Raw genomic sequence first — 521,091 nt, 5'->3', positions numbered from 1 at the left:
AATACCATGGAGCAGAATGATGGATACGCAGCTTTGGTACTTACGTACCAGAGAACGCAGAAAGATGGCGCGAATCTCAGCCGAATCTCAGTGAACGAACCAAAGCAGGAATCGGAAGAAGTGATCGACCCCGCGCCAAGCCAAACCTTCCGCAACAGGCGCGCGCGGGGTGAGACCGCGTCCGGCGCTTGCGGAGGGTGGCAACCACGACGGTCCAGCGCACGATGAGCACCTCCTCCGCCGACATCCCGCTCCTCTACCGCCTCTTCTTCCTCTACATCGAGCCCCTCTCCGCCCTCGTCGGCTCCTACTTCGCCGCCGGCCAGCCCACCGCCTACCTCACCTACCTCGCGCCCACCCCCGCCGGCGCGCTCGCGGCGCAGGCCCCGCCCACGGCGACGCTCGTGTCCCTCTACCAGCTCTCGAACCTCTACCTGCTCTTCGCGCTCAACGAGCACCTCGTGCTGTCCTCGACGCGCGCGCGCGGCGTCTGGCGCGCGCTCCTCTTCGGGCTGCTCGTCGCGGACCTCGGCCACCTCGCGACGATGGTGCCCGTCGCGCAGGAGAAGGGGTTCGCGGCGGTGTTCCTCCGCTTCTGGGGGTGGAACGCGATGGAGTGGGGCAGCGTCGGGTTCGTGTACGCGGGTGCGGCGATGCGGAGCGCGTTCTTGCTTGGGGTCGGCTTGGGGCGGGAGGGGAAGGCGAAGAGCGAGTGAGTGCTGGTTTCTAGCACGCAGATGTGGTAGATTGTTCAGCGCACGATATGCTCGAAATGTACACATACGGAACGGGTCGGGGATGTAGAACGCATCTCATGCTTTACTCTTGTTGTGCCAACCCGCAAACTCCACTGCGGACGAGATCTTGCTTGTGCCCGCCGACGAACATCACGAATTCGGTGTGGTGCGGCTCTCCGCCCTTCTTCTTGCCATTGACGACTTGTCGGAGAGGAGTGCGTCAATCCCATCGATGTCGCTTGCATGGATTGCGCGACAGAAAGCAAGAGCTGCCTCGGCTTGGGTGCTGCAGGTGACCATAGTGCGGGAGGGTGTAGGTTTGGAGAACGCCTGGTTGTATGCGCCTTTATATGCTTAGTCGCCCTCGAGCGTCGTCATAGATCAGCACGAAGCAGCAGCGTGTTTGGGATGTCGGATAGGACTAGCCGCAGACCAGCTGCTCCATTGTGGTCGAGGGCGAAGCATGCTGGAGGGTTTCAGCCATTCTTGTCAGCCCTGCTGGGGACCGCAGTTATAGAGGCATCGATGCATGAAGCCGACGAGCGAGAGGGCATCCGAAGAACCTGGCCATACAGGTCGAAGTACTGGCAGGCTGAGAGTACTTGGGACGGTGGTGGGACAGGTCGAAACGGAGGAGAGCGCGCGCTCCGTGTACTTGACTCCCGCCACCATCCACCTCCTCCCTACCTTCACTGCTTCAGCTTGCCGCATATTCTGGCTCGACTATTCCCTCTTTTGTGCACCACGCTTAGCAGCCATGGCGTCGGGGAACAAGAAGGGCTATGGCGCCGACACCCCAGCTCATAGGGAGTACAAGTACTCCCAGGAGATATCGCAGATGATGTTCGTCTTCGGCGAGGTCCAGGACCCGAACCCCGAAACCGTCAACCTGGTCGAGGACATCGTCCGGAGTCAACTTATCGAGCTCGTACGTCGTGAATGTATGCTCCGCCTGACACGGGACGCCGACACAGTACCAGATCTTGCAAGCTCGTGCCCTTGCGAACCGGCGGGGAGCTCGACACTTGTCCGCAGAAGACCTCATCTTCCTCATTCGACACGATCGTGCGAAGGTCAATCGGCTGCGGACATACCTCTCATGGAAGGATGTCCGGAAGCACGCGAAGGACTCGGACGCCACTGGCGGTGGTGGTGTAGAGGTCGAGCAGCTGGAGGATGGGGCAGACGGTGCGTGTATCATCATATGCCGTCTCACTCAGCATTTTCATGCGACATGACAGACAAGCTCACCGCGAAGGCGCAGAAGATCACAATCAAGCTGCCTTGGGAGATCATCAACATGTTCTCCGACGTACTCCCAACGGACGACGAAGAGGACGAGGACGACATCGAGGCTCACGAAGCCTCGATCCAGCGACTCAAGGAGGCCGACGACGCCACACGGCAGATGACGCGAGAGGAGTACCAGCACTACTCCGACTGCCGACAAGCCTCCTTCACGTACCGCAAAGGTGAGCCCCGCCACTCTCCCCCCTACCCCTCTCCTTATCCCCGCCCCCAGCCAAGCGGTTCAAGGAGTTCCTCAACCTCCCCGCCTCCCTCGACTTCAAGACCGGCGACGACACCGTCGACATCGTCGGCTTCCTCGCCTTCGAGATGGTCCGCGCGCTCACGATCGCCGGCCTCGAGGTCAAGCGGTCGCTCGAGGACTCCTTCGTGCGCGACACCCACGCCGGCTCCTCGCCGCTCCTCGGCAAGCGCAAGGCGCGCGACCTCGGCCTCGGCGGCGACGCGAAGCGCATGCGCCGCGAGGGGAGCCCCGAGCTCGACGCGGACACGCCCCTCCCCGTCTGCGGCCTGTTCCTGCCCCCGACCGAGGCGCGCACGGCGCTCCGCCCGGAGCACATCCAGGACGCGTTCGCGCGCATGCAGGGCGACTGGGCGCAGCGGCGGTCCGCGGGGATGCGCAACTTCCGGGGCGGGCTCGTGCGGACTACGGTCAGTCTCATTTGAGGCTGCTCTTCGCTTATGTATGCTTTTGGTTTCTGTTCGTTTGGCTTTGCTTCTGCTTTGACCTGGACCCTCGTCGTGGTGTTGTACGTTACGGGGCACATTGTATGCATTGGCCTGGAATTCCTCTCACTTGGTCTTTGCGTGCTCTGTTCTTGTGAGTGGGTGCTGGTGAGTGTCTCCAGTTCTCCTCTTGTGCCTCAGAGTGGACAACTCCTTCCACGGGACGCTCCTCTACACTGCAACCTTCGCCGTCTGGAGCCAAATAATTGAGATCGTATGCCACGCTAACCTTTCTCCCGCCAATACCCGCTGACTCTTGTGAGCGCAGATTCTGCAGGCCCGCAGGACGGTCAACCGCCGGCGAGCGAAATGCATCTCCGTTTCGGACTACGGTCAGACTCATCTGAGGTTGCTCTTTGCTCATGTATGCATTTTTTTCTCTTTTTTGCGCCGCTCTTGCTCCACGACGCAACACTCCTGCTTCGAAGGTCGAACATGTGCAGAAAGGCCTCACAGCAATATCCCTTTCTCTACGCTTTGACTATGCATCTTTGTCCTCCGAAGCTAGACCTCGTCATGTCTTGTGCGTCACAGGGCGCTTTGGCACATTGTATGCATTGGCCCGGAACCCTGGATTCTCCCACTTGGTCTGTGCGTCCTGATTCTCCATGCGTCGTTGTAAGTGGACACCGGCTGGTGGTCGTTCTCGTTTTTAACGTTTCTAAAATCTCCAGCTCTCCTTTCCGTCCTACCACATCCATCCCCGTCCTCTACGCCGCTACCTCCATACATCAACCATGGCTCCGCTGAGCAAAACCGTTCAAGCCGAAACCACCGACCGAAAGGCGCACCTGTTCACCACCGAGATATCCCAAATGATGTACGTCTTCGGCGAGGTGATCGAGCCACTCGCCTCAACCGCGAACCTCGTCGAAGACATCGTCCGGAGCCAAGTCGTCGAGATCGTACGCCCCCGCGCCCCCCTGGCCAGCCTCCCTGCAAACCCCCACTGACTGCCCCATTTACATAAACGCACGCAGATCCTGCAGGCCCGCGAGACGGCCACCCGCCGCCGCGCGAAGCACGTCGCCGCCGAAGACCTCCTCTTCGTCGTCCGCCACGACCGCGCGAAGGCCGACCGGCTCCGGACGTACCTCTCCTGGAAGGAGGTGCGCAAGCACGCGCGCGCCGCCGCCGACGCGACCGCGGGCGCGGGTGGCGCCGTCGACGCCGACGCCGACGCCTTCGAAGAGGAGGACACGGCCGGTGCGTGGCCCTCTTCCTCTTCCTCTTCCTCCTCCTCCTCCTCTTCGACGGGTCTCGCACTCACACGAGGACACGGACGACAGAGGACCTGCCCCCGAAGCCGCAGAAGCTCACAGTCAGGCTCCCCTGGGAGCTCTCGACGGTGTACACCGCCGGGCTCCCCCAGCTCGACGACCCCTCCGACTCCGGCGACGACGACGACGCCATCGCGTACGCGGCGTCGCAGGCGCTCCTCAAGGACGCGGACGCGCGGACGCGAGCCATGACCGGCGCGCACTACGCGTACTTCGCGCGGTGCCGCCGCGCGTCGTTCACCTCCTTGCACGGTGCGTCTCTCCCTCTTCGCGCGGAGGGTCGTAGGCTGACCGCCGTCGGCCAGTGAAGCGCTTCCGCGAGTTCCTGGGGCTCCCCCCTGGGCTCGCGCTCCGCCCGGGCGACACCGTCGACGTCGCGAGCTTCCTCGCGTTCGAGACCGTCGGTGCACTCACGCGCGCGGCGCTCGCCGTCAAGGCCGCGTACGAAGAGGCCGGGATCGAGCTCCCGCCCGCCGCTGAAGACTCGAACCCGCCCGCCGCATCGAAGCTGAAGAGGAAGCGCGGGGACGAGAAAGACGTGGGGAAGAACGGGAAGAGGAAGAGGCAGAGGCGGGGGAGGGAGAGGACGGGGTGCAGCCTCTTCGTGCCTCCGCCAGGGCCTGCGACCGCGCTGCGCCCGGAGCACGTGCGGGAGGCGTTCACGCGTCTGCGGATGGAGGCGGAGCGGAAGCGTGCGACGGGCATGGGCAACTTTCGCGGTGGCCTCAGGAGGACGGCGACGACCGTGATCTGAAGCGCGGCCGCTGTGGTTGGATTTTAGGGTCGATTGTCGTGTGCTACTATACAATTACACGTCAGTGGTGCGTGCGTCGGCTGCGTATTGCAAGGTCCGTCCGAGTCCGAGTCCTCCACGCCCCGCCCGCGCCGTCGCTATTGGAACAGCAGCGACGCCGCGACGTCCAAGTTCCCGCCCGCCGCGTCCAGAGACGCGACCGCGATCTCCCGCGTCGCCCCGAGCCCCACCAGCGTCTGGATCGCGCTCTCCGGATACCTGCTCGTCGGTGGCCGCGCACTCGCCGGGGGAGTGGGGTGCGCCGCCCCGCGCCCCACGCCCGCCGACGGCGCGACCGGCGCTGGAGCCGCCCCCAGCGTGTTGCCCGAGCCCGGGAAGCCCGCGGGGGCGGGCGTCGACGGCCCCGCTCTCGGCGCGGACGCGGACGCGGGCACCGGCATGCCGGTCGCCGGGTCGACCTCGAAGTTGCGCGCCTTGTCGGGGAGCTCGTGCTCGGGGAGGAAGCCGACCTCGCGGCCCTGGATCCGGAGCACGTTCTTCTCGAGGTCGATGCAGGCCTGGTGGGCCTTGAGCATGTCCAACCCGAAGAGGAAGTCGACGTCGCGGCCCTCCATGATGGTAAAGGAGCAGGGGAGGTGGAGGTCGGCGAGCTTGAGCTGCGCGGAGTGCACGCGGCCGAGGATCTTGGCGGTCCCGACGCCGCGCGCGATCCCGGCGAAGCGGCGGTCGACGAGGCGCATGATCCCGCACGCTTCCGCGGCTTCGGGGCTCACTAGAGGGATGGTGAGATTGGATGGGAGGGTGGGCAGGGAGAGAGGTCGGCGTACTGATGGTAGACTGGGCACCGCTGTCGACGAAGGCTTTCATGGGGTGACCGTTCACCTCGACAGAGATGCTGCACGCAGTGTGAATATAAAAGTCCGAGGGTTGGGATGCGGAAGTACGCACTAGAGCATGATCACGCGCCCGAAGGATTCGGGCGAATACTCGAGCGCGTGCTCCATGTTCTCGAGAACGGCCTGCTGCTGGATTGCTTCTTCAATCTTGCGCTGTGCCTCGAGGCTGTAAGGGTCTGCTTCAAGCATTTGGCGCTCGCGCTCTGCTTCCGCGTGCATGGTGTGCGTCTGCCGGAGCAACTCTGCAAAGCGCGCGGGGTTGTTCTGTGCAGCGTCCGCGATCTCTGGATTGCGCTGGAGCGGGGAGGGATTGGCATGTGTGTAGGTGAGAGGCTCACAATCAGGCGTACCTGTCGTATTTGGGCCATGAGCATGGGGTCTCCGAGAAGCTGGAGGCGCATCATCTCCGCGTCCTGCTCCATCGACCTGGAAAAAAGCACGAGTTGTTAACCACTACGAATGAGCATAGAACGATGGTGCGAAGACGGGCAAATACGGACCGACTGGTGCCTGCAATGTGCACCTTCTTGCGGAGAAGGAGCATGGCCTTGTCTCCGACTCCGCATTCGACCATTGTTGCCTTTGGATTGCTGATGTCGCGGCCTTCGTAAGAGAGGCTCTGGTCACTGACAGGAATGCCAGACTGCTCGGGTCGGGACAGGAGCGCAGGATGGAGAACAAAGGCAAACGTACCTCAGCCTCGAGTAGCGCCATGACGTTCTCGAGTTCCATGTTGGGGTCGATCTCGACGACGAAGGACTGGCCGAGCTCGGTGACGAAAGTCAGCTCCATAGCGGACCCAGAGCGTGCGCGATGAGTATGTGGAGGGGTGGATGCACGGGAAGACAAGGAGGGGGAGGGGTACTAGGGAGGCTGTGGCGCGGGGAACTGGTTGAAGGGAAGCACGTGAGAGGGCCGGACCGAGGGTCGGTGGTGGTGGCTGAAGCTCTGAAAAGAGGATGACGGCGCGAACGGGAACGGAGACGGGGCGGGGGTGTCGGTGCGCGAGGCGGCTTCGAGCGCATGTTATATAGCCCGACCGGCGACGCGCGAGTGCGCGTCGCGTGCGTGACCAGCGCGCGGACGCGTCGCTCTGTTTGTCAGTCGGGCCACCCAATGCGAGTCACCGCGCCGTGTTCGTGTGTGCGCCAGCGTTACGTGCCTTCGAGAAAGTGCGAGAACGGCGCGGAATGACCTGTCCACGCAACCATTACTACGCCATCAACACTCCGTTCTGCCACCGCAACATAACACCTTCCATCCCTTTCTTGCGCGCGGACGCAGCTTGAAGCCGCGAGCGCCTAATCCCGGAGCGGTTCGGCCCGCATTAAGAAGCGCCCGCAGCAGTGGCTGAGGCGACTGTATAGCTCGTTCCCACGGACGGCGCTGCGGTCGTGGCGAGTGAGACGATCGTGAATATCCTGAATCCGTCAACAGCCCTCAAGACCCCCTCCTCAACAAAAAGCATGAGGTGCGCCGTCGCGTCAGCCATGTGAGAGGGTATCCGTGCTCATCACGGCCCACAGCGGAAGCAAGCTCTCAGTGGCAAGCGTGCGGGGCTCCATCAAGGACCTCCTTGTCGAATCCAACGGCGAGAAGAAGCGCAACTTCGTCGAGACCATCGAGCTCCAGATTGGTCTCAAGAACTACGACCCCCAGCGCGACAAGCGTTTCTCGGGTACTGTCAAGTGCGTATCTCTCTTGCTCGACTTCTTGCTGCAAGCCGACCGCGTACTCCACCCAGGCTCCCCCATGTCCCCCGTCCTCGCATGTCCATCTGCATTCTCGCCGATGCTGCCGACATCGACCGCGCCAAGCAGATCGAACTTGAGTACATGTCCGTTGACGACTTGAAGAAGCTCAACAAGAACAAGAAGCTCGTCAAGAAGCTTGCCAAGAAGTACGACGCGTTCCTCGCCTCTGAGACCCTCATCAAGAACATCCCCCGTCTCCTTGGTCCCGGTCTCTCCAAAGGTCCGTCTCGTCCCCTCCCTGCGTATCTTGCATATGCCCTGCTCCGAAATTGCAGGGGCTCATACGTGTGCATATAGCGGGCAAGTTCCCCACCCCCGTCGCGCACGCCGAGGACCTCACGAACAAGATCACGGAGGTCCGCTCGACAATCAAGTTCCAGCTCAAGAAGGTCCTTTGCTTGGGTGTTGCGGTCGGCCACGTTCAGATGACGGACGACCAGGTCCTCGCGAACGTCATGCTTAGTACGTCCGCTTTGGTCTTTCCCGACTATATGCGTCTGACTGTATACCGCTTCAGGCATCAACTTCCTTGTTTCGCTCCTCAAGAAGAACTGGCAGAACGTCAAGTCGCTTCACATCAAGTCGACGATGGGCAAGCCCGTCCGTCTCTACTAAGCGTTCTACGTCGGCGCCATCCCCCTTCGTCTTTGGTTCCGCGGGACGGCTCTCGACCATGCACCCCCACCACTAATCGAGGGACACACGAGGAGAGGATGACCCGGACGGCCACGCGCACGCGCCGCTGCAATGCACAACATGAAGCCCCGCACGCTTGGACCAACGGCTTCGGAGAGGGCTGGGAGTCGATTGGGAGCTGATGCAGTCGCGCGTGTCCCCGTGAGTCCACAATCTGGGCATTTCACATCTTTCGTCGTTTCGCCTCGCGGTGCATGTACGTTTTCTCGAGAGTGGGTGGTTGGCTAGCACGCTGGATATGCTAGATGTATTATGGCCATGCTTGTACGTGATATGTAGCAATGACACCCCATGACGCGCTTCAGCTGTGTGCGAGATGGTGCGCTTATCGTTGGGGCATGTGCTTCCAGCCTTGTCGCTGTTTCGTCTTACAACCAACCAATAACCACCAGGGATATGCCGACGGAGATTACGTACCTGCTATCCGCGACATCGTATTTATACCCCCAAGTCCGACCAGGGGCTAAGAACCACGCTTTGAGCCATTCGCAGCCAGGCAAGTGTCAAAACTGCGAAGCCGGCGTTTCGATACTGCTCGTTCGTCCGACGACGCACTGGGTGCTGTGCTCAGGAGAGGGAGCTTGCCATGGAACCGATGTGAATCCTTGCTTAGCACTCCTTCTGTCGTGTCAAGAGCGGTCGTTGATCAGCAAACTTTGCAGTCATGAAAAGCGGGCACTCACTGTACTGCCTCCCACTGAGGCCGGTCGCTGAACGAGAATGCCGAAATTCGCGGAAATGTCTGACCAGTGGGTCGCGACGTCGTGCGCATCGTGGGATGACGGGTCGCGCAAGATCGCAAACAGCGTTCCAAGATGGCTTGACCTTTTTTATGCAGGTGAAGCTCACTGGAAACTGGCGACAGTATGGAGGTGTGTTTGTGGTCCCGGGCACACATGAATGGAAGAAGCGAAAATTTGAGTACATCGAGATGCGAAGCTACAGCAACGTACAACATGGGTCAGAGCACAGCAAGGTCGAGCCAGATCAGAGTCACCCAGCAAACTACAAAAAGTAGTCCGCCGGCGGCCGTTTCGCAGGTATCGACCGTACGTCCTGTCCCCAAAACGTCCCGGGTCAGCACTCTCCACCCAGAGCCCGGTCGCAGAAAGAGAGACGCACCGACGGCGCATGCGAGAACACCTTGTACTCCTGCGCGAGGTACTCGTCGAGCTCGAGGATCGACGCCACGTTCCCGCACCGGTAGCAGTAGTTGGGCGCGCTCCAGACGGTGACGATCGTCTTGTCGAACATGAGCTTGTAGCCCTCCATCGCGAGCTGGTGCGCGCGTGCGATGAGGTCGATGTTGTTCCGGTGCGCAAACAGCTTCGTGATGTCCGCGCCGAAGAGGTAGCCCGCGCCCCGCGGGGAGAGGCCCCAGCCGTTGATATCTGGCCGCGGCGAGATGAGCACAAGGAGGGGATCGGAGCGCGCATATCCCAGGGAGGGGTGGAGAGGGATGCGCTCTTGAGGCGACTGGACGCGCAAACGAGAAGGAGGCACGCACCGTCTGGGTCTGACCACAGCAAGTCGCACATCGCACCGTCGTGGGGCACCTCCTGCTTCCTGTCAATCGTCCGGATCTGCACCCGCGCCCGTCTCAGCTCCCCGCCGCCCTCAACGCGCACGAGCACCACCCACGCACCTGGTCGATGCTCTGCAAACTCGGGCTGAGGCCCCCGTGCACGCAGAACACGCGGCCGTCGACAATCGCGCCGAGCGCGAGGTAGTCAAAGACCTCGCAGCACCAGCGCCAGACGTTGCTGCTCCCGTACTTGCGCTGGCACTCGTCGTAGAAGCCGTACACCTGCGTGATCTGCCGCGACTCGTGGTTGCCGCGGATGAGCGTCATCCGCTCCGGGTAGCGCACCTTGAGCGCGAGGAGGAGCAGGAAGGTCTCGACGCTGTAGAAGCCGCGGTCGACGAAGTCCCCTGGCGGGTATATGCGGGTGAACATGTGGCTTGGGCGACGGCAGGGGGACCCGACGTACCCATGAAGAGGTAGTTCGTCTCCGGACACGGCCCGCCCACTTTGAAGAGCTCCATCATGTCCCAGAATTGCCCGTGGATGTCCCCGCATATCTACGCGCATACAAGGACGCGTGAGAGACCGACCGCATCCCGATACTCGGGTGAAACACAGCTCACCGTGACTGGAGAATCGACGACCTGCACATTCGCCTCCTCGATGAGAATCTCGCGCGCCTTGAGACACAGCCGCTTGACTTGCTCCTCTGATATCGGTTCGCAGCGTAAGAGCTGCTCGATCTGTCTAGCGCGCGAACGAGAGGAGGAATTCGAGATGAGCGGCGCGCTGAGCGCGGGGCACACGGGCGAAGGTGGGGCACGGACTGGTCCAGGTCACTTGGCATGGGGCGTGTCGAGTGGACAGTTGGGTATATTTTGCGGGTTCTGACGGGAAGGAAGGGTGGTGGTGTAGGTGGTGGTGGTGGGGAGAAGAAGAGCGACGGCCGTACTGCAGCACACCCGCCGTTGAACTGAGGCGCGTCCTAGTGGGCGGCCCGATTCTCCGCCTCGGGGACACATCCAACTGGACCGGAGCTCAGCGCTCAGCGCTCAGCTGTATTGCATGTCCATAAATCTCCCTCTTCGGACGCAGCAACTTTTTGTCCTCGAAACAGAGAAAGAATAATGGATTCCTAAAATTACTCCAGGTATAAGATATCCAAAATACAGGACTGCATATAGACTGCATATATAGCAGAGACAAGACAACAGAAGCACAGGTGCAGCATCCACCTCCAATTACACACCGTTCAATCCTCATCGTCCTCGTCAATCTCGTCGTCCTCAGGCTCCTCCGTCCTCGTATCCGACTCCGCGATCGTGACCCACGTCGACTCCAGCCCAAACGCACTATCCATCCCCAGCATCCCGTTCCCATACGTCGCGAACCGGCCCACGCCCGCCCGCACCCGCTCCGTCACCACGCGCGCCACCGGATCCCACTCCGCCCCACTCTCGAAGAACCGTCGCTTGAGCCCGCGCGTCGCCCCCGCCGCGATGCTCGCCCCGTGCCCGTGCCCGCACCCGTCGTCGTCGAGCTCCGCGGGCGGGCGCGGGACGTCGAAGTACCGCGACGTCACGATCGACATCCGCTTGCTCCCGTAGTGGTGCCCGGGGGGCCGGTGCACGCGTCGCGAGCGGCCGCGGCGGCGCGCGGAGTCCTCTTCCGCCTCGTCGTCCATGTCGATCTCCTCGTCACGTTCGTCCGCGTCTTCGTCGTCCGTCCGGTCCGAATCGTGCATATCGTACACGTACCGCGCGTGTTCTGCTCAAGAGCCGTGAGCGCGCGCGCAAGAGGGGCAAGGAGAGAACGTACGCGCGAGCCGTTCGTCGAGGTCGTCGATGGGTGCGTGGGCGTGCACGCCGCCCAGCTTCAGTTCCCGGTCGAGCGGTTGTCGCGGGACGTCCTGCATCTGCACCGACGGCGGAGGCCCCAGCTTCGACAACTGCTCCAGTGTCTCTATCCTATTCCATGCGCACAGTAAGCTTCAAGATATTACGAGACCTGTGCGCACTGACCTGATCCGGTCCAGCGACCCATCGCGCATATTTAGGTCCTCCAGGTTGCTCTCCAATACCTCGAGCCGATACCGCGGCCCGAACCACTCGAAGAAGTCGTTCCACGGCAGGTTCGGGTCGATCGTGTGCTCGATGCCGAGTGCACACGCGGTCTCGTACGTCCACGTGCGCGAGACGTTCTTGACCGTGTACCCGCCCCCGCCGAGCAGCATGAGCGGGATGCGCGTCGCGCGGACGTACTGCACGCAGCGCGCGTGCCCGTGCATCGTCAAGTTGAGGCCCCCGAGCTTGTCCCCAGACAGCGAGTCCGCGCCACACTGGAGGACGATGGCGTCGGGCCGGAAGACCTCGAGGATCTTGTCGAACACCTACCACGCGCAAGAAAAGCGCTCAGTGCGAGGTTCGGGCGAGGAAGAAGCAGCACCTGCGACTGCGCACCGGCTGAAAAACGCTCGCGTACGACTCGTCCGTGACGCCGTCCTTGAGCGGGATGTTGACCGTGTACCCGCGCCCCTTGCCGCGGCCGCGATCGTCGAGCTGGCCCGTGCCTGGGAAGAACTCGCCGTACTTGTGCAGGGAGTAGGTCATCACGCGGTCCGTGGTGTAAAACGCCTCCTCGACGCCGTCGCCGTGGTGGCAGTCGATGTCGATGTAGAGCACGCGCTGGAACGCGCGGAGGAGCTCGAGGATGCCGAGCACAATGTCGTTGATGTAGCAGAACCCCGAGGCCTCGCGCTTCTTCGCGTGGTGCAGGCCTCCGGCCCAGTTGATCGCGATGTCGGCCTCGCCTTGTATGAGCCGCTGAGCCGCGGCTGCGTGCAGATGAAGGCGGCCAGCGCGCGAGGGTGCGGGGTGCAGGGGTGCGGGAGCGAAGGAGACGTGGGGCTGGCGTGAGAATGGGATGGGGCGAGAACTTTCGACGGAGGGAACGCACCTATGGACCCTCCAGCAGAGATAGACGAGAACTCAAAGACACCTTCAAACGCAGGGTTGTCATCGCCGACGAGGAAACGCGTCCCTTGGTACGTGAGTCTGCGGTAGTTGTCGGGGGTGACCTTGGAAAGGAAGTCGATGTATTCGTCGGTGTGGAAACGGGTCATGGTTTCAGGCGACGCGCGTTTTGGACGCTAGATAGCACATGAAGGATGGGTGGCATGCTGATAGTCGGAGGGAATAGTTACACACCAAGACCTGCATCTTGGGAAGCATGTCATAAGCTTGGACGAGTTCATGAGCTATCCGCATGCGTTGTGGTTTCATCGCGTGAGACATCCCGAAAGAGTACGCCCCCACATCCGCTAGAACCACATGTGAGAGGATGCAGACGAGATGACAGCATATACTCACCGTCATAGTAGTATGTTACTCTTCGTTTGGACATGCCCCAGGCGAAGGTGGATAAGGAAACTTGGCTGGCGGCCGTGAGTTGATGAACACACACAAACGAGGATGAGACAAAGCAAATGAATATACTGCAAGACGGAGTGGTATGCACGAGAGAGGTGGGTGATGGCAGTCCAAGCAGGATGAAGGTGAGAGTAGAAACGAAAGTAAACGTTTGGTGGGCTCGAATGCCACCACGATCACGGGCGCCTGCGGATATCGAGCGGCCCGCGCCGCCCCGGAAGTGCCGAGTATCAACTCGTCGGGAGCGCCAGCAAGAACTAGTTATTGGCTCGAATTCGAAAGCTCGTACCGATGAGGATATTAATTCATAGTGCTACGACAAAACGGGCAGATTGGGCCAAGTATGCTATGACCCAGAATCCGGAGTCCGAGCGATGGAGGCGCAGACGGTGAGCTAGAAGAAACTCAGTACAATGCCGAGCAGAAGTGTTAACTTTGAACTGATCGTCCAGTCTTCGTGTGCGAAGCCTGGGCAGAGCGAAACTCCAGTCAGGCGCGGCTCGGGAACACGAACAGACGACTCACCTGATTGTTCTGGGAGTAGATCTCCCGTACAAGAGGGCCGGTAGATACTCACCTGGCTCCAATGTTGCTCGATCACCATCCGCCCTCATATCATCAGATCCTCGCAGTTCGTCTCTGGTGATGACTAGTGGTTGTTCATGAATGCATCGTGCAAACAGCGCCTGAAGGCGTTGTGCGGCGGGGAAGGGCGTCCAGTGTGGAGACGCTGTTGAGATGGACGGCTTGGGAGTCTTGAGTGGAGGGTGATGGTGGTAGTGGTAAGCGGAAGGAGTACAGATGACGCTAACCAGACTCACCCTGTCACGTACTAAGACGGGAGATATTGTCGCGTTGCGCCCCCAACTCGTTTGCTCGTTGGAAAGCCTCACACGCCGCGGAAATTAGCACAAAATCTCATATATCCAGTGACTGGAAGCTATCCCAACACAAAATTGCGACGCATCGCACCCTACAGTAAGAATAAGATTAACGAGTGAGATATACAAGCCGTGCGCGCAGCCCAGCCCCTCAGGCCTCAGTACTCAGTCCGGCGTGTACGCGGGCGGCAGCGCCGGCTCGCTGTACATCCGCAACCCCGAATCCTCATCGCGCAGCGGCGACGCTATCGTCGTCTGAGTCATACGCGTCGTCGCCGTCCGCGCGCTCGCCCCGGAGCCCTTCACGCTCGCCGCGCCGTACTGCGCGCGGTCGCCGCGGTCGTCGTCGGAATCGTCTGGGTCGTGCAGGACGGAGAACGCGTGGAGGAGGACCTCCGCGCGGTCGACCTCCGCCGCGGGCGCGTACCACGGCGCGCGCGAGACCTCGGTGTGCGGCACCGGCAGCGGCTCCGCGCCCGCCACGCCCACGCTCGCGCTCGCGATCTGCGGGGAGAGGGAGACGATGTCGGACGGGGTGGCCGGCTGCGGTGAGGAGGGCGCGGTAGACGTGTACCGGTTCGGGGAGAGCAAGGGCGAGGGCATGCTGGGGGTCACGGAGGAGGCGGGCGCGACGGACGAGGGTGCGAGCGAGGGGAGCGCCGTGCCCGGCGCGAAGGAGGGCGAGGGGGACTTGGCCGGGCTCAGGTGGCCGTCGCCGTCGAGGTTGTCGGGTGGAGGTCCGGCGTAGGGCTGCACGGTGTTTCCTGTGGCGCGCGCGCGCGAAGGTTAGCAGGGGCCGGTCTCAAGGAGTGATGGACAACGTACGACGACGCTGTTTCCGCACGCAGTAGAGGACGAGCGCGAGGAGCGCGAGGAAGGCGATGCCACCGACGACGCCACCCACGATCGCGCCGATGTTCTTGTGCCCGCCGGAAGCGGACGTGTTCCCGGCGACGCCCGCGGTCGGGCCCGTCGCCGGACCGGAACTCGTGCTCGAGGAGACGGACGCAGTGCTGTCGCTTGCGGTGACGGTCTTGTTGACGAAGAAGAAGTCGAGCCAGAAGGTGTTGGGCGCGGTGCCGTTGAGGTTCGTGATGTTGAGCATGTGTGTGCCGTAGGGGAGGCCCTGGATATCGAAGAACGAGACGTTGTACCGCATTGTGTTCGTGATCGGAGCGGTGTACGTGGCGAGGCTCTTGTTGTCGATGAGGTACTCCGTCGTCGGCCGGCCGTAGCTGCTCGACGCCCCGACGGTCCCGAAGACCTGCACACCAGAACCTGGATATGCGACATGCAGTGCATAGTACCACGCCAGTCAGCGAGTGATTCTCGCGGGAAGTGCCGCCGCCGAAAAAGGCACAAAATGAAGGAAGGGATTGACGAGATGCGCACCGGCAAATGAAAGCGTCGCCCACAGACCACCTATCACCGCCCGGTGACGGGTTCCATCCACCTCCGACACATTCGGCTCCCAGTTCCAACCCGCCTCGTATTGAACAATGGAGTCGGAGTCGTCGATGAAGGTGATATTCGCACCGGACGCCATCGCCGCGCGGGAGGAGGTGAGTGGGGGAAGGAGGCAAGACGCGAGACGCGGGCTGTGGAGGCCCTCGCGGTGAGCTTTGTCAATCTCGGCCGTGATGTCGATCGCGATGAAGCTTATAAACCTAAGCTTGAAACATTGAACAGAGGCGGCAACGAGAGAGGGCTGGTGGTCTGGAGTACTTATGCTGCGTCATGTGGAGCGTTGTGATACATGTTCAGCAACTTGAACTCCGGCCACGATGATACACACTTTGAAGTTTGGGGGATCGGGGTCCGGAACAGCTCCCGACTCTGAGCGCTCTGAGCGAGTTGGCTGAAGCATCAAAAGTGCGAAGGTCTCACGGGACGAACGAATCAAACGAGGCCCCGGAGTCCGTCGCATCACAGGTCGGGTGCAAGCCGCCCCCCCGCGCCTGATCGATGATCCGGGACCGTACTGTTACGGACAGATGTCCACTCCAGCGATGTCGACTCAATCGACGCACAAATCACGATGACAGTACATTGCACTGAGCCTTTTCAGCCGGCCTTGGGCGCGAGAGGAGCAAAGGAATGTAAAGTGTTTGCGGCGCATACTTGTGGCGGCGCGCACGCCCTGTAACAAAGCGGGATGCAAGGTACAACAAGTCCGTTCTCTCATAGTCGCATACCGGGCATAAAACGACGGGCGACCCAGGCCTGTGAAAGTGATAACCACCGGGTGCCAGGTGTTCGAAGAACGAGGGGCCCCAGTGCATAAGATTAAAGCTGCGGAGACACGGCCGTCAGCGTTCCGAACACACGACCGTCCCAGCGCACGCGCTCACCGTTCTACAACTATGTACACCGCGAACGGATCGAAGGCTGTCGGACGCGCCCGCCGCGTCGCGCGGCGGCCGCTAGTCCGGGGTATACGGCGGCGGCAGCGTCGGCTCGTTGTACATCCGCAGGCCCGAGTCCACGTCCTGCGCCTGCGTCGGCGCGCGGCGGGGCTCCCGCCTCGCGCGCCCGCCGCTCCCGCCCGCGGAGCCCCCGTCCTCGGCCGGGCTCCCCGCGCTCCGTTGGGATATCGCGTGGAGGAGCGAGGCCGCCTGGGTCTGCTGCGTCGCCGGCGCGTACCACGGCGCGCGCGCGGCCTCGCCCGCCGTCTCCGGGCTCGTCGCGGTCTCCACGCCGCCGTAGACCGAGGGCGCGCTCCCGGCGCCGCCGCCGAAGTCCGAGCGCGCGTACGTGTCCGTGGGCGAGAAGACGGCGTCGTGCGCGGCCGAGGGCGCGCTGTACTCCGTCACCGGGCTCAGCAGGTGGCTCGAGGACGAGGAGGAGGGGGGCCCGAGCCGCTGCGACTCCGCGCCGTAGAGCGCGCGCGCGGCCTTGGCGTCGTACGGGAACGCCGCGGGCGTGTGCGCGGCGGTCGTCCCCCGCGAGAGGTTGTCGCTGGCGTAGGCGGCGCGCGAAGAGGGGATGACGAACTGCATGCTTGCGGGGCGCGCGGCGGCGGCGAGCTGCATGTGCGAAAAGTCGGCGCCGCCGAACGCTTTGGGCGAGGGCGCGCCATAGGGCGCGGACTCGGTCCGGTTCAGACCGTCGTCCATCTGCGTAAACGGGTGGACGTCTGCGACCGGCCGGCGGAGAGGCGCGAATCCCGCGAGAGACACGTCAGCCGCGAGCAAGGGGTCCATCAGAGCGAGGGTGATCGTACCTTCATGAGAGCGGCGCTTGCGCCAGAGGACGAACGCGATGAGCAAGAACGCGAGCAGGGCAATGCCGCCGATCGTGCCGCCCACGATTGCACCCAGGTTGCTGTTGTGGCTCGCGGAGGACGAGGGATTGTTGCCGGCGCCGCTCGCATTGTTACCCGTCACGGAACCGTCGGGGCTTGCGGTGTTCGTGGGGACGATGCCAGATGAACCGTCGCTGATGGCGGTCTGGCCGAGGCGGGTGGCGGTAGAGCCGAGGGGGGTTGAAGAGGTTCTGGTTGCGGTCATGTTCGCTGAGGAGGTCCTGGAAGTAGAAGGCGAGATCACTGACGATATTCCGGAGGTGGTGGTGCTCGAGGACCCGTTGGTGGCTTTGAGCAAGTCTCCGACGGAGGAGGAAGTCGTGGTCGTGGTCGAGGTAGTCTGTGAACTGGTAGTGACAGTGGTGGGTGGTACGTTCGTTGAGGTAGTTTGCTGTTGCTGCTGCTGCCGCTGCGTAGTGGAGGTGGTGGAGGTGGTGGTGGTGGTGGGATTTTTGGCAGGCTTGGTCGTGGCGACGTTCGAGGACTGGGACTTGTACACGAGGAAGAAGTCGAGGAAGTACGTCCCTGTCGTTCCGATGTGCTTTATTACGATCTCGTGGTTACCGTACGCAAGGTCGAGTTTGGAAAAGAACGTGACGTTTTGTTGCGTGCTCGACGTCGATCCCGCCTGGTACTGGCCCACAAGCTGGTTATCGATCGTGTACGAAGTCAACGGCGTGCCCCAGTTCGAGGAAGGCTCGAGCTGGCCGACGACCTGAATGCCCGTGCCTGCAGAGCGCCCACGCCAATCCCGAAGCCCGTCAGCCGCAAACGCCTAGAGCGCACTGCCGCTCGCGGAGGCAGAACTCACCTGAGAAGCTCAGCGAGGCAATGAGGCCATCTGCAGACACCGCGTGTCTAGTGTTGTCGACGGCATCCACGCCTTGCTGCCAATCCCAACCGCCCTGGTACTGCACGATCGGGTTCGTGTCGTCAATGAGCTGGGGGTCCGACATGGCCTATCCGAGACCAAGCGCGCTTTTGCGCTCCTGCGTCCGGACGCACGGGGGCGGAGAGGCCGTCGTGGGCGGCGGTGAAGGGGAGGAGGGGGGGGGGGAGGGAGAGAGGGAGACGATCGCCACGCGCCGGCAGAGCATATATCTCACCACCCGCGCGGCCCTGTGCCCGAGGAGGACTGACGACGAGAGGCGCCGGATGGGCCCGAAGACGATGATCAGGACTTGCCATGGTTCCTGTCACGGTCACAGCGGTGAGGGACTGTGGCACACTGCCAGCACCTGCTGCGGCCAAACATATCTCCTCAGTTTATGTCTCGAGACTCGGCACATCCAGAACTCTCCTTGAAGCTCGGCGGCAACTCAATGGCAAACGTCGTCACTGTAGACCGTCGTTTGTGGTGGATGTGGCGCTACCGGATGTGACCCATTCTTGACCGTGACAGGAAGGTCCTATTCAGGCAGTTGCCATCTGGCCCGCCCCGTGACGTCGTGTGACATCCCTCAAAGTCGAGAAGACGGAGTGACCGCCGTTCCTGGCCATCAAACCCGTCAGATGGCGGTCAGCGGTATGGGGTGAGACGCGATCACAATGCAACGATGCTGGGAGCCTTCGAGGTTTGATATACGGCACCTAGTACTGCGCTGGTTTGATTGGCTTGCTCTTGAAGACAGAAATATCTTGCAATGACTATGAGAAGTTCTAGGGACAGAAGAATCAGCAACGGGGGTAGCAGAGTCAGCCGAATGGGGAGCATGAGGAATGCTGAATACGAAAGCTTGCCGATCAAGATGGTATCAATCCAGGGCACGGCCTCAGACTACTGCCGATTAACGAGTCTAAGTCAAGCTTTGAAGGCCTTTAATGGTATAAGCGGCGGAGTTGGACGCACGTTTTGGCGAGACATGCACCCAGCGTCAGCAGCCTGGTGGCGAGCCTTATGAGGGTAACATATAGCAAGCAGGCGGAGCATGCAGTACTTCGTCTACGCCGCTGTGCATCGATCGATAAGGGCTGAGGAACTTCGAGGTAACTAGCTATTCAAATTGGGCCGCCATTTCGTCGTCAAGTCCCATGCATACTTCTGCTCTGGATCTCAACAATTCACGGATGCTTCTCTTCTCTCGTCTGCCGTTACTTATGTGTCAGCAAGTATCACCAGAAACAACGCGCTGGTCTCGTCCCCAGCCGCTCTGTACCGCACCCCGCCACCGCGCTTGTGTAGGCAGTGGCGGGGTGCGGTACAGAGCGGCTGGGGACGAGACCACAACGTGCTGAAGAACGCACCCTCACATGTTTGCTATCGAGCGACGCCACTGTGCGAAGAATCACACGCCCTTCGAACGGCACTTGTTTACCGGAGGACGCCAATACACAAGAGAACGTAAACTCTACAAAGGAACAAGCGTTGAGCATGATGATCACTCGTACGTCGGCATGCAGAAGAAGACGGCATACGTACATCGAAGCAACATTACGGTGACCAGACCGCAGCCGCACGATGTCAACGACCTCCTAACCGGGCATCCTAGTCTGCAGTGTACGGTGGTGGGGGCATCCGCTCGTCGTACAGTCGGAGTCCAGAGTCGATATAGTGACCGCGCGCCGGAGGCGTGGCCTCCGTGGCCTCCTGACCACTCGTTGGCGACACAGCGCTCAGTAAAGAACGCGCTTGCAAAGGACCCGTGCGGGAAGCTTGGGCGGCTTCATCCCGCACAATGTGCGGGCTCTGGTCGGAGTATGCCAACGCAGACGGAGAGAGTGGCGCGACTGCCGAAGTGGGGACACTGGTAGTCGCCAACTCCGCGCTCGTGGTGGTAGCTGGTGCTACGAAACGCCGAGTCGGAGTGGGAGCCGCGACGGAAACTGTTGTGGGGGAGGATGGACTTCGAGCTTCCGCTTGTTGGCGCTTGTCGCTGATGTAGCGTTCAAAATCTGCGAATTCCTTGAGCGCGATGAAAAGGGATACAAAGTCGGCACATACCTCGGACACGCTTTCGACGGCGCGACAGATGAAGTAGAATGATCAAGAGCGCTAGCAGAACGATCGCGCCTACGATCGCGCTTACGATTGCCGCGATTTTAACGCGAGAATCGGAATCGGATAGTGCGGCACCGTTCGTGGTCACGACAATGGTTGAAGTTGACAGGGCGGTCGAGGTGATTACAGTCTGTGATGCATATGGAGAGCTTTCTACCGTGAAACTTGCTGAAGATGAACGAGACGTGGGATCGTCCAAGGAGGATTCTGCGGTATGTGGCGTCACGTCAGAAGGAGACGAGGACGTAGTGGTAGCGGATTGGGTCGAAGATGAAGAACGGGTGTGAGAGGGAATGACTGTAGTAACGGAGGAATGTGACGTTGAGGTAAAAGTTGTCGTAGAGTGACCCATCTGATCAGCCGTAGACGAGGCCGGCGACGGCGGCGAAGAGTTCTCGACGAGGAAGTAGTCCAGCCAGAAGAGCGTCGGGCTTTGACCGTTCATATTCGTGATAACGAGCGTGTGGTCTTCGGAGGACAAGTCGTTCTTAGAAAAGAATGTAACGTTGAACGTCGTTTGACCGTCTGGGGTGTATGGCGCAGTGTACGTATCCACTACTTGACCGTCGATGGCGTATTGTGTTGTAGGCTGCCCGTTGGCCCCGGTAGGTTCGAGAACACCGACCACCTGGATACCAGTACCTGCCAGGCGCAGTTGGCGACGCCACTTAACGGAAGGAGATACAATTTGCGCACCTTTGAAAGACAGCGTCGCAGTGAGCCCCGCGGCTGCGGCACCATGCCGGGTACCATCGACTTCCGTTGGTAATTGTTCCGTCGCAATCCAGTTGGGGCTGTACTGCACGGAGGGGTTGTAATCATCTACCAAGGCGGTCGAAGACATGCCGGAGGTGTGGTGGGGAAAAGGCTCATAGACCCTACGAGCAGCGAACCCAGGGTCCAGCGACCTTCAAGACTGCGGGGAACGAGGTGAAAGAGGAAGCTGGAATGTTCCCAACGGGACGACCCTTAACTGGGCGCGATGGGCGCTGGATGTGATCAGCACTATATTATAGACCGGTGCGTACCCAGGTCACGATCAGGAAAAGCTCGATACATGGGCGCATCGTCGCTCACTGAGCCACGTGACTGGAAGGCGATCTGCCACGCAACGCCCAGATGACGCGCGCACCCACAGCGGGTTCTTCCGGAGAGCTTGTGCCAAAGTGAGACATATGATCTCATGTACACCTCTACATTACTCAAAGAAGAACGTGTACGGCTCGGGAAGGGCGCATTGAGCCAGGGCCAAGGGAGGATCGTTGCAGGTCAGGATGTGAGCGCTCTCAGGTTGCCCGAACAAACGCCGGCGCTCCGCGAGCCTTGGCCGGGGCCGCTGCCACTGCCTGCTACGACGCTCCTTCTGCCAGCAACGCCACCTTGTTCACCTTACGTTGCTTCCGCTCTCTCTCCATCCTCGCCTCCTCGCTTTCAACACACCGCTCGGTGCACCTTGTCTCGGTTCGCCCATGTCTGCACGGCGCTGCGTTGCTACACGACTGCCAGCTCCGGTCACCTCGGAAGTCATCAGCATGCCTCCTCGCAACAATTTTTCGCGACACCATTGACAGCGTGGCGACAAACAGACTCTCAACGTTGTCCTCGCCCGCACAGCCCTTCCGAGCTTGTGCTCGCGCGAGCAGGATTGGGTAATGCTGCGCCCGTAAGTATGTGGTCTCGATGTGGTCGCGTTGATGTTTATCGCCCTCCATTAGCGGTCGACGGGCAGCGGATGATTGGTGTTCACGAGCCAGGCGGCGACATTGACCCGGCGAACGCGGCGGATGCACTTACGGTGACTGATCTGCCACCTTTTCTTTCCCTGATCAGATGCTGTGCGCCGAGTCAGGATCTACTATCTTTGCAATTCGATCGCAACCGTACTTAAGCCGACACAGCGCCCTGAACGGACCAGTGCAGCAACGTCTTTCCCCCCGCCACGACCGCCTTGTGCACAGCCGTCCGTCGGTCTCTTCAAAGGCCCTACAGGCACTCAGCTAGCAGGTCCCACACTGGTGCGTACTCTAAGTTGTCCTTTTGCGGTAGTATACCGACACCTTCCCGATCCGTCAAGAGTGTACCCCTCCCGCCTATAAAACCGGGTCCCCTCCCCCTGAACTTGCAACTGTTCTCGTCCCCCAACCGCCATCCACCATGGCCTACTCCCCAATGTTCCTCTACCAAACGCCGTACCTCACTTCCTACTTCAACCAACCATACGTCTCGCCATTCATCCCACCCGCGAACCTGCCCCCTTCTCCGCTGCTCTCGCCGGACTCACGTCGCGTTCACTTCGAGGGAGACGGGCATTATCACCGCCAACGACGTCCGTCGTGGCATGGAGGTCTTGCGCCTCCGGTCCAGGTGCCGTTCCCTTCCCCGCCTGTTCTCTACACTCCGCTCCCTCCCGTCGTCGGCATTCCTACCCAAGCCGCCCCGCCTTTCACCCACCATCGCCGTCGCTCCGACACATGCATCGCGACCCCCTCCTGGTTCGCCGTGCCTACGATGGGCCCGACTCTCTTCGCCCCCATCGGGTTTCCCTCCCCACCCGCGCCCCCTCCTCGCGCTCAGGTCCATCCGCTCCTCGACGGGGAGGGTGCTGGCGGTCCGCGCATCTATTTCGACCTATCTCACTACGAGTGGTCCCCTCTTCGCACCGCCTCTGTCTATGACCGTCACGGTTCCGCTCTCACCCAAGAGGAGCTGAGGGCGTCCGCGACGTACCCTCCGGTCTGGCACATGGTCATCACCTGCGACGAAATTTCCGACTGGCCCATCGTCCTCGACCCGAAGACGGTGCAGGAAAATCGCTCCCGCGAGGCCAGCCCGTTCCTCCACGTGCCCTTCCCCCAGACAAACATCCCCCCGATTTCGGTGCACGACGTCCTCTACGCCGTGTGGAAGCACCTCCAGACGCGGATCACCCAGCAGGACTGGGCCCGGCTCGACCAACGCCAGGTCAATGAGATCTCGAGGGCGTACACCCGCCGGAGCAGGACGTTCCCCACGTCCCGCGACTTCGACAAGGAGGTTGGTGTCCGCCGCATCGACTACCTCGTCGACAAGTACTGCTTCCGGGGGATCGCGCGCCCGTACCCGACGGACTCGTTCGAGAAAATGAAGCTCGTCGTCGGTCCGCCCCCCTCGCGGTAACTCACGTTCTCTCGGTCTCCGCTTATCTCGTCCTCGTAATCACCCCTCCTCCGCTCTACCTTCCCGTTTCCGGCGCCGCGGCACAAGACCTCGCTCGGACGCCGACGCTCATGCCGACACTTCTCCGATCGGGCCTCCCTCCACGCTGCTGGGCGAAACTTCTGGCCTCCGCTGCCGTCCATCCACCCCCTCTCGGGACACGGAAGACTGGGAGCTGCGGACCTCGACCTCATGCGGGACCGGATGCGGACTGTGTCGGCGACTAGGCTCGGACTAGACAGAGGCTGCGCTCGGACGATACACGTTTCGGTGTGGTTGTGTGGTTCGCGTCTCCGGGGCTGTTGCGTCTGCTTTTGGCTTTATCTTCTGCGCGCACTGTACTCTCCTTGGTTCCTGGTGCTACTTGCTATTTGCGGTTTATGATTCTTTATCCCCTTAATATTCCCCACGCGCCGGTTTTGTATGACTAGGGTGGCGTAGTTGCTTTATGTGTCGTTGTTCTGTGCCTGGGCATGACTTGTTTACGAGAGAGGATGTGTTTGTCTCTTACATCGGACGTGATAATAATCATACACCAGCTAAGATTTGTAACTGTATCTCTAGCCCCGGCATCAGTGGGTGCGTTGCAACTGCCTAAACGCCATGTGGGACCCTGGTGGTTGGATGCGGACAACGGCGGGAGCATATCCAGAGCTGAGGACTGATCGTGTACCAGCGACGCCCGGCGGCGAACCGTCTGTACCGCGGTCTCTCGTGGCACAAAGCCTCCGAGTCCCACGTTCGTCTTACGGTTACTCGCACAAATGCAAGCTGCAGCTCCAGACCAGGTGATCGCGACGCGCCGGCGCCTGAGGAACACCGGGCTGTCGTCATAAGCGGATAACCGAGCGGACAGTGTGGAGGCCACGGGTGGCTCTCAGCCTACAGGCCGGGCTCAAGCTCTTTCCCTTGCTCGCTGCCCGCCGTGACCTTCTGACTCGACTCGCCCTGCCCATGCCTCCTGCGCGCACTCTCACCTCGACGGTCTCGCTCGTGTTCTCCTCCCAGCTCCGCGCCCGGCAGATTTACAGGCACCCGGCGTTCAGGTTCAGGATGGCGAGCTCGTCTGCGGTGCGTGCTCGCTTCGGTCTGCTTATCTGCGAGGGGAGGGAGTGGGGACTCATAGGAAGACCTCAGTTTGGCTTGAAGGAGGCGTCACTGGTGCGCTCGCAGGGCTTCATTGACGGCAAGTGGGTGGATGCGAAGGACGGTGGGGTGATCAAAGTCACGAGTGTGTACCGTCCTTTTCCTTCTGCGTTGCCGGCGTCCTTTGAACGTTCACAGACCCCGCGACGACCGAGGAGCTGGGGACGGTCCCCGAGATGGGCCTCGCGGAGACGAAGGAGGCTATCGATGCCGCGGCGAAGGCGTTCAAGACCTGGAGCAAGACGACTGCCAACGTCCGTTCTTTCTATGTCCTGCGCCTCTACCCGTGTTTCCTGAAATGTTGGTGCGCATATAGCAACGACACGACATCTTGATTAAGCTGTATGCGCTCATGAAGGAGCACTCGGACGACCTTGCGCGCATGATTGTGAGGAAACCGTGCCTTGCTTGAGGGTGAACGGGAACCGCTCATCGCTGGGTCCAGACTCTGGAGAATGGAAAGCCTCTTGCAGAAGCGATGGTGCGGTTTCCCTCGTCCATATAATGCATTTGGGCTGAGCAGAGTGTGCAGGGAGAGCACCTGTACAGCGCTTCGTTCATCGAGGTGAGTAGCTTCTGTACTCTGTACAGGCATCCGCAGCATTCTCATTCCGCACTGTAGTGGTTCGGTGAGACAATATCACCTTTTTCCTGTCCCTGCTTTTCACCGGGGTCTGTGTACAGCTGAGGAGGCCGTCCGAACATATGGCGGTACGTCTATCTCCCATGGCCCGAATCGTTTCTCGTCCTCATGCATACATGGTACCAAGAGCAAATCCCCTCCCCATTCCCCGGTGTTCGAAACATTGTCATCAAGCAGCCCGTCGGCGTGGTGTACGTCGTCTTCCTGCTCTTCAATGACCCTGTTACCTACGGCGTCCCGCAGTTCTATCCTCACCCCTTGGAACTTCCCCTCGGCTATGATCACCCGCAAACTTGGTGCTGCTCTCGCAGCAGGCTGCACCGCCGTCATCAAGCCCCCTCCCGAGACGCCCTTCTCCGCCCTCGCCCTCGCCGAAGTGATTGCTTATCGCTCCCTTCCGCTTGCCCCATCGCTCACCTGCCCGTGTAGCTCGCGACACGCGCCGGCGTCCCTCCCGGGGTAATCAACATCGTGACGACGCAGTCGAACGTGCGCGATGTCGGGCGCGAGATGTGCGAGAGCCCGATCGTGCAGAAGGTGTCGTTCACGGGCAGTACGCCCGTCGCGAAGATGCTCGCGCAGATGGCGGCGGGCACGCTGAAAAAGTGTGTGTGTATGCATGTATGCGCGGTTCGGCGGCTGATGCGCGGGCGCGGGGCAGGGTGTCGATCGAGGCGGGCGGGAACGCGCCGTTCATCGTCTTTGACGACGCCGACATTGACGCCGCTGTTGAAGGTGCGTCCGAGCAGGGTGTGCGTGCTGTAGGCAAGCACTGACGTCTGCGCTAGGCGTGATCGTATGCAAGTTCCGTGGCACCGGGCAGACCTGCGTCTGCGCGAACCGCATATTTGTGCAGTCCTCTGTCTACGCCGAGTTCGCCTCTCGCCTCGCCGAGCGCGTCGCTGCCTTCAAGGTCGGCAACGGCCTCGATAAAGAGACGTGCGTCTCACTTCTCCTCGCCCGCCCCCCGCACGCTCACTCCCGCTCCTCAGCACACACGGCCCCCTGATCCACGACCGCGCGGTCGACAAGGTCGAGGCGCACGTCGAGGACGCCCTCGCGAACGGCGCGCAGGTCCTCCTCGGCGGCAAGCGCATCCCCGGCGCGGGCTCGTTCTTCGCCCCCACCGTGCTCTCCGACGTCCCCGCCGACGCGCTCGTGAACCGCGAGGAGACGTTCGGGCCGCTCGCCGCGCTCACCCGGTTCGAGACCGAGGAGGAGGTCGTCGCGATGGCGAACAACACCGCGGTCGGGCTCGCCGGCTACTTCTTCTCGCGCGACGTCGGCCGGGTGTGGCGCGTGGCGGAGGCGCTGGAGGTCGGGATGGTCGGCGCGAACACGGGCGTGATCAGCCAGGCGGTCATTCCGTTTGGGGGCGTCAAGGAGAGCGGGCTCGGTGAGTGTTTACTGGTGCGCTGTTGGTGTTATGGCTGACGGTTGCGTAGGACGCGAGGGCGGGCATGGAATCAGCGAATACATGAATGAGAAGCTGATTGCATTCGGAGGGCTCTGAAAATGAGGTCTGAGGCCACGTGTGAGTCTAGGAAAACGTTGCTTCATGTGGCTCGTAGTGCAGCCGATATTCTTTCTCTCTTGTAGCATTATGTTGAATCTGCTTGTGCGCGAGCAAGGCATGGGCGGGACCCCGCAGCGTTACGCTAAGATCGTCCCAACTGCGCAGGCGACGCCAGCGTTGGATGAATGAGGGCATTTAGCGGGCAAGTGAGGTAACGTGAATGTCAAAGGCCAAAATGTGGCCGACGCTCGTATCCTCGGGGCGGCCGCACCGCCATGTGCGTTCAAGCGTCCAGCCTTTTCCGCACTTCCTGCGCGATACCAGTCTTGACGGTAAGCCTCCCGCTCAGAGTGGTTCATGCGAGCCCACGCTGATGAGCCGCTCCTCTCAGGTTTCTGTCCGCAGAAATGCGTTTATTCTCCTTAGCACAGACATTCAGACAAGAACAATCTGCGTAGCAGCTACTGGGTACAACTCCAATGCTTTTACTCGAGCGTCGGCGGAGAGTTCCCGCTGCCCATCATGACCGTTGCACCGGGGCTCGTCACGTCGTCGATGGTCAAGAAGACAGTCCCCGGGCCGGGTGGGAAGACGCGGCCGTTGGGCGGCGTAACGAACGTCATGGACGTCCCGCCAGGCGCGACGGTCGCGTTCATGAAGACGAGGCGAGCTCCAGCGTGGAACCCGTGCGTCGAGAACCCAAGGTCCATGAGCGCCACTGCCAGCCGTTCACTGAATCAGCGCTCTCGCAGAACCCATCCGACGGCTCCAGCTGCTCACCTTTCACATTCGTCGCGTTCGCGACGAGCGATGCCGGGACGGAGATCGGCACCGTCACGCTCGAGTCGAACGCCAGCTTCGCCGGCATGCTCAACATCCGCGGCCGCTCGACGGCCATGAACGGCGGGTCGAGCGTCTGGACGCGGAACTCGCTCGGGAACTTGACGTCCGCGCCGGTGACCGTCCCCGTGTTCGGGTTGCTGCCCGCGATGAGGAAGTTGCCCTGGGGGGTGAGCGTGATGCTCGAGTGGTACACGCGCGCGATCCCCGAGCTCGGCATCCCCGCGTTCGAGATGCGCTCCCCGCGCGCGCGGTCGGGCGTGTACAGGCTCGGGACGAGCACCGCGTGGTCCGCGTTCGAGTTCCCGACCGGGTCCGCGACGGAGTTGAAGCCCGCGAAGCCGGAGCCGGCGCCGTTCGCGATGAGCACCTGCCCGTTCGGGAGGTGGAGGAGCTCGTGCATGGTGCGGCCCTCGAGCATATACTCAACCTCCCAGCCGCGGGCGATACCTTCATCAGTAATCGTCATGCGCGAGCACTGCGTCGTCGCCGCGATCTGCGAGGAGAGGTTCGCGGGCTGGATGGTGTCGTCGACCTGGGTGCCGCCGCAGACGAGGACCTCGGGGACGAAGTCCGGCGGGGAGAGCGGGAGGAGGATCGCGGAGCCGTCGATCGGGTTCGTGACGCGGACGCCGTTGGGGATGTCGGGCAGGATGGTCTCGGTGTCGGCCTCGATGTCGTAGATGATCGTCTGGTTGTTCGCGATCATCAGGACGCGGCCGTCCGGGAGGGCGAGGAGCCTGCGAACGTTCTTCAACACATGGAAAGGCCGACTGACGTCAACACGTACCGAGGGAAGAGGTTCGCGGGAAGGGCGCGCTCGAGGAACGCGGACGGCCGGACCGTCTGCTCCTTGCGCGGGAAGAACTCGAAGCTGTTCTCGGGGTCGATGTTGTAGAACACGGCCTCGCCATGCATGCCGCCCGCGATGAGCAGGCTGCCATCGAAGATGCGGATCGCCGAGGGGTACCAGCGCTCGGCTATGAGGATGAGCTCGGGGCTCTCGAACAGCGTGCACCCTTCGCCGGTGGGGGAAGCACAGGGCTCGAAGAGACGGATGGCCTGGTTCCCAGGCTGGATCACCGGGTTTCCTGCGAAGCCGGTCTGGTCTCCGCCGATGCTGGCCTGTGGTGCAGCAGAGTGAGCGAGCGATCGAGGGTGCAGTGGAGGAGAACATACCATCGTCCCGTTGCTAAGCATGGCGCCGGCCGCACAGAACGAGTTGGTGACGACGTCGAGAGCAGTGACATTTCCGGTCTCGAGGTTCCACAGTGCGCCCCACGCCGAGTGGCCGTTGATCTGAAGAGGGTCCAAGGAGGCGCGGTCGAACCAGAGAGCCAAGGTCGGAGAGACAACGATGGCCTCGAGCGCGACGATGCCGGACGTCTGGTTCTTGGTGTCAAAGGTCCAGCCGGGCGCGGCTGAGGCAGGATTCACGAGCGCGAAAGCTGAAGGTAGCAGCGACCAGGTAAAGCAGGAGAACTTCATCGTGCTAGCCGCCTGAGACGAGAGGAAGTCTGCGCTGTAGGCGATGATTGCGCTGCAATATATAGTGAGCGGCACCACTTGGCAGAGCTCACGAACGTATTCTCTGTTTCTCACCAGAAGTTAAACCTAACCCTCCGTTGCTTATGGAAGAAACTGAACCAGGGAAAGAGGCTAGAACGTGACCGTGCCGATGAATGGACGAAGAGTAGACCTACCTTCGAAACCTCACAGTCGCTCCATAGAGACGCGAAAATGGCTCTAGCGAGGGAACATTACGGGCATGTGAAGATGTGGGTGTGAATATGTGGACTGGTTTAAGAGCGGGAACGTTCCTAGACAAGATTGCATGGCTTCGGTCACGGCACCGCTGCGCCAAGACATTGGTTGCGTGAGACATTATCCAGTCAAGAGATGGCAACCCGGGATGAATGGAGCTCCTCTGGGAGGTAGGAATAGATCGAAGCAGGAGCCTAGGGGGGTGGCCGCATCTGGCCCGCGTACGCGTGACTATGGTGCGTTCCGGAAGACAGGATAGACGACGCACATGGTTCTTCAAGCGAGGAATGATGACGCGCAGTTGAATATGCTTTTTACAGAGGAAACAAGCACTTCAAGAAGAATGGGAAGCTTATGAGCATGCGTGACCACGACTCGTCTAAAAGAGTAAAGGACGTACTTTCAGGAAATCTGGGACCACGCCCACGAAACTCCCCGGTTGCCCTTTGCCGGAACTCTCCCCACATCTCGAGAACCCACATCGCCGTTATAAAATATCCGAGCCACCAGTGCAGAAGAATGTGTGGCCTTTCGTCCAAGTGGAGCCCAAATTGTCGCATGACCCCGGCGGACCACACTCCAAACCCGCGCTCCCGTCCAGTGCGGCATTCTTCGGAGATCGCGGCCCCATCCACGCGCTCCGCTGAGCTCTGTTGATAGACGCACTTTGATGAAAAGAAACCTAACAGAGGGTGCGAGTGTTCAGCGCTCGCGGCCATATTCATCATTGGGAAACGTACCGTCAAGACCCGTCGTCCTATCGAAACCCGGGCTCTCGATCAGCGCCCGCGCCCGCTCCGCATCCTCCCTCCAAATCTCCACCAATTCCCGGTCCTCGCCCTCTGGTTCCACCGCCCACCACCAGCCCGTCGCCCGTACAGGAGAGCCCGAAAGCTCGCGCAGTTTGCAGAACGAGGAGCTTGGAAAATGGTCACGGGCCAGCGCTCGGGCCGCCAACACGTCCGAGTCGTCGACCAACTCCGGCGTCGGCATCCTTCCCCCCAATCCGAGGACGCGCAAGGTCGGGATCGCGCGGAAGAACGGCTCAGGATCGAGCTTGCGAGCCATTCGTATGCGATCGAGGTCGCTGTTGATCTCCATTCCGTGGGTCCGGGCAACGTAGCGAGACCCGTAGCAGGAGCAGTACCACCCGTTGCAGAAGTCTATGTTCAGGAAGAGCAGCCTCGACAGACCGACCAGACTTTGGTGCAGTGCCGCCTGTCATTCGGAGGCATATCAGTGCGATTCGTCTGCCGGGACGGTGATGAAACGCACCACGTTCATCTCGCTGATCACGGAGATGCGAAGGTCCACGGCACGCAGCTGTGGGCATCTCTCTCCGACCCCGGTCCACTCGGCCCAGCCCGACGCCGTCTTCTGAAGCGTGTTGGGCCTGCAACGCACCGTGCCGTGCACGACGAGCGAACTTGCACGAGATTGTTCGAGGAGTGGGACAACTGAAGACCAGTCCTCGACGGAGATGCGGTCGATGCGTCCGAAGCGCTGAGGGAACTGATCTTGTATAAGCATGGTGTTCATTCCGGACTCGTGCCCATCGGAGAATTCGAAGACTGCCACTTCGCGGAGGGGAGCGCGGTGTTCGTCTTTGCCAGTGTTGATGCCATTTACCATGCATGAGATGTTAAAGCCAGCTTCCGATCGCGACCACTGGACGACTTCCAAGCATGGACACAGGGGGATGAGCATGATGCCCCACTTGAACGCGTGATAGTGAACCTTGAGGACGCGGATGCTAGGTAGAGCCGGAAAAACGCAAAACTCGGAGTTGTTCTCTATCTCTGGGGGCACCGTCTTGAGGACCAAAGTATGTAGGCTTGAAAAACGCGACAAGAGAGCGACGAAGTCGGTGAATTCCATCTTCTGGTAGAGTCCAATGCCGAGAGTCTTCAACGTTTGGGGCCGTGAAAGGGCTCGGAGCATTGCAACAAGGGCGGAGGTGTGAGTAACAGAGAAACACGCGAAGTGGAGATCGCGTAGATTGTGAAGGGCAGATATCGCTTCGGAAAATTGGGGGGTCATTGGCTCGGGGATCAGAATACGGAGTGACCGTAGGCGGGGGGTTCGAGAGAGAAGGTCCGCGATTCTGCGTGTCATAGTCGAGGGATCCGAGTCCCTTGAGTGCATTTCGATGGTAAGATGCAGAATGAGATGGAATTTTGGTGCGGTAGATAGCAGTGGGGGTTTCGAAAGTGCGTCGTACCAGGAGTGGTTGCTTTCGTGTCTTTGGAGAGTACACGTGATTGAAGCCCAGATCTGGGGAAACGCAAGTTGATAGAGGCGCTTGGAAGCTACAGACACAGATTTTGCGTCTCTACATCCCAGATATGTGACGATAGCCAGAATAACGTCGTCGTTGAGGGTGAGGACAGGGGTCATCGTCGTCGAGGGTCAAGAGAGAGAGAAAGGGGGCGGCCCGGCGCTCATACTGCGGAGGCAGTGGAAGCGCCCGATGACTAATACAGAAGTCAGCCTGATTTAATGTTCAGTGTGCGCACGCAGTGCTCACATAAGATGGTGGTAAGCTAGGAAGGTTGAAGGGGCTGTTCGTCGTCTTGTTGGAAGTCCACCAACGCTTCGACTCGCTGAAGGAAGGCCAATTGTGTGAGCACTTCAGGGCCGACTTTGGTAAGCGTCAACTCGCGCAAGGCCATGAATGTGTAGCTTATCTGCGTCATCTAGATTTTACAACCTCCCGGTTACGAATCGACCGTGACAGCCACTAATGTAGACACAAACAAACAACCGGTCCATCGGGGCGCGCGTGCTACACAGACCGCCGTGACCACACCGTCTTTCACGCAGGCAGTGGGAACGTCACGCTGAACCCGGCCGGCGACGGGAACGCGGGCGAGCTGTCCGGGTTGAAGCCGAACGTCTGCGCCCGGATCGAGCGGTTGTTCGAGCCCCCGTTCTGGTCCTCCATCGCGTGGTACACGATGTACGGCACCCCGTCGCGGTCGGTCGTGAAGGACGCGTGCCCCGGCCCAAAGGCGGCGTCGGATGCCCAGAACACCGGCCCGTCGTCCTTGCGCCACCAGTTGCTTGGGACGACTGCGCGCACGGTCAGCGGCGGGGTGAACAGAGACGAGGGCGACGTACGTGGGTCGGCACCGCCGTCGATACCCATGAAGCCGAGGCAGTACTCCTGGGTCCAGCTCGCGGCGGCGGCTGGGGATATCAGCTGAGACTCCGGGGATGTGCCAAATGCCACCAGATACGCACAATAGATGAGGAACGTCCGGCCGTCGTGCACGTAGATCTCGGGGCCCTCATTGATTCGCTGGCCGCCACTTGCTTGCCAGTCCGGGGTGGGCTCGTGCAACAGGACGCGATTGGCAGAGATGCGAGTCGGGGAGTCCATGGGCGCGATGTACAGGTTCTGCACCGTCGTCTGGCTGGAGTTCGTCCAGCCGGACCAAATAAAGTACCTGATCGGAGTGTTTCAGCAATTTCGCTCAAAGAAGGCGATATGATCTCAGCCTTACAGTCGACTCGGATCGTTCTGATACTGATGCAAAAATGAGCGTAGTTCGCGGATTGAATGAGCGCGTGCAACACTGACCTGCATCACGGTTCCGTCGATGGCCCAGTTGTTGTCCGATGACGTCACTTGTCCCACGAGCTGCGTATGGTCAGCACACCGTCCGTCATCGTTGTTTCTGACTCACTTCGAACGGCTGCGTCGGATCCGTAGTGCTCGTACCCTTAAGAGCGTACATCCGATGCTGGGAGTTGTCGTTGTTCTGGTCCATAGCAACGTAGATATAGAACGAGCCGTCGATGATGTGCAGCTCTGGCGCCCAGAGTTCCGTAAAGGGCGAAGTCGGGGTGTACACGATGGTTCCCGTCGTCGACCACTCGGCGAGGTTGGAAGACTTGTAGACTTGGACGTTCGACCCGGTGGTGTAGGTCAGGTAGTAGTTGTCCTCGTACATGATCACCCACGGATCCGCGCCGAGTCCGGGCTTGATGGCTGTAGGCGCATGCAGTCCGGATAGTGTGGCACGAAGAAATGGATGAGTGGTAAGTACCATCTTGTCGACGCGAAGTGCCATGGGATATTTTTGCAGCGAAGGCTGGCACTGCGGCGACGAGGACGAGAACGATTGCACGGAAAATGAGCATAATGAAGATCGCAGTCGGTGTCGATGGTCCCGGTAGAAGAAAGGGGTGGAGGGACCTGCCACATTTATACTCATGCCTGTGCGGCTGCAGGCGATGACGGAACAGAGAAGCACTCCTGATCAAAGCAGCCGGTCGTCAGGTGGCTCTCGAAGTGAAGACCACCATGTGGAGCAGATCACGCGCTGCGGTGGTTTGTTCACTTGATGCAGAGTCCATCGACCTTGGCCTCGACGTCAACTTTTGTCTTGCGGCTTTCGTTGGTGCCTGCGAAACTGATCACATTATCCCCGTGTGCAGCTCACACGGCCAGGATGAACGGGAACATACTGTATTCCGGAGGCATGCCGGCCGTAGGCGGCTTCAAGGCGGACATTTGTAACGTTCAGAGCAGTCGTGAGATGCTGCACTTGCACGTTTGTTCGCCAGCGACACCATCGCGAGATTGTTCATGGAGTGAAGCACGGGAATGACTATCCGGGAATTATCGCATAGGCTGGGAGTTTTTCCGATCGTACCTCTCGCAGCAATAAGCTGAAGGTTATTGACAGCACTGAGCAGCGGTGAAGATGGGTGGCGTCAAGAGCAAGTTCGGCGGAGGCGACTGGCGCACGGTTCGGCGGCCCGCTCGAGATGAGTAAGCGAGCGCCCGCCCCGGCTCGTGGCTCTGCACACGGAAGTTTTGAGTGTCGAGGAGAAGCGCGATTGCTCTACCATGGGGGGGACGAAGCATCCGAACAGTACAGTAAAGCTGGCCGTCAAAATCTGGAGAGACCGCCAGGAATGAGCGAAGGGGGCGCTACATAGGTGCCATCGCTGCCATGTGGTTCTGGATTTCCTGAACGTACGTTCCGTTCTCTCTCTCGCGCGGCAGCTTTTCTCCTCGAAGTGCTTGTGGCCTGCGCGCCCTCTTTCAGATAGCACGCTTGGAAGGGCGCGGGCGAGGTGGCTTTGTACCGGAGGTTCGTTCGGGCAATCGATTTTCGTATTTATTGGACTCGTTTACAATTTTTGTTAGCCTCCGCGCTCGTTTTTATGCCGTGCGGCGGACACTGGTCAGCCTCCAAGCGAAGTGGTTCAAAACATCCCTGGACTGTCCGTTCGAACTTGCCCTCTGCCTCCACCACGCGCCAGACGCGTCCTCCCCTCGTTGTGCTCCCTTTCCGTTTTCTGCGTTGATCGCCCGTTATCACGTCAACTCGCTCTGCTTTTCCCATCCTCTTCGAAGCCCAAACCTCCACGCTACACCCCAGCGCCCACCATGGTGATCGTCAACCTCCCCAGCCCATCCACCTCCCCTCGCGCCGACAGCGTCCTCTCCTCCCCGCCCTCCCCCACCCTCCCGGGCGCCCGCCTCCGCGCCTCCGACGCCTCCCTCGCCCACACCACCGCCCTCCTCGACGCCACACTCGCCGAGCTCGCGAACACGACCCACACCGCGCGCGCGCTCCACGCCTCCCTCACGCACGCCACGCGCGCCCTCGCCACCGCCAAGTCCTCCGCCGCTGCGCATGCGCACGCCGCCGCGACGCACCGCGCCGAGCGCGAGCTGGCGCTCGAACAGCTCGCGTGGACCGAGCGCGAGCTCGCCGTCGCAGAGGAGGCGCTTGGGTACGCCGCCCGCGAGATCGTGCGGGGCCAGCGCGCTGTGTGGGCTCGCGCGGCGCGCGCGGTGGAAGACCGGCGGCAGGGGCGAGGGGAGAGGGACGGGCCTACGGAGCGCGGGTGCGCGCGGTGCGCGCGGGACACGTGGAGCTTCTTCCGCGCGCGCGCATCGCACTTGGTACGCAGGGGGTCGACGCTGTCCGCCGCGTCGTCGACGACCGCGTGCGAGAACCCTTCGGGGATTTCGGCGTCGTGGTCGGACGCGTCGGTGGTCTCCGTCTGGGCTGGCGAGGAGCGCGGTCGCGAGCTGCCTCGGATGGCGCGCGAGGACTCCGCGGCGTCGCGGCTGTCGGGAAAGTTCAAGACGCTCTCGAAGTCGTTCTGGCGGAGGTCGACGCGCTCCGTCCCCGCGGTGCTGCGCACTCGTTGACCGCACGATAGCTCTGTTTTGCCCACGGACTCCGACGAAGTTCAGGTTGCAGTAGTTCTACGAGATCGAGAGTTACGTCCTCGAGCATAGGAACACTTGTTGCATACATACTGTATTGCGGAGAGATCATGACCACCAGCCCATGTATACCCCTTTGATACCGATCAGCTGGTCGCGCTCGCTGCCATCAATGCAGATCCTGGACGAAGACTTCTTGGAGAACGTGTTCTGACTTCGTGTCGACACAAGCTTGGACTTGAACTTCTCAAAGACATAGTAAACCCTTGTCTGAGCGTTCAGAGGGGGAAGTTGCATGCAAGACGCGCACGTAAGGCGTTAGCGGAAGATCGATATGAAGGACCCGGTATTTAGTCTGACAGTGTTGAGTACAGTACCATGCTTCAGGACAGCCCGAGCAGCGTTTCAAGCTCTCATGGACTGAGCGAATCCACACCAGAAAACCGTGGCGCGAACTGACTGGTAGCAACTTTCTTACTGGTGTTACAATGTGGCGCATACCACTTCATGTCACATGCGCCCTGATTAGTCTCCATGCTCTCAACCTGTGCGGAATACATCATGAGCTACCACATGGAGCGATCTCAACGACAACTCACCTCTCCTCCCCAGGCTCGTCCTCTTGTTCAACAGCCGCTTGTACAGCGCCGCGTGCGTCCCCAGCTTCACGAACCGGCTCACGTACTCGACCAGCTTCCCGTCCATGCACGCTTGGTGGAGCTCCAGCGGATCCATCCCTTTCTGAACCTTCCCGAACAGCTCCAGGTACAGCTCGTCCAGCAGCTTCGACTCGGCTTTGTCCCGCACATTGTCGTACCCGTAGTCTCCGCAGCGCGTCGCAGGCTTCGGGTCGTAAAACCGCTCCGCGTTGTCCTCCTTTGAGACCTGTAGGATGTCGACGTGCGCCTTCAGGTACCACACCGAATCGAACATGTCCGGCTTGTCGCCCATCATCGCCTCGAAGACCCGGGGCTTGGGAAGCGCGACGCGGTACTGGCGGAAGAGCCCGGGCATGCGCCCCTCGTTGTACGCCTCGAGGAACTCGTCGAACGTGCAGTAGTGGACGAGCTCGATGTACGCCATCCCGAGCTCCGACACCTCCCGCTCCGAGCTCGTCGTCACGAACCCGAACGCGAGCCACGCCGGCATCTGCGGCGCGGGCAGCTCGCTCGCGAAGAGGATGATGTACGCGTAGTGCACGAAGCGCGCGCGCGGGGAGAGCGCGCGGATCGACGCGTCGATCTCCGCCTGGGGCGCCTTCGGGTCCCCGCCCATGTGGATCCAGCCGTCGCGGTAGAGCTTGTTCATGTGCGTGTCCGCGGGGGGGTGCGCGACCCCCTTCTCGACGTCGTCCGGGCGGTCGAAGATGCGCTCGTACTTGAGGAAGAGCTTGTAGCCTCCGCCGCGGGTCTCGGGGGGCATCGCCTCGAAGAGGGCCTTGATCTCGGGCGCGAGCCGGCCGTTGCGCTGCCAGCGGCGGAGGTTCTGGGGCGAGACGGATTTGAGGACGATCGCGTAGACGATGAGCAGGTAGTCTTCGCTCGAGCGGCCGTCGTGTTCCGCGATCTTCTCGAAGCCGTAGTCAATCCTTGTCTGGGGATCGCTCGGGACGATGTTGTTGTGGATCGCGCGCGCGAGGTAGTACACGGTGCTGATCGGCTGGCCAGGCTTGCAGTCGAAGATGTGGAGCGGCCAGTGCTCCTGTTGGCACTTTTGGCTGCAGTAGCAAGCCTCACGGCATGCGGAGCAGCGCTTGGGGTTCTCTGCGGGGAGAACGGTGTCGCACTTGGCGCACTTGTGCATTCTGTGGTGGGCTCAGCACTCGCGCGACGTCCAAGCGGAGTGTGGTAGGCGAACTTACCTGTTTCTGTGTTGCGTGGTAGATGTGCGGGTGCAGGGAGGAAGCAGATGGATGAGATGAAGACAAACAAGAGGGCGACCCGGGTCCACTCTCCCTCTAGTGCAGATAAGCAGTCAGAAAATGTCGACGTCGAGGGCAGAGTCCAGGCTCAGATCGAAGGGAGTCGGGGATGGAGCGACTTCAAACTCCGTCGCCCACATCTCAATGCTCCGACCTTCGATCTGAACTCCGCAGAGAAAGCGCGAGTATACTTACGTGCAAGAAGCCTCGCAGCGTGAGCATGGCCTGCATTGCGCATATGGCGGGGTGAAGATTGCCGGGTCTCGGACGAATGCGGATCGATCACGTGAATGTACCATCGCACTTGCGCTTTAAAACTCGATGGGACAGTACAATACTCCTGCATCACTGGACAGTGCTTGACCAGCCGCATCTCAACTCACGCGGTCAGGTAAGCATGCTATACAGACACTTCTCCGAGAAGAACCCTGGCGAGAGATACGTCGCGTTAGCCCCACAGCAACCCTACACCCATCAAACCACGCACCTTCCAGACCACGCTCCCGGTCGAACTCCGGACGCTCGATGATCTCGCGCGCGCGCTCGGCATCCTCCCTCCAAATCTCGACCATCTCCCCGCCCTCCATCCACCACCACCTCGTCCGCCGCGTCCATTCCCTGCTTGTCTCGTCAGGCTCTCTCGGTGCCTCTCGCTCCTTCCCCGTGTGATCCAGGGCGAGCATCTGGTCTCCGATCCCGAGCACGCGTAGGGTCGGTATCGCGTCGAAGAAGGCCCGAGGATCGAGTGCGCGTGCGACCTCGGTGCGCGTGACGTTCCGCTGGAAGATTTTATGCCTGTCGACGATAACGTGCACGCCGAGGTAATATAGGGACATGCCCTCCATCGCCGCGCCAAGACCTGTCTGAACGCACGCATTGGGTGAACGAGCTCCGGATGCTTATGGCCACGTGACTTACTAGGTGTTGGTTGGGCGAGAGGAAAAGCAGCTCGAGGGAGCGCAGCGGTGGGTCGACCCGGAAAGCGTCGGCCCAGCATATGAGTTGGCTTTTCTCCGAACTGGAGGATGGGGAGCGAAGAAGGACCTTGAGCACAAGAGCGCTCGGCTGGACGGCGCGAACGAACGCGAAGGTGCTTGCCGAGGCCGTTGAGGACATCGGGGAGAGGGATGGGGCGGAGATGGACAAAGGAGTGACTATGGTGAGCCGGCTGACATCCCCCCTCGACTGTGGCAGAGAGGGAGGAGGGTGCTGGCGACCTTGAAGGTACCCGGGGAGGCATTCGAAGGCTCGGAGAGCAGGCCACGGGGTGTCCGCTATCTTTCGTCGGTACACGTTCGCGTCCGCGCGCAAGGAGATGTAAGAAAGGGAGGACAGGTTGGGACAGAGGGGAACGAGGTCCATTAAGTTGCAGCTGTAAGACTCGGCAACAGCCAGAGTACGCAAGCTGGGCAGTTGGGGATATATGAGGGGGTTTGTCGGAGGAATGGATGGATCCAGCTCGGGAACTACCAAGTCCTGCTTGAATACGAACATCAAGTAACGCAGACGAGCAAACCGGGAGAGGACTTTCGCCAGAGCGGGAAACGGGTTCTCTCCTGCACTCCACGAATTCGGAGGGTGGTAATCGAGCGATAGGGCCTCGATTATGGGAGCATTGGGAAGAGCGTGGAGCATGTGCATGGTGGCAGAGCCGACGCCGGTCAAGTTGAGTTGACGTAGGAACTTCAACGCACCCAGCGCCTCTCCAAGCCGAGGACATTCGGTGACACCAGGATCCAGACTCTCTTCGAATCTGGCGACGAAGGATTCGAGACGGCGGGCTTGGGCGAAAACCTCGACTAGTCCGGCAACTATGGCTCGGAGACCGTGTTGCCCTCGGTGCTGGATGACCAAGGAGCGCAGGCATGAAATCCGAGGGGATTTTAGGATGGGGTCTAAGGCGAAGACACGTTCGCGCCATATGTTGAAGTCGGCGTGGTCGCGGCAGGTTTTGTCGAGGTAGACATAGGCTCGGGGAATGGCCAAGTGGTAAGCCCGTTTGGCACAAAGAGATAAGTTGAGAGCATCCCAGCCTTGAAGATAGGAGATGATGAGGAGCAGGAGGTCGAGGTTGAGATCCAGCAAGGACGACATGGTGGATAGGAAGAGGGGAATTGCGTAGCCGGGTGGCGGCCCGCCGTGTGAAGGCCGATCCGGAGAAGCCGCGACGCGCGAGGCGAGCGCGACAAATATTCTCTGTCCGGCTCTCATGTTCTCTCACAAGCCGGCTTCAATATACCTTTGACGACGTCCTCTGCTTCATCCTGCCACTTCTCTTGAGCAAGAGCATCTCCATCAGTCGTGCACGACGGCTCAACACCGACCGAACACCGGACCCAGACCCACAAGTTGCGGCTGGTAATGGCACTACGGAAGTGGAGAGCGAGCTAGTCCAGTCCGGATCAAAGTCACTAAACACCGCGGGCGGAGCACACGGACTGGCCAGGTCGTGGATTGGTCTACGGAGGATGTTGGGCCGGAGTAAAGGCGTCTCGGACTGTGCACTGTTCAGGTATGTCTTCTATTCACCAGCTTTATGCATCCCCATCTGACATCCGGGAACGGACACAGATGTGTCTCGTGCACTTCTTCGGGGTATGCTTGAAGCTTTGGTGGACATGGAAGACACCCTCGGCGTATCGAAGGCAAAATTCTCGTTCTCATTTATGCAGGGCTACACTTGTACGTCTATTCAACCCCGGAACTGTTCTCCATCCGCCCATGAGAGTGAGAGCTCGACCGGAGAACTATCGTTGACTCGGAAACTAACGGTGTATATGGTCGTTGGCGTGTACATATCGCCATAGGTGCTCAATGACTTGTCTGCTTGACAGCAATAGGCACCTTGAAGACAGACTCGCATTTTATCTCTCTTGTGCTCCCCAAAACCCCATTTCTCGAGATTCCAGACGCTCTTCGCCGCGCGCCCCGGCGGACCTTTCACCACGTCGGCGAAGAATCGCAAGTCGTAGACGACGATGTTGCAGCGGTGGAAGAGGGAGACGATGGTGCTGGACTCGAACGAGTGCTGTAACGAAACCGTACGTAGGGAGGACACGAAGAGCCTCGTGGACATGGAATAAACACAGTCGTGGGATGCACCTCTGTTAGAAGGGCTATCTAGGGGAGACTAGGGACGGACATCTGAGAGACCGCGTGAGCCCAATCAGCCTGCAGTAGACGGGAGAGGTTGTGGTCAGTGCCTCCGTCGGCTACAGACAGACAACCACGCACCTCTGCGTCGACGCCCCGCTCCTCCGTCTTCAGCAGGCGCGCATGGTCCGCGGCGTGCTCGTCCTGCAGGTTCGCGAACCGGCCGACGTACTTGACCAGCCTCTACTCGACGGACGCCCGATGCAGCTCCAGCGGATCGACCGGCCGCTCCAGCTTCGTGAACACGCGCGTGTAGAGGTCGTCCAGCAGCTGCGTCTCCTCCTCGCTCTGGCAGTTCGTGTACCCGTAGTCCGCCGCGAAGACGTCCGCCGCGGGCGCGACGAGCACCTGTCGCGCCGGTTCGCCCGGGAGGGCCGCCATGAGGACGTCGATGCGCCGCTTCAGGTTCCAGACGGTCTTCAGCGCGGCCCCGGGCGGGACGCTCACGACGTCGTCGAAGCACGACACGTTGGGCACCGCGATGCCGTGCTCGCGGAAGAGCGCGGGGAGGGCTCCAGCGTCGTGCGCGGCGAAGAAGGCGTCGAACGCGCACGCGTGGGCGAGCGTTCGGTACGCGCTTCCAGATATCCCCTGCCACGGCACGGGGACGACGCCGGCGAGGGCGAAGAAGTAGAAGAGGAGGCAGGTGCCCTCCCGCTCCGGCACCGCGCGGATCGCCGCCCAGATGTCGTCCGTGGAGTCGTCGGGGGAGCGGCCGATGTGCTGTGACGGTCGGCGGCCGGGACGTCACGTAGCCTGCCCGCAGGAGAGTCGTAGGCGAGCAGGACGACCGCCGAGCCGTCCGTAGGACGTCGTGTCGTAGAAGATGGTGTTGGTTGCCCGAGAGGTATGTAGAATACAAAATGCAGGTGCATACTAGCATGAGTCCGAAAGCGGTAGCCGAGATGATCGTAAGGTGCATGACGTAACGTGAACCGTTACGTGTGCTGCCAGCCGGCGAGCAGCCAGGTGTTCACGTCGTCCTGCGCGACCTCCCACGCGCGGTCGGCGTCGAAGGTCGTGAGGTCGTCGAAGTGGGATTCGTGCTGGAGGAACCAGGTATATGCGGGGTCTTGGGCGCGCGGAGATCCCTCGAACACGGATTTGATGCCCTGGACGAGTCGTCCCTGTCGCTGCCATTGGCGCAAGATGTCGCGGGAGACCACATCGAGTACGCGTGTATACAACCGGAGGAGATGTAGCTCAGCGGGTCCGCTGAGGGTGTACGAAATCTTGTGGAAGCCGTAGTCGACTCTTGTCTGCGCGTCGAGCGGGGGGATCTTGTTGAGGCATGCGCGGGCGAGGTAGTAAACGGTGCCGATGGGCTTGTCCGTCTTGCAGTCGAAGATGTGGACCACCCAGTGCCTCTTCTGGCACACCTTACCGCAGTACGCTGCTTCGTGACACCCGGAACAACGTTTCGGGTTTTCAGAGAGCGTTTTCCCGCACATACAGCAGGTGGGGGTGTCTGGCATCCTTTGAAAACCTCAGTATGCATGAAAACTTCGAGTGAAAGTCTTCGCACCTGTCTTCTTCGTCGCGGGAGGATCGAGGGGAAAGCTGGGATCACTGCGGTAGACTGATATATCTACGGTCAGATAGAGTTCACTTGCCACTCCCAGGCAAGCACAACAACCTCATCCAAAAGTGTCACAAGCCTTCGACAAAGCTAAATGCTAAATCCCTTAGTATGGCACCGTTATTGCCCTTTGGTGAACCCGCCCGCGTTATTACCCTTGGGTGACCGCGCCATAGCCTTTCGGCGGCACCGTTTCGCAAACCACCCCCGATTCACTTCAAACTTGGTATCAAGGTACATATGATCATTGTCGTTATATCTGTGCAATTTCTTTCATCTATCTTCATGTCCCCCATACTCAATGAAGGCTTTGATCTCGCTCAATGGCATGCAGCTGGATGATTGAGCGCTTTTTTACACGCGTCGGGCATCTCCTCTCAGGGTTAAGTGTATGGTCTGGAGTGGAAGCGAGGAACGAGCGAAGGAGACAGGCGCGAGTCTACGGCGGGAGGAGCGACGGCAGGCAAGCGCTCATCGCTTGCCTCTTGCCTCGGCGCTCCTCCCCGCGCCGTCCGCCTCACTCATTCCTCTCTCTGCCAGGAGTTACGACGAAAGGGGGATGGATAATCGAGCCTATGGCGGGGTGACTGGTGAAGATTGCCGGGTCTCGGACGAATGCGGATCGATCACGTGAATGTACCATCGCACTTCCGCTCAGGTTTAAAACTCGATGAGACAGTACAATACTCCTTCATCAGGCTGTGCTTGACCAGCCGCATCTTAACTCACGCGGTCAGGTAAGTGGGCTATACAGATGGCACTTTTCCGAAAAGAACCCTGGCGAGAGATACGTCGCGTTAGCCCCACATGGCAACCCTACGCCCATCTTGAAACTACGCACCTTCCAGACCACGCTCGCGGTCGAACTCCGGACGCTCGATGACCTCCCGCGCGCGCTCGGCATCCTCCCTCCAAATCTCGACCATCTCCCCGCCCTCCATCCACCACCACCTCGTCCGCCGCGTCCATTCCCCGCTTGTGTCCTCGAGCTCTCTCGGTGCCTCTCGCTCCTTCCCCATGTGATCCAGGGCGAGCATCTGGTCTCCGATCCCGAGCACGCGCAGGGTCGGCATCGCGTTGAAGAAGGCCCGAGGATCGAGTGCGCGTGCGACCTCGGTGCGCGTGACGTTCCGCTGGATTTTGCGCCCGTCGGCGATGACGTGCACACCGAGGTAGTATAGGGGCAGACCCTCCATCGCCAAGCCGAGACCTGTCTGAACGCGGGCATTGGGTGAGCGAGCTTCGGATGCTTGTGGCCGCGTTACTTATACTTACTAGGTGTTGGTTGGGCGAGAGGAAAAGCAGCTCGAGGGAGCGCAGCGGCGGATCGATCCGGAAAGAGTCGGCCCAGCTTATGAGCTTGATTTTGTTCAAATTAGGGAACGGAGAGGGGAGATGGACGTCGACCTTGAGCATAAGAGCGCTGGGCCGGACGGCGCTAACGAACGTGAAGGTGTTTGTCGAGTCCTCTGAGGATATCGGGGACAGAGATGGGGCAGAGATGGACAAAGGGGTGGCTATGGTGAGCCGGCCGACGGGACCAGAGCTCGACCGTGGCAGAGAGGAAGGAGAGCGCGAGCCTCCTCGAGGGAATCCGGGGAGGCATTCGAAGGCTCGGAGCGCAGGCCACGGGGACTCCGCCATCCTTCGTCGGTACTCGTACGCGTCTGCGTAAAAGGAGACGTAGGAGAAGGAGGACAGGTTCGGACAGAGCGGAACTAGGTCCATCACTTCGACGCCTTGAGATTCAACAGCACACAAAGTGCGCAAGCTGGGTAGTTGGGGATGCTTGAGGGGGTTTGTTGTAGGAATGGATGGATCCAGCACATGCGTCAAGCCCTGCCTGTTGACCTTCAAGTAACGCAGCCGAGTAAAGCGTGAAAGGACGTTTGCCAGGGCGAGAGACGGGTTCCCTCCTGAACTCCACGAATTCGGAGGGCGGTAATCGAGCGAGAGGGCCTCGATTGTCGGAGCATTAGGAAGGGCGTAAAGCATGTGCATGGTGGCAGGGCCGACGCCGTTCAACTTGAGTTGGCGTAGGAGCTTCAACGCACCCAGCGCCTCTCCAAACTGAGGATAATCGGTGGCACAGCACTCCATGTTCCATTCGAATCTGCCGATGAAGGATTCGAGGCGCGGGGCTCGGGCGAAAACCTCGACCAGTCCAGGAAACATGGCTGGTAGACCTGAGCATGGGCTGATGACCAAGGAGCGCAGGTACGAAATCCGGGGGTATTCTAAGATGGGGTCTAAGGCGAACAAGCGGTTGCACCATATATCAAACTCGGTGTAGCTGTAGTAGGTTTTGCGATAGACCTGGGGAATCGCCATGTGGTAGGCCCGTTTTGCACAAAGAGATAAATTGAGAGCATCCCAGCCTTGAAGATAAGAGGCGATGAGAAAAAGGACGTCGAGGTTGAGATCTAGCAAGGACGACATGGTGGATGGGAGGAGGAGGAGGAGGAGGAGGAGGAGGAGGAGGAGGCGGGTATTTATGTCACTTTTTTGCCGCCTCCTAACCAGCATAGTAGACTCCCTGAATGCAAATTTAACACCGTGACCTAGGGGGCGTCGTCAAGAGGGTGTCGACGTGCTGCTCGAGCTTCCAAACGCTCTTCGCCGTGCGCCACAGGCTCCAGCGGACCTTTCATTAGGTATGCGAAGAAGCGCAAGCCTGAAGTAGATGTTGTAGCCGTGGATGAGCGGGATGATGGTGCCGGCCTCGAACGAGTGTTGTAAAGTATAAGGAAGAGACAGCGCATACATCATTGTTCCCAGATGAAGCGCCGCCTCCACTTCACGTCCACCCTTTGTGCGTCTGTACAAGTGACCCGGCCAAGAACCGACGAAGTGCAGTCGCGTAGCTTGTTGCGGGACGTGTACGTCACTAGTTGAATGATCATGTATCTCCAACACCTTCCAGCCTCTATGAGACTAATGGTACGCAACGGCGCCAACATCCACATACGGGCACACCAACCGCTCAGCTTCTCGTCGATCGTCTCGCAGGTGCGTTGCTGCGCGCAAACGACGAACTGCGTGTGGTGCGCCATCAGCCCTTGTGCGCACGAAGCGAAACGACAGACTTACAATCGCGACCCGCCTCCACCCTGTATGTTCGACATCAGCGCGCTCTGTAGTGCTGACTGCGACAGGCTCGAGTCTAGGCAAATGGCGCGTCAGCAACACATACAGGAAGTGACTGGAAGACATACCACTGATATCGCTGAAGCTCGACGCTTCGCTCCCTGTCGGGGTGCCCGCCACCAGGTCGGCGCGTCGCGTCCGCACCGCACGTCCTTGGGCGGCTCTATATGAAACTGCAGGTGGGGACGGCCGTGCGGGCGGTGGTGATGTTGCGCGTGTGGGGGAGTGTGCGGCGAAGTAGCTTGTCGAGTTCGAGGGCGACTGAGAGAGGGAATGTGACGAGAGGGACTGGGAATGCGAGCGAGAGAGGTGGTGGTGGGGACTGAGCGCGGATACTGGTGCAGTCTGGCCCTGACTGCGATGTCGCGTGTGCGTGAGCGGTTGGAGACGTGGAGCACCATTCCGGTGGGATGTGTGAGAGGACGACGGGATGGACGGGATGGAACCTTGTGGCGAGTCTTGAGGGGAGTCGACGCTTGCGCTAGACAGACTCCGGTGGCTCTGGCTGCGGGAAGGGGAGGGGCGCTGCTGTTGCATGGCCATGGAGGCAGACATGGGACGTGTCCGACCTCGCGGTTTCATAACCAACCCACTCCCACTGCCGTTCAACCGCACGCTAGAGGCCACTGGTACTCGACGCTCGGCCACAAGACCGAGCGTGTCTTCGGTGATGAGCTTGCCGAGATTCTGCAGCTTCCTCGCCAACGACTCCTGCCTCTCTGCCTCCTCCTCTCTCCGCACGTCCTCGTCGCTCTCCTCGTCCTCCTCGTCGCTCATGTCGTCGTCCCCTCCGTTCGCTCCATCCGAGGACGAACCCGCCCGAGACGACGCCGGGGAGAGCGGCGGTCCCATGGGCGAACGCGTCTTCCGCACTGGTCCCTGCAGCGTGATGGTCGATGACGACACCTTCTTCGAAGGCGATGGATACGCGTACGCGGGGTTCGCCGACAGCGGACTCTGCACATGCTCCTGGCCGCTGACCGTGCGGTGCTGCGCGAGTGCCCGCCCATGCGCCCGCCCGAGCGAGCTCAGCCGCGCGCGCACGCCCAACGCGGGGCGGAGCGTGCTGGTGCCGGCGTGGACGGCGGCGGAGGTCGAGGCGGAGGCAGGCCCGTTCGTGGTGGAGGAACAGGCGAGGCGGGTGTCGCCGTTGGGCAGGGAGAGCGGGGGCCGCGAGAGGTTGGTGACGCGCGGGAAGTACTCGCCTGGGGTCGCGCCGTTCGGGCGCAGCGGGGACGTGGCGGCGACGGCGGAGGGGAGGGTGGAGAGAGGGCTGGTGACCCCAATGCCCATGCCCTGGAGGCCGCGTAGGTCCTCTTCGAACCGGAACTTGGCGCGGTACATGAGGTATGGATGGGGAACTTCAAGGTGCGCAGCGAGGCCCTTCCCTGAAAGTTAGATGAGATGGGTATATGCGCGCATACACCTGCATTCGCGAACATGAAGGACAAAGAGACGTACAGTCGGTGTTTCCCTCCATGGCTCTGCTCTTCGCGATAACCTCCCAAAGGATGTGCTCCTTCTCCGCATTCCATTCCACCTGAGCTTGCGAGGGCGCATACCGCGACGCGTCAAGGAAATAGTCGTCCGACAGCGTGATTGGAATGCACGCACCCGAGGTGGGTCTTCAGGCGCGTCCTCGGGCCGGTTGTAAGGCAAGCGGACGATGATCCGCACAGGTGAAGAAGACGGCATCTAAAGAAACGGTCCGCAACAAAGAGACAATGTGGGGGAGAGGAAGAGGACGTGGTGGCGGCCCAGTACTCGGAGGACTGCAGCGGTCAGACGCCAAAAGGCGCCGGCCACATGTAGCGGTCTCGTGGCGCGTGAGGTCCTGTCAGCCGCTTTCACACCAACTCAGCATTCCGTCCCACCCCTTGAATGGCTCAACTATTCTCTCTGAAACGTTGGTGCCCTGGTCCCGATGCGAAGACAACCAAGGTATGTCATTTGCGTCCAAGGACCGTTGATCACCCGAACGTTTAATCATCAGCAGCAGACGGGGACGCGAGGATAGCCTTAATCCGGATGCATCCTCGCCAATGCCGGGTGACTCCGCTTGGAGTAATGGAGGACTCCGTCCAACCAAAAAGCCCCGAATCGACCCTGATTTCTCGGCCTTCGACATTGGTGAAGCGTTGAGCGGGTACGCGCCGCCAGCACTCTACGAGCATACTGTCCAGAACACCGTCATCGGGGCGCCAAACCGTCAGCCTGCTATCCAGAACACACCCGACACTCTGAACTCTTTCTTTCCCTCGCCGCCTACCTTAAAGTCCACTCTAGCGGAGGCGTCCAGATCTTCGTCCACAATGACCGGCACTTTAGATCCTCCTCCCGAACTGCAGTCACGGTTGAACCCGAAGCCACAAGCTGCTCCCGGATCACCAGTCGAAAGCGTCACCCCCATCGACGACCTGAATTCTCCACTACACTACAACCTCGGACCTCTCCCGGAGAGCGACCTGCCTCTGCTTGACCTTCTCGACCTCAGCCAGCTCGACACCATCCACGACCTCGACGCACGTTTCCATCGCATCGCCCATGAGCTCCTCCACAACCATCTTATCGAGGTCCGATCTCCGTCCCGAACAGATCACCTTCAGCTGCTGGAGATCGAGGTCTACCTCTACAAGTCCGGCTGCCACGAGGACCCGTTCACCCACGCCAGCCACGAGCAGAGCCAGTGCGGCAGATGGTCCGTCTCCTTCTCTCCTAGGTTTACGCTGGCTCACCCCGTTCTCCGCAGGTACTTCCACCGCCCGCCTGGGCGCACGCATGACCCCGGCTTGTGTCTGCCGACCATTGTCAGCTCGAACGGCTACCGGGGTGGCTCCCGCAAAGGCCTGGACCTCACCATCGGCAGGCCCGGCGCCCAGGCCACGCATACATCCAAATACTTCCCCCTCCCCGCCTCCTCGACTTCGTCCTCTATCGCCCGACCCAATAACGACACGAAAGACGTCCTGCGCGGCGGCATCCTCCTCCGCTCCGCGCGCCGCCTGAGCGACGGCCACGTCATCAACGGCCCCTCCGTCCTCGTTGACAACATCCTGCGCATGTGCGGGGCCAAGAACATCGAAGACCTCGTCCGCACGCACTGGCAGTCCGACATCCACGCGTTCGAGCCCGCCAGCGCCGCAAAGAGCGGCACCGGCGTTCCCACAGGACGCCTCTCCACAGTGCGCATCGTCCGCGGCGAGCCTCCGCCCGGTGGCTACAAGGGCAAGGGCAAGGGCAAGGGCAAGGGCAAAGCCAGGGCGCGCGCCGACCCCGAACCCGCACAAGGCCGCATATACCGCTCCCCGCGCATCGGGCTCGACATCTCGAACGCCACCGTCATCGCGTTCGGGGGCCCCGGCATCGGGCCTGCCAGCGCGGCGCACGCGTCCTCCGCCGCGTGGCACCCGCGCGTGCGCTTCGTGGGCCGGCCGTACCGCTTCTTCGTCTCCCCGTCGCTGTACACCCTGAACGGGCGCGGGCAGACGTTCGTGGGCGTGCACGACGCGCTGATATCCGCGGGGATGTACGCGGACGGGGTCGCGTTCCGCGGCGAGCTCGTCCGCCTCACCGGGTACATGTCCTCGACGGTGGACAAGTACTTCGAGGCGCTGCACTCGAGCGTGAAGAACGGGCTGAAGGGGGAGGGGATGGACGAGTGGGTGGGGCCGAAGGGGAAGACCGTGCACGGGTCGCCGAGCGAGTGGCTGAAGATGATCGGCACGTTGAAGGGCTTTGGTGCGGTTCCAGGTGTCAAGGTTGTTTTGGAGTAGGACTATATGCGGTCATTTCAGGCTTTGGTGGGGCCTGGATGTTAGTGTAGCGCACAGCATTAATTGGGGTGTATGCAAAATGCGCAAATGCAGGATCGCGAGCATGTCGGTGTGCCAATCATGGGTAGAACGGTGGCAAGGTGGTATTCGTCGTCATGGGTTACCCACACAGACACTAGCCCGTGGTATACAACATATGTACCAGGCTACAGCACAACACTCGACACTCATGCAGCGTACCGCCCCACCTGGCGCACCCACACACGCATCCGGCGCCCGTCCGCGATGTCCGCCTTGTCGCGCGTGGCACGTTCCACCGCCTCCTGTTCGCGCATGCGCACACCACCTCCAGGACCCCACACCGCGTCGGTGTCAAGGTCGACCTCCTTGAGGGGCACCATGTGCGAACGCTTGCCCAACCACACCCACTCGTAGAGCGTGTAACCGATGTAGCACAGGACGTACGCCGCCACTCCAATGTACACCGCAATGACATTCTGCAAATACATAGGTTAGGGTTGGGGCCATGAACCTGACGAAAGCGAGGAGGCGTGCCTTGGCGTCGAACGGAGTTTCCACCGCGGACGCGTAACCCTGCGCAACGAACATCGCGATCGCAAGGACAAGCGTGATGATGGGGAGCACGGGGAAGAGCGGCTGGCGGTAAGGGAGATCCTCGAGATCGCGGCCTTGTGCGCGCCACGCCGCGCGGAAGCGGAGGGAGATTGCGCCGATCGTGCCCCACACAAGCAGGGATGAAATTCCCGTGAGGTTGATGAGCCAGGTGAAGATGACGCCTTCGCCCCAGATCGTGGTGAGGAACGTGATGCAAGAGACGGCGAGGGAAAGCCTGTGAGTTTCGCGCGTCGGCTTGAAAGCTTCGTATAATACGGTAAGAGCGCGACGTACATGAGCGACGGGACGGGAACGCCTCGGGAATTGACCCAGCCGAAGATGCGAGGGGCCTGACCCGCTCGTGCAAGCGCGAGCAGCATCCGCGAGCTGGCATAGAAGCAGGAGTTGGTAGCGGAGAGCACCGCAGTGAGCAGCACCGCGTTAACGACGTGTGCGGCCGCCCCAAAGCCAGCGCGCTGGAAGACGACGGTGATAGGAGACGCGGCGACATTAGAATCTGCAAGCATATTCAGCGCCTGATACTACCAGATAATGAGGCGGCGCCAAGATACGTACCGTACGCCGCTGAGAGCAGGGTCTCGTCTTGGTAGTTGATGCAAAGGCCAATCGTTAACATCGTGAGGACGTAGAAGATGATGATGCGGAAGAAGGTCGCCTTAACCGCACGAGGAACGGCCTTGTGTGGGCTCGCGCTCTCGCCCGCCGCAATGGAGACCAGCTCGACTCCACCATACGAGTAGAACGCATACACGAATGTCTGCGCGAAAGCACTGAAGCCCCCAACAAACGCTTGTCCATCGCGGAAGTTTGTGAGGCCCTGCAAGTCAAATTTAGACAAAGAAGTATCAGAAGGCACGGAGGCAGTTGGACGCACCGGACCCGGGTGCCCGCGCACTCCGCCCCAATCGTAGATAAGGCCCACGCAGATGAAAAAGACGATCATAACGACTTTGATCATAGCGAACCAGTATTCTGACTCTCCTGTGGTGTTAAGCCATTATTTTCAGTACGAGAGACATTCAGAGTAGCATATGACAGACCGTAGACTCGAACATGAATCAGCTGTATGATGAAGATAGGCACGATGAGGATCAAGGCGTACTGCCAAGCCGTCAGACGGGAGTCCCAATACTAAAGAGGCAATGTCAGTAAGTGTGTTATGCAACCGACGTGTACCACACCTGTAGGATGACTGCTGCAGCAGTTAGTTCACTTGCTATATGCGTGAAAAAATTAGAATGTGAGAGCGGAACGGAGTATGCTGTGAACGTACGGATCGATAAGCTCCTGTAGAGTAGAGTATTTCCATTATGGGCGAGTTATGCCGGGCAGCGTGTGAAGGATGAAACTAACCACTGGAGCCAGTAGTTCCATCCTGTGTCGCGCAAAGATCGCGTGTCTTGAGATTAGGAGGGTATGTATGCAGAAAGGCGAGTAACGTACCTAGAGTGAAGCCGAGTGCCGGAGAGAAGAACCGCGATCCAAACGACGCGAAAGAACCAGTAACAGGGATGTATGCGGCCATCTCACCACTAAGCAGGGTGGCCTGGATGAGGGGGATGCATGGTCGAGTGGCTGTGATGTGACGTACAGTGAGATGACTACGCCGTAGCAGAAGACGCCAACGGCGAAGTAGGATAGGAGGGAGCTGCCTGGACCGGCGAGGGAGATAGCCTAATGCTGATCAGCGAGGCTAACACAATCACAGGGCGATGCCGACTCACCGATCCTGCACTGAGGAAGATGCCGGTGCCTATCGTGCCCCCAATAGCTGCAACAGCAGCTCGAATGTGTTCATAGGTATGAAGTGGATATATGCTCACCGATCATGGTCAAATGGCGACTCTTCATCGCACGTTTCGTCTCATGGCCTTCATGCATCCCGCCCAGAACCCGTCTCCAAACCGGGGTGGCTGCGGCCTGTGCGCCTTTCTCGAGTGTATCACTGTCATGGGGGGCTCCCTTGCCGTCATCCGACAACCAGGACTGGGTGCGTGCGGTGGAGAGGGCAGCCATGGCCAGACTCCCGGCAGGGGGGATGGTGAGAGACAGGAAGAGGTCTGCTGAGCATTTTCGAAGTGCGCCTCCGGCTCAAGATTCGCGACTTCGCGCAATTTGAACGGTGGTGCTCGCCGGCAATCGGATATCCCTGGCCCTGGGCCCAAGGCCGGGTCTGGCCGGGTCGCCGACCGCCGGCATCACGACGGCCGATTAGATTGGCGCGTGTAAATCTAATCTTTGGCGGCTCCAGACGGCTCCCCAGGGCCGAGCTGGGCAGAGGTTCCGTCGCTTGTCCGGATACCCCACATTCGATTCCCCGTCCCATCACCCCGCCGCCGCATGAAGGAGCCAAAACAACGTGCGAGGCCCGACAGCGCCGTTCCATCAGGCCGAGGAACATATGCAAAGCAGGCTTGCAGCCACTGCAGAAAGAGGTACTTCACTGTCTCCCCACGCACCTCTCCCTCTTTCCTCACCTCGTCTCTTCGCCCAGGAAGAGCAAGTGCGACGGCAGGACTCCGGTCTGCGGCCCATGCGAGAAAGCTGGTCGTGCATCAGAGGTGCGTGCTCCTCCGCAGACCATTGCGTCCTCTAATCAGCTTTCCAACCCTCTTCCGTCCCCCCGACTTCCTCGTCCTCCCCTGCATTCGCAACCCTCCGCATCCATTATTCCCATTCCAATCCCTTATCACCACTCCATGGCTGTATTCCGCACCGTCGTGCGTGCTTCTTCGGCGATGATGCCGACAGTGCACCTGGGGGAAGGAGACTGCCAAGAAAGCCCGCACCCAGCAACACTTCGAGTCCCTCGAGAACTACATCCGCGCCCTCGAGTCCAAAGTCAAGGATCTCCAGGCAAGCCTCGATAGCAGTGGTCAGAATCACAGTGGTGAATCCCCGGCTGCCTCTTCCGACTTCACGGGGGAAAGTTCGTCAATAGCACACCAGCCTCTGGAATTTCGACGGACGGACTCCTATGCGACAAGCTCGACTGACGAGGACAGGACGACTTCCACAAACGAGTCGGACATTGATGTCCTCATCTCTCCGACGCGGCACCTTGTGGTGAGTCTGCCCTTCACCGTGTATGCGCACTCTTTGCCGCGTTTCCCCGTGTCTCCCATTTTGCGCGATCTGCATATAGTGGGTCGTCATAAGCCTTCTTTTGATCTTCGAGCGCATAAATCTACGCTTTGTTGCCGTGGGCGGGTGCATCTCACACCCTCGTACGGCACAGCAGCCTCTGCCTGGCCGCGTGGGCGTCTAAAACGTCGCCTTTCCCTGCTCCTGTGCGCCTGGGGGGCGGAGATGCGTTTTTCTTCTTTCTAATCCACTGTTGTGGAAGCATCGTCGTCACTACACACTCCGCGCCAATGCAGTCTAACACGGAGCCATCATGGGGTCACCCCACGGATAGTAGCGCGGGACTCGGTGCTGAGGTCGGAGGGCCATCAGTCACATTTCCGCAGCGACTGTGCTCGCGCACTCGTTGCGCCATCGATTTTGTGGGCGACCGCTGTCCGAGAGGGCGTTCCCCGCGGAGACGGCCTTCCTTCTGGTACTCGTGCTCCCACGCTGACGGACTGGTCTGACGCGCGAGTTGAGCTGGTACCCGCTTGTGCTACTCTCGGCAACCCTGACTGTAAGTAGAACGACGCTGACCTTACGTTTTAAGCTCCAGGACACGGACCTCGAATTCCATGGCCCCACCTCCGTCTGGCGTCTAGGAGCCACAAGATCGTCGCCCAGTGCTAGCGAGGCGAAGACATCTGTCTCCCCCGAGTCTTCCCCCGCCGTTCCTCCCGCCTACTTCGAGTGGTCCCGATATCTCCCCTCCGAAGTACCCATCTCCCGAAGCGAACACGATCGGCTGCTCGAGATCCTGTTCAAGTTCTTTCTTTGCTGGGGCCTGCGGATAATCCCCGAGCTGTTCCTCCGCGACATGCACCGCGCGCTGAGCATTTCTCCGACTGCTCCATGCCCCAAGTCCGCGCACTACAGCCCTATGCTCCACAACGCGGTGATGGCTCTCGCCACTGCATACTCCGACGACCCTGTGCTCAAGAGTCCAAGATGTCGTAACATGTTCGCGAAGCGCGCTAAGAGCTACATCGAAAGCGACTGCCAGAAGCCAACGATCGCGCTCATCACCGCCCTGAGCACGCTCGCTGCCTTTCACTCTGTCTGTGGCGACCAGAGCTTAGCTTATCTGTACTTCGGTGAGCGTCCAAACTGTCATTCCAATGATTGCGTCGGTCTGATACGATTCTATCAGGCATGGCTGGGCGTATGAGCCAATCACGTAAGCCTCGCCAAGCCGTTTTTCCTTTCGCGCAGCTAACCTCCTTGGCTCCATTAGTGGGCCTGCGCACAGACTGTTCACCCTGGGTCAAGTCCGGATTGATCGCTCATGCAGACATGCTCGATCGAAACTGGGGCTACTGGATGATCTTCTCACAAGATGTCCTATGGTCACTATATATCGGTCGCGAGTGCTGCGTCTCGCCGCCACGGAAAGACCACCATATGTTCTCCGTCCCATACATCGGCTCAGAAATCGATCAGAACCCGTGGTATTGGGCGCCCAGCAAGATGCCTCCGCAGCCAAGCAACATCGTCCGGGTCTTTGACTGTAGCTGTCAGCTTATGTTGATCGGTCGGAAGATCATGGACTTCTTGTGAGTAAATCCCTTGCACCCGCTGATCCACGTGCTCACACATCATACAGGAATAGCCTGGGACCCGGTTCGAAACGGGAAGGAGCGTTGCAAGTCGTCAGCGAGCTTGAGTACGTCACACTCTCAGCTTCACTTCACTTTGCCTAATGTCTTCGCAGCATCCAACTCAACAACTGGAAGGACTCTTTGGCTCCAGAGGTCGACCTTACCGCAACAACTCGCCCGAACGCTTTGCCTCATCGCTTGATGGTGCATCTAGTGTACTGGTGGCTCCTCTTACTCCTTCATCGACCCTTCTATCGACGGACGAAGTCAGGGGGTTCGGGCCTAGATATCGATCACGTCAAGGTCGGTATTTTGTCTCATCTTTGTGTATGATACTAACCAGGTAACTCACAGCTCTGCAATCGCGCCGGTGACAACATTATGCTGTTGCTCGGCATCTGGAACGAGAGGTACTCGCTGCGATACATCCCTATCACCTTGATGCAAGTGGTGTATTGCGCCGGCACCTCATTTGTCCTCTCTGCCGTCCAAGCCACCTCAGGAGCTCGGCTTGGTCGGGTTGCCCTCACTAGTGCTCTCACCCAAGCGGAGCAGTGTATCCAGTACCTCCTCATCGCTGGTAAATCGTTTGAATGCGCCAACGATGTCGCGATGATCCTCTCCAACCTCCTTCACGAGCAGCTCAAGCCGCGCCTCTTTACTCGCACACTCGAGCCCAAGGACCTCCTCCACACCCTCCCTATCACAAAGCGCGAACGCGAAGGCAGCGAGTATCAACCGCAACCACCATATTCCGGACAGAGCGGCAGCCCCACGGCGGCGACGGCTCCTGCTGCAGCCACCACAGCTGCGACGAACAACGACCACGTCGACGCGGTTTCACTAGCGGCGACGATCACCAATATTGACGCTCTCCGCGATCAGTGCCGGTTCGCCGTCGCTGCAAATTCTGCGCACACACAAGGCTTCCCATCATCCCTCGAGTGGCCGCGCGGACCTGGCTCGGATGGTTTCCCCGTTCTCCCTCTCTCCGCCGCATCATCCAGCTCAGCATCCACGTCCCTCCTCGCCGGACCTGGAACAGACGCGTTGGGAATGTCTGGGATGGACGACGTCGAGATGGACTTCGGGCTCACCAACATGGACCTCGGCCTCATGGGCGGCCAGCCGCTCTCGAACCGGCCGTACATGGTCCTCGGTATCCCCGAGATGTCGGGCGCCGCGAACTTCCCCGATCTAGACGCGCCGCCCTCGTACTCCAATCATGGGTCGCAGCAGATCCCCTCGCCGCAGCACACGCATCCGCCGGGGAGGATCGGACAGCAGCCGCCTCCGCAGCCGCAGCAGATGAGGCTGGACTTCAGCGCGGAGGAGCTCGCGGTGATGGACCAGATCTTGCGGCAGCAGTTCGGGGGCCAGGGCATCGACTTCCGGATGCAGCCTTCGCAACGGTACGAGGGCATCTAGCAGAGGATCGCGGTTTTTTCGGCTTCGAGTTTCCCGTATCCTGCTCTGCGCCCGTAGTTCTTTCGCTGCTTTCATTTCGCTTCCGTTGTATTTCTCCCTGGACTTCCTGTCCGAGATGTTGTGTACATAATGTATCAGGCCAGGCTGGGCCGTGCTCGCTGTGGATCAGGATCTATGCTCTATGCACGTAGTCTACTTCATGTATAACATTCCTTGAACATCGTTAACGGGGCTGATTCTAGTCGAAGGTTGCTGAGGATGGCCTATGCGGGTCTTTTTTTTGTCTTCCTCGTTTAACGCCCTCGAGGGCGAAGCCCTATGGTAGGCGTAACATACATGATCTAGTTCTACTCGGACCGGGTTCACGAAACCGGGGGGTGGGACGTCAACAACACAAATGGCCTATGCGGGTCGTTCGGATTGACGTCACTCGTAGAGTGTTAGACCTCCCGTGAGCGCGATAGTCGCGGCTTTGCCATCAGATCCAAATGGGGCCATTGCATGGTCCACAGCTACTCTGTCAGGACTCAGTACTCAGTATCAGGTCCAGTCCGTGATGCACGACGTATGCACATTTCATTGGAACGTCGAGTAAGAGTAGTACAATGTCAAAGTTATAGACGCATGAACGAACGACTGATCGCCGTCACGACAACACTGCATTATATCCTTCACTCGAGAGTGGGGGGAGAGTTGCCGCTGCCCACCATCACCCACGCGCCCTCGCTGGACACGTCGTTGATGGTGAGGAAGATCGTCGCCGGGCCCGGCGGGTACACCTTGCCGTTCGGGGGCGTGGTGAAGGTGAGCGACTTGCGGTCTACGGACAGATGCGCGTCCATGAAGACGAGGCGGGCGCTGGAGTGGAACGCGTGGCTGGAGAAGCCGAGGTCCATGAGCGAGACTGTGTCCCAGCCCGTCAGCGACATGGCTGAGTCCCATCCACGAGTGACCGGGCACTCACCTTGCATCTTCAGGTTGCGCGCGGCGAGCGTGCTGGGCACCGAGACCGGGACGGTGAACGTCTTGCCGAATGCGAGCTTCGCGGGCATGTTGAGGATCTTCGGCCGGGCCACGAACATAAATGGGGGGTCGAGCGTCTGGACGCGGAGCTCGCTCGAGAACTTGACCGTCGCGTTGAAGTCGTTGTTCGGGTTGCTGCCCGCGATGAGGAAGTTGCCCTGGGGGGTGAGCGTGACGCTGGAGTGGTACACACGCGCGATCCCCGCGTTCGGCATCCCCGCGTTCGAGATGCGCCGGCCGAGCGGGAGCCCGGGCGTGTACAGGCTCGGCACGAGCACCGCGTGGTCCGCGTTCGAGTTCCCGACTGCGTCGGGCACCTGCGAGATCGCGGCGAAGCCGGACCCAGCGCCGTTAGTGATCAGCACCTGGCCGTTCGGGAGGTGGACGAGCTCGGGCATCGTGCGGCCCTCGAGCATGTGCTCGACCTCCCAGCCCTTCGCGATGCCCTCTGGGGTGAGCGTGATGCGCGAGCACTGGGATGAGGCGGGCGTCTGCGACGAGAGCAGCGAGGGGTCGACCGGATCCGTCTGGGTGCCGCCGCAGACGAGGACCTCGGGCGTGAAGTCGGGCGGGGAGAGCGGGAGGAGGATCGCGGAGCCGTCGATGGGGTTCGTCACCCGGACGTTGTTCGGAATGTCGGGGAGGATGGTCTCGGTGTTGGTCTCGATGTCGTAGATGATCGACTGGTTGTTCGCGACTATGAAGATCGTGCCGTCGGGGAGCTGGAACGCTCTGAGAATGGGGGTCAGCATCCTCTCCCGTGCCTCGAGCGGGATGGGAACGACGCCACGTACCGCGGGAACAGGTTCGCGGGCAGGCTGCGCTCGAGGAACGCCGACGGCCGCACCGTGTCCTCCTTGCGCGGGAAGAACTCGAAGCTGTTCTCGGGGTCGATGTTGTAGAACGCGGCGTTGACGTGCGTGCCGCCCACGATGAGCAGCGAGCCGTCGAAGATGCGGATGGCGGTCGGGTACCACCGGTCCGCGAGCAGGTGCAGGTTCTCCGGGTCTTCAAAGACCGTGCAGCCCTCGCCCGTCGGGGACGCGCACGGCTCAAAGATACGGATCGCTTGGTTCCCAGGCTTGATCGAGGGGTTTCCCGCGAAGCCGCGCGGGTCTCCGCCGATGCTTGCCTGGGAGCATGTGTCAGCGTCAGCGCAAAACCCACGCAGTCCACAATGGACTCGCCATAGTGCCGTTTGAGAGGAGCGCGCCGCTCGCGCAGAACGAGTTCGTGAGCACGTCCAGCGGTGTCGCGGTGTCCGTCTCGAGGTTCCAGAGCGCGCCCCATGCCGAGTGGTTGTTCACCAGGAGCGGGTCGTTCGACGCGCGGTCGAAGAAGAGCGCGAGCGTTGGGGAGACGATGATTGACTCGAGCGCAACAATGCCCGACGTTGCGTTCTTCAGGTTGAATTGCCATCCGGGCGCGGCGGGTGCTGCGCTGGCCACACCAGCGAAGAGGGTGAGCAGGGACAGAAACGAGGCTTTCATCATGCGTGAAGTGAAGGGGTGGGGTGCCGACTGCTGACTGCTGCGGACTGAGGTTTGAAATCCCCTGCGGCGGCAAGCTTATATCTTCGAACGTTCGCATAAGCGTCATTCGGCCGTGAGCAACTCTGTGAGAGTAGCGTCGGCTGCGGCACCAATAAACAAGGCTCCGCTGCCGCGGGTTGAGAACAGGCTCGGCACACTGAATGCGAATGCCCTGTGCGTGTGCACGGATGGACTCATATGTCGCAGAAATGCAGTGCACGGTGGGCATCCAACTACTCATGGGAGCCGGAGCGATGAGATGTGGAATTGAAGGCAGAGCGACCACTCACCTGGAGAGCTGGATGGCGGTGCACCTGGGGCTCTCACGGAAGGCTTCACTCACTAAATCACGAATACGTTGTAGCCTTGGCATGTGACATGTTAGATAGCAGCGACAATCCGTCTAGGACATCAGCGTGGAATGAGTTCATCCAACACAAGTGGGTGAGAGCACCCCCGGGAAGCGGAACCGTGTCTAAAACCGCATGAAGAGCCTATTCAGAGACATGCATACAGAACGGAGCAAATAGATGCGCAGTCGGCTCTGTGCGCACGATGGCGCTACAGGAGGCGAATTATCGTAAGCATGTGAAGATACCGTACCCTTTGTAACGAGCGGGCTCCACGAATGAACATGGTTCAAAGCTTCGCCTTGGCATTCCCGCGCTCCTCAACGACGGGATTGACAAGGGTTCCGATGCCGTTGCCGATCCAGACGCTCATATCGTCGCCGTCCTTGAGGTAGACGGGGGGCTTCTTCACGAAGCCGACGCCCTTGGGTGTGCCAGTCATGATGATAGTGCCCGGCATGAGCGTCGTTCCTTGCGACAAGAACGCAATGGTCTGGCGAACGTTGAAGATCTGGTCACTGACCTTTTGTTCAGTATGACACACGTGGAACGAAACATCGAGCGTACGCCGTAGTGCCATCCTGGACAGTAGCCCCATTGACGACGGTCTTCAGGGGGAGGGCTTGAGGATCGGGGATAGCGTGGGCTGCGACAAGGCAGGGACCAATTGGCGTGGTGTTGTCTGGAAGAGACAAACCAATTCGCATAAATACACAGATGGTCGGGGAGCGATCGAGTGGCTTTTTTAAAAACGTGTGTTCTCGGAAACAGCAAACTTGAAAAGAGTACGCACCGTAACCCTTGGAGAAGTTCCACTGTGAAACAGCCATCTGGTGGTACCTGAAAGAAATCTGGAGCACGGCGTAAGATCGGAAAGGCGGTATAAAGGGGTTCACTCACGTCATTCCCACCAGTGTACGCCAGAACATAGTCAAGCGCGTCAGCCTCGGACACGTTTTTCGCTGGTTTGCCGATCACGACAGTCAACTCGACCTCGTAGTCGGGAAGGTGCTTGTCGACAGGCTGGACATGCTTAGGGATGGTAACGGGGACTTCGGTGCCGATCAAGGCGGTGACGGGCTTGTAGAAGAGGACTGGGTAGCTGCCCAAGACATGAATCGGGGGAGTGTATTTATACGAGGGAGGAAATGCACGTACGTCGGCTTGGCGAGGTTTGCTTCCGCCTGGATGATACGATTAGTGATCAGGCCGCGGACTTAGAGGGGAGTAAGAACGTGAACACACGGCATGATCGGCATAGTTGAGCCCTAGGCAACGCACGAGGCCAACTTCTTCACGCGAGAGTGGAGCCAGCAGCTGCCTGACGGTGAGGACGTTCTTGGTCACTTGAGCGGAGGAGTCGAGAGCAGAGCCCGTGATCTCGTATGCCTTGATGGGTTTCTTTTGGTGGAGGGCAAGACCGACTATATGATGTGTCAAGGTGCGTTCCCGCGAGACTGGAATAGAGCGCACCGTCGAGCTTGGCATCCACCGGCTCACCGATGTGGACTTGGGCCGTCTCCGCCGCCACAAAGCGAATGAGGCGCGTCCATTGCTGGTTGGCGCGTCAACCTCGGGCACATCGCGGGCAGGGAAATGCTCACCGTACGGATGGGCGACATGGTGGTCGAGGGGAAAGGTGGGAACGGGCCCCGCGTTGCGGCGGCCGTAGTACTTAGCGGCAGGCCGCAGACGCGACGGGACTCCGGGCCCCGCGGCACGCGTGCCCCGCGGTCACCTGACGGGAACGCGACTTGCGCCCTGCCTCGTACGTAACCCCATACTGAGGTTCTCCCCTGTCAGTGTCTGGTCTCGATTTCGAACATTGCCGTACGTGCTGCGCGTCGGTCCCTCCCGTCTGGGGCTCCTCCCTCCACAACATCCCCGCCCGGTTTCTTGGGTGATACCCCCGCTTCGTCTTGTTTCTGTCTTCACTCGCTTCATGAACTGACCGGCGCAACCCGTCTCCCCGCTGCCAACTCCTCCGACATGGCTGCCACCAACCCACTTCCCAATGTCGCGCCCATGCACGACATCCTTCAGGACGCTCTTGACGCTGTGAGTCGACTGCTCGAGCGCTGTCTGCACTGGTGCTTACCCCTCGACAGCTGTCATCGCCTCGGATTTCAACCACAGCGAAAGGAGATGCCCTGGTGGCCATCGAACATGTACTCGCTGAGACGGCCGACCCAAGAGCCACGGGCCTGCCTGGGTACTTCAACGCATTGCAGGATACCTTTCAGTGCAATGGTGCGTGTATTTGCCCGCATATACCGAGCCCCTACCAACCCTGCGACACGCAGTGGCCTCGCGCATCATCGCGTGGACGGCTGAAACATCCCCGATGCTTGATAACGCCCTCAAGAAACACCCCGCGAACCGTAAGCACACCGCACCCTCCCTAATGCGAAGCCTAAGCGTTGCAATTACAGCCGAAGACAACGCGGCCGTCGCCACGCTGTCAGCTCAACTTACTCTCGCCATGACCATCATTCAAGGAGTTGCCCTTGTCCACAAGTCAAGCAAACAGTTCTTAGGCCGAAGCTATCCCCTAGAGGTACGTTCAGTCTACCTATGTTCCATGTGAACCGGTTTTGACCGCATGCACGTCAGGTGTTACTCGACCTGTTCCTAGTTTCACGTCATCTGAGCCACTCCCCGACCGGACCCAGCGTCCCAACATCCCCCAAGTCCGGGGTCTTCTCGGCACCGGTCTACAAGTCTGAAGAAGTACCCCTCGCATCCGTCGTACTGGACACTCTTCTTTGCGTCCTTGTCGACGCCGTTCCGGCTCTGCGGACCTTTGAAGAGCTTAACGGAGTGCAGGTCGTGGTGAAGATCTTAAAACGGTCCGGAACTCCTCGTGAAGTTAGGTGCGTAGTACTCATGTTCCAGTGGTGCCCCCGAGCCAACATCACTTCGCAGGATGAAATGTCTTGAGTTCATATACTTCTACCTCATGGACGAAACAACCACTCCCGAAGCTGTGGGTGAAACCGCAGAAAGCTTGCAAGAGCTCGGTGTCTCTGTCCCCTCGCAAACGCACAGAAAGTCCTCCTCTATCTCAACGTCCTCTAATTCGGGCTTCACTACCCGGCCCTCGTCTCGTTCGTCGTCTGGTTCCTCTGCATTCTCCGCGCTTTCAACATCGACCACTGCAACCTCCGCTTCCCTCCACGGTCCTCCCATCGCCACGAAACCTGATGCCGAAAACGAACCCATTGATCCTTCAAGTCGCACCAAGACCGTCATACCCTCTTCTCGTCCGGTCACGCCTCCCCCTGGAGGTCGCGTTCAACCTCGCTCCCTGCTCATGCTGAAGAAGGAAGTCGACTACGTCCCTCTGAGCCCACGCAAACCTCAGCTTAGCCACTTGGGCCGTACACCCAGTGGTTTGCGCCCCAAAGCTCCGGCAGAGCGTAGCACCCCGAGTCACGCTCACCCTGCTACGCCGATACCCCCGTCGCGCTTGCAGCTCCGTGGATCTCGCGATCGCTTGTCTTCCCCGGTGGATAAAGAGACTCCGGAGCCGCGCAAGGCGACACCGCGCACGCCGCGCCCGCGGCTGAGCCTCGCGAACTCGCACTCGCGTGGGCTCTCGACGTCGTCGATCTCTTCGCTGTCCTCTGTCGGGTCCTCGATGAGCTCCGCGGAGACCGAACCTCTACCACCCTTACCTTCGCTTCTCGCCTCTCGTCGAGCAACGCCAGCACCCAGTCGTGGCCTTTCAGCGTCCAGCAATGCCCCCGACACGCCCAAGTCCAGCCTCGGTCCCAGCAAGACTCCCCTCCACCGGCGGACGCAGAGCCTTGCTGACTTTGCGCCCAGCGACTCCACCGCGTCGTCCTCGCTTTCTCCTGTCCTCTCCCACTCTGCGCGGGTGGACGGCGTGGGCCCACGCAGCGCCAGTTCGCCGACTACGGGCGCAGCCGTGTGCGCGACCGAGGGCAAGCGTGGTCCGCGAACGACGGCGGAGAAGAAGGAGATTCTGGGGACGATGCTCGGCAACGTCGACGCGCTCGTCGAGGGGGTGAAGAAGGCGGGCGTGTGGGGCCTCAGCTGAGCACAACGCGACTCGGGTCTCCAGAACGGGTGGGATTGTTGTCTGTTTGGTATATGTTCTCCTGTATGCTTTCGTATGTTATTGCAATGCTATCGCACGTTCGTCATGACACTCATTCACAGTTTTCTGACATTTGTCAGAGTCTTGTGACACTTCCGAATGAGGTCATTGTTGTGCTTGCCTGGGAGTGGCAAGTGAACTCTATCTGACCCCCGGTCGACCAAGTGCGCGGGCGCTATATATACCTGTCTTCCACCGCGACCCCAGCTTTCCCCTCGACTTCATCCCCCCATGACGAAAGAAGACAGGTACGAAGACTTTCACTCAACATTGTCATGCATATTGAGATTTTCATAGGATGCCGGACACTCCCACTTGCTGTATGTGCAGGAAAATGCTCTCTGGAACCCCGAAACGTTGCTCTGGCTGTCACGAATCAGCGTACTGCGGTGAGGTGTGCCAGAAGAGGCACTGGGCGGTCCACATCTTCGACTGCAAGACGGACAAGCCCATCGGCACTGTTTACTACCTCGCCCGCGCTTGCCTCAACAAGATCCCTCCTCTCGACGCGCAGACAAGAGTCGACTACGGCTTCCACAAGATTTCGTACACCCTCAGCGGACCCGCTGAACTAGACCTCCTGCGGCTGTATACGCACGTATTCCACATGGTCTCCCTCGACGTCTTGCGCCGATGGCAGCGACAGGGACGACTCGTTCAGGGCATCAAATCCGTGTTCGAGGGATCTCCCCGCGCCCAAGACCCCGCATATACCTGGTTCCTCCAGCACGAATCCCACTTCGACGACCTCACGACCTTCGACGCCGACCGCGCGTGGGAGGTCGCGCAGGACGACGTGAACACCTGGCTGCGTGCCGGCTGGCTGCACATCGGCCGCTCCTCCAACGACTCTACGGACGACATCTGGGCGGCGATCCGCGCGATGCCGGAGCGGGAGGGCACCTGCCTCCTCTTCTACTTCTTCGCCCTCGCCGGCGTCGTCCCCGCGCCGTGGCAGGAGATGTGGCTCACGTTCGGCTTCGTCGCGACCACGCACGGCGGGCGCGAGGCGCTCGGAAGCGCGTACCGCACGCTCGCCCACGCGTGCGCGTTCGACGCCTTCTTCACCGCGCACGACGCTGGCGCCCTCCCCGCGCTCTTCCGCGAGCACGGCATCGCGATACCTAACACGCCGTGCTTCGACGACGTCGTGAGCGTCCCGCCTGGGGCCGCGCTGAAGACGGTCTGGAATTTGAAGCGGCGCATCGACGTCCTCATGGCGGCCCTCCCAGGCGAACCGGCGCGACAGGTGCTCGTCGCCCCCGCGGCGGACGTCTTTGCGGCGGACTACGGGTACACAAACTGCCAGAGCGAGGAGGAGACACAGCTGCTGGACGACCTCTACACGCGCGTGTTCACGAAGCTGGAGCGGCCGGTGGATCCGCTGGAGCTGCACCAGGCGTCCGTCGAGCGGCGGCTGGCCGACTACATCGGCCGGTTCGCGAACCTGGACGAGCGCGCCACGGACTATGCGCGCCTTCTGAAGACGGAGGAGCGGGGCGTCGACGCGGAGGTGCGTGGATGCCTGGATGCGCATTGAGCTTCGCTGACCACAAGCTCTGCAGGCTGATTGGGCTCACACGGTCTCCCGGATGTCCGTCCCTAGTCTTCCCTAGGCGGTCCTTCTAACAAAAGGACATGAATGTGTTTATTCCATGTCCGCGAGGTTCTTGGTGTCCTCCTCACGTACGGTTTCGTGTGAATGTCCATGACACGCACACCTACTTCAGGGTACAGCCCTTTGCATTCGAACGCAGCGCTTCATCTGGCAACAAAGCTGTATGCGCTTTACAGCACTCGTTTGAGTCCAGCACCATCGTCTCCCTCTTCCACCGCTACAACATCGTCGTCTACGACTTGCGCTTCTTCGCCGACGTGGTGAAAGGCCCGCCGGGGCGCGCGGCGAAGAGCGTCTGGAACCTCGAGCAATGGGGTTTTGGGGAGCACAAGAGAGATAAAATGCGCGTCTGTCTTCAAGGTGCCCATCACTGTCGAAGTAGACAAGTCATTGAGCACCTGTGGCGATATGTACACGCCAACGACCATGTACACCATTAGTTTCCGACCGCTCGCGATTGTCAACGATAGTGCTCCGGCCGAGCTCTCACTCTCATGAGCAGACGGAGAACGGTTCCGGCGTTGAAAATACGTACAGGTGTATCCCTGCATAAATGAGAACGAGAATTTTGCCTTCAGGGTGTCTTCCATGTGCACCAAAGCTTCAAGCATACCCCGAAGAAGTTCACGAGACACATCTGTCTGTCCGTTCCCAGATGTCAGATGGGGATGCACGAAGCTGGTGAATAGAGGACATACCTGAACAGTGCACCGTCCGAGACGCCTTCATTCCCGCCCAACATCCTCCGTAGACCAATCCACGACCTGGCCAGTCCGTGTGCTCTGCCCGCGGTGTTTAGTGCCTTTGATCCAGACTGGACTAGCTCGCTCTCCACTTCCGTAGTGCCATTACCAGCCGCAACTTGTGGGTCTGGGTCCGGTGTTCGGTCGGTGTTGAGCCGTCGTCCACGACTGATGGAGATGCTCTTGCTCAAGAGGTGGCAGGATGAAGCAGAGGACGTCGTCAAAGGTATATTGAAGCCGGCTTGTGAGAGAACATGAGAGCCGGACAGAGAATATTTGTCGCGCTCGCCTCGCGCATCGCGGCTTGTCCAAATCGGCCTTCACACGGCGGGCCGCCACCCGGCTACGCAATTCCCCTCTTCCCATCCACCATGTCGTCCTTGCTGGATCTCAACCTCGACCTCCTGTTCCTCATCGTCTCCTATCTTCAAGGCCGCGATGCTCTCAATTTATCTCTTTGTGCCAAACGGGCTTACCACTTGGCCATTCCCCGAGTCTATGTCTACCTCGACAAAACCTGCCGCGACCACGCCGACTTCGACATATGGCGCGACCGCGTCTTCGCCTTAGACCCCATCCTAAAATCCACTCGGATTTCATGCCTGCGCTCCTTGGTCATCCAGCACCGAGGGCCACACGGTCTCCGAGCCATAGTTGCCGGACTAGTCGAGGTTTTCGCCCAAGCCCCGCGTCTCGAATCCTTCGTCGCCAGATTCAAAGAGAGTCTGGATTCTGGTGTCACCGAATGTCCTCAGTTTGGAGAGGCGCTGGGTGCGTTGAAGTTCCTACGTCAACTCAACTTGACCGGCGTCGGCTCTGCCACCATGCACATGCTCTACGCTCTTCCCAACGCTCCCATAATCGAGGCCCTCTCGCTCGAACATCGCCCTCCGAAACCGTGGAGTTCGGGAGGGAAGCCGTTTCCCGTTCTGGCGAAAGTCCTCTCCCGGTTTACCCGTCTGCATTACTTGATGTTCATAATCAAGCAAGACTCGATAGTACCTGTGCTGGATCCATCCATTCCTCCTACAAACCCCCTCAGGCATCCCCAACTGCCCAGCTTGCGTACTCTGGCTGTTGCCGAGTCTTACAGCTGCAACTTAATGGACCTGGTTCCTCTCTGTCCCAACCTGTCCTCCTTTTCTTACATCTCCTTCCGCGCAGACGCATGCGAGTACCGACGAAAGATAGCGGACACCCCGTGGCCTGCTCTCCGAGCCTTCGAATGCCTTCCCGGATACCCTCGAATCCCAGGCTTGCACGCTCCTCCTTTGCCACAGTCGAGCTCTGGGCCTGTCAGCCGGCTCACCATAGTCACCCCTTTGTTCATCTCCGCCCCATCCCTCTCCCCGATGTCCTCAGCGGCCTCGGCACGCACCTTCGCGTTCGTTCACGCCGTCCAGCCGAGCGCTCTTGTGCTCAAGGTCCATCTCCCCTCCCCGTACTCCGGTTCGGAGAAAAGCATGCTGATATGCTGGGCCGACGCTTTCCGGATCGACCCGCCGCTGCGCTCCCTCGAGCTGCTTTTCTCCTCCCGCAACCAACACCTAGTAAGAAAAGCGGCCATAAGCATCCGAAGCTCGCTCGCCCGGTGCCCACGTTCAGACGGGTCTCGGCGCGGCGATGGAGGGCCTGTCTCTATATTACCTTGGCGTGCACGTCGTCGACGACGAGGGTGTGACGCACCGGGACGTCACGCACACCAAGGCCGCACGCGCACTCGATCCTCGGGCCTTCTTCGACGCGATACCGACCCTACGCGTGCTCGGGATTGGAGACCAGATGCTCGCCCTGGATCACACGGGGAAGGAGCGAGAGGCACCGAGAGAGCCTGAAGAGACAAGCGGGGAATGGGCGCGGCGGACGAGGTGGTGGTGGATGGAGGGCAGGGAGATGGTCGAGATTTGGAGGGAGGATGCCGAGCGCGCACGCGAAATCATCGAACGTCCGGATTTCGACCGCGAGCGTGGTCTGGACGGTGCGTGGTTTGATAGGCGCGGGGTTGCTGTGGGGCTAACGCGACGTATCTCTCACCAGGGTTCTTCTCGGAGAAGTGTCTGTATAGCACGCTTACCTGACTGCATGAGTTGAGATGCGGCTGGTCAAGCGCTGTCTGATGAAGTATGGCGCGTCCTCGTCGAGTTTCAAACCTGAGTGGAGGTGCGGGATGCGATAGTACATTCACGTGATCGATCCGTATTCGTCCAAGACCCGCCAACCTTTACCCGCCACGCGCAAAAGTATACTCGCGCTTTGGCTGCGAAGTTCAGATCGAAGGTCAGAGCATTGAGATGTGGGCGACGGATTTTGAAGAATTCGAAGTTGCTCCATCCCCGACTCCCTTCGATCTGAGCCTGGACTCTGCCCTCGACGTCGACGTTTTCTGACTACTTATCTGCATTATAGGGAGAGTGGACCCCGGTCGCCCGGCTTCCTCCCTGTACCCGCACAACACCACACAACACAGAAGCAGGTAAGTTCGCCTACCATACCCCGCTTGGACCTCGCGCGGGTGCTGAGTCCACCACAGGATGCACAAGTGCGCCAAGTGCACCACCGTTCTCCCCGCAGAGAACCCCAAGCGCTGCTACGCATGCCGCGAGGTTTGCTACTGCATCCAAAAGTGCCAGCAGGAGCACTGGCCGCTCCACATTTTCGACTGCAAGCCCGGCCAGCCGATCAGCACTGTGTACTACCTCGCCCGCGCCGTCCACAACGACTTCGTCCCTGGGGACCCCCAAACGAGGCTCGACTACGGCTTCGACAAGGTCGCGGAACGCGACGGCCGCGAGAGCGAAGAGTACCTTCTCTACCTCTACACCGCCGTGCTCAAGACCGTCTCGCCCCAAGACCTCCGCCGCTGGCAGCGCAAGGGCCGCCTCGCGCACGAAATCCGCTCCCTCTTCGAGTCCATGCCCCCGGACGACCGCGGCGAGGCCAACGAGGTCTTCCTCGACTACGAGTACGCCTTCGAGGACCCCGACGACGTCGACCCCAGCTCGGACGCGGACCCCTCCGCCGAGAGCCACATGGACCGGCTCTACCGCAACAGCTGGATCCACGCCGGCGGAGCCCCCGACGCGCCCAAGGAGGAGATCGAGGCCGCGATCCACGCGCTCTCCCCGCGCGCGCGCCTCGCGCACCACACCTACACCATCCTCCTCGCGCGCGAGCTCCCGATGCCGCTCATGCCGGCGTACCTCCTCTTCGGGTTCGTGACCGCGGGCTCCGGGCGGGAGCTCTCGGAGCTCGGGAAGGCGTACGGCGCGCTCGTGCGCGCGTGCGCGTTCGACGAGTTCCTCGCCGCGTTCAACGCCGCGCGCGTCCCCGCGCTGTTCCGGACGCACGGCGTCGCGCTGCCCCCGCGGCCGCGGGCGTTCGAGGCGATGATGTCCGAGCGGGAGGACGCGGTCGAGTCGGTGTGGTACCTGAAGGCGCACGTCGACATCCTCCTCGCCGCCGACGCGGGCGACGCGGACCCGGAGCGGTTCTACGAGCGCAAGCCGCGCGCGCAGTGCGGCGACTACGGGTACTGCGACGTCCGGGACGAAGGCGAGGCGGAGCTCCTGGACGAGCTGTACGTGGAGCTGTTCGGGAAGGCGCAGAAGGGGATGGACCCGCTGGAGCTCCACCGGGCGTGCATGGACGGGAAGCTGGTCGAGTACGTGGGCAGGTTCGTGGAGCTGGGGACGCACGCGGCGGTGTACAAGCGGTTGTTGAACAAGAGGAGGGGCCCGGCCCGGCGTAAGAGAGCGAGAGGTGCGTCTGTTATCGAGAGCACTTTGTATGGTGACTTATGTTGTTTTCCATACAGCTTGAGTGCATATATAAGTCCTATATTGACCGCTAAGCTCTGCGAGTCGATTCGTTGTGATGGCGAGAATATTTCAAGCGCAGACAGACAGACGACTGATCCCACTCGCCGAACTCCAGGCTACTTCAGTGAGAAGTACGTATATAAAGCGGCTAAATCAAGTATGTACGCACCTCTCGTTTCAACGTCAACACGCCATCGCATCTCTTTCAATATGCCTTTCGCCGATGCGTGAGCCAGTTACTGTCACCAAGTTACCGCTTCTCGGATTCGAACCCGCAGTCGCTCGTATGCATCGAGACATGCACCGCCCGACCTCGGGCGTCAATGACTCACCACCTCGACCACCTCGATTCACCACCCCCTCGGTCCCCGGGATGTTTCTTGAACTCACGCGGCTTCATTACAACGAACAACTTATCCTAGAGCATCAATAAGGCTAATCACTACTCCTGGGCTATTACGAATGACGTCAACTCAGTCGTCGTGCGGGATTGTCCGACTGGCCGCAGTGCAGAAGATCATGACGGGGCAGAAACAGAAGCATATGGTATCGTAGCGTGTCAGTAAAAAACCCATAAGCTGAAACTCGATCATAGCAGAGCCCGCGGCCTCCTTGCCATATCGCCACCGATGTTCAGACGTTCCAGTTCTATCCTTTGAGACCATTCCGCACCGTCTCCACCGTACCCCGAAGAAATGCCTGCCTTTCGGTGATCCAATCACACCACCGCTCCTGGTCCTCGGAAATTGGCCAAGGCCAAGCCAAGGCCGCCTCGAATGGCTCTCCAACATGTGCGTCGCGCCGCCACCGAGCGAGGGCAGCATTCCTTGAAAATGCGTGCCTGCCTACTCACCGCATCCCGCCCATTAGGGCCTAGTCGGTTGTGCGCGGATTGGGCTCGGACGGTTGGTCCGCCCCAGGTGTCAACGCTATACCCCAACCTTATGCAGCCGTTGGCATAGTGCCAGCGTGAGCCACGCAGGTCTCCTTGGTGATGGAGTCGCGGGCTGTCCGTCGTTGTACATTCACACCAGACACGTGGTGGTGGCTATCTGCAACTTGGCTGCAACCCACTGCCAAGACACAAGCGCTGCCTGGTGCCGTTCACGCGCACACTGCCAGCGCGGACCATACCACGCCAGAGTGGTATATATGTCGCCGTCGACCGCCGCAGATATCCATCACTTTCAACTTCTTCTTCTTTCCTCACCACCTTAACCGGCTGCGCCGCCTTCTTCAAACACTTACTTTTTTCTATCTTACAAACTTTCATACTATTTTTTCACCATGATCGCTCGCACCCTCGTCGCCCTCGCCTTCATGACCGCCGCCCTCGCCGCCCCCACCGTTCTCTCCACCCGCGCAGATGCGCCCACCGACGCAGACCTCCTCGGGTCCTGCCCTGGCGGTCCCGGCTCCCCCAACGTCGAGAACGCCGACACCTGCAAGCTGGTGACCATTCCTCCAGAACCATCCCCCAGCTTCGTTCTAACCCCCCTCCCCCCAGGTGAACATCGTCAACAACGCGAACACGCGCGTGTTCAAGGCGCTCGGCAACCCCCAGCTCAACTGTGGCGGCGGCTCCGACGCTGTCACCGTCACCCTCGGCGGCTCGACCGAGGTCTCGCAGACCGTCACCGCCTCCGTCGACGTCGGGATCGACATCGAGGGCATCTCCGTCGGCGGCGGCGTCTCCACCGAGAGCGGCACGACCCAAACCCAGTCGAAGGACGTCTCGTACTCGATCCCGCCGGGCCGCCAGGCCGTCTACGTCACCGGGATCGACCAGACGTCGCAGACGGGCAACGTCCAGGTCAACTTCGCCGACCGCCAGTTCGACCACTTCGAGGTGAGCTCCCCCCCCCCCCCTCCTCTGTTTTTTCTCTGCTCGTGCCCTGACCCCGCTTCTTCGCCGCACAGTGGACCACGGGCTCGACGATCACGCAGCTGACGCCGACGAACAACGTCGTGTTCGACGTGTACGAGAGCGCGTGCGGGACGGACCCGAACGACTTCTCCAGCCTCCACTGAGGCGCACGACCGCGCCGCTGCGTCGTGCATGATATCCGCAAGGCACTCCTAACTTATTCATACAGTATTGCGCACATGTAGTATCCATCCATCGCCGCTCTCGTACTACCCTACCATAAGTGCCGCCGTGCGCCTCATGATGCTGATGGAACATAAAGGATGGAATGCCAGTTGTGCGAGGATCGCCGTTCTGTGTGCAGTCCGATCCGACTGGGAGGAGTGTGCGAGCGTCGTGCAGACCAACGCACTGCCTGGCTCGAACCTTGTATGACATTGCTTCAATTACGTCTGCGGAGACATCCGAGTCATATATATCCTTGAGATACTGCTCAGCCTCTCCCTTCCATCTTCCCCCGCTACTTCTCCGACCCTGCTCTCCTCGCCCGGGGAGCCCCAGGTACGAAATTCATCGCGCGCCGGACTTGTGTTCATCGCTCCTTAGGCCTTAGGATGCCCGCGCAGTGCGCCATGTGCGAGGCGATGCTCCCTGGGAACTCGAAGCGCTGTTCAGGCTGTCAAGAGGTGTCGTACTGCAACGAGCGTTGCCAGAACGAACACTGGGTCCTCCACATCTTCGACTGCCAGACGAACAAACCCATCGGCACCGTCTACTACCTCGCCCGCGCGTGCCGCCTCCAACACCCTCCCGTTCACGCTCCTACTAGGCTGGAATATGGATTCGAGAAGATCGTTTGGCTCGTCGGTCCCGACAAAGAGCACGACCTCCTTCGCATGTACGAGCGGCTGCTGCGCCAAGTATCTCCCAAAGACTTGCGCCAGTGGCAGCGACAAGGCCACCTCGTCCGCGGCATCCAGTCCGCATTCGACGCCCTCCCACCGCACGAACGCGGCCCGACATTCTCCTGGTTCCTCGAACACCAGCACATCCTCGACAAGCCCGCCGACTTCGACTTCGACCGCATGTCGGCGCTCGCGGAAAAGGACGCCGCCGCGCTCGTCCGCGCGGGGTGGCTCCGCATGGGCGGCGCCCCCTCCGCCACCCCGCTCGACATCGCCGCCGCCCTCGGCCGCATGCCCGGCCCCGAGCGGTTCCGCGCCGGGTTCTACTGCACCGCGCTCGCCGGCTGGCTGCCCCTCCCCAGCCAGCAGGCGTGGGTCCGCTTCGGGTTCGTCGCGCAGCCCTCGCAGGCCGCGCAGGCCGCGCTCGCGCGGGCGTACGCCGCGCTCGCCGCCGCGTGCCCGTTCCTCGAGTTCTCCGCCGCGCACGCGTCCGGCGCCGTCCCCGCCCTCTTCGCCCGCCACGCCGTCGCCGTCCCGCACCCGCGGCTCTTCGCGGACGTCATGTCCACCCCGCCCGCGCATCCGGCCCCCAAGTCCGTCTGGTTCCTCAAGCAGCACGTCGACATCGTCGCCTCGACGCCTCCCGACGACCTCGCCAGGAACGGGTCGAGCCGAGGGTACCACGTGGAGGCGTTCCGGATCGACTACGGATACGTCCGCTGCCGCAGCGCGGGGGACGGGGAGCCCCTCGACGCGCTCTACGCCCGCCTGTTCGCGAAGATGGAGCAAGGGGTGGACCCGCTGGAGCTCCACGAGGCGTGCGCGGCTGGCCGGCTGGCCGAGTATGCTGGGCGGTTCGTCAAGCTGGACGCACACGCGGAAGAGTACGCGCGGCTGTTGAGCACGGGGCGCGGGGTCATGGCTGAGGTGCGTCGAGTGGTGACTTGGATTAAACGGATTCTGACCGGGGATGTTCTTCATATTCAGAGCGGTGCTGTGTACGACGTGGAGAGCGTGTTTGGTGTGCGAAGTCACTCCCGGTTGTTTGCTGCTGCATAGGCCTGTTTGTTGTTTGCTTGCTTGTTCGGAGGGCCGAGCTCTGTGGTAGGCGCTGCGTGCAGTAATGTAACTATTGAGAAGGTGAGGGTAATGACGCGTACGGTACTGACTATGTATGGCCGGAGCGACGTTCGCCCCGTGCGCGCAGCTTGCAGTGTGAGAGTGCCGTCGACTCTGGTCGCCGGACGACTCGCCCGCCACCATTGCCGGGTGGTCGAGCGAGCCCGGACGGACGCCGTCTCGGGGTTTCCTTCTTCGTGTGGGTCGGGTGGGAAGCGGGAGGGGAAGAGTACGATGTGCGACGGGGGAGGGTAGCTGTTGAGGAGTGCGGGGCGTACGTCGAGAGCGGTTGCTTGGCGTGAACGGACTCTGACCAGGGACGTTCTTGACATTCAGAGCGGTGCTGTGTACGATGTGGAGAGCGCGTTTGATATGCGAAGCCAATCGCAGTTGTTTGCTGCTGCATAGTTCTGTTTAGTACAACCATACCAATCGCTCGCGCAGACTGCAGAAGTACTTCGTACACCTTGTACTCCGCTGTTGGACATGCCGCTGATGAGGCAGCCGCGGTATTGTAGAGGATCGATCTCTGCAAGAACGGGGGACTCATCTGCATTAGGCGAAGACGCGACACAACATAGTATTACACAGAACCACAACGGAGGCCTTCAGATCGCCGACCCCAAGCCACAGCCAGCGGCTTCTCGCAAACCGCGCAATGCGCATACACTCACTAGTGCTGCTGCTGGACCTCGCGCGCCTCGTCCTCGATCATCTTCTGCCTGCTCGCGAGGGCGCGCTGGCGAGCGTCGATGACGTCCATCACCATCTGCCGGGTGCTGGAGGTGCAGTACGCGTCGGCGTAATGGCCAAGCGCGACCTCGTCCAGCGCCGGATCGCCCGTCGCGACGAACCCCGGGACCTTGGGCAGCGGCGGGACCTCGGCGACCCCCGCAGGGAGCTGAGAGCGGTCGACGGGCCTGCGGTTCCGGAGCGGGTCGCACCTGCCGTAGGTCAAGAAGTCCTGGTCGCCGGCTTCCATCGCGCGGTCGAGCTCATCCGAGCCGTCGCCGATGAGCATCGTGGCGTCCCCTAGCAGGCGGCGTGAGGGGCCATCGGGGCAAGGCGGAAACAAGTCGGACGTACCGAGCGCGCCGTGGTCGAACCACCAGCCGTTGTCGTGCGTCTTGCGGAAGCGCTGGACGGCGAAGTGGTCCCCCTTCTGGAGGAACTCGCACTCCGCCGCGTGCTCCTCCCAGTCCACGCGCTGGCACTGACCCTCCGTCAACCTGCTGATGCGCACAGAACACGCAGGAGAGACGCACCTCGGAGCCACAGTAGTACCGCTTGTGGCACGCGGTGCACGAGAACCAGCGGTGCCGCCCCTCGAGCTCCCACTTGCCGCACCGCGCGCATGCGTGCGCGATCTCCTCCGGCCGGAGCCCGACCTCGACCCCGACGTGGTCCTCCGGCCGGAGCCGGGTGGTCTTGAGCGCGTTGAGGACGAGGAAGGGGAGGCCGCCGTCGGAGCGGAGCGCGAGGAGCGCGTCGAGCACCGCCGCGCCCGTCGCGCCGCCGATGACGAACGCGGGGAAGCCGCGGTCCGTCGTCGCCCCGACCGCGTTGTGGTCCGAGGGGGGCGTGTAGTTAATGATCCGTGCGGCGCGGCGGAGGCGCATGCCGTCCGGCTTGGGGAAGACGAGGAACCAGGAGTCGTGGTTGCGGCCGATGGCGACCGGGCGCCCACCGTGGACGCGGAAGGAGCTGAAGGTGCGGAAGGAAGGGATGAGAGAGGAGGCGTCGCTGGGTGGCATGCTTGTGTGAATGGAGATGGCTTAGGCGATTCGGAGGGTGCGAGAGGGTGATGGAGGAGCCCATTGGTGCAGGCGGGGATATATGCGGGAAGGAGGTCGGGACAAAGCGAAGGCTGAGAAGCGTAGGCGTAGTGGACAATGTTGGTTCTCCACAAAGACTATCTCACCGACCACTCCTACTCAAAAACGTCGCCATGACGGTGCAAACGAACCGCGAGGAACCCTTTGCGCCTGCCGGGGACCACAACGAGAACACCAAAAAGTCGCTTGAGAAGCTCAAGCCTTTTGCAGTCGTGAAAATTGTGGCCCGTTGGCGCGAAGGGGAGAGTTTCACAACACATTTAAAGTTGCGTGAAAAGAAGACAACAGAGCGCGAGGAGCAACAGCAGGGAAGAGCAGGAGGAGAAGGAGGAGGGGGAGGAGGAGGAGGAGAAGGAGGATCCCTCAAGAATATTGATATTGAGGACATGTGTTCCTTGAGGCTCAGACGCCCGCGTGTGAATTCCACCCATACTTACATAACGAGGCGGCGCGCGGTTCGATTCCGGCCCTGCTCAAAGCATAAATGCTCTCGGCGGCCGATTTCTAAGGAATCCAGCAAAAAATCGTACTTCGTACACACCAGAAAATATCCGTAGCGCTTTAGAAAGCCATCGCCATTCTCAAATGCTGCCAACATGCGGAATTTGCTTGTAGGGGTCTGGCCGTCCCTTCGAGCTCCATTGGCTGAGGACCTTTTCTAGCTCGCACGATGGCTGGCAGGAGGTGTGGCTAATATCGTTGTTAGACTCCCAAGCAACGAAGGAATGATACTCGGTCTAGATGGTCATTCGTCCGGGGAGAGAAGGCTCCGCAGAGCGAGAGGTTCAAGACTTTGTCGTGGCGTGAGTTGAAGTATGGCATCGACCACACACTTGGTCGATAAGATTGGCGTCGAATTCATTGATCGTACGCATTGTCTAATGTCAGCATCGTACTGATGCGCCCGTCAGCGAAGTGGCCATGCGCCATAGAGCCATAGATGACAGTCACGGAGTCAGGGTATACAGATGAGAGCATTGACCTCGCGCCCCTACGACGCCAGCATCTAGGAATATCATGTCACGTCAGCGCCCCCTTCGCCCTGTCCTCCTCAGCCGCCGCGAACGCCTGATACAGCCTCTCGAAGCGCTCCAAGAGCACCTCCCCCGCATTCGGGTGCGCCTCCCACACAGGCACGGGCACGAAGCCTGGGGCCTCCTTCCCCCAGCGGTCGTTCTCCGAGCCGAAGCGCAGCAGCGCGGTGCGCGGGCTCGGCAGGTCGCAGTACGAGTGCCAGGACGGGTACTCTTCCGGCCGCGCGTCGGGGACGTCCGCGGCGGTGGGCACGGCGCGGAGGGGCACGAGCGCGAGGTGCACGGCGGAGACGGCGGCGGCGTAGACGGTCATGAGGACGTGGCGGGAGCCGATGAACCGGACCTGCGTTCGTCAGCCGGCAGAAGGGAAGGCGAGGGGAAGGGGACGGGAGACGTACCACCCAGAACGCGGCGAGCATGAGCCACTGGTAGCCGGGGATCGGGATCTTGAGCAGCGCGCTCATGCTCGTCGCGACGACACCCGGGCTGATGGTGACGTGGTGGATCTCCCCCGAGGGCGCGACGAGCTCCGGGAAGGACACTCCTGCGCGGCGCTCGTCGCCGCCCGCGGCCTGCAGGCGGATGGCGCGCTGCTCGAGTGCGTGGCAGAGAAAGTCGACCTGCCACTTGCTCGCTTGGTACGAGTGCACCGTCTTGGTGAGCTGCCAGTCGTCCGCGGGGTCGAAGCTCGGCTCCGCGTCGAGCGACGACATCCACAGCACACGCGCGGAGGGGCCCTTGGCGCGGGCGTATTTGATGAGCATGTCTTGCGTGGAGCGGTACTAGAGACGGATGAGAGATGGCGAAATGGCGATGATCGCGAGGACGTACGACGACGTAGTGCCCGAAAACGTTGCATTGCCACGCGTATCCCAGGTGGTCTTTGCTCGTTATGCCGTTGACTTGGATGTTGCGAGTCGGATGCTGGATGGCGAATATTGGTTGCGTGAAGAGGTCGTAAACAAAGCCGGGGATATCCAAGTGACTGTAGGTGGCAGTCCCGGCGTTGAAAATTAGATGCGAAATGTAAGGATACCTGGAACGAAGCCTGTTCAGCTTCGTCGACTTTGCAGAACCTGAGAAGAAGAAAAGAGGCCGCTTGATCATTCCACCGTGTGGCCCTACCCATGAGGCCAGCGCGAACAGGTTCGGCGCCATCTCTCCCTGCCCCTTCGCAAGTATGGGCGACCAGCATCTGACACTTGCCCCGGCTCGGCCCCGCGGGTGCTTAAAGTGGCATGGTGCAAGGATAACGCCGAGATGCAAAGAACCACGTACTTTTTCGATACCGTTTTCCCAAAGTCCAACGCACTCTTCACCGACGCGAGGTCCAACGTCTCCAGCTCCACTCTAACGCCTCTCCTGAACACGGTCGCGTACGAGTGTTCCACAGTTCCCGAAGGGAGCCCCGCGATGTGCTTGTCGAGGAGGGCCAAAAGCTTAACGCGCGCGCCTTGTGCACGTTTTGGGTCGCGGCACGCCATGACGAGCGTCACGCCGTCCTCCGGCGAGAAGTCGTATTCATCTTTGACGACGTGGGGAAGCGAGGCGTACGTGCCATTTTGGGGAACATCGAACGACGGCCGGGCGTCGGTCGGGCAGGGAGAGGAGAGCTGGACGAGGAGACGGTGACAGATCCCGAAACCGACACCTCTGCGGGTATTCGTTAGAACGGGACCGCTATCGCTCAGCAGCCGACTCACCCGTTCGCGCCGGTTACAACAATGACGAGACCGGTCATCCCGCGGCCGAGACGAGTGGTATGTGTGGAGCGCGGGAGAGAGAGAGGCGGGAGAGGCTTGACATTGTGGCGCCACGCCGGCAGAAGTCAACCCAGGAAGCGCCCATTCGGCCACGCAGCACAAGGGCGGCAACTCGCGCTTATCTTATCTCTCCTTACCTCAAACCCATTTCAAGCCCTGCCTTCCTTCCGTCTTTGCAACAACCTCCGAGGCATTTTCCAACATCGCGGTGAGCGCGAGATCCTAAGACGACGCTCGATGGTGTACATTTCTTGCGACTCGGTGCTGAAACGTCGACTGACATCGAATCGCCGACGTGTATACTGATCGCTAATCTGGCATACAGAAGCTTAATCAGCGTGTGGTCTTGTAGACGTCACACGAACAGTATGGTTAAATATGCATTGTTGGGGATCTATACAGAATGGCCTCCACAAACCATACAATCCAGGTATTACTCGAAAAGACAATAAGTAGTGCGCGCGCGGTACCGTATGAATAACTTAGGTGTGCCTTGCGGCGGAGCGGCGCCGGACGCTGTCGTAATCCGGCCAAGGACCAGTGCAGCGAGCGGAACGATCGCTCGCGCACAGGGAGGAGGAGGCGGGGTGCGGCTCAGTGGAGGCTGGAGAAGTCGTTCGGGTCCGTCCCGCACGCGCTCTCGTACACGTCGAACACGACGTCGTCCGTCGGCGTCAGCTGCGTGATAGTCGTCCCGGTGAACCACTGCGGCTCGCGGATTCAGCACACGCATGAACACCGAGAGCGAGACGGGACACTCACGATGAAGTGGTCGAACTGGCGGTCGCCGTAGTTGACCTTGACGTTCCCCGTCTGGGACCTGTGATCGATCCCGGTGACGAAGACGGCCTGGCGGCCGGGCGGGATCGAGTACTCGACGGTCTTGGACTGCGTCTCGGTCGAGGTGTCGGTGGTGGAGATGCCGCCGCCGACGGAGATGCCCTCGACGTTGATGCCGAGGTTGGCGGAGACGGTGACGGTCTGCGAGACCTCGGTCGAGCCGCCGAGGGTGACTTTGACCTCGTCGGTGCCGCCGCCGCAGTTGAGCTGGGGGTCGCCGAGCGCCTTGTAGACGCGTGTGTCGGGGTTGTTGACGATGTTGATCTGGGAGAGAGGTCAGAGTCACGACTCAAGCCGGAAGGGGTGCGGCCTAGAGGGGTGCTCACCAGGGTACAGCGGTCGGCGCGCTCGACGTTGGAGGAGCCGGGGCCGCCGGGGCAGGACGCGAGGAGGTCCGCGTCGTTGGGCGAATTCTCACGACCTGAGAGATCGGTGGTGGGGACGGCGAAGGCGGCGGTCATGAAGGAGAGGGTGATGAGGGCACGAGAGAACATGGTTATGAATCGAATGAGTGTGAGGGTTTGGGAAATTATTAGTGTCAAGAGGACGTAGAGACTGAGAGCAGTGAGCATCGTCGGTGGTCGACCGCGGCATATATACCACTTAGCCTCGGTTGGCGACCCCGCGTTAGCAACGTGCGCGTGAGGAGCTGGTGTCCTGGAAATGTGCGTTGTGGAGTCTGTAGCTGTGCTGACACATTGTACCCCAGATTCGGTCTGTACATCAGCCAGCACCATGCGTCCGCCGTGAACGTACGACGAACAGTGGGCGCCGACATCACCAAGGAGACTAGACCCGAGACACTTCCGTGGCCCGGAAGATGGGAGGACAGAACAGGGGTTGAGCCTCGTCTGCTGCTGCGCTGTGGCCAAGAAAAGACAGCCGAGAAAAGACAGCGGAGCGAGTCGCCGGATGGGCGAACACGATATATGCGGCGAAACTTGTGCGGCAGTCTTATGTATTAGATGGCGGGTCGCGCGAATGGGAGGGGTGGCCCATTGTGGAAACGGTCGTCGGTCGGAGAGGCGTAGGGCGTACCGAGCGCCCGGGACTGGACGTTGGTGGGACCGCTGTGTCACGCTGGTCCGGACCCGCAAAGTAATGGGTAGGGTTAGGGCGTGGTGTTGACACTTGTGGCGTTCAGGGCAGCCGTTCGGAGACGGTGGGCAGGACAGTCGTTCAACCGTTGTGAGGTGAGTCTACGATTGATGTTCTAAGTGGAGGGGCGATCTGGGTAGTCATGGTTTCAGTGAACAACGCAAGGTGTCGCTCAGCATGATGAATAAACCTTTGGAGGCCGCAGACGTTGCTGTACGATCAAGGTTTAGCGCTTCGGACATAGTCGACACCTCTTCGTTAGATTGCTGCGGGTTCAGAAGCCCGATGTCTTTGAGTTCACTATGAAGGTGTACCGTCCGGTGACGTCATTTGCAATGGACCAAGAGAGACGATCGCTATTGCGTCTGAACTCCGGTATATGCGGGCCATTGACTGGTGTAGACACATATAGTAGAGCAAACCCCTGGCCGCGCACCGGAGTTGTGGGTGCGGTTGAGGGCGAAGGTTAGGAAGATCGGCCAGTGGTGTGTGGGACTTACATAATCGCGAGCGACGGCGGGTTCGATCCCCCGATGGGGCAACTTGAGAGTGACGGTGTCGCCTCAGCAGAACTACGCTCCACGAAATGGATGTCATAGAGCGTTGCAACGGACGAAACCACATGCGTACAACTCGGGCCGTATCAAGTTGCTTCGTAGACGCACTTCGGACTGAAGAAGCCTAGAGTTGGGTAAACGGCGTCAGCATGCGCGCACTCGTGCTACATCCGCTGAAACAACTCACCGTCAAGACCATGCTCGCGATCAAACTCGCGATTTTCGATGATGTCGCGCGCGCGCTCCGCGTCCTCCTTCCAGATCCGGAAGATCTGTCGGTCATCGCCCGCGCCCTCCATCCACCACCACTCCCTTCGCCACGCCCGCCCTTCGGCGACCTCTTCGTCTTCTTCGCCCTCCCGAGCACGATCGGCCTCGGGGGACCGCCAGGCCCCGAGACCGAGCAGACGCAGGGTAGGCGTCGCATTGAAGAACGGCCACGGGTCCAGCGAGCAGACCTCGTCTCCCGGCAGCACCCCAGGCAGATCCATCGCCTCAACATCGCCCGGATCGGCGACCAACTCCACGTGGAGGAAGACGAGCGGAAGGCCGACGAACATTGCGTCGAGGTTCTGCTGCGAGCCCCGGGAAACCACGTCAGCCGCCGTCGGGCACGGTACAGTCGAGCCGCACTCACCGGCACTTCGTCGTCGTCGTCCACCATGATGTTCACCTGTACCGATCGCAGCGACGGGATCGATTCGGCGACTTCGGCCCAATGGACGACGCCGGGCGTCATGGAATCGAACCAGGCTTCGAAGACGAGCCCGCTGGGCTGGACCGTACGAACAAAGTCGATGGTCCGCTTGTCTGCAGACGACAGGGCGAAGGAGGGGACAGTGATACTGACGGGATGGCCCGTGAGGACGAGGCGGTCGACTCCTCCCAGCTTGTCTCCGAGAGTTGTCAGCTGCTCTTGGAGCGACGGGCCACACTCGAAGTATCGGAGGTGGGGCCAGCGGATGTCGGTCGGAAGCCGTGTTTGATGTAGTTGGCGATCGAACGAGATCGGGGGTTCGTAGGAAAGAGAGGATAGATTGGGACATAAGGAGACCAGATCCACCGCTGTCTTGCAGGAAGGCTCGCTGATTGTCAGACGGCGCAAGCTTTGGATCTGGAGCTGCGAGATCTGGCGTGAGGTGGAACGTTGAAGAAGAGGGAGGGGTTGGGGGCCGAGGGAAAGCGTCAGAGTGCGCAGCCGTCGAAAGCGTGGTAGGACGTCCATGAGTGCGAGACTGGAGTGATTTTGCGCAACAGCAATGGATGATCCGGGGCGGCTATCTTCGGCGAAAGAAAGAGACTCTAACGTACTCGCGTTGGGAAGAGTGTGTAACATCTCCATGACCGCCGGCCCCACATTGGATAGTTGCAGCTTGCGAAGGGACGACAGCTTCCCAATAGCCTCTCCAAGTTGAGGATAGTTGACGACCCATCTTTCTGCGTCTGGCTGTATGCGTAGGGATTTCAGACGAGTGGCTTGACGCAAGACCAACAAAAATGCATGGGATGCAGCGACTGGGAGAGGTTCAAACGAAGGGAATAGGTGAAGGTCCAGATGACGCAAGAGCAACGCCAGAGTATCAGAGGAAAGTGGGATGGTGGCGAGAAGCTGGTTGCACCAGGCAATGAGATCGGCCCCATCTTCAGTTTCGACGACCTTGCTGAGATTGGCATAGACCCGGGGAATGGCGAAGTGGTACAGTTGTTTTGCACAGAGAGCCAGATGAAGAGCGTCGCGCCCTTCGACATAGGAAAGGAGATAAAAGATGGCGTTGGCGTCGAGATTGAGTAGAGTCCGCATAGTGCTATCGATCGCGATGGGGAGACGAGAAAGGTGCCAAGCGATCGTCGACGCAGCCAAGCGCGAGTCGATGGGCCCATCTGTCACGTGCCTCGGAAGCAGTCCTGATTATTTTTCATCACACCTCCCCTAGGCAGCCCTTCTATCAAAGACCATCAGCGAAGGACACAGGAAAGCGCGACGGATAGCGCCTCAGGTTCACAGACGATACGTGGATATGCGCCGTAGCTAACATTGCATTGACGGACAGAATTCACTATACTTAGTGTTGATACAGTGGGTAGACTTCTTTTTCCGCGTCATCTACCAACTCCAAGGCGTCTTGAAGCCTACCCGCCCACATTTCTCACTCGTACACTGCCTGGATCTGTAGCCTACGATTCCGCAGAAGCATTCTTTGACGAAGAAACCTGGCTCATACGCGCACTTCTCGGTGAAGAACCCTAGTGCGCGGAAACGTTCGGGTCTCGTCAGCCCGCGTACATCCACAATGCAACCACCGAAATCACGCACCATCAAGACCATGCTCGCGGTCGAACCCTTGGCTCTCGATGATCGCGCGTGCGCGCTCCGCATCCTCCTTCCAGATTTCGACCATCTTGCGATCTTCGCCCGTGCCCTCCATCCACCACCACCGCTGCCGCCGCATCTGCACCTCCGCTGCCTCCCGTTCTTCCCCCGGCGGCGCAGTGTTCTCGACAGGTTCCTTTGCGGGAAACTGAGCCTCGAGCCCGAGCACGCGGAGGGTCGGGATGGCGTCGAAGAACGGCGGGGCGTCGCAGGAGTACACCGCACGGGGCATCGCCGCGGGTATGCCATCCAGGTGTGCCGTCGGGTGGGATGCGAGGGTGATGTGGAGGTAGACGAGTGGGAGGTCCTTGAGAACCATCTCGATCTGCGTCTGAGGCCCAATCCCGTCAGTGGATGTCGAACGCAGAGCTGTGACGCTGCGCCGCGCTACTCACCGGGGTCTGGCTGTTGTCCAAGATATGCAGCTGCAGCGATCTCAGCGAGGGAACCGTCCTCGCAACCTCCGCCCACGGTATCGATTTGGGAACGACGTCCCTAAGTGGCCAGAGACATATGCAGCCTTGGAGCACAAGAGCGCTGGGGTGGAAGGCGCGCATGAGCTTGACGATGCGCTCCCATTGATCTTGCGTCGCCAGCGGGGAGGGATCAGTGAATTCTTTGAGAATGAGGTCGATGGTGAGGCGATCGATCGGGCTGAACTTGGCCGACGGTGGTGTGAGATGGAAGCTGAATCCAGAATAGCAGTAGAGATTGCGGAGATGCGGCCAAGAGAGGTCGGCGACGAGGTCTTGATACTTGCGCTTGCCCCTGGGGACTGAGGATGTGTACGACACAGAAGATAGGTTTGGGAACAGAGGGATAAGATCTAGTGCGATCGGGACGAATTCGCCTAGTTCCAGATGATGCACGCCGTGGAACTTGATGTTTGCAATGGAGTGTCGTGTTGTAAACGGTTCGAGGAGAGGCAGAGAATCGGGGCTGGCTCCAAGCTTGAGAGTGTGCAAGTGTGGGAAGCGCGACAGAACGGTAACCAGGGCGAGGGGGGGATCGTTGCATGCGGTAGACACCTCCGCGGGTGTGATTTTCGCGAGGGAGAGGGAGAGGGACTCCAACGTACCCGCGATTGGGAGGGAGTGCAACATTTCCATTGTGGCCGGGCCGACGTTTGTCAACGACAGCTCACGTAGGGATGCCAATTTTCCCATTGCGTCTCCCAGTTGAGGAAGTCGGAGGATGCCGTTTTCGATGTCAAAGTGGGCGATAAGGGTTCGCAGACGGGTGGCGTGGGCGAGGACTTCCAGCAGCGTTTCAAACGTCTGGGACGGTGAGTCTGAGTCTGAGTCCAAATCCAAGTGCAGTAGAAACTCGATGGGGGGTCTGGATGAGATGGGGTTTGTGGTTAGGAGGTGGTCGCGCCAAGCAGTGAAGTCATGGCTGGTGTCGTCAGGATTGTCATCGACGGTCAGGTCGAGGTCGGCGTGAACCTGGGGAATGGCGAAATGGTAGGCACGTCTCGCTGTGAGAGACAACCGCTGTGCATCTTGACCGTGAAGATAGGAAAACAAATGGAAGAGGATGTCGTCGTCGAGGTCCAGCAAAGAGATCATGGCGCGAAAGAAGAGTGTCCAGACAAATTCAGGCCCGATCGAACGATTGAGCAGAGCTGGGGATAATAGATCATCTAATCTAAGCGCCGCGTCCATGACCATCTGTTGGCACTCACGATCGGTTACTCCTCCTTCTCAAGCATGGTCCCACCTCGTGCCGAGAAGACACTACCCCTGCTTTAGCTTGACTCACAGAAACTACCTCTCCACGGCTCCCTCACAAACGACACTATGAACTGGACATTAGGCTAGTACTACTCGAGCAGATGCGTAGCATGGCCACGTTTGAGCTCCATTTGAGTGCAAGGGGGGGACTCACTGCATGGGCGGGCTGATCGAGGAGAGACCTTGAGAGCGCTCTCGATGTGAGGGTCGCTCCAATCTGCGACAGTTCATTATCATTTAAGGTAAGTGTACGTCAAATGATTTGTGCATTTCTGACGGCATGCCCGTTTCAGCGACATTCCAAAAACACCCTCCAATTACGACTATGACTTTCCTTTCTGCTCTGGTCGAGTTTTTCTGAGCCGGCGGCCTTGCTCCTCCGTCGGATCATGCTTAACGCGGCCGGGAATCCTTCCTGCAGATCACTCCTGGTTGGTCATCATCGGCCGTCTGACTCCCTTTCAACCCATGCCCCAAGCTCCCTGTCTTACACTATGAAACATCCAGCGGCACACACGTACACATTCCCATATAAAGCCCCTGGCCTTCATTACGCCAAAGGCAACGGCGCAAAGGCGATTGCGACCCACAAAGCGTCGCATGCCGGCAAATCAGTCGTGGATCGCCTCTTGCTGATGCTTTTTTTCCCTTTACGATCTGCTTGTTATCGAGCCTGAGAACACGCAGTATGGGGATCGCGGTAAGGAACGTACGAGGCTCGATCGAGCGCACCGCACTGACGATATTCTCGTCGATGTGCACGCGGACGTGGCGATAGACAAGCGGAAGGTCCTTCAAATGTCTTTGAGTGCCGTCTCCAGCCCGTGAACCGGATCCAGTTTGTTCGAAGATTGCGGCGCAGGATTTGAAATAGCAGAGAAGGCGCCACAGGAGGTCCCCACAATGTTTCGGGAGGAAAATGACATGTACTTATGAGACGCGAGACGAGTTGGGGCACAGAGGGATGAGGTCGATCACGGTACAAGAGGAGAGGTTGAGGATGAAAAGGCGACGTACACTGGGAAGCACGCGCTTGAGCAAAGATCTCAGCATATGCGGAGCACCTGGACCGAAGTCGCCTAATTCCAGTAGCGATGATTCATGGCTCGTACCGGAAAGCGACGGAGCGGAGGCGTGTGGCTTGGGCAAAAACGTCGATTAGTCCAGCGCCGACAATCTCTTGACGTCCCCAACAATGTTGCGAGAGCGCCAAAGAGCACAAGAAGGAGGTCGGTGTCTTGCATGTCATGACACGGGATTCAGGGAGAGAAGGGCGCACCACGATGGTGAAAAACCCGCCCTGTCGTAAGTAGTCTTTTGATAGTCTTGCCGAGGTTCGCAAAGACTTGTAGAAAGGCGAACTGGTGAGCACGCTTCGCGCGGGGACACAGGTGCAGGGGAGGGCGCCTTGGTCGTCGACGTAAGAGAGGGTTTGAAGGAGAACGTCGTGATGGAGATCAAGCAGAGATCGCATGGTGTGGAGGTGCCACGCGATCGCGAGGGCGGCGACCAGCCGACGCGCTAGTAAGCGCGCGACGGGTGGACACTGGGGGTGTGTTTTGATGACTTTCTCCAGTCGATTTGTGCTTGCCTCCGCCAGCGATAGTCCCTAGGAACCCGGTAAGGTCATGGTATTCTATATAGGACGCCCACGCGCGCACCGCGCCTCCGAGGTCAAGCATATCTCCACATACCGCGACATGCACGACGCCAGCGACGGCGACCTCTTCGAAATTGGCGGCTACGTATTTGAGTGGGACGACGACTGCGTCCCGCCTGAGCTCTGCGAGAGGTGAGTCTCGCAATGGTGGTCTGGCAGGGTGGGGCTCACGTAATGTGTAGGTGGCGATTCGAAGGCGACCCTGCGTGCGATTCTGCGGTGCGTCAGGTATTCGCACACCCAGGCGATACTGTAGGCAAGGATCTGTTGCGGGCCGTGCAGAACTACGCGGAGGCGAACCCGGGCGATCCTCGGTCGTCGCCGGTGCATGCATTCCTGTGTGAAATCTCGCAGGCTCCTCCGACCGGCCTGCTGGCATCTGAGGAGGAGGTTGTGAGTGCGCAGGAGCTCTTCTTGGACGACACTACGCAGATAATGCAAGCGTTCTTGCACTACAGCCTCGCAGGCGGCTTCGCCAGGTGACGGAGTTCACGTACCACTCCTTCCACTTCGCTGACGTCGTCCAGTCCCCGGATTGTCAGAACGCTAGAGGCTGTGTCTTACGTCTTACCTCATCAAAGAAAGAGTGGGACGCAACCTCCGACGACGCTTGAAGAGTTTGCCGCACAGGTACCGAAGGCATCCTCGGACCGAACGTTCAACCGGCTGGTAGAAACGCTGCAGTTCGTGCTGGACGTCATGGCATGCACCGCGGACCCTGATCCTCTTTCGCCCAAGACGGCCTACCTCCTGCCCGGCGGGCAAGGGTGGGCATCGACAGTCCGCGTGCGGATCCTTCACTCCATTGCGCGCTGGCGTGTGCAAATGCGCTGGGAGCGCGAGGGGCGCACAGTCGCTATGCAAGACTCAATCCCGATCAGCCAGCAGGAGATGGCAGCGACGTGCGTACCCGGCCCTCGTGTAACTTCGCGCTCGCCAGCCGGCCTAACGCTCCGTTCTGCAGACTGTCAAGCTTCGCCACGGTCCCGATGTGGTGTCTTCGACGCCTCCACGTCCCGCCGACCCCCGCGCGCGAGCGCGCCTTCCTCGCGCTCTGGCGGCACGTCGGCTTCTACATGGGCGTCGCCCCCTCGATCCTCCTCCGCCACTTCGCGACCGTGCCCGCCGCGGAGAAGTTCACCGTCACCGCCGTGCTCAACCTCTTCTTCGAAGAGCTCCCTGGCGCAGCGCCGGCGCCCGACTCGGGGGCGCGCGGACCGACGCTCCCGATCCTCGTCGCGGTCTCGAACCGGCCGCCGCTGCCGACGACGCTCGCGTTCAACGTCGCGCTCACCGCGCACCTCCTCGGCGAAGCGCTCGCGGCGCACCTCTGTCTTCCCCCTGCGACGCTGAGGACGCGCGTGTGGATGCACGCCGCGCTTGCGCTTCAGCGCGCCCCGCACGCGTTCGCGGCGGTGTGGCCGCGCAGGGGGTGGGTCGAGAAGCGGCGGGCGGCGATGCGCGAGGGGATGGCGCGGGTCGTGCGGCACAGCTTGGGCCTACGTCGAACCGCGTTCCGGCCGCGGACCGAGGGCGAAGGGGAGCTCGCGCCGGGGGTGGAGGAGCTGGAGAGCGTGGAGACGGAGCCGGAGCGGGCGCGGACGCTTTTGAGGATGGGGGCGGAGGTGCTGGCGGAGATGGTTGCTGTCTGTGCGGTCGCGGGCCTGGTGGGACTGAGGGTGGTGTGCTTCTGCTGGTGTCTTTGGCGAGGTTGACGAGATGAAGAGTCGACCTTGGATTTGGTATATGAGGGACTCGTCTCGCCGCACTTTGGCATGGCGGTGGGAGGAGAGAAGAGAGAGAGATTTATGAGCCAGCTCCAGTCTTAGACAGTTACATAAGCGACATAGAAGCAGCGGGCGGCGGACCTCGAACTAAGTATACGTCCGCGCGTCCGTCTCGCCCACCGCTCAAGCGCTCAAGCGCTCATGTCCTGGACCGCACCCTTGAATTCCGAACAATCACGCGTCGCCCCTCTACACTGGCTTATACTTCTTCTCGTCTCGTCTCCCTTCAGCTCCTCTTCCGACGCTGCGGACGACAATGTCCGGCCAATTGAGCGCGGCCGCGCGCGCACAGAGGAGTCCCACAACAGAGCGACGAAGTGAACCAGGTACCTCCTTTTCAACGCGTTCTCAGGGGCTGGCACATGGAAGGGTATTTGGCCTGTTCTTGAAGACGCCCGCGCTGAAGGAGGACTGGGTCGAGAAGCTCGAGGCGCGCACGAACGATTCGACCCAGTATTTGATGAGACAGGGATTATCTACCCTAAGCGCCGCGTCCATGAAGGGCACAATTGGTGGGACGAATCGACTTGTATCGCGGTCAACGTACAAAGTGTCTTATTTCGATACCCTAAGATGCGACTGAGAAAGCGCTCCTTTCACATGCAAGAACAAGACCAGTCGCTCCGAGGCTCCTCGTGGCTGCAAACGCACTTTTCGGAGAAAAAACCTGGCGTGCCGACGAATTGCGTCAATCGCATGGCATATCGCGGGGTGTGGAGCACGCACCTTCGAGGCTGTTGTCGTGATCGAAGTCTGGGCTCTCGATGAGCTCGCGTGCACGCTCCGCATCCTCTCTCCAGATCTCGACAGCATTCCGACCGTCGTCCGACCACCACCCACCTGTACCTCACGTTTTGATAGATCAGTGATCCCGGATAATCCCACCCCCCTACCATAGATAGTATCGCTGTAATGTCCATACGCCCGCCACTACTAGATACGCTACGAATATCGCGGCCAATTCCCTTGCAAGGAAACAGCCCGCTTCCCCCATATACACAAGTCCCCTCCCCTCTCTACAAGTCCCCGCCCGGCAAGCCCCGAGCTAGGCCGAGCCCGCGTCTGTCTGCTCCCATCATCACGTGTGTCCCCCACTGCCCCGACATCTCCGAGCGCCGCGCCCCCGCCGGCGCCTTCCCCGCCTGTGCCCGTGCTCGCTGTGCCCGACAGCGAGCTCACTGTCCCTGCGCCCCGCCTCCCCCTCCCCTCCGTTTCCCTCCGTTCTTTTTGTAATCCACTTGTATTCAAAATGCGCACCTAATGACACACAATACAATAGCTACACCTGCCTGGGTGTGCCTGCACTGAGCCCATATACCCCCAAAATGCGTGCAGCATACAAGCATCTACAAGTGTTGAATTGGCTGGCCAAGCTCTGCATCAGATAGTCATAGATGAGGGCTGCTCTAGTATAAAACTGCAGGTGGATAGCTAAAGGGGTGCAGGTATGATGTCATATGTTATTTCAGAATGACATACCCCACAGTGATATGGTACATACATATATCGTTCTATTTACACCCAGAATCGTACCTAGAGGTCATTCATAGTGTATTGCAAGAAGAAGCAAGTGAATAGACGATGTTGTGGTGAAGATATGACATATACTCAGAAGGGGGAGTTGGCTTGAAAATGCGGCCTTCATATGTTTTTGTGCAGACCTCTGATCACTTCGCATCTTGTTGCATTACGTTTATATGTATAGGTAGAGCTCAGATCGTCGTTTTGGTGCTTATCGGTGAAGGATTGAATACAGGCCATGGTATGTCATTATTCTATGACATAGAGTATAGCGATATGACATGTGCTCCGATTGTTATTCTGAAAGGCGGAATAGAACGGGGTGTTCTTATGCTAAACGATGCAGAAAGAATTTCGAAGAACGGTGAAGAAGTGGTTGAGATATGCCAGATGGGCTTGAAGTGTGCAAAGCGGCATAGGTGGTTCAAGGGCGTCCTTTGCGCAACCTGCCATTCTAGACCCATATGACATATCTCAACCACTTCTTCACCGTTCTTCGAAATTCTTTCTGCATCGTTTAGCATAAGAACACCCCGTTCTATTCCGCCTTTCAGAATAACAATCGGAGCACATGTCATATCGCTATACTCTATGTCATAGAATAATGACATACCATGGCCTGTATTCAATCCTTCACCGATAAGCACCAAAACGACGATCTGAGCTCTACCTATACATATAAACGTAATGCAACAAGATGCGAAGTGATCAGAGGTCTGCACAAAAACATATGAAGGCCGCATTTTCAAGCCAACTCCCCCTTCTGAGTATATGTCATATCTTCACCACAACATCGTCTATTCACTTGCTTCTTCTTGCAATACACTATGAATGACCTCTAGGTACGATTCTGGGTGTAAATAGAACGATATATGTATGTACCATATCACTGTGGGGTATGTCATTCTGAAATAACATATGACATCATACCTGCACCCCTTTAGCTATCCACCTGCAGTTTTATACTAGAGCAGCCCTCATCTATGACTATCTGATGCAGAGCTTGGCCAGCCAATTCAACACTTGTAGATGCTTGTATGCTGCACGCATTTTGGGGGGTATATGGGCTCAGTGCAGGCACACCCAGGCAGGTGTAGCTATTGTATTGTGTGTCATTAGGTGCGCATTTTGAATACAAGTGGATTACAAAAAGAACGGAGGGAAACGGAGGGGAGGGGGAGGCGGGGCGCAGGGACAGTGAGCTCGCTGTCGGGCACAGCGAGCACGGGCACAGGCGGGGAAGGCGCCGGCGGGGGCGCGGCGCTCGGAGATGTCGGGGCAGTGGGGGACACACGTGATGATGGGAGCAGACAGACGCGGGCTCGGCCTAGCTCGGGGCTTGCCGGGCGGGGACTTGTAGAGAGGGGAGGGGACTTGTGTATATGGGGGAAGCGGGCTGTTTCCTTGCAAGGGAATTGGCCGCGATATTCGTAGCGTATCTAGTAGTGGCGGGCGTATGGACATTACAGCGATACTATCTATGGTAGGGGGGTGGGATTATCCGGGATCACTGATCTATCAAAACGTGAGGTACAGGTGCCACCACCACCTCGTCCGCCGAGGCCGCGGATCGTCTGGTGCTTGCGGGTCTTCCGGCAATCCATCGTTGTCGGCATCGTACGTGTTCAGCATCTCGTCCCCGATGCCGAGCACGCGGAGCGTCGCCAGTGCGTCAAAGAAGGGCCGGGGTCTGAGTGCGGTCGCGATCTTCGCCCGAGTCACGGCGGGTTCGGTCTCCTGGCCCTCGACATTTCCCATAACGATGTGTACGGCCAGATGCACCAGCGAGAGGTTCCGCAAAGCGGCGGGGAGCGTCATCTGTGCGTATACAGGCGGTGCACGACCGAGATGCGGTCAGCGAAGGGATGAGGCATCGCAGGAGCTGGCACTACTCACCAGGTACCGGCCGGGCTCGCGGAACCGCAGCTCCAACGAGCGCAAGGGCGGATCCATCCGTAAGGCATCGGCTAACTTCACCGTTTTTGTCCCGCGGGTGATAAAATCGACGTCGAGCACGAGAGCGCTCGGGTGGACAGCACGGAAGAAATTGAACAACAAGAGGTCCTTTCGCTCCAGAGCGAAGGAGGATGCGAAGACATGGACGGGGAAGCCGTGGACGAGGCGGCTCACGAGTCCTGGTCGGGGTGGTCGGAGCAAGGGGTCAACCCATTCGAAGGACCCGGTGCAGGACTTAAAATTGCGGAGAGGAGGCCATTGGAGGTCTCCCACAATGTTTCTGTACTGGCTCCCGTATGGTAAGATTGATAGGAAGGAGACGCAAGACGCGTTTGGGCACAGAGGGACGAGGTCGATCATGGTGCAAGGGGAGAAGTCGACGATAAGAAGGCGACGTAGACTGGGAAGCATGTGGCCCTTGACGGTTTCGGATGTGACGGAGGGGTCAAGGAGAGGAATGATGCCTCGCTTGATGTGGAGCTTCAGGAATTGCAGTCGGCTGAATCGCGAAAGAACGGTTGCCAGTGGGAGGTAAGGACGCGGTTCGGGACTCTCTTCGAACTGCTGAGAGAGAGCGAGTGATTCGATCCTGCGGGCGTTAGGCAAAAAGCTCAGCATATACAGAGTAGCTGGACCGAAGTCGCCCAATTCCAGTGAGCGCAGAGATCTTAGCATGCCCAGAGCTTCTCCGAGCCGAGGAGCGATGGTTTCTAGGCCGTACTGGAAGAGGACGGCGACGGAGTGTAGGCGTGTAGCATGGACCAGAACGTCGACTAATCCAGCGCCGACAACCTTTTGATGTTTCTGACCATGTTGAACCAGCACCAAAGAGGACAAAACCGAGACCGGTGGTTTTCCTGACGCAGGATCCGAGGAGAGGAGGGCGTCCCGCCATACTGCAAAATCCGCGTTGTTGTAAGTAGTCTTCCTGAGGGTCGCATGGACTCGGGGAATAGCGAGATGGTAAGCACGCTTCGAGCAGAGACAGAAGTGCAGGGCGTCTTTGCCGTCGATGTGGCAGAGGATTTGAAGGAGGACGTCGTCGTGGAGATCAAGCAGAGAGCGCATGCTGGCGGGAGGAGAGAAGGAGTGGGCGACGGAGGCGCGCACACCGGGGGGTGGATTCCACCCACCACCCACGAAGCTTGAAGAGAAACGCTCATGTCCTCGAGCGCATCTCCCAGACGAAGTTCGCGCGTCGCCGCCTCTGCGTTAGCTTCTACTTCTTCTCGTCTGCCATCTTCCTCTCCCCTCAGTTTCCCTTCGGACGCTGCGGACGACAATCCCCGACCAACGAAGCGTGCGCGCGCGCAGAGGGGCGAAGTTGTCGCACCTCCAAAACAACCTACCAAACGTCGCACAAAAGACGCTGCGGAATCCCCGAGACCACAAGACTACGTGCCGCGCGCGGAGAACGCGTGGAAGCTGGGCCCGCATGTATCGTCCGCGGGCGGAGTGGAGAACGCGGTCGTGAACGCTGCTGCCGTCGGGTACGTCCCTACTCCTTCTCAACGCGCTCTCAGGGCATTGAAGGGAGCATAGCGCGAACGCGTTTGGCCTGTTCTTGAAGTCGCAGCGCAAGTGGGAGTCACCCGCGCTGAAGGAGGACTCGGTCGAGAAGTTCAAGGCGCGTATGAAGACGTTTGGATACTCCCCTGCGCACGTTCTGCCGCACGAGAGCTACCTTGTCAACCTCGCGAACCCCGATGGGTATGTAGCTGCCCCATGCACTTGGCCGTGACGCACAGGCTGACTGTATGCGTCCAGCGTGAAGCGCGAGAAGTCGTACCAGTGCTTCTTGGACGACCTCAAACGGTGTGAGCAACTGGGTCTCGAGTTATACAACTTCCAGTGCGTAACGCAGTCTATCTTGATTTTCTTTCATGCATATACCCATTCTCTCGGTAGCCCCGGCTCGACGCTAGGCTCTCCATTGGAGGACGCCCTTGCGCGTATAGCCTCATGCATCAACCGTGCACACAAGGAGACACAGAGTGTCGTGGTGGTATTGGAGAACATGGTATGTCAAATCTGCAACGCGGGGTCCTTCTGCTATTTACGCGTTTACACGCAGGCAGGCTCCGGGAACGTCGTCGGGTCCCGCTTCATCGAGCTGGGCAAGATCATTGAGCAGGTTGATGACAAGTCTCGAGTAGCTGTATGCTTGGACACCTGTGAGCACTTTTTTCACGTATTTGCGCAAAAATTGCGTTCTCACCACTGTCCTTAGGCCATATGTTTGCCGCAGTAGGCAGTTCTCCCGAACCTCGCCCCTGATGCACTGCTCATACGCGGCCCAGGGCTATGACATCACGACACCGGAAGGATGGGAGTGAGACTTGCTCTTTCTCTCCCCCGATCTCACCCAGCTCACACATCCGCCACAGAGCGTCCAGTGCGTCTACCTCGTTCGAAGTAGAAGCCGTATGCTCACCGAGTCCCCTCAGTGGCCGAGTTCGACCGTGACGTGGGCGCATCATACCTGCGCGGCATGCACCTCAATGACTCCAAGGGCGCCCTCGCGAGCAAGAAAGACAGACACGAAAACATCGGCCTGTACGTCTCGCTCTCACACAGCCCCGTCACCGGCGCCGCCGCTGACGACGACCCAGGGGCCATCTTGGTGTTCAAACCTTCGACCGCATCCTGTCCGACCCGCGCACGCGCGGCATCCCGCTCATCCTAGAGACGCCCGCGTACGATGTCGGGACGTCGGGCGGCGGAAAGGATAGCTTGGCCAAGGAGGGCATGGTGGTATGGCGCACGGAAGTCGCGGTTCTCAACCGGATCGCGGGGCGGTCGCCCGGGACTCCGACGGAGGACGGCGTCGTGGTCTCGTTGGACGACGAGGAGCTCGATACGTGCCGTGCGGAGGTGCAAGCCGTCGTCCACGAGGCGAGCAAGTCGCACGACGGCAAAGGGAGGAAGGCGGGGCAGTCTGCCAGCAAACGCGGCGGGAGGAAAGGCAAGCGGCACGCGGAAGACGCGGACGAAGACGTGGACAGCTGCGACGATTCATGGTGTGTACTTCGTCGCTTCCTGTATCCCTCACGCTCATCGTCCACTGTGCCTAGAAATCGCACCAATTACGCCGTCTCCGCCGCGTCCCTGGCACGGCACAGATCGGTGAGTATATAGCTGCGGCAGCCCACTCGGAGGCTGGTCACCCAGGAACGCCACGTCACCTATGTCTTGTTCAAAAAGTTCAAAGACACCCTAGGTTCGCGAACATTTCTCACCCCGCCCACGAGCCTCGGCCCGATCGACCCTCCCACACACCCACACCTCCTAATGTTTGAGTTTGGTTCCGCCGGCCACGCGCGCACCTCCTCGCGTTCCCCTACGATCACAAAAGCGGGATGACGATACCAAGATCGCGCGCAGCCCCCTATATCGCCTAGATCTGACTCGGCACGGGCAGCTGAACGGGAGGGGTGAGGAGACGATCGCGGAGGGCGCGGAAGGGAAGGGACGGCGGGCCCACACGGGCGCGCGACGGGGCCGAAGTCGAGCACATGTGCATGCTGCAGCCTGTATGTACGTGGAACCCTCGCGCTGGCCGTTCCTCAGTGTGTACATACGTGCGCGCCGCCGCACGGAGCGCGAGCCCGGAGGCCGAACGCACACACGTCCACGCGGGTGCTCGCGCGCGCCGGCGCACCCTCCGAGCTTCTCACCGCACGCACGCACACACGCACGCACGCGGACCTTGTTCTCTCCTCTCTCGCGGCTCCTTAGGCCTTAGATCGCCCAGCTGGGTGCCCTCCTCGCCTCCGGATCCTCCTCGCGCACGCGCGCGCGCCCCTCGTGCACACAGGAGGGGCCTGGGCGCACCCTCCGCCGTCCGGGATTTCAGACGGCCGGTACCAGCGCACGCGCTCCGTGGCACAAGGTGGCCACGACCGCCTGGGGGCCGGGGCTCGTCGCACCGGGTGCCACCGGTACCGCGCGCTGTGTATACCGGATCCAGGCGCTCGACGTTCCGCCACTCGCGACGACAATATTTACACGGCTACCACGTGTGGCGCTGAGGTCTGAGGTGCGCCTCTAGTGCGCACGCACTTCACCACAGTTCAGAGGCAGGTTTGAACGCGCGCGCACGCAGAGCATGGACGATCGAGGGGTTTCGCGCTTTATTCCAATTCCCGACTTCCGAACGGGGTTTTTTTTGTTCGCTCGGATCGGATTCGGCGGGACGTACGTACGGCTGCGGCGCTGCGAGCCGACGACGCCGCCGTGCGCGCGGCGCGGGTCTAGGGTAGTGTACAGGGTGGGTGGGTGTGCGGAGACGGAGCGAAGGGCGAGGAGCGAGGGGAGCACAGCAGGGTGGACATCGACGAGCGGGACTGGGGAGACAAGAAACGAGGCGAGTGTTCAGGAGGGGGATGGTGGGTTGTGGTGAGTGGGTGACGGGAGAACCGCATAAGGGGCACAGACGTGAAGACCAGAGACGGAAGGCGGAAGGCGGAAGAAACCAGGTTGGATGCGCTCAAGAGATGGGTGCGGGGTATGGGTACATTCGTGCGTGTACGCGGGGATATATAGACGGGTACATAATATGCCGAGTGGGGGAACCAAGAAAGATGGGGGCGATGCAAGATGGGGGTGGAGATGTCGACGGGTATGGCGGATGGGATGCAAGATGAAGGCGTACTCGCCGGTGGGGTGTGGGTGGATGCATAGTCGTGGCATGTCGTATCGGGTCGTGGGCATAGGTCGTAGGGGTCATATGGTGCGCCGTAACGGGCGCGTTTGGGCGACGCGGGGAGATTCCAGGCCTAGCGGCGAGAAACGCAGATGTGGGGGCGAGAGCGGGGGAGAAGGCGAGGCACGAACCGCAATCCACACACCTGCGCGCCAAACCGTCCTCCTGCGCTCTCTGCATCTGCTCGCCCCTCACGCCTCCGTGCATGTCATCGCGGCCCTCCGCAGCGCGCCCTGGGTGATGTTCACGCCGGTGCAGTCCTCGAACCACACGCCGCGCTCGGCGCACTGCGCGACGACCTTCGTCCAGAACTGGAGCACGCGCCGTTGGGGCTTGAAGGTTCGCATGTGATGGCTGTCGGCCGAGAGGTCGCGGACGAAGCGGAGGTTGGGGAACGACGCCGAACGGAGCAGGGAGCTGATCTGCTCGGACAGCAGGAAGTACGGCGTGTCCGCGTCCGCACCGAAGCTGGCGTCGAGCTCCCAGTCATGCGCTGGAAAGACCGGGTACGGGCCGTCGCCTCCGGGGTCCAGCGGCGCGATGGGGTCGTCCATGAGGCGCGTGTTGATGTCGCGGATGCCGATGAGCTCCACCCGCGGATGCGAGGGCAGGAGGATGTGAGGCGCGATCCAATCCGGACTTTGCCAATGCCACTCGGCGTCGGCGGAGCAGATGAACTCGCGCAGGTTCGGGCACCAGTCCGCGAGCGGGACCGGCTGCGGCTGGTGCTGCTGGTTCTGAAGCACGTGCTGGGGGTGGTGAGGTAGTACTCCTCGATGAGCGAGGACGAGTGGCCGAGCTCGAGCTGGGTGAGCTTGCGACCGTGGGACTGGAAGAAGGCCGAAAAGCCCTCGCCGGTATACGAGAAGTCCGAGGAGAGGACAGAGAGGTTGGTGAGCGCTGGCATGTCCCAGGACGCGAGCACGGCGAAGGTGTTGTTGTCGAGCGACACCTTGAGCGCACGAAGCGAGGGCAGGTGGACGTTCATTTCGAGGTAAGATGGCGGCTTGCCTGAAGAGCCTGTGCCGCCGCCAAGGGCAGTGTTGAGACTGTGGAGGTGGGGGGAGCGTGAGGAGAGCTCGAGGTACTCGAGACGGGTGGTGAGGTTTCGGACGAGTGGAGCCATACGGAGCTCGAACGGGGCGTCGTCGTAGCTCGTCCAGCTGAGGCGGCGGATCTTGGGATGGGCGACGAGCCTGAGGATCTCCTCGGGGCTGCAGCGGGGGTCGGGGGCGTCTTCCAGGGTGTTCCGGGCGACGGAGTGGTAGTCGGAGTAGATGGATAGTTGGGGAGAGTAATCGAGGATGGTGCGGAGGTCGGCGGGGGCGCACCTTTCGAGGGCTGGAGTCTCGATGTGCAGCCTCCGGATGTAGTTGCCGCTGGAAGAGAAGTTGTCGACGAGCTCCATGAGGAGGGTGTGGGCGAGGGCCTTGGCTTGGGCGGCTCTGCTGATCCAGACGAACTCGTATAGGAACGGTCGGGTGAGTGCGTTCCACTGTTTGGAGACGTGACATAGGCTCCTCTTGGTGGCCATGGAGGTGCGGTAGGTGGCGAGCTGGGTGGATGGAGACTCGAGAAAGGAGAGCTCTTGGGAGGTGTCGAGGGGGTCGTGGACGAAGATGCAAGTGTGCTGGATGATGAGACCCCAGACCTCTGGGGGGATGTAGGGGAGGCGGAGGGGGTCTGAGAAGACGACTTGATTGCCATGGGACTTGTTCCGCCGGCTGTGGAGATGGATGAGGATTCGGGAGAAAGAGAGGGAGACAAAAGGGGGAAGGGGAGGGCAGAGGAGGACGAAGGGGTGGTGGACGCCACCTTGATGGAGACAGACGCGGGCAGGGACGACAGCGGGCGGGGTCGCCGCTACAGGCGTCGCTGCGCCGGCAAGCACGCCAGTGCAGGTGGACGGGGAGGAGACGAGGAGAGACGGGGGACGGGAGGGAATGGAAGGCTGCTTACATGGACAGCTTCGATCGGATCTTGGCGGTGAGCTCGCGGATGCTCATCTTCCTGCGTACGCTCGAGGCTGCGGGGGGCGGGGGGAGAGTGGGGGCGGGCATGGCGGGTCTCGCGAGGGGGCGGCGGAGGGGGACGGGGAGCGGGGAGACGGGAGACGAGGAGCGGTCACGGTTGGGAAGAGAGCCCGTCGGCGACCGCCGCACCGCACCAAAAAGCTTAACCAGCGTCTATTCCGCCGGGCGCCACGTCGCCGCGCCGAGCGCTCTCCCGCCCCTGACAGACAAGGCGCTCTTCTCCTGTGCCTCCTTCTCCTCTCCCTCCTCCTCCCCTGCCCCCTCCTGGCCTCCTGTGGCCAGCGCCCGCCTACATGACATGCGCCCGATATTGACAGTTGCTTCCGACGGTGTACTCATGCACACCCTCCGCGCGCGCAGCACACGCGCGGACGCGTGGCACACGAAGCTTCAAGCGCCTCGAGTACAGTTGTGTGTGCCATAATGCGCCCCGACTGTCGGGAGAAGGCCCTCCAGGAAGCCTCAGAAGCCCGCGTACTGCCGCCGCCGACGGACGGGACGGCCCGCGCCCTCTGCCCGCGCTGCCACGCTTCACCGCACGTGGGATGCACCGTCCAGCGCGAGGTACAAGACTCACCACGAGCTCTGGAGTCTGTAGGCACTCGTCCCCCGTGCGCACGAGTCAAGCAGCAATCGAGCCTGCGCGGTCGCAAGCCATGCGCACCCCCGCCCTAGACAGCAGCCATCTTCCTCCGCCGCGCACGTCTCGAAGGACGAGAAGACTCCTGCAGGCGCGCCGGGGAGTAAGTAACCCCACCCCTCGGCGGCGCTGCGGCACAGAACGGGCTCGTGGACGCCTGCCGCTCTCGGTATATCCATGTATCCGTTTTGGTCGCGCTCTTTGTGCCGCTCCAGTGCCAACACTGCGCACCCGTGCCTATACGTATGGACCCATGCGCGCGCCCCGTTCTCAGGACGGCCGGCTATTACCTCGACGTTGCCAATGGCGACTCGCCTGCCTTTTTTTTTCGAACGAGTCTTCAGGGCCATCGTCATCTATCGATTGGAAGTTTTGCGCGACCACGAGGCTCTCGCGAGGCGAGTTGGTTCGTCTTCTGGCTCTTCTTGGCAGGTGCGTCGATGGACTCCGTTCGGGGCCTAGACGACCCGGTACTCATTCGGCAATAATGACACAGATAGAAACTGTGCCCGCTCGACGGCGCCCCGAGGCCCGTGCCGCCTGCCTCTTCGTACGAGCCCCCGCCTTCGCAAGCTTGAATTTCTGTCGCTTCCCGCACGTGCCGCGATGGACGCGATTGGTTAGCATCGTCGGGATTGTGTCGGCGCGCGTCGACGGATTGTCACGACCTCGGCATGGTTTATTCGTGTTGCAATGAGCGGTGCGCTGATATCACGCTCTGCGAACATGTGAACTGCGCCCAGATGAAATTCGAAGGCGAGACCAATGAAGTGGTGAACTGTGAGACTAGGGCAGCTTTGTGATCGATGCTTCCGTGCTCCAGTATGTCCTATCATAAATCACGGGCTACTTTGATCTCTGACTGACAAAACACGGCCGCATCCTTCCCAATCCAACCTCGATTGTGGGTCTTACTCTCATGCACTATATCTCGGGGCCGCTTCCGTGCGACAAACCACGGCAACGGTTGGCTTCATCGATAGACCTAACCGACGTCGTCCCGACCTCATATCCGACTTACGTCCCGTTCAATTGGGGTTGATCACGGTGGCGATGACACAGTCACGTTGTCATTCAAGTATGTCCGTTCTGCACCTCCTCCGCAGCAGACTTGTCTCATGATCTCACCTTCAATCGCATCACAGACAGCTAACATGGTAGGCGTGCTGTATCCTATCGATCCGCACAGTCGACCCCACTGAACGTCGTTGACCGCGTTCATAGCTGCTCACCCAGTTTCCATCACCGAAGGCTGCCACAAGACACCAGCGACGCACAGTATCCACGGACCAAGACGTGGGCCACAATAGCCCTGCACAGCAACCACCTGCGTCTCGGCTCCGTGGTAGATTCAGTACTTCATTCAATGGCCGTGATGGAGACTCGACCGGCTTGACGGCATCCCACGGCAAGCTATATAGCCGCGCTTCCTCATACGACATAAACTCGGAGGCTTTAATGGCGAAGACGTCACTGCCCCGGAGCGTTGTAGGTCGTAGTTCGTGGCCCCGTGGGCCGCGGTGAACGTGACGGAATAGCAGGAGTAACGTGATTGTTTCGTTGACATCGATATCCGTAACAGCGTGGCAAACAATGACCCATGCGGATTTTCTCCCGTCCTTTGGCGACGCTAACGCATTCCGGCCTACACCGTCAGTGAGGGGTGCTTCCTGATTGTATGACGAATGTTCTAAATCAGCCTCACAGGTTCATGCTAAGTACACCGTTCGGTGGACCTCAGGCCGTCCGTGGTGGGAAGCACACATCCGGGACGCTTCCCCGCACGACAACAGTGAGACATTCATGCGTTATTGCCTCACCCAGCCGACGTCGTCCCGACCACACCTCCGGCCGACATTCCGTTCAATTGGAGCGGATCGCGGACGCAATGAGGCCGTCACGTTGTCATGTCAGTATGTCCGTTCCATCACTCCTCCGCGGCCGACTTGTCCAACGATCTCACTGTAACAGTGCTCGAACCACCACGAGGATGGATCAGGGTATGAGTGATTTGCGCCCCGTCGAGGCGTGCAGTTGGTTCAACGATACGCGAGCGGGTCAGCCGTGCGGCGAACGCGCTCACGTGAGCAACCCCGGATCGAAGACACGGAAATCCTCGGATATACCGTGCGAGAATCCCCCGCACGCGCGAGCGCCCGTTCGTCCTCTTCTCCTCGACAGCCGAGCCGAGGGTCTAAGTCGTCCTCGACGCGTCATCCGCCCACGAGCCCCCTTCTGTGCCTGGACGGGGACGACCACCGTGCGCAGGCCGTGACCTTGACTCGCAGAAAATCCGGGTCGAAACCCCGCGGGGGCCAATCGCGGGGCAGGGACGCGTCGATTGAGTCCCCGGTGTCGGCGTTGGAATGCTGAATGTCGGCCGTGTCCCGTGCACAGCGCGGCGGCCGTGCGTCGTATGTCGTGCGCACAAGGAAGCGCAAACACAGGGTCAGTCCTTGATCATGACGAATTTCGCCAGCCAGCGCGGGCCAGAGGGAGTATAAAGCCGTCCGCGGGAGGCCGACATAGATCCAGCAAGCCCTCGAGCTCCACTCCTCATCGCCACCCGCCTCTCCCGCCATGTTCGCGTTCACCGCACTCGTCGCCCTCGCCTCCGCGGCGCTCCCGCAGGTCTTCGCCCACGGCGGTGTCCTCTCGTACAAGATCGGCGGAACGACCTACCAGGGCTGGGCGGTGCGTCGCGCCCCTTCCTTCTCTGTGCCGCGACCCCACTCTTCCTCCGGGGAGGACGCGCGTCTCGCGCTTCCGCTCCACTGAGCTTGAGTGCTCACTTCCTCCACAGCCCTACAACTCCCCCACAGGCCAGACCAGCATTCAGCGGCCATGGTCCAGCTAGTACGTCCCCTTCTCTCTCTCTCTCTCGTTCCAATGCTCACCCTCCGCGCCCCAGCAACCCCATCATGGACGCGACGGACTCCACGCTCGCGTGCAACGACGACGGCAAGTCCGGCGCGCTCCAGCTCACCGCGACCGCCGTCGCCGGCCAGCCGATCACCGCGTACTGGAACCAGGTCTGGCCGCACCCGTACGGGCCGATGCTCACCTACCTCGCGCAGTGCCCGGGGAGCACGTGCACGGGCGTCGACGCGAGCACGCTCTCCTGGTTCAAGATCGACCAGTCCGGGCTCATCTCGGGCACGGTCGGGAACGGCTACTGGGGCTCGGGCAAGATGATCGACCAGAACTCGACGTGGACGACGACGATCCCGGCGAGCGTCCCGAGCGGGAACTACCTCATCCGGTTCGAGACGATCGCGCTGCACTCGCTCCCCGCGCAGCTGTACCCGGAGTGCGCGCAGCTGACGATCACCGGTGGAGGGAGCCGCCAGCCGACCGCGAGCGAGCTCGTCAAGTTCCCGGGCGGGTACTCGAACTCGGACCCTGGCCGTGAGTACTTGAGTGCCCGTGCTTGTTTGACGGCGGGAAGCGGGAGGGGGGCGGCGATCCCCCTGCGCGTTATCGCCATCGTCGTCGTTGCGCGCGCTGACCCGACGTGCGCCCGCAGTGAACGTCGACCTGTACTCGAACGCGGCGCTCACGAACACGAACTACATAATCCCCGGTCCTCCCCTCTACGGCTCCAGCGCCACCACCACCTCCGCCGGTTCTGTGCGTATCCCCCGCCTCCGTTCCTCCTGGGTAGCTGACTGACGGGAAAACACCACCGTCTAGACCACCACCGTTAAGACCACCACCGCACCTGCGACCACCACCACCGCTGCGGGCACCGTTGCGCACTACGGCCAGTGCGGCGGTATCGGCTACACCGGTGCCACCGGCTGCGTCGCACCCTACACCTGCACCGTCCTCAACGGTACGCGCCCTCAGTGTCGGCTCGTCGCGCACAGACCGCTGACCCGTCCGCGCAGACTACTTCTCCCAGTGCACGTAAACTTTTATCTGATCCTGATGATTCACACGGTTCCGTGGACGCATAGACTGCACGACCGGGGGCGGCGGAGGGAGGGAAAAGACGTCGGCGCGCGGGTGAAGTCGGTCGGGGGGAGCGTCGCGGTCAGCGTCTTCTTCTGGCTCGTCTTCTCGCGCAAGGTCTCGATCGTACACGTGTACTAACGCTCTTCTGTTCTCGCAATAATACGTATTCTTCCGCCTTCCATCTGCGTTAGCACCCGGCGAGCCGTCAAGCGTTCAAGCGTGTTGTCTGCCTACATTGTGCGATGACGTCTATTGGCGCGGTCACGTGTGTCATTATGTCGCGCCTGTGGCTGCAATATCGCCTCTTTCAGCTCTCCTACATGTCGGCAGTTTGCTCCACCAAAAAACTCTCCTACGGATACTTACGACAGGGGCGAGGCCATAGCGAGTGAAAGGCGCCGCAATCGCCGCTTTCGCTTGGCGTGGGTCTCCTGGGGTGCACAGGTACGGCGGTGGGTCTCGTTCCGATCGACCCTGGATCCCCCTTTACCATGTCCTTATCCACGTAGACTCTAGAGGTCGATTCGCAACAGGGTCAGCAAAGGTCGATGCTCTCGCCGACGACACCCGCTCCTAAAGCTAAAGTCCAGTGCCTCCGTATAAGTTCGCGCTCTATGCGGAGGGTGATACTAATATGCATCGAGACGACTACTTAGTAACTTCGACGCACGCGGCTGCCAGGTCGCCAGGCCGCAGGCGGCGCGCGAGAGCTCGCGGCTAGCCGCGGGCAGCTCTCTGCCAGAGTGTCGCCAGCATTAATTCACAAACAGCGATCGTGAGCCGCAGTAGTGCTGCGCTGAGTTTCACGCTTCATTCACCGAGCGCGCGAGGAAGTGGGGACGGACGAGCAAGGGAGGGGAAGTTCTGGTAATACAAGGGCGCGGACGGGCGCGCGTAGTAGAGGTGTACATGATAGGTCGTGGGCACGCGTATGTCGTCGCGGTGCTGCCGTCATCAGCGGTCCTCCATGTGGACCACGCTCTCCTTCTCGCTTCCCGCGCCCGCGCCCGTCTCGACGACGTCCTGCTCGATGCGCTTCTGCTGCTCCTGTTGCACCTTGTCGCCCTCGAACACTGTCCGCGCGGCGAGCAAACGCGTCAGATCCCCTTCGCCGCCGCATGCAGGAAGAGCAGAGGGAGTACGCACGGAACGCGAGCTCCTCGAGCGTGCGCCCGGAGGTCTCGGGGAAGAGGAACCAGACGAAGACGACCTCGAAGAGGAGGAAGACGCAGTAGGAGATGTAGTACTTCCAGCCCGCGTTGTTGATCCCGATCGGGTTCACGAACTGGTTGAAGAAGCCGGCCGCGCGGCCCCACCACTGGAAGACGGCGATGCCCTTCGCGCGCGCGTGGAAGGGGAAGAGCTCGACGAGGTACGCTGCAACGCAAGCCCGCGGCGTCAGCGCTCGCGAAGACGAGAGAGAACGAGGGCGCGGACGCACTGTACGTGAGCGCGTTGTAGCAGATATTGTACGCGGGCGAGTAGAGGAAGATGAAGGCGATGACCGCGCGCGACGCCGCATCGCTGTTCGTGCGCGCGTACTGCGCGCTCGCGATCGTCCACCCGGTGAAGATGAGCAGCAGCGCGAGCGTGCCGGCGAGGTAGCCCGTGCGGCGGCGCATCTTGGGCACGGTGAGCGCGAGCCCGGTCGCGTTCACGAAGCCCCAGGAGGTCATCGCGAGGTTGATCAGGTTCTTCGTCCGGTCGTCCGTCACCCCGACGTTGTCCAGGATCCGCGCCAGGAAGTAGGACGTCAGCCCATTCCCGCTCCACTGCGTCGCGAGCCCGAGGAAGGAGCCGATGAGGAGGCGCTTGCGCATCCCGGGGGCGCGTACGATCTCGCGCCAGGAGCCCTTGGCCTGCTCTTTCTCGAGCTCGAGCGTCGTCTCGATCTCGGCGAACTCGAGCCGGACGAACTCGGAGGAGGCGTCGCCCTCGGCGTGGTACTTGACAAGGATCGCGAACGCCTCACTGGTTCGGCCCTGGGAGACCAGCCAACGCGGGGACTCGGGGAGGAATGCGATGAAGGTGAGCTGGAGGAGGGAGGGGACGACTTGCAGGAGGGAGGGTATGCGCCAGCCCCAGCTGGTGGGCATGTGGAACGTGCCGAGCGTGACACCCGCGGCGACGATCGCGCCGATGAACCAGGAGGCGTTGAAGAGCGAGCCCATGCGCGCGCGTTCTTTGGGGTGAGCGAGCTCGCCGATCATGGAAGAGGCGGCGATGATGGCAAATGGGATTCCGAAGCCCAGTAGGAAGCGCGCAATGACGAACATCGCAACTGCAAGCATTCAGTCTGAGAGGGCAATGTGCGTGAGAGGAAGCGCAGTACTGACAGTCCTGTGAGGCGGCTTGTAGAGCTGCACCAATGACCATGATGATACTACCAAAGATGATGGACCATCTTCGTCCGAACCGATCCGCGACCATGGGCACGAAAGGGAGCGAGCAGATGGATCCGAGCGAGTAGAGTGCAGAGAGGAGGCCGAGAATGGTGGATCTGGGATGGTGGAAGACTGCGGGACACACTATGAACACGGAAACACAGATGGCGCAAATCAATGCACGTACACGCATCCCATGTGGGCACAGCCTGCAGCCCATTCATCATGGATGAGTCGTAGCTTTCCGCAGGAATTACTCGTTCAGCCTTCAGATGATCTGCGAATTCAAATTAATGTGCTCACCCGCTAGTCATTTCGATCCCAATGCACGTCGGGAACATGATGAGGTAGAGCATACGCAGATTCCGCTTCTTGTACCACGGAACCTGGTCTTGGCTCACCAAGTTTGAGAGCGCAGAATCGCCTCCAGGAGCTACACCAACGGCCATGGTGTCCTTGCAAAGTTGCGTAGAACCTAGAGTGGAACGGGGGGTGCCTGAGGAGAGGATCGCGAGGACAGGACGTCGTGCCGTGCTGCCCCCTGCGGGCATATATACCGGCTTGAACTCTCTCCCCTCCACATCGTCACGAGAGTGCGGCCACAGGCGGGCACCCGACATGGCTTCCTCCAGATTGTGGGGACGGACGGAGCTAACGCTGATCCAGAGAAACTCCGGATACGCGGCTTGGCAGGGATGTTCTATCGACACCCGTGCCGCATTGGCGTTAGTCACCGGCCACGAAATGATAAGCGCACCGATGTTGAATGGGCATGCGCACTAACGGCGGGTGCAAGGCGGTCGACGGGAGCCGGGCACTGGCACGGGCTATGGCCTCTCACGGGGTGTTACAGCATGTTCGGGCCGGAACCGTTGCGTTTTGCGCAGTCATTGGAGGGCTTGGAAGGCGGGCGGAGAATCGTCGGAGTGCAAGCATTGGCGAAGAGGAAAGGTTGGTGGTCCCGTTCAGGTGCTGTACTAGAGAGGTCCGACTGTTCAGAAGATCGATCTTGGCATCGAGAAAATCTAGCCTGTCGCTTCCCCGCACTCGAAGGCTGATGGTCCCTGAGGTCTGATGTTGCCCCAACCTGGGATCTGGGGAACTTGAACGACTGCATAAGCGATCATGGACACAAAACCTTGTGAAAGTCTCGTACTCACCGCGGAAAACCGGAGGAACCATGTCGGAGCGGTTAGTTTATTTTGGTATCGGCCGCCTGAGATGCCGCAGTGCCTTCGACCTCAAGTTCAATCCTGGCGAAGTAGGATCCGCGGCGCGCTCGGACACGCACACCCGCTGCAGGAGCTGCCGGACCCGATATCGTGTCGTCATCGCATATCTATCAAGAATAGCTTTGCGAAAATCGCCTTTCAAACATACTAAGTAGAATAGCGGTTGCCTTTTCACTTCACGGGGCGAGTCTACATAGCAATTTATAGGGTCACTGGACAATTGTGTACTTATAATAGCGCACATACCAGCGTTGGAGGCCTAAACGCACACGAGAAAGCCTGCGGGCGTCGGTGTTGAATTCTCCGATGCCGCGTGTTCGACGTGTAGCTGCGAGCAGATACCATTGAGTTGTCGGACGCTGTGAAGGGGATGAAAATTTCGCTCGGACCGACTAGCAGTCTCCGTTTGGTTCGTAGTGGCTTACCTAGCTAGAAGCATACAAAGCTAAAGGAAGTTGTTCCAAGAACCTGCATCATCGGATCGAGCTTGTATCAGCCTGAAATCGACTACTGACAGTAACTGAATGGTCCATGCGGTGAGCGTATTCGTGCTACAAAATCGATAGAAGTTGTCCAGGAGGCTATAGGCGAGGGTTTGGGGAGGTCATAGCATGGCATGTGAGGGTACAAAGCTGAGGTGCCTCAGCGACGGCGCTCACGCGAGCTGCCGGCATTGCCAAAGCAGGCGGGCCGCGGACCCGTCTTGAGGCGCTTGCGCGCGCGTCGTCCTTGGCCTCCGCCATCCCATCCTCCGCCTCCCAACTGCTCCCCCTCCGCCTCCTCCTAACCTCTTCTCGTTCACCCACACGTCCAACCGTTCTCGGCCACCCCCAACACATTTGCCCAAGATGATGATCAAAGTCAAGGTACGCTCACCATGTCTTCCCTGCGTTTGTGGCTCACCCTAACACACCTTTCCCAAAGACCCTTACCGGCAAGGAGGTACGCAGATCGCAGTTTGACAGCAACGAGGCATTTCTGTTTGACCCTCCATGCAATACCTCTGTTAGATCGAGCTCGATATCGACCCTGACGATCTGGTATGCTTGCCCGCCACCCACTGTCGCCCATAGCTCACTGCATGCGCCTGTCTCTTTTCACAGATATCTCGTATCAAGGAGAAGGTTGAGGAGCAGTCTGGTGTCCCGCCACCGCAGCAGCGTCTCATTTTCTCGGGCAGACAAATGTGGGTTCTGTGCTCCGGCGCTGGGACGTCGTGTGTTGACCGGCTGCCGTCCTTCTCTAGGGCCGACGACAAGGCCGTCAAGGACTTCAACATCTCTGCCGGCGCGGTCCTTCACTTGGTCCTGGCTCTCCGTGGTGGCTCGTGCTAGACGTCTCGTCTCCCCGGCATAATTGTACATCAAGTGGCGGGTGGTGTGGTCGGGACGGAATGGCAGAAGTCAGAAAGGTGTATCCCGCAGTACGTTGTATCCATGCTAGAGCTTCAGAACTCCTTCCCTCCTACTCTCCCGCTTGTCGGCTCGCTGCGATGTATTCTCGTCTGTTGCCGGGGACTTCGATGGACATCTGAGAACGTGGTCATCGCCACTCGAAACCATTGAAGCAACATCGCAGAGTAGACGTCAGCTGCTATGTCGTCTTCCTTGAGCGTCATTTGACCCAACCGCGGGCGAGATCCCCGGGGTTGTCGTGCGTAGTCGGACGTGTTCATGGCCGGGGTGCATTTTCAGAGCAGACACACCGCGCGTATTGTGTATCTGAGGCACAGTGACTGGGTCAGTGATTTATGACTCGAGGACATCAGCGTTGCTCAAAATCTTACACGCGTCGCGAAGAGAAGAAGCCTAACGTGCACTGTTCACATAGCATCCTTACGGGCGTTCGATTCAACTTGGAAAAAGTTCTATACTTACTGGTTCTATCCCAAGCTCGAACAGGTGGAGGGGATAGAGCGCGTGAGGGGAGGGGACGACTTCCGGCGGAGCGGTCGACCGGAGCGCGGTGTCGGGAATTAAATGCTTCGAAACCACACGGACACCAACGTGCCAGCCGTGCGGCATGGAACCTTCGCGATGCTGCCGTTTTCCTTGCGCGCGTCCGTGCCCCGCACTAGTCAGCTCTGTCGTTGACTCCCCTGGTCCCGTCTCCCACCTCGACCCTTGAGCTCTTACTCCGGATCCGTCCCCTCCATCACAGCATCGCCGAAATTCATCGCTCTTAACGCTTCTCTTGGTCATTACACGATCTCCTTGCCGACCTCCGGGACACGATCCTCTCAGCAAAGTCGACGTCCTCGGGCGCCCGATTGTGCCGTTTGTACATCCTCGTGAGTCTTACATCCGTCGTCGTCTCGTGCTTCGTCTCAACAACGCTGCCTCAGAGAATCATGTGGCTGCTAGGGACTGCCCGCGCCAACCTCGTTTTCTTCCCTCGTCCTGAGGATGTTCCGAAGCCCGGATACGCCATCTTGTCGCACACTTGGGGCCCCAAAGAAGACACCTTCCAGGTGGTTCACAGGTTGAATGAAGATGCAAACCAAGCGACACCTCCAAGCACTCTCGAGGCCCGCATTTCCGAAGAGGTTTCACGACAGGTCCGAGCACGCGAGATAGATCATCAACTTGCACTCGCCGAAGAGAAAGCCGCGCGGCAGAAGCTCGAACGCCAAGTGCAGGATCTTATGAGTCCAATCGGAGCGAATGGGTTCCCTCAAGCGAGCACGCATCGTCCACAAGGATCCGGTATGTGCAGCCAAGATATGTCCCGACTCAGTACTAGTGTCTGACTTGTGCATTCACTGCGCTTCTAGGATTGCAGAAGTATCTACTCCCGTTCGTCGCTCGAAGCAAGCACCACATCGTCAACCAGTCAGAGCAGGAATACTTCACATCGAAAGTTCAGCTATCCGAACCCACTCCCGTCGTCCCCGATGCCTCTCCCCAGCAGTTTATCCCGCCAGTTACCATCCTCTCCTCACCCCCATGGTTCAACCCTCGCGACAAACTATCCCATAAAGTTCGCGCGTTTCTCGAAGAGGCGGAGAAGTTTGGGTACAAGTTCGCCTGGGTGGACACCTGCTGCATCGACAAGACGAGCAGTGCCGAACTGTCTGAGGCCATCAACTCAATGTTCCAATACTACTTCCATTCCTCCATTTGCTGCGTCTATCTCAGTGATGTCTCACGCTACTACGGCGGAGTGGATTTTCAAAGGAGCAAATGGCATCGTCGTGGATGGACACTTCAGGAGCTTCTCGCGTCACCTGTGGTGTTCTTTTTCTCTGAGCAGTGGGAAATTATCGGCACCAAGAGCGAGCTTGCTAAAGTCTTGCAAGAAGCAACCGGGGTTCCGGTCGCCGTTCTACGCTTCGAGACTGACATCCAACACATGTCCATCGCCGAGCGGTTGTCTTGGGCGTCGGGAAGGGAGACAACCAGGCCCGAAGACATCGCGTACTGTCTGTTCGGGATTTTTGGGATAAGCATGCCGACCCTCTACGGTGAGGGCGGTGAGAAGGCGTTCTATCGGTTTCTGGAAGAAATCATGAAGACGTCCCACGATGCCTCCGTCTTTCTTGTCGGACCGCACAGAATCTATATCGGCTGGAGAGAACTACAGGAACAACTCTTAGTCTCGAAACTTACAGATCCTGCCAGCGACCTTCTTCCCCTATCACCTCAAGGATACGACCCACACAGCCTTAAGCTCAGATTCGAGGGCAATGCCGGATACGAGAACACAGAGTTAGGGCGCCGCCAGCGCAAAGAAACGGTGCGTGTCTAGGCTGTATATTTCCGCATGATAGTCCTTGACGATTGTATCGCAGAATGTCCTACGCTACCCAAAATTCAACATAACCCCTGATGGATTGATGCTTTCGGCGCCGGTGTTAGAGGTCCCACTGGAACAAAGTCGGCACACCTTGCTCGTCGATCTCTTCTGCAGTCACTCCGACTCCCGCTATCCATGCTACTTGCGGATTGAAGCCAACTCACAGGGGATGTATTCTCACATTGGCCCAATTCTATCTTTTTTAGGACCTCATCCCGCCGATCTTGAATGGAAAATGGCTGAAGTATGTATTCAAACACGGCATTCACGTCCCCTAATCAGTAGCAGTCTTGCGCATGGGGACCATGAACTTTTCACGCTGCAACGTTTCTGCGCTGAACGACTATCCTCGTCAAGCGTCCCATTCCATCTCTATTTTGCAAGTCTCTTACGGTCTTTAATCCCGTTCACGTACAAAAGCCACATCGAGAGTCCTTCTATGCTCAGATGGCCGCACGTCGAGGGCATTGTGCTGTTCTTCAGCGCCCCTCCCGGCCACGACGGCAGTCTGTGCATCCACTTAGGCACTTGCAACCACAGTACTGATTCACCGTCAACTCCACGGACGCATTACGCCGCCTTGCTGGACTCAATGTCGTTCTCCGACCATTTGTATTGGTTCCAGTGCGAGAACTACCACATCGAGATGGACGGGTCGTGGCCGAAGACGCTCCGGCATCAAATGGCGGGAAAGACGGTGGAGGCGACGTTCGTCGCGCCGAGCACGCTGGCCGCTCACGACGACAACATGCTCGAGGTGACGTTCCGGGTGTTCTAGTGCGGAACGAGGGAGGTCGGCGGAGCGGCGGAGGCGGAGGCCCCCGCTCAGAGAGCGGAGGACACTGCGACAGTCATAGGACACTTGTACACCACGCATCACCGGATGTATCCCCGTACACAAGTCACGTCGCTCGAAAGAAAGAGGCCCGTGTGCCTAACCAACCTTGATCGTCACCTCGCCCGCCTTCCCGCAGATGTCCGCGACAGACTTGTGCCCCGCGAGCCCGAGCGAGAGCTCGAACTCGGCGAGGATCGTCTTGATCACTGCCTCAACACCCTCCTGCCCGGCGATCGCGAGCCCGTACGCGTACGTCCGACCAACTGCAGCACGGGGGAAGCCGTCCTCAGCACTCGCTGCGGTGGGAGGTGGAGGGGAGATGGGACTCACGCAAGACGGCCTGCGCGCCGAGCGCGATCGCGCGGAGCATGTCTGCGCCGGAGCGGATGCCGCCGTCCATGAGGACGGCGAACTTGTTCGACGCCTGCGCGGACTTGACTATGGGCGACTGCATGATGCGCTCGAGCGCGTAGAGGGAGGAGATCGAGCCGTCGATCTGACGGCCGCCTGGGAGGACGGATCGGTCGTGATACGCACGAAAGGGAAGAAGGCGGGGACGCACCGTGGTTCGAGACAATGATGCCGTCAATGCCCTCGTCGATCGCGATCTCCGCGTCCTACGCGAGGAGAGGTGGGTGTGTGCGCGAGACGTGGACGCAAGGAGCACGCACCTCGGGACTCAGGATCCCCTTCACCACCAGCGGCCCCTCCCAGTGCTTGCGCAGGAAGCGCACGTCCTGCCAGGTCCTGAACGTCCCGTTCACCGCCTCGCTCCCCCATGCCGCCGCGAGCCGCATCATCTCCTTGATGTGCGCGTCGCCAGACGCGACGAGCTTGTCGATCTCGGCGGGGTCGTACGGGAACGGCAAAATCTCGCTCTCGTCGGTGTGTGGTGCAGCACCGGCACCGTGGAGCTCCATGAACTTGGGATCCGAGAGCGCGATCTGGATCCCGAGTCCGTGCGCGAAGGGGAGGTAGCCGGAGTCGAGGTCGAGGTAGCGCCATCCGATGGCCATGGTGTCGACGGTGATGACGAGCGCGCTGTACCCCGACTGTTTCGTACGGGACAGGAGGGAGAGTGTAATGTCTTCGTTGAGCGGCCTGTGGAAGGTGAGGGTATGTACGCACGGGTGATACGGCGACGTACCAGTAGAGCTGGAACCATCGATGGGAACCAGGGCCATTGGCTTCCGCGACCTGCTCGAGCGAACGCGAGGCAGCGCCGCTGAGGACGAGGGGAATCCCGAGCGCACCCGCGGCACGCGCTGTCGCGCACTCGGCATCGGCATGCATCACGGTTTGACATCCGATGGGGGCGATGAGCAAAGGTGTGGCATAGGTGACGCCAAAGAGTGTTGTCTATTTCGTGGGCAGAAGCTCGCGTTGAGGAGGGGGCATCGCAGGAACCGGGCACGAAGAAGTGACATACACTGAGGTCGCGGTGGGTGACATCACGGAGCATGCGCGGCACGATCTGCCAGCGCGCGAACTCGTTTCGGTTCGCGCGGTAGGTCTCGCCCGTCCCCGCGTATCCGAAGACGAAGTTGAATGAGTCTGGCGCGTTTGGGGAGAACGATTGGACCGACGCGGAGGGATACGAGGACGGATGGGCGCACCTGGATAGTCCTTCAGCTTCTCTCTCGCTTTCTCCTCGAACTTTGAAGGGTCCACGGAACCCAGAAGTGGCCTCTTGCGCGTAGCAAGCAACTCGCGTGCGAATGCGGACCACTTTCCGGGCGCGGAGCCGTACGACTTCATGTCCTTCGTCGCTGCCGCCCCAGCCATGCTGAAACTAGTGTCGATGGCTGGGAGAGAGGGAGGATGCGCACCCTGACGATACGGGAATGATGGAGGCCGGAGGCGGGGCTCCGTATCTCTCTATTTGTGCTGGCCCCTGGGCATGTGGTGCTGGCGGTGAGAGTTGGTCACATGGACGTTGCGCATCAAGAGAAGATGTGAGGATATCCCAGCCGTCAAGGCCTGTGTCAATAAGTTTAAGTGCCGGCGCACAGAGAAAAGAAAGACATACGCGCGCCGACTCACCCGTCGTATGCCGACCCATGGTTATGCACGAGTTTGTCGTGTTCATGGTGTCGTTTACCAAGGAGGGAGAAGGGTTCGAAAAGAAAAATTTCCCCAGAAGTAGCGATGCGCAATTAGAGAAGGGTGGAAGCCGTGAGTAAAACGATGGGCTTTGCCTGGAAGTTGATGATAAGGAGGAGGAGGCAACGGTGAGACGAGCGGTTAGATTAGTAGATTATCTCTCCCTCTCTCCTGGGAAGATTACTAAGGGCCTGTTCGGTAACCCGAGAGCGGTCGTGTGCGACCGGTGTTTACTACCATAAAAGGCAGGAGGGCCCGCGCGCGGTATATGCGCAGTTTCCCGCGCTAGGCGTCAACGAAGATCGCGCGTTCGGAAACCTGCGACCGCGGCCGCGCGCGACACCGAGTGTCTGCGACCGAGTTTTTGCCCCGGGCCTCGACGTTCATTTTTTCCCACTTCCTCCCCTCGCAATGTCTGCTGATGCCACCCCTGCCCCTCCGGTGAAGGTGGTTCCTACTTGCTTCATCTGGACACCAGAAAATGAGATCCTAGTCTTGCCTAAGACTTTCCTTGTCACTTGAACTCCAGCTCGACCGTGACCTGGTCGTAGAGAATGGGTTCAAGACTACTACTTACATTAGGTTTCCCCACAGGGGTTTTTTGGTGTTTTTCTGAGGTGCTACACACACACTTCTTTGTTTGCCTCTCGAGGGCTGATGTTCCATTAATGCTTGTTGCTGATGCGGCCTACTAGAGTCAGGCCTTCTGTGGTCGCCGGTCGGCATTGCAGTTGCAGTGGGTTTTTCATCTGGTCCAAGTAGGGCTCAGTGCTTTCGAGTAGGATGCACCTTTGTAGCCTATATAATGGGATATTTGTAACTAAGCAACAGAGGTGGACTCGTGAGTTGGTATCACCAGCCTCCTCCTCGTCCTCCTGCCAGAAGGGCAGGCGCCCGACACAGCGGTACTCCGTCTGCCCGCAAGCGCTGGAAAGCGGTCGCCATCACTAACAGCGGTATCTTTTCCCACGGGCAGATACCGGTCGCCACCTGTACCTCCCGATATCGCAATCAAATGATCTTTGATCGCCCCCCTGGGGTGATTCCCGTTCCGGTAACTGCGAATGTTTCTACGCCTGCGAACCGTAGAGCCTCTACAGATATCGACTACAGATACCTTGTAAGGTAACGTTAGAACGGGTGCTTATGTACAAGTCCCCTGGCCCCATCCCCGACTTCCCCGAGGCCCCGGCCCAGCCCTCCTCCGCGCTTCCCCGGCTCACGTGAACGGATTCCCGCGCCGCGCCCCCTGATGGCCGCCCTTGTTGGCGCCCCCCCGGCGCCGCCCGTCCGTGATGGCCATCCCCGCCGTCCTGCTCGCCGTCCCCGACGACGAGCTCACTGTTCCCGCTCTCCCTCCCGTTCCCGTTCCCCGATTCGCTCCGTTCTTTTTTGTATATACTTATATTACTAATGCGCATCTATCTACACAATTCGTCCGTGTAAGACGTGCTCTGTGGTGCCCCGACCACCCCCTGCCCCCGCCACTGCCCCCCGCCCCCGCGTAGGGAGGGCGGGAGGTTATGTCAGCATACTCAACGCCCCGGCGGAGGGCGGAACTCTGATGGCGCGAGCGCCGCCACATGGACAGGCACCGCGGCAATGATTGATGCAGCGCGCGAGGCTCGCGCCATCAGCGCGAGGCCTGTGCCATCAGCGCGAGGCTGCCGGCGCCGGCGCCTCAGAATCAACGCCTCGGATTGATCGCGCTCAAGCGCCACCAAGATGGTCGGTCTCGCGCACCTCTCACATAGTAGTTATAATTAGCATTGTATATCCGTGAAGACTCTACTTTGGTGTACTGTAGGGTGTATTGTATGGCAGACATGTACTTTCATTACCATGTTGACCAACAAAGGAGTTTATGGAGCTATCATTCAGGCACGAAGATTAGAATAACACACACATCATCAGTCCCTTCAAGGTGACATGTATGCACTTATCATTTGAACGGCGACTAAGACCTACTACATAATTGTTCAATGTATACAGTATCGTACTAGAGGGACATCAAGTAGTGTTCTCGTTCGCGGCGGCCTCGGCAGCCCTGCGCGCAAGCGTCCGAGCAGTGGGACCCTTACGAATGCCCTTGTCCTTGCGGGGCTTGCGGGGGCGCTTCTGCGGAAGGAGAACACCCTGACCTCCCGCAACGTGGTTGAACAAGGGGTCGGGGACAGTGCCGAGAGGCCCAGCGGTAGCCATACCAGGCGGAGGGGGCGCAGAGGACGTGGAGGACGTGGGCGTGGCCTGGAACACAAAGGTGGCAGTGGAGAACGCGGACGGGGCGGAGGGAGGGGGCATGATGGACCACGCAGGCGAGGCGGAGGACGCAGGCGAGGTGGAGGACGCGGGCATGGGCGAGGTGGATGACGCAGGCGCGGGTATGGGCGAGGCGGACGACACGGGCACGGGTAAAGGCGAGGTGGACGACACGGATGCGGGCGCGGGCGAGGTGGAGGGCACGGGTGAGGTGGACGACGCGGGTGCGAGCGAGATGGTCGACGCGGGCGCGGGAGGGGCGGACGACACGGGCGAGGTGGAGGGTGCGGGCGAGCCTGTGGACGACGTGGGCGCGGGAGTGGACGACGTGGGAGCGGGAGTGGACAAAGTGGGCGCGGGCGAGGTGGACAACGCGGGCGCGGGCGCAGGATGAGTGAACGACGCGGGCGAGGTCGCGCGCGAGGCGGAGGGAGACATGGTGGGTTCAGGGTTGGGCGCCCGCACCTGGAGAGAGGTGATACTGTCCGCGTTGAACGTCACAGCGACCGGGTTCAGGCCGGCGTGGTATGCTTGACGCCAAGTGAGGAGCTCCTCGTTGGTGAGCGACCGAAAGCGCGTCGTTCCGCTCTCCCATGCTGAGCGGAGCACGTTGAGAAACTTGAGGGAGTTGAAGCGGCCGGGCGCCTGGAAGGTCTCGAGTGGCCAGTTCTCGAGGACGACGCCGAACTTGTAGGTAATTCTCTTGGGGAAGTCGCTGTACCACATCGCGGGGGGGCTCCCCCGTGTGGACATCGCCTCTAATGGACACCAATCAGCGAGTAGAATAAACGAGGAAGCGAGAACTTACGAAGCTTCTCCATTATGAGAGCACCGATCTTGGACTTCAGGTCCAGGACGGTGCTCTTGTGCTTCTGCGTCAACCCTATGCAACAGCACTATGATAAGTACTTGAAGACACGGCTAGAATTTGCGTGTACGTACCATTGAGACCAGTGAGGCACCAGGCTTCGATGCGCGCGGCGAGCGTGCCCAACGCCTTGCCAGTGAGCAGCTCGATGAACTCCTCGATGCGCTCGCTGGACCGGTAGACCCAGGGCTTGAGGTAGTTTGCCCGGTCGCCGCGCACCGCGACGAGCAGGACCTCCACGCCGGTGCGCTCGTGGAGACCGTCAAGCTGGGGCGTTGGTGGACTTCAATGGGGAGGGGGTGCAAAGAAAGAAGGTGGCGCACCTCTTCGACCACCGCCATCAACGTCGCACGCGAATCGTTGAAATTCGCGATGGCGATGTTGGGGATGGCGCGCCCCCGCTCTTCGCGCCGCTCGTTGAGCGCTTCGACCGTGTCGCGGCACATGTCCTCCCGCTCCTCCTCGGACATCGCGTGCCAGCGGTCGGCCAAGTTCTTGATGAACTCGGACGACACGCGGTCGTTCGTATTCATCTCTGACAGATGTCCATTAGTTATGGCACTGCAGATGAAAATAAACGCACCTTTGTTATGGAGGCGAAGCTCCTTGCTTACGAAGGCATTCCATAGCGACAGGGCCCGCGGTTCCTTGAAGCGAAACTTGCTCTGGTGGAGAATGAGCCGGTAGTACCATACCGCGCTATGCTTACCCAGCTCGTCATGGAGCTCGACGGCGTGGTCCCAGACCTCGTCGCGGATGGCGTCAAGCCTCTGGTTGAGCGTGTTCTTGTAAAGCCTCGACTTCTCGCGGATGGCCTTCTTCTCCATGTAAGAGAGCTTCGGCCGTGCTCGGCGCTGCGACGACCACGGCATTTTGATGCGCCGCTTTCCCAGCTTGCGCGCAGCCTTAGGTAACTTCTTGATACCGCCATGGTTCTTTGACGCGGGGGCGTCTGCGTTGTTGCGGGCCATGCCGAGAGCGGGGGAAGGGACGCGCAGGGAGGGCGGGAAAAGAAGCAGGGTGTGGGAGTGGCAGGGCTGGATGCTGGGAGGGACCTAGGGCGGAGCGAAAAAAATCTGCCCAGGTCTCACTTGTTGACTAGAGCACGTGATGAAGTGAGCGAAAAGAATGATCCATTTCTTACTCATCATTATCGAGCGGATACAAGATAGCGTCGTATAGACGCTCTAGCTGCACCCCATCCCAGCCGAGGTGCTTGTGGCCGTCGTACGCAAACTCCTTGGGCGAGGCCGCACCAGCAAACATCTGCAGAATGAAGATGAGCTGCGTACCGTCCGGGTCAAGCTCCAAGAGAATCTGCTCGGCCCTCGGCCCGAGCGAGACGGGAAATGGACGAGCACCCCCCACAACCTCCTCGGGGGAGATAAAGAGCAGACGGATAGCTGCGGCGAGCGCGCCGCAGCTCTCAACGTCTCCGTGGTGGCGTGCGGGCAGCACCGCGTGGTCCCGAATACTCGCGCCCTGCTGGAAGGCTGTGGCTAGTCAGTCCATGTCACGCCCACAGAGCAGAATGACATACCGTGTGCGAGCGCGTCGCCTGACAGAGGTGGCGCCTGCTCGCGCTGACTCCCGCGCGATGGGGTGGGAGCCGACCAGTGGACAAAGCTTCGCGGCGGGGTAACGACGGTGCGAGGGTGCGAGGCGCGCGCAGGGGTGCGGGGAATGGAGGGCGCGGGTCGGGCGCGGAGCGGGGCTGGGATGGGGTTCTCGACGTCGAAGTCGATGGGAAAGTTATGGCCTTTCTTCACCATCATGTAGGCCATGGCGCTTGCGAAGGGGAGACCCTTCAGGTCGAACCGCTTGCACCAGCCTTTCTGTTGGACGTTAGGCTCGCCGTCTCCGATCTGAAAACCGACATGGGTCCTTAGATGAGGTCAATACAACGCATGCAGCGCGAGAAGATGTCCTTACCAAGGGATCCCGATAAAAAGGCCTGTGTGACGGCCATCGAGGGCGATACGGACACCGTAAACGGGCGAGCCGCGGAGGGGGATGTTCGCCTCCTGCACACGCCACGCGGCGAGATGGACGTCATTGGCGGGGGTGACGTGAAAGACAGTGCGATTGAGGCCGTTGATGGCCTCCGCGTCGTCGCGGTGCGCACAGCATACCACAATCGGGTAGATGTTGGGATTGTTTCCGACCCCTGTCTGTGGCCTATACAGCGTGGGTAAGCAGGCGACAGCTGTGAGAGAGAGCATTGAATTGAAGAACTCACCGGGTATTGGTGATGTCCGGCATCACGCCGCGCATGTTCGGGCCCAGTACGACATACCACGGACCTTGGAGGGAGGCATACTCAAGGTTTGACGCACTGTGCATGTGTGGCGGCAGCGGCGAAGAGGAGGAGACGCAGAGGAAGGGGGCGATCGATGGTGAGAAGCAAGAGAGGGCGGGCTAGCGCCCACGCTTCCCCGCATTGATCTTGCGCAAAATGTGTTCTTCGGATGCCTTGCAGCCTTCCCCTGACATCCAGGCAGGAAAATAATGCGGGGCGTGCATCTGTCATGCATTCCGGCGTGCAGCCCGGGTATTTGATGCATCAGATTATGAGTGCATTAGTACGTCATGGAATGCAGCGACGTTGTGTGCAGAGGGTCATGCCTTTCATGCACGAAACACACACAAACCATGCTAGCACTGTTATAGGAACATCCAGATAGAAATTTTACCTAGAGCGCACCAGGTCAGCCATACAGACTACATCTCGTTCATTTTTAGGTGTCCAAATAGAAAGGATAGATCGGTAGTTATGTTTTTGTACTCGTTACACGCTGTTTTTGACGAGCGCTAGCGTGTCTCAGGTGCGATCTATACTACTGCGCTATGTAATCGAGCAGCGCGCCTGCTTGCGCTTGTGCCTCATCGTCATACGTGCCCTCAATCCCTACTTCCACCTCGATCGCGCTCGGATCTGGGGAAATGCGGGGGATCGACTGCTCCGGAGTGGCCTCCCTTCCCTCGCGGCGGCCCGGCGTCTTCTCGCCCTCGAAGCGAGGGTCCTTATGTAAGTCTTCGAGAAACGCTAGATTGTACGCGTTAGCTGCCTCGCGGTGCCGGACAAAGTCCAGGGTCGGCCCATAGAGGATGTCGTCGGACTGCTCGAGTTGCTTGAGGACAGCGGCGAAGTCCTGCTGCTCGTCACGTATGTGTGTGTGGAGGCGGCGCGCATCGCGATACACGATCTGGATCTCTTCGCGAGCCCGCTGCAAGCGCCGCCAGGTCCCGATCGCCTCCCGGACTTCCGGCCGCGCCCAGGTTTTACCGCTGACGTCATTCCATGATCCGTGCAGGAGAGCAAACTCGCGAACAAAGGAGTAATGGGAGACCTGATTCCAGTCGACGAGGGGCTTCTGTAACACTGCGGCCGCCTTGTTATACGTTGCGATTGCCCGCCGGATCGCCGCCGACCTCTTCTGCATGTTCTTCGCAATGTGAGAGCGCATTTTGTACCCTATGATGCGCTCCCGATCAGCGCTTAGTCGTACGATCACACGATCACTCACCTGTCTGCGCGAGATGAAGCTTGTGCAGCTCGAAGAGGCGTTGAATAACCAGACGTTGAAGTTTTCCCAGCGCCTGATGGTAACGCCGAGTCGCCATATACGCCTTTGCCTTTGTGTAGCGCGTGTCAGTGGGCAGCCACCGCGTCATGTTCCAGGTGTCCTCGATCTCGGCTAGCTCTTGATCGAGGTCGTTGATCCGCTTGCGCAGCACGCGGTTCGTGCTCTCGGTCCGCCGCGTCTCCCGAGCGTGCGCATTGTAGTCAGTGATCGGGCCTGTGTACGGGACCTGAAATGAAATCCCGGAGCCGTCGGAGGACGAAGAGCCGCCCGCGCCCGCGCTCGCGCCCGCACGCGTGCCCGCGCCCGCGCCCTCGCTCGCGCCCGCGCCCGCGCCCTCGCTCGCGCCCGCGCCCGCGCCCTCGCTCGCGCCTGCACCCGCGCCCTCGCTCGTGCCCGCGCCCGCGCCCATTGGCGGTGGCTGCCCCAGCATGAACGCGCGGGTCGCGGGGTTGCGGGTCGCGCGCTTTGTAGCTGTGCGAGTTTTTTGTGCATATTCCTCGCTGCGCGCGGGTCAATATTGTGTCGCATCTTCGAAAGAAAGGGACACACCTCATCACTCTGAGGTCCTCCAGCCGCTCCACATAGCTCAAAGCCCACTCATCATCAGGGTTTTCGTCGCGCAGGGTCGCAAAATAGAGGCGCTCCTCTTCGGCTGCTTCGATCAGCTGCGCTTCTGTCAGCTGGAGCCGAGGCAGTACAGTGATCAAGAACTCCTCGGACTCCTCGATGATCTTCATCGCCTGTTGGAAGTTGTTGCGCAGGAACACAGCGAGATTTGTATACTTCTCTTCATCCCAGCGACGGAAATAGAGCACAATCAGACTGTGCCGTCGGTACTTGCTCGCGTAACGGATGATCGAAGCGAGCGCGTTTGATCCGCTGAATATGCGCTCCATTGTTTCCAGATCTTCGATGCCGGCGCCGGTGATGACATTAGGATGATGGTGAAGCTGGCAGATGTAAGAGTGAGAGTAGCCGTGGAAAGCATTGACGATGCACAGAGACCCGCGCCTCCGGAACTCGGGACCAGCGCTGCTGCACGCGAGGGTGCCTTGGAACACGCAGCCGATGTCGTACCCGAGGAGTATGTTGCCGGGCAATTCGGTGTTGATCTTGTCCACCATCGCGATGCCGTACTTAGCGCTGTGAATGATCCGTCAGTTACGCGTCCCACCTAGTCATCATTACTTACAGTTCACCACTCCGGATCATGTCCGCGACCCAGAGGATCCTACCATGCCTGCATGCACTGGCGAAGATCCCCGTCTCGTCGAAGCCCCCCCACATGTGCTTCTTCTCGTCTGCCGCAGCCGCCTTCCAATTCGTGGCACACGGGCTCGGTGCGCCCGCCTCTCCATCCGTGGGATCGCCTTCTGTGTCCGCGGGACCCGGCACCGGCTCGGGAGCCGGCTCTATGGCATCGACGTCATCTCCATCATCTCTGAGATCAACGGTCGGCTTCGGCTGTGCCTGGCGCGCCGGCACTTGGTTCGCGAATTGATCAACGAATGGTGGCCCCAAGTAGTAGGTGTTCTTGTAGTGTCGCCGGTCACCAACCATTCGATACTTACGAAGGAGCCTTTTTAGGGAGTTATTTGCATCCATGCTACCCATGCGCTCGAAGCGGAGAGGGGCCTCTCCTTCCAGCTGGTCGGCACCTAGTCAGCCAGGCACGCGCTCGGCACGTCGCGTAGATCGGACCGGAGACGTACCTTGTATCCACATGGCGGGCATCCGAAGCGCGGACGCCAGTTCGGATCACCGCGCCCGAGCCGCTGCTGGATCTCGGCATCGACGTCATCAAGAACTTCTAGATAGATGTCGAAAGCATCTGCGAGTGCCGTGCGATAGTGGCGTCGGTATACCATCTGTTATCTCCAGGTAAGCTTGAAGACTATTAATAAGATCAAGAGGCTCACATAATACTTGTAACAGATGAGCTTAGCGAAGGCCTCTGTGCTGAAGGATGCCTTGACGAGCTTCAGGCACCGGAACAGTTCCAGCGTCTCGAAGGATATCGCAAGCAACGGCCCGACCGGGGTGTTGCCGAGGTATCCGGCCAAGGCCAGTGCTTCCAATGTCCACTGCCCAGATGATACTTCCACTGTGACGTTCTTCCGCAGGCTGTACAGGTCGACACACACAATTGTGTGTTGCTCAGGCGGCGCCTCTTCTTCCGAAGGTGTGTCTTCTTCGGGAGCTGCGCGCTTGCGCTCCTCTTGCCGACGCGGAACACCATACTTCCACCGCAGGTATGCTGCCTTCACATACGGGAAAACGCGCTGCCAGTTCTCGTCTTGCGTGCGGAGACGATCACGCCAGGAACGCTCGTCAGGGCGCATGCTAGACATACTATGTTATTTCTGCCCCTGGTCATAGATCTTTGCACTCACCCTGTTGTCATATTATTTTCTAGAGCCACACGGAAAGCTTCAACATCTGCGTCGTCCGCCCAAGCATTTTCTTCGTCGTCGCCTTCCACTGCACCGCCATCAGTTGTGTTGCTGACGTCTCCGACGTTGATATTGGGGCCCTGCATATCATCTATTTCGAACGCAGCCATAGCAGCAGCCCGATCTAAGCCACTGAGATCTATGTACTGGTAAGTCTCTGGCTGCTGCATATGTGCATGGAACGTACTGTTGACAAGGTCTTCGCGCCGCCTCCGCACTGCATCATCCGCTGCATCTAGATCGACAGCGCGGATCGTCTCCCGTTTGGAGGTACGTCCACCCAGCCCCTTGTTTTTCCCACCTCTGCTTCTGTTGCGTGGGCCCAAGATGGTGACCCCATCTGACACTCGGTTCCCACTGCTAGACTGAGAGATGGGCATGGGGGTAAGGCAGCACTTCCATCCCCCTGTTCATGAGATAAACAGTGCAATCATTATCGATTATCTTGGTGGCGCTTGAGCGCGATCAATCCGAGGCGTTGATTCTGAGGCGCCGGCGCCGGCAGCCTCGCGCTGATGGCACAGGCCTCGCGCTGATGGCGCGAGCCTCGCGCGCTGCATCAATCATTGCCGCGGTGCCTGTCCATGTGGCGGCGCTCGCGCCATCAGAGTTCCGCCCTCCGCCGGGGCGTTGAGTATGCTGACATAACCTCCCGCCCTCCCTACGCGGGGGCGGGGGGCAGTGGCGGGGGGCAGGGGGTGGTCGGGGCACCACAGAGCACGTCTTACACGGACGAATTGTGTAGATAGATGCGCATTAGTAATATAAGTATATACAAAAAAGAACGGAGCGAATCGGGGAACGGGAACGGGAGGGAGAGCGGGAACAGTGAGCTCGTCGTCGGGGACGGCGAGCAGGACGGCGGGGATGGCCATCACGGACGGGCGGCGCCGGGGGGCGCCAACAAGGGCGGCCATCAGGGGGCGCGGCGCGGGAATCCGTTCACGTGAGCCGGGGAAGCGCGGAGGAGGGCTGGGCCGGGGCCTCGGGGAAGTCGGGGATGGGGCCAGGGGACTTGTACATAAGCACCCGTTCTAACGTTACCTTACAAGGTATCTGTAGTCGATATCTGTAGAGGCTCTACGGTTCGCAGGCGTAGAAACATTCGCAGTTACCGGAACGGGAATCACCCCAGGGGGGCGATCAAAGATCATTTGATTGCGATATCGGGAGGTACAGGTGCCGGTCGCACGCGACCGCTCTCGGGTTACCGAACAGGCCCTAATACTCGACACAGGACCCCGGGTTCGAACCTGGTCGCCGAGGCACCTTTCGTTCGCAACCTGAACCTGGACGGCGACATCCTCTTCCATGTATTTGCTGACCTTTTCACTTTGATATCCTCAGGATTCACACCTACCTCGGCTTGACAGCACCTGCAGGTGTCATCCAAACCTCCTATCGAACTTGACTTGAATTCCAAATTCACCTCAAACGGACGATCTCCAGTGCACGCCTTGTCCCACGTCACACGTCTGCTATCTTGACGTCGAACACCACGTTGGCCCGGCTACGATGAAGATTTTGAACTCTTTCCACAACGTGGGTATGTTAAAGTCCTCGACGGTCTGTTCGGTAACCTGGCAGCGGTCGCGCGCGAGCTGCCAAACAGCCCTAGGAGCTACTCATACTTCCTTGGCCGCGTGGACCCCACACGCGGAGAAGTCTTCCGCACAGATTGTTGTCACCGTTACATCGTGCTTCCCACTCTTGCAAACTCTGAACTTTGAACTCGGGAGTCGGCCCCAATATTGATCCTCCTCAGTGGGCGAATTTCACTGCCCGATCGGAATCAATCCCATCCTTCAGTTTCCAAGCGGGTCGTACATACCCTCGATCCTCGGGGCGCCGGGTTTCGTGGAAGTCGCCCGAATGATGATCAGAAATTTCGACGTTCAAGAAGAGGCGTCAGCAGTCTCGAGCCGGCGCAATGCATGTGAGTGATCAGGATCAGCGTCGCTGTGCGGGAGAGCAATCTAACCATAATGGTGGCCGCAGCACAGGCCAGTACGAGCATGAGTCGCAGTGTCGTCGTGGGGCTGAACGTTGAACCTCAGCCTCACAAGACATGCCATGTGGCTCGCCTCTGACCCGGAGGCTCACTTGCTGGGCGTACTCGTGTACCCGAGACGCCCGGCCGTCGCTCGCTGCAGCCTGTACCGCAACCCCGCCACCTTCACGAGCCAGCGTCGTGCTGTGGCGAGGTGCGGTACAGAGCGGCCGGGGACGAGAGTATCGGACTAGCGCACGCGATGATCTAGAGACAAAGCGATCGGTCTGTCGGTGGTTTCGAAATCGGGTGGTACTTCTGCGGAAGCGTAGGCGACATTTGTCGGAATTTCACGAGCAGGGAATGCGGCCTGGAAGACCGGAAAATGCCTGGGTAGATGTACACGTAAAAGAAGTGTGAGCGCTAATGCTGCGCATCGCCTTGAACGTTTGAACCCTCCGTCGTGGGGCACTCTTTCTAGCGTTTCATCATGTCGCGGTGAGTGTTTGGTGCAATCCGAGAAAAACACTTATTCAACTCGCTAGGCACGTTTGTATGATCTATGGATGACACCGTGAAAGGTATACCTCCAGCACGGACACCTCGAGCCCTCTGACGGACTAAGCCGACGAAAACGAACAATCGCCCGAAACTTGGTTGCGGCAGGGTCGGTCTTCTACTTCTTGGTCATCGACAGTTCTCCTGAACGGCCTAATTGGATGATCCCAGGGAAGGTATAGCTCAAATAAATGGGGATGCGGGACTGTCTCGATGAGGATGGCCGACATCACACGTTGCAAACACTATTGCTGGTCAGCAATGTCGTCGGGCCGTGCGATCGGTCCCGCCACATGTGTGTCGCTACGACACCCTAACGTTGGCATGGTACGCCCCTGTGCTGTCCTCCAATTCACGCTGAGTTGGATCCAAGACCGCGGCAGTGCCAGTCCCGAGTGGTATATATGCCGCTGTCGACCGCTGCAGACCCCCAGCGTCTTTCACTTCTTCGCTCACTTTCAACTTCTCCCCTCACCGTCTTAGCCGGCTGCGCCGCCTTCTTCAAACACTCACCCGTTCTGTTTTACACACCTTCACACCTTCTTTCACCATGATCTCTCGCACCCTTGTTGCCCTTGCCTTCATGACGGCCGCCCTCGCCGTCCCCACCATCCTCTCCACTCGCGAGGATGCGCCCACCGACGCAGACCTCCTTGGGTCCTGCCCCGGTGGTCCCGGCTCCCCCAACGTTGAGCACGCCGATACGTGCAATCTGGTGAGCGTCATTCCAAACACACACCCTGCCAGCTCTGCTCTAACCCTCTCCCTAGGTGAACATCGTCAACAACCCCAACAAGCGCGTGTTCAAGGCGCTCGGCGACCCCCAGCTCAACTGCGGCGGGGGTACCGACGCCGTCTCAGTCTCCTTGGGGGGCGAGACGTCCGTCTCGCAGACCGTCACCGCCGACGCCAACGTTGGGATCGACATCGAGGGCATCTCCATCGGCGGGGGCGTCTCCACCGAGAACGGCTCGACCCAGACGCAGTCGAAGACCGTCACGTACTCGATCCCGCCGGGCCGCCAGGCCGTCTACGTCACCGGGATCGACCAGACGTCGCAGTCGGGCAACGTCCAGGTCAACTTCGCCGACCGCCAGTTTGATCACTTCCAGGTGAGCTCTCTTCCCCTTTCTCTTTCTCTTCTCGTGCCCTGACCCCGCTTCTTCGCGCCACAGTGGACCACGGGTTCGACGATCACGCAGCTCACGCCGACGAACAACGTTGTGTTCGACGTCTACGAGAGCGCGTGCGGGTCGGACCCGAACGACTTCTCCAGCCTCCACTGAGACGCGCGAGCGACCGCCCTCGGTGCACGTACACGACCGCACCTCGGCGTTGTCCGTGGTATCCGGAAGGCCCTCCTAATTTATTTGCGCGGTGCTGCACGCAGGCGCTGTTTATGGTCCTCTCCCACTACCAGTCTCGTGGCTCGCTTGTACATAATGTCGGTCAAGGATGTTTCGTGTTACAAACCTTTTCCTGCCTTTCAAACTTTCGCGCGCACATCCGATGAGGCCGTGGACTGGAGACAATACCGGTTCAACGACGTTCACGAGTGCACGCACCCGACAGGCCGTCTTCTTCGACGCGACGCAAGCTTCGGCTCAGGTAGCATTGAAGTCCTGAAAGAGCGCAACCGTTGCCTCCCTTGCCAGGTCATTTCGGAAGCGTAATGCTTTGCATAGGTGTTCTGTGCACGCTTTCACGCATCGCCTGCTGGATCTGCTGGGGTGTAGAGGCGGCGAGGAGGGGTGTGACTGAGGAGATGGACGTTGCTTTTGGAGAGCGCGGCTGCGCCTAGCGCCGTCACGCGCCTTTTCCGTCGCCTGCTGAGACGCCTTAGCGCGCGCGGCTATCTACGAGATTAGATAGCGCACCAGCCGAGACTCGCGAGGGAGATTGGAGGTACGAAAGCCCAAACAGCTTCTGGAGATTGCTCCTCCAGAAGCGGGCCCTTTTATATTCGCTAGCTACGATGTACATGAGTCAATGTGAGTCGCGCGTGCATTCGCGTGCTGCAGCGTTAGCTCGCCTGCTTGCACTCACATGTCGTGTAGAGTCAACGGAAATACAAAGAGCAATCGCACGAAAGGCGCGAGGCGTCTGCGTACGATACTGGAAGAAGTAACTACGTAGTCAGGGCGCTGGTACGCTCCAGGCACAAGAGGCAACGTGCAGGAGCGCGCGGTCACTCTCCACGGCCCGGTTGTACATGAGGCGCTCAAGTGAGCTCTTGTACAGCGCGCGGTAGCCTCGTGGCTGGGCGTCGGAGCCGCGCGCTGCTTACTAACACCGTGACTTGCGTGATTACTGGAAAAGGCAAATTTCCGTAACATCACCCCCCTCTCTAACATCGTGTCCTCACGATTCAGGCCAGAGTCCAGACGCGAAGCGGAACAGTCATCGTTCCTTTCCATCTGTCCCATTTGCGCGACCACTTATCCCATTCGTGATCCAAAGGGTCCGTGATCTGAACTAGACGCGCGCGTGGTCCTAGTAGACGGAAAGGTCGGGGGGCGGTAGGATTATGCTTGTGGTAGTCGTCGATTAGATCCTTGTACTTATCGAACAACTTTCCACGGGGGACCCAGGTGTTCTCGGAGATGGGCTTGTCTTTCCACTTGACGAGGTATTGCACAGTACCGGACTCGAACTTGGAGTTTACCACGGTCTCGGGCTCTTCGGGCTTGTCGACACCTTCAGGCGCCATGGTCTCTAAGCGCTCTTGGTTGTTGAACTCGGGGGCGAATGCAGGGGTAAGCAGATCTTCGTTGAACACGGGGTGGATACCACTGAGAGCCTTGGGTAGCTTCAGCTTGTATGCACTTGCACCGACTTTTGCGAGGATTTTGAAGGGACCGTAGCGCTTGTGCTCCAACTTTTTGTTTGGACGCACAGTGGTGATGTTTAGCGCTTCCAACCACACGAGATCTCCTTCTTGGTAATCTCGTGCGGGATTGCGGTGTCGGTCGAATTTCTCCTTCATGATTTTCTGTGCTGCCTTCAGGCTTTCTGTAGCGGCTTCAGAAATATCATCCATGCGTGTTTTGAACTGTTCGGCTGATTCGCTCTTTGCCGGCTTGTGTGTCTCTACCCCAGTGTACGGATGGAAGCCGTGTGTCATGTAGAAGGGGGAGAACTTAGTGGCAGAATGTTGTCGATTGCGATATGCAAAGAGCGCGAGCGGTAGCCAGTCGACCCAGTCGTCTTGTCGGTGATTGATGAAGATGCGGAGGTAGTTCTTGATTTCCCGGTTCATACGTTCAGTTTGCCCATCTGTTTGTGGATGGTACGCCGTACTTGGGTTTCCCTGTATTCCTAACTTTTGGTACAAGCTCTTCGTGAAGTTGGATACGAACTGTGGTCCTCGGTCCGATGTGATCTTGCGTGGGAGTCCATGTTGTGACCAGACGTGCTTGAGTAAGATGTTTGCGTATCCTTCTGAGTCTAGTGCTTCGAGGCATGGAACTGCAATTACGTCCTTGGACTTCATGTCTACACACACGAATATGGAGTCAAAGCCGAGGCATCTTGGTAGGTGCGTGATCAGATCTACAGAGATGTATTCCCAGTTTCGACTAGGAATCTCGTGCGGATGCAGTGGGGCTGACTTGGCTTGCGTGCGTATTTTCGTTCGTTGACATGTGGTGCACCCTATGATGTACTTTGCGACGTCCTTGCGTAGCGTTGGCCACCAGTATGAACGTTGCACAAGATCTTGAGTCTTGCTCCGGCCCGGATGGCCAGCGCTAACAGAGTCGTGATGCGCGCCGATGATGCGTCCGCGGAGCGCTTTGTCATCAGGAATGACAAGCTTCCCCCTCCTATAGATCAGGCCGTCCTCGGTCTGAACGTAGTCTTCGTTTATGCCCACACGGTTACGTATATCTTCATCCATTTTAGACATTAAGTCTGTCACGGATGTGATGATATTCGTAGTTCCATCTATTGTAGTCTTGCGGAATAGATGTGGTTTCAACAGTACTTCGTTCTCGACTTCTTCCTTGTCGGCAGTGTGATCGGGTCGTCGTGATAATGCGTCTGGCTTCCCCATGGTCTTCCCTGGGTGGTGGCTGAGTTCGAGATCGTATTCTTCTATTGCAAGTAGCCACCGGACTTGTCGGGGACTTAAGCGCTGAGGGTTTCGGAAGTATTCTAGGTTCTTGTGGTCTGTCCAAACTTCTACGGGATGTGCGGCTCCAAGTAGGAAGTGCCTCCATTCGTCAAGTGCGTGTATTACTGCCAGCATCTCACGATCGTAGATCTGGTAGTTCTTTTCTGCACTTGTCAGAGATCTCGATAGGAAGGCTATGGTTCGCCACTGCCCGTCTTGCTTCTGCGATAACTCGGCTCCTAGCGCGTAGTTTGAGGCGTCGCACTCGATCTTGAATGGATCTGAATCGTTGGGGACAGCGAGGACAGGTGCGCTCGTAATCAGTTTCTTGATAGCTTCAAACGCGCTCTGTTCTTCGTGTGTCCATTGCCACTCTACGTCGCCTGTCAGGCGATTTAAGGGTCCGGCTGCTTTCGAGAAGTCTTTGATGAATCGTCTGTAGAAGTTCGCGAATCCTAGAAACCCTTGTACGTGTTTCTTGCAGGTTGGAGTTGGCCACTCGGTGACACCGGCTACCTTGGCGGGGTCCATCTTGATAATTCCTGGCGCTATGATGTGTCCTAGATATTCAGTTTCTTGTACTTCAAACTCGCACTTCTCGGGTTTGCAGGTGAGTTTGTTGTCTCGCAAGATCTTGAGTACTTCGCGTACAACGCGTCTGTGTTCGTGAAGATCTTGCGAGAGTATAAGAATGTCGTCTAGGTACACAATGACCTTGCCTTGCAAGATGAGGTTGCGGAAGATGTCGTTCATCATCATTTGGAAGGTTGAGGGAGAGTTTGATAGTCCGAAGAACATAACCGTGGGTTCAAACAGTCCTCGGTTTGTGATGAACGCAGCCTTCTCCTCGTCTCCATCTTTCATGCGGATATTATTGTATCCCCATCGCACGTCGAGCTTGGTGTAGTACTTGGCTCCTTTGAGGCGATCAAAGATATCTGACATGAGAGGTAGTGGGTACTTGTTCTTTTTGGTCATGGAGTTCAACTTGCGATAGTCTTGTACCGGTCTTAGCTTACCATCCTTCTTTTTTACGAAGAAGAAAGGTGCTCCCCATGGTGACTTAGAGGATCGAATTCGTCCAGTGCGCAGGTTCTCATCCAAGAACTCATCCAGTGCTTGTTGGTGTTGTCGGGGCATTGGATACACCTTTCCACAGTATGGTTTCGCGTCAGGCAGGAGTTCTATAGCGTGATCGTATGGGCGTCGCTCGGGTAGTGTGTTGAATGTACTGTCTTCAAACACGTCCTTGAAGTCGTGATAATGTGCGGGAACCACTTCTTCAAACGTTGCGGGGGCGCGTTTCTTGCTCTGTTCAATGGCGATATCCATAGCTACTGAAGCTCTTCTTGCATGCAAGTAGGCAGGGACGTCCATCATGAACACGCGTTCACCTTCATCCAGAACGTGTTCGCAAGTGTGGGGACAGCGGCTGAACTCCACAGACTTCTTTTGCCAGTCGATCTGTGGGTTGTGGTGCTGGATCCATTCGTGTCCGAGGAATAGATCGGCCTTGCCTAGGTCGGTGACCAGTAAGTGCATCATTTCTCGGTGATTTCCGATTGTGATGAACACTTCTACGTAGTGGGTTATACTTCCACCTATGTTTGGTGTGCCGTCCGCATTGTGTACAGGTATGGGTCGGTCATAGGCACGCATGGTTAAACCAGCTCGTCGTACCAGATCGCGGTGTATGCATGATCCTGTACACCCGGTGTCTAGTAGGGCCTGCACACTTGTTCGTTTGGTGGTTTCTGGATTCTCAAGCTCTAGCGGGATGTCCATTTGTCGCTTAGAACCTAGCGCTCTGACCACGCTGAAAAGCTTGGGTCCGATGCGGTTGATGCCGAAAGTGTTGGGTGTGTTTTGTTCCGCTGCACTCGGAGTTTTCGTTCTTTTTTTGGTAGTATTGGAGAGAGAATTAAGTACAGATTCCCGTCTGCCGCGCTTCACTGGTGAAGACGCTCTCTCGGTAGGTACATAAGGAACAGAGGAATCTACAGTGTTCGCTAGGTCCGGAACTTCGTATACAGGTAGGCAAGCGAAACGATTCTTAGTAGCTATAGTACATTGAGGGAGAACGGAATTGATTACGAGGGGGGAACGGGGTCGTGCAGCAACTCCGTCCCAAACGAAAAACCCTGCGACAGGAAGTCTTCGGGCTCCTCGGAGACCCAGGCGCGTATAGCATCGACAAACTCCGAGCGCTCGACGGATTCCCACGCGCGCAGCGTCTGCGTCGGGCGGTTCGGAATATGCCAGGGTGATCCGCACGTGCCGGCTTGATCCTTGCGCGCGGCGCACTCGGGCTTGCGGCACTTTTGCGCGTTCAGCCTGTCGATGTCCATAGGTTGTCCCTTTCCTCCGTAGGTAACCCCGGTTGGCTCGCGTCGATCCGTCCTAGGTTCGTACAGCGGGCGTGATGGTGCGGGCCTTGGTGGTGTTTCGTTGTGGTTCGCGCGTGAGTTTGTGTTGACCGTCGCGCGCGCAGTACTGGTGGTCGCGTGCGAGTCGCGCTGCATAAGTCCGAACTCGCGGTCTGCTTCGTCCAGGTCTGTGATGCGGGTCTTCCATTCCTGGTACGTCGCGGGGCGAATGTGTGATCTGTAGATGTCCTTGAGGAGGTCTTTGCGTGTCTTCTGTAATACCATCTCAACGATTGTTCCGTCAGTGAGGGATAGTCCAGCCGCTAGCACAAGGCGCTCGAATTCTATGAAGAAGTCCACTGCGTTGGTCGTCCCCTGTCGGTACAGCGTGAGGTCGTGGAACGCTCGTCGCTTAGCATTCTTGTCTAGAAACACTGCGTCCATCGCATCCCAGAAAGCTTCATGGTCGGTGAAGTCCCAGCGACCGTTGACGTCGTGAGTGGTTCTGAACGCGTTCTTCCATTGTTCTATGGCATTCGTTCCGCGCACGAATGAGAGCACGTATCCGACAATGTCTTCTATGGGACCTCCTCGGGTTAGGAGCTTCATCTCGTTCCTCCAGTTGACGTATTTGGTTCTATCGCCTGCAAACAGTTCCGGTTCCTTCTTCCGGTAGTATGCCGGAGACGTGTTGGTCGCGTTTACTGTCACTGGGGGAACATTAACTTGGACAGGTACAGCGGTAGTGGCGTGATCGGAGAGGTGTCGGAGGATGTCGACAACGACTTGGAACTGTGCGGGGTCAATTTGTGACGCCATCGTTGTCGTTGTTGGTGGTACAGTTGGTGGCGGAGTTCCGTCTGGGCCTTGATCAGGTTCGGATGTGGTGTCGCTAATGTCGGGCGTTTCGGAAGGAGGTGTTGTGGTGGGATCAACAACGGTCTCGTCGGGGTCTTCGAAGTTTTCTTCGACTTCTTCCTCTTGTGGTGGGATGATCTCTGCCCAGCGCGCTGAGATGAAACGGCGGATATCGCTGGTGGTATCGTCGTAGCGCCGGGGACAGGGATTATGTTCGCAACGTTGGAGTTGCCTGGTACCCTCTGGTCTGTACGCGTCGTAGTCGTCTTCGACGTTGTGCGCGTGAAAGCGCCCTTCGCACCGGAGTGGTCGCGACACGTTGAGGAACTGTTGCGGAGCCTAGGAGTCGAGTGATTCGGGCAAGTCGGCGAAGAGACGGCTGAGCGCTTTTCGCGTGGGAATTGTTTAGGCGAGGTTCTGTCTACACGACTGTCTGAACCTAGTAGAGGGCGTGGAACACTAGCTGACGCTCGAGGCGTGGGAGGATGTGGAGGCTGTGGCGAGTGCGTAGGTACTCTAGGTACTCTCCAATGGGTAGGACGTATAGGATGAGGCCGAATTGGAGGTTGGGGGTGAGAGAATTAAAACGTAAGGCGTTCTCGCCGGGATCGAGGTTGTCAAAGGTGGCTACGCGAGTACGTCTCCTCTCGTTGTCTTCAGTGGATAAGGTGAATACAATGCGGCCGTTAGGGAGCCAATCGAAGCGGTAGAACACGTGGGTCCAGGGGCCTCCTTCGATGTATTGGTAAGCAGGGGCGGTGCCGGGAGCGGCGTCTACCGTAGTGCAGTCTGCTGCGAACCAATAGCTATCGTGCTCGCTCACGCGGTAGGCTGTAGTGGTGTCAAGGTCGATAGCAGAAAGCTTATCACGAAGAATTCCAGCGGGAGTTCCGTACGCGATGGGTTCGTCCGTCTGGACACAGGTGCGGGTGATGAGGGATTCGTAGTGCGCGGGAGAGAAGATCGGAAGACCTTCGCGGAGGTTGTAGTAGGCTTCGAAACGTTGCAGGCCGTAGCGCACGTCTGAGTAGTCACCGGTGAGATCCCAGGACTCCGCGTAGTTGGTGTTGACGCGGCGGAGGTAACCACGGACCGTGCGATCGTGTTGGTCGAGCGCTTCGTAGCACGGGCGCGGGAAAGCGGTGCGGTCGAGGTGAAGGAAGTGGTGGAGGTAGTTGGCTACCGGTTCGTAGGGTGGCGGATAGTCGTCGAGGAAGTTGGGACGGATGCGGTCTCGCGGTGGAGTCGCAGTCGACTCGTCGGCGAAGATGTCGGTGAGTGGGAGGATAGAGGGAGTGCTTCGCGCGGACACTGGAGGCAGGTCGCGTTAGCGGTGAGGGTGTAGGGGGTGTGGTAGAACCGTACTCGTGTATTCGCGCGCTTGATTCCGCGGCGAGTGGGGTTTTGAGTAGGTGTGGGGTTTGGTAGAAGCTGTTTATGAGACGCCTTAGCGCGCGCGGCTATCTACGAGATTAGATAGCGCACCAGCCGAGACTCGCGAGGGAGATTGGAGGTACGAAAGCCCAAACAGCTTCTGGAGATTGCTCCTCCAGAAGCGGGCCCTTTTATATTCGCTAGCTACGATGTACATGAGTCAATGTGAGTCGCGCGTGCATTCGCGTGCTGCAGCGTTAGCTCGCCTGCTTGCACTCACATGTCGTGTAGAGTCAACGGAAATACAAAGAGCAATCGCACGAAAGGCGCGAGGCGTCTGCGTACGATACTGGAAGAAGTAACTACGTAGTCAGGGCGCTGGTACGCTCCAGGCACAAGAGGCAACGTGCAGGAGCGCGCGGTCACTCTCCACGGCCCGGTTGTACATGAGGCGCTCAAGTGAGCTCTTGTACAGCGCGCGGTAGCCTCGTGGCTGGGCGTCGGAGCCGCGCGCTGCTTACTAACACCGTGACTTGCGTGATTACTGGAAAAGGCAAATTTCCGTAACACCTGCAGCCCAGGCTGCGCGCGCGAATTGCCCGCAGCGATGTCCCTGCTCGACCTCCACGACGACGTCCTCTTTCTCATCTTCTCCTACCTCTCTGGCCGCAACGCCCTGCACATCTGTCTGTGCGCAAAGCGCGCTTACTACATCACCATTCCTCAAGTGTATGCATATATCCGCAAATTCCCGTACACAATTGCCGATTTCGCTCAATGGCGCGACTCTCTTCTCTCTCCGGAGCCCATCTCAGGGAAACCACGGGTGTTGTTGTTACATTCCGTGGAATTCATGAACTGGTTGAACACGGACGATTAACCTACCGTGAAGTCGTAGGCGCGCATGCGGACTCGTCACTTTGGTTCAATGCTGTTCAACGAAGTATCGATGGGCAAACTCATGAACAAGTACGTTTTTCGCCTACGCCAGGTTTAGCATTGCGATCCGTCGTCTCCACTACTGTAAACGCATTTTTCACTGAAGAAACCTGGCACGGCGGCAGTTCGCGTCAATCGCACTGCACGTCGCGGGCAGCGCACGCAAGGACTCACCTTCGAGGCTGCGCTCCCGATCGAAGCCCGGCCGCTCGATGATGTCGCGCGCGCGTTCCGCGTCCTCCCTCCAAATCTCGGACATCTCCCGCCCGCCTTCCGTGCACCACCACCACCTCGTCCGCCGCGGGCGCGGGTCGTCTGCGTCCTTGGGATCCACGACTGCAAAGGGTGGGCCGAAGCCCCCATCATACGGGTCGAGGATCCCGTCCCCGATGCCGAGCACGCGGAGGGTGGGGAGCGCGCTGAAGAAGTCCCGCGGGTCGAGCGCGAGCGCGACTTCGAGGTGCGTCACGACGGCGCCCTTGGGGGGCTCGGGGGCCCAGCGGCCCTGGTCTTCCTCGACGACGTGCACGCCCAGGAAGAGCAGCGGGAGGCCACGCAGAGCCGCGTGCAGCCCCGTCTGTGCGCGGTGCGAGGGTGCGGTGAGCGGAGAGCGCAACGGTGGCGGGGCCGACTCACCAGATGATGGCCGGGCGCCCGGAAGCGCATCTCCAGCGAGCGCAACGGCGGGTCCATCCGCAGCTCGTCGGCCCACCGAATAGTGCCGTCCGAGTGGGTGGAGAGGGCGACGTCGAGCACGAGCGCGCCCGGTCGGACGGAGCGGACGAAGTCGAACGCTTTCGGCGCACCCGGTCGGATGGAGCGGATGAACTCCGACACTTCCTCCTCCTCCTCCGATGGGACGACGTTTGAGAAGGGGTAGTCCATGATGAGGCGAGGGATGGGCCCTGGCAGGGATGGTGGGAGTGAGGGCGGTTGACGGTATTCCGAGCGCATGACGGATTTGAAGTCGCGCAGAGGAGGCCACGGGAGGCCGGCCACGATCTCCCGATAAGGCCGCTCTTTTGAAGACGCGGACATGTAGGAAACGTAGGACAGTTTGGGGCAAAGCGGGATGAGGTCGATCATGGCAGATGAGAAGGGCTCGACGATGACCAGATTGCGTAGGCTAGGGAGCAGGTGGTCCCTTACGGTCGTGGACGTAACGGAGGGGTCAAGCAGAGGAATACGGTCTTCCTTGAGGCCCAGCTTTAGGGAGTGTAGTCGGCTGAATCTCGAAAGGACGTCCGTTAGTGGGGGGTAAGAGCGTGACTTGGAACGAACTGCGAATTGTTGATCAAGGGAGAGGGATTCGATCCTACTGGCGTTCGGAAGGGAGTTCAGCATCTCCATCGTGACTGGACCGACGAGGCTGAGCTCCAACGAACGCAGAGACTGCAATGTCCCCAGTGTTTCCCAGAGCTGAGGAAGGGTGAGGAGCTTCTGCTCCTGTCGACTTCCGGAGTTGATGCATAGGGAGTGCATGTGCTTGGCTTGGGCAAACAGCTGGACTAGCCCGGCAGCGACGGTAGGTTGATCGTCCCTGTTCACTGAGTTCATGAAGTCCACGGAATGTAGAAACGACGCCCGTGGTTTTCCTGAGATGGGCTCCGGGGAGAGGAGAGCGTTGCGCCATTGAGCGAAATCGGCAATTGTGTACGGGAATTTGCGGATATATGCATACACTTGAGGAATGGCGATGTAGTAAGCGCGCTTTGCGCACAGACAGATGTGCAGGGCATTGCGGCCGGAAAGGTAGGAGAAGATGAGAAAGAGGATGTCGTCGTGGAGGTCGAGTAGGGACATCGTTGTGGGCAATTGGCAACGCGGGGCGGATGTATGCCAACGTACGGCGCTACGGCTGTACATATATGGTTCCGAAATGATTACCCGACCAACTCCGACGCTACACGAGCACGCTTCACACACGAGCTGCATGACATCCTGATGGTGACCCCAGCTGTGCAAAGTGGCCTATGCCCGTCTAGTCACTAAGTGTACACGTTGCTTGCATCGAGCTGGTCAGAGCAGGCCGCGTGTCACCAAGTACTGCTTCCCGTTCAAAGTTCAGCGCCGGCACCCGACGGTTCTCGCACGACGGGCAACGGCCCAGCTTCGGAGCCCAAAAACGCGTAGACAAAGCCTATCAAAGGTGTCATTTTCGGCAGGTGTTTTTCCAGGGGAGAAAAAGGGTGGGAAAGGCGAACTTTTATGTCAAGTTTGTGTATGTCGCAGAGTATCCTGAAAGGTGACGTTTTGGGCGAATGTTTCGGCCCGACAGAATACTATGCTCAGAACAAAGACATTATAATTCGTGGTAAAGGCAATAGAACGTGTATACTATGTGAGTAACAAACAAGTTAGTACGAGTGATAAGTAACGGGTGTTATTGAAATGGGCACCAAAGGTCTCTTTATCGATCCTTTTCGGCACCCCGTAAAGCACCCGGAAAAATTGCCCATTTTAGTGCCTTTTTCACACGCGCACAAAAGGCGGCAGAAAATACACCTTTGACAGGCTTTTTCTACGCGTTTTCGGGCTCCGAAGCTGGGCCGTTGCCCGTCGTGTCGCCGCCCACCTCAGTCGTACACGACATGCGTCGCATCCTGCAGCAACTGCGCGTACGTCGCGCCATGCGGCTCCAGCTCGACGAACCTGCCCACGTACTCGACCAGCCTCCCTCGCTCGCGCGCCTCGTGCAGCTCCAGCGGGTCCATACCCTTGCCCATCTTCACGAACAGGCGGAGGTACAGCTTGTCCAGCAGGCCGATCTCGGCGTCGTCGCGACAGCGTGCATAGCCGTAGTCGGCCGCGGTCGTCCCCGCGAGCAGCTCGTCCCGGGGCGGGCTACCGGAATCGTGAGGAATCGCCAGCGTGTCGACGAGAGCCTTGAGGTGCCAGACGGTCTTGATCTCCTCCCGCTTGCCGGACAGGACGTCGTCGAGGAAGCGCGGATCTGGGACGGAGATGTCGAAGCGGCGGAAGAGGGCGGGGAGGCGCTGCCACTTGTGGGCGAACGCGAACTCGTCGAAGGTGCTCGCGTGCGCGAGGTTGTGGTACGCGACCCCGAGCGCCCCGAGCGCCGCCGGAGACGAGGCGGTGACGAAGCCGAAGCTGACCCACTCTTCCATCTCGGGGAGGGGGATTTCGCGCGCGACGGAGTGGACGTAGACGAAGTGGGCGGATAGAGTGGGTGGGAGCATACCGCGCCTGTGCTCCTCGATCGCTTCTTGGGGGGTGTCCGGAGAGCCTCCCATGTGTATCCAGCCCTTGCGCAGGACGTCGTTGAAGCGGTCGGCGGGGTTGAAACGAGCAGCAGCCGGAGCGACAGAGGCTGGGTCTTGGAATACGATCTGGTGCTCGAGGAACCAGTGGTAGTGCGAACCGCGGGAGGCCGGGGGCAGGTGCTCGAGGACGGCCTTGATGCCTTGGAGGAGGTGGCCCTTGCTCTGCCAGCGGCGCAGTTGTTGGAGCGAAACGATGTCGAGGACGGCTCGATAAAACTTGAGGAGGGCTTCTTCAGAGGCGCGACCGAAGGATCGACTCGCGTTGGTGAAACCGTAGTCGCGTCGGGTTTGATACTCGGCAGGGACGATCCCGGTGTGGCATGCGCGCGAGAGGTGGTAGACGGTGCTGATGGGCTGGTCGACATCGCAGTCGAAGATATGGATGGGCCAGTGTTGGCGTTGGCAATCTTGGTTGCAGTACCGGACGTCGCGGCAGCCCGAGCAGCGTTTGGCGCCGTCGTCCGGCACACATGGCGCACGCCAATTTTTCCATGCTGATCAATGGGGAGGGGAGGGGAGAGAAAAGCGGGAGGAGAGAGAAAAGCGGGAGGAGATCTGAGAAAAGCGGGAGGCGAGCGGAGGGCAGAGGGAGACGCCCAGGGAGACAACCCCACGTCAAACAGAGTTCGAGCTCGCATTGCGCTTCGAGTCCAGGAGAAGAGTCCGCGCCACCCCAGCGCCCGTCCACACCGACACGCATAACGTGGACGGCGTCGCTCGCAATGATCTCGACGCCCTCAGGCTGAGGCGTAGGCCGGGCGTCGACGCTGCAGGGGGCGCGGGACATCGGATCAGAAGAGGCAGCACGCGCGGGAAGCAGGACGCGACTCACCCAGCTGAGACGGGCCTGCTTGTATATATGCACAGTTGCAGCGAACACAGTGCTGGGTCAGCCACGCGAGGCAGCGCCATGCAAACAGCGCAGGGGTCGTTGGGTGGTACCTAGCAATCCAAGTCCTCAGTCTTCCCCAAGGTCCAAATCGTCCAACAGCACTGCTTACAGACAGAGGGCGTGCCAGCGGTGCCAGTCGGCGGCAGTCTATGCAGGAATGAGCCCAAGGACAGGACAAGACGCAGCCTGGATCTCACATACCATGACTCAGGCGTCCTCCGCCGTCCACATGCGCCTTCTTGCGCTGGCCTCGACGACCGCCGCCCGGTCACCCGCAAGACATGCACACAAAACACACGCGCGTGCTCTAGCCTAGATTGCGCATCACCCAGTTGGAGCGAAGGATGGTCGAAGATCTGGACAGCGGAGGCGGATGAGACCCAATGAAGTGCTCCTTCTTCTCCACGACCAACCGCCACCTTAGCGGCGAGCGCAAGAGCAGGGCGAGGACACGCGCCCAGCCCGCCCGCCCGCCCGCCAGCCCCTCCCCGTGGCCCACGAAGACGGGGATGAGGGACCCACCTACTTTGCTAGAGGCATTCGCCGCCGTTGTCTCCGCTCCGACCATGGATAAGGCAGCGCCGAAGTGCCTCTGGTTCTCCGCCTGGGCCCTACGGCACTAATGTCGAAGCTTTGAAGCTCTGCATCGGGTTTATGAGGCGTACTTGGGTGCGGGTGATGGTCTGTCGGTAGGATGTCTGTGCGCGCACTCTTTGTCTGGGCGGTGTGGGAGCGCTCTCCGGACATAAAAGTGGAACTATAAGGGGGTATTCCAAGCACAGATCGAAGGCGTCGACACGGGAACTTCCCCTGGGGGTACTGATCCAGGGTGTGGGGGAGTGAGAGCGAGAGAGACTCAAGCGCTGGCTCGACGGCGGAAGCGCTGGATGCAAGTGCTCGTTGGGCCGCGCACCTTCTGGCAATCATCCACTTCTCCCGGAGTTGAGTTCCACAGCGTAGATGACATCCTTCTTTCGTTTGTCTCCTCCTTTACTACCGATCGATACCCATAGATGCATACGTGCGAGCAACGTTGTATTACTATTACATTGGGACAAACTGGCGCTGGAGCAGGCCTACTATTCGAGTCGTTCATAAGTCATACACCATTCGGACGTTGTAGAGGTTGTCGCTCTGTAGATCAAACCTCATTGTCAGCTCCTCCTATGAAGGATGTAATGCAACAACAACCACATACCTCTTTCATAACCCCCTGCGGATTCTTCAGCAGAGATGCGTACCTCATAGCGTGCGGAGTGACCGTTACGAACCGGCCCACGTACTCCAACAGGCGTCGCTCGACGCACGCCTCGTGCAGCTCCATCGGGTCCATACCCTCCTCCACCTTCGAGAAGAGGCGAATGTACAGGTCGTCCAGCAGCCCGACGTCCTCCGGGCGGTGGCAGTTGAGGTACCCGTAGTCGATCTGGTACGCCGCCATGAGCGGCGCGCAGCCGGTCCACCCCACCGGCATCTTCCGCTCCTTGACGACATCTACGTGCTGCTTCAGGTACCACACCGACTTCGGACCAGAGGACGATGGGACGCTCATGACGTCGGCGAAGAAGCGCGCGTCGGAGACGACGATGTTGTACCGATGGAAGAGGGAGAACATGGTGCCGGCCTCGAACGCAGCGAAGAAGTCTTCGAAGGGACACGCCCACGCGAGTTCGGTGTATGCCTCGCCCATCGCGTCCTGCGCTGCCTTGGAGAGTGCCGCGACGAAGCCGAACTGGACCCATGTTGGAAGCGGGGGGATGGCAGGGATGCGGGAGAGCACGCTGAGGTAGAAGAAGAAACAGACGTGCCTGGTGCCGTCGAGTGGGCAGCTGCAGAGCATGGTTTTGATGTCCTCCGGAGTGGTTCCGTCGAAGCGCATAGACCCGACGCGGAAGAGGTCATCAATATTCGGGGTGAGGTTCGGACTGGGAATGTCAGACACGAGGACGGCGGATCTGGCGAGGCAAGACTGGTTGGCGAGAAACCAGGAGTAGGCCGGTTCGCGGTCCTCGGAGGGGAGGGCTTCGAGGATCGACTTGATACCGTGGACGAGTTGTCCCTTTCGCTGCCATCTGCGCACGTCCTTGAGAGAAGCTTTGGAGAGGACTAAGCGATAGAGCGAGAGGAGGTCCTCTTCTCCGGACGGTACGCCGCGACGCGAGACCTGTTCAAAGCCATAGTCGATCCTGGTCGGGAGGTGGAGCGGGGGAGTTTGAAGGTAGCATGCGCGAGCGAGGTGATGAGAAGGGTCGATGGGCTTGTCGATCTTGCAGTCGAAGATGTGAAGGACCCAGTGTTCGTTCTGACAGCTATCACTGCAGTACCGCGCACTGCGACAGCCTGAACAGCGTTTTGCGTCGTCGGAGAGCACCGTCCCGCACTTGGCGCAGGCAGGGGAGTCCATCCTGCGAACGGCATTCGTCTCCACGCACATGCTCGTGAAGAAAAGGCCCCATACCTGTGTGTTGTCAGCCTTGCGAACTCGAGAGGGGAGATAGCAATTGAGGGGAAGAAGGGAGCGTGCGGCAGAGAGAGGCCGCGGGCTCATATACCCTCTCCGGATGGACATCGAGCGTGGCTGCAGCGATGTCAGGTAGAGTTCGGGTGCCCGAAGACCGCCGACTCACCTTCGCATGCTCTGATACTACATCGAGGCTTATGGAGTGGGTGTATGTGCATACACGTGTAGACAGCTGAGGTTTTCAGTCGTCTGACGTCGGAAAGCGAGCACGGTGGTCATCAACCAAGATCAAGGAGCGAGCACTTGATTTGTTCTTGAAGAAGCGCCCAGAGAAGCCGTCGAAACATCGCTTTGCAAGGCCCATGGCCAGTACTTGATCCACATGGTAAACTGCGAAGAAAAGCCCCGTAAAGATTGAAATGAGACCATCAGCCCCCGATCAACGCTTCGAAAAATTAGAAACTTACAAAGCACCATCCCCTCGCTCTCAATCACCCGCTACGCATCCTGCCGTCAAACCTCGACGATCTGAGTATTTCCCAATCCAAACCTGAACTCGATGAGTCGCAATATCCCTCGTCGCCTCGTGCCCTGCACACCTGAAGAGCTTCTTCTGGCCAGATTGGATTCCCGGTGTCACTCGACGAGGAACCTCAACTAATGCACCTAAAGATGCCAACAGATCAACACGCTCACCACCGAGCTCGTGTGCGTGCCCGCGATCCGCGCGCACGAGGCCCATCCATTCTCCGACGTGGTCCCAACGCTGGGATTTTCCGGGAGACGCGATGCTGCTGCAGAGCATGGTGGAAACTGTAGAGCGCTACAAGGTGGCGCGCCCGCGGTGCGAGGCGGAGGAGGATTCAGCGGCGGGAAGGGCGAAGAGTATATTCGCCTTGCAGAAGCCACACAGAGACCATCATGGCAATCAAGCGGAGCCGTGGCAAGGATGGGAACGTCGTTGTTGAGAGTCATAAAGGAGGCGGGTCACGGTTGGAACTTCTGAGAACGCGACGCAAATCACTGATGGTCGCCGGATCGGAACAAGTCGAGCCGGTTCACCTAAGGAAATCGAACAACACTAAGCGCCTTGACCGCCTCCTCCATGTCGTTTTGCATACAGCGAGGCTTGAAGCTTGAAGGGTGCCCATGCCAATATTCCGCGGGTAAGTATCGTAAACCCCACCCCGCGCAATATTTCACGGAACCATCCCCATGACTCAAGTCTGCTCATAGACACGCTTGGGTGAGAAGAAACCTGTGTTCCTGTAAGTCGATGGAGCACACACGATGGTTGCCAGCAACATACCGTCGAGGCTCTTCTCCGCGTCGAAATCCGGGCTCTCGATGATCTCGCGTGCGCTTTCCGCGTCTTCTCTCCAGATTTCGACCATCTCCGGGCCCCCTTCTCTTGTGCCTTCCGACCACCACCACCGGTGACGCCGCGTTCGGACTTTTTTCTCCCCTCTTGTAGAGCGCTTCGACGATGCCATGGCAGATGCTCCTCCCGCTGGAGAAGGCCATTTGATCGCGGGTTTCACATAGCCTTCAAACCCCATCGGCACGCCCATCGTATCTCCGATCCCGAGCACGCGTAGCGAGGGAACGGCGGAGAAGAACTTGCGAGGGTCTAGCAGACGAATCGCCTCGCACACCGGAGACGTCATACGGTCTGCAACCTGCTCCTGTTCCAGCCACTCCTGGAGGCGACCATCCGCGACGACCTGGATCCTGAGCCACACGAGGCGGGTCTCGCTGAAGACAGAATGCAGTTCGTCCTGTGGGTATGCACCCGAGAAGACGTGAGTCGAGGAACGAGAGGCGAGGACAAACGACTGACCAGCCTTCTGGGATCCTGCGTCTTCATGCATATCTCCAGCGAGCGCAGCCGCGGCACGATCCCCGCGATCTCGCCCCACGTCGTCCCCCCCGCGGTCAAGACCGACCGCCCCCGGACGCTGCCCCGGACGACGAGCGCGCCCGGCTGCGTCGCGCTGAGCAGAGCGAGCACCGGCCGCGCCTGCGACGGGGTGAAGATGCCATCCGTGACATCCGCCCCGAGCGAGAGCCGGTCGACGCGCCCGAACCGCGGCGGGGGCTGCCGGTCGATGAGCGACGACGCGCTGTTGATGTGTTGGAGCGCGAGCTCGCGGAGTGCGGGCCAGGGGTCGTCACGTGGCACGGACTTCATGCCGATGAGGCAGTCGTAGCTGAGCATGGCAAGGTTCGGGCAGAAGGGAACGAGGGCGAGGGCGACGCCGAATTCGCTCTCGATGATAGAGAGGTGGCGAATGGTGTGCAGCATCGGGAGGTCCGCTTCGTTGGAGGTGGGAGAAACGATCTTGATGCCAGGTGGCGAAATGATCTTGACTGATCGGAGACGGGGGAAACGGGCTAGAATGACGAGGAGCGGGGGCGGGAGGGGTACAGCGTCGGCGCGGGCTGTAGAAGTGGATGAAGTTCTGAAGTTATTCGATCTGAGGGAGAGTGTGTCCAGTTTGTTGACATGGGGCATAGAGCCGAGGAACGACAACGTCAACGGACCGACCCCATCGAGAGAGAGCTCGCGTAAATCAGCGAGATGTTCTAAAACTTGTCCCAGCCGCGGACAAGCTGTAAGGTATTCGTCCATATTTAATCTCGCCTTGAGCGTACGCAATTTGGAGGCTTGATTGAGCACGTCCGCCAAGCCCGTAGCAAGTATGACGATGATGTTCGAACTTGCTTCTTTGCTTGCCCAAGTCACGTATCCGAAGTGATGCGCGGGGTGGTGCACTTCCAGATGACGTAGAAAAGATACGCGTGGCGTATCAAAGTGTGGCGCAGCGGCAAAGAGGTGGTTTCTCCAGACCGCCTCAGACTGCTCGCCCAACAATAGGGTCATACTGATCAACGTTTGAGGAAGGACCAAGCCGTACAGTCGTTTCGATGTCAAGCACAGAGAGACCGCACCACGAGTGTTGAGATAATTTGAGATGTATATGAGCACATCGTGGTTGAGAGAGAGGAAGTCCGTCATGGATGCAACGTGGAGGTCCGGCGTAGAGCTTCAGATCATGTCAGGAGTACTTGGGCGCCAGCCTGAGTCGAGACTCGAGAATCGAGATACCGCCTTCGCCGTTTCAATATTTAGCGCTCCGCCTAACTACTGCTCGAATTTGTTCGACTCGCCGACTCGCCGTAGCGCATAGACAATGTCATCATTCCTGTGGCCTCGAATTAACCCCCCTCCCCTGTAGATCTGACATGCATATAGTAGTCATGAATTGGCAGAATTTAGAGATAGCGCGTCTATATGAAGTGGTAGATGCCGGCGCCAAATGGTTTGCCATTCGCTTTTTGCTCCTTCATCCTCCGATGAATTGGCACGTACCAGTGCTAGAGATTTGTGTCGTTCTTTCTTCGTCATCGACCCATCGCAGAGCTCGACACAGTTGTATGATGAGAAGAAACGAATTGCGGTTGCCCAATCGGAGCAGAAAACTATCTAAGCACAGTACGAGTACGAAGGGAGAAACAAAGTGTACATGTAGGTATCGGTGACTATACGCGCTCTAGCAAACGAGACTGGTACAACACAGCACGGCAGTGAGTAGATGAGACATATTAGATGAAGAAGGTATCAGTCCGAACTGTCGGCTCTCGGCTCCTGTGAGCCCCACGCCACTACGCCGCAGCCTGACCCCCGTTCCGCTTGAACAGGAACTTATCGATCAGGCCATTCAGGTTGCCCATGCCCGGCGAGTCGGTGTCGGGGAGCCACTCGCCGTTGTTGACGCAGAGAATGCGCATGCGCTCGTGGTAGCGGAGGTCGGGGAGCAGCTTGGGGGTGATGAGGAAGTACTGCCCCGAGTCGGCCTGGCAGGTGACCTCAACGAGCGCGTTGTGTACCGCGCGCTCGGCGCGCTGATCCATGCCCTGGTTGATCTCGTCGACGAGCGAGAACGGCGCGCGGGCCTCCTCGGTGAGCGACATCAGGTAGAGGATCGTAGTAAGGGACCGTTCCTGTGAACGAAGGCGCGTCAACATGCGTCAAGTCTTGGGCAAAGGGAAGGTGCATACTCCACCAGACTGCCGCTCGCCCGTGAGCAGCTGCAGCTTCTCACTGTCGCGGAACTTGACCATGATGTCGATCGCCCACTTCTCGTAGTCCTCGTCCTCCCTGATCCGAATCTCGCCCGCGCACCCGATCCGGTCGAACGCGCCAGAGAACTTCTTCCCGATGCTCTCGACAAGCCGCTCGAGCGCCGGCTGCCAGTGCTCGCGCGCGGCCGTGATCTGGCCGTCGATGTGCGCGGCGCGGCGCTCACGTTCTTCAATCGTCTCCGTGAGCCGCTCGATCTCGACTTTGCGGCGGTTGTACTGGTCGACGATGCCGCCGTTCGTGCAAGTGTTCAGGTTCAGCTCCTCCTCGCACTGAGCAAGCTCGGCCATCCATTCTTCCGATGACCGGGCGACCACTTCGTTGGCCTGGCGAAGAAGGGCATAGCATCAGTGTATGTTCTATTTTGTGGTGAAAAGGGCGCGAACCTCATCCATCACCTTGAACTTCTCCTTCGTCTCGTCGCTGCTCTCGCTGAGCTTGTCTTTGCTGAATTGCAGGCGAGTGAGAGTTTCCTCCTTCGCCTTGGTATACTTTTGTCGCACTATGCGAGAGTGTCAGCACCCATGCTCGCCGAAAGGCATGCCTATCTACTTACTCTCGGCCCAATTCGCCGTAGCACGCTCCAATTCTTCCTTCTGCTCCTGACACTTGACCTCGAGAGCCGACTTCTTGGCCAGTACTTGCGCAGCCTCCAGTCCGGCTTTGGTCGCCGCCTCGTAGTCAGTGATAAGCGCTCGTCTCAAGCTCTGATATAGGTGGAGGGTCAATACACGCGCCACGGAGACGGCATTTGAACGTACGGCGTAGGCCCTGATGAGGGTGACGCGTTTGTTCGCGAGGGTGAGCATCTGCTGCTTGAGCCTTGCGCGCTCTTGGTCGACCGGTGGCGCCTTCTTCAGCTTATCCAGCTTGGTCTTGTCTTCCTCTGCGGAGACGGTCAGCGTCAGGACGGGTGAAACGAGTGAAACAACGTGCTCAGCTTCAGTTCCCGAGATGCCCTCGCCCTCCTCGCGTTTATCGCTGCCTCCTTGCGGGCGTTGAGAGGGTCCTATGTTTGCGCACCAAACCGTGAGCACAAGCCCCTGACCAGGAATCGCGGGCGCTTACGAATTCCGCCCTGTAATCCCGTTCGTCTGCGCGCACTTGCTTCTCCTTGGCTGCAAGCTCCTGTTCCTCTTGCCTAACGACTTCCATGTTGCTCTGGGACTCGGAGAGCTTCTCCTGGAGCTGTCGCTTGACCGCCGGGTCGACTACGAAGAAGCGTCGTATTGTAAGGACTTGGAACGTGAAGGGCACTCAAACCAAGGCATGCGTACCGACAGTGCCGACCAACGAGCGCGCCTGCGGAATCTCACGCGTAGAGTTCTGTGCGAGCCGCTGACCATAGTTTGACCGCCGGACCTGGTTCATGAGCCGGCCGATGATGTAGTTAGCGCCGTTGGCCTGTTCGGCCATATGCATCGCGCGGTTGCCGTCCACAGCTCGTGGGTTCTGCACCGCAATTGCCTGCGCTAGCACATCAGCTGAGGAACGCGTCGAGAACAAGAAGAGGCCGTACCGTGCGATGGAGCTTCACTTCGGCATAGAGGTACCCCTTGAGGCCTTCTGGGCAGTCGATGAAGTCAATTGCGTAGCCATCGAACCCGAGGGCGCGCAGGTCCTCGGGAGAAGCAGGCGGCGGCGCGAGGCGATTCATGTCAACGGGCAGATACCACGTGTTGATGCGCACTGTTCGCCCGAGAGCTTCCGGAGTGTCGACACAGACTCGGTTGAGGGTCTTATAGTCTTCAAGACATTGGCAGACGAAGGTACGCAATTGCGCGAAACTGAAGCACGCCTCAACAGCGTCGGCGTAGTGCCGGTTCGGGACATTCACGGAAAGGGCTGCGGGCTCGAAAACTTCCATCTTGAACCGATGCCTGTTGCTGCGAAGCCACTCGACGACCGCCGCTGCGTCAGATTCGGTTTTTGCGAGATTCTGCAGCTTCTGATGCTTTACGCTATCGAGTTGAGATATTCTAAACGGGGTACACGGTCAAAAGTAATCTTTGAGTGAAAAAGAGAGGACTTACTGCCGAGTGAGCCCATCAACAGCGGCCTGGCACTGACCATACTTCTGCGCAACCTGTTTCTGAGCCTCTTGAATATCGAAGTTGCGTTCTTTTATGTCTCGGTGCTTCAGATTCAGCTCTTTCTGTTGAAGGCGTAAGATGCGAAGCCTGCTGAACGGAGCCGACAAAACGCACAAGTTGTTTGGTCAGCTCTTCAACGTCCTCCATGTCCAACGGTTCTGCAAGTCGTTTAGTGCCCTCATCAATCATCCGCTCATACTTCTTGATGTCGCTCTGTCGTTGCTTGTCCTGCTTCTTCAGATTGTCTAGTCTGTTCTTGATGCTTTCCGCCTCGCGTTCCTGGCTCGTCCGTAAACAAGAGACCTTCGGGTCAGACGTGGGCCGCGGCTTACCAATGGGTCATTTTCGGCCCACTTCGTTGTCATCGCGTTAACCCTGGCCTTCGTTGCTCGCTTCAGGGCGTCTCTGGTGGCTTCGCATTTCCTGACTTCTTCCACCAATGCCCTACCGTATGTCAGTTCAACCGATCGAAGCGCATGATCTTCACGACTCACTGCTGCATTGCTGTATAAGGGGCATGTCGTGCTTGCATGTCTTTCAGGTCGTCCGTGATCTTCCGGTACACCGGCTTCATCGCATAGTACTTGTCACGAGCTTCGTAGTACGAAGTGAACGGCACGATGACAGACAGGAGCTCAATCTGTTGCGCGATATCAACGACAAGGCTCAGTGAGAAAGTATGGATATGCGTACGCGTTTCTCCAGGGTCTGGCGCTCTTGATAAAGCTTGACCTGTTTCTGCAGCTCGGCGTTGCGTCCCTCGAGATTATTGAGCTGTTCGCGATCCTCGTTCACGCGCTTAGGTCTGCATGAGCAACCGCTAAGCGCCGTAGCAACACAAAGCTCACCTCTTGGATCTGCCGGAGTTCCTTGCCAGATCCAATCAACGTATCGTGCCAGTTTGATAGATTCGGGCTGCCAGCGGCACGTTGGGTCTCGCGGAGGAGTTGTTGCGGAGTCATCCGAGCAAACTCGGCCACTCGGTCTTGCGGCAAGAAGGTACTGGGCAGGACCAGGGTGAGTACAGGCAAGCGCGAAGACCGGCTGCAGTCATACCATAGGTTGTTGACCTGAACATTAAGGCGTTCAACCTCGGTGCTAACGTCCGCCGCGCTGCATTTCCGGTCGTTGATGAAGAAGTTGGACTTCTTGTTCGCGGCTTCGAGTGTCCGCCTGATAACGATATTGCCCTTCTTGCGCTCGCCTTTGAGCTCTATCTCGATGTACCCCTTCTCCTTATCGCTCTTCACGAACGACTTGACGTCTTGGGCGCGGTTGAGAAGCTATGAAGATGAGATATCAGCGATGTTGTTTGGTGAACGCGAGATGGACACTAGAACAACGGAAGCAACACAAGCGGTCCATCCTCTCAGAGCACCCTATCCTTCTACGAACTCGAGGAGACGCATATACCCAGCGAAGCGCCAGAGGCATTGAGCGAGCAACTAGCGGTAGACATGGTACGGCTGGGCAAGAGTAGCTTGTGGATAGTCGAACCCAGCTCGTGCATGACGTACGAAAATATCAGACATATCCGGGTGCCCCTCGCAGTGCAGGCTCGATGTGGGTGGCCACTCGTATCAGAGCGCGAAAGCCCCCCATCTGTCGCAATGAACCACGACAGAGGAGACGTACTCCCGTGTCGCACAAGTCGGTTCACAATCCAGAAGAAATCCCTTTGAGTGGCGAGGACGTAGGGGATAAGGGGGAGGGTGGTTCTTGCAATGCACATGAAAACCAAAACATCACTCACAGCGGGCGGAAAATTCAACCCCAAGCAGATTGCACATGCAATGGAGCTCTTTCCAGTACCATTAGGACCCAGGATCATATTGAGGTAGGGGCCGGGGGAGAACTCAACCCAGTCGTAGGTCAAGAAGTTCTCGAGCTTGATACGAACGATGGAGCCCGGGACGTAGCTAGAAGATATGATGAGCAACTCTGAATTGAGATGGCGATGTATGTGGATGCACCCATCGACATCACGGGGTAGAGTCACCCTCTCAATTTTGGAGGTACCACCAGTAGGACGCGAATCGCCTTCGGCATTGACCCTAGCGCGTTTGAGCCCTTTGGGGGAATGCCCCGAGCCACCTCTTTCGTCTTCATCGGCTTCTCCGTCTGCGTCTCCCTGCTCCTGATCTTCAGGTTTCGCGTCCGCGTCCACATGGTCCCTCATCGCTGCGCGCTTGCCGCGTGAGTGCTTGTCGGTGGTCGATTTGCCCATGCTCTTTGAAGATTTGGACTTGAGACCGTTGTTCTCCTTTTGCGAGTCTTCGGAGTCGTGTGAGGGGGCTCTACGAGCCATAACGGACGCGGGCGCGTCGAGGGGATGATGGTGGTAAGCGCTAGCAACGAGCCGGGAGGCCCCTCAGACGCGTCGCGCGCATCTTCAGGGCAAGCTCTTTCGCAACAGTACACGTGACGTGCACGTGAGTTTGTTTTGAGGTGTTTTTTCCATGATTTTCCAAACCAAAGTCGAGGCCTGATATATTTGCCTTCCATCCCCAACCAACGTGGACCTCTCGCATGGCCACCCAGGGCCACCCATGCACACGCGAGCTCGCCAATCTTGGCAGGATCGGCAGTTGACACACCTCTCAGGGCGCTAGGTACCTGTGATATGTCGCGGATATGATTGCTTTCCCACAGCGCAGCTTGTTTGCGTCAGTCACGAGTACTATATGAAGCACTGCCATGGATCCGTACGCTTCGTGTCTCTCGTATCACCTCTTATCCACTCCACTTCCGGTCACGGCACTCGTCCACCTCCCCGACCTCCCTCAACGCCGGCTTGTCCACCTACCCCGGACCCTTTCAACAGCTCCCATCCCCCGCACGCACGCTTCAAGCGGGTTGAGTTGGGCGGAGTCCGCAAAGTTGTGCAGGAGGCGTTGCATGGACTAGTTACGTCAGCGCTGTTAAACAGGTATGTTCCTTTCTTCATTCGTGCGTCCCCCATCCCACCCAAGTTGGAGCCGGGTTGAGAGTCAGGCGGACATAGCATCCATGCTCTCCATCTGCAGGTGGCCACAGTGTGGTCTGGTGGCCAACTTCGCCCCCAGGTGCTGCTTTTCCACGTGCATCCCCGCTCGTTGGACCCCTTCATTACGGCCTTCGGCAGCTAACACCTGCACCGCCTTCCATCTTCTTTGGCACAGAGATCGGCTTCCCGCGTGTTGTATTGTCCGAAATGGATTTCCTTCAAGTCGCCGCTGCCCTCGCGGTCTCCTGGGCCATCACATACTTCTTCCGGAGGCGCTTCAACCCAGTGAGTAGTTCTGCAGCGGACACTATAACTACGTTGACGCCTGTATGCGCGCAGTTGATGTCTTTACCCACCATTGGGCCATCTGCACCACTATTGTCATACCTCGGAGCTTTTCGGTATTTACGGGATGGAGAAACGATGTTGCGCGAAGGTTACCAGAAGGTGCGCCCCCGCGTGGGATGACAGGTCCTCTCGGTGGCTGAGCACCTTCTAGTATTACGGCACGGTATTCAAGATCGCAATGTTGGACGGTTGGATCGTGGTCTTCACCGGACCCAAGCTCATCGACGAGCTCCGCAAGAGCCCCGATGAGGACCTCTCTGCCGTCGAGGGTACTGCTGAGGTATGTCACTCAATCCTGCTAGCTGTCGCACGACATGAGGGAGCCACTATGGGCGCAGTTCAAGCTGACACTCGTAATCGCAGATTCTACAGCTGAGGCATACGCTTGGTCCTACTTTTGACGACCAGTTCCATGTTGCAGTCGTCCGCGACAAGCTAACGCGCAACTTGGGTGCTCTCTACCCGGACGTGCTGGACGAAGTCAACACGGCATGGGAGGAGCTCGTACCGCCGACCGATGGTGAGCCCATACTATGCGCATGTAGTCACCTTACTAAACGAGAAGCGCCTCAGATTGGACGGAAGTTTGTGCTTTCCCAATCGTGCAACAGATAATTGCTCGCGTAGGCAATCGTGTCATGGTGGGCCTGCCGATATGTGAGGAACAATGATCCCTCTCTTTGTTGGCATTCGTCTAATCAGGCTTGTCCAGGTCACGATAAAGTGTTCCTGGATGTGTCCATCAACTTCACCAACGAAATCTTTATATCGTCATTCATTATCAATTTGTTTCCGGAAATCCTCAAACCGTATGTAGCATCCACATCAGGGCGACTTACTAGGTCTAATGTGTGCTCGACACAGCCTGGTCGGCTCCATGCTCCCATTGGTATCGAAGAGCAGGAGCAAGCTGCGACCTATCGTCATCCCATTGCTACAAGAGCGTCAGCGGATGATGGAACTTCATGGAGATTCCTGGGAGGACAAACCGGTAAGAATTTAGAAAGTATGTGTCTGTAGTAAAGCTTTTCTGAAGCTTTTATAGCGCGACATGCTTCAATGGCTTCTGGAAGAGGCGGCCTCAAAAGGCACTCCGTTCGAGAATGTCGTCGAGAAGGTCCTGTTAGTCAACTTTGGGGCGATCCACACATCCAGCGGGGTAAGATTTGATCGCCCACCACATATCCAACCATCATACGATTGCGTTGGATTTTCTAGACCTTTACACACGCGCTGTACAATTTGGCCGCATATTCCGAGTACCTTGAGCCGCTCCGGGAGGAAGTCGAGACCATCATAGCCGCCGAAGGCTGGAACAAGGCCTCGCTGGCCAAGATGCGCAAGCTCGACAGTTTCTTCAAGGAGTCCATGCGCCTCGCCGACGGCTCTCTCAGTACGTCTCCATCTTGCTTCCTGATTTCTTGTCACCCTTGACACCGATCCTCCCAGTGAACATCTTCCGCAAAGCCGTCCGGGACGTCACGCTCTCTGACGGAACCCGCATTCCGAAAGGCACCCTCGTCGCCGCCGCCTCCGTCATCGCGCACACCGACGACGCACACTACACAAACCCGCACACGTTCGACCCTTTCCGGTTCGCGCGGATGCGGGACGCGGGCGCGGACGAGGCGCTCAAGCACCAACTCGTGAACACCTCCGTCGACTTCATCACCTTTGGCCATGGGCGGCACGCGTGGTGCGTCTGCGTCTGACGCTCTCGGCGTTTGTTTAATGCGCTGACTCTTCGCATGCAGTCCTGGACGGTTCTTCGCGGCGAACGAGATCAAGACCATGATGGCCTATCTCGTTCTTCACTACGACGTCAAGTTTGCAGACGAGGGCAAGCGTCCAGATAACATCCGCTTCGGACACGCCGACCTGCCCTCGCACTCGGCCAAGGTCCTCTTCCGCAAGCGCAGAGCTGCATGAGCTGATAATGGTAGACCGCGGACAACAGACAGCACGACGGGCTGCGGGGTACGGACAACGGAACAGATTTATGCTCACGGACGACACGACTTCTCGCGACGACTGAACCCTGCGTATAGAAGGCTCGTGGACGATTTTGATGATGACATTATGCATACCCCTCGTTACACGTTGGTCTCAGCTTTGCTCGTTATGCTCGACTTGCTCGTTCCGGCCTTGTTGTATCATTCAGCTTTTACACGGAACACACCGCTTTCGATTAAATCCCCAGAGAGAAGAAATAAGGTGGTGATATATGCGTGCATTAAGATCCAGGGTTCCAACCGTTTTACCCAGCAAGCCCAAAGATATAATCCTCTAAACGGAACGCTCACCCTGTCGTTGAGCCTTTTCCGCACTCCCAACGACATCCGCACCAGGAAGAAGCCAGCGGAAAGTGACACTCAGCCTCAGCCCGCGTTCCAAGACCGTACACCGCTCGCGTCCGCTCCCCGGCTCGTCCTCCACCAGATCCTCGAACCGCTTCTCGATCCCGTGCGTCCAGTCGTAGCGCGCCGCTCCCGTCATGACAAGCACGCTGCCCGTGGGCAGGTACACCGCGCACCCGTCGCCGTCGCCGTCGCCGTCGCCCCGCTCCCCAGGCTGGTCCCCAGACGTGACGCGGTCGAAGCGCATCGCGCACCCGGAGCCGAAGCTCACGCCGACGATGCCGTCGCCGTACCGGTCGAGGAGGTCGACGTGGGGCGTGATGCCCTCCCCAGGCCAGTACACGTTCACGATCGCCTGGCGGGCGCGCGGCGGACCGGTGTACCCGGACGCGACCGGGGCGGGGGAGAAGAGGAGGGCGTGCGTCGCGGGCGGGAGGAGCGGCTTCAGGTTATCGTCGAGGGTTTCAAGGAGGTCAGAGAGGAAGCTGGGGAGGCCGGGGCTCGAGGTGGGGGGCCGGGGCGCGTCGTGTGGGGAAGGGGGGCGGGAGGGCGGGGAGGAGCGGGCGAAGAGCATCACCTGGTTCGCGGAGGTGTCTTGGAAGAAGGCGCGCATGCAGGAGAGCATCACGTCCTCGCAGAGCGCGTCGGGGAGGAGGAGGGTGGGGTCGAAGAAGAGGCCGGGGATGGAGGGCGGGGAGCGGCGGACGAGCGCGAGCGAAGCGTGTGCCTCGGCGTCGGGGACGCCCTTGGCTTCGTCGTGCTTCGGTGGAGGGGTCTCGTCGAAGAGCGAATCTTCATCCGTGCCTACGGGCGAGAACATGCCGTCCTCTGCGGACGTCGTCTTCTCTGAGTATGCCTCGAGAGCGGCCGTGTCCGTGATGATGCGCAAGGTGCGTTGTGGATGGCGGTCCGCGGTATCGACAGTCTTGCATGCCTTGGTAGGCTTCTCTCCTCCCTCCTCAAAGTCGGCTTTGCGCTTGTTCATGGTGACAAGGAACAGATGGGCTGGCGGATGACAGTGACGCTGAGAAAACGCACGTTGCTACACAATCAGCGTCCAGGCTGGTCGGACTTCAGTGACAGTGCCATCTAGAGCCGATTTTGTACATGGATGTCTTGCAGAGGAAGGGCCTTGCTCGCGCGTCGCAACAGAAAGAGGCCGAAGAGTCTAAATTGAAGTCAAGCAGCAAGCATCCTGGGGCGAAAAGATGAAGACTGAATGCATTGACGCGTTGACGATTGATCCAAATTTGTGTGACTACTATTATTACATAAGCGTTATTTGAAGCGTTCGACGCGTCCGACTCGGACTGCAGACTGCAGCTTCCCTGCTCTTGCTCTACCACCCCTTCCGTCTTCCCTCGACCCAGATGGACGACCCAACACCGTCATCAGCGAAGCCCACAGTCGACCGGGAGAAGGTTTGTGTCCGTGTTTGCTGCTCTGCATCATGGCTCATCCATCCGCAGACTGCCCCCTTCCTCATACGCACCTTTGTAAAAGTTGGTGCATACCACCGTCTAGTGCAGTTCGAAGACGGGCCTTTACCGCTCTCTGATGAGCAAGCAATATACACTTGGTACGTCGCTGTGTTTGCAACTGCATACGTGCGCAGAGGGCGGGCTGCATGAAATAGAAGGGCGGTGAGGAGGGGCAGGACGTCTTCCGGCTGTGGAATGCCATGAGGCTATATATGTTCTATGAGCCTGCGTGCTGGACTTATGAAGCCTTGTGGTCGGCGAAGACAGCCTGGAACACAGTTGGTCCGGATGACGCAGCACGTCAGCAGTCGCACCCTCGCCCGACGCGTCCTCACTCCCATGAGACTAACCTCTCTCACAGGAAAGACGCGACTCTCAGGGAAGTCCTCACCACCCTCCGCTCCTCCGCACCCCCAGTGACCGAATACCGCCACCCCCTCGCGCGCTTCTCCTTCCGCGCCGTCTTCGCCGACCCCACCGCGCGCGGCCGCTTCGCCCAAAAGGACCTCGGCACCGTCTACTCGCGCGACATCCTCGGCGAGCCCGGCTCGCTCGGCCGCCCCGCCCCGCGCCTGCTCGAGGACGACGAGCGGGACACGACGTCCTCGACCGAGCAGGACCGCACCCTCGACGAGCTCCGTTTCGTCCCCGGGGACTACCTCTGCGTCATGGTCCAGCTCCCCAAGGGCGTCGTCGTCCCCGCGGGCCCCGACGGCGAGCTCGTCATCAAGGGCGCCGGGGTCGGGGTCGGGGCCGCGCCTCCGCCCGCGAACGGGTGGAAGAGGGACGCGCCTGGCGGGCGTGGGACGGATGGCGGGTGGAGCGGGAACGTGGCGTCGGCCGCGGGGCCGGGCGTGGGGCGCGGTGGGGGTCATTGGCGTGGAGGCCCCGAGGGTGGGCGCGGCGGTGGACGCGGAGGAGGGCGAGGCGACCGCGGGGACTTTGGACGGGACAGGGACCGGGACCGGGAGAGGGAGAGGGAGCGCGACAGAGGTGCGCGGGACCGTGACCGGGACCGGGATGACAGACGCGTCCCCCCACCGCGGAGGGTCTCCCCGCCACCCCGCCGCGAAGGGCGGGGAGGGGCCCGACGGGGGCTGTCGCGCTCGCGCAGCCCGCCGCGGCGTAGGCGGTATGACTGAGTGGCGGGATGGAGAGCGTGGGCTGCGTGCGTATGCTGTACGCTGGAGTTGGCGGGGCTGCGTGAACCAGGACTTGTGCGTAGGTGGCTTTGCCTGTGTCTGTATCGTGAATGGATGAATGCTATGATGCGCAGTGTTCTGTCCAGGACTGCGCACGATCCGCTTGCGACATAAGTGGCTCGGTCTAGACTGCTTCGCCTCGCCACCTTAGCTAATATGTACACCACAAAATTTCTGAGCCAACGGTGAGCCTCGTCTAGATATGCACATTGCATGTGCATGCACGATCGCATACTCCAGATGGTAAGGTCAGGTTATAGCCCGATCGATTCGACCCCGTGTGTCTCCAGTGTCCAACGTCGGAATTCAGCCAGGTTCTCCCTCATGCGCGTGGTTGGAGGGTGCTTCCGTGCAGATGCGCGCCCCAGTTGTTCGACAGCCAAAGTCGCGCATCCCCAATTGTATCTAGATCGGGTGGATCCCCGGTATCCGGATTCGGGAGTAAACCGGGATGCGGAAGTAAACCGTTAGGACAAGATCGTTCAACCCGCGCTCCACATGTTAGATTGGACTGAGCCGACAGTACTTCCGCCGAGGTGCACGTCACAGGTACGTATAGGTTGAAGCTTTGAAGCGGGAGTAACATGTGGCAGTCATGCTTACGCGTGGCCGATCTAATAAGCAAGAGACGCGTCCTACCGTTAACCACACCGAAACTAATCACGCAGGCACACCGATGAGAGAAGAACGTGAAGGCAGATCTGGATATGTTGCTGAAATGCAGGGTAGTATACAATGCTCGGAATACATGCAGTCGTCGCAGCGCCCGAATCGACGCCGTCCGCGACCATAGATAACACAACACGACGCGAGGGAATCCCGGTCCGTCCATTCTAGTGGTGATACATACCGAAGCAAACCAGAGGCAGAGGGTGATACAAACACAGACCGGGGAGTCAACGTACAGTAACAGCCGCGCCAGTCGGCATCGGGCGAGACCGCCTAGCATGCTGACATGGGAGGACGTCTAACCTTTTGGACGAGCCGCCCGACGGAGCGGCGCGCGCACTTGGCCGCCTTCGCGGCCAGCGACAACGACGCGCACGCCGACGCCGCCGGAAACTTCGCCGCGGGTGCGGAGGCCACGGCGGATGCCGATAGCGAGCGCGAGCGTGAGGGGAAGCGGGCGGGGGGACGGGGAGCAACGCGAGCGGCGACACGGCGCAGTCGCCATCCGGGAGGCCGACGGTGAAGGGCTCCGGGGTCGACGGCCCGGGGGAGTCGACGTCGGTGGTGAAGGAGAGGTCGGTGGGGGAGAGCGGCGGGGTGGAGTCGCACGAGAGGGCGCGGCGCGAGGCGCGCGCGAAGGCGCAGGAGGGGATGTCGAGCGAAAGTGCGAGGGTGTTCGACGGGGGAGGTTGCGGCCACGGACCGGCGCAGTGGAAGCTCCGCCAGTCGTCGTCGTCATCGTCGTCTTCATCGTCGTCGAAGGCGAGGTCGAGGGCGTCACCGGCGGCCTCGAGCACTGGGTCGGAGGCAAATTGCTTGACGAAGTGCGAGGAGGCGGCGGTGGAGGAAGCAGACGGGCCAAGAAGAGAGGGTGGCGACGACCTCGCGGTGGTGGCTGCGGAGTCGGATTCGGAGAGCGTGGAGGTGGACGCGGCCAAATGGCTTGGAAAGCGAGGTCGGGAACGAGACCGGAGAAAGTCCCCTACAACTGCTACTGTCGGTGGCGGCGGATCCGGGGCAAACGTCGTGAGCGCACACGTGGGGCCTGCGAGCTCGTCCTCACCGCCCAGCCCAGCCCAGCTCGTCCCTTCGTCGCAGCACTCGTTCGTGCACTCGTAGTCGCCATAGAGGCGCACAGGGGGGCGAGCTACGGGGAAGAACGAGTCGAGCTGGAGGACGGCCTCGCGGAGTACGGGGAGCGTGATGCGCCGACGGGGGCTAGGCTCGAAGATCGCGCCTAGGATCGCGGCGGTGCCTGCCGAAATCGGGAGGTTTGCGTGGAGCCATGCCGGGCCCTCACGGAGGTATGTACGGAACCCGTTGTCGACCGTGGCGGAGGCGATGTGCCACGGATTGCGCCCGCTGACGAGGTTGCAAAGGATGGTTCCGAGCGACCAGACGTCGGACGGCCCGGTGCGGTAGGGCTTTCCCTTGCCGGACGGGGCTGTAGGCGTGCCGAGGCATTCTGAAAGACAGGGGGATGAAAAGATACAGTCAACATTGATTACGATAGCAGCGAAGGGAGCGGGAAGGCAGTGACATAGGGGGGGAGGATGAGATCGGTAAAGATCGAGATGCTCACCTGGGCTCATGTAGAAGGAGCTTCCGCAGCCAAAATTGGTGGAGCGCGTACTGCGCGTCGCGAGCCCGAAGTCGGCGAGAAACACGTCGCGGTCGTCCGCAGAGACGAGAATATTCTCTGGCTTGAGGTCGCGGTGGTATACGCCCCGCGCGTGGCACTCGGCGAGCGCGTCGATGATCTGCAGGAACACCCGTCGAATCGCCTCGTCGTTCTGCGCGTACGCAGCTCGGTCCATGATCGCGCTGAAAAGGTCGCTGCCAGGACAGAAGTCGAGCACGAGGTAGACGTGGAGCTCCTCCTCAATGATCGCGTGCAGCCCCACGACGTGCGGGATGTCAGCGAGCGCCGCGTGTAGCGCAAGCTCGCGCCGCTGTTGGCCTGCGAGCTCGGAGCGTTCGGGGTAGCGGAGCATGCACTTCACCGCATAGTAGCGCGGGCCGCGTGGCGTGGGGGAGATGTCTTCTGCGAGGTAGACGACTCCGTAAGCACCACTGCCGAGCTCCTCGACGAGGCGGAGGTAGAAGTCGTCTTGAGTTAGGATGATGCCAGTGAAGTTCGGGAGCGAGGAGCTCATCTGCACCATGGCGGGCCGGCGGTACCGGTGGAGGCGGTGACGAGGAGAGCGACTGGGAGTCAGGCGCGAGGGCGGGTGGGAGGAGGAAGGCGGTGAGGAGAGGGGGACACGGTGGAGAAAGAAGGGAGGAGAGGGAGGCCGCTACGCGCTGTGAGGAGGGAGTAATGAAGGAAATCCGCAGTCCTTATGTCGGCGGCGTTCCGTGGCAAGTGGGGACGTGGAGGTGGAGCAGGCGCGGGCTTGCACCACGGCCAGACAGTTGGAGCTGATAGGCTCCAGCCGTCCATATATGTATTGCATCTACGGGTTTGCCCGCTTGTCCGCGGAATTTCTGTGTGCCCGCTCTGTGCAATCGCAATGTCTCGTCGATCTCGTCGATCTCGTCGATGCTGAGGCATTGACAGCCTCGTCTGACATACGCCCGACCAGCCCACGTCACTCCCGCCCGCGCCCAACGTGGGTCTCGTGTCTTAGTGCACTCGCGGCATAGCACGACCCGACGCTCGACGCCTACTGCCCCGCCCGACTTGAGCGTCGGTGCATACCTCCCAGCCACGTGCGGCAGGATGCAGGTATGACGCATGGAGTTGGAGACTTCGAGCTGAGAGCGCGTGGACGCACCAATGATACTGGTGAGTGATCGACGGCTCCGGCTGTAGATTACCCGCTGGGGTCACAGCCAGCGAGTTGCCGGCGTGTCTGATCGTAGGCGCGGATGTAAAGGGGTCTGCGCGGACCTGAAGCCCCAATGCATTGCAGGGTGAATGCTCAAGCCTAATGCGGGGCGGCGCAGTTAGCGGTTGCCTTTCCTGCGTTTTAATAAGCACGATAGCACTTACCGCGTACGACAAATGTGGCGCCTACCTTCAAGGAATCCGATTCGGTGCAGGTTTGACGTGATGCCGGACAAATGTCAACAACCTCTACTAATGCTTGTATACTTCGTGTTCAATCGATACTGCTACACCGGTCTGGACTAATGAGACGACCGGGCCGAAATCTCGATCACTGGGCTGTAGATGGCAGAGACCGGAGGTATTGTTCCAATTTGGCTAGGGCGCGACCACGGTGTGAGATCTTGTTCTTCTCATCTGCTTGCATTTCAGCGTACCTGAGGTGGACGGTGGCGTTAGCCATCATAGTAGTCGGCGTTGCCAAGCATCCAGCTCAGAAGAATATGTTCTAGGGTGTACACCGAGGTCGAGACCCCCCTGAGCAGACGGTGTAGCGCCTGCAGTGCTCCCGAGAACAACCGCAACGAATGTATACTTCGGGGGTAGGTGAAATGGGAGGAAACTCGCCAAGCGACCGCGCGGGTTTCCTCGTCCACAACTTCGCACATTTATCAACGCCTGGAAGACCTTCCGTACGCCTATATCGTGCAATAGAAGCGTTGTGTAGTAGTGCGTCCGAGTTGTCAAGAATCACCACGAACGGCTGAGAGTATAGTGCGGTCCCCGGAAATCCCCGTACCCGCGAGTGGCAAGTACGGAACTTCCCGCGTCGAGCACGAGTGTGCTCAATCTGCCCATAGTGGGCATGCGTATAACCCCTGTTTACCACATTGCGGGAGCACTCACGTTTTTCCGGTGTTGTTGGGCTCAAAGCAAGGATCCCAACCAAATGAACCTGGGCCCCGGGCAGGGACTATGTGGCCATCTGTCCGTCCTTCAAACAATATCGGCTCGTGTCCAGGGCCGGGGCTATAGGCAAATGTGCACAGCGCCCAGGCCGCTGTCGTTGGAAAGCCGACAAGCAGCTTATTCAAGCCTGGAACCACATATAATCAGGCCAGTCATAAAAATCCGTCCAATCGACAAATGAGACGCTGACGGACCGTCTTGACCGAGTTCCGTGAGGAAATACTTGATGTATGGCCCGGGCAGTCCGTTGAGGGCCTCGAAGCAGAGCGCGGTGTCTTCGGTAATACATGGTCGGCCTAAAAGTTCAGCAGCACGCTTGCACTTGGCGATCGCGACGTCGCGCGTCGATCCTTGCACTTCCGGAACTGGCATGGTTGGAGAGGTGGAGTGGCAAGCAGGGTCCAGCGGGCCGTGTGGAACTCCTATGAGCTGGCGGACACTCACTGGGCCAGCGAGCGGTACGCACTGTCAAGCTCTTGGCAGTCGACCTCAATACCGACGGCGCCGAGGATTTGACGAACCTCCCTGAGCTTGTTGGCGTTCCCGGTTACGAAGGCTGCGTGAAGTGAGGAAGCGGATGTAAATGCGATCGCGGTGGCACTCACTGATTTCCATTTGCGTCCGGTGGAAGTGAGCAGTCAGCAATGGGCAGTGTGCACCTTGGCGGTGTCTTGGGATTTCTAAGTCGCCAAGTCGATTGTTGCGGACAAGCACGTAAAGAGAGTCGCTGATAGCATCTTCAACCCGCCCCAGGCTATCCGATTATCTTATCTAGTGGATTGGCGCCGTTGCACGTGCGCACGAACGCGCTGGACGCGTCGCGCTCTTGAGTCTCGCCGCGCCTCCTTTCGCATCGTCTCCTATCATCTCCTGCTCTTGGCCTGCCCCGTGCCCCGTTGTCTACGGACCGGACATAGCATGTTCGAGTTTGTCCCCCGCAAAGTCGCGTTGAAGTCCCAAAAGGCTGCTAGCCGTCCCCAAGCCTCGTCATATGCCGGTCCCTCGACTCTACCCCAAGCCTTGGACATCCACACCGACTCCCTAGACGTCAAAGGGAAAGGAAAGAGCGCCGGGAGTGCCAAGGATGACGACTTCGCCGTGCTTCTTTGTCTCTCGCTCTCGGATCACAGCCTGTGGTCCAATGTTGACCTCCGAATGGCTGTAACAAACGCGGACGACGGATGTGCGTATGCTCACGTGACTCTGACAGTGAAAGCTGATCTTCATCTAGGGATACCCCTCAGCTATCTGATCGGTCACTCCGCGCACTTTCTTCACCTCTCGACGCGTCCGCCGGAAGCCGCTCTGGCTAGAGCTGCGCGCACACATGCAGTTGACCTGCTGGAGGTACGCATGCTCGTCAGTAAGCCGGAGAAGGCCGCGTGGTATGGGAAGGACGCGTCATGGAAAGAAGATACGGGGGGATTTGAAGTCCGAAGGAAAGACTGGGACGATGCGCTCAAGCGCGCGCGGAACTCGAACAGAAGCGAATGGGAGGCCTGTACGGTGTATATCGTGAGTTGCGAGTCTCCCACTACGCCCACGACCCCCAATTGGACATGTCACTGCGCATATAGGAAGGCATACCGCTGTCCCACCGCAGCGTCTCCAGCATCTATCGCTTTGCATCGCACTTGGTCGTCTCTGACGTGAATATGAGCACCCGAGTTCAACAAATCACCCTGCCTCCACATCACCTTGATCGCCCCGGGGACGCGCCGAAGTGCAAAGGGTTCGCGCTCGTCACTTTGGCCGGAGCGGACGACGCATCTAGACTCGCAACCACATGGCCTTGGCACCCTCGGCGGACGGTTCCCCCAGACGACCTCGCACAGTCGCTTCTGACCCTGGATGCGGTCAAGTTTGGATTCCGATGTCTCGCAAAGGCGCGCTGGGAGATGCTCAAGGAGGAATATGTGACTTACCGCCAACAGCTACTCAACGAGATGACCCCGGCGGGGAGAGGTTCCACCCCCAATCCATCTTTAGTGGTGTATACCGAGGATGAGCGCAGCGATGGCGGCGCCAATGGACGGAGACCCGCGGATGGCTGGGACTCGGCCCCCACTACGAACGGGAGCACATTCGGACCCTCTTCACCTTTCCCTCTCGGCTGCGTTGTCTTCGTGCGGAACGTGCACCCCGAGACGAACAAGACGGCTCTGAAAGCCCTCTTCTCATTGCGCGCTTTCAAGGACTCCCCGTCGGCGCTCGACTACATTGATTACAATAAAGGGATGCTGTCGGTGAGTATATTCTCTCTTTCTGGGGGATATGGCGCTCGCCGCTGACTTTCCCGTTCAGTGTCACCTACGGCTTGCCAGCCCGCAATACGCGCGCACGCTTGTAGATGTGATATCGGCACGTCCTCCGTTGCAGAGTACCGGTCTCGACGCGATCGGTACCGGAGCCCCGAACGGGTCACAAAAGCCAATAGAGGTGGAACTGGTGGCGGGTGAGCGCGAGTCGTTGTACTGGGAGAGAGTGCCCGAGAAGGTGCGACGGGATGCGGTGCGGCGGGCGATCATGCACCTCGAGGGTGGTGACGCAGGGGCGGATGATGGTGACGAGGACTCCAACCGGGATGAAGGGACGAAGCGAGCACGGAAGCGTCGACGACGAGCATAACATTCTCCCGTCGATGGCCATCCTTCCCTGATGCCGGTCTCATTATCCTGCTTCTCAGCTTCCCGACTCTCGCATGTCTACCTGCGCACTTTACTTCCACTATTGACCATGGAACAGGGACTTCTCAGTCCAACATGCTTCTTCGTACCGAGCATCCTTCTGGGATTGCTGCCATCCTAAACTCGTTAGACCCACAATCCTCGATCTTACGACGTCTAGTGTTTTCGCTCCGAGCTTCCTTGCTTATAAGAGCGTCGAGAGCTCCACTATGCGGCATGGTTGCTCGAGCGCCTTGCATGCCTGTTCTTTTGCTGCTTCTGCTCTTTATTCTTTCCATGGCGTACAAATCCTGCTTTCCGCGCATTCGATGGGTGGACGTGAGTGCATAGTTTCTTCCCCCCGACTCGCCATCTGGAGCTGGATGATAAGCGCCTTAACACGATCGCGTGACCTTTAATTGCCACGTGGAGTTGAGATTTCGTTTGCTTGCGGCGCGGTGGCCGCGAGGGTCACAGACTCACAGTCACGCCAGGAATATCAAAGTTTCCGCTCGTGCGATATGTATGAGTAAACCTTACGAGAAATGTAATTTTTTGATAGCGTTCTGAGCCCTTCAGAATGACACATTTCGCGTGCATTGAAACTTTATGTGCCTTGACCTATTCTCGAGTCCTCAAAATGAAACATTCCCGCGTGTGCAGAATGATTTCTCACACATAGAGTTCTGGTGGCCCGGGAACTCAAAGTTTCCCGGTGTGCGAAATCATCTGCCAAATTTGACATTCCTCTCATCATTTTGTCGGCCTCGCAACGATATATTTGGTGTGTTGTTCCGGCGGTCCTGAAATGTTATGTTTTGGACCTGCGCGCCCGCTCATCGCCCGCTCATCGCCCACTTGTCGCCCGCGCGTCACCCGCTCGTCGCCCACACATTGTTGCGCGCAATAAGCAGGGCGCAAGGAAATAAGGGAGGTGGACGGCCTGCGGGCGACGAGCGGGCGACACGCGGGCGACAAGTGGGCGATGAGCGGGCGATGAGCGGGCGCGCAGGTCCAAAACATAACATTTCAGGACCGCCGGAACAACACACCAAATATATCGTTGCGAGGCCGACAAAATGATGAGAGGAACGTCAAATTTGGCAGATGATTTCGCACACCGGGAAACTTTGAGTTCCCGGGCCACCAGAACTCTATGTGTGAGAAATCATTCTGCACACGCGGGAATGTTTCATTTTGAGGACTCGAGAATAGGTCAAGGCACATAAAGTTTCAATGCACGCGAAATGTGTCATTCTGAAGGGCTCAGAACGCTACCAAAAACATTACATTTCTCGTAAGGTTTACTCATACATATCGCACGAGCGGAAATTTTGATATTCCCGGCGTGAGTGGGCGTCGAGGTCGCTTTCAGAAGGCCTTCCGGGCTCGTTGTGGGCGAGACTCGTGGCGCGCCGTCCCTTATACCCTTCTCCTCCTCTACCACTCGGTCGCTCTCGCTTATCCCACCCGCTCTCTACAAGCTCATGGGCAACAACCCCAGCCGCTCGTACGGCGGCCCGCGCTCGCGGTCTCGCTATCCTGGCGACCCCCGCGACAGCGGCTTTCCAAAACGCAGCTTCTCTACCCACCAAGGACGCCGCAAAGACATCTACGAAGACCTCGACGACGACGGCTTCCTGCCTGGCAAGAAGCCGCGAGGTTTTATGAGGGGCGATAGGATTCACGGTTCATACGCCGAGGAGTACGATGGGGTCAATCCGTATGGCGTACCTCGTGCGTGTTCTTTCTATCTTCTCGCATACACGCAGCCTCACCCACCCTCGGCGCGCACCATCCATGCAACAGAGCTCGGGTACGATCAGGCAGCTGCCTTTCCCGGCTTCCCGATGCAAACTGGGCTACAGCCCGTCGTCCCCGGCATGCCTCTGCAAGGCGCGATTCCTACGAGAGGAAACCCCTTCCCTGCGCCACCGATGAACATGCCCATGCCTTCGCCCTCAGTCCCGGGCTTCCCCACTAGCGATCCATCCGTAGTCCCCCACCTCCCGTCATCCCGCCAATGCCCTCATCCTTCCGCGATCGTGCTGGCGCTACACCTTTCTATCCCCCCGGCGATTGGGACTCGCCACCAACCACGGATTTCACCGATGAGCTCACCGCCGAAGCACGCGAACGTCTCCAGCCACAGTTAGAGCCAGGGCAGTACGGACCCTACGACCGCAGGCGCGATCCCTCACGTCCGCCTATACCTGCGCTACGGACACATCGCCGTGCGGAAAGCTCCCCCGAATCACGCCCGTTTGATGGTCCGCCACCGGTCATCCCGCCCCCTCCGAGCGGGTTTGCTTTCGGAGCAAACTTCGACCCGACAGTACAACCTATGGGTGCGACCATGTTTCCGCCGGGGACAATCGTGCCGCCGGGCGCGATGGGCCCAGGGATGCCTGGCGGCGTTATCGCAGGAGGGGGCCCCGCACCTGCTCCGCCACCTGAACCCATCCGTCCCCGCCCGTTCTCCCCCATACGCCGAAGCAACAATCCACTCCCGCCACCGCCACGGGACCTCTTCCTCAATTCGCCGTACTTGCACATGCGTGAAGAGCTGCGCAAGCCCATCGACGAGCGTGCCATCCGCGCCAGGATCGAAGTCATGCCAGCGCTCCACACCGTACCTGCGGTCAACGTGGTTCCTTTTGCACCTGTGATGTCTCCGCCAGGCTCTCACAACACCGGCTCGCGCTCGAGCCGCGAGAAGAAGCCTCGCAAAGGGCTATTTCGCTCCCTCAGCAACCGATTGGGCGGCTCGTCTCGAAGATCTCACGATGACGAGCGCGAGAATCAATCGATGTTCTATCCTCCTCCTGGGCTTGGAACACAGATACAGATATCCCCGTCTCGACAGGTTGAAGTCTATCCCATTGTGCAGCACAACGCGGATGGTAGTACAACGCTCATCTACAATCCTCCAGGCGCCGCGCCCATCTCAACTGCACCACCTGATCTCGGTGTCCCTCCCCCCGGGGTCACGGTGATACCCTCAGGAGCACCGCCGTTCCCCCAGCCACATCCGGCGTCTCCGGTCGTGCAACCTCCACCAGGTGTTGTCGCACCGGTCATCCCTCCTGGCATTCCAACGAGCGCGGGCGCGCGTTCTCCGTCGCCCGCTCGCAGTACGCCCGCACACAACCGCTACGGTAGCAATCCAGCCCCGCGCTACATGCCCCCGTCGCAACCCCCGCCTTCGCCCACCCACTCGCACCGCTCATTCACCGAACGCATGGGCTTGCGGCGGTCTCCATCGCCTCGTCCCGAGGCCCCACGACTCCCTCCAGCTGTCATCAGGATCAACCGGATGTCGGAATACGCGGACCTGCTGCACTGGTCGCCACATGTAATTTCCCACGACGACCGGGGGTACCCGACGGCCTCGCACCTGTACGAGGCGGCGAAGTTCTTGCCGCAATACCCCGAGGTCGCCGAAGCCGTGCGGAACGCCGCAACATGCGAGGAGGCCGTCGCTTTCGGGGAGAGGTACCGCGAGTACTGGCGCCCGGATTGGCCGAAGATCCAGATGAGCATAGTAAGCTTCCGTCCACCTTTCTCTATCGGTCTAGGCGCTGACGTTGTGGTCGCCGATAGCTCGAAGACATCCTGCTCACCAAGTTTTTTCAATACGATGACTTGCGCGCACTGCTCTTCTCCACGGGAAACGCCGACCTCGTCTTTTTCGACGAGGACGTGGTGTTTGGGGACGGTTTGATCGGTCAAGGACAAAACAACCTCGGCCGCGCGCTCATGGTCGTACGCCAACGCCTTCGCGCAGAATTTGTGAACGAGGCGAGGGCGGCGGACGAGCAACTGGGACACGTCCCGCATTGAGTCCGATGGACAAGTACTACGGGACCCAGCTCCCGTGTTTTATGCGATACCTCTTCTAGTGGTGTTGCGGCACTGCTGGAGGGGCTGAAGTCACCAACCTCCTCCTCCTCCTCCTCCTCCTCCTCTCACACTACACTCCGATCTCCCTGCGGTACCCCGCGACACCCTACTCCTATTATCACCGATGTGTTCCCCTGTTTATGCCCTACGTGTTGCTTCCGCTGTCGTTTATGCTCTCGATGCACGTTTATCTCAGTGGCTCTGTATGTCTGTGCGTCCCTCCTGTACACGTACCTGCTCATGCGTCCATGCTTCTACCTGTCTTTCTGGGCTGTTGTTGTTCACACATCTACTCGCGCATATAGTAGGCTATCAGTGCTTATCGCAGAGCTCAGATCTCTGCCTTCATACAGTCAACAGTTCGTCGGAGCGTGGACACTTTCAGGCGGCGAAAGCGCTGTTTTGTTCGCTTCTTGAACATCGCTGACACCCCCTCTGCCCCAGGCCCCCAACCTTGGCGTTTTACGCTGCGAATGCCCGCGGTCCAGGCACGAAGACTAGTCCCCCGTTAACATTTTTAATGGCGCTCGCACTCAGGGGCATCTTAGTACCATCGCAGCCCAACAGAGCCCAACCTAGCGCAACGTGCATCTTTCCACCCAACCCGTCATTCCGGTATTATTTTCACATTATCACACTCTTATGGTTCCAGGACCCGTGCCTCTCGGCTCGCAGTCCCTCCCTTGAACGTACGATAATTGAGGAGCGACGAACGTCTATATCTATCATAAATATCAAACAGCGGATCCCCGAGTGAATGATGACATGCACGGTGGATGAGATCATTTAACTAGGTCGTCTGTACACTAGAAGATGCGGAGCGCCAGGGACCCCGATGTATCCGAGCAATCTACAAAGGTTGAGAAGAACGTTCCTGTGGTGCTGCAGTGAGTTCGGCCAAGGGGCTGTGGCTTTTATCTTATCTTATCTTATCCTGAGTTGGTCAACAGTTGCTACCACTAGAGCGCGTCTTCCACAACCACGACCGCCGTCCTTAAAGCTTAATTTCTCGCAACAGTCAGACATAACGGTTGGCACCTTTAAGCTCAGAAAAACGCGCCCGGGAGGCAGAGAGCACAAATTACGCGTTTTGGTGAGTACTTACTCCAAGAAGCTAGTGTCATGCACGCTTATCACGACTGCAAAATGCTAGCTCGAGGTCGGCTACATAGTCTGACATCAATTCGTGAGTTTGATGTGCTTTCAGGACCAACGCCGGTCAGCAGACGTCTGTCTCAATTTTTTCGGAAGATAAAGCGCCAACGATCTCAAGACCCACTCCGGTGATATCTCAGTGTTGGTTCTCATATCTTTTCTAACGCGCTTACGGTGTAGCAGGTCACGATGGTGCGCTAGCGAGCGGCCCGGTTCTGCGGGCGCTCTTGCCAAGCCCGCACTTGGGATGGTAGCCGCAATCGTCCTGTTATCGCCCGCCAGAGTCTCTCCGCACGGCGGTCCCGGTGACCCGCTTCAATCAGAAACCCAGGGCGTGGCGCGGACGGCAGCGGTATATATTGCCTGCCCGCACTTCGGGACTACCGTGCCTGGGTACGTTCCCTGCACTCGCCCCACACCTCTCACTCTCTGGGACAACACCGCACACGACCAGCGCATACGGACGAAACATGACGACACGGCAAGACAGCTTCGATGATGCGGATATGAAAGGGAGTGTGCGGAGCCCGACGTTCGAAGGGCGGGTGGAAGAGACGGTATTCAAGCCGGAGCTGAAGGAGGCCATCGACAACTCGAAGTTGGACCCGTGGAGTCGGCGCGCGGTGGCACTGTACTTCATCTGTATGGTCGGCTTCATGAACGCAGTTTCTTCTGGTGTGTGCTGCTGCCCGGGTCTAGGTTGAACATCTGCTGAACGACCTCACAGGCTTTGATGGCTCTCTTATGGGCGGAATCAACGCGATGGACCAGTATCTGAACTACTTCCACTACACGTCCACGGGCTCAGCAACGGGCATTAGTACGTCCCGCTATCGCTCCAGGTTGAGAACGTGTACTGACAACTTCTATGCCTCCTCTATATCGCTTCCCTCACTATCGCCCACCCTTATCTCTCTGCTTCTTCTTCGCACTTCCGGCACAGTCTTTCTCATCTACGTCGTCGGTCAATTCGCGGGGGCGTTCTTTGCAGGGCCCGCCGCAGACCGCTTTGGGCGGCGCGGGGGCATGGCCGTCGGCTGCACGATCATCCTCATCGGCGCATCCGTGGTCACCGCTGCACAGAACCCGGGGATGTTCCTGGGAGGACGGTTCGTGTTGGGCTTCGGCATCGCGATTTCGACGACCGCCGCGCCGATGTGGGTCACAGAACTCGCGCCTGCGCACTGGCGCGGTCGGTTGGGCGCGGCATACAACAGTGAGTGCACCCCTTCGCGGATGGTGTTTCATTTAGTCCGTGGCGGCGCGGTGCTGAGAAACGCGAGAGCGTCAGAGGCGCCAACGTGACTTGCCTGGCGCATGGAACTTACGAAACACATTCGCAGGCTGCTACTTTGTCGGCGCGATTCCCGCGACGGGCATCATGGTCGGCTCGGTGAACTTCAACAGCACCTGGGCGTGGCGACTTCCCCTCCTCCTTCAGGTGCGCGCCCAAAGGTTTTGACCTCAGTGCTTCCGGCCGGATGCTGACCGCTATCGTAGGTCATTCCTCCAACTATTGTACTATCATGCCTCTGGTTCTGCCCCGAGTCTCCGCGCTGGCTCGTCTCGCGCGGGCACATCGAGGAGGCGCGCGCGGTCATGATGGCCTATCACTCGGTGGACGGCAAGTCCACGAACCCGCTCATCGAGTTCCAGTTGCGCGAGTTCCAAGAGATGATCCAAGTGCGCAAGATGGAGCCCGTGTGGGACTACTCGGCGCTCTGGCGGAGCGCCAATGCGCGCTGGCGCGTCGTCTCCCTCGCGCTCATGTGCTGGAACGGGCAGCTCGCGGGAAACGGGGTGCGTGTTCAGTCTCTGCCATCATTGCGGGCGGATCAAGCGTGGCCGTTACTGACACGCGCGCGACACAGCTCATCACCTATTTCCTCCCTGTCATCCTCAAGAACGCAGGGGTCACGTCCTCACACACCCAGCTGCTGTACAACTTCGCGAACAACCTCCTCTCCTGCGCCGGGGCCTTCACTGGCGCTGCGCTCACGGACCGCATGCCGCGCCGTGCGCGCCTCTACATCGGCTCTATCCTCCTTGCCGCGCTCCTCGCGACCGTCGCCGCGCTGAGCGGCGCGTACGGAAAGGCAGGCAACACGAACGTGGACGGCGCGCACGCGACGATCGCGATGATCTTCCTCTTCGGCATCACGTACAGCTTCGTCTACACGCCGCTGCAGGCGCTCTACTGTGCCGAGGTCCTCGACCAGGAGATGCGCGCCAAGGGCATGGCCGGTACGTCTGTCGCTCGCGTGTCCGCGCGCGCCGCCGCCGCTCACTTTCGGGCGCAGTGCACGTCATCATCGCGAACTCGGCCGGGTTCATCAACACGTTCGCGAACTCGGTCGGGCTCCAGCGGTGGGGATACAAGTACTACTTCGTCTTCGTCGTCTGGGACGTGATCGCGGGCGTGCTCTGGTTCCTGTTCGGCGCGGAGACGCGCGGGCGGACGCTCGAGGAGCTCGACGAGGTGTTCAACCAGCCGTGGCCCGCGTTCGCGGGCGCGCGCAAGGTCAAGGTCGTCGTCAAGGAATCGGGCGACCGCGAGGTTGTCGAGGTGCGTGCTTGTCCGGAGAGTGCTCCCAGTCGACTCAAAGCTGACAAGGCCGGGTTTATGCAGGTGATTGACGACGCAAAGGTGTGATGCTGGTGGTCGTGACTGAGTTTTTCTTCTGTACATGTACATCTCGCGCGACACCCTCTGTATACTAGGTTCATAGCAATATCACGTTTGCCATGAGCAGCTCTATCGGCGTTTATGTCGCGCTACGGCGTGCACACATGATCGTGTCAATCTAGGCCTGGGCGGAGTCAAACGCTGGTCCACTTCCCATACCACCACCACCGCATTCCCGTCCCGCGCGCATCGGACTTTCCGCATGGTCTTCCTCTGCTTCTGCTAGCTTCAATACATTTGTGTTCTCGCCAAGTGCTCAAGCCAGGTTCTGCAGGACGATATCACGGCTGGTACACACGCTTCGGCGTCAAGAAACCTGCGACGATGGCCACTTGTCAGCACATGCAAGGGTATACCATCGCGAGAGCCTCACCGTCGAGACTCTTCTCGCGATCGAAGCCCCTGTCCTCGATCAGCTCGCACGCCCGCTCTCCGTCTTCGCGCCAGAGCTCGACCATCTCCGCCCTCTCCCCCATGCGCTCGATCCACCACCAGCGCTGCCAACGCATGCGCACGGCTCCCTCTCCCTCTCTCGGCCTTTTGATCTCGATTTTGAGGACGCGGAGTGTCGGGATCGAGTCTACCAACGCTCGGGGAAGCGTGTCGTAAGTGGTTTGCACCGGCGGAGGTACATCCGTGTCCTCGGAGGCGTCCTCTGTCCAGGAAAACCACGTGGGCGCGAGAGTGATGCCGAGGTGGAGGAGAGGGATCGTCGATAGCGATACAGGAAGGCAGCTCTGAGGAAGACAGGGAAAAGGGGTGGTCAGCGGAGCCGGGAACACGCGCAGAGGGATGCATACAAGCAGAATACCGAACGCGGATGCAGATTGAACTTCCGGAGCAAGGCTAGTGACATGCAAGGACCGGATGCCGAGGCTGACAGCGCACGCCAGGACCGCATCTGGGGCCACCTGGTCCTCAACATCATGCCAGTAATAGACCGTCCCCATCGAGAACGCCGATATGGACTGGATGCGGTCGAGGAAGAGATCGAGGCGGAATTCGTCCGTCGCCTCTGACCTGAGCTTGGTGTCAACCGCGATGGGGCCTTGGATCCGCAGATGGTCGACGTGGCGGATGGAGATCTCTTTGGAGATGGTGGGGAAAACCCCTTCTTCGCTCTCGTCGAATTCAAAGTCGATGACGCGGAGGGTGGGAAAAGGTTGCACGACCAGGACGTCGGTGTCGTAGAGGTCGCGGAGGGATAGGTGTTCGAGCTGCGGGCAGGGGGGGACCCAGACTGGCTGCCACGCGACCAGCTCGAGATGGCGGAGAAACGGGAGAGGCTCCAGGGGCCGTAGCTCGCTTCTGTCAAGAGCTTGGCTATAGCAACTCGGGTCTCCCCTGAGGAGTAGATGAGAAAGTCGACGGAGTCGAGAGAGGGAGTTTATAAAGTGGTATATGCTGTCTCCCGCAGGTGACAAAAACGAATTGGGGAAAGTGTTGTTGTGGAGGAATAGATGTAAGGAGCGAAGAGATGAGAGCAGATGTAGTGAAGGCCGTAGCTGAGACAAAGCGCCAGGGACCACGTCGGACAGAATGAGTGTGGTGAGATGTTGGAGTCGGGGGATGGCATCAAAAATCCGGGACTCTCTGTGGACGTAACGAGCGACGTTCGGTACTTCAAGTGTTCGAATGAAGACAGCTTGAGAAAGGAGCTCAACCAGAGCAAGATCCAGAGCCTGTCGGATTTCTTCTTCTCCAATGAACACTCTGAACCTTATTCGTGGTAGGAAAAGCTTGGTGAGGTAGGTGAGGCGTGGTTGAAGAAGGAATGGCTCCGGAGCCAAGAGGTAGCCGACTACATCCATCACCGACTTGCCGTTGCGGGATGGCCACGAATAGGAACCTAGGTCCACCTCGGAGAGAGAACAGGGTCGCGCGAGTATATGCATTGCTCTACTTGCGCAAGAGGCTCGACGTGCGTCCGGGGGTTCGAGGATATCGAAGAGATATCGAAGGACATCTTCGTTGAGAGCGACGAGAGGGGGCATTTTCAGAGGCGTGCGGAGGTGAATGCGCAGAGCAGGAAGAAGGGGGTTGTGCGGTGGAATTTGACAAGGCCAGTCTTATGTATTGTTTGTCTGAGGGCCGATGCGCGGGATGGTAGCCATTTGATCGAAGCTCAGCACTTCTGAGACCGCGGAGATCTAAACTCCGCTTGCCGACCGCGGTCACGGGACTTTGTCCACTCACTCCGCTTCAAATCAAGGACGCCTTGCACACGGTGATGACTTCTTCTCGGATCTACCCACTCACTCTTCCGTGCCCTTTTGAGCGAGCGACCATTGGTTCCGACCCGGAAACGAGTTGGAAAGGTAGGATTTTGCGGATACTTATATGAGCGTACACTGACTGCGATCTTGGTCTTGTTCCAAGGAGAGGTCTCCTGGAACTGCAAAGCGCATCTATCAAAAGTGACAGCGTCATCTCACCATTTAGAAGGCGACGAGGATCACCTGTTATCAAAACACAGACACGTATTGTCATGTGCGCTAGATCTTCTGCGATCCGCCAAGACTCCGCTTTCTCTCTTTCAACTTCCACTAGACACTGCTCATGGCCCCGCTGCACTTCGTCCGTATAGAACAGCTGAGATGGGTGGTAAATTCACGATGCCACGAACGCTTGACGCGGAAGAGCTGTCGCTCAGGCCGCCTATGCTGATCGCCAGTGTCGCTCGAACCATCACACTCGTCATTCGCCTCGATCCTGTCTGCGAGGAGAACGTTTCGATGGTCGATTCGGACCCTGGGCCCAACAGGTCGAGGAGTGATGACTGGTCGCGTTCTGCGGTTTCAGCTTACGGATTCTCGGTCTTCTATCCTCAAAAAAACGAGGACGAAATGGCTATGTGGCCGCGGGTTGGAAAGCACCCTAAGCTAAGCTCCACAAGTTCTTGTAGACCTCGGGTTTCAAATTGCAGGTCAGAGCTCGGCTGACAAATCATCCAGATCACGTGATGCGGTACATTTTTTCAAATTTTTGCGTGCGTTTTTCAAGGACCGCACCATCACGAACCGCGCGTCCACGGAGTTTCCAGACGTGTAAGGAAGACTCCCTTTGATATTTCAGCGCAACGTTGACACGGTCTATACGAACAGACCCTTTGCCACGCTTCATCATGCCGCTGAATGAGGACGTGATGTATCTTATCGCCTCTTACCTCGACGTTCGGAGCATAGGACGCATGGCGGTGGCGTCTTCGTATATGTATCGGGTCGTTCTTCCACAGCACTTCTCACATACATTCATTGGTTCTGGCCACAGAGGAAAGTCAAAATGCGCCTACCTCTTCCAACGGGACTCCATCTTGGACACCATCCGCGCCAGTTACATCCGCGATCTCGAAGTATTAGGAATACTGGACGACTCCGAATACTTTGACGAAGCTCTCGCGGTGACGGATGTTTTCCCCGTTCTCTACCATGCCGCCCCGACACTACGCAATATCGCTTTCTACACATCTTACGGAGATGGAGTGATGATGCACTTCGAGCGCGAGCCGCTTTTGCTCAATGCACTCGCTACAATGCCCATGCTCGCCACATTGAATCTCAATCTCGACCCGGCCCTCTTCCCACACTTTTCCTCCTTTCCTCCGGACGCCCCCCTCAAGTCCCTCTACCTCAATTTCACAGAACCCCTCGTCACCACAGGCCATACCATCACGTTTTCTGACTTCGTGCTCATCCTCACCCGTTTCACACATCTGCGCAAACTCAATGTACAACGCCTCGACACTCTCCTGGGCCACGTCCATCACATCGCGCCCCCCGGGCTCCCCTTCTTCCAAAGCCTCCTCAACCTTGATATTGGCCCCCACTCCACCGTCGCACTTCCACTCGTCCCACTGTGTCCGCGCCTCTCCTCACTATCCTGCGCCAGCGCACAGCTCCCCATCCACGCGCTTCTCCAGGACCCCAGCCTGTACAACGGTCCACGCTGGCCTCCCCTCCGCACACTCACTCTGTCCCTCCCCGACGGCGCCCCGCTGCTCTCCCACTGGGCGGTCGCCTCCCGTGCCGCCTCGAGCCCCACGCGCGTCACACACGTGCACATCAAGGACTGGAAGGCGTCCGCGACCACCCTCGACGCGGTGGACACCGCGGAGTCCCGCGGGCTCGCGGCGTTGTTAGCAGCCATGTGGCCCGTCGCGCTCACCCTCGAGGTCGTCCCGTCCCGCAACGCGCCCGGGCCCGGGTCCGGGATGGAGCCCGAACGGACGTGGCGGACGATCGCCGGCGGGCCGCACCGACTGCGGTCTTTAGACATAACCGTCGAGTGCCACACCCGCGAGGACGAGGACATCATCCCCGTACGTCGTGTCTCTTCCCGTTCTTCCCCTGTTGACTGTTTATCCCGGGACTCGTTCTCGTGCAGAGTGTGCTGTGCACGGCGCTCGCGGGGCTTCCCCTCGTCCACCTCTCGGTCGATGAGAGGCCGCGTTTCATCGACGAGAGCAGGAGCGTGGTCGAGAACAGGCTCGCGATCCGGAGGAAGCAGCGCGGCGCGCCGCGCGCGCTCGCTGCGGCGCTTCCGACGCTGAAGGTGTTGCACCTGAGAGGCTGGGAGTGGGACCCGCTGCTGGATTCCGTGTTCATGTATGACGACGCCTCCGCCGACGCGGTGGAGGAGCTCCGGGACCTTAACGCCTCCCTGTCGAACCGCAGTGATTACTGGTGGTGGATCGAGGAAAATCTGGAGAAGGAGGGTGAGGACGACAGGGAGATGGTGGAGATCTGGAGGGAAGACGGGGAGGCGGCGAGAGAGCTCGTGCGGAGTCTCAGCTTCGACCCGAAAACGGGCCTGAAAAGTGAGTCAAAAGTTACCCAGCACTCAGAGAGACCGACGGGTGCTCATCCGCCGTACTCCCTCCGTAGACTTCATGCATCCTAGACGGATCTACTGCAGGTGATGAAGGCTGAGTAGTGCGAATATCTGTCGGAATATAGTCATTGCGTCTGTTATCTGCAGGTACTGTGTCATGTATAACATTGATGCAGATTCAATGCAGTTCAGTGATGGCACCGGAATCTTTCTCTGCATAAGTTGACGGCAACTGACTGAAGACATTGACTCAGTAGGTGCGAAGTCTCGAGCAGTTTGCATCATTTATTTACACACCCTCTGTTCTCAACAGCCGGCCCTTTCCAAGATGAACACAACCCGGCGCCCTCGACTGAACGACGACATCATGTATCTCATACTCCCGTACATCGACACGTTCAACATGGCCGTGACATCCTCACACATGTATCGACTCGCATTCTCTCATCGCTTTGCAGACGAATTCATAGGAGTCGGCCGAAGAGGGAAAGCACGAGCGGAATTCCTCCTCCAACAAGACACACGGTCCGCGCATCGAACATTCGCCGCCTCATCGTGATGGGCCCGCACAACGAGACTACCGACTTCGCCACGCATATTTTACCTGTCATTCAACACTCGGCAGTGAAGTTGCGCAGCTTGAGCGTCGGAACTCCCCAGAAAGACGTGTTCAATCGCGATCCTCGCCTGCTCGCCGCGATTACGATCATGCCACTGAAGCTCACCTCGCTGTGCCTCTCCCTGGATCCGACACTTTTCTCCCACTTGTCCAATTTCCCTTCCGACACCGTTATCGAAATTCTGTATCTCGTATTCTCGGGCCGCGGGCCCGGCGGACGGCCTCCGCCACGTCACGTTCTCCGCTTTTGTCACGATCCTCGCCCGCCTTCCTCGTCTACACGACCTCAATTTCGGGTTCCTGGACTTGCTCCTCGGCCCAGTTGATCCCGTCGCACCGCCCGGACTTGCTCTCCTCCCGAGCCTGGTCAGTCTTACCCTCAAAGATCGCTGCACCGTCGCACTCCCGCTGTGCCCGCTGTGCCCGCGCCTTTCCTCCCTGCACTGCGAAAGCGGCCAGCTCAAGTTCTCCGCTATCGCCTCGGACCTCGAACCATACACCGGCCCGCGGTGGCCCTCGATCCGCTCACTCTCGCTCTCCGTCCCCCATGGCGCACCGCTCCTTGCGCACTGGCCCGTCGCGCACCGTGTGGCCTCGGGCTCTGCGGGCGTCGCGAGGGTGCACATCGAAAGCTGGAGCGCGGATGCGCGCACGTTCGACGCCGAGTCGGGCGTGGTGGAGACGTTCGGGCTCCCGCAGCTGCTCGCGGAGATGAAGCCCGTCGCGCTCGTCCTCGCCGTCGCCCCTTCCACCGCGCCCGCGCGCGCGTCGGCGACCCCTACACTCTGGTCCGAACGAACGTGGCAGGCGATCGCTGCAGCGCCGCTCCGGCTGCGCTTCCTCGACCTCACCATCCGCGGGCACGCGCCCCCGGATGATCGCGAGCCCATAGTCCCGGTACGCGTGCCTTCTGCGCTTTCACCTGGCGCACATCGCTGACCATACCCACTCGCGTACACGCAGGGCGTGCTGTGCACCGCGCTCGCCGGCCTGCCCCTCGTGCACCTCGCGGTCGAGGAGTGCGCGCACTACACTGACGCGGGGTTCCCCGTGAGCTACGCCGCGGAGCTCGCGCGCATCCGACGACTGCTGGGCGCGCCCCGCGCGCTCGTGGACGCGCTTCCGACGGTGCGCGTCCTGCAGGTGCGCGGGGCGTGTCCGGCGGTGCTGCCGCGCACGGCGGAGGAGGTGGGTGAGCAGGGCGAGGGCGAGGCAGCGGCGCTGATGGAGCTACGGCGGATGGAGAAGGCGGAGGTGCGGCGGTGGGAGCGGTGGTGGTGGGTCGAGGACGCGCGAGTGGCTGCGGGCGAGCGGGCGATGGTAGAGCTCTGGAGGGAGGACGGGGAGCGGGCGAGGGAGATCGTAGAGGGTGACGACTTTGATGCGAAGACGAGCTTCGACGGTGAGTGTCCAAGCGTTCGGACGGGTGTTGGGAGCGTGCTGACGAGCATTGTGGGCGTCGTAGGCTTCATGCTACCCAAGCGCATCTACCGTCCGTAGACGATGACTCCTCCCACAGCGGCAGTCCCTCCGCGCTCCTACTACCCGTGTTCATAAAGTGAGGGAAGATATTCGTTTCCCATTCACGTCTCGCTCGTAAGGGCGAAGCCCTATGGTAGCCTGTATGTATTGTAATCTACGAGAACAGGGAAAGCTTTACTGGGAGGACGACGCAAACTTGACCTCCGAGAAGGGCCGGATAGTCGAAACTTGAGAGACCAACGAGTGGGGTGCACATCCGCTGTGCATCCTCCGTTGAGTTCATGCATCCCATATATTGCAGGCGAAGACCGGGGGTATGGGTTGGTGGACGCGGCTGGCAACTAGAAGCACGTCGAGCCATCTGAGCGTTGGGGTATCACCGCCATGACCAAATAGGAGTGCTTCGCGAATGAGATACTGTGCGGGACACAGTCAATATTGAAAAATGTCCATCCTATCGCGAGGAGAAGGCGCAGCTCGCTTATGGGCTCAGATATACACCCACTCGAGCGCGACGTCAGTGTCGACCTGGACGCCTGTACAGTGCCACAGGGAAGTGGGGTGCGGTCAGAAGGGCACGAGTGGGATCGCGGCAACACTGCAAGCCTCGAGGGAGAACCTGAGGAGACTGGAAAGGGCAGAAGTGCCACGGGTTGTGGACGCCGCCGGCACCTAGCACGTCGGGGTACTCATGTGAGCGTGAGGTTCGAGCGCAGGCGGGGGGTGGGCGCGGGTGGTGAAAAGGTCGGAGATGGATGTGACGTGGCCGGTGAGGGTGAGCGGTCCCCCGGGTATGAATGTTTGAACAACAGAGGGCGTTTGACGATTGTTTCCGTACTCCTCGGCGCCTGCTGCGCATCGGATAAAGATAAGATAAGGACGCGCCCTCCCGTCCCACGTCGGGGCCGCGCGGCGGCGTTTTGTGGGCGCTGCTCTCAGCATTTGGCCGCCACTTGCTGAAGGCATCGATTCAGTAAGTGCGAAGTCTCGATCCATCCGCATCGGTTATTTACAGACACTCTTTTCTCAACAGCTGGACCTTTCCAATATGAACGCAACGCCTCGACTGGACGATGACATCATGTATCTCATACTCCCGTACATCAACCCGTCCAACCTGGCCATGACCTCTTCGCATATGTACCGACTCGCATTCTCCTATCGCTTTTCTAACGTATCGATAGAAGTCGACCGAAGAGGAAAAGACCATGCTGAGTTCCTCCTCGAACGAGATCCCATCTTGAACACGGTCCGCGCCTCGAACATCCGACGCCTTCTTGTGTTTGGTGAACACGACAATGACATCGACTTCACGACGCATATTCTGCCCATCCTCCAAAACTCGGCAGTGAATCTGCGCATCATAAACGTCGTCACTTCCTACACAGAACAGGGGTTCGAGCGCGATCCTCGCTTGCTCGCCGCGATTGCAACCATCCCGAAGCTCACCTCCTTGAACCTCGCCTTGGATCCAACACTTTTTTCCCACTTGTCCAATTTCCCTTCCACCACTGTCATCGACACCATGGCCCTCGTATTCTCAGGTTCCGAAGACAATGTCGGCCACGTCTCGTTCTCCGCTTTCGTCACGACCCTCGCCCGCTTCCCTCGTCTCCGCGACCTCAATCTCGCCCACGTGGACTTCCTCCTCGGTCCAATCGATCCCATCGCCCCGCCCGGACTTGCGCCCCTCCAGAACCTGACCAGTCTCTCCGTCGGAAACCGCAGCACGATCGCGCTCCCGCTCTGCCCGCTCTGCCCGCGCCTCTCCTCCCTGCGGTGCGAAAGCGGCCAGCTCGCGCTCTCCGCGCTCGCCTCCGACTTCGGGCCATACACCGGCCCGCCGTGGCCCCCGATCCGCTCCCTCTCGCTGCCCCTCCTCAGCAGCGTGCCGCTGTTCGCGCACTGGCCCGTCGCGCACCGCGTCGCCTCTGGCTCCGCGGGCGTCGCGCGCGTCTCGATCGAGCGCTGGGCGGCCGACGCGCGCACGCTCGAGGTTGCGCCGGACACGACGGCGTCGGTCGGGCTCCCGCAGCTGCTCGCGGAGATGAAGCCCGTCGCGCTCGTCCTCGACGTCGTCCCTTCCACCGCGCCCGCGCCTGCGTCGACGGCCTCCGCGCTCCCGCCCGAACGAACGTGGCGGCAGATCGCCGTGGCACCGCTCCGGCTGCGCTCCCTCGACCTCACCATCCGCGGGCACGCGCCCCCGGATGATCACGAGCCCATAGTCCCGGTACGCGTGCCTTCTACGCTCTCACCTGGCGTACGTCGCTGAACACACCCACTCGCGTACACGCAGGGCGTGCTCTGCACCGCGCTCGCCGGCCTTCCCCTCGTGCACCTCGCGGTCGAGGAGTGCGCGCACTGCACCGACGCGGGGTTCCCCGTGAGCCACGCAGCGGAGCTCGCGCGCATCCAACGGCTGCTGGGCGCGCCGCGCGCGCTCGTGGACGCGCTTCCGACGGTGCGCGTCCTGCAGGTGCGCGGGGCGTGTCCGGCGGTGCTGCCGCGCACGGCGGAGGAGGTGGGTGAACAGGGCGAGGGCGAGGCGGCGGCGCTGATGGAGCTACGGCGGATGGAGAAGGCGGAGGTGCGGCGGTGGGAGCGGTGGTGGTGGGCCGAGGACACGCTCGGGACTGCGGGCGAGCGGGCGTTGGTGGAGCTCTGGAGGGAGGACGGGGAGCGGGCGAGGGAGATCGTAGAGGGTGACGACTTTGATGCGAAGACGAGCTTCGACGGTGAGTGTCCAAGCGTTCGGACGGGTGTTGGGAGCGTGCTGACGAGCGTTGTCGACGTCGTAGGCTTCATGCTACCCAAGCGCATCTACCGTCCGTAACCGACCCCTCACAGTGGTGGTACTCGCGCTCATCGTGGTATTGTATCTGCTCGCGGAACTCCTCCACGTTCTCCGCTGGCCGCGTGGCCGCCCCGCTCATGGACATGCGCGCATCGTGTCACGTCAGCTTAAGCAGTGGACGCGGCCGACGGACGAGCAGACACTCGAGGCGGAGCGTGCTGAGTTGCGCTTGCTCCCTGGGGTTTCGATCTGTTCATCGTGGTACTGTACCTGTCTGTAAACCTTTTCCACGTCTCCCGCTGGTCTCTTCCCTCACGGACATACATACACCCCGCTCAGCTTCGACCGCAGATGGGCCTAAAAAGTGGTTTTGAGTCCGAGTCGCGGCACGATATATGAGACGCGGGAGCGCCTGAGCTGGATCGCGACTGGATCGCGACGGGCCGATTCGTCCCACGGAGTTGGACGAGTGACGATGACGTCAGAGTTCAGAATGCAACAACTTCAAATAGTACTTCCTCCATCCCAGAGTCCTACATACAACACCGATGACAACGAGAACTAAACGTAAAACAACAGCGTCATTCCAAAGCGTGAATGGTCGTGAAAAGGTTCGTGTCCGTGTCTATGTCCGTGTGTGAAGAATCTGGCAAGCCGCTCGTGTCCACAGAACACGTCTAGTCGTCGCGCTGGGCGAGGCCGACCTTCTTCTCGCCCTGGTTGACTGGGAAACAAGCGCGTCAGCCATGTCGTTTTCCCGCGACGCATCGGCGCACTCACAGACGACGTAGACGCTCTTGAGGAAGATGTCCCCGAAGATGTCAAAGTCGAGGTCCCCACGGCTCTGGATGCCGCCAAAGGAGCGGCCGTCGCCGGCGTCGCCGAACGCGATGTCCTTCATGTTCACCTGGAGGGGCGCGCGGGGCCTCATCAGCACGAGTAGAAAAAAGGAAGCTGGGGACGCGCGCCTTGTACAGCGTGTCGCCGACCGCGAACTCGACGTCGGGCACCGCGGCGTCCGTCGGGAACGTGTACCCGCCCTGCTCGTTGTCGTACTTGGCGCCGGGGATCGCGCCGTAGAGCTCGTCCACCACGTCGTCCGACACGAGCAGGAGGGTGGTGCCGGTGTCGAGGATCGTCGTGTTGCCCTCGCGGGTCTTCGTCTCGCCGCCGAGAGACCACGACGTCGACGGGACCTGCCAGAAGCCCTGCGAGCTGCGCGCGCGGGGTGAGCACGCGACCTCGGACGAAATCAGAGGAACAGGACACACTTGTCGACGTCAGTGTAAGTGATCGGGTTCGAGGTGACGGAGGTGTCGATGTAGCCGAACGAGTAGAATCCGGGTTCCGTGCCGCGGCCGAGCTTGACGGTGAACACCGGCTGAGGCGTACGGACGACAACGAATGAGCTCCCATGGTACGCGAGCGAGCTCCCGCACTCACCGGGTCGATGATGCTCTTGCTGATCATGTTCTCCACGGGCGTCGCGACGGGCTTCGGGCTGACGGTGTTGATCGAAGGCCAGGCGAGGCCGAGGAGGCCGTCATTGCCGCCGTCCTGGAGGAAGCTCGAGCTGAGCTTCTCGGCGAGCTCGACGGACTGGCCGGGGATCTTGACGTCGCCGACGGTGACGGTGTCGGTGTAGACGTTGCCCGAGGCGGAGGAGCCGTCGCCGTACGAGATGTTCCACGTGCCGGACGCCTTCTTCGCGGTGCTCGACTTGGCGGGGTTGTAGATGGTGTGGCCGCTGTAGCGAGAGGCCTTGGCGAACTCGGAGCTGTGCGCGCGACCCCGAATGGGAGTTGCGGAAGAAGAAGGCGCGGGGTTAGGGCGGAGAAGCGAGAGCGGAACGAATGAACGGATATCGCAGGGAGACGGAGCGCGCGCCGCACTACACTTGCGGGTGCATACAGGCTCCGCGCTACTCCGGGAAGGAGAGGACGACCGCTGGGTGTCGTAGGTATACAGCCGTACCCAAGTAGTGCATCCAGGCATGCTGGCCGTACGCGCACATCGCGAGAGAGGGGCACGACCACGCACGAGTAGAGACACGACATACCTCCAGACCCAGAGGTCGGACGAGCCGGTGTCGAAGTCGAGGTTGAGGGTGACGCCCGGGGTACCGATCTTGACGGGGACGACGTACTCGAGACTGCGGGATCCGCGATCAGGACGCTAGCCCCACCGCGCGAGGCGCACAAGCACCGGCGGACGAGAAAGGCACTCACTCTGTTCCACGCGAGCGAGCGCGCACGCCAAGAGAAAGGCGAGCTCGGTGAGCGGCTCGCGTCCCCGGAGGCCACTGCGGCCCTGCGGGGAGAGGGAGGGAGGGCGCGGGGGGACGCACCGTTCTGGATGGACTCTGCGGGGACCTCGTGCGCGGTGTCCTTGTCGGCGTGGGACTTGACCTTGACGACGACGTTGTTGCGCTTTGCGAAGCCGGCGTTGCGGCCGGGCTCGAAGCCGTAGCGGCGGGCGGCGCGGGCGTAGGCGGCGGCGAAGGAGGGGCGCTTGCCGTCGTCGTAGCACGCGGGGCGGAGGAGGGGCTGGAGCTTGTCCATGGCGGGCTTGGGCTCGGAGGGGGCCTTGGGGGCGGAAGCGGACTTGGAGGGTAGGCAGCCCATGGTGGTCGACGACGGCGGGGTATCCAATGGGGCGAGGGACGAGGGACGCGGGTCGAGGACTGAGGAGGAGGGGGGAGGCAGAGGCAGAGGTGATCGCGAGGGGCCTTATCACCTCCTACCCGCGTCCTAGAACGTGAGTGCTGCGGGGAAGGAGGATTCCCCGCCGGCAGCGTGCACGTTGTCCATCCCAGGCACTTGCGCCTGAAGCCCGTTCAAGTGTCGTGCTCTGATGTCCTGTCGCCCTTGCAGGAATATGTCACAGAACATACCGTAAGCGCGCGTTTATAAATAGGAGGAGCCAGATTCGAGACGAGAGCGATTGCGCTTGGCTCCGAGACTCTGCTGCTCGCTGCCCTTCCGAGCACAGCGTTCAGGCTTCGTGGGTGAGACGGGCTGGATGGCAGACACAGGGAAGAGGGTGCGATGGGGGGAAGCTGGGTGGGTGGACGGGGGCAAGGACGGGCATTTGGGAGCCCGCGCGCGGGGGCGGAGGTCGGTGATGTCAATGCACGCGAGGAGGTGAGGGAGCGCGCGCGTCCGGAGGTGGCCTATCTTGCCCCCCTTGTGGCCGACCCTGGATCTCGCCGCGGGAGGGAAAGCCACCAGCTCCGGTGCTGACATGGGCATATGACGAGAGCACACACGGCGCAAATGCGTCCCGCTCTAGTCGCCAGATTTCCCTCGCGCGCACGACCACTTCGCCGGGCCAGGGAATACAGCCCACAGCTGCAGCAGAGAAAACCGCCGTGACACAGGACACTCTGTCGGGAACAGATTGGTCCACCATGGTGCGAAACGAGGGAAAGACTGGCGTGATAGATACATGTACGCGGACGAGGCGCTCATCGGGGTACTCAAGCAAACGCAGGCGGTACGGGCCCGCGACATGCGTCTTCTAGGTCCGCTCCAGCCGCGGCTAGGAATCGCCATCGGAGTCCGAGCTTTAGGCGCGTCATCTTCCTGCCAAGAAAGGACCTCGACGAACGAGATCGAAAAGCCCAGAGAGCACGCGCAACTCGGCACGCTCCGCCTCGAGTGTCTGCTCGTCCGTCGGCCGCGTCCACAGCTTAAGCTGACGTGACGCGACGCCCGTATGTCCATGAGCGGGGCGGCGACACGGCCAGCGGAGTTCCGCGAGCAAATACAATACCACGATGAACGCGAGTACCACCACTGTGGGGGGTCGATTACGGACGGTATATGCGCTTTGGCAGCATGAAGCCTACGACGCCCACAGCGCCTGTCAGCACGCTCCCAACACCTGCCAGAGCGCATGGACACTCACCGTCGAAGCTCGTCTTCGCATCAAAGTCGTCACCCTCTACGATATCCCTCGCCCGCTCCCCGTCCTCCCTCCACAGCTCCACCAACGCCCGCTCGTTCCCGGCGGCCCCCAGCGCGTTCTCAGCCCACCACCACCGCTCCCACCGCTGCACCTCCTCCTTCTCCATCCGCCGCAGCTCCGCCAGCGCCGCCGCCTCGCCCTCATCCTGCTCGCCCACCTCCTTCGCCGTGCGCGGCAGCACCGCGGGACACGCCCCCCGCACCTGCAGGATGCGCACCGTCGGAATCGCGTCCACGAGCGCGCGCGGCGCGCCCAGCAGCCGCCTGATGCGCCTGAGCTCCGCTGCGTGGCTCACGGGGAACCCCGCGTCGGTGTAGTGCGCGCACTCCTGGACCGCGAGATGCACGAGAGGCAGGCCGGCGAGCGCGGTGCGCAGCACGCCCTGTGTGCACGCGAGGGGGTGTGGTCAGCGACGCGCGCGACGTGAGAGCGCGGAAGGCACACGTACCGGGACTATGGGCTCCTGGCCATCCGGGGGCGCGTGCCCGCGGATCGTGAGGTCGAGGGAGCGCAGCCGGAGCGCCGGCGCGCCGGCGATCGCCCGCCACGTTCGTTCGGGAAAGACTTGGGGGGCCGTCGACGCGGGCGCGGGCGCGGTGGAGGGGACGACGTCGAGGACGAGCGCGACGGGCTTCGTCGCCGCGAGCAGCTGCGGGAGCCCGAGCGTCTCCACCACGTCCGACTCGGCGTCGAACGTGCGCGCATCCGCGCTCCAGCTTTCGATGCGGACGCGTACGACGCCCGCAGAGCCCGAGGCCACGCGGCGCGCGACGGGCCAGTGTGCAAGGAGCGGTGCGCCACCGGGGACGGAGAGCGAGAGCGAGCGGATCGCGGGCCACCGCGGGCCGGTGTATGGATCGAGTTCGGAGGCGAGAGTGGGAAGGTCGAGCTGGCCGCCGTCGCAGCGCAGGGAGGAGAGGCGCGGGCAGAGCGGGCAGAGCGGGAGTGCGACGGCGCTGTGACCTTCGAGAGAAAGACTGACCAGGTTCTGAAGGGGTACAAGTCCGGGCGGTGCGATGGGATCGACTGCCCGGCCGAGGAGCAAGTCCAGGGGCCCGACATTGAGGTCGCGCAGACGAGGAAAGCGGGCGAGGGCCGTGACAAAAGTGGAGAACGTGAGGTGGCCGAGACTGTCGCCGGGGTCTGAGAATACGAGGACAAGAGTCTCGATGATGGTGTCGGAAGGGAAATGGGACAAGCGGGAGAAAAGTGTCGGATCCAGCGAGAGGTGCAGCGAGGTGAGCTGAGGCATGGCCGTAATCGTGGCGAGCAAGCGAGGATCACCCTCGAACCCGTCTGGGTCGGAAGTCACGACGCCTAAGCTGCGCAACCTCGCTGCGGAGTGCTGAATTAAAGGAAGAATATGCGCGGTGAAGTCGATAGTGTCGTCGTGGGGATACTCCACGAAAAGACGGCGGATGTTCGAGGCGCGGACCGTGTTCAAGACTTGGTCTCGTTGTAGGAGGAATTCAGCTTGCGCTTTCCCTCTTCGTCCGACTTCTATTGATACATCTGCAAAGCGAACGGAGAATGCGAGTCGGTACATATGCGAAGATGTCATGGCCATGTTGAACGGGTCGATGTACGGGAGTATGAGATGCATGATGTCGTCGTTCAATTGAGGTGTTGCGTTCATATTGGAGAGGCCCAGCTGATGAGAAAAGAGGGTCTGTTGAGCATATTTAGTAGCTGATGTGGATGGCCTGAGGCCTTATACCTACCCAGTCGATGTCTTCAGTAAGTGGCCGTCGAATGCAGAGGGTGGCGCGTGCAAAACTTTCCATGCCATGGGCGCCTGCTGCCCTTATCTTATCTTACTCCAGTGCAACCATCGTCAAATGCCAGTGTTGCTTTGCAAGACAGAAACAAGAAAATGAGATGCGAGGGACTGATACTATACTCACAGATGATATCTTCATGTCGACTTGTGATAGATACATGGAGCGGCATAGTTCCATTGCGAAGTAGTAGCAATCATCATGGCCTCAAGAGTTGCGCATAGCTACATGTAGGTATTGACTCGCCGTTCCTCTGCTTGGAGGTGCCGGCCGCGTCCACCAAGTTTTACAGTACGTACCTATCATGGGGCGAGTCCGCCCCTACGGTCGATGCGTAAATGGAGAACAAAAGTTTTGACTCACTTATGAACGTGAGCAGTGGGAGCGCGGAGCGACCACCGCTGTGGGGGATCGTCAAGCTACGGGTGGTAGACGCGCTTGGGTAGCATGAAGCCTACGCTCGTCAGCACGCTCCCAACACCCCTCCGAACGCCTGGACACTCACCGTTGAAGCTCGTCTTGACATCAAAGTCGTCACCCTCTACGATCTCCCTCGCCCGCTCCCCGTCCTCCCTCCAGAGCTCCACCAACGTCCGCTCGGCCCCGGCAGCCCCGAGCACGTCCTCGGCCCACCACCACCGCTCCCTCCGCTGCACCTCCTCCTGGATCCGCCGCAGCTCCGCCAGCGCCGCCGCCTCGCCCTCATCCTGCTCCCGAACCTCCGCCGTGCGCGGCAGCACCGCCGGACACGCCCCGCGCACCTGCAGGACGCGCACCGTCGGCAGCGCTTCCACGAGCGCGCGCGGCGTGCGCAGCAGCCGTTGGATGCGCGCGAGCTCTGCCGCGTGGCTCACGGGGAACCCCGCGATGTTGGAGTGCGGGCGCTCTTCGATCGCGAGGTGCACGAGGGGTAGGCCGGCGAGCGCGGTGCACAGCACGTCCTGCGCGCGCGCGCGCGAGTGGGCGTGGTCAGCGATGCACGCCAGGTGAAAGCGTAGAAGGCACGCGTACCGGGACCAGGGGCTCGTGACCATCCGGGGGAGCGTGCCCGCCGATGGTGAGGTCGAGGGAGCGCAGCCGGCGCGGCGCGGCGGCGATCGCCTGCCACGTTCGTTCGGACCGGAGTGTGGGGGTGTGCGCGCCCGCGGTGCAAGGGGCGACGTCGAGGACGAGCGCGACGGGCTTCATCGCCGCGAGCAAGTACGGGAGCCCGGTCGACTCCGCCGCGTCCGGCACGGCGTCCAGCGTGCGCGCATCGGCGGGCCAGCGTTCGATGGCCACCCGCGCGACGCCCGCAGAGCCCGAGGCCACACGGTGAGCGACGGACCAGTGCGAAAGCAGCGGCGCGCCACGAGGCAGGGACAGCGAGAGGGAGCGGATCGGGGGCCATCGGGGGCCGGTGTATGGACCGAGGTCCGAGGGGAGAGCGGAGAGGTCGAGCTGGCCTCTCTGGCAGCGCAGGGAGGAGAGGCGCGGGCACAGCGGGCACAGCGGGAGTGCGACGGTACTGTAGACACCGAGGGAAAGACTAGCCAGGCTTGGAAGGGGTGCAAGTCCGGGAGGTGCGATGGGATTGACTGGGCCGTGGAGGATAAAGTCCAGAAACCCGACGTTGAGGTCGCGCAGACGAGGGAAGCGGGCGAGGGTTGTAACAAAAGCGGAGAACGTGACGCGGCCGATACCGTCTGTTGGGCTTGAGAATACGAGGACAAGAGTCTCGATGACGGTGTCGGCAGGGAAATTGGATAAGTGGGAGAAAAGTGTCGGATCCAGCGAGAGGTCCAGCGAGGTGAGCTTCGGCATGGTCGTGATCGCGGCGAGCAAGCGGGGATCGCGCTCAAATCCGTCTGTGTAGGAAGGTACGACGCGCAAGTTGCGCAACTTCGCTGCGGAGTGTTGAAGAACAGGCAGAATATGCGCGGTGAAGTCAATAGTGTCGTCGTGGGGAGACTCCACGAAAAGACGGCGGATGTTCGAGGCGCGGACCGTGTTCAAGACTGGGTCTCGTTGGAGGAGGAAGTCAGCTTGCGCTTTCCCTCTTCGTCCGACTTCTATGGATACGTCTGCAAAGCGAACAGAGAATGCGAGTTGGTACATATGCGAAGATGTCATGGCCAGGTTGGATGGGTCGATGTACGGGAGTGTGAGATACATGATGTCGTCGTTCAATCGAGGGGTTGCGTTCATATTGGAGAGGTCCAGCTGTTGAGAACAGAGGATCTGTTAACCAGCTTTCAAATTCGAATTACTTGAGACCTCAAGGACTCATACTTACCGAGTCGATGTCTTCGGTCAGTGGCCGTCAAATGCAGAGAGAGTGAATTGGGGCGGCCACCACGTGGGACGTGAGGACGCCCTGCTGTCCTTATCTTATCTTGCTCCGGCCCAGCAGGCGCCTCGGTATCTGCAGTCAACGATAACTTCCATCGTCAAATGCCCGCGTTGCTTTGCAAGACCCACGCACGAAGACGTGGTGTGTCCCGTCTTGCCACACCTCGAAAAACCGCCCGAGCATACATTGCTTAGCAATGACCTCAGAGGTGCGCATCCATTGCCGTTCCTCAATGTCTACCTCCAGCTTTCATTGACCATCAGATGGGAAAGTTCTGGGAGTGTAGCTATATACTCCAATCTTGGATAGATGTGTGCCAGCTTCATTGTGGTCCGAAAGTGACGACCTGACGACACACGTTTGAGTGACTGACCCCTCCCCATCCTCCGGCTTTCCTGCAGCTTCTTGGCTCCGGGCCCTGCGTATGAAAAGCATCTGCAAAGCTGGGACGACGATCCCGTACGAACGCGATCCGCTCCTGCTCACCCCCCTTTCCGCCAAGCCTCGCCTCACCACGTTACTACATCTCACCGTGATCGACTCACGTCTCCACCTTCAACGCCCCCCGTCGTTAATGTTCGAGGGACCACTAACACTCGCCGACCACTGCCACGTCACATCCCCCGACTTTGTCGTCACCCTCGCCCACCTCCCCGCCTGTGCAGTGACCTCACGCTCACATAAGTACCCCGGGCCGACGTGCGTACTGTGTGCTGGCGGCGTCCTGGCACAACCCACACCCCCGGTCTTCCTGCCCTCTTCAGTCTCCTCCGGTTTTCCCTCGAGGCCTGCAGTGTTGCCGCGATCCTGCTCGGGATCGTCTGCCGGGTGCCCGCGCTTCACTTCCCTGCACTGCGCGGGCGTCCTAATCGACAGTGACGTCGCGCTCGAGTATACGCCGACGGCACACGGCAGTTGAATCAGCGTGCGCTGACTAGTGCCGTTTGTTCGATTCTCCCCGCACAGGAGCTCATCCGCGAACTAAAGGGTCGCGCAGCCGATTTTCTCGGAGCCTATGACTCGAGCTGGCTTCCAATCGACGTGTTATTAACTGTACTGTAGGTCGTTTACTACTGTATCTTTCATCAACATGGATGACACACTGCTCGACTAGTAACTGATCGCATTTTCACCCTCGGCACACAACTGCAACCTCGATAGCAGTTCCCAGTGGTCGCCGTACGTAGTGGATTTATCCCGTCCCACTGGCGTCAAACCACAATAAAAAGGAACCGCCTTCAATCTGCGGCAATGTTAGATTACATCACACAGTGTAGATGACGGGCCCAACGATTACACTCCAGATATTCGCACTACCCAGCCTTCATCACCTGCAATAGACCCGTCCGGGATGCATGAAGTCTACAGAGGGAGTACGGCGGATGAGCACCCGTCGGTCTCTCTGAGTGCTGAGTAATCTTCGACTCACTTTTCAGGCTCGTCTGCAGGTCGAAGCTGAGACTCCGCACGAGCTCCCTCGCCGCCTCCCCGTCTTCCCTCCAGATCTCCACCATCTCCCTGTCGCCCTCACTCTCCTTCTCCATCTCGTCCTCGATCCACCACCAGTGATCACTGCGGTCGGACAGAGAGGCTTCGAGCTCCCGGAGCTCCGCCACCGCGTCGGGTGCGCCGTCGTCCTCTCGCGCGAACACGGAATCCAGCAGGGGATCCCACTCCCAGCCTCTCAGGTGGAACACCTTCAGCGTCGGAAGCGCCGCGGCGAGCGCGCGCGGCGCGTCGCGCTGCTTCCTCCGGAACGCGAGCCTGTTCTCGACCACGCCCCTGCGCTCGTCGACGAAATGCGGCCGCTCCTCGACCGAGAGGTGGACGAGCGGGAGCCCCGCGAGCGCCGTGCACAGTACGCCCTGCACGAGTCTGGGATCAACAACCGGCAGGGGAAGAACGAGAAGAGACGCGACGTACCGGGATGATGTCCTCGTCCCTGCGAGTGTGAACGGTTATGTCTACAGACCGCAGCCGGTGCGGCCCGCCGGCGATTTTCCGCCACGTCCGTTCGGGCTCCATCCCGGACCCGGGCCCGGGCGCGTTGCGGGACGGGACGACCTCGAGCGTGAGCGCGACGGGCCACGTAGCTGAGAGCAGCGCCGCGAGCCCGCGGGACTCCGCGGTGTCCACCGCGTCGAGGGTGGTCGCGGACGCCTTCCAGTTCTTGAGGTGCACGTGTGCGACGCCACGCGTGGGGCTTGAGGCGGCGCGGGAGGCGACCGCCCAGTGGGAGAGCAGCGGGGCGCCGGTGGGGAGGGACAGAGTGAGCGTGCGGAGGGGAGGCCAGCGTGGACCGTTGTACGGGCAGGAGTCCTGGAGGAGCGCGTGAATGGGGAGCTGGACGCTGGCGCAGGATAGGGAGGAGAGGCGCGGACACAGTGGGACGAGTGGAAGTGCGACGGTGGAGTGGGATCCAAGATCAAGGTCGAGGAGGCTTTGGAAGAAGGGGAGCCCGGGGGGCGCGATGTGATGGACGTGCCAGCCGAGGAGAGTGTCGAGGCATTGTACATGAAAATCGTGCAGATGTGTGAAACGGGCGAGGATGAGCACGAAATCAGAGAACGTGATGGTATGGCCTGTGGTGACGAGGGGTTCTGTGAAATTGAGGTAGAGGGACTTGAGGGGGGCGTCCGGAGGAAAGGCGGAAAAATGCGGGAAGAGGGTTGGGTCGAGATTGAGATGCAATGTGGCGAGCATAGGCATTGTAGCGATTACATTGAGCAAAAGCGGCTCGCGCTCGAAGTGCACCGTCGCTCCGTCTCTGTAAGATGTGTAGAAACCGACTGTGCGTAGTGTCGGGGCGGCATGGTAGAGAACCGGAAGAACATCCTTCATCGCAGTAAAAGCTTCGTCAAAGTATTCGGAGTCGTCCAGTAGTATTCCTATTACTTCGAGATGGCGGATGTAACTAGCGCGAATGGTGTCCAAGATGGAGTCCCGTTGGAAGAGGTAGGCGCATTTTGACTTTCCTCTGTGGCCAGAACCAATGACTGTATGGGAAAAGTGCTGTGGAACAACCAGTCGATACATATGTGAAGACGCCACTGCCATGCGTCCTATGCTCCGAACGTCGAGGTAAGAGGCGATAAGATACATCACGTCCTCACTCAGCGGCATGATGAAGCGTGGCAAAGGGTCTGTTCGTATAGACCGTGTCAACGTTGCGCTGAAATATCAAAGGGAGTCTTCCTTACACGTCTGGAAACTCCGTGGACGCGCGGTTCGTGATGGTGCGGTCGTTGAAAAACACACGTGAAACTGCAACGCCCCTGAAGCGCGTGATCTGGTGCTTTGTCAGCTTGCGCGCTTTTGACAGCGAGCTCAAGTAGATCTGTATGCTCAGCTTACGCCACACAACAACGGGTACTTTCCATCTGTGCAGGTCCGCCACGGTACAAAACGAGGGAAAGGATGGAGTGGAGAGATACACATGGACAAGGGGCTCATCGGGGTGCTCGGAGTCGAGCAAACGCATGCAGTGCGGGCTCGCTACATGCGGGGAATCTATAAAGAAGGGAGCGGTGGTGTTAGTAAGCCGCGTACGTCGCTTGCAGCGTTAAGCGTCGGTTATGAAACTAACCGAGCTTTTGCCATGTGGCTGCCATGTGCGCCGGTAGGCCGAGCCTGCGAGGCCACCCGCATCTGGCCGAGCCTGCGAGGCCAGTCCCGTAATTGGCCGAGCCTGCGAGGTGTCGCCCCCGTTCCAAGTCCAAACGTCCCCAGTCCGCGCGCCGGCGCTTATTTCGTGCACGTCCCGCCCTGCCTCACCCTCATTCCCGTTTCCTTAGATTTCTGGCACGACACTGTATATGTACAATGAGCATACATTGTTAAAATTTCGTACATTTTGCTGTGCTCATGCTCCCAAAACAAATGAGTTTGCGCGATGGGCGTCTATCGGAACACGATATTGTGGACAGCACTTTTCACGCCTCACGCATCCAGGGTCCGATAGGCGCCTCCCGTCCTATCTCACCTACTATGTGGAGGGGCAAGCATCTATCAGGTGAGCCTATCCCCCATTTGAAATCCCTGATAAGCACACTCATAGTGTCCTTGCAGCCTCCACTAAGCACACCACCCACTCCACATATCAAGTGCTTATCTCCCCTCCCCTTATCTCGCTTGAAGTGAGTTACCTTTGCTTCTATTCCGCATTGATGGCTGATCTACAGTTCCTTTCAGCTCATACTATCGCAATTTAGCGCTTGCTAGCACAGCCACATAACAACACCCTCTACACCCCATCAAAGTGAGTTTAAAAGCTCTGATAGTGGTGTGAATGGCACTCTAATGGTGGCTTTCAGCTCATACTATTGCGCGCCTTAGCGCTTCATAGCACAGCCACATAACAAAGCCCTCTACACCCCATCAAAGTGAGTTTAAAAGCTCTGATAGTGATGTGAATGGCACTCTAATGGTGGGTTTCAGATCTGCGTTAGCGCTTCATAGCACAGCCACATAACAACACGCTCTACACCCCATCAAAGTGAGTTGATGGACCCATAAAACCATCTAATAAGGCCTAATATTGCCACTTTCAAGCTTCCCCACACCCTCCAGAGGTGTTGAGCTCTATCAGCCTATTCAAACCTGTGCATACCCTCCTCAATTATACTACGGTATAAGTGTGTGCTCAGTAGTGATAAGGTTGTAGTGCACTGCTGATTGATTGATAACAGCCCCAACTCCATTACCACAACACATCCTATCACAAAAGACAATGTATGAAAACAACCCGTATGTAACTATGCAAATGATTGTGTGACTCTCTGATTGACTTCTGCCTTAGGACAACACCTGAACGTGATCGAGAGGAGGAGAGGGAGAGGGAAAGAGAGGGTCGTCAAATGACTTCCCCATCAGTGCGACGACAACGGAGGCAGGAATCTTATGAGATTCCTCAGCAGCCTGATTTTGGGCAGCCAAACCAGAACTTTCAACCACTAGATGTTCCTGAGAGATCCAATCTTGGTCCCGCTTTCAATGCTGGCAATGAGGGACTTGCAGGGTCATACGGTGCATATGGACATTTTGGTGGACAATATCTTGGTGGAAGTAATATTCAGCCGTTGAACATGTTTAGTGGGCAGCACAGTGGGCCGCAGATGAACCAGCCTTCTGGCTCTCGATTCCCTGGCAGTTTGAATTGGAATCCTAATTCAAATGCACAGCAGGGGAACTATACAAGTGGACTTGAGGCTAATCTTGCACAACAAAGACAAAATTGTCGTGCTAATAGTAGAGGAAATCGTGGACCTACAGTTGCTGAGGCTGTTGCTGCACGACGGCAACAGGAGGCTGAACAGCGTGATATCAGGCAGTTTGAGCGACAATCTCATCGAAGGCAAGTGGCAGATCAACAGCTGCATATGGGATTTCAAGTTCAAACTCAGCAGCAGCATGAGGCTCATGAACGTGAACAAAGAGAGAATCTTAGACGCACTGCTCAGCAAAGTGGTACACACCGTGTGCTTAACAATGCATCTGTTCGTAGCCGACAGGAACGTAATGCACAAAGGAATGCTGCACAGCAGACCATAAATCAGCAGCAACGTGCATTACCTCCTGGCCGTCGTACATATGTTGAGCCGACTGCTCGCCATTATTTAGGGCCAATGAACATTGTATGCTCAAAATGCATGGCACTGCACTTTATTGATGAACGTTTGACTAAGTCATCACTACGTGATCCTCGATTCAGCACTTGCTGTCTCAATGGGCAAATTATACTCCCTTTACCTGTACTTCCCCCTGAACCACTCAAAAGTCTAATGAACGGTTCTGATCCACGCTCGGGTGAATTCCTTCGAAATATTCGCTCATATAATGCTGCATTTGCATTCACATCCGTCTCAGTCAGTCTTGATACTGCAGTGTTAGAAACTCCAGGTCCTTATTCCTTCCGGATGAGTGGAGAGCTCCATCATAAAATGGGCTCACTGCTTCCCTCTGAAAACAATGCCCAACGCTATGCTCAGCTGTATATTTTTGATCCTGATTTTGATGCTGCTGCAGTTCGTCATCAAAATAATCAGAACAGATTGAATTATTCAGTGCTGCGGGATATTGGAGGAATGCTGGACCTGTGCAATCCTTTGGTGCCATTATACAAACGTGCATATACTATACTTCACGAGAAGCCCCCAGAGCAACAGGTTGATGTGCGCGCTCGCATTGTGTTGCAAGCAACTACAGATCTGCGTAGGTATAATCTGCCTACTGCAGATGAAATTGCAGCAATTATCCCTGGATCTGGAGCTGGCGAAGTTGTCGATAAACATCGAGAAATCATTCTGCGCTTGAAAGACAGTCCTTTAGAGCGAGTGTCTAATTGCCATGCAATGTACACATCCTTGCATTATGTGCTATTGTTTCCTACAGCACCATCTGGATGGCACACTCGCATTCCAATACGTCTTGAGCCAGGACAAAAAGCACGTGCAGAAATAATCAGCCAAAGGTGCTATTATGCCTACGTTCTGTACCCTAGATATATCAATGGTACTGAAGTTGATTATCTATTTCGTGGTGGCCGCTTATTCCAGCAATATATGGTAGATGCATGGGCCTCAGTTGAAGCCAGTGCACTGAATTGGTATCGCCACCATCAAAAAGAGATCCGTGCTGACCTTTATCGCAGTGTGCGTGATGCAATGGTGGAAGCTGATAATCATGCTAATACTGTTGATATGGGCCAACAAGGGCATCCTGTTATTCTTCCCTCTACCCATCTTGGAAGTCCCCGTCATATGCATCAGCTTTTTATGGATTCAATGGCCATTTGTAGACGGTTCCGAAAGCCTGATATATTTCTTACTATGACGGCAAATCCACGATGGCCAGAGGTTGAAGCAGCTTTGCTGGAATTAGCTGGCGGTGATAGGACACGTATGCAATCACCTGCAGATCGTCCAGACATTGTAGCAAGAGTTTTTCACTTGAAAAAACAGGCATTACTCAAGAAGATCAAAGACGGCTTTTTTGGAAGTGCAGTTGCACATGTTTACACAATCGAGTTCCAAAAAAGAGGTTTACCACATATGCATCTCTTGATCTTTCTTCAAAACCAAGACAAGATCAGAGATGCAAGTATGGTGGATTCTATTGTATCAGCACAGATTCCAGATCCTCAAACTCATCCTATGCTATATCATACCATTACTACATGCATGCTTCACAGTTGTGGGGACAGGTGCAAGGCAGACAATGGATCATGCTCTAAACGGTTTCCTCGCGACTTCTGTGAGGAGACGGTGTTTGGAGAGAACGGCTATCCAGTGTATGCCCGGCCAAACAATGGTCGTACCTATACTTCACCTACAGGCGAAGTGTTCACTAATCAGCATGTTGTACCGTACAATCCTGAGCTCTCTGCAGAGTTTGACTGTCACATCAATGTGGAAATATGTACTTCAATTCAATCCATCAAGTACATTCATAAGTACGTGTACAAAGGCCCAGACCGTGCCACAGTAGAGGTTAGCAATGAAAAGGATGAGATTAAACGGTTTCTAGATGCTCGATATATTGGTCCACCAGAAGCAATGTGGCATTTGCAGGAATGGCCAATGCATGCAGAACTGCCTCATGTGTACAGACTTCCTGTACATATTGAGGATGAGCACATGTTATATTTCAACCCTGAAGTGGACACTGCTGGACAAGTTTTGAACCGTGCAAATGTGGAGCGAACTATGCTTACAGAGTGGTTTGCAACCAATCAGAATGACCCTACAGCTCATACTTATCTCTATCAAGATTTTCCTGAGACATATGTGTGGAACAAAAACACACATAGATGGACGAAAAGGAAAGAAGGGTTTGCTATTGGGCGGCTGCACTCAGTGCACCCATCTGCTGGAGATCGGTTCTATCTTCGCTTACTCCTAACAGTTGTACGAGGTGCAACAAGCTATTTAGATTTGAAAACTGTGAACAGTCAATCTTTTGAATCATTTCAGGCTGCTTGCCTAGCACGTGGTCTTCTTGAAGCAGATGGTGAATGGGAAGATTGCTTAGAGGAAGCCTCACACATGCGAACTGGAGCTGCTATGCGCCAGCTATTTGCTGTTATTCTGGCTGAGAATCATCCATCTGATCCCTTATCTCTTTGGGAGAGGTTTAAGGCACACCTTTGTGATGATTTGGGTCACAGGCTTACTACTCTAGGTTTCTCAGAGCCTTCACCAGAGCAAGTCTTCAATTATGGACTGTTTTTGCTCAAAGAATTACTGATTCAGCGTGGAAAAAGATATGACCTGTTCAAGCTACCAGAGCCTGTTCCAGATGCTCGGTTTGGCATTCAGAATAATAGCTTAGTAGCAGAGGAGTTGAACTATGATCACAATGTTTTACAGGAACGTGTTACCGCAAACTATGAGCGCTTCAATGCCGCACAAACAACAGTGTTCAATACTGTAATGAGCTCTGTGACAAATAATCAGGGAAAGATCATATTTGTTCACAGTGCTGGCGGCTGTGGTAAAACATTTCTGTGTAACACCATTGCAGCAGCAGTGCGTGCCTTAAATACAGTTGTACTAACTGTGGCCTCCTCAGGTATTGCAGCTTTACTTTTGGAGGGAGGACGCACAGCACACTCACGTTTTGGCATTCCCATTCCTTGCTTTGATGACTCTGTCTGCAATAGATTGTTTCAGGATGGCTATCAAGAGATGCTTTGTCATACCAAGCTCATTATTTGGGACGAAGTTCCTATGCAGCATCGATTTGCTGTGGAAGCTGTGAGCCGGTCCCTTCAACGCGCACTCAATGATCAGCGCCCATTTGGAGGAATTACTGTTCTGTTTGGAGGCGACTTTCGTCAAACTCTGCCTGTTGTTCCACGAGGGGGAAGACCTCAGATTGTGGGAGCTGCACTATGCCGATCATATTTATGGGAGCACATTCAAGTGATGCATTTGTCTCAAAACATGCGCTTAGAGCAGTCGCCTGAGAGCACTCAATTTGCACAATGGCTGCTACAAGTTGGACAAGGGGCCAATGGTGCTGCTGATAGTGTTGTAACACTTGCTGAGTCCATGCGTTTGTCTCAGCAAACAGTTGAATGCCTCATTTCTTCCACATATCCTGATGTCAATGTTCCTGACAAGCCTGATCAATACTTTTTGGACCGTACCATACTGTCAGCAAAGAATGATGCAGTAGATGACCTGAACCACATCATTCTAGGACAGTTCCCAGGTGAACAATGCATTCTACACTCTGCAGATAGTGTAGAGAGCGATGAGAGTGCACAATATACAACTGAGTTCTTACAGTCTATAAATGTCCCAGGACTCCCTCTCGCTCATCTTGCATTGAAACCAGGCTGTCCGCTAATGCTCCTCAGAAATATTGATCCACGAAATGGGCTTTGCAATGGCACACGATTGGTGTTAATAGTGATTCAGCCACGAGTTCTCTTATGTAGAATCCTCGGTGGTGAGCATGCTGGAAGGGAAGTATGTCTTCCAAGGCTTACTCTTGAGCCTAACACAGAAGATCTCCCTTTGAAGCTACGCCGCCGCCAATTCCCTGTGCGATTGGCATTTGCGATGACAATTAACAAAGCCCAGGGGCAATCGGTGACACACGTTGGCTTAGATTTGCGTACTGGAGTGTTCACCCATGGACAACTCTATGTCGCTCTTTCTCGCTGCACTTCGCCTTCGCGAATAAAAGTGTTGCTTGAAGATGGCAATGACAACATGACAACGACCAATATTGTCTATCGAGAGGTTATTCCACCAGAGTAACAATGCTACTGTGTTGTGCTGTACTGTCTTTCTGTTGCTATGCAAATTATGTATCATAATCACTATGTCTACAACTCTGTTTCGGTTTCACTTCTTTTCTCTATGTATCACTGATACTTTATTATATTTTATTTGCCTGACTTTAGGGCAGGCTCAAATAGACTTCAATCTCACTGAACACTTTTGATTAACTTATAGTAGTGAATATACAACCAAACACTCAATCTGATCGGAGTGTCTCAAGGGCCGAAGGCCCACACACATCGTGGCAACGCCACGGGTACGTACTAGTTGCCAAGCTTAGGGCGCGTAGTCGCCCTTCCGAGGAAGAGCCTCAACAACGAGCACCAAGGGCTGAACGAGGTCGAAGGCTCCCGAGAGCACGCGCAACTCGTCTCGCTCTGAAGCGGGCGAAGCGCATTGGGGCTGACGTCGCGCGACACGTGTATGTCCATGAGTGGGGCGGCTACGGCGGCCAGCGCGGGACGTGGAGGAGTTGTGCAAACGGATACAAAACCGTGAGTGCTAGGAGAGCGGCGTTGCTAGAATTGTTTACGGATGGTAGACGCGCTTGGGCAGCATGAAGCCTATGACACCACAACGTCTATTAGCACGCTCCCAAGACCCTTCCGAGCGCCTGGAAACTCACCGTCGAAGCTGGTCTTCGCATCAAAGTCGTCACCCTCTACGATCTCCCTTGCCCGCTCCCCGTCCTCCCTCCAGAGCTCCACCAACGCCCGCTCGCCCCCGGCCTACAGTAGTGATTCGCCAGGTGCATCCGTTGTGACAGCCTATCAGCAGGTGCGGATGCATCTGGTGCCGGCCGGCCCGGTTGCGCTCGACACCGCCTTCCCCAAGCGCGCTCGCGCACCCCCTGGGACAGCGTCGCACCCCGATGTCCAGACACCGGCGCCTCAGGCGCCGCCACCTGAGCTCGCTGTCTTGGACAGTGAGCTCGCCTCCCTCTTTGTTTCACACCACATCTTGTATATGATTAGTGATAAAATATATTTATTAGTAAACTGCTACATAGGTGTGCTAGTAAGTAACACCATGCCCCTCGGGACAAGGCGGAGGAGGTGGGCGAGTGGGCGACGTGAACGCGGGAGACGCGGAGGCGGGCGACGCGAAGGCAAGCGACGCAGAGGAGAGCGACGTGGAGGGCTCGCGGAGGGACGCGGAGGGCTCGTGGAGGGACGCGGAGGGCCGGGACGAGGCGGAGTAGGTGGTGGGCGACGCGGGCGGGGGTGTGCGGTGCGAAGGGGGAGGAGGCGCAGAGCACCGAGGGCGGGCGACGCGAGCGGAGGAGGCGACGTCGGCGGAGGAGGGCGGCGCGTGCGGAGAAGGTGCGCAGAGGGCGACGCGGAGGGCTCGCGGGAGGAGGCGGAGGCAGAGGAGGGCGGCGCGGGCGGAAGTGGACGAGCCGGAGGAGGCGGGCAACGCGGAGGAGGAGGAGCGTGGAGGAGGAGCGCAGACGCGGACGCGGGGGGCCGGGACTAGGCGAAGGAGGGGGGGCCTAGTGACGCGCATAGATGCGGGTGGCGAGAGGCGGCGCGGACGCGGACGCGGGCGACATAGAGGAGGGTGATAACGCAAAGGTGGGCGACGCGCGTGGAGGAGGAGGGCCGCATGGAGGCGGGCGAGACACGGAGGAGGGCGACATGGAGGTGGGGGAGGCGGAGGAGGGTGTGCGGGCGCAGGCGGGCTGCGCAAAGGTGGGCGGAGAGCAGCGTGGAGGTGGGCGAGGTGGACACGGAGGTCAAGGCTGGCAGGCCGGATGGGCGAAGCCGGAGAGGAGAGGTGAACATTGGGAGTGCAGGAGGGCGGAGCGGGGGACTCACCAAAACAAGGGCCACGGTACATCGCCGCGGCCCCCTAATTCCAATCTCCATGCTGAGGACGTCCGGATGGACGTCCTCCCGCGGTGTGGACGCAGCCGGCAAAGTGGGCGAAGGACGGCATGGAGGTCGAGGTTGAGGTCGAGGGAGGAGGAGGAGGGGAGCCGAACGGTGTCACCAGGTGACACCGGAGTCCAATAGCAGACGAAGGACGACTGTATAGTCGCTATCGTCTGCCTGGACGGTGGAGGCGGAGCAGGAGGAGGAAGAGGAGGCGGGGAGGAGAGCAAGGACGGCGGGAGGGACGCGTGGCGTGCATCACAGCCACGCGTCGATGCGCGCCACGCGTCCTTGCCGCCCACCGAGGCGGGTCTCCACGGGCGCGCATCACGGATCGCCAGATCCGTCCAGATGCATCCGTAGCTGCCGATAGGCTATCGCAACGGATGCACCAGGGAAATCACCTGTGCTCCCCCGGCTGCCCCGAGCCCGTCCTCGGCCCACCACCACCGCTGCCTCCGCTGCACCTCCTCCTCCTTGATCCGTCGCAGCTCCGCCAGCGCCCCGTCGCTTCGCCCTCGTCCTCCTCGCCCACCTGCGGATTCTTCATCCGGAGCGGCAGCAACGCCCAACACGCCCCGCGCACCAGCACCACGCGCACCGTCGGGAGCGCGTCCACGAGCGCGCGCGGCGCGCCCAGCAGCCGGCGGATGCGCGATACCTCCGTCGCAATGGTCAGGGAGCGCTTTGCGCCGATGAAGCGCGTGCGCTCTTCGATCGCGAGGTGCACGAGGGGCAGGCCGGCGAGCGCGGTGCACAGCACGCCCTGCGTGCGCGCGGGGTGGGTGTGGTCAACGACGCGCGCGAGGTGAGAGCGCGGAAGGCACACGTACCGGGACTATGGGCCCGTGATCATCTGGGGGCGTGTGCCCGACAATGGTAAGGTCGAGGGAGCGCAGCCGGAGTGGTGCGGCAGCGATCGCCTGCCACGTTCGTTCGGGACGGAGTGTGGGGGTCGTCGGCGCGGGCGCGGGCGCGGTAGGAAGGGAGACGTCGAGGACGAGCGCGATGGGCTTCATCTCCGCGAGCAGCTCGGGGAGCCCGGAGTACACCCCGCCCGGCACGGCGTCGAGCGTGCGCGCATCGGCGCTCCAGCTTTCGATGTGCACCCGCGCGACGCCCGCAGAGCCCGAGGCCACGCGGCGCGCGACCGGCAAATGTGAAAGCAGCGGTGCGCCTTGAGGGAGGGACAGCGAGAGGGAGCGGATCGGGGGCCACCGCGGGCCGGTGTATGGATCGTCGTCCGAGGGGACAGCGAGGAGGTCGAGCTGGCCACTTTCGCAGCGCAGGGAGGAGAGGCGCGGGCACAGCGGGCACAGCGGGAGTGCGACGGTGCTGCGGACACAGAGGGAAAGACTGACCAGGTTCGGGAGGGGTGGAAGTCCGGGCGGTGCGATGGTATCGACTGGACTGAGGAGCAACTTGTCCACTCCCCAGACCTTGAGGTCGCGCAGACGGGGGAAGCGGGCGAGGGTTGTGACAAAAGCTGAGAACGTGACGCGGCCGAGACCGTCTCTTGGGCTTGAGAATGCGAGAAAAAGAGTCTCGATGACGGTGTCGACAGGGAAATTGGACAAGTGGGAGAAAAGCGTCAGATCCAGGGAGAGGTCCAGCGAGGTGAGCTGAGGCATGGTCGTAATCGTGGCGAGCAAGCCAGGATCGCGCTCGAACCCCGGGTCTGTGTAGGAAGTTCCGACCCTCAAGTAGCGCAACTTCACTGCGGAGTGTTGAAGCACAGGCAAAATATGCGTGGTGAAGTGGATCATCGTCTCGTCGTGGCTACCGAACACGAGAAGGCGGCGGATGTTCGAGGCGCGGACCGTGTTCAAGAGTGGGTCTCGTTGGAGGAGGAATTCAGCTTGTGATTTCCCTCTTGAGTCGACTTCTATGGAAACCTCCGTAAAGCAGTAAGAGAATGCGAGTCGGTACATGTGTGAAGAGGTCATGGCCAGGTTGGACGGGTTGATGTACGGGAGTATTAGGTGCAGGATGTCGTCGTCCAATCGAGGAGTTGCGTTCATATTGGAAAGGTCTAGCTGTTGAGAGCAGAGGGTCTGTCAATGACTAATGCGAATGACTTGAGACCTCATACTTACTGAGTCGACGTCTTCGGTCAGTGGCCGTCTAAGGTAGAGAGTAGCGTGGGTAGAATTGGGCCGCGCGGCGACGTGAGGATGCCCTGCTCTCCTTAAGTATCTTATCTTGCTCCGGCCAAGCAGGCGCCTTGACAGTGGCGGGCCATCGCTCGGTCGAATCCCGCGCATTCGCCGCCAGTGCTCCACACGCGCCTGAAAATGCCCCCTCTCGTCCCTCTCAATGACGATGTCCTGCGATATGTCTGAGTCCATCTCCTCGAGCCCTCCGATGCACGCCGGGCCTCTTGCGCAAGCAGAACGACATAGTATGGAATGGGTCGACCCCCTTCTCTCTCTGAGCTCGACTTAGGCTTCTATTCGTGGCCATTCCTTCTTCGACCACGCTTCACCTACCTTAACAAGCTTTGCCTACCACAAATGAGCCTGCTCACGTCCACTGAAGAAGAAGAAAGCCCGCAAACGCTGGATCACGCTCTCCGATTTGAGCCCCTTTCTTAAGCCGTCTTCATTCGAACGCTGGAATTACCGGACGTCGCTCATTACGTCCACAGAGAGTCGCGGATTTTTGATGCCATTCCCCGACTTCAACATCTCACCACACTCATTTTGTCTGACGTTGTCCATGTTGCTTTCTCTCAACTAAAATCTTCATTACACCTGCTCTCATCCCTTCGCTCCTTAAATTTGCTCCTCGAGGACGTTTTCCCCAATTCGATTTTATCGCCTGAGGGTGACATCATATACTGCTTTATAAACTCCCTCTTTCGACTCCATCGGCTTTCCCATCTACTCCTCAGGGGATACCCGAGTTGCGACAATCAAGCTCTTAACAGAAGCGAACTACGGCCCCTGGAGCCTCTCCCGTTCCTCCGCCATCTCGAGCTGGTCGCGTGGCAGCCAGTCTGGGTCCCCCCTTGTCCGCATCTCGAACATCTATCCCTCCGCGATCTCTACGAAACCGACGTCCTGGTCGTGCAATCTTTTCCCACCCTCCGCGTCATCGACTTTGAATTCGACGAGAACGACGATGGGGTCTTCCCTACCATCTCCGAAGAGATCTCCATCCGCCACCTCAACCATCTGCGGATCCAAGGCCCCATCGCGGCTAACACCAAACTCAGGTCGGAAGCGATGTACGGCTTCCGCCCCGATCTCTTACTCGACCGCATCCAGTCCATATCGGTGTTCTCGATGGGGACGGTCTACTACTGGCACGATGTTGAGGACCAGGTGGCCCCAGATGCGGTCCTGGCGCGGGCGGTCAAACTCGGCATCCGGTCCTAGCCTTGTTGCGACACCTCAATCTGCATCCGCGTTCGGTATTCTGAATGTACGCATCTCCTTTTCCAAAGCGTGAGGGAGAGTAAGTCTGTATACGCACGATGAGTTCACGGCCAGGCTGTAGGCGTTTTAGAGAGGATGATGTTGAGGACATCGTCGGGATCGAGGAGGTTCATCTGGAGATCCCGGGAGAGCAGCGGGAGACGTGGAGAAATGAACACGAGTAGTGGGAGAGCGGTGCTGTGCCGGGTCGTTTACGGACGGTAGATGCGCTTGGGCAGCATGAAGCCTACACCGCCCATAAACTCCCGTCAGCACGCTCCCAAAACCTCTCCTCACGCCTGGACACTCACCGTCGAAGCTCGTCTTCGCATCAAAGTCGTCACCCTCTACGATCTCCCTCGCCCGCTCCCCGTCCTCCCTCCAGAGCTCCACCATCGCCCGCTCGCCCCCGGCGGACCCGAGCGCGTCCTCGGCCCACCACCACCGCTCCCTCCGCCGCAAGTCCTCCTTCTCCATCCCCCGCAGCGCCGCCAGCGCCGCCGCCTCGTCCTGCTCGCCCACCTCCTGATCCTTCGCCCGGCGCGGGAGCGCCGGACACGCCCCGCGCACCTGCACCACGCGCACCGTCGGGAGCGCGTCCACGAGCGCGCACGGCGCGCCCAGCAGCCGTCGAACGCGCCCGAGCTCCACCGCAAGGCTCATGGGGGAGCCCGCGCGGGCGTAGTGCGGGCGCTCTTCGATCGCGAGGTGCACGAGGGGCAGGCCGGCGAGCGCGGTGCAGAGCACGCCCTGCGTGCGCGAGCGGGCGTGGTCAGCGGCGGCGATGTGCGAAAGCGCAGAAGGCAGACGTACCGGGACTATGGGCTCGTGGTCAGCCGGGGGCGCGTGCCCGCCGATGGTGAGGTCGAGGGAACGCAGCCGGAGCGGTGCGGCGGCGATCGCCTGCCACGTTCGTTCGGGCCCGAGTGTGGGGGTCGTCAACGCGGGCGTGGGCGCGGGCGCGGTGGAAGGGACGACGTCGAGGACGAGCGCGATGGGCTTCATCTCCGCAAGCAGCTGCGGGAGCCCGCGCATCTCCACCACGTTTGGCACGGCGTCTAGCGTGCGCGCGTCGGCGAACCAGCGTTCGATGTGCACCCGCGCGACGCCCGCAGACCCCGAGGCCACGCGGTGAGCGACGAACCAGTGCGAAAGCAGCGGCGCGCCACGAGGGAGGGACAGCGAGAGGGAGCGGATCGGGGGCCATCGGGGGCCGGTGTATGGACCGAGGTCCGAGGGGAGAGCGGAGAGGTCGAGCTGGCCGTTCTCGCAGAGCAGGGAGGAGAGGCGCGGGCACAGCGGGCACAGAGGGAGTGCGACGATGCTGTGATTTATGAGGGAAAGACTGGCCAGGCTCGGGAGGAGCGCAAGTCCGGGCGGTGCGATGGGATCGACTGGATCGAGGAGCGAGTCTAGGAGCCCGACCTTGAGGTCGCGCAGACGAGGGAAGCGGGCGAGGGTCGTGACAAAAGTGGAAAACGTGACGTGGTGGAGGCTGTCGTCTGGGCCTGAGAATACGAGAAAGAGAGTCTCGATGACGGTGTCGGAAGGGAAATTGGACAAGTGGGAGAAAAGTGCGGGATCCAGGTAGAGGCACAGCGAGGTGAGCTTTGGCATGGTCGTAATCGCAGCGAGCAAGCGAGGATCGCGCTCGAACCCGTTTTTGTAGGAAGTTACGACGCTCAAGTCGTGCAACTTTGCTGCGGAGTGTTGAAGGACGGGCAGAGCATGCGTGGTAAAGTCGGTAGTCTCGTTGTGTGGGCCCATCATGACAATGCGGCGAATGTTCGATGCGCGGACCGTGTTCAAGACTGGGTCTCGTTGGAGGAGGAAATCAGTTTGTGCTTCCTCTCTTCGGCCGACTTCTATGGATACATTTGCGAAGCGAGAGGAGAATGCGAGTCGGTACATATGCGAAGAGGTCATGGCCAGGTTGAACGGGTCGATGTACGGGAATATGAGATACATGATGTCGTCGTTCAGTCGAGGGCGCCGGGTTGCATTCATGTTGGAAGGTGCCGGCTGTTGGGAACAGAGGGTCTGTTAAGCAACTTTCATAGCTGATGCTAATGGCTTGAGATCTCAAACTTACTACTGAGTCGACGTCTTCAGTAAGTGGCTGTCAAATGCAGAGAGTAGCGTGTGCACAATCCCGCCGCGCGGGCTCCACGTGCCGCAGCAGGCTGGCCTTATCTTTAAATCTTGCTCAGGCGCAGGAGGCGCCCATGAAGTTTTGTAGTTGGCGCTGGTCAGCGACAATACCGACACAAGAAACTAAACTTGTTGGAATCTGCTCACGTGTATGGCAAGCTCGGTCATACCTTACTTGTGCTTAGTCATCGTGTAGATAGCCATCGTCCCTCGTCCCGCACTCGCCTCACGCGTTTGCCCTTCACCACCACCTCGTTCTCCCCCGCGTCCGTCTGTACTCGCCTCCCGGTGCCCATAGGGACCAACCGCGTGGTATCGATTGCCTTTACCCCCTCGTCCGACCCCGACCGAGCCGCCGACTTCTAACAAAACTGTGTGAAACTGATATACTCCCCAAAACCGATAGCTTTATCCCAGCTTGTCGTGTATACCTCTACTCCAAAGCTGAACGAAAACGTGGCTCATGCATCTGGGACCAGAACTCGGAGTTCGCATCTTTGTCGGGTCTGAGGAAATCCATGGCGGCTGTGATGCGGGCTCGAGGGAGTCCAAGAGAGTCGGGAACAGTCTCAGTTGAACAGTGTCGCGCTATGGATACAGAAACATGCTAAAGATACAGTGACCGCGCCCGCACCGGAGCAGACCTATCGCTACACCACCCCGAAAAAAGAGAAAAACCGGCGAGCCCTCGTCACACAGGAAGGTCCTCGATCTCCATAGTCCGGCCCTCCGTCCGCGCGGCGCCGCCCCGGAGCATAACGAACGAAGCCCGGTGCCCGCCGTGCCGCCACCGCCCCCTCCGCTCCTCCCGCGCCGCCTCCTCCTCTTCCCGGGACCGTCGCCCCCAATCCCAATGATCGACCTCTGGCGCCTTCCCCTTCCCGAGCGCGCCGAGCTCGAACGAGTCGGACGTCGCGCGGGGGCGGCCGAGCGCCGCGCGCGCGGCGTGCGGGATCCTGGCGCCGGCGGACGGAGGTCCGTCGGGGCTGCGGCTCGAGCGGCGCGCGGCGGCGGGCGAGAGGTCGTCGTGGGAGTTGTGGTCGTATTCGCCGGTGCAGAGCGTGGCGGAGGAGCGCGTCCAGGCGCGGCGCGCGAAGACGCGGTGGGCGATCATGAGCGGGGAGATGCACTGCGCGCGCGGTGAGCAGCCGGGGAGGCGTCGGACGGCAGGAGGAGGGGGGAGGGGGAGACGGGCGCACCGTGAACATGATGTAGAACGAGAAGAGGTACGCGACCTGGGTGTGGACCGCGTAGGTGACGAGGTAGATCAGGCTGAAGACCGTGAACGGGAGCGCGCTCTCGACGATGATCGCCGCGGCGCCGGTGCACATCCGGCTGTAGTGGTCGCTCGCGCCCGTCCGCCGCAGCACCCGCCAGACGGAGATGATGCGGTAGCAGATGAGGCCGGTGACGATCACGCTGAACGCGAACGTCGAGGCCGTCCAGGCGCTCACGAACGACGCCGCGATGCCGTCGAAGTAGCTCCCGCCCGGGCGGCCGTACTGGTACATCATCACGATGCCTAGCACTGCGTGGGTGTTAGGACGAGGCTTCGAAGAGAGGAGTTGGATATGCCCACCGAGAGAGCACGTCCATAGGATCATGGGGATGATGATGACTCGTTTGTCGTTCCATACGATGTAACAGCGGTACATCTTGGGGGACGGGTAACGCTGACCCTTTCAGCGTCCACAAAATGACGGGCAACTCACCAGCAAGGCCTCGCTCATAAGGTTGCTTGCGACCCAGGCACTCGAGCTCCATATCTGCTCCCAAACCCTCTGGTACGTGTTCCAATACGCGTCGGCCCCCCCGGGGAAATCGGGATGGGTCACAAACATCAGCTCTCCAAAATACGCGTTTGGTATCCACATCATGCAGCTGAGAAGGACGAGGATGGTGGAGAAGACGAAAAGAAGCTTGTCGGCCCGTGTCCGGCTATCCAGGCGGTAGATGACTGCCACGACGCTGTAGTACAACGCCAACTCGACACCTGGAGCTCCACCGATCAACCGCTGGAAACACAGCCGAGAAGCAGACCCTCACCGAACAGGACGGCATTGATGTAGTTGGAGATGTAGTAGGCGTGCGCGAATGTCGAGCCCATTAGACGCAAATGCAGCCGGGGGAGGGGGAATGGCTTTGTCGCCCCTGGGCATGCTGCTCCACGGATATATCGGCGGTAGCACAAATGGCCTCAGTGGCCGAATGACAGGCCCCTGGATGGTGGAGCTGGAGGAGAGAGCGAGTGCTAACGAGTGCGAACATGAAGGCGTCGGTTGACAGTCTGGTTGCAGCTGGGCGACGGTCTTCGGTGAGCCAGAGTTGATCGCACATATGCATGTCGGCAGCGGCATGGACCTAGCCTGGAGATCGCAAGAAATTCAACGGCCAGAGGCGGTGACTAATCATGTCTTGGCGTGAGCAGGAGCGTGGTAAATAAGAGCTCCATCAATCAAATTGGGTTTCGATTCCTCTTTCAGCTCCCGGGCGCTCCGGCCGCGACAACATCAACCTGTGACCAAGTCGAACTACGTACCATCTCCTCGTCATTGCTCGCCCATGGACTCAAAACCGTAGCATTTACAGATTTCTCAATTCTTTAAAACGATGTAGACGGGCTCCACCGTAACAGTCGACCGGTCATACTGTCAACATACCGGACCGTCGTCAGCAACGTCTAACATCGAGTTTCGGCGCTTCAGCACACGCACCACTTCTCCGCTCTTGTAGAACGGATCGTTGTGGACGACCTCCCACACGGCGTCGACGCTCTCCGCGCGGAGGGTGATGATCACCCCGACGGCGACGTCCCCGGCATCTTTCACCTCGGAAGACTGCGCTCCCTCCGGGAGGAGGAGGGCGACAGTGACTGCGCAGGGAGAACTTGAGCGTCAGCGACCCCCTGACCCACAGGGGAGAAGACAACGGAAGAACGCACCGAGGTCCCCGCGGGCGATGAGGGGGCCGATGTACGTCATATGCGCTTCCAGAAACTCCTTTCGGCGCGAGTTGGGTAGGTCGCGGGCGCGGATAACAAAGTGGTTGTTGGGTGTCGACGACATTCTTTCTCCCAGGTGTTTATCGAGGGGCTGGAGTGTGCAGGTGAGGATGGTGGTCCCCCAACGGTGCGAGGCCACTGAGCTTTTATAGTACAGTGCTCAGGCCAGTCGCTCCTGTATCTCCCGACATTGCGTGGATGTCCGGACCGGGGAGAGAGAGGCAGATGGATTAGCCGCCTGTGTTATTTGACACAGCTCGGGTCGTTTCGCGGGCTCCGGAGTCCTGCTCTCTCGATCGAGTGGGTCCGGGCCGCCGTACGCACCCGAGTGTAGGATGGCAGCCAATTCTAGTCGGCTCCGGCATCTGCCGAGCGCATCCGAGCGCAACCGGCTTTGACGGGTCGGAGATGGGTGCAGTCTGCGCCCGTCGTTTCGAATCTCGCCTGTGCACATCACTCCTCGCTGGTGATCTTAGGCTAACCCCGCTGATCCCCGTTAGTTCAGCCTGAAAGTCGCCGATCGGATGGTCTCGAGCCTACAGAACTCTAAGTATACTCCTCGTGTTCTCACCCCGGGTGTTTTCCATCAGAGCCATGGTCTCGAACAGGTCAGTCCACCACCTCTCGATTCTGGGACCTTGCTCTCAACCCTGCCGCAATCCAAGCCCCGTTCGATCCTCGCCCGGCGCTCCCAGATCGATGCTTCGATGACATCACTCCCTCGCGTCCGTGACGTCCGCGCCCTCCATCGACGCACAACCTCCAACATACCGGTCCGTATATGTACCCCGCGCACTCCCCGCCGCACCTCCACCCTCTCGCACCAACGACCATGCTCGTCCTCACCACCGCACTGCGCACCTCGCGCGCCCGCTCTCTCCCCACCACCACCACCCCCGCCCGCCTCATTCACCTCTCCCTTCCCTCCGCCCGCCACGCGCGCGACCCGAGCGCTTCCCAGAATGACCACCCCGCCCACCCCGGCGACCCGCACGACCAAGCCGCGCGCGCGGGGCTCGCCGTCGGCCGCGGCGCGCGCGGCGCGTCCCTGCTCGACGCCGCCGAGAAGCGCGAATCCCCGGCGCCGGCGCCGACGCGCGGGAATCCCGAGCGCGTCGGGTTCGTGGACCAGGTCGGCGGGCAGTCCGCGGCGGCGACGGGCGGCGCGCACGGAGGGGGCGTGGGCGGGCGCGAGGACGCGGCGCCGGCCCACGGGGGGTTCGTCGCGCGCGTGAGGCGTGCGCTCGGGTTCGTCGGGGTGGGCGCGGGCGCGGACGGGGGTGCCGGGCGGAGAGGCGTGCACACGTCCGCGCGTGCGGCGAGCGGTGGGGAGGAGGAGCGGCTCGCGACCGCGCACGCCTCGCACGGGGAGCAGAACGAGCACCTGCGGCACAAGGCGGCGGGCGAGCCTGACGCGGGCACTAGACGCGGCGGGAACGCGGGGGCGACCCCGGAACTGCCGTCGCAACAAGTGAGCGTGCACAAGGGGGTGTTGACCTGAGGGTCGCTCGTGAAAGGTCTTCCGGGACGTCGCATCAATAGACTAAGTGTATATGTCATATATCTCGTTATCGGCTCCCTAGCATTTTTTGTACAACGCATTCAACTTCGGAGCGGGCGCATTCGACCAGGTGTAGCCATGACCTGGTCCCAAATATCACGCAATCTCAACTGAAGGCGTTTATTGCAACCAAATATACAGTTTCCAAACGCAGATAGAAGGTACCTCCTCCCAAAATAACGTGGTCGTGCTATGTCATGAAAGTTCGTGTCGTCCATCGTGAGTAGTCGTGTGGTCTTGATCTGGAGCCGATATAACAATACGTCTCTAATGCAGTACATTCTATCCTCTTGCGGGCGGCGAGTTCCCTTGATCCAGGCTCAGATGCCCAGGCTGGAGCGGATGACGCTCTGGAGGGCAGTCCCGTCGTCCTGGCGCGCGCGCGTCGGTGAGCAGCCCGTATCGGAAGAGGGCGAACATACCTGGTCGAGCGACCACGTGAAACAGCCGGCCATACCGTTCTGCTTCGCGAACGTAGCCTTGTCCCCGATGGACCAGGTGTCGTCGTACGTGACAACGACCTTCCGGCTCGTGTCGTACAAGAACGGCGTGTCGCTGCAGTCGTCCCACGCTGCCACCGCCACCAGCAAACGTTAGAGCACGCAGACATTCCCAGCGCACGTTTGCACGCACCCATGGTGTACCCGTTCGTGCCCGTGTACGTCCCGTCCGAGTTCTTCTTGAGCGCCCCGAGGGCGACCAGCTCGTTGAACGGGATCTGCTGCCCGAGCCACGCGCTCAGGTCGCCCGACGCTTCGGTGGTCACCGTTCCGTTCCTCGGCTGCTTGCGCGCGCGCGGGTGGGCGCCGTGCATCGCCGCGGGCTCGCCCTCGCCCTCCTCCGGGATCGGAGTGATGCGCGCGTGGGGCACGGGGCACGAGAGCCCGCGATCAGGCAGGCCGAGAACTTGCTGCTTGTACGCCGAGACGTCGAACCCGGGCTGCGGGAGGGCGATCTCGTGCAGCGTCGTCTTCGAGCTCTGGGAGACGTAGCCGTACAGCGGGAGACCGAGGAGGAGCTTCGAGGCGGGGAACCCGGCGGCGGTCCACTGCTGCAGCCCCGCTTGCGCGGAGTACTGTGGGAGCGTGGAGTTGCCACAGAGGTTGCCGAGGGGAGCGTTCGGACCTGGGCTCGATGAAGCCCCCCATGTGTCGTAGTTCCTAGAACAGAAATAAGCGTCAACATATGCGCATATCCCAAAGCGAGCAGAGGACAGACATGATGTTGGCATAAGTCATCACAGAAGCATACGCAGAAACATCAGTGAGCGCCGACCCGTTGGAGCCAGTCCATGGCAACGGCGTGACCGCCGCCGTGATGATCTTGGACGAACCGAGCGCGGAGCGGAGGGACTTGAAGAAGGACAGCAAGTTGGCGGCATCAGAGGACGAGTGCGGGTTTCCGGCGCCCGACTCGTTGGGATACTCCTGTATTTGACCAACACCGTGTCAGCATCAGATAGGCATGAGTTGACACTGGCAACTTGCCCAATCGATGTCGATACCTGGGGGTCTGACATTAGCAAACTTGACCACGAAAGCTAGGAGATACAGGAGCTTACCGTCGAGGTTGTACGTCTTGACCATGCTCACGCAGGCATTCAGAAACGTCGAACGGTTGGCGGAGCTCATGACTTGAGAGAAGTACGTGCTGTCGGTCCATCCACCTAAACGCAAATCAGCTGCTTGAGCGATACTGATGGAGCACCTGACTGACCGATAGACAGGACGACCTTGGTACCGTGGCTGCTGCTGTGCGCAGCCGAGACGAGGGCCTTGAGCGTCGAGGCGGAGCCCAACGACACGCCATTCGACGAGTTCGGAGTGGCGAACGCTGGCGAAGGCAAGGATATCAGAAGGCCGCATTACTCCCGCAGCGGGACCGAGATCCAAATCACAGCTAGCGTTGCCGCCCAGGAAGCAGGTGGAGCTGGAGAATCCTCTGCACCCGCTGACGCCGCTCGCGTGACACCGAAATCACATGGGGCACGCGACCCTCGGGGGGACGAGATAAGACACGCACCGTAGAACAAGATATCGAACTTGGAGAAGTCGAGCGAGCTCGGGGGGAACTGATCCGACGACCAATCGGGGTAGTATGCCGCGGCTATCTTTGTGGCCTCGGCCTCGAGCTCGCCCTGAGCGGCGAGCGCGGCCTTGCGCGAAAGAGTGGAAGGGACCGCGTCCTCCAAGCTGAGGACGCGAGCGGCGGAGGATGGGCCGGAAGGGGCGAGGAAGTCGGCCAGGAACTGGTGAGAGCGGAACTGGGGCGAGTCGACGAGCCCGGTGAGATAAGCGGAAAGGCCGGCCTTGCGCTCAGTGATGAGGGCGTCGTCGAGCCATGCCGAGGGTATGAAGGTGGTGGCGAGAATGCGCCTTGGCGGAAGGGAGCCGGGGTCGTTGAGGGAGTCGTGAAGGGAGACAAACTGAGCAAGATGGTGAGCGGGGAAGAGGGAGGTGAGGAGGAGAAGGGGGACTGACATCGGAATAACGCTTGGACACGGTGGAGACCCGGCCATCCGCCGTCGTAACCTGGACGGTGTAGAGGATATGGGGCCTCGGGAAGGAAGAGGTGGAGTGACCGACGACAGTGGCATAGGAGACAGGCATGGCGGAGGAGGGTGGGGGGCTGCGAGTGTGGACATTGCTTATAAGCGAGTGAGTGCGAGAGACGGAGCGGGCGAAGTGTCTGAGGGGACACAAACGGAGAAAGAAGCGGTGGGCACACGCGGGGCGGGATCGCGCTCGAGGCTCGAAGGAGACAGCAGCGGAGAGCGACCTGCAGGAAGCACACTCCATGATATCACCCGAACGCTGCGAACCCTCTGTCCGCACGCGTGCCATCTCTGCCATCGGTCCTGCCCTGGCCCCGGACTGCTCATTCTACATAACAGAGCTTGTCGGTCTCACCGTCCTCGTCCTCGTCGTGTCTCGCGCGTCGTGGACACCGTCATCGGCAGGCACCGTCGCTCCACGGCTCCCACCGCGGCTCCGCCGCGCGCAACCGCGTTTCGTTCCCTGGGATGTGGTTGCGAGCGGTGAGCAAACATGGACTGTCACGACAGACCGCGCACCATTGGAGCCGACTTGCTTCCTGCGATTGCATTCGCATGCATGCGGTGATCGGTCAGGTGCTACGTCAGCGCAGCCCTCACCGACACTTGAAGCCATCACCGATAGAACCAGCCCCGTATGGGGGCAAGCGTGCTTCTGGACGCGGCGCCGGAGGCGATCGACAGAATGCAAGTTTACCCGCGTGCTGCCCGATAAGAGCAACACCGCTTCAGAATGGGTTCACTGGAACCGTGTTTCGCTATCTCCCTGCCTGGGGAAAACTGTCCTCGGTGGGAGCGAGGGTGGGATGGCACAACCTACATAACACGGCGCGAGTTCAAAGAAGCTCGGGAGTCGGGATGCTAGAGTGTTTCCGTGTTAGCAAAACCGCCCGCCACGTTGAACAGAGACTGCTTACGCGAGCGAACGTTGACGTTGAGCGAGGGTGAAATGGCCCATATCTCCACTCACCGGCATCTTCGCGAGGCCACAGTGCAACTTGCAAGTCCCATGTTTGCTGTTCAAAAGAGGGTCACGTGTACGAGTCGGTCAGCGTTGACATGGAAGTAAACTGCAAGCAGTGCCACTAATAATCGGTGCTTGCGGGAGGAACTTATGTAAGGCGCCCAATCAGAGACAAGCAAAATGGAGAACGCCTGCCACACGCTCGTTCGCACCCCGCTGCAACCATTCAGCGAATATTCAAACGTTGAACAATCGACCCGGCGCCCAGCTGGGCGAAAGGTATGTGAAGAATCGAGCAGTGGACGAAGAGAGCCGTAGAGGCGAAAGGACGCCGGATGACGGACAGGGTGTCGGATAGGACGACGATGGTGGATAGGATGATAGAATCGATATCGATCTAGGACGATACGGCGGCATATAGTACTGTACATTGCGTGGGAACGTAGTATACATGACTAAGCATACTGGTAGTGCCTCGGATGAGGGCGTACACCCACGACGGGCATCGGCTCAGCTTCGGAGCCCGAAAAGGCGTAGAAAAAGCCTGTCAAAGGTGTCATTTCCGGCAGGTATTTTTCCAGAGGAGAAAAAGGGTGGGAAAGGCGAACTTTTATGTCAAGTTTGTGTGTGTCGTAGATTATCCTGAAAGGTGACGTTTTGGGCGAATGTTTTGGCACGACAGAATACTGTGCTCAGAACAAAGACAATAGAATTCATTGTAAAGGCAATAGAACGTGTATAGTATGTGAGTAACAAACAAGTGAGTACGAATGATAAGTAACGCGCGTTATTGGAATGGGTACCAAAGCACGACGGGCAACGGCCTAGCTTCAGAGCTCGAAAACGCGTAGAAAAAGACTGTGAGAGATGACATTTCCAAGGGGACAAAAACGGAGGCTTAGGTGACCTTTTCTTGATGTAACTAAGAACAAAGACAATAGAACGTGCATAGTATGCGAGTAACAAAGAAGTAATTACAAGTGATAACCTGTGTTATTGTCGAACAAGGTGGAGAAAAGGTCACCTTAGCTCCTGTTTTTGTGCCCTTGGAAATGTCATCTCTCACAGTCTTTTTCTACGCATTTTCGAGCTCCGAAGCTAGGCTGTTGCCCGTCGTGAAGGTCTCTTTATCGATCGTTTTCGGCCCCCCGTAAATCACACGGAGAAATTGCCCATTTTAGTGCCTTTTTCACACGCGCACAAAAGGCTGCAGAAAAGACACCTTTGACAGGCTTTTTCTACGCCTTTTCGGGCTCCTAAGCTGGGCCGTTGCCCGTCGTGACACCTGTACCTCACGTTTTGATAGATCAGTGATCCCGGATAATCCCACCCCCCTACCATAGATAGTATCGCTGTAATGTCCATACGCCCGCCACTACTAGATACGCTACGAATATCGCGGCCAATTCCCTTGCAAGGAAACAGCCCGCTTCCCCCATATACACAAGTCCCCTCCCCTCTCTACAAGTCCCCGCCCGGCAAGCCCCGAGCTAGGCCGAGCCCGCGTCTGTCTGCTCCCATCATCACGTGTGTCCCCCGCTGCCCCGACATCTCCGAGCGCCGCGCTCCCGCCGGCGCCTTCCCCGCCTGTGACCGTGCTCGCTGTGCCCGACAGTGAGCTCGCTGTCCCTGCGCCCTGCCTCCCCCTCCCCTCCGTTCCCCTCCGTTCTTTTTGTAACCCGCTTGTATTCAAAATGCGCACCTAATGACACACAATACAATAGCTACACTTGCCTGGGTGTGCCTGCACTGAGCCCATATACCCCCCAAAATGCGTGCAGCATACAAGCATCTACAAGTGTTGAATTGGCTGGCCAAGCTCTGCATCAGATAGTTATAGATGAGGGCTGCTCTAGTATAAAACTGCAGGTGGATAGCTAGAGGGGTGCAGGTATGATGTCATATGTTATTTCAGAATGACATACTCCACAGTGATCTTGAATATACATGTATCGTCTTATGTACACCCAGAATCGTACCTAGAGGTCACTAAGAGTGTATTGCAAGAAGAATAAAGTGAATAGACGATGTTGTGGTGAAGATATGACATATGCTCAGAAGGGGGAGTTGGCTTGAAAATGCGGCCTTCATATGTTTTTATGCAGACCTCTGATCACTTCGCATCTTGTTGCATTACGTTTGTATGTATATGTAGAGCTCAGATCGTCGTTTTTGTTCTTATCGGTGAAGGATTGAATACAGGCCATGGTATGTCATTATTCTATGACATAGAGTATAGCGATATGAAATGTGCTCCGATTATTATTCTGAAAAGCGGAATAGAACGGGGTGTTCTTCTGCTAAACGATGCAGAAGGAATCTCGAGAAACGATTGAGTAGTCGCTGAGATATGCCATATGGGTCTAGAATGGCAGGTTGCGCAAAGGACGCCCTTGAACAACCTACAACACTTTGCACACTTCAAGCTCATATGGCATATCTCAGCGACTACTCAATCGTTTCTCGAGATTCCTTCTGCATCGTTTAGCAGAAGAACACCCCGTTCTATTCCGCTTTTCAGAATAATAATCGGAGCACATTTCATATCGCTATACTCTATGTCATAGAATAATGACATACCATGGCCTGTATTCAATCCTTCACCGATAAGAACAAAAACGACGATCTGAGCTCTACATATACATACAAACGTAATGCAACAAGATGCGAAGTGATCAGAGGTCTGCATAAAAACATATGAAGGCCGCATTTTCAAGCCAACTCCCCCTTCTGAGCATATGTCATATCTTCACCACAACATCGTCTATTCACTTTATTCTTCTTGCAATACACTCTTAGTGACCTCTAGGTACGATTCTGGGTGTACATAAGACGATACATGTATATTCAAGATCACTGTGGAGTATGTCATTCTGAAATAACATATGACATCATACCTGCACCCCTCTAGCTATCCACCTGCAGTTTTATACTAGAGCAGCCCTCATCTATAACTATCTGATGCAGAGCTTGGCCAGCCAATTCAACACTTGTAGATGCTTGTATGCTGCACGCATTTTGGGGGGTATATGGGCTCAGTGCAGGCACACCCAGGCAAGTGTAGCTATTGTATTGTGTGTCATTAGGTGCGCATTTTGAATACAAGCGGGTTACAAAAAGAACGGAGGGGAACGGAGGGGAGGGGGAGGCAGGGCGCAGGGACAGCGAGCTCACTGTCGGGCACAGCGAGCACGGTCACAGGCGGGGAAGGCGCCGGCGGGAGCGCGGCGCTCGGAGATGTCGGGGCAGCGGGGGACACACGTGATGATGGGAGCAGACAGACGCGGGCTCGGCCTAGCTCGGGGCTTGCCGGGCGGGGACTTGTAGAGAGGGGAGGGGACTTGTGTATATGGGGGAAGCGGGCTGTTTCCTTGCAAGGGAATTGGCCGCGATATTCGTAGCGTATCTAGTAGTGGCGGGCGTATGGACATTACAGCGATACTATCTATGGTAGGGGGTGGGATTATCCGGGATCACTGATCTATCAAAACGTGAGGTACAGGTGCGTCGTGACCAGAACACTAGGAACCAACAAGGTATGCTTTCGCCGTCTACACCACCAGGAAGCTGGCCCCAACTGGGCTTCTCCGAGGGGCGACTCATCCGCAGTTCCAGCTGTGGTGATCCCCAGGGTATCTTATCGCACCGACCCGGCGGAGAGACTGGGGCCGCGGTGCAACTGAGCCGCTCCGGAACGTTCAACCCCAGTGAGGACCGCTCCCGTCTAGAGACGTCTAGATATGATGAAAAACGTCGTGGGACGTCTCCAAATGATAAGCTCCCCTCAGGCGCCGGAGATGACGTTAGAATATGCTGAGCAGTATCTCCTGTCAGCGCTTCAGCGCGTGTCCACGCAAACACAGAGCAGAGCTCGCTATGTGTCTCGCTACACAAATTTTCCTTCTGCCACTGGCTCTGCAGCTGTTTCTCTTGAGTTTTGCTCTCATCACGTGAACCACGGAATGGTCCGAGCCTCCGATGACGTCGTGACTTTCTGGCGCCTGGCGCGACGCGCGGCTTGCCCACCACCTCCACCTCTCCCTCTCCCATTCGTCTATTTCATCCTCAGCAATCTAAGAACACAGCTATGTACGCCCTTCTTTGTTGACATGTGCGACGTGGATTTAGTCTTGGAGGCATGCAAGAGAGTGCATAGTACCCACCCTGGTCGTCTTAGAATGAGCAGCTGGGTGGTCGAAGGTGCGCATATACCCACTATTCATGACGGATGCCATCGCTCACACCTTCCTGCCATCCACGGTGCATAGTTCCCTCTCCTGCGAACCACACACAACGATAGTCGCCACTGTGCAGAAGCCCGTGCCCGCGTTCAAGGCGAGTGCCGTCGTCGACGGCTTCTTCAAGAGGTCGTCCTCTCCCCCGTACCATCAACACCTCCTCGGTCGCATCAGTAATTCCCAGTATCTCTGAATCTCTCAAATCTCTCACACATTTCATGTGAGAAGTTTCAGATCGGTGAGAGGTGATCAGACATCTCAGGCAAATCTCAGAAGATTTAGATGACCGGTATGGACGGTGGCACACGATAAATAGAGGCTACGACAAGCTTTGGATCGTGTGAATGAGATATATTATGATGAACTACAATAACATCGCCTCGAGCTCGAGGTGGTTCCTCAGGCCCGGAAACGACACCCGAATCATGAGGTCGTACCGCGGACGGCAGCGCGCGTCAGTGAAGTCCAAACTGCGCGTGACTGCGAGGCGAGCATAACACACACTCCACGCTATGCAGCACGAACGACGGCAGGCAGTCGTCACTCCATCGTCGTGCCCATGGGGCAGCCACTGCCCCTCGTCGATGCTGCGCTCAATCGGGGCCGCGCTGGCGCCGGGGAAGACCGCGGCATCCTTGCGCACGCGCGTCGAGTTGTACTTCACCCAGACGAGCAGGCAGCGGTGTGGGTTGGAGTCCTGCCCATCTGCCGAGCCGGGAGCGGGCAGGAAAACGGGCATGCTCGGGGGGAGTGCCATGGCTTGTGCAAGCGGAGACGGGCTTGAAGAGAGAGACAGAAGATGTGGGCGAGGTGAATGACGCGGGCGAACGGGCAACACGGGCGAGGCGCGTGGGCGACGCAAACAACGTGGCAGTGTGGGCGAGGTGGTGAATAGCATGACGCGAGCACGACGTGCGCGATGACGGCCCGAGTTGCTTGACAAGGGCGAGGTAGCGACAACAGGAAGGCGGGCAAAGCGGGCGACGTGGGTGCCACAATCGTCAGTCTCGCACTTGGTGCAACAGGGAGCGGAGAGCTGCTCACCGTGTAGTGTTGCTCGTCCTCAGGCTTGACAAGTTAATACTGCAACTGGTGGTGCACGTGCGGGCGGAGGGTCAGGCTCAACGCATAGTCCGGTGGCGGTGGGATGGCACAACGGGGAATTGGCAGCGAAGAAGAAGTGGGAGTAGGGTGGGGTGGGGAAAAGGGGGAAAATAAAAGGTGTTGAGATAGATCGACTGTACTCACATATATCGTGTTCGTAGCGTGGCGGTCCTTGGCCCCGACTGTCGAAGTGGCGGTTGTCAGAGAGCGCAGGGGTGTAGGAGTCGCGGTGGAACACGTCCTGGGCGGAGGCGCAGTTACGGAGCGCGCCAGCGAGGCCGTTCTTGACCTCGAGCTGGCGGTCGGTGGAACTGCTCGATACGCCAGATGAGCTCTTTCTCCCGCTCGAGCTTGTGGACGTGGATCAGTGGCGGTTGGCGAAGTGGCGAGCGGGCTCGGGAGGGCTGGGCGACGACGTGTGGAATAGACAAGCATGAAGGCGGGAGGATGGGAGGCGTAGAAGGGGAGGACGAGGAGGATGTCGATGTCGATGAGCATTGAAGTGCACTGGCGACGCGTATGCGCTGGCAGCGCCTGGCGTGGGAATCTCAGCCTCGGCTCATCGAGCGGACTCTGCCAGCGCGCTGTGCAGCTGTATCCTCCACTTCCACCCCTATCCTCGTCCTCGCCACCCTCCGCGCGAAGGGTGAGAGCATTCTTGAAGGTCCGCTCGCCGTATCGAAAGGTGCGTAGTACTTGTCGTCTTACTTGGTCGCATGGGACACTGACAAGGGGTGGGTGTCGACGCAATCGCGAGGGAGCTCCCGCGGCGATGCTCTGTCCTGGTGAGTCCTCCCACCCGCTTCTCCCAACCCCCGCTCCTTCCCCAGCTTTCTACGCCCTCGCTAATACCTTCCCCAGGTCAAGAGCGTTCAGCTGGACGTGTTCATCGACGACAGGGGCCACGGGGCAGCACTGGTTCCGCGCTGCCCTGCTTCTCCCATCTTTCCGTCTCCTCCTAGTCCTCCCCTGACGCCGGCCCAAGCATCCAGAACGTCCACTGCGCACCCGTGTGAGTACATTTCACGTCCATCCAGCGGGGGGGCGTGCCGACGAGGCTCACATGCACAGGATTAAGAAACACCTGTCACGACCTCGCCCGCCTTGCGCCTGCGTCTCTAGCGACGTTTGCCGCATCTCCCGCATGGCGGCTGGCCTGCATGGCCCGCCCCGCTCTTGCCAGTCTCGCCCGAGCACGTCACCCGCCCCTCGTCTGTTTCGCTCTCACCTGTCTTGTCCTACCCGCATCGCTCATTTCGCCCTTGTCCATATAGCCAGCGTAAACCATGGATCATCGTGACCTCGCCCATGTCACCCGCGTCACCACGTCGCCCGTCTTACCACTACCATCTCGCCCTTTCTGCCCACATCGCTCACCACGACTGCCTCTTCGGCGTCGCCCATCACCCACCTTGGCCGCGTCGCGCCCGCTTCTTGCGCATCGTCCACTGCCACCTCGTCCACCGTGCCCTCTTTTCCCGCGTCGCTGACCTCACCCGCCTAGTCCATCTTGCCCGTGTCGCCCTCGCGTCGCCCGTGTCGTCGGCGCTCCGCATGTACGACATGTGGAACCAGGGCCTCTGGCCCAACATCCACGTGCATGTGCGTCTCGAATCCTGCCTGCGGGCAACACGCTCATCAGGCTCGCGCAGACGCAAGCAGACACTCGCGCGAGTCCATCGGCAGCTGCCGGAGCGCACCGCCCCGCAGCAGCAGGCCGCGTGCGTGATCATATGGCGCATTACCAAGCTGCATAGGGACTCGATGACGGTGTATATAGTGTACATGTGTACTGGTAGTACTTGCGGAAATTCAGCTATTTTTCCCTCGCTCTGCAGTGTGTGAATTGCGTGCCGCTCGTCCTGAACCCGGCGCTTTGGTCTGTAAAATGACCCTATCTTAGACTTCTGCTTTTTCTCTCCCATCTGAAATCACTCACAAGATGTCTCATTTCAGATTCAAAGTGAGGGAAATTCTGGACCTCTCAAACCATCTCAAACCATCTCAAACCATCTCAAACCTCTCCACAGATGTTTTCAGAGATTTTGGGAAATACTGATGTCCGTCCTTCTCACCTCCCACTCCGTCCCCCTCCCCTTCCACCGAGTCCAGGTCCGCAGCCGCTCATGCTAGCCCCACAGTGTCTCGACTGACTCGCAGTGCTCGCACTTTGCCTGGGCGACGTCCCTGCACAAGCAGGTCGGTCTCGGCCCGGACTTCAAGGCCTCAAGCTCCTGCTCACCACCGCGGACCGCAACATGTCCATCTCACACAACTACGGCACCCTCATCGAGGACGAGGGCATCGCCCTCCGCGGGCTCTTCATCATCGACCCCAAGAGCATCCTCAGGTGCGTCCACAGTGCGGGGTCCTCCACGAAGAACGTCTCTGCAAGCACCAAGAAAACCTCCGGTTCCTCGAAGTTTGTGTGGCCGCCGGTGCCTGCAGACAGGGCCAAGCTCAGGTAGAGTCCGTTTCCTTTTTGGCATCTGTGTTCACCTTCCTTTCTAGTCCTAGGGACCAATGTGCGGTCCTGTGGTACAAGACGCATCACGGGATTCACGAAGAATTTGACGCATTTTACAAGTTAGTGAAGCACCCACAACGGACGGTAAGTGCTGGACTCATCCGTGTCACGACCTATTGACATAGTATCTGTTCTAGAGATGGCGAGACTCCGCACTCTGCAATCAAATCGTTCTGCAGCCGGAGCGGCGGTCGGAGTAGCGGGAGCAAGGACGTTACGGGGCGTCGCAGATGTGTCCTCGGTGCGTTGCCTCGTTGTTCTCGCTGATCAATCTCACACCCACTGGGACGACAGCCAGGTATAAACGTGCGGGGCGCATCTCGCTAGGGAAGACTGCATACGCAGTGGGTAAGGGCGGGTGTGGGCGAACGACTGGCACGGCGCGCGACGATGGGCGGGGCGAGGGCGGGTGGAACGGGCCGATGACCGTGGGCAGCTTCCCGTGTCCAGTACCAAGCGCGTAATTAGACGTATTCGAACATATACAGACGGATACAGACGGATTTAATACGTCTACATCTGAGCAGACGTTTCTAGACGGATTCAAAATACGTCCTCCGACCGTGCTGGACGTCTATATACGTCTAGATATGTGAGTGGCGTGGGGACGTATCTAGACGTTTGTAGACGGGAGGGACCCTCACTGGGGTTCAACCCCCGTCTCATCCGCCTGCCCTCACGTGCTGATCACATCGGCCGGACAGATCCCCATTTCACCTTCCTGTCGCTTTTCGGGCGCTCGCTCCCTGGTTGGCGTTTCCAAAATGCAGCTCGTATTTCATTATATACCATCATTACACACATCGAACCATGTCTTGATTCTATATTATACCAAGCAACTTACCACACTTGTGACCTTTACTATGTCGTCTCCGATGGAATGATGAAGAGAACCCTGCAACACTGTATGAGGATCAGCATCAATCCAACCGAAGTGTAGACGTACCAGCTGCACATCAAGCCCGGGCACGTTCAAGCTGTATACGGATCTTGAGAGGACGCACCCCACAGGCAGCGCGTGTTCAAACTTACATGGGCTCGTTGACGCGCCACTTGAAGTTGAACGTTTGAACGGCTTGTCGCGGCAGATGTTGGATGTGCTTGGGTTCAATGGTCAAATGAGCACGGAGTGGACACGAGAGGATGGACACACCGTCACTGGTCGCGTTTGATCTTCTACGGCTTGCATTCTGGCGCTAGGGTTTGCGGGCGAACATGAGGTCGTATGAGGGGTAGCATGTGCATGTTGCGGATGGGACGAGCAGTGCGGGCGATGCGTGTCAAGACACGGACGGGGCAGAGACGGGTGGATGCGTCAGCACATATCGTCTGGGGTGCATGTCGAGCCACTGTCCTGGAGGGGGATGACTGCAGGCGCGGGGGCGCGAAAGCAAGCTGCGAGACGGTTTGGTTGGGTGTATTGAAGCAGAGAGAATGTGTGGTGGAGTCGACTTACCAGACGTTTGGTCTGCGGCTGCTGTGCTCGGTGTGGTGTGGTTGATCCGCGCATTCTGGGTCTGATAAGCACAAGATTGGAAGCGCAGGTCGTCCTGAGGTCACAGGGATAACGGGTCAGCATGGAGTTTGCATAACGCATACCACGTACCATCGGGTCTGATCAGCTTCACGGTGGGGCATCTAGTGCACTGGCAAGCGTTTTTGGAAGATCACTAAATCCAGATCGTGAAGAAAAGAGGGGATCAGACGGCATTGCAGAAGAGGGGAAGAGAGACATGGTGGCGGTTGGAGGAGAAGACACGGGCGTCTGTTAGCAGTCACTTTCGCGGCGCGAAGTCCCGGGCGCCTTTGGTCTCTCGAGTCTCCAGTCCCGTCGGGAAAATACAGAGTCTGCGTCGTCCGCGTTGTGAGTAGAACTGCTATTACATGGCTATATAAAATTGGTGGAGATATCCTGAGGAGCCCTGCAGGCGATCCAGGCCTCAACCCTGTGTGCATGAAGATTTTCGGGAGTAGAATCGGGGCCCGAGCTGTTCCTGCCACTGGGCTCTCAGTGCCCCGCCGTTCATCTGGTTTCTACGGCTTTCCGACATCGGTGTGACCTTCTGGAAGCTGTCCTGCACGTAACAGACGACACCGCCCAACACATACTGTGTTACTGAGTAGCGCTCGCGTCCCCCGGCGATAGCCGCGTTGCCGTCTGTTGCCGTGCCGTAGCCCCAGGCGCCCATGGTCCTCAGGAGGAACCGCGGCGCGGCGCGGCTCTGGAGCGACTCGGGGTTTGATCTGGGTTCCACCTCTGGCTCGTCCTCAGCCCCTCCTCAGCGTTTCAGTCCAGTGTCATTATTGCCCGGACACCCGCCGGCCATCCGCAGCATCGCCGTCGTCCTATCAGCTCATTAACACTCCGTCCCAACCCATCTCCGTGATCCTCAGGCCTATTATCTTGCTGGTGGTGTACCAGCTTTCGTCCGCATTTCCTCCAGGCAGACATCCTGCATTGCCCGTCGTGAGTCCATAGCTACAACTCAGTCAGGTAAATGCTGGCCATTGAATCAATCAACTTGTGGTTCCAAGGCTGGCGCTGAACGTTCAGCTGTCAGCTGCATTTCGTCCCGGTCGAAAGGTAAACTGTCTGCACGTCTGTCTTATGCGCGATATTTTGCAGACCGAGATCGCGTGAGTCGCGAGCAGTGGGTGAGGCGGGGACGCGCGCGCGCGCGCGCTGTGCACTGTGTGAGATTGTGTGGGATAGTTGGTACACGAGTGGCACCGTTCAGTCGTGCGTCGTAAGCCATGCGTCGCGCGGGACTATGACGCGTATGCATCTCATCTGTGTGTAGTGTATCGTGTGGATCGGGGACGCGCGAGTCGCGAGCTGCGTAAGGTGGGGACTAGAGGCGCCCTTCCGGACGAAGGGTACGCTTTCTACCAGTTTTCGTCCGCATTTCCTCCAGGCAGGCATCCTGCATTAATATGTCCGTCGTGACTTTAGCCTGCAACAGCACTCGCCTTGACGAGAATGCTGCCACTGCTCGACATCCGGATTGAGTACAGTGATGCAAAGAAATCATTCGATATGCGCTACAAAACAAGCGAGCGAGAGCGTCGAGTATATGAAACTTGAGACAGTGTGACCATATCCACCTCCACATCCCTACGCTCCCCAAGATATCCGCTCCTGCACGAAGAACAGCAGCACCTGCGTCAGGTCCACCTCCTCCTTCCCGACCACCGCCGCGGTCTTGGCGACCACCGGCTTCGCGCGGTTCAGCAGCGCGACCACGTCCGCCGCCATCTCGCCCTTCATCCCCCTCCTCAGCCGCTCCGCCATCGACAGCGACGCCTTGCGCGCCCGGCTCGTGCCCGGCCCATCGTCGACCCCCATCGTCTCCTCCCCATCCTCGTCCGCCGGCGCGGCGTCGAACTCGGGCTTGGACAGCCAGAGCGCGAGCTGCGTGACGGCGTAGAGCGCCGCCGCCTCGAGGTTCCGCCGCGCCGCGGCGACGGCGTCGCGCACGTCGAGCGCCTTCTGGCCCGACGTCGCGGCGGGCGTCAGCGCCTGTGTTGGTGGGCGGTCGACGAGGAGCCGGAGGAGGTCGAGGGAGCAGTTTCCGAGTTCGATGAGCGTGCCGATGGAGGCGGCCTCGCCGAGCACGACTTTGGAGTGCTGTGGGAAGAGTCAGTGGACCATGGGGACGAAGGGGCCGGAGGAGACTCACCGGGACAATCAGTGCTTGGGACACCTGCCACTCTTCGGGCTCTCCGAGCAGGACGGTCTCCGCGCCGCTGATATCGATCAACGCAGAGAGCAGCGTGCTCGAGAGCCTGTATAGCCGGTGGACGAGCCTCGCCAGGAACGGTCTCCGCATGGGGTCCACCACCTCCGTGGTCATTGACTGCGACGCGCGGTCCGCCTCAAACGCCGTGCGTTCCTCTGCAGTGACGGGTTCGAAAACGCTGGCGAGGTGGTTGGGGTGTGTCAGCGCGTAGTTGATCTGCTGCAAGAGGAGCAGGGCGTTGACGGAGAAGTCGCGGAGGACTCGCTTCGCCGCGTCACTAGAGCTCGAAGACGCGCCCTGCGCGACCGCGGCGTACACGTTCACCACTTGCTCGATCTCCTCCAGGAGCGGAAGCGTGAGCGTGTCGTCGATGGTCCACGACAGCGCCCGATGGATCTGCTCCCCGAAGAATTGCAGCAGGCCGCAGACCTCCGACTCGAAGAATTGCGAGTGACGGCCGAGGGCGGTGGTGACGCCCGCGACGATGGCGAGCATGGAGCAGTACGCTCGGTGCGCCGGACTCTGCTCTCCTAGTAGCTCGGGGATCGCGACGTCGATCTTACCCTGCCGAGTGGCGGGGCTGATCGCGTTCTCGACGTACGCGCCGATCAGGCCTTCGCTTGCAAGGCGTTCCGCGGCCGACGTGATTCCAGCCATCGCCATATGGAACGTGAGGACGTGTGGGGTGTACAGAGGTGCCTTCCTGGTCCGGAGGAGAGCGACGTCAGAGAGGCCCACGAGGTCCATGTGGCTGAAGAGTTGGAGGCTTGCGCGGACGACGTCCGTTTCCTGACATCGAGCAAGCCAGAGCGTCGCTGAGGGGTTGAGGTCGGGGCGCGTGCACTGCTCGAAGACGGCGACTAAAAGCTCCATGTCCTGCTCGACATCCTGGTCGAGTGAGAAACGCGCCCTGTCGAAGGTGATCCGGAGGCTGTCGATGACATAGACGAGGCTTGTTTCCAGCATCGCCGAGATCGCAAGACGCTGTTCCGCGTGTAGAACCTTTGTTCGTCTCGCGAGACTTCTACTATGCCGCGCGCAGTAGTAGAGCGCTTGCAGGATGGGTCGATGGAATGGTATGGACAGCTGTCCCAGAATGGATTTTGCAGGCGACTGGGCGGTGTTGAGGACGACGCCTCGAACATTTTTGACAAGCGAGATGAACTGCTCGACCTCCGCCTTGGAATCCGACGTCGAGAACCAGGCGACCTCCAGGACAGAAAGTAATAAAGATAGGCGGACCGAATGGATCGTGGTCATCATCTCCCCGGATCGTCTTTCTGATGCGAGACTCCCCGAAAGCATCTCCGCCTGTGCCAACAGGTGCGGCCGAACGGCGGAATCCCCGCGGAGGTATGGGATGACCTGGAGCAGAAGGTACTGCCACGCCTCTGCGAGCGACGTCTGGACATGAGCGAGCGACATGTTCAAGTTGATGTCCTGCAGTCGACGGTATATCCGGTTGACGAGTTGCTCGTCTTCTGAGGGTGTTAGACGGATACGGGCCAGTTCCATGGTGAACGCGAAGTCGTCTCCGTACTCGCGCTCCACGATGGGGTCTTGTGCTTGGAGATGGTCGAGAGAAAGGGTAGGGAAGTACTCCTTCAGGTTCTCCACGAGTTCGTCATACAGCTCTGGGCTGTATGCGCTTGCTGCAGCTTCGGGGATGCCCTCTTGGATGAAATCTTCCGACCGAAGCGCGTCCGCTATGGATTTGTAGCTCGCCGGCTGCGGGGGTTTCACCGCCTTATCATCCAATGACTGGATGTGCAAGCGAATGTCTGTCGCGAGGATATGCGCCGCGCGTGCCTTCACTGCGCTGCGGTACGAGTAGTCGGACACCGCGACGTGGTGGTCCGAATGCAGGACACCGTCAACCTCCACGAGGACCTCCGTGTTGTAGTCCGGCACGGCCTCGAGCTCCTTCTTGAAGATCTCCCCGAGCGGGCTGAAGAAGTCCGGGTCCTTGCGGAGCGAATCCAGGACGGCACTGTGCTCGTGTGCGTGCTCCCAGACGACGTCCAGGAAACGCAAGAGGTGGGCGAGCAGCTTCGGGTTGCTTTCCCATAGGCCCTCCCACTCAGGGAGCACGTCGCAGACGAGGTTCAGCGCGCTTGGGGGCTTCGCGGGGCCTCCAGAGTCTCCCGCCTTCTCCTTGCCCTTGACGCTGGGCATGCGCAACTGGCCGGTGACGAAGAGGCGGGCGAGCGCGGGCTCCTTGTCGACCGCGATGGTGATGAAGTTCCAGATGGCGTAGCGCAAGTCGGCCTGCTCGTATGGGTGTTCGACGATCCGGACCATGTTCGCGACGGTTGCCTCCGGGTTGGTGAGGTGGCCAATGATGGACGCCGCCGAACCCTCCGCGCTGGAGAGCGACGAGCACAGCGCGAACAAGACCTGCATGGCTGCGAGCGGGACGACGTTCCCCATGCCCCTTTCCTTGATGTAGCCGGCCAGTGCGTCGACCGGGTTCGCCTTTGCTTGACCGCCCTCGAACGAAAGGTTGCTTCCCACCCGGCTGCAAAGAGCCTGCTCCAGGAGACACACTTTAGTCGCCTCGGGTGATTTCTGCTTGTAGGTGAGGAGGACCCGGGTGAGTGCAAGGTTGGCTTCCAGGAGATAGACGAGGCGCATTGCATCGCCGTGCCGGCGGGAGTTGGCAAGGGAGATGAAAACGGCGCTTCCTCCAGCCATAGAGGCAACGAGAGGGGTGACTGTCGAAGTCGTGGCTCGGAAGAGAAGGGCGTCTGCAATTGCCTGGCTGAGCTTCGCGAAAGGGGCGTCCTTGACAGCAGGGGACGCGTGCTTGAACACGTTCAGGTAGAACGTGGCAACTTTCCTCCCAATCTCGAACCGATCCCCCAGCTGCGCGTACTTCCAGCCCATGTGCTCCACCCAGATCCCTGAATGCACAAAGCGCGCCGCGCGCATCAAGACCTCCTCCTTGACCTGCTGTAGCTTCGGGTTTTGGTGGGTGACGAGGAGGACGTTCTCGGAGGCTTCAGCGAAAAGGGACTCCACCAGCTGGAGGAGAGCAAGGGTCATGGTGTAGTTGCCTGTGAGCCGCTCCGTTGCGAGGACAGAAGAAGTCACGCCCGACGTACGCTCCGACCCGAAGAGAGAAGCGGTAGAACGGATGTAGAGCCAGACACGGTTGGAGTAGCCTGGAACAGCGAGCAAGGCGGTGAGGACGCTCATCGCAGATGTGATGAGCTGTTTGCGGGGGGCGGTCTTGTGAACACCGGCCGAACGCGTTAGGGCGTCCTCGAGAATCATCGTCGTGAGCTGCACGAGGTCCGGAGGTTGCGACTCCGTCATCGTATGGGAGACAACCGGATCACCGCTTTCCATCGCCTGCAGCAGGGCCCTGGCAAGGTCGGGAGTGTCTTTGACGACACTGCGGATGAGGTCGAGCGCGTCGACGATGAGATCTTCGTCTCCATCTTTGTCTATCTCCACCCCAGCTTCTTCCAGTTTGATGGCGAGGGGCTGGTTGACGTTGCGACCGCTGAAGGAGACGTCATGATGGGAGACTCCTGTCGAGTGCATGCGGCGGCGGTTGACGTAGTCGGTCAAGAACTCCAGAACGACCTTCCAACCCGAGTGGCTATGCCTCCAAGCCACAACAATGACATCACCGCCATCCGAGCTGAGCAGCTGACCCATAGTCTTCGCAGGGAGAATCGACCCTCCAGGAAGTTTGATTGGCCGTAAGTTCTGATATGAAGGACCTGGGGTGGCTGACGACGATCCGTATCTGTCAGGCAGCCTCTCGTAGAGCGCATGTGAACCGCCGCAGCTGCTGGTATGGATGATCTGGGTGAACGTTGGAAGGTTGTCGAAGTAGTTGAAGACGTATTCCGCGCATTTCCCCCGATCTTCCATGAGCTGAAGGGTCGGAGCGGTGTGACTGATGGTGGCGAGAGGATCGGTGTCGAGGAACCCAATGCCAGAAAGAGACCGTAGGAGGCGGAGTAAGGGCCGGACTTGGACCGGGAATCGGGCGCGGGCCACGTCTACGATGGCGCGGCGGCTACTGTTCTCGCAGTCTTGCAACCAGAACTGACGACAAATGCCAACTACGGACTGCGGTTCGCTGCGCCCGAAAAGAGAGACCCACGCCTCGAGAAGTCCATCAAAGTCGGGGATCAACTCGACCGGTATCATGTCGACGATGGAGATGAGCAGTCCTGCTCCCAGCGTAAGCTATTCGCCCCGTGTATGCGCATAGAAGCTTGCTCACCTTTCAGCACAGAACGATAGGCAACAGCATTGGGGTCGGAGACAGTAGAGCCCGTTCGCCAGGCGACAGAGGTTACGAAAAGTGGGGATGATGTGAGAAGGGTAAGGAGAAGCCTAAAGAGACCCGCGTCGGCGCTGAGACCGACGTTCGCCATGAGATTGCATGCTTGCTGGGGATCCTTTGTGTGCATGCCGGAGCCTTCGGGTATAAGTGAGTCGAAGAACGTCCGATACGACTCTGGAAGCTCCTTGAGGCTGAGCGCAACCTTCGAGATTCGCGACAAGATGCACGTCCACGCGATGTACGTGCACGCGAAGTTGCTGTTCCCCTGTGCGATGACTATCTGGTGGATCTGCTTGAGGTACTCCGGCGAGCTCCAGTAAATGTCCTTGTCCTTCGGATTCGCCGCCACTTCGATCGCGCCTGGTTCCCCCGCGCGCTCCAGCTCGAGGATTTCGATGGTGATAAGAATCCACATTGCCGCATTGTCCTGTAGAACTTGGGCGCTCTCTTCGTCGAGCAAGAGAGTGGAGTTGTGTTGTTGCGAGCCGAGGTGTGTCGCGTACGCGGTCGCGAATATGCGCGACACGAGCTGGCCAGCACAGGGTGCGTGCGCCCACATCGTCCAGAAGAGCACCTCGAGCAACACAAGCTGCTCCTTCGCGTTTTGCTTCGCCCACGCCGCCGCCTGGCGCGGATCGTCGCGCGCGTTTGGGTGCACGTCCGCCGATGCTTTAGTGGCGTACTCGGTGAGGAGGGCCGTGGCGAAGGCGGGGCCGTCGGGTACCAGCTTCGGAATGGCGGCGTCGGCGACACCGTACATCTTCTCCGTTGTGTGTTGGAATGCGCGGAACAGGGGGATGTAACAGCGGAGGAGGTAGAGGCGTTCGGAGTAGTAGAAGGGAGTCAGGGCCTCCACGAGCTCCGCGACGACGGAGCCTTCCGACTTGAGCCCGGCGGGGAGGCCTTCGTTGAAGAAAAAGGAGCGCAGAAGAATGAGAGCGTGCACCTGGTCGATGTTGAACTTGCTGCTCAACCCGAAGACATACTCCTTCTCCTCCTTCTCCACATTCAGCACCACGCCATCCTCGAGTGTGACTTTGCCGGATTCGACCTTCTTTCTCGACGCGTCGGAGGGCTCTCCAAAAGGGTTTTGAATGTTTTTGAGCTGCTGAATGCGCGGTTTGACGAACTCTACGAGTTGTTCAACGGAGTTGCCTTCCAGGTGTCCGTTCAGGAAAGAATACAGTGCCTGATATGTTCTGAGTTGATTGAGTGAGTAGACCCTTCGGCACAGAGAAAGCATGAAGACGTACACATCAATGAGATTCGAGCGTTTTGGAGGGTCAGAGGACATGGTGGCCGTCGAAGACAACCAGAAGCGCGACGAGCTACGCGCCTTGTTCGCGGAGCGCGTCGCGCCTGCAAGCGCCTGCCACTCTTTGCCACCAACACCCACCTCACCATGTCCCAAGCTATCGGCAACGTCTGTTTTCCTTCACTCTTCTGCGGAAAAGTGCTCATACAGACTTCTCTTCTAGACCGCGCTGGCGTATGCTCGGGTCTGGCACCATGTCGACGCCTCTGACCGTGTTCTCGGCAAGCTTGCTGAGCGCATAGCTATTGTGCTCATGGGCAAACACAAACCTATTTACGACCCCGCGGGTACGTGTCGCGCTCATGAGATGATAAGTTCGAACAATCTGACGCGTCCTGCAGTGGACTGCGGTGACTACGTCGTGGTGACAAACGCACGGAAGATCCACGTCTCCGGCAAGAAAGCGGAGCAGCTGGTCTACAGAAAACACACCATGTATCCGGGAGGGCTGAAGGAGATTCCGTACGCGCGGATGATGGAGAGAAAACCCGACCAGGTGCGTCTGTTCCGCTCTATTGCTCCGCGTATATTCTCAGTGCTGCCCAGATCATTCGGGAGGCCGTCTCCGGTATGCTGCCTAAAAACAAGCTGCGCGACCGCCGACTGGAACGGCTACGCATCTTCCCCGACGGAGACATGGGAACCTTCGAGCATAATATCTTGAAGCGGTGGGAGGACGGGACGTTGCCCGCACGGTCACAGCCTGCGGAGCCCACGTCGCAGCCCTAGGTTATCTCCAGCCGGTTCGTACATATAATACACCCCGTAATGCTTTGCCGTGGATTATACGAGCAGACATGAGCACTCGTCATTATTCACTGTCTGATCCGCCACTACTAGAATCTCCCCCATCCTTGAGAGCGGGAGAATGACCTCTGTTCCCATCAGCGGTGTGAAATTGTTCATCATCCGTGGACTGAAGCTCATTCTCTCCATCCTCGGCGCTCTCCTCCGTGTGGTCCGTATCATGTCTTCTTCCCCGCCCCGTCTCTCTTTCCCTCTGCTTCTGTCGCTGAAACTTGGCATCCATTTCCGCCCATCCTTTCACCCGTCGAGGCTCAAGCTGCTCAGCGATGTGCTCTTGAAACAGCATGCCTGCACCGGGTTTATACAGGGAAATTCATGCCGAAGAAAACACTCACCCAGAGCCATCAGAGCCGAGCCATCGAAGAGCTTGTACATGTCCTTGTCCATTACCCCAATGGACCTGGTCCTACTTCGTTTCTTGCGATGCTCTGTGGTCTGAGCCTCTTCTCCGTCTTCATCTCCGTCTTCCGCTTCGGACGCAAAATCTTCTTCTTCATCTCCGTCTTCACCAGACTTCGGTTCAGCTGTATTAGCCGCTTCCGAAGGAGCGCGACTAGATGGTGCCGAAGTGGACTGTTTCCTCAACTTCTCTGCCCGACGACGTCTCCGCTCGATCCTGTAATCTCGGGTAACGTTTCGCAGCTGTCCCAAGTTGGTGTAGTACGAGCTCGCAAAGTAGTGCAGACATTTGAGTAGTTCCTAATAGGATCATGCTCGACATATGTACGACTGCGAGGGGCGGCGACGAACTCACCGACGAAGGGACCGGCATCGCATCTGCGGTCGATGTGATCTGCAATGGACGTCCACGAATATCGTGATGATCATTCAAAAAGTCAAGGTCGTCGTTGAACCGACGTCTCTTGAGTGCCCTTGCGTCACGGAGTCCCTGCGGTCCCTCGTCCTCTTCATCGGAATCTGACCTCTGTCGTCCCTTCCCCTTGTCTAGATGGAACGCTGAGATCTCCTCGGAGCCTGAATTGTCGTCAAGATCGTCTCCATTCACCAACTTAGACTGAGATGCGCTGCGATGTTGCTTGACGGCACCCGTGCCTCCAGCATCGCGGGCTATCCAGTTCTGGCGGGAATCTCGGACGACGTAATGAGCCTGGCGTAGCGTGCGATTGTTGTCCACATTCTGTACGCGGGAGCTGTCGGGATGGACGCGGAGAGCGGCAAGGTCATGTACCGTCGTTCGACGGCGAGTGTGCATTTGCTGTGGGAGGTGGGAGCAGTTCTCAGGGAGCGGAGGAAAGACAATGGCTGTGGAGGCTAACCGGCGAGCCGGGCCCGGAATGTGGGACGATGTTGGTTCGCGTGATCTGAACCAAGCTCTGTAACTAAGTGAACCAAGAGATCGGCGCCCCCTAACTGACGCTCCTCGATTCGTGGCCCTCGGTGCCTTGCTGACTTCTTCACCCACCTTCGCACTTCTTCTCTCGCCCCGCTCTCGTTGCTGCTCTCTCCCTCCTCTGCTTTCTTGCTGCTGTTGCTCTCGATAGTACGCCCTCGTCGGGCGGTCAACGCATCTCAAGATGGCCATGTTCGTTTACGGGCTCCACGACTTCAGCCCCGAAAACCCGGACGAGGTTTCCTTCAAAGTCGGAGACCAAATTGAGGTCATTGAGCGGGATGACCTGTACGGTGATGGCTGGTGGAAGGTGAGCTTTTCTTACACATTCATCTATCACTTCGTAAAGAGCCGTCTACCCGCCCTATCCATGGCTCAAGCCAAGAATGCCCCACTTTCATTGCTTTATCCTTGCTGCTCCTCCGACCGGCTACGGATGAAAAGTTCATAGTGCATAGTGTCTGTCGTCGCCTCCGTGTGTGCATCATCGGCATATATCCACTATGCATTACGAACTTTTCATCTGTTTATCTCCACCGACTCCCTGCGGGCGGAGTTTGGTCGCCCGTCCGCTGCTTTTCCGTAAGACATCCCTACGACCTTTCTGTTGTTAAAGACGCAGACGCGCAGCCTTGAGAAATGCAACGTGGTACTTCGCGCCTGCGTTGTTGTCCGAGACCTCGCGGCCGATGACGTTGAAGTGGATGGCATGATGTGAACATAAGACGGTTATCGTGCGGAACATGCACCATAGTCATACGTGCTCTCTTCATGTATGGAACATGAGGACGGATGAGCTTCGTAGGATGTATTTCTGAGGTCATCCCATAGCCTTTTATTCATTCACTTTCCTTTGAATATGATCTCCTGCTAATGTTACTTCCTACCGACAGGGTCGCAACCCTCAAGGTGAAGAAGGATTGTTTCCACAAAGCTACACCTCTCTCTCCCCTCCCGTGTCGTCCTCTGTAGCTTTTCCGGACAACGGCGACGATCCTTCTCTGGCCGACGGTGCTTCCGCCGGCAACCTGGGCATGCTCAAGGAGGTCTCAGAAACCACGTCAAGACAAAGCCCCACCCCCAGTGAACGTGAACGCAAGCTCAGCCAGGGCGACGTCATGATGCGCGCAACCATGACCGATGTCCAGAAAGCTATTGAACAACTCGGGCGCAACGATCGTGATGGTGCGCGCTCCTTCAGCTTCCGCAGCTCGCACGGAGATTACAGCGAGCGCTCGGAGACGGAAACGGAGGACGAGGGCGACGCGGACGAAGAGGACGACGTGGGTTGGCACAAGGACGCACGCGCGAAGCTTGCACAGCGCGCGCAGAGGGAGAACGAGCAACGTCAGGCGCGCGAGGCCAAGGAGGCACCGCATCCCATGATACCCCCCATCGACGTTGAAGTCAGCGACGAAAGCGATGGTGACGAGGACTCTCCTCTGAACTCACACAGGCAACATCGCTATTCCCGTATTCCTGAAGAGGACGAAGAGTCGGAGGCGAGCCCGACGAAGAACGGCCACAGCCACGGATACTCTCGCGTTCCGGCGGAGGACGAAAAATCCGACGTCAATCCTGTGAAGACCGTTCATCCAAATTCTGCACCGACGCCGTCCTCCAGCGACAGCATCATTCCATCGGCGAAGTATATCGTTCCAGATGAGTCGGACTTGCCTACGGCCACTCGGCTTACCTTCCCGGACACACCTCCCTCTCCTGCCGACACTTCGCCTGCTGTCGAGATACCCCCTGTCGAGATTACCGGACCCACTCCCGCAGAGGCCCCGGCTACCAGCCAAGCCCCCGCTATTCAGACCATCTCCCCCGCCGTGGCCGCCATCTCCGAGCTTGAATCCACAAGAGAGCCTCCTACAGCGCCGCCTCCCATCGTCACGTCATCGTTGTCTGTCCATCCTGTTCCTCCTAGTGCCAGTCCAGCCACCGAGTCCGTCAGGTCCATTTTGACAGAGAGCCCAGGTCAAATAACGCCTGCAGCGGCGCCCACACCAAGCGCCACCCAGCCGGTCGAGCCCTTACCCATTGCTGCCCTGGTGTCTGTCCTTCCCTCTCCAACCACCTCTTCCCCAGGTTCCGCTGCGGCGAGTAGCACGTCAGGTATTCAACAAGCACTCAGTCCCGACACTACCGTTGGCTCCATGAAAGCCAGCGCCACACCATCCGAGACCGCCACGGAAGCTTCAAAGGGTCCCCAGGGACATCCTTCCGAGTGGGATGTGCACGAGGTCGTGGAGTGGCTGAAGTCGAAGGGCTTCGACCAGGGTGTATGCGACCAATTCACTGGTAAGCTCGCATGAGTCGACTATACCGACTAGGCTGACGTCGTGTGCAGAGCAGGAAATCACTGGCGACGTGCTCCTCGAACTCGACGCCAACGTCCTGAAGTCTGAGATTGGCATTGTAGCATATGGCAAGCGCGCCCGCATTGAAAAGGCCATCAACGAACTCCGTCGCCCGCCCTCCGTCAACGAAGTCGAGCCGGTGCAGAGCATGCCTACGCCACGTTCGCTCACCTACTCGTTCAACTATCCCGGTTCACACCACTCTCAGCCGTCGCACTCACAAACGCACTCCGTGCAAAGCTCCGCGCACCACAGCTTCTCCTCGCCCATGTTCGGCCCGTCGTCGCCATCCGCGAACGGGCTCCCGTCGGCCGGTCTCGCGTCGGTCACGAGTGCCGACAGCGCACCTCTCTCCGCCGAGCTCTCAGGGTCTCGGAGCGGGTGGCGGGCATCCGATCCCGGGTCCATCCACAACGGCGTCAGTGGCCCTGATGACTACGCTCGCGGACGCGGCTTGGGTCTCGGTCTAGGATTGCCAAGCGGCAAGGCTCCGGTGCGTCAGGCGATGGTCTTGATAATGCGCCCGCGCTAGCGACTCACTTCGGACTGTTCCAGAAGTCACGCCCTCCGCAGCTCGCGCTCTCGCCGTCCGATGGTGCCCTGGGTGAGACGGCCGCAACTGCGGTGAACGGGGGCCCCGCGTCCCCCGCGGTGGCGCAGGACGAGCGTGCCGTGATGAGCGAGGTGCGTGTCCCCTAGATTTTACGCTATTGGCGTATCATCTGATGTTATGCAACCGCGATTGCAGTCGGAGAGCGTGAGGACGAAGGACACAAAGTCGCAGAAACGCCGTCTGTTCGGGCGGTCCGCGGACTCGACATCCACGTCGCTCAAGGAGAAAGAGAAGGACACGGCGAGCAACCACTCGAGCGGCACCCCGGTCACGCCGTCCCCGTCGGCGTCACCGCACGACGAGCAGAACCCCGTCCGGCGTCGGAGCAAGGGCAAGAGCGTGGACGACCGCAAGGGCGACCGGCTGTCGCTCTTTGGATCCTCCTTCTCGGGAACGCTGGGCAAGTCCAACCGGAAGCCCGCGCCCAGGTTGTCATCGTGAGTCCAGAGCGCGGCCAGCATCCCGCGTTACGTTCGGTTTACTAACGCGGTGCGGCGACAGCGTCGACACGGAGAAGCACACGATGGGCACGTTCTCGCGCCTGCGCGAGAAGCGGTCGTCCTCTCGTCCGGGCACATCGGACGGGACGTTCAAGCCCGAGAAGAGCAAGTCGAAGACGAAGGAGAAGGAGAAAGAGAAGGAAGAGCTGACGGAGAAGCAGCCTCGTGACCGCTCTGTGTCGCTCTCGCCGTCCAAGGAGCGCGACCCAGCGCTGTTGCGCAAACGCACCGCTTCGTCGTCGAACATCGCTTCGCAGGCGAATCTCTCTGCCAGCGCTGTCGCCATGGGCGTGGCGGGTCCCACCCTCAAGGCCGGTCAGAGCATCCTTGAACAGATTGGAGAACCCGATCATAATGGATGGATGCGTAAGAAGAGCGAGCGGTATAACTCGTGGAAGCTCCGCTACTTCGTGCTCAAGGGCTCGCACCTCTATTGGCTGCGAAGCAACAACCGATCGGTGCGTGCCATGCCTTCCTGACGTGGTGGCGCGGTGTGCTGATTTCGACGGGTTGGGCTGTGCAGGAAACGAAGATCAAGGGCTACCTGAACATCGTGGGCTACAAGGTGCTCGCAGATGAGAACGTCGACCCTGGCCGGTACGGGTTCCGGATCGTGCACGACACGGAGAAGGCGCACCTGTTCAGCTCGGACGAGCAGCTCATCGTGCGCGAGTGGATGAAGGCGCTCATGAAGGCGACCATCACACGCGACTTCACGAGTATGTGGCTTGCCTCGTTCCGCCGTGCTTCGCTGACCACAGTCGCCTGATTCGTGCCGTGGCGCTATAGACCCCGTCATGTCCTCGTGCAATATTCCCACCATCCCCCTGACCGTGGCGCAGGCGATGAACCCGGCGCCCCGGCCGCCTTCGCCCACCGCGCGCGACGCCACCCAGAAGGCACTGCGGCGAGAGAACCCTCATCAGCTGTCGAGTCGAGATGCGCAGGTGCTGCTGATGGGGATGCCGAGCAAGAACCAGAACGGCGGGGAGCGCGCCCGCCTCGAGTCGTTCTTCACGAACGACACCGCGTCGACGAACGAGCCTGGGTCGCCGGTGACGTCGAGGGCTGGCCCGAAAGCCTCCGCGCCGCCGCGGCCGTCGAGGGAGCTGCGGCGTCTGAGCACGCAGACGACGCAAGGCCCCGGAGATTATGTACGCTCTTGACCTCTGCCCGCGTCCGCATACATCTGAACGCCGCTTCTTCTGCCTTTCTCCGGGCGGCGCCCCGCGCCCTCCGCAACGACGAACTCTGATGGCGCGCGCCGCAGGCGGCCGTGGACGGGTCCCTGATCGAGTGGGCGAACAGCCACCTGCCGGCGAGCCTCAAGATCGTGGACACGGCGGGGGCGCTCTGCGGCGGCCTGGCGCTGCTGCGGCTCGCGGAGGACATCCGGGGGAAGCCGTCGTCGCCGCCGGTGCCGGACGCGGCCTTCCCGTCCGGGGCGCACGACGACCGGCTGGACGGCCTCTTCCGGCTGTTCGACTACCTGCTCGACAACGACGTGAAGATGGGCTCGGTGAGCATCAACGACATCCGGCAGGGCAAGCGCGACAAGATCGTGCAGCTGCTCCGCGCGCTCAAGGCGTGGGAGGACCGGCGGACGGCGATCGCGAACTCGCTCGGGAAGGGCGCCGTCGCCGCGGGCCCGTTCATGGGCATGAGCGGCAGCCTGGACATGTACCGGCCGTCGTTGTGAGGGTGAGGGGGGGGGGGCTCTTTCTTTCGGACCGTCTGCAGCTGCTCCATCTATTCTATTCTATTCGCGTCTCGCTCGCATCACACTCGCTATCGACACACCATGTACACAGGTTCGGACCGCGCTCGTGGGACTGCTCCCGTCTCCGTCGTACACACTCCTTGGTTACATCTCATCTTCTCTCTCTCTCTCTCTCGTTTAGGGTGCCTCCGCACACGGCTAATCGCTTTTGCACCGACGTCAGCAGTCGTCGCCGAATCCATCCTGTCCATCTGCGTATTTTTTGACCGAGCAAGAGGTGGTCCGGATCTGATGAATCCACTGGCGCAAGCGACACGCAGAGACGTGCATCTGAATTCTGGTCACTTCCCGCGGCGGCTCCTCTATTGCGAGGCTTTTGCATACTGTACACACGCACAGCGCTGACAAACGTGTCTGAGCCAACGTACAAACTTGCGCGCGCGACTCCCCGACCACATTCCCGCGCACTACCACCTCTTCCTATTCAGCCTTTTTAAAACCTCACGACGATCTCCTGTCCACCGAAGGGAGGGGGCGCGTCGACGCGTCACGGGCGCGACCCGAGCGCATACACGTCCCTCCTCGACCTCGTCCAGCACTCCCGCGCCGCCTCGACGCACCGCCGCAGCACGTCCTCCTGGTCATCACCCGCCGCACCGAGCCCGAGCCCGAGCCCTCGCTGCGTCGCGGCCACGAGCGCGCCGCGGTCGTCGACGACGACGGTGAGCGTCGTGTCGAGCAGGGGCTCCTCGAACGCCGTCGGGTCCGCGAGCGTGTGTGTCCTGTCGGATCGTTCAATCGTTCAAAGGAGGGAGGGTGAGCGGCAAAAAGGGGGCGGGGGAGAGAAGAGCACGCACCCGTCCGTCACGCCAAACGAGAACGAGGTCGGGAGCCGGCCGAGCTGGAGCGGCACGCGTTCTTTGCGGGAGCACCGCGTCCGGCGCAGGTCCTCGTCGTAGACCGCCTTCGGGAGGCGCACTGCGGGGCCGTCAGACGTCAGACACGCGTGCATGCACAGAGAGAGATAGAGAGAGAGGAGAGGGGGAACGCTCACCGTTCTTGAGCGCGGCGACCATGGCGAGCAGCGCGGCGTCGAACGCGTTCCCGTCGTAGTTGATGCACGTCGCGTCGACGTAGAGCACCCACGCCGCGCGCCCGGGCGCGATGCAGAGCGACGCGGGGGGCACGACGCCCGACCTGTTTCCGTCGCCGCAGCGTCAACACGGGTCACGCATGTGCACGGGAGAGAGAGAGGAAGAAGAGAGGTGGGTACTCACGCGACGAGCACCTCGTTCAGCCGGTCCGACAGCACCTGCGCCTCGTCCGTCGGCGGCCCGGGCTTGAACCGCGGCGAGCAGATCGCGGGCAGGTCGAGGTTCGGCACTGTGCGGCGCACGCGGCGCGGGAGGAGGGAGGAGGGGGGCGCGTCGGAGGGGGCGAAGGAGAAAAAGACGAGACGAGACGAGAGGGCACGCACCGAGGAAGCCCTCGCCGGGGCGGTCGAGCTCGGGCTCCGCGATCTCCGCCTTCACGCCGCAGACGACGGTGGTCGCGCCGAGGCGGACGAGCGCGGAGCCGTCTGCGGTCGAGATCGAGCCTGTGCGCCGCGGCGGAGGTGGGGCGTGCGTCAGCGGCCGTTGGGAGCGGGCGTGCGTGCGGGTGTGTGGGCGGGGAGGGGGGGCGTGGGGGCGCATGGGGTGCAGATGCACGGGCCCAGCGTCGTTCTCCGGCGAGAGCGCGAGCGGGAGAAGGTCGCGTGCACGACGGACGCTCCGGGCACCCACCACCGCCGGAGCCCCCGTGTTGCGATCGCCCGTTCGTTCATCGATCCCCCCCCCCCCCCCCACCGGCACGCACGAAAGATGAGCAGAGCGAGCACGCACCGACGTGGACGGAGAGGTCGCGCCAGTCGTCGAGCTCGCGGCCGTCAGGGCGGACGCCCTCGGCGAGGAAGCGGGCGAGGTAGGTTCTGGGGTGCAGCCGCTGGAAGGTGAGGGCCTTGAGCGTGTCGGCCTCGGTACTGGGCGGGAGTGCAGAAGCAGAAGACGAGGCGAGGGCGGCCATGGTTCTGGGGGACGACGGTCGGGGGCAATCCGCAGCGGGGGAGAGAATCGAGGGAAGTCATGCCGGGTTTGGCGCTGGCGGACGCGTCGGGGTTAGGCGCCCGTTGCGCACGCGAGCGAGGACGGGAGCGAGGGGAGCGGGCAGCGGGGGTTACGGGCGCAAAGCCCGCGGCGCATCGCGCATCGCGCCCTGGGCACGTCGTCGGCCGGGGCGGCGGCGGTCCCGCGTCGCGTGCGCGGGCCATTAGGCGACGAGATTGAGGTGAGATAAATTGCGCCGCGAAGACAGATGCGCCCCCGCTGCAATCTATCCTCAACCAGTTGTGGGTCCCACCCCGCCGCGCGCCCGACCCGCCCGCTCGGGGTTCGCCCCCGCCCGCGTCCTGCGCGTCCTGCCCCGCGCGATCCGTCGTGTATTCATCGTTGTCGCCGGATTAAGTCGTACATGTATCTCGCTTTCCAAACTTCTCCACCCTCGTCCCTCCCGCCGCCGCCGCCAGCCCGCCCGTCTCGTCCCAAACCACCTTCGCCGTCCAGATCCCCTCCCTCTGCTTTTGCCGCGCTACGCGCCGACGATCCCCTTCAGCACCGCGTACTCCGCGTTGATGATGCTGCTCGTCGCCGCCCCGATCGCGACGTTGTTCGCGAGCACGACGAACTTCACGTCCAGCACCCGGCACTGCCGCACCCGCCCGACGCTCACCCCCGCCCCGGCCTGGTAGTCGCGGTCGAGCCGCGGCTGCGGCCGGTCCGGCTCCTCGTGCACGAACACCGTGTGCCGCGGCGCGGACGGGCAGCCGATCGCGTACGCCTCGGACGTGTACGCCTGGAGCGCCTCCCGCACCTGCTGCGGGCTCGGCGGCGGCCGGCGCGCGAACCGCACCGCGACGCACTCCGTGTGGCCCTCCACCACCGGCACGCGCGTGCACGACGCCGACACCCGCAGCGGCGTCCCCGCGTGCATGTCGAACGCCGTCCGCCCGTCGTCGCCCTCCGCGAGCCCGCCGAGGATCTTGAGCGTCTCCCACTCGATCTTCTCCTCCTCCCCCGCGATGTACGGCACCACGTTGTCGATGATGTCCAGCGACGGCACCCCGGGGTACCCCGCGCCGGAGATCGCCTGCAGCGTCGTCACCATGCAGCTCTCGATCGGCCCGAACGCGCGCTCGAGCGCTGCGAGCGGGATCACGACCGCCGTCGTCGAGCAGTTCGCGTTCGTGACGATGAACCCCTTCGAGAGCGGCGGGTCGTGCAGGCGCTGCTGCTGCGGGAGCACCGCGAAGTGGGCGGTGTTGACGAGCGGCACGATGAGCGGCACGAGCGGGTCCCGCCGGTAGTTCTTCGCGTTCGAGAAGACGGCGAGCTCGGCGAGCCGGAACCGCTGCTCTGAGCACGCCCGGTATATGAGCGATGCGGCGCAGGGAGGGGGAGGGGGAGGGGGGCGCAGGGGGGCCGCGGGAGGAGGAAGACACGCACCTATCTCGCCGGCGACGTCCGCGTCGAGGCCGGAGAAGACGACGGCGCAGTCCTTGAAGTGCTCCGGATCGCACTCGTGCACGACGAGCTCGCGGGCGGCGGCGGGGATGGGCCGGGTCTGCTTCCAGGCGACGGCTTTTGCGTACGGCTTGCCCGCCGATCTGGCGGATGCGCCGAGGGCGTGGAGGGTGAAGAAGGGATGCTCGGCGAGGAGGGCGATGAATCGCTGGCCGACGGTGCCGGTCGCACCCAGCACGCCGACGTTGTACTGCCGCGATTGGTTCATGGCGGACTGGGGGCGCCAGGCGAGCGGAGGACGGAGGGCGGGAGACGAAAAACGAGGAGGAGCAGGACGGCGACCGCGCGGCGGGGCATCCGCGCCTGCAAAAGCGGTCGTCCGACCCGCGCCCCTGCGTTCCGTCACGATGTCACGCTGTCACGCACACGTACGCTGGCACGCCCCGCCGCCGTCGACGTCGTGCTTGCCTCGACGTCACTCTCCTCTTCCTCCTCCTCTGACCATGTCGGCCCCCAACGCGAGCCCCGAGGCGGCGGCGCAGCTGCTCTTCCCGCCCAACGTGCAATACAACCACGCGCGGCTGTACAACATCAAGTTCCTCTCCTCCTGCTTCGCCGGCGCGGTCGCGGGCGTGCTCGGCTTCACGAACGCGTCCGGCTTCGCGCTCTTCGCGGCCTCGACCGCGCTCACCGCCGCCTGCCTGTACGTCAAGTGCCGCGGCCGGCCGGCCAAGTGCGTGCCCGGGGGCGTGCTGGAGCTCGTGAGCCCGGGGCAGGAGAACATGTTTTCGTTCGTGCTCGTCTGGACGCTCTTCTACGGTGCGTGCTTGTGCCGTGTGTGGGCGCTGGGTGCTGACGGCGGACGCAGGGATCGTGCACGGTGAGTGGAAGCGCGGATGGTGGCTGGGAGCGCGGGCCGACGGATCTGTTCGCAGTGTACGACTAGTCGCGAGGGCGCGGGGGAAGGGGCGGGGGCTGGGGCGGGGAGCGCGAGATCTGATCTGGTGTAGAGTCGCCATGGAGGCCGGAATCGGAATCGGATGACGGGCGTGCACCTTCGCGGTCCGAGTCTTGTCCGCCGTGCTCGCCGGGGCCCGCAGCGGCGATCGATAACGCGCTGAGTCCGATCGATGTCGCGTGGCAGCGGGGGGCCTCGTGGCGGGCACGTGGCGGGCCTCTGTGGGCGTGGCTGGCGTGCCGGCGGATCGTCCAAGGGCCCGGCTGCGCGCCTTCCTTCCCTCCGTCCTCCATTCAACTATGTCTCCCTCCAAACCCCCGCCCCCATCTTATCGCCCGCCCGCCCCACGACATGTCCTCCACCCACGTCCTCCTCCAGTTCTCCTCCGACCCCTGGAACGCCCGCTTCGAGGACCAGGAGGGCCGCCTCGCCTTCACCGTGTGCGTCCGCCCCCGCCCCCGCCCCCCCTCCTCCGCTAGCTGACCACCCGCCCCGTCCGACAGCGCGATGGTCCGTCCCCTCGGCCCCCGCGGCCCCCACCCCGCTAACCACCCCGCGCACAGGTCGACGAGAGCCCGAACCTGATCATGCGCGTCACCCGCGAGCCCCCCTGGGCCCAGCAGCACCCCGAGCTCATGGGCCCCTCCAAGTCCTTCTTCTACTTCGGCCCCAACCGCACCCCCGGCCACTTCATCTACGGCAACTCCACCTATGTCACCATGCCCCAGGCCCGCGAGCGCAAGCGCGAGAACAGCACGTGAGCCCTCCCCCTCCCCGCCCCCCCTTCTCGCCCTCCGCCGCCCCCGTTCACCCCGGCCAGGTCCCGGTACTTCTGGGCGCAGAACGCACGCGAGTACAAGTGGCGGATACTCTCCACCCAGCGGCTAGAGGTGCGCCCCCACTCCCCACCCCCGCTCCACCCTCTCGCCCGCCCCCGCCGCGCCCCCCGCTGACGCCGCCCGCCCGGCGCCGCAGTGCGTCGACTCGCGCGGGAACGTGATCGCGCTCTGGGAGACGAGCCAGCTCGCGGACCCGCACGCCGCGCGGCTCACCCTCCGCGCGTCCGCGCTGCCCATCGTGACCGAGATCGTGACGACGCTCATCCTGAACCGCATCGCCCAGATCCTAAATTGGCCCTGAGCTCCCCCCGCCCCCGCACGCACGCGCACGCCCCGGCTATACCACGCATTTACCACTACCGCCCCCGCCTCATGCACGCAGACCGTAATAATGTACTACCGCCTTCGATTCATTCATTCATCTGTTCATTCATTATTGTTTCCCGCGTACGTACGAAACCCCCACCGCCCCGCAACCGGCTGTGGCGACGACCAGCCCTCTGTCAGACTGCCTGTCTGATCTCCATCCCCGCCCGCCCATCTCCATCAGCCTTCGCCCGATCCGCCCGCCATCCGAGTTCAGAGGCCAGAGGCTTGATCGGCCGTTTTTCCTCGAGTGCTTCGGACCCGTCCGCCTCGGCCCTCCGCGCCCACGTCCCGCCAGCCCGGGCCACGCGCCGTGGACCCACCCCGCGTACGACGACGCGTCCACCCCCGGGTTTCGCACGCCCCGGGGTCCACACCGCCCGCCGCTTGATCAACAGCTAGACTAGAAGCTACTAGTCCGAGTCACAGTTCAAACGTTCACTCCTCCGCGTTCTTGATCTCCTCCAGCAGCGCCCCGAGCCGCGCCCACTCCGGCTCGTCCTCAAAGTCCCGCGCGCGCCCGACGAACGTGCGCACGACGCTCCGCGCCTGCAGCTTCCAGTTCACCTTCGCCTTCGCCTGCCCGTCGCCCACGCCCGCGTCCGCGTCCGCGCGCGGCCCAAAGTTCCGCAGCACGTCCACCGCGTCCGCGACCTCGTCCACCGCCGCGCGGAACACGCCCGCGTCCGTCTCCCCGCGCTCGAACGCGCCCGCGGGCCCGAGCCGGTACGCGTCCATGTGCGCCGCGAGCGCGTCCGCGGGGCGGCCCTGCGCCGCGAGCAGGCGCGCGCGCGCGCGCGAGATCCGCGCGGACGCGACGCGCGGCAGGATCGTGCGCGTGAAGAGCTCGTCGACGCGCCGCGGGAGGCCGGCAGTGCGCACCCCGCGCGCCGCCGCGTCGCTCGCCTGCGCGTTTTCGTCCCCGTCGCCTCCTCCTGCTACTCCTTGCGCGGCGTCGGGGTCCTGGAGCTCGCGCACGGCGGCGTCGACGAGGCGGTCGAGCACGTCCGCGTCGACCGCGCCCGCGCCGTCCCGGTCCGCGCGCGCCTCGACGACGCGCGCGAGCGCGCGGCACGCCTCCCCGAGCTCGCCCACGTCCGCCGCGACGACGGTGTAGTTCGCCCACATCCGCCAGCTGTCGTAGCTCGCGCGGAGGCCCTCCCGGAGCGCGCGGAAGGCGCGCAGCCGGTTCGCGAGCGGCACGCGCTGCCGCGGCCGCTGCTGCCGGGCCGGGTCGTCTGCGTTTGTGTGCGCCGCGGTTTCCTTCGTGGCGGGCTCGTTCTTTGCGGTCTCGTTTTCCTCGTCCTCATTCGTCGCGGCCTCCTGCGGCGAGAGCGGCGATGGCGGCGACTGGGCTCTGGCCGGGGATTCGTGCGCCGGCTGGGCGGGGCCTGGACCCGCCGCGGTGGCCTGCGAAGGGCGGGGCGAATGCAGTCAGCGTCCGCGCGGCGCGCAGAGAAGGAAGGACGAAAGCGGAAAGGAAAGGAAAGGAAAGGAAAGGAAAGGAAGGGAAGGCGGGCGGCGCGCTCGCCCGTACGATCGCAGGAGGGCCCAGGCACGACATACCCGTCCGCGCGCGCACGCGGGAGGGTGATCCCCCAGCCTCGAGGGCCGCGAGCGGTGTCCGCGTACCCGGTCGCGTGCGCCGGCCTCCTGCGTGCAGACCGGCACGGAGGCGCGCGGGAGGCGCGCGGGAGGGCGAATGAGATGAGCAGATCCCGCCGGGCTGACGTTTGTGTGTCGGGCTTCCTGCCGTCTGCCTGAACACCGGGAGGACAGGCACGCTCTGACGCATTTGTGTGCGTTCTTGTGCCAAACTGCCTGTCCTCGTCGAGGACACGAAGACGGCAGGAAGCCGTCCCCACGCCTGTCGCACGCCTGCCACACACCCGACTCTGCTATGTCCGAGCGCACGACAAGACAAGACACCGCAACACAAGACCCCACTCACCTCCGCATCCTCCACATCGTCGTCATCGTCCGCGGCGACCTCCTCCCCCGCCTCGCCCATGCGCATGTACACGCTCGCGAGGTTGTTCCAGCTCTCCCCGTCCTCGTCGTCCAGCCGCACGCACCGCGCGAACGCCCCCCGCGCCCGCGCCCAGTCCTCGACCCGCAGCGCCGCGCACCCGAGCACGAACCACGCCCGCGCCTGCAGCGGCGCGAGCGCGACCGCCCTCTCGAGGCACCCGATCGCCTCTCCGTACTCGCCCCGCGCGAAGTGCAGGCCGCCCAGCGAGCGCATCGCCCGCGCGGACGTCGCGCCCGACGCGGCCCACGCGGTCGTGTAGTGCTCCGCCGCGCGCGCGGGCTCGAGGTCGCCGAGGAGGCACCAGAGCTTCGCCTCGCGCGCCGCGTCGCGTACGCGCTGCCTCGCGGGGCTCGCATTCGACGCGCGCGCCCCAGAGAGGACCGCGTCCGCCTCGGTCTTGGCGCCCGTGAGGAGGTCGCGGACGAGGGCGACGCCCTGCGCGGGCTGCTCGAGCGCGGCGTGGCAGCGGACGGCGTCCGCCCAGAGCTCGAGCCGCTCGAAGACCGCGAGGGCAGACCGTACGACGCCCAGCGAGAGGTACCGCTCCGCGAGCTCGCGCTCCATCTCCCAGCGCGGGGGGAGCACGAGCGCGTGCGCGTACCGGAGGCGCTCGGGGGGCGGCGCGTCCGCGGTGGGGAGCTGGTCGACGAGCGCCTGGAGCTGGAGCACGGAGCGCTCGACGGTGCGGGTGCGGGACGCCTGGAGGCGGGCGCGGAGGAGGAGCGCGAGGGTGTGCACGGCCCAGTTGCGGGGGTGGGCGAGCGTGCGCGCGACGTAGGGCATCATCTGCTCGGCGGTGAGGCCGTGCGCGGGGGACGTGTTCTTCACGTTCAGGCAGAGCGCGAGGAGGATCGCCTGGTCGAGCGGGTGCAGCGCCGGCTGGTTCCCCGGGTCGATGTGCGCGAGGCGGCCGGTGGGGGAGGTCGAGGAGGAGGCGGGAGCGCCGTCTGCGGGGGCCTTGCCCGCGTCGGCGGCGGAAGAGGTGAAGGCCGTCTGCTCGAGCAGCGTGTCGTCGTTGAGCGGGAGCGTCTCCGGGATCGCAGGACCTGGAGAGCCCACGCCGGTGGGCAGGGGCGCAGCATCCCCAGAGCCGGGCTCGGTGTCTTCATCCCCGCCCCGAGTGCCGTTCTCCGTTACAGGGTCGGTCGCGGCTTCCCCGCCCCGCGCCCGCGACTCGGCGAGGAGGACGAGCTGCGTGATGTCCCGGTCCTGGAACTTGGTCCGCCGCCCAGGGGCGCCCGTGAGCTCATATTCGAGCCGCGTCGCGCGCGCCGCGCGCACGAAGTGGCTTGCCGCCGTGCGCACGTCGCCCACGACGTGCGCGAGCAGGCCGAGCTCGAGCTCCAGTCGCCCGGCGAGGTCCGGCTCCGTGTCGGGCGACGCGAAGTCCTGCAGGAGCGCGGCGGCGGCGGGCGCGATGTCAGCTGGAGGGGCGACGGCCTCGTCGAGCACCTGCTCGTGCACGCGCCAGACCCGCAGTCGCCACCATGTGGCGGAGCGGCAGTGCTTGAAGGTTATATTGGTGTTGTTCGTTGACGGTGAGGAGGAGGATGACTGGGAAGTAGTGGCCGAGTAAGGGGCGAAGCCGAGGAGGATGCGTGCGAAGAGTAGAAAAGCGGGGGCGCGCGCGAGGTGGTACGCAGGCTCGCCGCCGCACGCGAGCTCTGCGATCGCTTTCTGGTGCAGGAAGTCGTCGGTGACCGTGTGGGCCAGTTCGGGCGAGAGCGGGAGGAGTTCGAGCGGGGTGAAAGCGAGGTCGGGCCCAGTCCAGTTCGCCTGTAGGAACGCGTGGAGGCACGCGACGGCGCAAGTGAGCCGCAGAAGTTCGGCCTCCGGCGAAGGATCCTCGGATACTGTAAACCACTCCGCGAGTGGCCGGCTAACCTCGGCGTTGGGTGCGAGAGAGAACAGGTCTCGGCTGGGCGAGGTCTTGAGGTCGGAGAAATCACCGCGTGAAACGCGACGTGCGATCTGGGCAACGGTATCATCCGGTGGGCATTCTAATGATTCTGGCCAGTTTCCGTCTAGCAGGGCCTTTTCGATGGCTTCAATCATGACGATTTCGCCGACGACGACGAGGGAGAGGAGGAAGAGGAGGAAGCGAAGCAAGTTGACGCTGGTAAGCACAGCTTTACATTTTCCTTTCAATCGATCGCGCGCAATTTTCTTAGTCAACATTATTACTGTTTCTGTGTGACTATGTAAGCAAACGGTGAAAGCAAGAGCTGACCTTCATAAAATCGTGGCAAGTCAGATTGTGATTCACTAGCACTCCTGAAAGGCCTGAAGGCCTGATCGACTGATGCAAACAGCAAACGTGAATAGAGTGCCGATAGGGCGTCTATCTTATCTTCAGGACTGCTAAGTGCTTGCTTGCCGTCTCGTACAACTAGGAATCTAGGATGTAGCGTGTCCTGCGCCGAATCTGAGGGTCTCCTCTTGGACTCTATAGGCATTATACGAGTACACCAGAGCACCACGGTCTTGTTTGTCGACAAACGAAGAAATCGGGCCAGATATCCTGAACCCCTGGTCGCCCATCGATGCGTCCATACACATGAGACCAAACCGTCGGTCGTAGGAAGCGTTCCAGGTCCGCGGGGGACACTGCAGCCCCCACCCACGATGATAGACAGAGAATGCGCCGCGCATACGTTTGCAGGGGGCCGACCTTTGCAAATCTCGATGCAACCCACCGCGGTCCCGAGACTCCCGGCGTCCATCCATCCTCACGCCGCCCACATGCTAATCAGGAACATCATCGGCGTGTGGCCCACCTCGCCTATCGCTCCGGAAATTGGAATTGGTCGCCGTCGTGGTGGGTGAGCGTGATTGAGTCGAGTAGGCCGACCGTTCCGGAATACGCACCGCCGCGGGCTTCGCTCCATCGGGGGCTTTCGAGCCACTAGGCCCTGACGCACATGATATTGTGCCCGTGGGGCGTGTCTTGCACGTAGTGACTCATGAGTCCCCGTCGGACCGACCGTGGCGGTGGATGGTGGCCGGTTTTGCCATCGGATCGTGAGATGAGCCTTGAGAAATGAACAGTGCGAACAACGCAGCGACGCCTGCAGAGTGCCAGAGACTACGAAGCCAGAACCACGCCGCCGGCCGATGATGTGCAACGCGACGTATCTCTGGCCTCGAGATGATAAATGTAGGAGGCGGTCCGCGTGTGGCGAGAGCTCGGGTGGGGTACTGTGTTCGAACTTGTCCACATTCCGACACACGGGCCGTCCCTGGGCAGTACGCGGATACACGTCGGGGCATACTACAGCCTGGTCAGCACCTCCGCCCCGCTGTCGGTGATGTACACCATGTGCTCCGCCTGTGCCGAACGGGCGCAGTTCTGCGGTCGAGAAAAAAAGTCAGAACAGCGGGTCAAAGTGTATGCAGGAGGATCCGCGCACCTCCGTAGATACAGTCCAGTCATCCGGGAAGGTGAACCCGGTCGTCTCGTACCCCTGGACGATGGCCGGCTGGAGCTTCTGTCAGGAGAGCACGTGGATGGAATATCGATAAGTGTACCTCGATGGTGAAGCAGTCTCCCGTCTGCATCCCTTCTGGCTCCTGGTTCACTGCGCCCCTCAAGATTGACAAGAGACGACGAAACGGATCGCGGGACCACTCACGGGTGTGATACACCCACGGCCGTCTGTGGAACTCCCTCCCTATCCCGTGCCCGGTGAACATCGGAGACACCGCGTACTCCTCCCGCGCGCGTGCGAGGACGCCCTGGATCGCCTGTGCGATCTCGCGGAAGGGCTGTCCGGGGCCGCACACGGCGATCGCGGCGTCGAGCGCGGCCTGCGTGGTGTGCACCAGATCACGGCCCTTCACGTCCTGGGCAAGGCGAGCGTCAGCATGTGGGTACGTGAAAGGCGAAAAAAAAAAGAGACGTACGACGTCCCCGACGAGGAACGTGCGCGACGTGTCGCCGTGGAATCCATCTAGGTACACGGTCACGTCAACGTTCACGATATCCCCGTCTTGCAGTGGGCGACTGTGGGTGCGCGTCGCATTGACGGTCCAGTGGGGTTGGTCGGTGCGGGGCAGGGGAGCAGTCGGAACGTGCACAATCGGCGTTGGGGCCGAAACGGTGAGAGTGTATCATCGTGGCGTCGAGCACAGACCGTTGGCGTCGGAGCGGGTGCGGCGCCACGAGCACATCGGGGGGCGGGGCAGGGGGGCAAGAGTGCTCCGTGAGGACCGGCGCAAAGAGACAAAACGTGCACGAGCACAAGCAAGGAGGGGTACTGACTCGTCTGGGATGCCGTGCGCGATGACGTTGTTCACGCTCGTGCAGCACGCCTTCGGGAAGCCCTTGTACAGCAGCGGGGACGGGTACGCGCCGCGCGCGACGACGAAGTCGTGCACCGCCGCGTCGATCGCGTCCGTCGTGCGGCCAGCCTGTGCAGACGGCGGATATGAGCGCGGTGTTTTCAACGCGGGCGACGCTTACCTCGACCAACGTTTCCGCATAGTTCAACGTCTCCGCGGCCAACCGCGCCGCACGTTTCAAGCGCACGACGTCCTCCGGGGCGGTGATCAGCTTTCTGCGCGTGTCTGACGTCGCGTCCGCGCTCGCATCTGGGTTGGCCGGGTCGGGGACGTAGGGCGGTCGGGGGATTTGCGGCAGGACGTTGCGGGGGAGGATGTGGGAGGTGCCCCACATGTACGGCTCTTCGGGGAGGATAATGTCGTAGAAACCGAAGCGAAGGTCATGCTCTGACAACGCAGCGGTATCTGGGAGCTCTTCAGCTTCAGGAGTTAGGCGGGGAGGGCTGTCGTGTGAGGAGAGCTGTCTGCTGCTTGACGTGGAAGGCCATGGTCGCGGTCGCGGATGTGCGTGTGGTATTCGAGTGTATGAGATGCGAAATTGGGGCCGTGGTGAACGAGGAAGCAGAGAACGAAGCAGCCGCATAGACGGAGGTGGTGGCGGACGGAAAGCAGGTCACCCTCGACAGACGCGCATGCATCGAGAGATGCGTCCAACATGGTATTATGACAGATTCTAGAAGTAATAGTACAGACAACACCAAGACACGCAACGACGTATGTGCATGAGAGGGGAGCAACAAATTAGTCTTCTGTTTATGTCCAGTACTTGGCAGCACCACGTCCGCCTCCGTGCCCCTTCTCGTTCTCCACGACGAATATTGCGTCTTGCAGCGTGACAGCCAACCGCCCGTCGTCGTCCTTCTCCTTCGACTGGGCATTCATCTTGCTCTGATACGGTCGTGCCCATCCGCTCGCCGTGTTCGTCGCAGGGGTCGTCGTTGTTGCGGGGGTCCCCGCCGGTTTCGGTTTCGGCTTGGCTGCCCCCGCGCTCGCTGCCGACATCCACGCGTACTTGCCCGTCCCCAGCCCCGCCGCCTGGCTCGCGACCGCGTTGGACATCTTCTTCTGCACGTCCGCCGACATGTTCCGCGCCGTCACGCCCGGGCCGTCCTTTTTCTTCTTCTTCTTCGGCGCGCCGTCCTCCCCCTCCCCACCGAGCCCGTCGAGGCCCGCGGCGCCATTCGTCCCCGTGGTGAGCGCCGCGGCCTGCGCGGCCTGCGCGTCCTGCCGCTCCTTGCGCTCGCGCCGCTCCTTGATGTCCTCCTCCCTGTACGCCTTCTGGAGCGCCTCGAGCTGCTTCCCGACGTCCGCGCGGACCTTGATGCTCCACACCGGCGTGCCGTCCTCGTAAGTGCTCGGGGGGCGGTCGAACTGCGTGTCCGTCCGGTGCTTCGCGGCGGCGATCATCGAGGTGAGGAGGGTCTGAAGACGTGTGCGGAGGGCGAGCGCGAGGTACTCGACCGAGTCTTTGGGGATGTTCGGGACTTTGTACTTTGTCCCGGTCGTGCGCATCGTCGCGGAGAGGAAGGAGGTGTCAAACTGAGGCTTGTCTGGCTGCTTTCGTGACCGGTCCTCGTATGGCCGGTAGGCGTAGTATTGGTCGTTCGTCCGCTGCAGAGTTTCTTCCTCCGCCTAGAACCATGGGCGGTCAGCGATGATGCGAAACGACTCGATGATCGTGCCCTTTTCGACGCGGGGCAAGAAAGGTCATCCCATCGCAGATTTTTGGCTCTTGTGGGGCACACACGCATGAGAGACAGGGTGTGCGTGCAGGTTTGAAGACGAGGAGAAGGGAGAGGGAGTCAAGAGACAGAACAACCGACGACGTACCTTCAGGTCCACCCCTGCACTGCCGAGTGCATCGTTCAACGTCGCAACATCGGTAGTTTCTACTGTATTTGGTTGGGTTGGTGCTGGTGCTTGTGCCGCTGGTGTCGATATTGGCCGAATAACACCGGCCACGGCCGGCTGCGCAACCTGTGTATGGACTTGTGATGATGATGGGGCTATCTGGGCTGTCTGGGCTTGTTGAGCGACTTGGGCTTGTTGGGTGTAGTGTGGATAATGGGCATAGCTCGACTGAGGGTAGTGTCCATATTGGTATGGAGAATACGTGGTAGCTCTGTGGGGAGGTGGTCAGCGCGAGACAAGTATATGGCGGATGCTCTATTGCCCTACGCTGTATGCGTCGGATGTTGTGATTGCTGCTGCAGTGCAGGATCAATCGGAATCGCTGAAAGCAACAAGCTTAGATCTTCGAAGCGTGAAGAAGTATTGGAGCACGCACGCGCGGGCTGAGGCCATTGAGCTGCGGCGAAGGTGGAGGCGGGCTGAGCTGCAGGTTGTGGTTGAGCCTGTGGCTGGGGTGTCGGCTGGGGCTGAGGAGCCGGCTGTGGGGTTTCAGACATCGGGGGAAAGCCTTGGTAAGTCTGGTCCAGCGGACGGTGTAGGGGCAAGAAGCAGAGCGTGGAGAGGGTCGGGTGGGTGGCCCACGGGCTAGATCAGAGCACGAGTGACGTCGAGCAGCAGCCACACTCGCGTTTGGTGTCCCACGGTCGCGCTACCGGACCCTGGACACCTCGACTCGACCTCGTTGCTCAGTCGCGATCACATGCTAGCGCCCTCTTGTCTCTCCGCCCCCACATGGTACCTCCTACGCTGTGTATGCGCGACCAGATCTGCTAACATTCTACAGGCTGTTTGTCAGTACTTCATTCGAGGCACCTGCAGATTCGGCACCAGCTGCAGGAATGAGCACCCCCAAGAAGGCCAGAAACAAGGCGTGTTCGGCAGTACGTCTTATTGTCTTCTTCGAGGCCGCCTTCTTCTCACCCCCGCCCAACTCTTTCTCTCTTGCCACCTCCATCCCTCTCGCCACACCCATGTCTCGCCCTGCAGACCAATCGTGGACACAGTCCTCTCAAACGGCTGCACCCTCTTCCACTGTCACGCCCGCCTCATCCTTGTTCACGTTCGTCCGTTTGCTCTTCTCAAGCCGTCCCAAAGCTGACTTTTGGCCTAATTATTCCCAGCCTCGAATCCCTGAACCGTGATCTTACGAGCGAAAAACCGACATGGCCTTTGTCTTCCTTTGGTCCGGCGAAGCAGCAGCCTCTCCTCGTGACGGGCCTGGATGAGTCTCCGGAGGAGCTGAGAGTAATGGCGGCAAAGGCGGCGCGGGAAGGCACCACTCAGGACTATGTGAGTAATCTACTCTACAGGCGTTTTCTCTCCTCGCGGTCCCCATGGTTGATGCAGGATTGTGGACACCTTGCACTAATGCACCCGAGACTAACAGGACTTTTGCAGTTGAAGTATGAGTCTGAGAAGATCGCTGCGGCGGACTCGATGTATGCCCAAGCGAAGTCAAACATGCAATCCCTTCATGCGCAAGCGGTGAGGAATCACGGATCACACAGTTCTGGTGCTCCCACAACTGGATGGACGCCTACCGCAACCACCTCCGCTTTTGGTGCTCCTGCATCTACTTCCGCGTTCGGTGCCCCAGCGTCCACCTCCGCGTTCGGAGCTCCGGCATCCTCTTCTGCGTTTGGCGCTCCTGCGTCCACCGGTGCATTCGGCAAGCCCTCAGGGTTTGGCGCATTTGCCTCCACAGGAGCATCTGCGTTTGGAGCAGGGGCCTCCACCAACACCACATCCGCGTTCGGTCAGTCCGCGTTCGGTCAATCATCCCTTGGGAGTCAGTCGGCGTTTGGGAAGCCTGCCAGTGCGTTTGGTCAACCATCGTCTGCGCCGGCTACGTCAGCCTTTGGCCAGCCCGCCCAGGGAGCACCAACGTCAGCATTCGGCACACCTGCGTCAGGAACCACCTCCGCGTTCGGCCAGCCAGCGGCTGGCGGGACTGCGTCAGCATTTGGACAGCCCGCCTCAGGCTCTGGCGTGTCTGCGTTTGGCCAACCAGCAGCGGGATCTGCAGGCTCAGCATTCGGGCAGCCCTCACAGGGCGGGTCGAGCGCGTTCGGGCAGCCCTCTCAAGCGCCAGCCGCCTCAGCCTTCGGCCAACCTGCTCAAGGCTCGACGACATCGGCGTTCGGACAACCTGCCTTCGGAGCTTCTGCCTTCGGAAAGCCTGCTTTCGGAACACCAACCGGTCCAGCAACTACCTCCGCCTTTGGCACTCCTTCACTAGGTTCTGGCACTTCCGCCTTCGGCGCGCCCGCGCAAGGCGCAACCACTTCACCTTTTGGTGCCCCGCAATCGACGTCCGCCTTCGGCCAGTCATCGTTCGGCCAAAGTGCATTCGGGAAACCGGCGGGTACGACGTCCGCGTTCGCTGCGCCCGCGGCATCCACGACAGGCGGCGCTTTCTCGGCGTTCGCCAACCCTCAAGCGTCTTCCTCGACCCCTGCCGCAAACTCGACAACCTCGAGTGGCCCCGCCGGTGGAGGTGGCGCGTTCTCGGCGTTTGCGGGCGGACAGAATTCTGCCTTCGGGCTCGCTGCGGCCTCCAAACCCGCCGCCTTTGGACAGTCCGCGTTCGGGAGCGGGGGAAGTGCCGCGCCCACCTCCGCTTTTGGTACGCCCGCGCCATCAGCGACCTCAGCCTTCGGCGCCCCCGCTGCAACCTCTGCGTTTGGGGCCCCTGCGTTCCCGACAGCCTCAAATCCCCAGCCCGTGGCTTTCACTCCGAGTGGTGGCAGCTCGAAAAACACCGGCTCGGCCTTCGCTCCCCAGCGTATCGCCGCCACGACGACCTCGAAGGGGTCAAGCCGTCGAAGCCTGACTTCGCGGCTGCGCGCAGGCGACTGGTGTACAAGCCCGGGCGGACCAAGTACGACGACCTGCTCCCACCGAACTACAAGGATATCCTGCCGAAGTCGGTGATGGACCAGTTCCTGAGCCCGAGCGAGAAGTTCGACTGGACGGAGATCCCGGAGTGCGTACCACCGAAGGAGGTGCGGTAGGCCCCCAACTTCCTCCCGACGCTGGTTTGCACGACATCCTCCTCAACTTTGGCTGTGTTGTACAAGGCACGAACTCTCACGTCCTCCACGTCAGCCTCTACGACAGCACGCTGCGCGTCCCACTGCCGGTGCTTTCACAGCATGTATATCTACTAGCGAAGGCTCTAGCCTCTGTATTTTTGCCAGTCCAACAATAAGCCCGCTTTTCACCTCATCACGGCCATTTGTTCACCTCAAGCCCCGACCGCCCGATCCAGCCCTCCAGACCAGTGCTTTCCTGAACCTTGCAGGCGGGATAGCCCACGCCCTTGACTTCCCCGGGCGAGGCCGAACACAGCTCGCACGGCCGACCCATCTCACGCCGTTCCAACTACCCAGACGAGCGACTTGGCAGCGCCCACCGCGGGCCACCGTACGCGGCGGAGCTTCTCAACCACGCTTGTCCCCGCAAAGTTCCTCCTCCGCCCTGACTCCAGCGCGCCCGCAACACTGTGCCCTTCACGACGGCGTCCCGGGTCCCAGGTCCGGTGGGGCCCCCAAGACCCAGGCGAGAGTGCGCCGAAACGGGACGAGTCGCGCTGCAGCCTGCTGCGTTGGGGTTCCGCGACCGCTGCGATCCAGGCCCGCGCGTCGCCGACACGCCAAGTCAGCGCCGTGCGCGAGCACACGGGCGCGGCCACAGACGGCCAAATATGGGCAAACAGGCCGGCGCCGCGCGGGACCGCGGGTGGCCTCGAGGCGTGTCCGCGGGCGGGAGGCGGTATCGGAGGCTGGCGTGTGCGAGGGCTCTTTTTGTCTTTCAGATCGTGGGGCCTAGGGCGGGGTGGGCTGGCGCGGGCGCGGGCGCGATGAGGCATCCAGCAGGTTTGTACTAGCGCCGCGGCGGTGATTCTGGAGGCCGGCGCGCAGGGGCGGGCTCTGCGGCGGTGCAGAACCACATAGTAGTTCGGGAGCTCCCACAAACCATGAGGAAGGCGCCACATGCAGTCCCCATACAATCTGTCTCCACCCAAGTATAATTTGGAGCCTACGGGGGACGCAGCCGGTCATGATGCGAGGATGAAAGTGGGACGCTGTCCGGGTGAGGCGTGTGCGCAGATGGTCTCCACATGGTGCAGACTGATACGGCCACTGCCACCCCGCCTCCATTTCAATTGAAAGGTACTAATAGATGGTTGACGTCGACCGACAGAAACGCTATACACATTGCGATGAGCCGACTGCCAAGCTGCGCGAGACGAAAACAGTTACGTAGCTACAGCCGACAGGTCCTGGTTCGGGCAAAAGGCTTGTCGTCGCACAAGCCGCACTCAGTCATCTCCGGACGCGCCGCAACTGGAAAATGAGTGAACCAGGAAAACGAATGAAACGTGACGGAAGTACGGATCGAGGACAGAATTGCTGTGACGACTCCAGATGGACTGAAGCCTTCACGACTCGGGCGATGACGAGCTCTCACGCGCACGCTTGACACAGTGCCCGTGTGTGCCCTAGGCGCGGCATGTCAAGGATTCGGCTGCTTGAAGTTAGCAAGCAACAAGACGGGCACATCGTTGGTCCGCCACGCGCGGCCCATTCCACGACGCCGTGATTCACACAAAACGCCACAAAGGTGCAGCGAACGTGTTTCGATGGCGCCGCGGCCAGAAGAGGTCGACCCTGCCTGTTCTCGGGGGTTTCGGAGATCCCGGACACGACATTGCGCCCTTCGGATCCATTCGACATGTGCACTTCGGATGAGCGGGAAAGCGACTCAGCGCCTCCTTTGACGAGAGCAGACGAGAGCGGTGCCCGGCAAACAGTAAACTATTTGACGTCGCAGCGCCCCTCGCGGGCCACATGGCGATGGCGAGGTCCGCCGCCCTCGTCCCACCTCCTGCGTCCTGATTCGCCATCCGTTGGGCCCGCGTCCTGCTCCTGGGCCTCGGTCACTCCGTCGACGTCGGCGTCGTGGCGGGCACCGTCCATGGCGGCGGCTTAGACAGGTCCACGTTCCCGCCGCTGAGGATGATGCCCACGGGCCCGGTGATGCCGAGCGCTTGGAACTTGGGGCTGCGCACGGCGGCGAAGGCCACGGCGCCGCTGGGCTCGACGACGATCTTCATGCGCTCCCAGAGGAGGCGCATGGCCTCGAAGATTTCCTGCGCGCATTCCGAGGTCGGGTGGTTGAGGGCGGCGGGAGCGGTGAGTCCGGGGATCAGAACGAGACGCGACGGTGGGTGCGCAACGGGCGGGTGGCGGCGGCGGCGGCAACAAGACGAGAATGGAGTGCGGAATGGGGTCAGCCGTAGCATGAGATAGGACCCCGACCCCGACCTCGACCGTGGCCACCGGATCGCGCGCGTCGCGGTATGGCGACCGCGCGCGATGGCGGCTGGCGGTGTGGTTCGGGCGGGCAGGGAAGAGCCTACAGCCCGACGGGACGCACCTCTTCCGAGACCGTGACGACCGCCTCGACCTTCTCCTGGATGACGGGGAAGTTGAGCACCCCCACGGGCGTCCTCAGCCCGTCCGCGACCGTCCGCGCGTCGACGTCCTCGACGCGCGAGCCCCGCGCGAGCCCCCGCGCACAGTCGTCCGCGCCCGCCGGCTCCGCCCCGAACACGCGCGCGCCCGTGCCGTCCGCCGCGAGCGCCGTGCCCGCGAGCAGCCCGCCGCCGCCCACGGGCGCGACGACGGCCGCGAGGCCGGGCGCGTCCGCGAGGAGCTCGAGCGCGGCGGTGCCCGCGCCGAGGATCGTGTTCGCGGCGTCGTACGGGGGGACGAAGGCGGCGCCGGTGCGGGCCTGGACGGCGGCGAGCGTCGCGGCGCGTGCGGGGGCGGTCGGGGCGCAGAAGGTGATCTCGGCGCCGTACGCGCGCACGGCGTCGATCTTGGGCTGGGCGGAGTCGTCTGGCTGAGGCGGGCGACGGATGGGAGGGGTTGCGGGCGGCGGAAGGCGGTGTGGCATGGAGGGAGCGGCGGAGAGGCGGCGGCGGTGGACGGAGGTCCGGTTCGGGAGCGGGAGCGGGAGCTCAGTGCAGTTCAGCCCGCCTGCGATGAGGTACAGACGTACCATAACGACATAGCACGGTATTCCGCGTTGCTTGGCCGCAAGCGCAAGCGCACCGGCGTGGTTTCCTGGACAAAATAATAATGCCCAAATTAGTTGAAGGTGGCTTTCATCCGCGGAAAGTAAGTGTCTCGGTCCGCAGATGCAGGGGATGAGCAGCACTGATCATAATGGTCACAAATTGCGCACCACCTGCCTGGTTTTCATCTGGGGCAGCACAGCGCGACACGTCGACAGGAAGTGACACAGCGGTCGTGGACTAACCTGAGCTATGAGTGCAAACGCCCTTCTCGAGCTCCTCAGGTGTCAAGCACGACAAACTGTAACTGGCTCCCCTGAACTTGAATGCACCGCCCTTCTGAAGGTTTTCCGCTTTGAAATACAGCGTGTTCTTGCATGGGAGTGACTCAGACAACGAGGAAGACGTTAGCACGGGTGTGCGGTGGACGAGCGATACGATCTTGCTGTGGGCGGCCACCACGGAACTTCGGGCCAGAGGGAGGGTGGGTGTACTCGGAAAGGTCGAGGCCGTCATCTCCGTGAGTCGCTTCTAGGTGGAACTGCCAGGATGTCCTAGGGTGGTTTGATATCGGCCGGAGCTATCCATCATCGAGTCAGAACACTAGTCATCCATGAGATCCAGGAATTTGCCCGCCAGTGAGTGGGAGGCGCAGACATACTGGTTTAGGACTGCAGAGGCGTCGTAGTCACTGGTGGGCTGTGTAAGTACCCAAGGACCAGGGATTGTAATCTGCGTGTGGGGCGGCGTGAAGTAGGCGCGTGGATGAATCATCACTGTGTCTCAGCATAGAAGCGCAATCGGACTTTGGGTCGGGTTGACTTACAAAGCTTGCACGAACTCCGATCGCTGCGAGCGGCGGGGTAGGAGGAGGCTGATGAGCGTCGATAGCAAGATTCTTGAGCGCGGAGTTGGCGCAATTGTGGACGTCCTTCTCACGCCATGTCGAAGCCTACAGATAGCACATCCTATAGTCCAATAGCGACAGACTTTATGTATTGAGCGAATCGGAAAACTTGCTCATCTCCACGGTTCAATTTTCGGCGACGCGGAAAGAGAACGGGACCAAGTGCTAGTGCGAGACTTGACTGCACAACAGCTGAGATGGTGGGTGAAGCAAAGCAGGAGCGACAATCTAATTGGCGCTTGACGGTCTCGAATCGCGGACCCAATCGGGCGTCTGTGGTTGCCACGCTGACATGCCGCGAAACTCACTGGCACTGCTGCTCTCCAGCCTTGTCTACAATCCTCAACTGCTTGTACCCCCTGCCCCCCTTGCACGACTTGTCGTCTCTTCATGGAATGCAACTTGTGTCAATGCCGCTGAGCCGAGCTGTCTGGTAAGAAATCAAGTCGCCCACGCTTGCTTGTGTTCGTTTGCCACTTCCTGGATTTCACACCCTGGCTTTTGTAGACGAAGAAGAAAATGAAATATATGCGCCCGGAGGAGCTTCTGTGATGTGCCCGATGGTTTTTGCCACGAGGGCGCCACCAACGACGGGTGAGTTTCACCGTACAGCGGTCGCACCGCTTTCATCCACCCGACACGAAAACCTCACAGATCTGGTTTTGTCTCAGATGAATCACTCAATGGCACCGCGATGCGTCATGAAATGCATCCGGTGCGTTCCTGTACGGGGCTGTACCACGTCTTTCGGCAAGATCCTCCATGTGCGGAGTCCGGAGGTGTGCGCCCGAAGCCACATCGCCGGTCGAGAAATCAAGCGTACGTGGGGTGAGCCACAGCCGCTGTGATGACTCGCGGGGTGCTGGGAGAAGATTCTTGGAAGTGGACGGATGTCTTGCATGGCGCGTCAGTAGGCGTTGGGGTCAATGTTAGAGGTGAGCGTGCACGCTCACTGCCACCGAATTTGTTTGCGTCACTCGGCTTCCCTGTCGACGTCCAGGCGGACGCGCGGCGTGACTGGACGTACGTAGCCTTCGCCACCTGTTTTCGGCGCCCGGGGTCGTGCGGCGGCGAACACGTCTCCGCGGCGCATCCCACGACACACTCTCACGCGCACAGAGATGGGACGCTGCGATCTTGTACCTGTCCACGAAACAAGGGCGGCAATGTTGCTGGTACGGATTGCCACGCCTGCTAATGGTGATGTGAAGATAGCGTTCCCAGCATCGTTCGGAGGACGGTGCTAGATCGGTGCTCGGGGTCGATGCTGGGTCCGTGAATCAATCACGTTTTGACCATTGTTGACAATGTAACGTCAATGTCGCACCTTCTTTCCAGACTCGCGCGGTCGCGAAGCCCGTGCGATCTAATCTTGGCCTCTCGAAAGAGGTCGCTGGGAATCTCTTCGTCGTTAATGCATGGTCGGTTCGGTTCTGGCACTGCTAATCCCCTGTGCGTGGATGTCTGTATCTATTTCCTGTCTATATCCAGTCCTCGTGCCATCCCAAAAGTACTAATGTGCTTTTCGACAGACGTCCCGAGGGACCGATTACGCTTGGAGTGCTGCGGCCCCACGGACTTGCGCTGCGCCCGCGTATCGAGCGACCGCGATTTCTTGTCGGTGGCCGTCTATTCGACTACCCAGAGCTCTCTGGACCGCTGCGGCGGCGAGAGGTATCCCGAATGCACATGCCCCGCCGGCGATCGGGGCCGAATGGTGATTGCGGCGCATCCAGGTCATCGATGGGGCTCGGTTCCTGCCGCCGTTACGTCGCCGCCTCTCTTGCGCGCGATGGATTCTGCTTGCCGGGCCACTTGGGGGAGGCCAGGGGCGACCGTGGGATTGGCTGACTCAGCCCCCGTGCCCAAAGTCCAATCGCAAGGCGGTGCGACACTTGCTCGAGCTGAAGCACGTCCGACAGCCCCGACCGGCGCATTGACACAAGACCGAAGATTCCACCCGACCCGCGCCCGACCCGACGCAAATCCCGGAGGCCTCAAGGCGCAACCTTCGCCCAAGGGTGCGCTGGCCCTTTGCCGCGCACAGCTTCGGAGCTGGGCGGGGGAGAGGGAAGACGCACAATGACTCGGGCGCACTTCCGAGTATTCGAGTTTTCGCTGGCCCGCCCGCGCATGCGGATGTGACGCACGCGCGGATATGAGCGGCGTGACGCGCCGCGGCGACGGGAGCGGAATCGCATCCTCGTCGCGATCGAGGCGGACGAGGGCACAGCGCCGGTGAGTCATCGGGGCGCCAATCTGGAGCGGGACGTTTCGCGAGGGCTGGATCTCGCGGGATCTGGCCCGCGAGTATCAGCCAGGGCTGTTCTGACCTTGTCCCATTCCAGGTTTTGCAAACGTTGCCCGAACCTCCCCAGCACCAGGGTTCCCGACTTCCGCGCCTCCTCGGTGACGTTCCGGGCCAGCGCGCATGCCCCGCTTCCGCTCACCTACATATACCAGCTTCCGCGGCCAACCTCACATCCTCTCATCCTCCCACTCATCTCCCGTCGTTCCTCCGCCCCTCTACCCACCGCACTGCTGCCCCCTATCACATCGTCCACTACTATTCCTCTCTCCGACTCACACATGGGCGTCATCCAACAGAAGGTCTGGCTCATCACCGGTACGTTGACGCCTCCCATGACGCCCATGACGTCCCTCTCACTCACTTCGTGCGCGTTAGGGTTCGACTACATATTCCAGGCCGTCTGTAACATATGTTACTAACAAACCGACCCTCAGACGCCATTTGTAACACGTGTAAGTAACATGTAACTAATTCGAAATGTAATGAAGGTCTAGTGCTGCGGAGAATAGCCCTACCAGTCCCCATCCTTAGTCAAATCGCTGTCGGAATCCTCATCATCGGACGTAGACAGCCAGATTCGTGCAGCACCCACAGTAGAGACGCATCATAGCACGCAGACGACACCAGGCGACCCCTCTGAGGGTATTCCAAGGAGATGGGGAGACCACAATTGCGACAAACACTCTTCAGGATAGCGGGAGCTTGCACAGGGCCCTTTGAAGAAACGTGTGATTTTCAGTGAAAGCACAAATATCTGAGCCACTGATGTGCAGTCAACTCCGGGCTCAGGAATCAACAAGGATGAGGGCGAGTGAGCGAGTGAGCGTAAGCGTGAGTCGCGGGAAGTCGTATAGAAGCAGATACGACGCGCCGCGGGGAGAGCGAGCGCGAAGGGAGGATGGATTGGAGGATCGCGCGAGCGCAAGGAGGACACCGCGGGGATAGACGCGGGAGATGGACGAGGTCACGCATACGGGCGCTGGCGAAGGCGAGGGGGAATACGGGGGCGTGGGCGAAAGCGTGGACGTGAACGTGCGCGTGCGCGAAGTCGAAGTCGAAGGCGAGACTAGATGAGCACACTGCACGCGTAGATGGAGTGGGGATGTGAGCGCAGATAGACCGAGGCAGCATGAGCCGAAATGGGGGGCTCGCGAAGTGGATACGAGGATACGAAATAGAGCAAAAATAAAGCAGGAGAGAAGAAGAAACATACGATATGAGGAGTGGGTTACCATCACGAGACAAGAACGTGTCGTCAGGCTATGGAGGATGGGGATCGAGTGCGGGCAGGTGATGACTACGAGCGGGCGTGGGCCGCGCCGCGGTGCGTCCGCGAGTGTCGCGTCGGGACTGTGGTGCTGGGGCGTTAATCATGGGGTCCTCGCGGATCGCGACGGGTGTGCGCAGCGGAATGGTCGAGATGTGTGAGGACGAGCGAGGACAAGGTGGGCGGCGGCGCGCAGGCGCTAGCGTAGTCGCGGTGCACCGTACAGCGGTGGCACGTGCGTATCACCACGTACAGAGCTTACCTGCAGCTGACTCGCCAAGGATAAGGATCGTGCCCCAGACGCTCCGGAGTCCGCCAGCATTCACGTACAACTCGGGGTGTGAAAGGGCAAAGCGGCGACAGGTGGACAAGCGCGGAAACATAAGGTAGTTCCCAACGAGTGGGTATGAGCATCCATCAGCTATGGACAACTACCCGATCCCGTTTCGCCTCGTTTTCCATGCAAATCAGGCTGTGAACCAACTTGTTCAGTTGACCGGCATATGAGGACGGCTCCGGGGTGCAATCGTGATCTTGGAGTGCTTGCGGACTGACCGCGAGAGGTTCGAGAGACGGAATGGGCGAAGTGCGCGAGGACAAGGGCCGAGCGCGGTCGAAGGTGTTGTGCTCGTACGTCTTCACCGTACGGCGATAGCGTGTGCGTGTCGGCGTCCGCAGCGTCATCGTGAGCCCCTGGGCTTCGAACCCCGCGACAGCCGCCTCGACGCGCGCGTGGCGAGCCCTCGCGAGCGCTGCGCCCTTCGCATCGAGCCCGTCTTTGGTGCCGGGGGTGTCGACGAGCCCCGTGGTGAGCACAGCGACGGTGAAGGCCTCGGGCGCGAGGAGGACGGAGAACTTGATGGCGGCAATGACCTGCTGCCTGCACGCACTCGGAGAGGTGGTAGGACGGCATGGCGGCGATCTGCATGTCGTGGATCGAGTTGTACTTGCCACCCTCGGTGTTGATCACCATGATCTTCCTCGCGCCAGTGGGGGACGCGCGTAGGAGGGGAGGAAGGCGTGGATGGAGTGGATCGTGCCGAGGCCATGATTTGGAACTGCCATGGGGGCGGTCAGTGCGAGACTGGAGGGGAGGGGCACGGAGGCGTACGGCGTGGGCGAGGCTGGCATCGAACTCGGCCATGTCGGGGATGTTGAGGAAGTCGGTGAAGATGACAGGAGGAGAGCGGCGCATGGCGTTGTGGATGAGGCAGTCAAGGCCTCCGCCGGTCTTCTCGGCGACTTCTTTCCTGGCACGCTGGACAAGGACGTGTCAGCGAAGTCGCCAATATTGCCTTCAAAAATGTGGACGTTACTGAAGCCGTGCTGCTTCATCGTGTCCTGGAGGTGCACCGAGGTTGCGGACGGCGAACACGGAGTTTGCGGGTATGGATGCCTGGAGACACGATATGTTAATGCTAGGGAATTTATATACGACAGGACTATCAACGTACAAGTTGCACAACAAATTTGAGGCCGATGCCGCGAGAGGCACCAGTAACCGCGTATATGAAGATCATTGAGACTGCAAGAGGATGAGGTGGATGTTACCCGTGGCACGCCACCGGAGGGTCAATCTGGGTCATCGACATGATGTTCTGGTGACCGGAAGCCCTGGGCAGTGGGAAGCCTCGTGTTGACTCGGAAGTCTCACATGATATCCGCGTCCCGACAGCCCTTTCAAGAACAGGCGCTTATCCACTTGTTACATATGTTACACCACCCCTTCGAGCCCCATGTAACTAACGCGTTACTTACAGTGTAAGTAACGTACATAATAAGTTTTGTAAGTAACAACAGGGTATGTAGTCGATCCCTAGTGCGCGTCCACAGGTACTTCTTCCGGCTTCGGAAAGCGTCTCGTTGCCAGCGTTCTCGCTCGTGGAGACTGCGTTATTGCGACTGCCCGCAACGTCGAGAAGCTTGCAACTGTATTCCCCAACCCCGATCGCACGCGCCTGAGGCTCGTGCAACTCGACATCTCGGACCCGAACGAAGTCATCCAGCAGCGCGTCAAGGAGGCCCTTGGCGCCTGGGGTCGGATAGACGTCGTCGTCAACAACGCCGGCTACGGCGTTAAGGCCATCCTCGAAGAAGGAGGGTGAGTAACCACTCGCTTCACGACGTCCGTGTGGGAGGTGCTGACTGGCTGCTTGTAGGGCCCTCGCCGCGCTCACTCAGTTCCAAACCAACATTTTCGGTGTGCTCAACGTCACCAACGCCGTCCTTCCGCATATGCGTGAACGCCGCGCTGGCACTGTTGTCATGATCGGCTCCCGCTCCGCGTGGCGCGCAGAGGCTTCGGTGCGTCTTCTTCTCCCGCACACCCCTGTCCATCCGCTAACCTCGTCCCTCCACAGCCCAGCGGCCCCTACGCCGCGTCGAAAGCCGCCCTTCACGCGATTGGCGAAACCTACGCGACCGAGCTCCGTCCCTTCGGCGTGCGCGTCCTCATCGTCGCCCCCGGCGCCTTCCGCACCGAGGGCGTGCACGCGTACCCGGCCACGATCAACACCCACATCCCCGCCTACGACGCCGCGCGCAACGCGGGCATGGAGCGCTTCGCGAGCATCGCGGGCCACGAGTCCGGCGACCCCGCGCGCGCGATGGAGCTCGTCGTCGACGTCGTCAAGGGCGAGGGCCGCGCGCAGGGCCGCGAGTGGCCGCTGTGGCTCGTGCTCGGGCGCGACGCGTACGTGGACGTGCGGGCGAAGACGCAGCGGCTGCTGGACACGATGAACGCGTGGGAGGACGTCGCGACGGACCTCGACTTCGAGGCGTGCTGAGCGCGCGCCGGGTCGGACGCTTCTCTTCTTGCCTTGAGCTCGCTCGCGACGAGCTCGGACGTTATTTATCCATAAGTATGCCCATCCACGCCCGTCCCATCGCCGCATCCGTATGTCTCCCGCTCGCTCCCCGTCCCCATCCCCGTCCGCATTCTGCTGTCGCCTCGCTCTGTTCGTTCATCATCTCACACATGCCCCTCATCCATCATGCTTCCGCTCTGCATATCTCCTCTCACGGACACTGAGTTACGCCATGCTGTACTGACTCCGCATTTCCGCCCCGGATCCCGTCTCCTCTCGCATACGCACCCGCATCCCATCTGTAGCACTTGACTGCCTTCCAAGTCTCATGGATCGTCGGCCTGGGCCACGTATCTCACATACTCTATCCCCCTATAATTCTGCCATCCGATGTTGTATCCGGATTCCGCTGCATGGAATTAATGTATCCATCTCATTGTTTCCAACCTTGACTGGATGGATGGATTTTGCCCGGCTGCAGGCACGAACACAGTGAGGTGACTTGATCCACACATGTTTGCCTCAGAAGAGTCCATGCGAGTAAGACGGCTTGATTTATTGACGACGGAGCTTGGAAGTTTGGGAGCTGGGGTATTGGGCGCCTATCATACGGTGAGCTCTCCTCCTTACCACCACATGCTCCATCTGCTAATCTATCGGTGGTGCCCTCCCATCTACCCTCTCTCGACGCTGTCAGCATGGGTGCCGTCTCCGTAATTTGGACTGGGTGAATCGTCAGACTGCAGCCCCCGAGCAGAAGAAGTCAGTCGGCGGTGCGCTGGCTGCTGCTTTACACCACATCGACGCTGTCTGTATGCTGCGAGTGGGCGGTTCCCCATCAAGGTGACCACTCCCCCGACCTTCTGAGATCTATTCTACGACGCTCCAGTGGTCAACACACTCGAATCGTTGGGTGCCGATAGGGAAGTTGCCCGGCACCGCAGTCATGGGATGTGTCTGAGCGGCTCGACGGCTCGACGGCCCACCTTTTGTTCCGTCACCACCCACCACCGACCTGGCTAGGAAGCCAGCAACACCAGGCGGGATCCACGGAAGACGTGCTTGGTAAGACGGTCCCGCCGGTCTCTATGTCGCTATCGCAGCCTGACGTCAGCTGCAGCGTCGCGCTCCCGCGCATATACATACCCTCGTCGCCTCTCGTTCTCGCGCCTGGACTCTCCGCCTTCCACACAGTTCGCCCGCACACAGACCTCTAGATAACGCAAGCATGTCGAGCGTGCCCCTTTTCAAGCTGAACACGGGCGCGATGATGCCCGCCGTAGGTGCGCACTCGGGCGGTCGGGAGATCGGGCAGATCGCCGTTCGCTGAGGCCATGGCTTGGCAGGGCTCGGCGGATGGGGCGGACACACGACGGAGGAGCGCGAAAACGCGTGGACGTTCATGCTCATGGCGCTGCAGGTGCGTTCTCTGCGTCGACGTCTTGTATGCGAGGTGCCCACTATGTGCGTTCTACCAGTCGGGGTACCGCTTGATCGACACCGCTTGGGCCTACCGTGAGTGCACCCTTTCTCTATCACGCGCGTGAGGGGAGAAGTGATGCGGGCGGCGCGCAGATACGGAGAAGGCTACGGGCGAGGCGATCAGGAAGTCTGGCATCCCGCGCGATCAGATCTGGGTCACCACAAAGCTCCAGTGCGTCCCTCTGTCCGCCGCGGTGGCCAAGATCTGACGTGGCGCAGCAACCAGCACCAAGGCGTTTTCGTCGAAGAGTACTTCGAGGACTCGCTCAAGAAATTGGGTCTGGACTATGTCGACCTGGTGAGCGTCGCTCCTTCCGTCGTCTGGTACTGGCGCTGAGGTGTCTGGGGTCTCGGTTTAGCTGCTGCTGCACTGGCCGCAAACCGCGAAATATACTCGTGCGCGTTCTCATGATCCCGCGCGACCCTCGCTCACGCCGCACCCACAGCGGACGGGAGCGATGCGCTGGACGCGACGGGAAACCTCATCTGCTACGACACCCCGATCTTCAACGAGTCCTGGGCGCATATCGAGAAGATCCACGCGAGCGGGCGCGCGAAGGCGATCGGGGTCAGCAACTTCTCCATCAAGAAGTGCGTCTCCTCCCCCCTTGTGTGTGCGGTGCGCGCCAACACGGCCGCGGCGCGCCGGCGCGCGGGGAGCTGTGCTGTGGTTCTGACTGACGCGTTCCTAGCCTCGAGAAGGTGTTCGAGACCGCCCAGATCGTGCCGGCGGTGAACCAGGTCGAGTGCGTCTCCAGCTCGTCGCGTGGTGGTCGTGCGCTCACCCCCGGTCTGCACTCTACGCAGGATGCACCCGTACCTGATCCAGCAGGACCTGAAGGACTACTGCGACGCCAAAGGCATCGTCCTCACCGCGTACACGCCCACTGGCTACGACACCGTCCGGAAGGACCCGACGATCCTCGAGCTCGCGGCGAAGTACGGGGTCTCGGGCGGGCAGATCGTGCTCGCGTGGCACGTCGCGCGCGGCGTCGCGGTCGTGCCGAAGAGCGCGAACGAGCAGCGCCAGAAGGACAACATCAACGTGCGTCGCTATTCGAGCCTCTGCTGCTGGTCTCGCGTCCTGACCGACGGCCTGTGCTGGGGTGTAGCTTCCCAAGTTGGATGCGGAAGACGTGAAGCGGGTGAGCGCGCTTGATCAGGGCAGACGGCTGTGTAACGCGGCGAATAAGGAAGGGAAGGTGTGGGGGTGGACGTATGAGCAGCTCGGATGGTGATGACAGTGCGTGTAACATCATTACCAGATGGTCATGAGCCTCGCCGAAAGGTGGTGTACGATACTCGTATTAAGTCTTCAAGTGCGATCTTGTCATCGGAATAAGACGCTTTACTGAACACGGAGAGGATACCTCGACTCACAGGTGGGGTTAGTAGGCGCGCCCGGTCAGGAGGGAGATCATTGCCGCGCGTCCGACTTCGGACTCGCAAGCCTATACCAGCAAATCAGACTATGCTCTGCTTGAAGACTGCGTTGCACTGTTAAAAGCGTCCGTCTCATATTTCTTGCCTCGTTAGTCACACATCGACACGACGACACCCCCAATTCTCACCCGGCGTGCTTCAGATATCCGCCTTTCGCATTTATGGAGAACACCATGCACGGCATCATCACCCCAAAGACACAATTCAAATGGCCAAATCGCGATCCCCTACTCGCTTTCCCAAGCCAGTATACAACCGGGCCTTCCGTGGAAAACGGATTTGATGGAATGGCCGTCGGGTCGGAGACTGAGCGGAGAGTGGGCGCTAAGTATAGAAGGGAGTGAATGCATAGCTAGCATTTCGGCCAGAGTGTCGACCGACGATAGGCAAATGGACCGTTGCTAGGGAGCCTTGGAAAAGAGCCTCACGAGACTCGAGAGTGCGATCATAGGTTTCCTTGCCAGCAGCGTGGATTAATCAGGGGAGCGAGAAAGCGAATGTACTTGATGCACAGACGACAGAGGATGGGTTTTTCGGCTACTACATAAGAGACACTCTATTTCTCCAGTGGCAGTCGATCGTGTAAATAGCCTGTGTGGTACCGTTCACTCAACGCATGTCAGGGGAATAGGAGGTGCTTAAAGGACACAAGAACGTGGCTTTGACAGACGCCGGAGAGGGGGAGCTAAATAAAAGTCTACGGACAGGAAACGGAGTCGAACTAACGTACGGGTGATCACTCCGACGCTCTTACCAACTCCACTACCTGTCCGTTGCACCCGCTGAAAATTTATAGTTTGTGTACCATAGGTTCATCCTCCGGGAGGTAAACTTGAACGTTTGAACTCACGTGGAACTTGTTGATCCAGCATTTGCCGATCTACACCCCGCACCCAGGCATATTCCCTCACCCTCTCAGTCTTGGGGGTTCTCTGGCGTCACATCGGCGGCTGATCTACACAAGGTCGTAGAAGGTTTGCTCGGGCGCAGAGATCGGCCGGGTGTGGATTGAAATCGAAGGGAGAGGGGATCCTTTAAACAGTACAATTGCCACCGAATAAATGCACACACACCAAAGGGATCGCTGAGGGGCATGACTGCGTGTGGTAGACAGACAAAGTATGGCCCGAGTCGTCGAATACCATGCAACTTGTTTCAATCCGAGAGCTGTTCCTCAGCATATGCATCGGAAACCCCCGACTCCCTCCCTCTCTTGCGCAGCGCACTGTTTCATCTGCCCCTCGCGCACAACTCCCCCCTCGACTGCGCTCTCTCTCTTTCAACCCAACGCACCTTCTCTTCCACTGACATTCGCAGCGGCCATCGACGAATTCCGTCGACCCGCTTCCGCCAGCACCACAGCCAACCGCGCTCGTCCCCGACGCCACTCCTCCGCCACTCCAGAGACAACCTTCGCGTACTCCAACACATTTTTCAGCAAGTTTGGGAATGGGGCCTGATCCTTGACGGCACCGCGGCGCGGTAAAAGACTGGCGTCCGAGACCGCGCTCGCGCCCTCCTGATGGATCTCCCAGAACGCATGCGTGACATACGTCCAGCTATGCTTGGGGGAAAGCCAGAGGCAAGGTGATGGGGGAGCTGGGGCGTTCTACCTGGCCAATGGTGCGGAGGAGGGTCCGCCGCCGCCGTTCCGACGGCTGGCGAGCGGGCTCAGAGATGCCGACGTCGTCGTTGGTATGGGATCTGGCGAACCGGGCATCGGAAAGAGCGTTGTGCTGGTCAAGGCCGTTGTCTACGGGATGGGTTTCTAGCCAGAAATACTCAAGTGTTTGGATTTTTATGTGTGTTGATCCGCCTGGTTGCGCTGAAGGAGGTGGACGAAGGGAGATAGCAACGTGAGCAACGACATACTCTCGAGGAATGCTCCTGATGTGGTGGGCGATTTTGGTGACGACGCAGTTGTGAATGGGTATTTACCGATGTCGTCTGTGGAGAGGGGAAACTTTCATAGACGTGAGCAACACAGACTGGAGCTGGTTTTTGGCGATGGGGTTGAAACGTTGATATACGACGTTGCATTAGAAGGGCCCGAGTGAGAGAAGGAGAGGAGGGGCCGCCTTGTGTGTCAACAGCACGATGATGTGACGTCACCCACACGTGATGCATTTCCTCGTCCTCGATCGGTCCTCGAATGGTCTTGGATCTGGCGAGCCACAAGTGCATTCGTATGTATACTCGGTCTTAAGATCTGACAGGTTATGTGGTCTTTGGAAAACGCGATGAAGGCGTTGTGTCGGCGCGTCGCGCTCAGGGCGATGCATGTCACCAGGCGCGCGGCCATGCCGGGCCCGCGTTCCCGTCTGGCCACGGCTCAATCTCTCGCGCTCCCAGCCTGGCTGCGTGCTCCTCTTTCCTTCTCCCTTCTCCCTTCTCCTTTCTCCACCTGCGATCCCCCTTCCCTCTCTTCGCCTCCGGACGCCCGTCTCCACGCCACCGACAACCGTTGCCCGTACGTCGTCGTCATCTCGACATGTTCCAGCGACTCAAAAGAGCCCCCCTTCCCCTCCGACAGCCTTCACTCTCGCCACCATGCAAGTCCAAGTCCTCGCCACCCTCCTCATCTCCGTGCTCGTCTCCGCACCCGCCCTCGCCCGCCCTCTCGGCGACTCTCCAGCTGCGACACTGCTCGTCGGCGGTCCGAACGCAGCTCCCGTCGTGCCGCCCGTCGGCTCGACTCCCCCGCCCAAGACGCACACGTACATGCGCCGTGCCCGCGCACACCCGTGAGCGGGTCCGTGTTCCGCTGCTCAGGGCGCAGCACGGGTTCCTGTGCAGCCCGATATAGACAAGGTGAGCTCCCGACCCAATTCTGCGTGGATGGCATCGGAGCGCATGTAGTCTTGTATGGCGCATGTGCCCATCGAAGGGCGAAGAATGTCCGGGGGCTTCGAGGCGCCCTTGTTGCTTCCATGGTTCATGAGGGCGAAATGCTGATTGTATGCGCTCTTCCCGCAGCCGACTTGGCTGTAGCATCTCCTTTCAACGCTTTTCGACGTCTCACGACCTCACGGACTATTATGCATTTTATGCCGTTGTGCTATCCATTCACATCGCTTTTCACGACCGAACTCTCGAACTTTGTTTACGCACCCTATCGGACTCCATCAGGACATAACGCTTATGTATCCACTACCCTACCTCCCGCGATGCTTCGCACAAAACATCCGGACACCCATCCGTACCGACGCTGTAGCATCAGACCCCGACCGTCGTATCATCGTCCGCAGTATACATAGGCACGAATACTAGTCGCTCGCTCTCCGCACACGCTCGTTCTTAACTTAGCACTCGGCTCTCGGCGATAGCTTCTCTAGCTGCGGGCTGCCATTTCGGTTTTTCTCTCGTAGAAAGCCGGTAATAGCATATAGTTGACATACTTCACGCAGGTGGACCGCGTCGGCAGGCCCATCCGACAGCCGCAATGCGTGTTCCACGTCGCATCCGCAGTGGTGTACAGGGCCGGAGCCCAAGGTCAGAATGTGTGGTGCAGCTCGCGATCGCTCGTGCGTCATTTCTTCAGAAGACGTTTTTCAGGACGTACCTGGTCAGCTTCGAAGACACCCCACCTTCCACATATACTATACGAAGACCTCGCCGGCCTCACCACCCCCCGAGGTGTACCCGTTATCGACGGACGTGCCTCAATTAATTGTACTCAATTGTGAAAAGGGGATAGAATCTATGAAGTCCGGCCTACTTCGACCCCGTCAAAATGCGCTTCTTCGCTATCGCTCCTGCCTTTGTTGCGGAGCGTCCGCCCTCGTCGTTCGCGCCGCCTTCTCCCGGCAGTGCGTGCTACGACTTGCCAAAGCGTACTGACCTTCCCGTCTTCCTGCCCCATCTGGCACCTAGCTCGCGCCAACGCATGTCCCTCTCCTGAGCACCTGTGGCGCAGTTCGTCAGTACAGCGATTTCAGGTGGCGTCTCCATCTCAGATGTGCCACGCCGGGCGCGCACCGGGAGATGACATCGACCTGTCTAGTAAGTAGCGCGTTCTCGAGGCGATCGTGACTCTGGAAGAAGGAGAGATCCTTGGTGAGAGCACTAGATATCGATGCTTGAATTTACACATCTGACAAGATCGCACTCGCTGCTTGGTCCATCGATGTTGCCCGATCGAAAGTCTTCGCAGTTGGAAGGATCAGAGTCGAGGACTGGGACTTCCAGAGTGTCGCGCACTTGAGCCACGTGATCGTGTCAAGCGCGTACATTATAATCCAGTGGTGTGAAACACGAGGCCACGGTGCGGATGCTGCCAACCTCAGTCTGTCGCTCTACCACCACGTGTCATGCTCTCCGAGGTCAAGGTCGAAGAACAGGAACAAGAAGGATCTACAAACGCTGCTCATAAAGCCGTAAAGAGGCTTGCAGAGGTGAGAATTACTCTTGCGCACTCAGACTATAGTCTATGACTCCGACTCGCAGGCTGATACACGCCGTCTGGACGTCCCCACACTGACAGGAGAATGCAGATCTTCGATCACAGCTGGACGAAGCCGCAATTCTGAGCCTGTCACAGCTGGACGAAGTTGCAAATCTGAGGTCACAGCTGGAGGAAGCTGCTGCACAAGTAGGCTCGTCCCCACCTTACCTACGCTCCGAATACTGATTACCTCTTGTGTCTGCTTTGAAGGCGGTACTTGATAGCTTTCGGATCCACGACCTCGAAGATTCATGCACAGTCGCTGAGAACCTGCGGTCAAAATTCATGCAAGCAACCAATAAACTCGCCGAATTTCAGACAAAGGAGTACGCAATGACGTCCGAACGCTCGGCTGAAGTGATAATATCGCATATTTTCTCTCGGAGAAGCGAGCTCACCAATTGACAGGAACTTCGGGAGACTCTGTGGAAGCTTCCTTCACCCAATGGCCCAAACCCGGGAGATAAGACCACACAACCCATCTTCGATTGCGTCGAGGCTTTCGAGATGTCAGAGGTATGGGTTGTGAGCACTTCGCCTCTTCAGACCATTTGCTGAACTATGGACCTAAAGCTCGCGATTCAGGCATGGTTGGTCTGTGTGTCCGAGCTCACGACTTACATGACTGATCCAGTAGTATTTAGCGCCGCAGACGGATACTGCTTCTTCCCCTCACTCTTCTTCGCTCGACACCACGACAGGGACTCCGCATACGTCCTCTACCCTAAATACAAGTTTGAGGTTGGCCAGGAAATCCCGGACCATGCAAGATGGGCGATACATGAAGCCGCCGTACAGTTTGATGCACAGGAGCAACGGGACGTCTTGTATGGCCGGCTGCGCGGGGACGTATGCTACGCGGGCACCTTCTACGCAGACATCGGATCCGTCTGCCTGCCATACGCCCAGGCCTCGGTGATCTGCCAAGAAACTGTCTGCATCTGACTCTGGCGCGATTCAGCTTGACCGCTGACACTCCTCTGCAGGACATCCTCACCATACTCGCTCGAGAGACTCTGAACATGTCTCCCCCATATGAGCAAAGCGATAAGGACCATTATATCAAGATCGTCAAGGATCTGTACTTGAGTGGATACCTTCCGGTACGGTTCCTCGGGCTCCAGCGCGTCTGGTTCAACACGAAACTATTCGGCATCCTGGACACGGAATATAAAGATCACTTATCCCGGAAGGCGCAGGAACAGACGGCTTCGGCCCGCCCAGCTCGCCGCAAACGCAAAAGCGCTCCTGAGAACGTCGAGAGCGGCAGGCCATCGGGGTCGAAAGCTCCGCGCGTGGGGCACGGTGCCGGTGACCCGCGGCCGGTCGGAGCGGATTGACAGCAGCGGCGCAGGGCGAGGGTTCCGGGCATTTTACATAAGCGGGAAAAACGGCGGTGTATGTTTTCTCGATGGGCAAGCTAGGAGTAAATTGCATACCAAACATCTGGCGGAGCGCTAGGAATAGCTTGCGGTGAAGCTTGTGTGGACCATCGATTTGCGACCCGTCGATTGGTGCATTCGAGAAGGAGCTATCCTCGGCGAGAGCACTCTGTTGGAGTTCGGCGCTAGAGGCGCAACCCCGGGCCGCTCGCTTAGGTAATTGTGTAGGTATGGTACTTACTCGCCACACCGGGGGCATTGCCGGATGAAACACGCGGCTTCATGCTTTGTTCATATAGATTGTCCCATTGATGTACCGCACAAACTCATCTTGAGGGACATCCTTGTATCATTGATTGCTAGCCAATCAGAGCTCGAGCTTCCCATGATACGAGGAGAGACATTCAAAATGAGTCCAGATGGCGCATCCGCGAGGCATTCTATATGAGTCATCAAGGAAACGGCTTGTCTCATCGGGAAATGCCCCCGGTGCCATGTACGCCACGCGTTTGCTCCTATCCACCACCATCTCCCGCTCATCTTCCGTCCGTCCGCCTGTCCCCGGTGCCCAGAGGAGCCCAAGCGCGACGCCCTCACCCTCCGACCTGTCCCGATCGAGTCCTACGACCCCGAAATCCCACACACTCAATATCGATGCTTCGAATCCGGGTCTGACTGCCTTGCATCCATTCGGTCGTATCGACATTGCATGATGGAAGCCTTCGTGGTTGATGCTTAGGAAGGATCAGAGTCGAAGACCGGGAGTTTTACTAGAGTACTGGTTGAACATCGCGCACTTTAGCCACGTGATCGTGTCAAGCGCGCACCAGTGGGGTGAAACATGTTACGCATTGAAGTTACGACGCGAGTCGGCTGGGTGCGGATGCTGCCAACTTCAGCCTTTCGCTCTACCACCACGCGTCATATGCTCTTCAGGGTCAAGGTCGAAGAGAAAACACATGAAGAATCCATGAAGGACTCGGAATCGAACACTGCTCATGTTGAAGCCGTAAAAAGGCTTGAAAAGGCAAGGATTGGTTTTGCCCAAACTAGTACTCCTATCCGCAGTCTGACGAATGCCGTCCGGACCTCCCCACACCAACAGGAAAATGCGGATCTTAGGTCGCAGCTGGAGGAAGCTGCAGCGCAAGTAGGCTCGTCCCTAACCTACCTATGCTCCAAATGCTGATTAGCTCTTGTGTTTGCTATGACTCAGACGGCACTTGACAGCTTTCGGATCCGAGACCTCGAAGATTCATGCGCAGTCGCTGAGAACCTGCGGTCAAAATACATGCAAGCAACCAGTAAACTCGCAGAGTTGCAGACAAGGGAGTACGCAATGACCTCCGACCGCTCTGCTGAAGTGATAATCTCACATATTTGCTCTCGGAGAAGCGAGCTCACGAATTTACAGGAACTTGAGGACACTCTGGGAAATCTTCCTTCACCCAATGGCCCAAACCCGGGAGATAAGACCACACAACCCATCTTCGATTGCGTCGAGGCATTCGAGATGTCAGAGGTAGGGCCACGAATACCTCGACTCTTCAGAATACCTGCTGAACCTTGGACCCAAAGCTTGCGATTCAGTCATGGTTAGTCTCTGTGTCCGAGCTCACGACTTGTATGACTGATCTAGTAGTATTTAGCGCTGCAGACGGATACTGCTTGTTCTCCTCGCTCCTCTTCCTTCGACGCGATGATGACTGCGCATACGTGCTCTACCCGAAATACAAGTTCGAGGTTGGCCAGGAGATCCCGGACCAGGCGAGATGGGTGATGCATGGCGCCGCTGCACAGTTTAAGCCACAGGAGCAACGGGACGTCTTGCACGCCCTACACGGAAACATATGCTACGCGGGCACCTTCTACGCCAACCTCGGCCCCGTCTCTCTGCCATACGCCCAGATCTCGGCGATCTGGCCACAAAAGGTCTGCATCTGATTCTAGCGCGATTCAGCTCGACCACTGATGCTCTTCTGCAGAAACTCGGACTCCTCACCGAGCTCGCTCGAAAGACTCTGGGCATGTCTCCCCCATATGAGCAAAGCGATAAGGAACATTATATCAAGATCGTCAAAGATCTGTACCTGAGCGGATCCCTTCCGGTACAGTTTCTTGGGCTCCAGCGCGTCTGGTTCAACACGAAACTATTCGGCATCCTGGACGCGGAATATCAAGATCACCTGAACCGGAAGGCGCAGGAACAGGAACAGACGATTTCGGCCCGTCCGGCTCGCCGCAAACGCAAACGCGCTCCTGAGAACGTCGAGGGTGGCAGTGAGAGCGGCAGGCCGTCGGGGTCGAACGCTCCGCGCATGGGGAGCGGTGGCCCGCGGCCGGTCGGAGCGGATTGACAGCAGCGGTGCGGTGCGAGGGTTCCCGGCATCTTTCCGTGACAAAGTTGATTAGCGTGTGGGGAACCTTCATTTACAGAATGCAGTATGCGACCATCCATAGTCGTGTCGCACCGGGCTCAGACTCTAGGCCCTGTCGGCAAACGAAAATTAACGTTCTGCGCATGCGGCGCCGGACTCCGAGCCAACAATACAATCGAGAACATCTGAACATATCGTACCCGAACCGACTTGATGACGGTGCGGCGATGGCCAATGCAGTTTCCCGAACAAGTGTGGCCTTTTTTCTCGAGGTGATGTCACCCAGCACAAGCAGTCGGACGTGAAATGCGGCCAGATCTCACGGAAATTCCCATCTCCATATAAGTGCCGCTCTTCTTTCTTAATGTGTGGAGTCTCTCCCCGTTTCACAGTTGGGGCACGTCCGTCGACCACGGGTACGCCTCCGGGTGTGGCGGGAACGGCGAGATGTCGTCGAAGCTGACCGTCGTGGGCGTCCCAAAGAATGTCTTTTGCAAGAACGGTTGCACGAGCGAGCTGCGCCGAAACGCGCGATCATGAGCTTCCGACCCAATACACCCGGCGGATGAAACAGCGGATACGCACTACGCAGCCAGCCCGCAATGCAGGTCATCGGGTGGGTGCCGGACGTGCACACCGACGCGGTCGCCCACGCCGAGCGCGTCGAAAACCACCTTCGCGGCGCCGAAAACGACGCTCACCGATCCTTCCGGATTCGTCTGCAACGGGTGTGGTCAGCTGATCGCTGGCGGCGGCGGCGGAGTTGGGGCGTGAATACTGACCCACCAGTCTTCTTGCCCTTCGTCCCACAGGATCGCGCGCTGGGAGCCCCGTCAGCATGGGAGCGGCGCCACAACGGCCGAGACCTACGGGTGCGACGAGAGAGACGAGCTCGTGCGCGTCGAACGGCACTCGCGTCGAGTTTCCGGTGACGTTGTCGAATTTCCAAAGCTCGGTCGTGCTCCAGTACCCGTACTTTGTCGTGATGTTCTCGATCTTCTCGGCGACGCCCTCTGCGTATGTATTGTGTTCGCCTGAGCACAACAAACACAGATGTAAACGGACTCACGGCTTTCGTAGTAGTACCGCCATGGCCCGATGCCTTCGGCCCCACTGGAAAGGGGGAGGGCCAATGTGATCTGTGGAGGGACGAGACCCACGAGGTTAGCAGAGCATACAGACACAAGCCGTGCGCACCCACCCTCTCATCAAAGATTGCCGCGGCGAGCGCCGTCTTGCCATATCGCGAGCACCCGACGACGCCCACGCGGGAAAAGTCGAGCTCTGGGACGACGAGTTCGAGCGCATCCAGGATGCGGTGCTCTGCCCATGCCCATACGCCCATCAGACCTTCATGCACCACAGTGAACGCAGTCAGACAAAGCTGCGCGACGGCATGTACCAAGCGGGCACTCACCGATGTTACGGTCCGGGTACAACTCCCAGAACTCGCCGACGCGCGTCCACGAGTCGTTCCCCACGTCGTTCACGTCAAACTGCACGACAGCGACTCCGGACTCGAGGAAGGGTGTGATGTTTACTGGGGCGAGGTACGTGCCTGCGGAAATGACCACGGGCACGTGGCGGTCTGAGGTGGAATCGAGCTCGTTGTCGTCATCCTCAGGCGTGGGTGGGAAGGTGATATTCGCGACGAAAGTTGCGGATCGGTCGGCGACGCTGACTGTGACTGTGATGTTGCTTCCGGTGCGAGAGGTGTGGACAACCTCCTGCGCGTGGTCGGGCAAGTAACCCCAGAGATATTCTTGGACAAGCGTCTTGAGCTCTGCGCGTCGGCACTCCCAGTCGGCCCGGTCTTCAACACGGCTATCTGAGAGACGGAAAGAGAATGGATCCGGGAGATGAGAAATAATCGGTAGGTCCGAAGGCTGCGAGAGTGGGGTCGGGAGAGGGGCGCATGCTGGCGATGCAGCTCCTACAGCAGCGCCTAGGAGGACTGGAAGCGAGACGAGGACGAGAGAGACGGATGATAAGAATAGCATAGCTGGAGCGCAGGCGAGCGTGTTGGCGTACCTGCGCTGAAACGTGTGCATTTATGCGGTCTGCATGGCTTCGGGAAGCCAGCTCACAAGGGATGACGCTCTGAATGGGGAAGTTGGAACTTGGCGCGTTTACGTGGGTGGATTGTACCTGATAGTCATGGGATGTTCATGCAGGTTGTCTCAGAAGAGCATCCTTGGGCTTTAGCGGCGTTTGGAGGGCCATGGGCGAACGAGAACGCACTGTCGCAGCAGCAGACTCGAGCGGCGTGGAGCAGAACGGGCCGCATAGATGCTGCACCGGTCCGGTGAGTTTGTCATGATTTGTGTAAGACGACTGTGGGCACACCCACTGATATCGCACGCAGGTCAAACAACGTGAAACTTAGAGAGAATCAAGAGGAGGTATCGCCCAGATGAGCGCAGGACGCAGGGTGGTGGACCCAGAGCACCGATTTCGCGCCCTAAAATCGATTATATAATCACTTACTTGATGTCCCACGACTAACCTATGCGGGCGCTCTCCGTCTTCTCTGCTGCCGTCATCATCGAGCCTATGCTACCACCACCGCCATGCCGTGTTCTCCCCTTTTCAGCGGGCAACTAGTCAGCCAGATTATCCATCTTTACCGTCGTTGGCCGTTCCCTTCAGCGCCTCACGGTACACGTCACCTTCCGACCCACAAGCTGATGTCGATGTTTTCTCAGCTGCCCGAAAATCACTCGATCATGCTTGCCGAACACTTCGGGATAGGTGCAACGTGCACGCCATCTGTGGAAAGTCACAACATTAATATTTCTTGTATTAAGTGCGCCGTGTGCAGGTTGGATTCTAACAGCGGATCTCAGAGCACATGCTGAAATCAATATTTTTATACAAAATAAACATCCGTTCTTCATCCCTCATACAACAAACCTTCTCTCGCATCTGTGGGAGACGCGATTTGTGATGTCTGCCGGTGCAGTAAAAGAGACCGGTGAAACGCGCTCCGTGAGTACATCAGCTTGTTTTCCACAAGCTAAAAAGTCAATGACGCTCTGGTTGCAGGACATGATGAAGATACAGCCTGCTCGCGTGGACCGAATCCCAGGGCGCGAAGCTTACCCAAGTTTTTCAAGTTGTGCCGCCACTGCGACCCCATCACAGACTCCGCTTGCTTCGCACTTTCCCCCAGGCGGTCCCCGTGAGCTCTTCGGATATCTCCCCGCGCGGGCTGGTTTCCCACCGGGCCGCCCCTCCTCAGTCCGTGATTTGCGGTCTCGCCTGTGCAATCCAGGTGCGCGTTCCGGCTTACCCCGAATGACCCGTTTCCTCGTCCACGCGTTGTTGACGTCTGCGCTCCTGCCAGGGTGTGCGGGGCATACGAGGCGAACCGATTCAAGTCTTCGGCTCTCGTGACGAACAATGTCCTCGACTTGCGGATCCGCGAAGCCTGGGTGCGTTGGTTCTCACCTTGGAACCGGTCCTGGACATGTGGGATGAGGACGCAACGCACAGTCTCAATTCCCAGGAACATGGTCGCACGCGTGCGGCTCGGACCGCTGATCTTTGATGTTGCGATGCGTCCCACCCCTTTACTCCTGTCACACGCGGGAAATCTGGCTTCCAGGCGGCGCTACGAACGGCGAAGCACGGTCCCGGCTCGAGGGTCGAGAACGATAAACTATGATCAACAGTAAGGTGAGTTCTCGACATCGGTGCGCCCGCCTTTCTCTTTCGCCAGCTAATTGGCTATCGGGATTGAGTCTTCAGTCCACTGCCTACGGGTTTGAAGCATGAGCGGTATCCAGTACGTTGGCTGTTACGGAAACTCCGGTGATCAACCTAGCGAAACTAGTGCATTAGGGAGGAGGTCAACGGCAAGAGAAGATGGAACCTGAAATTTTCCAAACATCCGACGATACCCACCACACACAGCGACTATTATCGGGTACCGCGCAAGGATTGCACATGACCATGTCCGAAACTGTTGTGCGTATCCGGAGAGCTGTCAAGGTAATGGCCCCGAAACGTTTGACTGACCAACAAGTACCATCCCAATGTCCACAATGGCTATGCGAGACGGAAGGTAGATATGGACGCGTTTGAGATGTCGCTTCAATATAAGTACTCGGGAGCTTTCTCGTTGTCTCTCATCAAACTACGACAAGATGAGCCGACGCACCAGCAGTCACGCGAACTACTCCTCCAGCTCTCGCCGCGGGACTCGGGTCGCGTCGCACATCCACGACCTCCCCATCGAACTCGTTCAACAGGTCTTCCTCTTCGCCTGCACCGACGGGGGCCTCATGGGATGCTCGCTCTCTCGGGTCTCCCGCTCCTTCCGTACTGCAGCACACCCGGTCAGGTACCATTCGATCGCGCTCACCGGTCTCGGGCAGATTGCGTCCTTCACTGCGCACTACCAGCACGTCCTCGCCGCCGCCGCCCGTTCATCGAACCCAGGCGCATACCCGAAGGTCCAGCACCTGTATGCGATGTCGCACAAGGAAATGCTACGCCGCAAGGTGTTCGAGCACGACGACGACGACGACGACGACCTCGACCTCGCCTTCTCCGCGCTCGCACTCGACCCGCGCCCCGCTTCGGCGAGCACCCTCGCGCCGCTCCCAGCGCTGCTGCAGCTCGTCGCGCCGGACGTGGTAACGCTCTGCCTCGCGACGGTGTACACGCACACGACGCTCTTCGCCGGGTGCGGACCGTTCCGCGCGCTCCGGCAGCTGACGGTCGCGCGCATGCAGGGCGTCGACGTCCCGCCGGCGCGTGCGCGGCCGCTGCCCACGCCGCTCTTCCCCGCACTGGAGGAGCTGCACATCGCGATGGGCGTGCTCGACCACAGCTTCGAGCACCTCTTCTGCCACTGGACGGAGCTCGCTCCGCGCACCGCCGCGCTGCGCCTGTCGGACGTGCCGTGGCGCGTGGGCGCATCCTGCATGTGCGAGACGTTCGGTGAGTTGCGCGATCCCTTCCGTCCGCTCCGTCCGCCCTTCCTTTCTTGGTGCACGTCGCGGAAATTCGGGCTGTACACGTCTGGGTGCGCACGGACTGAGCGACCCCTATCCCGCACCCTCCTTCCTGCACATACAATGGCTAACCGCGGACTCACAGGTGAACGGCCGCGCAACTACGACCCGGTCTTCCCGAGCCTACGCGTGCTGTTCGTGCAGCCGTTTCCGTCCCCGCCTCCCGGACGAGCGGAGGCCCCCGCGCTGAGTGCTCAGCGGCGCGAGCTCATGCATGCCATCACGGACCTCGGTCGGCACCCCCGCCGGGGTACCGCGGTGCGTGTGCTGCAGCAGAACAACGACTGCGGTGCCCAGCACTCGGTCGACCTCCGTCGCGGGTGGCTCGAGGGCGTCGCGGGGCGCTCTGGTTTCTGGGCGGGCGGGGTGGACGCGCGGATGTAAGCGTCACCGTGCGGGGCCGGGGAAATGCCGGAACGGGGTGAACTGCGGTGGCAGTACGCAGCTGAGATGATGGTGGTTTGCCTATTTATGAACAACTTCTTGACAACTTCGTGTTTGTGCATGTATAGATCGCGGCCAGATCCACTGGACCTTTAGCTCATCAAATCGGGTTCGGATCCGCGGTCCAGCCAAGCTCAGACCCTGGTCAAAGGTCAAAGTATGCGATGAGTACATGCATAAACATAAAAAAACGAGCCTTTCATTGTCCCAGCCACCACGCGCCGCGCGAAACAACCCACGGTCGCAGTGGAGGTCCCGTCCACTAACGGGTGGGAGCGGGCCGTCGGCTCCGCCCGAGCGCGCGATCTGGGGGGTGGCACGAGCGTCGAGCGTCTTTGGATCGTCCCGCTTTTGCTTCTGACCGCGACGTCGTTTTGTTCTCCCATCTGTGCGCCGCGTCGACGACCACAAACATCCCACAGAACTGCGCCTGAATCCGGTCGAATTCCAAGTTCCATATGGAGTCCCTCCCCACCGAGATACTACACGTGATATTCAAGCTCGCATGCACCGACGGCGGCCCCACAGGAGTCCGTCTCGCGCTCGTTTCCAAACACTTCCGCGTGGTCGCGCGGGCGGTACGCTTCCACTCCGTTGCGCTCCGCGACCGCGCCAGCGTCGACATCTTCCACCGCGCGTTTGTCCAGGAGATCAAGGAGGCACAGCAGGGGTCGGAGAACCCATGCACCCCCATCGTCCAGCACCTCTTCGTGGCAGAGCGGGCCACCCAGCGCAGGTTCGTAAACGTTGATACAGAGAACGGAAGGTACCGTGAACGTCCATTCCTCTCTGTGCAGGCGGACGTGTACCTCGGGCGAATTCTGCACCTGCTTCTCCTGCAGCCCCATCAAGAAAGTTCTTACCCTCGCCGCCCCGACCCTCGAGACCCTCGCGCTCGCTGCACACAATATCCCGCTCTCGTTATTGTTCTCCGTGGCGCCTACCCTTCCCGCCCTGCGGGAGCTTACCGTGTTGGGACATACACCGAAGTACTTCTCCGAGCTCCCTCCCGGGAAGTGCGTTCGTGTACTCCCCGCCCTCAAAATGCTCCACCTCATCCTCGAGGACTTCACCACGTCTTCAAAACCCACGACCATCTCGAGCGATCTCAAGAGGTGGTCCTGCGCGGCACCAAAGCTCCACGGCGTCCGCCTGTCCCGCGCGCCTCAGGCGGCGACTCTCTCCTGGTTGTCGGCCATGCTCGGTGCGTCCTTCTGCCTCGCTCGTTCTCTGCGACGCCACTACCACCGCACTTGCCACCGCCTTCGCATCAGTGTCTCGCACATACACCGTCTGATGTGCTCATGTTGCGCGCAGTCCCCAAGCGCGAGGACCGGCCGAGCCCGAGCGTCCGCGCCATCGCCCTCGAGGTGGTCGCCCACCGCCGCGGCGAGCCGGACCAGCTTCCGGAGATAGAGGCGTGCGAGGGGAAGACCCCGGCGGAAATTGCCCTCTGCGTGACGCGCCCGCGCAAGTCGTACGGTGCGTGTCCCGCGTTGGAGACGAAGCTCGAGAGCGAGTGGACGGACAGGGTCGAAGGGTGGGATGGCGGGTGGCCGCGGGTCGTGCTAATCTGAGTCTGCGGGCGATCGAGCGACCAAAGTGCGTAAACCGCGTGCGCTGTACTTTTACTCCACAACTGCTACGGATCCATTGGCTGGAGGTTTCACAATGTAAGAATACATATGACGTTCAATACTTCTGGAGCGTTACATCGTTTCACGTAAACTACACTGCAGTGGGCGCTTTCACGTCTGCAGCTCGCTTCGCGTCGCGCTCTTCCTTCAGGTACCTTATTTCCTCAGGATCGACGACCTTAAACGGACATGTCAGCCAATTCCCGCCGCTGCGTCTAGTCCAGAGCCCCATGTCCTCCAAGAGGTCATCCGCGTGCTGCGGCCAACTGCCCGCAGTACGTCAGTGCTCGAGCTCGCCCCCAACACGCTCCGGACATTACAGACATGCGGAACTCACTTCCAAAACGCGACGTAGCCCGTGATGTTCGGCGTCCGCGCGACCGGGACCTGCGGGTACCGCGCGCGCATCCACGCGCCCGCGCGCTCCGCCTCGGCGCGCGCGTCCGCAGGGGTAGCGAGGAGGCGCATGGCGTCCTCGAGGAAGTAGGCCGAGATCCAGTGCGCGGCGACCTCGTTCGTGTACCCGAAGTTCGCGGAGAGCTTACAGGGAAAGAAAGGGGGGATAGGGCGCGGCGTTTCAGCACGCCGAGCGGGGCGGAAGGGTGGAGAAGAAGAGGGGGAGGAGAGACGTACGACGGCGCCGTTGATGGCGAAATCGCGCTGCGCGATGAGCTTCGTGGGGACAGAAGCGCGCGGCGTCTGGGTGGAGGGGAGGGGCGTGCTTCAAGGTCTTGTAATTCCATTTATGATCGTGCTGCTTGGACGGATCGACTGTCTGCGCGGTCAGTCCAAGTTCACTGAGAGTCTCTGTATAAGCACGTGGGTAAGTAGGATGGGGAAGTTCAAGAGTCCGCTAGGTGCCTTGACTAAATGTCGACCACGAGGACTTGTAACGAGTACCGAAAACAACTGCGCTAGCTGGGATCGATCTGCCGTCCTCCAGCACGAGCGACTGACCGTCGGACCCAAACCTCTCGGCGCGGGCACGGGGTATGAAGGCAATCTTTCCTGCGTTGACCAGAGCGTGAAATCCATTTGCACGAGGTATGCCTTCGTCGTTCGTGCGAATGTTCCAATACATAGAAGAGGTATCGCGCAAGGGAGAATCTCGCGGGAGGTCCATGGCATCGTGCTATAGAGTGTTCGACGAGAATGAAACGCTCAAGCAATTGACAAGTACCTAGTACCTACTGTGCCACCAGAGATCGACAATCTTCCCAGTGGAAGTCTTGTGAAGGAATCTTCTGCAGAGCAAAGGGCTTAAGTACGTACATGACAAAGTAATGGATCAGTACTTACTCGACAGGGGTACGCAGGACGGGATGAGGAAAAAACACTGACATAAGTCTGAACCGGGTGAGTGAGAAACCTCACTAGAACCACTGAGCTTCGCGCTTGCCTGCTTTTCCTCATCCACCCCGGCATTGATTTGGAAGATGCGGTGAACGAATCGAATTTGCTGAAGACGATAGTAACCTTTTGGCCCTGGTTGGCCAGAATCAAATACTCTTGCGCTGACTTGCCTCCACCAGCCACGACGACAGGCGCAGGGTTGCGTTCTCCCTTCGTGGTATCCGCCACAGTGAGGAGCTCCTTACCCCTGGGTCCAATATCAGCACTGTGAAGCACAAGGCCACGGAAGCCTATCGCGGCAGCATCCGATGAACTCAGCCCGTCAGAGAAATTGGGCTCGTTACAACCCTGGAGGTTCACGGATATGAACGTCGGCGTGCCAAGAGAAGTAGCTAGATGACTCACTCCGATGCACATCACGACACGACCGTACTCTCGCGTCTCCTTCTGAGATGATGATGATGATGTATTCATGCCAGAACATTAAGTAACGTCTCCTTCTGAGAGGTCGCGCGATGAGTGAGATCAACCAGCGATCCGGCCCCAGATGGATTGCGGCGGATGTCTCTGACTTCGACCCCGTACTCGATCTTACCCTCCAAGAATTTTGATGCGAAGGCGTCGGTGTATGCGCTGAGGTCGTCTCCCGTGAGTCGTCCGTCCTTTTCGGAGGGGGAGCTCGCCATCGGAGAAAGACATACTCTCCGTGTACACTGCCTCGGCTTTCAGTTGTGGCCCGGAAAAGAGAGCAAAGGTTACACACTTTTTGAGACGTAAACCAGTGTAGACACGGTCACGCGTCCAGACCCCACCCGGAATAACATCCCGAGTGAGAATTTGGACGTTACGGAAGCCGTCACGGACCGGGACGTGGGCGGTGATGAGTCCCGCGACGCCTGCACCCACAATCGCAATGGAGGGCGTGAGTGGGTTCATCCAACTAGGGGATAGTGAACTGAGATGCTAAGAGGAAAGGACGAGAGAGAGCGCGACATTCATCAGTCCTTGTATACAGCCAGGCACATCACAGCCCCCAAGGCGTACGAGGCCAAGCCCGCGTGAGTCGGACGAGCGCGCAGAGCACGATGTGCTCGTGCGCACGAGCCGGACGGGCGATGCGAACTTCGGAGGGCGACGCGGACGAGGACGTCGAGGGCGGCAGCAGCCCTGACGGGTGAACCAGTAGGGGAGAATATGTGGCAGGAGAGCGGAGCGGGGGACTCACCGAAACAAAGGCCCGCGGTACATCGTCGCGGCCGCCATATCCTGATCTCCATACTGAGGACATCCGGATGGACGTCCTCCAGCTCGTTGAGGTACGTGTCGTAGACCCGGATGGGACCTGGGGAGGAAACAGGCGAGGTGAAGCGCAGGACAGGTGCAGACTCTTCGGGGCACCAGGACCGTAGCAGCTCGCCGCGGCCCTTGAAACCCAATCTCCTGGTCGAGAATTTCCGGATAGACGTCCTCGGGCTGTCTTCAGCGTCCAGGACGAGGCTGGCCGGGTGGGTGAATGGGCGTGTCCACATCATGTCCGCTCAGACCTGCTCGCGGACGCGCATATGTGACTCATAGGGATAGAATGAAAATAATAATAAAAAAAGACCTGCTCGCGGCGATGGGAAAAGCGAGGAGCGCAAAAGGGGAGCCTAGCGGGGCAGACTCGTTGGTAAGAGCGGGGCCGCGGTGCGATGTGGTGGGCCTGAAATACTAATCACTGCGCTGAGGACGTCGCGTCCTCGGTGTAGTGTTAGGGGGAGAGCAGGTGCAGAAGGAAGTGAGGGACGCAGACGATGGCGAGAGGGCGGGTGAAGTCGACGGCGCGAGCGGAGGACGAGATATATTGCGGTTTCGAATCCCGCCGGGGTAAAGCTCCTCAGGCAGCAGCAGGCAGCGCAGGGAAAGAATTCAGAAAATAAGAAGTTGGTAGAGCCAAGTCACGTGAGTTGTGACCGACGCGTTGAACGCGTTGCGCGCGCGCGTCTCGGACGCGCGTCATTCCTTGCCTCCGTCTCTCACTCACACTGTACACCATGGCCTCCGAAGAACCAATCGGGCGCATGCCTACCGTCTCAGGTTTGCTTCCGTATTGTCTACGCATGCACGAGCACGCACTGATGCTTACATTCCAGGCTTCAGGCTCGCAAAGCCGATTGGTGGTGGCGGTTTTTCTGTGTGAGTGGCGTCGCACTGGTTCTCCTTGGCCGTCCCCCGCGTCGGTGGACGCCGCCCGCCCGCCCTGCAATGCGGCACTCTCTGTGGGGTGTCTTGAATGCTTCTCCTCCTCGTATCTTTCTCCTCGTGATTCAAACTTCCGTGCTCATAGCTCGTGTATCCTAGCGTGTACAAAGCCATAAACACTAACACCAACCAGGTCGCCGCCTGCAAGGTCATTTCCATCACTTCTGAGATGGGCTCGTTGCAAATGAACGCGATCGACAAAGAGATCAAAATCCACACCGCCCTCAAGTACCGCCATATCCTCGAGCTCATCGGCGCCGCCAAGTTGTCCCCCGAGCAGGCCGCCCGGGGCGGGTACCATCCGGCTTACTACCTCCTGATGGAGATCGCTGCCGGGGGGGACCTGTTCGACAAGATTGGTAAGTCCTATCTCTTTCGTCACCGCATCCAATGCTGACGCTGCTCGCGCAGCGCCTGACGTCGGTCTCAAGGAGAACATAGCGCATTGGTACTTCACCCAAATGATGAAAGGCCTCGTAAGCTGCCGGTCCGCCACGCTCTCGTCCTCCACGTTTAACGCTGTCGCTCGCAGATATACCTGCACGAACAGGGCGTATGCCATCGCGATCTCAAGCCGGAGAACCTCCTGCTCGACGCTGCAGGGACGCTCAAGATCAGCGACTTTGGTCTCTCTGCTGTGTACAAGATCAAAGAGACTGGCCAGACGCGCATGCTCAAGGATCGCTGCGGCAGCTTGCCATACATCGCCCCGGAAGTGCGCGCCATCGGTCTCCTCCACGTCGCACAGCATACTGATCTCGCTCCCAGCTCGCCTTCTCCGACCCGTACGAGGCAGAGCCGATTGACGTCTGGGGGAGCGGCGTGATTCTGTACACAATGCTGGCAGGGAGTGAGCGCACGCCCCGTTTCAACCGGTCACGCTCGCTGACGCTCCGACAGACACCCCGTGGGATGAACCGACGCGGGGAAGCCAGGAGTACTCTGGGTACCTGACCGGAGAGGCCTTCAACTTCAATCCATGGGCCAGGTTCTCTCGACCCGTCCTTTGTACATCTACTCTGTGTTCCTGCAGGGTCTTAGGTGACTGACCCCTCGAACGCATACACAGCGCTTGTTACCGGGATGCTCGCAATCGACCCGAAGCAGCGGATGACGCTCGTAGACGTGGCCATGGACAAGTGGACGTCAGCGTGAGTGCCACCGCGGTCTGCGGCCTACTTAGCGCTGACACGAAGGTGCACAGACCAAGCCCGTTCCAGAATCAGGGCCCGCGCGCGATCGCGGAGTCGCTCACGCAGGGGCTCCGCGAGAACCGGGACATGTCGCTCGCTGGCCTTCAAGAAGGGCTGGACGTCAGTGTCATCCCCGGGACATACCTCTCTCAGTTTACGCAGTCCCTGATGCTCTTCGTGCGTCTCCGTTCTTTCGCTCGCCCGCCCGCCCGCGCCCGCTGACGGTTCGCGTAAAGTCGCAAGTACCCGGAGCGACGCGTCCGCGGTACCTGAAGTCGCTCACGCGCTTCTTTGCGGGCCTGCATCCACGCGCACTCTTGATGCTGATCATGGACGCGCTGACGGAGTTGGGCGTGAAGTACAACCCAGCGAAGGAGCTCACCGCGGACCCGGACGACCCCGATAGCCGCCCGCAGCTGCGGATGCGGATCGGGGGCAAGGACAGACGGAAGTTGATCATGAAGGGGTACGTGGAGATTGAGGAGTTCGAGTTCGAAATTGGGGACAAGCAGGCGCAGGGTTCGTTCGTTGTTTTCGACCGGGATGTGGTGAGTCGTCGTCTTGGTGTGAGCGGAGACGGACGGGGACTGAGGATGAGCACAGGGAAACCCGTTGGAATGGCGGCTGTTGTGGAAACTGGTCGCGCAGCACCCGCTGGTCGCGCCGCACGTGTTGACGAAGAGGCAGTTGGAGGGGCAGTGAGGGGCTCGGAGGCAGAGTCCGAGATGTACAGTATGCAATCACATGTGCAAGATATAGTGAACACCGATGTATGAATGCGCATATCCCGAGTCGGTTTGGAAATTCTTGGGAAGTGCGGGCGGACGGCAAACGCGACCACGAAGGAAGGGTGCGATTTCACGGCGACCGGAGTGCGCTCGGCGCTCGCCACGGCTTTATCTCACACCACCATGTCCCCCGGCCACACCCATCCTGCTTTTCTGTCCCCCATGATGGACGCGATGGACGGCGCCGACGAGTCACAAGCAGCGCCTGCGCTCATGAAGACCAAGCTCCCGAAGAATCAGAGGTCCTGGCGGTCCTCAGGTACAGACAAGCCCGCCGACGTGCTTCCGCCCCCTCGCGCCCGTTTCTGAGCATCTCCTCCGTACACTGCCGCAATGGGTACAAGATCCTCAAGTGACTTACGTCTGCGTCCCGCATAAAGGCATATGAGTTCCACCTTGCACTTGCGGGCGCTGTCATCGACGGGAACGGGACGGACTTCAAGCCCGGAGACGAGATATTTGGGTGCAACCCAGTCCGTGAGTCTTCCCGTCTCTGCGTCATCATCCACACTCTCGCGCACCAACACCAACCCTTCCGTCCCTCCTCGCGTTCGTAGCCGCGACGATCTGGTCCACCTGGGGCGCGCTCGCGGAGCACACCCGCGGTCGGCGCGCGGGGGCTATCCAGCTCGCAAAGGCATGGGGCGCGCGAGGAACGAGTACGTGCGCGTGATGGGAGCGGATGTGTTCTTAGATTACGCAAAGGCGCCGCTGCATGAGCAGCCCGCGGCGGCGGCGAAGGAGGAGACGGCAAACATGAATGCATGAAGGACGAGGGGGCACGGCCTTAACACAAGCGCCCATTGGTAACGCCGGTCAACGGAGCCCGGAATTTGAAGCGGCAAGTTGAGGACACTGGCATCGTCCGAAGACCGAGTCTAGACTCTCAAGATTCGGCGAACGAGATCGAGAACCTTGATCATGTATAATCCGGATTCCGGGACCCCAACACAGAGCATGGCAGGAATGACCAGAGCATCTTTTCGGAGACCGCTGCGTGCATCCGCGGGCGAGGTCGTTGTCATACCACGTCACTTCCACATGATGTAATCCAGCGGTCATAGATTATAAAGCTGTGAGGTAGGCAACGGCTGTAGGCCCCGCTCACGCTCCTGAAAACCGAAGTACGAGCATGACCACACCGCCAAGGGGATAGTCTTGGAAAAATCGACCTAAGTCCGCGATGAATGGGGTCGATTGGGTTCGTGAAAGCTTCTCTGAGCGGCGCGTTCCCTCCGTTGAACGTGGAGGTCTGCCGAGGGGAGACTACGCGCCCTCGTCTTTTGCTTACGGCTGTGATCCCCGCGCGATTCGGCGCTGCCATCCTGGAACGCTGAGCGGAAGCGGTTGTGGCGCGTCGGCAATGGGCCAGGAGGTAAGAGCGGTGCGCCAAGGCGCCTGCGCAGTATGCATTCGGAAGTAGAGGGAGGCGAGGGGGGCGAGGGTGGCGAGGTGGCATGTTCGTCGCGGTTTGAGGGGAGACCGCGTCCTGGCCAGTGGCGAGAGGTGGCGAGGGCGTGGGAAGCGCTAGATTAGATAAACGCTGGCGAGATCAGATTCAAGCGGTCGGCGCTCGGCGAAGACTCGTATAAAAGCGGTGGCCCAGAACGCACCAAGTTGACTCACTCCCTCACCTTCCCCTCCTCCTCCCCCTCATCGGTGAGCCAGTCAGATGTATATCATACAGGGTAGAGACGCTGATTGAAGTCCCAGAATTATGAACGGATCTTCCTGCGAGTGGACCCCAAGCTCGTGGAGGAGCAAGCCCGCCGCTCAGGTGACGGTTCACAGACTCGATCAGCTCAGAAATATCAGCTGATGTATTTTCAAAAATGCAGGAGGTCGTCTATCCAGATTGCGAGAAGCTGACCAAGTGAGTTGCGACCAGCTCCCAAGACGGTTTCGAGAGCTGACAGACTCGAAGAGTTCTCAATAAAATCAAGACGCTCCCGCCTCTTGTGTCATCTTCCGAGGTGAGAAAGTGCTGTATGGGTCCATAAGAATTGACTGAAGCCGTTTACAACAGATCGAGCGTCTCAGGACACAATTGAGCTCAGTGCAGAAAAACAAGGCTTTTCTTCTTCACGCTGGCGACTGCGCTGAAAGCTTCGACGCCTGCACCCATGTCAGCTGAGAGCTACACCGGAAGAACGTGCATACTAAAATGGATTTTTACAGGAAAATATCTCCAACAAGATTGGGTTGATCCTCTCCTTCTCTCTTATAATCATCTGGGGGGCGCGTCTGCCCATCGTCAGTTCTCGTCACAGTCACGCCATCTGCTGTTGTGCTCACACTATGTCCTCACAGGTGCGCATTGGTAGGATCGCAGGACAGTATGCTAAACCTAGGAGTAGCCCTACAGAAAAGATCGGAGACCGTGTTGTCATGAGCTTCCGGCGAGTATTCTAGTCCGCCCCCGTTCCCCGCGGGCTGACAATTTTCCGGTTTCAGAGGAGACAACGTGAATGGGTACGCCAATAATAGTACAAAAGTGGTGTGTACCATCTCACCTGCGCCCACAGACTCGACCCAGATGACCGCACTCCCGACCCGAACAGGATGTTGACGTGAGTGCCACGCTCGTTTCCGACATCGCGGAGAGTTGATGCCCCACGACTGCTTCGCAGCGCATACTTTCACTCTACCACCACTCTCAATCACGTCCGTAGTCTCCTGACGTCCGGGTTCGCGTCTCTGCACCACCCCAAGGACTGGTCGCTAGGCCACGTTCGTTCCCCGGCTGTGCGGTAGGTCTCCCGTGTGCGCCACGCCCTCACAACCGCTCTAACGCATCGCGGCGCGCAGCGAGGAGTTCGAGCGCATTACGGAAGGCCTCTCCGACGCGCTCGAGTTCTCGCGCACTATCGGCTTCGCCAAGGACAGCCTGAGCTACGAGCACGGCGGCGGGCGTGGCGCCCTCGGCGAGGTTGACTTCTACACCAGGTCCGTCCCCCTCTCGCGCGCCGCGCGGCGGTGGCGGCCGCGCTGACCAGTTCCGTCTCCCTCCAGCCACGAAGGGCTGATGCTCGACTTCGAGGAGGCGATGACGCGCGAGTTCGCGATCCCGTCCTCGCTCGGCTCGTTCGACCCGGACGGCCAGGCCGCGCGCGCGCACTACAACACCTCCGCGCACTTCCTCTGGATCGGGGACCGGACGCGGCAGCTCGACGGCGCGCACGTCGAGTACTTCCGCGGCATCCGGAACCCGATCGGGGTCAAGGTCGGGCCCACGATGAAGGCCGACGAGCTCGTGCGCATGCTGGACAGTGAGTGCCTCTCGCAGTGCGCTCCGCCGAGCGCGGAGTCGCCGACCCGCGCGCGCGCTCACCGCCCCGCAGTCGTCAACCCGGATCGCGAAAGCGGCAAGGTGACGCTCATCACGCGCTACGGCGCAGGAAAGGTGGGTGGACGGGTGCCGACGCGCACCGCCGTTCGCCCCGCTGACGCGTGCAAGCACAGGTCGAGGAGCACCTGCCGGGGCACATCCGCGCGGTGCAAGAGTCTGGGCACCCGGTCATCTGGATTTGCGACCCCATGCACGGAAAGTGAGCGTTCCTCCGCCACCCGTCAGCGCAGGGTTCGCATGTGCTGACACGCGCGGCGCAGCACGTTGACGTCGTCCTCGGGCCTCAAAACGCGCACCTTCGGCACAATCATCAGCGAGCTGACGGCGTGCCTGCGGGTGCACGCCGAGTGCGGGTCGAACCTGAACGGCGTCAGCCTCGAGTTCACAGGCGAGCTCGCCGAGGACGGGTTCAGCGTCACGGAGTGCATGGGCGGGAGCATGGGCCTGCTCGAGGATGAACTGCCCCTCCGGTACCAGTCGTTCTGCGACCCGCGCCTCAATTTCGAGCAGTCGCTCGGTGCGTGCGCACATGCGAGACTTGGCGATGTACTGACGATGATTTGTAGATGTCGCGTTCTTGATCTCGGACCACTTCAAGAAGCAGCGGAGTGGGTCGAAGAGCTCCTACGGGGACGTTCTGTACAACGAACTTGGCGGCAGGAAGACGACGAGGGGATGACTCAACGGACGAAGATCTCGTCTTCGGAAGGGCCATATGATCTAACATGAGAAGTACGCTGAAGGGGCATCTTGTAAACAATGTAAGCTGTATCTGTATGAGGATGCATATATATGTACATCGACTACCTTTGCGTCGCATGTCAAACGAGATTTCAATGCATCTTTAGGATAGAGCGATTAGATAAGATCGAGGGACTCCAGCGCGCGATCGCTATCTTCCAAACGCCCGTCGCCGCCTGCAGCTTGCGCTCCGCCGTCACCGTGCACACCGACCCCTTCCGCCTCTCTATCCCATCTACACAGTCTCCACATCCCCCTATGGCGAGCACGGAAGAAGCGGCCACCTCTGCGCCCCCAGCGCCCCCTGTGCCGCTCTCGGTGCTCTACTGCGAAGGTCCGCCGCTCCCTCCGCCGGCCGCGCGCACGCACCCGTCCTGACGAGCCCACGATCGCGCGCGCCCGGCAGTCTGCTCGTTCCCGCTCGAGTACTGCGAGTTCGGCGCGAGCCTGACGAAGTGCAAGGAGTGGCTCAGGGAGGAGCACCCGGCCCTGTTCGACAAGTACTATTCCGAAGGTGCGTCTCGGGTGATGGGCGGTTGAAAGGGGCTGGGGGCGCGGGCCTGGGCGACGATGGAGGGCGTGGAGGAGGGCGGTGCGGGCGTCGGGCTCACGCACTGCGTTTTAGAGGCGCTGCAGGCCAAGATTGGGACGCTGAGCTTGGAGGCGCAGGAGAAGCTGGAGAAGGACACGGCGAAGAAGGAGGCGAAGGCTGAGGCGAAGGCGGACGCGGCTCTGAAGAAGAAGATGGTGTGTGACATGTTCGTTCGTTGAGCGGCACTCTCTTACTTCCTTTTTTTCAGGCCTCACAAGTGAGTGAACACCTCTGAGCGATCGTGCCGTCTTCTCATCCAGGATGTATCTGCAGGTCACGATCAAGCGGATTGAGCGGAATAAGCGGAAGCACGTCACATCCATCCACGGGCTGGAGGCTTTCGGTGCGTTCCATGCATCCTCGTTTCCTCCAGTGTGCCCGACTCAGTGTTTTTCGCTATGAAAGATGTCGACCTGAAGAAGGCGGCCAAGTTCTTCGCGCAGAAGTTCGCGACCGGGTCGTCGGTGACGAAGAACCCTCAAGGTCAAGACGAAATTGTTGTCCAAGGAGACGTCAGTTACGACATTATGGAGATGATCGAAGAGGGCGTGGGACTGCTCAAGAGCGTACCGAAAGAAAACGTGGTGCAAGTTGAGGAGAAAGCGAAGAAGGGTGGTTGAAGGATGGTTCCCAGCTAGGCCGAAATGTATCACCGCTCCCTGGTAAGCGGCCCTCCTATCATCAAGTTCTCCAGCCTTCTAATGTGCGGGACTTCGCCCAGTATCATATATACCTAGCCGAGCGCCCTGTCTCAGTGATTCTTATCCTCTTGGGGTGGTTCCACACACCAGCGAACACCGATGCCCAACCATGCAGATAACTCGAACGCAACGCTCCCGACCAGCAAGCCGTGTGCACGGAAACCGTGTTAATCAAACAGTCATTAATCGAGTTTGAGACCCCCGAAACCCAATCTACCTAAGCAGTTGTGGTATTCATACCCCTCATCAACCATTTCACCCTGCCGCCAATTCGGAAGCTAGGGACAGTGAGCGGGGACAGTTCCGTACAACTCGCTACAGCGCTCGGGAAAACCATCCTCATCGGTACGTTCCCCTCTATCTCTCGCGCATGCAACTCCATATACGCGCTCACTAGGGGCCAAAAAAGTGTCTTTCCGCGACTCGCCCGTCATTTCGTCCCCACTTGACACATGGCCCTGATTTCCCGCGTACGTCCTTAATAATCGCTCTCTCGTGCATTTCCTCATTCCCGTTGATACCCAGCTGGGGGGAACTTCCTTGACGGCCACGCGGTCGACACGTTCATTGCACCCCGATGGAGACCATTGTCGCCTCGCGATTGTCACCCACTTTCGCGCGACGTCCCCGCACGTCAGCGCGGAACAGTTGTGCTACCGCGCGACTTCCATTGACTCTGGTTCGCCTATCATTCTTTGTCTTCCACTGCGCACGATCTCATGTACGTGCGACAGACGGCTGCCGTACGGTATATTGTCACGTTCCTAGAGGCCGAGCAACGGCTCTACAAACATCGTCGGGGATATGTGGTCATAGATGTGTTTTCACTTGTCCCCGCGGGCCCGCAGCGACGCATTGCTCAACGTGTGAGTTCTATTCTTCTATGAGCTTTTCGCCCGCCTCACACTCAGACTCCACAGCTGACGTGCGCCGGTCCTGTCGCAGCTACGTACCGCGCACGGCACCAGGTCGATCCGCATGCTGCTTGCCGCACCTCCCGATTCGAAGACCGCACTCCGGGTCGGGGACGGGCTGTTCTGCGTTGGGCGCGCGCGATGCAGGAGCTGCAGCACGCACCCTCCTTCGGCGGGTCACTGTGTGGACCGCGACCACGGTTGCGGTGGATGGACGGGTGGGTTGGGAGTGCGCAGGTCACGACGAAACGTGATCAAGGTGTGTCTCGTCGGCGATCGCTGCCAGGCTGACATCTTGCTCGACAGTACACACGAGACCGCTTCTGTGCCGCCGGGCGGCTGCATTCAAGAACGGGAACCGTCCTTGTCGCGAGAGCGTGGAGACGGGCGGCGGCGTTGGTGGAGGACACACGATGTCAGTCCTCGCGCGGTTGAGGCAGTGCGCACGGTTTAGAGGCTTGAAGTACCCGCCATCCGCCGGGCACTGAAGGCGCGGACAACGTCCGCAAGATTGGGCGTCGCCCTTGAAGGCATGCGGGTGACTAGTATGCGGATATATAGTACTAGTAGACATGTTCGGCTGCACAAGACCAAAGTAGCGTGATGATTGAGCACCAGGCCAGGTAGGGAAGGCACTGAGCGCATCTGAAGTGGTCTGGTTAAGTACACGGTGCATGCGCACTGTACGGCACGTGGTGGACACCGTAAAATCCTCATAGCAGGAGAGGCGGAATTTATAGTTTGCTCGTGACCAGGCAGTGCTAGACATAGTTGCAACTCAAATGCGCGGCTGGCCGCACGTTCTTTATCTGCCCATCTATCGTCCTGTATCCCTTCTCGTGCTCTACGACATGCAAGCCATAGACCCTACGCGGCCGTCCCCCCGGGTTCCTCCTGAGATTTCGGACGAAATCATACGATGCCTCGACCCATCACCGTGGACGGACAGAAAGACACTATTCCATTGCATGCTCGTTTCCCACAGCTGGCTCCCCGCAAGCAGATATGTCCTCTGCTCCAGCCCCGGCATCCTTCAGCCATTGGAGACAGCCCGTCTATTTCTCACCCGCGAAGTTATTCAGACTTCCCCTCCTCTCCGACAACTTACCACCGGTGCTGAAGATTCCAAGAGACCCTCTCCGTCTCTGGGAGCCGTGTTCATTTGCATGGCAATCCACGCACCCGACCTTGAAGCCCTCACACTCAGTCATGTCGCATCGACTTCCAAAATCCCACATCAGTCCTTCCTATCTATCTCCGCCCTCACGAAACTCACGACACTATCCTTAACATATTGCAAGTTTCCCTCGTTCGCGATTCTTGGACGCACACTTGCCGCAATCCCTAATCTACGTGATTTTACCACATATGAAGTTGAATTCCCTATATCGCCTAACGACACCGTGATCAAGTCGTACACAAGCCCCAGACCGAAGCTGCACAGCGTCTCACTGTACGGGTTTGAAAACGAGGAGCGAAGGTGCCTCGATGTCCTGTTGCACTACATCGCAAACACCTCATCCTGTACTTCACTCAAAACCGTCGCTGTTTCCAAGCAAAGAGAGCAAAACGCCTCCAGTCTGTTTGCGGCACTCCACACAGCCGCTCTTGCAAATCTTCTGCCAGCAGTGGATGACTTCCAATTCGCAGATGAATCTCACGTTGGTACGACTTCCCACAACTAGACACAGACCCTCGTGTCAGCATGCTGACACTGGCACCCACATAGACATATCTTTCCTGTCGAGCTTGCAAAATGTGAGAATACTCAGCCTCAATTTCTACCGGGGTACAACGGATACTCTACTCGAGATCGCGCGGGGCCTGGTGCAAGGAAACAGTCCCCACCTCGTTGATCTCACACTTTCCCTGCCCCTCGTCGCCTTCACCCTTGCAACGGAGGCAGACTTCATCGAGCTCGCCGAACTCACCTCCCGCACACCCTTCTCCAATGTGAAGAAAGCGAGAATTTCCCTGTACTTGGACAACATCTGGACAGAAGACGGTGATATAACGCTGGGGGACGAAGAGGATATAAAGGCATCTGGAGCACGAGCATTGGAAGTCTTGGCTATGGTGTGGCCCCTCATCCATCAAGATGCACAAGTAGACTTGTCTCTAGGCAACAGCTCTTCGGAGATCTGGGAGTGGAGCCGGAAAGAAAAGGATGGAGAGATGAGAGAGAACTGGGAAAGTGAGGTCGAGACGGGAACATGCTTTTGGCAAGGAGAAGGTTTGTCAAACAGTGACATGACGCATCTCATGTTGACTGACAAGCGAACGAGCAGGAAAGTTTTGGGATATTCTCAAACCGGAACCCGAGACGTAGTGAACATGTTATCGAACGAAAGTGAATGCAACGCGGTAGAGGAGATGTCTTTGCTACTCAGAACTCGGCCGTGAATACTCAGATACGATCCCTAGACTTTGTCAGACGACACCGTGCCACGACGTTCGAAGCCTACTTCTCTTTCTTCTGACGGAGTCCTTCTTTTCTGGTGAAGCTTTAGACAGAATGGTAAACGTGTTAAACATACGAATAATGCACTATACTAACCACAAAGCTTCGATCCCAGCCGAAAACAACCCATGCTCTGATTGAATAAGCGTAAATGTTTCTCACAATCCTCTGATGCGCCGATCCAACTAATGTGCGACTGGCGATCTCCTTTACCGAGTGCCCGTGTCAACGTGTTGCGCCGGTGGAAACCTCCCCCGCGGGCGCCGAGTCGAGATCGCCGCGCTGAGTCGCGCACCTGAAGTGCCAGACGATGCCTCTTGGTCGCGCGTGCCGCGGGAAGTCGGATCTTGTCCACGTGTGCCAGGTTGGTCAATTGTCCGCAGACGGGACGGGAGGAGGAGCCTCGCAGGACCGAACAAGTTATGCGCCAGATCGGCAAGAACGACTCACCGTGTGCCCAAGAACAGTCTCGATCGCGGGCGCGCTGCTCCAGAGCGAGATTGCCCTTCTCCGCCACGGCCTGTCCCTGCTTGACCGCCCAAACACTTGCGCGACTTCCCCGATGGCGACGATGTGCGCTGCGGCATGTTCGACGACATCGAGGTTCGCCTCGGCTGGGGTGCGAGCGCAGAGGTCGTTCGAAAGGTCCCAGAAACCGGGCTCGTGGTGTTTGGAGAAGTCGTCGACGTCGGAGGTGAGCGTCGGAGCCTGGAGGTTGGGGCACTGGCGTTCGACAGGAAAACGCTTCTGATCACATGATCGAGCTCCCTCAGGGCAACAGCGTGAAGCGCGCTAGTTCGTCGCCAACACACCCATCACCACACCATCACCAGGGGCTCTCAATATTTGTGGCTTCTCAGCTCACATCGCGCCGAGCTACACTCATTTCTATCTCCACAGGCGGTCAGCGGAGGCTACGCGATTCTTTCCCACACCTGGAGCCAAACGGAGGTGTCTTTTCACGAGATGCTGTGAAGCCACAGGAGAAAACCCACGAGACTTGGTATCAGACAAGATCCGCCAGACATGCATCCTGGCGGAGGAGCATGGCTACGACTGGGTCTGGATCGACACCTGCTACATCGACAAGACGAGTAGCACCGACCTCTCCGAGGCCATAAACTCGATGTTCCTCTGGTACTCGTACGCGGAGATCTGCTACGCCTACCTCGACGACGTCCCCAGCGACGACGAATTGGACACGGAGACGTCGGCTTTCCGCAGGGCGCGCTGGCACACGCGCGGCCGGACGCTCCAGGAGCTCATCGCACCATCCCTTCTCCTCTTCATCTCCCAAGACTGGGTCGTTATCGGAGACAAAATTGGGTTGGCCTCGCTCCTTTCCAATATCTCCGGGATCCGTAGGAAGGTCATCACGCGCGAGAGCCATTTCACCACTGTCAGTGTCGCAGGGCGCATGTCCTGGGCGTCGAACCGACAGACAACTCGTCTCGAAGACGAGGCCTACTGTCTCATGGGGCTGTTCGCCGTCCACATGCCGACAATCTACGGCGAAGGTCGCCAAGCTTTCCAGCGTCTCCAGCACCAGATCATGCAACAGCGGCTCGACACGACCCTCTTCGCCTGGGGCAGGTGGATGTCGACGGTGATGACGTCCATTCCGGCCGAGGAGATCTACAAGTCCTTCGCGACTACGAAGAACAACCACATATATCTCCTCGCGAAGTCTCCACACGATTTCGAGAAGCCTTTCGGGAACATGAACGTCTACTTCACCCTCACATTGACCATCCCTCTACAACCGTACCTTCCCGGCCACTGGAAGAACAGGGTCAGTCTGATGTTGTAGCCGCATCGAGTCATCGTCTCACACGACCTGCCACAGGAACCTCCGCCCAACGTTGACCCGACCACAGGGCCCTTCGGCGTGCTCGAGGTACCCCGCTTCCAGCTCACCAACTACGGCGTCGAGTGCCGACTCCCCGTGTTCGAGTCCGGCGGGATCACCATCGCGGTCCTCTTCTCCGAGACGCGCGACAGGCACATAGGCCTCCTCCTCCACCCGTCGACCGCGAAGATGCAGGACGCCGCGCGGCCCAAGTACCACGTCGGGCACGGGTTCCGCCGCGCGAACGGCTCGCTCTGCGTCCGCCGACTCGTCGCGCTCGGCGCCGACTGGCACGCGTTTGAGTTCAACGGGGAGCGCGTCCCCGCGGGCGCGTGTCGCTGGCGCGACCTCTTCATCGCGGACGCGCCGCCCGCGCGCGAGCGCGACGAGCGGCTCGTGATCTGCTACGCGCTACATTGCCTGCGGCCCGCGCCACCGTTCTGGGTGCCGCACTGGCTGGTCGGACGGCTGGCGGCGCTCGGGCTGGAGCTGAGGCGGCCGACGATCGTGAGCCATCCGAGCGCGGAGGGGGAGCCGTTGCTGTGCATGCTGCGCTTCCAGGCCTTGCGCGGGAGGGAGGCGGTCCAGATCGTCATGGGGACGTGTGACCAGTGCGTCTTGAGCGATGAAGAAGACGAGGAAGACGATGGGTCTGAGGAAGCGTCAGGTGGAGGGGAAGACGACGCGGATGAGGACAGAGCACAGGACTCCGGGGCTGATGCCGAAGAAGTAGACGGTACGGACACCGAGGAACTGGAAACAACCCCAGAGCCCGAGCCCACTACGGACACCGAACAAGAGCCGGAGGTCGACCTGACAGACGACAACGCCACGGTAGCATCCGGGGCAACCTCTGAGACCGAAGAAGCCCCCCGCCTCGGTGCGAACTACACGCATCCCGTCCACTGGGCACGGGTCTCGGTGTACTCCAAGGCGAACTGGAATTTCAAGACCGAATGGACGCACGACTGCGAGACAGACCACGTCGATGCGTGGCCGGGGATGAGCTGCGATTTTGGCGACGACGAGCGCACCGTGCGCCTGTCGTTCGCGCGGAGTCCCGTCGCGCCGGAGGTGACGGTCATCGCACACATCGACCTCCTCGGGACTGTGTATGAGGCGTTGAAGGCGCGAGCGCAGGTCGTTCTCACGCCTCCTCGCCGCGAGGGAGGTCTTCCCGCGCCGAGGCGTACCCTGACGATGGAGACGGCGCCGACAAGGGCATCATCGGAGTCGGAGTCGGAGTCGGAGTCAGTTTCTGGATCGGACATGGTTTCTGTTTCTGACACAGGCTCGGCATCCGCTTCGGGATCAGAGGATGGGCAGGAATATTGGTACGATGCAGAATGAGTGCTGCCATACGGAATGCGCAAACTGTAGTATTGTCACGAGTCGGCAGACCATTGTAAGGATCCGGGGGTGGTGTTCCTCGGGTGAGTCTTGAGGCCGTCGCAGGTGCGTTAGATCCACGTCTATAGTGGGGATACAACACGAGGGTAGCGACGATGGTGGTAGTAAGACTAGCGTAGCGTATGCCGGAGACTTGTGCCTATAGTAGTGACCCTAACCCAGGACCGAGTCCTGACACTACTCAGGTGTGGAGGGAACATATAATTAATGAATGAAATCGTATATCATCTAAAACAACTATTCAACTCTGGCATATGCGGGTTAAAAACGACCATGGTATGCAGAAATGTTGCTCCATAATCCGTTGGACCGACTCTGTGCACGCCGAACGTAGTCTCCAAAGTCACTGCGCGAAGCGACAGTGTTTCTTCCCACGGCCCCCAGCCACCGCGCAATGCGCTCCCAACTCCCTCGATGCCCGAGTCCAATCCCCGCTAGCTCTGCCCATCCATCATGCTGGACCCACGCAGCTCACCTACCATCGCCGACGCGCCATTCAACCGTCCTTCAGCAGACACTATACTCCGCACCGCTGACCACGTCGACTTCCACGTGCATCGCATCATCCTCATCCAAGCATCCCCCTTCTTCGCCGACATGTTCTCACTGCCGCAACCGCAGAACGTCGTGCAGGACGCTCCGGTCATTGACGTATCTGAGGACAGCAAGACCCTGCGTCATCTTCTCCAGATATGCTATCCCACCGATCGCCCGGTGCTCGAGTCCTTGGACGACCTCGTGCCTGTCCTAAGGGCGGCGATGAAGTATTCCATGGACTGGCTGGCCAAAACGCTGTCCAAGTCCTTCATCGCTGCCATTCCTCAATTCCCATTCCAGGTGTGGGCACACGCTTGTCGTTCGGATCTCCCCGAGGTGGCGAGGCAGGCGATCGCAGAGATCAAAGGACGCAGCACAGAGACGATCACGGCGACCGGCGTCCTGGACAGTTTACTGCAGGACGCGGGGCTCGGAGCGCTTGAGGGCATAAGCTCTGGTACTTACTACCGCCTTCGGGAGTGCCTCCGCGACGGCGACCAGTCCACCTTCACTGTCGAACCTCTCCCCAATCCCCTGCCCGCACAGGAAGTATTTTCATGCATCACCGAGCCTCCCCCCGATGTAGCCTTCAAGTGCTCGGACGATGTGGTGATACACGCACACAAAGTGATAGTCGCTCTCCACATCCCCGACCTACTTCCTCCTCAAGGAACGCAATCGTTGCCCTGCGGCACCGCGGACGAATCCGAACCACTCCAAACTATCCCTATTTACGGCACCAGCATGCGCTCCGCGACGTTGTCCGATCTGCTGCGAGCATGCTACGGCGGCGCTCCCGCCATACCCGCCGACACCGTTGCCGTAGCTCGAATGCTGCTCGAATGCCAGAAGTCTCACATCACTACGCATCTCGCGACACTCGTGAAGAAGCAGTGGGACGACCTCGCGTCTTCGTCCCCGTTAGCAGCGTACTTCGCCGCGGTCCAGCAAGGGTTACCGCCGGAGATCATACAGGCTGCCGCTCGGAACACCTTGGACATCGCGCTGCCCCGAGGATACACGCCGTGCATGGAGGACGTGCCCGCTTCCGCCTATCACTTTCTGTTGCAGTTCCACTCCGCGGCAACGGAGGCTGCAAGCGGACAGGTTCAGCGAGCGAAGGACCTCTGGTTGTCTAAGCTGTCGCCAATCGCAATAGGAGGGTACGACGCCAGATACTACGCATGGAACTTTTTGCCCTCAGCTCTAGGATGGATGTCAGATCCTCTGGACGTCGCTGCGAAGGACTTGCGAGACGGGACGTGGGCGCCACGAGGGAGTTTCGCCGAATTCAGCCTGGAGGCTCGGACGAAGACTCCGACGTACAACTCTATATGGCCGCTGAATCCACCTGGTTATTTCAATATTTTTCACGATACGTTATGTGAGGTGTGCCATATGTTGCAAGATGGACTCGAGGAAGTGCTTGCCTCGGTGAGACGACTTTCGCTTGGCACACATTGTCAGTCCACTTACGGGCTCTCAGGTACCCCCGGTCCAAACTGACGCTGAACCAAACGCAGTGATAACGTGCCGCGTGGTCTGAGTTACGGTGCGTAAATTTGTGGAAGCCGGTCATCGGCGTACCTGATGTAGAACCTTTCCTAGCTTGAGAGTGCGAAGGCGAAGGTCGGAGTCGAGAAGCCCAGCTTGAACGGACACACGTAGGGAGGGAGTTTCACTAGGCCCTGGAGTATGAAGTACATACTGAATGTCGTCACTGTAGTTCGCTTAAAATGCCCTTGCGAGCTGCCAGCTGGTGCCCCCTTGCAGGTTGGGCTGTCATTGATTACTCAGCATTCGGAGACGCCTTATCTCCCCTGGTTGAAATTATTGCCCCCCAGGCGCTCAAGCGCCCACCAGTCATCACCGGCACCGCGACCACGAGCTCGCCCAGCCTGATGTTGCCGGAGCCCGGTCACATTTCGCCGACGAGACCACCTACCCATTCTTTTCGTCCGAAAGACGGCTTCGCTCTCCCCCGTATCGCTCAAGCACTCGACCACCACTGTCACATCCGCGGTCGGTCCAAGACCACGAATTGTCAAGTTCGGAGACCTTCGCCGCCATGACGGTGAGGTGAGGTTTGTCATGACACATTTCCTACCCATATGCACGCTGACCGTATCAATCACTTGAAGCAACCAGTTGGTCTTCTTAGATGCCGACTGGTCGTCGGTCCTCTTGTTCAGTGTCACTGGCGCTTCGGTTGTCGTCTTGGTCGCTCAGCATGCGTGGCGCACTGTGCGTGCACGAAACTCTTCTGTTGTTACCCATGACACTCGGGCGGTCAACCCGACTCAGGCAGATTCACCAAGATCCGGCCAGCTTTATCCTCTTATAGACGTGTTCCAGAGCACGCTATGTGCCGCTCTGTTATTCCTCGCCCTCATTCAAGAGAGTCATGTCGTGCTGAAGGGTTGTCATCATCACCTATATTCTATCAGCCGCATCACAATATATGCGAGTGCCTTCCTTCTTTATTACCCTACCTTCTCTTACACTCGGGACCCTGCAGGCATATGCGAGCGTCCTGACCATCGCGCCGGTCTTGAAAAGCAACCCCTCGACCAGCAAGATGGTGTACCCTCACATGCTTTCTGTACTTTTCGTCCTGTGGGCGCTCTACGTTTATCGCGACGTGTGGCCCCTCGCCACGTACACCCTCCAGCCTATCGACGCGCACGAGGGGCCCGTTTTATGGGTCCAGATCTTCATCCTCACGCTCGTCGCAGTAGTCATACCAGTGGTCACTCCGCGCGGCGGCTCTGAGCTGAAGGTGAGCTCCTACCATGTCGCTCGCCGTGCTCACAGCCCATCATGTGCTCCTACAGGATACTCCCGGCCGCCCTGACCTCGAGGAAACCGCCTCTTTGTGGTCCCTCGTCACGTACTCTTTTCTCGACAACGTCATATGGAAGGCCTCGCAGATGCCGCATCTGCCCTTCGATGGGCTTCCTCCTCTCGCCTTCCGCGATCGCGCCGAAGACCTTGTTCGGCGGATGTTTCCGGTCAGTGAGCCTTATGTATCGCGGAGTCTTGTGTTGACGCCGCACAGTACCTCGACCCCTTTCAGGTGAAGAAGCGGAGGAACATCGGTATCGGCCTTCTCACAATTTTCAGTAAGTACACAAGAAAACATATAAAACATAAGCTAATTGCGACTATTTGCAGAGGGGAACTATTTGTGGTATTGCGTCTTGTACTCCTTGCGGGTGAGTCGTCATCGCCACTCGATTGTGTGAAAAGCGTACGTACCCAGCGCCCGAATAGATCGGTTCAAGATTTGTGAGCCCTATCGGAATATACAAGCTTCTCGAGTGAGTGCGCCATTCTCTGCGGCCCAGGTCCTTGCTCGCTCACCGCATGCGACAGATACGTGGAAACCAAGGGGGAAGGAGCCACCATTCGTCCCTGGGTCTGGGTCGCGTGGCTCTTCGTCGGTCCCATGGTCGGCACCCTCGCTCTCCAGTTCTATATGTTCTCTGCAGTGAGTCCATCGAAGCTCTGCGTCCGCGTCTAATTGAAACAAGAATGTGGCAGACACGACTGCTCGCCCAAAGCCAGGCGATCCTCACGCAGCTGATCTTCAACCACGCTCTCCGCATCCGCGTCAAATCGGACGCTCCCCAGGCGGGGTCAAGCAGCGCCGCCGGAGGCTCCAAACCGTCCGCGTCAGGAAGCATGGGCAAGATCTACACGCTCGCGACCGCGGACGTGAACAACATCGTCGCGGGGAGGGAGTTCCTGACGCTTTGTGAGCAGCACGCTTCGTCGCGCTCAGGGCGGAGAACTGAGACTCATCGGCCGCAGTCTTCCTCACCCCACTGCAGATCCTGTTCAGCATGATCTTCCTGAACTCGATTCTCGGATGGAGGTATGTGCTAGGAGCTCGTCGTGCAGCAGCGCCTCGCTAATGCAAACCACAGCGCGATGGTGGGCCTGGCGACTATCATCATGCTGCTTCCCATTCCTGGAAAAATCGCGCAGTTCTCACGCAAGGCCCAATCTCAAAAAATGCGGAAGGTGAAAACGTTGCTTGAGTTCCACTACACTGGGCATCTAACTGCTCGCTCGCTAGACTGATGCACGCGTACAAGAAATCACGGAAGGTAAGCGTTCTTGAGGGGTTTATCACAGAGAGGCAGTTAATGATGGTTTTATAGTAACGACTGTCATCCGAATGATCAAGCTGTTCGCATGGGAGCGCCGCACGGCCGCACGCCTTGACGAGAAGCGCGAGGAGGAGTTGGTGTCCCTGCGCAAGTTCAGCGTGCTGGGGATGGTCAACAGAAACGTCACGTATGTGTCCATCCGCCGCCGTTGTTTCAGCGGAGAACCCCTGATCGCACTTCTGGCAGCTATTTCCTGCCGATCATCACGATGATCTCGACATTCTTTACATATGTGAGTGTGCCTACGACGCTGTCTATGCTGCCGTCTGACTTTGAAGGCAGACGGTCATTATGGGAAATCAGCTCACAGGTAAGTTCCGGGAATGCCGTGGGGGGACGGCTACTGAAGCAGAACAATAGCGTCGCGAGTTTTCTCAGCCATGACAGGTTAGTACTGACGTTCTTGAAGCAAGGTTCCCCACACGAGAGCTCACCCGCGTGATAGTGTTCGACATCATCCGGAGCCAGCTCGAGAGCGCCTCCTGGATCCTCCCAGACATGACCAAAGGTCCGTTTTCCTCCTTCCTCACTGCGCGCTGACACCCCGCCGACGCCGCGGACCTCGCAGCGAAAGTCTCCCTCGACCGCGTGACAGCGTTCCTCTACGATGTGCGTCCGCCGCGCGCACCGCCCCCTCGCATCCCCTCACTTCTTTTTCCCCCAGTCCGAGCTGCTCGACGAGCACACACCCGATGCCGCCCTTTCCGCGCGCGACGACGTCCTCGGCGTTTGCAACACCACCTTCGCGTGGTCGCGCGACGGCCTCGCGGACGCGGACGCGCGCCCGTTCGCGCTGCGCGTCGGTGACGAGCTCCGGTTCGAGCGCGGGCACGTGAACGTCGTCGTAGGTCCGACGGGCTCGGGCAAGACCGCGCTCCTGCTCGGGCTGCTGGGGGAGATGCACGCGGTGCCCGGGGGTCCGGACGCGTACGTCGGGCTGCCGCGCGCGGCGGGGATCGCGTACGTGCCGCAGGAGGCGTGGATCCAGAGCGACACGATCAAGGTAGGCTTTTTGCGTTGAGGCATCGGAGCGACTTGTCGAAGTGACGAATATACAGGCCAATATAGTTTTCGGCGCGCCGATGGACGAGGACAGGTATCAACAAGGTGAGCTTTGTCTTGCAGGTCTCTTGCTGTTCTTTAATTTCTTACGACACCGTAGTGCTCCACCAGTGCTGCCTCGGGCACGATCTCGGCCTTTTCGAGGACGGCGATTTGACACAAATCGGAGAGCGAGGGATAACGCTCAGGTGAGTTCACCCTGATGGCTGCTTTCGAGATACCGGCACCTAAACCCCTTATGTAGTGGCGGACAGAAGGTTCGGTCTTGAGACTCCGACGTATGTCTTCTCTTATCTATTCTTACAGGCACGCGTGTCTCTCGCTCGAGCGGTTTACTCGTCTGCAGATACGGTGCTCATTGACGACGTGAGCACCGTCCGACTCTCTTTCCCCCTCGAACCGACTGACTAAATGAATTGAAGGTATTCGCCGCGCTCGACGTACACACGTCACGATGGATCTTAGAAAAGTGCCTCAATGGGAATCTTATGCGTGGCAGGACGGTTATCTTGGTTGTAAGCTCGCTTGACAGCTCAGCATACGCGGTCCAGTTCTAACAGGTGCTGACGCAGACCCACCACGTTGCCCTTCTCAGCCGCATCGCGTCCTACATGGTTGTGATGGGTACGAGCGGCCAGATCGCGACACACGGTAAGTGGGAAAAGGTCGCCGCGGAAGACCGTGAGGCGTTTGCGCACCATGTCGGGGAAGACGAGAAGGAGCTGGCCGTTGAAGCTGAGGCCGAAGAATCGCAACCGCTTCATTATGGCAAAGCCGTAGCACGCCCCGCTCCCCATGCGGCAAAGAATCTGGTTGCGGCTGAAGAGGTGTCCGTCGGGCACGTCGCCTGGCCGGCCAGTGAGTTCTCTGATCACCACTCCGTGAATATCTCCGGTATGACGTCGCCGTAGTCCGCGCGTACTTTTCCAGTATGGGCGGCCACCACCGCGTCCTCTTCTGGACCGCAGTGGTGACCTTCATCATCGCTTCGCAGCTGCTCGCGGTGTTGCAAACGTACTGGCTCGGCTACTGGGCTCTACAGTATTCCAACCAGGATCCTAGCAACGTGCACGAGTCCTAGTGCGTGTTTCGATCCGCAATACTGTAAATTTCTCGACTGAAACACAGACAGCTTCCTTGGTATCTATGCTCTTCTTCTTGCCGGCGATGTGTCTCTTCTGTGGGCCGGCTACCTCGTCTACCTGTACGGGACACTGCGGGCTGCACGTACGATCCACCGTGATTTGGTCGACTCCATCCTCGGCTCGACGCTAAGGTACGTCTCTCTCCCTTGCGTCTTTCCTTACGAATGACATGGTCCACAGGTGGCTCGATACGATCCCCTCCTCGCGAATAATCACGCGGTGCATTTCGGACATCCAAACCCGTCCGTCTCCCCACCCGCTCTCCCCTCCACGCTCCACGCACACACTCACGTCTCACTTCCACAGTCGACGGCCCACTCGCCAACTCCCTCCGCGCGCTGCTCGAGCAGACCGCGTCGATGGCCGCCAAGTTCGCGGCGATCATCTTCGTCTCCCCCGCCTTCGCGCTCCCCGGCGCGATCTTCGCGGTCGTCGGTCGCTGGGCAGGCCTGCTCTACATCAAGGCCCAGCTGCCCGTGAAGCGTGAGCAGAGCAACAAGAAGGCGCCGATCCTGAGCCACCTCGGCGCGACCGTCGCCGGGCTGGGTGAGTGCCGCATCCGTGCCGTTGAGTGTTGCCCGCGCAAGGATCTGATCCGGGAGCGCTTGCGCAGTCAGTGTCAGGGCGTACGGGGCCCAGGACCGGTTCATCAAGGAGGCGTTCGATAGGATGGACGACTTCTCGCGCGCGACGCGGACGCTCTTCAACCTGAATCGGTGGGTGCTCTGTATGTTGGCGGCAGTACTGGGGATGCAGTGATTGACGTAGCGATCAAGATGGATCTCCCTCCGCTTGGAGGCACTCTCTTCCCTGATCGCTGCTTGCCTGGGAGCCTACCTGATCTATTGGACCCACTCCGATGCCGCGACTACCGGGTTCGCCTTGAACATGGCAGGTGAGTACGCTCTGTCAGGGATCATGAAATCAGGCTGAGATATCCTAGTCGGGTTTAGTGGTATGATTCTCTGGTGGATCCGGAACTTGAACGACTTCGAGGTTAACGGTACGTCGAACCAGACGAAGCAACCGCTGGTTTATTGACGTGTGCTGTTATACAGGTAACAGGTAACGAGGTTCGCGGTCTGTGTTGAAATCGGTGTTGACCATTCTACATAGCTTGGAGCGCGTGGAGCAGTACAAGAACATCGAGCATGAGCCGGCGCCCACACCGTCAGGGGTACCTCCTGCCTACTGGCCAGCCAGCGGCAGCCTTCGGGTCGAGAGATTGTCAGCGAGGTATTCAACGGTAAGCGGCGCCCTCTTGATCGTGCCAAGTACACTCAACGTTTGTCGGGGCTCAGGACGGCCCTACGGTCTTGCACGGGATCTCCTTCGAGATAAAGTCGGGCGAGCGAGTGGGGATAGGTGCGCCCAACTAATCGACTTCGAAACACACAATGTCCATTGCTCATCGTTCACTAGTGGGCCGGACTGGGAGCGGCAAGAGCTCCCTAGCACTCGCCCTCCTCCGCCTGATCTTCACCGAAGGCGAGGTCTACCTCGACGGCATCCGCACCGACACCCTCAATCTCGACGCCCTCCGCTCCAGCATCACCATCATCCCGCAGATCGTGAGTCCCACCCGTCCCTATCTCCATCTCCGTCCCCGTCCCCCACAGCTGACTATGACCCTGCCCCGCAGCCCGAGCTCCTCAGCGGCACCCTCCGCCGGAACCTCGACCCCTCCTCCTCGTTCTCCGACGCGGACGCGCTCTCCGCCCTGCGCACCGCCGGCGTCTCCTCCCTCCAGCGTTCCTCACCCCCCGACAGGGACCGCCGCGCCGCGCCCCTCACGCTCGACGCCGCCATCGCCCCCGGCGGCGCGAACCTGTCCGTCGGGCAGCGGCAGATCGTCGCGCTCGCCCGCGCGCTCCTCCGGGGCTGCAAGCTGCTCGTGCTCGACGAGGCAACGTCCGCGATCGGTGCGTCCCCGTCCCCGCTTCTTCTTCTTCTTCTTCTTCTTCTTTTGTTTATGCTTTTTTTCGTGCCGCACGGTCTCCGCCGGACGCTGATCGCTGACTACGCACGACGGGCCCCCAGACTACAAGACGGACGCGGCGATCCAGCGCTCGCTGCGCGAGGTCGTCGCCCGGGACGTGACCGTGCTCACGATCGCGCACCGGCTCCAGACGGTCATGGACGCGGACAAGATCGTGCGTCCGTTTCTCTTCCGTTCTCCCCTTCACGTATGCGCGGTGCTCAACGATGGGTGGGCCCTTCGAGCAGCTGGTGTTGGACTCGGGTCGCGTCGTGAGTGGCTTGCATGCTTCCTTGCTCGCCGCATCAGAGGTATCGCTGACGAAACTGCAGGCCGAGTTCGGCGCGCCCGCCGAGCTCCTCACGAACCAGGACGGCCACCTGACCGCGTTGGTGAACGAGAGCGGCGACAAGGACGCGCTGCTCGCCATGGCCGCCGCCGCGAGCGCAAGGGAGGACGTTTGGATTACGAACGTTGTATAGCGCGCACTCGTTTGGACTATAGGATATGCGGACTCGACGTGTTGTGTACGGACGGCGCACTGCGGACTACAGAGCATCTATGTGTAAATAGCGATGCGTACGGTATCGGTTCGGAGGACAACGATCGACGTGGGTTCCGGCAACGAGGGGCATTAAAACGAAAGCGACGGGGCGCGACATAAGTCAGTCAGAACAATCACTGCAGTTAGAACAAAGAAAAGACTGGAAGGAATATAGATCGTGACACCAGATCGCCAGAGGAAAGTCTATCCGCACGCCACAGAATGGAAACAAGCACCGTCAGCGCGCGCGCGGTCACTCGGGCTTGAAGCTCCAGAGCTCGACGACCATCTTGCCCGCCTTCTTGCAGAAGATCGCGCACGTCTCGCGCGTGTACGCCACCTTCCACACGCTCTCCCCCGGCTCGCACAAGTCGCGCACGAACCGGCACTGCGCCTCCCCGCCGCCCACGCCCGCTGCGCCGACGAGGCCCGACGGCCCTACGGCCCCCTCCGCGCCGGGCGCCCGCGCCACCGCCGTGGGCGGCTCGAACTCGTACAGGCGCACGCGGCCGTCGTTGCCGCTCGTGACGAGGAAGCGGTCGTCGAGCTGGAGGCCGGAGACGGAGGAGTCGTGCGCGGCGAGCCGCTGGACGACGGCGAACGCGGCGCCGCCGTGGAGGGAGAACGTGATCACCCGCCCGTCGGAGCCGCCCGTGGCGAGCATCGTCGAGGTGAGCTGCAGCTGGCAGACGAGCGCGGTATGGCCTTGCAGGAGGGCGACGCACGCCCTGCGGAGATGTCAGTTCGTGTGTCGGATGTGGAGACGGCGTGTGCACCCACCCGGACTCGGCGTCCCACACGCGCACTGTGGTGTCGAGGCCGCCGCTCGCGATGCGTACGCCGTCGAACGCGACGGTGTAGATCTGGTGGAAGTGGCCGGTGAGGACGTGCAAGCACTCGCCCGTCTCGACGTCCCACACGCGGCACGTGCAGTCGTAGCTGCCGCTGACGACGCGCCGCCCGCACGCATCGAGACAACGCACGCTCTGCGTGTGCCCCTCGAGCACGCGCAGCAGGCGCCCACGCTGGATGTCCCACACGCGCAGGGTGCGGTCACGCGAGCCCGAGACGGCGACTGGCCGCCCGTGAAGCACCTTGAGGCACCGAATGGTTGACGTGTGCCCACGGAGGGTGTAGATGCAGTACCTGCAGTGTGCGCGTGAGCGTGCGCTCAGAAGGAGAAGAAGGAGCGCGCGAGTGGAAGAAAGAAACGTACCCAGACTTGACGTCCCACACCCGAAGCTCCTTGTCGCAGCCGCCGCTGACCACCAGCGCATTCGGCTGCCCCCATCCATCCGAAGCCCCGCCTGGATAACTCGGCTTGCCATACGGCGGTAACTCATTCGCTCCCCCGTCCTTGAACGGGTCGGATGCGCTCGGGCCAGGGGCATGCATGGACGGCCAAGCGTCGCCTCGGTCGTCCAGGCCTACCGCATGCCGGAGGATAGGAGGGAGCATCGCGTCCGACGGCGCGCCCGCGGTGTGCGGGTCGCCTATGTTGTCGCCGAGGGGGATGTCCATCGCGCGCTCGCCGCCCTCGGAGATGAGCGAGACCGCCCACACCCCGGACTCATGTCCGACGAGAGTGCGGCTCAGGACACCCGTCTTCGCGCTGAAGATGTGGATGCGGCTGTTGGCGAGGCCGACGACGACCCAGGACGAGTCGACGGCGATGGACGTCGGGATGGCCGGGTTGTGCACTTGCGGCTGCCCGCCCGCGGCGGGAGTGGGGTCATGCGGAAATGGCGGGTGGAGGGGTGCTCGGTGTACGCGCAGAAGTCGGCCCTTGGTAAGCCAGTTGGTGGCTGTAGACTCCGTCAGCTATCTGCCCGACCAAGAGTGCTTCCAAGGGTAAGGTCAAGTGGATGTACAGGCGACGAGGCACCGTCAACATCATCCAGAAGTACGAGACAATGATGCAGCTTCGCGTGTTCAGTGGATTCAGTCCATGGATGTCCTTCCCATCCATATAGACTCGTCCCCAAGAGCTTCGCTGAATCGCGGGTCCACGAAAGCCAGCAAGGCACCTCGGCGACTTCCGCGCGCACGTCAAGTGACCGACGCCTCCTCCTTCCCCGAGGGAACGCGAAGCCGGCGGCCTAAGATTCCATCCATCACCCCCCTGCCCATCTTCCCACCCCGCACTTGAGCCGACGGCGATTATAAAGAGAACACTCACTTCGCAGGTGCTCGTACACGAAGAACTTCCGATACGGAAAGTCGTCGACGCCCGCGTGTGGCTGCAGTCCGACCGAGTGCTGATATGGCGCGCCGATATCGTCATTGTCGAAATCGAGCGATGAGGTGATCGTCGCCGTTGTCCGTGAGCCCGAGCGCGAGTGGGGGTGGGGGTGACCGCGAGTCAAGCTGCTGAGGGAGAGTCCATGCTCGCGGCGATAGGCCGCGACCGCGTCGGCGTCGCGCGAGAAGCCGTGGCGCACGCACATCGTCTTCCATAGGTAGTCGTCCTTGAGGAGCTCGTTCCAATAGCGGCTCACGCGCGCCGCGCGAGCGAGCGAGCGCGGCTCGTCGATGAAGCTGAGGATGTGGAGGGACACCTCGGGCGGTAAGGCGCGGAGGAAGTCTCGCTTGAGCAGAGGTGCGATGGTTGTGGAGAGGAAGAGCAGCTCCGAGGGCGTGCATTCCTGGATGAGGGCGTGAAGGTGCTGTCTTCGGGCAGCCGGGGAGAGCGTCCGGAAGGCGGAGATGTGGGGGTGCGCAGCATGGTCGGGGGAGGGCTGGAAGGGAGTGAACAAGGCCTGGTCGGGCGGGGGTGATGGTGCGGGAGTCGGTGGTGGTATAATGGGCATGTAGAGCGTGGTGGGGGGCGGAGAGGACGCCATGGTGGGAGAAGAGGGTAGGCGTGTGTGTTGCAACGCTGTCTTTGTGCGCATATATGCACCCTTAGACAAGACGCGAGCATGTCAAGGAGATCACGTACCTATCACACAGTCAGTAGCCAATCCCAGCAATTGAGCCCGTGTTTGCTGCGTCCGAAGCCTTCGTACTCGTGTGCGAAGAGACTGAGTTGGGGCGTCACCTGCTATTGAGGTGTTGAATTAAGTAGCAGGCCGCGACGACGATTGAGGTGAGTGGATAGCCAGAGGAGCCAAGAAGGGAACACATGCGTACCAATCTCGGTGCCTTGTATGATAGAGCAGGCAAGTATCCAAGCTCCTCAGCAGAAGACCAGGTCGTGCTCCAGATAGTGGAGGTCGAACGACAACCGTGCTGGCGGCTCCAATTTCGGGCGTAACGGAGTGCGTCTAGGGCGGCAGTGTCGTGGTTTCCTCGAAGCCAAAGGCTTGAGCGCGAGAGTGCCGGGCCTGACGGTGAAAGAGACGGTGGGGGAGGTGATGATGGTCAAAGACCAGGAGGACGCTAGGCAGGCAACACACGCCACTGAGTCGTTGAGCCGGACATTGCGGGAAATAGCTTTCCATTCCACGGGTTCGAACGCGCGCTCCGTGCATTGCCTTGACAAACGGCCCGGATCCCCGGGCCAGCGCGCTCAGGCGTGCAGTGCCTTGCTTTTTGTTCCTTCACTTCGACTGCGGCCACAAGATTCAAATGTGTTCGGAACATCTCTCTGCCTATGACACTCGTGGTGCGTGCAAGCAGAAGTACTCGATCTCTAAGCCTTTCTAGACTTCAACTCCACTCAACAGCTCGAACCTCAAACTGTCACCCAGTGCCCTCCGCAAAATGAACTTCGTAATGATTACATACTACATCCATGCACTTGCTTCGTTGAACGACGTCATGCATCCCGTTCCCTGTGAATGGGAAGCTATTTGCCTCGGCAAGCTCTCCACGTCTTTCTCCCACCATCGACACTCATTAATACCCCTAGCGAAAAACCGCCTCCTCATGGGGTCAATGCGGCTTGCTGGTGTCACACAAGACAATACGACGAAGCGAAAGAGCCTCGTGTACGACAGGGTGGGTTGCGCTCATACAACGAGGCCGGCATCGTTTATCCAAATTGGCAAGAAGGATGCCGCGGCGAGGTGCGTGTGGGTACCGCGCAGGCTCGTGCGAGCATCAGGGCAACGGGACCGACAGTTGTTACGATTGCGGGACATCGTGCTCCTGTATCTTGGTTACACTTTTATTGCGGCCATCAAGGACCCGATTTGTGGGCGCGAGGGCCACAGAAGGCGTACAGTCGGCAACCAAGGATCGTTCCGAAATCCTCCTCCTGGGTACAGATGGCAAACCTGTCGGCACCGCTCACGTAATGTCACGAAACGTGAGTACTCCGACCACATATCGGACCGGCCATGATGTTTCTTGACCCATGTTTGCCAGCACGTTGCCAGCGCATACATTGATTAGCCAAAACACGAGAGAAGGCTGCGCCAGTCGCCTCGTCCGAAGTCAGTCCAAGGCGTGTGAAGCTGTGGGTATTTTGAAGGTGACGTCTCGGACTTGTTGCAACCTGATGAGCTCTCATACGTTGTCTCTAGTTGCAATTAGCCCAAGGTCGACCCAGTCGAAGTCGTATTGTTATGACGTCGTTGCCTCGTGTTCAGATGATTAGATAAGTCTGCAGGCTTCGACTCTGTTTGAGGGTAAGGTGTCCATGAGTCTCACGCATCGTCATTGTTCTCGATCTCAGGCCTCGTAGGTTTATGAGATTCACGTTAAGAGTTCGCACAGACCTCGAGGTCCATGCAAGCGAGCATCGGACAACCCCTACCACAGCTTCCACCGTTCATCCTCACAATCATCCTCGGGAGTTTTCTAGGTACCTCCGTGTGGTAAGGCGTCCTGATGGGCCGCCCCACTAGCTCAAGGATGCTCACGTAAGTGCCCGAGGGGTTCTCACAGTCTCCCACACTGTCCGCCGCCACCGCCGCCAGCAGGAGTTGATTAAACTCTGGAGAAGAGAAGAGAGGATGGAGAGTGCTGAGCAGGGCGACGGTGGCACGCCGACGTCCGCCTGCACGGAAGCGACGACCGCCGGTGGGGCTGCGCCCTGCCCACGGCCGTCGCCGCCCCGCCCACAGGCGCCGGGGCTCTTTGCCCCATTCGGCACTCCGCCTCTCCTCTCGGCCATGGCCCCGGAGCGACTCTGGCGGGTGATCTCCCAACGCTCTCGTCACAGCGCTGCAATCGCGGGCAGTTGACGAGCGAGAATGCGACAGACACCGTCACGTTCGTCGCCCGCCGCATCGCTACTTATACTCCCTCCCCCCGTCCGGCCTTGCACGCGCCCCCTCCTCCTCCCCTCTCCCCAGCCCTCGCCGCGATAAGCAGGTGCTCTCATCCACCCTTTCTCCGCTCTCCACTGCCGCACGCTACCCAAATCGCCCGCTCCACCCATTATCACCTCGACCTACACTTCCAGCAATCTTTTCACGTCCGCGACCTCGCCTCGCCCGGCATGTCGACCGTATACCCCACCACCTCGTCCTCTTCCACAAACTCCTTCTCTACCGCCGCGCTCCCCACCCTCAACATCCACACCGTCTTCTACTCCACACTCGTCGCATCCTTCCTCTACCTCTGCGCGACCTCCCTCTACCAGCTCTTCTTCTCTCCCTTGGCCAGCATCCCCGGGCCCTGGTACGCAGCCATCTCCGACTTCTGGCTCACCACCCATGTCGCCCGCCTACAACAATGCATGACCGTCGACGCTCTCTTCGACCGCTACGGCCCTGTCGTTCGTGTTGGCCCCAATAAAGTCGCCTTTCGCGACCTCACGACCGCCCGGAGCGTTTACTGCGTCAACAAGTTTGATAAGAGCCCGTTCTACAAGGCACTGCTTACGTGAGTGTATGCGCCACATTCCCCGCAAACCATCTGACTCCCCCCTCGCCCGGCCAGTAACAACCATGACCATGCGTGAGTGGTTATATGCGCGCATATTGAACCCCGCTGAGGTTCCGCACAGCATGACCACCCTCCCTACTGCTGAACACGCTGCCCGTCGCAAGACATGGGCGCCCCACTACAGCCTAGCCCATCTCACCAAGTTCCAGCCGGAGATCGCCGACTCTGTCATCAACCTTGTACAGGTGCGCCTCGCGGTTCGGTACGTTGACGTCTGTGCCTTACTCTACGAATGCCCGCAGATCCTCGACAGAAAGGGTGGAAACGCGTCTGTCTCCTGCCTCGATCTCTTCCGCCACCTCATGGTCGACATCATTTCTGTCTCCGTCTTCGGATCCCGTCCGGGAGCGTTGGACCACTGGGCGGGCGGTGTCCACGACGTACTCGCGATGGCCGTCAACGACTTTCCTACCCGCGGAATCGTTGTGAGTGCACGCATACAGCCATCTCTCGTCGTCGTCGTGCTCATATCCGCCAACAGAGAAGCTTCATCCCCAATTGGGCGTGGGAACTCGTCTGTCGTTTCCCCAACGCAACTTGGCGTCGCATTTGCAGCTCCGATATCAACATGGCCACCGTACGTCGGCCTGTCCAAGCCAGGGCTGTGCAGACACTGAATGACCTATCTTAGTTCGTGCGCGGGCATCTTGACAGGATAGCCGCGAAGATGCACGCCGGGACCGAGGTTGAAGACAAGACATCGAAGATCCCCCTGATCGAACGCATGCTTCAGCAGCGCATCACCGCTACTCAGGAACCTCTCGCCGAACAGACGATCGTCTCCGAGTGCATGGGTCACATGTAAGCATCGTTCGCCGCCCGTCGCCACCTTGACTGACCCGTCGCAGCGTCGCCGGTGTCGACACCACATCTACCTCGTTGTCCTACTTCTGCTGGGAGCTTACGCGCCGCAAGGAGATCCTTCGTCGCCTTCAGGAGGAGCTTGACGAACACATGTACGATCGCCACGCCGTTCCGGACTTTGCGACCCTCTGCAAGCTCCCTTACCTCAACGCGTTCATCAAAGAGGGTACGTCGTGTCGATTCGCACGCTCGTTGCGCGCGCTGAGATGATTCTAGGGATGCGTGTCTACGGTCCCGCGCCTTCCCTGCTCGAGCGCGTTGTTCCTTCCACCACCGCGTCCAAGATCGATGACTCCTTCGACATGATGGGGTACGCGCTCCCTCCTGGGACTACAGTTGCTACCCAGGCGTGGAGCATGCACCGCGACCCCGAGGTCTTCCCCAGCCCTGAGACTTTCCTTCCCGAACGTTGGCTGGTGGTTGAAGGCGTCAAGGGCGAGGACGAGAGGCTGTCCAGGTAAAACGTGATGGTTAGTCGGGCTATGGCAGCGCTAACGCCTCACGCCAGGATGTCGCAGTACCTGATGCCCTTCGGCATCGGCAACCGTGTCTGCGGCGGGCAGAACCTCGCCCAGATCGTTCTGCGGGTCGCGCTGGCAGCCGTCGTCGCGAACTTCGACATCTCGGCCAACCGCGAGGAGACGAACGAGAAGACGATGCAGATCAAGGACGCTTTCGTGCGTGCGATGCCTCACGTCGACTGCGGTGCTGTGCTAACGCGGACGGCCACAGGTGATCCACCCGGCGACGAAGGAGTGCAAGCTCGTGTTCACCCCGCGGAAGTACTAGGCCGAGCACCGCGTGCTGCGCCCCGTCGCAAGATCCGTCCCTGCGAACTTACCTTACATCCCGTTTTAACCTTCCACTCGTTTCCCTCTACCAGCTACTTTACTGCCCTCCCCTAATCGTTTTCGTATTCGCTATCGAGGCACTCCGCTATCGTAGACATATTGTTCGTACTATCCGGCATGGTTCCGCAGGCAGTGCCGTCCACACATCTTAGAGGAAGGATTACGACGAATGGGATACACCGTTGAGAAGTCATCGCCCGTAGTTCCATGCATTGCGCCTGCGGCGTTCCCAGCACATCGCATCCGACGTCGGACCTAGTGGGCCCATGTGTCCGCCGTGCGCTCCGGCGCCAGGGCACACAAACGCCATGGCTGTGAGCACATCCGCAACGGTAGTCACCGGGGGCAAACACCGGCCGATGCGCCTCTCGGAGGAGGAAACATAAAGAGACTGCTCTCAGTCGGTTCGCACCCACCCACCTCCAGCTGGACTGGACGAACATACGCAGACACTCTCCGACGCTGCACATTTTGCGCCCTCTACGCTTCCGCGACAACCTCCGCAATCCCCGATCCATCCAACCTTCCTCATTCACCGCCACCCGCGCCGCATCCCAGAGCCGCGGCGCGCGCCTGTTTGCAAGCTGACGACTTCCACTCGGCGCTTCCAGCGGTGTTCACACACTACTGGTTGGGCTCAATTCACCAACCTCCTCCTCCTCCTCCTCCACTGTCAAGGCCCGATGGCCCCATCGCACGCCCGCTACTGGTACATGTGCGTCCGCCCCCTCCTCCCTCGCCTCAAACCACCCGCGATCGCACGCTGATCCCACACCCCCCCTCCCGCAGCGTCAACGTGGACGACCGCCAGATGAGCCACGAGAACCTGGGCGTGCTCGGCGAGTGGTTCTTCAACGACCACCGCGAGCTCTTCCGCAGCCTCCACCTCCCCCGCCTCCGCTGGTACGCTTGCAACACCTCTCTCTCTCTGCAAGGCTAGACACTGACCCCGTTCTCGCACAGGGACCTCGTGGCCGCGCAGTCCCAGCCCCCGCACGCGCGCCCGCAGCCCGCGCCGCTCTTCCGCCTCCCGCCCGAGCTCCTCGCGCTCCTCTTCGAGCTCCTCGCGCTCCCCGCCGCCGCCGCGCTCGCCGCGACGTGCCGCGCGCTCCTCGCCGTCGGCGCGCCGCACGTCGCGCGCGCGGTCCGCACGCTCTTCGCGCCCTGGGCGGGCCGCCGCGTGCTCTGCCTGGGCGCCGGCACCGCGCGGTGGGACCTCCCGCGCGGGCTGCTCACCGCGCGCGAGCGCGCCGAGTTCGACCGGTGGGCGCCGGGTGCGGACTCGGACTCGGATGACGACGGCGGCGGGGAGGATCATGGCACCGAGCTCGGGCCTGCGCGACCTGCGCGAAACGGCGGCGGCGGTTCGACGTTCCCAGACTTCGTCTGCGCGCGCTACCGCCTCGTCTTCGGCTGGGTGTGGAACCTCTGCCAGAGCGACCCCGCGGACGCGCTCCTCGCCGCGATCGCCCGCCCGCCCACGCCGCGCGCGCGGTCCAAGTCCCAGTCCAAGTCCAAGTCGCGCTCGCGCTCGACCACCCCGCCCTCGTCGCTCGACGGCGATGAAGGTGGCCACGCGTCCGGCTCCCCAGGGAAGAAGACAAAGAAGAAGCCGAAAGGACACGCGCGCACGGCGAGCGCCGCCGCGCGCCTCGTCGGCTCGCGCGACGCCAAGCTCTTCCGCGCCCTCTGCGACCACGCGAACTGGTCCGACGCCGCCGCCGATCCTGTCGCCCTCCTATCCTCGCTGGGCCTCCCCGCGCCCCCGACGCCCCCGACGCCCCCGACGCCCCCGCGCGCACGCGCGCTCGCGAACCTCACGACCGCCGAAGTCGTGCACGAGGCCGCCTTCGCGCGCGCCGCCGCCGCGGCGACCACGCTCGCGCGCAGCCAGGTGCGCGTCGGCTGGGGCCACGTCCTCCTCGCGCGCGTCTGCTGGTGCACCGACGGCCGCACGGGCCTGGGCGGCCACCTGGACCCCTCGCCGCAGCTCGCGGGGGCGCGCATGCGCCGCGCTGCGGAGGAGGGGGAGGAGGGGAAAGTCCCGGAGGAGCGCACGCTGTGGCGCGGGGCGTGGGCGGGGCATCGGTTCGCGATCGTCGCGGGCGACATGCTGCAAGAGCTTGAGCGCGAGCCCGGGTTTGGGGCCGCGAGGGAGGGCGGAAGGGGAACATGGCGGGACGTGAGCGCGGCGGTCGCGGCGGAGGTGTGTGCGATTTGGGAGGGGCAGGGCATCGAGGAACGGGACGAGGAGGGGCTTCGGGAGCCGTATGAGCCGTGGCAGATCCGGTTCGACCTCACGCAGGAGGGGCCGTAGAGTGTATGAGTAGCGAGCAGGGGCTCTGTGCCATTATGTATGCTATGTATCATTAGCGTCGACATGTTGTAATTCTATGGCTACTTTTTGGCCTTCTTGTTCTCCCAGAGCAGCAACTTTGGGAAGGTCTTCCCGAGCGCCGGGCGGCCGAACCCTGCGTCTCGAAGGGACCGCAGGCCGCCGTGGACCCCGAGTGCGTCGAGGAGCATCTCTGCGTGCACGGGGATGATCGGCTGAAAAAGGATCGCGCACTGGCGGAGCGCTTCGAGACCGATCCAGCGCGCGTCGGCTACGTCCTGCGCAGGCACGGACGCGTCCCAGGGCCTGACGACAGTGAGCATGACGTTCACCTGTCGCGTCTCGTCAGCGCCCGCAAAGTCGGGGACGGCGTGCGACGCACCTGTTCCAGCGCGTCTACTACAGCCGCCACGGCGTCGGCGAGGCCAAACCCGCGCATGTGCGTATCGAACACCTCGGGAAGAGAGGCCAGCTGCTCTGCGAGAACGGGGTGTGCTGCGCGCAGTGCAGACGCAGCGTCCGCCGGGCGGAGCGCGTCCGTGCGCTCCGCCATGGCAGGACTTGCGAGGCGGGCGTACGTGTTGCCGAAGTTGGTCACCAGCTCGCGCCGGTGCTTTAGCAGCTGTGGCTCGGACCAGTCTGGAGGGGCGGTGAGCAAGGGCGATGGTGGAGGGGCACGAACGGGTGCTCACCAACATCGATTCTGAACCGACCTCCGACGCGTGCGAGGTAAAACCGCACAATGTCGCTGTCGTGCTCCTGGATGAACTCCACCGGGTCTGCGACGTTGCCCACCGACTTCGACATCTTCGCGCGGTCAACAGTCCAGTGGGCGTGCGAGAGCAGGTTGATCGGGAGGGGGAGACCAAGGGCTTGAAGCATCGCGGGGAAGTAGATGGCGTGGAACCTGGGGAGGGACGTTGGGCGCACATATGAGGGTGGAATGAATGAGTACGCACCTGAGGATATCCTTCCCAATGACTTGAACGTTGGGAGGCCATATCGGTCGACTCGACTCGTTGGGGGCGTTCCACGGGTAGCCGACAGAGGATAGGTAGGTCGTCAACGCGTCGATCCAGACGTATATCGTCTGCTCGGGGTCGTTGGGCACCGGGATCCCCCACGTCAGCCGTGAGCGGTTTCGCGAGATGGACAAGCCCTCGAGCGGTCCTTCAAGCCACGCCAGCACCTCCTGGTGGGCCTGGGGAGGGAAGACGACGTCCGGGTTCTCGGTGTAGTGTGTGCGCAGGGAGTCGCGGAACGCGGAGAGTCGGAACTTGTAGTTCACCTCCGTTTGCCACTCCACCTTGGACCCAGACGTCGTCGAGATGTGCTCCCCGTTCTCGAGCTGCGTGACTTGAGTGGCCGGGTAGAACGTCTCGTCCGAGATGGAGTACCAGCCGGAGTGCTCGCCTTTGTAGATGAGCCCTTTCGCCTCGAGTTCTTTCTAGACGCGTCATCTCGTCAGCGCCGGGATTGCATACACCCCACGGGAACGCAGTTCCACGTCCGAGTGAAAAGACGCGGTACTCACCCATAGGTGCGTGACCGCAGCGACGTGGTCCAGTTGAGTGGTGCGAGTGAAGCAGGAGACGGTGGTGTTGGCATCTTTAGCGAGGTTCTTCCTTGCGAGCGCGCGTTTGAGTAGACGGACGTAGACGGAAAGAGAAAGACTTACGCGGAAGTTCACGCTCAGCTCGTCACAGAACTGCAATGGCGACAGTCCCTTCGCCTTGGCCGCGTTCTGGATCTTGAGCCCGTGCTCGTCCGTTCCGGTGACGAAATGCACCGCGCGATCAGGGTCACAAAGCTTGGCATATCTTGCATATATGTCCGCAATGACTAGCGAGTGTAGGTGCCCGATATGGGGTTCTCGGAGGCAGAGGGTGAGGTGGGGGATTTGGCTGGGTTATACAGATACTCACTGGCATTAGGGTAGAAGATGGGCGTAGTGATGTAGTACGGCTTAGACGGGGGAGACGGTGATGTCGAGTACGCCCTTCTGAGAGAAAGAGCACGCGAACTTCGAAAGATAGAGCGGGTAGCGACCAAAGGTTGCATGGGGGTATAAGTTGAAGGGTGCCACAACATTCGCGCCCAACTCCCAACAAGCGGGAACCCTCGGGCCGGCCCAGGCCCGCTTCCAGCCGCCATATGCGTACAAATCATGCTCGAGATCTCAAAGCAGTATTTTCTAAAGTTCGGGCTCTAGTAGTTGTCGACATACAACAGCACGCATCCCCGCTATATAAGGGCGTGCATCACCAATAAATACGTTATAACCCCTATGGCTTGAACGCGTTCCACGCCTCGTTCAAGCTCCCAAACACCCCGTTCGCGACCATCCGCTGTTCCAGCGTCGTGTTCTTCACGTTCAACTGGCCACCGTCGACGTCAGCACAAACCCTGGGACGTGAGCACAAGAGAGACCACGAACCTTGTCGGGATGGAGCTTCGCGATCGCGCGAGTGTAGCGGATCTTGACCTGGTTCGGACTCACGAGCTCGTGAATGCCGACCTTCTGCAAACCGAGCTCCGGCCACAGCACGGTGTCGAGGCTCGCGATGAGCGCCCGCAGGTTGTTCTCCTTGCCCGCCCGCCACGCCGCGAGCTTCGTGTCGACCGCGTCCTTGAGGTCGTGCTTCGCCTGGTCCTCCGCCTCCGCCTCCGCGTTCGCCTCCCGCACGCGATTCAGGGCTTCCGAGGGCGGCGTCGGCGCCTTCGCTCTCGCGGGCGCGGGTCTGGCGGCGGGCTTCGGCTTCGGCGCTGGCTTCGGCGCAGAGCTCGGGGCCGAGCCGCCGTCGCCAGCGAGCATCTTCTTGCACCGGTTCACGCCCGCGAGCGCGTCCTGCCGCATCCGCCCGCCCGCGAAGTCCGCGCCGATGAGCGCCTCCCAGTCCGGCTGCGCGAGCTTCCACTTCTCTCGTCCCTCGAACGCCTCCGCGCGGCGCCGCCACGCCTTGGCGAGCGCGTCCGCGAGGTCCACGCCCGCGCCGTCGCTCGTGCTCGTGACCTTGGCCTCGCGCGAGGGGTGGTAGGAAGGCCCGATGAGCTCGACGACGGCGGTACAGTCCGTGATCGCCCCAGTCGCGTCGCCGTTCTTGAGCCGCGTGAGCGCGCGGTTGTTCAGCAGCGGCACGGTGAGGAGGTGCCGTTCCGGGAGGGCGGCGAGCGCGGCGCCGTACAACGCCTCGGCTTCGCCGTACTGGCCGACCTTGAACTTCTCTGTCCCCGCGGCCTTCTGCTGTGCCGAAGCGTCGATAGCTGGCTGCGAGGCGGAGATGGTTTGGCGTTGCACGAGCGCGACGGGTGAGGGGGCGCGCTGTGGCCGGGTGGGTTTCGAAGGTGCAGCGGTGGGGGTGGATGCTTGGGCGCGGGAGGGATTCTTTCGACGGAATGGAGAGACGTACACAGAGGGAGTCTCCTCTCCTAGTAGGTTTCCCGTCCTCATCCTCTCTGCCGGGCTCGCCGCCGGCTGTTCTGGCTCCTTCGGGCGGGGGGCTTGCCGCTGTGGTGGTGGTCGAACAGGAGGAGCGGGCTCGTCGTCGTCAAAGTCCCGGAAGCTACCTGAGCCGGTGGTGGTCTCCGAAGGCGCTTCGCCTCCTTGAGCATCCTCCATCCACTTCGGTCGTCCGTTCCTCCGAGGCGCGTCACCGGTCTGCCGTGTCGGTGGTCCTGCAGTAGCCGCCTGACGTTCCTCGTATGCGCGCTGCACTCGCTCCTTGCCCTCCTTCCAGAACGCGTTCGCGCGGTTGAACATACTGAGCCCGATCTCGCTCGCCTGTGTCATGAGCTTGTCCGCCTGGTCTTGGACGCTTCCGCCACCGGGGGGTGTGTCTTCTCGCGAAGGTCGTCGTGGAGGCTGAGACGGACGCCGGGCAGGGGGTCGTTGAGGCTGTCGCGGGACTCCATCCTCCTCGTCCGAGCCGTAGTACCGATCGTGGCCGGGTTCCCGTTGAGGCCTGCGTGCCTGCTGCTGTTCCGGATTTGGAGACGAAGAGGCGGCACCGTTCGAGAGCAGTGTTTCGAGCGCAGCTTGCACGTCAAGACCAGTGTCTGTAGCAGCAAGGGCGACGCGGGCTTGCTGTATCGAGAAGCCCATCTCGACGATCTGACCAAGGATGTGGGGCGGTGGGGATACTGCGCGTGATCGTTGACCAGAGCGTGGAGGTTGGGGGGACGGGGTGTTCCGTACAGTCTGTCGCTGCTGAGGCCAACATCAGAACCAACGTAGCATACACGAAGGCAAATCTTCGCAGAACCAGGACATGGGACACTCACAGCTGCAAGCTGCTCGATCGGCTTCCCCAAGTCTCCCAAGATATCATCACCGTCATCAAATTGGTTCCCTAACAGTCCACCCTCCCGCTCTCCAAAGTCGAAGTCTCCAGGCGTACTTGTCCGTCCCGGCTGAGGTGACGAGCTCTGTCTTGAGGGCGGTGAAGGAGCCGACATGAAGTCGTCGAAGCCCAGTAGATCTCCGTGACTGGAAGACGTCGAGGCCTTCGTTCGGGAGGAGGGCGGAGGAGCCTTCGCGGGTGCGCTGCTGAAGTCGCCCAGGTCCCAGTCGTCATCGTCGGCAGACGGCGGCGGGTGGGGGGCCTTGGAAGGGGCCGGAGGGTTGGTAAACGCACCAAATCCGAAGTCGTCGAAGAGGTCGTTGGAAGAGCTCGCCGCGGTCGGCCTGGAAGACGTCGACGAGCCGAGCGCGTCGAGCCCCGCCCACGCCGACGCGGCCTGAGCCGCCGGCTCCGGTGTCTTCGCCGTCTGGGCCCGCTGCTGCTTCTCCTTCTCCGCGAGCGCCGCGCGCTGCGCTATGGTGAGGGTCGTCGTGTTCGCCGCGCCGGTGGAGATCGAGCCTCCGAGCAGGCTGCTAAACGCATCCCCGTTGCTGAACCCGGTGCTGGCCGCCTTCTGCATGGGCCGTGCCTGGGCGGTGGCCGAGGGCGTCGTCGCGCGCGATGCTTGGGAGGACGACGAACCTGCAGCGGCGAGCATGGAGAAGACGTCATTCGTGGGCCGTTTCGGGGCGACCTGGATGGGAGTGGAGGCGGCGATGGCCCCGAGCTTGCGCGGGGCTTCCGCCGCGGGCTTGGAGGACACGCCGGTGGAACTCCAGAGGTTGGCGAACGCGTCGGACATGTAGACCAGCTATCGACCGCAAAGTGAGAAAAAGAGTGGGTGCCTGGAGCAAGCTGCGGAAGTGGCGGGAGGAGAGAGATGTGAATGCACGTATCGAGCGCTGGATGGTTCGCCGAAAGCGAACGGCGGGGCAGTTGGACGGGAGCGGCAAAATCCTTCCAGATCCAGCTCCTCGCTCCGCAGTGGCCGCAGCACTCGCATGCAAAAATAGTCGTAGACAGAACAATATAGTAAGTCTCAGCTTCCATAATCGTTTAGCGAAGGACGCAAGAGGAACTACATAATCGATCGACGTTGAGCGGACTAAGTAGTTGTATGAACTTGATGTTCACAGATTGTCACTCGTCCAGTCAAATCTACACGGTTATAGAATCAAGCAAGGCATTGGAGTTGTCGAAAGCATGTCGGGCGCAGCCTACAGGGGCCTGGGATGGTAGACACTCACTCTCGCCAAATCATGTTTGGAAAAAGATCCTGCAAGCTCACCTCTTCAACTATTGCTGCACCATTCCGTTCAATTGATGTGCATCCAATGGGGGACGGGATTGGTCCTGCTGACGATTGCGGCCGAATCTGAGGAGATCTTCGGCCGGGTCGTCGATATTGACAAGCATGGCGAAGACTCGGAAATGGCGCGGCGGGAGGACACCCGGGGGACGCGAGCTCGGAATTGAATTGGAAGCTTTAGGTCATAGCGCCTTCGTCTCGAGCATCGAATATTCAGCAAGTTCGTCACCCATCGATGCGCAGCCGTCGTCAGCTTGAACAAAGCTTGAAGCGTGAGGCCTTAAGGGCCTGAAGCTTGAACCTTTAGAGGCCTGACTTAGGGGAGCCTAGCTAACTTAAGTAAGTAGGAAAGATGAAGGTTCGGTTTGGAGGGCGGACAATGGCGGCCCGCGGCCGGAGACATTCGCGTTAAACTCGCGTGGCTGTTCCGTGAGAACCCGACCGACTCCTCTCCGGTTCAGCGCCAAAGCTCTTGTTCCGCATCCACGCACACTCCTCCTGCAGTCCGCCCCCGCCGGCTCTGGATTGCCCTAGCGTCTCATATGATGACCCGCACTGGTTGTGTATACCCCCAATATGCTCCGTATGCAAATAAAACAGAGCTGTCTGGGGCGGAAACGGACGGGACGCCTTCCGCTTATTCTGCCTTCGGAATGCTTCCGGAGTAGACCCGGCTACACGATGCTCCCCGAGAGCCTCCCCTAACCTACATTCGTCTGATCTCGTCGTAGCAACTCGGCCTCCGCCGCGGGTCAACAGCCACAGTCGCCAGTTCCACTCCGGCCTAGTCGAGGCGCAAGCCGCGCCAGTGGGCTCTCGTCTCCGTCAAATCCCGCGCCGCCCGACACGGAGTGTCAGTATAAAAGTCGGAATGACCACGACCTGGACCCACAACAGACACCCCCTCCCACTCCCCGTTCGGTTCGGCCTCGGTCTCTGCTATCGTCTCTCACTCTCGTCTTTCAACTGCATTCGTCGCCGTCACGACCTCAGCCATGAATCCCGCCTCCCTCCCGCACAGCGAGACCTCCACCATCCGCGTCCCAGAGGACACCCCCGTCCCTGCCGACAAGGAGGACGAGGCACCATCCCGTCCCGCGACCGCCCCGCACATCACCCTCCCAACCGACGCCGCGGCAGCACACGAGAGCCGCCACCCACTCACCCGCATCCGCTCGCACGAGTCACACCATGATGAACGCCCCGACCTCTCGTTCCCGTTCAGCACGACCGACACCGGCCGCGCCGGCTACACCAACGAGTACCGCGCGGTCTCCGCCGAGGGGTACATCCCCGCCGACCTGGCGCTGCGCCCGGTGCCTTCGCGCGTGTACCGCACCCCGCAAGTTCTGGCGGACCCGGAGAAGGCGCGCTCGCTCAAGCACATGAAACTTGTGACATGGAAGGAGGACGACCCGGAGGATCCTAGGAATTGGTCGTCAACGTATCGATGGTGTAAATACTATCTCGGTTCTCCCGATACTCCTTGTGGAGTTCTGACATTTCTCTTTAGATATCACTGCGGTGTGCGCGATCGCTGTGGTTCAAGTTGCCTTTGCGAGCGCCGTCGTCACTGGGGACTTCACAGATATTCAGAACGAGTTCGGCGTCAGTAACGTTGTCGTCGCCCTGACCGTCTCGCTGATGGTGGCCGGGTTTGGTCTCGGTCCTTTGGCTTGGTCCCCTCTGGTACGTCCCCGTCCATTTTAGACAGGCGTTCGCGAGGCTCACCTCTGCCTTACCTCGACAGAGCGAGCTCTACGGTCGTCGCTACGTTTGGATCATCCCGGGGCTCTTCTACGTCATATTCAACATCCCGTGCGCACTTGCACCCAACATCGGCACGCTCCTCGTCTGCCGCTTCCTCTGTGGCATCTTCGCTTCCGCGCCCCTGACTCTCGCCGGTGGCACGATCTCCGACGTCTGGGACAACAACGAGCGCGGGCTCGCGATCGCCCTGTTCGCCGCCGCGCCTTATGGCGGGCCCGTGCTCGGCCCCATCGTCGGCGGGTTTGTCGGGGAAACCGTCGGATGGCGGTGGATGATTTGGGTCAACATGATCTTCGCGGGTGTTGTCACGCTGTTCACCATGACCATACCCGAGACGTATGCCCCCGCCCTCCTCAAGCACCGTGCCCAGCGCCTCCGCGAGCAGACGGGAGACGTGACGATCACGACCGAGCAAGAGCTCTTCAAAGCGTCGCTTGGCCAGATCCTCGTCGAGACCCTCTTCCGCCCATTCCGTTCGTGGCACCCTTATTGTTTCGCTTCGTCTCGCTCACCCCGTCGTATGCAGAGATGATCCTCACCGAGCCCATCCTCCTGCTCATGTCCCTCTACATCGCGCTCATCTACGGCCTCCTCTACGCCTTCTTCTTCTCGTTCCCCGTCGTGTTCAGCGAGGACTACGGCTGGGACGACGGCCGCGTCGGCCTCACCTTCTGTTCCGTCCTCATCGGCCTCTTCTGCGCGCTCTTCGTCACCCCGCGCATCGAGCGGAACTACCTCGCGCGCGCCGAGGCGAAGGGCGGGCGCGCGGACCCCGAGGACCGTCTCGTCGGGATGATGATCGGGTGCTGGTTCGTGCCCGCGTCGCTGTTCATCTTCGGCTGGACGAGCCCCCCGACGGTGCTCCCCGGGGGCGGCAACTGGGTCGGCCCCGTGTCGTCCGGCATCCCGTTCGGGTTCGGGAGTGAGTGGTTCCTCGGCGCGGTGGTTGTCGTGTGCGGTCGCTGACCAGCCTTTGAGCAGTGGTCATCATCTACTTCTCCGCGAACGCGTACCTCATCGACGCCTTCCCGGGCTACGTGGCCTCTGCGCTCGCCGCCAAGACTGTCATTCGGTCCGGGGCGGGCGCCGCAATGCCGCTGTTTATCACCGCCATGTACCACAACCTGGGCAACGGCTGGGCTGCGTCGACCTGGGCTTTCATTTCTCTCGCCATGGTTAGTAGTCCCTTATGTATCCTTCGCCACGAATCCAGGCTGATGCGTCGCTCATCTAGATCCCGATCCCGTTCCTCTTCTACCGATACGGAAAAGCGATCCGCGCGCAGTCTAAGCGCGCGGTTGCCTAATCGTCCTTTGGTCGTCCGCGTACGTAGATGCCCGCGTCCGGCACAAGAAAAATACCTCATAGAATTGCTATCTAATCATCAGTAGAGCTAGGCGGGCTCCTGTCGCTAGACGTACATAGACGTGTATACTTATTGTCTCCCATCTAGATCTACTTGTCGCAGTTAAGCTTTCCAATGCACGCACTTACCCGCTGTTTCACTGCCACCGCGTCTTGTTTGTCTCTTGCTTGTGAGTTTATGTAGCACGCGAGCACCCGCGCACACGCACCAAGCGGGGACCCATATTCGCCCGCAAGAGCTGAGGCGCCGAGGTTTGCGAGCACGTGCATGGATGAGTCGCCACTGGGATGGGCGTCTAATTGCCTGCCCTGCGCTGTTCCCACCACGTTGCGCCCTCGACGACGCCCTCTTCACCGCTGAGTCCCGGAGTCTTCAGGCCAGTCTCGTCACCATGTGGACGGCGAGACACTGCAGAAACTAAGCTTCACTCCACGTCTGCTAAAGCCTTTGGTCGAGCAGGCACCGCCCACGCGCAAGTGGGCTCATGGTAGGCCCCGGGCAGGGCCGGATTGCATTGTCAGCAAGGCCTACCGAACGCCTCTCAAGCACGACCACTGCCCCCGTCGCCCGTCTCGCTTGGTCCTCCCCCGCCCTTCCGCCAAAGCCGCGTTTGTGCGCGCGGTCTCCCCATCCCCTCCCCTCGCCCTCGTGAGCGACAATGGGCCCGCCCTTTGGCCGCCGCGATGTGCGCGCCCTTGCAAGCGGGGCGCGCGCGGGGTACGCGAAGCTCTTCCAGCTGCGCGCGCTCGCGCAGTCCTTTGCCTTTCGCGTCCGCGGCGGGCGAGCGTGAAAGGGCGCGCGGGTGCGGGCGCGCAGATCTCGATCGGTCCTCTCCCGCTCCCAATGCCAAAGCTTGACCTTGACCCAAGCTTGCGCCTCTCGTCTTCCCTTTGCGCCAGTGGTCGTCCGCCCGCTTTGGCTGGCCGCCATTGCGGCCGGCCAAAGCGAGCTCTTTGCTGCTCCTCGGGTGTCGGCTTAAGAGCAGCGCGCGGCCGCGAGCCCGTCCATACCCATACTCTTCCTCGACTCTTGCGCAGACACAGGTGTTCCTGCCCCAGAGCCTCTCCCAGACCCCGCCCCCTGCCCGCTACCCGCCGCTCTTGACGACTTTCTTACGTTCCCCTCCCCCCCCTTCCCGCTCCTCTTGTCATGCGCAATATGCCCCTGCACGTGCCTGTCCTCTCCAACGAGCTGTCGAAGTTCTCGTCCCTTGCTGACGCCAACACCGGAGCGGTTCTTCCTGGCTCTGGCAGCGCCCGCTGCGACCGCCTGCCCTCCTTCCTGCATGGGGCCCGCGGGCTGCATGTGATCCGCCCGTGCCGGACGCCCTCCCCTCCCCCCTCGTTCCGCGTCAGCCCCACGCCCGAAACCCAGTGCGACTTTGAACGCCGGAACACCGAGCGCGGCTGGCTGTTCGCCGAGATCAAGCGCGGCCCCAGCCCGGAGCTCGCAGAGGTGGACGCCCCCGCGTTCCAACCCGAGATGCCGCACTCTGTCATTATCAACATCACTGTGAGTCCACCTGTTTCTCTCCTTTCACGACGCGCGCTGAACCGGCTCTGCGTCCAGTGGCCTGGGTACACGCGGGTGACCCGGCCTCGGCGCCTGAAGATGACCGAGGGCGGCGGGCAGAAGGTGACCAAGTGGTCCTTGGCCCAGGAGATTGCGAAATATCTCGAATGGTACCTGGAGGTACGTCCACAGCGCTCTTCGCTTCGACTCGCGAGCTGATCGCTTTCTGTGTGTGCGCGTGTAGGAGGCCAAGCGGTGCACACCGGACATGATGGAGAACCCGCTGTGGACGGTGCCCCCCGGCTCCAGGGTGGACGACTTCCTCCTGCTCTCCGTCAACAACTGGGGCAACCCTTCCGTGTTCCAGGTGGAGGTGGCCTACATCCGCCGGTAGTCGCGCGCGCACCCGCCGGTCCGCGCGTCCACCGCCTTCCCCATCCCGAGCGCGTCTCGCCTCTTCTGCTCTATCCTTTATCTATTCGCCCCGATCACCCACTGTATCACATAGCATTCCTCTCTGTATTCGTCCTACGTTACGCTCCGCCCTACTGCCCGCCTCCCTGTCGCTTCTCGTACATAGTCGCCGTTATCACTTGCGCTGACCGTGCGCGGGCCCCGCGGGCCCCCGCTCTCCCGCATGTACTGTATCCGTAGTCGTTCCCCACCGTCCGCACCTTCACCACCTTCCGCCCCTTCCTCGTCTCCGGACTAGTCGGACCGTGTCCATACCGTCCTTACCCTTGCCCCGCCCTTGTTGTCTGTCTGTTGTTTGTAGCGTAGCTCGTGTTTCGCGCGCGATATTGTTGCAATATAGTGCGCTTCTTTTTAAGATGTCTGTGTGCACTTGCGTGCGCACGTTGGGGGACCGCGAGACAGGCGTCGCCGGCTCGCGAGCTGAAGACCAGAAGATGACGTCACGCGTGTCACTGAGTGGGATCGGGGCCACGTGATCGTGTGCGTCACGTGGTCGTGACGCAATACTCTACAGGCGGCTACTTAAGTGATCTCGCGTCCGTCGGTTACAAAGTTGTGGATCAAAACCAATCGGATTCATCGACGCTGGGTTGGCAGGCGTTTGATTATGCTGATACTATGTAGAAAAAGTACTCTCCGACTCGTTCAAGGTCTTTCCACTCCGTCCGTGTTGCAGCGTGCTAAATCACGGGAACGGGGGGCAACTGGAAAGGCATGAGCGCCGTCGGACTAAGGACTTGCATCGCTGGCAAGGCCTGACACAAGAGCACTTACAGAGGCAAGTTCCTGCGACATCCCCGGCTGCAAGAACCGCCACACCTCACGCAGCGCATCGAGTTGGATTCCGGGTGAGGCCGCCGTGGACACTTTCTTCAACAGGTTCTCGAGAACGAAGTCGGAGACACTGGCCCGCGGCGCCCGCGTCCCGTCCCTGACTGCTTCCTCGGCGCTCTGAAGCATAGTAAGTATCGACGGCGTCGTGGGCAAGTTGGAGGACCGGCGGCCCTTGTTGTGAGTACCAGTGCTAGGGGCTCTTGTCGATGCGGGTGCGCCGACCCGGACTTCCCAGATGTGGCTGGCGCGGCGGTACTGCGCGCACACCCTTGCGCACGCGGCGGAGTGGAACAGCAAGAGGAAGTGGTAGGCGGAAGCGTGCACTTCCTCCATGAGCGTCGTATAGCTCTTCAGGAGGGTGATGTCCAAGGTCTTCTCCGCGGCCGCCTGCACGTCCCCGGCGCGGATCCCGTGCCGGACAGCGGCGAAATAGGCCTCCAAGGGAGAGGCGGTCGAGACTTCGTCCCATCGCTGTCTGACGAGCGACTCGATGGGTGCGGCGACTTGATACCGTTGGCATTGGCGCAGCATTTGAGCGACAGCGTCGACGTCGGTGGGTATTGCTGAAACGCCTTTGTAGCACGCTCCGAGCAGGTTGCACAGCGTCGTGAAGGGCATGTCAACGTGGTGCGTAGGGATGGAGGCTGCCTTGGACGAGTGCAGGCTGTGTGACGACGACGGAGTCTCAAGATCTCAAGATGAAGGACTCGTGGGAATTGGAGAGCGACCATGAGTCCGTGAGCCTCGATGATGACGTCGCTGTCGTAGCATTTCAGTGCGATATCAGGTCTGGGGTTCGCGAGAACGAAGGGGAGTTTTTTTGTCGGTGGGATTGGGCGGGAACTCTCAGGAAAGTAATGGGGAGGGGGTCGGATGACAAAAGAGTTTTCGCTGGAGCGGCGGATGCTCTGTCGGAGGCGGAAGTACGTCCCGGAGTTGATGCCCTGGAAGAGGCTGACGACGCCAGCCTCTCTGATCATGTCGTCCAAAACCCTGATCGCCGGCTTCTCGGCCGTGCCTCGACGCCTGATGTCCGAGATTGCCAGCCTTGCGACAACGGGGAGCTCTGAGCGACAGGCGTGGGCCCACACTTGCAGCGGATCCTGAGGAATGAGGGCGACGAGGGACTTGGACAGAGTTTTGGCCAACCAGTCCATGGAGTACTTCATCCCGGCCACGAGGACAGGCACGATTTCTTCCAGAGTCTCCACTTCCGGCCGGTCGGTCGGATAGCAAGCCGAGAGAAGATAACGCAAGGTCTTGCTGTCCTCGGATACGTCGATCACGGGAACTCTCTGCTCGACGCCGAGTGGCTGCGGCAGTGAGAACATGTCGGCGAAGAAGGGGGATGCCTGGCTGAGGATAAGGCGGTGTACGCGAAAATCGACGAGGTCCGCGCTGCGGAGGATGGTGTCCGCATTCGCCTGGTTGAACGGAGCGTCGGCAGGAGTGGGACGTTGGCTCTGTGCGTCGGGCATGCTGATCGTGCGGGGTTACTTGGCGAGGACAGCAGGGAAGCAGCTTATAATACGACCAATGTTGCTGCGGTAGTCGGTGGGCGCTTTCTAAGCTACATCGTCCGTCGGGCCGCCACGAAATGGTCCAGAGTTACATCAAACGTCCATCAAGTACTCTTCGACGCCTTGAACGCCATCTCATACAGCTTCTCCTTATCGCCACTCTCGTCAACCAGCGCGCGGAGCTTGCCCTGCTCGTTCTTGAGGAGCTCACTGGGTGACCCAAACTCGACCTGCGCAGAACAACGATGTTAAGGTGAAAGGCGCACATAAGCACGGAACGTCACTCACGATCCGACCGGCGTCCAACACGAGGATCTTGTCCGCGTCCATGATGGTCTGCAGACGGTGCGCGATCGTGAGCAACGTGACGTCCGCGCCCAACTCTTCCCGAAGAGACTTCTGAATGACTTCGTCCGTCTGATAATCTGTGTGCAGCATCTCAGCTGCTGTCTAGCGTCACAGACTGCAAGAACGAACTCACCGATTGCGGACGTCGCCTCATCGAGGATCAGCAGCTTGCTCTGCCGGATGATCGCCCGCGCGAGAGCTAAGATCTGCCTCTGGCCGACCGACAGATTGCTTCCTCCACTCGAGACCGCAGAGTCGAGCGTGATCCGTCCTTCGTCCGTCTCGGCTTGCAGCGAGAACAACCCGGCCGCCCTCAGAGCGTCGTTGAGAACTGAGTCATCGTACTGCGAGAACGGATCCAGGTTCTGTCGCAGCGTTCCGCTCAGCAGTTCCGGGACTTGCGGGATGATGGTAATGTTCGACCGAAGGGCGTCCAGATTTATCGAGTTCGTGGCTATCCCGTCGTAGTACACTTTGCCTTCTGTGAGGATGAGCCGGAGGAGCGCCAGAGTCAGAGAGCTCTTCCCGCTCCCGGTGCGACCGACGATACCGACGCGCTCCCCGGACTTGACCTCGAACGAGATCTCGTGCAGGACGCGAGGGCCATCGGCAGAGTAGCGCGCAGACAACTTCTCGACACGTAGACTGCCGGAGGCAGGCCAGTACGCGGGAGGGACGCCATCCGAGGCCGGTTCAGGCTCGTGCTCGATCGTGAGGTACTGCTGGATGCGCTCGACGCTGTTCCCGTTGACCTCGAACTCGTTGAGGATGCGGATCCACCAAAGGATCATGCTACTAAAGCCAACTAGAGCGCACGTGTTGGTATACATTCATCCATGAGAGACACACAGGCGGAGAGCTTACCAGCCATGTTGAGGGAGAACCCAATGTTGCCCGCATGCGTAGCGCGTCCATAGACAAGGTACGCTGCCAGACCCGAGGCGAACGCCGCGCCCAAGGCGTCGATGCGGATCGAGACCCAACGGTTGAGGTTGTAATACGTGCGCGCGACGCGCACATATTTGTCCACCCGCCGGTAGAGCTCTGCGCGGAACTGCTCCTGGGCGCCGTACGCGCGGATCGAGGGGAGGCCGGAAATGGCGGAGCCGAAGTTGCCGAGAACGGGCGCCTTGGCGGTGCTCATCTGCCGCTTGACCGAGAGCTGCGCGTGGATGTACAGCTGGCCGCACCAGCCCCCGACGGCGGAGATCGCAATTCCGGGGATAATGAAAATGGGGGAGAAGTAGACGACAGCAATAAACTTGGTGAGCATCGATGTAGTGATCTGGAGAACCGTGATCAATAGGCTGGGGAAAGCGCTGTCGATAGATGAGATGTCTTGGGTGCAACGAGCGAGGACACGAGAAATGGGGGTCCTGTCGAGCCATCTGTTTATTCATTAGTTGGTGTTAACCGAATGGTGGTGTGGAGGGAGCTTACCTCAATGTCGCCCTGAAGACAGACTGAACGAGTGTCTTGTGTAGGATGCGCGAAGCACGAAGGATCCCGAACATGTATACGGTGTAACAAACCGTCATGGATATAACGGCGACGGCCAACAAAAGGGTGTAGATCGCGAGGTAGCTGCACAGAACGATAAGAATGCTAGAAAACCCCAATGAAGCAAGCCACTCACTATACCACGCTGACTTCGCTCGGATCGTGCCCTTCGTACTGCGTTGACCAATAGCCTAGCCAGTATGTTTGAAGGACTGTCATGGTTTCGACGAGGACGAGCATGAAAAGGGCAGTGAACCAGAACAGGATCGCGTGCCCACCGCCCATGCTGCCAAGATAGAGAAACACTGACGATTTCGTCAGGGACGAAGCCCATGTGTGGCGCAATGCGCGAACACTCACATGCAGACCAGCTGACATGACCCACCGCGATTTCCTCCGCGACGATGAGCTTCCCGTCGGCCTTGGTTGCGACTTCTGCTTCGAATTCAGCAGTATCGACGGTGTCTTCGGTTTTCTTGAGCTCAGCCTCTTCTTGGGCAAGCTCTTTCGACAACTCATCGTTCTTCGCGATGACTTTGGACAGAGTGCCCTGGCCTGACACCCGTCCGTCCGTACTGAGAGAGACAACATAATCTGCGATGGGACTGGCCATGGCCACGTTGTGTGTCTACAGAGATGGGTGAGCGACGTCAAATTGTTGATGTGGAGACTCCTTACCACGAGTATCACGGTGCGGCCCTTGAGCAAGTCGCCCTTAAGACATTTGTCGACGATCCACCGGGCCGTGTGCACATCCAGCGCCGCCAGGATGTCGTCGAGGAGCAGGATGTCCGCCTTTGAGTATACCGCACGGGCCAGCGTAATCCGCGCCTTCTGGCCCCCCGAGAGCGTCAATCCCTTCTCGCCGACCTCGGTCATGTCTCCCGCATCGAAGAGGGAGAGGTCACGCCTGAGTGCACACTGGTAGATGACTGCATGAAGGGCGATTAACTACAAGGCCTCCTTCCGTCACGGAGGCTCACCTTGGTTGTAACGTTCCTCGTCGTACGGTGACCCGAACAAAATGTTCTCCTATTTATTGGCGTAAGCACGGCACATATATGCAATAATGCAGCAATTGCAACCGAGTACCTTGACTGTCTCATTGAGGACCCATGACTCTTGCGCTGCAAACGCGATCCCCCCCGCTCTCGGCAGGCTTACGTACGAGTCCGGACCATGGGGAATGTAGTGCAGCTCGCCGAGCATCGCCATGAGAAGCGACGTTTTCCCGGATCCAGTCGGACCGACGATGAGGTTCGTCTTGCCCCGGCGGAACGTGACCTCTTCATCAATTTTCAGCACGAAGCTGCGTCGAGTCGCACCGGGGGTGATGGTGCCGTCATTGTCGCCCGACCAGGTGAACGCGGCGTTACGGATCCCGATCTTGTCGCTCTCGATCGCGGTGTTCGGGGGGACGACGACCTCTGCGGACGCGGCGTCCTTGTTTGCGAAACCGTCGAGAAGCTCCGTGTCGTAAAGGAAGTTGCCGACGCGGTCGAGCGAGACCTTGGCTGGGGACAGGGGTCACAACCAAGGCCGGATGGACCAGGTTCCGCGAAAGAGAAGAAAGCGCACCTTGGACGACCCGGGGCATGTACATGAAGGTCATCATCATTAACCCGCGCAATGAGTCAAATACTATGCAAGAAGAATGAGCGAAGTCGTCTGCGAGATGAATGAATAAAACTCGCCAGCCATGGATGAGAATACACGAGATGCGGTGAGAACCTCGCCCATCACGAGAGTCTATGTTGCGGACGTGAGTGAGTACGGTACGGAGGATTGAACGTCAGACATCTCACATAAGTGGAGTAGGTGAGGATCATGGTGATCACAGGGATTATGAAGCTGCATCCCAAGTTCCTGTCAGAGCAGCCGAAGACATGATCCAGTGGAAATCTTACTTGACGTTCCGGTTGAGCAACTCGAGGATTTTGAAGTTGCGGAGCCAGGTCAGCTCATCCTCTCGCTTGTCGGCAAGTCTATCTGCGACGCGGGGCTCCCAACCAAACAGCTTGACCATGCGCAAAACGCCCATGGCTTATGAACAGGTCAGGTTGCATTCACGAACAAATTGGCACCATACGTACTTTCCGTGACATTTTGCACCCGAGCGTCGGTCTGGCACGAGTATAAGTGGGAGTAACCGGAGGGAAGAAGATCGCCCGTCGTACCTTCTTCATCTTCTCCCTCGAAACCTTCTGAAGACGAGCGGCGAGATACCCCGGAAGTGGGAAGAGTAGGATGATGGATGCCAAACCAACGAGCGCGCTCCAGCCGAGCAGCGTGTACAAGAACGTCATAGACACGATGGCCTCGGCCGGGGCAAAAATGACTACGGATGACACACATCAGTGTACAACGCATCACAGTGGGAAGGCACGCACTCAATTTCAAGAAATCGCGGCCTTCAACGATGTTGGTCGCATCCGTGGTGACGAGGTTGTTGATCATCCCCACGAGGTTGCCGGCGTCCGCCGACTTTGCAGCCGGCTTCGCCTCCCCTTTCTTGTCATCATTCTGTGTCACGGCGGTTGATGCCTCGCTGACCGTGCTTGCGCGCGCAGTGCGCTCATCTTCCTCCTCCGAACCGGAGTTTTCCTCGCCCAATGAAGCGGTGTCCGGAGTCTGCGGAGCAGTAGTTGCACGGCTCGGTGCAGGGGACTCGTCGGCTGTGTCTGCCTTTATCCGGATGCGAAGCGCGTGGTCGAAGACGAGCTGGGTGATGATCGCCTCCGTGCGGACCAGGTTACGAGTTTGGATGAAGATATAGAGCTGGAACGCAAGCGAGCCGACAACAGGCCCGAGGAACAACCAAAGGATCCAGACCCAGGGGCGGACTACGGCACCAACACCGCCGGTCTCGAGGTAGTTGAGCAACTGGTAGATAGCAATTGGACTGGCGAACGTCGACCCGATCTCGATGAGGCGCAAGATAACAACAGCGACGTAGTCCATCCGGAATATCTTCATGAACCCGAAGAAGAGATGACGTCTCTTCTTGACTTGGAATGGATCGAGTTCCTTGGGGGACTTTAGCCTATGAGAATACACAGTACATTTGGGTCGACTCACCGGGGATGCTCTTGTCACCAGATGCTCGATGCGGTCATAGTCTGCTTGAGGTGGAAGCTCTTCGTACGGAAGATGTGGGACGCGGTGAGCTTTCCAGATCAGATTACCCATGAACGTGTACACCAAGAACGACGCGTAAGACACGGTCTGTTCCGTGTTGACATCCTGAGCCGGGTTCTGTACAGGCGGCTTGAGCGTTGCCATGCTTCCGACACCAAGCTTCTCACCTTGGGGTCGACCGGCACGTACTGGTGCGGTATGAACAGCGGTACAAAAACCGCGGCAAATGACAGGAGCCCGAGTTTTGCCCACAGCAGCGCGCCCTCCGCTGCGTCCGCCGGCACGAGGGTGAAGGTTGCGAGAGGCCAGAGGTCGCGGTACACATATACGCACCAGATGACCAGGAGGACGAACACAAGATGCCCAGTAAACAGCCTGTTGAGACTGGGGCGAGAGAGGACACTGGCGAACGCGAGGAGCGAGGCGTATGCCTACAGCCAGGATCAGCGAGGGACGTAGGAGAGCGAGAAGAGGACGCACATATGTTCCCGTAAGCCCTACTCCTGCCCAGTACGCGCGAAGCGACCCCTCCTGCCCTAAATCCGGCTTCGAAGTGGCCAAGCCAGCGATTGAAAAGCCGAGAAGGGCAAGGGTGGAGAAGAAACGCGCGAGTTTGAAGGAGAAAATGACTGTTCCTCCTACCCTGGCCACTGGCGACTGCCCTTCCACACACGACTCTTCTTCCTGGGGAACATCGCAACCCGAGAACTTGGTGGAGAGTCTGCGTGCGAGGGTGGTGCGCGAGGCTAGCTGGAGGGCGAGAACAACCAAAGATGCGACAGAGAGAACCGCGGGGTAGGTGAGTGTATTACTACAGGTTCTGGAGACAATGATCCTCAGTCTCGTTGACAGATACACGGGATAAAACTAGCGCTTACTGAGTCACCTTGAAGAGTTCAAACGGATGGGATTCAGCAGGCAGAAGCACGAACGCGTGAGGGTGAAGCAGTGGTGCCTGCGTGACCCATGTTGAAGGGAGCAAGCCAGCGACCATGGCCGCGGTGAACACCGTGAGCCTTGCCGATTGTACGTTGTGTATATAGCATTTAATATTGGAATCAGGAACAGGTGGGCAGAGTGTGAGACAAGATTGGACCCGGGTCCGGCCAGGTCGTGCCCGTAATACCCGTTGCCGGAGCTTCGGGCCCGAAACTCCGAATTACGCGTACTGTGTTAACTTCAAGAAGCTTCACCCCGGGGGCGTGCTCAATACTCTGTCTGCGCTCGAAGTTAGATATACTCTTTATTCGGGAAGTCTGGAGGGGATGTGGAGACGCTGCGGGGGGCGATGGAAACTTATTCGGTGCCGTCAACGTTCACCCGCTCTCCCGCTTCGCGATGGCTGGCACGAGCCGGGGTATTTGGCTGTAACAGCTAGCTCGGAGTTTGTGACACAGTGCGCAGTGCGCACCATGCGCACTCAGCGCAGGTGCGGCGGCTGCAGGGGCACAAAAGGCCAAGACTATCATTGAACTGCCTCCGCGCCTGAGACTGCCATTGCGCAGGATGCATATGGGGCGAACACAGTTCTAGCCGCATGCGTATCTTGCCCTTCTTCTGCGAAGAGCGCGCTTCCAGAGAAGTCTCTTGAACATCTGAGATTCCCATGAGACGCTGCGGAAGATCGACATGGTCACGTCGAACTTCATTCCCGTTGGGGGCGCTAGTACTGCCCTGGGGCGACTGTCCTTCGGGGTACATCACCCGCTGTCTCGCATAAGGAAACCGCATAGGCAATGCGAGTACACGTTGAAGAGGGTCGACATAAGATATGCAGGTCACCAACACATCTAAGATACCTGTATAATGATACGAAAATCTACCGTCTATCAAGTACTCTTCGATGAGCTGAACGCCATTTCGTACAGCTTCTCCTTGTCACCGCTCTCATCAACGAGTGCGCGAAGCTTCCCCTGCTCATTTTTCAGGAGCTCGGCGGGAGCGCCGAATTCGACCTGTGCATAACAGCCTCGTTAGGGTGGATCGTGGGCACGCGCAAGGGGCTTCACTCACGATATGACCGGCATCCAATACGAGGATTTTGTCCGCGTCCATGATCGTCTGCAGGCGGTGAGCGATTGTGAGAAGAGTGACGTCTGCGCCGAGCTCTTCACGAAGAGACTTCTGGATGACCTCGTCCGTCTCGTAATCTGTGTACCGCATCTCAGCTGCTGTCTAGCGTAGACTGCAAGAACGAACTCACCGATTGCGGACGTCGCCTCATCGAGGATCAGCAACTTGCTCTGCCGGATGATCGCTCTCGCAAGCGCTAAGATCTGCCTCTGGCCGACCGACAGATTGCTTCCTCCACTCGAGACCGCGGAGTCGAGCGTGATCCGTCCTTCATCTGTCTCGTTTTGGAGCGAGAACAGCCCGGCCGCCCTCAGAGCGTCGTTAAGAACTGAGTCATCGTACTGCGAGAACGGATCCAAGTTCTGTCGGAGCGTTCCGCTGAGCAGTTCCGGGACTTGCGGGATGATCGTGACGTTCGACCGCAGCGCATCCAGGTTGACCGTGTCCGTGGCTATCCCGTCGTAGTACACCTTGCCTTCTGTAAGGATGAGTCGGAGGAGCGCGAGCGTCAACGAGCTCTTCCCACTGCCCGTACGGCCGACGATGCCGACGCGCTCCCCGGACTTGACCTCGAACGAGATCTCATGCAGGACGCGAGGGCCATCGGCAGAGTAGCGCGCAGACAACTTCTCGACACGGAGACTTCCAGATGCCGGCCAGTACGCGGGAGGGACACCGTCAACAGTCGGCTCAGGCTCGTGCTCGATCGCGAGGTACTGCTGGATGCGCTCGACGCTGTTGCCGCTGACCTCGAACTCGTTGAGGACGCGGATCCACCACAGGATCATGCTGCTGAACCCAACTGACGCCGACGCGTCAGCACACACGCATACATGCCGGCGGTGACCACAGAAAACTCACCCGCCATGTTGAGGGAGAAGCCGATGTTGCCCGCGTGTGTGGTCCTTCCGTAAACCAGGTAAGCCGCCAGACCCGCGGCGAATGCCGCGCCCAGCGCGTCGATGCGGATCGACACCCAACGGTTGAGATTGTAGAAGGCGCGAGCGGTGCGCACGTATTTGTTCACGCGCCGGTGGAGCTCCAAGCGGAATTGCTCTTCAGCGCCGTACGCACGGATTGAGGTGAGGCCGGAGATCGCTGACCCAAAGTTGCCGAGGACGGGTGCACGGGCGTTGCTCATCTCTCGCTTTATCGAGAGCTGTGCCTTGATATAAAGCTGACCGCACCAACCTCCAAGAGCGGAGACGACAATACCAGGGATGGTGAAGATGGGGGAGAAGTAGATGACGGCAATGAACTTGGCGAGCATCGATGAGGTGATCTCCAGAACCGAGATCAACTCGCTGGGGAAGGTGCCGTCGATGGCAGAGATGTCTTGAGTGCTGCGAGTGAGGATGCGAGACATGGGCGTCTTGTCGAGCCATCTGTTCACCGATGAGTACGAGACAGCGTTGCAAGAAAGAGATGCAAACTTACCTCAACGTCGCTCTAAAGATGGACTGGACAAGTTCCTTGTGCAAAACACGCGACGCGCGGAGGACACCGAACATATACACGGTGTAACTGACCACGATGGATATGATCGCCACGGCTAGTAGGAGGTTGTAGACACCGAGGTAGCTGAAGCAGAAGATTAGAACATGATATCCCCTTCACAGAGCGGATGGATCACTCACTATGCCACACTGACCTCGCTTGGGTCATGCTCTTCGTACTGCGCCGCCCAATAGCCAAGCCAGTATGTTTGGAGTACTTGTGCAGTTTCGACCAGCGCGAGCATGATCAGGGTCGTGAACCAAAATAAGACCGCGTGTCTGCCGCCCATGCTACTCAGGTACAGCCGCACTATGGCTATAGATGAGGACGCGTATCACACATAGGATGGGCGAGCGCTGACCTGCAGACCAGCTGACGTGACCTTCGGCGATTTCCTCCGCGACGATGAGCTTCCCATCACTCTTGGTCGTGACGGCCTCAAATTCGGCATCGTCAACGGCCTCTTGAGTCTTCTTCAGCTCCGCTTCCTCCTGAGCAAGCTCCTTCGACAACTCAGCATCCCCCGTGAGGACCTTTGAAAGAGTGCCTTGGCTGGAAACGCGCCCATCCGTGCCGAGAGACACGACGTAGTCCGCGATGGGACTCGCCAGCGCCACATTGTGCGTCTACAGTCCTGAATGAGCAACATCGAGAGGTTGGTATGACGGCTGCTTACCACAAGGATGATGGTTCGACCCTTGAGCAAATCGCCCTTGAAGCATTTGTCGACGATCCATCGGGCCGTGTGTACATCGAGTGCCGCGAGAATGTCGTCGAGGAGCAGGATGTCCGCTTTCGAGTAAACCGCCCGAGCGAGCGTGATGCGCGCCTTCTGCCCACCGGAGAGCGTCAGCCCTTTCTCTCCGACCTCCGTCATGTCACCGGCGTCGAACAACGAGAGGTCGCGCCTGAGCGCACACTGGTAGATCACTGCACCGGAAGTGGTCAGATGGAGCACTAAAGCATTTTCGTTACAAAAACTCGCCTTTGTTATAGCGTTCCTCGTCGAATGGTGATCCGAACAAGATGTTCTCCTGCGTATCGGCATCAGTACAGCGCATATGTACGGGCATCGCTAACCCGTACCTTGAATGTCTCATTGAGGACCCACGACTCCTGCGCCGCAAACGCAACACCTCCCGCCCTCGGCAGACTCACGTACGAATCCGGTCCAGAAGGGATGTAGTGCAACTCGCCAAGCATCGCCATGAGCAGCGAAGTCTTCCCAGAGCCGGTCGGGCCTACAACGAGGTTTGTCGCTCCCCTGCGGAACGCGACGTCTTCATCGATCCTGAGCACGAAGTTGCGCCGGCCCACGCCGGGTGTGACGGTGCTGTCGCTGTCGCTAGACCAGGTGAACGTCGCGTTGCGGATCCCGATCTTGTCGCTCTCGATCACAGTTTGCGGGGGGACGACGGCCTCTGCAGATGTAGCATCTTTGGTGGCGAAGCGGTCAAGCAGCTCAGTATCATAAAGGAACCTGTAGACACGGTCCAGCGAGACCCTGGCTGTCGATGGAGAACGCGAACGAGGTCAGCGGGTGCTGTCCTACGAGAAAGCAAAGAAAGCGCACCTTGAATGATCCTCGGTACGAACATGAAGACCATATCCAACTGCCCCCGCAAAGCGTCGAACACTACCAGACGCTACGTAAGGGACATTCCCAATGTATAGGGAAATATCTCACCAGCCATGGAAGAGAATACACGAGACGCGGTCAGAATCTCTCCCATCACGACAGTCTATGAATGTGGAGGTAAGCATGGTGCAGATAATTGAGCCTCGGATAGTCTCACGTAAGTGGTGTATGTGAGCATCATAGTGATCACGGGGATGATGAAGCTGTATTCCATGATCAGTATGACCACAACGTGGGGGCGCGCAGTGTCTCACTTGACGTTCTTGTTCAGTAACTCAAGAATCTTGAAGTGACGAATCCAGGTCAGTTCGTCCTCTCGCTTGTCGGCAAGTCGGTCGGCCACGCGTGGCTCCCAACCGAACAGCTTGACCATACGCAGAACATTCATCGCTGACAGTTATGTCAGCTTGCACGAGAGAGCTAGAAAGGCGAGAGTATACACACTTTCGGTGACATTCTGCACACGTGCATCGGTCTGGATAGAGTTGATGAGTACAATGTCCCGAACGTGGGACTCACTGAACGCACCCTCTTCATCTTCTCCTGCGAGACCTTCTGGAGTTTCGACGCAAGATACCCGGGGAGCGGAAACAGGATAATGATGGAGCCAAGTCCGACGAGCGCGCTCCACCCAAGGAGGATGTACAAAAACGTGATGCACGAGATAATCTGAACAGGAGCATAGATTACTGCCGATGGCACAAGTCAGCGAAGACCCCGGTGTGACCAGGAATACACTCACCCAGGAACAGAAAATCACGGCCGTTAACGATGTTGGTAGCATCCGTGGTGACCAGGTTGTTGATCTTCCCTACGAGGTTGCCGGCGTCCGCAGACTTCGCTTCTACGACCTTCTCCGCTTCTTTCTTCTTCCCGTCCTCCTGCGCTACAACGGTCGACCCTTCGCTGACAGTGCTCGCGCGCACTGTGCGCTCGTCTCCTTCCTCCGCGCCTTCACCCTCTTCAGCCAGTGATGCTGTCTCCGGAGTTTGCGAGGCGGTATTGGCGCGGCTCGGTGTGGGGGAGTCGCCGGTAGTGTCCGCCTTCATCCGGATGCGCAGGGCGTGATCGAAGACGAGCTCGGTGATAATCGCCTCGGTGCGAACCAGGCTGCGGGTTTGGATGAAAATGTACAGCTGGAACGAGAACGAACTGATGGTCGGGCCAAGGAACAGCCAAAGGATCCAGACCCAGGGGCGAACGACGGCGCCGACTCCCTCGGTCTCGAGGTAGTGGAGAAGTTGGTAGATGCCGATGGGGCTGGCAAACGTCGCAGCGATCTGTGATGGTGGCTTGAGTATGGGAGAGGGCTGTCACAGGGGAAACAATGAACATTACCTCTATGAGGAGCAGAATCACCAGGAGGATGTACTCCGTCCTGAATACTTTCATGAATCCGAAGAACAGATGACGTTTCTTCTTGACTTGGAACGGGTCGAGTTCCTGTGGGTGAATCAGCTACTAGCAATTGAACAGGACAGGAAGTGCATACCGGGAACGCCCTCTTGATCAAGTACTCGGTGCGATCATAGTCCGCCTGTGGCGGTAGCTCTTCATACGGGAGATGAGGAACTTTGTGGGCCTTCCAGATCAAACTGTCCAGGAACGTATACAGCACTGTCGACACATAAGATGCAGTCTGCTCCTTGTTGACCTCCTTCGCTGGATTCTGGGAATCTGTGTTAGTGCTGCAATATTGACAACAACACGGCTTCGCCCATCTTTCGGTGTGGTTCTCGGTTTCCCCCGCCGAAACAAGGGGTTCTGAGTCAGAGGTGACTCCAACACCCGCTTGTTAGGCAGAGCAAACCGAATCCCAACCGAACCCTTGCTGATAGACGGACAGAGCCTGGATGCCTTACCTTAGGGTCGACGGGAACGTATTGGTGCGGAATGAAAAGAGGTACAAAGACCGCAGCAAACGACAACACTCCCACTTTCGCCCACAACAGTGCACCCTCCAAAGCATCGGCCGGGGCGAGAGTGAAGGTTGCTAGAGGCCAGAGGTCGCGGTACGCATACACGAACCAGACGACGCCGAGCACAAACACAAGGTGCGCAGTGATCGCCTTGTTGAGGCTCGGTCGCGAGAGAAGAGTCACGAATGCGAGCAGCGACGCGTAAGCCTGGGGCAGGGGTCGGTGGGTGAATGCAGCAAGAGAAAAAGAAGACGCACGTAGGTCCCAGTAAGCCCTATTCCGACCCAATACGCGTCAAAAAACGTTTCCGACTCAAGCTCCAACTTGCGAGTGGCGAGGCCAGCGATTGAGAGGCCGAGGAGGGCGAAGGTGGCGATGAAACGCGCGAGCTTGAAAGCGAAAATGACTGGCCCACCGACCCCGGCCACTACCGACAGTCCTTCCACATACGGGTCCTCCTCTCCGCTGGCATAACGCCCTAGGACCCTGCGGGCGAGGGATGTGCGCGAGACGAGCTGGAGGACGAGAACACCCAGAGACGCGACGGAAAGAACGGCAGGGTAGCTGAGCGCGTTAGCCCAGAATCTGGAAGCATTGTTCAGAGCGCGTCTGAGTTGTGGCAATGAAGACAACGTACTCGTTCTCCTTGGCAAGTCCGAATGAAAGGAGAGGTGGATTGAACGCGGAATGCTGGACTGAGAGTACTAGTGGTGACTGCGCGGCCCAAGTTGAGAGGAATGGGCTGGTGGCCATATTCGTGGCGAGCACTGGGGCCTTTCAGTTGGAAAAGTCCGTCGGCATATGTAGTTATTTGATGACTCCCATACGGTTTCACCGGCGGTGCCGCGACGATGTCAGGTACGAGTAGCTACCACTGTGACTAAGGCCCGTCTCACATACATAGCACCCGTTGATCTCATCTTCCTTTTGGCTCCGACTCACCCGAATTCAAAAATTTGAGAATCTATACTGCGGGTAAATGACATCCCTAACGCGAACGTGTGCTTATCTACGTCCAAACAACCAAGCCGCATACCACTATGATGTTACTGGAGTTGGTACTCGTTCAGTGGCATGCGAGTGACCTGAGGCGTCCACGGCGTATCGGCGGTATCGGCGGTATTCATTTGATATTCAGCGCTTAGATACCAGAACCCGGCCGAAGAGTGCTAGCGCCGGGCCCGGGTATCTCTCTTTCCACACGATACTGCACCGCCTCGAGTCACTCTCCTCTACGACATACAAATGAATTTCAGCGATTCGTACACTCGCGTAGGGGGAGATACATGGGCCGAACGCATGAAACGCGGTATCCTCGGGGTCATCCATCGCGACTCGATCTCTCGGGGAGGGAGTCCGACGGGCCCACCATGTCGAGATAAATACGCTGACGAGAACGAGGGAGGGATAAGCACCGTGCCTGAGCAAACGTTCGCGCGAGTTGAAGGCGAGCCACGACCTCCACATGCGCGGCGGCGAGCGCGCCCGACTCGACGGAGAAGACGTCCACGCGAGGGGCATCACGCTGGCGGATGGACGAGTCGGGTGGCCTACCCAGGGGATGTCTGAGCCATCTCGAGCATGGATGTTGAGCTTGAAGATGGTTGGAAGGGCATTGAAGCTATGAATGCAATTCGCACCCTGACTTGTTTTCGCCATCTGTGCCGTCCTCAGCGTCGTAAGGAAACATCGTCTCGGAGAAGTTGAACTCGCGTGCGATGGAGGCGCACTGGTGGGCGCGCTCACCACGGCAAGCTGGCTGAGTGCCGTGAAGAGCGTCTCCAAGGTGATGAAAGGCAACTCCACCGACGTAACCGCCATGGTCCGAGGAGGTGACGAGGATCGCCTATTGAACCAGTCGATCCTCGAAATCCTCGGGTCATGCGTAGTCTGAGATTGAATGACGCGATGCGTAGGCATGGTGGGCCACTGGGCAATATCCTTCGCTGTCGTGCCAAGGTGCGAGGCTGTCAAAGCTAGAGATACCAATGCATATACGTAGAACCGCGACCTCGACAACAATACCGCATGCCGCCATTACGAGATACAACAACGCGAGGGGGTCTATGGTCTTGACGACGCCTTCACCATGTCGTAAAGCTTTTCCTTGTCCCCGCTCTCGTCTACCAGGGCCCGAAGTGTACCTTTTTCGTTCTTCAACAACTCCGTTGGTGCGCCGAACTCCACCTGTGGAAGCGTGCCGACGATCAGAATACCGAACGCCCTCAGAAGGAAAACGAGACGCACGATGTTCCCCGCGTCTAGCACAAGAATCTTGTCGGCGTCCATGATCGTCTGCAGACGATGCGCGATTGTCAGCAGCGTCACGTCCGACCCTAGCTCCTGCCGGAGCGACTGCTGGATGATCTCGTCCGTCTCGTAATCTGCCCCACCAGTCAACAATGCTGCCGATGAAAATCAAGGAAAGGCTTACCAATCGCCGACGTCGCCTCGTCCAAGATCAGCAGCTTGCTCTGGCGCACGATCGCCCGCGCGAGTGCAAGGATCTGCCTCTGGCCCACCGACAAGTTGCTCCCCCCACTTGAGATCGGTGAATCCAACGTGATCTTCCCCTCGTCCGTCTCGGCTTGCAGCGAGAACAACCCGGCCGCGCGCAGAGCGTCGTTGAGGACGACATCGTCGTACTGCGAGAACGGATCCAGGTTCTGCCGCAACGTTCCGCTGAGTAGCTCGGGGACTTGCGGGATGATCGTGATGTTCGACCGAAGCGCATCCAGGTTGATCGAGTCCGTGGCGATCCCGTCGTAGTACACCTTGCCTTCCGTGAGGATGAGTCGGAGGAGCGCGAGCGTCAACGAGCTCTTCCCGCTTCCCGTGCGGCCGACGATACCGACGCGCTCTCCGGCCTTGACCTCAAACGATATCTCGTGCAGGACGCGAGGACCATCAGCGGAGTAACGCGCGGAGAGCTTCTCGACCCGCAAGCCTCCAGAGGCCGGCCAGTAAGCCGGGGGGATGGCATCGTTGACGGGGACGCTTTCGTGCTCGATGTCGAGATACTGCTGGATACGCTCGACGCTGTTCCCGTTGACCTCGAACTCGTTCAGGAGGCGAATCCACCACAGGATCACGTTGCTGAAGATGACTGTATGTGCTCGTGAGCGCCGTGGCTGTGACCAGTCAACTTGAACGCGCACTCACCAGCCATGTCGAGGGAGAACCCAGTGTTGCCCGCGCGAACACTCGTTCCGTACACGAGATACGACGCGAGGCCGGCCGCGAACAACGCGCCCAGCGCTTCCACGCGCAGCGACACCCATCGGTTGAGGTTATAGTACGTCCGGCCGGCGCGCACATACTTGTCCAGGCGGGCGTAGCTCTCCATCCGGAACTGCTCCTGCGCGCCGTACGCACGAATGCTCGCGAGGCCCGCGATCGCGGCGCCGAAGTGGCCAAGGACGGGCGCTTTGTGGTTGCTCATCTCGCGCTTGACCGAGAGCTGCGCCTTCATGTAGATCTGGCCACACCAGCCGCCGATGACGGTGATGATAAGCCCAGGGAGGAGGAAGATTGGGGAGAAGTAGATGACGGCGAGGAACTTGATGACGAGGACTATGGTGAGCTCGATGACGAACTGCAGGTTACGGGGCATGATATCGTCGACGCTCTGGATGTCTTGGGTGCAGCGAGTGATGATGCGCGATGTGGGTGTTTGGTCCAGCCATCTGTAAAACTCGTGTCAAATCGATTCGAAGTGTCATAAGTGTCGCTCTTACCGAAGCGTAGAACTCAAGATCGAGTTGATCAGAGACTTATGCAGAGTGCGTGACGCCCGTAAAGCACCGAACACGTGCACCACGTAGCAGATGCAGTAGGAAACGACGCCCAAAAGCATGAGCATAGTGTACACCGCGATGTAGCTGTCGTAAACCGAGGTCAGGTCCTATGTTCCAACACGAAAACGCGGTTGACTTACTATGGCGCATTGACTTCCCCGGGGCTCTGCTCCTCGTATTGAGTGGCCCAATGCCCAAGCCAGAAGGCATCGATGGTACTGAAGCCCTCGCACAGGACCATGAAGCCCACGATCGCAATCCAAAAGAGCACGTAATGGCGGCCCCCCATGCTACCGAAGTAGAGCGACACTGTTCGTCAAGTAAGCATTGATAGATTTCACGACGGAAGGCCATCACTTACAAGCATCCCAACCGACGTGACCCTCAGAGACCTCCTCTTTGAGGATGAGCTTGCCGTCGCTCTTGTTAAGGGCTTCCTCTACGCCCGGCTCTTCTGCATCGACCTCGACCGCCTTCGCTAGCTGGGCCTGCTCCTCGGTGAACTCCTTCATAAGCTGGTCGTCCCTTGCGATGACCTTCGAGAATGATCCCCGGCTAACGATGCGGCCGTCGGTACCGAGCGAGACAACGAAATCGGCTATGGGGCTCGCCATGGCCACGTTGTGAGTCTATGCCCCGAATCTCAGCAACGCGTCCATGTTGAGAACGGAGGCTACTGACCACGAGCAAGACCGTGCGTCCCTTGAGCAGATCACCCTTCATGCATTTGTCGACAATCCAGCGTGCCGTATGCACGTCAAGCGCCGCGAGAACGTCGTCGAGGAGGACAATGTCCGCCTTCGAATAGACCGCGCGGGCGAGCGTGATACGAGCCTTCTGGCCACCCGACAAGGTGAGGCCTTTCTCACCGACTTCCGTTTGGTCTCCCGCCTCGAAGAGCGTGAGGTCGCGCTTCAGTGCACATTGCGTGATTACTGGTGAAGCTCCGTCAACGTCTTGTAGACGTACGTGAGCAAATATAACGCACCCTTGTTGTACCGCTCCTCGTCGAAAGGTGAGCCGAACAAGATGTTGTCCCTGATTGTCTCGTTCTGGACCCACGACTCTTGCGCCGCATATGCCACGCCCCCGGCCCTCGGCAAGCTGACGTATGAGTCCGGGCCGTTGGGGATGTAGTGCAGCTCGCCCAAGAGCGCCATGAGGAGCGATGTCTTGCCAGAGCCGGTTGGTCCGACGATGAGGTTGATCCTCCCTCGACGAAACACGATCTCGTCGTCGATCCGAAGGGTGAAATTGCGACGGTTAGGGCCTGGGGTGAGCGTGCCGTCGTTCTCGTTCGACCACGTGAAGGACGCGCTGCGGATGCCGATCGTGGGGTTCTCTGTTGTGTGAGGCGGGACAACGGCTTCCGCAGAAGCAGCAGTCCTCTCGGAGAACTCGTCAAGGAGCTCTGTGTCATTAAGGAAGGCCGACACTCTGTCGAGCGAGACCTTGGCTGTGTTACCCGTGTTAGTGAATGACTGATTTTGACGGATGCCAACTTACCTGTGATCATCTTGGGAATCATATCAAACGTCATGTGCAGTTGGTTGCGAATGATGTCAAACACTGCCGAATTCATTGTCAGCTAATGCATGTGTGAATACCACATGCAACCCACCGGACATGGAAGAAAACACACGTGAGGCTATAACAAATCAGTTTGCTAACAAATCGCATAGGATGCATTAGGTGCATACCTGTGAGTTCCCTGCCCATGATGAGAGTCTGCGGCACTGATCAGTACGCGTAGGAGCTAGGCCTGAATGGTGTAGCTCACGTATGTCGAGTAAGTCACCAGCATGGTAACGATTGGAATAATATAGCTATCATCCATGGATGAGAGAACCGGACGCACTGCAATTGGTCAAGCACCTACTTGATGTTCCCGTTGATGAGCTCGAGGAACTTGTACCGGCGGATGTACGACAATTCGTCTTCGCGCTTGTTGCCGATACGGTCTGCGACACGTGGCTCCCATCCAAAGAGCTTGATCATCCGGATAACATTCATAGCTGAGCAGCGCACATATATGAACAAACACATCGAAAATGGGAGCTCCGGAGGGCTTACTTTCGGTGACATTTTGCACACGGGCATCGGTCTAAAGTAGAGCATGCTCCGAGTAAGACGATTGGTTTTCATAAACTGAACGTATCCAACCTTCTTCATCCTCTCCTTCTGCACAGCTTGCATCTTCGACGCGACGACTCCTGGAAGCGGGAAGAGTGCAACGGTAGCTATGAGACCAACGATAGCACTGCGCCAAAGGATATCAGCGAACCTGACAGGAGAGACTAAACGTAAGACTTACGCCCAGTCCAAGATCACATACAAGAACACTATGGACACGACCACCGAAAGCGGCCCGTAGTAAATGAGGAAAAGCACGTCTCGTCCTTCGCCCAAGTTTTGCAAGTCGATGGTGACGAGGTTGTTGATCTTCCCGATAATGTTGCTGCCACCATCCGCGTCCGCATCCGGCTTCAGGACGTCATCGACCTTAACGTCGACCTTCTTTGCGTCTTTGCCCTTCTTCGGGCTCGCACCGGAGCTCGAAGGGGCGATGGTGGACGCGTCGCTGTAGGTGCTCACCCGCACGGTCTCAGACTCGCTGGCGGTGCTTAGTCTGTTCTCGTCGCTCCCGGTACTCCCTTCGGCATTAGCAGGTGCCTCCGCGACGGAAGCGTTGTCGGGTGTATGCGACGCAGTTGGGAGACGACTTGCAGCTGGAGACTCGGGGGAAGTCTCTGACTTGACGCGGATGCGAAGGGAGTGATCGAAGACGAGTTGAGTGATGATAGCGTCCGTGCGGGCGAGCATGCAAGTCTAACACCGTATTCAGTGCATTGAAAAGAAGGACAAGGAAGGAAACTACTCACCGAAGTGAAGATGTAGAACTGGATGGCCATGGAACCGAGCACGGGGCCGAGGAAGAGCCAAGAAATCCAGAACCAGGGGCGGACCGTAGCGCCTTCACCTCCTCCTTCGATGTACCTGGAAAAGAATCAGAGAATGCAGCGTCTTCGAGTAAGTAAACCCACGTGAGAAGCTGGAAGATGCCCACAGGGCTCGCAAACGTGCCGATGACCTGATACCCATGAGACAAAATGAAACCGCGATGAAGACCGGAATACGCACCCGCAATGTCAGCATCAGGAAGAGAATGACGAACTCCTTCGTGAATACGGCCATGAAGCCGATGAAGAGGTGACGCTTCTTGTGTACTTGGAAGGGGTCCATGTGCTGGGGGAAGTTGAAGACCAAGGATATTCAGAGCATGCCAGTACTTACTGGGAATGCCCGCTTCACTAGATTCTTCACATAGTCGTAGTCAGCTTGTGGAGGTAGTTGATCCCAGCCGAGATGTGGTATTCTGTACGCCTTGAAGACGATGTTGTCCAGGAAACGGTAGGTCAATATGGACGCGATTGACGCTGTTTGCTCTGGGTTGGGTTCAGGCGCAGGGTCCTAAAGGGAAGAAGGGGACGTTGAGGATGCATTTCATCGCAAACAGAGTGAGCAAAGGAACCTTCGGATCGACCGGAATGTACTGCCGCGGCATGAAAAGTGGGATGAACACGGCCGTGAAAGTGAGCACGCCAATCTTCGCCCACAACAGGGCACCTTCCGAGGCGTCCGCCGGGGTAAGGGTGTAGGTCGCAAGAGGCCACAGGTCTCGGTACGAATATACGAGCCACAGAGCGACGAGAATGGCGTTGAGATGCTTGATGACAACATTGCTTACGGTTCTGCGGGCAACGACAGAAACGAATGCTAATAACGATGCGTACACCTGATATCGCCTATTGAGTCGGACGCGCAAGAGGAAGGGGGGTGAAGACTGCACGTACATACACTCCAGCAAGAGCTAACGCGCTCAAACGTGACTTGAATGGGGCATGAGAGTTCTCGTCTTCGTCACGCACCAGAAGAGTCGCGATGGAGAGGGCGAGAAGGACGAGAACGCAGAAAAAGCGTATGAGTTTGAACGTGAAGATGACTGGACCTCCCAACCGCGCTACATTCGACGTGCTCTGCCCATCATATTTTGTTGCCTCCACATCTTCTACCAGTTCCGACGCTGTGTTTGAACGCGAGAGTTTTGCGAGCAGTAGCTGTACGGGGTTGGAGCGGAAAAGAAGGTGCAGGAGGAGGACGGCAATAGAGGCAACTGCAACATATGGCGGTATTGAGAGGTCATTCTTCCAAGGACTGCGGAAGGAAATGAGCGCAAACCGCGATGGAGGGCTACCAGGGACATACCGAAACTCCTCGGCGTCGGACTGAAGGACACGGATGGCATTTAGCTCCGGTGTGGTGAGCAATGCCGCCTGCTGGAGAACGAACTGGGCGTGATCAATGCCGCTCGCAGAAAGCCATCCCAAAGACATGGGAGCCGCGAGCAAAGTGGTGGGAGACAAGTGGGAGACCTCAGGCCTCAGCGGGGAATTGGGTGGGGGTGTAAGGCAGAGTCACTCACCGCTCCCGAGAGCCGACGTTGAAGTCAGCGCTCGGGCCGCGCATCGAGCCTTCCCGGCGGAATACATTTTAAGGGTCTCCGACGTCATCAGACGCCCGCTCGACACTGTGTGAGAGGCGAGTGATAAGAGTGATCAAAGCACTACATAACGAAGAACGCTGCAGACTAGGCGAGCGATCACATGCTGTCTCAAAGGGGCCATGCTGACTCGAAAGATGAACTAGTGGCTGTTATCACTCCCATCTTGACCAACTGCGCATAATTCAATATTCAGGACCACGCACTGGGTCGACCAAGTAGAAGCCAATCGGCCGCAGAGCGGTCGGCGCTGAACGCACATCTTCCTCCACGAATTCTAGCGACCACCTTGACAGCACCCATAACCATAAACGATAGAACATGCCATACAACAATCTCACCACGAATGTCGAGGCTATCGGCCGTCTGTGGTGTCATACCAAAGCCAGCCGCAGTGTAAGTTCTGAACGCGCAGAACGCCGAAGAATCAAAATTCGAAAAATGGCATAAGCGAGAACCCACTATGATTCCCTCCTAGTACTCTGGAGTTCTCGACCAACATCCGCAGTTTCCACCTACGGCTCAACAACCCAAAATCCACGGAGATGCCGACCGAACAAGCAGATGGATCCTGTCTATCCCGGAAGTCGGACAATCTGTCCACGCTACGCAGCATTTTGACCCAGACGAGGAGTCGACACCAAGAGTCTAGATGGAGCACGCACCACGATGAACCGCCATCGCATTGCCTGATTGTGGGAGTCTCATATCCCACAGTATCCATCTCGTATCAAAGCCAATCCCCAACGGCACGACGAACACCGGGCCTCGAGAGATTGGCGGTGGCACGCCCCCATTCGAAGTTCGGGTGTGGGCGAATTTGTCATTGTGAGTGCAGCGCGGCGCGGATCGAAGCCACGTTCAAGTGAAAGTCACGAGGAGAGCTATGAGAAAAGACGGTACGAGGCAGCTGAAGCAGCTGGAGCACAAGATGGGCCGTCGACGGGCGAGTCAAGAGGACAACTGAAGGCATTGAAGCCTCGGAGAACCTCAGGCGAGCACAGGCAGCGAGCGCCGGCCGACGGAGCCGGAGCTCCGACCAATGGGCGGTCCGAGGCGGTCCGGGGGCGCGTGTCCCCAGAAAGCGAGCGGCGGGTCGGGAGAACACCTCACACGAGGACCGTCATGAGCTATGTTTTCACCTCGCCCATCTCTTATTATGCCCGTTGCCACGCTCGGCCTTCCTGCGCCCCCCCTCCAGTCCGAGCACAAACCCGCCTGCGTGTCCTGCCCCGGTGGAACGCTAGGCTTCCTCGACTCCAACCATCTACCCTGAGTCTACGACGGATAGCTCCTTGAGTCATCCACGATGCCCTCTGCTTCATACTTGATTTACTCGGGGATATTGCCTCTAATCAAAACGTGAGCATTCTCGTTCTTGTTTTCTGGCGTGCCTGCAACCACCTACCAGGTACATCACCATTGCTGCCGGCTATGCTGTCGCACGAATGGGCCTCTTTCCTCCCGCCGCTTCGCGCGGAGCCTCGCAAGTCACGATGAACATGGCACTTCCTGCGCTGCTCTTCGCGAACGTTGTCCCCGCTTTCACCTCCTCGAACATCGCTGCCATTGGTCCCCTCTTCCTCATCGCCTTCACCTACCAGGCCATTGGCTTCATCTCTGGTCTGGCTATCCGCGAGTTCTGTTATGTGCCACGAAACTTTTGGCAGGGGATCATTGTGCTGTGCGGGATGAGCAACTGGGGAAACCTTCGTGCGTAATTTTACTCCTTACGTATATGCGTCTCACAGGTGATCCCAGCTACTGCCGTGGTTCTCTCAATCACGCAACAAGCACCATTCGACCCTAGCGTCGACGAGTCTCGTGAGTTGTATCCACTATTGATCTCTATCTTGCGGAGAAGCTGTGTCTGCTACACGGCGCTTGTCATGGAAAACAAGCCCTTACCACCGCATATAGCCGCCTGGCCCCCGGCCGCATATCTGAACTGCTGAAAACTGACCTCCGATTCCCTCCAGTCGGCGTCTCTTACGTCGCAATCTTCATCGTGGCCTATCACATCGTCTTCTGGATGCTCGGTGCCGCACACTCGCTCTCATGGGACTACAAGCCCGATGTCCCGCAGGGCGAGGCCGCCGAGGTACGAGTCTCGTGGAAGGAGAAGCCATTCGGCCGCCTCATCTGCACGCACATCCTCCACGCGCCTGTGCCCGACTCGTTCGCGCGACCCCACCCTGGTCCGTGCAAGGACGAGGAGGCGCTCGTGGATGACGAGAAGATGGGCAAGGGCGTCGAGTTCTCCATCCCGCCCATCGACGGCCCCAGCACATCCGCGCTCGACGTTGCCCAGGCGGACACGCCCGCGGCCCACCCCGACCCGGACGTACAGCTCGCCCGGCGCACATCGCGCCTCTCCACCACGCCTTCCGTAGTCGCGCACCGGCGCGGCTCGCTTCCCACCTCCGTGCATCCCGGAGCACCCCTGCCCCCGGTCCCACCCCCGACCCCCGCGCACTCTACACACTCGCTGCCGCTGCACAAGGACGACGCGGACGCGCACAGCACGACCGCGACGCTGAGCGGGGGCCTGCTCCCGCAGAGACTCGTGCGCGTGTTCCGCCCGCTGAGCGCGATCATCACCCCAGTCACGATCACGCTCGCGATCTCGCTCCCCATCGCGCTCGTCCCGACCCTGAAGGCCCTCTTCGTCGACATCTCCGACGAAGGTGGGCCCGTGTTCAAAGGCCCGGACGGGAGGCCTCCGCTTGCGTTCTTGATCGATACCGGTGTGTGCATTCTGCACGCTCGTGTGGTGGATGTCCAGACTGACACGGGTGCGCTGCAGGCTCGTTTTTGGGCGGGATCACTGTCCCGCTCGCGCTTGTTCTCCTTGGGGCGAGCTTTGCGAACATCACGATCCCACGTCCGCTCTCGCGGTTGCCACTCGCGGCGATGTTCTTCAGCACGTTCGCGAAGATGGTCATGCTCCCCGTCATCGGCGTGTTCCTTGTACAGGCGTTCACGAACTCGGGGCTCGTCGACCGGAAGGCGATTGCGCTACGATTCGTCATGATGTTTTTGAGCGGCACGCCCACGGCTGTGAAGTGAGTGTGTCTGCATGTGTTTGGGTTTTGGAGTGCTGATTGCGCGGTAGCCAACTGATTGTGTCGTCACTATACGCACCGGAAGGGAAGGTAGACACGCTCTCGGTGTGTGTAGTTTCAAGTCGATGAACAATGTGCTGACGCAGGTCTCAGGCATTCCTCTTTGTACAATGTGAGTCTGGTGGGTGAAAGAGCTACGCGCAACGACGCTAACTTTCTATCCCGTTAGACGTCTTCATGTTTATTTCCTCCTCGTATGTTTCCCCTTCCTCGTCCCACGAGCCACACTAATGTGCACCCCAAGGGCTCTCACTGCTGTCGCCCTGCTGCTCTTGTAGCGTTGCATCACTCACGACGCTCTTTTTTGCTTTCACTAACCAGACGACGTCCCCGACAGGTGACCATGCCCAAGCCTTATTCTTACACGACCTCGCCGGGGTAATAGATCCGACCTTCTCCCTTCCACACTATAGATCACTGCTCTCCATAGAGTACGTCCTGCCTCCATACGATCTTACGATCCCCTTATGTGCGCACACACTACCTCGCGCTTTCCGTTCTGTACATAGATTTCGCGTTGGGTTACGTTGTTGTATCATCATCTACGGTCTTTCCCCCAACACATTCCATGATGCGCATGGCTAGCGTCGACAAGTTTTCCCTGGTGGAAAGGGTTAATCCCCCACCCACAGTCACGCCAGAGCCGCGCTAACGCCCCCGAAAGGCAGAAGTAAGTATGCCTGCATACGGAACTTCGAGATCGGTATGATACATATACACAACGCGACGACAACACTGGACCTCTCAAGATAACGAGAGCGAGATCAACACCGTACCGCGAAATGACCACAGCCCCGGCTGCCTCCTCATTCGAGTCCGTTCTAGAGTCAACCGAAAATTTACGTATAATCCACGAAAGAATCGTTTGTGGGCTTTCTGACTTGTGGTAGACTCGCGTCAGCGGGGCCTCTAGAGAGAGTCCACATCTAACATATCCCAGCACTAACTTTCGATATCGTCTCGCGCGAGTTCAACCTGCCGCCACACATCAGCCCGCCGTAGATCGACAGCGCGACTCCCTTGCACTTACGCGGCGAGTAGAGTGTTGGTGTACACTGTATTCCGTGCGTCAGCCAATGCATCGCCGCCGCGACAGGGACAAATCCTCACGCTTCGCGCTAGGGATGCCTATTCCGACGTAGATGAGGTTGTCACTTTGCACGAACGCCTGCGAGGAAAAAGAGAGGGCAGTGAGAAGAAGCGAAAGCGCAGCGGCAGCGCTTCGGAAACTCACGAATACGAGGCTGAGGATGTTCACGGCTCTGCGAGCTGCAGCATTATTTTTCGGATCGATGAAAGGGGCATGGACGTGACTGACCCAGTGAGAGCGCCTTCGACGCGTTCCATCCGGGATCGCGTCAGCCTTTCCAATCTGAAAGTTGAAGCGCTGCATCCTACCTGTATTTATCGCGTAAAGAGCAATGAGATCCATGGCTGAGTCCGTGCTTCGGAGACTTCGTCAGACGACACCGAGTGAAGAATTACGCAGGAACATTTACTTGTGGTATCCTGTGCGATTGCGACCAAGGACGAAGATGAGGACGGCAGTGAGGAGCAGATCGGCGACGACCGCTGCCGTGAATCCGGCGGAGATCAACCACTGTTATATTTACAAATGGGTGAGCATGCTGGGATACTAGCTGGGGGGCACGTACCGTTACATGGTCGAAGGCGTCGAATGTGGGGAGAATGACACTGAGGACTGGAAATGAGCGGTGCTGTGTATCGCGCCCCCACAAAAGACGTACGCCTTTGCTGTTGTTGCTGGGTTCGCCGGGCATGAGCGAAATGCTTACGAACGACGGAACCGAAAATCTCACCCACGAAGAATCCTGATGGCAATGGAGCGATGTTAGTGGTAATACTATCCACGAGGAGAAAGACGTCTACCTAGCATTACAACACAGAGTAGTATCTGTCAACGTCGAAGATATCAGTTTCAGCTCCTGCTTGCAAGATAGATCTAACGCACAGCGAGACCGACTATGATCCTAAAGCCGCTCCCCACTACCGTAATCAGAACCGTGATAAGAGACAAATGCCGTAGAGTAACGTACATTTGCAGACACGTCGGGCGAAGAAGCTTGGGATGGTGATCAACATCGCACAGCCGTCGGCGTCGAAGTCGGGTTCCCTCACCTCTGTGACGTAATGATACACAGTCCCTGCAAAGAATGATCAAGATGAGATGACTGGAATGCTGTGTGATGACTTACTGATAGCAGGGGCAGCGTCTTCGGGGAGGGGTTAGGAAATCTTTCACGGCGTGACGAAAGGTTACTTACATTGAGGGACCTGGACAACAATACGTATGAGACCAGCCACTGAGTGCTCCGCGCAAGCTTACCAGATGCCGCGTTCAAGTACGTCGGGATTGAAGTAGTGCGCTATTAGATAGTAGTGGCTGTGATTGTGCTGAGAGGCGACATACGGGGATCGCTCGGGATAAGCGTACCACATATGGATACAGAAGGCACAATGAACCGTGTCTAATATGCTGCACTCTGCGATGAGTTCAGCGAATCTTTGAAACTTGCATGGACTAACAGCGCTGTCACGACCTGGTTTCCGTGAGGGACATGACCTGGTTGCGCAGAATTACGAACTTACCACAAATTTCAACAATCTAGGGTCATGCGGATATGTGCAAAAGTAATTGAGCGCCTGCAGCAGAGTTATACCATACAGTCTAGTGTCGTGAGCGTTAGCGGTGTGCTGTCTCTTGAACGAGAGACAGTGCTCACACGAGGCCTACGAAGGTTCCAACGAGAAGAGCTCCGAAGGTGTTGTCCAAGGCCGGGATTGAGGGTAATGATGGGGGATCCATGGCCCCGAGGAGCGAGCGCGTGGTGCGACGAGAAGAGATTCGATGGCCTACTAATGGGTCTGAGAATTTATACCATTCACAACGGGCCGGATGTTTGAGGGCGCGTGAGCTCTAAGGCCACAAGCAGTCGCCTGGCATCAATATCGCGACACATCACGGCTTCCGTGGTCGGTGCTGAGAGGCTCGTTCTCACCATGATTCTCTCGATGAGATATCTCGATGAGAGGCCCTTCCGGCTGCCGGCGGTAGCCTGAATTAGGGTGTGGGACACCATGGAACGGCAGTTCCATCTGTCGGCGCCAATGGATGGATCAGTTACGGATTGAACGAGAAGGGAAGACATACCTTCGTAGATCTTCGGCCCCTCGAAAAATCCGACCACAAGCTATGTACACTGCGTTCACAACGCCCGGGGCTGTGTATAGCTAACGTGATCGTTGGGAAATCGGAGAACGAGGTAGAAATACTTGGGAAAGGTGGCCCTGACGACGATGCCTCGTAAAAAAACGCTGGAGCCTATATGCGGTAATTTGGAGGAGTTCCTGGGCGCACATAGTGCGATCTTCAGGAGGAAGAGGCTGCGTTAACGGCAGGATGCCGGGTGATTCGCGGGAAAGGTGAGATTTGAGCAGCGACATCAGTACAGCCCTTTGCATGAAAGTGCGGAATCATCGTGCACTGTCACGACGCAACGAAAGATGGGAAGAAGCAACCGGAAGTTTTGCATGTTGAAGACGTTGAGGAGGAAGTTCGTGAATGAGTTTGAAGACGACAGCCGCTGGGCGAGCTTAATTTAGAAATAGTTCCCACGGTCGATATCGTCACCATCCTCTTCAAAATCGACTTCAACTCCTTCAAATACCCTGGCTACTTCCTACTGAGTATCAAAAGTGGACGAGGCCTATGTAAAATGCTGCAACGTCTTTGTAAGGCAGGCATAGCTCCCTTGAGAAGGTAGAATAGCTCCAGGAGCTGCCATGAGTCGCGATAGGTTCGGCCGCTTACTCATCCGCAATTTCATTCCTTGCTCATGACTCGACGCCGTCGACCTTATAGTTCACCATAAAGCCAGCCACTGTCCCGTGCGAGTCATTCCACTGAACACCGCGAAGATGCTCTCATTCACTACCCTAGATGTCTTCACCGACAAGCCCTTCACGGGCAACCAGCTCGCCGTGGTTAAGGTCCCTGCAGGAACGCCTCTCTCGCTGAACCAGCGCGCGGCCATCGCGCGCGAGTTCAACCTCTCCGAGACCGTCTTCATCCACGAAGCAGAGGATGGGCCCAATGGCGAAGGTAAGTCTCCTGTCGTCAGCGGCAGACTCGCAAGTACTCACCCCACGCCAGCCACCTTCGCGCTCAACATCCACATCGAGGACGGCGCAGAGATCCCCTGGGCCGGCCACCCCACCGTCGGCTCCGGCTTCTTCGCCGCGCGCGCGCACCCGTCCCGCCCGATCGTCCTCCGCCCGCCCGCAGGCGCGATGCCCGTCGCGCGCGTCCTCGACGCCGCGGGCGCGCTCACGGGCGCGCGCGTGCGCGTCGCCGCCGACTTCCGCGACCACGGCCTCCTCCCCGTCCCCGGGCTGACCGCGATGCAGACCGCCCTGCGCGCGGACGACTACGCGGGCGGGTCCGGCGCGCGGGGGTTCCCGGTCGCGTCCATCGTGAAGGGGATGACCTTCATCCTCGTCGAACTCGCGTCGGTGGAGGCGCTGGGGAGGCTGCGTCCGTGCGCGACGCGCGTCCGTCCCGCGGAGGGTGTTTTGGGCAGCCACGAGGGGCTCGTGGGGTTGTACGCGTTCGTGCGCCTCGGGGAGGAAGGGGGCGTGGTGCAGCTGAGGACGCGGATGCTGCTAGGTCCGATGGAGGATCCGGGTACGTGACGTTTACATCTCGTGCGCGCGACGGGCTCCGAGGGGGCTGACTTTCATGCAGCGACGGGGTCGGCGGCGTCTGCGCTGTCGTCGTGGCTTTCAATGCAAAAGGGCCCTGGAAGGTGAGTGTGTATGCAGTTGGGTTTCAGTCGCTCGCGCTCAATTTTCCGGGGCAGGTGGTCGATGCGCATCACGCAAGGAGTGGAGATCAACCGACCGAGCGAAATCTTTGTTGATGTGGTCATCGCGCAAAGCGGGAGTGTCGAGAGTGTCGAGTTGAGCGGCAGTGTCTGCGAGGTCATGCGAGGGGAGCTTCCCATTCCAGAGGAGTAGCGTGGTGTTTGGCGAGGAGGTGCCACAGGTTTCGATTGTAAATCTGAAGCAGATCAACAGTGTATTGAACGATGCTATGATTACATAAGCGGCGTTGATCGGCGAATTTGAGTGCGGGCCTGCTGGTCCCCTGCACACCGCGGACTATACACATGTATCTTCGCTTCATCCAGGACCTCGGCGACCAATTGGTGACAGACCGCGCGACGAACTGCGGCGTCTTTGCCAAGCCCCCTGGGCAGCGCCTGCGCGCGGGTCACCCCCTCGGACCTCCGCCCGAAAGTACTGCCCATCGGCCGCCGATGGTCGCACTTGCGCAACCGCACGCGCCTCCCGATCTCTGGGCCAGTTGTGATGCAACCCACAGAGAGGCGCACTAGCGCTCCTGACATTCGACTTGTAAAGGCACTGGAGAGTTCGTGGCATACCATGTCCAGTTTTAATACACCTAGACTCGAGGTTGAGTGTCACGAAAGAACACGAGAGGAACAGTGTGCATACATCTAGGACGTACGGAACGATGGCAGCGGTGGTCCAGAGTGCGACTGCGTATATAAGCAACTAAGCAAAAGAGGATGGCAGGCAAGAGAGCGACAGGCGGGATGGGCGGTCGAGGCGAGGACCGAGGGGAGCGCGCGCTGCAAACTAAGGTCAGAGGCCGGTGGTTGTCGCAGTGGACCCCTGCGAGTCCGTCTTCCCCGTCTCGGCGAGCATCGCAGAATCGATCGGTCTGCGGCACCGCAGTCGCGAAGGGTTAGCAAACGTTCTCCAGTTTTGCGTGGATGTGTGACTCACATGCTGGAGAGCGGGACCGTGGTGATGTACACGCCGGTGGAGGTGTCGTTGGTCCCGTCGAAGTCGTCGAGGGCGAGCATGGCGTGCGAAGACGCGACGACGCTATACGAGGCGCGGTCGGCATTTGGGTCAAGCAGTCCGAGCTGCACTGAAAACGAAACGCGCACCTGATCACCATCGCAGGGGTCGAGAGCAGGATGTCCATACCGACTGCGCGTGGCAAGACGTGAGCCGCATCGACGATGGAAGACGACGACCAGACACGTACTGTTCAGATCCAGGACGGCGAACACGGCGACGGGCACGTTGACCGCGCAGGTCGCGATGATGTACCAGATGCCCTGGACGCAGAGCACGTCGCCGACGTGCCACGTGCGGCGCTGCTGGAGCTGCTGTACTTTGTGCACCCCGTAGACCGTCGCGGACACGATGATCATGTCGTACCCAAACGCTGTGTGGCGGGTAAGACGGAGCACAACGGAGGGGGAGAGGACTGACTGAAGAAGTAGAAGGTCGAGAGCACCCTGCTGTCCCACTGGACGATGCCGCACGCCTGTAGCTCGGGATCCCACCGCGAGCGCACCGTCAGGATGCCCTCTGCGGATCACACGGGAGGATGAGCGCAAACGAGAGGGCGGAGAGGTCGGCGGGACGCACGGAGAACGACGAGCGCAGCTTGAACCAGGCCGAGGCAGCCAAGCACGAAGACGGGGAGGCACATTGAAAGCGCGTGGAATATTATCAGGCTGAAAGGCGGTGCTCAGCTAGATTGAAGGCCAGGGCAGAAGTGGACGTACGGGCGTGTGCAGAGGATCCAGCTAGCGAACATCGCCGACATGCTCCCGACCGCCTGCAGAACGAAGGCCATCAATCGCAACGAAACAGGTTTGATGCGACGCGGGTTACTGACCGCGAAGAACCGATAAGCAGCTGGGTGGGGAACCAATGATCAGGGTCTGTTTGCAGTGCAAGCCAGAAGGACATAGATGTACCATCGCAGTTCACATGTGTCTTCGTGTTCTGGGAGATCACGCTGGGCAATACCATTAGAGTCGGAAGCGTCGATCGCGAAGTCGCTGAGACTTACAAGAAGAGGAGAGAGGAGAGGGTCAAGTAGCGAGCAAGGAGGAAGGGCACATAGACCCATCGGAAAGGCCGCTGGCGGAGGAGGAGGTTCCACTCGATGCGGAACTGGGTGGCGATGTGCATCCTGGGTGCGGGGTACGGAAGTGCGGTTGAGAGCGGAGGCTAGAAAGGAGAGTAGGAGGATGGACGAACCCGTGGATTCCAAGGAAGAAGACGGCATTCTGCTGGTAGAGGAAGAAAATGTACTCTATCACGAAAGGGTCGTTCCAGTCTATGGCCATACCGGGTCGTCCGCAAAGCTACACCGCCTGTGCGCGCGGTTGCGGGGTGTAGAGACGAAAGGAAGCGTCTGACGGAGACAGCCTCGCCGGCTCAACTTTGACCCAGTGGTGATGTCAAGGCGAACGACTTCGCTTGCTCGAACGAGCAAGAAGGGGACGAGCTGGAGTGGGGGCCGATGGGGCTCCAGGGCTATATAACCGACCGGGGCAGGCTATCCTCGACGTCGTCAGGGCCGGATGGGAGTCGGGAGTTGCGCTGCTGCCGTAAACGCAGGGTCGGGAAGACCATCACAACGATTGGCGTCCGTCCGCTGTCCGTCCGAAGGCCTGGGTCTGGGATGAACGTGGGCACCCTCCTGTCCGGCTGGCTCGCGAGGTGAGAGCGAATTTGCTGTAACCATTCCATCGCCCGAGGCCGCCCGTCGAGCTAACGAAACCTTCACGGAGGCGGGGTCGGAGTGCGGCCCTGAACGGCGGCCTGCGTGCGTGCGCGGTTGATAATGCCGGTGCGCGGTGTAGAAAAAAGCAGCGTGTGCAAACAGTCGAAAGGCAAGGAGTGAGCAGACGCAAGAGAGGCTGCCAAGGCCGCGCCAGAAGCGTTGGAGTGACGAGTGCCACGTGCACAGATGTGACCGGTGACGTTTGCGACTTCACTCGCGAGATTTACCTCTGGAGACTGGCGGTGACAAGTTACAACACTTCTACTTTAGAAGGCGTGAGCTGCGCGACTTAGCCCGTGTGGGCGGCCCCGCTGCGCAGTGCGCGCGCGTCGGCTGCCTCGCCCGCCCGCGACTCCAAGATTGCCGTCACCTCCCCGACGGCGTTGAAGCCGCGGCAATAGATATTAATGTCCCTGGGCCGCCGGGTTTCTCGCGCGGTCTCGCGGGTGCCTAGTACTACTACTAACTAGTACCAGAAAGGCCCGGAGACTCGCTGTCGGGCTCGGCGGTCGACTGTCTTCGGCTGCAGACTTAGCGTCCCGCGCCTCCCCGCGCCCGCTCTCCTCAGCAAGCTTTCGCGGCACTCCGCGGACTCCGCGTCGCGTCGCGCACTGGCAGGCTGAGCGCGCCCGAGCTTTTTTGGCCGGTCTCTGGGGAGCACTTGGCTCGCCTCCACCTGGCTTGTGTGGTGCCGTGTGAGCTCCTCCTCAAGCCTCCGTCAGGCGCGTGGGAGGACACCGGCGTCTATCCCGCGACCCTTGCCAGCTTTACCTTTCCATGAGCCGATGGGGTATATCTTGACGATCTGGAGGTTACTATAGGACAGCATCCTGTGGCATAAGGGCGTGTGGATTGGATAGCATATAAGACTGGAGCACTAGCAATGGGCATATTACCGAGGGGCTCTAGAGGTTACTGTAAGGCACTTGGGACATTGACATGTTGCAACAATTGTCGCGCCTGACAAACGCGACAGTCTTGAAGGAGGCTGTGCTCAGGCGTTGTCCGGCGAATGTTGAGTAAACATGCATGACCGAAACGGACCAGGCGGCGTGGAATCGCATCATTCATGCAGCAAGAGCGGGACCGGCCCAAATGAAATGCGTGCATGATGCGGCGCAACGGCCAGCACCCATAGGACGGACCATGTACATGAACGCCCAACTGCTCATCTCCGAACCCGTGACGACAACGGTACTGTAAACGGTCGCCGATCGACTAGACCGAACGTACGTACATACGATAGAGGTCGCTCATTCGAAGCACTTCTCGAAGTCACCCTCGCCATCGTTACGCGCGTACGCCTGGCTGCGCACGAACGCGTCCAGCGCACACACCCCGTTCCCCCGCGCCCCACAAAACTCGAGCGGCATCAGCGCGTCGTTCACGAACACGCGCACGCTCCCGCCCCCGCCCTCACACGCCAGCCGCTCGACGACCATCCGCCCCGAGAACGGCACGAGCCGCACCGTGCGCCACGTCCTCGCCGGATCCGCGCGCGCCGGATCAAGTGGCTCCTTCTGGCGGAAGAGCCCCAGGGCTGCGAAGATCGCGACCAGCTCGTTGTCGTGCGAGAAGTCGGCGTACAGCGCGCGCCCGAGCGGGAACGTCGCCGGGTCCGCGTCCAGCGTGCGGTTCGTCTGCGTCCCGTCCCGCACCGCGGTGTCCGTGAGCCGCGCGAGGAGCTCGTTGATGTACCCGACGCCCTGCACGCGCCCGAGCGGCTGCCCGTAGCCGGTGCCGTAGAACTTGTCGAGGTCGCCGCTGTACGTGAACGCAGGCGCGCCCCCGAGCGCTTCGTAGACCGCGCACCAGGGGCTGCGGGATTCCGCGGCGATCGTCTCGAAGGCGCAGAGGGAGAGGAGGTTGTAGGTGTCGGTGTCGGTCAGGTTCGCGCCCGGCGCGCCGGCATTCAGGCGCGCGGTCATGGGTGGGGCGAAGACAGCGAGCCATTCGTCCGTCTGTGCGTCCGAGCTGCCGGCCGAGGGGCACATGGCGTCGTCGAGAGTGTCGTTGCCCTGTAGCAAGAAGATGAGACAGTATTGGGCTCTACGTGCAAAGCATGCGTACCGCCTCCGACAAGATCACTGACAGCACGGGTTTGAAGCGATTGTTACTTGCGGCCGCGAAGCCTGCAGTCCAATTGGTGGCCGAGTCAACAACACGCTGGGAGCTTGATGCGCGAACAAATGGCTCCACGCCGTCCGTTAGTAGTGATGAATAACGCTCGAAGGCCACTTCTGCTGATTGGAACGACCTGCAGCTTGTGAGCCCCCGGCAACTTGCAGCAGCGATGGTACATACTGTGCAGCACCGAAAGGGACCAAATCATCGTGACCCAAGGTGTACGTGAAGTTTTTGAGGAAGAACAAAAGTGGGTCCGTCAAGTTCGACGCGCTCTGCAGCTTCGATACGGCAGTCTTGATCCGCTTTCCTGCTCCAGATGTGGGGAAACGCGCGCCATGTCGTTGGAGCTTCGAGGCGTTCAGCGTGGAAGAGCCGCTGACTTGTTCGCGGTACTTACGATGTGCACCTGCACGCCAGATCAGCACTATGCCTCCACCTCGTGTGCGGACCACCCAATGCTCGGCAAGCAAACACGCACCTGATCGATCTGGCAACCTGCAGGCGGGGGTAGATAAGACCCGGCAGGGAAGTAGGGCGAGTACATCGACCAGCTCTCCTGCACGACCCGACTGACCCCCAAAGAAGGCACCTCCGAGCCTCTGTCGCGGAATGCATGGCGCAGAGCCGGGCCCGGCAAGGTCGTCGCGTAGGCATAGCAGACGTACGTGAGCGTGACCAGCATGAAGAGCGCCATGGCTCTCAGAAGCCCTCGCCGTTTTTGTATCGGGGATTGGGCGAAGAGAGGGATGTGGTCGACCTTCGGGCTATGGAGGACCTTCATAAGGACGAGAAAGCTGAGGGGGGAGGAGCGGGGGAAGAGCGGGTGGGGACATGAACGTGGTGCTCACTCAAGACGCGACGAGCGACGTGCGCAGCGGCCTGAGCTCGGATTTGGCAAGTGATGCACGTGCGTCGCGTGCGTCGACGTTCAATCGTTCAAGTCGGGATCCCGCGACGAACAGAGGACTCGATGAGGAGGACGGGCACGATGACGGTGTCGAGTCCTAAGAGTATATATATGCCGCCGCGAGTGTCACAACCCAGTGAAAACGTACAAGTTCCCGACGGTTTCAAGAGGTTTGGATGTCTGAAGTGCGCATGCTCACGCAAGACACGCAAAAATAGTCGAGACGCAACGATCGACGGAACTGTCAAACATGCTGCCGTCGATGGTTTTGCATTTTGACCGTCGCGCCGCAGCATCAGCCTCTCCGTATCGTTTCTCTCTCATTTGCGATGGGGCTCTACTTAACCGAGCTCGCGGGAAAGTCCACCAGCCTTCAAACTTCCAGGAGTGTAGGAGTGCATGGATATCATAGCACCACCAGCCGAAGTGTGATGCTGCCGGATGCACGCCAGCACGGAGGTCGGGCACGCGTGGCGCGAGAGCGCGCATGTAGTCGTCCTATGTTTTTCTGTGTACCATATGTAGCAATATGATGTCATATCATACCAAACGGCATGAAACCTTTGAAAACATACTGACTGTCGGTTGGAACTGTGCGAACCTGCCTTTAAACAGTTTCAGATAGTTTCTTTCCCCGGTTGTTTGAAAAGGGTGCGGCTCTCCCAGGCGACTCCAGATCAAACAAATGTAGCGGTAATACAGCCGTTTGCATACGAACGCGGAATCACTGATTCGCAATTTTCTGGAGACGCCCAGGCACCATGCGCAGATGTGACTCACGCGTCACGACTCGCGCTTGCGCGTCGAGTCCTCCGCGATGCAGCTCGCGCGCGCGCATCTTGAATGTGAACTTGACGGCCTCCGCTGGACCGCTGCGCTCAATGCCGAAAAAGCTGCCATTATGATGAAGCGCAAACTCCACAAGCTCCTTCGCAGCTTCGCCCATCGGCACTTCTGGCGGCACACCTGGCGCACCGCACTCTGCCGCCTCCGGTCACGCGAATTCACGTCCGTCGTCCGCCCCCTACCCGCTCGACCTGCCAACATGGAAGGCTCCCCGGCGTCAGGCATGCCTACCGCGTCGTGCACAAAGGGGTTCAAGTGCGCATCAATGGCTGCACGTTCAAACGGCAGCTCAAACGGCAGCCTGCTCCCGTTCCAACTTCCTCCGGTGCCTGCCAGGACTCGCGGCGGCACGCCCAACAGGAGAACGATGACCCCAACCCTCCCATCCAACCGGAAGGGACTCTCGTTCGAATTCCAGAAGGTGGTGATGCGCGTGCGCGCGGTGTTTTGAGTTGAAGATGTTCGAGTGCATGCTTGTGCACGAGAACGCAAACAGGGACCAGGAGTGGGACCGCAGCTTGGATGTCGCACTGGGGAAGTAGCTTGATGAGTAGACTGTGTATGTGTATCATTGCAACATAAAACAACGATGACGAGGTCCTGGCTATAATGCATATGCACCTCTCCGCACCGCTCGCATGCGGCTTCTTCCCAGTGACCTCGCAGCGTACGACCACTGTTCGGCCACGGCTTTGGCCTCTTCACCCACGCTCAGCACGCTGCACCTTCGCCGCTTTGGAATTTTCCGTCGATCCACGGCTCTCCCGCCATGTACGCCGGCTGGAAGGTCTGCGGCGGAGGCAGCACCGGGGCGTCTGCATGCTCGCAGCCAGACTCCCGCGCGCAGTAGTGGAAGCTGCCCGGGGGCATCGCGGGGGCGGCCGGCGCTGCGAGCCTTGGATAGGACAGTTAGGCGTCGCGGGGCGCGGGATACGGCTGGACTGGGGCTGGTGCTCTTGCGTGAGCAGTAGGCCTGCGCACACCGCCCTGGGTGTCCAGGAAGCCCTCAGAGGTGTGCCCATCGAGGACGGGGTCCAGGTCAGCAATGGTGAGGGTAGGGTATGGCTTCGGGAGTCCTGCATGGCTGGGGAGGACATTTGCGTCGGCGGTGGGATGGTGCTCTTGCGACATGCGGCATGGTCGTACGCGATACTTACCCGACTTGCGCAGGGCATCGCGGAGCTGCCCTGCGCCAACGGAGACGGGGGCGCTGCCACTGATGGTGAATGCATAAAGGCTTGCCAGGTCTGCGCGAGCGGTCTAAGACCTCTGCAGTGGGAGCGCGAGTAGAGTTAAGATGGTCGTCGCGCACACGCGCGAGCCACATCACCGTGCACGCGCGTGGGATCCTGGGACGTGACGCGCGAGTCACATCTGCGCATGGTGCCTGAGCGTCTACCAGAAATTGCGAAATCACGATTCCGCGTTCGTATGCAAACGGCTGTAAGGAGGGGATGGATGGTGGCATGCAGGAGGTGACATGTAACACGCATCAGGTGCAGGAGACGGATCAAGAGCTCGGCGGACCCCTCCGGCAGTCCGGACTCCGGCCGGCATTACGTCCCGCCGTCAGCACGTGCCTCAAGGACCCCAGGGGCCCAGATCGCAGGCCTCGGGTTACATATACACCTTCAACTTTCTGTCCTCCCCCCACCCTCTCCCACCATGCCAGGACCTGCAGTCTACGTCGTCGCAGCCATGGGGGCCGTAGGGGCCGTAGCAGTGGGCATCGCGTTCCATCAGGTCGGTCCTCTGCTCGTCTATCAGTGATAGGCTGCTTGTGTGGGTGACTCACGTTGTGGCGGGCGGACAGTTTGTGTACGAGCCCCTCATTGCCCCCAAGCTCGAGGCGTTGGCAGAGAGCTTTCTCGAGAACCGCCGGCAGCGTTCGAGGCGACCAGTCCCTGTTCCTGCAGCACGAGTCAACGAGCATGGCGATGAAAACGGCTCTCGTCGCTCCAATGAGAGGACCCGCGATAACGGCGACCAGGTCACCACATCTATCGAGCTCGAACAGCTCGCCGCCAGCGAGAGGGCTGCCTGGAGACATGCCACAGGGGCATCCACATCCGGTCTGCGTCACAGGAGGACGGCGGGGGCATTGGACGAGGTGCGTTTCTCCCCATACGGTCCTTGGGCGTCGCGCTCACCGCCGTTGCGCTTGTTGCCTTGCCAGTCCAATGCGTCCCTCCCCCACCGCGTTCTGACCCCCAGTCAGCCCACGCACATCCTCTTTGACTCCTCGGCGCCCTCCTCGCCCGGCGGCTTCTCGAGCGGGGAGATGTCCTTCTCGAACAGCCCTGCGCAGCCGTCTATCGGGCTCTCTACGATCAACGCCTCCACTTCAAAGTCGTCCGCTCCCCCTCAAGACCCACATCACCGCCTCCCCACGCCCGTGTCTGAGCGCTCTGTTCTCTCGCCCGTCCCACGGGCTGCGACGCCCCGGACCGCTCAAGCCCCCCGCTTCCCCCTCTCCGCACGCGAGTCTCCCGAAGCCGACCTCGCCGCGTCGCGCTTCTCCGCGTACACCACGCCAATCGCGGGCTCGCTGCTCGACGACGACTCGCACCTCCGCGGCCTTCCGCAGTCGGGCTCGCGCATACAGTCGCCCTTCTCGGACATCCACTCCGCCGACGCACGCTCGAGTCCGGAGGCGCCCGCGGCGGCCTGCTCGCCGGTGTTCCCGGCGTCGCCGAGCGTGGGCAGCGACCTCACGCTAGACTCGGACGAGGAGTTCGACGTGATGAGCCCGCGCTCGGCGATGTTCAGCCCGCCCGCGCACGCGGAGGACATCGACCCGTTCGAGCTCGCGTCGCACGGGAGCGAGGCGTCGTGGGCCAGCGTCGGCCGGCGCTCGCCCGTCGACTTCTGAGATGTCGGATCATGCTCAATATCGTCCACGTTCTCCCTGCTCTGGGCTTTTCCGTTGTATTAGTAACGATCTGGCTTGCGCACGCTATCAGGTCACGCACATACTCTGTACTTTCGCTGTAGATGTCTCACCCTCCGTCATGAACCACAAGCAATCTGATGTATATTACTTGGCGATATCTGGTGTGAGCGATCTAATGTCAGTCTGTGAACGAAGGTGAAGAGGTGTTTTGTACATCCTCAGATCGACCCTCTTCCGCAGATACAAAACTTCGCCAAAACGCCTGCTCGCGCACGTCGCGGTCGTGGACGCGTGCGTCGTCGGCGGCCGCGACTGAGGGCGGTCCTGTGTGGAGGGATGCCTGTTGAAACGGTGATCGACGATCGCAGTGGAGGTTCGTGCAGCACGTCGCGGACCGCAAGGACACGTTTAAGCATCTCGCAGGTGTTGCATTCGTGAGATCGGTCCCAAAGACACGTCCCAGTGGCAAGATCTTGCGGTGCATGCTGCTTGATAAGGCAAGGGCGTGAATAAGCCCCCTCTCTCTGTGAAGTCGAGGCTCCAGCTAGTACTCATCAGCGCTCAGCAGCCTAAAAGCAAATCAGGTTTTGATCACAAGTTCATAACTATGAGCGTGTACATTTCATAGTGTAGTCTGGCTGGCCTAGAGATCATCGCCCTTTGGATATTTGAACGCATGGCTAGTATGATACCTCCCGGGTCACTCCGAATTGCATGCTCTAGGATATACCGAGAGGTCAAGCACGTGGACTGCGAGCGAATAGTATTGATTTAAGAGCCTACATAAGATGGCGCATGTTGGCTTCCCCGCCGCGCGAGCGACGGGTACTAATCCCGAGGGCCACGGAGAGGCCTGCGCCGTACCTCGGGAGGCGTTTTGAAACGGAGGTCGTAAGGACCTCCGTCGCCCGTAGCATAGGTAGACATAAGCATAGATGAAAGTCACGATATTGAGGGGTAGGGAGAGAATACAAGGACGGGCCGAGCTGGGGCCGGCGCACGAGTGTTCCGGAGCCTGGAAAACATTCCGCGAAAGTTCACGGAGAGGCATTCATCGGGTCATGTGCGCCGCCTGACGATCGCCGTCCTTGTACGCATGAATGAGCGCGGGGAGGAGAGGGAGAGCAGTAGCGATCGAGAGAAAAGAAAGACGACTCGAAGCCTGGGGGCGGCACGCACGACTTTCCCGGAGCCAGATCTTTCCGCTAGGCTGAGCGGAGCGGCACTCATCGGAGAAGTGCGTGCCATCCGGCGCGGGACCATGCCCTACTTTCGCCGCTGGATTGGACAGCGGGAAGCGATCGACCGCGCCCTTACTGAGCCTATCCGTGCGCCCTGTTTTCGAGACCCCGGTCGCTGCTCAACGGTCGAAGTCAGTTTGTGTTCAAAAACGATGCAAGACAAGTGGCTCACCATGTTGGGGTTACCAATGAAGGCATAGCTACCATACGGAAGTCGGCGTCGGCGTCGGCGCGAGGAGTAAGAGAAAGACACACTACTCACATGTCCGACAGAGGCGAGTTGAAAAGCCGTTTCGCGCAGCTCGTGAGAACCGGCGGCGACGAGTGTGGGGGAAGGGGCTGGTCCGCACGCAGGCTGATTCCCCGTGTGCCTCAAGGCATGTGGGACTGCGATGTGGGAGTATGTCTCGGGCCCCCCGTGCGGTGCGGCACGAAGCCGCTGCACGGTGTCTCTCACCTGCCCATTTGGCGGTGAGGATGGCGAGGCGCGAGCGACGCCAGAGCCTCGGTGCGGGGCGAGGAGAGTGACATGGGAGCCGACCTGCTCGATGTGCCACCAGTCCTAGTGAGTGGTCAGCATCAGTGGCGGCGCGCGTGGTTGTCGTTGAAGAGATAGCTCACCGTTAACGGACCCTTCGTTCAGGTGAGCATGTTGCCGTCGCCGCCGTTGAGGCGGGCGGGGAGTAAGGGAGTGGTGTGCCGCATGGGCGGGGGTGCGTCGCGGGAGGAGCTCATCGTCGAGGTGGTGGGGTGGGGGGTTCTGAGGGGAGAGAGCGCGGGGGAGGGGCTTTTATGTTCGCCTGGCGGACCCCACCGCGAATCCGACCGGCGACCGCATCGCGCGCAGATCACATGGCCGCGCATTCGGCTGGTACAAGGCCGCGTCGAGGCCCGCGATACTGGGGTCTCGGCGAGTATCGCGCTGGCCAATCGCCTCCTGCGCTCATGCACGACCAGGTGCTTCTAGAGTGGAAAGGTGCCCTCGGATCTCACAGCAGTCCCTGGAAATTGATGATAATCAACAAGAGTCCTCAGCCGAGTCCCGACAGAATGAACTTCTTACCGAGCGCGAGAAGAGTCGGAGAAATAGCACGGCGACCAGGGGGCACCACAGGCCGCCGTGTGTCGCTGATTGGTCGCAGAGCCCAAGCGGTGGCTCAGGCATCCGAGAGAATGGCACTCACGAATGATCTGGGGTGCTCGCTGGACGGCGGAGTTCAGAAGTGTGGCCAAAGAAGGTTGTTTGTGGGCGTCCTGGTTCAAGTTGTGAGCAAATTTGGGTCCAGAGACTCGAGACTAAGATAATGGGGCTAATGTAAGCTTGAAGATTCCCAAATGACCCAATAATTGCACTCACTCCTTTGGGGCCGTATTCAGGAGACGGATGTGTAGACTGAGCTCTAGAGCGAGGTGTCGGGCAACGAGAAGATAGCAAAGCGCCAAGTTCTTATAAGTGTGCGGCGGGAGCCTTTGGCGCTGGGGTCTCTGGGCAAGGGTTCGAATCCACCACTTGCTGCTTTTATGTCTCTTTCAGTCATCTACGCTTGTGTCTCGTCTTTACGGCCCATTTGATCGCCCGATCCTCGAAAAACACTTCCACGTCTCGCTGTTTGCGCGGCAGGAGCCGAACGTTGCGCGCTGCCATCATCTACACTTCCACTCTACGAACAGCGAGCGAGAGAACGCTCGTTACCCAAACGCCATCGCGACCGGCCCGCTGGACGTCGCCGTCACCTCTCGGAATCTCGCAGCTCGACACCAACTACCACCTGAGGCCCATTATCAACGCTGAGCGCGGGATTGGAGGGCCGAGTGACTCGGACAGCCTGATTAGCTCTGGCTAGCCTTTCTTCCCAAGTCGTTGTCAACAAGGTATGTAGGTGTATCGAGCTAGGCCTGCTACAAAAAGCCTGGCTGGTTGAACCTCCGCGCGTTCGTCGTCGAGGCTCAGCCTAGCGTTGATGTGATGACCTCAGCGGGGCCCCGCGCTGGCACGAGACGCGGCAAGGACGGTAACGGAAGTTCCGACAGCCGATGATGGGCGCTCGTTTGGGAAGGGCGAGTCCCGGTGTCACAGCGTCCAGGACAACGAACGTTCTTACAAACAACGACAGCTCGGGCCTGAAGACATGGCGACGAAGAGGAAGAACCCCAGTGGGCTGATACTGCTCCAGTTTCACCGCCCTACGTTCAACTTGAACAAGACCTCGATCCCACAATTGACGCCTGAGTCGAGGAGGTGCGCGCATACAATGTGTCAAACGTCGCACAGTTGGAGACTGAAACACACTCGAGGTGCATACAGACACTCGCCGCGTACCGACGGCCGAAGTCGCGGCTGCGGTATCCCAAGTCGAGGAGCGCAGCGGTGCTCGTTGCACTCTTTGTCGGAAGAAATGGGGACTTGTATGTTCTCTTGAGCAAGTACGTCTTTGCCTAGGTTGCTCCAAGCCGCAGGTGCTAACAAGCAACCATCCACAGACGGGCAGCTCATCTCCGCACATACGCCGGCGATACTGCACTTCCCGGTGGCAAGTGGGAGCCGCGGGACAAGAGCATCGAGTGGACTGCGGTGAGTATGATATGATATGTGATGCGTGATGGACACCGTGCCTAACACTCCGTTGTCGTTCGCAGAGAAGAGAGGCTTTTGAAGAGGTACGTCATGACGATGAACAGCGTCGCTCGCGACTAGGCAGACATCAAATGTTTAGCCTGTTGCAGATCGGGTTACCACTAGACTACCAGAAAGTACCCACGTTGTGCATACTCCCTCCACACCTGGCAGGCAACAAGTTGATCGTAACACCGTGCGTGGAGTTTACCTCGGCCCATAGACTGATGACCATCTAATCCATCTGTCTGACTGTATCCAGCGTGGTCGTGCTCGTGTTAGACAACACATTACGGGTGCGTCCCTCACACCAGCTGTGGTCTGCTCCCAACGTGTGCGCGGTGCTGACCGCGCCCCCGACGCAGCCGATCCTGAACCAGGCCGAGGTTGCGTCACTGTTCTCCCACCCGCTCAAGTCGTTTCTGCACTCGGAGCCGCCGTTCCCGGCAGAACAGGAGTCGCTCGAGGTCCAGTACCACAGCTACTCGGACTTCCCGTCCGTCGCAGGCCACACGCGCATCCACACCTTCCTCACCGGCCGCGAGGCGGGCGGGACGAAGCCCGTGTTTGGGCTCACAGCGTGCGTGGCCCTCTCTCCCCGTCTCGCTTCCCGCGCCATTCACACACGCCCGGTCCCATAACATACCGCAGCTCGATCTTGATCGAGGTCGCGCAGGCGGGCTACGGGCGCGCGCCGGACTTCGAGGCGTACGCGCCGGACCAGCCTGCCATGGAGGCGCGCATTGGGCACGCGCTCCGGCACGACCCCGTGTTCCGCGCCGCGGAGCTCGCGGAGGGGATCGATCCTGACAAGACGCCAGCGCCCGCGGTGGGCCCGCGACGGAGGGCGAGGCGGGCGGTAGGGGCGAACGCGACGGCGCAGAAGGAGGTGGAGAGACGCGATGGGCCGACGACAGCAGGCACGGGCTGGGGTGGCAGGCTGCGCGCGAAGCTGTGAGCGGGGGCAGGAAGGGGTTCGATATGAAAGGGAGATGGACCGAGTAATGTCGCTTGGTTCGTGCCTCCTTCGCCTGTTTGCTTGTAGGCTGTGGGGTGGCCGGGATGAACTTGGGATGAACGCCGTGAAGGTGAAAAGGGCGTGGCGGATGATCCAAGTCGTCGCTGCTGTGAGAGGGCGGGGCTGACTAAGCACGCCTCGCCCAGTCCGCGCCACAATTGGAGGAGGCGCAGCGTCACCGTTGAAAGCCCTGCCCGTCCTCCGTCTCTCCTCCTGCCATCTTCTCCCGTCTCCCACCCTCTCCGCTGCTGTCCTCTCTGCCTCCCGCCCGCCCTCGACGACTCTACACGACCGCCACTCCCCGTCCTTCGACAACCCCTGCATTTGAGAGACCAACCTCGAGAACTCAGAACATCACCCTCAGCAACACCCGCATGCCGCAGGTCTACCGTCGCCACTCTGAATACAGCCCTCGTCCGTCCGTCGTCCCCCGCCGGCGGTCGACGATGGCACCCCCACCCGCCGCGAGCTCGGACCCCCAGCCAACCGACGCCGACGACTCCATCTTCCTCGCCGACCTCGTCCGCACCGGCGAGGCCTCCCGCCTCCGCCGCCGCGGCGCCATGCGGCTCGACCACACCGGCCCCCGCCCCACCCCAGAGGGCCAGCTCCGGCCGCAGCCCCCCGCGCTCCTGCGCGAGCCGCGGGACCGGCGGGGGTCGTACGTCGTGCCCCCCTCCGCGCTCCGCCGCAGCCCGAGCCCGGAGCGCGTCGTCGAGGAGGACGGGCAAGACGAATACACGTACAGTGCCGGACCCGTCTGGCGCGACTGGGACCGCGAGCCCGGGCCCCGGCCTCAGGGCACGGGGGTGGGCGTTCTTGGGCGCCCGGACGGGGTTGAGGTCCTCGGCGAGGGCACACAGGCGTTCGTCCTCCGCTGTGGAGGCGAGGAGGGTGAGGACCAGTGGGCGGAGGTGGAGGAGCCCCCAAAGCGGTTCAGGCCGGCGTTGTTCCCTCAAGGGGGCGCGCCCGCGGGCCCGTCATCGAGCGCGAGCGCACCCCCGAGACGGCAGGCGCGGCGGACGAACGGGTGTGGGGCGGTGGTGCATGTGCGGGCGTACCCACAGCACCCGCGCGGGGCGTGGATGGCGAAGGAGGAGGCGACGGATGCTGTAGTCGCGCTCGACCCCGCGTACTGCGACCACCCGGCGATGGACAAGTTGCTGAGGAGCGCATGTGGGTGTATACGGGAGGGCATCGGCTGTGCGGGCTGGTACGCGGTCCTCGATTGAAATCCTGCGCTGTTGACTGACCCTCTACCCTGCGTGCAGCGGCAACACGCTCGGGACACGCTACGTGCCCTGCCAGGCTGCGTCCGAAAGCATCTTCTATCCCCACCCCAGCACCTCGACCGCCCCTCTGCCCACAAGACCAGTGCGCCCCTTCGGGCCGAGTTATTGGTACCCGCGTCCGGCCCCGCACCCGCAACGCCGCACCGCTTCGTCCGCGCACTCCTCGCGAGGATCGCCCACCTCATATTACACCTTCTTTGCCGACCGCGTCACCTCAAGCCCTTCCTCGGACTGCCCATGTATCCCACATGCCCGCACGCACTCCCACCCTCAATCACAAGCGACCGCGCCGCTGCCGCCGACGCTAGCAGAGCCTCCCCGCGGCAACAGCCCTGACGTCGACTACGGCTACCGCTGGACCGCCTCCCCTGGGTCCATGGCCACGCCTCTGCCGCCCCCGAGCGCCGCGGAGGCCGTACAGGCAACTTCAACCCCGGCGCCCCCGCTGTCCCCGGTGTTCGCGCTCCCGCCACTCCCCAGCGCGAACCGGAGCCGGAGCCAGCTGCGGCCAATGTCGCGTGAGCCACGACTGTTGCGGCTGTCGATGGAGGTCCAGACGCCGTTCGGGACAACCATGGACGGCGGGCTCGACCTCGACCGCGACGGGATGCCGGTAGAGGAGCCAAGCTCGCCTGACAAGGAGAGCATGTCGTGGCCTGGTCGGTAGACCAAGGTCACCCCTGTGTTCTTCGCCCTTCGCAACCCCTATATACACGCGGGCGACTCGCCTCCCCCAGTACGTATATTCCTCCCACCTTCTATTGCATGCACATCCCCGGTGGCTGTAATCTCGGCCCCCTGCCCTTTTCTCTCTTCCTTCATCATCCTCCCTCGATGGTCTCGGTTCGTGACGTTTCGGGCTACGGGCGGCGGAGGCGGCGGCGTGCACTTATGCATGCGCTGCCCCTTGCCCACCGCTTCGCAGCCCGACAGGTGGACACTCGACTCGATGTTCCCGCTGCTTTGATATACACTATTGCCCGTCGCCTGCTCTCGACCCCTCCCATGCACGCCCTCTCCCCGAGTACTCTTTATCATATCGTCTATCCTCCCTCTTATTTTCGTAGAATATGTATCCCCTGCGCTCACACTCCTCTCTTCCCCTCCTCCCCCGCCCCCGTCTGCGCAGCTCCCTGGATCGATTCCACAGCACGCCCGTCTTCCTCAGGCCTACCCTCTCACCCCACATCGTTCCGTTGTCCCCTTCCATCCCGCTCTCCCCCTACCTTTCCCTGTTCATACTAGCATCACTAGCATCGACTCATCTGTACTATATCCTCTGCAATTGCATTTCTACCATGTGTGTTGGATGGATTGGCGGTGGGCGTGCTAGACGGATGCGAAGCATGGGTCGTGAGTCCTCTACGTATATTTCGAACATAATGGTGATCTCAGCGAAGCACCCGAAGCGATGCGCAACTTATAGCTGCTAGTAAATGTGACCCCCTCCTCGCCCCCACCGCTCGGCCTCAACTCGAAGCACGGCTAGAAGCGCCCGATATTCCTGCAGTAGCATCAATCTTTGCCTCCTAGTGTTTGAAGCCCCGCTACAAATGCAGTACTATGAACCATCAATCGCCAATTTGAAACTCGTATAATAGCCATCGAAACGGCCCAACGAGTCCCGTTTGTCTCGCGCGCTCCGTGCGCCCATCTCTCCGGTCCTCGTCCGACGTGATCTCCCTCACTGGAATTGCGCTGTAGCCGCTACTTACAACGTACACCCAAGCCCCGCGCGACGTACGCTCGTGTCCTACACTGTGACAGCCTGTGCGCACGCTGCGCCGCTTGTGCGACCGGCCTGCGCTCAGCCCGGGCGCCCTCCTTGTCGATGACGCCCTTGCGAACCACCGATTGAATCAAGCTGCCAACTCCCCGAATGCCGCAGGAGTTGATGTTTTCTAGATGCCAAGGGAAAATATCCTGGGCTTTCCAAAGCATTTGCTGATAAAACGAACGAAGGCATCTTCAACTTCTCTTGCCTGCCATGCAATGTGTCCTGCAGGTATCCTTAACGTTAGTGAAGGTTTGAAACGCTTGTGAAACGGAAGAATTTCCGAAGCTTTGACAGCCGTGGTAATCGGGACCAATGCGGAGTCTCTCCGACTCTCAAAAGACATCTGGCGCACGCGTTCTTTCGCCTGCAATCTTTCTCGTTCGGCAAACGTCTCGCTGCCTTCCACCTACGCTGCCTCTATGCGCCCAAAGCCTAGATCTTGCCAACTTGACATGATCGCTGTCCGACGAGCCGCGAGGATCTTCCGGAAGACAAGACCCCGGTCGGGAGTCAAATCGGACCAGGGCGCATCGGGTCGGCATCAGCTGCTGCAGACGACAACCGTGGGGCCTCGCTTTTGTCTGAAGTCGAGCGGCCATCTGCGGTGCGTCGCACCCGTGCAGACTGTGTCATCTTCGTCCGCTGCGGTCTAATCTTGTGCAGCGACGGGACTCACTAGGCGCAAACGCAGTTCGTTGGCGTCGAGCGTCGAGCACTCCCTGTGCCGAAGTCCATCCGGTCTTTATCTTGCCTCGCGGGAAGCCCCACCGCCGAGCGGCCATGGGAGCACGCGTGGGATGGCCGCACAGGGAGAAGCTGATGGTACAAGCCTGCGCGGCAATCGCGGGCCCACCAGATCTCAGAAGCGCTCCGTGCTCGGTGATGGATGCGCCAGGAACGGGCTGTACGCTCGATATATGGTCTCCTCAGCTTTGCCTCCGGGGCCCCCGCCCGCGCGCCCTCATGAGCTCTTCCACACTCCCTTCCGGGGTTCCTGCCCTCGACTCCACCCTCGGTGCCCTCCTCATCGGTTCCTTCCTTAGTCTTATGTGAGTCCTCGCTCGTATCGTGCGCATTCTGGGCGGGAGGCCGACGCCGGGAAGTCTTTTTGGGGTTGCTTTGTATGAGGGATACACGTACTTCAAGAATCGCCACTATGAAACCGCTACGATCACGACTCTGGTGCGTCCCATTTCCTCTCGGCCGCTGCGAGGAGGGACAGACCTGACTTTCCCCAGGTATCCGTTGTGCTGTTCGTCGCTTCTCTTCCTATCTGTGGGCAGGCGCCAACTCTCTTCACAGAGTCTTCGACACCGTGCACGTGGTCTTGATCATGATCAGCGCGTGAGTGAAGGACGGCTCTGGGTCCGCATTCTCAAACTGACGTGGAGCAGGTATCATTACACGGTGACCAACTTCGCAAATCCAGCATCGCTGAACACTGCGTACTGGTGCGTTTCTCTTTGCTGATCAAGACGTTTTGCTCACAAGCTGCAGGTCTCTGAACGTGCGTCCTCGTCCCTTGTCTGCGTTTCATCCTCTCACCGAGCACGCGACCTCAGGTGGTACCCCTCGTTGGAGTGAGTCTTCAGCATTTCTTCTAGATCTCGCGTTGTTGATGCGCCGTGCCCAGGCCGTCTTGTCATTACTTTCACAGGGGTAAGTGGCTGTCGCCGTTCGCTACTGCCGATGCTCATCGTCAAGGCAGTTTCTTCGCACGACGAGTTTCTCTCAGTAAGAACAGTGTTGCCCCGCGGCGCCACACAAATACTGATGGAAGTCATCTAGTCTCACCCCTTTACGTCGTCTTCGCGGTTATCGCTGTGAGTACCATGTCCTCGTTGCATCTGGCCAAGAGCTGATCCCTTGCAGGCGATGGGTGTCGTCACAGCATCCGGTCCGTATTCCAGTCACCTCTTCGCCTGTTATATCAACTCACGCCCTGGTTAACTCCTGCCAGTTTGTACCTTTAGTAAGATTTCCAGCCCTTCCTCCGCTTGACAACGTCTCATCATGCGTTCAAATGCTGCAGTTATCACTGTCAAGGGGTACGGCAGCCATCCGGATCAATGCCCACAATTAAACGCTGATATCCTATCTCGAACGCAGATTCTCCTCAGGCACCTTAGACCTCGTCGTCGGCAACCACGTGGGTTCGGTTGGACTACATTGCGTTGATGAGATCTGATGTCTTCGTCCCTCGCCCAGCTCTATTCCGAGATTGCGCTTGGAAGTGTCACTCTCACAGCGGTCTGCTTGACCGGCTCGCTCCTCAGCGTACTCGTTCGCGCACGGTCATACCAGACGCGAGTACCGAATACGTCCGATTGGCCAGAACACTCACTACGCAAGCTCTGGGTGGTTTGGGTCGTCAACACTGGTGCGCTCCCTTCATAGCTGGAATTTCACGCATCAGTATTGATTCCATTAATCCAGGAACTCTCATCTTGTACGCGCCTTGACCGCTACTTTCTGCCCACGTGATGTGCTCACGGCTCGTTCCAGCTGTGCATGCACCACCGCTCTGGTTCTTGCGGTCGCGTCCCCACACTCGCTGTGGTGGGTCATGTTCTATTTCATCTCTGTCCGACGTGCGTGTTTCACCCCTCCCACGTCTCTCGGCGCTGACGGCTCTCCGCCTGCCAATTCGTCACCACAGTCGATGTCATCACCCTTCTGAGCGTGTACGCACCTGTCCCAGCCCTTCTCACCGTGCCCTCCCGTGACTGACCGCGCGCACGCCTTCCAGGTTGAACTCGCGACGGATCGTGCCCGTGAACGCCGACGTGCTCGAGGCCGGCGGGGGGTACGGCCGCAGCGTGCTCGCGCGCGCGAACCGCCTCGCGACCGTCGAGCGCTGGAACATTCCGGAGGTGCGTCCGGCTGCCCGCGCCTTCTATCGCCGCTGACATTGCTTTTCCGCCCCCTCGCTGCTCCGTCTTTTCGCGGCATCGCTCTCACCGCCCCGGCCGCTCCGTCGCTCCTCGCACGTCGGGATGTTTGCCGCTGCCTCCGCCGCCGCCTCCTCGGATGTGCGACTTCACCCCCGCGTCTGTGCGCACAGCTGCCGGAAGAATCGCCCCCGGCGGTGATCGACATCAAGGTCACGCACGAGGTCGAAGGCCGCGAGAGCGCCGCGATCGAGATCCCCCGCCGCGGCACTCGCAAGTTCCGCCGGTGACGACGGGGACGGCGGACGCTTGTCTCTTACCTGCATAAGTTATTCGCGCCGTGCGCGCGCGGCGCGTCTGTTGTTGTGTTTCTACCACTTAATGATGTACCACCGTCCCGCCTGCTTGGCGCAGTTACTTATCTAACAATCTCGCCGTCGCGTCGGAGGTCGGGATGCTCGGTTCTCGACTGGCGACCGCAGCTGGCGACCCTTCGACCTCTTCTTCTGTGGTTCTCGCAGGCATCTGCACATGGCCTTGACGGGCTTCTGGCCGTCTGGCGTGATCGCGGGAAGCACGTCCTGCACGCACGAGCGTCGGTGTCTCACCTGTCGACCACACGTCCACGCTCGTGCTGATGCCTGCCCGTCGTGAGTCGCGCGGATCGTTTCGGGCTTCCTTGAGGCGTGCGGCACACCCCGCCCGCTTCCGCCCCTGCCAACCCCAAGCCGCCTCTCCTCGAGATGGCGATGTGGTGGGAGCGCAAGGGTGATGCGGGTGGTTTCCAGGGGGCGTCGCGCGCCGCACACGATGGAGAGTCGGCTGGCTGGGGATCTGATCGGTCCGAATTCGACTCTGGCGCAGAGCCATCCGGGACACTGGGTCTGGGCAATAGACAAAAGGCGCGGATACGTCATCGACTCATCCATGGGCATGCGCGCTCCAGCATCGGGCGGTTCCTAGTTTGAAAATATGAACTTGAACCTGGTCTCATACACTCGCTTCCTAAATAAGCAATCCTGCACGCATCGAGTCGTCTTACACCAGCTCCGTGCTTACAACCAACACCGCGCCGATTTATCGAACCAAGATTCCTCGACCCTCCACCGCCCAGGACCACCCTCGAGTCTGTCGCGCCAGTCCACGACGTCGTCCGCCACCGGTCCCTTCAGCCTGTAAATCATCCACTCTGGCCGAAGCCTCTCGACCGGGTGGATAGGGACGATGGCCCAGCGTCGTCCGGACTCGGCGTGCAACCTCTCCAGGGCCTCAGTGAACACCACGGAGGGAGCCGACTGCGCCAGCAGCACGCGCAGGTGTGGTAGGGGACTCCCGGCGAAGCCTGATCCCTCAGGCTCGTCGCGCTCTTCAAATGCTGCAAGGCACGGACGGTATAGTCAGTCAGCCGCGCCCGCACCTGCGTGCGCCCCCCTTCTCCGGCCACAGCGAAAGGGCCGCTCACGCACCGTTGGCCACCAGCGTCGCGAGGCCCCCGCCCTCCCGCCAGCACCCGCCGAGCTCCGACACGCGCAGGTGCGTGAGCCGCGCGCCGCGCGCGCCCCACGCCGCCCACCCGCCCAGCGCCGCGCCCTCCTCCCCGACGACCTCGAGGTGGGTCAGCTTCGGGAGCGTCGCCGCCGCCACGCGCCCGCCTTCCGGCGCGAACGGCGGCCAGTCGCGCCCCGCGCCGGGCGCGCGCCGGCCGACGAGGCAGAGCTCGCGGAGCGCGGGGAAGGCCGTCGCGGCGACGGCGTCCGGCAGGGGCAGCGAGCGCGCGCCGTCGGGGCTGGGGAGCACCGCGGCCCACGACGACCACCGCGCGCGGGGGGGCTCGAGGTTGGGCGCGCGCCGGGCGAGGACGAGGGAGTGGAGGTCCGGCGCGACGCGGCGCAGGAGGCCGCGCACCGCGGCCTCGTACTGCGCGCGCGTGTCCGCGTGCGCGGAGCCCGGGGAGGCGAGGTAGAGGTGGCGGACGACGGGCCGCCGGGTGCGTTCTGGGGCGCAGCGCGCGGTCTCGGCTTCGAGGCAGGCGAGGAAGAGGGCGGCCTGCTGGGGGCGCTGCCGGAAGGTCAGGGCGACGGAGTGGAAGCGCGTGGCTCGGGTGGCGGCGCGGATGTATTTGGAGGTGAGGGAGAGCGAGCAGCCGGTGAATCCTCCGTCGACGCAGGCGAGCCGGGCGATGTCCTCCCACAGGTGTTCTGGCAACGCGCGCGGCTGACACGAGAGGTCAGCGTCGGTCCCATGCCTCGCCCAAACATACGGCTGCTACTGACCTTGAGTGTCCATAAACGTGCCTCAATGGCGACTCGCAGGACTTGTAAAGGGCGCTCATATTTCAAGCGAAGCTGTTGTGCTGCCTCTTGAGCGTAAGACAACATGTGCGCAGCTCGTGACCATGAACCGAGGGGACCAAGGACAAACTTGATCAACTCCTGCATTTTATGCCTGTGACTGATGACATCCCCCTGCGTTCTCCATTCTCCCTACTGTCAGCCTCGACGCGAGAAGGTCCTAAATGTCAGCCACCACGCGATATGCTATGCCTCCACCCCCTGCGCCCACGGTCAGCACCGCGCCGACTTCTCGAACCAGGCCTCCTCGACCCGCCAGCGGCCAGGCCCGCCCTCGAGCCTGCTGCGCCAGTCGCGGATCTCCTCCGCCACCCATCGCTCCTGGTGGAACAGCCGCTGGGACATCTTCATGCGGTCCTTGCGCCTGCGCACCGGGACGAGGCCCCAGCGCGGGCCAGACTCCAAGGCGTGCAGGGCCTCGAGGGGCCGGACGTGCGAGTGCCCGTAGTACAGCGTCTCCTTCCTGGGCAGCGGCGGCTTCGCCTGGACGAGCAGCGTCTGCAGCTCCGGCATCGCCGTGCCCGCGAAGCCGCCCTCGCCTCCCCGCCCTCGCGTCCGGGGGACTAGTGCGCAACGCGCGCGAGCAGGAGTCAGCAGCGGTCGGTGCGCGCGCGCGCTCGCTCGAGGGGAACCGCGGCACTCACCGGGCATGACGAGCGGGAGGAGGTGCTTGAAGTTCGCGTCGAGCGTGTACGTGCCGAAGTCGGTGATGCGCAGGTGCGTGAGCGCCGCGCCGCGCGCGCGCCACAGCGCCCAGTCCCACAGCGGCAGCCTGCCGTGCATCGGGACCTCGAGGTGGGTGAGCTTCGGGAGCGTGTTGTCGACGCGCGTCGGGCGCGGGGCCGCGCCGCCGCCCGCGGCCGTCGCCTGGGAGTGGGGCAGGGGCACGGTCGCGGCGACGGTCGGGCTCGGCGCGAAGGGGGGCATGTCGCGCGCGGCGACGGTGTGCCGGCCGACGAGGTAGAGCTCGCGGAGCTCCGGGAAGGGCTTCGTGGCGAGGAAGTCGGGCAGGGGGAGGTAGACGGAGTCGTCGAGGCCGGGGCGCCGGTTGTTGAAGTCGGGGACCCCCCTGGCGAGCACGAGAGAGTGGAGGCGTGGGGCGACGAGGCGCAGGATGCCGCTGACGGCCAATTTGTACTCCCATCTGGTTGAGAGTTCCGAGTGTGCAGAGTACTTCGGAGAGGCGAGGTAGAGGTGGCGGACGAGGGGCTGGCGCGTGCGTTCTGGGCCACAGCGAGCGGTCTCTGCTTCGAGACAAGCGAGGAAATGGGTAGCTTGGAGGCGGGACTGGCGGAACGTGAGACTGACGGAGTAGAAGCGCATGCCCCGTGTGGCACCGCGAATGTACTTTGAAGTGAGGGAGAGCGAGCAACCCGTATACCCTCCGTCAACGCATGCGAGGCGGGCAATCTCCTCCCAGAGATCCTCCGGCAATCTGGGTGGTGGCTAAAATTCAGTGAGCTTTCATCATTCTTCTGAGTGCAGCCAATACAGACCTCCGGTCTCCGTACCAATGCCTTGGCGGCCAGTCGCATGACCCGTGCGCGGCGGCCGCATCTCAGGCGAAGCTGCTCTGCTTTGGCATTGAACGAGAGCATGAGTAGGGGATGGTGGTCGAGGTGAGAGAAGAGGGGTACCAATGATGTGCGGCAAGTCAGTCTTTCAATCTAGACTTCATGCGACAGGGGCTAATGATTCCCTGCCAACCCCAAGGGCTGTCGAGGTGACAGTGGCGTGTAGCCATCCGGGGCGATGGCAGTCCCGGTGAACCGGAGAAGCACGAGCACCAAACAGCGCTCTGCGCGAGGCGGGGTGCCCATGTAGTCGTAAGCACAAAGTACCCTCCAGACGCCGTTAGGGAGTCTGTGAGGTTTTTCTGGCAGGGTTTCGGCGGAGAATGAGGCGAATCGCTTCGAGATTAGCTGGCGCAGGTGAGGGATATGTCCTCCCTGCATCATCGTCCTACAAATGATCTGACTGTAGATGCCAGCAAGTATGTGAGAGGCTGGCGATCGAGCCCGACATAATTAGGAAGCCAGTGAGTATTATCAGGGACCAGAGCGTAAGTGATGGAAGAGTCGATTTGTATGTAGTCCTCACCTTGCATACACAGCGATGGGTCGTTAAGAACAAGCCAGCGGAAAGACACGAGGGACTGGCGTTCAATGGGGCGCCGGAGTGCGATTGGATCCAAACTGGATCGATCATCCGTACTGAATTCCCACGGCTTTCTGATTCGCAGCCTGGCCTCTTGAACCTGCCAAGAGGAGTCAGCCATCAATGTCCCCGTCAACCATGCTGCGGAGTGCATTCGCAGGAAGGAAAAAAACGCCCTACGCAACACTTGAGCTCACTGAACCGACCTATCACTCTTCTGCTAGTACTTACTGGTGACTCATTATCCGTCTCCCAGCGCCCAGGTTTTCCTTCAAACTGGCGTACCACTGATATGCAGCCTCCGCTATGGGGCATCTCCAGAAGCCTCATCACTCTCTCGAACCCGGTTGGATATATCGTCGCGGACATTCTAAACAGCTCCAAGAAGAATACCTAGGAGTGCGGGAACAGCGTCCCACCCAGCTGCGGACACCGGTCGCGGTATCGTTCCGCTTTCGAACCTATGGTGAGTTGAAGCATCAACGTATGGTCCACGCCCGTAGGTACCTGTACAATAGTCAACTTCGTTCCGCTCAAGCACTCTTGCTCGGACCCCTCCAGACATACGACCCATATGTCTCCGGCGTCCTCTCTACCCACCGCTCCTCCACCTCCCACTTATCCAGCGTCCCCTCCACCTCCGTCCCCCACTCCCTCTCCGCCCTTGCCCTCTCCTCATCCGCCCCGGCCGCCCTTCGCGCCGGTAGCAGCGCCCACCGCATCTCCGCCTCCCGATGCACGCTCTCCAGCTCCCAAATCACCTCCTGGTGCCGCGCCCGCCGCCGCCGCACGAGCCTGCTCTCCCCGTCCCCCGCGCGCGCCGGCCACGGCCCCGGCTCGACGATGAGCTTCTCCAGCCCCACAAACAGCCCGCCTCCGAGCGCGCCGCGGGACGGCGCGAGCCGCGCGACGTCCCGCTGCCCCAACTTTCCCGCCCGCCCGCGCGTCCCGTCCCGCCTGCCGCAGTCGAGGCCCCAGAGACGGAAGTGGGTGAGCGCCGGGGCGCGCCGCGCCCAGCACGCGAGGTCCGCGGTCTCCGCGCCGTCCGCGATCTCGAGGCGGGCGAGGCGGGGCAGCGCGGCGAGGCTCGCGTTCGCGCTGGGCTTCCCTAGGCCGTCGGGATCGGATAATCCGGCGTCGGCGTCGGATAGGCGGGGAGCGAAGTGCCCGGCGCCGCGGTCGAGGGAGAGCGCGCGGAGACTCGGGAAGCGCGTCGCGCCGAGCAATGCGGCAGGCAGCGGGAGACGCGCGGCGGCGGGGAGGTCGCGGTGGAAGTCGTTCCGGAGCGTGAGCGAGTGGAGGTCCGCGGCGGCGAGGGCGAGGAGGGCGCGGACGGCGTCGTGGAAGCGCTGCAGCTCGGGGCTCGCGTCCGACGCGGGCTCGAGGCGACCGGCGGTGAGGAATAGGTGGCGGATGCGGGGCCGAGGACCGCGAAGCTCTGCTGCCTGCGCTTGAGATGCGGTGTAGCACGCGAGGAACTGCACGAGCTGCTGGGGTGTCTTGCGGAATGTGATCTTGACCGAGAAGTATCGCGAGTGGTGGGATGTTTCATGAAGCGACTTGCAGGTCAGAGCAAGGGAGCGGCCTGTGAGTCCTCCATCGACGCAAGCTTGTTCGATGACGAGCAGCAGAATGTCGAAAGGGAGGGATGCGAACCGCGGCATGATTCATGAATGGAGGTGAGGAAGAAAAGCGTTCCTAGCACCGTCCAGCTGTACTCTGATATGTGTCCCACACAACATGACTCAGCAAAGCGCCTTCCCGCAACCATTTCAATACCCGCTGCGTACGTACATGAAGAGAACCCCATGAGTCCGTAGGATTGACGACTTACAATATTTTCTAGATTCCCTGAGCATGTCCGCACAAAGCCATCATTGAAATCAGCCATCTCATGCAACACACTAGTAGTACTTGGTATGCACGCATATCACTGACGTAACGTCGGTTGACCACCTCATCCTGCGCACGATCAATCTCTCGCGAACCATTCGTCCTCTGTTTCCCAGCGCCCAGGCTCGCCCTCGAGCCTTTCGTACCAACCGCGGAGTCTCGCCTTCCGTCTGTCGATCTCCGTTTCCTTCAAGTACGGGGGAGCGGGAGGAAGGAGCGCCCACGCGTGCGCAGACTCCCGATGGGCCGTCTGCACACTGGCCGATATCCCCCGCGATTCGAGGATGTGGTTGGGGCCACAGCGAGGAAGCCTTGAGAACGGCTGTACGAGGAACGCCTGAAGGTGCGGGAAGAGCGTTCCGCCGAGCCGGGGACAACCGGTGAGGTCTTCGCCTGGTTTCGATATAAAAGTGAGTGAGAGCCGAGGACAGAGCCTGGAGCGGACGTACCCGTCCCCACGATCCTCCCTAGCATGTCTGTGTCGAGCCACACCGTTTCTGCGTTGGTGATGCGGAGGTGTGTGAGGCGCGGAGCACGAGATGACCAGCGATCTAGATTCATGGCCGACTTCACGGACGCGAAGACCTCCAGGCGCCTGAGATTGGGGAGCGACGGGTAGGGGACCGCGTTGAGTTCTTCGAGTTCTTCCGGGGATGCGTCTTCCAGAGGTAAAGGAGCGAAGTCGACGATGCTCCACAGCGGTCCAAGGAGGGTCAACTCGCGAAGCGCGGGGAACTCTGTCGTTCCCAGCCACCTTGGGAGGCACAACGGTCGCAAGCGCGGGCCCCCAGCCAGCGTCAACGTGTGTAGATCCCGGGCGACGAGGTCCATGAGAGTGCGGACCTCGTCGTGGAACTTGAGCAGTTCGTAGTCGTCTGGGAGAACCTTGGCGTACGAGTCGGCGGGGGCTAGGTCGGAGAGCGTGTTGGTACTTAAGTAGAGATGGCGAACGCGCGGGGCCGGGGAGTCGTCGGTCACTGCGCGGGAGCGTTCTGCGGAGAGGCAGGCGAGAAAATGCTCGAGCTGCAAGGTGGTAGTCGCGAAAGTGAGCTGAATGGACCAGAAACGCGCAACGCGGGAGAGGTCGCGAAGGGTTCTGGAGGTGCATGATAATGAGCAACCGGTGAAGCCGCCATCTGTGCATGAGAGCTCCAAGATGGGCTGTAAGACGTCGAAGGGGAGGGACATGAGTTCCTAAGTGCAAGACGTGCTTAACAATTATGCGCCTTCATGGTCAATATATAGACGCACCATTGCGGTCATACGTGGAGGAACGGAAGATTGTGCCAACGAGTTCTCATCTTCCGTAACACAGACATCAAGGTCGTGGGATGATGGAGAGTTAAATCGGCCAAGTCCGCGACCATTGAAAAATTTTAGTGATACTAAGTAAACCCTGTGGAAGGCAAAAGCTTCGAACCAGGGCAAGTAGCAATTGACGAGGATTTTATGTCGACGGGGTTGCTCTCGCCCCACTCATCCGGTGAATTCTACGTCCGCGGGGTCGTACAACAAAATCTCCGTTTCGGTACCAGAAGCTGAAACCATACAGCAGAGGCCAAGGCGCGATGCAAGACCGAGCACGCGAACAGATCTTCACGGGTGGCTAACATATGCCGGTCAACACAGTGATACCGTTACTTGTAGAGGCGTTTGGGGAGGCTACAAGAATGCTCGCAGCCGGTCCGCCAGCGCGGTGAATAGTACGCCCTGACAACATGAGACATGCTTAGTCGGCTGCGCGAGGTTGTGCGCCCACTCATTGGGTGTGGGCGAGCGACAGAGTGGGCAGCCCGACATCCGCCTCAGTCGAGGCCTCAAAGGACCACGAGGATAAATCCTACTTGTGAAGGCGTAGACGAGTGGCGCGCGTCAGGTCGGCACTCTCCTTGATCGGGATGAGGTTCGCGAGCGGCACGACTCTGACGAATGCGAGGTCGCGAGGAGGAGGCCAGCGCCGGAGTGGAGGTCTCTGCTATCTATGTTCACGGTAATGGTGAAAGTGTCAAAACGAGGACAGAGAGGGATCGGCGTGGGCCCAGCGTTGGCGCTCCTTTATCCCAGGAGATCTTCAAGGCCCTATAATAGAGTACAGGGAGGTGAAGTTAGTCGATAGAAGTCGTTTACGGACTCATCGAGCTTTTCAATAGTGAGGAAGCCGAAATGTGCGAGCGTGGACACAAATTCCCAGAAGGTGGTGGCTTTTCTCGCTGTCAGAATAGCGAAGCTGAGCGGGAGATGGGGGGAGGTGTTGAGGACGGAGAATAGGCCTGGAGCAAGACAGATGTCCAAGGCATAGTACGGCAGCCAAAGCTGCGATAACCAGAGATTCTGAGGGACCGGATGCGAGGCGCAACGTGACGGAGGATGTCGGTGAGGGATGTGTTTCTAGTGGGGGTGGATACGTTGAGACGGCGAATGTGGCTGCCAGTACGCAGCGTTCGACCTTTTGTCGCGAACAAGCAGAGTGGTTACTCGGAGAGTTCTGCCTGTGCTCGAGGCGGGGGATAGTCGATGGCCAGTTGGTAAACCCACGAGGCCATGTGGCATGCGTATGAGCCAGACGGGCATGACAGGGTCAGGTTGAGAACATCTTTGTCGAGTTGCGCAAGCTCGTGGTGGTCGAAGGAGAATGTGGACGCGCGTCCAGCCGAGGCACACGAGCGACAATGTCCCCGGCGCCTAGCCCTGGCTTGCTTTCGTTCGAAGCTCGACGCAATTCTATCGACGATCGTGGATGCGATTATCGTACGCCCTCAAAGCCGTCCACGGCCCGCCATGCTATAAGCCTGCGCTCTCTCGTCTTCCTTTCGCGCTCTCTCTCCTCCACCCCACCGCTCGCCCACCTCCAAGGCACTACCGCAGCGTGCAGGCTCGGACGTTCTCAACCACAATGCCCAAGTTCGCTGCTGCCGAGCGTTTCCTCGCTGATCGTGATGCACCGTGCTGTAGCCTCAACGTCGCCAAGTCGTTTGGACAGCTAAGGTGAGCTGTCGCTCCCTCATGCGTTGTGCCGTCACTGTGCTCACTTCAACAGTTCGAAGGAGAAGAAGTATGCGCACTTCGTCGGCCAAGCTTCCTGGGCCGGCGCGCGGGTCATCCAGGGCCAGTGGACGCCCTACGCGCAAAAGCTCTATGACCTCCTCATTCTGACGTTCAGCGAGAACGGCAAGCTGGCGGACATGACCGCGTTGCAGAAGAAGAGCGGTCTCTCGGCGGAGGAATGGCAGGACACGATCCAGTACACGGCCCAGGTGCGTTCTCTTCATATCCCACACTGTCTCGACCTGTTTCTGGATGTTGCCTGTGCATCCTTGTTCAGCACATTCGCTGAACGCTTGCGCACCAAATCCTACGTGTCGCGTTGAGATGTTCGTGCGCGCACTCCGCCTCAGCTGTGTGGACTTTAGTTTCGGTTCGCTGACTATATGCGTGTGTAGGTCCTCGGCAACCTTGTCAACTACAAGTCCTTCGGCTTCACCAAAATCATCCCGCGCGTCTCTCAAGAGAAGTTCGGCGCCGTCGTGGAGGCCTCCACTAACGCTGCCAACGTGGTGCCCCTGTGGACCGAACTCAAGACACATATCTACGCTCTCGATCCCGAGCCAGAGTGCTCGATCGGCAAGCGCTCCCTTGGACACGTCTCCAACTACTACCTTGGAGAGCCCATCACGGACGAGGAGGTTGCGGCTATCCAGGAGGCTGCAGAAAAGCTGAGCATTGATGTCCTCAACACTCGGTACGTCTCCTCCACGACGTTGAAGTCACCACCGACTGAACACGTCTGCAGTGTCCAGAAGAACAGCCCGGACTCGTTCGTTCTTCTCGTCGCGTCCGCGGAGCGTAAATCCTCTGTTCAGCACGAGATCAAGATCCTTGACAGGCACGCAAAGCTGTCTGTCGAGTACGGCGACTTTTCTGACGCGATGCAAAAGGCCGCGGCGGCTCTCACCGAGGTTCGCACGGAGCCAGGTATTTTGCATCATTTCGGCTAAGTTCTGCGTATAGGCCAAGAAGTACGCGGCGAACGAGCACCAAACCGCGATGCTTGACGCGTACATCGAATCGTTCAAGACCGGCTCCATGGAGGCTCACAAGAAGGGCTCGGAACACTGGGTGCGGGACATTGGACCCATTGTGGAGAGCTACATCGGCTTCATCGAGACCTACGTTGATCCCTACGGTGGTCGTGCCGAGTGGGAAGGTGTGTCCACGATCCGCCGCTCCCTTTCGAGACTGTATCTCACGTAACGCAGGTTTCACTGCTATCGTCGACAAGGCTCTCAGCGCCAAGTACGAGAAGATGGTCAACGACGCGCCCGAGCACTTGAAGACCCTGCCCTGGGGCACGGACTTCGAGGTCGACGTGTTCCGCAAGCCTGACTTCACCGCGCTCGAGATCCTCACCTTTGCTACTGGAGGCATCCCCGCCGGCATCAACATCCCGAACTACTACGAGATCCGCGAGTCGATCGGGTTCAAGAACGTCTCGCTCGCCAACATCCTTGCCGCGAAGGCGCCGAACGAGGAGCTCACGTTCATTCACCCCGACGACGCAGATCTGTACAACGAGCTTGACTCGAAATCGTTCGAGGTGCTCGTCGCGAACCACGAACTACTAGGCCATGGAAGCGGGAAGCTATTCACGGAGAACGCGGACGGAACGAAGAACTTTGATCCCGAGAAGGTCAGTTTAGGCCCACCCTTGTTTCCCATTCGTCACTGACTTGCGAGCATCGGGCAGATCATCAACCCTCTGACTGGCAAGCCGATGTCAGTGCTTGAGTATATGCGTATGTCGTCAGCTAATGGTCGAATAGCACTTCGTGGTACAAGCCCGGCCAGACCGCGGGATCGGTGCTCGGCGAGGTCTCGTCATCAATGGAGGAGTGCCGCGCAGACTCTGTTGGTCTATACCGTGAGTGCAACGTCCACCAGCGTCGTCCAAGTCTCTTACGTTGGATCGACAGTCGTCAGCAACCTCGACATTTTGAAACTCTTTGGCGTACGTGCCCTCTCTGAGTCCTTTCAATAATCCTCTCATTCACTCTATTGTAGTACACAACCCAGAAGGAGATCGAGGATATCCAGTACATCTCCTACCTATGGATGGCTCGCGCTGGTATCCGCGCTCTGGAGTTCTACGACCCTGTGAACAAGAAGCACGGTCAGGCGCACATGCAGGGCCGGTACGTGGTTCCTCCAAGTTCCATCCTCACCCCGTCTCATCTCGCACCCCAGCCTCGGCATCTTCAACCACCTCATCACCTCCGGCCTGGCCCGCCTCGAGGAGGTGCGCGGAGCAGACGGCTCGCCCGAGAACGCCTACGTCCGCGTCGACCGCGCCAAGGTGCTCGCCGAGGGCCGCGCCACGATGGGCAAGCTGCTCGTGCAGCTGCAGGTGCGGAAGAGCACCGCGGACGGCGCGGGGGCGCGCGCGTTCTACGCGGAGCTCACCGCGCCGCTGCACGGCTGGGAGGGCGAGATGCGGGACCTCGTGCTGCGCAAGAAGCTGCCGCGGAAGGTGTTCGTCCAGCCGAACACGTTCGTCGAGGGCGACGAGGTCGTGCTGCGCGAGTACCCGCTGACCGCGGTGGGCGCGATCGAGAGTTTCATCGAGCGCGCGCTCTGAGCTCGATGGCGAGGGAGCATGTCGTCGGAAAATTTGTACAATAGCATATTGGAAACTTCTGGATCACACTACTGCAGTGAATCTGCCGATGTGCGTTCTCTGCCACGGGTGTTCAACTGATGCCAAATGGATGCAGAATGCAGACTCTCGTCTACATTTATATCATCAGCGGCACATGGCGACTACCAAGCCTTGAGACGCAGTAGATATCGAGCGCAGGCCGGCGTCCGCGACACCGCCCGCTCACTTCTCATTCAGCACCGCCCCGAAGTCGGCCAGCATGCACCCGTCGAAGTCCCCCACTCCGTACTTCGGGGCCCACCCCAGAGCCCGCGCACGGCTCGCCTTGCAGCGCACGTTCGAGCCGAAGAGCATGCCGAACGCCTCGCTCCCAAACACCTCCGCCAGCTGCGCCGCGCTGGTGAGCGACTCCGGCTCGGGGACTCGCCCAGCGCCGTGCGCGGCCTGCGCGAGCCCGACCGCGTGCGCAACGGCGGACCACGGCAGCTCGCCGTTCTCGAGGAAGTACAGGCCCTCCTCGCCGTGGCCTACGGCTGCAGGGCCGGCGTAGACGGCGTCGAGGAGGCGCGGGTAGATGTCGGCGGCTGCGGCGGTGCGTCAGCGCCGCGGATTCAGCACGGGAGAACGCGGTGGACGCACTGTCGTCGATGTGCACGATCGGCCACACGCTCTTGCCCTCGCCGACCACCGGCGGGCGGCCGCGCGCGATGGCAGTGCGCGCGAGGTGCGCCATCGCGGACGAGGACGCGTTCGCGATCCGGGCGGCGACGAGCGCGTGGCTCGTCATCCCGAAGACGATGCTCGGCGCGACCATGTGCGCGCGGACGTGGCCGGCGACGTCGGCGGCGACGATGAGGGTGTCGACGGGGCGGTGGATCGCGTCGGGGGGGATCGACTTGACGTGTTCCATGTTCATGTCGTCGTAGACGATCGCGTCTGGGCGGGCGGCCCCCCGAGAATCTTCGAGGAGCATTCCGGTGCCGGACTGAAAAGCCGGTCGGTCGTCAGCGGCACCCAGTGAGGCGACGTAGGTCTTACCGTGTGGATTAAGATGGGAATCTCGCCAGTCTTTTCGTGACGAATCTTCATGCCCGCGAGAATGGCCTGTGCGGAGGGGATATCGTCGCAATCCGCCTGGTAAGATAGGTCAGTTGGCTACAGGTGGGCCCAAATTGTGACGCTCTGACCATGTTAAAAACCACGTTCGCAGCCTCCGAAGCGGCCATAATCTTGTCGACGTCTTCAAGGCTGCCGACAAGGGGCTTAATCCCGAACTCCTCTTGGAGAAGCTTGCCTTTCGCCTCGCTGCGTATCAGAGCTGTGATTTCAAAGTTCGCAGCATTGGGATGCGCAAGAAGGCGAGCCAGCACTGCGCCGCCGATGTAGCCTATCCGGAAATCCCATTAGAAGTGCACCCCGTAGAGGCCCCTAGAGTAGACGTACCAGTTGCGCCAGTGTAGAAGATGTTCGTCTTGGTGGTCATGATTTTGGCTGCAGTCGTGGACATCGTCGAAAGTCTTCATATAGACGCAACGGGCGTTGGATCTCAAATCCCGCAATCGGCCCAAGCGAAGTAACCGGCGATTATTGACACAAGAAGGTCCGATCGGAGGCTATATAATTGCAATCCTCGGGCGGTCTTCCTCCCACCCACGGGCTTCTACGGCTCGGTAATACATGGTGAGGGTACCTCATGCGGATACTTCGACGTGTACGGCATTTCCAACGTCCAAGAATTCAGCTGCCGCTGTTGTGAACACGCGGTCCTCCCTCAGGCCTGCTGTTGCTCTTGACGGACGATCAGCAAGTCAACAGCAAGTACAAAGACGCACCGGTGGGCCAACTTCGGAGTCACCTTGCTGTTCAACGCTCCCAACAGCGCTCTAACGATTCCCTCTCGGTCCTCAATATCTCAGGGACGCCAGTAAAATCCTCATCTGGAAAACGGTGGATGATTCGTGTAAAGCCCGACCAAAGTAATGGGAAGAAAGTGACGATGAACTTAGCAGCAACCAGTGGCAAGTGGGTTAGTCACGCGTGACGCCGAACGGTAAGCTTATCACCTGACTGCGGGAAGGCTATTGCCTTGCGTTCCTCACCGATACAACGTGTTCAACGATATTGCAATTGATAACATATACTAAGTGGCGTGATACATGCGGTACGGACAACATGATGAGTGACATGATCGACTGTGTGTGGAGACAAACGAGACGCGATACCCACAACTCGGGGCAGGAAATGAGAGACGGATGACGATGTATGTAAATAAAACCTCCGGAACGCGAAACACGGCGCACAGCTAGAAGTGGTCGACGGTGAAGGTCCACTTGCCCTCCTCGATGTCGAACGCCTCGAAGTGGGTATGCTTCATCTTCGTCAGCCGCTTCAGGTGCTTCTGCGCCGCGGGCTCCGCCGGGTCCTTGACGGGCTCGCGCGTCGCCTTGTCCAGCGCCCAGCACTTGTCCAGCGCGATCCGCGCACGGACGTTCAGCCCTGTGCCCGGTGGCGGCTTCTCCGCGTCATCCGCATCAGGATACACCGAGCACTCCTTGTCGTCGAACCGGATGACCTCGCCGAGGAGCGCCGACAGGCGCGGGAGCCCTGTGAGGTCTACCGGTTCGAGGAAGGTGATGGTGCCGTAGCCGGCGCGGCCGGCGACGAGGCCCTCGAAGTGCGCGAGGGTGTCGTACGACTGCCGCTTGAGCTCGTGCAGTGGCGGGCTCACCCAGTAGTCGCCCTCCTGCAGGTCCCCGTCCTTCAAGCCCGCATCGGCGTCGGCGTCGGCCGGCGCGGGGCTCTCGCGGAAGCCCACCGAGTGGCCGCCGGTGCTCTTGGGCCGCGGGGTGGGAGTGGGGGACTCCGCGGTGTGGCCGGCAAAGGCGCCGTCGGATTCGCGAGCGGCGATTGCAAGCTTGGGGTTGAAGGGTGCACCGGGAGAGGCAGAGCGGGTGAAGAGATCTGCAGCTTCGACCTTCTTGTCGAGCGTAAGCTTCTTGACGCTTTGACGCGACCCAGAGCCAAGCGAGGGACTAGACCCGCCGTTGGTGAGGAACGCATCAGGACCGAGGGCGCTTCTGGACGCAGCCTTGCTCAGGGAGAGCGCATTGGGCTTGCCGCCCAGTAGGCTACTGCTGCCGTTGATCTGGCTCACGCCCAGGCCACTGCTCATGCTGCCGTTGGGTGGAGTCGATATTGAGCCGAATCCTCGCAGCTTCGAACCGGCAGGAGCATAACGGAGTTGCAGCTGAGGACCCGGCGCGCGCGTAGGCACGTCCGCGAAATATCCTGGCTTCTTCTTGGGCTGGTCAATCGTGACAGCTCTAGGGCCTGAAGGCAGCATGCTGAAGATGGGCAAGTTCGTACTGATCGGCTGCGCAATGGAGGCCGTCAGCGGCGCTTGTGACTGGCCAAGGGTAGAGGCACCCATGTTCGCAGTAGACCCCCCAAGTGTGCTGCCAAACATTCCTCCTCCAAATCCATTCTGCTGCTGGCCTGAAGGTGTCGCGGCCAGGGTGGGAGCAGTGGGCTTGGCGCCGAATAGAGAGCCAAAGGCGTTCGTCTGTTGGTTCTGCGGCGGCTGTCCGAGAGTCGAACCAAACAAGCCCGTGTTAGTTTGGGGTTGAGGCTGACCAAGGGTGGAGTTGTTGTTCCCAAATGCGTTGTTGCCGAACAAACCACCACCAGGGGGGGTCGTGGTCGCTGGCTTGCTGCCAAAGACTCCACCACCGAAGGCATTCTGCTGTGGCTGCGTTCCCTGCTGAGCGTTGTTGTTGTTGTTGCCGAAGAGGTTTCCGGTGGTACCAGTGTTGTTACCAAATAGACCGCCTCCAGCCTGGGCCGGCTGGTTTGGTTGGCCGAACACTGTTCATCATATCTCAGCACAACTCTGCTGATGTCGAACGTAGGTAACGTACATCCACCTGATGGCTGTGGCAGCTGCTGCTGGTTGTTGTTTTGACCAAATAACCCGCCTCCGGTATTGGAGCCAAACAAGCCCGTCGAGGGCTGGGCGCCCTGCGGAGGCTGAGCAGGCTGCCCAAAGGCACCAAAGCCCGTCGTTGCAGGCTGAGTCGCGGGGGTAGAGCCAAAAACAGAAGGCTTAGGTTGCCCTGATATGCACATGGTCAGTGCAGCTGGGATCATGACAGCTTATAAGCTTACCGAACGCCCCAGTCCCGGTCCCCAAACCAAAAGCACCCGTGTTGGTCTGCGGCTGCTGCTGGCCAAACAATCCTCCCGAATTTTGCGGCTGAGTATTTGTAGATCCAAACGCTCCGGTCGATCCAAAGGCGCCAGTCCCAGAACCTAAGATACATTAGTAAAAGTTACTGATAATGCACTGTGAACGTACCGAACGCCGGTTTTGGCTGATTGTTGTTGGCACCGAACGCCCCGCCTCCAAACAAGCTGTTCGTCTGTTGTTGTGGCGGCTGGGGCTGGGGCTGGCCAAAAGCGCCGAAACCTGTCGAGGGCTGCTGCTGGGCGGGCTGGCCAAATGCGTTCGTAGTGGTGGAACCTCCGCCGAAGATGCCGGTGCCAGTGGTGCCCGTGTTAGCGTTCTGGCCAAAGGCACCACCACCTCCAAATGCACCCATCGTGGGTTGGGTGCTTGCTGGTGTACTCCCGAAGGCGCCACCACCGAAGGTTGAAGGGCCTGGCGCCGGCTGGCCAAAAGCGCCAGTGGCTGGCTGAGCAGGCGCGCCGAAGGTCGACTGACCAAACGAGCCAGCCGTTTTCCGCCCCTGTTGGTAGTCTTGGTGGCGAAGTTCCTACGCGACCATAAAGTGTTACGAAGCCACGATATAGAACAGCTGAAACGCACCTCGAAAGAAGAACCCCGGTACTGGGGCATAGCAGATATACTCTGATACTGCAGGGTGATATTGGAGTTCGCACCATCCTTTTCAGTGAACGCGGTGAAAGGTGGATTCGCCGAACCGGTGGTCACCGGGGCAGTTGCATCTGTCGCTGCTGCTGTTGAGCAGTTGAATGTGTGGGTAGATGGCAAAAGATACGTACTGCTTGGTGCCGCTCCAAACCCAGTGGCGGGCTTGTTCTGACCGAAGGCGCCACCGCCTCCGAATGCGTTCCCAGTGGCTGGGGGTTGGGATCCAAAGATGCCTCCATTGGAGGTCGTGTTGTTCGTCGAGCCAAACGCGCCCGTCCCTGCGCCCGTGGCTCCAAATGCCGACCCGCCCGTGTTCCCAAACGTTGACGTCCCACCGCCACCGAACGCACCGAAGCCAGTCGCTGGCTTGGGCTGCCCGAACGCGCCCCCAGTCGTCGACGTGTTGGAGCCGAAGGCGCCTGAGAATGAACAACACGAGATGAGCGCGCAAGACGCGTGTTAAGAAGATAGAGCACGCACCGAAACCGGTCGTGCCCGTATTGGCGGTATTTCCGCCCAGTCCACCAAACATGGGGTTTGCTTGTGGCTGCTGCGGTTGCTGAGGCTGGCCGAAGGCGTTGGGGGTGGTCGAGCCGAAAGCTGTGAGAGAGGCCATGATGGCGTGTCAAAGGGACGGGCGCGAGAACGAGTCGGGAGGAAAGCGACTGACCGCTGCCGGAGCCGAACGCTGAGGGTTGGCCAAACGCTGAGGGCTGCTGCTGCTGCTGCTGGTTCTGTTGCTGCTGGTTCTGCTGGTTCTGCTGGGGCGTGCCCCACGTGGACGACACGGTGCCAGAGCCAAACATGTCGTGAGAGAGGGGGGCGTGGGCGGGCGTGAGGTCGTGGACGTCGTGTTCTGAGTTGACTCCTGCGGCAGCCTGTCCTTGCCTCGCCTCTTCTTTCGGGCGGAGCTACAATCCCTGCACGTGCCCGGCAATGCGGCCCGCCCTCTGCTTTTTCGCGTAGCGCCTGTCCGCAACTTTCGGGAGACCGAGCAGACGTCCCGCGGTCCTCCCTCCTCCTTTCCTGCACAATGCCCCACGGCTCGTTTCCATCCTCGAGTCGTGCGAAGAGCACGTTCCAAACTGTAGACCGCGAAACAAAATTCAAGCATCCGCCCAAAGACAGTCACACCGTCCCCATCCTCAATGAATTCGTGACGCCAATCCTCGAGTCCTTTAACGCTCTCTTCGACGACTCTGGCCTTCCTGCTGATGTAGGGGACAAGCGGGGGCTCATTAATATGGGGCTGGAGGACATTGGCAAGCGGGTGGTGTTTGATGGCAAGGGGACAGTGGGCACGGAAAGCGGGCAGAGTGGCTGGGGTAACCGGTTAGCTAGTGAGTCCTGCCGCCGTTCGCGTCCAATGCCCACATCAATCGGCACGAAGTGTGGTACGACCAGGTCACACTTGCTCGCCCTATGGTTCCCGATCGAGACAAGGATGCAGTGGAGAGACGAGTGTTTCCAGCTGAGGTACGGACGTTCAGTTGTTTCAATAAGAGGACTGCTTTCCAGCTAGTTTTTGCAGGCCCGTGAACGTCTGACTTCGTACCGTGGACGTATGACTGCCCGCATATGTTGGCAAGTCAACGATGGTCCCGTAGAAACGGAGACTCGCGACTGTGGCCTTCTACCTATCATGGTCCGCGTGAGTAAATGCGTCCGATTCCCCTTCAACCAAATTCCCACTCCCCTCAATCCGCTCAATATCATCGAGTTGAGGACGAAAACCAAGGGGCCACCATATTTCTAACTGTTCTTATTGTTTAGTCTGTCCGCTGTAACCTCCGCGGGCTGTCGTCCGCCGAACTGGTCAAGCGACATGAAGAACCCGAGGAATTCGGTGGTTACTTCGTCATTAATGGCAACGAACGCCTCATCCGCTACCTCATTCTTCCCAGACGACATCACGTCATCTCCCTCATTCGCCCATCCTTCGTCAACCGCGGCCCTTCCTACACGCCTTACGCCGTTCAAATCCGTGGCGTCCGGCCAGACCAGACAAGCGTAACAAACACCCTCCATTATCTCTCCAACGGCAGCGCCATGCTGCGCTTCAGCTGGCGGAAGCAAGAATATGTGATACCCATTATGCTCATCCTGAAAGCACTCGTGTCCGCTTCGGACAAGGAGATTTTCGAGGGCGTCATGATGCAGGATTACGAGGATACGTTTTTGTCGGACCGTGTAGAGCTGCTACTTCGCAGCTTCAAGACATACAGCCTGTACACCGGCGATCAATGCCTTCAGTACCTTGGTGACAAGTTCCGTGTCGTCGTGAACATGCCGGATGACTGGACAAATCAGGCGATTGGGACATGGCTCATCAGTAAACTTGTGCTAGTTCACCTATCCAATCCTCGAGACAAGTTCCGCATGCTCCTGTGAGTGTATGTCTTCCGTATTTTTGACGCATTCTCACCTACGAGCGGTGATTCAGATTCATGCTGAGGAAATTGTACGCCCTGGTCTCCAAGTCTTGCAGTGTGGACAACCCCGATTCTCCTCAGCATCAAGAAGTCCTCCTCCCTGGCACCCTCTACGCTATGATCATCAAAGAGCGTCTGGAGGAAGCCTTGAACGGCTTCCGGGAAGGCGTCGCCGCCGACGTACGGAATTCGAACCCGTCTGTAGACTTCTTTGATAGTGAGCGCGCATCTTGCCTTCCAACATGTTGCGCATATTCACGTCTCGTTAGAGCGGTATGTCCGGAAAGTCCTGGCGAAAACAAATTACGAGATAGGCACGAAGATGGCAAACTTCCTCGCCACGGGTAACCTGGTGTCACCAACAGGCTTGGATCTCCAACAGGCTTCCGGCTTCACGATTGTAGCCGAGAAGCTGAACTGGATGCGTTACATCAGCCATTTCCGTTCTATCCACAGAGGTGCCTTCTTCGCCGAGCTGAAGACTACGACCGTCCGAAAGCTTCTCCCTGAGGCATGGGGTAGGCAATATCTGTAGTATGTTGGAAGACTAGTCCCATTTGACCACTCTGCAGGTTTCCTCTGCCCAGTGCATACACCCGATGGATCGCCTTGCGGTCTCCTCAACCACCTATCCCGAACCTGCCGTATTGTCACACAAGCTCTCCCTTCTGCACATATACCCGCCCTCCTCACCAAACACGGCATGACACAAGCCTTCACCCCCTCGGTCGACGGTCGAAGGAACCTCTGCGTCCAGCTTGACGGCCGGCTCATCGGCTGGGCTCCCCCAGCGGTGTGCAAGCAACTCGCCATGAACCTCCGGATATGGAAGACCGAAGGACTCCACGACGTCCCGCTCGACCTCGAGATCGGCTACGTGCCGATCTCGAAGGGCGGTCAATATCCGGGTCTGTACCTGTTCGCCGGACGGGCGCGGATGATGCGACCAGTGAAGTACCTTGCCAACGGGAGGGAAGACCAAGTTGGCTCGTTCGAGCAGGTGTACATGGACATTGCCTGTACTCCGGCTGAGATCGAAGACGGCGTGTCCACGCACGTCGAGCACTCGCCCACCAACTTCTTATCTATCCTTGCAAACTTGACGCCGTTCTCGGACTTCAACCAGGTACGTGGCTGGTGCTCTTGTTCCTGATCAGGTCCTCATAAAGTACATTCCCAAAGAGCCCAAGAAACATCTACCAATGCCAGGTCAGGAAATTTCAATTAACGTCACCCCGCCACGTCTAACCATTTCCTTGTCTGCTTAGATGGGCAAGCAAACAATGGGAACGCCGTCCACGGCCCTGCAGCACCGAACGGACAACAAGCTCTACCGCCTCCAGACCGGACAATCTCCCATCGTGCGCCCGGCGTTGCACAACACGTACGGCATGGACTCCTTCCCGAACGGCACGAACGCGATCGTGGCCGTCATCTCCTACACGGGTTACGACATGGAGGACGCGATGATCCTCAACAAGTCCGCGCACGAGCGCGGTTTCGGCTACGGCACCATCTACAAGTCCTACATCGTCGACCTCCAGGAGCTCTCCGGCTCCCGCCGCGCGACCTCCGCCCCCACCCTGCACTTCGGTGTCGGCCCAGAGATCCGCATGGGGGACGGCGAGCGCCAGCACCCGGCCGCGAAGCTCATCGACGCGGACGGGCTGCCCGCGGTCGGCGTCCGGCTCAACCCCGGGGACCCGATCGCGGCGTACGTCGACGACACGACGGGGCGGACCAGGTTCGCGAAGTACAAGGGCGACGAGGTCGCGTACGTGCAGACCGTGCGCCTCATCGGTGCGTCTCTCCCTCGGTGGCGTCGCGGCCCGACGTTGTTCCTGATCCGACTCCCCCTTTGTCTCCCACGTCCGCCTTTCGCCTGCCCGCTCCAGGCAGCGACGCGGGCGACCAGGAGCTGCAGAAGATCCAGGTCACGCTGCGGATCACGCGCGCCCCCGTCATCGGCGACAAGTTCTCCTCGCGGCACGGGCAGAAGGGCGTGTGCTCGCAGAAGTGGCCCGCGGTGGACATGCCGTTCACGGAGAGCGGGATGCAGCCAGACGTGATCATCAACCCGCACGCGTTCCCGTCGCGGATGACGATCGGGATGCTCGTCGAGAGCATGGCGGGCAAGGCGGGCGCGATGCACGGGCTCGCCCAGGACGCGACGCCGTTCCAGTGAGTCTCCGATTTTGTTGTCGTCGGTTCCAGGGAAGCTTTGTGTCGAGGTTGACACTTTCGCGTTCTGCTCTCCACCTCCACGTGGGCGTATGCATGCCATGCATGTATGCGCGTGTGTGAGGCGGAGTCGAGCCCCTCTTTTGCGACCACTTGCTTACACGAAATTTCCGCAGATTCACAGAGGAAGACACCGCGATCGAGTACTTCGGTGACCAGCTCCTTGCGGCCGGCTACAACTACTACGGCAACGAACCGATGTACTCGGGCATCACTGGGCAGGAGTTCGCCGCAGATATTTACATCGGCGTGGTCTACTACCAACGCCTCCGACACATGGTCCTCGACAAGTTCCAAGTGCGGACGACAGGCCCCATCGACCCCGTCACGCGGCAGCCCGTCAAGGTGTGTTCTAGCTCCCACGTTGCACGTCCACTCCGCCATTCATTTCCGCCCTGCTTCCCTCACTAAATACTGAGTTCAATTTCTTTCATTTCCACCCAGGGCCGCAAACGCGCAGGTGGCATCCGGTTTGGCGAGATGGAGCGGGACGCGCTCATCGCGCACGGCACCGCCTTCCTCCTACAAGACCGTCTCATGAACTGCTCCGACTACTCGACCGCCTGGGTCTGCCGCACCTGCGGCTCCCTCGTCTCCCTCGGCTACGACGACGTCTCCCTGGGCGCGGCGGCGCTCCCGAGCGGCCCCGGGGGCGAGTACTGTCGCGTCTGTCGCGCGGCGGCGGAGGAGGTCGACGTCCGCGAGCGCGCCGCCCTCGCGAACGGCGGCGCGCACGCGGCGGGGGCGGGGGCGGGAGCTGACGTGCGCGTGTCGATCCCGCCCGGGCACGTGCTCAACGCGGGCGCGCGCGGCGGGGACATGGACGTGATCGCGGTCCCGTACGTGTTCCGCTACCTGTGCGCGGAGCTCGCGTCGATGGGCATCAAGATCTCGCTCGAGGTCCGCTGAGCCACGCGTTGGTGGGGGTCCGGACTAGCGTCGCACGGGGACACCGGCCAACTGACCTACCTCGTCGTCGTGGATTCTGGAACCCTCCTCGCCTGGCTACCGGGCGGGATCGCGGCCCTCGACCGGGCTCCGGCATACAAAAGTACTTGCAATTGGCCGCCGACGCGACCGTTTGTGCGTGGAGCGCGGTTCAACATTGTGTACAACATTCATAGTATATCGAAGACCCCTGTCGTCCCGCCAGGCCTGACCCCATGTGGTGTAATATACCGGCACTGCGCCCCTAATTTCTTGGACGCCGCGAATTCGATCGCCCAGCACCGACAAGCCCGCTCTACTTGGCACCCACGGAGTGGTGGGCGACCAGCGGCGCACGTAGGACGCGGCGTTCCGTACAAATTTCCGCAATTAATGACATCGAAGCCGCGCACACAGCGCCGTGACGTGTGGGTGGTTCCCCGGCGTGACTGCGTCGACACGGACGTATCGCCCGCGCCGACGCAGGCGGCCATCACGGCGACCTCAGAGCTCGGTATGCTTATGTGAGACGTGAGCCCCAGCAACGAGAGAGAAAGGAGCGCGGCACCATCGCCGATAAACGTCTCGAGACCGATCGCCCGAGGAGATCACAAGCGCACGACGGCGCGCCGCTCGATCGTGCTAAGCAGCGTACGCATGCACGGCCTCGGCCCGGCGCGGTATAATTCTAATCGTCGTTCCAACTCCTGAGTCGGGGCCCCGCTCGTCGCAAGCAATATGAGCTGTGCCGCGCACAGACCGAACCAAAAGGACGGCACGCAACGGGGGGCGCGACCCTGCGCGACCCTGCGCTCGCGCTCGCCCGTCATCTCCGTCCGCGCGCCCCGCAGCGAAGAAGCGACGTCGGATAACGGCGTCCCCGACCGACTCCCCGCCGGCGGCCGGGGGGGCATCGCAGACGCCGGACACGCGGGCGCCGTATTTTAATGGGAAGGCATCTATAAGAATTTACGGACGATATCATGTGTGCACTGGGACACGGCGGGGGCGCCGCGGCGCGGCCGGAACCCCGTCTGGACGGCGGCGTCGGGAACGAGGCGCGGCCGCGATTGGCCAGGGAATGAATGTGCGCATTGGCGGCGGCCTGCACCTGCACTGTGGCGCCCTCACATCCTCCGACGCCGTCGAGTCGTAACATGCTCGGTGCATGTGCGGCGGCCGCCCGCGCGCGTTCCAACCCCAAGTGTGTGCGCGCGCGGGCATCAGACGCACGCGCTCCAAGGGGGGCGAATTGTGATAGCAGCTGGCAGCTGTGATGCGCACACGAGTTCGCGAGTCCGCGCGTTCCGCGATCTCCTTCTTCTCCTTCTCCGACGCGCGGACGGGGGAGCGGGCGCGCCCCGAGAAGCAAGGTCAGCCGACCGAGCACGCTGGCCCCTCTTTCGGACCACGCGAATCCGAGGAGGGGGGACGTCTCGGCGTTGCGGGGGCGGGCGGCGCGGTGATGGTCATTGCCAGAGGCGACAGATGCAGATCCGGAGCCTGGGCGCGATCACAGGAACGGATGGCCTGACGGGATGGTTCGATGGCGCGGGGAGATGACGAGAAACTGAGTGAGATTACACCGCTATACACGCGCATCAGGTTGGGAAGGTTGAGAACGAGCGAGGTAGGCGAAAGAACGGACGACCGCTGGGATACGAGAGGGACGTAGAAACACAGGCTGTAATATGACCGGTACGTTACGGGGAAGTAGAGTGCATAAGTATGGGTGGCTAGGTGTACGTCAGGAGCCTGGCAGAGAGAGGATGGCTATGTACGTTAGGTGTACGTGGAGACAGTATTCGAGACCGTAGGCGATGACACCAGCCTCGTTGTGAGCCCGACCAGGAGCGCGGGGGGAAGGGAAGCAAACGTGAAGCGCTGCGCATGCGAATCCAAGTGGGCGGCGGGAAAGGCAAGAGTAGAGTATGGGGGAATAGAAGAGAACGACACAAGGTGAACAGTGACAGAACACATCGCTGGCCCTATAGCACCCTCGCGCCTACGAGACGCGATCCAGGTCCATGCCGTCAAGGTATATGCGATAGAGGCTGAACACCTGCGGGTCCACGCTCGTCCGCGGCACCGTCACGCTCAGCCGCCGGTCAATGTGAGCGCGCGGAGACGGCACCGACTCGAACTTGCTGAGGTTCCCGCTCGGATTCAGCGGGGGGAGTGGGCAGCGCGAGCCCCGCTCTGAGGTGTACGGGGACGGCGACGGTATTGGCGAGGTCGTCGTCTGCCGCGGGCTCGGCTTCGCTTGAAGCTTCTCCGGCGGCGGCGGCTGCTGCTGCTGATGCTCCTCCGGCGGGGGTGACGGTGGAAGCGACGATGGGGGCGACGGCGGAGGAGACGGCGGGCTGAGGCTCCTGCGGAGAAGAGGGAGCATCGCTCTTGTCAACGTGCCCGCCGCCGCCCAGGAACAGTGCGACTAACCCGCGCTCGATGTCGTCCGCGTCGCGCGCGGCGAGAACGAGGGCGTCCTCAGTTTGTGCGATCGTCGCCTCCACCGGCGCCGTCGACGGGAGCTCCCGGAACGGGAAGCCATTCCGCGCGAGGAAGAGGTCGACGACCAGCCGGCACTCGTCCGCCGTCGTCGCGCGCGCGAGAAGCGCGCGCATGTCCTCCGCGTCCGTCACGGTCAGCGTTGGCGGCAGCGGCGGCGGAGGTGGGAGCTTCTCCGAGGGGGTGACTGGGGAGCGCGACGTCGAGCGCGAGGCGTACCCGCTCTCCGCCTTCGAGTGGCCGTGGATCGACTTGCGGTCGACCGCGGACGAGGGCGACGTCGCGCAAGCCGCTTGCGTGCGGACCACATCCGAGGTGTCGACCTTGACCGGGAAGCCGTTGAGCGGCGCAGGACGGCGCGAGGCAGGGACAGGCGATGTCGCCTCTGGCGCAACCGAGGGGCTATCGTCGATGATACGCGCTGCGCGGCGCCCGTTCGCCATGTGCCTGCTCCCTTCTCCTGAATCAGACCCGCTGGGCGAGACCACACCATCTTCCGAGAACGTAGGCACGGCCTTGCGAGTCCCGCGCCGGGTTAGACTCGACGACTGTGACAACGTCGAGCCTTCATCGGTCGACACTGCCGACGATGTCTGCGAGTTCGAGACGGAGAGGGGTGGTGGCAGGCCCGACGACGACGACGAGACGGAATGCGAGGGTGGCCGAGGCGGCGGGGTCGCGATGATGACGTTGGGGTACATCGTAGCGCTGCCGGCAACGTTGGGGATCGAGCGCTTCGAGTTTAGCTTGTACGAAGGCGGGGGAGAGGTTGCCATATTGGCCTTGGATGGCTTGCGCGAGAGCGAGCGCGGCGTCTTGGGTGCCTCCTCGTATGCGCTGTGGAGGCCCTCCTTCGACCCGCCGATGGTGAGCTTGGACATCATCCGCTGCAACCTCCCCGAACGGCCCTTCGAAGACTCGAAGGAGATAACGCTCGCGTTGGCGGTCGAGTTGTACGACGGCTCCTCTGGCGGACCCGCATCGAGGAATGCGATGAGGTCCTGGGCGGCGCGGGAGATGTGGGGACCGCCGGAGGGCTTGCGCGGCGAAATGGGGGAAGAGGAGGTGGTGGGACCACGAGAGGGCTTCGACTCACCCACGTCCCCCTCGCCATCAGAGCCCGCCATGATGTCGTCCAGGTCCATCGACTCCCTAGCGCGTTGGACCTTCCTCGTCCGCTTGGGCGTGCTGTTGGGGCCGTCCATCGCGGCAGGAGCAGGAGCGGTGTTTTGCGTCTCTAGGCGACGTCCAGATGGCCTCTTTGAGTTCGAAGACTTGCGGGAGATCCCGTCCTCGTGCCGGGGATGTGGGACGTTGGAGATAGAGACCGACCGGAGCCGCGGATCGCTGGCGCGGGTGGGAGGGTTGGTCGCAGAGGGGCTGGCCGTAGTCAAGCTCATGTTGCGTGTGCGCATCGCGGCGTTGGATTGCAGAGGGGGCGCCGTCGAGCCTTCTTCTTCATCCTCAATTATCGAGTCCACGTGGCGCAGGGCAGGCCTGCCGTTCGGAAACCGCCTATGCTCAGTAGGGTTGGCCGTGGCGGCGCCACTGTCTACGCCCTTCTCAGCCTGGCCCGCGCGGCGACCTTGACGGTCGCGCTCTGAGCGCTCCTGCTTGTAGACCTGGGAAGGATGAGCGCCGGGGTGGAGTAGAGGCGCAACGATCACGAACCTCCATGCTCTTGAGGCGATCGGGTGTGAGGGAGACCTTCATGGTGGTACCGGAGCGCATGAGTTCGTCGAACTCCTGCGCAAGCTCCGCTTCGTCCTGGCGGAAGGGGGGGAGTGAGGTCGGGAGGGAAACTGGGTGGGCGCCCGGCGCACCTCGAACTCTCCGCTCTCCCGGCCGGGCCCTGTCTCGGCCGCGCCGGCAAGCGCCGCATCCACCTTGTCGCTCGCTTGCCTCGCGTGGAAAATCTTGCCGCCCCGACCTTTGTCCACCGATGTCCGCGACTCGCCCGAGCCCACCACCGTTATGGACTTGGTCGAGTCCGTTGACAGACGCCCTCCGCGCGCCGACTCGCCCCCGAATGGCGACGAGGCCGAGTTGCGCGCCGACCCAGTCCTGTCTATGCTGCGCGAAAACGACTTGCTCCGCCTCGGCCGATGTGCCTTTGACAGTGCCTCAATGTGCTCATACACTGCCCACCGTCAAACGCCCCATCAGCTTATGCGCGCGCCACCATGCGATCGAAGTGCGTGCTCGGTACGCACCTTTCATGGCCTTGAACATGCTGTAGATCGTGTCATCCTCCCCCAGCGCAATGAACAGATCCTGAACCGTCGCCAATGTCCGGCTGCTGTCTCGTGAGGCGACGCGGCTTACGTTCGACAGGACGTGCCTTCGAAGCGCGCCCGCGAATCAGCACCGCGCATACAGCCAGCAGGAATGGGAAAGACGCACTCGCAGATCGCTCTGAGGCGCGGGGACAGTATGAGTTCGGGAAGCGTGTAGGTGACAGATGGGAGCACGTACTCGAGAATCGCAGTGAGATATAGCGCGGCAGGTGCCAGCAGCGTAGGTGATGGGGGTGTCGCCGAGCCCGTGGCCTCCATCCGCTGTTGTAACCGCTTCTCCGCGTCGGCATCCTCGTCGGTGTCATTCATGGTTGAGTACGCCTCGCATTTGAGGCGCAGGAGCTGGCGCGCGGCGACGGAAGTGGATATGGCGCGCATATAGTAGGCAAGGATCGCAGGCTCACCTCGTAGGACCACTGAAGGTCGTACGCGCCGCTGTCACCGCCGCGCGAGGATAGTGAGGGGCGCCCGGAGCCTGTGCGATCCCAGTACGCCTTGAGTTCGACTTCAGCCTCGAGAAGAGCCTCCTTTCCGAGGCTAGTGGGAAGTGTCCGCACGAGGGCGGCTTTGAGGCGGTCGGTAGCGAGTGAGCGGGAGACAGTGAGGATGGTGTAAAGGACTTCGTCGAGGAGGACATTGATGGAGTGGAGGGCCTCGGGCTTGAGCTTGATGGGGCGGACGTCGGAGAGGATGACCTCCGCGGAGCGTGCGGAGATGTAGGCGGGACACTGCGCGGCCATGGCGGCGGGACGGAGGAGGGAGGTGCGGGATGGGAGCTCAGAACATAGCAGCAGCGGAGGCGGAGGGAGCGCACCAGTCGCAGGCGCTAGCTGCCTGATCTGACGGGCCGCGACTGGTCACCCAGTGACCCCGCTTGTCACACACTCCTCAGGTTTGCCAGTCACCCATCAGATCCTCTCGGGCCAACCCTCTCACACTCCGACTGATCCAAGCGGCATAACAGCGAAAGCCTACTTTGTCGTAGCCCCAGCCTAGTGCGCGCAGTTGCTATGGCAGCCGTGTATCCTCTGGCACTCTACATATGTATGACATCACTCCACGACTGGTGCTTCGACGTTCGTGCATCTCACCGACCGAACCAAGCTCTCGCAAAAGTACGTATATTGCTCGCCGTACAAACTGGGTACCATGAATCCAAGCTTCACTACGGCTCATATCACCGCGCACCCGCTCTCCATCGACCCACTTCCGGCCCTCCCCTTCTCCCCCGCCTTGTTCCCAGCAAATACGTCCGACAGTCTCCGCTCTCTCAGCGGCTCTAGGACCATGGACCGTGGCTGCCAGCGTCGCCTGGATATTCGCAGTGGGCTTCTGGCGTGCCCGTGTGCTGAGCTAGCGCTGATCATCCGCATTCCCCTCAGGTCGGCTAAATTCCCCCGGCGTCCAGCCAGCGGAGTTAGCCGTCGGCCCTGGGTGCTGCACTAGCGCCCTCGCTAGAAGACCCCGAGTCCGGGGGCGGGGGCGCAGGCGACGACGTCGAGCGTGACGGCCCTAGCACAGGCCAGAGCAGCGCCAGGGCGTCTGATGCCTCGAACTTCGGCGGCGAGAGCCTCTCCCACTGTGGCGTCGAAAGCGACGCCACGAGGCTGGGGGAGAGAGGTGCGTTGGATTCTCCGGCGGCCGCGCCGCCCTCCATGCCTCCGCCTAGGCCATAGAGTGACAAGATAGGTGTGTCGTCGGGTAATGTGGGTGCGCCTTCTTCGCCCTCAGCGCGGCCACTTTCTCCGTCGGACTCCTTGCTGGGCTCTTGAGCGTCTGTCGCAGCATCCGGCTGGGGCTCGTTCTCCGTTTCTTCCTGCTCTTGCGCAAGCTTATCTCCTGGGTAGAACACCAATCCCGACTCTACCAACCTCGACACTTCCTCCGAAGGCATGTCCGAGCACTGCAACCAAGGCTGTCGTCCAGCATCGTACCCTCCGGCGAACACCGAATACTGGTCATCCGCCCAACGGCGTATGTTAGCGAGTGCCTGTTCTGGAGACTCCGCAGCCAGCTCCGCGGCAGCGACCCTCTCGGCCAGGCGTCTCGAGCCACGTGCAGGCTGGGCGGCGTTGGAGCGATGCCACGCTGGCTTGAACGAAGTGATGTTCTCGAGTACCTGAACGCAGCGCATTAGCTCGCTGCACAGAAACCACGAATGTAGAAAATAAACGACGCAGTGGCCTGGAGCAATGATAGATAATTCTCAACTGCGTGGTAGTAATGTTGCAGTACGCCAGGTCTTCAGACGCTTGCCTACCGACTTGCGAGGTACGAACGACTCGAAGACTCCAACTTAGCGTGCTGACAGAGGGTAAACCCAGTAGAGTATTCCACATCCAAGCCCAAACGGCAGTCCATGTGACGTAAACGAAGCGCTCGAAGACGCGCCCTTTGGCGTGCCCGAGGAAACACTACGCGTCAATTTATGATAGCCGAGGCAAGGACGGGACAGCGAAGGCACGGTGGAAGATTGACCGCAAGGCGCAGTGGAAGTCGCGCACGCCAACAGGCAGCCGCGCGATAGCGCTGTGACTGTCTTACAAGTGCTACGACGAGCCGCGCGCACAACTGCAACCACGAAGAACGAAGACAGGCATACAGGGAAGATGGAGAAGCAGAAAACTCGACTGACAGCTTAGACCTCCGGCGACAATGGCCTGATGGGACTCGAACGCGGAACGTAAGAGATACTCACCTTCGCGCCGAGCCACTGGTGCCGCTCTTTGGAGATGGGGTGTCGCGCAACGCGCTCAGTAACCGCCATCGCGATGTGCGCGGGGAGGACGCCGGGGAGTGGTAGCAGTGGCACTGTGCGCTCAGCGGGCTGTCCGACTGTGGGCTTGCGCATCGAGCCGTTGCGGTGCCTGCTTGATTGGTGGTGATACAGCAGCACTTCGGGGTAGCTGAACGATTGCTCGCAATCTGTTATGGGCGGGGTCAGACCGGGCCTGTCGAACGCGTCAAGGGTACGCACCTTCGAACGCGCATCGGAGCGGCACGTGCTTGACGAGGTGCCTCAAGAGCGCTTTCTTGCCCGAAAATTTGCCCGATAAGCAGCCCGCCCACTGGCAAGCAAACGTACCCTGCATGACGATCGCCGTCAGTCTATCAGCTTCGTTCGATGGCCAGGGTCACAGCCGGCGGGTCACGGACGTCGCCAGAGGCGCCCTTCTCCACACATCCCACCGGGCACAGCCATCCCGGGACCGCCGGCACTCAGGATGTCGAGATGACGAAAAGCTTAGAACTACGCTCACCCATTCCTCATTCTCTCGGGCGTGGATAGCGACGTGCCGTTGTAGCGCGGCGCCCGAGTTGAGCACGACGTTGCAACCGCGCCATTGGCAGGGCGTCTCCCGTAGGCGGCTGTGCGCGAAGTTCGCCGCAGTGCGCCCGGCCTCTGTACATCAATGATGCAACATTATGGGATCCAATACGAAAATAGGCCGATGGGGAGAGAGGTCAGCATTATCCGTGGTGGGCGCGTGAAGGCACTTGCCTTGCTCAGCCAAGTCCTCCGTATCTGTTACAGTATCCGGTGAGTAAAACAACAAGTAGCATGTGAATGCAAACTCACTGTCCCATGATGCGAACTCATCGACCGAACTCTCGCGGGACGATTGACCGGCCGACTCGGAGGTACGTCTGGTCCGTGGTGGTGGGGTCTTGAGGCGGGCAGCGTACTCAGGGAGAGGTGGCACTTGCACATATGGCTGCGTCTTCCTCCTCCATGATGACGACAAGCCCACGTCGGAATCGGAGTCGATCCCTCTCGGTCTACCTTTACCCTTATCTTGGCCGTACAACAGTGTTGGAGGGGGCGAGCCGCCTTCAATCTCAACATATTCGTCCTCGACAGCTTCCTGGGCCAGACTCTTTGGTGGTGAAACTTCGATGGGGGAGTTGGAGGGGGTGGGAAGGAACAGAGATGTCCTGGAAGCAGCCGCTGCCTTCATATGAGGCGCCGGCGCCGACGCCGGGGGCTGTTTGGGAGAGTGATATTGAGGAGGCGAGCGTGATTGACTCGCATCCGCGACGCTAGCAGACGCAGCGTCGATTATGAGACTCGTAACAGGCTGGACCTGAGGCAGAGGCGGAGGCGACGGCGTATGGGGATGAGTAGGTTCGTGAGACTGGATGTCGAGCACGGGTGGCGAAGACGATCTGACATTATCCAATAGCATTGCTTGCACCTCTTCAATCCGTGCATCTTCCGACCCAGAGTCGCTCATCGCTTGTGGGATGCTTTTAAGCACTTCAACTTCTATTCTCGCGTCCGTTTCTGTCTCCGGAATGTGGACCTCCGCGAGCAATGGCTCAGGTGACAGGGGTGTGATGTACGCGCTTTCAACTGGAGGTTGGCCAATTTCCGAGCTTTCTGACGTTGTCTCGACCTCGGCGTCCTCAAGACGTTCAATGGCAGAGTCGACAGGGGTGTCTGTAATGGCCATGTTCCTAACAACATCGGGGCGAGTGTCCATCGGAGAAGGGGGAGCGGGTATGGGTTCAGGTGTATCGCCTTCCTCCTCCTCCTCCTCCCGTTGTTTCACTGATTCTGAGGGTTCTGCTATCCGGCCCGCAGGTTCCTCAGTTCGCGCGCGTTTTGACGGTGTAGAGGGTCGAAGTTCCGGCGAAGCTTTCCGTTTCATGGGCATTGAATTGGAAGGAGACGGTCCCGCAGACACTGGAGTAGGCACAGATGACATAAGAAGACCAGTTGGAGCAGGGGGCGCAGGCATGATGGATGGGGACGGTGCAAGACTTGCAAACAGCGTTGAAGGGACGGAAGGTGTTGAAGATTTGGCTGGGGTAGAGCTGATAGGTGCCGACGTCGTAGGTGCAGATGAAGTCGTAGGTGCGGATGGGGTCGTAGGCGCAGGTGCCATAGGCCCGAGAGGCTCTCCTGGCCGGCCCTTCGGCCGCCCTAGGGCACGCAAGATGTCCATGGCGAGACGCCGCGTGTCCGCCTTGTCTGGGGTCCACAACTCTCGCCTGCCAGAAGAGGTCTGAGCACTGCTCGACGCCGAGGTTTCTGTTGACGGTGGAGTTGGATCTGTGCGGGGAGAGGATGTCTTCGGAAGGGGCAAGGGTCGCATCGGGTAAGGTGGCTGCGTTGTGAAACTTTGCCCATTGTGATACACGAATTGCACTTGGCCATTGGGCATCCGATATGCCATGGACGCGCCGGGTTCATTAGGCTGGTACCATGCGAGCGGTCTTGCCTGAGCGGAATGGTGTTGTGAAGTGAAAGGGGTAAATGGAGAAGGTGTTGGTATCGTGGAAGATGGTATGGGTGCTGTCGAGCGGCGGGAAGTTTGTGAAGTCGACGGCAAGGACATGGGAGGCACAGGGAAAGCGGTAGGTGTTGTTTGAAGAGGTTGTGAAACAAGAGTGGAGGAAGATGGTTGCGCGGTCGATGACTTGTCGGTCGACAACGAATATTGGGACCTCGCCAACGAAATTTGAGGTTGGAGATTTACCGCTGGGGACAGAGCGGGAAGTGTGGAAGGTTGCTTGGTCACCGAAGATTCCGCGGTGGAGGCAGGTGGATTAGTCAAAGCAATGTTGTCGTGCGAAGACGAGATAGACAATGGTGGTGCAGACTGGATAACGGTACTGCTCTGATGTGACTGTGAAAGGCGGACTGTCGTTGAATCAGGAGGTTGTTGTGGCGCAAATGAGGATGTTTCTTGCGGTCTCTGTTGAGGAACTACAGGGGTTGACTGCTGCCGAGGAACCGCAGGAGCCGCTTGGGAACCTGTAGAGGCTGGTAAAGGGGCAGCGTCGGTGGCCAGCTGGGGAAACGCCTGAGGTGCTGTAGAAGTCGCTTCCTGCAAAGGAGCCACGGGTTGCGGAGTAGTCACAGGAAGGCCTTGCAGTGAGGTGGAAGCACGATGAGGTTGCACCGGCGGGGAAGCAGAGCTGGATAACTTGTTCTCAGCCGAGGGGCCTTGAAGGGGAGCCGACTGCTGAGTTTGTTGAGCGGTTGCGGCTGCCTGTCCCTGTGCTGTGTATCATCGTGAACACCTACGTGAATCCCTGATGCTTATGAGCTCACCGTGTATTGTTTTGATTGTTTCGTAGATCTTCGTGAAAGAATTAACGATCACATTCCGAGGATAGCCCCGTATGGAAATCAGCGCGGACGGTACGACTCGGTTCACGGGCGAAATACCTTCAACCGATGCGATGCGGCTTCTATAAGTTCAACGTGTTTCGGGCCGATCCGAGCCTCTTGAACGGCTTCTTGGGCTGTCTTCGGGGCATTGACCTGCTTTCTACGTATCGCATGCAAGATCTGTACCATGCAGGCTTGAACCAATGACGGATCATTGATCTGCAAGGAGTTAGCAACAAAATGCTACCCCCTAACGCGACGAAACTCACAGATGTGAACAAGATTTGCATCCTACGTTCGGTGTCTGGGTCCACACTCCTCAGGGCACCGGAGTCTGTGGACGTCGGAGCACTGCTCGCGATGTGCGAACCATCTGCAATAGATTGACGAGAAGTACTAGTGGAATGTGGCGCAGGTTGCACGACAGACTGTGATATGCGAAGAGTTTGTTGGCTACTCTGCGTTGACAAGTCTGAATGACCTGCAGACGACGTGCTCGTGTAACGCTGAGAATATTGAGCGGGCAGGGCGTGTGGCGTATACTGAGCGTACTGAGCGTGCTGGACTGGCTGAACCTGTTGAACTTGCTGAGCCTGACCTTGCTGATTATACGCTAGGTGACAAAACTGAGCAAAAGTCGATTCAAACCAATCAGATGCACGGACCTTGAGCAGCTTGCGTGTATGCAGACGGTGTGTATGAAGGCTGTGTTTGCGAGGCCTGACGTCCAATAGCGGGCTGGAATTGAGGGTGAGATGTAGTACCGGAGAACGCCAGTGGAACGTTTTGCCTGCCGACGAAGGCGGGTGGGATGTTGGAGTACATCGCGCTGCTGGGACCTGGGTTCATGTTGTTCACGTATTGTTGTGCGTTCTGGTACGCCACATTCTGGAATCCAGAGTTGAAGTAGCCGGAACCTGGGACCTGCTGCTGAACGCCGCCGTTTGAATAGGCCCGTTGACGTTGATTCATACGGTCCAGCTATTATTCAAAAATCAGTCAGCAGAGGCCCCACGATACGAAAAGCGAAACTATGGTCCATGCGAAGGACAGGACCAGGCCTCTGGACTCCGAATCGGAGACGGTCAGTGCGACAGAAGCGGCTTGTGCATGCGTGAAGGAGCGCAGAACAGCCGCGAATGAGAAAGAGAGAGTATCGGTATCTGAGATGGGATGCAGCGCCTTTGAAAGAAGAAACCGCACGACCACGGTTCGCTCCCAAGTGTTCAAAGCTTGGCGTTGAATAACTCACAGGTGGGGAGCTCGCCGAGCCGGAGACCTCAACAATACGCGCGGAAGACGGTATCTCATTCGTGTTCGCTACTTGCGCTTGTGGGTAGAATCCTTCGTTCGAGCTCGAGGATGTCGCAACGGGTGCCGACGCGAAAGAGTAGCTACAGAATGAGGCATTCAGCAGCCACGAGCCTGCCCAGAAAGTAAGACTCACCTGGGGTTTTCGCCCGCCTCCAATGCTCTTATTCGTTCTCTATATAAGTGGGACGAAGTTGGCACGGTAAAAAGTAACGAAAAGGATTGCTAAAGTACTCACTCTGCGAGCTTGCCCCGCTCTACGGCCTCTTGGAGCTGTTTCCGCTCGTAGTACCTCAGTATACCCTGCGTCTGCTGATTTTCCATTTGCTCAAGTCGCTCTCGGGCTTCTTGTATGCGTGCCATGTTCGCGTTATACTGCTCGAGGGTGAGAAGAGTGTTCGACTGATAGTGTATAAGGTCATTTGATTGGGGATCCGAATAGGGGTTCTGTCCACCGCCGCCATGATTCATAGCAGCGAAAGGGGTGGTGGGGGTGGTGGGGGGTGGGGGGGAGCCAAGAAGGGCAGACTCGGGTGGGGGCGTGACTCGTGATACAGAAGCTTGAAACCCAGGTTGAAAGGCCTCTTGTAACGCGCCACTTACCGGTTTGCTTCCGTTAATCAACAACTGACTAAGCGACGCGACGCGACCAAAGGGCGCCTACGCGTCTTTCGCGATGCTCGGCTCCCGTAGGGCCCACTCACTCCAAAGGCCAACCTACACACTCCGAGGCCTGCAGAGACTGCTACTCTGTTCTCTCACTGGTCTTCTTCTGCCTCGTCAACGCCATCAAGCAGGATAAACATCAAGGCTCAAACCCGTCTCGAATCATTCTTCAGCTCTTAGCATGCTCAGCACCGTCCGTGCGCGTGTTCTCGCGCGACCTCCAGTTACGCGACCTCGCCATCTCGCCTCCGTCTCGTCATCTCCCACTACATCGTCCAGCCCGTTCCAAGTCTTCGACCGCAATGCAAAGCAAATGCAAAGAGACCGTGCCGCGTCGCGCAAAGAGGGAGAGCGGAGCCGGGTGGTAGACTACGTCCGAGATGAGGTTGCAGAAATGCTCTTTGAGCGCATGCAGGTGCGTTCATTCAACCATAAGACTTGCGTCAAATTTGATTTCTCTGTTCTCTCTAGGACATCAAAAGGAGATTCAACACTGTCCTTGATCTTGGTTCTGGGCCAGGACACTTCTCCAAGTTGCTTGGACCAGAAAACACCCGAAGGGTCGTCATGATTGATTCCAGTGGTAAGCTGACCAATCTTGCATTCGGTTCTCCGCCGTGACACCAACCCATAGCAAAGACTTTGCACAGAGATGATTCAACAGAGTTCGATCCCGAAGGTCAGTGTCACTTTCTACACACTAGAAACGATGTTGAGTAAGTTCAATAGTGGAGGTTCAGCGCATGCAGGCCGACGAAGAGAGCCTACTTCACGTAGTTCCTCGGGACTCGCAAGAGGCCATAGTTTCGTGTCTAAGCCTCCACTGGGTCAACGATCTCCCAGGTTAGTTGTGACCAGTCAATTTCCGCGGCCAGAAATTCAATCTGCTCGCGATAGGGATCCTGGTACAGGTCAAAGAGGCCCTGCAACCAGACGGCGTATTTCTAGGAGCCCTTTTCGGTGGTGACACATTGTTTGAGCTTCGAACATCTCTGCAGTTGGCTGAGGTTGAGCGCGAGGGCGGTATCTCGCCCCACGTTTCTCCCATGACGGGTGAGTCCAGCTCTCGTGAATTCAAGCAAATCATGAAGGCGTGAACTAACACGTCAACAGATACACGGGATATGTCCAACCTGATGGGGCGCGCTGGTTTCACTCTCCTGACTGTCGATGTCGACGAGATTAAGGTAAATTACCCCTCTATGTGGGAGTTACTCGAGGACCTGCAAGACATGGGTGAAAGCAACGCTGTCATCGGCAGGTAAGCATCCTACCTTCGCAATTGCACGGGGGACCTGGCCACATAAAGACCCTCGCAGACGACAAGTGATCCACCGGGATACGCTGGCTGCTGCATCCGCCATCTACAGAGGTAATGCCACAGGTCCTCTTGCGTTGCAGAAGCTGATACCCTTCGAAGAGGTGCACGCTAATGAGGACGGCACAATACCTGCCACATTCCAGGTGATTTTCGTGGTGAGTAGCACAGCGCATGGGCGAGGAAATAATAGTAACGCGCAGATATAGATTGGTTGGAAGCCTTCTCCCAACCAACCACAGCCATTAGAGCGTGGCTCGGGCCAGACCAACTTGAAGGATGTTTTGTAGGCAGCCACGACATCATATTTGACTTATTCGATACGTCGAGGTGGAAAGCTTGCCTACTGTTCGCCGTCTTGCTCAAGTTCTGCGAGATCAAGAACCCGAACCTCTACCTCGCCGTCTTCCTCCCCATCTTCGTTTTCGCCTTCCTCTTGTCCTTCCTCTCCATCATCGTTGGTCGTCTCGTCGATATTCTTTCCCCCTCTACGACGGCCAACGGTGTTGAACTTGCGTTTCGGTATTACCGCATACAATGACTGTTTCCAATCTCGAGTCTCGACCCAATTGAGCAAGATTTCAAACGTTTGATTGACAGTCAAGACTTTGCGTGTCGGCATCTCTGCGAGATAAGTTCCGATGGGCAGTCGAGCCGAACGGATATTTTGCTCCTTTGACTTGTTGAAGCAGAGATTCTGGTACGAAGTCTGTGAAGCACATTAATATGGTGAGCGAACTGTGGATACGCACCTTATAACGATTACGGTCAACAATACCGCCCAAGATGTAAGTCTCCCCTTCCTTCAGTTCCGTCAACTCCTCGTCCGTGTCCGCGGTGAGGTACACCACTGTATCTTTCTTCGCCCGGCTGGGCTCCTTTCTTCGTCCCGATTTTGTATTCGCCTCTGCCCCTGGTTGCCCCGACTCCTCCCCTTTGACCTTCTCGCCGCTGGCTCCAGCTATCTCTGCCTCTTCCGCGTTCACTGGCTGCACCTCCGAATGCCCCGTCTCCCCTTCCCATAGCCGCTCGTATCCCTCTTCCCACCACTCGGCCCCGTTCCATCTCAGATACGCCGCGTTACCCTGACCGTCCATCCGCTCTTTCGTCCGCCCATCGAGGGATGTGAATAAGAGCGACGCGAATGGCGCCGACGACTTCCGGTTGGCGCTGTAGGTGTATGCGAGCTGCGCCGTGAGCGACTTGACCTCCTGCGCACAAGTCAGCCTCTCGCTTCTCCATTCCACGTCGCTCGGGAGGAAACAACTATCGCGCTAGACACTCACATTCTCGGACATCATCTCGTCAAACGCCAGGTCAACCACCACGCGCGCGTTAAATGGTTTCTTCGGTCCTACGTCCGTCTTCTGCCGCTTGCTCCTCCTCTCCCTCTCCGCCGTTTCCTCGTCCTCATCCAGCTCCCCTGCGGCGCGCCTCTCCGCCTGGACGCGCTTCCGCTCCTTCTTGCGTTCCTTCTCGGCCGCGCGGCGGTCCTTTTTCTTTTCTGCGAGCCATGCGGCTTTTGCGAGCTTTTTCTGCTGTTTCTTGGAGAGTGGCGGGTTACTCTCCGCGGTCACCTCAGAAGCGTCGCCGGGGGCCGCGGGCGGATTGGGATCCACTGCACTTTCTCCCTGCATTGCGAGGAAGGACGAGAGTGAACCCGAAGTCGAGAGTGGCAGAGAGCGAAGCCTGCACAAGACCCGCGAACAATCGAAACTTGGATTGCCAGTGTGTGCTGCGGCACGCCGGGCCGCCGGGTATCGATCCGCGAAGCTCATATCCCGCCAGTCTCAACGTGTGGCGGAGGCTCTCGCATGCGCTCCTTCGTTACCCCCGCTCATATCCTTGGACTCGTCCTTGGTACCCTCATCGCACAATACTTTGGGCTTTTCGGCCTTATTTTTCCTCGATCAACGTACCAGAAATCTGAAATGGCCGCGGCGCTCCAGCCTCTCAAATTCCTCACCGTCGCTCCCCTCGCGAAGCATACCGCGACCGTCATCTTTGTCCATGTATGTAGCCGCAAAAGATCTAGCACACCGTTTTGTGTAACGCGAACCTGCGCGCTGTGAACGACAGGGCCTCGGTGACTCCGGACACGGTTGGAAGCCTGTTGCGGATATGTTCGCCCGCGAGCCCAGCCTGCAGCATGTCAAGTGGATCCTCCCTCACGCGTGAGTGCACGGTTCGTCGCCCCCCTCACGCCCACCTCCCGCCCCATCGCTCCTTCCGTCTCACACACGCGCTCGGCCAGGCCCACGATGCCCGTCACGGGGAACGCGGGGAGCCAGATGCCCTCCTGGTTCGACATCTACGACTTCGGGAGCATCAACGGGCGCGAGGACGACGACGGGATGCTCAAGACCGCGCACGCGCTCAACCAGCTCATCACCGCCGAGGTTGACGCGGGCATCGCCGCCGACCGCGTCGTCCTTGGCGGGTTCTCGCAGGGCGGCGCCATGTCCTTGCTCACGGGGATCACGAGCGAGCGGCGGCTCGCGGGTCTTGCCGTCCTCAGTGGCTGGCTCCCCATACGCATGAAAGCGAAAGCGGTGAGTGCTCTCGACCGACTCCTCGCGCGTGCACACTCTGATCGAGGTTGTGCGGCAGATGATCTCCGACCGGGCGAAGAAGCTGCCGATTTTCTGGGGCCACGGCAAGGCGGACCCCATCGTGCGCTTCGAGGTCGCGCAGATGTCGCTCGAGTTCCTGAAGAAGGAGATGGGGATTAACGCGGTTGAGCCTGACGCGGTGCTCGGTGGCGGAATCGAGTTTCACGCGTACGACGGTTTGCCGCATTCCACGGTACCCGAGGAGCTCGATGCTCTACAGGCATTCTTGCAGAAGACGGTCCCAGCGCAGGATTGACTACTCTCGTAGACGTTTGTATTTTATCACCTTCATGCCGACTTATCGGAGAAGCATTTGTCACGCGCGTGCTTGAATGCCGCTGCACCACTTCGTACACGAATTTTGATTCGGAACCATGGCACTCACATGGCAACATTTAAATAATCACACAGCATGCGACCCCGCCGCCGTCTCATGGCGCATATATGCTGAGGTGATGACCGACGCTACGCATTATAGGCATTTCATCTGTCCGCCCCCAGATGCCTGACTATGAGTAGAGCATTGCCCAACAACGGCGAAGTGTATGACACACACAGTGCGGAATCTGTAAATCCAAGCTGCTAAGCATTATTCATCACCAAGAGGCCTGCAAGTATAAATAATGGGCGTTGGGACGCGCCGCCGGACCGTCCTCTTCAACTTCGACGTCGTTCTTCCGGCGGTCTTGGTCACCAAGTCAAGTCTGTTCAACTTTTCGTGGCGCGTCCTAACCATCAGAACTAGTCGAGAAATGGAGATGGCCACCACAGCCGAGATACCCAAGTTCGTGAGCGTACCGCCTCGCGCAAGGCACACGGCGACGGTGATCATGGTTCATGTGAGCTCTGCCTATGTCGAAAATTGTCTACGATCACTGTGAACCAAGCACTATACCCGTGATAGGGCCTCGGAGACTCTGGATATGGCTGGAAGAGTGTAGCACAGATGTTCGCTGACGAACCTGGTCTCCACCACGTCAAGTGGGTTCTCCCGCACGCGTACGTCTACCCCGCCCTAGCCTGATCGATCAGGCTGCTCAACGTCGGCCATGGGATGACGCTGCTGTGATTGCAGCCCACCCAGAGCGGTTACAGCCAACGGTGGTCGAGTGATGCCCGCGTGGTTCGACATCATCGAGTTCTCCATGGACCTCAACGCACCGCGCCAGGACACCGCCGGCATGCTCGCCACGGCACGTTCGTTCGATGCGCTCATCGCCGCGGAAGTGGAAGCGGGTATGCCCGCAGAGCGCATCGTGCTCGGAGGGTTCTCGCAGGGCGCGGCGATGACGCTTCTGACGGGTCTCACGACGAAACACCGGCTTGCGGGGTTGGTCGTGATGAGCGGTCGACTCCCTGCGAAGGACTCTATCAAGGAGGCGAGTGCTTTGCATGTGTTCGCGGACCGTTCGTACATATGTTGATATTGAAACATGCGCGGCTTTACAGATGCTATCTGAGCATGCGAGGAAGCTGCCGATCTGGTGGGGGCATGGAAAGCAAGATCCTCTCGTCACCTTCGAGCTCGGGAACAAGTCAAGGGAAGTCTTGAGGACGGAGATGGGCATCGAGACGGTAGACTCGGAAGCCGTCCTCGGGGGTGGCGTTGACTTTCATGCTTACGATGGGCTTACACACTCGACATCCATGGAAGAGTTAGAGGACTTGCAGGTGTTCATCAGGAAAGTGATACCTTCGACAGATTGATAGAATTATCGACGACGTACAAGCGACCAATGCAAATAACGTAAACCGATGAATCACTCACAGCACAATAATTGAAAGCAACATGTCCAGTGTTCAAATGCGCCAGCTGTACAGTGTCACTTGCGTACTCGCGTCGACCGCCGTAGAGCGGCAGAATCCCCGTCGACTTCGTGGACCTTCCTCTTGCTCCGAGCGGGTTTCCTGGGAGCAGGCTCATCTTCGCCACTTCCATCCACCCTTTCGTCATCATACTCAGCAGCTTGGTTCTCGCTCTTGGGTTTGGCCTTTGTCCGACCCTCTTTGCCCTTGGCCTTGGCCTGACTAGTACTTCCATCCACGTTTTCCCATCCTCCCTGGTTGGCGAGCTGTTCGATGACGTTATAAGTATCCTCCTCCACTCTTTGCACGCTAAGACGGCCTCTATTGATGAGGGCCATGGCTACCGAAGGCGTATGAGAGGTTGTGTCAAAAAGACAGTTTGGGTAGTACCTTTAATGGCGTCAGAGCCTTTTTGTTCAATGTAGGCGACATTCTCTGGCACATCAGCCGATGCCGCTACGCTCTTGAAGAATGAGAGAGGGACAAAGTGCGATGCGCGAGCCTTGAAAGTGACCTCGACCATGTACCACTTGGGGTTCTCTTTGTCCGATTTCTGTGGTGTGGGTGTGTTAGAAATCGCCGACAGAGGTGGGTGGTTTGTACGTACGGCGTCATAGTATGGGTGCGAACTGAACCAAGTTCAGAGCGAGAACACATGAGACGAGATATGACTCACGGGTCCCAGGCCGTGTCTGTCGTTGCTTAGTCCACGAACAATGCCAGGAGGCAGACCACGATGCTCACAATCTGGATACGCTTCCTTCGAAACTTCTGCAAACGCGGCGATGCCTAACGAGACGTTAGCACGTGGTAGAGCCGCGAGATGTCGGGTTGCTGCAGATGCCTACCAGGTTTCTTGCAATTGGAGTGATAGAACAGGACCTGAGACGCAGATCATCGCATCGGCTAGGCTCTTCACCAGGAGGCGGTCTCCCTATGACCGGTCCCGCCCACTCACTTTGTCACCAACCCTCATCTCCTTCATCAGGTTCCGGGCCTCAGCGTTCCGCACCCCCTCCCATGGTGTGGTCTTGCACTCCTCGAAGTCGTCGACGCTGAACTGACGCGGGTCGACCGAGGAGCGCGCGCATGCAACCACACGGGGCGCACCTTCACGTCCTTGCCCTTGACGACGCGCGAGTCGGGCTCGGCCTTCATAAGCCAGTGCTTCGGAGACATGTCGTAGTGCGCGGACGACGCGGGGACGACGAGGAGGGCAGACGGCGGTGGAGGGGAGAGCGCGAGGGTAGACGCGGGCGCGAGTGACGGGGTGGCGGAGCGGCAGCAAACACCGGACAACACGCCGCGGTTGGCGGTCTTCCTCACTCATCAACCTCCTCCATCCCGCCCGCCCGGGCCTCCCGACCCCGCCCCTGCTCCAGATTTCCTGCCGCTCGCGCCGCTCGGTCCTCTCCAGCCCCTGCGCCGCCCTTTTGGCAATGAGCAGTGTCGACGCGGCCAGTGAACCCGCCCCAGCTCTTGCTCTATCCTCGTCCCCTGCAGACCAGCCGCCAGCCCCGTCTGATGCTCCCCTTCTTCCCGAGCCCCCTTCCACTGCCGAGACGCATACACCCACACCCGAGGTAGAAACAAATGCTCCCTCGACGAGCGCCGCAGAGGGTGGCAGCGCGCCGGTCCTCGTCGGCGACTCTTCCTCGTCCCAGGGCGAAGTTTTGGTCAGCAGCACGGTTGGAGAGGCTATGGAGGGCGCGGATGCGGAGCAGGTCGCGGGAGGGATAGACGAGTCTCAGCAGTGGACTGACGACGACAGTCACGAGCTCAAACGCGTCAAAGTGTACGAACTCATGGGTTCCCGGTGGGTCGACCAAGGCACCGCGTTCTGCTTCGGCGACTTTCAGGACAACGAGGCCCTGCTCATCGCACGCGCCGAGGAAGACTTCAACCGCATTATCCTCACGACCACTATACGAGCCACCGACGTGTATCAACGACAACAAGGTACGAGATAGTCGTACCTACGCGTCTGACGCGTCCCGCCCTAGCACCTCATAACCCTCCCCGCTCTCCAGAGACTTTAATCGTTTGGACAGAACCGGATGGTGTCGACTATGCGCTCAGTTTCCAGGATCCCGAGGGATGCGCAGAGGTATGGCAATTTATTGAGGAAGTTCAACGGCATATGAACTCGGGAGGTCAGTTCAACCTTGCTCTCTAGGCGTGTCTTTCATTTACAAATACCCTTCTTGAATTCTCACCTACAGAAGACATGGCTCTGACATCTTCACCGCTTATTGGCCCCGAGGGCCCTGACCAGTCTATCACAACGGCCAACATCATCCGTTCAGGCCGCCTGCCGCAGCCTCAGATGGGAATTATTGGAGAGATAGACACTGCGATCAAGACGCTGGCCAGGACAGCGGTGGTGAAGGAAAGGGTATGCGAGTACATTCAAAATGAGGTGCGTAATCGTCGTCGTTTCATGCTCGCGTGAGGACCAACCACGCCCGCGCTTCCACAATAGGAATACATCAAAGCCCTCATAGATGTCTTTCAACAAGCGGAAGACCTCGAAAGCCTTCCGGACCTGCATGCATTGTTCGGTTGCATGCAAACCATTCGTGCGTCACATTTTACCCTGCTAGAGCCCTTGCTCATAGTTTCTGTCAAGTTCTGCTCAACGAACACAGTCTCTACGAACATATTCTCGATGACGAAATCTTCGTTGGAGTTGTCGGGATGCTCGAATGTCCGTCACTCGGTTCTCTTCGTGTGTCCTGTCTTCCTGATTTTGAGCGCAGACGACCCCGAGTTCCCGAACTACAAAGCCAACTATCGCGAATTCCTCCGAGATACATCCCACTACCACCAACCCATCCCCATCCGTGATGAAACTATCCAGCGCAAAATCCACCACACGTATCGTCTCCAGTTCCTCAAGGATGTCGTGCTCGCGCGGGCGATCGACGACTCGACGTTCAATGTGCTCAACTCCTCCATCATTTTCAACCAGATCGACATCATTACCCATGTCCAAAACGACCAGGCTTTCTTGCGCGAGATAGCTGGCATGTTCATGGACGATGACCTACTCGCCCTCCTCGGTCTCCCAACAAAACATTCTGCAGAAGCGTCCAAGGAGCCGTCGTCAGAACCCGACAAGATGGACGTAGACTCCGGTGTGAAGCAGAACGGTGCGCCGAACGGTCATACCGAGGACTCATCAACCTCAGACAACGCGCTGCCGGCGGAGGAGCTCACACGACGACGAGAGGTGGTCTTCCTCGTCCAGCAACTATGCATGATGGGCAAGAACGTGCAGCTCCCCGCGCGCATGGCGTTGTTCCGCGCGCTCGTCGACCGCGGCATCGTTTTCGCCGTCCAGTGGGGGCTCTCGCAGCCCGAAAGCGACGAGCAGGGCCGACAGATGATAGCGACCTCCGGGGAAGTTATGATGGCTCTGCTCGACCATGACCTCAACGGCGTTCGGGGACACGTGCTGAAGCAACTCGGGACCATGGAACGGGAGAAGGCGAATGGCAGGGATGTGCGCAACAAGGAGACGGTTCTCATGCTCATGTGCAAGGTCCTTGTTCGAAGTCGCGACCTCGCAGTACAGAGTTTGGTCGGGGAGGCGTTGAAGCTGCTATTGGAACTCATGACTGGCGACGGGATGGATGGTCCAGTGCGTCGCTATATTTCTCCCTATATGCGTATATGCTGACCTTCCTGTAGAACATCGGTCTCAAGATGCTCCAGCAACGAGCAAAGGACGATCCTGGAATCGAGAAGTTTCTCGATTATTTCTATAAGTTCTGCATAGATATTCTCTTCAAGCCATTCCAGGAGATTCCGGAGGCCAAGGATGTCTCAGGTGCGTTCTATTTTTAATCAATCGCGAGGTCGCCCTCTCAGTCTGTATGTTGTTGGTAGAACCCACGTTCGTTCTGTCGCCAGAAAAGACCAACCTCTTCCTTTGGCTATGCGATCTTATCTCCAACTTCACCCAGCAACACTCCTTCCGCAGTCACTTCTACGTGCTCTCGTCCAACATTGCTCCTCGTATTGCTACCCTCCTCCGTTCCAAAGATAAGCACCTACGACTAGGTATGTTTTAGATTCTTAGGCACCTCCACATCGCAAGACTCAACATGCTTCCAGCTGCTTTTCGCTTCTTCCGCACCTGTCTTCGGTTGAAGAACGGCAATGTATGCAAGTACCTCATCAAGAGTGATGTATTCAAGCCCATTTTGGACCTCACCACCCGCGAGTGTCGACGTGACAACCTAGTCAGCTCAACGTGCCTTGAGTTCTTTGACTTTATGCGTCGAGTAAGTCACTCCCATGCCCATTTCGTTTGCTCGAAGTTCATGCATCTTGCCTCGCAGGAAAACGTCAAAGATGTGATCAGCCATTGCATGACAAAGCACGGTGAACTGGTCAAATCATTAGCGGAGTCCCCATTGGTCGGTTCGAGGTTCAAAGACTTCATTGCGCGGTGGGAGATGAACATCGAGCCGCCACCACTGGAGAAGATGGACAAGTACGCTCGTTCAGAACCCAGATCTGTCCAATGTATTGACGTTATGCCTAGGCCTGCAACACCACAACGCTGGACGCAGCCTCGGCTGCTCGACACAGCCGAGGAGGACTACTTCAACGCCGATGACGACGAGGAGGTCAACACAAGCACCCCGCCACGCGGCATGCACAACGGCCGCCTGCGGAAACGGCCGCGGGGCTCCGCGATCCCAGTGCGCGCCGGCCCCAAGCCCTTCAACGCCCTGTCCCGCGGCACACCACCGCTCGGGAGCCTGGTCGACTACGGCGACGGCGACGACGCCGCCGCAGATGGCGAGAACGTGATGCCGACCCCAGGCCGCGCTTCGCCCATCCCCGGCGGCTTCGTGCCCCCGTCGTACAACGCAATTCCCGCGTCGGAGTCAGGCGGCGGGCCGCCCGCCAGCCCGCGCATCGCGCACCGGATGGTGCTCAAGCCGCCGCTTTCGCTTTCGGACGACAGCGACATCCTCGAGGAGCTCTCGAAGGGCAACCCGTCGCTGATCCCCAAGATCTCTGGGCTCGGCGACGGCGCGCTCGGCGCGAAACGCCGGCGGGACGTCGACGACGACGATGAGCTCCTCGAGCGCCTCGCGAAGGCGAAGCGGCCCACGCCGAGCCCCAGTCCCAGTCCTAGCCCCGTCTCCGCGAGTGCTGGGGCGCCGCGGTCGGACGGGCTGGGACCCGTCCCGCCGGACGCACCCGAGGAGCTACTGAAGCTGGGGCTGGGGGCAAACCGCAAGACGATCAAGATCAAGGTGTCGCCCAAAAGCGCGGCCGCGGCCGCGGCGGGGGGCGCGAAGGGCGGCTCTCCGGGGGCTTCAAGTCCGGGCTCGAAGGAGGGGGACAACGGCTAGCGGCACGGGCGCGCGCGGTGGGATGGACGACGGACCTTCGCTGGACAGTAGGCAGCACCTTAGCTTTTTGTTCGTTTACATACACACGTTCTCCTCCCCCGGTCGCACCCCGCGGCACGGTTCGCTCTGTTGATACGCACGCGCATGTTGTAGAATTCGCTTTCTTTACTGATCGATGTTGTTCGAACTCATGGTGGGCTTTGGCGGGAAAGTGGCTTGTCATCCAATTTGGCCAACAAGCAAACTTCGACCAAGTCTCTAAAGGAAGAAGCGACAAGTGAATGCATATCTCTCAAAAGCTCGGTTTACAGTCTCTTCGCGACGACCACACCACGAGCTTGACGAGCCATGAACTCGTTTCAACGGCCAGCACTGCTGCTTGCGCGCGTAAATAGTAGTATACATATATCGTGAGGCAAGTGAACACGAGCAGTGAGAGTGAGTGTTATCAGGCATCGAAAGGCGGTCGAGGCGTGCGGCTTGGAACCCTGGGGAGAAAATAGCGAACAGCATGTATGCAAAATGCAGGACGACAGACGGGAGCAGGCGTACGGAACTTTATGCAGGCGAACGGGAACACGGCACGACAAACGCAGCAGGAGAGCGCGGCCCTGACAGCCGCGTACACTAAGAGGGATAACTATGGGCGTGGGTGAGCGAATGGTCGACTATAAGCATCTGTATACTTGATTTATAGGGCTAGGATGATTGGACGAAGCGGGTGATGAAGTGGACGAAGGTGGATGGTAGTGCGACGGGAGACGGAGCGAGAACGTCCGGACAATTGTACGAGCGCGAGAGCCGAGACTAAATATGCGACAGAGGGCGAGACGGAAGTGGAGACTCGAGGACGACATAATGAGTACATGGGATGTGCTACTGTGCGTTGCGTCAACCTGCAGGGCTGGCCTCTATATGGCGGCTGCAGGCGGGGAAAGAGGATGTGCGATATGTGTGTTGCTGGCGTCAGCGCTGGGCTGATCGGGTATCGAACATTGCGGGATGCCGAACGGAGAGAAAGAGGTCGTGCCCGCCGCAAAGCCGAAGGACTGGGGGTTAGCGCGGGGGAAGGACGTCGAGGTGGTGAGCCCGCCACCAAACGTGCCAGACGGCGGGGGAGGGGAGAAGAACCGTGGCGGCGGCGGCGAGCTGGTATAGTGGTACGACGACGTAGGTGAGGTCATGCCTGACATGTCGCGGCGCATGCCCCGAATGGTGTCGGCGGCGTCAGCGTGACGGAAACCTTCGCCAGGGAAGACGGGATCGAGAACGCCGTCATGGTCGCGACTGAGGCACTGTTGCTGTTGCTGCAGCGACGACCCGTTACCACCACTGCCCGGAGTGCGGACGCCGAGCGGGTTCTTGCTGTACGACAAACGGATGCCACCGTTCCGGACGAGGCCACCAAGTGTGTCTCCCGACAGGGTGTAAAGCGCCCTGGTCGCGTGAGCAACGTCTTCAAACTAGATGAAATTATTAGCAATAAGCTTTACGAGATCGGAACAGGACATACCTCAACGAAGCACATAGGGCTGTTGCTCTTCTGGCGGAAGCACAGGTTGCGGAAGCCGGGTTTGGTGGAGAAGAACTCGCGCAGTTGGCTCTCGAGTAGGCGGTGGGAGGTGCCGCCGGGTGACGTCGACGTGGGCAGGTTCCCCACGTAGAGCGTGTTAATGGGCGGGTTCTGATCGGCCCCGTTCCGTCCTCCGCCTGAGCTCGTCCCTGAGGCCGGGGACGGAAGCTGCGGAGACGTCGCGCCGGACTCGGTTGATACAGCGAGCGCTCCGATGGACTGAGATAGGTCATCCTCCAGCCCGCTTTGCGAGCCGTTGACGCTGGGCGGCTGCGAGCTGGGAAGAGAGGACATCGAGGACTGGCTCATTGGCTTCGTGTGCCCAGGGACTGACTGTGTGTCGCTGCTCGGCGACCGGGGGCGCGGGCGAGATGGGAGAGAGGGGTGACTGGGGAGCGATGACTGGGTGGACTCCGGAGTGGGAAACTGCGTGCTGAGGCAACCGGACGCCGGGACCGAGGGGCTCGCGCCACTTTCCAGTGTAGTGGGCGGCGATGCTGCGGTGGGTGACAGAGGCCGGGGAGGAAGACCGGTGAGAGGATGTTGCGGAACACCCATCTTCCTCAGCTGTGCCGCCGCGCTGACGTCCCGGAGGTTGTTGCCCCACTGGGCGCTGAGCGGCTCGTGATGCGATGGCGGGCTCTGCAGCTGTGGCGGCGACGTAAAGCCGTTGGGCGTGATGCACCCGTTTTCCGCGGAGAGGAGGGAGTTAGCGCCCTGTCGGACCATCTGCTGAGGGACAGAGTGGAAGGCTTCGAAAGCGTAGCTGTTCTGGCGGAGCCGGGTAGCCTCCTTCTCCTTCTCCTTGCGCTTGCGCTCCCGTTCCCGCTCGTCTTCTTCGGCCCGCTCGCGTGGACCACGCGTGCCAAACGCATTGATGCCCGGCGGGAATTCTGCGCGCCTGCGGTCCGACGCGTCCTCGTCGCGGCCTTCGTACGACCTGTCACGACGTGGTTGGAAACCGCTGAGGTCGATCCCCATGGCACCGAGGGCTCCCAGCTGCTTGTCCCGCTGGGTGAGCGCCTCTCCCGCCGTCGGAAGACTTGGGAGACTCATGAGCCCCTCAGTTCCAGAGGCACCCGGAACACCACCTGGGAAGGGGGGAATGACGCCGGGGCCGCGCTTGGTATGCAAGTTCTTCTTCGCCATCTCCGCCTTGAGCACTGCGCCCTTCTCCACGTCGACGCGGCGGCCTTGTAGCACGTCGCGAGCCTCCAGGGCCTGGTCGCGGGTACGGAACTTGGCGAAACCAATGATCTGCTTGCGCGGGGGCTGCATCGGCATATTGTTCTGCATGAAATGGCCGTCTTCCTGCGGGCCAGATGCGGACCAGGCAGTCATGGGGCCATCTCGACCACCATCAATCAGGACGCCCCCTTGATTCATGGTGACCAGGTTGTACGGGTCGTTGCCGCTGAACGACATGAGCAGCCCCGACCGTCCGGGCTGCCCATTGACGGCTCCGTACGACGTGGACTCCTTGTTCGGGATCTTGAGCGTCGCGGCCTCGAACCCCGACGAAAATGTGAACATGTTCTGAAACTCTCGTTCCTGATAACAAGAATAGCGTGCGTGAGCAGACTGCGGGTATGTGGACGAGGAAGCGCACGATTACGTACCGACATGTCATCCGGGAAGCCGACAACGAAGATGGTCGAGATCTCCTCCTGCGCTTGGGAGCCAGGTGCGGGCCCATTCGTGTGATTCATGCTCGGAGCGCTGGCAGCCCCGGGTCCTGCGGTCTGTCCAGGCCCAGCGCCGTTTCCGGCCAAAGGACCCCCGAACGCCGGGTGTCCGTGCGCAACGTTGTGACTACCGAGTCCGTTCGTGTACGGAGGCTGGAACGAACCCTGATGACCGTTCTGAAGAAGACTCGGCGCCACGCCTGCGTTGGACTGCTGCTTCTGGAGGATGATGGGGGTCTCGAGGTTCTGCCTGAAGGGATCCACGTTCGTGAACAGCGACTTGGCCTGGGTGGGTGCCTTGGAGGAGTGTCCCCCGTTGATCAAGGGCTTGTTCGCCGGGAAGTCGAAGGTGCGCCCCGAATGAGAGTCAATATGATTTGGAATGCCCTGTTGCAAGAGCGGCGCCGGGAGCCCAGACATCTGCATTTGAGAGGGTCCGAACGTCTCGTTCGAGGGGTATGCGGAGGGGAACGCGGAGGAGGTATCGCGGAAGGTGTTGGGGTGTCGCGAGCGGGGGAAGGAAAAGGATGAGGACGTCCTGAACGGTCCTGATGCGTAGCCGCCATTCAACGGCGAGTAATTAGGAACATCGGGCTCCGAATAATCGGGTGCGGGGAGTCCGATGCCGTTCATGTTGTTGTACATTGAGTGGGTGGTATTGTTTTGGGATCCAGTGGTGAAGAGGTCTGTGCTGTGTTGGTGCTGGGGGGACTTGAGATGACTGGCGAGAGCATGATGGGTGGGGGAATCTGGCCGTGGGGGGACGAGTGGGGATTGCATGGAGATACGGTATGGGATCGAAGGAGAGCCGACAGACGACACGGTGGGCAAGGAACCAAATGGCGCGGACGCGCCGGCGGCCTCTGAGTCAGACGACATCGGCTCCGCATCTCCCTGGGCGTCGATGTTGTCGAGGAGTGATTTGTTGAGGTAGCCCTCGTCAGAAGGCTGAGCGGGGGAGAAGGGGGCCGGGGCGCGGCGGGCGGTCATGGAGGAAGTCATAGTGAACAGAGGACAACAATAGTGTACGAGTGGGGAAGGGCGAGCGAGGGGAGGAAGATGGAACGACGAAGAGCGCGAGACGAGTTCAAAACATCAACAGCCAGGAGGGCAGCTTGCAGAGCGGAGCAGGGCGGACAAAACGCGCACGGTCGTCTTTATAAATACAGACCGGCGAGACTAGGGCGAGGTGGGGGCGGGGTAGTGTAGGCGGGGGGCGGGGGCGGGACGAGGGCGAGTGCGCGACGCGTTTGAGTGGGAGCCGAAGGAGCGAGTGACGCGGGGGAGGGAGGGAGCAGCGGTGGCGAGGGGAGATGGCAGCAGGCGAGCAATAGATAAGACGGCGCTGAGGACAATGCGGCCGGCGTGGAGGGAGGTGCGCTCGCTGTGGCTGGCGACGAGCAGAGGCTCTGATCGAGAGGGTGTGGGTCAGAAGGCGGGCGGCCGGACACCCCGGACTGCACAACGCCCCCATTCAGCTCGCACTCCTTTCCCACGCACGGGCCAATCCTGCACAAACTCTGACAAACCTAACCTTAATTTCCCAAACAAGCCTGCACGTGACAGAAAACCAGCACTCACCGGCGCCTCTTCTCCACCTGCACGGGCGCCTCCATGGGCGCCGTCATTGTCCTCCTGGGTGGGGGGAGCGCATACAGCGACTCCATTGTCTCCCAGTGAACCATTGTGGAGGGCAGACTTGCCAAGATCTGTGCGGCCATCAGCCATCCGGCGTGTGAGAGAGCAAGTGTGTGTAGCAGCAAGAGTGCAAGCAGGGAGCGGGCAGTGACATCGCAGGCGGGGCGAGGGTGGTGGAAGGAGGAGGAAGGAAAGGAGCGGCAGAGGACGCCCTCCTCCCGTGAGCCACGCGAACGGCGTGCCCTTCACGGTCACACCGTAAATAAGCTGCCGACGCTCGTCGCTCGCGCTTTTGCCGGCCTCGCAACGTTGTCTTCAATGCCTTATCCTCGTTGCAGCTGTAGATTACTTCCGGCCATAAGTATGATTAACTGCGTCTACTGTAAGGTATCGTCCTCACGAACTACAACCGGGTGTCCAGAGACAAATCATCGGGGCCATCGGGCGTAATAAGTACTAGTGCTAGGTATGGCGTAAGACCTGCCCGTCGGGGAAAACATGATGCGTCCTGAGAAGGCCGTTGGATATCCAAAGCGCGCCTCCAAAGCTCGAAGGCGTCGTCCCTAATACCTAAAACCGTTGAGGCCAAAGATTCCAACCAGACCTTCCCAGCGGATGAAGCACACTCACCAGTCCGTCCCACCCTAGCTCGCCATTCCTCTCTCGACCCTCCGCACCCTCGCCCGCTCAACCTCCCACCCTGTGGCCCACTGATCACGCTCAGGATCAACACCGCCCACAGCGCGGCGCTCACAAACCGCCAGCGCGCCCGGGTCGCCGCCGCCGCGACCGCGTGCGGCGACCGCGGGTCGTAGTACGGCAGCAGCGCCGCCTGCTGGGCGATTGGCGTGGGGCCCCAGCTCGAGTGCCCTGCGCCGAGAGCCGGCCTGGGATCCGTAGATTGCGTCCACGGCTGCCCTTGCGGGCCCTGCGGATATGGGGAGTGGGTGTATGGGCGGGACGGGTCGTAGAGGAAGGGGGTTGGAGCTGGTAGCGGCGGGCTGCCGTTCCCGCCAGAGCCACTGACCCCTACGAGGTGATCGACTTGTTGATGAGGCCCATTCGGCGCGACCGAGTATGCAGGCGGGGGATCGTGAGGGCCCAGCGAGGGTGTTAGCTTGGAGGTCATTGTCGTAGATCGTGAGTGTAGAGTGAGGAGAAACCTGGAGACCACAAGCGCGCCTGTGAGGCGTTCTCTGCCGCAGAGGCACGTTGTTTCAGAGTCAAAGCCATGAGGTCATCTAACCTTAACCCCCTCCACCAACCTTCCTGGGCTGGCGTTTGTAAATGTCGTACATCATTACGATTCCACATTGAATCCAAGTCATACAGTAGAGAATTCCATGTATTAAAATGAGTAGTGGTAGGCTTAGTTGGGCCCGACAAACTGGTACAATATCCTCCGCACCAAACCAGACAGATATTGTGGGTCGTTCTGTGAACACCAATGTTAGTATACACGTCGCTCCCACATATCCAGAACCATCACCAACCTGGTAAGTGCTCTAGGAGTAGGCGAAGGGGATAGGGACATTGAGCATGTCATCCCACACGACATCCACTGAGTACGCACCATGACCATCCCCATTCCGATGGCCGACAACAGCGGCGAGCCCGCCCGCCCGAGCGGGAACACCCACCCCCGCCCACGTGCCATGACCCAAGCGCTTTCTAGCCCCTTGGGAAGCACGTACATGGCGAGCTCCTCGCGCCGGTGTTTTTCTTCCACGAACAGCGACATCCCGCATAGCAGTCCACCGAGCGCGTACGCCGCTTTGTTGACCATTATGTCAACCATCCATTGCGGGAGGGTACGCGCGAGAGCTGCGGCGACAGTGTTGCCACCTTCCGATCCGCGCAACGTAACGATTGCGTCGTACGCATTGTTCTTGCCACAGAAGTACGCTGGTAGGGTAGAATGCATTCATCGCTGTCGAGTGAAAACAGAAGGGAGAAGACTTACATTGGTAGATGAGTACGAACGTCCCCAAAAAGGCCGAGCTCCTCCCGGTCCCGAGGGCAGCGCGCATGAGCATTTGGAGAGGCTCCTTAGCGAACTTCTTGCGGCGGAACAGCACAAGGGGGATAAGGTGCAGCGCTCCGTAGATCGGCAGCATCCAGCGGAACACCTCCCAAAAGTGGGCCACTTGCACGACTAGACATGAGTCACACTCCGGGTGCACAGCGGCGCAAGGGCCATAATGTAGCCCGTAATCGCGCAGAGCCTCAGGGAGCGTGGCCTTGGCCACGCGTTCGGAGAGTATGAGACGGTTGTTCTCGGTGGTACGCTATGCAACTATCAGTGAATTGCAAGATTCTCGTCAACATCAAAGACCTCACTTTAAGCGCGATGATGCGTTCCATGTCTATCGGGTCAAACTTCCCGTCACGGACCAGGTCCATATTCACTTTGATTGATTCAGCGGGAACTTTGGAGGCGGCTTGCACCCTGCAATGATTGTAAGCACATACTTTAGTCAAGTAAAAATCTTGGACACACCATCTGTTGTATGCGGGACTCAATGTGTCTGGTCTCATCAAGAAAGCATACAGAATCTGGCCACAGCTGCACACCCGTTAATACCCGCGTCCCTGCCAAAACCCAGTTGCGGCACGCACCAAAGCGAGAAGATAAGGACGTCGCCGTGAGGCACTTTCCATCCATGCTTGTCCGACATGGCGTTGAACGAGCCCTGGATCCCTCTGCCGCCTATACCTCAGTATCTGCCTTCTCCGCCATGCCCAGCAACCGAACCCACTCACCGCACGAACATCTGTTGCGCAATCCCCGCTCTCCTCGTCCGCTTCTCGCACAGAATCGCGACGCTCCCCGCGATCGCGCCCGCCGCGGCCGAGTACCACCTCCTCGTCTGCTTGCGGACCCAAATCTGGTGGGCTTGCGCGCTCATGGACAGCCGCGCGCGTCGGGGCGACGCCGTGCCGCGCGCAGGCACACCCATCTCGGTGTCGTCGAGTGTGCCATCGTCGAGCGGTGATTCCGGGGGCGCGAGCGACGAGCCGCTCCGCTTGACGGTCTGGCGGAAGAGGGAGCGTTCGCGCGCGCCGTGGCCGCTCAGGGCCGCCGACTGTGGTTGCGGAAGGACGAGTGGGAGCGAGTTCAGGATGAACTTGTATAGGGTGACGAAGGTGCCTGCATGGTCACATGAATGGAGGGTGCATGGGGGAGAAGACATGCAGGCGCACCGAGCATACCCGCCAAGCGGAATGAATCTTCACCAAACAGCGCATGACGGATCAAACTCAGTCGGAACTGTCTGCGACAAAAGTCAGGATGAACACCGCGGAACCGCATACATCACGCTTTTGCACGAACAAAGGGAGACGTACTTTGGCACCTTCCGTATCCTCGTCAGCAGCAAGATGAAGCTGATTCCCGACCGAATGAGAAACCCGAGCGTTGCCGCTCCTGCACATGATTGGGGATGACTACGCGGCTGGCAAAAAAAGGACAGAGCACGTACTGGCACCACCGCGCAAAGCATGCTCAAGACACTCTTGCAGATCCATGACCTCCACCGGCTTCTCCCCGCGGTCGCGCCAGACGACCTTACGGGCCTCGCGAATCCTCTCCTCATAGTTGGCGAGGACGACGAGGTTCTCGAACGAGGCCATCGCGCGGCGGGGTGTGAAGTGGATGTACGACGGCGTGCGGCCGAGCTTGGGGGGGCTGTCGGGAGTGCGTAGCGAGGACGCCATCTAGTCTAGAGCGCATATATCGGCGGCAGCGAGGCAGTCTGGCGCGTGAAGGTGGTGCTGGGGGCAGATGGCACGGCCGCGGGAAGGGGTTCGTCAAAGCGTTGGGGTGCACTGTGCACTTTTGGGGAGGACGTGGGGAGTGGCAAGCCAGCTGGGAGGGAGCCCGGGCAGGCTGGTAACCCCGCTCCCGCCGCGTCTCAGTCTGGAAGGCGACGCGACAGTCCGGCTTGAAATCACGCGCCTCGCCTCTCGAGCGCGCCGGGGAAGGGCATCCACTCAGGCGCTGCGCATTCCTTGTGGTCTCGTCGTTGGACGCATGATCAAACACCCGAACCAGGCGCTCTCTCTACCCCACATTTCCCCGGTCAAGAAAGATTTGCCATCTCGCAAGCAAGGACGAGCAACATTGAGAAATCACTGGATGTGTGGCCCCACATTGCGCTCTAGCTCGGTGTCGTTCACGCGAGGGCCCCTTCATGGTGGCATCAACGTCGTCCAGGGATGTACTGAGCTTGGTTCGAAGTGCGCGACACTGCATATCGCGAGTGTTCGCAGTTTGTACTAGCGAGTCATCTACCAAGACCAAGACGCATCGTCGGTCATGAGACAAAGATATCATATCACAAGTCCACTCCGAGATGCGAAGGTCCGGGAATGTAAACTAGATAGACGGCGTCCAGAAACTGACTACTACAGTGCTACTTATAAGATGACTGATGCGGGGAGCGTGTCCGTGGAGGCTTAGTGAGGGGCGTGGGTCGTGCGTGGGTCGTGGACGGGGTACGGGGAAATGCAATGGGAGATGCGGAGAGAAAGAGCGGGATAGCGGCGAGTCACGAGGCACGAGTATAGTCCGATACGAGTCTGAGAGTAAGATTCAAGTCCATCATGTACATAGCTGGGGCTCTATCGGTCCGGGGTGTCCGTGGAAAAGGTACCGTCTACGACTGCGACAGGATGTTGTCGATCGATTCGTTTAAGAACTGCTTCTTACTCGACAAGTCCGCCTTCGGGAACCGCGTCTGCATCGCGTCGCGGGCAGTCCTAGGATCATCACAAGTCAGCGATGACAAGGGTACGCACAAAGAACGACTCACTTTTTCGTCACGGTCATGAGGTCCTGAGTGCTCAGATACGCCCGCAACGCGATGATGAGTTCCTCGTCCGTAGGGTCCGTGCTCTGACTCGGCCCACTCGAGAAGGGGTTCACCGTTGTCGCGAGCGAAAACGTCGACATCGGCCTCTGCTGCATACCCATCAAACCCGGCGCCATTGGAGGCGCGAACCCGCCCTGCGAGCCATGTACTGAACCTCCACCAGTGAACATGGGCATCATTGTGTTCCGCGGAGCGTTGGGCGGCATCATCCCATACATGGTCATCGGGCCCGCCATCGGCATTGCTCCACCATAGTCGGAACCGTGCACGGAGCCGTTATTGAAGCCCATGAACGGCAGCTGAGGGGCACCAAATGCCGACTGCGGCGCGCCATAGTGCGAAAGGTTCGACTGCGAGTGGTTCCCGTGAGACATTGAGGCCGCCGGGTTCGTCATATTCGTGTCCCGGTAGTAGTCGCCCGTGGCCCCAGGTTGGGATGGAGCATAGCTCGGTCGAGGCGAATGTGTGCGTGAACCTTGAGGTGGACGTGACGGCGACTTGCTATGGTACCCAGTTTCGTCGGAATGACGCGAACCAGTTTCCCAAGCTTCTGCCTCATACTCTGCACCGATGTTAGCGTATAGCGGCAACTTGAGTCATACGTAAACATACCGCTAAACTTCTTGAGAGGGATCATCGAGTCGTCGTACTTCTCTTCGTCGTTCATGATGACCTTCTTGTTGCTGCCTTCACCGATGACAAGACGAGTGTTACCCCAACTGAAGTCGTCCATGCACCAGAAGGCGTAAATGGGGAGGAAGAACGAGTACACGGGGTACGAGAGAAGGTAGACAACCATCCAACCGATGAGCATGAACTCTCGCTTGAGGAGGAAGATCACTGCTTGGAGACCATAGACCGCCGCAAGCATGATGAGCGAGAGGGTGGGCAGAGGAGCCTGACCAAGGGCGACAACGATGATGAGGTAGAAGAGCTGCAGAAAGAGGTGAGCGAGGCTCGCGAGTACTCAGACTGAAAAGATGACTCACGTAGACCACCGTGGCGGGCAGAATGAGTGTGCCCAGGAGATCGATGAAGACAAAGAACCGCATCGAGAAACAGCAGAAACCGAATAGCTCAGGGAGGAATACGAGCTCGCACAGGTTGTGTACCGTCGAGTTGATCCACCGACGACGTTGGGAGAACAGTACGCGCCATGACTCGGGAGCAATCGTGTGTGCGACCGCGTCAGGGGTGAACTTGGTGCGGAACGTGGGGAAGTGTTTGAGGAGGAGCGTCGTGAGGTAACGATCTTCACCGAGGGAGAACAGGTTCTTCTTGTGCAGGGTGTCGACGATGGGCTCGGCGTACTCCTCGATGACGCGATTGGAGATGATGATCGGCCGGCCCTTGTCTGCGGTACGAATCCTGTACATGGAGAAACATCCCGGCAAACAGGTTACGGAGCCGAAGAGACTCTCGAATGCCTTGGACAAATTGTGCGAGATGTAGTACTCGTACACCTGCGAGATCGGGTGAGTATGAAAGCCATGGCAGCTAGAGAATGACAAACCTGAATCATCGTCCACCAAGACCCTTCCTCGTTGTCCAGCTTGGTCTCACCACAGATACCGATAATACTAGAGTCGTCCGCCGCAGAGGCGACCAAACGGTTGACCGACTCAGGAGTGACCGTCTGTATACATGATGAGTTCTACAACTTCATAATAGGTCACGCAGAACTCACGGTATCAGCATCCACAGTGAAGATGTACTCGTAGAACGCCGGATCAATGCCGATGACGTTGCGCATCTGGTGGTAGATCTCGAGCTCGAGCGGAGCCATGGGCGAGTCGAAGTGTACGCGGTTTAGGTACTGCATGATGAGAATCTGACTGTCACGCTTGCCACGGTTACCGGGCTTCGTGCGCTCAGTGGGTTTGCCAACCTTGACGACAACGATATACCTATTCACCAGCGTCAGGACCGAGAAATTTCCTGAGCGATCGACGATACTCACGGGACGACGTGGCCCTCAAACTCGTATAGACCAGAGTACACTTTGCCGTAGTTGAGCTGCTTCGACCCTTCTCCGATGGCCTTGTACAGGAGAGGCTCCGGGTCAAGCTTCGGGTCCACACCAAGGATGTCGAGGACGATGCGCGGCGTCGTGCGATCGTTGCCGGTGCCGATGATGTTCCCGTCGCAGATGATAAAGATAAGCTTGCGCTTGTCGTCATAGTTGAGCGCAGCGAGAGAGTCGACTGTGCGGCGGAGGGACTCCTCGCCTTCGGTGTAGCACGGAACTTGGCAGAGCACGAACTTGTCAAGCATCTCGGGGTTACGCTTAGGTGAGAGCTGAAGCGCCGCCAAGACTGGAGAACAGGAGACGTGAGCACTGAGGAACGTTGTACACGAAAACGAGCTTACACTTGATGCCGATGGAAACCATCAGAATGATGGAGATGACCAGCAAGATGATATTCTGGGCGGTGCACCGGGCCGATTGGCGAAAATCGACTTTGCCCACAAAGAACATGTGGCTGACACAGTCGAACTGCGCTTGTCCGTCGCTCAAACGCCCCAGGATCGAATTCATGCTCTTCGTGATGTCCTGACCCGGCTGCTGTTGAAATAGGTCGACTAAGTCGGAGTTGATGAACGAGAAGCTGCCCGAATCAAGCGACTGCGAGTTGATGTAATCCGACAAGTCATAAATGTTGTCGTTGTAGGTAGCCCAGAACCTGAGAGGCGGTTAGACATTGCAGAAGCATGTGGATGCCGTGCTTACCTCTGATTGTCGGTGTCACCCGCGGCCGATTTGATGGCCGATTTGGTGTACACAAGGGGTCCTTTCTGGTAGTTCTGCATCTTGGGAAGGAATGTTGCAGTGTACCAGTCGTTAGTTTTCAGCTTGGCGCTGTTGAGGGTGGCCTGGGGACCCGACTTGTGCATGGCTTGTGAGACCAAAGGAGTGAAGTTCGCCGGAGTGAGGGACAGAGTCGTGTCAGTAACGAGGTCAGAGCAGCCAAGGTAGAGCGGGATGGGGAAGTAGCCGGTCAAATCCTGGCCGACGAGCTCATCTAGAACGTCGTCCGTGTTACTCTTGAGGTTCGCCACGTCGGAGTGTTGGCCATGGATGAAGTTGGACAGGTCGTAGACCTCGCCTTGTACGGTGACCCACCAGTTGTTGTCAGTGGTGTGCTGGGCGACCTCATTGAGGCTCCATGCTTTGTCGAAGTCAGGACACAGCAGTTTTCCGAATGCGACGATGTAGAAGATGACAATCCCGTTGAAGATGAAGATGAGCCAAAAGATGGTGATTTTCTCCCGCCAGGCCAACTGAATGTCCGGGCGCTTCATACGACCGATCTTCGCCAACATAAAAGCTGGGATCCACCACGTCGTCAAGCGCACGACGAAAAGCCAGTACCTGCGAGTCTTGCTGGTGGGAACCTCCTCTACGGTGTCTGGAGCCTTTGCGATGATCCCACCCTCTTTCGAAGGGTTCGGTGTGTCCGGAGCCCGCTCCTTGTAGTCATAGCCCCACGCACCTCCGCCAGGCTCGCTGTACCCTGGAGTTTCCGGGTAGCTTGGCGTGGGGAAGGAAGGGTTGTGGCTTTGTGCGCTTTGGGGACCGCCGCGGTTAAGGAGCAGGTTGTCCTCACTTTCTCCGCCGTAGAAGGGACCTGGGGCACCGAGTGACTCTTGATGCGTGTATTCCGTGGCATCGTCGGCGGCGACGCTCTCATCGTCAGCCACCGTACCGCCCCTCTTTGTGTCCTTCTCTGATGCCCGGAGAACGTCCTCGACAACCTTCCACGCGGCGTACGTGAGCCAGATCATCCGGTGGCCGATGACGTAGTCTTCGCCCTCCTTCCATCCGTTGGATGATGCGCACTGCCTGATCCGCTCCGAGTCCGAGCCGCGAATGGTGGGCACATACCGATCACAAAACGTCGACTGCTCGAAGTCGACAATCAGATCGTGCTTCTTCCGAGCGACGAGATCGGGAAGGAGCAACGCTCGGATCTGGGCCTTGACACGCCGCTTGTCGAACGAGTTTGCCATGCCAGAGTCATTGGGTCGGATGCACGAGACGGTCCAGAGGTGGGCGCGGTCGAGGTTCCACATGATTTCGGAGAGCGTATAGTTGATCTGCGTGGAGATGGGGTACACCTTGGAGGGATCGAGCCGTGCGTGCTCCTCGCCAGGGGGAACCCTCGAGCCGTCACGCGACGCGATGACGGTCGGGGCACGGAGAGGGCGGGAAGAAACTTGGGCTTGCACGATGATGCTCTCGTCCTTTGAATGGCGCTCGGTCGCAAGGCTGGGGCCAGCCATGAGCTTGGCGATGAAGGGATCGGTGGATCCGCGGAGAAGAGTAACGAAGGCGCAGTCCAGGATGTCGGTGTCCTTCTCGATGAACCCACGAATATCGTACGTGCAGCTGCCAGCGTAATGGTTGACGCCAAACGTCATCTGGTCGGGGGCTTCAGGGCTGCCCGGGGCGATGAACGACGTGTGCACGCCGAAGCGTGACACAAGCTCCTGGAGCATCTCTTCCTCCTTCTTGTCGCCGCTCTTGCCAGACTTGTGCGACGAGCACGACTTGTTGAGGACGCCCAGGAGGCCGCCAGGTTTGCGATGTGCACGCTCGTTGAGCTGAGCGCCCCGGAGCAGTTCGACACAGCCCGAGTTGTCCATGATGGAGATGGCAGGGAGGGCGACGCCATCACCCGTCAGCTGGCTGTTGTGGCCAACCGAGTCCTCGAAGGTGTTGCGGAGAATGTACGAGTGCACGAGCTCGTTCGAGAAGTTGATGCAGAACTCCTCGAAGCCAGACTGGTTCTGTGTACCGATGAGAGGAGTGGGACCACCAAAGTACATCGAGGCGGACTGCGTGATGCCTTTGGTCTGGAAGCCCGGCTCGTCGAAAAGCACGACCTGGGTCGCCGGAGGTGGGTCTTGCGACGACGGCGCGAACTTGTGGTTGGCCGTCTCCGTGACGAACGCGAAGAGGATCGCATATAGGTCCTTTGCGAGTTGATCCCGCTGGGCGCCGCTCTGGGTTGCATTCATCATGACCGTGTATAGCTCCTTGCGGACGTAGCTCGTCTTGTTGGTCAGCACCTCGCTAAGCTCCTCGGAGGGAACCCCGAGCAGACGCGCGACCTGGTCGAGCACCAGGGGGTTCGAGATGTATGCCGAAACGTCGCGCGCGTCCGCCTCGCCGAATTGAAGGTTGCCGAGGAGGAGGATGGCGACGATGAGGCTGAAAATGGAAGAAAAGTGCTTCGCCTTGAACCCGAGCAACTTCATCGCTACGCGAAGGTCTTCCATTGCGATGCTGTCGTCACTGAAGGGGCCTGACGGGAGCCGGTAGCAGCCCGACGACGACAGGAGGGCATAGTCGGACACGTCCTCCAGTCCATAGCGATCTCGCTCGTCTGGCGTGGCACCTGCGAGGAACTGATAGAAGATATGGTACGTGCGCTCCTCGTAGGTCAGGCGGGAAAGGCGGGACTTGTCGAGGCCGTATGTAAGGACTTTCGCTCCTTGTATGCGCCCACGGTCGTTGAAATGGAGCTCGAGGTATCGACTGTGCCGTGAAGCATTGGGGCTAACGAGTGTCTTCGCGTTCCCGAAGGAATCAAGGAGTGTGGAAAGCGACTTGAGCTGTTCAGAGAGCTTGGCCTCCTTCTTTGAGTGAGTCGACAGCCGGAGGAGCTGGTTGACGAGCAGCTGGGAGCTTGCACTCTTGCCAGACGCCGTGATACCCCTACATTTTGCAAGTTGGCACACGTTCACAGGGTAAGGAGGGGCAAGACGGGACTTGCCTGAAGACGACCGCTTGGGACTCTGTCCTCCTCCGCATGAGAAGATATATCCTCGCAGCGAGGTCGTAAAGATGGGGAGGGAGGCTCTGGGTGCCCGGGAGCGGGAAGCTGGTGTCCTTGTAGCATCGCTCCTCGTACTCCTTGGCACTGATGTCGTTCACATTGGCGAGAGTCTTGTATGGATTAACAACGATGAGATTGGATGCGCCGACGCGGGTGTAAGGCAGGTCTGAACGGAAGCGGGCTTGAAGAACGGCAAGGAGGGTGTCGTCGGAAGGGTAGACCGTCGCGGACGAGGAAGACGAGACAAGATCGGTGAGGTCGCCTGAGGCAATCGCCTGGGCGGCGTGGGCAGAGGCCATGGCCTGGAAAGGAGGGGGTAGAGGGCGTCGACGCCGCTCGAGAGGATGAGCAGACGACGGAAGGTGGAGAACAGCGAGGGAGCGGCCCACGCAAGGGGTTCAGGCGTCAATCCCACGGCGACCAGCGCCACGGCCCACTGCCCGCCGGGATCGCGTTTCGTCAAGTGCCGTTGTCTGTTCCGTAAGCTCCGATACATACACAGAATTACACAGAATTACTATCGGACAGCGTTGGTGATGACTATAAAAAGTCGCCATGAGGATTCTGAGGGAGCAATACAACCTGCGGGAACGCATCTCCATTACATCCAGAATAGTTACACACGTGGTCTACTTCTACTCATCCTCGTCCTCCTCTGCGTCGTCTGTTGCTATAAGAGGTAGGGAGACGCAGTGAGTGAGCGGGTGGTGATCTAAGAGCAAGGCAGTGGTGAGAAACGCACCTGGCGAACTCCCGTTTACGCGCGGCGCTCCGGGCGCAAGTGTATTCCCTTCACGCTGCAGTGCCTCCGGCCAGCCCTCCTCAAAAATCTCAGGGTGGGCAACGGGGTCCGCGACCGCTGCTGCGAGCTTGCTCTTGTTTTTCGACGTCAGGTCACCGCGCCATGCTTCCACGACCCCAGGGACTTTCGATGGTGCGTATGTCCGTGCGAACATGGCCGCCTCGGGCGCGCGGTGCGTCTTCACCAAGAGGTCGACGCACGGCTTCGCGTCGCCAAGCTGCAGCAGGGCGGCGAAGGCGAGGTTATTCTGGCCCTTGTCGACTACCAGGGGCAAAAGAAAGTGACGTCAGATGGGAAGCCCCACAGCCGAGGCCACGTGTACGCGCCTGCCTGCCCAGCGAGCTTGATGAGCCCCTCGCGGTCCCCCGTTGCGAGGAGCAGGAGCATCAGCGCGCTCAAGTCGCCCGCCTTCTCGAATGACTCGCGTGCCAGGTCGAATCGCCAGACTGCGAGCGCGCGGTCGCCGATTGCCTTCCACTTGGTCTCCGCCTCCAGTTCGGGCACGGTCCGCGCTATCTCGACGGCAGCATCGAGATCCTCCAGCTGTAGCGATAGCTCGAACTTTTGGTCTGGGTCAGTCGTGACCTCCAGCGCGAGTTCCTTGAGGCCTAGATGTGGGTTGGTAATCTATCAATGGTCGAAATAAGATGCTACGGACCTCTGCCTTCCAGGAACGTGGCGATTTTGTTCCGCTGCTCTTTGGGGATGGCGGGGAGAATCTCGTTCGCTGCATCCATGTCCCCTCGAAGCACTGCCGTCTGGTATTCGACCACGCTAAGCGATAATGAGTAGCTGTAAACATTGACATCCTTGTCAACGAGGTAGACGCGGTTATGTTGTGGGATGTAGCCGAGGAGGAAGAGGGGACTGCAGAGAACGGTCAGTCCTAGTTATCGAAATCAACGAGTGGGGACTCACGTATCGAAGGGAGTGATAGTGTACGACTCACTACCAATGAAGTAGTTGAGTCGGTTGCCGGCAGTGGTGTAGATGAAGCAATCGCCGATCCACTTGCCAGTCTTGGAACTGTTTTGCGGTCAGCCCTCGCCGTTCACCTCGCTCGGTCAACACTCACCTGTCCGAGATCTCAGCAACGAGCTCGAAAGCCTCCTCGACTCCCTCGTCCCCAATGTCGACGCCAGCCTCGAGCTTCTCGTTGTACGCGTCCCTGTCGAAGCGCAACACATAGAGCGAATCCTCTGACGCAATCGCAACCAAGGTACCTGTCCCTGACCAGTACACCTATAGGCCTGTGTCAACGGTGACAAAGGCCCGGAGCGCCCTGGCCCACTTACGTTCTTCGCGTCGACTTCTATCCTCCGGACAATCTCACCGGACTCCCAATCCCAGAAGATTACAAACCCAGCGCCCCTCGCGCTGAGTAGCGTGCCGCCGTGGATGCCATCGATCGCCCAGGAGCCGACGCCCTTCATGCCCGCACCACCCCGCTCGCGGAAGTTCTTGTACACTCGGAGCTTCATCCGACCCTCCAGTACTGCGTAGGTGTTCGAATCCCCGGCCCAAGCGAACGAATTACCATTGCCGAACGCCTTGTTACGCCACGCGAGCGCCGTGTAGACGATGTACTCGCCGTCACCGACGACGGTGACGAAGCGACCGTTCGGGGAATGCATGAGCGACGTCGCAAAGACTTCCGTTGAGCCCAGCTCCTTGATAGAGAGAGGTATCCGGTTGCCATCCGCGACGGAGTCCTCTTGGATGGTCTGGATGTTTGCGGAGAGAACTTCGTTATTGCGAGTGTAAATGAGCTTTCCAGACGAGTCTAGGCTGTATGTGGGCTCATCGCGTCCAAGCTGTGAGGTCGGAAGTAGTATTAAATATGTGGGATGGAAATAACAAGGCTAGACCGTACGAACCTTGACGACAACAAGACCCTCGTCGTAACCGACCGCGACTTCGTTCGCTGCCTTCCTAAGGGCTACACACCACGCACGTTCCAGAGCATAGCTGAGCGTGTTCTCCAACCGGTACGTCCCGCTGTTCCATAGCTTGACTGTGCCGTCTTCACCACCACTAATGATGATGGGAAGGTTGGGGTGGAACACCGCGAAGAGGACGTTGTTCGAGTGACCTTCGAGCGTCTGAACGCAACTCTTGCTGAGGTAGTCCCAGATCTTCACGGTCTTGTCGTCGCTCGCGGTCACGAGGTACGGCTTGTCAGCTCCGGGGTAGAACTCGACGAAGTTGACGCCCTTGTCATGCGCTTCCATCGTGAAGTTGGGCGAAGGGGAACCAAGGGACCACATCTTCACAGTCCTGTCCAGACACGATGAGGCGAACGTGTTCGGGTCTTTCGGGTTGACCGAGATGTTCATGATGTAGTGTGTGTGTCCTTCGTAGGTCTAGATCGAGTCGGAAAGATGATAAGCAGCATATAGACTAGTTCACACACCTGGATACATCTCCACTGCTTGTCCCAATCCCATGCTTTGATTGTCATGTCGTCGCTTCCCGTCAGAACGATGCTCGCAGTAGGGTGGACGGTGAGGCATCGTATGTAGTCCGGATGTGCCTCAAAGGCCGCGACCTTTTCGTGCGTGTTGTAGTTGAAGACACGCAGTTGAAAGTCGTCGGAGCCAGCCACGAACCAGTTCTTGCGGGGGATAAAGCGCACGCACCGGACAGGGACCTCCGCGACCTCGAACGTCTTGACTAGCGCGCCAGTGTCATGGTTGTAGATGTTGACCGTGCCGTTGTAGAGACCAGTCAGAATCCAGGGCTCAGTGGGGTGGAAGTCGACCCCTTTTACGCGGTCTGAGCGAGTAAAGAGCTTGCGCTAAAAGCAGACCTGAGCATTCAAGCACGGCGGGGTCGCTATGTACGCGTGGGACGCTCACGTTGATGTCCAAGAGCATATCTGCGCGTTACGGGAGCGCGAGGCCGAGGAGTGGGGAGGTCGTCCGAGGTCGTAAACGTGAAGGTGAAGGGCAAGCAGACGTGGAGATCAGCGCTGCACGCGCGCCAGTTGATCTAGCCACCCTTCTCCCCAACCTCACTGTGCAATACACTCTGCTTGCCCCAAGTTCCCTCACTCATGCATATGTGCGCCCCGTTCGTGATCTGCACTGGCAACCGCTTCGTTGAGGTCCTCTTCAACGCGCTCAAGGCAGACGGCGACACATGGTTTCGCGCACTTGATTGGACTCGCCTCAAGCTGGGAAGGAGAAGTCCCGGTGCGGGCTAGCGCATCCGGCATGGCACAGTGCGCATGGGAGAGACGTGAGTGCATGTTTCGGAGCGCAATTCATTTCCGCGAGCAGGCGGCGTGGAGGGCACGTCTGTCGTTGCTGAGGCGGTGAACGGCGACAAACGGAGAGGATTTCCCCTGGGTCCCCCGCCCTCTCCTGCGCCGTCGCGTGGGCCGAGCCCGGCGATTATCGGGGGCGTGGTTGGCCACGAGTCGCGAGATGGGTGGGCGCCGTATTTCCGCCTGCGCAGGACGGTGTCTGCGGCGGATGTGAGGGCGGGACTGCTGTGCGTCTGCTGGACACGTGTGTGCAGCACCCATCGCATCGTTATCTCGTGGAAAGTGCCCCTCGAAGGCCGTCGCCCTCGCCTCGAGCAAACCGCCTGGCAGCTGGCAGCTACGCGAATAAAAAAGCCCACACACCTCCATCTTCTCTATCAAGGAGCCTGGCCTCCGCCGTCCCCCAGTCCTCCCACCTATCTCTCTCTCAACATGGCCTCGCAAAGTCCCAAGAGGGCCGACTCGATCTCGGGCTCTCCGCGCCCGTCCCTCAGGAACCGCATGACCACCGCGATGCGCCGTGCGTCCACGGGCATCACCCTCACCAAGGGCGCTCTCTCGCGCCCATCCTCCAAGTCATCGCTGAAGGAGGCCGCGAAGGAGGGTCTCAAGGTCGACGCCAAGCACGCTCCCAGCACATCCGAGTCGGGCGTCGCGCCCAGTCCCGTTGCCGAGTCTCCCGCGCGCGAGCTCGAGGCGAGCACCTCGGAGCCCGTCGGGCCTTCACCTCTCGCAAACAATGTTGTCTCTGCAGACGACCCCACCACCCCCACGACGACCGCACCGGAAGCGGCGTCCCAAGAATTCACCGGTTCTCCAGAACAGTACCCTACATCTCTCCCCGCGCATATGCCTTCCTTTACCCCCGAGCCCCTTGGTTTCAGCGATCCCATACTGCCCTCCGTGCCGGTCGAGGAACCCCCGCATGCAGAACCGACTCCAGAGCCGCAGCCTGAGCCATCTCTCGCGCCGCCTGAGGTCGTTCTCCTTCAGGAGCCCACAGTTCCGTTAGGCGAGGATCGGCGCCCCGACTACTTCTCCTACGGCGACTCCGACTCAGTACCAACGGTCGAAACTACCGACCAGCCCGCACCTGTAGAGGCTACTGCAGTAGAGGCCATTCCAGTAGACGTCGCACCCGCCTCCGTGGAACCTGTTCCCGAACCTGCTCCCACGGAACCCGTCGCTCAGCCGGCTCAACTTTCTGAGCCCATACCAGAACCCGTGCGCCAGCCTGAGCCTATTGCCGTGCTCGTACCCGTCCAAGCGGAAGAGACTCGTCCTTCAGAGGGTTCCTACGTGCACGTCCCTTCCGATGGAGCGACCTTTGCATGGGGTGAAGACTCGGCTCTCGAGCAGTCCCATATGCCAGAACCGCATCACATCCCTGAGATGTCGCGCTCGGCCTCTACAAGTCGTTCCTCCATGTCGACTTCGTATGGACAAGTTCTTCCGGAGCAGGAGAGGCGAGGGCGCAGTGGAAGCGTTCGGTGAGTACAAGTCCTTGTCCGATGATGATACCCTACTCATATCCATCAGCTTTGCCGACGATAATCCTTTCGCCGACGTCTTCGCAGTTCCCCAGACCACGCGAGGCTCCAACGTGGAGCCTGTGGACAACGTCAAGATGCCTGAGTATGTGATCAACGCCTTGACGTTATTGCTGGCTCACGGTTATACACAGGCCCATTGTGGAGCCTCAAGCCGAGCGCATCCAGGACTCGCCCATGCCCGTTCATTACCCTCTTCCCCCCATGGCTACCGTCATTGGATCGTGAGTCCCCGATATATGATCTTGCGAGTTGACATGAGCTCATCTCTTCCCAGGCACTACCAAGCCACCTCTGGCGCATACAGCCTTGGTGAACGTGACGGGTCATCCTTAGTGGGCAGCGTCCACGAAGCCAACCAGTGAGTCACTTAGTCTACCATTACAACCATTTTTCCTAACACGGACAGGGGTAGCGAACGGATCCCCCTCTTACAAACCCCCCTCCCAGTCGGCAAGAGCACGTCGGCTGTTGGCAAGCCTGCCAGCGTCCTCGCGAGCTACAACACCGGCGGATCTGACACGGGCAATTACAAGCTGCGGGCTCTCGGCTGGTCCGAATATGTCCTCCCAGACAGTTCGACGTACTTCCACCATGCCGCCAAGCGAGTGACGACGGACATAGACCTGCGCAACCCCCGGTTCCTCACGCACGTCACGGAGCACATTGAGAAGACTCTCCCTGTGCAGACTGTGCTTCCGCCTCCGATCGACTGGGAGCTTTGGCTCAAAAGCGTGCCGCTCCGGAAGGAAGGTCGTGCGGAGCAGAGCTGGGTCAACCACAAGATGCGGCTCATCACGGCAGACCCACCGCCCACCGTGTCAAACGACGGAGTGGTCACAGAACGCTTTTCAGAGGATGATCGTGAGCGAGCTCAGCTTGTTTCATATGATGTCGGAACTGATCTCCCAACAGGACTTGACATGGAGTACCGCTACTGGGGCTTCCTCGAGGGCCACCCGGCGCACACCTCCATCTCGCCCGACACCCAGACCGAGGCGATGGACGCGCTCAAGTGGTCCTACACAGACTGCATCCTCCCCTCCGCGCGTCCCGCGCCGCCCCCGTTCGCGCCGCAGGAGTGCCAAGAGCTGATGAACCTCCTCCGCTCATTCGAATCCGGCTCGCGCAACGCGCTCGTCGTCCAGAACCGAGTCGTCGCCCGCGTCCTCCTCCGCATCGCGCACTGGCGCCAGGCGCACTTCCGCCCTCACCGCGCGCTGCCTGCTGATGCGCGCAAGGGCGTACCGCGCCCACGTACGCCCGTCCTTCGCGCGGTGCTCGACTTCGTCATCGGCTGCATCTGCTTCGGGATCCCGTACCTGTTCCTCAGCAGGACGTTCCACCAAGGCTTTGACGAGGAGAGCGGGCTATACAGCGCAGGCCCGATGCTCATGGTTAGCGCTTGCGCGTGCTTGGTGGTGGGTACTCCGTCTGGACTGGGTGCAGGATGGTGCTGACGAATGGGCTCGCAGGCTGCGGTCATCCTGAGCGCATCGGTCACGTTCTTGTCTCTGCCTCAGCTGGACGATATTCCACGGCTTGCCGGGTTGCTCGCCATCGCATTCTCCGCGTCGAGTATGGTGTCGGCTGTCATCGCGCTGTTCCGATACAAAGCGGAGCTCGATCGGACCGTCACGTACCTCGGCGGAGAAGGCCTCATGGTCCTCTCTGTAAGTCTTTGTGCCTCCATCGGGTCATGCCCCGCTCACGCTTTCGCAGAAACGAAGCCTCATCTTCTCCATGCCCCTCGTCTTCCTCGCCTGGGCCATCGCGTCCTTCATGACCGGCATCACCCTCTACTCCTTCCGCGGCGTGACCGTGAGCACCGGCGTAGAGATCCGCCGCCCCTTCGATCCGTACACACACTGGGCTGTTGTCGGCACCCTCGGCGGCCTCGGCGGGATGCTCACCATCGCTGCGCTGGTCGCGCGGAGGTGAGCGCCCCTGTATTCGTGAACGTGTACGTTCATGCATGACGTATTTATGCTCGCATCCACACCTGGCTCCATACCCACATGTCACATTTACCACTGCATTGCATCATGTCTCACGTCTACCGACTCGCCCACCTGAACAATCATACTCAGTTACTCATCGATACCGCCCTCACAGTGCGTACGCTACAATAGCTTTTCTGTTTTTTTGTAGTGTTGCATCAGTATGTTGGAAGCTACGGAAACCATATGAAGACTTCCTCTATGAAAACCCTAAGTCTTGACTTACACACGGTGACCCAGCCCAAAGCAAGAAGGATGTGGCAGGCATATGAGTTTATGACTTACCGAAACCGCATTGGCAAGCGTGCAGCTGCAAACGCCCGCAACTGGGTCTCTGGCCACGGCTCAACGTTACGCAGAATGTAATATCCAGAATATACGACAACCGGTACAGATCACATCTGCCATGCTCAGCACAGAGCTGTCTTCTCTGAGTATAGGTGTCTGTCTGTCGGTGCAATTGATCGTAGGGCTCCTTGCGACTCTGATCTTCAAGCAGCATCCCAACGAATCACGTCAGCCAACTCTATCGATACGCTTCTGAACGAATTGCTCAAGGTGATCGTAGATGAGCAAAAGCCAGCAATTCTTGTCCCCAGGCTTGCTGTCCTGGTATTCGAATGCCATCACAGGTCGCAACGCGTCAAGCTATCGTCCTCCTGGTGCTCGCTGGCGGACAATCGTGTATTATACCAAGTGGCATAGTCTTCCCTTGGCAAACCTTCCACGTATGAGGATTTCAAGAGTGCCTGAAGCGATAGCGAGCACTGCCACTGTCTCTCTACAATAAGGCTGCTCAACTTGCCCCCGCTAACTTCCTTTTTCAAGCACTGCAGTTGCGAAGATTGGGTGTGGCCATCGTGCCTGGCAGGCACAACTCTGGATCTCGGCGCTCGCCCTTTGCGCGCTTTATCAGGCTTTATTAGCCCTGGGTGCTCCGCGACTTCGTTTTTCCAGGTGCCTGTGGACGACCCTCAGACTTCAGCACATCCGTTTCAGTCACATTTTGAGCTCCCCAGGCCTAATGTTCACCGCTCCGAGGAGCGAGTAGGGTTCTGCAGCGTGCGGTTCACAAACTCCTCGGAGAATACAGCGGTATACCCAGGCTCTCCATTCGCATCGTCTTCCCTTTCGCCCCCGCTCCCCGGTCGCGCGCATCACTAACGTCGTCCTCGACATCCGCGAGCCCGCACAAGTGCTCTGTACCACGGACGGCGGAAGTGTGGCGGGCGCGTAGCGCCGGAGGTCCGCGTGAGGCTCGCGGTGGGCCAGGAGATGCGACGCGGCGGGTTTTTGCCGCGTTCAGGGCGGAGGTTTGAGAGTCATTTCGCCGTCCAAGGTCGAGGGTGCGGAAGAGTGGCGGGAGCTGCTAAACCACGCCGGTTGTGGCCAAATGCTTATTAGAACTTGCGCGGAGCAAGACGGAGGAGGTTGGGCGCGGGGGCCGGACCGGTATACTTTATCCTGAGCACTTGCTCCCCGTGGCGTTCGATACTACGGCTATCTTGACTTCTGCCGCTGCACGGACTAGTTCCTGTTACATCGACTTATCTCGCGGCCCGTGACGCCACCACGCGCCCCATGAGCACTCCCATCAGGTTTCGCTCGCCTCTTCGCCCACCGCTCCCCTTCCGTGTCTCACGAATGCCACTCAACATATATACCCCGTGCTCTCTCCGCGAACCTTGACCCCGTCCTCTTATCGGCCTGCGCGCGCTCAACTCTTTGCTTCGCTCTCTAGCAGATCGTTGAGCCAGCTATGTCTCGCCAGCCGCTCCCAGAGGTCACCCCAGATGTCGGTCTGCCGTCTCTCGCGAAGGCAGATACGCGGGACGATTCCGGGAAAGCTGGGTCAGAGGAGGGGGAGGTGGTCGCGCTCGCGCCCGCGAGCAGGGAGGAACCGATTGTCACTCGCAGGGTGCGTAGCTCTTGAATGCTTGCTCACACGAGGGGTTGACGCGAACATTGGGTCTGTAGGAGCTTTGGAGCTACTATCGTGCGTGTTGCCCTAAGATATGCGTGTGGTGAGACTTACAGCCCGGCAAAGTGTACTACAACGGAGACAATGTGCGTGCTCGTGTTTTCATCGATTCCTCGCGTTGACCAAGGAGTCGCATTGCGTTTCAGGGTGTTGGTCCGAATGGTGAGTGACTGCGGGACAGTTTGATTGAGGATCCAGCTCTGACCCTCGCGGTAGGCTACTCCATGACGCTCTTCCAAGGACTTGCCACCAGCGCCGGTTTCGACCCCGTGAGGGGCCCTGGCTCCAGTTGTCTCGACGCAGACGCATCCGGCCAATGCGTCCTTCCATGGGGCAACGGCACCAAGGCCGTCAGTTCAATCGTGCTCATCGCCAACGGCGTCAGCTTCGCGGTGCGCATATAGCTCTCCGCCAATATATACACTCCCTCCTCATGCTCTCTCCAGGTCATGACCCTCATCTTCACGACGATCGGGTCTGCCGCCGACTACGGCACCTTCGGGCGCTGGCTCCTGCTCGTCATCACCGTCATCTGCTGGGGCGCGCAGTTCGCGAGCATGTCCCTCACCTGTGCGTCTCCATCCCCCTCCTCGCGCACGACTCCGTCCTGACCTTCGTCCGCGGGGCAGCGCCGGACCGATGGGGCGTCGCGATGGCGCTCTACATGATTGGCTTCATCACCTACGGCGCGACGCTCGTCTTCTACGCCGCGGTCTTCCCGCGCCTCGCACGCAACACACCCCACGCGCGTGCGTTGCGCGACAAGCTCGACAACGGCGAGATCTCGGCGGAGGAGTATGAGGTGGAGGAGAGTCTGGAGAAGAACCGGATCAGCAACATCAGCACGGTGAGTCCGACGAATGCGGCATCGCGACTTCGTGCTAAGGGGTGGGGTCGGACAGATGCACAGCAATGTTGGGTACATCGTCACACTCGCGCTGAACCTATCGCTCCTGCTGCCGAAGATGAACGACCCGAGGGTGAACAACTTTGTGCTCGTGCTGTGAGTGCGCCCTTGTCTGTACGGAGGATGGTGCTTATGAGCGTGCAGGACGAATGCGTATTGGGTCATTCTTGGTATCTGGTGGTGTACGTCCTCTTTGGTTTGCGGTAAAGCCCATGTTAAACGCTTGTATTGCCACAGTCATATTCCAGCAGCCACGCCCGGGTCCTCCCCTGCCCAAGGGCGAACACTACGTCACCGTCGGATGGAAGCAAATCTGGGTCGCCTTGCAGCAGTACAAGAAGCTGCCATACACATTCTTGTACCTCATCTCCTTCTTCCTGCTTGCCGATGTGAGTGGCTCTCTTCCGGCGGTCCGATCAGAACTGACATACCTACGACACGTAGGGTCTGAACACCACCGGAACGCTGGTCTCGATCTGCCAGAACGACAAGTTTCAGTTCTCCTTCCTCCAGAACACCTACCTCGGGCTGTCTCAAGCTATCACGTCGACGATTAGGTGACTATATGCTCTCATAGCGATCTGATTCGTCTCGCTGAGTCTTTCCCAGCACACTCGGGTTCTGGTACATCCAGAAGTACTGGAAGATCAGCACCAAGAAGATGGTAAGCTCCAACACATCTCTCCGCTTCTCCTTACTCAGCACGTTCACAGTTCGTCGTCACCAACGTCGTCACCATCTTCATCCCCCTTTGGGGCATGATCGGCATCTGGACGACCAAGTTTGGGTACGTGGTCCGCGCTGCATCCAACCACAACTGCTCACATATCCCGTGTCCAGCTTCCACAACGTCTGGGAGTTCTGGGCGTACAATGTCGTCTTCGGTCTCTTCCAGGCGCCGTACTACGCCTTCTCGCAGACGATGATGGCCGAGCTCACCCCGCCGGGCTTCGACAACATGGCGAGTCCGACACTCACTATCTCCAAGCTCCCCACGCTCATTCCCTCTCTTGGTGCTCTAGTTCTTCGGCCTCTTCGGCCTCTCGAACCGCGCATCGTCGATGATCGGCCCGAACGTCATCCAGGCGATCATCAACAACACGGGCGACAACTGGAAGGGCTTCCCGTTCCTCTTCGCGCTCTGCGCCTGCGCGAGCGTCGTCATCTGGTTCGGTGCGTGCTCCCCTCCTCTCCGCCGCCCACCCTCGTCCGTCCTGCTGACGCACATTCCAGGCGTGGACGTCACGAAGGGCCGCCGCGACGCGGTCGTGTGGGCCGGGCGGCACCGCTCGTACGCGCAGACGGGCGTGCTCGTCGCCGAGGACGACGAGCCCGAGGATCCAAAGAAACAGCAGTGAGGCGCGCCGCCGGAGGGCTTGTTCGTTTCAATGCGTTTACGGGCTTGGGATGCCTCGACGTCGCTTGATTTTAATGATACCATTACTCTTTGGTCCTCTTGGTTTGCATGGAAAGCGTGGGTGTACCGAGACCGAGACCAGGCTGCTTCGGTTCCGTTTGCATGCCGCACCGCGCGTCGAATTCAAACTTCCTCGACTCTCCAACGACTCGGCCCGGCCTCGAGCTTGTCGCGCCGGGTCAAGTCCGCCACCCAGTGTTTCACATGGGACAACTTCTCCTTACACCTGTGCGCGGGGAGGCGGGTCCGGTGCGACCCAGCCTCGGCGTGCATGCGCTCGAGAGGCTTGACGTTGGAGGCCGCTGGAACTGATGTTTTGTTAGAGGTCGGTTATGCGCAGGTGGGCGAGAGAGCTCTGGTGGCATCAGGGGGAGCAGACTGTTGACGGCGGTTCGGTATGGTATTGTCGCCCGTTGGGGCGAGGTGGATGCGGCGGACGATGGCTTCTTGGGACCAACGAGCCGGCTCTGTCATGAGCCTCAAGGCGAGGATTCAGCCATTGCATAGCTTAAGAAGGGCGAGAAACGTGAGAGAGGTGCATCCCTTGCGGGGCGGGGCGGATGTGCCTGAGGTCGAGGGGAACACCCAGTCCATCCTCCGTTGACGCGGGCGAAGCAGGCGATATCCTCTCAAAGGTCTGCTGGTAGGGCGGGAGCTAAAAAGTTGACAAATCGGCTTCGGTTCAGAATGACCTCCGCCTCTCCTTTCCGAACCACTGAGCCTTGGAAGCCTCGTGTACAATGCCCTATGGTAGTAGACGTAGGTGGCGGGCTAAGGACGGGTTCTGCATTCTGCACCCATTACCCCTCTATTCCGTCCATCCACTCGCCCACTGCTGCTTTACGCACGGCCTCCCGGTCGTCAGCCGAGAACGGACGCGGCGGCAGTAACTCGCAGTGCATCCTCGCCCCGTCCATAGTCACCGCGAGGCGCGCGAGCATCGGACGGTGCGCCTGAGAGTCGTGGGGCTGCACCAGGGACGGCCGTATGAGCACCTGCTCGAGGCTCGGCCAGACGAGTGGCCCCTGCCAGCGCATGGCTTCGGGGCCGAGCCCGTTGCGCACCACCAGCTGTGTGTCTGCGCGCGCGTCAGAACAGCCCTCCCCCGGGAACGCACTGCGCGGCGAGCGGGCGCACTCACCTCCGTCGGGGCGCAGCAGCCGCCGGAGCCCCGCGAACAGCTGTTCAGGCGCGTCGGGGTGCACATCCGAGATCTGCAGGCGCGCCAGCCCCGGCGCGCACTCTGCCCACCGCGCGAGATCCCCCGTCGTCCGCCCGCTCGAGATGCGCAGGCGCCGCAGCGCGGGCAGCGCGGGGTACTGGACGCGCACCTCCTCCGCGCGCTCCGCCTCCTTCATCCAGTACGGCGCCAGCGGGGCGAAGTTGGGCGCGCGGTCTTCGCCCGCGATCGTGAGCGCCCGGAGCGAGGGGAAGGGCGTCGTGCCCAGCGACGCGGGGAGCGGGACGTCGGTCGCCCACGGGCGCGCCGCGGGGAGGAGCGCGAGGGTGTGCAGGTCGGGCGCGACGAGGCGCATGAGCTCCGCGACGTGCCCGGTGAACTCGGCGTGGGTGGGGGAGTCGTGCTGCGTGCCCGGGATGCGCTCGCGCCAGCCGGAGGAGAGGAAGAGGTGGCGCACGCGCGGGGTCGTGGCGCGGGTCGCGGCTGCGACTTCGCGGGCGGCGGTGAATGCGGCGAGGAAGGTTTGGAGCTGGTGTCGGTCGCGGGTGAAAGTGAGTTTGACGGAGTGGAAGCGTGCGGAGTAGGAAGCGGCGTGGAAGTAGCGGCAGGTCAGTGCGAGGGCACGGCCGGTGGCTCCGCCGTCGGTGCAGCAAAGTAAGAAGATGGACGCGAGTAGATGGACTGGGAGGGAGGTGATAAAGCACACCTGTTGCAAATGGGTCAGCAGATGCAAAACGCATGAGCGAGTGGGATCGCACGCTTTGAGTTTGTGTGGAAGGTGTCGATGAAAGGTTGCGAGTTAACTTGGTACGAAGTTTACTAAGGCGACGCTGCATGGGTGGCGACGGTCACGATCTCTGCTGAGTGTATCCGGGCGGCGTGTGAGGTGAAGGCGAACAACCAAAACTCGACGTTGTCGGGAAGCGATATAGTGTCCTCTCTGCATCGCCATGCAACATCCGGGTCATGTGTCCACATGGGTGAGCTGGCTAGACAACCAAATTAGCAACTAGTTTGGGAATTATCGGCCAAGCGGTGCGCGGAGTTATCACCGACCGAACGCTGTCCAGTACTTAGTTCGCGTACTCACCGGTCACCAGCGGATACCACAATGACGTCCCTTGAGAGAGGGTCATGCACGGCAGTTCTCAGAGCAGCGAGGCACTGAGGGTGGGCTGCGGATGGAATATTGAAGTAGCACAAGCGGTCACCACAGGGCGAAAGTTGTTTCTCTCTGCATCGCTATGCATGCGCAGGATCCGATCAGGTATGTTGACATGTGCGTGAGTTCGATCAAACTGGCACTGAGTAGCATATTACAACAAGGCAATGCGCGGTGGTGTCGTCAGCCGAGCATAGGCATATGTAGTCGAATGGTGTGCTCGCGTGGAGCGTTCCACGATGCCCATTGAAGAAGAGATGTCCGATGAGGATGAGGAACGTGTTGAGTTCAAACGGATGCTCAGGCGCCGACGCCCGATCGGATCTAGGCTGGATCGACGAGGAAAGTCCCACGGGTGCCTGGGCAGGGTGAGCATCAACATTCGAAGCATACATAGATATCCCAAATCTTAGAATGTGTGCAATCAGCGCCTTCATACTATGACCATTCGACATGTGGACAAGAATGCTCACTTCATGTAAAGTCATCCGTTCACTTGGACAGAAAGAGACGTGTACACGTCCTACCAGCGCTGTCGTGGCAGAGAGACAACGGTCTGACCAGCTAGCGTCGGTCTGCGTCAAGCTCAGGGCATTGAAATTACCGCTCAATTTACTTCATGTTCTGTCATGTACTCAACGTCAGCTCAACCAAGTCCCTGTTCCCTCCTAATCAAAACCCAAGTACATGCCCTCCTCCTTCAGCTTCGGGAAAATGCGCCTCAAGTACGCGGCACACCGCGCCCGCGTCTCCGGCATCCAATCCTCCCCGGGCAGCCACACCCGGCTGACCTCGTTCACGCATCCGTCCAGCCCAGACATCGCCCTCACTTCCTCCACGTCCCCGAGCGGCGCCGCGTTCGGCAGCGGGAGCAGCACGTTCACCAGCCTCGGGCACCCGCGAGCGAGCGCCTCGAGGTCCGTGATCGGGTACGTCGGCGGCACGCGCGAGTCGAACGGGAGCTTGATCGAGCGCAGCCCCGGCCACGCGCGCGCGGCGTCCGCGAGGTCGCCGGGCGCGAGCGTGAGCGCGCTCTCGAAGTCGAACACGACGGCGAGGCGCTCGAGCGCGCCGGCGGCGTAGAGCGGCGCGAAGAGCGGGCGGAACGCTTGCGTCGTGGGCGGGCGGGGCTCGTCGTCGTCGTCGTCGTTGTCGTCATCGTCGCCGTAGCCCTCGAGCGTAACGTGGCGGAGTGTCTGCGCGAAGCGGGCGCCGATTGCGGTGGTGATGCGCATGAGCGCGACGACGGCGTCCGGCGCGGGCGGGTGGTAGGAGGGGAAGCCGAGAGTTATGATGCTCACGGAGGCGAGGCGTGGTGCGTGCGTGGCTTCGAGGATAGCGGCGACGAGGTCGGAGGTGCCGGTGAGCGAGAGCTCGGTTGCGCTCGGGAGAGAGATGGCGGGGATGTGCGGCGGGGGCGCTTCTGGAGGGACGAAACTCGCCACCTCGAGCGATTTGAGGTGCGGGAGCGAGCCACACGCAGCACCAATGACGGCGAAGTCTTTGATGCTTCGCAGCGTCAGCTTGTGGAGGGAGGCGAATCGGCCGAGGGAATTTACGGAGGGGAGGCGGCTGGCGTGGATGTCTATGGTGCGGATGTGAGGGCACTGCATGTGAACGAGCCGCAGGCCAGCAGCGATGGTGTAGTCCGCAGGATCATCCACTAGGAACGTCGTAGCCACTGGGGAGTAGTCGGTTGAAAAGTTCAGGTTGAGGTGGGCTAATAGAGGAGATCCTAGGAGAACGATGAAATACGATGAATACTCCATGTCATGGAACCAGGAAATCATCGTCAGCCGAGGAAAGAGAGCGCGACCGCCGCACTTTGCAACCAATACTGCGGTCGTGATTCCATCAATCCGCTCCCCGAAAGTCGTGTACCGGCGCACAAGGTTGGCGTAGAATAGTAAACGAGCCCATTCTTCATCCTTGATGTCCCCGCAACTGACCTAAAGCACATGGCAAATCAGTAAAGATAGCTATATGGACATCACATGGCGCATACATAATGCTTGAAAGGCAATTGAGTGTCATTGTCTTGGCCCGTGATGCGTTTCACCGAGGACGGCAGGAGGGCGAGCAAGCGACCGATTCCTCGGAGGGTTTCCCAAAGGACTTCTACGGCAGGTTCGGAGATCGCACGCGAGACTTGAGCGCAGCTGACCAAGGTTCTCCGGTCACCAAGACTTTGGTACATAACCTCCCTCACGACTTCCGCGATTGACCAAACTGGATGAGCCATCGCAACAAGCCGGCTCAGGGGACTGTTTCGTTATCATTTCGATTAGTGGAGAACGACTTTCTGCATGACTGGCGACTCACGAGTGGCGCGGAAGCAAGTGGCAGAGAAATCAAGCAGATACAATTGTTATGGGCTTCAAAGTACTGGTGGACTTGGGGCTGTGGTCACTGTCGCACGACCCTATCGACGGATATCACGGCCAGCAGGTTTTCGTCTTGAAGCTGCACAAGAAACGAGTTTGAAGGGAGCGAGCGCCCGCGAAGCGAGACGAACAGTGTCTTGTGCTGACCAAGCAGGAACGGCTGGCTGTGGCCCGTCTTGGATGTGCAGGTAAGGAGGAACTTCAACGAGTGCGGGAAATGCTGGAGTTCGAGGGCAAGACGAGCTTGCACGGAGCACACACGCAAAGGGGCTGTATATAGTAGAACGGCAGTGGTCGTGAGGGAGGAAGATGTGCAGCTGCAGGCCGAGGGGTGTCGTAAGCGAGATCGGCGTACTGGTGTCGTGCCAGTCCATATGGTGCCTCGCGACCAGTGGCACAGACGTATGAACGTCGGGCGGAAACCACCAAATCGGCCTCTAAACCGCAATTGCACACAGAAAGCCGCCCAGACCAAGGGCCCTCCGACTTAAAGATATTATGTGCTATGGTACATATTACTTGAGAGTGACGGGAACCAACGCCTGATCGCGCGGGCAGTCAGCACAAGTCATCCAGTCCACAGCAGAACGACGCACCTTCTTGACAATCTCGTAGACCCTCTTCTGCCCCGCAAACAGAATCGCCGCGGTGAGCACGCTCTGCGTGAGCTTGCTCCCGACACCCTTATACAGCCCCTCGACGCCCTCCTCCTTCACGATGGTCTTCACACCATCGAGCGGGGACTTGTAGTGCTGCGCGCCAGCATGACCCGCCTGCAGCCGGTTCTTCACGACACTGGAAAAAAAACACCGCGCAATGACACGCATACAATCAGCCACGACGTCGCGTCGATCACGCACGAACGGACGACGATACGCACATGTACGGGTACGTCGACCCAGTCGCGACGAGCTTCGAGAGCGCGCCGAGCAGGAAGTAGTCCAAGTCGGACAGGACCGCGACGGCGCCCTTCGCGCCGCCCGCACGCAGCCGCTCCGTGCGGCCCTTGACGAGGAAGTTCTTGAGCTGCTCGAACACGGTGTACTGGATGATCGGGTTCACGACCAGCACGAGCGCGGGCCCGATCCCGCGCCAGAACGCGGTGAGCCCGTCCTGTGCGAGGATGTGCTGGATCGTCTGGAGGATACCCGGCCGTGGGGCGGGCGCGGGTGCGGACGCGTCGGGGCCGGGAGCGGTGGGGGTCTTGGACATGGAGTAGACGGCCTGGGTGGTCTGCACGACCCAGATTGGGTTGCTAATGACCGTCGTCGCGGAGCCCGCGATGAGCCCGGCGAGCATGGACTCGAGCGCGCTGAGGCCCTTGCTGCCGGTGCGCGCTTTGAGGATGAGGTCGCGGGAGCCCTCGTAGAAGTAGTAGTACACTCTGCTCGAGGCATGAGCGCGCTGGATGCGAGGACGTGGTGCAGGTGCGTGGAACGCGTTCAGAGCGGGGACTCACCCATTCGTGACAGCAATGCCGAGCAAGCTGGAGTTCAGTCCGCTGTAGAGCCCCATGAACCCCTCACGCTTGAGGATGTCGCGCACGGCCTCGAACGTCGTCTGGGGAGCGCGTCAAGACCACGGCGGAAGTCGACCACACAACACGACGCACCTTCTGCTCTTTCTTAGTCTCTACTGCGGCACGCGTCGAGAGGAAGATGAGAGGGCTGAGAAAGGCGTATGAGCATTATGACCTCCTAGGAGAGACAGTGAACACTGACTAGGTCGCGGACATGGCGACAATGCCGCCAGCGGCACCGGCGAGGGCATGGATTGCAGAGTCGCTGACCATGTTCGTGCTGTGTGGGGGAGAAAGCGAGGATGCAAGAGGGGTCGTCAAGTGGGGGCCATCGGTGTTTCGGGAGTGCGGACGACGGCATGCGAGATGGAGGTCTATCACATGCGCTCAATCCCCGGCCATTCACACAGGCGCCTCTTTGGGATACCGGCGCGGACGTTGCGGCGTTTGGTACAAGCGTAGCAGTTGTGCCGCCCGAACTACAAGACGAGTCTAGGTGTAGAAAATGCCGCCTTACTAATACTACAACATGTATGGATGACCTCTCGCGAGCACAATCCCAAGAAACCCAAGTCCCAAATCCCGGGCTGAGACTCAAGAGCTATCCCCCGCACCGTGTGTGATATCCTCTCCGGCCTCGAGCCGCGTGAACAGCGTCTTCAGCTCCGTGATGTCGTCCGCGAAGCCGTTCGAGCTCGAGCCCGTCGCCGCAGGCCGGTTGTTGAATGCGCCGTCGCCAACTGTCGGCTGCCCGTCGTCTTCTGCGAGCCACTTGTCAAGCTGCGCGATCATCGAGCGCGCCTTAAGCCGGAAGTGGGTGCGAATAACGTCGCCAAATGGCTCAGGCGGGTTGCGCAGGTTGCCAAGCATCTGCGTAGCAAAGTGAGGAGGAACTAACGGTGGAGAGGGAAGGGCACGCACCGCTGTCCGCACAACCATGCGCTTTACATTCGCGGAATCTGTAAAAAAGAGGTGAGTTCAAACACTGTACAGATGCGAGGTGGCGAGCACGCACATGCAATCGACTTCGGCGTTCCTCCGCTGTTTGCCCAGCCAGGCTCGTTCAAATATGGCTCGTCACAGAGGATCATGGATTGTATCGAGATCAACACTTGAAGTAACGTCGACTTTCCCGCAATCCAGCCTGGTCCTGACCATGTTCCGAGCAGCGACAAACATACTTTGCCGTCCTAAAGAAAAATGAGCAAAACAACGTAGAAGGCGGTTGCATACTCACCGCATACAAGTTGGGGTTAAACCGGAATTTACCACCATTTGTCTGGGCAAAACCGACGTAAACTTGTGATGCGTGGCATGAGTAACTACAACACTGACCGTCATGTATTTGACACTTGGTGGGGATTGGTTGTAATTTGGACCAAGGAAGACATCGAACAAGTAGCTGTGAAAGAATCGTGAGATGGAGGCAAATTGGCAACTTGCATTTCACCCACCATCCGTTGTAATATCTGAACAGAGCTCTTGGAGGTCAGTACCGATAATACCCACAAGATGAGCGTACTCACGGAGTACCCTCGGGACCGGTGATCAAAGCCTTGATTACGTCGACTCGTGTCTCGTCAACGCGCAAGAATATGGACGAATTCCACGCCACTGGCAAGTTGGTCGTCAACACCGCAAGCTCCTTGGCGATCGCCAGTGACCTTTTAGGAATGTCGGAGTTTGCCAACATCCGAGCCTCGTTGTTGTAGTAAAACTTATAGTTCGGTGGCTGGTCCTCCCCGTTCTCCGTGGCCGGCTCCGTCGAGGGTATGGTCAGGTCGCAGTACTCGAACCGCACGCGGTTCGCCCACTTGACATACGCAACCTGCGCCTCCTCCTCCGTCTGCCCCGCCGGGATGGGGACCTCGTCCTCGTGCGTTGCAGACGTCGCCGGAATCTTCGGGAGCCCTGCATGGAGTCGGTCGACGAACGCTTTGCCCTTCGTCTCGACGAGTGAGCGGTCGATGGCCTTAGCGGTGTTCATGATCCGCTGACAGAACTTTAGCAGCTTCTGGTTCTCCTCGGACGTGATAGCGCCATCGTCCTTGCCCTTGCCCTTGTCGTCGATCGTCATCCGCTTCTGCTCTTCAGACATCTCGAAGGTCTCAGGCTCTGACGTCTTCATTCCCTCTAAGCCTTTCAGGGCTGCCTGCGCCTGGATCACGATCGCCTCGAGGAGCTCGCGAGGGCCAGAGCTGCCTTCGTAGATGATAGTGCGCTCGCGGACGCGTGGGGTGCCTCTTGGAGATGGTTTCTTGCCCGCGGTTGTCTTGACGGAGGTGACCACCATGATTGGCATCGCCATCATGCTTGCGAGGGCTTCATGACTAGATATTGTCTTGACTCGGACTATGAGCACACATCGTTGATGTCTCGAACTGCTGCGTACATACCTCTAGCCACTCGAACAGCTCGAAATAGAGGACAGAGCGATCGGACATATCAGTCAAGGAGTCGTTCCGCAGGAGCTGACTGCTGACGAAGTTGAAGCGTCGTCGAAGGTGAGCGAGCGCGGTGGGATGGACGAGGTAATCACTGGCGTGGCCGCCTCCTTCGCGATTGACGGATGGAAGGAACGTGCGGATGTTCAATAAAAGGGTGGCCAGCTTCTGGTCCTTGTCCTTCTGCGCCTGAAGGGCCTCAAGCTGACCGGACATCTACTCAGAAGCGGGTGAGTACAAATACGAAGGACGAAAGACGATCAAACCGCACGTCTTCTCTCACGTCTCCAGCGTAGCCCGTCCCAAGTTTTGGCTTTTTGCCTTTGACAAGGTTCGGATAGTAGTTGTCCTCGTCGTCATCGTCGTCTTCATGGAGCTCAGTAGGTATGAGATGTGATGCCGGCGCGTCAGGCTTACGGCGTTTCCGCGACGTCTTATCGGACTTCGGCGCAGCCAAGTCTGCCACGTCCACGAACGACTTCTCGAGCATCGCGAGCCCAACCCCAAGAATTACACCCTGTAGATTGGCGCAGTGGAACAGAGAGATGTCGACGTCTAGCGAAGCGGCGACTTTGGTGTGATTCGACGTGCTGGATTCCCCGCAGGCAAAGCAAAACTGCTTGCAACATTGACTACATATCTTGGACACGAAAGATTCCAGGTGTTTGATATATGCGGGAAAATTCGGCTGAGCTCCACTGATCAGTCGGTCTCTCGGCGCACGACAGCGCAAATCAACGTACGAAGATCGTCCAAAAGTTGCTCTTTTGTCGGTTGTAGGTAGCCCCGCATCCGTGAGGACATGGCACCGAGCCCTCGCCGAGCTCGCGGTAAAGGCTGAACAGGAAGCTTTGCTCGCTGCCTTCTGGACAGCCCTTCATCCATTGACCTTGGGTCATGAGTGGCATCTTCTCGGTGCACCTAGGTAGTTTGACCATCTCTGGTTCCTCCTCCACTTCGATGACCTCTTCTTTCCGATCTTTCGAGAAGAATATTCCTGGATATACAATCAGCATATGAAAAGTCTACGCGTGACCAGACCTGGTCCACAATGTGCAACTAAGGCGTGGAGCCTACGACGGTAGCTCCCCTCCCATCCAGGAAAGCTTGCGAAAGTATTCTCGCAGTGGGACAAGGCGACGCGCGCTTGTGCAACCAAAGGGAGAACACATACCTGCATAAGGATCCACTGCCGCAGCGTTCGACGCTCCTATATCCTCGTAGTCCGAGTCGTAGTCAATGTACTCGTCCTCATCTGTCTTGACGCGTGAATCGCCGCGTGAACCAGTATAAGTAAACACGCACCGTCCTCCCCATCGCCTTCTTCCGCCTCTGCCTCGTCGTCATCGTCGTCGTTCGGGGTCTGGACGCGAGAGATTTCATGAACACTCGCCGTGGCGGAGATTATGCCGCGTACTCACCAACATGCGCGGCTTCTGCTTTGTCGCCTCCTGCGGCGGCGCCATCTCGACGTCGCCGTCGCCATCGACGATGTGGTCGAAGCTGCCGTCGAATATGCGCTCCGCGGCCTCCATCACGTCCTTGTGCTGCTTCAGCGCAGCACGCGCTTGCGCGGGGGTCGCGCCCTAAGGAAGATCGCGGTGGGCACGGGTACTCTTTACAATAAGGAAGTGAAAGACTGACCATATCCACAAGCTGCTGCACCTCGCGTTCCATCGTACGGTTGCGGGCGGGGATGAAAGAGGGAGGATGGCTGTAGACAAGATCGTTAGGGCCTTCTACTACAATTTAAGCGCTCATTGTGTGGTATGCGGTATTTGTTACGTAACGTACGTGCTGCAGGGGCTCGACCTGACAATGAACAGATTCGCCGTGGGGTGCAGCATTCACCCAAACAAAATATGCAGAAATGCGGAACAAAACGATGCATACACGAGAGGGAGTGCATGTACAGATCAAGTAGAGTATTGGCACAATGATGCGACAAGAGACCAGTAGACGTATGGCAGTATGCACTGCGTAACTTCATCTGTAGTATCCTCCTCGATAGCGCGGGCCTTTCTGCGGGTCGCGGCGCTCCCAGTCGCGGTCGCGGTCGCGGTCCCGCTCGCGGTCATAGCGACCATAGCGTTCGTCACGGTCCCTCGGCGGTGAGCTCCGCCTGTCCCTGCGCGACGCGCCACGGATCTGCAGTGACTCCGTCTCCTGCATCGGCGCTGGGAGCTCGTAACCGTCGGTTCTCTGTTGCTTGTTTCCGCGATCGACGCCGACGGACGAGGTTGAGAAGTCGAACTTGATCTTCCCGCCGCCCCCTCGTGTGTCGCCCTTGTTCCGGGAAGAGCCGCGGCTGCCCTTGTTGTTGGGCCGTGCCCGGTTGCCTGCGAACCAGTCGTCGTCATCGTCATCTGCCTGTTGTTCTCGGGCACGTGCAAGACGTTCCCGTTCCTTGCGGCGGCCTTGCTTGCCGACCTGCATGGGCATATTGCTCCCGAACCCGTCCGAGAACGCGTTCACTGTCTCCCAGTCGCGTGGAGCACGCTTCGACTGACGCGGGGCCTCGGACGAAAAGGGGCCGGACAGGATGTTGTATATGCTAAACGCGGAATGCTCTTCAGGGTGGTCGAATGGATGTTGAACGTCGTTGCAATCCTGCGTGATCTTCGATGTCAGTCTCTGGACAAGACGGAGATGGAGCGGACTCACGTCACCGAGATGTCCGCATCCGCCGCAGTTGTAACACCACTCGTCCGTAGCGATGTACCCCTCACCGCCTTCTCCGAGAGGAAGGAGTCGCTTGTCTTCACGGATGCGCAGGATGTCTTGGCGCGCGTCATCTTCGACGTATATGTACATCCGCCACAACGTCGGGCATTCCTGCATCCTGAGGTCAGCTTGGGACATCGAAAGTCACCAGAAGTCCCTACGTTGGTTTGATGCGTCCGCGCGCCGCACCTGTCACAGTCGTGGGACGAGTAATACCCACCCTGCCGTCCGCGGTTCGGGCAATTCTAAGTGTGACACGGTTGTCAGGCATATCGCAGCGCACTACGTTCTGACAGGCCTACCTTATTGATATGACCCTTCATTCCACAGGTGAAGCACACTTTGCTGACAGGACAACTTCGAGTGCCGTGTTCATCCCGCGCACCGCATGTGAGGCACTGTGGTAAAACCGAGGTCGAACTAAAGCCGTGCGCTGCAGCCACAGAGAACTCACGATGAGGTGGGGACATTCGGCAGCTTTGTGGTCGCCCTCGTCCCCACATTTCTTGCAGACGAATCGGGTGGGCTTCGAGGGTCTAGCCCCCTGCGCTTCGAGCTTCTCCAGTTCCCAATATCTGATCATCCCAACCTGTCATATGCGGTGTTAAGAGGCATTAGCCTGTGAGCAAGATAAAACGATATCGGTAGGTGGGGATTGGTCGACCGCGGACCTCCAGCAAAGGATCGCGGGAGGAACAATCCCCGACCGCATCTGCTCAACACGCCACAGAGTCAACGAAACACACCTTCCTGTCATCGTCGTATTCGAGATAGTCGATGTATCCATCTTCGTCGTCCGAGCCCCCCGGCGTAGGCATCTTCAGTGGCGGTAGATCCGCATCCTGCCCCTCGGGCGCAACAAAGACGTGTCCCGGAAGTAGAAGTCCATCTGTCTTCTTATTGTCGGACGCCTTTGCGCGTTCTGAGGACGCTTGCGTAGCCGAAGATGGTCCGGCAAGAGGAGGGGGTGGTCGCATGGCTGCAGGGATGTCCATGGGCGTGAGGTCCTCGAAGAACAACGCCTTGTCATCTGCAGCAGAACCCTTGGTGCGCTTCTTGCTCTTCGTGCGTTCGCGAGAGCGCGATCTTCGACGCTCGCCGCGGTGGTCATGGCCGGGAGACCTACTTCTTCGCCGTTCCCTCTCTCGTCGACTCTGACGTTCATTGTCCCGAGTACGGTCCTCGCGGTAATGATCTCTGTCTCTGTTGCGTCTCCGCTCCTCCTCCCGTCGCTCCCTCCTTCGCTCGTCGCGTTCCACATCCTTTTTCTTGCCACCGGAAGGTTCGGTTAACCTCTCTGCTAAGGACAGGTGGGGTGGTGGTGGTGGCTTTGAGCCGGACGCGACGGGCGAATCGTCCACCAGGTTAATGACGAGGTCGGATGGGGGAGGAGTATTGCGTGAAGCGGGTTGTGAAGTCTCGGCTGAGCTAGGATCCCCTTGACCGTCCGCCGTGCTCGGGTCGCTGCGCGAAACTTTGCGCTTGCGCTTCTTGCGTTTCTTCTTCGTGTGGTTTGTCCCATTAGGCGTGACCTCTTGGATTGCGTTGTCGTCCGAGTCGACGTCGATGACGTCTGGTTCGGCAGTAAGGTCGATGACTTGCGGCTGGATTTCCCTCGCGACCATGACGAAGACAGCAGAGGCCTGCGCTGACAAAGAGCGGCACGCCGGCAGTACACTGGGATGGAAGAGGAGGAGTGCTGCACGCTGCACTGCTGCTGCAGCTTCGCGCGAAACTTGCAACTTGCCGGAGCGACCACGTGCCACAAACACCAATCGAGTCGAGCTCAATATCTGATCGACCCATGCTTTTTGCTGTCTCATCTTTCTTCCTCGACGACGATGGGCGACTCACTGGCAGCGTCTGCGCCCCAGTGGGAAATCTCTATAGAGAGCTTGACCTACTCGCACGCCGCTGGTGCTCTGCCATCGTTGTCTAATGTCACTATCCAACTGCCGAAGGGCTCGCGTACCTTGCTCGTCGGTGCAAACGGAGGTCAGTATCGTTCACATTACTACAAAAACCAATCCTATATGCATCTTGATCTCTTTCATGCAGCCGGGAAGTCAACTCTGCTGCAGATTTTGGCCGGCAAGCGTTTGGTGTCCGGCACAGAAATCCGCGTCCAAGGAAAGGACGTATTCCGCAGCACTCCGGCAGGCATCACTTTTCTCGGGACCGAGTGGTATGTGGCTTCCCAAAATCATCTTACGCATCTTTGTTGGAGCCTACATCTGCATGCAGTGTTGTGGATGATAATGGGCATGCATGATGAGCTAACATTGGTTTCTGTTATACAGGGCGATGAACCCTGTTGTACGCGGGGACATCGTGGTCTCAGACTTTTTGAACTCCGTGGGCGGTTACCGGCACAAGGAGCGACGCGACCGTCTGCTCGATCTACTGGACGTCGACTTGGACTGGCACATGCACCAGATCTCGGATGGCGAGCGCCGTCGCGTGCAGCTCTGTATGGGTCTCATGGGCAACTGGGACGTCCTTCTTCTCGATGAGGTACGTCCCGCGGAACCTTTTTGCACTTTGAGATGGATGAAGAGGATGCTGTTGCGCCTGCGATGCCCTGAGCGGACTTCGAAGCTTTGCGCGTACCTTTGCGCAGCGGGAGCTCGGTGGAGCTAGGAACGAGGGCCTTTGCGACCTCAAGGTCGAGGAGCCAAGTGTAGCGCTGACGTCAAGTCCCTGTGCTTACCCTGCCAGGTCACGGTAGATCTTGATGTCCTTGTCCGCGACGACCTCTTGACGTTCCTGAAAGAGGACTCGGAAGCCCGCGGCGCGACTGTTCTGTGTACGTTTTCCCGCCGGTCATTCTGCCTCCGATGCCATGTCTCACACGCCGGCATCGCAGACGCTACACACATCTTTGACGGGTTGAACAAGTTCCCTACGCACGTCGCCCACATGCATCTCGGGACGTTTTTGACGGAGCCCACGCCGTGGCCCTTCGTCGACGGCACGTTGGCCACCATGTCGGTGGAACTTGGGCCAAGTCCGACGCTGTATGCGGTGGCATTGCAGTGGCTTAAGGAGGATCGAGAGCGGCGTCGGGCGCTGGAAGCCCAAGGGCGCAAGCGTCGAGGCGCACGTACGGACGCGGTGAGTTTGCGACGGATCTGATGGGTGCGCGCGCTGATGGCGTGGACACAGGTGCCGAGCGACTCGGAGACGTTTTACAAGAAGTAGGCGTGCTCGTCTAATGTGACGGTGTTGATCGCTGATGTGCCTTTAGATACGACTACAGCCACTAGAGACGGCTTGGGTCTGCTTGGGTTTCGGCCTCCGCGTCTTCGCTCAACATGAAGGCTGTCTGGACTGTATCAATAGCACACACGTCATTGCCCCATCTGTATTGTTCAACACAAGTAGCTACATTGTTCAACCAATCAACGGTTCTGCCGATGCTGCGCGCGTGGAAGAGGCGGGAAGACGGCGGTGCGGCGGATGATGAGCCCGGAGGTCTGGATCGGGCGGCGTGACAGCGCTGATGGCTGTCACAGCCGAGGGTAAGAGTCGGCGGCGAGGGCAGACGCCGCCCGCCAACCGACTCTCGAACGCCGTTGTCGTTGAAGGACACCGTTCACAACGTGCTGGCCAGCAAGGGCGCGCTCCCCCTTCTCTTCTCTCTGTAACCCCCACGCTCTTTTCGTCTCTCTTTCTCGCCATGTTCGTCACCGACCTCCCTGTTCTCGTCCCCCGTGCCGACGCCTCTCTCAACGGCACCCGAGGCAGCGACGGTTGTCTCATTTGCTCCAACCTCCCTACCACCTGCTCCGGCTGCAAGTCCACCGAGACATGCACGAGGATCAACCGGTGCGTACTCTGAACCTTCGTCCCTATCTCATCCCCTCATCGCGTGGCGACTGTGCATCCAGTGACTGCAACCAATGCCCCGTCCCATATTGCATGCCCATTTCCCAGCAAAGCTCCAGCAGTTCCTCTGGAGTCAGCAAGGGCGCCGTTGCCGGTGCGGTCGTGGCCGTTATCCTTGTCCTGGCAGCCACCGTCGCCGGTTTCTTCTGGTACCGTCGGCGGAAGAGCATGATGGCGGCTGCGGAGACCGAAGGCAAGCCTGACGTACCAGCCCGTGCAGAGGACGTTCTCAACAGGCCCGATCCCAACGAGAAGCCCAATTCTCCGCCTACTCATCTCGACTCCATCAGAATCTACTCTCCCAACATCCAGAACACAATCAACCTGGACCCCGCTGCGTCCCAGGCCGTTCATTCGCAGGCGGCCCCGGACATGTCCTCCCACTCCAACCCCTTCGAGGACACCCACTCGATCCAGACCACCTCCACCGGCACTCAGTCGAACGTGATCCCCATCGCCCTCGTCGCCCCAGGCTCCGTCCGCTCCGGCGCTACTGGTTCAACGCAGTCCCACGAGCGTGAGGCTGCGCAAGCTGCTGCCAATGCGCGCGTCAACATGAACCTTGACCATATCAACGTCTCTGAAGACTCCGTCGCTCGCAACGTGCCCTTCGCCGGAAACAACCGCAGCTCGTACATGACCACTGGCAGCTTTGCGAGCGAATTCCTCGAGACCTCGGTTATCGTCACCCCTACCCGCGGTACTGTCAAGCAGGTCGTTGGCGTCGCTAAGGCCGAGGTTATGCGCGCTCCGGAGAGTCTTAGCCGCTCGTCCACTTTAACCAAACCCGCGCGCTCTCCCCTGGCGGCCGCCAGCTTCGGCCCAGCGGATGTCATGCGAGAGGAGCAGGAGGTTGTCGTTCACTCGAACCCCTTCGCAGACGGCAACTCTCCTTACGGGCAAGGCAGCTCTCCTGCCCCTTCAACGGCGACCTTCGGCAGTCCCGAGCCGTCCTATGCTAACAGCAACCGCACGGATTCCCGAGGCGAGTCCCACTGGCTCCAGGAGGACCCTTCGCACCTCTACATCGACGAGCGCCCTGCTAGTGTTTACACTCAGGCCTCGGCCATCGTTGCGGATATCAGCAACGCTCGTCGCGTGCACCTCGGCTTCGACCAGATTTCTCAGATGCCGGTCACTCCCGTCAGCGCGGCTCTCAGCACTCCTCGTACGCCGTACCGCTTGACTAGCGCCAAGCTTGTGACGCCGGTTGTTCACCAGAGCGCCGCCCTCGAGACCGGCAACAGCGGCTCCGTGGGTGGTTTCGAGCGGCAGCAGGCTCGTGCGCTCAAGGATCTCCACGCGGAGTCAGGCAAACGCGTGTCCATGTCTTCGGTCATCACTACCTCCACCCGCGCCGACTCCATCCTCGAGAGCTTCCCCTTCGTTCCCCCATCGCCGATATCGAACCTACCTCCCCGGACTCCCCCTCGTTCGCCGCTCGCTCAGCAAACGTTCGGTGACGAGCACTCGCAGTCCGCGCGCGAGATGGTCAACCGGGCTCGCGCATCCGCCTCGTCCCACAGCACGCTCGGCAGCCTCGTTCCCCCTAACCGCAAGACCCACGGTCAGGGTGCCCCCTCTCAAAGTTCCACGATGAGCAACGGGCTTGGCGCATATGCCTTCCAGATTGACACAGGCGCGTCCTCCGAGGCGAGCAGCACTGCGCCGTCCTCGTTCAACAACAAGGGCGGCGACAACTCGCAGCGGAAGCGCGCAAGCTTGGACACGCTTGCGCTGACGAGCGACTTGTCGTCGTACCCCCTGGGCTTCGACAAGCCGCCCGTACCTCCCGTCCCCCGGCGGTGAGCGATGGACGAGCGACGTCCCAGTGGCCACGAGCGCGGTGTATGAATAACGAGCGTGTATCATGGATCCTCGATGCCCCTTGCCCTCCTCCTCCCACCAATCCCCCCATCGCCCTTCACCTGGTTTGACTTTGCCGCCTGGTTGATCCGGGCGAGGCTCATGTCCACACAAGCGCTGTCGCTCCCTGCTCCCCAAATGTGCTCTCATGTACGTCTGTCTTCGTACCCTTGAATTCTAGACGGTGATATATCTTATTGCTTCCTATTTACTCAGTAGCTACGAGCGTTTAGCCCCTCGCCCCCCTCGATCCCCATGTTGTCATTCCTCCTGCCCCGTCACCTACCCGCTGCAGGCTTTACATTTCGCTGCCTGCGGTGGTTCTTCTCTGTGTTTTATGTCCGTTGTGCGCTCGGTATTGACGTCGGTGCCAGCGCCGCAGATTGCTGTGGCCGCGAGCCGTTGTCTGCGACGACGACTGTGGGTTGGTTGCTTGTGTAGTCACTATTTATGCATTCCGAGGTGATGCTGCCCTTGTTCCGCCCCGGGCGCGCTCGCCCGTCGGCTTGTGGGTGTGTACGCATGCCAGTTGCTTGTAAGTAACAGTAAACTGGTCCAGGTGTTACGATAGCTGTTTATGCTCCTGGCTTCATTATCCTTTGAAAGTCCGGCGCTCCGTTCCACCTTTGTTCCTTTGTCACGTCGTCAGACATACGACTTGGCTTGTCACACCTTATGAGCGGCGGAGGCTGGCATCCGCGTTGCTACCGGGCTGCGACACCGGTCGCAAATGTGACAAGTGTTGCAGCGCAGCGCGAGGAGTCCCCAGTTCTTCCGACGCCACCGTGACCGCCTGCTGAGGAGATAGGCTGGTGGTGGCCGTCGGCCGATCATTTTTTATCCTCCCTGACTCGTCTCATCTCCGCGCTCCGACGTGGTTAGCTCCCCTATTTCTCACTCGGCGGCATGCATGGCCGATCAAGGTCGAGCCGGAGCCTCGGCCAGAGCGGAGGCGGAGGCAACGAGAGGGTGCGTGTGTCTGTTGCAGGTCGAACGCGTATGAGGCCTACAGTCGGTTCGTCTACACAAGCGTTATTCCTGACTTGCACATCACTGCCATTCCCCCTCCAGTTCGTCTACGCATTCCGGGAAGACATGCTTCATCATCTCGAACCACGCATCCGCGTCGAGTTCCTCACGATCCATGACTAACCACCTTGCCTTCAAGCCGCCTTCACTGTGGCCTCGGCGCCCACGCGGCAAACTCCCAATCGAGGATGGTATACACCTCAGTCGTCCCCGAACGCCAACCCGCCAGCCCTCCTGGTAGAAGTACGTTTTTGGGCTGCAGATCTCCTTGGCAGAAGACGATGGGGATGGCCAGACGTTCCACGACGGGCCGGACGAGGGGATGGAGGGTGGAAGTTAAACCCGGGCATGTCTAGCCCAAGCCAAACTTATTCGTGGAATTCGGGGGAGGTTTGGAACAGACTAGGGTGGTCTTCAAGCGAGGGTCCTTGATGGGCGCACCGGCGGCATTGCAGATGCGGTCACTAAGTACCGCCCATTTTCGAACTGCTGTCGCGGCTCGGCAGAGATGCGTCTCATGTCCGACGGTGTGAGATCGTCCCATATGGCCCCGCAATCTTGACCGTTGGTGTGGTTCATGAGGATATAGGTGTAGGTTTTTCTCGATGGTCCAGAAGAGTTGGCGGCGTGTTGATGCCCTGAAGCCTGCTCTGGAGGCGCCAGGCCACAATTTCGTTGCTGTTGTCTCCTTTTATTCTTTTCAAAACGAGTTTGAACGGGAGAAAGGAGATGGTCGCGGGAGAAGTGATCACATTAGGACGCGACCCGCAAGCGTGATAGGAGGCAATCCGTGTGTACAGAATCCAGATAAGCCTTGATGCTCCCGGGAACAATATACAAGGTGGTACGGAGCGCAATATGCCACGGGGGAAGTGCCGTTGACGAGAAGTTTCGTTTGGGACCATAAATCCGCGGAGGCTGAGAACGAACATGTGTATGGCGTCAGCTTACTGACAGGAACATAGCGGAGGAGCGCAGGCTGGCGCTGGAAGGACTTGGACGTCCTGGAGAGACTAGTAATGCAAGAACGTATCTAGGGACTGTATAGTTCTCACGAAAGATACTTAAGGGATGACTTACCACTAGACATGTGTCGATCCCATGAAATCAAGCTTCGGAAACGACCTTTTGCACCCCAAGACCACGAGGGAACGACGATCGTCTTGGAGCGACCAACAGGACGATCGGCGAGAAACAAGATTGCTCAATATGGAAAATTTATTGCCATTTGTGGACGGTTCGACATGTGAGTCTTCGATACATAACTGGAAAAACTGAGGCGTCCATGTCCAACTTCTTCTCAACTTTTACCTTGGCCCCTCCGAGTCCACTTCTCTCTCCAGTCGGTCTGGCCCGCCGCGGGGTTGTCGGGCCGTCTCGTGGGAGTTTCGTCTATTACGTCAAGTCAAATATGGGCGCCCACGCTGTTGAGGACAATACCACCACCTGTGAGCGAGGTGCCTCGTTTGTTTGGACGCCTTATTTGCGCACCTGACACATCCACACTCATCTTATTCACGGTACACACATCCTCTGATCTTCTTGCTCTCCGCTCATAACCTCTGTCTGGTACAGATCTTGCATGCCCACGAGATAACGACTGCCTTGGGTGAGTGTGAGTTTGCCTGCGTCATTAGCGCATACACTCAGAACGTCAGACGACACAGATTTTACGCTATCGAACCGCATAATATGGAGTCTTCCGCCTCGGAATCACCCTCAGAGTCCCCCATCGACATCGACGTGCAGTCCCACACCTCCCACTCCGCACGATCCAGTTTCAGCGACCACACGCGCAGCAAAGCCCGCCGATCCAAGGATGGCACCGTCAACGGCTCCATGCGAGACGTCGCCCGCGTCCTCGTCGCTCGCGAACGTGAAACCATAGAACTCAAGCGAGCCCTCTATACCCTCAACCAGCAGTTCGAAGCCGAGCGCCAACGCGCCGACTCCGCCGAGGCCAAAACCCGGGAGGTCCTCGCCCTCTTCAAGTCCACCAACGACGCCAAGATCGTGGCCGAAACGGAAGCCGCCCGTGCAAACGAGGGTCTCAGATTATACAAGCTCCAGTATGAAAACGCACAGAATGAGATGCGCCGGGCGCAGAGCCTTCTCAACGACTTGGAGACCCAACGCGTCGACGCAGAGGCCGCGGCTGCGAAGGCGAGAAGCATGGCACGGAAGCTGAGGGAGGAGAAGATCACCATGAAGGCGAAGGAGGAGGGACGTAGGCAGGGCCTCGAGGAAGGCATAGCCCAAGGTCAGATCATTGGATATGAAGCGGGACGCGCCGCAGGATACGACCGCCCCGCCTCGGAGCAAGAGTTCGTCCCAGAGCCCTACGAAGACACCCGAAATAGAGAGTACCAGACTTCCCGCCTCTCGAGGCCATCCATGTCGGAAGACTCGCTGCAAGAGGCGATGACCGACTACACTCAGCCCGTTGACACCATGCTGTCCATGCCGCCTCCAGTGGCAACCCCAGCTCCTGTCGTACAGCCCGTTGCTCCTGCTCCTTCGCCCCCAAGTCGGCAAGAGGACAGGTCGGTCCACCCCATTCCGATCCGCAACATTGCGTCGCCCTCGCACCCGCACGTCGTACCTCCAGACAACTGGATCCCCCACCTCGACAATGACTCGCGTATCCGTCTTCCTCCTCCCCATGAGCTGTCTCCCATGCCACCGTCATCACCATCGCCAACGCTCTCCGCCGTTCTCAGCAATGTCAAGACGATCGAGGACCCACCACCGATCATGATTCCTCCCCCCGCACATCAGCAAGACCGGCCGCGGGCGACCACCAAACACAAACGGCGCTCCTCTTTAGAATCCCAGTCGACGACCATGTCTCAATTTGACATTCTTGGGCCTCCCTCTACTGGACCCATTACGCATACACTCAGAGGCACAGGAAGGGACCGACAACCGGTGCTGAGCGCCATCGTCGAGGAGCGGGAGAGGACGTCTTCCACCGCGTCACCGGTGTACGGCGTGAACAACGTGAGTGCCTTGTGTGTGTATGCGGTCGATGAAATACTGACACGCGCATACACAAGGCGTCCACTCAGAGCTTCCGCATGCCGACGCCGACTCCCGGTATGCCAGTGCCGTGCTCTCTGCCGCCTCCACCGCGCTCAGTGTCGCCTCAACCTCCGCCACCACTAAACCCTATGTATGGTGACCACGATCCCATGCGGAGGTATGAGAGCAGAGAGAACTTGTCCAGACGCGGCGAAGGCGTTTTTGGCGACGGGGGAGCTCCTCGGTACGCAGGCTCCGAGAGCAGCTACCGGGACATGGACAGGACGCCTCGTTACGGCTCGCCTGTCTCGCCTCGTGGGCAGGAGCGCGGTTTCATGCCTCCGCCCATCACGCGGTCTGATGGGAGCGATCGGGAGCGGGAGCGGGAGAGAGAACGCGAACGGGAGCAGGAGAAGGAACGGGAAAGGCAAAGGGACCGCTCGCGCGAACGGCAGCGCGCATGGGAACTCGAAAAAGAGCGTGAGCACCGGATGGAGCTCGAGAAGATCGAACGGGAACGGCGCGAACGGGAACGCCAACGTGAAGAAGAACGACGTGAGGCAGAGCGACGCCAGCGACAGCGAGAGGAGGAGCTCAAGAGAGAACGCGAGAGGCTGTACAATAGCCCGCGATACCAAGCCGTTCGGAATGATCTTTCTGCCAACATCTACGGTAGGGATAGGCCAAACGGGATCCCTACCCCCGTTCGCATTGACCCGCCACAATACGTCCCTAGTCCAAGCGGGTTGCGAAACATCTATGCTCCCCCTCACTCACCCCATTCGACTCCTGACGACTCACCTCCCTACCCTATCATGGCCCCGACGCCTAGTCTGCGTCCGCCGCCGCGCTCCCAAGAGCTGTCTCCTTCGTCGAGCTCGAATAGGAACAGCACTTCCTCGGCCGACATTGTGTTTACCGTTGAACCTCCAGTAAGTCTGGTTGTCTGACCGTCGTACCACGCAATGACGTTCCACCCAGTCTCGACCGGAGTCAAACATCTCAAGAACCGATGCGGCCGAAACGCACACCTCGTTCCTCAGCGCTGGTGATGCCGACCGTCCGCTACCTATGCCCGAGGAAGAGCGGCCTGCCCCACCTCCCAACCCAGTCATCCCGGGCCCTATCGTACTCAACACTAACCAGCTCCCTCCCGGCTTTGTTCAGATGGGCCCGCCTTCCCCAATCAGCTCCGTCGGTGCAGCCGGCGTTCCCCTCCCCTCAACAGTGGGCGCGTCCGGTGTTCCTCTGCCCCCCTCCACCGTTGGCGCTCCCTCCATTTACGCTGGCACTCCCCGCCGCTCAGAGGTTGGCTTTGGCTCAGAGGCGCCGGTCGTCGTGCCTCTGGTACCCTCATCTGGAAGTCGTTCCTCGCGCTCGACTTCGACGCGCGGTGCAAAGGGCAAAGAGTCCGCACCTGCAAGCGCCTACGCCCGCTCGACTGTGCGCAGCGCACGGGGTGACGACGATGACGATGACGGCTCGAGCATTTCCTCCGGCCTCGGCTCCTCAGACTCGCTCACGACGCCGCCCGCCCGCTCTCGCAAGCTCCCCTCGACGCGCTCCGGCCGCTCGACGGCCGCGTACGCCGCGGCGCCGGTGCCGACTGGGGTTGCATACCCTGGCGCCGGGTCGGGCTCGCAAGTGGGCGCGCAGACCCCGCGCTCAGTCGCAGGCTCGACGATGACGGGGCGCGCGGCGCGTGTGCCGCTTCCCCCGTCATCGGTTGCGAGCGGCCCGACACGACCGGGTTCCGCTGTGTCGCGTGCACCGTCCGACGGCTCGCGGCCCAAGTCTCCATTGCTGGGCTCGCGGTCGCCGCTCATGGGCGGCCGGACATTGTCTCCCGTGCTGCCTGGGGGCATGTTGCCCGACATGCTATCGATCCCGATCCCAGAGCAGGCGCCGATAACATCGCCTGTGGTGTTCGCACCACTGTAAGTGTTCCTGTTTGGACTTGTGCGGGATAGATGGGCTGACTGCTGTGCATAGATCGCCCAGTCGACGGAGCACGCTGGCGCTGGACGGAGACATGGCCCCTGTTATCCCTCCTCGGGTGCCGTCGCCGGTCACATCGAACGTCACGACGACGACGGCGAAAGCCAAGAGAGGAAAGAAGACCAAGAAAGGTTGAACGACCTATGCTCAACGATGGACGTAACATCGCCTATGGATCCGAACGCACGCGGCTGACAGAGCCGCGTCCACCATCACCATTGTATATTCTGTAACATAATCGTGCCCGGTCTGGCAGTCTCACGCCCCCCTCCGCTCTTTTTCTGCACGGCTCTCCAAGCATGTCTCGTTTCGTTTCGTTGCTTTCGGGCTCGGATGACGCCCACCTGCTCGCGTCCTAAGTTGTTTCACCGGTACCGCCTCGACCTAGACGTCCCGTCTCTGTTTTGGTTCTGATCTGCTCGTTTCCCTCGCTCGGGTTCGCTTCTGCTGTACTGCACACATGTTCCGTACATGTATCGTGTAGGGACCATCGTACATGGCTTCGGGATTTTAGGATAACATCCTACTAGTGTATCACTTAGATGTATGCGCGCGTTTTGGCGCGCACCGTACCGCGCTGTGCCTGTGTCTCTCTTTATGCCAATGCCATATCAGCCTAGGTAACGTTTTGTTCGAATTACTCAAACTCTGCTCAATCGACACAACGGACGAGCGCGCCCACGAGGGCCAAGGGAATCGGGATTATTAGCCGAATTCTAGTTGAGCTCCAGGCAGATTCTAGATGGCGTTATCCTCAGGGCTGACGTAAGCAACGTTCTTGGACATCCTAAACTCTGAGGCCTGAGGCCTGAGGAACGGAACGGAAGTGAGTCCGTGCTTGATAAGGGAACTTCAATAGTTGTCCGCTCTATTGAAGGTAGAATCCTTCGGAGCTGGAGCGGGTCTGGTGCGGCGCTCACATGGAAGTGGGCTTATGCGGAACATGTATTGGTGGAACGGAAGGAGTGCGATAAGCACCGGTTTGCTTCCTTGGTGGGATATACGCTTGAAGTTGGGAGTGCACCCTATGATGCGAAGCCTGCATAGTCACGGATCCAGTGACGGCACAGCGCAGTTCACCCGCCACGCAGCAAGCAACTGGGCGAGCTAGTAGCGCGTACATAGCTTGTACTGGCATAGCACCCGCGCGCGTGCATACGGAACGCGTGCCGACGTCACACTCGTGCACGGGAACACAACACAAGTACGGCGATAAACGCAGTGGAACAGGTCTGCGGTGCTGTGGACGGTCGTCAGGATGGCAGCTGGATGGGCGGGGCGGTGAGGGGCTGATGGCGGAGGGTGGCAGACGGAGCGGAGGATGGGCGGGCGCCTGGGGAATCGTATATGGCAAATGCCGGACCAATGGGGACGGGGATGGGGAACGAGAGGCCGCGCCGATTCTCTGCACAAGCCACAAGCCAGTCGCAACCGCGCCAGCCGAAACAAGCATTCTCACTCTCCGAACGTCCGAGATGGCCAATCTTCCACCCTCCCCTCCCCCTCCCCCCGAACATTGCCCAATTAGGTAACCTCCCCCTCCTCGTCCCCCGTCCCCCCCATGGACCCGCCCCCCAGCGACGTCGACATGCCCCCCGCCGATGTCCCAGATCCCCCCGACGACAGCGACGACAGCGACGACGAGTCCGACAGGACCGCCTCCCCCGCCCCCTCTCCCCCGCCAGCGCACTCCCTCTCCCCCGCCTCTGCCGCCCGCCCTCCGTCCGCAGAGCCCCCGCCGACCTCCGACACCCACGACGCCTCGTCCCCATCGTCCTCCGACGCCCCCACCGCGCCCGACAGTGGCCGTGGCCGCAAGTCCAAGCCATCATCCTCCAACGTACCCGTGGCGGGACCGAGCGCTAAACCCAAGTCCGCCAAATCCGCTCCTCCTCGTGCCTCCCCGTCCCCGCCGCCCCCGCCGGCCCGCCAGCCTCTGCAGACGATCCGGCTCGAGATCCGGCTCGGGGGCCAGGAGGACTACGAGGTCAACATCGCCGACCTCGCCAAGACCACCGGACAGCGCCCCGGGACGCCTGTGCCCGAGGAGGTCAAGCGCGACTCGAGCGACGACAGCGAGGGCGACGACGAGGCCCCGCCCGAGGTCGTCCAGGCCGGCGAGCAGAAGGTCAAGCGGCGAAGGAGGGTGAGTGTTCTGTCTTGCACCTCTCTCCCTGTCCGTGCGGCGTGTGGGTGCAGCGCGTCCGTGCGCACGCCGCCCGGCTGTGCCCTGCGCGTCGGGATTACACGCTCGCTGTACACTCGGCTACTCCTTCGGCTAGTTGGCTTCGTCAGTAGAGCTTTGGCTGACGGCGTTCGCTTGCAGCGGAATCATGCGTCAGAGTACTACGACACCGCCGACCCGTTCATCGACGACTCCGAGCTCGCACAGGACGAGCGGACCTTCTTTGCGCAGACCAAGCAGAAGGGATTCTATGTCTCGAGCGGGCAAGTCGCGCTGCTGAACAAGTGAGTGCTTTTCTTAGCTTTCTCCCTCCCGCCGTCCTCCCGCCGCCGTGGTTTCCACCCACTGCGCAGAGCCCCCTCTGCCCCCGCGGGGATGTTCCCTATTTCCGGCGGTTGCTGATGTACGCGCCTCTCTAGACCCGTCGTTGGGAAGAAGCCAAGGTCGAGGAAGGTCAACATCCTTGCACCCTCAGCTTCAGTCTCGGCCGCGCTCTCCACCGTTCACGTCACGTTACCAGCCCTCTCGGGCGCGGGACCGTCCAATGGCTCGATATCGGCGCCGGTGAAGAGCGAGGACGGCTCCCGCGACGCGCCAATAGCTCTACTTTCCGATGCCGAGGATGGCAGCAAGATCAAAAGGAAGCACAGCGCGGACTCGAGCAATACTGTGAGCATCTCCGAGGGAGGCGCGAAGAAGCGCAGGAAGACGGTGGAAATTGTGAGTGGGCTTGTGCTCTTTACTACCGTCTCGTGCTCACCACTTCCAGCAACCGTTTCATCCCGAGCTCGAGAAGGCTATCGAGGTTCTGAAGGAGGCGATCGCGAAGGAGAGCTGGGACGTGAAGGGCAAGTTCCCGCCCGGTCTCAAACCTTTGCTTGGTCAAGTCGCCCTCAAAGCCGTCGTTCTTGGTCAATATGACGAGAACTTCTTCAATTTGATGCCTCGGCTTTTCCCTTACAATAAGTTCACTATGACTGTGAGTTCTGCACGCCCTCCGTTCTATCAAGCAACAACTTATCCCGCGGGTGACAAAGAAACTTATCAAACGGACCGTGTGGCGGGATCACACGAACCTCTTGACCGACCGTCAAAATGCTCTCATCGAGGACCTCCGCGTTCTCGCCTCAGCCGGATTCGCGAAAGCGAAGGAGGAGTGGGAGCGGAGCGTGATGATGTGGGGTACGTCTTCCCACTGCAAAACGGCACCTCCATCCCCTCACATACGGCGTGTATACAGAACGACGCCAGGAGCGCGCCAAGGGCGAAGGCGGCGCAGACGGCGCGCCTGCTGGCCCCGGGGCGGGCCACTCGCACGAGGGCTCCCCCGCGGCCAGCGACCACACGCCGAGCATGGGTCCGACCCCGCTCGAGGCGCGCACGTCGATGGACGATGGAGCGGATCACGACGACGGCGCAGGCGGCGGTGGCGGGCGCGGGAACAAGGACGCGCACCCGCCCGCGCAGCGGTACCGTTTGACGGACCAAATGAAGGGCATCATCTGGCAGCTCGTGTGTCTGAGCAACGAGTGCTGTCGGATCGAGAACGAGAAAAAGTGAGTGGTGTCTGACCAGGCGTGTTGTCAAGGTTCAAGTGGCTGACCGACTGCTTTCTGTAGCACTTTGGAAGGCTCGAATGCCATTGTGAGCGACCAGGGCGTGCGCAAGAACTTGTACCAGAAGGTATGAGGCTTCAGCCATTGCTTCTGTATTCTGGGCACTGACGTGAACGATGTGTTAGATTGTCGCGGCGTTCCCAGACGGCTGGCTGTCCTCGGGTCAGATATCTCGAGAAGGTTAGCGTGGATGACTGTATGCCTTCGGAATCGGGACTCATGGCTTTCTCTTCTCACAGTGAGCGTCATGAAGAAGAAGTACGAGAAGGAGTCGATGGAGGCCGAGTGAATCATGCATCGGCGGTCACCGGCCACACTTCGCGCGGAACACTTTCTCTGCCAGCGCTCATGTCTTCGTCTTGTGTTCGACATTTTGCATGCGGCGACATGTACTCCTGCCCTTGCTTTACTTATTGTGCTCAGTGTTATTCTCCCCGCTCCTTACTCGTACATTTGGTTAGTTACGTTACTGTATGCATGTATGATAATGTGGATGGTCGGCGCGGATTGATGCCCTCGTGAAGGATGAGTGAGTGCCCTGGAATCTCTAAGTTGGATGTCAATGGCACCTCTCACTACGTATGAGCCTCTATGTTGGAAAACATTGGTGTGGGGGATTGGCGCGTACAGTACTAGTGTGTTCTGGCTTGACTTCGTACCACCACTTCATGTCAAATTTCTCCCCCCCCCCCTCTTGTTTGCGTACTCGACCACCAGCCAGACCGCTCGAGACTTAGTCTCATATCAAATATCAGCGCCTACAGGTTATCTTCGGCGACATATTCATCAAGTTCGGCGTCCCGTTCTCACATAAAAGCGTTTTGTTTCCGAAGCATCTGGCCCTGGAGCGGCCGCTGGTCACACACCGGTCCCCTTGAGACATCGCGCGCAAGTCGGGCGCACGGAGCAATCACTGGCATCATCAGGCACCTACAGCGAACAATCGAATTCCGATGGACCAGTACCGCCCTTCTTGCCCGAGCGGCGGTGGTATATAGGCCGCACGCTGGGCATGGTGGTTCTCCAGTCTGCCAGTCAGCTCACCCGGACGTCGAACGTCGAGCTTTCGCCTTTTCGTTTTCGCTGCTTTCTTCTTCTCTTCCTTTTCTCCTTCGCTGCGTCTGGTTTCTTTGCCACACCACTTCTCTTTGAAGCTCTTGCCTCTCTCCGTCAATATGGTTGCCTTCAACACGTACTTTGCTCTTGCTCTCGCCCTTGTCGGGTCCGTCGTGGCTGCTCCCACTGCCGTTCCTGAGGCGGCCCTCGAGAAGCGTGTTACACACACCGGCCGCGTACGTTCAGTTTCTCTCAGCCTTGACTGTGACCAGAGCGGCAGCGCTGACACCTTCAAAGGGCACTTTCTTCAACGTCGGCCTCGGAGCGTGCGGCAAGACGAACGTCGACAGCGACCACATAGTCGCCATCCCGTCCTCGCGCTTCGCCAACGGCGATCACTGCGAGCAGGTGAGCGCATTTCGGCCTGCATCTGCGCACGCGAAGTGACCCCGCCCGCGGCACAAGTTCGTGCAGATCACCAACACGAAGACCAAGAAGACGGCGCTGGCGCTGGTCCGGGATTCCTGCCCGGGCTGCGGCGGTGGCGACCTGGGTAAGCACAGACACTGACCCCTCCGACGTTGGCACGGACTCACGCGGACACCGCTTTTCAGACATGAGCCCTTCGCTCTTCCAGGCGCTTGGTGCGACCCTTGACCAGGGTGTGATGACTGTATCGTGGCACTTCATGAATAAGAGCTTCCGCGGATAGGAGGAGGGTTCAGGCGAGCAGGATGTACCGCCTGCTCCCGGACTCTGCAGTCAGTATGCGAGGAATTGAAGGAGGAATATTGCACCTTCACGATCAAGCTTCACAGATGTACAAACTGTTTAAGGTGAATGCTATACGTTTACGACCATGGTGTGCGCCTCCTCACTGGCCTGCATCAAAGCCGAACACCTGCCGATTCCGACGAATCGAATTGTGCTTCGTGTTGTACATGCCATCATACATGTCGCCTCGCTGCATTAACATACCCGCAACATCCGCAACAGGTTTTCAAGGATGCTCGAGTAAATATCCCCCTTCCACAGCGACTGTCTACATCAAGTTGTTAGACGTTGTCCATGGCCTGGCACTGAAAAATCGAACCTGGCCATAAGCGTACTCGTTACAAGCGAGGAACAGCGCCGTCTGCGCCATGTCCTCGTCGCTCCCCGCACGCCCAGCGGGTATGCCCTTCTTCTGGCCGTAGTCCGGGGCGGCGTCGATTCTCGACTTGTTCGCCTCGTCCGAGTCCTCCGCTGCACTCCCGTCAGCACGACAAAGCCCCGCGCGAAAAGGGGGCAACGCACTCGTCATCTCGCTTGGGAAAATGCCTGGAGCGATGCTGTTCACCCGCACGCGCACGCCTGGTCGGCGGAACTCCTGCGCGAGGAGCGTGCTGAGATGGATGGCGGCTGCCTTGGAGACGTTGTACTTGAAGTGGTGCTGCGTTGTGCGAGTTATGCCGGACATGGAGGAGATGTTGATGACCGCGCCCGTGTGGCCATCGCGGGCTGCAGCGTTGAGCAGCGGGAGGAACGCCGCGGCGGTGAAGAAGTACCTGAGCCATCGAGAAAGCAGAGGTTCAGCACGTTCCCGTGTATGTCAATGCGTCGCCGCTCACCCGATCACGTTCGTGCGGTATACCTGCTCCCAGTCCTCCAGGCTCTCGTTCCAAAGCACTTCCTTGAGGGCCGCTGCGCTCTCGTCGCCCTGCTCGATTTCGCTCGAGCCAATGCCGACCCCAGCGTTGTTCACGAGCACATCGACGCGCTGCTCCTTGGCCGCCACCGCGCGCACGAGCTGCTCGATCGACGCTTTGTCCGTGCAGTCCGCAGAGATGGGGACGATCTGGCCCTGCGGGTGGGTGAGCGCCTTGCCCCACCTCTCCGCGGCACTGTTGAGAGTGTCCTGGCGGCGACCGGCGATGTACACGCGCGCACCGTTGTTGGCGAACGCTTGGGCAATCATGAGGCCTATGCCGGTGCTGCCACCGGTGACGACGCAGACCCAACCTTCGACATCGAAGAGGTTCTTCAGAGAGAACTTGGCGTTTTCGGAGTTCATATTGAATCGTGAGGTGTTTATTGAGAGGTGCGGGGATGGAGGACACGGCGATGTGCAGGAGCTAGTTGTTTGAGCAGAGAGCGGAGCAAAAAGAGCATGCATTCTGTTCGCAAGACATGGCAGTAGTTATATACGCACGAGCCATGTCGAAGAAGATGGGGAGACGGGCAAGGAGGACGTCGTCGAGTCGTCACTGGTGGCGCGATGAGCACATTGGCGATGTGCCCCGGCGGGCCGTGTCTCCGCTTGGGCGCCAGAGCCTCATCTCACAAACCCTAGGATCAGTGCAACGGACTCCAATTTTTCCTCATCGCTTCACACTCCTCACCCACCATGGCCGTAAACGGTGTCAACGGTTCTGCGTACGACGACGAAGACATCGACTACTCTGACATCCAGGAAAAGTGTGTGCCTCTGGTCCGCTGTTGTTAGAACGATGTTGACCCTCGGATAGATATCAGGTCGAATACGATGACGGCCTCGAGAACATCCTCATCGTCGACGGTGTCCCTGTCATCGACCAGTCGAAGCTCGAAAGGCTGCTGCAGAAGATCTCCAAGGACTTCAGCAAGAAGGGATTACGCATAACGCCAGATCAAATCACCGTTCCCTTCGACCAGGCGAAGGGCAAGAGCAAAGGGTTTCTCTTCATGGAGTTCAAAACGCCAGACGATGCGTCACGCACGCTCGCCACCATGAACGGCCACCCCTTCGACGCAAAGCACACATTTTACATCAACCGCCTCACGGATTTCGACCGATACATCGACATGGACGAGTCGTACCTGGAGCCGGAGCCGGAAGAGTACAAACCCAAGGTGCGTTGTGCCGTTTTATCCATTGAGCGTTGAGTGTGGACGTATTCGCAGGAGCATTTGCGTGCATGGCTTGCGGATCCTCAAGGCCGTGATCAGTATGCCACCTACCGCGGAGATGAGGTCGAGATTCACTGGCAGGGCAAACCCTCACAGTGCGAGGTGGCCTACAGCAAACCCGTGAGTGATCGCATTCTTGAAACATCTGCGCCTATAACCACCTCCCATCCACCCATAGAACTGGACAGACCTGTACGTCTCATGGTCCCCCATGGGCACCTACTTCGCGACCCTTCACCGGCAAGGCATCCGTCTTTGGGGTGGCCCGTCGTGGGAGCCCCAGCAGCGATTTGCACACCCACTCGTCAAGCTCATCGACTTCTCGCCGAACGAGCAGTACATGGTCACCTGGTCGTTCGACTCGATCAACGTCCGCGAGGGCGCCGAGCAGGGTCCACAATACTTCTCGCCCGAGGACGAGGGGAACAACATCGCGGTGTGGGACATTAAGACTGGCAACCTCCTTCGCACGTTCCCCAGCGTGCACCCTGAGGGCGACGAGCAAAAGAAACAAATGCAGTGGCCTGCGCTCAAGTGGAGTCCGGACGACAAATACGTCGCCCGGGTCACGCCTGGGCAGCAGATCAGCGTCTACGAGCTCCCGGGAATGGGTCTCCAGGGAAAGAAGAGCATTAAGATCGAGGGCGTCGTCGACTTTGAGTGGCGCCCACTGGGCGACAAGGACCGAGAGGATGTGGAGAAGGCAAACAAGCCAACGGCGAACGGGGTTGCTCCAAAAGCTAAGAAGGTCTTCGAGAACATGCTTGCGTTTTGGACGCCCGAAGTCGACAACGAGCAGCCGGCGCGTGTGACGCTGATGAACTTCCCCAGTCGGGAAACATTGCGACAGAAGAACCTGTTCAGCGTCTCAGAGGTACCACTTTTCCTATTGTCTCGTTCAAAGTACAATGGCTGATGGCATTCACTAGTGCAAGCTCTATTGGCAAAATCAGGGCGATTTCTTGTGCGTCAAGGTTGACCGCCATACGAAAACGAAGAAGTCCACCTTCTGCAATCTCGAGATCTTCCGTGTTCGGGAGAAAGATTTCCCGGTAGAAGTCGTCGAGCTGAAAGGTACGGCTTGTTTTTAATGTGTTTTTGGGGATGACGGATATCATCGACCATCGCAGACACGGTGACCGACTTCTCCTGGGAGCCCAAGGGCGAGCGTTTCGCCCTTGTCTCCTCGAGCGATCCGAACGTGGGCAACCCAGGTCCCGGTATCACGATCAAGACGGACGTGTCGTTCTATCAGCACGAGCGCTCCAAGGGCAACTTCAAGGTGCTCCGCACCCTCTCTGCGCGGACATCGAACACGGTCCGTTGGTCGCCACGCGGACGGCATGTCGTGCTCGCCACCGTCGGCTCGTCAAGCAAGTCGGAGCTCGAGTTCTGGGACCTCGACTTTGCCGTGGACGAGGCCAAGCGCGACACCGCGCCCTGGGGGAGCGGTATCCAGCTCCTCGGCAGCGCCGACCACTACGCAGTGACCGACGCGGAGTGGGACCCATCCGGGCGGTACCTCGCTACGAGCGCGAGCGCCTGGCGGCACACGGTGCGTCCCTTCCGTCTGCCTCTTGTGTCCTCCCACACGCCCGCTGACGCTATTGTTCCCTTTTGCACCCCTTCCCATGCACGTGGCGTCCGCTGAAAACATGCAGCTCGAGAACGGCTACGCGATCTGGGACTTCCGTGGGCAGGAGCTCCAGAAGCACATCCTCGACCGCTTCAAGCAGTTCCTCTGGCGGCCGCGGCCGCCGACCCTCCTGTCCAAGGAGCAGCAAAAGACGGTCCGCCGCACGCTCAAAGAGTTCTCTCGCCAGTTCGACGAGGAGGACGCGGCGGAAGAGAGCAACGTCTCCGCGGAGCTCATCGCGCAGCGCAAGCGCCTCGTCGACGAGTGGAACGCGTGGCGCGCCCGTTGCCGCGAGGAGGCTGCGAGGAGCGCAGCAGGCGCGGGAAGGGTAAGGAGCACGAGGCGCACGAGGAGGCCAAGGAGGAGATCGAGGTCTGGATTGACGAGGTCATCGAGCAGATCGAGGAGGTCGTCGTCGAGTAGGCCCACGGCCCCGTTCGGGCGTTCTGGGGCGGCGCGTGGAGCTGTTGCCCGTTGGGCTTAGCTATAGTGCTCGTTCCACAATCATTGTATTTGTTGTTGTTGTTGTATCCATCTGCTTGCGGGCCCAGCCCCTCGTCTGCAGTTTCGTTCGAACTTTCCGACGGAACACAAGTGCGACTGGATCATTTGGGGCGCGACGCCCTCACGACATGAACACGAGCAATAATTGACAGCGCTGCGTGTTCCAGGGAAAAACCAAGGGCCGATTCACTCATGGTCGCGCGCGCACACCACGGGGTAGTTGTACATTCGCCCTGACTCATTAGTTTCATTGTACGGACCGGTGTGGACAGCGAGCAGAGACTATCGAGGTGCAACAGGAACTAGACGGGGACGAAACAAAACAAGAGAACGCACTGAGAGGAGAGAGGGCTTCGCTACGGGAAAGACGAGGGGCTAGGCGAGGTGTGGAGGGAAAACAGCGACCGCGGGGACAATTTGGAGACGGAAACGTTCGGGACAACGGCAACGGTAAACGAAACAACTGCGAGAGGATAGGAGAGAGGATAGAGATGTGCGGGGGTACGATGTGCGAGGCGTGTGCGGGGCCGGTTCGGTAATGTAACAGTGCCGCAAGCTAACATAAGACATCATGGGTAAAGACCGGGGGTTCGGTTGGGTTCGGATTTCAGAGCGTCGTGAACGGGGACATTGGTTGGATAGCCATAGAGATGTGGACGAGAGAGAGACGGAGGGAGGAAACGATAGGGTGTTTAAGGGGCCCAACAGTCGGAAGAACGAAGTCGAAGGAATGATGCTCGATGTGGGATTGTTCTTGGCATTAAGAGAGCTTCATAAGGTGCGGACGCACAGACATGGACGCCGGTTAAGCCGACGCCGTTCCGGTCTCGTGGTCGTCGAGGGACAAGCTGGCGAGCGTGCCGTTCACATCCCGGATGGCGTCCTCCTGGGCAGAGACGGCGAGGACCTCGACCTGGGAACCGCGGCGAACGGGCTCGGGGCGAGCGATCGGGGCTTCCTGGCGGCTCGATGTACGAACAGGCATCGTGCTACCGGTAGGCAGCTCGCCCAAGAGCGAGAACCTTTGGGCAACGCTCGTTGAGCGCGAGCCCGACGTGGGCGACACCTTACCACTGGAAGTGGCATCATCGCTGGTGTACCACGGAGAGTAGCCCTTCGGGGTATGTCCTTGCGAGTTGGAACTTCCGTTCGGATGCACAGCGGGGTCCGGGGAGAATGGCGCAAAGCTCGAGGACGTCGCCGATGTATTGCCCGTCTGGCGGCTGAAGATAGGTGTCTGGAACGCATTGTAGGTGGCGACGCGGTCGTCGACGTTGTTGAGGAGAGCAGCCGCGAGCTGACGCTCGTTATTAAGCTGCTCCATAGCGGCATGCCCGTCACTTCGCAAGTTCTGGAATCCTACCATCTCGAGCAGGTGCAAAGCCTGTTCACGTGTCAACCCCAGTTCATCCGGCTGCCTAGATGGCTGGGTCCCCGGAAAGGACGGGTCGGGGGAGCGTGTTGAGCAGGTGGCTGGTGACCTTGAACGGTGCTTGACTGCGGCGGGAGCTGGTTCTGGACGATCGACGTCTGGAGGTGCGCCTGAAAAGCTGCCGCCTGAGCAGCCTGAGCAGCCGCCTGAGCCGCTTTGTCTGATACCCAATTAACATCCAGTTTGTGCATATATGCATGGTGAAACCTACATTGACTGCGGCCCCAGCTGAGACGGATCTTGCTGCCACCAATGGGGAAACCTTGCATCTTCTCGATCGCGCGTTCGGCGTCGGGCTTGCGCACGAACTGCACAAAACCGCAGTGCTTGCCAACGGGGACCTTGACCTGAATACGACATCAGTAAAGTACAAACGGTCGACCACGACGGACCCACATAGTGAATCTCTCCGAACGGTGCAAAGAAGGTCCGGAGGGTATCTTCGGAGATGAGGGGCGACAGCCCACCCACGAACACCGTCGTGTTGTACGGATCCGACGACGTCAACTGTTCACCGTTCGGCCCGACAAGGCTTGACAAGATAGCGCGCGCCTGGACGGTCTGTTTCCACGACTCCTCGTGGTACGAGTGCCTGAGCTGGTCGGCGCTAGGTTGACTTTGCTGTGCCGCGATGGAAGGCACACCGCCGGCATTCGAAGGCGTGGTCGATCCATTGACATTGCCATTGCCATACTGGCCGGACTTGAGAGGTTCATCAGAGGGCGCGGAGGCCAACGTCGACGACGACGCAGCACTCGCCCCTGAACTGAGGGAAGGGGCGGACAAGGACAACATAGATCCCGAGTTGGACATCGACTCGCTCGCAATGGAGTTGGTGGAAGCGGACGACGCGCTGCCGGCCAGGTGGGCAGAGACGCTGTTAGCCCCTAAGCTGCTCGTGACTGAGGTGCCCTGCGAGACGAGGTCCTGCATCGGGAGTTGAGGCGGCATCTGCGGCATCTGAGTGAATGGCGTCTGCGTATAATCATAGATGGCTGGCGGCAGCTTGTGCTTGGCAGTCGCAGGCGAGATGCGCACTAGAATGGAAGAGGTAAGCATCTAGTACCCAAAAAAGAACAATGGGCGTACTGGGCCGTGAGAGACAGTACAGTCCGTGCATCTCGATGAGCGCGCGCTGCTGATCAGCTTCTTCCGTGAACCTTAACAGACCTATGAGCGATCCGGGGGCGCATATAGTCAACAGGGACACCGTACCTGACGAACCCATATCCGCGCGAAACGCCGGTATTGGGGTCCAGCATGATCTTCGCGCTCTTGCAGCTGACGAAGGGGCGAATGAAGCGCGGCTCGCGGTCGTTACGGAGGCCCAGAACGGGGTTCCGGAAGACTGCGACGAGATCCGAGTTCGAGACCTCAGGTGCGAGGTCACCGACAAAGATACTGTACTCCTTGGAGAATGGTCCTTGAGCACCGGTGGCGAGGATCGGTTGGCTGGGGATACCTGTGGGAATAGGCGCCGCGGGGACGGACGACGCCCAGTTGAGCGAGAACGTCTTCGAAGAGTTCGGCATGATCAAGGGCGGGTTGGCGGTGTTGACATGGGCCAAGACTGAGGCGGCTTGCGCTTGAGTGGGGAAGGTCAGGAAGCAGTAGCCCGGGTTGTTGGCTTGCGGCGACGGGGAGTCGGGCGTGGGGCGAGGGACCTTGATAGTCACAGGATCCCAGCTATACAGCTTGCAGACCTGCTTGGCGTACTCTTCATCCATCCAAGGCTCTAGATCACCCCACCAAAGGGTGTTGCGCGGCAAAGGGGATGAGGCGTTGGGAGAAGGGAGAGACGAAGCTTGCGAAGCCGGTGGAGGGTGCACGGAAAGGGGGCTTGCCGACTGTTGGGGGAGGGCGCGGCTGAAGGAGAATGTGGGATCGCGGTCTGTGTAGGGCGGGGACTGGGCGGCCAGCGGGGAGGGGTAGAGGTCGGGGATACCGCGCGGAGGAGAGGGGCGATGGTGCTGGTTGAGGATCAAGCCAGACGAGAGCCCGGACTGACTCTGTGAGGCTTGTGAAGAGAGGGTGCCGGGGATGTCTCTGGGGACGCCAGGGACGGCCGAGAACGGGGACGGCTTCGAACTCCAGCTCGCACCTGCTCCAGATGTGACGGGGAGGCCCTGGCCCGAGCCGAGCATGCGGGGCGCGACGAAGCCACCGGGGCCGGACATGGAGTGGTTTACCAGCGGCCGACGATCGGTGGAGAACGCCTGGGAAGGCGGGGGCGAAGTGGAGGAGTACGAAGAGTGGTAGAACGTCGACGAGCCGTACTCCTGTGCTCCGAAGTCCCGCCCAGATCCCCCCTCCCTCGGCATGAACTCCCGGAGATGCAACCCAAAGTCGTGACCACCGCCCATCGGGTGGTCACCATTCCTTCCGTCGAAGGTCGGGTGGTCGTATTCCTGGCCGTGCTGTTCGGGGCGTGACATTGACATGGCTGGAGGGCGTAAAGATCGGAAAGGGAGAAGGTGGCGATCGGGAGGGGTGCGGGGTGCGGGAGGCGAGGAGGGGTGCGCTCGGGGCGGCGGGTGGGGAGCGAGAGGGAGAATCGACAGCGAGACTAAGGACAAGGGGACTCGATGCAGAGGAAAAACAAGCAGAAAGAGCTATGCGCAAACGACAAGTCAGCGACAAACTGAGGAGAGCGATGTGAGAAAGATGAAGGCGAGGATTCGACAGCGATACGACAGAAAGGACGGACGTCCTGGGGACGGACGCGCACGAGAGGTTTTTCTAGCACGGCGCAGTGGAGGGGGAGGGAGAGAAGGGCCCAGCTGGCGGAGTGTAGATTGCGCCTTATGCGGCGCTGCGGAGTTTGGGTCCTGCACCGCGGCCACGAGGCTCTCACTCGGATCGCTACCCGCGCCTCCTCCCCTGGGTCCTCTCCGTCGCCCCTCTCCGTCGCCCGTTTCTCTCGCCTCCGCCCCGTTCCCAGCACTCCCGCGTGGGTCCGTATGGGTCCGCCTCAGCCGTCCTGCAGCCCTCGGCCTCCCGCCCCGCCCCGACGCCCGACGCAGTCCCGCCCCCGCCCGAGTGGAAAAAGCCTCGCCCGCCCGTGCCTTTCTCCCGGGCCATCGATCCCCTGCTGCGTCATCTGGTCCCATCGGAGCACCACCCCCACACTGGCGCCCGGCATTGTCCCCTCACTCCAGCGCGGGGTTTCACCACGCCCGTTTGCGCGCGACTCCGGCGACGGAGCAGGCTTCCACACCGCTTTCGTCCCAGGCAGCCCACCTCGCCCATTGTCCTCGTCTGGCGCGCACTTGTCTCCCATACTCAGCAGAATGAAGGCCCGGCCGTCACATCTGCAGGGCCCATCACCATCATCCCGCGAGCCGCTCGGTGGCGGGCCCTCTCCCCGGTTTATTGTTCTCCACTCTGCCTTCAATCACTCTTCGCGAATCGAAAACATCCCAATCGGGCTCCCCATGCGCCGTGTCCCGGGATCGCTTACTTACTTAACGTCCTCGACGCATGCCTATATACGTGGCGCGTTGTCCTGGAAGGTACCCATCGGAGCCTCCCGGAAGCTGACGCCATACAGTGCTAGTTTGCGTAGTGCTCTCATCGCTGGAATGAGCTTCGAATCGCAGATTATCAGGTCAGCTTCAATCCATCCCTCCTTGAGGAAGTGGCACCGAAAGACTCAGCGCAGCACAGGGTTTCTTGTGCACCATTATTGGTATCTCCCGTTTCGCTCGGCAGCATGGTAATTCTTATCTCATTTCAACGCTACTATGCAGCGTGCACCTGTGCATGGCGCAGAGGCAATCATTTGGCGTCTATGAACGGCTCATCACGGTCCGCGGGGAGCGACTCGAGCGAGCTCTCCCATGGGAATGTGACGTCACCCCCGCCGAAGCGGCTGAACGCAAAGTTCGATCATTCGTCCAACTGCTCAGGAAAGTGACACCGGCACTGATGAAGGAAGTGTACCAAACAGAAGCACGATGCAGTCGGAGACATCATAGTCGAACAGCGTCGAAGACTTCCCGCTCTGCCGACCTCAGATTGATTTCAGGACTTGGTGAACAACAGTCAGCCGCTGTCGTCGCGCGCGTAACCAAAGCTGAGAGAACCAAGGAGAGCGTACCTTCGAAGACTTATTTCGTGCACCCTGAACAGAAAGTGCGTACTGAAACTTTACATTTTCTCCGTTCACTGACACAGACCTCCTGCGTTATCAAGCTCACGTTCTATATGAGAAGCACCGAATTGTAGAGGAACAATGTCCGACTATCCACCAGGTTCGTTCGCGTCCTTCGGATATGTTCCCAGTCAGCAGCGTGCATACAGCGGCCATAGTCATAACGAGCAGGTAAGCACGGTGACGATACGAATACCACATGTGCAGTAGGATTCATCTCAGTAAGCAGGGGTGTAACCTGGTGTAGCCCGCAACACGCATCGGGCGATTGCGCGGACTCAGATTGCTCTGCTCAACGTGGCGCTACTACGAGTGGACAATGCGTGCGGCGCGGGCAGACGATCTGGTTCTGCGGGTTTCCTATGCCTTGCATCTTCTAGAGGGTTTCATGTACGCATTAGTTGTTTTTTGTTCAAGTAGAAGAAACCATCCGCATTTTTGGAGCTGCATGTCCCCACAAACTGGGACACGAATCAATTGCTTATTTGGGAATAGCCGGCGGTACGGGATTAGGCTCAGTACGTAAGCGCAGGTAAGCGCATATACCCACCTCGCGCGCGTAGAAGGGCGACTTTGTCGTCGACGGCGGCGAGCGCGACCGTCTTCTCGACGTCAAGCGTTCTCACACCCCGTCATCTCCCTCCCTTTCCCCCCTTCGCCTTCGCTCCGAAGTTTGCCAGCCGCCCATTTCCCCCTCCTTTCGGGCACCATGCCGCCCTCCAGACGAGCGTCCGCGGGACATGGCGTCGCCAGCTCGTCCTCACGCGTTCATCGGAGCAACGGCTCAAACCACAGCATATCGGCGCAGAGCCCAGTTGTACCACAGCAGACCCTCCCGTACTCGAACATTCCCCATTCCCCACAGCAAAAAGTAGTTCAGGTCCTCATTAACAGGCTCAAAAACAAGGTGAGCGGAGATCTGGGCGGATGCTGACGTCGTTCTATTCGCCGTCACCAACTCTCTGCTCACAGCTCCCATGCAACTCGGGATATCATTGACGGAGCTGGAGGCGGATGAAGCGGTCCAGCAGACGATAGAGTCCTTGATTGACCTCTCCCGGGATTCCTTGGACATGATCTCCCTGGCGCTCACGGAACAGCTGGAGAGACTAGCGAAGGTGCGTCCTGCCTCCTTGCGATCTTGCGCACGTTCTGAGGGTCTCCCTAGCAAATCGAGGGAGCCGGATTCCGTGGTGTAGATATCCTCCAATCGCAATTGTTCCTCCTCAAGGTCCTCACGTCCGCAATGGCGTCCCGCTGGGGCGCGAAAGACGAAACAAGACCAGGCTCGCGAGGCAGCAGGTTCCCTACGGGCTCCAAACCCACCACCCCGACTCATCCGTGCACCCCGGTCGCTTGCGCCACGCGTCTTCCTAACAGTTCTCTATGACTAGTGCTACGATAGTGGAGCCCCCCGCACTCGACGACAACTGCGCCAAGTACATCGTGAGCGTGATGGTGCTTCTACTGCGCCAGGCCGCCCCCCGCAAGCACAGACTCACGTCTGCGGCGAACATCTCGTTCGAAGCGACGTACCAAGACTTCGAATCGGTTGAGTCGCACGAGTTCGGCGGCGCGGACGACGCGCACGTCACACTCCCACCGCCCATTGCCCCCGGCGCACCGCGCACGATGAACCGCGCGAAGAACCCGTCGTCGACGAGCCTGAACTCGGCTGGTGCGCCGTCAACGATATCCGGGCGGTTCCCTCAACATACGGCCGCGTACGAGAAGACGTCATTCCTTGTCGCGAAGTCCGTGCTTTCCCTGCACTCGTCTATCGCCAAGTTCACGGGGAGGATCGTCTACCACCTCTCGGCATCCAACTGGCCCGTCGTGCTCAACCGCGTGCGCCAGCGCATACATGGGCTCGCAAGCGCCGCAGAGGTCGACCCGGATGTCGTGGACCTGCAGCTGATCACGTTCAGCGCTCTCGACCGGGCGAAGATGACACAGGCCCTGCAAGAGGCGTCGTCGCTGCTCATGAACCTCAAGCGTGAAGCACAGATCCCGGTCGCGGTCGCGCTTCGGACGGCGGTCTGGAATTGGATCGAGCTTTACCCGGACGAGTACAACGACGCGCTCCGGTACCATCGACGGCTGGACGGCGCGCCCGAGCGCGTGTTTGACTTGCTCTACGACGTCCAGGATGCGTCTCGCGATAAGGCCGCGGCGTGGCCGACGCTCGCGGTGCTCCTGTGCATCAGCCACGACCGTGTCAAGGGCGAGTTCGAGGCGAACGCACTCGGCGGGCACAAAGGCCAGTACCGGAAGGACCGCAATATCACCGAGCTTGTGGTCAAGAATCTCAACTTCAACTCGAAGCTGGTCGAGGTCGCGATCGTCTGCGCCGTCGACATCTGCCGCGCTGCGTCCAGGGTGGCACTACAAGCGGGCATAGAGAACGAGAGTCCGCTTGTCTCCATGGCGTTCGACATCGCGCACGAGCTGAAGGTGCGTGGCTTCTTACGTGTGCTGCCGGCATGCCTTCCCTTCCGTTCCCTGACGCGTCCGCTCTTGCCACGCAGATCATGCTCCTGAAGTGGACGAAGGAGCGCCCGTTCTGGGAATGCCCAGATGAAATTGACGTTGCGCTGTTCGCTGACGTTCTCGCCGCGCTCTACCGGTTCCTCCCAGAACAGGAGTCGCTGCCCATCTTTCAGCAATGCATCGAGCCCGAGCGGTCCGAAGCTTCCAAGATTTGCGTCGTCAAGGCCGTGTTGAACTTAATCGTCGATGTGAGTCTCATGACATGCTACGTTCGGAGCACGCGCTTAGCATGCGGACATAGGGATGGAAGATGCCATGGCAAAGGAACATCCAGCCGCTGAGGGACATTGTTCAGGATCGTCTCATGACGATTTTCTACGTAAGTTCCGTGCTTCATTTGGACCAGCCCGCCCTGAAAAGGCGACACAGGTTGCGTACGTTCGTCGAAGCGAAGTCGACCATAACGGGTCCACAAGAAAGATCAACATCCGTCCGAAGGCCAAGCGCTATACTTCAGAGACGCTTCCCGATCGCGACCTCCTCATTCTGTCTTTGCTCACGCTCTGGCGCTCGGACATCTGGTGGTACCTTGAGGCGCTGACAGAACAGGTTGTCGACGAGGTCTTCGCGACCAGTGTTAGCGTATATGCGACGCCTGCTGATCCAGCGGTGCGATGGTCGCTTGCGCGAACGTTCCGATATCTGGCAGAGAGCATTGCGCAGTGCCCTGTGGATCATCCGAAGAGACTGGTTTTCGCGCGGTGGATCTCCGAGACAGGGTATGCCGCTATATCACTGCAGCGTTACAACCAACGCTGACCTTTTTACACAGGCCCGCTGTGCTTGCTTCTGTTGCAACCAACCTGCTGAGTGTCCGGACAGACCTGCAAACTCAGCGTATGCTCATCCAGCACGCATACGAGACTATGTATCGTTACGCCAATGTTGAGAAGGTGCGTGGAGCGCCATAGCCTCACGCGTAGATCATTGGTGTTGACTGTACTGCTAACATGTACAGGATTCAGTTCTCTCACTCTCCACGCCTACTCCGACCTCTCACGTTGCCGCGTTCTCGTTGGCTGAAATCGCGTTCCTTGTGTCCCTCTGCTCCGCCGACGGCGTCGTCTCTCTGACGGCGTGCAACTGTCTTCGCTTGATGGCCCAGATTGAGCGTCAGCCGTGCAACCCCAGCGGCCCCGTGTCCGAGACCAGCGTGGAAGAGGCCATCAAGCGCCATCCTATCTACGAGCAGCTCGGCGACCCCAAGGTCTCCATGATTGGCCGGATTGGACACCAGAAGCGCATTCGGAAGCTCATGCGGCTCATCACTGTGCCATCCGCGATTCATGTCGCGGTCTGGCAGGAGTTGTACTTCCGCTGGTGCAGTCTGACAGAGATGACAATCCACTTGACATTCGAAAGCACAACGGACGGATTGGAGAATGGCGTTGCACCCGTGGGCGATAAGGCACTCAGCATGGAGGTAGGTACATGCGGCCATTATGACATGGAATCTGACCCTGACCTCGCCACCGTAGGACCGACAAGCACAGTGGCAAAATCTCACGTTGTTCCTTGCTGCCTTCGGGGCGGCGTGCACACGAGATAATCACGACCCAGCTGCGCTCACGAAGATCATCCCTGCGACGATCATCCCCGACAACTGTCGCGTCCTCCGCAATCCACAAGACATTCTTAACAACTTCCTGAGCGAGACTGTGAACCTACTCGTCAGCGACTTGCCGCAGGTCCGCGACATTGCTCGGGAGGCTCTGAGCAATGAAGCTAGTTTCCGACTGTACGGTCGCATTGTCAAGCAATTGGACGAGTATGTGATCCTATTGATCGACTCGATGGGACCAGTACTAATCTCGTAACTGCTTATAGTGTCATTCGAATGGTGGCGGACGACGAGCACGTCGACTATGCCATCTTAGTTGTGTTCCTTGACCAGTTCCTCGCCATCGCCAAGGTCCTCAATGATCACGTCCACGACCTCTCCGAAGACCTTCGAGCCATCGAAACCGCATCAAACCTCTATACCGTCGCGACCTTTGTGGGGCGCCTCCAAAATAATGACGCTTCCCTCCGGCTGAAGCACAAGTACTGCGTACTCATCGCGAGCATATTTTCCCGGGGAGAAATATTCATTATGCGCACCAAGGAGAGCAGCACCGTGCGGCAGGGTATCTTGGACATCATCCTCGACTGGCCGCCCGATGCGCCTGAGAACGGCCAGCTTGACGCGCAGCAACAAGAGCTCACGGTTGCCATCTTCAAGGCGGCTATTGTACTTGTGGACCGCCTCAAGATCGAGGCCAATGAGGGATCGACGCCCGAGGAAGTTGCACACGCGGTGTCACGCTTGTTCGTGCGATACGCACTAAAGATCAGCAAGATGTGGGAATCCGTCAGGGACGACGGAACAGTGAGTCGTGACGATTCCACGCGGCGATGACGGAATCTGAACGGATTGCTAGATGAGGGACGACAGCATGTCGGAGAAGTCGTGGACGTCCAGAGTAAGCTCCAGTTCAACCCTGAGTCTGGCGTCACTGACAGCACAGTAGGCACGGCTGCAACAGCGTGAAGGGGAACTCCGCGAGCTGCTCGTCGACGGCCTGGCCGCTCTCGTCAGCGCTAACCCTGACTCCGGAGTGAAGCACAGCTTGCAGCTCGCGTCTGACGAGGACCCGACAAGGCATCTCATCTTTTCGTACGTCTTCATCCGTGTGCTCAATGAGCGTATCACGTTTGCGTCCTACGACGAAGCGCCGAAGGTTGTTAAGCACAGTCGTCTTTGCGAGGTTCTTATTCCTTTTTTCTATCTTCGCGAGAGCGCTCTTACTGAGGCTGTCTGTAGCTTGTCAAAGGCCCAGACGTAAGCAGCAACTACTCTCGTCCATGCCCTTGTCCTGACTTCAGAAAAGATGCAACTCGCGCTGGCGATCTGTGAAATATGTCCGCCGAACGAGGTGGACACGATGAACACTGTCATGCTTAACCTGTTCGATACTCGCTCGTCCCTCATGGCCTTACTCAAGCAGATGATCGACACTGAAGTTGCGCGCACCGGTACAGATTCATCTCCAACGTTAGGCGTTTATTTTGCTCATTGTTCTGCCAGAGAGCGACACCGCTTTGTTCCGAGGCAACTCGACCTGCACACGGTTCTTGTCCGCCTTCGCGCGCGTCTACGGATACAACTACCTGCGCTCGCTCATCGCTCCGCTCGTGAAGCTCGTCACGACCATGCCTCCCGGCCACGGATATGAGCTCGACCCGGCCAAGGTGACGAAGGATGAGCTGAGACAGAACAAGGAGACCGTTGAGTTCATTACGGGCAAGTTCCTAGAGATCATCGCCGCCTCGATCTCTGCGCTTCCATCGTGAGTCTATCTTTTCGTCTCGATATGTGTTGACTCAATGTTTGCCTAGGATAATCCGGGAGATCTGTGCCCACATTGCCAAAGCTGTGTAAGTTTTCTCTGGATGCCCCGTCCCACATCAAATTGACACTGGCTCCGATCAGCAACGAAGTCTGGCCTGAGGCGAAGTTCGCTGCCCTGGGCGCCTTCATTTTCCTTCGGTATGTTGCACATTTCGTTGGTCCAATGGAGAGAGCTAATTTCTCAACAGGTTCATATCTCCTGCTATCGTCACACCCGAGACTGTCGATGTCACTATGCCACGCGACATTACCGTTCGCAGAGGGCTCATGGTCATCGCGAAGATCATCCAGAACTTGGCGAACAACATCCTATTCGGCAAGGAGGCGCACATGGTCATCCTAAATGACTTCCTTAAGAACAACATTGTCACTGTCACGAAGTTCTTGAGCGATATCAACGTCAGTCATACCACTTTTCCCTCGTACTTTCGCTCAACTGCTTGGCAGAAACACGCTCCCCCTAACCCGGAGGATGAGGCAGGGGAGATACTCGAGCGCTCTTACGACGAGACAGACACGATCGTGCTTCACCGCTTCTTCGAGAAGCACGCTGACAAGATCGGCAAGGAATTGCTCAGCTCCTCCAAAGTCGCTGCGGAGAAGGCCACTCCAGAAGCTGAGGTGCAAGCCGCGAACGGCAAGCGTGCTTGGGATGCGCTTTGTGCGGCGCTCGTCGAGCTAGGCCAACCTCTTGAAAGTCCACGGATATCGACGTTGACGAGCAAAGAGCATCGAGAGTACCTTGACTTGATGACACGATGCGACCGTCGGGACACTACATCCGTGCAGGACCTCTTCGTTGAGGGAATGACCCCGCTTGTGAGTTGCTCGGTGGTTCTGTGCGCATCTCATTCTGATCGTGTTGCAGGATTCGCCAGCTGTATTCGTTCTCTCCGTGTCCAAGGTCGACGTAGAAGTGCTCGAATTGGAGCTCTTATTGTACTATGCCTTCAAGGTACGTATCCTGCTGATTATAAGATTTCTCTAGCTGACATCCATCTCAAGTGTGTTACGTCAAATACCAACGAGCATCGAGACTTTGAGATCATCTTGGATCTTACGGGTTTCACCTCTACATCTCAAGTACCTGCACAGTGGCTCAAGTTCGCTACGGAGACGATACCCACTGACATCTGGAAGCGCTTCTCCGCCCTCCGCCTCCTCTCGCCCAATTCCTCTGCTATCAGGTACCTTCGCAGGCTCTACAACAATCTCAGTTCCAGTAGGCTTGCATCCAGACTGCCTGTGTGTACAATACTGATGTTCTCGTTTAGGTGCTCTCGAGTCACTACGCATCACTATCCACACTACAGTCGCCGATCTAATGGCCCAATACCCTGCCGGGCTTACCCCTCGTTCGCTCGGTTACGCTAGTATGTTTGAATGTACGCCGACCAAAGTCACCTTCCTGACGCTCCTCCAGTTAGTCTGGGTACCGAGCATGCCGAGGACTTCGAAGATGTCACAATGCAACACACACAGTCACTACGAGTACCTGTGACCATGACAGTATCTGAGAGCCATATTCGGATAACCACGGTACGGTTTTCTCGACTTGACCTTTGAAACCTCGTTGTGACCGTGGTGTTCTAGACGAAAGCGCAACCAATATCCAACGTTCTTTCTTGCAGGGCCACCGAGATTATCACTCTCAGTAGCATCAACGATGTCTACCCGTTGTCTGCTGCGCACGATTCACACGACTTTGTTATACGCAAGGTTCGGCATGGTGTAACTATCTATTTCTCCTCTCCTCATCGAGAAATTATCATCAAGGTATGTTACTTCCATTATCACCCTGCTGTGCACACACTGATCGTCTCCACAGGCCATCCGCGCTGCAAAGTCCAAGGCCCTCACAGTGCAACTCCCCAGTGTTGAGCGTCAAGATCGACTATCCAACGTCATCACCACCATCCTTCGCTTAGCTTTCATGGGCTCTTCCTCGGACGAAGAGGAGACACGCAACGCAAGTCTTCAGCTTCTTTCTGCTCTCTGCACCTATCTCGATTTCGAAGGTCGGCCTGCCGTGCCGAAGAAAGGTGAGTTAAACCTGCACGGACTATGATGCCCGACCACCTTCGCTGACTCGCGACGATAGGTCTATACTCTACGGGACATCCTGGCTCATTCTTAGTCCACATCAGCGATAGTCTGGCGGGTCACGCTCAACATTTGACGCTGGATTTCATCTCCGAGATGGCAACAAACATTCCGAAGTTGACGGTAGCACAGCGAGCAAACGCCCTACAATATGTGGGGCCTTGGATCAAGAACTTGCCCTTCTTCATCGACCCCTGTCACAAGTTGTATGAGACTGCAGGTACTCGATTCCGCGACACAGTGCGTGCTTTGGTGGATGTCACGACCCAGGAGTCAGAGGTGAGTAGCTGTCGATCGCTTTCGTGCGACGTCCCTCACGTGTCCTTCAGCTCCACAGCTACGTGCAGAGGTTCATCTGGAACGAGGTGGCGAAACTCGAAGGGAGCACCCAAAATGCGGTCCTGGACGAGCTCATGCGCGCTGCTGTGGACGGAGGGGCGGGCTCCGTGCGATGCGAACGACTGGCAGACACGATGAGTGCCCTCAGCAGTATCAATGTCCGAGGCAGGGTATTGGCGCGCATACGCAGGGTGATTTTCCTCGACCTATCGCCCGCCCCGGCGTATACTTACCTGCACGTTTAGGTCATTGGAAAGACTGCCGGGAAGCCGACAAAGACGCTTGCGGACAACATCCACTGGAACGAGATTGCTTGTCTCACTCGGCTCGTTCTGGTGGTCGGCAATTCTGCAAAGAACGTCGTCCAGTGCCAAATGTTCGTTCCAGAACTCATGCATATCGTCATGCTCATCGCTGCCACTGGGCAACTATACGTCCGAGGAAATGTGTATGGCATGGTCACCCACTTGCTTCACTCCCTCTACTCCCTGCGGATCAGCGAGACCACCGCCAGCCCTGAAATCGTCTCCATGGTCGACGAATGCTGTACCCCTGAAGGAATGAGGCTCTTTGGTCTTGCGAAGCCGACACCGACATCCGACTACGTACTATATGACCCGCCCAGTGCCAGGGCGATGATCGATGACCTCGAGAACCTCACAAGGTTACTGCTCAAGGTCATGGTCGTTGTCGGTGGTTCAACAGGTGATCGTCCTTCTCAGAGCGACGCCTCCAGACACTGATACTTGACAGGGCTCCTCAATACCTGGCGAGCGCGTTGGATGAGCTTGATCACGTCCTCCGCTTTCCAGCTCTCTCCAGCCGTACAGAGCCGGGCCTTTGTCGCGCTTGGCATCCTGGCCACTGCGGATGTCGACGATGATCTCCTCTATCAGATGCTCGTCGCTTTCAAGACCGCACTATCTCAAGCCAACGAGGCGGACACCTCGTCTGTCGTCAGCATGCTCCGGTGCATCACGAACGTCGTTCCGGCCACCAATGGCAACTCCCGATACCTTCCTCAGCTCTTCTGGCTCGCCGTTGCACTCTTGGAGTCAAGCCACATCTCGTTGTATGTCGAGGCGATTCGTCTTCTTCGTGTCACGGTCGAGAACATGGAGATACACGGCCACTTCGAAGAGCACGGCGTCAGAGCGACACTGCTGGAAGGACGCATGCCGCTCGACGAGATCGCGTCGCAGCTCGATCACATCCTAGGGTTGTCCTTCACATCAAACTTCTCGTTCGCCCTCGCCGCCACAATTTTTAAGGGAGTCAGACATTCGGCACTCCGAGAAGCAGCAGAAGGAACGTTGCGAAGCTTGCTGAACATCACCGTTCGCTCATGCGTCGACATCGACCACGCCGACGAAGGTCCTGGGGCTCCGATCTGTCAAGAAGTCCTCGGTTACGTATTCGCGCTCATTCCCATGTCCACGAAGGTCGGCAGTTATCGCAAACTGCTGGAAGAGGCGAACGTCGACGACTCTTGGTTCACTGAGCATACAGTGCTGAGCGGCGCTGAGGACGACCCTGTCACTCGGCTCCCAATAGGGCTCATCGGTCTCGGCGACAGCAATACGGCGCTTTTGGTGATATCCTTCGTCATCGCGATGCTTGCCACTGCCCAAGGGGACGACACGGAGTCCGCTATCCTCTACAACATCCTCTCCGACGTCGCGGAAGCATGGCCCGAAGTCATCGGCATGGCGTAAGTCTGCTCTCCAACAATATTAGGGTCGAATGCAACGTTCTCATCGCCCTTCACAGATACGAGAGCTTGCAAGACAAGGTGAAGGAAACGTTCGCGAACTCGAACAGTCCCGAGATCCTTGTCGCCGTGTCGAACATCTTCCGTGTTGCCGCGCACGAAATCGAGCGCTCGGGTCCTCTCAGCTCACGCACTCTTGGTGGCGCAGGCTCCGCATCCACGTTGAGCACCGTCGAAGAGAACGTAGTGCACGGACCCGGCCGTCGGCACCTCAGCGCGCTCGAAGAGCAGGGAATGCATGGGCTGGCCAACAGCTTCACGTTCCTGCCCCTCAACTGTGGCCAACAAGCGACGAAGATGATCCAGTGGATCTCCGAGCTCGTGATGAAGATGATCGAGTAAGCGCTCGGCGTGCCCCATTCGAACTGTGTTGGTTCGTTCGCCCATCTCCCAGGCAATGTACATGTGTATTGCACGCTCTGCGACTGACACCATTACCTACACTATCACCCTGCCGCTATTACGCTTTCTACTAGTTCCTCCGTCTTCGTCTTGTATCCCCGGCCCGCAGTGCTGCGGTTATGTTTGTATATACCTCCTCGACGTGCCTCCCACCCTACTATCCCCTCCCCGCCCTTTGGGCAGGGGCTGCAAATTCTCTTTCGTCATTCGCCCCAACGTAGGGTATATCGTGTGCTGTACTCGGTGTACATTAGCTGTAAGCCCGTTTGTGGACCAATGTTTTCGCGTCCGTGGCCTGTGTCGATGTGTCGTCGATATCTCACGTCCTGTCTTGCTTCCGACCTGTATATCATAGATCCTCCCCACTTCCCCCATCGCTGCGCGCGGCGCGAGGCCCAAACTTCAACGTTCAACGCTGCTGGATGGTGTGGCGCCAAAATCCAGTTCAAGTAAGTCCCAGTCGAGGCGTTTTGAACTGCAGTGCGACGTTGTGCATGATCCGGAGCTCTCGCGCATCATATATGGATGCGCTGCTCGTGCGCACGCCAACTACCCGCGTACAGGGGCGATGGGGTTCAGAGGGTACACGGCTGGGGAGTGCCAAGTGTAGATCGAGGTGGTAGGGTTCGGTGCATCATGCATCAGAACCCGACGCGGCTGCGCGTGTCGGAGGCGATGCCTGGGCTGGCCGCTGGACGGCACACGCTCTGTGAGGGGATCCGAGGGGCGCTCGACGCCGCTCATGACGCGGCGCTTGGGGTCGCAGACGGTTCACGAAGCTCTCCACGTGGGCTGCGCAGACCGGCCGCTGGAACCTTGCGGATGACGGGCTGCACGTCGAAGGCGTTTGTACGGTATCAATAGCCGCGCCGTGCACGGCGGCCGATGGCCTTGTCGCATGCAGTCTGCTTTGTATAAAACTATCGGGAAATCTGGACTTGTCGAGTGGATACTGGCTGGTATCGAGACCGACTGTGATTTTTCCTTGCTGCGCTGTTTTGCGGATTTGAAGTCGTGAAGCGCATTCAACGCTGGGCGCTCACTGCGCGTCACAGGAAATCCGTAGCGATAAGAACGAGGAACGCGCCGAGCTTGTATGCATACTTCGCGGGTGGCGGTGTATCAAGGTTGTGGCGAACCGCTGGTCATATGTTCGACTCCAGTGACTGCGCAGGTGCGCCGAAATGTGCGCTTGGCTGCAATCGCCACTGAAGGCGCCGGTCAGTTTGCTAGCCTCCATCTGACATGCCTGTAGAGTTGAGCTATCTTCGTGTTTTTTTTTTCGCGCGTACACATCGCACAAGCCTTCGTCTCTCGCAAGACCCTGTGGCCCTCCCTCAACCTGCTATCCGAACGCCACGACCCTGTGCTGCGTCCTGCCAAACTTGCCGCGCGCATAGGCTTGAAGTGCGGTGAGAATCAGAATACGCCGGACACACTGCGCAGTGGAGCTTTGACACCTCGAACGATGAGTATCGAACGGGGCAGTGCTGCTGTAGTAGGATCCAAACCCCCGGGGCACGTCGGAGGCACTTGAACATGACGTCGGCACATGGCTCGAGAGACTGCGCGCGGCGTGACGCTGGCTTGTTTGTCTTGAACTTGGTCCGTGCCGAGTCGGCGGAAGCCATGGGCGTCTGAGCGTCTGAAGGCCGAGCTGACCGTCCCGCCAGCCGAGATGATTTCTCAGGACGGACGAGGTCGAGTCAGAGCCCAAGCACCCGATGGGGGCGGAGGAGATGGGCGCTGTGGAGCGCGGCGTCGGGAGGAGTCGGGACGTTGGCTGAAAGGCGGCGTTGCGCAGCGACAAGAGAGTTCGACCGCTGGCATTTAGTGTGAGCATGGGGGAGAGAGCGGCGGCGATGTGAATTGAAGACGCTTGAATGTGTGCAGACAACGAGCCCGAAGACGTGTGCCGGTGAACGATACAAACGCTGACAAGCAATGCGCAGCGCGAGTGGATGCGGCCAGTCTCCCCCAGGCCGATCTTTCGAAGGACGGGTGCCGACCGAGTGGGAGAGGAAGGCGCTGTCACCGGCGCGGGAAAGGCTGCCACTGCGCACGCGCACCTGACGCGCAGCGCTCTCACCCTCGCTCTGCTCTCCCGCCTTATAAGCCTGCGCCTCAGCACGCCCGCCGCGCTCTCCGCCGCTCGCGACCTCGCCGCTCTCTCTCACTTGCGCTAAGTCCCGCAGCAGACGATCGCAATGAGCAACATGGACAGCAAGCACCGCGCGTCCACCCCGAGCGAGTCCTCTCGTGGGAACGTAGTCGACCATGACGCTCCCAATGGTGAGCCGCTCAGCCCATGACGCCCTCTCCTTCCACCGCCATGCTCGAGCCGCCCTTCCGCACGCTCTCTCTTCTCTCACCCCCATCCTTTCCTCCCTGACCATGTCATTCAACGCGTCCCCAGTCACAGACGACTCTCCGCTCCGCACCGGCCCCAGCCACGCCGCCGGCATGAAGCCCAACGGCGAGCATGTCATCAAGGTCCAGCCGCTCAAGCGAAGCGAGATGCAGGTCCGTGCCTCGCACGACTCCCCATGTGTTCTCCCACATACTCACCTTGCGCGCCTCACATAGCCATCGTACGCGCAGGATCTTGGTACTAGCGAGGTCAGTCTTTCTCCCTCCTACCCAAGTCGATTCCCGTCTCTGACCTCCTACGCACTCGCCCCAGGTCACCCATGGAATCTACGGTTCCCTGCTCCAGTCGCTCGGCTCGTGCATCGGCGTGTTTGGCGCCATCCCGTGTTGCCCATGCCCGAACCCGTTCAGGGAGGTCTACCAAGGTGCGTTCCCTCGGTGTGCGCAGTGTGTGAACCCCGGATGCTATCGTACGACCCAGGCTCGGTCGGCCTCGTCTCTCGCTTCGGCCAGTTCTACAAGTCTGTCGACCCCGGTCTCGTCCAGGTCAACGTCTGCACCGAGTCCCTCCGCATCGTCGACGTCAAGATCCAGATCAGTCCCATTGGTCGCCAGAAGGTCATCACGCGCGACAACGTCGACGTCGAGATGTACGCCCCCTTCCTCCCTGTGCCACGCTCACGCGTCTGACTAATCGTGCACTTCGCTTTCACCTTCGCCCAACCCCGCTCCCACAGTGACTCGGTGATCTACTTCCAGATCACGAGCCCGTACCGTGCTGCGTTCGGGATCTCCGACCTCCGCCAGGCGCTCATCGAGCGTGCGCAGACCACGCTCCGGCACGTCGTCGGCGCGCGCATGGTGCAGTCCGTCGTGACCGAGCGCGAGGCAATGGCGTTCGAAATCGCGGAGATCGTCGGAGACGTCGCCGACAAGTGGGGCGTCGCGATCGAGGGCATCCTCATCAAGGACATCATCTTCTCGCCCGAGGTCTCCGCCTCGCTCTCATCCGCCGCGCAGCAGAAGCGGATCGGCGAGTCCAAGGTCATCGCCGCGCGCGCCGAGGTCGACGCGGCGCGGCTCATGCGCCAGGCCGCCGACATCCTCGCCAGCCCGGCGGCGATGCAGATCCGCCAGCTCGAGGCGCTCCAGGCGATGGCCAAGACCGCGGGCAGCAAGGTCGTCTTCGTCCCCATGCACCTCCAGAGCGACATCATCAGCCAGGTCTCTGGCGGCTCAGGCTCCCGCGCGAACTTCATCGCGGAGGAGAGCGGGGAGGGCATAAGCAGCTCCGTGAACCGCGCGGGGCTGCTGAGCAGTGTCGAGCACATGTGAGGATAGGCCGAGGCGCGCTCTGACCTCTCCGATTCACGCGCTCGCGCCCATACCCTACCGTCCCCCGGGCTCTGTCCCTCTGCCACTTTACCCCCATTCCCCCTTGCTTTTTACGTTCGTGCGAACGGTGTATGATAGCCATGACTTTGACGTCGTGTACGTCTTGTTTGCTTACGACTCCGGCTATGACGACCCGGGCTATGTTCGGGTTGCTCGCTCACGCTATCGTGTTTGTACTCTACTTGTGATCCCCACCTGGATCTAATGTTTGATACCTCTTCAACCAGCACCACCCTGACGAATATCTCGCCGGGCCGAGTATCACGGCGTGCACCGAGGTCGTCGATTGGTAATTGTGCTGTGCATGTCGCAAGTTGTACGTGACGTACGTTCATTTTCCAGCTGTTTCAACGCGCAGATATCGAGTCTTGTGGCGTATCGGCGCCTGTTGAGCACGCGGTCCTCGGGCCCTCCACATCGCGGAGTTGACTCGTCTCTCGACTGCAACGATGACCGGTTGACCCCCTCGTCGCCTTCGCTGCCGCCTCTGCCACCACCTTCGAGCTACCTAGGTGAGTTATCGGACTTGCTTTCATTGATTTCTGGCAATATCTTGCGCTGGTGTGATGCTGTTCTACTAGAATATCTCAACTCTCGGCGGCCTCGACACTCGTCAGAGGGAGAGCATTATTGGCGGAGAGAGTTACTAGAACCCCGGTGCCCGCACGTTCACCCTCGTGTCTGCGTATATGCGCCCCTTGCGACATTGAGATCACTACGCTTGCGAGGCTGCCCAGGCATCTTGTACATCCATAGAGCCTGGTCGGTCACGCAGCAGGTCCGGCAGAACAGAACTCTGACAGGTCCTCGTCCTCGTCCCCGCCTGGCATTTATAGTACCGGTATGCGCCACGTGTCCTCCACAGGTACTCTCGAAAATGATGGTCTTGCGGCGCCGCCGATGCTGCCGCCTCTTTCGTCATCGACGACCTGGAAGATTTCGAGTCTGAAACGATGACGTGCTGCCGATATCGAATCAGACGGAAGACGCAGGCTAAACAAGCTATCTCGGGCCGGGAGGATCCAGCGCATGGCACCGCGGGGCCAGGGCCTGTTTGCATGAGAGCTGCACCGTCCCCGAGCAGGGACATCCTCTAAGCGAGTACTTGTGCACTCGCATACTGCGGCCACAAGAACGCAGAGCACCCGTTGGGCAGATGCTAATAGCGCTGGCAGCTCCGCCGAGTGGACGAAAGCACCCGAAGACGAGCGGGAAGCGGGAGTTATCGTGCACATCGCGGTGCTGTACGTGCTCGAACATGTTCCGCCTCTGCTAACCGTTTTGACGGTCTGTCACAGCGGGTACATAAACCCCGTCGACCGTCGTCGACCGCGCTTTGGCAAATATTTTCCCTCCAGCCCTCTCCCCCTCTCGCTGTCACCGTCCTCCGTGCATACGATGAGCGAGCGGTCGAACCTGGACGTCAAGCGCGGGTACAACGGCTTCCCGGTCTTCAGCGTGCAAGACATGAACGCCGCCAGTGGGTCCCGCAACGCCATGCTCGCACCTCCGGACGTGCACGCCTCCGCGCTCTCAGACCCAGTCTCGGACGCGGACGCGGACGCAGACGAGCCTCCTCCCCCTCCCTACGAAGAGGTTCTCCACGCGCACGCATCCTGGCCTTCCCCGACCGCCGCCACCGCGCCCTCTGCCGCAACGCCGTACGAGCTCCGGCTCCCCGGGACGGCGTTCTCGATGCTCTCCTTCCCCGAGCCCCAGCTCGGCCCCGCGCCCGCGACCGTCGAGTGGCACTCCTCCGCAACCTCGTACGCGCCCTCGGTGATCTCCACGGGAGGCGCGTCGAGCACGAGTGGTGACTGGTCCGCGTCCTACGCCCCTTCCGTGACGTCCGACTGCTCGTCCTCGCACGCCGACTGCCCGTTCGACCCGCGCGCGTTCATCGCGAGCCCCACTGTCTCCACCGCGCCCTCGCGTGCGGGCTCGATGTACTCCTTCGTTCTCGTGGACGAGTACCCCACCGACTTCGACATCGGCACGGGCACGGGCAAGGGCCGATCCAGAGCCCGGTCCATCTTCACGACCTCCTCGCACACGGCCTCATCTTCCTCCTCGTCTTCCTCGTCCTCGCCCGCCTCGCCCGCGCTTACGGCAGACGCCCCCACCCCCCGCCTCCCGCCCGCAGCGTTCGCCCGCCCGCCGCCCGCGCACCTGAACTACGCGCCCTTCCCGCCCGCGGTGCACCACGCGCACAGCGCCGCGCTCGCGCGCGACGGCTTCCCGCTGCGCCCGCCCGCGTGCGCGCACGCGCCGCACCCGCACCCGTTCGCGGCGCACGACGTCACCGAGGCGGACTGGGCGCGCTTCCTCCGCGACGTCGCCGACGCGGGCGGGCTCGCCGCCGTGAGCGGCCTCCTCGCGGGCGCGGCGCCCGCGATGGTGCGCGCGGGGGTCATCGGAGGTGCGTCGTGTCGGCGTCGAGGTCGGAGGAGTCGCAGTGCACGCGGGGAGCTGACGCGCGGGCGGACGGGCAGGGTTCATCGCGGGGCGTGCGCTGCGCGCGCACGTCGACGGGAAGCGCAAGAGCCCCGTCGCGGACGTGATCGACGAGTGGAACAGGGTGCGTGCAGCCTCTCCTCCTCCCTCCTTCGCGTTCTTCCGCGAGTTGACGCCAGAGCGCGCAGCGCTTCTTCCACCCGCGCCACATGGAGGCCACGCTCGCCCAGGGCGCGTTCTCGTACTCTGGGACGTCCAAGGGCCCTCCGCCCGACATGGCGCCGCCGTTGCAGCCGCCGTCGGCGTACTGCCCGCAGCGGCCGAGGCACAGGCACTCGTCGTCGCTGTCCTCAGCGGCGTCGTCGTTGCTCTCGCGCACGCCGGACGCGCACGTGCAGGTGTACGAGGATCGGTCGGACGACGAGGGCGACGAGGGCGAGGGTGAGGGCGAGGGCGAGGGGCACGTGCAGAGCGTGTGCGCGGGCGGCGCGGGCGAGGAGGCGGGCGGCGGGCGGCGGTTGAGGCGGCGGAGGCGGCAGGGGCGGCGCGAGTTCGCGAGGGACTTGAGCCAGAGCGCGAAGGAGCGGTGGCGGATCGTCATCGTGTACAAGCCGCCGGTGTTGTGAGCGGCGAGCTCTGGGTCTCGTCGGGTGTCCACACATATGTCTGGTATAGATGACCTGGATGTATGTCTCTCGATTCCCTGGTACGACCTCAAGTCAAGTTCCACGACCCTATGCTCCTTGCGTCCGGGGTGAGAGGGCGGACGCTCATTGCCGCGGGGATTATTTTCGGTGCATCACCCGCGAGCCTCGTTGCAGGCCAGGTCAATCCCGCCAGCCGCGGACTCTTGCAGATATGACATTGACAAGCGAGTCCTGAAGGCCATCATTGTGGTTCGGCGCCTCGCCCGCTGGCTGCATCGTGGGCACCGCGCGCGGTGGGGTGACGGCTTGCCAGTGACTGGACAGGTGCGTGCTCGCGGTGGTCACTGTGTGTTGTCCATCTGTTCGTTCTGACTAGATATCTGCGCGACGACAGCCTTCGCAACCTTCTCTGTCTCAGGTCGACCGTGGGCCCGGGCGTTGACTGGTCCAGTGGGTAAGTACGCTGGGGAACGGGACGAAAAAAACATGATCCGAAGGCGCAGCTGAACCACAAGAACGCGGCAAGGGGCCCGGGGGTGCGTGTCCCGGGCGCGGACGTCGTCAACGAATTAACAATTTCAACGTCGTGCGGGTTCGCGGCTCGCGCGAACGCGGTAGCTGTCGCGCGAGCGAAGGTCTATGGCACCGCGGGGAAGTGTGTGCTTCTCATTTCTTGACCACGACGACGGGCTTGTTGCTGCCATCGTCTCTTGAACCTCCGTCCCCACTGCCGCCTCCGCCTCTTCCTCTCGTCTGTACAGACGGACCGCCGCTCGCTTGTCTCGGGATTTCTGCCCTCTCTGCCGTGAACCCACTGTCCTTCTCCTGTCTTGCCTTACGACTCTTTTCTCGACTTCAACCTGCATATATCCCCTCTCCGCCCGTTACAGGAAGAAATTACCACGAACAGATCACCGAAGACACTCACCCAACCCCACAACCCCACGCCCAGTCGCATTTCCCTTGATTCTGAGCACATGCCCTTATCCACGACATCCCCCGCGCCCACCATCTCGAGCGCGGGCGCATACACCATGGTGCTGGCGGCCAGAGGGTCCGTGGAAGCCAACAGGGACGCCACGGAGGACCTGCACAGAAGCCCCGACAGCAAGGGATCCCGCGGAGGCATCCATGGGCAGACGACGGCGATCATAGCCGCGGTCCTCGCGGTGGTCGTCCTGCTGGCCGCGGCGGGCATGGCGTGGTACTTCCTGCGCGCGCGAAAGCGGGAGGTCCGTCCGCCGACGCGGGAGGGGTCCAAGCAGACGTACATCTACGCGTCCCTGCAGGAGAAGGTCGACCTGATGGACCAGATCGAAGGTGCGTCCGCCGTCCCCCGCGAGCGCGCGTGCGTGGACTCACCGTGTGCGCGGACGCGGCGTCGCAGAGCTCCCGAGGTTCGCGCTGGCGCCCTCGCCCGTCCCTTCGCCCGCGCCCGTCCCCCGACCGACGGCTGCCACGCCGCCGCCGCCGGGCCTTGCGTCCAGCGCGCACGACGTCGACGAGGAGCGCTACCTGCAGAGCCGCTCCCCGAGCCTCGCCTCGAACCCGTCCCGCCGCACAAGCCAGGAGAGCCAGTCGCCCGCGCTGCCCGCCGCGCCCGCGATCCTCCGCCGGCACAACCGCGACCACAGCCTACCGGAGGGCCCGTGCGTCGCGGGCCCGTCGCGCACGCCGTCTCCGCCCGCGGTGCGGGAGTACGTGATGCGGTACAACGCGCGGCGCTCGCAGTCGCCGACGGGCGTGGTGGGCACGGTCGTGGAGGCGCGGATCCGATGGGTAGGGGTGGGGGCAGGGGCGGGGGCGGGGGCGGGGCGGTCGCTCAGTGGCGACGAAGAAGGTGGGGAGGGCGACGAGGAGCCCTTGCTGGAAGAGAGGGAGCGGACGCAGGCGAGGCTGGAGGGGAGGCCGGAGCAGAAGAGGGCGTCGTCTGAGCCGAGGCTGACGCCGCCTCCGAGCGCGAAGGTCGCGGTGGAAGCTGGGCCGAGCCGGTCGCGCTCGTTCGCGGGGAGGCGGGCGACCGCCCCGATGTCCTTCTTGTCGCTGTCGTCCTCGGAGGACAGTGGGGAGTCGGATCCCGTGGTCAGCCAGTCCCCAGAGCCCACGGCCACGCCGGAGCCTGCACCAAAGCCAGAGCCAGAGACACAGGCGCAGTTTCTGTCGCCGCCCCCGGCGCAGCCAAAGCCAAGGCCACAGAGACAACCCCTGGGCCCGGTAGCCTCGCAAGTTGCCAAGATGGAGGAAAGGGCGGGAGTAGCGTCCAAGCCTGCGAAGTTCTATGAGGACTCGGGGATGCGCTTCAAAAACGGTGTCCCCGTCAGCCCTGCACCCGCGGGGAGGCGCAACCCGAACCCGCACTCGAGGAACTCGAGCCTAAGGCCGTTGCCAACGCCCCCCACGGAGGCGACAGAGAACGTGAAGCCTGTGGTCTCCGCGCCCGGGGCATCGCTGAAGAGGAAGGGTGCGCGGCGAGAGTCAGCGAAGGACGAGGAGGACGGGGTGAAAGGAGTGGGATACGGTGGAGGGCTCATGACGATGGGGTACAAGACGCGGGAGAGGAGGGTGTCGTTGGCTGTGTCCACGATTTCGCAAGTTCCGCCGAGGTATACCGCAGAGTGAGTTCGACAGGACTTTGTATGTAGTGATCAGCGTCGTGCAGCTGAACGAGTCAAAGACCAATATTTGTACAGCCCAACTTACCTTACTGACTCCTACTAGCCATTAATTGCTTGTACCGTTGAAACAGCTCACGACAACGATGAGTTGAAGCAGAGCCAAGAGCGGCAGCACCAAACCAGGCACAGCCGGCACGGTTCTTCCGATCCATCAAACCTGCACGGGTCTACCCCGCGGATTGACCAAAATCCAAAACTGACTCTGATCCACCACGCCACAGGGCATGTAAGATTGTGGTAGAGGGTGGTACAATCGACAATCCCCTCGCCTTTTACTAGGGGATTCCGTGTACGACCCTTACTCAATGCCACCAACGAATTTTTCAATGTTCATGAACTTCGCGTTCGGGAAATCGGTATTTATTTTGATCATTATGACTCAGTGTACACTCAAGGTGTCGGAAAAACCAAATCGGCCTCGCGAGGCCTCGCGAGGCATTCCGGACTGATCGGTGTTGCGAGGCCTCGCGAGCTAGGCTAATTAGCTCGCAATGTGATTACCGCCGTGACAGCGCCTTGCAATTTGCTGACAGCATGTCACAATCTGCCTAGCTCGGCTTGCAAGCCCTTGCAAGAGCCGCGCGCCAGCTTGCAATCAATGCGGTCACGCTCGCGATTGAGCCTCCGGCGGTTGCAAGCGGCTCGGCATGTTGCGACAGCCAAGCGGAGATCGCAATAGCAGCAGGTCCCATTGCAATTTAAAGCGGAGATTGAAAAGAGGCAACACGCGATGCAAAAGAAAGGGTAATACACGGGTTTTAGCTTCCTTCAGTCGCTTCTTACCCTCCTAATGATCCTTTCTATGAGAACATATCACATATTCACTTGCTCCCTTCTATAAGGCGTATTATTGATTATTGACTCGATCTAAACGGACTACAATTGGTACTATTTCGCCGACACTAGTACTCTACTAATACTCTACAACTACGACTAGATTCACAACTATGGCATACAAATTACGCTACTAGATGATTAGTATATTGTGATTACACTGAACAGAAATGACTCACAGTATGGGGATCGAACTCGCGATTGCACGTCGTTAAAGAGTGAAGGTCTATTGAGGCGTGAAAAACCATTAGTCCATGGGTCTGTTAAGCAGACTGTTACATACCTCTATATACCACATCGTTTCAGCGCGCTTGTGAACTTGCTACCGTCACCTGGCAGTATCCCGTGCTGCCCAGTTAACGGGCATGAGCCCAATAATCTGCAACTGTGTGTCCAGTCAATTTTGCCAGCATCAAGCGACCAGTACCAGAGCGTCGGTGTGTGCACATGAGCCGCGCTCTCGGCCAAACAAACCTAAGCTACCACCGAGATACGCGTCGACAACGACCTTGAGCTCCGGGTCCGGGTGCTGAACATGCAGTCACTTAGACAACAGCGCGATAGATGGGGCTGATGGACAGGGAGGGGCCGAGATGGGCGGCTGTTTCGGATATTGCGTTGTCTGAGGTGTTGTCGGCGACGTAGGACGAGGCGCGGCAACGGAAAAAGAGTGGGTGTCGGAGAATATGAATGAGGGGGAAGCACAAAGAACGGCGCGGGCGATGCGGAGACAATGAGAGCTCAAAACGGCTGGATCGGGATGTTTCAGGATGCGGGAGAGTCGAGGGCGGCGGGTTCGCCAAATATCGGCGATGTAGAAAGAGGCGGCGCGACTGAGCGTGGGGGGAACGCGGAAGTCAAGCATCCAGTTCGGAAGGCTCGCGCCGCCACCTTCGCCCGCTGACGAGATCTAGACGCGGGGTGACGACAACGATGAGGCCGTCCCAGTTGTCGTCCATGAGGACGATGTCGGACGCTTCCTTCGTGACCTCGGTGCCCGTGACGCCCATCGAGAAGCCGACGTGCGCAGCCTTGAGCGCGGGCCCGTCGTTAGTGCCGTCGCCGGTGATCGCCACGATCTCGCCGAGCTCCTTGAGGGTGGTGACGAGGATGCGCTTGTCCTCGGGCGACGAGCGCGCGAGCACCTGGAGACGCTGCACGGTCACGCGGCGCTCGGTGTCTGACAGCGCGCGGAACCGCGGGCCCTCCATGACGATGCCGCCGGGGGTGAAGATGCCACACTGAGTGGCAATGGAGCGCGTGGTGAGGACGTTGTCGCCGGTGCACATCTTGACCTGGACGCCTGCGCGGGCGCAGTCTGCCACCGCTTTGCGAACGCCGGGGCGAAGAGGGTCCTCAAGAGCGAAGAGGCCAGCGAGCGTGAGATCGCGTGCGAGATCCGTCCATGAGACCTAAAACAATGGTCAGAGAGGGCGTTCAACAAGGATGGGGTGACGTACTTCGTCGGCCTTGGGTGACCAGTCGTCCAAGTCTCGATAGCATACAGCGATGGTGTGGAGCGTCTGCGACGCGTACGACGTGATGCTCTCCAAGATCCGCGCCCGATCGTCTTCGTCGGTGACCTTCGTGACCACATTTTCTCGTTCTGTGACAACAACCTGGCGTGCGCACGCCGCGACGAGCACCTCGCTCGCGCCCTTGACGTACAGCCGCGCACGACCTCCCGGAAGACGCACCACGACACCCATCGCCTTGCGCTCGCTCGGGAACGGGAACACCTGTAGAGCCTCAGCAGCCTCTCGAACGGCCTTGTAGCCCGGCCATCTCGAGTCGCGCGCCATCGCCAGCAGTGCGGTCTCCGTCTTGCTGCCCACGAACACGGAGACGCCGGTGTTTGCGTCCGCATCTTCGAACGCGGTGCAGTTGATCGCAATGGCGTCGTTGAGGAGGGCACGAAGGGGAGGAGGAAGCGCGCCGCTGAGGCAGCGGAGCTCGATGGGAGTGGCGTCGGGTGTGGCGCGCTCGGGATTCTGGGCCAGATCGCGGACGAAGGCGAGGTCGCCGCCGATGGTGCCCGCCACGACGGTCATGGCGTTCTGCGTGAGCGTGCCGGTCTTGTCGGTGCAGATGACGCTGGTGTTCGCCATGGTCTCGCAGGAGTTGAGGACTCGGACGAGAAGGTTCTCGCGTGTCATCCGCTTGGTGGCCAACGCCAACGCGAGTGCGATGGCTAGAGGTAAACCTAAAGATGAATTAGAACGCATGCTTCGAGACAGCGCGAGCGATGGGCGTACCTTCAGGAACTGAGGCGACGACGAGCGTGAAGGACAAGATGAGAATGTCCACGAAAGCCAACCCTTTTTGGCTGGGGCTCCTACAAGGGACGTCAGCGATACACCGTCAGAGACGATCGCGAAAGATCCGCACATGTGGGGAGTGTCAGTGCCGATCTTGACGAAGTATCGAATGAGCAGCCCGATGAAGAGCATCAAACCGCCAAGTGAGCCTGCGACGGCGATCCTGTTAGCTAGATGCTCCAGCTTGCGCTGAAGGGCCGTGCCCTCTGCTGTCGCGGAGCGCTGTCCATGTCCCGTCAGAGCGAGGTGCGTACGGAGTGACAAGCATACATACAGGTCATGATGCGCCTATGGAACGAACGAGGCCTGACGGTGATGACAACGTACGAACCTACGCCCTCGAGGATCTTGCTACCACTGATGAGGAAGCAGTCGGTATGCGGAGAGGCGTCCTTCTTGTCGTGGTCGAGCGTCTTCCGCAGCTCCAAACAATCCTCGTACTTCATCTTCTTGATGACGTCACTCTCCCCTGTCGCGCCCGACTTGTCGCAGCGCACGTTGTGGCCTGAGAGAAACACACCGTCGCACAGCATGATCTACGTCGCTGACGACGACGGCATGCACGTCTATGAGGCGCTCTACACCCCCACGGACGACCTTGACGGTGCGCTCGTCCTTCTTCGCGTTGAGCACGCGGAACTGGCGCTCCTTCTGCCAGTCCGTGAGCGAGCCGACGAGCACGACGACGACGATCGCGACCATGATCGCGACGCCCTCGACCCACTCCACCGCGGGCTCGTCCGGGTCGCGCCCAGGCCCAAAGTCCTGGAAGAGGCCGAGCGCGAGAGAGATGACGGCGGCAACGGAGAGCAGGATCTGGACGGTGGGGCGCGGGTTGGAATGTGACGAGGGTGGAATGAGCTGAGGAGGGGGAGGGGGAGGAGCCAGGCGGTCTACTAGGACCGGATAGATCATGGAGGACGCACCACTCCTCCATCTTGAGAAGCTTGCCGGCGGCGACGGCCTTGACGACGTAGCCCTCGAGCTTCGCGGTGTCGAAGCTGCCCGGGCCGTACGCATGGAGGCAAACATGTTGAGCGTGGCGCAGCCAAACCTCGCGGCCTGCATGGACTCGTCGAGATAGGACTCACCGCTGGTCGTCACGAGAATCTGTTGCGCTGCCTGAGCACCACGTACCGACCCCGAACCCCACGAAGAGACAGCCAGGTGAGAAGGGAGGCACATACCGAGCTGTTCGACCCGAGCTGGTTCTTGATCGTCTGTGCGCGGTCGCGCTGCCACTGCGTGTGCGCGGCGATGTAGTCCGGGCCCTTGTCGACCTCATGCTCGGCCTTGAACGCGAAGATGTATATGAGCACTTTCTCCTCCACAGTTTCGCGTTGTGTGCTCGTGGTGTAGGGTGTAGTACCCCAGCCGCCGTCGAACACAGCGGTCTGTGGTGCAGCCTGTTCGTAGAAGAAGCCGGTACCGTAGATCGCGCCGTAGATCAACCGTAGACGTCCCCGGCTGCGAGCACGTTGAAGCTGTGCATCGAGATGAGAGCTGTGGGCGTGGAGGTGAGCTTGGGGTTGCCCCACAGGAAGGAGGGGGTCGGAGCGAACCTTGATCCCGAAGGAGTGGACCCTACACTCACTTGTACCCCGAGCATGATCTGACGCGTGCGCCGGGCTATCCCAGAGCGTATAGACAAAAGTTGGGTGTCTGGGGTTGAATGTGACGGAAACGGAGTACTTACACTGGGGGCGTGCCCTTCGCACATTTCACCATCGTGTCCGCCGTGTCCTCCGGGTCCGCGTCCGCGTCACTGGAGATTGTGCGCCATCTTCTTGGGTGGCTGGCTGCTGGCGTGGTGGTTGAGTAAGCGGGATGTGGATCGAATGGAAGTGCGAGGGGTGCGGTTGAGGTCAGGGAACATGATGGTGGACAGAGGAAGAGAGCAATGCCTGCGCTTATCCACGAAATCGCGCCCATCTACACATAGACGCCGGGCCGGTGCGAGACTCATCTGCACGGGCTGAATTGTGTACCGCTGTTCAGGTCTCGCGGGGGTATGAAACCCACGCAGAACAGATTAATGACATCCGTTTGTGTTGCCAAAATACATCATATGTTTCCGGAGTAGCAAGCAATATCTGAAATGTGTAATACATTCACGGTCAAAGTATCTAGTAGCGTGAGCCTAAGGCTGACCGGCCTTCCGACGAGACGCAGTGGCCCGTGTAGTGCGACGGGTCTTCGCATCAGCGGAGAAGGGCTGAGCTGCAGCCAGGGTAGGAACAGTATCAAGGGGGATCTCGCCGTTCTCCACTTCAACCCGGGCGGAATCGGTGGGGACGATAGTACCGGAGTCTGCTGGGGCCTCGACCTGGCTTGGGACGGAGATGGACTCTGAGTCACGAGGATGTACTACCGCGACCGGTTCAACCGCCACCGTTGTGCTGACGCTTGTGCCATTGGTATTCCCTGCGCGAGA

The 521,091-nt window shown here is 59.6% G+C and overlaps 161 protein-coding genes across 161 annotated transcripts; 75 read left to right on the top strand and 86 right to left on the bottom strand.

Moving 5' to 3' along the window:
- Window positions 1-224: 224 nt before the first annotated feature.
- Window positions 225-716, top strand: BXZ73DRAFT_43917 (uncharacterized protein; the record flags this gene model as incomplete). Its single annotated transcript, XM_048019236.1, has 1 exon — window positions 225-716. The coding sequence occupies one exon, from the start codon at window positions 225-227 to the stop codon at window positions 714-716; it is 492 nt and encodes a 163-aa protein (XP_047879888.1).
- Window positions 717-1,494: 778 nt separating this feature from the next.
- BXZ73DRAFT_99588 (TFIID-18kDa-domain-containing protein) lies at window positions 1,495-2,711 on the top strand (the record flags this gene model as incomplete). Its single annotated transcript, XM_048028054.1, has 4 exons — window positions 1,495-1,665; window positions 1,718-1,925; window positions 1,979-2,209; window positions 2,260-2,711. 4 exons carry the CDS (start codon window positions 1,495-1,497, stop codon window positions 2,709-2,711), a joined length of 1,062 nt encoding a protein of 353 aa, XP_047879887.1.
- Window positions 2,712-3,508: 797 nt separating this feature from the next.
- BXZ73DRAFT_99587 (TFIID-18kDa-domain-containing protein) lies at window positions 3,509-4,805 on the top strand (the record flags this gene model as incomplete). The annotated part of the gene is made up of 4 exons (XM_048028053.1): window positions 3,509-3,676; window positions 3,752-3,977; window positions 4,061-4,303; window positions 4,357-4,805. 4 exons carry the CDS (start codon window positions 3,509-3,511, stop codon window positions 4,803-4,805), a joined length of 1,086 nt encoding a protein of 361 aa, XP_047879886.1.
- A 947-nt stretch (window positions 4,806-5,752) lies between these two features.
- BXZ73DRAFT_76085 (uncharacterized protein) lies at window positions 5,753-6,493 on the bottom strand (the record flags this gene model as incomplete). Its single annotated transcript, XM_048022347.1, has 4 exons — window positions 5,753-5,995; window positions 6,052-6,127; window positions 6,202-6,344; window positions 6,395-6,493. 4 exons carry the CDS (start codon window positions 6,491-6,493, stop codon window positions 5,753-5,755), a joined length of 561 nt encoding a protein of 186 aa, XP_047879885.1.
- Window positions 6,494-7,167: 674 nt separating this feature from the next.
- On the top strand, window positions 7,168-8,070 carry BXZ73DRAFT_76084 (ribosomal protein L1; the record flags this gene model as incomplete). The annotated part of the gene is made up of 5 exons (XM_048022346.1): window positions 7,168-7,172; window positions 7,228-7,389; window positions 7,446-7,675; window positions 7,753-7,917; window positions 7,973-8,070. 5 exons carry the CDS (start codon window positions 7,168-7,170, stop codon window positions 8,068-8,070), a joined length of 660 nt encoding a protein of 219 aa, XP_047879884.1.
- A 1,086-nt stretch (window positions 8,071-9,156) lies between these two features.
- Window positions 9,157-10,523, bottom strand: BXZ73DRAFT_43836 (serine/threonine protein phosphatase; the record flags this gene model as incomplete). The annotated part of the gene is made up of 7 exons (XM_048019216.1): window positions 9,157-9,207; window positions 9,274-9,542; window positions 9,659-9,734; window positions 9,797-10,083; window positions 10,143-10,233; window positions 10,300-10,423; window positions 10,504-10,523. 7 exons carry the CDS (start codon window positions 10,521-10,523, stop codon window positions 9,157-9,159), a joined length of 918 nt encoding a protein of 305 aa, XP_047879883.1.
- A 552-nt stretch (window positions 10,524-11,075) lies between these two features.
- Window positions 11,076-13,078, bottom strand: BXZ73DRAFT_7550 (histone deacetylase; the record flags this gene model as incomplete). Its single annotated transcript, XM_048022223.1, has 7 exons — window positions 11,076-11,443; window positions 11,495-11,636; window positions 11,694-12,065; window positions 12,136-12,509; window positions 12,632-12,824; window positions 12,883-12,995; window positions 13,045-13,078. Coding segments are annotated over 7 exons (1,596 nt in total), but the record flags the coding sequence as incomplete, so codon positions are not given.
- A 1,072-nt stretch (window positions 13,079-14,150) lies between these two features.
- On the bottom strand, window positions 14,151-15,531 carry BXZ73DRAFT_99582 (uncharacterized protein; the record flags this gene model as incomplete). Its single annotated transcript, XM_048028052.1, has 3 exons — window positions 14,151-14,749; window positions 14,811-15,263; window positions 15,378-15,531. 3 exons carry the CDS (start codon window positions 15,529-15,531, stop codon window positions 14,151-14,153), a joined length of 1,206 nt encoding a protein of 401 aa, XP_047879881.1.
- An 877-nt stretch (window positions 15,532-16,408) lies between these two features.
- BXZ73DRAFT_99581 (uncharacterized protein) lies at window positions 16,409-18,245 on the bottom strand (the record flags this gene model as incomplete). The annotated part of the gene is made up of 2 exons (XM_048028051.1): window positions 16,409-18,018; window positions 18,101-18,245. 2 exons carry the CDS (start codon window positions 18,243-18,245, stop codon window positions 16,409-16,411), a joined length of 1,755 nt encoding a protein of 584 aa, XP_047879880.1.
- A 2,269-nt stretch (window positions 18,246-20,514) lies between these two features.
- Window positions 20,515-21,131, bottom strand: BXZ73DRAFT_99580 (uncharacterized protein; the record flags this gene model as incomplete). Its single annotated transcript, XM_048028050.1, has 3 exons — window positions 20,515-20,584; window positions 20,656-20,929; window positions 20,984-21,131. The coding sequence occupies 3 exons, from the start codon at window positions 21,129-21,131 to the stop codon at window positions 20,515-20,517; spliced, it is 492 nt and encodes a 163-aa protein (XP_047879879.1).
- Window positions 21,132-22,441: 1,310 nt separating this feature from the next.
- BXZ73DRAFT_43896 (uncharacterized protein) lies at window positions 22,442-23,443 on the top strand (the record flags this gene model as incomplete). The annotated part of the gene is made up of 1 exon (XM_048019230.1): window positions 22,442-23,443. One exon carries the CDS (start codon window positions 22,442-22,444, stop codon window positions 23,441-23,443), a length of 1,002 nt encoding a protein of 333 aa, XP_047879878.1.
- A 993-nt stretch (window positions 23,444-24,436) lies between these two features.
- BXZ73DRAFT_99578 (succinic semialdehyde dehydrogenase) lies at window positions 24,437-26,784 on the top strand (the record flags this gene model as incomplete). The annotated part of the gene is made up of 15 exons (XM_048028049.1): window positions 24,437-24,553; window positions 24,620-24,713; window positions 24,767-24,882; window positions 24,945-25,016; window positions 25,074-25,109; window positions 25,161-25,193; window positions 25,251-25,257; window positions 25,313-25,339; window positions 25,399-25,462; window positions 25,515-25,647; window positions 25,701-25,876; window positions 25,933-26,006; window positions 26,060-26,210; window positions 26,264-26,667; window positions 26,717-26,784. 15 exons carry the CDS (start codon window positions 24,437-24,439, stop codon window positions 26,782-26,784), a joined length of 1,572 nt encoding a protein of 523 aa, XP_047879877.1.
- A 488-nt stretch (window positions 26,785-27,272) lies between these two features.
- BXZ73DRAFT_43798 (glyoxal oxidase precursor) lies at window positions 27,273-29,115 on the bottom strand (the record flags this gene model as incomplete). Its single annotated transcript, XM_048019211.1, has 4 exons — window positions 27,273-27,505; window positions 27,568-28,367; window positions 28,418-28,752; window positions 28,807-29,115. 4 exons carry the CDS (start codon window positions 29,113-29,115, stop codon window positions 27,273-27,275), a joined length of 1,677 nt encoding a protein of 558 aa, XP_047879876.1.
- Window positions 29,116-32,206: 3,091 nt separating this feature from the next.
- Window positions 32,207-33,446, bottom strand: BXZ73DRAFT_43964 (Arabinanase/levansucrase/invertase; the record flags this gene model as incomplete). The annotated part of the gene is made up of 6 exons (XM_048019248.1): window positions 32,207-32,463; window positions 32,512-32,580; window positions 32,635-32,840; window positions 32,898-32,920; window positions 32,975-33,034; window positions 33,081-33,446. The coding sequence occupies 6 exons, from the start codon at window positions 33,444-33,446 to the stop codon at window positions 32,207-32,209; spliced, it is 981 nt and encodes a 326-aa protein (XP_047879875.1).
- A 1,349-nt stretch (window positions 33,447-34,795) lies between these two features.
- BXZ73DRAFT_76076 (uncharacterized protein) lies at window positions 34,796-35,569 on the top strand (the record flags this gene model as incomplete). Its single annotated transcript, XM_048022345.1, has 1 exon — window positions 34,796-35,569. One exon carries the CDS (start codon window positions 34,796-34,798, stop codon window positions 35,567-35,569), a length of 774 nt encoding a protein of 257 aa, XP_047879874.1.
- Window positions 35,570-36,127: 558 nt separating this feature from the next.
- On the bottom strand, window positions 36,128-37,390 carry BXZ73DRAFT_43872 (uncharacterized protein; the record flags this gene model as incomplete). Its single annotated transcript, XM_048019222.1, has 1 exon — window positions 36,128-37,390. The coding sequence occupies one exon, from the start codon at window positions 37,388-37,390 to the stop codon at window positions 36,128-36,130; it is 1,263 nt and encodes a 420-aa protein (XP_047879873.1).
- A 505-nt stretch (window positions 37,391-37,895) lies between these two features.
- Window positions 37,896-39,602, bottom strand: BXZ73DRAFT_99573 (uncharacterized protein; the record flags this gene model as incomplete). Its single annotated transcript, XM_048028048.1, has 3 exons — window positions 37,896-37,936; window positions 37,996-38,371; window positions 38,427-39,602. 3 exons carry the CDS (start codon window positions 39,600-39,602, stop codon window positions 37,896-37,898), a joined length of 1,593 nt encoding a protein of 530 aa, XP_047879872.1.
- Window positions 39,603-40,844: 1,242 nt separating this feature from the next.
- BXZ73DRAFT_43967 (uncharacterized protein) lies at window positions 40,845-42,136 on the bottom strand (the record flags this gene model as incomplete). The annotated part of the gene is made up of 2 exons (XM_048019250.1): window positions 40,845-41,384; window positions 41,654-42,136. The coding sequence occupies 2 exons, from the start codon at window positions 42,134-42,136 to the stop codon at window positions 40,845-40,847; spliced, it is 1,023 nt and encodes a 340-aa protein (XP_047879871.1).
- Window positions 42,137-45,223: 3,087 nt separating this feature from the next.
- BXZ73DRAFT_99571 (uncharacterized protein) lies at window positions 45,224-47,082 on the bottom strand (the record flags this gene model as incomplete). Its single annotated transcript, XM_048028047.1, has 5 exons — window positions 45,224-45,275; window positions 45,331-45,403; window positions 45,456-46,775; window positions 46,849-46,927; window positions 47,002-47,082. The coding sequence occupies 5 exons, from the start codon at window positions 47,080-47,082 to the stop codon at window positions 45,224-45,226; spliced, it is 1,605 nt and encodes a 534-aa protein (XP_047879870.1).
- Window positions 47,083-47,699: 617 nt separating this feature from the next.
- On the top strand, window positions 47,700-49,160 carry BXZ73DRAFT_43968 (uncharacterized protein; the record flags this gene model as incomplete). The annotated part of the gene is made up of 3 exons (XM_048019251.1): window positions 47,700-48,085; window positions 48,137-48,569; window positions 48,624-49,160. The coding sequence occupies 3 exons, from the start codon at window positions 47,700-47,702 to the stop codon at window positions 49,158-49,160; spliced, it is 1,356 nt and encodes a 451-aa protein (XP_047879869.1).
- A 227-nt stretch (window positions 49,161-49,387) lies between these two features.
- BXZ73DRAFT_43849 (amino acid permease-domain-containing protein) lies at window positions 49,388-51,812 on the bottom strand (the record flags this gene model as incomplete). Its single annotated transcript, XM_048019217.1, has 12 exons — window positions 49,388-49,657; window positions 49,698-50,010; window positions 50,070-50,292; window positions 50,352-50,613; window positions 50,671-50,777; window positions 50,837-50,927; window positions 50,978-51,008; window positions 51,150-51,171; window positions 51,240-51,328; window positions 51,388-51,470; window positions 51,521-51,567; window positions 51,620-51,812. 12 exons carry the CDS (start codon window positions 51,810-51,812, stop codon window positions 49,388-49,390), a joined length of 1,731 nt encoding a protein of 576 aa, XP_047879868.1.
- A 324-nt stretch (window positions 51,813-52,136) lies between these two features.
- Window positions 52,137-55,948, top strand: BXZ73DRAFT_89034 (uncharacterized protein; the record flags this gene model as incomplete). Its single annotated transcript, XM_048025147.1, has 9 exons — window positions 52,137-52,231; window positions 52,291-52,357; window positions 52,548-52,862; window positions 53,473-54,016; window positions 54,073-54,099; window positions 54,157-54,475; window positions 54,526-54,585; window positions 54,634-54,823; window positions 54,875-55,948. 9 exons carry the CDS (start codon window positions 52,137-52,139, stop codon window positions 55,946-55,948), a joined length of 2,691 nt encoding a protein of 896 aa, XP_047879867.1.
- A 671-nt stretch (window positions 55,949-56,619) lies between these two features.
- BXZ73DRAFT_89033 (glyoxal oxidase precursor) lies at window positions 56,620-58,461 on the bottom strand (the record flags this gene model as incomplete). Its single annotated transcript, XM_048025146.1, has 4 exons — window positions 56,620-56,852; window positions 56,913-57,703; window positions 57,766-58,103; window positions 58,159-58,461. The coding sequence occupies 4 exons, from the start codon at window positions 58,459-58,461 to the stop codon at window positions 56,620-56,622; spliced, it is 1,665 nt and encodes a 554-aa protein (XP_047879866.1).
- Window positions 58,462-59,142: 681 nt separating this feature from the next.
- Window positions 59,143-60,475, bottom strand: BXZ73DRAFT_43715 (fumarylacetoacetate hydrolase; the record flags this gene model as incomplete). Its single annotated transcript, XM_048019196.1, has 8 exons — window positions 59,143-59,371; window positions 59,421-59,535; window positions 59,647-59,704; window positions 59,754-59,955; window positions 60,012-60,037; window positions 60,099-60,277; window positions 60,327-60,408; window positions 60,458-60,475. 8 exons carry the CDS (start codon window positions 60,473-60,475, stop codon window positions 59,143-59,145), a joined length of 909 nt encoding a protein of 302 aa, XP_047879865.1.
- A 367-nt stretch (window positions 60,476-60,842) lies between these two features.
- On the top strand, window positions 60,843-62,916 carry BXZ73DRAFT_43923 (cell division control protein 14, SIN component-domain-containing protein; the record flags this gene model as incomplete). The annotated part of the gene is made up of 6 exons (XM_048019238.1): window positions 60,843-60,911; window positions 60,962-61,103; window positions 61,157-61,234; window positions 61,286-61,410; window positions 61,467-61,726; window positions 61,779-62,916. 6 exons carry the CDS (start codon window positions 60,843-60,845, stop codon window positions 62,914-62,916), a joined length of 1,812 nt encoding a protein of 603 aa, XP_047879864.1.
- A 394-nt stretch (window positions 62,917-63,310) lies between these two features.
- Window positions 63,311-64,516, top strand: BXZ73DRAFT_43915 (uncharacterized protein; the record flags this gene model as incomplete). Its single annotated transcript, XM_048019235.1, has 1 exon — window positions 63,311-64,516. One exon carries the CDS (start codon window positions 63,311-63,313, stop codon window positions 64,514-64,516), a length of 1,206 nt encoding a protein of 401 aa, XP_047879863.1.
- Window positions 64,517-67,868: 3,352 nt separating this feature from the next.
- Window positions 67,869-69,386, top strand: BXZ73DRAFT_43885 (uncharacterized protein; the record flags this gene model as incomplete). Its single annotated transcript, XM_048019225.1, has 1 exon — window positions 67,869-69,386. One exon carries the CDS (start codon window positions 67,869-67,871, stop codon window positions 69,384-69,386), a length of 1,518 nt encoding a protein of 505 aa, XP_047879862.1.
- Window positions 69,387-70,442: 1,056 nt separating this feature from the next.
- On the top strand, window positions 70,443-71,186 carry BXZ73DRAFT_43722 (uncharacterized protein; the record flags this gene model as incomplete). Its single annotated transcript, XM_048019198.1, has 3 exons — window positions 70,443-70,607; window positions 70,663-71,004; window positions 71,076-71,186. The coding sequence occupies 3 exons, from the start codon at window positions 70,443-70,445 to the stop codon at window positions 71,184-71,186; spliced, it is 618 nt and encodes a 205-aa protein (XP_047879861.1).
- A 450-nt stretch (window positions 71,187-71,636) lies between these two features.
- Window positions 71,637-72,986, top strand: BXZ73DRAFT_99561 (uncharacterized protein; the record flags this gene model as incomplete). Its single annotated transcript, XM_048028046.1, has 2 exons — window positions 71,637-72,854; window positions 72,915-72,986. The coding sequence occupies 2 exons, from the start codon at window positions 71,637-71,639 to the stop codon at window positions 72,984-72,986; spliced, it is 1,290 nt and encodes a 429-aa protein (XP_047879860.1).
- Window positions 72,987-73,719: 733 nt separating this feature from the next.
- BXZ73DRAFT_99560 (uncharacterized protein) lies at window positions 73,720-74,800 on the bottom strand (the record flags this gene model as incomplete). The annotated part of the gene is made up of 3 exons (XM_048028045.1): window positions 73,720-74,078; window positions 74,133-74,259; window positions 74,312-74,800. The coding sequence occupies 3 exons, from the start codon at window positions 74,798-74,800 to the stop codon at window positions 73,720-73,722; spliced, it is 975 nt and encodes a 324-aa protein (XP_047879859.1).
- Window positions 74,801-75,901: 1,101 nt separating this feature from the next.
- Window positions 75,902-77,656, bottom strand: BXZ73DRAFT_43814 (uncharacterized protein; the record flags this gene model as incomplete). Its single annotated transcript, XM_048019212.1, has 5 exons — window positions 75,902-76,258; window positions 76,314-76,697; window positions 76,747-76,991; window positions 77,105-77,568; window positions 77,619-77,656. 5 exons carry the CDS (start codon window positions 77,654-77,656, stop codon window positions 75,902-75,904), a joined length of 1,488 nt encoding a protein of 495 aa, XP_047879858.1.
- Window positions 77,657-78,272: 616 nt separating this feature from the next.
- BXZ73DRAFT_43795 (uncharacterized protein) lies at window positions 78,273-79,012 on the bottom strand (the record flags this gene model as incomplete). The annotated part of the gene is made up of 3 exons (XM_048019210.1): window positions 78,273-78,383; window positions 78,441-78,782; window positions 78,845-79,012. 3 exons carry the CDS (start codon window positions 79,010-79,012, stop codon window positions 78,273-78,275), a joined length of 621 nt encoding a protein of 206 aa, XP_047879857.1.
- A 3,308-nt stretch (window positions 79,013-82,320) lies between these two features.
- On the bottom strand, window positions 82,321-84,112 carry BXZ73DRAFT_99557 (uncharacterized protein; the record flags this gene model as incomplete). The annotated part of the gene is made up of 4 exons (XM_048028044.1): window positions 82,321-82,348; window positions 82,402-82,417; window positions 82,488-82,875; window positions 82,940-84,112. The coding sequence occupies 4 exons, from the start codon at window positions 84,110-84,112 to the stop codon at window positions 82,321-82,323; spliced, it is 1,605 nt and encodes a 534-aa protein (XP_047879856.1).
- A 1,793-nt stretch (window positions 84,113-85,905) lies between these two features.
- Window positions 85,906-87,652, top strand: BXZ73DRAFT_43758 (uncharacterized protein; the record flags this gene model as incomplete). Its single annotated transcript, XM_048019204.1, has 4 exons — window positions 85,906-86,069; window positions 86,120-86,416; window positions 86,465-86,839; window positions 86,902-87,652. The coding sequence occupies 4 exons, from the start codon at window positions 85,906-85,908 to the stop codon at window positions 87,650-87,652; spliced, it is 1,587 nt and encodes a 528-aa protein (XP_047879855.1).
- Window positions 87,653-90,763: 3,111 nt separating this feature from the next.
- Window positions 90,764-92,269, bottom strand: BXZ73DRAFT_99555 (uncharacterized protein; the record flags this gene model as incomplete). Its single annotated transcript, XM_048028043.1, has 2 exons — window positions 90,764-91,063; window positions 91,142-92,269. The coding sequence occupies 2 exons, from the start codon at window positions 92,267-92,269 to the stop codon at window positions 90,764-90,766; spliced, it is 1,428 nt and encodes a 475-aa protein (XP_047879854.1).
- Window positions 92,270-92,362: 93 nt separating this feature from the next.
- BXZ73DRAFT_43999 (AP endonuclease) lies at window positions 92,363-94,339 on the top strand (the record flags this gene model as incomplete). The annotated part of the gene is made up of 6 exons (XM_048019252.1): window positions 92,363-92,691; window positions 92,744-92,911; window positions 92,969-93,052; window positions 93,110-93,423; window positions 93,640-93,757; window positions 93,814-94,339. The coding sequence occupies 6 exons, from the start codon at window positions 92,363-92,365 to the stop codon at window positions 94,337-94,339; spliced, it is 1,539 nt and encodes a 512-aa protein (XP_047879853.1).
- Window positions 94,340-96,097: 1,758 nt separating this feature from the next.
- Window positions 96,098-97,966, bottom strand: BXZ73DRAFT_99553 (uncharacterized protein; the record flags this gene model as incomplete). Its single annotated transcript, XM_048028042.1, has 3 exons — window positions 96,098-96,545; window positions 96,620-97,630; window positions 97,866-97,966. The coding sequence occupies 3 exons, from the start codon at window positions 97,964-97,966 to the stop codon at window positions 96,098-96,100; spliced, it is 1,560 nt and encodes a 519-aa protein (XP_047879852.1).
- A 2,986-nt stretch (window positions 97,967-100,952) lies between these two features.
- BXZ73DRAFT_99552 (glycosyl hydrolase family 61-domain-containing protein) lies at window positions 100,953-102,492 on the top strand (the record flags this gene model as incomplete). Its single annotated transcript, XM_048028041.1, has 7 exons — window positions 100,953-101,027; window positions 101,109-101,273; window positions 101,383-101,435; window positions 101,491-101,987; window positions 102,106-102,209; window positions 102,273-102,414; window positions 102,470-102,492. The coding sequence occupies 7 exons, from the start codon at window positions 100,953-100,955 to the stop codon at window positions 102,490-102,492; spliced, it is 1,059 nt and encodes a 352-aa protein (XP_047879851.1).
- Window positions 102,493-103,490: 998 nt separating this feature from the next.
- BXZ73DRAFT_89025 (hexose transporter) lies at window positions 103,491-105,369 on the bottom strand (the record flags this gene model as incomplete). Its single annotated transcript, XM_048025145.1, has 6 exons — window positions 103,491-103,609; window positions 103,683-103,913; window positions 103,978-104,817; window positions 104,873-105,052; window positions 105,108-105,160; window positions 105,224-105,369. The coding sequence occupies 6 exons, from the start codon at window positions 105,367-105,369 to the stop codon at window positions 103,491-103,493; spliced, it is 1,569 nt and encodes a 522-aa protein (XP_047879850.1).
- A 1,631-nt stretch (window positions 105,370-107,000) lies between these two features.
- BXZ73DRAFT_89024 (ubiquitin) lies at window positions 107,001-107,486 on the top strand (the record flags this gene model as incomplete). The annotated part of the gene is made up of 5 exons (XM_048025144.1): window positions 107,001-107,018; window positions 107,077-107,094; window positions 107,163-107,192; window positions 107,256-107,338; window positions 107,399-107,486. The coding sequence occupies 5 exons, from the start codon at window positions 107,001-107,003 to the stop codon at window positions 107,484-107,486; spliced, it is 237 nt and encodes a 78-aa protein (XP_047879849.1).
- Window positions 107,487-108,502: 1,016 nt separating this feature from the next.
- Window positions 108,503-109,689, top strand: BXZ73DRAFT_12149 (heterokaryon incompatibility protein-domain-containing protein; the record flags this gene model as incomplete). Its single annotated transcript, XM_048017460.1, has 2 exons — window positions 108,503-108,622; window positions 109,060-109,689. Coding segments are annotated over 2 exons (750 nt in total), but the record flags the coding sequence as incomplete, so codon positions are not given.
- A 1,192-nt stretch (window positions 109,690-110,881) lies between these two features.
- On the bottom strand, window positions 110,882-112,570 carry BXZ73DRAFT_89022 (FMN-dependent alpha-hydroxy acid dehydrogenase; the record flags this gene model as incomplete). Its single annotated transcript, XM_048025143.1, has 7 exons — window positions 110,882-111,048; window positions 111,116-111,292; window positions 111,348-111,402; window positions 111,457-111,886; window positions 111,933-112,144; window positions 112,215-112,339; window positions 112,402-112,570. The coding sequence occupies 7 exons, from the start codon at window positions 112,568-112,570 to the stop codon at window positions 110,882-110,884; spliced, it is 1,335 nt and encodes a 444-aa protein (XP_047879847.1).
- Window positions 112,571-115,684: 3,114 nt separating this feature from the next.
- On the bottom strand, window positions 115,685-116,842 carry BXZ73DRAFT_43934 (uncharacterized protein; the record flags this gene model as incomplete). Its single annotated transcript, XM_048019241.1, has 5 exons — window positions 115,685-115,905; window positions 115,956-116,030; window positions 116,090-116,282; window positions 116,339-116,550; window positions 116,599-116,842. Coding segments are annotated over 5 exons (945 nt in total), but the record flags the coding sequence as incomplete, so codon positions are not given.
- Window positions 116,843-117,155: 313 nt separating this feature from the next.
- On the bottom strand, window positions 117,156-118,289 carry BXZ73DRAFT_99546 (uncharacterized protein; the record flags this gene model as incomplete). The annotated part of the gene is made up of 4 exons (XM_048028040.1): window positions 117,156-117,508; window positions 117,556-117,899; window positions 117,948-118,193; window positions 118,255-118,289. The coding sequence occupies 4 exons, from the start codon at window positions 118,287-118,289 to the stop codon at window positions 117,156-117,158; spliced, it is 978 nt and encodes a 325-aa protein (XP_047879845.1).
- Window positions 118,290-118,852: 563 nt separating this feature from the next.
- On the bottom strand, window positions 118,853-121,944 carry BXZ73DRAFT_43852 (uncharacterized protein; the record flags this gene model as incomplete). The annotated part of the gene is made up of 6 exons (XM_048019218.1): window positions 118,853-119,490; window positions 119,543-119,912; window positions 120,160-120,745; window positions 120,795-121,249; window positions 121,315-121,470; window positions 121,522-121,944. 6 exons carry the CDS (start codon window positions 121,942-121,944, stop codon window positions 118,853-118,855), a joined length of 2,628 nt encoding a protein of 875 aa, XP_047879844.1.
- A 3,209-nt stretch (window positions 121,945-125,153) lies between these two features.
- BXZ73DRAFT_43854 (uncharacterized protein) lies at window positions 125,154-125,889 on the top strand (the record flags this gene model as incomplete). The annotated part of the gene is made up of 3 exons (XM_048019219.1): window positions 125,154-125,318; window positions 125,374-125,715; window positions 125,779-125,889. The coding sequence occupies 3 exons, from the start codon at window positions 125,154-125,156 to the stop codon at window positions 125,887-125,889; spliced, it is 618 nt and encodes a 205-aa protein (XP_047879843.1).
- An 8,385-nt stretch (window positions 125,890-134,274) lies between these two features.
- Window positions 134,275-136,057, bottom strand: BXZ73DRAFT_76051 (uncharacterized protein; the record flags this gene model as incomplete). Its single annotated transcript, XM_048022344.1, has 3 exons — window positions 134,275-134,336; window positions 134,429-134,831; window positions 134,891-136,057. The coding sequence occupies 3 exons, from the start codon at window positions 136,055-136,057 to the stop codon at window positions 134,275-134,277; spliced, it is 1,632 nt and encodes a 543-aa protein (XP_047879842.1).
- Window positions 136,058-136,830: 773 nt separating this feature from the next.
- Window positions 136,831-138,325, bottom strand: BXZ73DRAFT_76050 (uncharacterized protein; the record flags this gene model as incomplete). The annotated part of the gene is made up of 2 exons (XM_048022343.1): window positions 136,831-138,032; window positions 138,229-138,325. 2 exons carry the CDS (start codon window positions 138,323-138,325, stop codon window positions 136,831-136,833), a joined length of 1,299 nt encoding a protein of 432 aa, XP_047879841.1.
- Window positions 138,326-139,522: 1,197 nt separating this feature from the next.
- BXZ73DRAFT_76049 (uncharacterized protein) lies at window positions 139,523-143,406 on the bottom strand (the record flags this gene model as incomplete). The annotated part of the gene is made up of 9 exons (XM_048022342.1): window positions 139,523-139,564; window positions 139,629-140,835; window positions 140,863-140,888; window positions 140,983-141,008; window positions 141,058-141,074; window positions 141,491-141,557; window positions 141,588-141,704; window positions 142,201-142,669; window positions 142,732-143,406. The coding sequence occupies 9 exons, from the start codon at window positions 143,404-143,406 to the stop codon at window positions 139,523-139,525; spliced, it is 2,646 nt and encodes an 881-aa protein (XP_047879840.1).
- Window positions 143,407-144,557: 1,151 nt separating this feature from the next.
- Window positions 144,558-149,307, bottom strand: BXZ73DRAFT_43764 (P-loop containing nucleoside triphosphate hydrolase protein; the record flags this gene model as incomplete). Its single annotated transcript, XM_048019205.1, has 17 exons — window positions 144,558-144,896; window positions 144,954-145,361; window positions 145,422-145,537; window positions 145,592-145,742; window positions 145,797-145,994; window positions 146,104-146,246; window positions 146,313-146,502; window positions 146,555-147,014; window positions 147,069-147,190; window positions 147,243-147,407; window positions 147,461-147,572; window positions 147,623-147,768; window positions 147,822-147,926; window positions 147,977-148,130; window positions 148,185-148,411; window positions 148,882-149,047; window positions 149,102-149,307. 17 exons carry the CDS (start codon window positions 149,305-149,307, stop codon window positions 144,558-144,560), a joined length of 3,408 nt encoding a protein of 1,135 aa, XP_047879839.1.
- Window positions 149,308-150,321: 1,014 nt separating this feature from the next.
- Window positions 150,322-152,391, top strand: BXZ73DRAFT_44018 (cytochrome P450; the record flags this gene model as incomplete). The annotated part of the gene is made up of 11 exons (XM_048019257.1): window positions 150,322-150,399; window positions 150,454-150,561; window positions 150,614-150,742; window positions 150,826-150,982; window positions 151,036-151,119; window positions 151,175-151,271; window positions 151,327-151,453; window positions 151,508-151,621; window positions 151,681-151,855; window positions 151,912-152,158; window positions 152,217-152,391. 11 exons carry the CDS (start codon window positions 150,322-150,324, stop codon window positions 152,389-152,391), a joined length of 1,491 nt encoding a protein of 496 aa, XP_047879838.1.
- Window positions 152,392-152,748: 357 nt separating this feature from the next.
- Window positions 152,749-153,639, bottom strand: BXZ73DRAFT_43869 (uncharacterized protein; the record flags this gene model as incomplete). Its single annotated transcript, XM_048019221.1, has 1 exon — window positions 152,749-153,639. One exon carries the CDS (start codon window positions 153,637-153,639, stop codon window positions 152,749-152,751), a length of 891 nt encoding a protein of 296 aa, XP_047879837.1.
- Window positions 153,640-154,189: 550 nt separating this feature from the next.
- BXZ73DRAFT_99536 (Sin3 associated polypeptide p18-domain-containing protein) lies at window positions 154,190-155,429 on the top strand (the record flags this gene model as incomplete). Its single annotated transcript, XM_048028039.1, has 4 exons — window positions 154,190-154,240; window positions 154,289-154,398; window positions 154,662-155,130; window positions 155,415-155,429. The coding sequence occupies 4 exons, from the start codon at window positions 154,190-154,192 to the stop codon at window positions 155,427-155,429; spliced, it is 645 nt and encodes a 214-aa protein (XP_047879836.1).
- A 1,881-nt stretch (window positions 155,430-157,310) lies between these two features.
- BXZ73DRAFT_14152 (kinase-like domain-containing protein) lies at window positions 157,311-158,336 on the bottom strand (the record flags this gene model as incomplete). Its single annotated transcript, XM_048017490.1, has 2 exons — window positions 157,311-157,636; window positions 157,754-158,336. Coding segments are annotated over 2 exons (909 nt in total), but the record flags the coding sequence as incomplete, so codon positions are not given.
- Window positions 158,337-159,332: 996 nt separating this feature from the next.
- BXZ73DRAFT_89014 (Maf/Ham1) lies at window positions 159,333-160,885 on the bottom strand (the record flags this gene model as incomplete). The annotated part of the gene is made up of 5 exons (XM_048025142.1): window positions 159,333-159,438; window positions 159,908-160,097; window positions 160,165-160,335; window positions 160,437-160,526; window positions 160,879-160,885. The coding sequence occupies 5 exons, from the start codon at window positions 160,883-160,885 to the stop codon at window positions 159,333-159,335; spliced, it is 564 nt and encodes a 187-aa protein (XP_047879834.1).
- Window positions 160,886-160,888: 3 nt separating this feature from the next.
- On the top strand, window positions 160,889-162,598 carry BXZ73DRAFT_76042 (uncharacterized protein; the record flags this gene model as incomplete). The annotated part of the gene is made up of 4 exons (XM_048022341.1): window positions 160,889-161,153; window positions 161,202-161,485; window positions 161,548-162,216; window positions 162,275-162,598. The coding sequence occupies 4 exons, from the start codon at window positions 160,889-160,891 to the stop codon at window positions 162,596-162,598; spliced, it is 1,542 nt and encodes a 513-aa protein (XP_047879833.1).
- A 3,279-nt stretch (window positions 162,599-165,877) lies between these two features.
- BXZ73DRAFT_43829 (uncharacterized protein) lies at window positions 165,878-166,479 on the top strand (the record flags this gene model as incomplete). The annotated part of the gene is made up of 2 exons (XM_048019214.1): window positions 165,878-166,180; window positions 166,240-166,479. The coding sequence occupies 2 exons, from the start codon at window positions 165,878-165,880 to the stop codon at window positions 166,477-166,479; spliced, it is 543 nt and encodes a 180-aa protein (XP_047879832.1).
- A 1,685-nt stretch (window positions 166,480-168,164) lies between these two features.
- Window positions 168,165-170,347, top strand: BXZ73DRAFT_99531 (general substrate transporter; the record flags this gene model as incomplete). Its single annotated transcript, XM_048028038.1, has 8 exons — window positions 168,165-168,369; window positions 168,422-168,514; window positions 168,638-168,910; window positions 169,038-169,135; window positions 169,195-169,494; window positions 169,566-169,938; window positions 169,995-170,260; window positions 170,324-170,347. 8 exons carry the CDS (start codon window positions 168,165-168,167, stop codon window positions 170,345-170,347), a joined length of 1,632 nt encoding a protein of 543 aa, XP_047879831.1.
- A 314-nt stretch (window positions 170,348-170,661) lies between these two features.
- BXZ73DRAFT_99530 (uncharacterized protein) lies at window positions 170,662-172,374 on the bottom strand (the record flags this gene model as incomplete). Its single annotated transcript, XM_048028037.1, has 3 exons — window positions 170,662-170,696; window positions 170,754-171,117; window positions 171,181-172,374. The coding sequence occupies 3 exons, from the start codon at window positions 172,372-172,374 to the stop codon at window positions 170,662-170,664; spliced, it is 1,593 nt and encodes a 530-aa protein (XP_047879830.1).
- A 1,130-nt stretch (window positions 172,375-173,504) lies between these two features.
- On the top strand, window positions 173,505-177,336 carry BXZ73DRAFT_76039 (uncharacterized protein; the record flags this gene model as incomplete). The annotated part of the gene is made up of 8 exons (XM_048022340.1): window positions 173,505-174,698; window positions 174,764-175,196; window positions 175,453-175,463; window positions 175,524-175,636; window positions 175,669-176,060; window positions 176,152-176,726; window positions 176,793-177,083; window positions 177,295-177,336. The coding sequence occupies 8 exons, from the start codon at window positions 173,505-173,507 to the stop codon at window positions 177,334-177,336; spliced, it is 3,051 nt and encodes a 1,016-aa protein (XP_047879829.1).
- Window positions 177,337-178,359: 1,023 nt separating this feature from the next.
- Window positions 178,360-180,147, top strand: BXZ73DRAFT_99528 (uncharacterized protein; the record flags this gene model as incomplete). The annotated part of the gene is made up of 3 exons (XM_048028036.1): window positions 178,360-179,544; window positions 179,611-180,049; window positions 180,113-180,147. 3 exons carry the CDS (start codon window positions 178,360-178,362, stop codon window positions 180,145-180,147), a joined length of 1,659 nt encoding a protein of 552 aa, XP_047879828.1.
- Window positions 180,148-180,785: 638 nt separating this feature from the next.
- On the bottom strand, window positions 180,786-182,669 carry BXZ73DRAFT_89011 (acid protease; the record flags this gene model as incomplete). The annotated part of the gene is made up of 7 exons (XM_048025141.1): window positions 180,786-180,832; window positions 180,889-181,015; window positions 181,077-181,323; window positions 181,380-181,489; window positions 181,552-181,885; window positions 182,168-182,260; window positions 182,452-182,669. The coding sequence occupies 7 exons, from the start codon at window positions 182,667-182,669 to the stop codon at window positions 180,786-180,788; spliced, it is 1,176 nt and encodes a 391-aa protein (XP_047879827.1).
- A 1,250-nt stretch (window positions 182,670-183,919) lies between these two features.
- On the bottom strand, window positions 183,920-191,310 carry BXZ73DRAFT_76037 (uncharacterized protein; the record flags this gene model as incomplete). Its single annotated transcript, XM_048022339.1, has 13 exons — window positions 183,920-183,993; window positions 184,018-184,459; window positions 184,526-185,746; window positions 185,982-186,001; window positions 186,361-186,796; window positions 186,867-188,057; window positions 188,320-188,423; window positions 188,561-188,605; window positions 188,868-189,052; window positions 189,332-189,430; window positions 189,485-189,518; window positions 189,617-190,052; window positions 190,111-191,310. The coding sequence occupies 13 exons, from the start codon at window positions 191,308-191,310 to the stop codon at window positions 183,920-183,922; spliced, it is 5,487 nt and encodes a 1,828-aa protein (XP_047879826.1).
- Window positions 191,311-198,992: 7,682 nt separating this feature from the next.
- Window positions 198,993-202,200, bottom strand: BXZ73DRAFT_76036 (uncharacterized protein; the record flags this gene model as incomplete). The annotated part of the gene is made up of 5 exons (XM_048022338.1): window positions 198,993-199,470; window positions 199,796-200,007; window positions 200,388-200,618; window positions 200,686-201,888; window positions 201,949-202,200. The coding sequence occupies 5 exons, from the start codon at window positions 202,198-202,200 to the stop codon at window positions 198,993-198,995; spliced, it is 2,376 nt and encodes a 791-aa protein (XP_047879825.1).
- A 1,283-nt stretch (window positions 202,201-203,483) lies between these two features.
- Window positions 203,484-205,278, bottom strand: BXZ73DRAFT_99522 (uncharacterized protein; the record flags this gene model as incomplete). Its single annotated transcript, XM_048028035.1, has 3 exons — window positions 203,484-203,518; window positions 203,583-204,021; window positions 204,085-205,278. The coding sequence occupies 3 exons, from the start codon at window positions 205,276-205,278 to the stop codon at window positions 203,484-203,486; spliced, it is 1,668 nt and encodes a 555-aa protein (XP_047879824.1).
- An 835-nt stretch (window positions 205,279-206,113) lies between these two features.
- Window positions 206,114-207,529, bottom strand: BXZ73DRAFT_99521 (uncharacterized protein; the record flags this gene model as incomplete). Its single annotated transcript, XM_048028034.1, has 5 exons — window positions 206,114-206,551; window positions 206,622-206,950; window positions 207,002-207,077; window positions 207,135-207,415; window positions 207,469-207,529. The coding sequence occupies 5 exons, from the start codon at window positions 207,527-207,529 to the stop codon at window positions 206,114-206,116; spliced, it is 1,185 nt and encodes a 394-aa protein (XP_047879823.1).
- A 487-nt stretch (window positions 207,530-208,016) lies between these two features.
- BXZ73DRAFT_99520 (uncharacterized protein) lies at window positions 208,017-208,487 on the bottom strand (the record flags this gene model as incomplete). Its single annotated transcript, XM_048028033.1, has 3 exons — window positions 208,017-208,070; window positions 208,137-208,294; window positions 208,364-208,487. The coding sequence occupies 3 exons, from the start codon at window positions 208,485-208,487 to the stop codon at window positions 208,017-208,019; spliced, it is 336 nt and encodes a 111-aa protein (XP_047879822.1).
- A 768-nt stretch (window positions 208,488-209,255) lies between these two features.
- BXZ73DRAFT_76033 (uncharacterized protein) lies at window positions 209,256-209,924 on the top strand (the record flags this gene model as incomplete). The annotated part of the gene is made up of 1 exon (XM_048022337.1): window positions 209,256-209,924. The coding sequence occupies one exon, from the start codon at window positions 209,256-209,258 to the stop codon at window positions 209,922-209,924; it is 669 nt and encodes a 222-aa protein (XP_047879821.1).
- A 380-nt stretch (window positions 209,925-210,304) lies between these two features.
- BXZ73DRAFT_89010 (glycoside hydrolase family 18 protein) lies at window positions 210,305-212,593 on the bottom strand (the record flags this gene model as incomplete). The annotated part of the gene is made up of 9 exons (XM_048025140.1): window positions 210,305-210,355; window positions 210,407-210,555; window positions 210,618-211,144; window positions 211,203-211,411; window positions 211,472-211,488; window positions 211,546-211,650; window positions 211,701-211,817; window positions 212,007-212,409; window positions 212,465-212,593. The coding sequence occupies 9 exons, from the start codon at window positions 212,591-212,593 to the stop codon at window positions 210,305-210,307; spliced, it is 1,707 nt and encodes a 568-aa protein (XP_047879820.1).
- A 5,511-nt stretch (window positions 212,594-218,104) lies between these two features.
- On the bottom strand, window positions 218,105-218,497 carry BXZ73DRAFT_76031 (uncharacterized protein; the record flags this gene model as incomplete). Its single annotated transcript, XM_048022336.1, has 2 exons — window positions 218,105-218,220; window positions 218,245-218,497. 2 exons carry the CDS (start codon window positions 218,495-218,497, stop codon window positions 218,105-218,107), a joined length of 369 nt encoding a protein of 122 aa, XP_047879819.1.
- An 866-nt stretch (window positions 218,498-219,363) lies between these two features.
- BXZ73DRAFT_76030 (uncharacterized protein) lies at window positions 219,364-221,571 on the top strand (the record flags this gene model as incomplete). The annotated part of the gene is made up of 8 exons (XM_048022335.1): window positions 219,364-219,529; window positions 219,577-219,629; window positions 219,706-219,856; window positions 220,349-220,446; window positions 220,487-220,565; window positions 221,005-221,308; window positions 221,356-221,455; window positions 221,509-221,571. The coding sequence occupies 8 exons, from the start codon at window positions 219,364-219,366 to the stop codon at window positions 221,569-221,571; spliced, it is 1,014 nt and encodes a 337-aa protein (XP_047879818.1).
- Window positions 221,572-222,058: 487 nt separating this feature from the next.
- BXZ73DRAFT_76029 (uncharacterized protein) lies at window positions 222,059-223,009 on the bottom strand (the record flags this gene model as incomplete). Its single annotated transcript, XM_048022334.1, has 7 exons — window positions 222,059-222,117; window positions 222,174-222,192; window positions 222,216-222,266; window positions 222,318-222,348; window positions 222,404-222,471; window positions 222,828-222,921; window positions 222,978-223,009. 7 exons carry the CDS (start codon window positions 223,007-223,009, stop codon window positions 222,059-222,061), a joined length of 354 nt encoding a protein of 117 aa, XP_047879817.1.
- Window positions 223,010-224,486: 1,477 nt separating this feature from the next.
- BXZ73DRAFT_99515 (uncharacterized protein) lies at window positions 224,487-230,711 on the bottom strand (the record flags this gene model as incomplete). The annotated part of the gene is made up of 4 exons (XM_048028032.1): window positions 224,487-224,999; window positions 225,052-229,301; window positions 229,355-230,616; window positions 230,671-230,711. 4 exons carry the CDS (start codon window positions 230,709-230,711, stop codon window positions 224,487-224,489), a joined length of 6,066 nt encoding a protein of 2,021 aa, XP_047879816.1.
- A 108-nt stretch (window positions 230,712-230,819) lies between these two features.
- Window positions 230,820-231,461, top strand: BXZ73DRAFT_43755 (60S ribosomal protein L23; the record flags this gene model as incomplete). The annotated part of the gene is made up of 4 exons (XM_048019203.1): window positions 230,820-230,840; window positions 230,896-231,019; window positions 231,074-231,228; window positions 231,279-231,461. The coding sequence occupies 4 exons, from the start codon at window positions 230,820-230,822 to the stop codon at window positions 231,459-231,461; spliced, it is 483 nt and encodes a 160-aa protein (XP_047879815.1).
- A 1,613-nt stretch (window positions 231,462-233,074) lies between these two features.
- Window positions 233,075-238,065, top strand: BXZ73DRAFT_43776 (uncharacterized protein; the record flags this gene model as incomplete). Its single annotated transcript, XM_048019208.1, has 9 exons — window positions 233,075-233,200; window positions 233,784-235,194; window positions 235,244-235,746; window positions 235,809-235,937; window positions 236,002-236,303; window positions 236,368-236,824; window positions 236,890-237,085; window positions 237,156-237,520; window positions 237,637-238,065. 9 exons carry the CDS (start codon window positions 233,075-233,077, stop codon window positions 238,063-238,065), a joined length of 3,918 nt encoding a protein of 1,305 aa, XP_047879814.1.
- A 568-nt stretch (window positions 238,066-238,633) lies between these two features.
- BXZ73DRAFT_43947 (ribosomal protein S5 domain 2-like protein) lies at window positions 238,634-240,150 on the bottom strand (the record flags this gene model as incomplete). Its single annotated transcript, XM_048019244.1, has 6 exons — window positions 238,634-238,868; window positions 238,944-239,064; window positions 239,141-239,283; window positions 239,364-239,469; window positions 239,564-239,683; window positions 239,970-240,150. The coding sequence occupies 6 exons, from the start codon at window positions 240,148-240,150 to the stop codon at window positions 238,634-238,636; spliced, it is 906 nt and encodes a 301-aa protein (XP_047879813.1).
- Window positions 240,151-240,711: 561 nt separating this feature from the next.
- On the bottom strand, window positions 240,712-241,911 carry BXZ73DRAFT_43888 (aspartate-semialdehyde dehydrogenase; the record flags this gene model as incomplete). The annotated part of the gene is made up of 2 exons (XM_048019227.1): window positions 240,712-241,535; window positions 241,626-241,911. The coding sequence occupies 2 exons, from the start codon at window positions 241,909-241,911 to the stop codon at window positions 240,712-240,714; spliced, it is 1,110 nt and encodes a 369-aa protein (XP_047879812.1).
- Window positions 241,912-242,146: 235 nt separating this feature from the next.
- BXZ73DRAFT_99510 (uncharacterized protein) lies at window positions 242,147-242,589 on the top strand (the record flags this gene model as incomplete). The annotated part of the gene is made up of 3 exons (XM_048028031.1): window positions 242,147-242,462; window positions 242,512-242,523; window positions 242,579-242,589. 3 exons carry the CDS (start codon window positions 242,147-242,149, stop codon window positions 242,587-242,589), a joined length of 339 nt encoding a protein of 112 aa, XP_047879811.1.
- A 363-nt stretch (window positions 242,590-242,952) lies between these two features.
- BXZ73DRAFT_99509 (uncharacterized protein) lies at window positions 242,953-243,741 on the top strand (the record flags this gene model as incomplete). Its single annotated transcript, XM_048028030.1, has 5 exons — window positions 242,953-243,041; window positions 243,105-243,111; window positions 243,165-243,358; window positions 243,422-243,491; window positions 243,577-243,741. 5 exons carry the CDS (start codon window positions 242,953-242,955, stop codon window positions 243,739-243,741), a joined length of 525 nt encoding a protein of 174 aa, XP_047879810.1.
- Window positions 243,742-244,244: 503 nt separating this feature from the next.
- On the bottom strand, window positions 244,245-247,893 carry BXZ73DRAFT_89003 (TPR-like protein; the record flags this gene model as incomplete). Its single annotated transcript, XM_048025139.1, has 3 exons — window positions 244,245-245,012; window positions 245,439-245,459; window positions 245,758-247,893. The coding sequence occupies 3 exons, from the start codon at window positions 247,891-247,893 to the stop codon at window positions 244,245-244,247; spliced, it is 2,925 nt and encodes a 974-aa protein (XP_047879809.1).
- Window positions 247,894-249,109: 1,216 nt separating this feature from the next.
- BXZ73DRAFT_43908 (methionine aminopeptidase) lies at window positions 249,110-250,762 on the bottom strand (the record flags this gene model as incomplete). Its single annotated transcript, XM_048019233.1, has 7 exons — window positions 249,110-249,187; window positions 249,249-249,317; window positions 249,367-249,416; window positions 249,471-249,681; window positions 249,742-249,841; window positions 250,100-250,248; window positions 250,301-250,762. The coding sequence occupies 7 exons, from the start codon at window positions 250,760-250,762 to the stop codon at window positions 249,110-249,112; spliced, it is 1,119 nt and encodes a 372-aa protein (XP_047879808.1).
- A 170-nt stretch (window positions 250,763-250,932) lies between these two features.
- On the bottom strand, window positions 250,933-252,587 carry BXZ73DRAFT_89002 (transcription initiation factor TFIID component TAF4 family-domain-containing protein; the record flags this gene model as incomplete). Its single annotated transcript, XM_048025138.1, has 3 exons — window positions 250,933-251,811; window positions 252,010-252,301; window positions 252,358-252,587. The coding sequence occupies 3 exons, from the start codon at window positions 252,585-252,587 to the stop codon at window positions 250,933-250,935; spliced, it is 1,401 nt and encodes a 466-aa protein (XP_047879807.1).
- A 203-nt stretch (window positions 252,588-252,790) lies between these two features.
- Window positions 252,791-255,104, top strand: BXZ73DRAFT_89001 (uncharacterized protein; the record flags this gene model as incomplete). The annotated part of the gene is made up of 8 exons (XM_048025137.1): window positions 252,791-252,841; window positions 252,875-252,975; window positions 253,212-253,380; window positions 253,489-253,906; window positions 253,946-254,402; window positions 254,436-254,531; window positions 254,571-254,903; window positions 254,942-255,104. 8 exons carry the CDS (start codon window positions 252,791-252,793, stop codon window positions 255,102-255,104), a joined length of 1,788 nt encoding a protein of 595 aa, XP_047879806.1.
- Window positions 255,105-257,032: 1,928 nt separating this feature from the next.
- BXZ73DRAFT_43921 (tryptophan synthase beta subunit-like PLP-dependent enzyme) lies at window positions 257,033-258,691 on the bottom strand (the record flags this gene model as incomplete). The annotated part of the gene is made up of 4 exons (XM_048019237.1): window positions 257,033-257,245; window positions 257,533-258,000; window positions 258,160-258,224; window positions 258,421-258,691. The coding sequence occupies 4 exons, from the start codon at window positions 258,689-258,691 to the stop codon at window positions 257,033-257,035; spliced, it is 1,017 nt and encodes a 338-aa protein (XP_047879805.1).
- Window positions 258,692-263,684: 4,993 nt separating this feature from the next.
- On the top strand, window positions 263,685-265,446 carry BXZ73DRAFT_88999 (NAD-P-binding protein; the record flags this gene model as incomplete). The annotated part of the gene is made up of 4 exons (XM_048025136.1): window positions 263,685-263,696; window positions 264,481-264,761; window positions 264,820-264,964; window positions 265,021-265,446. 4 exons carry the CDS (start codon window positions 263,685-263,687, stop codon window positions 265,444-265,446), a joined length of 864 nt encoding a protein of 287 aa, XP_047879804.1.
- Window positions 265,447-266,695: 1,249 nt separating this feature from the next.
- BXZ73DRAFT_43962 (reductase AKOR2) lies at window positions 266,696-268,187 on the top strand (the record flags this gene model as incomplete). The annotated part of the gene is made up of 10 exons (XM_048019247.1): window positions 266,696-266,750; window positions 266,814-266,887; window positions 266,946-266,982; window positions 267,043-267,121; window positions 267,169-267,247; window positions 267,309-267,345; window positions 267,396-267,540; window positions 267,642-267,695; window positions 267,757-267,994; window positions 268,062-268,187. 10 exons carry the CDS (start codon window positions 266,696-266,698, stop codon window positions 268,185-268,187), a joined length of 924 nt encoding a protein of 307 aa, XP_047879803.1.
- Window positions 268,188-272,702: 4,515 nt separating this feature from the next.
- On the top strand, window positions 272,703-274,176 carry BXZ73DRAFT_99502 (uncharacterized protein; the record flags this gene model as incomplete). The annotated part of the gene is made up of 7 exons (XM_048028029.1): window positions 272,703-272,786; window positions 272,876-272,983; window positions 273,047-273,193; window positions 273,245-273,352; window positions 273,410-273,426; window positions 273,481-273,769; window positions 273,823-274,176. The coding sequence occupies 7 exons, from the start codon at window positions 272,703-272,705 to the stop codon at window positions 274,174-274,176; spliced, it is 1,107 nt and encodes a 368-aa protein (XP_047879802.1).
- Window positions 274,177-275,557: 1,381 nt separating this feature from the next.
- Window positions 275,558-276,575, top strand: BXZ73DRAFT_99501 (uncharacterized protein; the record flags this gene model as incomplete). Its single annotated transcript, XM_048028028.1, has 5 exons — window positions 275,558-275,581; window positions 275,633-275,740; window positions 275,797-275,813; window positions 275,868-276,150; window positions 276,204-276,575. The coding sequence occupies 5 exons, from the start codon at window positions 275,558-275,560 to the stop codon at window positions 276,573-276,575; spliced, it is 804 nt and encodes a 267-aa protein (XP_047879801.1).
- A 407-nt stretch (window positions 276,576-276,982) lies between these two features.
- BXZ73DRAFT_43946 (uncharacterized protein) lies at window positions 276,983-278,596 on the bottom strand (the record flags this gene model as incomplete). Its single annotated transcript, XM_048019243.1, has 7 exons — window positions 276,983-277,112; window positions 277,182-277,315; window positions 277,379-277,417; window positions 277,467-277,609; window positions 277,666-277,735; window positions 277,798-277,946; window positions 278,014-278,596. 7 exons carry the CDS (start codon window positions 278,594-278,596, stop codon window positions 276,983-276,985), a joined length of 1,248 nt encoding a protein of 415 aa, XP_047879800.1.
- A 2,148-nt stretch (window positions 278,597-280,744) lies between these two features.
- On the top strand, window positions 280,745-282,001 carry BXZ73DRAFT_99499 (uncharacterized protein; the record flags this gene model as incomplete). Its single annotated transcript, XM_048028027.1, has 2 exons — window positions 280,745-281,543; window positions 281,703-282,001. 2 exons carry the CDS (start codon window positions 280,745-280,747, stop codon window positions 281,999-282,001), a joined length of 1,098 nt encoding a protein of 365 aa, XP_047879799.1.
- A 518-nt stretch (window positions 282,002-282,519) lies between these two features.
- Window positions 282,520-283,638, top strand: BXZ73DRAFT_76013 (uncharacterized protein; the record flags this gene model as incomplete). Its single annotated transcript, XM_048022333.1, has 3 exons — window positions 282,520-282,797; window positions 282,904-283,265; window positions 283,379-283,638. 3 exons carry the CDS (start codon window positions 282,520-282,522, stop codon window positions 283,636-283,638), a joined length of 900 nt encoding a protein of 299 aa, XP_047879798.1.
- A 151-nt stretch (window positions 283,639-283,789) lies between these two features.
- On the bottom strand, window positions 283,790-285,987 carry BXZ73DRAFT_88996 (FAD/NAD-P-binding domain-containing protein; the record flags this gene model as incomplete). Its single annotated transcript, XM_048025135.1, has 12 exons — window positions 283,790-283,964; window positions 284,036-284,238; window positions 284,332-284,397; window positions 284,471-284,505; window positions 284,566-284,830; window positions 284,909-284,942; window positions 284,998-285,045; window positions 285,098-285,399; window positions 285,457-285,498; window positions 285,534-285,729; window positions 285,753-285,764; window positions 285,815-285,987. The coding sequence occupies 12 exons, from the start codon at window positions 285,985-285,987 to the stop codon at window positions 283,790-283,792; spliced, it is 1,551 nt and encodes a 516-aa protein (XP_047879797.1).
- Window positions 285,988-287,084: 1,097 nt separating this feature from the next.
- On the top strand, window positions 287,085-289,187 carry BXZ73DRAFT_99496 (CAMK/CAMKL/CHK1 protein kinase; the record flags this gene model as incomplete). Its single annotated transcript, XM_048028026.1, has 11 exons — window positions 287,085-287,127; window positions 287,184-287,226; window positions 287,392-287,651; window positions 287,704-287,768; window positions 287,825-288,007; window positions 288,061-288,142; window positions 288,193-288,300; window positions 288,362-288,443; window positions 288,497-288,662; window positions 288,722-289,033; window positions 289,089-289,187. 11 exons carry the CDS (start codon window positions 287,085-287,087, stop codon window positions 289,185-289,187), a joined length of 1,443 nt encoding a protein of 480 aa, XP_047879796.1.
- A 209-nt stretch (window positions 289,188-289,396) lies between these two features.
- On the top strand, window positions 289,397-290,041 carry BXZ73DRAFT_99495 (uncharacterized protein; the record flags this gene model as incomplete). Its single annotated transcript, XM_048028025.1, has 4 exons — window positions 289,397-289,552; window positions 289,654-289,750; window positions 289,831-289,932; window positions 289,968-290,041. 4 exons carry the CDS (start codon window positions 289,397-289,399, stop codon window positions 290,039-290,041), a joined length of 429 nt encoding a protein of 142 aa, XP_047879795.1.
- A 949-nt stretch (window positions 290,042-290,990) lies between these two features.
- BXZ73DRAFT_88994 (DAHP synthetase) lies at window positions 290,991-293,301 on the top strand (the record flags this gene model as incomplete). The annotated part of the gene is made up of 15 exons (XM_048025134.1): window positions 290,991-291,050; window positions 291,112-291,146; window positions 291,198-291,246; window positions 291,300-291,398; window positions 291,452-291,526; window positions 291,584-291,672; window positions 291,728-291,745; window positions 291,799-291,843; window positions 291,904-292,023; window positions 292,082-292,219; window positions 292,286-292,542; window positions 292,615-292,676; window positions 292,736-292,821; window positions 292,883-293,139; window positions 293,189-293,301. The coding sequence occupies 15 exons, from the start codon at window positions 290,991-290,993 to the stop codon at window positions 293,299-293,301; spliced, it is 1,503 nt and encodes a 500-aa protein (XP_047879794.1).
- Window positions 293,302-293,621: 320 nt separating this feature from the next.
- On the top strand, window positions 293,622-294,575 carry BXZ73DRAFT_43886 (density-regulated protein DRP1; the record flags this gene model as incomplete). The annotated part of the gene is made up of 5 exons (XM_048019226.1): window positions 293,622-293,697; window positions 293,770-293,877; window positions 293,989-294,112; window positions 294,216-294,298; window positions 294,361-294,575. The coding sequence occupies 5 exons, from the start codon at window positions 293,622-293,624 to the stop codon at window positions 294,573-294,575; spliced, it is 606 nt and encodes a 201-aa protein (XP_047879793.1).
- Window positions 294,576-298,616: 4,041 nt separating this feature from the next.
- BXZ73DRAFT_99493 (uncharacterized protein) lies at window positions 298,617-301,078 on the top strand (the record flags this gene model as incomplete). The annotated part of the gene is made up of 4 exons (XM_048028024.1): window positions 298,617-298,725; window positions 299,042-299,823; window positions 299,878-300,992; window positions 301,048-301,078. 4 exons carry the CDS (start codon window positions 298,617-298,619, stop codon window positions 301,076-301,078), a joined length of 2,037 nt encoding a protein of 678 aa, XP_047879792.1.
- A 695-nt stretch (window positions 301,079-301,773) lies between these two features.
- Window positions 301,774-302,934, top strand: BXZ73DRAFT_8936 (uncharacterized protein; the record flags this gene model as incomplete). Its single annotated transcript, XM_048025245.1, has 1 exon — window positions 301,774-302,934. A coding segment is annotated over one exon (1,161 nt), but the record flags the coding sequence as incomplete, so codon positions are not given.
- A 1,354-nt stretch (window positions 302,935-304,288) lies between these two features.
- BXZ73DRAFT_43894 (P-loop containing nucleoside triphosphate hydrolase protein) lies at window positions 304,289-310,669 on the top strand (the record flags this gene model as incomplete). Its single annotated transcript, XM_048019228.1, has 37 exons — window positions 304,289-304,606; window positions 304,662-304,838; window positions 304,886-304,949; window positions 305,002-305,042; window positions 305,101-305,147; window positions 305,203-305,317; window positions 305,371-305,584; window positions 305,641-305,704; window positions 305,757-305,853; window positions 305,909-305,939; window positions 305,994-306,129; window positions 306,189-306,234; window positions 306,285-306,312; window positions 306,363-306,389; window positions 306,448-306,510; window positions 306,571-306,611; window positions 306,667-307,005; window positions 307,061-307,109; window positions 307,165-307,252; window positions 307,309-307,321; window positions 307,371-307,430; window positions 307,487-307,579; window positions 307,637-307,922; window positions 307,976-308,144; window positions 308,197-308,340; window positions 308,390-308,451; window positions 308,516-308,755; window positions 308,823-308,925; window positions 308,986-309,104; window positions 309,144-309,216; window positions 309,326-309,455; window positions 309,511-309,574; window positions 309,632-309,780; window positions 309,852-310,131; window positions 310,250-310,362; window positions 310,436-310,459; window positions 310,520-310,669. The coding sequence occupies 37 exons, from the start codon at window positions 304,289-304,291 to the stop codon at window positions 310,667-310,669; spliced, it is 4,257 nt and encodes a 1,418-aa protein (XP_047879790.1).
- Window positions 310,670-310,984: 315 nt separating this feature from the next.
- BXZ73DRAFT_88991 (WD40 repeat-like protein) lies at window positions 310,985-313,541 on the bottom strand (the record flags this gene model as incomplete). The annotated part of the gene is made up of 4 exons (XM_048025133.1): window positions 310,985-311,459; window positions 311,512-311,877; window positions 311,948-312,536; window positions 312,911-313,541. The coding sequence occupies 4 exons, from the start codon at window positions 313,539-313,541 to the stop codon at window positions 310,985-310,987; spliced, it is 2,061 nt and encodes a 686-aa protein (XP_047879789.1).
- A 2,579-nt stretch (window positions 313,542-316,120) lies between these two features.
- BXZ73DRAFT_43877 (cytochrome P450) lies at window positions 316,121-318,222 on the top strand (the record flags this gene model as incomplete). The annotated part of the gene is made up of 10 exons (XM_048019223.1): window positions 316,121-316,506; window positions 316,564-316,581; window positions 316,631-316,754; window positions 316,812-316,994; window positions 317,051-317,146; window positions 317,201-317,370; window positions 317,418-317,599; window positions 317,650-317,890; window positions 317,942-318,110; window positions 318,166-318,222. 10 exons carry the CDS (start codon window positions 316,121-316,123, stop codon window positions 318,220-318,222), a joined length of 1,626 nt encoding a protein of 541 aa, XP_047879788.1.
- A 745-nt stretch (window positions 318,223-318,967) lies between these two features.
- On the top strand, window positions 318,968-320,601 carry BXZ73DRAFT_99489 (uncharacterized protein; the record flags this gene model as incomplete). Its single annotated transcript, XM_048028023.1, has 3 exons — window positions 318,968-318,999; window positions 319,074-319,187; window positions 319,248-320,601. The coding sequence occupies 3 exons, from the start codon at window positions 318,968-318,970 to the stop codon at window positions 320,599-320,601; spliced, it is 1,500 nt and encodes a 499-aa protein (XP_047879787.1).
- Window positions 320,602-320,681: 80 nt separating this feature from the next.
- On the bottom strand, window positions 320,682-322,680 carry BXZ73DRAFT_43951 (tRNA synthetases class I (M)-domain-containing protein; the record flags this gene model as incomplete). Its single annotated transcript, XM_048019245.1, has 7 exons — window positions 320,682-320,951; window positions 321,002-321,258; window positions 321,312-321,526; window positions 321,579-322,066; window positions 322,154-322,240; window positions 322,298-322,491; window positions 322,545-322,680. 7 exons carry the CDS (start codon window positions 322,678-322,680, stop codon window positions 320,682-320,684), a joined length of 1,647 nt encoding a protein of 548 aa, XP_047879786.1.
- Window positions 322,681-322,904: 224 nt separating this feature from the next.
- Window positions 322,905-325,761, bottom strand: BXZ73DRAFT_43827 (uncharacterized protein; the record flags this gene model as incomplete). The annotated part of the gene is made up of 3 exons (XM_048019213.1): window positions 322,905-322,997; window positions 323,057-324,823; window positions 324,895-325,761. 3 exons carry the CDS (start codon window positions 325,759-325,761, stop codon window positions 322,905-322,907), a joined length of 2,727 nt encoding a protein of 908 aa, XP_047879785.1.
- A 1,502-nt stretch (window positions 325,762-327,263) lies between these two features.
- On the top strand, window positions 327,264-329,344 carry BXZ73DRAFT_99486 (MFS general substrate transporter; the record flags this gene model as incomplete). Its single annotated transcript, XM_048028022.1, has 6 exons — window positions 327,264-327,723; window positions 327,782-327,957; window positions 328,019-328,511; window positions 328,565-328,960; window positions 329,020-329,213; window positions 329,273-329,344. 6 exons carry the CDS (start codon window positions 327,264-327,266, stop codon window positions 329,342-329,344), a joined length of 1,791 nt encoding a protein of 596 aa, XP_047879784.1.
- A 1,218-nt stretch (window positions 329,345-330,562) lies between these two features.
- Window positions 330,563-331,310, top strand: BXZ73DRAFT_99485 (uncharacterized protein; the record flags this gene model as incomplete). Its single annotated transcript, XM_048028021.1, has 3 exons — window positions 330,563-330,916; window positions 330,974-331,096; window positions 331,161-331,310. 3 exons carry the CDS (start codon window positions 330,563-330,565, stop codon window positions 331,308-331,310), a joined length of 627 nt encoding a protein of 208 aa, XP_047879783.1.
- An 809-nt stretch (window positions 331,311-332,119) lies between these two features.
- On the bottom strand, window positions 332,120-333,702 carry BXZ73DRAFT_43725 (uncharacterized protein; the record flags this gene model as incomplete). The annotated part of the gene is given in 2 exon segments (XM_048019199.1): window positions 332,120-332,868; window positions 332,880-333,702. 2 exon segments carry the CDS (start codon window positions 333,700-333,702, stop codon window positions 332,120-332,122), a joined length of 1,572 nt encoding a protein of 523 aa, XP_047879782.1.
- A 146-nt stretch (window positions 333,703-333,848) lies between these two features.
- On the bottom strand, window positions 333,849-339,724 carry BXZ73DRAFT_99483 (uncharacterized protein; the record flags this gene model as incomplete). The annotated part of the gene is made up of 21 exons (XM_048028020.1): window positions 333,849-333,974; window positions 334,033-334,169; window positions 334,226-334,897; window positions 334,957-335,480; window positions 335,533-335,676; window positions 335,729-335,897; window positions 335,953-336,220; window positions 336,271-336,524; window positions 336,576-336,624; window positions 336,685-337,106; window positions 337,171-337,260; window positions 337,308-337,341; window positions 337,398-337,443; window positions 337,500-337,635; window positions 337,686-337,716; window positions 337,770-337,930; window positions 337,983-338,619; window positions 338,671-338,847; window positions 338,898-339,161; window positions 339,211-339,550; window positions 339,609-339,724. 21 exons carry the CDS (start codon window positions 339,722-339,724, stop codon window positions 333,849-333,851), a joined length of 4,797 nt encoding a protein of 1,598 aa, XP_047879781.1.
- Window positions 339,725-340,559: 835 nt separating this feature from the next.
- On the bottom strand, window positions 340,560-346,611 carry BXZ73DRAFT_99482 (uncharacterized protein; the record flags this gene model as incomplete). The annotated part of the gene is made up of 22 exons (XM_048028019.1): window positions 340,560-340,685; window positions 340,744-340,880; window positions 340,934-341,605; window positions 341,665-342,188; window positions 342,241-342,384; window positions 342,441-342,609; window positions 342,662-342,926; window positions 342,977-343,208; window positions 343,276-343,334; window positions 343,387-343,808; window positions 343,874-343,936; window positions 343,988-344,042; window positions 344,097-344,142; window positions 344,194-344,329; window positions 344,384-344,414; window positions 344,468-344,628; window positions 344,682-345,219; window positions 345,278-345,382; window positions 345,432-345,608; window positions 345,802-346,065; window positions 346,116-346,443; window positions 346,496-346,611. The coding sequence occupies 22 exons, from the start codon at window positions 346,609-346,611 to the stop codon at window positions 340,560-340,562; spliced, it is 4,770 nt and encodes a 1,589-aa protein (XP_047879780.1).
- A 1,311-nt stretch (window positions 346,612-347,922) lies between these two features.
- On the bottom strand, window positions 347,923-354,049 carry BXZ73DRAFT_76000 (uncharacterized protein; the record flags this gene model as incomplete). The annotated part of the gene is made up of 24 exons (XM_048022332.1): window positions 347,923-348,045; window positions 348,106-348,242; window positions 348,293-348,964; window positions 349,021-349,544; window positions 349,596-349,739; window positions 349,796-349,964; window positions 350,017-350,284; window positions 350,337-350,590; window positions 350,644-351,111; window positions 351,162-351,224; window positions 351,277-351,303; window positions 351,356-351,383; window positions 351,436-351,481; window positions 351,535-351,670; window positions 351,729-351,759; window positions 351,819-351,915; window positions 351,970-352,484; window positions 352,538-352,652; window positions 352,700-352,746; window positions 352,797-352,901; window positions 352,950-353,126; window positions 353,188-353,382; window positions 353,510-353,870; window positions 353,922-354,049. The coding sequence occupies 24 exons, from the start codon at window positions 354,047-354,049 to the stop codon at window positions 347,923-347,925; spliced, it is 4,830 nt and encodes a 1,609-aa protein (XP_047879779.1).
- A 1,476-nt stretch (window positions 354,050-355,525) lies between these two features.
- BXZ73DRAFT_43939 (auxin efflux carrier) lies at window positions 355,526-357,410 on the top strand (the record flags this gene model as incomplete). The annotated part of the gene is made up of 6 exons (XM_048019242.1): window positions 355,526-355,578; window positions 355,628-355,929; window positions 355,978-356,040; window positions 356,196-356,963; window positions 357,023-357,281; window positions 357,332-357,410. 6 exons carry the CDS (start codon window positions 355,526-355,528, stop codon window positions 357,408-357,410), a joined length of 1,524 nt encoding a protein of 507 aa, XP_047879778.1.
- An 857-nt stretch (window positions 357,411-358,267) lies between these two features.
- BXZ73DRAFT_99479 (uncharacterized protein) lies at window positions 358,268-360,168 on the bottom strand (the record flags this gene model as incomplete). Its single annotated transcript, XM_048028018.1, has 17 exons — window positions 358,268-358,316; window positions 358,372-358,396; window positions 358,452-358,509; window positions 358,576-358,603; window positions 358,660-358,672; window positions 358,740-358,786; window positions 358,841-358,941; window positions 358,997-359,036; window positions 359,090-359,105; window positions 359,162-359,173; window positions 359,232-359,256; window positions 359,314-359,348; window positions 359,399-359,506; window positions 359,558-359,575; window positions 359,627-359,636; window positions 359,952-360,030; window positions 360,086-360,168. 17 exons carry the CDS (start codon window positions 360,166-360,168, stop codon window positions 358,268-358,270), a joined length of 747 nt encoding a protein of 248 aa, XP_047879777.1.
- Window positions 360,169-361,280: 1,112 nt separating this feature from the next.
- BXZ73DRAFT_99478 (uncharacterized protein) lies at window positions 361,281-362,378 on the top strand (the record flags this gene model as incomplete). The annotated part of the gene is made up of 4 exons (XM_048028017.1): window positions 361,281-361,464; window positions 361,516-362,046; window positions 362,107-362,167; window positions 362,222-362,378. The coding sequence occupies 4 exons, from the start codon at window positions 361,281-361,283 to the stop codon at window positions 362,376-362,378; spliced, it is 933 nt and encodes a 310-aa protein (XP_047879776.1).
- A 651-nt stretch (window positions 362,379-363,029) lies between these two features.
- On the bottom strand, window positions 363,030-364,540 carry BXZ73DRAFT_99477 (uncharacterized protein; the record flags this gene model as incomplete). Its single annotated transcript, XM_048028016.1, has 11 exons — window positions 363,030-363,108; window positions 363,174-363,275; window positions 363,341-363,383; window positions 363,442-363,624; window positions 363,672-363,770; window positions 363,831-363,919; window positions 363,971-364,023; window positions 364,084-364,103; window positions 364,166-364,206; window positions 364,261-364,383; window positions 364,452-364,540. 11 exons carry the CDS (start codon window positions 364,538-364,540, stop codon window positions 363,030-363,032), a joined length of 921 nt encoding a protein of 306 aa, XP_047879775.1.
- Window positions 364,541-366,233: 1,693 nt separating this feature from the next.
- BXZ73DRAFT_99476 (phytase) lies at window positions 366,234-367,801 on the bottom strand (the record flags this gene model as incomplete). Its single annotated transcript, XM_048028015.1, has 5 exons — window positions 366,234-366,998; window positions 367,051-367,237; window positions 367,285-367,454; window positions 367,505-367,513; window positions 367,586-367,801. 5 exons carry the CDS (start codon window positions 367,799-367,801, stop codon window positions 366,234-366,236), a joined length of 1,347 nt encoding a protein of 448 aa, XP_047879774.1.
- Window positions 367,802-368,831: 1,030 nt separating this feature from the next.
- Window positions 368,832-369,311, top strand: BXZ73DRAFT_75994 (uncharacterized protein; the record flags this gene model as incomplete). Its single annotated transcript, XM_048022331.1, has 1 exon — window positions 368,832-369,311. One exon carries the CDS (start codon window positions 368,832-368,834, stop codon window positions 369,309-369,311), a length of 480 nt encoding a protein of 159 aa, XP_047879773.1.
- Window positions 369,312-370,525: 1,214 nt separating this feature from the next.
- Window positions 370,526-371,732, top strand: BXZ73DRAFT_43765 (uncharacterized protein; the record flags this gene model as incomplete). The annotated part of the gene is made up of 3 exons (XM_048019206.1): window positions 370,526-370,603; window positions 370,674-370,970; window positions 371,037-371,732. 3 exons carry the CDS (start codon window positions 370,526-370,528, stop codon window positions 371,730-371,732), a joined length of 1,071 nt encoding a protein of 356 aa, XP_047879772.1.
- A 3,391-nt stretch (window positions 371,733-375,123) lies between these two features.
- Window positions 375,124-376,566, top strand: BXZ73DRAFT_43749 (NUDIX hydrolase domain-like protein; the record flags this gene model as incomplete). The annotated part of the gene is made up of 8 exons (XM_048019202.1): window positions 375,124-375,233; window positions 375,290-375,418; window positions 375,476-375,566; window positions 375,632-375,652; window positions 375,719-375,804; window positions 375,871-375,904; window positions 375,974-376,188; window positions 376,260-376,566. 8 exons carry the CDS (start codon window positions 375,124-375,126, stop codon window positions 376,564-376,566), a joined length of 993 nt encoding a protein of 330 aa, XP_047879771.1.
- Window positions 376,567-377,000: 434 nt separating this feature from the next.
- BXZ73DRAFT_43952 (uncharacterized protein) lies at window positions 377,001-378,585 on the top strand (the record flags this gene model as incomplete). Its single annotated transcript, XM_048019246.1, has 2 exons — window positions 377,001-377,839; window positions 377,898-378,585. 2 exons carry the CDS (start codon window positions 377,001-377,003, stop codon window positions 378,583-378,585), a joined length of 1,527 nt encoding a protein of 508 aa, XP_047879770.1.
- Window positions 378,586-380,658: 2,073 nt separating this feature from the next.
- On the top strand, window positions 380,659-382,876 carry BXZ73DRAFT_99470 (uncharacterized protein; the record flags this gene model as incomplete). The annotated part of the gene is made up of 20 exons (XM_048028014.1): window positions 380,659-380,744; window positions 380,799-380,877; window positions 380,934-380,947; window positions 380,998-381,039; window positions 381,090-381,146; window positions 381,193-381,202; window positions 381,258-381,275; window positions 381,329-381,354; window positions 381,404-381,429; window positions 381,484-381,518; window positions 381,568-381,592; window positions 381,656-381,667; window positions 381,728-381,743; window positions 381,805-381,844; window positions 381,904-382,075; window positions 382,132-382,144; window positions 382,201-382,286; window positions 382,355-382,379; window positions 382,445-382,568; window positions 382,760-382,876. The coding sequence occupies 20 exons, from the start codon at window positions 380,659-380,661 to the stop codon at window positions 382,874-382,876; spliced, it is 1,023 nt and encodes a 340-aa protein (XP_047879769.1).
- A 765-nt stretch (window positions 382,877-383,641) lies between these two features.
- On the bottom strand, window positions 383,642-385,024 carry BXZ73DRAFT_99469 (uncharacterized protein; the record flags this gene model as incomplete). The annotated part of the gene is made up of 3 exons (XM_048028013.1): window positions 383,642-383,961; window positions 384,053-384,800; window positions 384,860-385,024. The coding sequence occupies 3 exons, from the start codon at window positions 385,022-385,024 to the stop codon at window positions 383,642-383,644; spliced, it is 1,233 nt and encodes a 410-aa protein (XP_047879768.1).
- Window positions 385,025-385,150: 126 nt separating this feature from the next.
- BXZ73DRAFT_99468 (uncharacterized protein) lies at window positions 385,151-386,535 on the bottom strand (the record flags this gene model as incomplete). The annotated part of the gene is made up of 3 exons (XM_048028012.1): window positions 385,151-385,500; window positions 385,582-386,383; window positions 386,434-386,535. The coding sequence occupies 3 exons, from the start codon at window positions 386,533-386,535 to the stop codon at window positions 385,151-385,153; spliced, it is 1,254 nt and encodes a 417-aa protein (XP_047879767.1).
- Window positions 386,536-387,627: 1,092 nt separating this feature from the next.
- Window positions 387,628-388,758, bottom strand: BXZ73DRAFT_99467 (uncharacterized protein; the record flags this gene model as incomplete). Its single annotated transcript, XM_048028011.1, has 1 exon — window positions 387,628-388,758. The coding sequence occupies one exon, from the start codon at window positions 388,756-388,758 to the stop codon at window positions 387,628-387,630; it is 1,131 nt and encodes a 376-aa protein (XP_047879766.1).
- Window positions 388,759-389,066: 308 nt separating this feature from the next.
- BXZ73DRAFT_99466 (uncharacterized protein) lies at window positions 389,067-390,250 on the bottom strand (the record flags this gene model as incomplete). Its single annotated transcript, XM_048028010.1, has 3 exons — window positions 389,067-389,380; window positions 389,437-390,181; window positions 390,239-390,250. The coding sequence occupies 3 exons, from the start codon at window positions 390,248-390,250 to the stop codon at window positions 389,067-389,069; spliced, it is 1,071 nt and encodes a 356-aa protein (XP_047879765.1).
- Window positions 390,251-391,880: 1,630 nt separating this feature from the next.
- On the top strand, window positions 391,881-394,619 carry BXZ73DRAFT_43902 (aflatoxin-detoxifizyme; the record flags this gene model as incomplete). Its single annotated transcript, XM_048019231.1, has 11 exons — window positions 391,881-391,972; window positions 392,025-392,241; window positions 392,428-392,726; window positions 392,778-392,943; window positions 392,996-393,191; window positions 393,244-393,674; window positions 393,732-393,760; window positions 393,808-393,905; window positions 393,958-393,992; window positions 394,046-394,176; window positions 394,229-394,619. 11 exons carry the CDS (start codon window positions 391,881-391,883, stop codon window positions 394,617-394,619), a joined length of 2,085 nt encoding a protein of 694 aa, XP_047879764.1.
- A 243-nt stretch (window positions 394,620-394,862) lies between these two features.
- Window positions 394,863-396,123, bottom strand: BXZ73DRAFT_43728 (NAD(P)-binding protein; the record flags this gene model as incomplete). Its single annotated transcript, XM_048019200.1, has 5 exons — window positions 394,863-395,224; window positions 395,280-395,625; window positions 395,679-395,774; window positions 395,828-396,027; window positions 396,084-396,123. 5 exons carry the CDS (start codon window positions 396,121-396,123, stop codon window positions 394,863-394,865), a joined length of 1,044 nt encoding a protein of 347 aa, XP_047879763.1.
- An 819-nt stretch (window positions 396,124-396,942) lies between these two features.
- Window positions 396,943-400,337, bottom strand: BXZ73DRAFT_75987 (nucleoporin autopeptidase-domain-containing protein; the record flags this gene model as incomplete). Its single annotated transcript, XM_048022330.1, has 8 exons — window positions 396,943-398,504; window positions 398,558-398,752; window positions 398,805-398,948; window positions 398,995-399,412; window positions 399,466-399,617; window positions 399,663-399,950; window positions 400,012-400,131; window positions 400,202-400,337. The coding sequence occupies 8 exons, from the start codon at window positions 400,335-400,337 to the stop codon at window positions 396,943-396,945; spliced, it is 3,015 nt and encodes a 1,004-aa protein (XP_047879762.1).
- A 227-nt stretch (window positions 400,338-400,564) lies between these two features.
- Window positions 400,565-405,113, top strand: BXZ73DRAFT_88976 (beta and beta-prime subunits of DNA dependent RNA-polymerase; the record flags this gene model as incomplete). The annotated part of the gene is made up of 12 exons (XM_048025132.1): window positions 400,565-400,871; window positions 400,922-401,007; window positions 401,063-401,182; window positions 401,305-401,918; window positions 401,975-402,180; window positions 402,233-402,481; window positions 402,536-403,089; window positions 403,146-403,172; window positions 403,232-403,763; window positions 403,859-404,144; window positions 404,321-404,549; window positions 404,649-405,113. 12 exons carry the CDS (start codon window positions 400,565-400,567, stop codon window positions 405,111-405,113), a joined length of 3,675 nt encoding a protein of 1,224 aa, XP_047879761.1.
- Window positions 405,114-407,239: 2,126 nt separating this feature from the next.
- On the bottom strand, window positions 407,240-410,676 carry BXZ73DRAFT_44012 (uncharacterized protein; the record flags this gene model as incomplete). The annotated part of the gene is made up of 7 exons (XM_048019255.1): window positions 407,240-409,261; window positions 409,311-409,406; window positions 409,463-409,779; window positions 409,853-409,980; window positions 410,043-410,054; window positions 410,115-410,278; window positions 410,341-410,676. 7 exons carry the CDS (start codon window positions 410,674-410,676, stop codon window positions 407,240-407,242), a joined length of 3,075 nt encoding a protein of 1,024 aa, XP_047879760.1.
- Window positions 410,677-411,353: 677 nt separating this feature from the next.
- On the bottom strand, window positions 411,354-414,420 carry BXZ73DRAFT_99460 (uncharacterized protein; the record flags this gene model as incomplete). Its single annotated transcript, XM_048028009.1, has 5 exons — window positions 411,354-412,055; window positions 412,635-412,861; window positions 412,914-413,022; window positions 413,377-413,462; window positions 413,517-414,420. 5 exons carry the CDS (start codon window positions 414,418-414,420, stop codon window positions 411,354-411,356), a joined length of 2,028 nt encoding a protein of 675 aa, XP_047879759.1.
- A 106-nt stretch (window positions 414,421-414,526) lies between these two features.
- On the bottom strand, window positions 414,527-417,839 carry BXZ73DRAFT_99459 (uncharacterized protein; the record flags this gene model as incomplete). The annotated part of the gene is made up of 7 exons (XM_048028008.1): window positions 414,527-415,060; window positions 415,145-415,421; window positions 416,610-416,670; window positions 416,723-417,038; window positions 417,310-417,451; window positions 417,505-417,543; window positions 417,607-417,839. 7 exons carry the CDS (start codon window positions 417,837-417,839, stop codon window positions 414,527-414,529), a joined length of 1,602 nt encoding a protein of 533 aa, XP_047879758.1.
- A 376-nt stretch (window positions 417,840-418,215) lies between these two features.
- On the top strand, window positions 418,216-419,642 carry BXZ73DRAFT_43831 (S-adenosyl-L-methionine-dependent methyltransferase; the record flags this gene model as incomplete). Its single annotated transcript, XM_048019215.1, has 9 exons — window positions 418,216-418,449; window positions 418,506-418,617; window positions 418,669-418,713; window positions 418,764-418,877; window positions 418,932-419,087; window positions 419,148-419,295; window positions 419,354-419,406; window positions 419,455-419,510; window positions 419,562-419,642. 9 exons carry the CDS (start codon window positions 418,216-418,218, stop codon window positions 419,640-419,642), a joined length of 999 nt encoding a protein of 332 aa, XP_047879757.1.
- Window positions 419,643-419,695: 53 nt separating this feature from the next.
- BXZ73DRAFT_88973 (guanine-1-methyltransferase-domain-containing protein) lies at window positions 419,696-420,989 on the bottom strand (the record flags this gene model as incomplete). The annotated part of the gene is made up of 3 exons (XM_048025131.1): window positions 419,696-420,049; window positions 420,105-420,563; window positions 420,639-420,989. 3 exons carry the CDS (start codon window positions 420,987-420,989, stop codon window positions 419,696-419,698), a joined length of 1,164 nt encoding a protein of 387 aa, XP_047879756.1.
- Window positions 420,990-421,283: 294 nt separating this feature from the next.
- BXZ73DRAFT_43881 (Phospholipase/carboxylesterase) lies at window positions 421,284-422,220 on the top strand (the record flags this gene model as incomplete). Its single annotated transcript, XM_048019224.1, has 4 exons — window positions 421,284-421,364; window positions 421,432-421,526; window positions 421,607-421,904; window positions 421,963-422,220. 4 exons carry the CDS (start codon window positions 421,284-421,286, stop codon window positions 422,218-422,220), a joined length of 732 nt encoding a protein of 243 aa, XP_047879755.1.
- Window positions 422,221-422,587: 367 nt separating this feature from the next.
- On the top strand, window positions 422,588-423,671 carry BXZ73DRAFT_99455 (Phospholipase/carboxylesterase; the record flags this gene model as incomplete). Its single annotated transcript, XM_048028007.1, has 4 exons — window positions 422,588-422,803; window positions 422,869-422,963; window positions 423,040-423,358; window positions 423,414-423,671. 4 exons carry the CDS (start codon window positions 422,588-422,590, stop codon window positions 423,669-423,671), a joined length of 888 nt encoding a protein of 295 aa, XP_047879754.1.
- A 116-nt stretch (window positions 423,672-423,787) lies between these two features.
- Window positions 423,788-424,949, bottom strand: BXZ73DRAFT_75979 (PUA-like domain-containing protein; the record flags this gene model as incomplete). Its single annotated transcript, XM_048022329.1, has 8 exons — window positions 423,788-424,110; window positions 424,161-424,323; window positions 424,378-424,399; window positions 424,447-424,462; window positions 424,515-424,559; window positions 424,619-424,652; window positions 424,729-424,830; window positions 424,881-424,949. The coding sequence occupies 8 exons, from the start codon at window positions 424,947-424,949 to the stop codon at window positions 423,788-423,790; spliced, it is 774 nt and encodes a 257-aa protein (XP_047879753.1).
- A 260-nt stretch (window positions 424,950-425,209) lies between these two features.
- BXZ73DRAFT_99453 (component of IIS longevity pathway SMK-1-domain-containing protein) lies at window positions 425,210-429,145 on the top strand (the record flags this gene model as incomplete). The annotated part of the gene is made up of 11 exons (XM_048028006.1): window positions 425,210-425,729; window positions 425,801-425,923; window positions 425,993-426,189; window positions 426,253-426,349; window positions 426,400-426,477; window positions 426,530-427,413; window positions 427,464-427,602; window positions 427,662-427,835; window positions 427,890-428,059; window positions 428,117-428,271; window positions 428,323-429,145. 11 exons carry the CDS (start codon window positions 425,210-425,212, stop codon window positions 429,143-429,145), a joined length of 3,360 nt encoding a protein of 1,119 aa, XP_047879752.1.
- A 911-nt stretch (window positions 429,146-430,056) lies between these two features.
- BXZ73DRAFT_43924 (uncharacterized protein) lies at window positions 430,057-433,405 on the bottom strand (the record flags this gene model as incomplete). The annotated part of the gene is made up of 4 exons (XM_048019239.1): window positions 430,057-430,608; window positions 430,659-431,018; window positions 431,049-432,269; window positions 432,338-433,405. The coding sequence occupies 4 exons, from the start codon at window positions 433,403-433,405 to the stop codon at window positions 430,057-430,059; spliced, it is 3,201 nt and encodes a 1,066-aa protein (XP_047879751.1).
- A 177-nt stretch (window positions 433,406-433,582) lies between these two features.
- BXZ73DRAFT_99451 (uncharacterized protein) lies at window positions 433,583-435,170 on the bottom strand (the record flags this gene model as incomplete). The annotated part of the gene is made up of 2 exons (XM_048028005.1): window positions 433,583-433,812; window positions 434,753-435,170. The coding sequence occupies 2 exons, from the start codon at window positions 435,168-435,170 to the stop codon at window positions 433,583-433,585; spliced, it is 648 nt and encodes a 215-aa protein (XP_047879750.1).
- Window positions 435,171-435,410: 240 nt separating this feature from the next.
- Window positions 435,411-437,758, bottom strand: BXZ73DRAFT_99450 (uncharacterized protein; the record flags this gene model as incomplete). The annotated part of the gene is made up of 11 exons (XM_048028004.1): window positions 435,411-435,476; window positions 435,535-435,546; window positions 435,615-435,946; window positions 436,005-436,329; window positions 436,382-436,490; window positions 436,542-436,607; window positions 436,661-436,744; window positions 436,805-437,192; window positions 437,246-437,316; window positions 437,390-437,468; window positions 437,524-437,758. 11 exons carry the CDS (start codon window positions 437,756-437,758, stop codon window positions 435,411-435,413), a joined length of 1,767 nt encoding a protein of 588 aa, XP_047879749.1.
- A 941-nt stretch (window positions 437,759-438,699) lies between these two features.
- On the bottom strand, window positions 438,700-445,057 carry BXZ73DRAFT_43911 (chitin synthase; the record flags this gene model as incomplete). Its single annotated transcript, XM_048019234.1, has 10 exons — window positions 438,700-438,802; window positions 438,856-439,477; window positions 439,528-439,849; window positions 439,905-440,378; window positions 440,429-440,551; window positions 440,603-440,822; window positions 440,876-441,230; window positions 441,286-441,599; window positions 441,647-444,637; window positions 444,687-445,057. The coding sequence occupies 10 exons, from the start codon at window positions 445,055-445,057 to the stop codon at window positions 438,700-438,702; spliced, it is 5,895 nt and encodes a 1,964-aa protein (XP_047879748.1).
- Window positions 445,058-445,393: 336 nt separating this feature from the next.
- On the bottom strand, window positions 445,394-448,436 carry BXZ73DRAFT_88966 (coatomer beta; the record flags this gene model as incomplete). The annotated part of the gene is made up of 10 exons (XM_048025130.1): window positions 445,394-445,428; window positions 445,501-445,813; window positions 445,846-446,168; window positions 446,219-446,427; window positions 446,479-446,586; window positions 446,636-446,802; window positions 446,856-447,374; window positions 447,438-447,923; window positions 447,974-448,357; window positions 448,419-448,436. 10 exons carry the CDS (start codon window positions 448,434-448,436, stop codon window positions 445,394-445,396), a joined length of 2,562 nt encoding a protein of 853 aa, XP_047879747.1.
- A 2,448-nt stretch (window positions 448,437-450,884) lies between these two features.
- BXZ73DRAFT_43685 (uncharacterized protein) lies at window positions 450,885-452,319 on the top strand (the record flags this gene model as incomplete). Its single annotated transcript, XM_048019192.1, has 4 exons — window positions 450,885-451,242; window positions 451,294-451,799; window positions 451,854-452,051; window positions 452,101-452,319. Coding segments are annotated over 4 exons (1,281 nt in total), but the record flags the coding sequence as incomplete, so codon positions are not given.
- A 1,818-nt stretch (window positions 452,320-454,137) lies between these two features.
- On the top strand, window positions 454,138-456,624 carry BXZ73DRAFT_88964 (MFS general substrate transporter; the record flags this gene model as incomplete). Its single annotated transcript, XM_048025129.1, has 16 exons — window positions 454,138-454,296; window positions 454,356-454,374; window positions 454,426-454,445; window positions 454,506-454,521; window positions 454,576-454,751; window positions 454,806-454,929; window positions 454,989-455,206; window positions 455,262-455,362; window positions 455,411-455,448; window positions 455,504-455,655; window positions 455,711-455,823; window positions 455,876-455,930; window positions 455,980-456,053; window positions 456,107-456,227; window positions 456,289-456,439; window positions 456,500-456,624. The coding sequence occupies 16 exons, from the start codon at window positions 454,138-454,140 to the stop codon at window positions 456,622-456,624; spliced, it is 1,662 nt and encodes a 553-aa protein (XP_047879745.1).
- Window positions 456,625-457,365: 741 nt separating this feature from the next.
- BXZ73DRAFT_75973 (uncharacterized protein) lies at window positions 457,366-458,999 on the bottom strand (the record flags this gene model as incomplete). Its single annotated transcript, XM_048022328.1, has 5 exons — window positions 457,366-457,428; window positions 457,532-457,761; window positions 457,825-458,569; window positions 458,716-458,852; window positions 458,954-458,999. 5 exons carry the CDS (start codon window positions 458,997-458,999, stop codon window positions 457,366-457,368), a joined length of 1,221 nt encoding a protein of 406 aa, XP_047879744.1.
- A 694-nt stretch (window positions 459,000-459,693) lies between these two features.
- Window positions 459,694-461,273, bottom strand: BXZ73DRAFT_43729 (uncharacterized protein; the record flags this gene model as incomplete). The annotated part of the gene is made up of 2 exons (XM_048019201.1): window positions 459,694-460,969; window positions 461,020-461,273. Coding segments are annotated over 2 exons (1,530 nt in total), but the record flags the coding sequence as incomplete, so codon positions are not given.
- Window positions 461,274-461,610: 337 nt separating this feature from the next.
- BXZ73DRAFT_88963 (mitochondrial carrier) lies at window positions 461,611-463,289 on the bottom strand (the record flags this gene model as incomplete). The annotated part of the gene is made up of 7 exons (XM_048025128.1): window positions 461,611-461,652; window positions 462,006-462,204; window positions 462,290-462,793; window positions 462,869-462,969; window positions 463,022-463,076; window positions 463,131-463,193; window positions 463,282-463,289. The coding sequence occupies 7 exons, from the start codon at window positions 463,287-463,289 to the stop codon at window positions 461,611-461,613; spliced, it is 972 nt and encodes a 323-aa protein (XP_047879742.1).
- Window positions 463,290-463,522: 233 nt separating this feature from the next.
- Window positions 463,523-467,049, bottom strand: BXZ73DRAFT_43965 (ubiquitin conjugating enzyme family protein; the record flags this gene model as incomplete). The annotated part of the gene is made up of 14 exons (XM_048019249.1): window positions 463,523-463,798; window positions 463,850-463,887; window positions 463,944-464,118; window positions 464,166-464,207; window positions 464,264-464,330; window positions 464,383-464,397; window positions 464,455-465,269; window positions 465,325-465,588; window positions 465,644-466,060; window positions 466,116-466,369; window positions 466,547-466,627; window positions 466,678-466,735; window positions 466,794-466,958; window positions 467,017-467,049. 14 exons carry the CDS (start codon window positions 467,047-467,049, stop codon window positions 463,523-463,525), a joined length of 2,700 nt encoding a protein of 899 aa, XP_047879741.1.
- Window positions 467,050-467,358: 309 nt separating this feature from the next.
- Window positions 467,359-469,721, bottom strand: BXZ73DRAFT_88961 (uncharacterized protein; the record flags this gene model as incomplete). Its single annotated transcript, XM_048025127.1, has 6 exons — window positions 467,359-467,982; window positions 468,037-468,207; window positions 468,258-468,341; window positions 468,399-468,494; window positions 468,551-468,685; window positions 468,843-469,721. The coding sequence occupies 6 exons, from the start codon at window positions 469,719-469,721 to the stop codon at window positions 467,359-467,361; spliced, it is 1,989 nt and encodes a 662-aa protein (XP_047879740.1).
- Window positions 469,722-469,937: 216 nt separating this feature from the next.
- BXZ73DRAFT_88960 (P-loop containing nucleoside triphosphate hydrolase protein) lies at window positions 469,938-471,362 on the top strand (the record flags this gene model as incomplete). The annotated part of the gene is made up of 7 exons (XM_048025126.1): window positions 469,938-470,091; window positions 470,155-470,281; window positions 470,397-470,610; window positions 470,815-470,902; window positions 470,963-471,210; window positions 471,262-471,293; window positions 471,344-471,362. The coding sequence occupies 7 exons, from the start codon at window positions 469,938-469,940 to the stop codon at window positions 471,360-471,362; spliced, it is 882 nt and encodes a 293-aa protein (XP_047879739.1).
- A 413-nt stretch (window positions 471,363-471,775) lies between these two features.
- On the top strand, window positions 471,776-473,793 carry BXZ73DRAFT_75969 (uncharacterized protein; the record flags this gene model as incomplete). Its single annotated transcript, XM_048022327.1, has 2 exons — window positions 471,776-471,924; window positions 471,987-473,793. The coding sequence occupies 2 exons, from the start codon at window positions 471,776-471,778 to the stop codon at window positions 473,791-473,793; spliced, it is 1,956 nt and encodes a 651-aa protein (XP_047879738.1).
- Window positions 473,794-476,571: 2,778 nt separating this feature from the next.
- BXZ73DRAFT_7862 (uncharacterized protein) lies at window positions 476,572-477,366 on the top strand (the record flags this gene model as incomplete). The annotated part of the gene is made up of 1 exon (XM_048022906.1): window positions 476,572-477,366. A coding segment is annotated over one exon (795 nt), but the record flags the coding sequence as incomplete, so codon positions are not given.
- Window positions 477,367-481,459: 4,093 nt separating this feature from the next.
- Window positions 481,460-483,988, top strand: BXZ73DRAFT_43928 (uncharacterized protein; the record flags this gene model as incomplete). Its single annotated transcript, XM_048019240.1, has 9 exons — window positions 481,460-482,048; window positions 482,199-482,367; window positions 482,503-482,803; window positions 482,853-483,062; window positions 483,121-483,265; window positions 483,324-483,639; window positions 483,703-483,766; window positions 483,825-483,879; window positions 483,939-483,988. 9 exons carry the CDS (start codon window positions 481,460-481,462, stop codon window positions 483,986-483,988), a joined length of 1,899 nt encoding a protein of 632 aa, XP_047879736.1.
- Window positions 483,989-484,874: 886 nt separating this feature from the next.
- Window positions 484,875-485,467, top strand: BXZ73DRAFT_88957 (RlpA-like double-psi beta-barrel-protein domain-containing protein-containing protein; the record flags this gene model as incomplete). The annotated part of the gene is made up of 4 exons (XM_048025125.1): window positions 484,875-484,991; window positions 485,053-485,163; window positions 485,221-485,308; window positions 485,370-485,467. 4 exons carry the CDS (start codon window positions 484,875-484,877, stop codon window positions 485,465-485,467), a joined length of 414 nt encoding a protein of 137 aa, XP_047879735.1.
- Window positions 485,468-485,755: 288 nt separating this feature from the next.
- Window positions 485,756-486,808, bottom strand: BXZ73DRAFT_44007 (NAD-P-binding protein; the record flags this gene model as incomplete). Its single annotated transcript, XM_048019254.1, has 4 exons — window positions 485,756-485,797; window positions 485,849-486,000; window positions 486,052-486,302; window positions 486,366-486,808. 4 exons carry the CDS (start codon window positions 486,806-486,808, stop codon window positions 485,756-485,758), a joined length of 888 nt encoding a protein of 295 aa, XP_047879734.1.
- A 333-nt stretch (window positions 486,809-487,141) lies between these two features.
- On the top strand, window positions 487,142-489,742 carry BXZ73DRAFT_75964 (translation initiation factor eIF-3b; the record flags this gene model as incomplete). The annotated part of the gene is made up of 8 exons (XM_048022326.1): window positions 487,142-487,212; window positions 487,263-487,626; window positions 487,678-487,803; window positions 487,862-488,557; window positions 488,613-488,757; window positions 488,814-489,238; window positions 489,345-489,592; window positions 489,637-489,742. 8 exons carry the CDS (start codon window positions 487,142-487,144, stop codon window positions 489,740-489,742), a joined length of 2,181 nt encoding a protein of 726 aa, XP_047879733.1.
- Window positions 489,743-490,628: 886 nt separating this feature from the next.
- On the bottom strand, window positions 490,629-493,690 carry BXZ73DRAFT_43784 (uncharacterized protein; the record flags this gene model as incomplete). Its single annotated transcript, XM_048019209.1, has 6 exons — window positions 490,629-491,249; window positions 491,312-491,415; window positions 491,467-491,602; window positions 491,652-492,292; window positions 492,345-492,415; window positions 492,471-493,690. The coding sequence occupies 6 exons, from the start codon at window positions 493,688-493,690 to the stop codon at window positions 490,629-490,631; spliced, it is 2,793 nt and encodes a 930-aa protein (XP_047879732.1).
- A 2,427-nt stretch (window positions 493,691-496,117) lies between these two features.
- On the top strand, window positions 496,118-505,904 carry BXZ73DRAFT_88953 (uncharacterized protein; the record flags this gene model as incomplete). Its single annotated transcript, XM_048025124.1, has 30 exons — window positions 496,118-496,315; window positions 496,413-496,526; window positions 496,577-496,710; window positions 496,803-497,862; window positions 497,937-498,146; window positions 498,200-498,277; window positions 498,328-498,677; window positions 498,731-498,851; window positions 498,917-499,381; window positions 499,437-499,726; window positions 499,786-500,326; window positions 500,469-500,705; window positions 500,762-500,779; window positions 500,829-500,973; window positions 501,026-501,287; window positions 501,337-501,375; window positions 501,431-501,556; window positions 501,610-501,748; window positions 501,797-502,168; window positions 502,218-502,304; window positions 502,355-502,571; window positions 502,624-502,722; window positions 502,773-502,888; window positions 502,943-503,125; window positions 503,178-503,391; window positions 503,451-503,731; window positions 503,782-503,982; window positions 504,037-504,496; window positions 504,545-505,502; window positions 505,562-505,904. 30 exons carry the CDS (start codon window positions 496,118-496,120, stop codon window positions 505,902-505,904), a joined length of 8,058 nt encoding a protein of 2,685 aa, XP_047879731.1.
- A 2,267-nt stretch (window positions 505,905-508,171) lies between these two features.
- On the top strand, window positions 508,172-509,669 carry BXZ73DRAFT_43904 (uncharacterized protein; the record flags this gene model as incomplete). Its single annotated transcript, XM_048019232.1, has 6 exons — window positions 508,172-508,256; window positions 508,387-508,487; window positions 508,551-508,583; window positions 508,648-508,759; window positions 508,816-508,984; window positions 509,072-509,669. The coding sequence occupies 6 exons, from the start codon at window positions 508,172-508,174 to the stop codon at window positions 509,667-509,669; spliced, it is 1,098 nt and encodes a 365-aa protein (XP_047879730.1).
- A 4,195-nt stretch (window positions 509,670-513,864) lies between these two features.
- BXZ73DRAFT_99432 (uncharacterized protein) lies at window positions 513,865-515,449 on the top strand (the record flags this gene model as incomplete). Its single annotated transcript, XM_048028003.1, has 2 exons — window positions 513,865-514,150; window positions 514,218-515,449. The coding sequence occupies 2 exons, from the start codon at window positions 513,865-513,867 to the stop codon at window positions 515,447-515,449; spliced, it is 1,518 nt and encodes a 505-aa protein (XP_047879729.1).
- A 1,747-nt stretch (window positions 515,450-517,196) lies between these two features.
- BXZ73DRAFT_99431 (uncharacterized protein) lies at window positions 517,197-520,266 on the bottom strand (the record flags this gene model as incomplete). The annotated part of the gene is made up of 10 exons (XM_048028002.1): window positions 517,197-517,751; window positions 517,800-518,542; window positions 518,595-518,674; window positions 518,728-518,866; window positions 518,932-519,193; window positions 519,252-519,518; window positions 519,580-519,658; window positions 519,712-519,767; window positions 519,845-520,160; window positions 520,220-520,266. 10 exons carry the CDS (start codon window positions 520,264-520,266, stop codon window positions 517,197-517,199), a joined length of 2,544 nt encoding a protein of 847 aa, XP_047879728.1.
- Window positions 520,267-521,091: the final 825 nt, after the last annotated feature.

The sequence above is a fragment of the Epithele typhae genome, assembly GCF_022376455.1.
Source record: "Epithele typhae strain CBS 203.58 chromosome Unknown BXZ73scaffold_12, whole genome shotgun sequence".
Classification (NCBI taxonomy): Eukaryota; Fungi; Basidiomycota; class Agaricomycetes; order Polyporales; family Epitheliaceae; genus Epithele; species Epithele typhae.
The sequence above is the reverse complement of the archived record's forward strand: the minus strand, read 5'-3'. Positions and strand labels throughout refer to the sequence as shown.